This window comes from Cyprinodon tularosa, unplaced genomic scaffold, assembly GCF_016077235.1.
Source record: "Cyprinodon tularosa strain WSP-4 unplaced genomic scaffold, ASM1607723v1 ctg75, whole genome shotgun sequence".
NCBI lineage: Eukaryota > Metazoa > Chordata > Actinopteri > Cyprinodontiformes > Cyprinodontidae > Cyprinodon > Cyprinodon tularosa.
The window spans coordinates 882,088-1,458,803 of NW_024039507.1; the positions used below are offsets into that span (position 1 = coordinate 882,088).

Below are 576,716 nucleotides of genomic sequence, written 5' to 3' on the forward strand. Positions count from 1 at the left end.
TCTTTAAGTCACTGAAAATAAGGCCTAATGTCAGAATAGGTTGTCAGATACATGCATGAAAGATGAAGAACTATGAATAAAAAGGAATTTATTTCAGACAATTTTGACAAACATCAATAAACAAATCAACCAAATATGCACAAAAAGAGATTGGTTAACAACAAACCAAACTCCAATTTCCAAACAAACTGAATTCACCTGAACATAAATAGAAACCAAAACCCTTCACCAAATAACATGACATTGTTTAATGTAAATTGTCTGAAATGTATTGTGTGTATGTATTGTATGAAGAAGTAAAACTTATTTTTCATAGCCCCTTTCCCTCTAATAGCCCGTAACATAAAGTAACCTTCCAGGAAAACTTTTATGTTTTTTATCCAGCATTCACACACACACAAAAAAAATATATATATATATACACAAGTATACACATAAATATGCACACACACACACAGATATATATATATGGTCCACATCTTTGTCTAACAAGGAAATCCAAATCTAAGTATTTTGGATTGTATTTAATAAATATGGATAAATGCCAGAATATGTCAAACAAACAGCATCATGCCAAGGAACACACCAGGGAGGCAGTTGTGGAGAAATTAGGCAAATATCTCATAGAGTACTGTTCAACCAACATTAAAAATGGACAGCCTGACTGCAAAACCTAGCAATACTGGGCTTCAAACCTAAACTGAAACCAGTCAAGGACATAAGCAGCCAAAAGGTCAAAGTTAAATCTGGAGAAGCTTCAGAGATTCTCAGCTTTACTGGAGAATTTCCAAAGCACATTCCGCAAATCTGACATTTATGGATGACAACAGCTCATTCATGAGCCAGGATTCTTTTGTAAAAGACATTCTTAATTTCATTGAGACTTCCGGATTATTGGATAAAATGAAATAAAAAGGGTCAAGAATAAAAAAATGAATGTTAAAACAAGGCCTTAAGATGTTTATTTTAAAGTTTTTTAACCTGTTAGAAACAACGCAAAGAGTCAGTGGCTGTGGACAGATTAAACCAGAATACAACATTAAAACAGCTCGGTTTAGGGCTGAGGTTTTAGGTTAGGTATTGGTTAGGTTTTGGTTAAAGATATAGTTAAGGATGTTTTTTTTTTTTTCCAGATGGATCATCAAATAAGTTATCCTCCTAAATGTCAATCATTCTGGGGATATGTTTCCGTAAGACCATCCTACGTGCTCGTTCCCATTTTCCCTCACCGGTGGTGAGTCTGACATAGTGAAAAAATAGCAAATCTTATTTGGGAAAGTAAGCTTGTTTGAGCAATGCAAACAGAGCATGCACGAGGAGAAATGGGCTCATGCATGCTCTTGCATGCATTTAATAAGTGTTCCCTCTCGGGAGCAGGTACAGGGTAGATGGTGCATGTACATTTTTTGTTGAAGGGGTGGGTTTTTTTCAAAGTTTCATGCAAATCCTCCACTATACCTTTAATTGTGAGGCTTATGGTTTTGGGCCCTTCTGAAAACCTCAAATTGTAGCTCCTATCTCCTGCTCCTTTAGCTCCTTTCCCTTCACGTTTCATGGAGTCAGCAATTAAAACACTTTCCAGGGTAGAGATGTAGCTCCAGACTGCTGTGCTGAATACAGACAGCCTTCCGCCTTATTAACGTCTTTATGTGATAGACACACTTACATGGTGCTTGTTAGACTGGGGCTGATTGCTCTCCCTGCCTCCTTCCATACTGCCAGAAATATTGGGATAGCCCTTAACATGGTGACAGCTGACATACTTCTGCTTTGCACTATTCTGAAGGAGCCATAGGAAGAGTTGAAAACATGTGAAAATCAAATGCACTATCCCAACAATGAAACATGGAGGTGGCATCATCGGGCTGTGGGGGTCGTGTTCAGCAGGCTTTGGGAGTCTGGTCAGACTTTGCTGAAGATATTGATGGAAAATGCTAAAAGAATTACAAAAGACATGATACTGGGTTATAGGTTGACCTGCATGCAGGACAATGACCATTAACATGCATCCACTGCTACAATGGATGTTTAATTCCAACAATTCCAGCTTAAGGTGTTTAATTATGAACACATTTCTGAAGCCATATATAGCCTGGGTTAATCCTAACAAAACCCTGTATGTGAGAAACAGAAGAACGCCCTCTGTCCGCCTTAATTCCCATCAATTTGGGTGACTTAAAAAAAAAAGATATATGAGAATAAAATGTGTTTAAAGTCGGACTCTGAATATCACACACTTCTGATCCATTGAGTGAATGAAATCACTCAGTGTTTTCTGTCCTGGATCAGTGATATTATTTCTTTATCTGTAGAATATCAATTTCACTGTTTAGGGAACAGAATGTAACTTGGATAAATTACAGAGACCCTTTATGAAACTTTCTTTGGAACTCAAATATAACCCCCTCTCCCTCTTCTTTTGTTTGCTGTTGATAATTTGCTTTTAAATTCATGAAACTTATTTGTAGAAGATCATAAAATACTCTTTCAATACTTTAACAATACGTTCTTGCTCTGTTTTTGTGTCTTTTTCTGTTGGACTATAGTTCTCTGCCCTCTTTTGGGAGGTTGGAAAAATACTGTATTTAACATAACTTTTTCATTTCCATTTTTGTTTGACATAATACCACAGAAAAATTAGGAAAGAATATATGACGTTAATAGAAGAAAGATGATTTGTGACTTAAAAAAACTTGCAGGTTCACTTCCCAGCCAATGATTCTGAACACTTAACTAGGCAAGGCCATGATCGAATGATTTTAGATCCTATTCATGGGTTAGTGTTAAATCCATCCAATCTGACTTAATCTTAGCAATTTCCCAAAGATAAATAGGCCAAACCGTCAGGCTGCATATGTAGAACAGTGCAAAATAAACTCCAAAATGGTTAAACGTGTGATTCTGGCAAAAAGGCGGTTCTTCAAAGTATCTAATATGATGTGCTGAATGCAAACACAAGTCACACTTTTCAAATGTTAATTTGCAAAACATTTTTACCTGATTAAAAGTGAAAAAGTTCGGGCTATGGACTCGTTTTTTTATGACTCTGTACCATAGCAGATGTAAGAATAATCTTTTTTGCACATCAAAAGTGTGAAGCATTCTTCTTTTGTTCGGTTTTTTGCAATATTTGAGGAATGTAAAAAATACCCCATGTGCCATTCTTTTTAAATTATATGTTTACTAAATTCTTGAAGAAGTACATAGGTAATGTAAAGTGACAAAGAGAATAGATGTAACATCAAAGTTTTACACAGAATAAAACATATAGTTTGATATGGAGAGCATTTTTATTGGAATTAAGTGTATGAGTATCTGTCCCACTGATGAAGGATTTTAAAATCCAGTCTTCTCCTAGCATCCACCTATGGCCAAAAACATACAAACATAAATAATTAATGATAAGAAAAAAAAATACAGATAAAATTATATATGAAAAAATAAAGATTGGGATGAGGGATACTGTATATTCCTTTATGAGAAGTCCAAGATAAAATCAGGCACTTTCAATCTGAGATTTAAAAAAAAAAGGCTTCCACACACTTTCGTTAACATCAAACTGTCCATTTATCTTATGTATTAGATATCCATAAGAGGCAGTCTCACATAAAGGTGTGGACCATTCAGTATAAGTGAGGTTGTTATGACCCTTCCAGTGCCTTAGTATGTTGGCTGTATATTGGCAGTAATAAGTGCGATTTTTCAGCCAATGTGCTCTTTTCTCTTCTATTCTGACATTGTTTTCCAAACTATTTAGATGACAAAATGAAGGTTTCAAATTCACATTCAAGGTGCTACTTATCTTTTAACATTTTATTAACAATTGCCATTCCCTCGTCCCACACCTTTTGGAGTCCTGAGTTAACATCACTGATGCCCTTAACGATTATAATTGTGTCTTAGCTCCCTTAATTAAATTAATACAGATTATACTGGTGATTCAAGGGGTGGATTTGATTCAGTTCTATTTCATTTTAAGAAGCAATCTCTTATTTGTAGGAATGTCCAAAAATCTTTATTATCAAGGTCGTATGTTTTCTACTTATCTTGAAACATCAGTAGATTTTTACCTTGGAAAAAGCTATTTATAATGTCAATACCTTTAGTGTGCCAAGTTGGCCAGAATTACATTTTCCCCCCAATTTTAAACTCATTGATTAGATTTTTAACACTTGATTTGTAATTAGACTGTATCATTAGGATGTGGAGAAAGTCAGGAGGTTTGTTTAACTGTAACATTAATTTGAAATAAATTAATGTTACCAGTTTCAGTAGATATGTTACAGTAGATAGATAGACGTAACAAAAACTATTATATTTTTACTTAATGATGAGTTTTATGCATCTTTTAATTATCACATGAAATGTTAAGGAATGGGGGGAAATATTCTGTATTGCACCAGACATTTATCACTGGCTATTAAATTAATTTGATTTCCACTTAATCGGATTCATTTACAAAACTGACATCAAAAGTGTGCAGCTGTACAGCCAGGACTTGGAGTCCATGTGAACATTCTTCTCTCATCTTCGGTCTGTGTTTTGTTTCCATAACCATCAACAATGCTGCAGTATTTTTGTTTGATTTGTCTCCAGTTTTACCAGCTAATAAAAATAGTTCCCCTTAAAAGACCCCAATTCGAGTTCTCACGAGCTACCACTAGGGGGCGTCAAGAACCTTTAGTTAACATTTAATAAATATAAAATGAAGATACCAGTATTTTTTCATTAAAATTACTTTTGTATTTAAAAGGCAAATAAAAAGAAAGTGTTTAAGAAAAAAAACACATTAAAAGTGAATAGTTTCAACATGATGTATGTAAGATTGCTAAGCTCTGAAGGTTCCCATTCAGGAACCTCAAGGCCCTTCTGACTCAAACTTCTGGCTCTATTTCTAAAGAAGCACTGTAAAATGTAGTTTAATTTGCCTATTTGTGAGAATATAAATATGTAATAATATCCATTTATGATTTTTATGTTTAAAAACCCAGATAATTAAATGCAAACTCCTGTATTTGAGTACTGCACAAAATATACAGTTAATGTATCATAACAGTTTTTTTTTTTTTTAAACTGCACTACAATAACAAACCCCAATTTGTTAATATGGTGTTACAGCTTTGTCAAGTTAATATTTGTTAGCTGTTGCAGGAACTAATCTATTGGATGGACAGAAGCAGGAGTTTGTCCTTCATCCATAAACACACATTAAACATTTATATTCAAAATTTTTACCCATTCACAGTGATATGACTGATATAACTAAATTAATAAACTAAACTATTGTTTTTTGTTATTTTCCTGATATAAATATGTATAAATCTGTTTATTGTGTCTTTCCCTTTTCTTTTTTGTTAAAATCCCTCTGTTGGGATCTGGAGGACTGTCCACCTTTCTCCAGCAGAGGGCGCCGTAGGTATCCTGGAGCTGAAGCTGACTACCACACCTGCAGATCGTTTGCTCATCAGCAGACCAGCATTTAAGGAGCGGCATAGCAAAACTCCAGTGCCAGAGTGTTAAGCCAGTTACGGTTAGCCTAACTGCAAGCCTGAGCCAACCAACCTGTCTGATTCTCTGACTCCCCTGAAAACCTGAACCTGAACCTAACCAGTTTTTATCCTCTCTGCTTCCTAGGAAGAACCTGACTGAACCTTGGAACTCTGGAAGAGTAACTTAGCTGAAACTAGCCTGTCTGATCTCAAGAGCTCACTGGAAGATCAAACTGTCAGAACCTGCCTGCCCGCTCTCAAGAAGAGAACTGGAAGAAACTCAAACCTGAACACTGTCAAGTCTGAAGTCAAGCCCTGCCGCTGCCTAGCCCTCTGCCGACCCTCAGCCTCTGGACCCTCCTGGTTCCCTCCCTCTGCCGCTCAGCCTGAACCACAGAACAGGTACAGACCTGCACAACTCTACAGACAATAGTATTTGGATCCCGGCTAACCGAACTGTCCCTCTCTGCAGAGAACCCCGTTGTGACCAGCCCAGGATCTGTTTCCCAGCATCAACTTTATTAACTCTGTGTTTTTTCAATAAACAGTTGAACTTTTCTTCTGAGTCCGTGTGTGTTCTGCATGTGTGTTAGATCCCTTGAACCCATCATGACACCTTCAGCCAGATTATCACAGAAAACTGTTAAAGGGCATTTCACAAAAAGTAGTGTGCACACTTTTTTCAACATTTTTATTATCGTTTTCATTTTTGAATAAATTCAGTTTGTTTTACCAGCACAACAATAATATAGCAAGCAATATAAAAATAAAACAATAAAGTTGTATGATTTTAAAAGGGTATTACATGTTCATGAAAAAGACAGATCATAGATTGTATTTGAGTTTTTCTTTTTCTTTAGATGTGGTCTGGAACAATTTTCTTTCTATTCTCAGCAACAAAAAAGTAATATAGGTGATGCTGCGTACCAGTTTATTAGTAAAGTTACTGCATGTTTGTCATCTTGTTTGTAAGGTCTGGCTAATAGAAAATGAGCATTTTTGATTGTACAACAAAAAAAATGTATTTCAAGAAAATTGATTTATTTATTAACTGTATTTTCAGTTAAAATCTCACTCTAACACATAAAGTAATGTCCTACTGCATCAACCACATCTACATCTTTGGAGTGGATCAAATGGCCCACAGACAGCACTTTAAACACCTTAAAGTAGAACACACACCTTTATTTGAATACAAATATTAAGTAATTTATCTCTGTTTGTGTATTTGGTTCTAATTCTAGTTTGATTGAATTATAATAGCCTTGATAAAAAAATAATAAATTTAAATAGAAAGCAGTCCTTTGAGCAGAAAGCGAACAGAGGTCATTTTATTCAAAGGATTTAGAACAATAGTTTTAATTTTCTTACTTTTTTTCTGTTTTTCTTTGCTTACTTTACTGGTTGTTCTTAGACAGAAAACTTCAAACATGTTGTAAACTGTCCATCCATCCATTTTCCGGATCGCCTATCCCTGCTGGGGTCTGGTGAGCGGTGCTGGTGACTCACTACAGCTGTCAAAGGGCTAGATGCGCAGTATCGCCAGTCCAGCGCAGGGCAACACAGACAAAATACTATTCACACTCACACCTCATGTCATGTTTTTGGACTTTGGGAGGAAACCGGAATACCGGGAGAGAAGCCATGCATGCACAGGGAGAACATGCAAACTCCATGCAGAAAGAACCGGGACCCAGAGAGGTAGCCAGAACATTTTTAAAAGGGTGGCCAGGCAATAATCAATGTACACTGAGGGGTCGCCGAAAGTTGATAGGTGCCAGAACCTGAGGGTCAAGCCAAAGTATAACTATAATCTAACTATACTTTCCAACAGCCTTTGCAAAGAATAGATGCATATATTTAAACCTCCGTGCTTTCCAGATAAAAGGTATAGTGGATAAAATACTTTCAGATTTGAGTTCTGGGGCGAACATCTTTTCCGTCGTTATTACTTACCTACTTTTATTAATAATTATTTGGCATAAAATTTATATTTTTTGTTGTCAAGAAATTTTGAATACATGAAAAAATAGTAAGTAATATATGGAAAATTTAAATGAATTTTCCACTTGAGTATTATTGCTGCCACCATCTGTATTAGAGAGGGAAAAAATGGTAGGGGTGGCCAATGATTGGCTAAAGCCGGGCGTACACTGTGTGATTTTTTTCAGTCGTTGCATGCAACTACTGCTCACAGCTAACGATGTGCAGCACGAAGTTCTCATACGATCTACCTGATTACACTGTACGACTAAAAAGCATGTCGGACTCAGCTCCGCATTGAGATGGAGCTGCTCTGACTCGTCTATCCGGAAGCCAAACGAGTAGAAGAGGAATATGAAGCTCACTAGAGTGAAACGTGCTGCCTTATCAATTTGTGCAATTTTGTGCTGAAAGCCCTAAAAAGAAAAGGCGACGAAGTATTTAGAAAAAAGACATGGCTGAGCAAACGTTGCTACTATGGTCTGTCAATTTTACAGACAGAACTGCATTTCACACATTGCATCCCAGCCATGCTTCTGTATTTACATCTGAGAGGAAGAAGAAGAGGAAACCTTGTCTGCGCATGCCCACTGAGCGATTTGCCCATGATTCCTGATCGGGAGGTGGTCGTGAGAGGCTGATCCCCTTTACACTACACGACGCACGATCAGGCTGAAAGATTCTCGCACGACTGGAAAATCGCCCCGAAAATCGTACATCTAACTCCGCCCCTGCCCAGACCAGGAATCGATCCAAGAACCTTCTTGCTGCAAACAGCAGTGCTACACACTGTACCACAGCGCAGACCCGTGTTGTGAACTGTCACTAAATAAATAAAATAAATTGACCTGAATTTTTGAATCCTGTGTTTTATCTCAGTTTTTTGCTCTGCTTGAATTTGAAGACAGCCTTTCATGCTTTCAGCACTGAATTGGTGCTTGTCCTTGCATCTGATGAACCTATTAAATCAGGTTGGTATACCCTCCCACCTGATCAGCATACAGCCTGTGCAGAGTGTGTCAGCCAGCATGCAGCAGCGTGTCCCTAAAAGCCCTCCGTTTGGTGCTCTGTTGCTGTGCAGCGCTGCCAGCTGGTCAGCTGATCGCTGCTGATCACTTATCGCAGCTGTTGGAGTGTCCGCCCCTGCAGAGGCTGCTCCCGCTCTTTATTTGCTGGGCGCAGGTGCTTGGAGCTCAAAGAGTGCCACAGTTCAACATATAGACTGCATTAAATTTTAATTATTTAAAGAGATAACATTTATATCATTTTTAATATCATTTGCTCACATTAATCGATCATTTAAAGAAATACTGAGAATTATTACTGAATTATATACTTTGGAATACTCAAAGGCATCTCAATATATTAGACAATCCCATATTCACAAATTCAATGAAAATTGTAAAGGTTACTACAGATATTTCAGTTTTTTTTTTCTATTAATTTTTGATTAGGCAAATTATGGCAAATTAAGTCACCTAATGAGCCGTTCACAACATTGATACAAGGAAAATATATTTTTTTTAAATAGATTTAAAACAGTGCAGTCAAGTTTAATTTATTAAATACATACAGCAAATTGCAATGGATGATTGCCTTGCTACATCCACTCCTTATGGATGAGGAAAAAGTGTTGCTTTCACTGTTCCAATAACTATAGAAATCTTTCATGCCTATCATGCATGTGGTGACAGTGGTAAGGAAACCTTCCCTATAATGTGGAAGAAACCTCCAGCCAAGCCAGGGTTTAGCATACATGGTCATCTGGTGCAACCAACACTCAGTGCTTGTTAAGGGCTCCTTTGTAACATAACTATTGTATTAAAAGTATTATGTTTTACTAACATGTTCTAAAATTTTAGGACTAAACAAACGCCTCCCCCCTTAATGACCAAGACATCTTAACAATGCTTTGTTTATAAATGTTTATAAAAAAATAAATTACATGATACATCATTATAATAGTTTTAAGACGTTTTTTTTAAGACAATTTTGTAAGGCATAAGATATTTGCTTTTTAAAAAAATATAAAATCAATAAAATTTTCAAGGTAAAGAATGAACCTTGATGTAAAGTACGTTTAAATGCTTTAAAAAAGGATAGAATACAATAGAAAATCCCTTTATTGTCCCACAATGGGAAGATTCTTGTGTTTACAGCAGCAAAAAGATTATAGAAAAAAATTCTCACACAAATGTGGACCTAAGGTAAACAAATAAAATACTGTACTGTAAAGTGTTTTAACTAGAGATGTGCAAAATGACAGCAGTATGTTATTTACCTAACAAAATAGAAACTGTGCAAAATTAATGTAACAGCTTATTGAGGTTGTTGGGAACAGTGATGTTATAAAGTCTTACCGCTGCTGGGAGGAAGGATCTGTGATAACGCTCCCTGTGTCACGGTCTTGGTTCTGTTATGTTTTACTTTGCTTCATGTTTTCTAGTTTTATTATTTTGTTGTATTTTCTGGATATGTTTGAGTTCTTAGGTTTTTATTTGTTGCCCTCTTGTGTCGGTCTCCTTTTTCCCTAGCTCCTTCCTAGACTGCTCTCTTCACACCTGCTCCCAATCAGCTCATCAGTCCTCTCTTTGTTAAGTCTACCATAAATACTCTTCTTGTGCAGTTCCTCAGTGCTGGTTCCTTGTCTCTCCTCTATTAAAGTTTGGTTGTGGTTTTTGGACCCAAATGCAGAGGCGTTGAGGCAGGGGTGAGTTTCTTGAAGATTTAATTGAATAAACACAGGTAACAGAGGCAGGAATCCAAAAATCCAACATGAAACATGTAAAACAAAGCATAACCATGGAAACATCAGGGGAAAAGGGCACATGGAGTCAGGGAAAGGCAAGAAGAGACGAGGTTAGATGAAGTAAGACAAGGAACCGGCACTGAGGAACTACACAAGGAGAATATTTATGGCCGACTATACAAAGAGAGGACTGACGAGCTGATTGGGAGCAGGTGTGAAGAGAGCAGGGAGAGAGTGAAGAGAGTTTAGGGCGGAGCTAGGGAAAAGGAGACCAACACAAAAGGGCAACAAATAAAAACCTAAGAACCCAAACATATCTAGAAAATACAACAAAATAATAAAAAACTAGAAAACATGGAGCAAAGTAAAACATAACGGATCCAAGACCGTGAAACCCTGGTGCATTTAGGGTGCAGCAGTCTGTTACTGAAGGAGCTGTCCAGTTCTGCAGCAGTTTCATGCATGGGGTGGGAATCATTATCCAACAGAGATATTCATTTAGGTAGGATCCTTTTGTTTCCCACCTCCTGCAGTCCAGAGGGCATCCAATCACAGAGCTGGCCTGAGTATAGGTATGTAACTCATCTGTTTAAGTAGTACAATTGCTCACTAGAAAATATAAATGAAAGTTTAAATAAATTATGCCAAGTTATGATTATTTAATTGACTGAATTCAGTTTGCTGTTTGTATTTAGAGTCAGTGCACCGGGGGATCATGGGGGCACAGAAAAGCATGAAATGAAAAACAGGACAAGGGATTCAAATATATTAAGAGAGCTTAGGTTTAATAAAAAATATATTTCTAATGGGTTCAACATAGATTTATAATTTAGGAATTTTACATATATTTTTTTACTTCATTTAAGTTAAAATTACCATTTTCTATCAAATCTGAATTAGAACAAAAAAAAAAACTGATAAATGTAGCTGTTAAAATTTTAGTATATTTTTCTCTATTTGTTGTGGGAAAATAAAAATTTGCAGATGAAAAATGGGATCAATACCACTGAATACCATTATTGTTTTTAAATAATTAATAAAACATAATTTGTAAAGATAAAAATGAAATAGATTCAAACGACCCATTTGTAACCATGTCTGTTCCAGCGCATATCATCATTAGAATTTCTTTTAAGTATTATTTCGTCAGTATAGGGGCACTACCCCCCGTTGGCCCCTGTCTAGAACCGTCCGTGTGTAGAGTCACTTTTTTTTTTCCAATAACCAACGACTGATTGTTTTTTACAGTTTATTCTGCGCAATTAAATTATATGTTTCTATGTCTCTGTGCGCCAAATAGTCCTTTGTTTACACGCAGCCCCCCCGCCTCTCTGCGGAAGGAGGCGTTTGGTGGTGCGGTGTGTGACTCCTACCAGCTGTTTCCCGCCTTGAAAGCAATCCGATCAGCTGCACACACACTAACACACACACACAGACACAGAGACACGGTCATGCAGAGGGAGAAAGCAAAGGGGAGGGAGACGGAGAGGTAGAGCGCCACACACAACGAGGGAACCCCATCAGCTGGAAGCCCAGTAACATTACAACTCCTAAAAAAGAACTACAATAAACGGACGAGGGATCCGGATTTACTTTCAGGATCACGGGATTTTTATCAGCTGTTCCCTTTCATCTAAGGAGACTGCCTTTTTTTGTGTTTTATTTTATTTTTTATTTTTTTTTGGAGAAGGGGGGCAAACTGGCGAGAAGCAAGCATGGAGTATTTCATGGTTTCAGCTCAGAAGGTGCCCCCGCTGCAACATTTCAGGAAAACGGAGAAAGAAGTGATTGGTGGTCTTTGTAGGTGTGTATACAAACCACACGCGCTCCATTCAGTCAGATTATAAATGTAAAAGCTGTCCATGCGCTGATCTGAGGCAACATGTTTGATCTGATCTGTTATTGTGTACACCACCCGCTCACGGGGGGAGCTGCGGGCGCTAATTAACACTAAACACCGGTGTTATGCTGCAGATGAGCGCATCGGGGTCTCGTGCTGCGAGTGCAACGTCTCTTGCATTGTATTTCGCTCGTTTTGTACAAAATGGGATGTATTTTATGCCTAACAAACATTAACCACGTGGTTCTGTGCACACCACGCTGCTGCTCCGCTCCAGAGCACATCCCACATCTATTTATCTGTATATTATCTCTCATATGGCTGCTGCAATTTGCATAGGAAAGGGGAATATTTCACTGTGAAGTATTGTTGTCCTTGAAAGGGTCTGCACACGTTTGTAGAGGGAGGTGATTTGTTGAAAGGGAGCCGAAGTTATTGTGGGTAGTGCGGCCATGCTTGTGGCTTCAGCTAAAAGTGATGGGGGGGGGGTCTATTTAGTCTCCCGTTCTATTATATATTGTTTTCTTTTTATGTAAAACGTGAGTTGCTTGTTTAGCGTTTACTTTTATTATAGGTTGTGGTTAAATGTTTCGAGTTTCTATGCGGTTTGCTAGCGCCGCGGAGCGACATCCATTGCGTCTTTTCATCCCGCACCTCTGCCATGCTGCCTGCCGCATTGTTGTAATGGCGGAGGACATGAAAAAAGTCGGAGCACCGAGGTGCTGTAGGGCTCCGCGGCAAAGAAGGGGGGGGTGTCTTCTTTCTGCTTTTACAAATATTACTGAACACATGTTCGGTAACTGGACATTTAGCGTTCAAGGGGGGAGGCAGGAATATTGAAAGTTGCGTTATTAATAAGGGGGGTGTGTGTGTCGCGGAAGGCCCGTCGATACGTCCGCAGCCCTGTTTGGAGAAGGAGGCGGAGGGATCTTCTGCTGTTCGGTGCTGCTGCGACGGCTGTTCTCGCAAGGGTACTCTGGGAAATGTAGTCCTTTATCTATTCGCTCTAATTCTACCACCAGTCAGCTGATAGTGGGTCAGCAGGTATCAAATGAAACAGCTACCGTGTATAATCGCTTACTGAAGACATAAATAGGTTCAGAATACATACATTTGATCAAATATGTTAATGATATAAAATTAATGTGATATTACATTTGGGTTATTTATATAATTTACATTTTAATCTAGGGTGTTTATTCATAATGTAAGAATGGGTCCTTTTATGTCCTAGATTTTTTTTCATATAATTTCTGATTAATTAGCAATCATATTACCTTTTCCTAAAGCCTTTAGAACAACAATATATTTTCTATTGACATGCAGAGAGATTTTGTAGCCATTCTCCAAAGCCAGTATTTGTAAAGCACTTTGTGATTACTTGCTAACGCAGATCCGTGAATTGTGAATGTATTTTTATTTTCTATTATTTATAGCTTGTTGGATATTATCTGCAAAGTACAATATCATTACATAAAGATGCACACATTTTTTGTTTTGTTTTTATACATATGTCTCTAGAGTTTGAACCCAGCAGTCTGCCATATATGAAAGTAAGCCGGTCTTACTTTAATTCTGATTTTTGATCTGTAAATCAGATAATTAACAGATGGTTTTTTTTTTCATCCTTAACTACTCCATTCGGTTTGGAGCTCTAAAAACATAAACCTGCATCTTTCTTGATTTGTTCATTGGGTAAAAATCAAATTTTATTTCTTTTATTTCAGGGAGGGTACTCTGATGCACATTGTTCTGTTTTATTTTAAATCAGTATTAGCTTAAAAAAAGGCCTGATTGATGCTTATTTAGAGCCACAATGCTAGATAGATTGCCTATATTACCAGCTAAAGTGGCTCTGGCTCTGCAGCCAAATGTGAAAGAGTAAAATGAATGCAGGTAATAGAATATGATTTCTCTTTATGCCTTTTTGTTTTGCTCTTCATGCAGATGTGGTTTCTGTGTACATAATCTGCAACACACCTGTTTACAGTCCAGTGAACTGATTAGGGCGTTAATTATTACGTCAACAACTCAGTCATTCCAATAATTATTTGATTGTCAGGTTCTGCTCCTCTAATATTTCAACATTAGAAAAGGTAAAGGTTGGTTTTGGCAGTGTTGCAGTGATGCTTGGAGTCTGTGCATCTTCACACTCAACACACATGCACAGTTTTCTCATCTGTGTCTGCACAACAGTTTGTGATGTTTGCGCTGAGCCAGCTGAGTCAGTAGAGCTAAGAGCTTGGCAGGCGATACAGAGATGGAAGCAGAGGATGTTGCAGGAAGCACTCTTAGAATTACCTCTATATGAAAGCCTAGGACATACAAAGCCTCATTTGGCCATTTCAACCTCTGAACATATTCTACTGTTGAAATGCATACATTGCATGAATGCTGCTTGTAGCGCAATTGATATAAACACAAAACAGCTATGTTATTACAAATGTTTATTTTATGATAAATATAATTAATGCAAGTGCAAAGTATGCCTGTATTTCAAACTCCAGGGAGGCACTTTGAATGAAAGATATGGTAAAAGAGTGAGTAAAAGTGCAAATAATAAGTGCATGATAGTAGTTGCTGTATAGAAAGTGTCACTGCTGAAGTGAAACAGCTGAAGCTTTCCTCTGAGCTCACAATTCATTATCAACTAACAGATTTGCTCCCCCTTGTTTCCCCCTCAGTCTGGCCAACATTCCTCTGACCCCAGAAACAGCCCGGGATCAAGAGAGGCGAATTCGGCGAGAGATCGCCAACAGCAATGAGCGTCGGCGTATGCAGAGCATCAACGCTGGATTCCAGTCACTGAAAACACTCATCCCACACAGTGATGGGGAGAAGCTGAGCAAGGTGGGTCACAAACTGTGGGTTTGAATTCGGTGATGAGCTTTACCTTGTAAAAGGTGCTTATTTTAGTTTAAATTGTATTTTTTATCGTTTTGATTATAAAGAACAACAACTACAACATAGCGAGGCAGAGGCATGTCCCCATTTAATGTCCTCCTGTCACAGGTTTTATGAAAATTAAGTCTTTATTTTAAATCAAGAGCTTAATTCTGATGATTAGAAGTTAGGAAACAAACTACGACAGTGTTAGAGTATTAGGTTAGTTTTTTTTTGTTTGTTTTTTTATAGAATAACGTTGTAAAATTGTGTGAATTAAGACATGATATTACAAGAATAAAGTCGTAACATTATGAGACTTTTTATTCTTGTAATGTTACTACTTTATTCCTATAATGTTGCAGCTTTATTCTCGAAATAACAAAAAGACAAAATTAGCGAATGACGGTGGTCACTATTAGGAACCATATGCAAGGAGAGCACTAAACAGAGAAGCAGGTATGTTGGACATCCCTTTTCTGGGGAGCTTCAAGCATAAAAAGCACAGGTGGGAGAATATTTTTATTTAGGGTGCTGAAATTGAGAAGAAAGAAACCACTACTATAAAAAGTCCTGTCAAGATGCTCTAATCAGATGAGATGTAGACTGGCAAATGTAGCACTGAACAGCAACTTCCCAATACAAGACATGGTGGTGGCTGGATAATGCAGTGGGAGTCTTGTCATTTAAGGATCAGCTCGTCAGAGTTTATAGGAATATAGATAGAGGGGAATTAAGACTGAGTCATCCTTCACTGTGGTTTTTTAAGTTCTAGAATGAGTTAAAGTCCTGATGTTAATCAAATTGAAAACTGGTGACAACGCTTAAACAATCGATTTTAAGTCCAAATAGAATACATTGCTGGTTTAAAGCGAAAAGGGATAACTTGCTGTTATAAATGAGCTGTGTTGTTTTTCAGGCAGCAATCCTGCAACAAACAGCTGAGTACATCTTCACTTTGGAGCAGGAGAAGACGCGGCTATTGCAGCAGAACAGTCAGCTCAAACGAATCATTCAGGTACAGGTAAAGCGGTCTGCATGAATCTGCCCAAACGTCTGTTCAGGTTTTAGTGCTTTTAAGCCACATATCTTAACCTTTTGGTTGTGTTCTCCAGGAGCTAAGCGGTTCTTCCCCGAAGAGAAGACGTGCAGAGGAGAAAGACGAAGGCATCGGCTCACCAGACATTCTGGAGGAGGAAAAGACTGAAGACCTGAGGAGGGAGATGATTGAGCTGAGGCAGCAGCTGGAAAAGGAGCGTACAGTCAGAATGATGCTGGAGGATCAGGTAACAGTAGAGCGGAGGAAAAAAACACACATTTTCATAAGCTTTCAGTGCGGAAACTGACCTGGATTTTTCCCGCCGTGTCCTCGTTGGGCAGATGCGCTCCATGGATGCTCAGATGTACCCAGAGAAGCTGAAGGCCATCACCCAGCTGGTCCAGGAGCAGCAAGTCCAGACGCCAGGTCTTGTTCGTCTGCCGAAGCAGCTAGAGAGAGACATCACTCCAGCACACAGCCCTCAGGTAGAATCCATCTCATTCTGGCTTATAGAACATTCAGCATCTTTGCTCACTAAATCTAACTTTCAGTATCTGCTTTATTTAATCATCACAAAATGAGCCTCCAGCCTATAGTGAAGCAGTTTTATGGGAAAGCTTATAGATATATCAGTTTATTTAAAAAATGAAGAAAAAAAATTGAAGAAACGATGCATATTTTCCCCTAAAATGTTTAATTTATCTGGGTCTGACTTTTTCACACAGTCCATCTAAAGAATTTTTTTTTTTAAACCAAACAATGTCTGATAGATATGTGCCATAGGAAATCTGTTGCCAATTAAGGAAGTATAGTTTTAACCATGTTTTGAGGTTTTAAAAGGTACATAAAACTTTGCAAAAAGCTGATTTCTTCTATAGGATGTTTGTTTGTAGAAAATAATGTGGGAAAAAAGTAGAATTTCTAAGGTTATGGCAAGAAAAACTCTTGCATTTGTCATTCTAACTATATTTAAAACTATCGTTTGGTTTTAATCACTTTTATCCAATGTTACTAAGAGCTGTTGTAGAGGACGCATACGATTCTAACTGCAGCTTTTATAACACGTTTTAGATTTTTAATGAAGGTACCTATTCAGTTAAGTCAGTGCAGGGTTACCAAACATGGTGCACAAGTTCAACCACACAGACCACCGGGGATATTAAATCATCGATGAAATACACACATTCAAAATTAGGAATAATTTGTAGTGGATCTCTGAAAGAGCTAACAGCATCTTTAGCAATTGGAGGCTTTAAACAGAGTGCAAGATCAGACCCAACTTGGTGACTAAAGGGCACCAAGTCAAATGTCGATTGCGTCTGGTCGACAACCAGTTTTGCTGGTATTCTTCTGCACCGTCGGTCTGGAATTTCTAGGGACGGACAGCAGTTTCCTGTCAAAGCGCAAAGGGGAGCCTATTCGAGAACTCGCAAGGACTTCCACGGATTGTCCTTCCGATCCTCCTCGATTAACCTTTCATTGTAGTTGTCCATTGTTGTTGTTTCTCGGTTTTTAAAAATGGCGCACCCCGGCACCGAGTCGAGAAGGACGACCACACAGACCGCATGAAAGGCATAACAAGGACCAATCACAGCTGCTTTTTGTCTGCGCACTTCCACTTGTGGTCTGTACGGGTTTGGGGCCGTCAGACGCGTAGTCAGGATTTTATTTTTTTTTTTGGTGCGCGGCGGCGGTTGCAGAACCTCTGCACGGGGGGCGTGGTCACGCACAGAGACAGATTTGACGGAAGCATAAATTGGCCTTAAAACACAGTAACCTGGGTTGATGATGTTCTAAAAATGGTCAATCCTTTTTAGTTACCGGTAAGTTGAAAAAGAGAAACCAAATCCAGGGAGTTTAGAGCCACAAAGCATCACAACTCTCTGATGAAAGACGTCACAATGTTGACCCTTTTTGTTGCCACTTATTGCAAACAGAAAAATGTTTCTTGAAAGGATGAGGAAAAAACTAACCTTAGAATAGGCTTATTTAAAGGCCCGTAACTGTTTCCCCCCCACAGAACAGTAAAGCCCAGATCACTTAGATAAAACTGGTGTTTGTTGTTTATCATTTTAACAAGTTCAATTAAAAGGATGGTGTAGTTCTGTTTATGCAGGTATTAAAAGCTATCATCTTTAACCCTTAAATCATTTTTTTTTGGCGAGTTTATGCTGTAACATTAGCATCATGTCATCAGGCTCATGTTGTTGAGCTCACAACATCCGCGCCCTCTCTATCTGCTGTCACTTTTACTCTGACAATCTGAGCAGGAAAAGAAGCACTATAGTCTGCAGGAGATATGTTTTATTATATATTATGTAAATTTAAAAAATCTAATAGAAAACCATTATGTATAAATTCAGCAACAACACTTTTACCATAAAATAGGTTCTTTGTCCCAGCTACAATAGAACACTGTTGGTAAAAAATCAACATTTTTGGGGGGTTGTTCAAAATGGGGAAAGACTCATTTTAAAAGGTCAGGAAAGGGCTTTAAGAAAAAAAAACTCAGTATATCAAAAAAGTGATGTTTAAATAGTTTATTTTCATCTCTAGGAACTAAGTGTGTCTTGCCAGTATGTACAACATGGAGCTCATTAAGAAAGGGGGGAAACTGCTAAGCTTGCTGTTGGAGAATTGCAGTGAGGTGGCAAATCTCTACGGGAGCCATTTTTTCTTTTATTTTATTTTAGGGCTTTTATATACATTTTTATCAGGGGGTCTCAGTTTTAGTGACTGGCGGTGTAAATGAATGCATACAAATATTTAATTCAATTCAATTTATCTATATAGCGCCAATTCACAACACGTGTCATCTCAAGGCACTCTATAGTTCACCAGATCATACAGTCAAATTGATTCAAAGTTTTCCATCTAAGGAAAACCAGTTGATTGCTTCAACTCATTGACTCAAATGCAATCCCTCACACTAAGCATGCTTGTAGCGACAGTGGAGAGGAAAAACTCCCTTTTAACGGGAAGAACCTCCAGCACAACCAGGCTCGGTGTGAGCGGCCATCTGCCGAGGCCGACTGGGGTTCAAGGAGACAGAAGCAGATAGAAAAGCAACTGTAAAAGGCGGCCCCGTCCAGCAAACGCACAGCCAGGCAGACGAGCACCGAGCCAGCTCCGATGTCAGAGGATCAAGAGGGGATCTCCAGCCAGTCACAGTCAGAGAAACAGGATCACACTGAAAAACAGGCCGATCTCCAACATCTATAAACAAAGGTGTTGACGGCAGCAGGACAGCTGATATTTCTCTCCAATTATGGCGTCACAGCCAAACAGAAACAGACGAGTAAAAGCTATGAGAAAAAGCAGAGAGAGCAGAACGTTAGAGATTTAAGAATATTTTAAATGCTAAACTAGAAATGAAATTAAATGAATATGTAAGTATTTCAATAAGATGACTGTGTGGCAAACATTTTAGAAATTTTGTAATAATATTTTCCTGAATGATGACCAATAACAAATTTACTGAATCTTTTGAGGGATTTTTGCAAACATAAGAATTTTTAGGTTTATAATCTAAAAATGGTACATGTATGGATTTACGGTAAACCTTAAAATTGAAGTAAAGCTATTTTGAAATATAAATGTATATTTCCTTAGTGACTGTATTGGAATTTTTTTTCTTTATGCATTGTGAGATTGTTAGAATAATGTATGTGTTTATTCCCTCAGGTGTTGGCTCCTGCTACCCCTCCTGCACCCACACACCATGCCACAGTCATCGTTCCTGCACCAGCACAGACTCCTCAACCCCACCATGTTACCGTGGTAACCATGGGCCCATCATCGGTTATTAATTCGGTGTCCACATCCCGACAGAACCTGGACACCATTGTTCAAGTGAGCTGCTGTTTAAACTCCAATTAAAGTCCTGTGGGTTTTATCTCCACATCTGGCCACTAGAGGGCGTTTTAATCTCTTGGTGTGTCTCTTCTGTTCATCTTCCAGGCAATCCAACACATTGAGGGCACCCAGGGGAAGGGTTTGGAGGAGGAGCAGAGGAGAGCGGTTATTGTCACCTCAGGGCGCGTCCTCTCCGACGTGGCTGGCTCAGACACGGCCTCGAACAGCGACGGCCCTGACGACTGTTCGCTGCCATGAGCTGGTGTACCGTATACAGCTTCATAAACGCACACACTCACACAGAAAGGGCCCGGAAGCTAACCAGGGATGAGGGAGACTACAAGCCCACAGCACTCTTGTTCTGTGGACAAAAATCAGCCCTGTAGTCGGACTAAAGCACTCATTCTGACTTATTTTTCCGTCTTTCTCTCTCTTCTGCAGTTTTTACTATAATAGGCACCTGAAACCACACACATACCCATTGATTCTCATTTTTCGCTTACTTCCAGCCTCTGCTCTTTTACTCACTTACAAAAACTTTTTTTTTTCCTCCACGAATCTATGGAAATATTATTAAAACTACGACTGATTTTTATAGACTCTGTCAAACTGGAAACTGGAGTTTCAAACGCCCAATAATCATCTCCAGTAGCCGTCGGACTGTCCTCCTGGTGCTGGAAGCCGTTTGACTGTTCAGAGCAGCGGGAAGGAGGCACACTGGTGTGACGCCAGCACCTTTCATCTAAGCGTGATTATTATGAAGATGGATGCCCTTTCAAACAGCTTGGCTAGAGAACCGACGAGCTGTTTGCAAAGACACTGTGAGCTTGCAAGACTGTCCTAAAAGTTCCTCGCTGTTTTTATTGCTCTTAAGTCAAAACATTCATGTTTTTCTCTTCAAGTCTCTACTAAAAGTTAAATATATATATCGAAAAGCTGTTTTAAAGGCTGACTGGTGCTCATATGATAAGAGAGTGCACTTACTGGTTCACAACTCCAGTTTTGTTAATTTTTTTTTTCTTTTGCTGGGCTGGGATCCCAGTAATCCCACATCTTTTTTCCTCTTCTACCTTTCACTATAAGCATCCTCCCCTTTTGAGTATGAAAGCACCTGACCTGGTTATTTAAGCTAATCCATGTTGAGTTCTTTTTAGGAGTTTGTGTCTGAGAGTTTTAAGGCAGCAAGGCTTAGTGGTGACCAGGACTCTGGCAGTCGGAAGCTTCAACACTTTAGCCTTGAGATGTCTGACTTGTTGATACAAAAAGGATGAAAACAATCATTTTATTTGCTCGATCCTAAGAGCACGATTCATTTTAGGGTAAATGTCAAAGGAGAGTGTGATGAAATTTGGGGAAAATGCAGAGAGAGTTTGTTATAGTGTCGTTCACTGGGGGAGACTGGATTTACTACATGTATTCTATGCATTTCCTAATATCCGTACGTAGTTGTTCTGCATTTTTTCCTATTTCCCTGATAATGTAATAATGACTGAACTGTAGCCAAGAGAGGGGCTGCAGCTTGCCTTATTATGAGACCTTATTGTTGGCTGCAGGGAGGCCATCTTTTCCACACAGCTCCAGAGAAAAATCCGGACACTTCGTTTGGTGGCAACTGGTCACCTCTGCAATCCGGCTCCTAAGCACCAGCCATGTCATTACACGTATTCCCAGTTATTAGGGTTTCTTTAAATATGTTTTCCCTACAATTATGTATGTCGACATGTTTGGATATACAGTTCCTTGCTAAAGTTCTCTTAACCTTAAGGGTGGCAGACTTTAATGAGCTAGACCAACACAAAGTAGTGGATAGATGTGAAGCAGAAAGGAAAAACAATCTTTTTTACCTGTGTTTTGCTCCATTTAATTTACTCTTATTAAGATTCTGCTGCAGGAAGAAGAAACGAAACATTCCCATGGTATAATGTAATGTTTGCCACTGATTCTTAATTGAATTTGGGCCTGGACTCTGATCCTGAACCTTCATCTCAGTCTCAAATCCTTTCTCAGTCTCTATAGGTGCTCTGCAAACCCGTCTCACACCAGTTCTGCTTTTCCTTTCACTATAGTTACTTACTACTCTTTGTTGGTCTATCATATAAAGTCCTAACTAACTAAATGGAAGCTTGTGGATACTTTTGCAAAGCGCCGTTTGTGTCGATATGAAAGCTCTTGCATCCTTCGTGTGAAATATATGGGGGAGAAAAAAACAAAACTTCGATTAAACACATTCCATAGAAAAAATAGTAAAGGTTTCCTGTGATCCTTCAGAATAATAATAAAAAATAAATAAATCAGATAAAATGTTGGATCTCAGCTTTTGGAGGTGACCATGCAAAGATTGAGCTTTGAGCTGCTGGGCAGACGGCGAGGTAAACACTCCTTGTCATGATTTATGTGATGGGAAGTCCCCTTTAAACCTGTTGATGTTGGGTCTGTTGTTGTTATAGGACTGAGGGATGGTCCGGTTCCTCCCAGCATCTGCTTTGGAAAGTTTTCCTGCTGGATCTCAGAATCGGTTACTCTCCATGCGTCTGTCTTTAATCTGTGTTTTGCGTTACAAATCTATAATGTGGGCATGTCAGATTAGTAGGGCGAAGATTACAAAGCACTTACTGTAATATACGGGAGTTTGCCTCTTTTTCTGTGTAAAGGGGGCTCTGTTCAGCTGGCGCTCTTTAGGTTATGAGTGAGAAAACTGCACAGCTGTGTATCCCCAACTCCTTCATGTGAGTCCTCCATTTATCAGTTGACCCTTCCCATTGTTTCGCATCTTTTATCCTCTTGTTTATGTATTGTATCTGTTTTTCAGTTTGCAGCTTTGTTTTTTCCTCTTGTTTTTTTTTTTCTATTTTTGTTCCCCATTCATACTTTGTTAAACCGGTTAATGCATATGATCATCAAAAAGCTATTACATTTGTTTGTTTTCCTTTTTTTTGTTTTTTTTATGTTTCGGGGGTAAAGAGGCTTGTGCCTTTGTAAAGACAGAATAATAAAGTTTGTACTTTGTTTTTTAAACATTTGGCTCGTGTATGTCTGTTTTCTTTTGTTCCCTTAAATGATCGGTCATTAAGGAACCATCGACTGGTTCAGTTTGTGTCCATCAGGCTTATAAAGCCTAAGTGTCCGCCCCCGATTGGTGGGTGAACTGGGGACACGCCTCCCTCCCTTATTCTTTGCTAAATAAAGACTGACCAGCTTCTTTGTGTCAGTTAACATACTCAACGGGGGGAGTGGGTGGCATCTTTTGTCATTTCCTTACATGCATTAACCAAAGTCCCTTGTTTCCACCCTTATTGGAAGTGTTGAATGATTATTAATCATAACCTTATCTTCATTGAATGATGAATGGAGGAAAAAAAACATCCTTCAAGTAGATTATTTAAATGGCTAAACAATAAGTATTGTAAATCACACTTGGTGCTAAAATGAATTTAAATGTATCAGATGAATGTATCAGTCGTCTGTTTTATCTGCGACCTGTTCATGGAGGCAGCAGACGCCAACACTTCCCTCTCCCCAGACACCTCCAGCTCTGCTTGGGGAAGCCAGAGGCGCTCCATCAGTCTCTCTACTGGCCCCGGGGTCGTCCCCTGGGTCTCCTAAGAGAGGATTCCAGAACGGATGTCTGAGTCCACTCTGACTCCACTCGTTATGGAGAAGAAGCATCCCTCAATTCGCTCCTGCAGGGCCGAGCTCCTTACTACGGTAGATCTCTAAGGTAGTACCGAGCCACGCTGTAGAAAAAGCTACTGCAAGCTGCTTATAGCTGATTGTATCAGATTATTATTAAATATTTTCTTTCAGAAAGTGAAGATACTTTTACTAGAACTTGTGATAAAAACAACAAAATACAGCTTTAAAGAAAATTAAACTGGAACATAAGTTGTTTTTTCCGATATCATTTTCCTTCTACTTAACTTTTTATTAACTGTTGAAAGCCACGTTCCTAAAAACAACCAATTCCTTGTAGAACTATTCAAAATAAAGCAAAAACTGAGAATTGTTCTGTTCTTTTTAATATTGATATTCAAAAAAGGAGCTCTGGATTCTCCTTTGCTGTAAACCATAAATAAATAATGAAATGAATCCATAATAGATCTGTAAATGTTTCACTTTTTGAATAAAATTGTTGGATTAATTATTTTGTGTGAATATTCAAATGTTAGAAATGCACTGGTGAAATTATCTAGTTCAATAGTTTCTGCATTCAATTATTGTCCCATTTCAATAACTGACAATCCTTTAATCTCACTTCGCTGATGACTGAACATTACTATATAGTAGTACTATGTAGGGATTTATCAACACCTTCTACAATATCCTTTAATCTGATTATGGATTAATATTTCCCCTTACTGGCACATCAAAGTTGAACAAAGTCTAAATAAGTGATACTAGTGTTTGTCATTTGTTTTTGGCTGAAGAGCTGTTTGGAAAACAATTATTTAAAGCAAATGCCATAATGTTTGGACTCGCGTCCCGAGTCATTTGGGATGGATATGGTCGGGAGAGAAACTTCCTGCCATATTTGGGGATTAATTTAAATTTGAGATGTTGATTCCCAAGGACTGGTGAGATTATGTTCGCCACTTTGGTTCTGTTTGAGGGTGATAAAACAGTAATCCGCCCGGCGTTGGCCTGTCTGAGGGATTCAAGGCTGACTCAGGCAGACTCTCCTCGACTCTCACTCTGCTGGTGGTGAAAACTCTCATTAATATGCCAGCAGAGTTAGTTTAGTGTGCATGTTTTAGAATCTACATTAATACAACCAGGGGCACATTTTCTAACGCTGACATTTGTTGATGATTGTGTTAAAATGGCTTAAGACAAATAAACTTCATCAGTGTATTTTTCTGTTTTAAATAGAAAATAAAAGCTTTATCCTAAATAAGTCCTTCATCATCTATTGCATGATTGAATTGAATGCATCTATCTTTAATAGTTGTAACCCCTGACATTTGCAAAAAAAAAATTAATTGGATGATCACCCTAAGAAATATTACATAAATACATTTCTCATACATTTATTTGATCCCTTTGATTTCGTTTAACCATATAATGCACAAAATATAACATGCATGGTAATCAGGCCCATTAGCTGCTTTAATAAGGTTTTTTTTTTTAGCTAAGCCCACATGTTTTTTTTTAATCTCTTGAAAGATATTGTGGGGAAGATATTTGGTTTTGTCTATGGTGAAATACGCCGGGGAAGATTCTAGTCATTCAGGTTATCGTAATTCCAAAAAAGTTAAAAAACAAACCACTGGACTTTGTTTTCCTAGTTTGAGGACAGTTCGCTTCCCATCCAGGAAGCTTTCTCAATTCAAAATGTCTAGCATTAAGTTCAAGGCTTTATAGAGCAGCCCAACAAAGCCTTGTTATGGCTTAGAAAACATGCAAATTGAACCAAAAACAGGTCCACCCCTTAGTAATGGGGAGACGTTCAGACCATTGTTTGCCTGTAATACCCAATACTGGCCTATGCCTCTGAAAAGGGAGTGGTTAGGGTCATTGTTGGCCTGGCGGATTAGGCAAGATGTTTCGGTCCCCTGAAGTCTTGTGAAAGCTTCGATTTCTATTAGCTGGATTTTGACGAATGTGTCAAAATTCACCAACCAACAACCAGTGGCTTGATGTTTTTGCTCTGAAGGTGTCCAAAGCTCTCTTTTCTATTTCTTCCACATAAAGTTTGGCTACAATTGGTGACACGAGATCCAATGGCACAACCATGCTTCTGTCTGTAAAAATTATCCTTGAACTTCAAACAGGATGTGGAAAGGCAAAGGTCCATTAGGGTGCAGATCTGGTCCGGAGTGAAATTAGTCCTGTTGTTTAGGTCACTGTGTAGTTGAAGACGTTTCCTGACTGTTTCCACTGCCTCTTATATAGGTATGCATGTGAAAAGTGAAGTAACTTCAAAAGATACCAGGGTTTTTCCTGGCACCATCTTTCAATGTATGACTTTGTTTGAGTTTTCTATGTGATGTGGTGTGTTTCCCACCAGGGGGGGTAAAATATTGGTAAGCTGTTTAGCAATGTTGTATGTTACTGAGTTGCTAAATGCTGCTAACAGTAGGTCTGAGTGGTGTTCCTTCCTTATGGACTTTTGGGAGTCCATATAAGCATAGAATGTCTTCCCCTCGATATAATCTAACATAAAATGAACGGTTAATTACCTTGTCTTTTTCTAATTATTTGAGGTATTCCGTGATTTTCATATGTGTTGGTGTCATTCAGTGGTGAAATATTTTTGAGCATGTTGGCCCAAAAAGGTTAGGATCCTTATCCGATTTAAACGCAGGATTACATATTTAAAATTTTCTGGCATAGACCATCAGATTTTTAGTTTAAATATTTCAAGTTTATAATGCGACATTCTAGATTTTCTGCAGTCAGGTGGTTGAGATGAGGGCTGATAGTCCCAGAATGTGCACTGCAAAACATTCCTGCCCTGATGATGCTCACAATAGAGACGTTCCTAGTGCATTTAAAAAAGAAACAACCCCACAGCATCACAGATCCCCCTCTGTACTCCACCATTTAGCTGCAGCCTTCTTCCAACCAAACAATTTACGTACCATTAAACCTTTGAATTTTATTCCATAACAACTAAACAACCATCTTGCATCCCAAGATGCGACTTGCTACTGCTTTGGAGCATTTTTATTTCAATTTTCTACTTCACTCACCATTCTCATCCAGGAAACAAAGAAATGCTTGGATTAGATTAGATTTTGATACATTTAAGTGAAAGGGTATTGTTTTTAGAGGCTGCTCAGTGGAGCAGTGGGTAGCACTACTGCTTTGCAGCAAAAAGGTTTTGGGTTTCTGCATGGAGTTTGCATGTTCTCCCTGAGCCTGCGTGGGTTCTCTCCGGGTACTCCGGCTTCCTCCCACAGTCCAAAAACATGACTGTTAGGTTAACTGGCTTCTCTAAATTCTCCTTAGGTGTGCATGAATGGTTGTTTGTCCTGTTTGTCTTTGTGTTGCCCTGCGATGGACTGGGACTTGTCCAGGGTGGACCCCGCCTCTCTCCCATAGACAGCTGGAGGCATCAGCACCCCTTGCGACCCCACTTGGAATAAAGTGTGACGGAAAATGGATAGACTATTGTTTAAATATTCATTTTCATAATCATGTACAGTAGATCAACACATATCTGCAATACATGAAGGGCATCTTATTATATGTTTCCTATTGTACATAAAGTGTGTCTTAGGGGAATAATGATGGGTGGGAAGTCATATTTATATTCCTCGTAAATAAAAAAGAAGTCTTGCATTACTTATTCAAAGCTACCGATGAATTGTGTTGTTAGATTTGTATTTTTTCCCACTTAACAGAGAATCAACTTCAGTAATGGGATGGTAGGACAATAAAATATTCAATATGTTATAATGTGCTTAAAGAATATCCATGGTATTCCTCAAACACATTGACATCAGCCCCTCCACCGGTTGGCCCTGCAGTTTGCCCCACCTCTTCCTCCTGCATGCACTTTAACCCTCCTGCTTTGGTATATATAGTATGTGAGACTATTAGAGTTCTCCTGGCAGCCATCATGAAGGGTACTGTCTCGATCTGCTGTTTCCTCGCCCTGCTGCTTTTGCAGGCCACTGCAGGTAAGACTTAGATAAAGATCTGTTTTAATTGTTTGTTTGTTTTTCTATCAAACAGAGAATGCATTTATTTAAAGGTGTAAAATAGTGCCTTACTGCTGGTTGGTGGATGAATTAAAAGAATATTTGTGGCTTTAGAGGCTGATGTGAAATAAATTTACAGAAAGTGAAACGAGAAGCTGAACTGTTTGTGTGGAATTTTGTTTCCTGTTGAGCTGAGTTGGGATAAAAACTACATAAATGCAACCCTGTTGGAGATGAGCTGATGTTCATTCAAAACAAATGTATTATTGAATAGGTTATCTGAAGTGAAAGTCTGATTCTATATTTATTTTATTCCCATTGTGGTTGGTTTAAAGAAGGAACATGAGGACTGATTAGCCGTGGCTGTGGCCTGACTCTCAGCTGTCCAAAGGCATGGCACCAGCTGATGGAAAGTCTTAGTCTAAGGAGAAGCCATGTGGCGAGCTTTAATAGACACTAATTTGTTCCTCACTCCAGTTCAAAAAGTGTTTATAAGCAATGAGAAATCTTTTTTAGGGGGATGTCTTTTTTATTCAGTAGTAATATTCTAATCTAGATTATGTGGAGAGACTCCTTTTCTAACTCTGCTACCAGGGCAGACTTTCTAAACCTGCAGCGCTATCTAGGTCTCTACTGGTGTAGTTATTGTTACCCTTGTCTGTCACCCCTGCCCGTCCTTGGGGTGCCGTTTCTCCTTCCACAGTCGGTAACCAGGCTTCTATATTCCAGGCTTGTCAGGTGCCTAAGATTGGAAGACCTCCTGAAACTCAACACTGTCAGCCACAGTCCCTCCCTACCTCCCCTTTGCATCATGGTCCACTTTAGATATGCTGTGCAGCTGCTGTCACTCTGCACTGTCACAATCACAATTTATTCCCAGCAACTGGCCTTTTAGGGACATGCTTTCTCCAGATAGGAGGGGCTGGACGGTGGAGGCCTCTCTTTCTATAGGCCCTCGCAGGTGTGTTTCGGTTTCTCACAAGCTAAATTAAATGCTGTATAATTTGAACATTTAAGGTAATCATGAATGAGAAAAGGATTTATTTGTTATGCACATAGCTGAGGCTAAAGTGCAACCAAAAACTCAATGATGTACTCTTTACCTTTTTTTTGTACATTTTTTTTCTTCTTTTATTGAGCCTTTTTGTGTGCAGAGACGTCACTAACCTACACAGCATGTACTGTGGTGAAACAACTCCACAGCACAATCTCCACCATGCTTACCATTAGGTAAAGTTTTATTAGTAGGATTATTAGTAATTTTTAGACTACTAAAAAGTGGTTTTAAAAGAATTACTTTGGATGGAAATTAATTATTTTGTGTTTTTGCTTTAGTCAGCTTTAAAACTAATGAGAATAAAATTTAAGAAAATAAAGAAAAAAAAATCTACAAAAAAAGTTAATGAAAAATGCCTCAATGTAGATTTTAAAAGTCAATATGAATCAAGATTATAAAAAAAAAACATTGCGAAGCACTAATTGCTAAGCACGGTGCAGCTAAAAGGCTAATCTTAAATGAACAGAGTTGCTCTCCAGTGTGAACTAAAGTGTTTTCCGAAATCTATTGAAGTCAACAATATTATACAGCATCATTTTACCACCCTTCAATTTTTATTTAATGCTGAGGAAGAGTTTTCAGTTCAGTCTGGTCTTTAAAATGGCCGCTCATGAAGAGTGAAAAGGCTTCCTTTTGGCTTCTTGTCTGAGCCAACAAATTATTTCTAATTACTTATTACTGTTATTACTTAATCCGTGATTCAATCTATGACAGCATATATTCAGAATCCTGGTGGAAAGAACTAACTCTATAGTTTTTCGTTTGCATTTGTACCACTGGGATCAAATCTTAGATGATCTAATCTCTTTTGGTACATTGCTCAGATCATACATCCTTAACTTTTTAAATACAGTAGGTATCACATCTATAAATTAAAAAGCCTTATTTGGTCAGATTGTTTTTAAATGAAAAAAAGAAAATCGTCTCATGTCTAGCATTAAATATAGAATTTTTCTGATCAAGATGCTTAAGAAAAGTCAGAATATAAAGAGAGTGATGTGCAGATCTATTTGCCACCTGTGCAAAACTGGTCTCATTGATAGTATTTTCTACAAAATGCAGTTCAAATCCTATGAAATCATTTTTAAGAAACATGTAGAGCTGAACATTTATTCCATACTTTCTATTATTACGGACATGTACAGGCATTTATAACTCCTAAGCGCTGTGTGTTTATAGCAGGATGCAACACTATCTGTCCAAGAAAGACATAGAAAGTTAAAGCAGTCTCTAAGTGATATGTGACTCCCTCTAATTGCACATGGCATGTCTGGGACATCCCTTCATTCGCTGTAGTAGGGGGGAAAAAAATAACAGATGCACTATATGACATTGCGGCACTTCTTAAGAGTAGCACCTAAATCCCAAGGGTTAAACATACTTTAGTATCTTTCTATGAGCAGTAAAAAAATGCAGAACCCCCCCTTTACCCTTTGATCTGGCTTTTTTTTGGTTTTACATCCTGTTAAAGTGGATGTTTTACTAAATATAGGGGAACATATACCAGTAATAGCATCACCTACATTTTGGGTAAGAAGAGAGATTAATGGTGTTCCCCTGAATAGTCTGTAAGGTAATATTGTATCTGTAGTAGAGAGATGCTTTATAACACACCATCTACAGTGGCTTTAGTTCAAGTCTAAATAATCAACAGATATTATCAATATAGAGCAGTTTTGATGTTTTTTGGGTTCATTTAAAATGAAAGAAGTTTGGTTTCGGGCCCCAGAGGGAATAGCTGTCATTCTTCAGGATCTACTTGTTATGTTTTATACTAACGGGGGAGTTTTATGTAAAGCTATATCCTGGAATTACCTTGAAATGTTATCAATATCCCTTTGGTTTGCTTTAAGTAAGATAGTAAGTAAAATATCTGCCTGGTCCAGCCTGTTTTGTGTGGTACTGTAATGTCTGTGGGATGTTGATGTCTCTGAGTCTCCATACTGACAGTGGACACCCTAAAATAGGCAGCAGTCATTCTGCCTCCTCCTCCTCTGTCCATCTTTTGACCCATTGTGAGTCTATTTATGACTCGGAGGGGAGCACTGGCTTCCCAAGCCGTGCCACCTGTTGCCATTTGTGACGTCTTCTCAACACATCAAGCTCAAACTCTACTAAGTGTGCCCACATCTGACACTTATTGAAGGAAAAGTCATGTTCATTTCCAGGCTTACAAGATGTTTTTTTTTAAATGAAACAAGATTTGTTTTAATCAATTAGGATGAAACATTTAGAACCCCACTTTAGTTAGAATTGAAATAAAGTCAATGTTCTTCCACTGGGGTTTCCAGTGCAACATCTTGACCTTTAATAAGTGTCTCAATCCCTCAGCGCTCAAGTTAAATCCTTTAACCTGCTCTTTCAGCTCTTATCATGTTCATTTTAATTAAATTTACCTCCCTGTGCTGTGAGCGAAACGCGATCCTGGGCCTTCATATAGATAGAACCAATTAACCGCTTAACGTTTACTACGTAAATACACATTGAAGAGATTTAATCATGTTTTTGCGTGACTTTTTGTCTCTACACACTCAAGTTTGGTATTTTTCATTTCGTTGCAGAAGTATTTATGCTACTCCAACTTTTTCTCCTTTTTGCAACAACAGAAGTATGTTTTTATGTTGGTTGTATGTGATAAAGAAGCAAAAATTTGTGCAAATTTGCAAAGTGACCAAAGAGAGATCTATACGGCAAAAAAAGTAATAATAACATTTGGAAAATGCTGTCTGCATTTGCTTTCAGTTACTGTTTTTCTCTTATAGCTTTAAATTAAATCCAATACAAATTGTTTCCTTTTGAGACCACCTGCTCAGTTAACAGGGATAAAAGTGTGCAAATCTGGTTCTATGTTATTAGAGAAAAGCCTTTGTTAAAGGAAAAACCCAAAGAATGCTTCATTTTTCTTTTAGCACAGGCCAGGCAACAGAGCAAACATTAAGATTAAGATGATTAGATGAGACCACAATTAAAAGGTGCCTGATAAACCAACATTGGACATCACCTCTAACACCCCATCACCACCTTGAAACACATTGGAAGCATAGTTTTTCAGACAAAGGCAAAGTCAGGGAAGCTGTTTAGAGGTAATAGGCAATTCCGAAAGAACATTTCTTAAAAGCTGATAAGGACTTAATACTTAGAGCTTCACCTTCCCCTTAATACGAACCTTTAACATTTAGCCAGAGCAACAATTCAGTATAGATCAAAGCCTATTCATTTGTTAAAATAGTTTAATCATAGTTCAAAGCTGAATTTGATTAAGATTTGGGTGCAAGACTATATGCTTTTAAGCAATCCTTACATTCATGCACTGCTTTTTGTTGTTATTTTATATAAACATTCAATCACAATTTTCAAAATTTTGGTTCTTTTACTTGAAAATCGGAAATTGTTCCTGGTATGAGATTTTAAATATCTTGAACATAATTTTGTTTAGACAGCTTTCCTCCAAAAAGTTCTCGTCATTGTTCCTTTTTTCACTGTGTCCTGACTTAACGCTCCCTTAATGAGGTATGACTCCAAGTCAACGAGCAGTAATAGTGGGCTTAAATCAGCAGCATTCCTGCAGAATGTGCCCATGCCATCCGAGTGTTTCTCCAAACTGACCCAGTGTTGTGTGGCAACGGGCTCAACGAGGCGCAGATGTCCAGGGGGCTCAGCTCCTCTGGCGCCTCCAGGGTTAATTCTGTACTATGATACCAAGACTGCCCCCATACTGATGCACAACATCTCTTCTGTGATCTTTGGGGAGTCTCCATCGAGTATTGACTGCTTCAGGAAGGTGCTAACAAGTTCACAGCAATTTGGCACACTCTAGAAGCTAGCGTTAAAAGACACCAACCCTGAGTGACGAGGCAAATTGGAGAAGCTTTAGTTACCGGTATGCTTGAAGGGTTCGGTCACAGATGCTGAGGAATCAGAAGACTCAGCTTAAAGGTACTAAAACTCTATGAGGAATTGATTGACATTTAAAGTCTAATTTGTGTTTATCTTTGATTATTTTCTGCTTACATAAGGAGCCAACCAATAAGAACTCAAGCTTATCAAAATAACACTAACTTTTAATCACCCTGACAGTCATTTAGTCTTTAAAGAAAAATGTTTTTTTCTTGTATATAAGTTTAAGACTGTTATGAGACTCATGGCTGGTTTGGAAGCCCTCTTAATAGATTTCAGCTGTGATCAGTTTCACTTGCAAAAATAAATTGCAAAAAATAGATCTGTATGCCTTTATATATATTACCGACAACGACCTTTTAACCTTTTGGTTTCTTTTGGTCGTGCACAGGGAGAGCAGCAGCACTGCACACATTTATTTTTAGCAGGCTGACTGGGTAGGAATCAGCACCATTGTGTTGCTTTAATGTGCTGCTACACACCAAAGAAGCAGCTTATGAGGTTTAGTTCCTCATTGTTGGTAATTAATCACTGAGGACTCAATTAGTATTTCTAGAGTCCAACTTTTAGTCAGCTTAACCAAACTTGCTCCACATTTTGTTTGACACCTATGGAACAAAATGCAAGCGTCACTTGTTCAATTCGTTTTCCTATTTTACTGAAAATCTGTTAAATAGTTGCATAAAAACTACAATAAAATCAAGCTTCCACATGGGTGTAGTGACATCACATAAGGGACCTGATTAGAAATGTATTTAGTTTAAATTATTTCCTCAGTTGTTTTTATTTATTGCAACTCAAGCAACACATCTGAGACATAAATCAGATTTTGTTTTTAAGATTTTTAATTAAGATTTCTAGTCGGCCTTTTTGTTATACTCAGGGGATATAAAAGTCCCAGGGAACTGCTGTATCATCTAACACTTTGGACTAAAGTGATTCTCAGGTAGACAAACTTATGAGTCCAGTTCTCCCAGTTAGCCCCATCAGCCATGCATTCAATCGACATGTTGTCTGGCAGATGGAAAGGAAAACGTTTATTAGGGTTTCAGAATACTGGCAAATCTCATTACTACTACTTCAAGCATTTTTTTTTATGTGGAACAGATGCAGTCAGATGAAAAAAAAAAAACAATTGGGGAAGCAGTTGCGTAAGATGCAGGACTGTAATTGATTCAAACCCCAGCTCTGTCCTTCATTACCTATGATTGTGGTCAGAGGCCTTTGTGATGTTTTTGCCAAACAGCTCAATTTGTCTCACTGTTCAGAAAGGTGCCAGATGGAGGAAGAGGGATCATGTCCAAGATCTGCTCCTGTCTCCCTCCCCTCTGAATGTGAAGAAGTCAGTGTTATATGAGTCTGTTGGAAAGCTCTGAAGAAAACAGCTCAGTCAACGTCTCTTAGCTTCATGCTTACCCATGCATGAAAGCTACCAGGTAGTTTGGAGAAGTTACTGGGATTGGTCATTTGGATCCAAGAAGATTTTGGATTGGTTGGCCCACAAAGTTTAGAATTGTATATATATCCAGGGGAGTGTTGGCCTAGTGGTTAGAGCAGTGCACTGGTGCTCTGAGAAGGCTGCAAGTACCCAGTTTGATCCCCACAGCCTCCAATCTGGGTTCCTGAGCAAGACCCTTAACAACACACTGCTCCCCGGGCGACACACAATGGCAGCCCACTGCTCCCCGAGGGAATGGGTCAAATGCAGAGAGTGAATTTCCCCATTGTGGAACAATAAAAGGATTTATATTACATACATAGCATCAAGCTTAGTTGAATACTTGGGATTGTGGTTATGTCTGATAATGTACCATTTTTGTGCTGAAAAATATTACCGTCAGCTAATTTTTTGATAATCTGTTTACAGTAAACCCATAAAATGGGAGGATTTCAGACCAACTGTTGTTATAATTTAGCTTATGTGAATATGTGAATTACTGAAAGTAGTGTTAAGTGCTTTGGTGTCCTCTGACATGAAAATGCACTTTATAAGAACAGAATGTTTTCCAAAAGGTTATAAAAATAGGTTCTTACCAGTTAAAAGCATTAAGATCTTAACCATCCCAACCACTTGCTTTAGCCTTACCAAACACAACCGTGTCCATCAGATCCATGGTGTAATCTTAGTGTAGAGAAGATGTAACCTTTAACATACAGAACTTCCTTTTTGTTTGGCAAACTCCTAACCATGCTAGTGTTTCTAAACAGGAGCACTTCACGACTTAGCAAACATTTCATTGCCCTGCTTGTTTATCTGAAATCCTCCATTGATATTAGAGACACAATTTTACATTTTAAGATTAAAGTGCATGTTTACATAGGCTGGGCATATTTCATTAGCATTGTTACAATGATATTTCTCTTTCAGATTGGAATTATGTAATATAAATCAGAACAAGACCTCTCTTTTAATTCAGATACTGATAGGTACCTGTTGTTGTTGAAATACATTTTTTTTACAGTGTTTGTTCCTGGGTTACTATGGAATAGTGCTTGGATTCTGTTTGTTGTTTAATGCAGAGTTTATTTTCTCCCAGTCAGCTTTAGCTTGAAAATATTGATTTATTAATGATGAGGTGAATTCTTGATTCTATTGTTGATCAGCTTTCATCCATAGTTATAACTTAACTGAGGTCTTACAAATAACTGCTGAATCCTGAAGAAAAAAAATGAAATTCGAACCTTCTTCTCTCAAATAAACAGATTAGACATCTTAAAACAGTGATTTATATAGGTTTAAAAAGATCTAATATATTTCTCACTTTCCTGTTTCAGGCTTGAAATCAAACATCTAGGAAAAACATTTTTTTTTTCTTATTGAGTTTTTTTTTGTTATTTATAAGTCCTGCAGAGAAAATCCATACCCCCATTACTCTGCTAATTCTGCTGGCAGTGAACACTTTTTCCTGAAGCGGTGGTATTTTTAAAGATGTGTCGTTATTTATTCTCCATGTTAGCCTGAGTTTAGTTTGTAAACAAACACAGTTTCATGATTTGACTTGTCATTGGATGCATCAACATGCCTGCCAGATTCTTGGCTAGAAACACAAGAAGCCATTGCCCACATGGCTGGTGGCTTTGCTCCAGTTTGTTGGTGGACAGCCCTCTGAAATGTGGGCCATTTCTTATTGACATGATGTTGTTTATAATTAGGTGTGTTTGAAAAAAAAAAATATTATAAAAATATAAATAAATGGGGCTTTGCTTTTGTTAACTACGGACCTGAATAGAAACTTGTTAAATAACGGCTTTCTTCTGATATTTGCACAGCAAAGTGAAAAATACGTTATAACTGAACCTGTACTTTAAAAGCAGGTATGGAGTTCATTGCTTCTGCTCCTAACTGAAGCGACAGTCTAGTTTGACAAAACTGTACATGCAAAGATCAAAGTCCTACCCCTTTGGCTACAATTCAGCAGTCTACACATTTTTTCCGCACAGTAAAAATAAATATCTTTTACCTTTCGTCTCCTGGGGTTTGAGTTTTAACACCAAAGAGTTTATGATGAGTACTGCAGAAACCGCCCAGGCAGCACGGCTTCCTGCCAGCCTCCTGCTGAGATCAGAGCACTTTGAGCAAAAGCAGAAACTTTTTTGATGCTTTCTGATCATCCCATGCAGACATTCATGATTTTATAATATGGTATGGCACACCTAAGGTTATTTTGTGTTATAACATCACACTTAGAGTAATCAATACATAACATTTACTTATATTTTAGTGTTTAGTATCTGAACAGGCTGCAGAGAAACTTAAATATTCTATAGCCAGTATTACACCTTCAACAGTTCTTGGAATTATTTGATTATTTAGGTATTTGAACTTTCATTTGAATACATTTAAATAGAGTAAATCCCTGACCCTATGCTGACCGTCTTTACATTCCAACTATTTATGAGTTTGAAGCTTAATGTGAATCAATTTCACAAACATTTCAGATTTGTATATGTTGTCTGGATATAACATGCAATCCTTCTCACACAAAAATAATACATTTCTCATCACAATTAGTTCTTTCAAGCCTGAAATCAATCTAGAGTTAAACCTAAGTTTCACTCTGTTTTCTGCATAGCCCTGCTTGGGAAAAGATTTCATGTCCGACAGACAAATTGATGCAATAGTTAAGCCTCAGGGGCAATTAGTATATTTTTTTATTCAAGGAAAAGAAAACTTTGCCAACTGTCAAGCATGGATGCCTCATGCAGAGGCTCTAAAATCCCACAGTTATTTAAAACTTGGACACAGTTTGGTCCAAGAACACATCAGACATGAAATTGGACTGAATAAAGTATGCTGACATAAAAATTCTGGAATGGTGCAAAGAACATTTCTGCTGCGTCCAAATAGTGAGTTTATTAGAACCCTTATAATGCAAAAACTGATCTTGAAATAAGTAAAAGTGTCTAAAAGTTTATTTCACCTTAATTTGAGTAGGCAAAATAGATGATTTGCCAATAGAATTAGTATTTTTACTCTTAACGTTATTTAAATAATATGCACTTTAGATAAGATAATTCAATTGTAAATGTAAAATGTCTTATTCGATTGGCAAAGAACCTCACTTATCTCCTCCATTCAAGATAAAATGCATTTATTTTTAAGAAGAAATTACTTATTTAGATTTCAATATTTGCAGTGTATAAACATATTTGATGTTAGTCTATAATAGAATATCTGAAAATCTTTTACACATCATCAAAAGTTAAACTAAAATAAAATCATTTTTAAATACTTAAAATCAGATTTGTATCATATTTGACTTCCTTAATATTTCGATACAGCTTCATTTAAAAATCAAATCTGAAACTTACAGAAAGTGTAGGGCTATCATTGATGTTTATACACTTGAACATAGCTCACCTTTCTGTAGCAGGTTGGTATAAATATACAGAAGGTTCGCTCATTGTTACATTTATGCGACTGCAGGGAACAATTTTGGCTCGGCTCTTTGTGAAACCAGGGAAGTCCCAAGGCTTATCCCTGGTTGTCACCATTAAAGCCTGTGGCGATGCCTTGTCTTTGTGTGTTTCATTTCAGCTTCACCTTTCTAAATTAAGAGTTGATTGTAATAACAGCTGTGAACTAAGTAACCTGATAGGTTCAGAAGAGGACATGACAAGTGAACAAATATGCTCCCTCAAAACCTCTGCCTTGCTCTCTGAAACACAAACAACCAGTAGCCTGTCATGGTACAGAAATCTCATTCAGTGTCATTTTGATTATTTAAGCCCACAAACAATTGTTAGAGTTCAAAGCAAGCTTTTGATATACCTAAACTTTTACGAAGCAGTTTTTATGATACCAATATTTCAGATATTGTGCTTAATAACAGACTTTGTGTGATCTGAGAGCTCAGATAACCAATGTGTGATGATTAAAAAAAAACTGTTTTTTCACAAACAATAAAGTCCTCCAATAGGGATGCACAGATTCACTTTTTTTCTCTTCCCATCTGACTCTAATTCATAAATTTGGAAAGCTGCAGATCCAAATACCAAAGTTCTGTTTACTATAATGTTATTTTGTTAATTTTGTTGTTTTTTAAAGGCTGTCATTAGCTCCTATCTACAAGCAGGCATGATATGAATGAATATAAACATGTGCATCCCAAATGTCAATTTGAGATTAGTATCAGGTCAGAAAAGGAAGTCATAAAAACAGTAAATGGTGTTAAAAGGACAAACTTCATCCTTAAATCAAATAAACATCTCCAAAGATTATACCATTAAGGAGTAAACTTTCATGCTGTTGAATAGTTGTTTAACCTAACTTAAATTCATTTGTCAAATAGACTAAGTAGATCTGCCACATTTTTACTGATATATGATCTAGAATTTCCCTTCATATTGGGACTGATACAGAATTGAATATCAGATCTGCTCCGAAGCCTTCAGTCCAATGAGTTTATGATGTTATTTTTTTTTCTTTCAGAGGTGGAAGAATTGGACCACGTCCTAAGAGACAGATCTCACATCGATGAGACGCTGCGGCTTGCAACTGAGGAAAAAGCAGCAGATTATGTCGGTGAGAAACATATGGGGACAGATCATTGCATTGGCCTTTATTGTAGACATTTTATCATCTTAACTTGAACAGATAGTTTGAAAATGTTGCCTTTAGACTTTCTAATAAGCTGCAGAACGAAAACATTTTTAAATGATTTATTATCTATGTGTTAATAAATGACCATAGTTGTATGTTTTTTCAAGTGATAACGAATATGTATAACCTGCAATGCAAGTATGAAAGTCTTCAGATTTCTTTCAAAAGTGAGATTTTTTCTAAAAAGGATATCTCATTACTACTTAAGGCATTTTTTTAATGTGGCACAGATGCAGTCAGATGGAAACAGAAAATTCAGTTCAATTGCAGCAGCAGTGGCCTAGATGGATAAAAAGGATATTCCTCATGCAAACCCTTTCTCTGACATTGTTATGCTACGTTCTGCTCCTTCACTTTGTTTCACAGCGGCTATACAAAAGTTGCGGAAGATCTACCATTCATCCATCAAACCAATGGAGCAGGCCTACAAGTACAACGAGCTGAGGCAGCATGAGATTTCAGGTATCGCTAAAAAATGCCATATTTCTAAAACCTCTTTCCAATTCTACATCCCAGTGAAATTTAGCTAATTTTGATTTTTATTCTGCATTTGCAGTGCCTTGTGAAAGTAAACAGACCTTTAACTTTCCCACATTTTGTTGACTTTTTATCCCAAAACTTCAGGGTATTCTGTTACGATTTTAACATTTTTATCTGCTTTTTTTTTTTTTCTTTTTTGATATAAAAGTCAGAAAAGTGCGGAATGAACAAACAGCAAATCTAAAATACATGTTCAATGAAAACTAGTGTCAAATGAAAGCGCTTGGCGGACTAGTCCAAGTCCAAACCAAAATGCAAATGTTAATCTTGGGATATTTAAAAAAAAATGAACGGTTAAAAATATTTAGTCTCTAGATGTGCAAAACCCAGGAATACAGTCTGAAAAAGACTCGCAGCTTTAACAGTAAATAAAAAAAATTGTTTCAATTGTGTTTTGACCCCTTTAATCTGATGATGAGTTTGTTAAATTGCAACTTTTTCCTGTGGTTCAGTTTCTTTTTACACAGAAACCGGTCTCCATGAATCAACCTGGAGCAATCAGTCCGTTTATTGGTCAGATGTGTCTCGAGTACCAAACATAAATACAGGAAGTTTGTAGAGAATGCTAAATATGAATGATATCATTATAGTGTTTCTGGGTAGTATTCAACCAAAATCATAAGTAATCTATGTGATTTTTAAAGGATGTACTGAAACTTGAATATGACTTAATGCTTTACATAAAAGATGAGCACATTTCTTTGATTATAAGTTTGTTTTCTTGGCTGCCCCCCACAATGCAATGCAAATCCTGCACCAGACTTAGACTTTACCAGGCACATCCACGCAGACAAAGAGGGCAAAAGAAAACAGCCCAAAAAGTATTGAAAAGGGAATAGAAATGCAAACCACTCTTTTATTGATTTTGTTTTTAAAGAAAAAAAGACCGTTTACTTCGAGGAAATATTTTTGCCCTTCTTTGAGTTGGTCTGAGACTGCTTAAAAAAAAAAGTTTTAGAATGAAATAAATTTCTTCCTCTTGTGGATTAAAAAGGCTCTGTTTGCATGCAGACATTTAGTTTCTATCTACGTCTCTAACTAATAATGTACTTTTCGTGAGACACTGTAAACTCTCATCATTGCCTGACCACATGAGCACATTATGCATTTGTTGACAGACATGTTTGACGACTTGTAGGTCAAATATGCTACTGTAAATTCCAGCCATGATCTCAGACTCATTCATGTACATCGACACTCCACCCTTCCCCAGTGCTTGTAGAAACATTACTCCCTCATTGAGCTCGCCTTCACCTCCTCTTACCTTCACTTCTCTGTCCTCCCCTCACCCCCATCTCCCCTCATCTAACAGCATACCCTGGACGAACCCTGGGTGACTCGGCCACAGGTGGGTGTGGGCAGGGCTTACCTGTGCATGGCACTGCCTCAAGAGCTAAGCCCCTTCCTCTCACCCTTCGCAAATTTGTTCTCTGTTGATCTACGGCATTCTTAAAAAGTATTTGGCCCTAACAATCTTAAAGAGTAAAATTTAAACTTAAATGTTACAGATCAGATATATATATTAGACAAATATAACTAAATAAATACAGTGTTATGCAATGTTGATGTCATTGACAAATTAAATAAATCCCTGTGAGTTAGCTTGATGTGGAAATTATAATTTGCGATCTCATTAAATCACAAATTAACTGTTAATAGCCAAAACAACATCTGAAGAATCTACAAGCCTCATTTCCTTTATTTAAGGTCAGTGTTTGCGATTCGCCTAAAAATATAAAACAGTTAGAAAATACCATCTATAGAGAAGGTTCAATTTGAAAAACACTGCTGTCTAAAGGAAACACATCAAACTGATACTTAGATTTCTTATGGTTTGGGTTTACTTTGCATCTAAAAGACATGGAGAACTTTTTTCCAACCAATGGGGCATTAATTCTGCTCTCTAGTAAAACGTCTTAAAGGACAATGTTTGAACACTTTTAGTTTATTAAGCCAGACAATCATACAAAGCACACCAACAAGTTCACACCTATATATGAGTTTCAAAAGCACCAAAATAAAGGATTTGGTGTGGATCCATAAAAGCATGCGTTCAAAACTATTTGAAGTGAGGTTGCATGTATCATGACTCAGAAGAGAGGAGCCAGTATTCGAGCCAAGGCAGACAGTGGGATAATTCAAAAAGCGTTTCTTGAAACGACTGATGATCTGAATAGCAGCGGCTAGGGAGTCTATCACAAGAAACTCTGTAAAAGGAAACACAGGTTAGTGACCGTGTAAAGCAACCCCGGAGAGTGGAGAACCAGCAGGAGTTCGAAGCCAGGTCAGGCAAACAGATCAGAACAAGAACAGGGAGGCTCAGAGGTTGAGAAGCAGAACAGGATCAGGTAATCAGAAACACTAAGGTGATGCTAAAACCCTCTCACCACTGAGATCAGATGGGAACAGGCAGGCTCAATGGTTGGGAGGCAGAACATGTCAGGATCAGAAACACCAAGGAACTCTAAAAACACTTTCACCACTGGCTAGAGGGAACATAACAATCTGGCTCCGATAACCGGATGCAAGCACCCCAAACAGAGGCAGGAGCAGGTGGATCAGACAGGTGAACGAATGAAAAACCAAGCCAGCCATCAGCGTCAAGATCATGACAGCATGACTTTAAAGAGACAATACATAGTAAAAGAAACCTACAGTGTGGCTGAATTTAAGACTGTAAGGCCAGAAATACTCATTATTTCAAAAGTTAAATAGGAGATGTTCCTACCAATGGAGGAACAAACCATTTTTGACTAGAGGGAATTGCTTTTTGACACAGTGTCATCATAATAAAACTGTTTCTTCAGGATATCTTTCCCTGATACTAACATATATCTCAATGATCTGAAACATTTCAGTTTGACAAGAAAGCCAGGGACAATACTTTTTCATGGCACTGTAAATATTTCTTTATCCTCAGCTTTGTATGAAACTCCATCAATATCTACTGCAGTGGGTTATCATTAAAGTGCGCCATCACTGGAAAGCTTCGGAAGGATGCAGTTTTAAAAATATCATGCAAATCAAGATAGGGGTGACCCTTAGGATATTATAAATATTAATCACATATTTTGGGATTGTGTGAAAATCACACAGGCTTTGCATGTACATTTCTGGCTTTAGCTGGGGTGGTCAATGTTTAGAAAGCATTGGTATAATTTTCTCCAAATTTAGCTTGTGAAAATAAAATCCCTCCATTACTCTGTTAAAATGCTTTTATTTAGATCTTTTAATAGAAAGTTAAAATTATTCATCCTGATCACAGGCCATGTTACCTCACCTCCCATACATGATTTCCACTCCACACATGACAGCTTGCAGTCTGTTTGTATCTCTGTGTGAAATATGGCTGACATCTCTTTCTACTAACAAATGGCTTTTTGACCTTTTTCTGTCCTTGTCTGAACCTTAAAATGCAGCCTATACGTCCATTAGTAACTCTTCAGTGTTTTTGCAATAATATTGAAAAAATATCTTTAAAAATTTGCATGCAGTGTGGAACTTCAAAATAAGGAATAAGGAAATGTAATGCATCCCACAATGCCTTGCAAAGCACTTATATGCCTTTAGCTTCTGCAGATTTTTAATGTTACATCTGGTAACTTCAGTTATTAATTTATTTATTTATTTTGTAAAAGACCAACACAAAGGAGTACATACTTGTGAAGTGGAAGAAAGATGATGAAAATTAAAAGTGTAACCTGTCTTTATATTTAGCTGCATTTACTTTGATAACCCTAAATACAAACCAGTGTGAGCAGTTGTCTTTATAAGTTACAGATTAAGGACATAAACAAGAATTTGCTCTTGTCAGATGTGGCAATATTTAAAATTTGGATCAACTTGTCATATATTATTTTCTAAAACTCACAATACACAGCACACTGGAAACTGTAGTAGGGTTTATTGGCAACCACATGCTGTGGAGAATGAGTGTCTTTAACAGAAACAAATAAGCTTGCCAGTGTTGATTTATTAAAATAATTAATGAGGAAACTGGAAGAAAACTGAAGACTAAGATTAAGGTTTATGTTCCAGCTGGACAATGACTCTACATTTATATCCAGATGTTCAATGGAACGGCTCAAATCAAGCATGCTCATGTGTGGGATTAGCCTAGACTAAATACTTATGCTTTTTGTAAAAGGATTTGTAAGCGCATCTAAAAAAGACTGAAAGTCGTAAATGGATCAAATGACGCTCCTGCAAAAAGTAAAACCCCAAAACAGCGCATGACATCCCTTCCACATCACAATTATTAACTATTTTGTGCTGATCTACAAAAAATCCCAACAGCATATACTGTGATTGTGATTATAGTTGTGATTGTGGGGAGCTGAACTTCAGACGTGTTTAAACGCTTCGAATACTTTTGCAAGGCACTGTGAATTGTAGTTCTAATTTGTAGATGCTGTAAAAACCAACTGATGCTGTGTAGAAATAAAATAGGGGGAAATATTCATTGCTGCCAGTTCAAAATGAAATCCCACTAAATTAAACTTCAGGATCTTGAGATGTTTTTATCTCAATTTATACAATTACATTATATTTGTTCAATCTGACCAGTTTTGTTTGATTTTGAGAAATGGTTTGTTGTTTTGTCTGCTACCAAAATATCAAACCATTAATTGTTTAATCTTTTGTTCTATATTACAAAATCATTAGATTCTGCTTTCGAAAATCTTTTTTACACAGCATCACACCTTTTTAGACTTTTATGTACATTACATTTTTCATTTGGAAAACATCTCTAGTGAGTTTTTTGGCTGATTCATTATTAAGCATGGGGGCTCTTGTTGTAGATTGGAAATAGCTGACATGTAAAATAAACAGAAGTTTCTGCCTCACTGTTTAAGCAACCTCCCATAAATTTGTATTTCTTACCGAATAGATGGAGAGATTACCTCCAAGCCCATGGTGCTGTTCCTTGGACCTTGGAGTGTAGGGAAGTCCTCCATGATCAATTACCTCCTGGGCTTGCAAGACAGCCCGTATCAGCTCTACACAGGTATGAATTAAGAATACAAAAACTTAATGAGTCAATATAGGAGGGAAAACAATTATAAACATCTTAAATCTGCAGGAGCATTAGAAATATCATATTTTTTCTCTTACAATTTAATGTTTAATTAAATGCTTAATGCCTTTGGTACATAAATTTGTCATTTTCTTTACCTATTTATGTGTTTTCATTGGTATTTTTTGCAGTTTCTGCTCCATGTCTGCTAATTTCTTCTGTTTATTCATAATTTTGCTCTTCAGGAGCTGAGCCCACTACCTCTGAGTTTACTGTTATCATGCACGGCGAGAAAATACGCTCTGTAGAGGGTATCGTCATGGCAGCAGACAGCTCTCGCTCCTTCTCTCCCCTTGAAAAGTTTGGCCAAAACTTCCTGGAAAAGTTAATAGGTATCGAGATGCCTCACAAGCTGCTGGAACGTGTGACTTTTGTGGACACGCCTGGAATCATTGAGAACCGAAAGCAGCAGGAACGAGGTAAATGAGCAGACTTTTTCTGTGCATAAAACCAATACAGACTGTGCCTTTTAAGATAATACCATGGCTACCTTTTTATCTTTTCAACATTTTGCCCCAATATAAAACACATTTCATTGTACTTTATTGGGATTCTAGGAGTGACACAAAATTGTGTAAAACTGTGAAGAGAGAGTAGGAATATCTTTTTGAAATTTGATATACATTTAAAAAGGTATTTAATAAATAAAAAATAAAAAAATGCACAGTAGCTTGCATTTTATTTAACTGCAGGGTTGTGCTGAAGTTTAAAGAAGTCTTAGTTTATAAAACTTTATTCCAAACTGAACATTTCATAGAGCCATGTTTAATCCATCATCTTGGCAATGAAATAGCATAGAATAACTGTGCAACATGTGGCTGTTTACCTTAAAACCGCAGGAAAGGAGAGTATTATGTGGAGAAGCAGCTAAAACGGGCATGTACACTTTAAAGCTGCAGAAATCCCCAGGTACAGTACAATGTCTGCAAAAAAACTAAATAAACTGAAACATTTGATCTTTTACAAAAACCTACAGGAACAGATTATATTTAACTTTAAGAACTACAGTACAGTGTAGTCCAGGGGCTAATAATAGGCTTCTTCTACACTGAGACACACATTTTATATATTTTTTGATGGCATGCAAGGAACCGCTCTGACCAGAATATGTGCTAGAAGCAAGAGAATCCTAAGCCCCTGCTGCAGGAACAGAATGGGGGAATTTCATTCCTGCAGCTCTGTTCTTACAGGTTATCTACACACCTTCATACGACATATCACCCTGAACAGATCGACCCTATATGGAAACATGTGAGTGGCAACATCATGCTGAGGGGATGTTTCCGTCGGCAGAGTCAAAGTTGATAGGAACCTAGGGTAAAATTAAAGCATTAAGGCATTAATGTCATGATCTCAGCCCCGGTAGCTTCTCTTACTCACAGATTACTCACTTCATTCACCTGCTGTCTTTCCCTGGCTATTACATGTCTTCCCTGATGTCTCCATGGTTCTGGTTTGTCTTGCATTTTTAAGTTGGATTTTTAGTAGGAACCAGCCACTGTCAGGGTTTGGTTGAGGTTTTGAAGACCTAAATGTATAGGCAAGGAAGCAGAGGTGAGTTTTTGGAGTTTTAATGGAGTGATCACAGGTAGGCAGGAATCCAAAAATCCAACTTGAAAATGCAAAAAAAAAAAAAACAGAACCATGGAGTCATTAGGGAAGACATGCACTAGGAGCCAGGGAACGACGAGGAAAGACAGCAGGTGAATGAAGTGGGTAATCAGAGAAACTACCGGGGCTGAGATTATGATAATTCAAGCATTTTTCATTGTTTTTAAAATGGCCCAGTCAAAGTTCAGAGCAAAATCTAATTGAGAACCTGTGGCATTCTAACACTACGTATCAACACAGCACTGATCAAGAAACATGGCATCATTTGGTGGGGATTTTCTTGTCATCAGAGAAACATTAGTTGGAGTTAAGTTAAAGAGCTAAAGATAGAAAAATGCTGGAATAAATAGTTTTAAAGTTTGAACAATGGTAAACATTGGTTTAGGTTTAAAGAGTTTTTGTAACACCTTTTTTTTTTCTTCCTAGGTTATCCTTTCAATGATGTTTGCCAGTGGTTCATTGACCGTGCTGATCTCATCTTTGTTGTGTTTGATCCAACCAAGCTGGATGTTGGTCTTGAGCTGGAGATGTTGTTTCGACAGTTGAAAGGCAGAGAGTCCCAGATCCGCATAATCCTAAACAAGGCAGACAACCTGGCCACGCAGGACTTAATGAGAGTCTATGGAGCACTCTTTTGGAGTTTGGCTCCCCTCATTAACGTGACTGAACCGCCTCGTGTCTATGTCAGCTCCTTCTGGCCATATGATTACGCCCCAGACACTAGCCGGGAGCTCTTCAAGAGAGAAGAAATCTCCCTCCTAGAAGATCTCAACCAGGTGATTGAGAACCGTATGGAGAACAAGATAGCCTTCATCCGCCAACACGCCATCCGCGTTCGCATCCACGCCCTGCTAGTGGACCGTTACGTTCAGACCTTCAAAGAGAAGATGAGCTTCTTCAGTGATCCCGAACTGGTCTTCCAGGAGATTGTGGACGACCCTGACAAGTTTTACATCTTCAAATCCATTCTAGCCAAGACCAACGTCAGCAAGTTTGACCTACCCAACCGAGACGCTTATCGTGACTTCTTTGGCATCAACCCAATCGCAAGCTTTAAGCCTCTGGCATCTCAGTGTTCCTACATCGGAGGCTGCCTGTTGGAAAAGATCGAGAAGGCAATCACCAACGAGCTGCCTGGTCTCCTAAGCAGCATTAACTCTGGCAAGCAGCCTGGCCTCTCATCTTGTGAGATCACTGGCTGTGGCGAGAAGCCAAAAAACCGCTACCGAAAGAACTGAGGAACATAAAATAACTTGTCAGGGGGAAGAAAGGAGACATAGGAGGTGAAGAGAAAGAGGGGTCCTGGTGGGAGCCAGAGCCCTGCTTTTAACAGGACATTTGCATTGTTAAGGTGACATAGGGAAGATTAATGTTTGGGGTTTTTTGTCCTCAGGAGAATAAGCAAATGTGATAGTGAGAGAAGAAGAGGGAAGCCATCGTTGGATAAGGCAGCTTAAGGACATAAATAATAGAGGAACGAGAACCCGCCACTCATTTCAAAGTTCATAAAACATACACCTTTCTCTTTCTTATGGCACTGTCACCCTGGACTGCCTCACAAGGAATTGTCAGAGAAATTACAGATGCTGAAAATAGGCAAATACCAGACCCACTTAAAACAGATGTTGAAAACAGATGTTTGTATACTAATATTAAAAGGATTATATTATCCCAGGTACATTTCAAACACATCAGTTGAATTCGAAGTAGCCTTTTTGTTGGTGCTATACAAAAGCATTGGTGTCTGTCTAAACATGCAGACCTTTGCTATAGATGTTAATTATCTTTGCATGTTAGGATTTCAATGTTTATCTACAAATGCATGTTTTTCTTCTGCCATAAAGAAAAAAAAAACCCTCATGCAGCAATTTTGAGACCAGTACCAAATCTAACCGGCATCAAACAAGGGATTTCATCTCTTAGCTTTGGACACTCATCGCTTCTGGTTTTTTGACAATGAAGTAAACAAAGGTCAGGGTTCATGAGTCTTTGGAGCGCAGGTGGTACGTTTATTCTGCTACACATCTTAACTGTTGTAATGTCTATTTTTTGAGTCTATAAACTACCAGGGTTTGGCAGAAAGCAAGAAGTTATTTTTATTTATTTTTTTGACATTTACTCTGCCGTTTCTCTGCCTGCTTTTGAGATATGTTGAATGTTTTTTGTACATCTGCCCATCGGTTGGCATCTGCCTTTCTCAGATCGGTAAATGTGGGTTACAGGTTAAATTACTTATACCCATATTTTCCAACAAATTCTGGGGGATCCAAGGTGATCTCAATCCAGTAAGGATGTATAGTCCTTCCATCGAGTACTATTGTCCCCAGGGTCTCCTCCCAGTGGGATATTCTCAAACAGATGGTTGATTCATCATTATCTCATGACCAAAGGTAGAGGGATAGCAGGTGGTAATACAAAGCTTCTTGTCAGAGTGATTTCTTCCCTACAATTGACTAGAATAGCAAACACATTACTGGAGACAAAGCTCATGTAAGTCTACCCATGTCTTACTGCATTGGAACACCAAAGGGAGAATTAAACCTTTTTCCTGTTTACTTAGAGTTTGCGACTCTGATCTTCACTGTTTTACTCTTTTCTCCTTACTTTGCTAATTTATTCTAAAGATGTCGACAGTCTACTGTCAACAAATAGAATAGTTTAAAATTGGCAGCCTTGGTGATTATTAACATGCACTTGGAAGGAAAAACAGCCCTTAAAACATCCCTAACAAAATTAATGCATACAATCATAAACCTGCTTCAGACTCAACATGACACACAGACTGGACATCTAAGCTACCATAACTCCTTCAGCAGCGAGATCCGTTCCATTGCTGCACGGTTTTCTGTTATACTCTGGAAATTGCTCCATTTGTAAGTCGACCTAAAAAAATACAATTTGAAGCAATATTGTATGTTTTGATGACAGATCTCTGCAATGGCTGATAGGATTACATGTCCCAAGCATGCAAATGTAAAACTGAGGACTCATGAGTTGATCCCTGACCTTCATGGAAACAAGGTAAATTCTTTTCCCAGAGTGAGAAGAAGGAAATAGACACAAAGCTAAAAACTGTCAACATTAAACAGTTATCACAAGAGTGGAGTAAAATATTGTATAAAGGTGCATAACAGCAACCAGCTGGACTCAAGCATCTTCCACTTTTTTATATTACATATAATATTAGGAATAGTTTCACTTCCAGCTTCAGATCCACCCTAGCATTTATGCAAAGCTATGCAAAAACAGGCCTGCTGCTTCATATTCACAACACAGCTGGATAGTAGGTTATTGAAATTTGTTTTTTCTCAGCATGAGAAAAAAATCCAACACCCTTATAAAGTTCAGACATTCTTTGAGACATGATGAGGAGAAGTGCAACGATTCAACTGGTGAGCGCTCCACTGCGGTTTTGGAATATGGCCACTAGAGGGGGCTGTTCAAAAGAGAAACTATGTTGTCAGATGCGCGTGGTTTATGACATAAACTGGTTGTGCTTCTGATATATTTCATTGTCAGTTTTACTCACCTTCTAGATGATGAATGGATGTGTTCTGTCCAACTAGTCCCTTAATCACCTTAAGGTGTGACACTGACATTACCACTGGCCCAAGTTGTGGATGCTTGACAGAAAAGAATAAAGATTTCTGATTGACTGGTTCAGAGAAACCTTGTGGTTATTCTGCTTTAAGGAGGTTTTTAATAACTTTTTGGTTCTTTGTTCAGTCTAAATATCTGCCCGTGTTACATTCTAACTCTTTACTGATCAGTTTTTAGGGTAAAAGTCTTTTCAACGATAGCAATAAATTGCAATCAACTTATAACTAAAAAATAAATAAATAAAAAATTCAAGTCTAACTGCAATTTTACTTTGTGATACAAAAAAAATAGTCAAATTCTGCAAAAATTCTACAAAAAACGCTGCAAAGGAACATGAAAAGCTCTGCGTCTTCTCATATTGGATTATCCTCTATCAAAGAAAAGCTTGCTTTAGAATAGGAGGTAAAGTACATTTTACTTCTTTCTTTTATGAAAATGAATCTATTGTGACTCATTTGAGAGCCAAATTAGTTTTGAGACCACAAAGGCAGACACTGTGCTGCTTTACAAAAAAATATTGATTTAAAGTGTTTGACTTCAACAAGTCTTACATACAAATACAGCAGAATCAAATATGGCTGAATCACCACATGGAACCAAGTCTTACAGAGTCTCTTATTTGATTGAGGAGACTTGAAGAGAATATGCACCTAAGCACTTCAGTGCAATAGTTTATGAGACCTTGTATCTTGGACTTAATTTCAAAACAAATAACAAATAATTTCAGGAAGAACTCTAAACTTTGCATAAAATGTGGGACCAGGGATAAAGATCACAGGCTTCAAGCATAAATCAGACAGATGCAGGTCTGAACCAAAAGCTTCCCTTTCACACCTCAAATGTTTCATCTTCCATTTCTGTCATGTCGCCGGGTCCTGATGGTGTCAGAGTCCTGAAGGCCTGTAACTCTATGGGATTTTACAACACCTCTTCAACCGTAGCCTGTTCCAGGAGACGGTTACAGTGATGTGGAAGACTTCTTGCCTTATTTCAGTAACAAAATAAAACTTAGTAAGGAGTCATCAGTGACTAGAGACCTGCTGCCCTTACATTTCACATCATCAAGGTCCTAAAGAGACTTCTGATGGTTCACCTCAGCAAATACTCAAACTAGCAGGACCTCCTCCTGCAGTTTGCTCATCGCAATGGAGCTGGAGTTGAAGATACCATTGAACACCTGCCTTAACTGTCATTTAGGACAGAATGACAGCAGTGAGGGTTTTTTTTTTATTTGCAATGTTTTTTATTTATCTAGTGCATTTAACAAGGTTCAATGACTTACTTTGAAAGAAATTGTGGAAGACTCAGATGGCGACATCAACATTCACCTGGATTAGGGGCTACCTAAAAACCAGACCACAGTTTGTTAGACTGAAGGGTCAGCTGCCTAATCAAGTGTTAACATAGGTGCACCACAGGGAACTGTACTCTCACTATTCCTTTTCCCTCTGTACACCACTGACTTCCAATACCAGGGGAGTGGTGGGTAGAGCATTGCTCTTGGGTCTCAGGGGTTCTGAGTTTAAGACCTACACACTCCCACGGACTGCACTCGGAGTCCCTGAGCAAGACCCTTAACCCCCCCCCTGCTACTCAAGGGGTGGGTTAAATGCAGAAAGTGAATTTCTCCATTGTGGGACAATAAAACATTTACAATTATTTACAACAGACAGAGTCCTGTCATAGACAAGAAGCCTGTAACAATATCAGGGCAAACAATTTAAACAAAATAAAAAAAACTGGTTTTGTTTAAAGAACATTTTAGACACCCCTGATCATCTATAGTAAAAGACTTTTGCAGATCCACTGCAGATGGATAGATGCATGGATAGATCTGCAGCCCTTTTTGTTCAAGAATGTCTCAATAAGATTTATGATTTTAGCATGGGAATTGTGTTACTTATATAGAAAAACATTCAAACCATAAAGAAGAAATAGACAAGAGTTTAAGTTGCCTATATGGCACCTTGCTGAAGTATAAAGAGGTTCAGAAAAGCACTGCGATCGATTGAGTTTATCGCTGATGAAGAAAACTTGCTTTGGGTAAATTCTCTGAGGTGTAAATATACACTAGGATTCAGCAAAATGCTGCAAAGCAGAGTGTAAAGAGACATACACTGAAGATGATCGATGAACTAAGATCCAGGGAACACCACTTCAAAGCAAGAGGAGAGGAACGATAATCTAAGTGTAATAGAGCTTGATTACATTTGAGGAGCACAAAAACACAGAAACTGCTGTTACAGGGGTATAAGGAAGCATTGTGTCAGAATACATCAAAGGAGAAACTCCAAATTTATCCTTTTTATCCTTCATTTTTTGGACTTTTTCCCTTTTGGTTTAGTTTAAATCTAGTGAACATTTGTTGTGCGTTCTAACAATAGAAAGCTCTTTCACAGCTATATCTTTGCCCAAATCACAGTGCTGGTATTAACACTCAGACCGAAGCGTGCAACACTTATTTTTCTCATAAGGGACACATTTCTGTTCATTTTAAACTAAATCAGTGCCTGCAATCCTAGTCAATAAAGTAGAATTTGAATGCATAAAATTAGTTTTCTTTGTGTTCTCTATCAAATTAAACAAATTTTCCTTTGCCAACATGAATCTGCAGGTGCCTCCATCTTTATTAGGGGGAAGGGGGGTGTTGGGGTGTGTGTGTGTGTGTGTGTGTGTGGGGGGGGGGGGTTCTTTGTCATTGCAATCATCAAGATGCTTGTTTTCCCTCAGGTACATCCATTTCTACCCTCCCTCTCAACACTCAGGTCCCCTCTTTTCTATCAGACAAGCAGGACCATCAAGCTTCTGATGATCAGCCAGACCGGAAGTCAGACCTTTTTTCACAATAAACTTGTAAAGTTTGCATCATGGAGGCTTTGCAGAGTTATTAAATCACTTTCTTTGTTTGTTTAGCTTTAGATAGGGAACCGTGGCTTATAAAGTCACAGCAAGAACACCTCTAAATTATTTTCACCACTTGACAAATTGTTTGAAACAGAATAAAAATAAAGGTAAATAATAATAATAATAATAATAATAAAGAAATAAAAATTTTAATAACAAATACAATAGAAGGACAGTCTTTTTTGGTTGAAAAGAATGACTCAACTCGTTTTGCAGAGCTAAAAATACACGTTATGGACATAGAAGGAGGTAGTTTGAAAATAGTGCTGCTCTCAGTTTTAACTTACAGAAGCCAGGTCAACCTCATCCCACAAGTTGTTACTTAAATCAGCAGCTGTGTCAATCCAAACAACAACAACAGCAATGCTAAACAACTAGGAAGTGAAGCAGCCTTTGACCAGTCACAGAGCATTAAAATAATATAACTTACATTTAGGTTCACTCCACTGTTCTCTGATTCCTCCAAATGAAACCAATTCAAACAGCCTAAACTTATGAGTTATATTCATCTCAAATATAAATCCACTTTTAGTTTTTTACAGTCTTTATGAACAAACCTCATAAAGCAATGACAATAAGCAATTATATATTCGTTTGTTTAGTGAAATCTGGATAGTTTTTCTGCAATTTTGTAAAAAAAAAAAAAAAAAAAAAAAAAAAAAAAAAAAAAAAAGGGAAATCAGCTCATCATATTGAGAAAACACACCAAATACATAACTGCACCAAATGGTGAAAATATACAGCAGATTTAATAGTCTAAAGGCTGAAAAAGTGTTGCTTATAAGCCTAATCCTTTGTGAAATGAAATCATCCAAACAGTAAAAAGTGTGCAATGGCCTGCATGTGTTGCACTTTTATTGTTGCAATAAAAAGCGGAAGTGTTTTTAGTTTAATCTGCAGGTAAATTCCCCTCCCTGCTCACTCCGTTGCTCCGCGGCTGTCAGCGCGCTGAAGATGGTGGCGGCTGCTGCTGCCTCTGTGATTTGCGCAGCGCGCAGCTGCTCCACCGTGTCAAACATGAGCAGATAGTGAAGATATTCCCGTCGCAATGTGGACTCTACCGAGAAATTCAAGAGGAGGTCCTGATATCATCATAGTTTTGGGGTTAAAGTGGAATCATTTAAGCTGTATTGACACACCATCTCCTGTCTGATCCAATTAAAGTGGTCGGATCGAGGCGCGGCTCTGCTTTTTAACCTGTGGGGACCTTTTTAATTAACCTACTCGGGTCTCTGCGGGCTTTTGGAAGCGTGACCCAGCCTTTACAGGCAAACTTCACACAAAAGGAAATAGTCTTGCACTGCGCTCAAGGCTACAGTTTCTTTCCCCCTCGCAGCTGCCTTGTGGACTCCCGGATAATTGGAGTTTATTAGAAGATTGAATTGTGGACTGTTGACATGTGTTGGGATTATGCCAAAGCAGTAAAGGTGTTCAGTGGATATTCTTAAGCAGGAGTCACCCACAGTGATTCTTATTTGCAATAAAATACAATTTTGCGCGTTTTTTTTTCTTTTCCAAACGCGCAGAAACCTCCCCATTGACTTTGGATACGGAGCAGAGGTGCAGACACCGGAGTGGGAAGTCAGGAAAACACGGGGCTCGGTGTGTGAGATCATTTGGGATCAGGCCCAGCAGAAAACAGCATGTGCCATGTATCTGAGAGGTGCGCTTTTTCTGCGCTCCGGTCGCCGTGTGGAGGAAACGCACTCCCTTTATTTGATAACAAGTAATAACACATTGCATGCTCTGCCGCTGAGTTATTTTGCATGAAGTTTTGCCCAGTCCTGTAAACAAAACATGCTCCTGTGTAGGAAGTATTACTTTATATAGACAGCTTGAGGAAGTGTTAGAGTGGGCATTAAAAGGAAGTGTGTTTCAGAAATTAAAATTTTATAGCTTTTCTAAACCATTTTCCCCTTCCTAGCCTTTGCTTTTGGGATAGATTTACCGCTTTGTGTAATATTTTCCAATGACTGGAGCAAGCTGTGGGCTGCTTGGACTGGAACAGAGCTGGCAGCCAGCAAACCTTGCAGTCTCAAGTGCGTCTAAACAGAGGGGAATGTAGTGGAATGCAGGGATTGACGTCAAGAAGAGCAATAATGAACTACTCAAAAACTTTGGAATATCTCCTGGTTTTGCAGCAACCAACGCACTGAAATCATCTTCTACTGTGTCCACATGCTTTGCCTTAGCTTCCCATCTATAGATTGATCTTGATTATCTGTGCCTTCTAATAGTTGTTCATTTTTGAATTGAGCAATAGAAAACATGGCATCTCCCCAGCATCAGAAACTGCTGCCACACAACACAGAAGTGAGCTGTGACTCTAGCGGAGATGGAGGCGTCTCGGTGAGGATTGGCAGCGGTGTGAAACACAGGCATGGAGGAGGGCCGCTGGGTTCCATTGGAGGAGGCTTCATTGGGGCCACCAAGCACTGCAAGTACAGCATTTCATCTAGTTGCAGCTCAGGGGAGTCTGGGATGAGGAGGCCCGTGGTGAGGAGTTTCCGCGCTCACAAACGCATGCCCCAGCTGTTTGAGAGGTCAGCAGGTCACTTCTGGGACCCCAAGTTTGATTCCTCCATCCTGGAGGAAGCGTGTCGAGAGCGATGTTTCCCTCAGACCCGGCGGCGCTTCCGTTATGTTCTTTTTTATCTGGTGGCTGCCAGTTTCCTCTGGGGGTTATATTTTGCTGCCCATCCTTCCTGCTGTGACTTAGTCGTTTTTCTCCTCCCTACTGCTTCCTTCCTCGTTTTCTGCCTTCTCCTCTTCCTTCTGACGTTTACCAAGCTTTACTCCCGCTGCTACAACCAGGCATCTCTGCTGCTTATCTTTGTGACCTTCATATTGACCCTGGCCCCTCAGATCCAGACATTAGGATTCAAGGACCAACAGGCCAGGTCACCTGAATTTAACATTGAGGAAATCAGTGTTATGGGGCCAACATACAACACATCTAACAAGCTAGATGAGGGTTCTAAAAAGTTTCCCTGCCTCTCTCCTGTAGGCACTTTCTCCCTCTGTATTGAAGTTCTTCTGTTGCTATACAGTGTCCTCCATGTTCGTCTTTATGCATCTCTCATGCTTGGGGTGCTGTACTCTATCTTGTTTGAGACCTTGGGCTGTTTGCTCCCTATTCAGGCAGAAGGCAACTGGAGTTGGGCTTTCTCCTCCGAGTTGGAGATGTTCAGTTGGTTGGGTCCGGCCAAAGCCCTCCTTCATCTCTGCGCTCACGCCATTGGCATCCACCTATTCGTCATGTCTGAAGTGCGCTCACGTAGCACCTTTCTTAAAGTTGGACAAGCTATAATGCATGGAAAAGATCTGGAAGTAGAAAAAGCCCTGAAAGAGAGGATGATCCACTCGGTTATGCCAAGAATCGTGGCAGATGAGCTAATGAAGCAAGGCGACGAAGAAATTGGTGATCATTGTGGTAAACGCTACTCCACTAGTGGTGCAGCTGCAGTCATTTCCAGCCCAAAAAACAACAAACGTAAGAAAACCTCAATTCCCAGAGGCCAGATCATTTTCAGACCTTTCAACATGAAACGAATGGAGCCTGTCAGCATCCTCTTTGCAGATATTGTGGGCTTTACCAAAATGTCTGCCAACAAATCTGCTCATGCTCTTGTTGGGCTTCTAAATGACTTATTTGGACGTTTTGACAGACTTTGTGAGCTCACCGGCTGTGAAAAGATTAGCACTCTGGGGGATTGTTACTATTGTGTGGCTGGCTGTCCAGAACCTAGACCGGATCATGCCTATTGCTGCGTGGAGATGGGTCTAGGCATGATTCAGGCTATTGAACAGTTCTGCCAGGAGAAGAGAGAGATGGTGAACATGAGGGTGGGTGTCCACACCGGCACCATACTATGTGGCATCTTGGGGATGAAACGTTTCAAGTTTGACGTTTGGTCCAACGATGTCAATCTGGCCAATCTGATGGAGCAGTTGGGTGTAGCTGGGAAAGTCCACCTTTCACAAGCTACTTTTGACTTCCTGGATGACCGATACCAGCATGAGGACGGACAGGTCAACGAGAGGATCGGGCAGAGTGTGGTGGCCGATCAACTCAAAGGTCAGTTGTTATTCTCACCTATGTTTATTTATTTTACTGACTTTTTTTCCGAACAATAACTTTCAAGCACATAATTTGCTTTTGCTAATTGCTTTAATATTTTTTCCTAATGCTACAGAAATGTTGAAATTCAAATAGTTATTGAGGGAAATAAGTATTTTTCAATGAAACCAAGATTAAGCATCACGTTTTGTAGTTTTTACTAATCTCCTGTTAGTGGTTTGAGTTTATCTGCCCTTTCTGTGATGTTTAGACTATTTCTGTATCTCATTCAGACGCCATCTTTTCCCCAACCCCCCCTCCTCAGCTCATTCTTTGTTCTCTAGCTCAATTACGTTCCCCCTCAGACGTCCTCAGTGTCCCATTCTTTTAACCTCTCCCTGACCCTGAAGGATTGCTTTGAAGCTACTCCTCTGCCAACAGAGGTTTTCTTGCAGTCTCATCTTTACCCATCTACCTTTGTCTTCCTTCTATATTCAAGCTGCTTGACTGCAGGGCTTTTATTTTATACCTCTATGCAAATCACCTTAGAGTTCCTAAATGGGGGGGCTTAATGGGTCTTTTCATCCTTTTAAGCTTGCTGATCCATTATCACTAATCGCGGGGGAAGTGACAACGTCTGACGAAAGGTGTGTCAGATGATCTTCATTTTCCCATCTTCATTGCCGGCTGTGATCATTTTTGTTTCACATTTTTGCCTGCATTTTCTGTTGAAATTAAAACTAACATGCAATTCACACACCTTAGCAATGCGTGCTCATTATTCATTTGGGTTCTGTGAATTATCAATTAGTCTGTATAATATCCACTTGACTCTGCAGATGGAATATATATTTTCTCTTAAAATCACTACAGTTCCCAGGGAAGGAGCATGACTGGGTGAATTTTATGTTGTTTACTAGAGAGCAGCGGTGATTTATGAACGTGTTTCCTCCCCAACGTTTAGATTAGTCACTTCCACCCTTGGTCTAGCTCCTTTATTCCTTTCAAGGATTAATGTGTTACCTGTGGTGTACTCACCCCTCCCCCTCGCGTGTCTCCTCCTTTATTCCTGACTTCTCCTTGTGCCTTCATCATTTATTTAGCTTTCCTCTGAGGATTTATTCACTCCCTGTAGGTCTTCTCTGGGTCTTCTGTGCCAGGGAGGAAACTGGCTGTCAGGAGGTGGTTGTCCGCCAGTGCTGTAAAATTCTCTGAGCTGTCTGGCTCAGTCTGCGTAAATCGCTCGGGTAACTTTGCTGTGTCCCAGCTGGATGTGGCCCTTTTAATTTACTTCTATCAAATTGTTTTGTCAAATATACCAGTCTGTTTTTTTCATGTCTTTAATTTTTAATTTGTGTGTTAGGTCAGTGACTTGTTACTCCAGACTGAGGAAACATTTATTTTCTCAGCACATTGTGTAAAGGTTAACCACATGTGCTAAGTTTAAGGTTACAGCTGTGTCCTGTTCTCCTCTCAGTTTTGACCTCAGGCCTGTGTTTTAGTAACTGATAGAAATACAGTTTAATTATGGTGCAGACAGTGGCAGCTATAAAAAAAAATCCTACATGAGGGTGCAAAGGATGCAGAAAAGGCCCCAGAAAAGAAACTCCATATTGAAGCACATTAGAAATATCTTTATATAAAAATGAAGTAAAAATAAAAATAAATCCAAAAAACAGTTAAGCCATTTATTTTGTAATTTTCTCTATTATAAAGAAATCCCACTTAGGTATATGGTAGCTTAGTACATCTAAATTTTCTCTAAATTAATAAATACAAATTTAGAAAACCAAAACAATCAAATTACAATACTCAGCTGATTTTAGCCATCGTTTTAATGAGAGCTTAAAGAGACATACGTTTTTACTGAAAAATATCTTTAAAACTGCCTTTTCATTTAAACCTTTACAACTAAAACATGGTTTGATGAGCACACTGACATCTCAGTAGTTAGGTAGTGCTGCATCTATAAGCCTGTAGTCTATTTTCCCTGCATGAACTTCGAATCAGAAGTTTCCGAGCTGTTCCTGCAGATGTGAGGTCAAGCTTGTCTATGTTGAATTGGTCCAACCTAGCAAATAATCAAAGCATTATATTCAATATTAATGTGTTAATACTCAGAAATGTCTGGTATCCAGCTCAACTCAGACTCCAATGGTGAAAGGTGAAAAAAGTAAAAAAAAAAAAACATACAGGAGGCCTCTGATTGGTCAAATCTACATCCTCTACACCAGGGGTCACCAACATGGAGCCCACGGGCACCAAGGGGCCTTCAAGGACCACAAGGGGTGCCCTTAGAGTCTTCTGAAAATAGAACAACTCAACAGTGAGCTACGTTTGAAATTTCACTGTATTCTGTTGCTCTTCTTTTTTAATTGGGTTATAGAACATTTCATCATTTAATCATATATGGCATTTAAGCATTTAGAGAGATTTCAAAATGAAACTGTCTAAAAGAAAATTACAAATTTAAAGAAACGATAATGATATGTTTATAATGTATGAAGTTTAGATGAATGTTGACCCTTGCCATTCATAGGTCAGTATTGGTAGCCCTTCCTGTGACTCAGTGCCCCTGAATTGGCCCTCAACTGTAAAAAGGTTGGTGACCGCTGCTCTACATTATGCGTTTTCCTTTTAGGTACCTAATGGCAAAAACTCTGGCTGTAGTGCCGTATCCAACACCTACCTCACCTCGGACATTATCCCAGACACCCTGCAGAACGCTAGTTTGTAGCTCCGTGCGACGGTCTGTTGGTGTGCACCAGAAGCCAAAACATGCAGCGCCACAGCGAGCCTTTCGGGAACACCCACGGGTGAACTGTGTGTCGTCCGGCGTTGGATGAGGGGCTGTACATGGTGAACAAGCTCATCAAATGGACACATGGACACCCACAATCCTAGCTAGTTCATAACTGTCTGTCTTGTGTTGTGGCGTAGTGCAGACCACGCTTCAAAATTGGACATAAAAATATCTGCTTCATACCTGCGGCATGGTAATTGCGACACACCGCTGTGGGAGTATAACCAGCCCTTAAGGCTTTACAGCTGGGGGGCAGTTGCTCCACCCTTGCCCCCCTGTATTTCTGGCCCTGGGTGCAGACAGTGCAGCGTAGTTTGTACTGTATTTATACCCAGCTCAGAATCCAGACCGGGGCAGTAAAGAATTGCTAAGGAATTTCTTGATTAGTCAAATAATTTATATCAGTTGTTGATGGACTGCCTCTGATTTTCCGCACACAATAAAAAAAATTTTAGTTTTTTTTTTATTTCTGAATGATTTTCACTCTTATTCATGGTAAAATGGAGGCTATAGGGACTAATTCATCTCCCTGTGTCTTGCTCAGCTCGCCATGGACCTCAGACAGATGGGGCAGCAGCACAGACAGCAGCCAAATCTCTTTTTAAATTTCATGATGTTCAAACTAAAGCTTTTAGTTTATAAAGCAGGAGAAAATAAATTGCTTTTTAAATATTGTTAAGCAATTTAAATAGTGTTAAGAGGCGAATTATCAATAAGCCATATTAAATACAGACAGGAAATGTACTGGTGTTGACCTAGCACTTAATCAGAGCAAGATATTTATTTAAAATCTGCAGCATTGTTTGCTGGCACACAGCGCAACATTTCTAAACCATTTGATTATTATTATATATTCTTAACTGCATATTTTTGCTACTGAGTTTACCTTTTTCTACATTAGTTTTAATGAAAGATAAAATTTACATTTTTTCACCAAATGGGTTGTTTAACATTGGGGCATCCTTGATTTATAGATGGGGTAATGCAGCTTGTTAAACTAATAGATTGCTCAAATGCTTATCAGCTACTTTAGTTATCAAATTATTAACTTGAGTGTTCAGACTCTAAAACATGTCATTTGCTGAATGAACCAATATAGCATTTTGCATTAAGGCCTAAAACCCTGCTTGGTATATAAAAATGCTATATTTAAAACCCTCAAGTGCCATATTTTTAGCTTTACCTGATTCTTAAACACCTTTTGCTGTTTGATTATTAATAGGTTAATGAAAAAGTAGTCAACAGATTACTGAATAAGCAAAAATTTATTGTTAGTTGCAGCCCTATTTTTTTGGGAAATGAATATGCAGCCATTCCATTTAGTTTTTCTATCCAGTTAGGGGATACAGTTAACTTTTAAATAGAAAAAAATGAGTAGTAAAATTATTTTGAAATAATCCTAAAAAATACACCATTGCTGTATTTTCTTAATGCAACAGTCGTATTAAAGGTTAAAATGGTGTAAAGAAGATATATTTTTTCTTTTTTTTATTTGCAAGTAAGCGTAGACTAGCTGATACCAAGATTAGAAAAAAAAAAGATTAGAAAAAGCTTCACAAAGCTATTTCACCTTGTGTGATGCAAGGCTGCCCCTCCCCTGTCTGTTGCTGAGCACTGTTGGCCAGTTGGCTGAAAGTAAGAGCCTATATTTTTTTATTACATTTTTTTCTTATCACTTAACAGGTTAGACTAAAATAGCTTTTTAGAAATGTGTTTTGGTTGTATAAGATACACATGTCATTAAACATGGCAAGCTAATTATTGGATGTCTGTTAACCAAACTGCTATCTAACTTTCTAAGCGGAGAGCCTGCCTTATTAAGCCAAAATTAGCAGATTCTACTAGTCTTATTTGAAAAGTACTACTGATGTAGCACCAAATTTATTCGGTTTCTGTACTCAAAATGAAAATAAATAAACAGGAGAGTTGATATAATAAAAAATACAATAGTATGCTCTTTTAATAATAGTAGGTTTCGTCGTTTTACATTTTTGGAAATGCACAACAACATTTTGTAATATGGGGATCTTCTTTGGGATTTAACCCTCTTCTAAAAAACTACAAAAATAGTCTACACAGTTTATTTTTCCCTTCAAAGGTGTACTTCTCCATTCAGATGTTTGTTTTTTTTCTAAATGGAAAGACGGATGTATTTACTTCAATTTCCTTTGGAAACTGCCTGTCCTGTTTTTCCTTGTGTGCTAAATGCAGAGTAATGGCTCCTGGTTAATGTTATCCCTCTGGAGGAAATGTCAGATTAACTGTATTATGCTGTAGATAAGGGTCAACAATGTTCTCTACTTTCAAACAACTGTTGTTTTTGGTCATTTCTTGGCTAATTGTGTGTCAGGGTATAGAATTCTCACCTTTATACTAATGTTAGTTGCTTTTTGACCCTTTATTTCCATTAAAACATTAGCGATTAGAATCAATATTAGAATGTTTTAGCAAGATCAGATGGCTTCAGACAATCTTTTTTTTTTCTGTTGAGGTTTTAGACTCACTCTTTCCAGTTGTCAAATCATGCCACAGCCTTTTCCACACATGGCAGCTGCTGCTGTCTTTAAAGCAGGAGGCTTCCCGCTTGGCTTCACCCTGCAGACACTAGGTCTGTTTCAAACTGTCAAAGCTCGATGGTTAGGATGCAAAATTAGTCCAGGGTGCGCTGTTGTGTCTGTGCATACTTTGTCCTCTGTTCCAAGTTATTCCAATACTTTATTTATTATTTTTACTTTCTGGGAGTTCTGCTGTTTGGTATGTATGCTGTGAAGCTTCCAGGCTGTTGCTTAGAAGTTGGGAGGAATTAATTAAAGCAAAAATAAAGCCTCCTCTGCTTTGATCTTCACAAGGTTGATTCATTGGAGCTTGTGACAGCTCATTTGCATTAATATTGGGCAGGATCTTCAATAACCAGTTGTCTTTAAAGTATGCAATCTTTTCCTTCTGCCCAGTAAAGCTTACTGGACAGCTGTATCGCCTCCTCTCGGAGCACTTTCTTCTTTTTTGGCCTGCTGGGTATTTCTAATTAAGGAAGACCAGATAATCTCCTTGCCTAAAGTGATTAATGTTAGTAATTATGCCTTAACATATCTCGCCACTAACCCTGTGTTACTCTGACCCTCAAAAACAGCGGACAGCTGCCCAGCCAAACATTTTTATCACTGGAAATAATATCGATTGCCTTTAATGAGACTGTCATGACTGTGCTTGTTTATGAGGAGGGTACAAAGGAGTAAAGAAGGAGAGTGTTTCATGTAAGATATCAAAGAAAATAAGCAATGGGGAGGATGTTTATTGTATAAGAAGATAACGTTCCTGCCTTTAAACCTTCATAGCCTAATAAATTGTGACACTGGTTGGAAATATTGCATTAAGTAATGCAGCTGTTGTACTTTTGTTTAATGTTATAGCCTCTATGTGGAAAGTTATTAAAGAAATTGGGCAATTTTAGGTGCAGACACTTGGTTTCACACATCTTTCCATCCAGCCATTCCAATTGTGCAATATATGCCTGAAGCTGTAAGGGCTGTTAAATTTCACCTCGATCACATCAAATAAGACCATTTCGGCTATAGTAAAACATTTTGTTCCCTAGCCATAGCCTATTTTGTCATGCTGATGGTTTGTAGAACCCTCTGCTTGGTAAAGGAACTAAGTTGCATTTGGATGCACTGTTTTCCCAACTTAAGCTTTTGTTTACAGGTTACTTTAGATCAGTTTAGAAGCCTTGCAGTCATGGATTTAAATAGGTTTTTCCCAACAACATGGTTCCTGCCCATATTTTTCAGTGGATTATCACGTGATGCACTGTAAACATTTTAGTAGTTGCCGCAGTGGTTTTCCTGCACTGCAAAAAATATAAATCTCAATAAGTTATTTTTTCTTAAAATAAGTGTGTTTTTCCTTGATTTGAGGAGATAAGTAAGACACTTTGCCAATGGAACAAGACAATTTCCTTTTAAAATAAGAAAAAACTATTTTATCGTCTTATTTCAAGTAAATATTATCTAACTATCTTATTTTAAGAGTGAAAATACTCATTCCATTGGCAAATCATCTTATTTACCTGCTCAAATTAAGGCTAAATATACTTAATTTAAGCCATTTTTTACTTATTTCTGGATTGTTTTTGCAGTGTATGAGTGACTTACAAGGGAGGAGATCCTACAGAAAAATGTAGAGCAGTCCCAAAAAAGAAACATAGACTGGTTGACCTATTCTCACTTGCAAGCAAGAGGACAACAAATGTATAAACTGTATGCCATGTTATCCTGGATTGCACATGCATAAAAGCCATATAAAACTTGAGGTTTCTGATTCTACATTGTTCTTTCTAAAGCCATACTGAGCATCTGTTCCCATTTGCCACATAAAAAGTTGGGAGCAACCATTGGTTTAAAGGTTTGTTTTAAATGTTGTATTGCATCACAGTGACCCACTTTTAAGGGGGGAATAGATTAACATTTAAACTTGGATTTGTTTGTGAAAAATAATTGAATCCAGGCAATGAGGACGAAAATAAGCCCCATAGCACTTAACTACTGCTGGCATGTTTAACTGTTAGTTTTACTGAAGTTGTAACGGGACTCAAACTTTCAAAAATGTTCTAGTCAACAAAATATTTTTGTTAAAGTCTTTGAGATAATGGCAACTTTTTTATTCTTTATGATTAGCTATGGGTTGAATCCTGCCATGGTCCCCTTGTTGCCATGGCTCTTAAGCTGCTTTCCCACTGAAGTTAGCAGGTTAGTGTGGGTTTTTCTAACATGGGCTGACCTGCTAAAAATCGGCATTCAGCTACCTTTCAATTGGCAAAATTAGCTGTCTGAACCCCTGTTGATGATGTCATCAGTGGGACAGAAATCAGGAAAGTAAACAATTAAGAGCAGCTCCTCTGTCCGTCCAAATCGCTCTCACCAGCGCTGCGCCAAGTTTATCGAATGCAAGCAGAGTTGTTTAGGCTTGTTAGATCAGATGTGACTGATGCAGTGTTGTGATGTATGTATAAGGGTGTCACATGAATTAGTGAGTTTACATAATCAGTTTTTTTCACTGTATGCCGTTTGGAGCCGAGCCGTTTGAAGCGGGTCAGCAAGACCCACTGACTGTCACTGACCCGTGTTGAGCCACAGGACACTGAAAGTCAATTGTCTGCAGGATTAAACAGATTTTTTGGCCAGCGGGAAAAGAGTTTTATTAGCCACTATTCCAACAAAAAACCCAGAAATTCACTGAAAGCCCCAGAATTTTATTTTGTGTAATTTGTCAGTGTGTCTTCCCATTTGACAAACTGACGACACAGTATAAGAAGAAGTATTGAGGTGCATTTTTTTTTTGCTTAAATTCATTATAGACCAACTTTTTGAGTTAATATAATTAAAAGGTAATGACCAACTGACTCATGTTGTAGCTTCAATTAGCCAGAGCTCCCACTCCACATCCCAGCTGAGTAAATAGCCCACAGCAGACTTTCTAAGACAGTACTTTCTTGTTTGAAAACGTCTTAAAATGCATTTGGTCACAAGCTTAAAGTATGACAAACAACAATTGTACTGGCTTTCATCAGTTACTGTCGCTGGTGTACACAAACCACCCAAAACCCAAACCACAAGCTCAGAAAGTACTGAGTCTGTAGTTGGATCAAAGCCCAAGGAGGAAAAAGCCCTAAGAAAGTGAATTTACCCAGGTAATTGTGTACGAAAATGCTACCCCAGGCTTCTCCAAAGCCCCAGTAGCCCCCTTCCAAATGAATTGATGGTAATACCAACAGTTGCATACCGGCCCACTTAAACACCTTAATATAGTCCTGTATCTACCAGTAAAAAAGCTTTAGTGTAAACGTCCTTTGGAAGGCTCCCCAAATGATAGATGATATCATTCTAATGCCAACTGTATTTAAAGAAACAATGATGGTGAGATTAATCCAGGACTGCTCCTGGCAGAGACAGGTGTTTGATCCAATAGACACTTGGACTAAGGAGTTGTATGGGTTGGCAGTTAGCTCTGGGGTAAAATGAGGCCGTACTCAAGCTCCTGTGTTACGCTTCTCCCAAGACACCATTTGCTGCAGCATTTGTGCCTGTGCTCTGCTTACATGTTGCTGCCCTTCACAGAAGTTTTACTGTTTGACCCCAATATGTGCTCCAGTATCATTTCTCTGTTGTGGCAATCAAAAGTCTTGCATTATTTATATATAGCATACAGACACATCCCTACAGTACACGGACAGGAGGTGGCGATGAATTGTGCTAAAAGGAAAGGCTTGTTTGTAAGAGAACCAGATGTTGAGACAAAGTGTGGGATATATGTAGCTGCAACTGTAATTTAAAAAAAAATATTTTTAAACAAATAAGTTTGAAGTAGGGGCTACTATTCATATCAAGTTGTTTTCCCTTAAATAGCATGATAGAACTCTATTGAGGCTGTCAGGGGAGTAAAAGATCTGGCCAGCCTCTAAACTGTGACATTGCTTTTGCTGTGACCAGCCCCCAGCTACATCATCTTGGTTCTGCATGGTAGATTACAGCTTTACTCAGAGAGTAATGTCATCCCACTGCACTGCACCGTGTTACATCGTACTGCACATTATACCTCAGCACAGTAAGAACCTATGGCTGGCAGCAATTCAGTATCTTTTATCTCAAGGAGAGTGCAGGGCATCATGAACCATTGTCATGCTCTGCAAACACAGGGGCATTGTGGGAAGGTTATTGGAGGACTGGGATGTGAGGAAGAGCCTAAGTTTCATAATGTAGGGTCATTAGGATTATCTACCATGTTACATTCTTCCTGGGGTGGGTTATTGAACCGAGACGCAATCAGAAAAATTGCTTTGTATGTGCAATTCTTTTTCTGCTCCAGACCTGTGAGCAATTACAAATTCGTACTATAAGCAGGTGAAAAAATTGAATAATGATCATAAAACAAATATGTGCTTATTGTCAAATCTGCAGAGAACACAGAGATCACCATAAACTAATACCAATACAAGAGCTAAAACTGGTAAAACGTGTATTATTGTGCTAATGGTACTGAAAGTTCTCACTGAATTTTCCTCTTTTAAATAATAGCTTTCCTTTTTTCATTTAGAGGTCAGGGTCCAGTTCTGTATATTAAGGACGGCATTTTTTAAATGCAAAGAGATAACATTTATACTTTTTAAAAGGAAAAAAAGTCTGTTAAAGGGACATTCATGTACTTTGAATTTATAAATTTCAACAGTGGTAACTCACTCTGGTTTCATATAAAAGATTCCCTTTTACATCATGGTGCCCTGTTGGCTCATTATATGTTATTTCTGTTTCAAACATGCTTTGCTGCATTTGTTTCGTAACTAAACAATTTAAGCCTCAAAATATATGTATTATATACTCTATATATTTTTTGTTCCTTTATTTAGAATCTGTATAGAGGGACAAAAAAGACAGACATATGGGGGTCTCTCTGTAAACCTCTTTTTTTTTTTTTTTTTTTTTTTCATATGGAGATAAACCAATTGCAGCAGAGAAACCAAAATCAGCAGCACTGTCTAATAAAAATGCACAGTTACAGCAGATTACCTCTTAAAGGCTTTATTAACATTTTCTCTTTGTGTTCTTCTCTTATAATCGTGTCGTAAAATAGGGATCAACTTGATATTATGATCATTTAGGGTTTAACATTTGCAATATAATCTAATGGCAGATTGGAAATGTGAATGAGGCCGTACTCAAGCTCCTGTGTCACATTTACCAATTTTCTTTTTGTTAGCTGCAAAAAAAAAAAAAAAAAAAAAAAAGATTATGATTTTAAACTAGTTAAAGTTTATAAAATGTCTCCTTTTGATGGAACTGAATTCTAGCTTTGAATTAGTTTGAGCAACAGAATACAAATCCACACAATGCAAATCCAAGAGGTAAATAAAACATTATTTGTTAAAATAATATTTTAATAAATGGTTTGCTTACTCAGAAGTCAATAACCACTTAGATAATTGGGTCTTAATGCGCTTGTTCCTGAGGGAATAGGAATATGAAGAAATCCTTATGGTACCTTCAAACACGAATTTCATGGTTGGAGTGAAGGATTTCTAGCCTAGTAAAATAGCCCCACCCACCAGCGACCAAAATCATTTTTGCCTGCAAGTTGGTCTAGCCTCAATCAATACCCCAGGCCCTAAATCTGACGGGCCAATCACAATGCAGAGATGTGTTTTGAATGTCTGGATACAAAGCGGGCGGGTTTTGAGAGTGTGGCGACAAAGCTGCACGACGCTGGAGAAAGGAAGGAAGATGGTAACAACTATTGAACAGTAGCATGCACTGCGGCAGCAGCAGCTTTCAATGGAGCGCTCCATTGAAAGTTAAAGTTCCCTTTCTGTTCTTCAATAAAAGTACATCTTGTACTTGTGTGAAGGACCACTGGCTCTGATGGGGATTTTTGAGTCAACTTTGGAATCAGTTTTGGAAGGATTAGACTTGGGGTTTTCGTTGAAATGTGAGCAGGAAGAGGCTCTATGCTCATTTATTTTTAAGAAGGACATATTTGTCGTTTCACCGACAGGCTGTTCGTTTACACTCCCCCATCAGCTTTCTGTCGCGCTTACGTCACAGTCAGTTGCACTCATTGGTCAGAGCATTGGCCAATAGGCATAGACTTGGTTTGAAAAACAACAGGTTGTTCTCATCAATAATCTTCCGATCTCTCATTCATCGGGGCCAGACTGAATTACACCTTCCATCTCCCATTTAGTCTGGTTTATCAGGCTAAAGGATTTCCATGTCAATCCTATGTACAGGGCGGCTGTGGAGCTCTGAGGCTGAAGCGAGTCAAAGGTCGCAATGCTAGCAAGTCGAAAGTTGCGTTTTTGGCGAAATCAGCTGAGCAAGGGCACCACTGTGGAGTTCTAAACTATTGATTACAATCAGGGACTAGATGTGGCTGTAACCTATGGTTAAGGAGTTCAGCAAATACAAACTTTTTTTTTTTTCAAAATGGAACAATGAGAAAAAAATTCCTGACAAAGAATGAAGTAGGAAAGTATTTCTCGTATTAAATTCTAGAGCTAGCCCCTGCCAGCCACTGCCTCTCTCCCATTCTGGTGCTCTGTTTGTTCATGTCTGACTTTCATTTGTTCATTTTCATAGAAATTGTATTTTTTTTATTGCTTTTGTCAGACTGAATTTATTTATTTGACCATGGGTGGGTTTCTCTTTAATCAAATGAGGGGTAACAACAACATATCAGTACCAACAAAGGAGTTCAGGGTCTTAAGGCTTATGGCGAGCCCAATAGAAGGCCTTACATGTTCCTTAATATCTGTCCATTTAGGAGTGTCTTGCAGAGGTAGTCTTATTGTAGAGAAGAAAGCAAAACTATATCGTATCTACCAATGTTACAAATCAATATCATGACTTTGGCACTACCAGTGTATCAAACCTTCCATTAAAATGGTATGTCTTGTCCTAAGTGGTCAGTCTAAGACTGTAAAGCTTTTACTTCTCATAAATATTGATGGTATGCATTTATATGCTGAAGCATCTGGTCTGATTAAATAGGAGGGTAATGTGAGTTCCAGGTTTGTATTTTAGCTGCTCCATTAGCCATCACTGAGTGTTGGGTGATGAAGGCAGCCTTTTCATAAAGGGAAAATCTGTGCATGAGAGTGGCTGTTGCCTTTAACTCTATAAAGCTCATTGAGGATGGTAGATTAAACAAAAGTAGAATGTTGTTAATACATCATAATTTTTATTCATCTTTTATTTAAAATATGTAAAACATGACTACATAATTCATTGTAATTTTTTACCATCAATAATCGGATTTAAAATGGAGGAAAAAATCAGACAATAGTACCGGTAGATTTTCTGCACACTTTCAAGCCAAACTTGGATGTATATTGTAAGACACAAGAAAAAATGGATAATGTTTGTACATATATCAAATTCTTGCACCTACCTTAACTTGTACTTTTCATTTTAAACATAATTGTTGATGTTTTGAACCTCAGATAAATAGTTTTATGTGTTCCTGAATGTTAAAGAGAGAGAGGGGATACCATAGTGAATCTCTAACACCTTCAGTAAAGAGATGGTAGTATTTTAACCTCATAGTAAGGGATTTGAAAAGGTTATAAATAATTAATTTGACAGTATAGAAAATATCTATACTGTCTAAAAAAAAGGAAAACTACCACCAACACACCCATGTCTGGCTATCCTACCTGGTTAACCCTGACAGTAGAGAGAAATATGCTAAAAGAAGTGATAAGAAATCCTAAAATAACCCCCAGGTTTTATATAAGGGTATTGTTAGTGTTTATAGTAATCAGAATGGGAACAATTAACTTCAATGTGAAGTGTGTAAGAGGAAACCCCTTTCTAAGGTAACCACTGAGGGTCAAACTAACAGGGATAATGTAAACCAAGGGCAGAATCTAGGGCAGAATCTCTGGAATAAAGTTCTTAATGTATGGCACAATATTAATCACTTCATAGCTCATTAATTTATACAGAATTGATGGAATAAAAACAAAATGGACAAAAATACATGCACTAATGAAAAGTATATGTAAAGAAGGTGTAACAGTACCAAAGTCATGGGAACATGGACATTATTACTTACACAGTTTGCGCTCAAAGATAATCTTTTCCAAACTAAAAAATTCAGCAATAGAAGAGATGAAAAAAGGGCATTTTGAAAAGGGGATAAATGTTTTAAAATATGGACTGATAAACTAAATGAGTGTTGCCTCTGAAGACTTGTCCTCTGCAAGTCTTTTTATGCATCACACCTGCAACACACACAGTGCAGCCTAGGCCTACGTAGGCTAACTGCCATGGCAACCAGCCATTGAATGGGGTGAGGGACTGTTGGCTCTGTTTTAGACATGAGGCCTGGTGCTACGATGGGGAGGAAAAAGGCCAAATTGAATCTCTTTTCCGAAACGCTGAAAAAAAAAAGCCTGCTCTTTAAATCTAAGAAGAAACAGCTAAGCACTTGCATATAGAAACAAGGAGAGAAAAGCTTTTGAAAAACCTTTTAAAAAGCATAAGGTGACAGTTTTTCTTTTGCTCCCCCGCTGCTTCTTTGGTTTGTCATTTAACCCTCCTCTGGTTCAGCATTTGTTTTGTTGTGAAAGCTCTGGTGATAAATTTCTTTTATAAGTCACTTATGCTATCTAAGCTTTTTCTCCCCTCCATGACCGAGGGTGCAGAAAATGCCAGCAGTCATACTCTGCCTTTACTGGCATTGACAGATGGCGCCCTCTCTTAAGGAGAAACACATTAACCTCTCACTCCATCCAACACACCTTTCTACATTAGACGCCTTATTCTGCTTGTGGTCTAGTTGGTGTTATGCAAATGACCTCACATGCAGTCATATCCCGTCTGTGGCTTTGGGGACTCATCGCTGTGCTCAGCGGGAGTGAGCATGTGAGAAATGGCGGTGTGAATTATGAATGAGTGAAGATGAAGGGCAGCTGGTGCCTGCTGAGGCCTGCTGCTGCACCCCCATTGCAAGGATTGATGGCTGAGGTTAAAATGTGTTCCACACAAAAGGAAATTACTTTTTTTTCTTTTAATGATTGCTTGTGTGCATATTTGCAAGAGCTATAAATAAACAACTGCAAACTGCTTTAGTATCGACGGTTTACAAGGTGGAATTGAATTACGCCATTTTAAACTCTCCTCTCAGAACAAGGAAGTGCTTTGACATGCTGGACTTGAACGCTCTTCCTGTGCTACTCCTAGATGTTTGAGTAATTATCTTCACCTTCCGTTTGACTCCTTGTCTTTGGTTGATGTCCCCTGTAGTTGCATAATTTCCTTTGCACTCATCTGTGATTTACACAGCAAGGAATGTAGCAAGAGCTGGCATGTTAGGTGGAAATTTTGCAATATTCCTCCGCCCATGTACTCTTTTTATACAGTTTTTCATTTTTTTTTTTTCACTTTTTTGGTGGGGATTGGTAATAGAAATATACAGACACAACTGTTTTGTGGGACTATATAATATATCATAAGGGAGATGAACACAGCATTAACCGTCTTAGTCTCTGTGTTGTTTTCTAAAATTTGCAAGTGAAACATGTGTGTGTAGCAGAAAAGATATACTTTATCTGCATTGTACGCTTGATCCGACCTCTTGGATCCATTTTGAAGGTGATTAGAATACAAAATTATGACCTAAATTAAAATTTGTGATGCTTTATTCCACATAGGAATAGTTTATATCTTCCACAGGTATATGGGAGGATGTTCTTTTTTAGGTGGATCATCTAAATAAGTGATCTTCTTAATTGTCAGTCTTTCTGGTGTTATGCTAATGTAAGGCCATCCTACGTGCTCGTCTCGTTAGCTGTCTTTTTTTTGCAAACACGCACCTTCAGGCGTAGATTTATGATGAGCTACGGTTTCAGACAGTCATTGAAGCTCACCTTTTTCACTGTGGTTCTTTGAAAATGACCGAGGGTCCTAAGGGAAAAAGCGTCTACGAAGTGTATGAAAAGAAGAGAAAGAACTCAGAAGAGAGAAACGAGACCAAGCACAGGTTGGGCTTCCTAACCTGTAACCTGCTTCGTAATATGTGTATTACAAATGGCTTTAAACATTTTCTTTTTGATGCCTTTGCTTGTCGAAAATACTTTTTCACTTACCGGTGGTGAGTCTGACATAGTGGAAAAATTGCAAACCTTCCTTTGGAAAGTAAGCTTGTATAGGCGATGCACACAGCAACTTTTAAACAGAGAGTGCACAAGGAGAAATTGGATCGTGCATCAATCTTCTTTCAGCTTGTTACAGCAGCCATTGCAGATTAACGTTAGCTGGCTTGTTTACACTGGAAACGTTTCTGGGACTAACTGCCCTGTGAATACTCGATCTCGTACAGCCGGTGGTCTGTAGCACGACGCTTTCTGCAGTTGTGCTTGCTAAGTTGGACTCGAGCAGTGTGTTTCAGCCTTAATGTGCAGGGGAAAGCAAGAGCTGATGGATTATAAATTACTAACCTGTGTGTCCTCCTTATGTTTCAACTTATTCAAAGGAAACTGATTTAATGTGCTGTAACATTCTCCTTTATCTGTTAATAAATCTGCTGAATATCTCAATAGCCTCTCTATAGATCATACTTCAACCAATAATTCATATGGGCTCAGCATACATGGGTGTTCACCTTAAAGCTTAACTCTAAATTAAAGATCAGAGTCCATCAATCAGAGCAGACCAATTTTTTTGCATGTTTTATTGTGGAGCTCTGAGTAAGTGGCTAATGTCTATGCGGAGCATTACTTATATGCTGTACTTCTCTGCCTCTTTTGTTAGAGTAGACAGAAAAAACATACATAATACGACAAGCCTTTTGGTTGTAACCAGCCTCTATTTTCTGAGAATGTAATAAAATATAACTGTGCTATATATTGCCCTGCTTTTCACACCACAACTGTCACCTAAACTTTGTATATAACTTGTATATAACTTTCTAACACCAATTTTCCATGCCTGTTTTGCAGCATGTTAGCTTAAGTGGTGTAAGACATCGGTCTTGCATACAGAGACACCCTAGGAAAATAAACCGGGCTTGTTTGAGCTTGACGTCCCTCGTAAATGATTTAATATGTAGGTCAGTGGAGCATTCAGCATGTCGAGAAGGGAACCTCTGTGGAGGATGGATATAAAACTCTAAGCAGGTCAAGTCACGGTGGATTTATTATTATGAATATGAAGTTCTAAATGCAAAACCTGCATGCTGTATCTTACTGTATTTGTTCACACTGACATCTACCATGAACGTTTAAGACAATTACATGAGAAGATGGAGATATATGTTCAGCTTATTCCCCCTTAATTAGATTCCTTGATGACACATTTAGGTGTTGAGTTGAGATATAAAAAAAGTATGTTATATTTTTGCATAACAGTTCAGTTCAAATGTTATGGAACATTAGAGAGATGGTTTTGAAAATATTTAAAAATGCAAATTGGTTTATAAAACTGTACAAGAACATATGGATGGACCATAAGTCTGCACTGGAGAGCATGATCTCTTCTTCCCTCAGCATCTGAGCTATTGGTTTTAGTCTGATTTATCCTTAAATCGTCTGAAAGGTCCAAGCGGCCAAATAATGTCACCTGCCCAACCAAATTTTCTGCACTTCACACACAGGAAAATTTGTCTCTACATAGAGAGCTCTGCACGGAACAACACGGTGAACGAGAAACAACTCCTACAGGTTGGCAAATATGAACATCCATAGACATCTTATGATTTAGTCCATAAATGTCACTACACTAGAAAATAAATTACTGTTTCAAGTTGCGTTCCCATTGCAAATGTTTGCAAAAAGACATCAGCTCAAGACAAAAGCACATTTTCACAATTGTAGCATTTCTATTAAATAATAAATACAATTTAAATGATGTGAATCCATTTGTTCACCAATTACTCTTGAAAACAACATGGCAGCGGCGGATATGAACACAAACCCCGGCTCTAATGGGCGCCATCATCCTCCAACCATGTCTCGTCTTCTTGGCCTGTTTGCATTGCAGTTTTAGTCATTTTGATGCAACTGAAATAAGTTTTTATCATAAAAAATTGCAACTTATGGAAATGACAGTAATTACTGTACAAATTTGTTTTTGTAATTACAATTTCAACAATTTCATGCTTAATGGAAAGGCACCTACTCTTGAATGACATTACATGTTTTCTACTTCTATTTGTTTTGTAAGCTTTCATTCTGGAAGTCCAGATTATGAGGTAGAGGGGGAAAAGCAGTACAGAGTATAAAAACGGCAGATATCTCAAAGAATAACTGAGCCTTTTGAAATGCTGAACAAGTTGAGCACATGTTCTGTTTCAGGGACTACCCTGAAATCTCTGGAGGTGTTTGTGCAAATAAAGGCTCTATAATTAAAGAAAAGTCTACAGATACAGACAGGAGATCCTCCCAGCCCAGAGCTATAAGAAACAACTCCTTAAAGAAACCCACATAGTATTTGTTAAAATGCTCAATGTTTAGAGATTGATAGAGATCTATATAGATGTGTCTGACTTGTTACATTTGAACTCTTTTTAACTCCAAGCTTAAAGGAATAGTACACCCAAAACATGATTAGCCTTCATTTTCTACTCACCCCCATGCTGAACAACACTCTGGAGTACTTTTTTGATATCTCAAATGCATCTGGAGATCTGGGAGGCTTCTTGCTGTCTGCTGACATTCAAATAATGGAGGTCTATTGTGCCCGAGTCAGAAAGGTCCATAAAAGTCCACAAAAACGTGTCAATATTCCTCCATACTGCTCGTCCAATGTATTCCAAGTGTCCTGAGTGGGTAGCATCCAGAATTTACTCGAAACTAAGTCATGCGCGCTCACGACGCTACGGAAGCCGGCACACCAAACCAGATGAAAGTGCGCATTCAGCGTCTGCTCTGCCAATAATGCAAGCGTAGAAGAAGAAATGTGCTGTTTACCTGTGCAAAGAAAGAAACAACGAAAGAAAAATGTCTGAGGACTTCAGTGTTGAGGAAGAGCATGAGTTCTTTGCCGAGCTGAATGCGCTGGTTTGGTCTGCCGGCTTCCGTAGCGTCGGGAGCGCGCATGTGCGCGCTTTCAGGAAATCCTATACACTACTGTTTATGCTCTAAAAACATTCTAAATGACTTCTTTTCGAGTAAATACTGGATGCTACCCACTCAGGACACTTGGAATACATTGGACGAGCAGTATGGAGGAATATTGACACGTTTTTGTGGACTTTTATGGACATTTCTGTCTCGGTCACCATAGACCTCCATTATTTGAATGTCAGCAGACAGCAAGAAGCCTCCCAGATCTCCAGATGCATTTGAGATATCAAAAAAGTACTCCAGAGTGTTGTTCAGCATGGGGGTGAGTAGAAAATGAAGGCTAATCATGTTTTGGGTGTACTATTCCTTTAAGAAGAAATTTGGCTTATTTATAGGTTTGAGAGTTTGTTTTTGCATCTGAGATACTAAGTTTGTTTCATCTTGCTGCTCGGATTCTGACTTCTTATTGCTGATAACCCTTCAACTTTAAATTGTTTTCTTCTCAGGTTAAGTAGCACTCCTATATTTCTTTCTTTTTTCATGTTTCTATTAAAGGAACTACGAGTTTAAGAGTTTAATAATGAGTCTAGTTCTTTAGTAGCTGTTTTTGTCTAATTCCAACAAGAAACTGTGTTATAACCAGTTCTGGCTGGCTATTACTTTTTCAGCGTTTAATGTGGGGAGTTTTTACAACCCACACCAATTGTAGCTTGAATTGCAGTGTGATGAAGCATGTAGAGAAATTAATTACATCCAGTAATGAAGTTGAGTCAGTAGAAATGTTGATATATTTATATATATTTTCTCATCCCTAGGCACAAAGCCATTGGATGCAAATAATATGTCTTTTAAAAATGTTTCAAATTTAAAGACCTCTAAACATGACGCTAAACAGAGAGAAGTCTTGGATGAAGTTTCATCCAAAGGCCATACACAGTTTTTTTTAGACTTGGGTTTGGCTTAAGTTAACCTCATCAACATCAGATGTTTGTATAAACGGTCTCCTTTGTTTCTCTACTTCTGTGTATCCTTTCTGTTTCCCGGTAGCCATCAGCTGCTCCTCCATCCTAACCACTTAGCCTCAGGAATGCCCTAAGCTGGAAGTCCTAAGACCCCTGCTAACCTGCTGTGTCAGCATGTGCCAAGTACCTGACACTCTACCCAAAGAAGTGACTCCCCAACCTTTTATTACTCTGTAGTTGTCTGTTTCCTCTTTTTTTGTCTCCTTTCATTTGCTTCTGTCTCGCTCACTGAGTAACTATTAGACTGCTGCCTCTGGATGTTTTTTAACTGCACAATCATCAACAATGCAACATCACCGCAATGTTTTTGAGCAAGCCTGGTATCGGATTGTTTCACTTTTAAGCCTGGAGATTCTTCTTCTTAGCTGCAAAAGGCAGCATAATACAAACAATTCACAAACATTGAAAAAACATCCCTTTCAGACATGTTAAGATCAGAATGAAGATCCTTGTTGATTGTAGAGGATCCTGCACATTTCCGCATCAACTCCCCCAATGAAGAGATGCCATCACTCAGATGGTTTACTATTGAGCAGAAAACCAGGGACAGGTGGTGCATCCGAGGTTGAAAGGAGCTTTGTCCTTCTCCGCTGTGTGCTTTGATCATTTTCCCACCCTCACATCTGTGGTCACTGGTAAATCAATAGGGGAGCGCTGCTCACAGAAGCATGTCGATATCCTCTCAGCCTGAGATATTTCAGCCATTTCAAGTAAATGTGAAACGGTGGTGAGGAATCTCAAGGAAATTCCTTAATCGGAAGGGCAGTTCTCTATTTTTATCCAATTGAATAATACTGATGATTATGAGTCCGTATTTAACCTTGACTCTCATAAACGACTCTTATTAATTTGAGTTATGAAAAAAATGCTCTGCTAACACTTCTCAGTTTCATTCCATGTTAGAAACAGTTTTTGGTATCATTTTTTTTAATTGCATATGGCATTTGATTATTTTCTTTAATCATGTTTATGAATTCTTAGGATTCTAACCAGCTTTTTTGTAACAATGATACTATTTAATGAAAAAAAAAATCATTACAGCAAATTAGGTTTTTTAAGCTTAAAGAACTGAGCATTTATTAATGTAATTAATTAACTATACAAACATTGTAATTAACTGTTACCCCAACCAAATGCTTCAGGTAAATGCTGATTAGCTTTTTATTCTGTTCAGGTTTTTAAGGATGAAAGGACCTATTTGCTCTCTCTCTAGTTTTTAGCTCCTTTCACAGATTGACAAAAAACTAATTTCAGAAGGAGAAAAAAATGGAGAGGTTATAGTAAAATAGTGATCTTTTTTGAGCCTCACAAAAAAACTAACTAATGAGGGGCAGACAGAGCGGAAAAGCGCTGCATTCGTCGCTCACCTCTTTATGACAAAAAAGGAAAAAATGTTCTTTCTCTTCACCTTTCACTGCCTCACTTAGCATAGAAACCGTCCCACAGCGTTTATTGCTGTGTTTTTCTCTTCTTTAGATGTAGGTTTCTGTGTTTTAATATAGACACTTAAACATTCTCTATCTTTTCTGGTTTGAGAGGCTGCACAGACTCGTTAAGTCACTTTTCATCATATACCCAAGGCAAATGTGGGGAATTTTTTTTTATTTTTATAACACAGAGACAGAAGAAAAAGAATCTGCTCAGATCTGCCCACTTTTTACGCAGTCAGTGTGACATGGAAAAAAATCGGATGGGAGATTAAAAAGCCGTGCACAACCGGTGTGCTAAAACCTTGACCCCCGACTGTGGGTCATTGGATGTTAACACTTGCACAGTCTACATTCCTCAGGATGCATTTGCTGATGGTCCTTGAATGCATCCTCAGCCTTACCGTAGCAGGTGTTCATTATTCATAGTGTGAGGTATTTTGTTGTTTTTTTAGATAAATAAGTGTCAGATCTTGTAGTGTGATCTCTGGAAGTTGAAAACATTTAGATTTGTATTGTCATCTTTCCTGAGCTCTGAGCTGCTGAGGTAGCTCACTCTGTTTTAATTTGTTTTTTTTTTTTTTTTTTTTTTTAAGCTTTCCACAAAGCAGCCAAAGAAGAGCTGCTGTTTTTATTTTACTGTTTTTTTACTTCTCTTACCTGCTGAGTTATTAATCAATGTAGTTTAGACCCTTTAGAATAGTGTGGACTGTTTAGAGGGGATTAGAGCCTTGAGTTTTCACACAGAAAACTCTGTTTGCTTGGGTAGGAATATTTGCAGCATGTGCTTTTCCAGAAGTCTTTTTCTGTTCACTTCAATGGAACATTATGTATCATACTTTGACACTCACATTTATCCTTTCCAGTCAGAAGAACCATGTCGGCCAAATTAAATGAATGCTTTATATCCACATCTTCCAGCAGTAGGAGTCTTTTTGAGCTTACAGTTTTAGAAATTGCATTCAAACCCCAAAGTAAAAGTGCAGCAACGAGTAAAGTTTGATTTAGATGGATTGCATATGTAGATTATGCATTTGGAAGTAAATTATAATTACTAAAAAATGATTACAAATCGGCTACAAGCAGATTCCAGTGTGGGAAAATGCTTAGTTTGCTTTTTAAAGCATAAAAGATCTCTACATTGTGGACATCTCTGCTGCACAGATGTGCTGAATGGCAAAGGAGCCATATGGTCACTGTATTTAGAGGGAGGAAAGGAGTGCAGGAGAATTTAACATTCAGGAGATGGTTTGTGCACAGGCACAGAAAGACTGCAGAAAAGGAGTTGGAAAATGAACATAGGATGTTCAGATGATGTCAGCTGTTGCGTTTCTATCGAGATGAGAACTATCTGTGCTGCTATGCTGTTGAAGCAAACATATGCTTGGACACAAAAGAACACAGAAGATAGTCAGACTGCAGATGGATGGAAAGTGGGTGAGAGAGAGGGAAGGAGAGTAAATGGCACTGAGACTGAGCAAAGCTGACAAAAAAACGAGGAGTAAATGCAGGCTAGTGATCAACAAAAAGAGAAGATGTCAAAGATTTTGCAGGAGTTACAACTGTATGTATTGTTCAGCCAACAGAGAACGACACAGACAGTGAAGGGTGAAGGGATGATGGGTACAGAATACTAAAACAACAGTGCGGTGGAGACAGGAGCAGTCAAGCGAGAGTTAAAGGCTTTGGAGAGATGTCAAGAGTTTTTGTTTGGTTTTTTATTTATTTATTTTTTTATAGTGCTCTGCATTTGAGCCGGCATGGAGCCAGGAAATATTGACGTCCCAAATATCAAATTTTAGCCTCACTTCCACTTCTGTTCAGAGCGTGGACAAACAGAAGGGAAGGATACTGACACGATTTTGTTGCTTGCAACAGGAAAAAGGAAGGGAGATTTTTGGTGTGTGGGAGCCGTGTGCTTGTACGAGAAATTAGGACACTAGATTAGGGATGTGTTTTTGTGCTAAACCAGGAAAGGTCATGCTGAGAAAGGCCAGGCGATGAGAAACACCTCCTGTGTCTTATCAACTCAGAGGTTTGCGTAACTTAGCACAAGCATCACTGTGGGTTATCTGGGGTCCCAGAGGGTTTGAGAAGAAATTCTGTTGAATTAGCTGTAACTTGGTTTGACAAGGAGGTATGACAGCTGGCCTTAGTCGGACCTCCTTGCTCAGTGGGTCAATGCTACACAGAATAATCCTGCCCTCCTGTTTGGTGGCATTTTGAATGTATCTAGTTATACACTTACATAAATACTGCATGGCATCTTTATTTAAAGCACATTATTTCCAACTATTCATTTAGAAGAAGAAAAAAGGCAGTTTTTATCCCCTTACTGGATTCTTGTAGCCATTGCGGAGTAAAGGAAGCTAAATGAACAATCCAATCAATCCAAACTCAATGGCTATCCATAGACATTGACTTTTCAAATTCTGTAATTTTTAAAACCAGAACTTTGAACAGATTGCTGGGATTTTATGTAAGAGAGATACAAGAAAAGATGTGAATTCACGTTCCACAAACTGTTTTTGGATACCATTAAATAAAGTGCAACCAATTGCCTATTTGAAGTCACTTAATTACTTTTTTAAATATGGTTCAGCTGCCTAACCTTTCAAAAAGTCTTTTATTTATGTTTAATAAAAAAAAATGCATTATGAAATTCATTCATTTTTAGAGCTGATCTCTTAATGCAAACCTATTTCTGTGGTGAAAACTAAAACCACTTTCACCCTAAATTCACGGTGCTGCTAACAGCAGTGATCATCGTGATTTGGGGACTTTTTTGTCAGCTGTTGCACATAAAATCCCCACAAAATACATTTTGCTTGTCAAAAAAGCATGCAAGCAGTTCTGCATGTTGGTGTATGTTTTGAAGAAAGAAAAACAATTGTAAAAGAAATGAACTGAAATGGCCTTAATGGGCAACCGACCTTAATAAATCATAAACTTTATTTTTGTGTCATAATTTACAGATGACATAAGTCAACTTATAATTCAATTCAGTTTCATTTATCTTAATGGCGTCCATTCACAATACGTCATCTTAGAGCACCTACACACAATTCATTGGAGTCATACAGTTGGTTAAAAGTGTTCCAGCTAAGAAAAAACTGTTGATTTTATCGATTCATTGAATTTGCAGGATCTACTCCCTCTGGTGACAAGATATTGCTTACATTCTGACATAGACTCTACTGCGATCCCTCACACAGAGCATGCATGCAGCAACAGTAGGGAGTAAAAACTCCCTTTTAACAGGAAGAAACCTCCAGCAGAACCAGGTTCAGGGTGAGCGGCCATCTGCCGAGGCTGAAGCAGGGATCTATTAATACTTAGATTTTTAGAAAAGGTGACGGTAAACTAGCAACATAGATGACCCTGTCTAGATAGCGCCAAGGTTTTTGTGTGTTTCTTAAGCATGTCATTAAGGGTCCAATGTTTAGAACACAGCTTTCTGTATTTGCAGAAGGCTGTGTTTATTGGCAAAGTCTTCATATTCTATAAATGGAGCCTCTGAGTTTTAATGTCTGATTCATATGTTTATTATTGTATGTCAATATTTAACTACATGCATATGGCAAAAAAAAAATTATACAGCTAGAGTATAATTCTTTGCTAATAAACAAATCTTCCTTTTTATGTAGAGAAGAGGACCAAAAGCCAACCAAAAAGAAATGTCACACAATATTTGTTCAGTATTTGCTGTGCATGAAAACTTTTCTGATGTAGAAAGCTTTCTTGCCCTCATTTCGCTTTGTAAATATTTCTGCTCATATCATTAGACGTCCTCTAAGCTCTCGACAGAAACAGGCTCAGCAGAATTTTTCAGCTCTGAAGAGGAAGGTCAACCCCCCTGAAAACCACCCCACTCCCAAAAATCTTTGCTTGTCCTTTAATGATTCCTTATGAAAAGATGCTATATGTCTCATTTGTTTTTTTCTGACATTTTTTAGAAAACTTTTTGAAAACTTGTTTTTTTTTCTATACCTTCTTTCTCCTCTGTACAATTCCAAATAATTAATTTCTCCTAAACAGCTTGAGGTATTGGACAGGTTTCCTATACCCCCCCCCCCCCCTACCCATCAACGGGAACAAGGCGTACAGTATATATCCTTGGACGGAGAAACTGTGATGCGAGGAGGAGGAGGAGGAAGGGTTCTTGCTGACAGCGCCAAATGGCACAGAGATCTGCTCGATATGGCAGTGCAAGTTTCTGTGCGCCACCTGCTCTGCTGCCCTCCTGCTCCGATACCTGGCCCTGAAAAGCAAACCTGTCATTATGAGGAGATCAAGCCTGTGTCTGTGAGCTGAAGCAAGCAAATCTGCGAAAATCCTTCTTCTGCTCTCTGTTGCCCTCTCTTGTGGTCCTGTTTTTAATAAGCCCCTCTGGGATAGTGACACTTTTTTTTCCAGTCAATCTTAGTCTGAAAAAATAGTTTAAAAGGAGAAAATGTAGTTTTCCTACAAAATTTTAACGAAGTTTTACATTTTAGGCTGATGTAGTCGTGTATTTTTTCATTTAAATGTATCTCAGCATTACTGTGCTGTTATGACTACCAGTAGATATCTCCTTTCCCATGCTTTCCAGTCCTTGACGCTGGCTTTTGTTTAACAGGGTCAAAACATTAAAATCTCAGGGTGGTCTAAAATTTGTGTTGTCAGTATTTCTTGGGTCCAGCTGGACTCTTCAATGTGGAGGTCATTATAGAGTTTATGTTGCAATTTATCTGCATCCAATTTGGATATGTGGCTGCTCCACTCTATTAGTTTTTAGACTTATTGTTTGGTTGTTGGTGGTCTTATTCTTGGATGCTATTGTTGCTAATGCAGCACTGCAAAGCCAGGATGTTTGTTCCTAATTTTAGTTAGCCAGATACACAGAGAAGAATAAATATCAGAGTATGAAAAGATGTGCATTGAATGTGAATGGGACAAGTTTTATTTTAAGATCAAAATACCCAGGCTTAGCTTCCCAAAAAATCCTCCTGACAAAATAGTAGCCTTATCATCCAGTCATTTCTCAAATAAAATTGTTAATCACAGTTCTTTGAAAGAAACGAATCCATTATATGCAGCTCCCTTAACAAGATGAATCCCATGTTTGCAGAGGCCAGTGCCACAGAGTCTGACGCGCTCTGACTCAGTCCGCTAAGTCTTTCTCTGAAAGAGCTTTTCAAAAGGAACTCTTCTGGGTAAGGAGTTAATATGAGGGACTCATCAGACAATCAGAACATTTCTAATGATTTGAGAGCCATGCCATCTTTTACAGACAATAAAGTTGGGTATGAGTCATTTTTCTAAAATGATTTATTACAACATTAATGAGGATACTGTAAGCTGCAGTTTTATTAATTCATTTTTGAAACCAATCTGTTGTACTTTTCATAGATTATTGTTAATAATTTTACCAGATTCAGGTTATTCTTGTCACCATTGTGAGCTTTTCTCTCATTAATTAGGGCAACCAATATTTTTGTTCACATGTGTAAATGTGAAGTTGTCACATTGATTGTTTTTAGCCGTTTAAAAACATGAAAGACAAATATGAGTAGTGTTTTGAGCAATAACTGTAAGACTTTTTAAATGTATCCCCTTTGACAATTATTAAGAAATCTTTTCTGAATCAGGAACAGACTATACTGTCTCCTCCAATCAGACAGACTTGTCTGATCTGGGCAAACAAACCATTACGCTGAGCATCAGCCCTGCAAACAGGTGCATATTCAGCTGTGAGCATGTTGGAGTTTACACCAGCGCAAACCAGTGAAAGCAAAAATGTTCTCTACTGTGACAGCCCACAGACATGCCGATGATATGACAATTTGAGATTAAACGATAGAGCATGCAGTTTTAACAGCTGAGATCGATTAAAATCAAATACAGCTGTAAATTGATTTACTTCCCAATACACATTTTTAAAGCCTAAATTAAGTGACTAAATTATGTTAATCCAGAGCAAAAGAGCACTGTAAGGTGAAGCTGTGCTGTTTACATAACTCTGAAATGATTACTTATGCTTTCTGCATAGAACCTGGCTTACCTGCAAAGAAGGTAATTGGGCTATTTGATTCAGGTGTGTTAGACCAAAGACACGTCTTAGGGTTTGTTCGATTTCAGTGGACTCCGAGGAATGCTATCTACCTGGACTGGGTCCTTCGAGGTTCATTAAAATAAAGGGGAAGGAAGAGTCTATGGATTCAAACAGGTCCAGCCTTGTCCAGCTTTCAGGTTCCCTCACTCAACGTACCCTCTATCTCCTAGCTATTATGACAGTTGATACACAAAGCTGGCAAAGAATAGATGTCGAACTTCTCACTAGTGTGCTGTATGCTAATCACAGCGGAACCGTCAACACGAATATCAGATTTATAGTCCACACACTGCAGATATATTTGAATCTGTTATTAAATGTCAGCCAAAACCATTTGCAAACAGATAAAACCTTTCAATTAACCAACCCTTACCCCCCACATATTTGACTCAATAATCATTCAATGAGCTATTTTCATTCATTTTAGATGGAACTATTCACACTATTTGATTATATTAAACTACACTTTCAATATTCACCACTGTTCGGTGCCATTTCCCTTTGTCTTCTGAACACCAAACAGCCGCCTTACTTGGACTCGCAATGAATCATGGGATACCCAAGGCTACATAGGATACACCAGATCTGTCCTTCAAAAACGGGCAAAAAGGAGGCTGCATTTATCATCTGAATTTGAACTCGGTATTAGAGTTGGTTACCTCTGCTGTAAATGAAATGTCACCCAGGCATTGTGCCTCGTCATCCTCATTAAAACTCAGAGATTGCTCATGATGACATCTACTAACATTTTACATAAAGGGCTTTAAACAGTGGGAGTGCCATCATCAAAGGCTGTATTGATGATTGCTTTTCGTGCCACTTAGTCGTCCTTCTCTGTACTCAGGCCAGGGGGTGGATGCGTTAAAGTGTCTAAAATGATCACTTTGTTGTGCATCAGTGTGTGCCTATCTTTTTAGGGTGTTTGTTTGATGCTTTCTTGGTATCATCCAGAAAGGGTTCTGTGACATTGTTCCATAAGAGCGTTGCCATCAGGGTAAGGCAGTAATACATTCGTTTGCAAAAGTGTTTTCTCATTTTGCTCTCCTCTGTTGAGAACAAAAGGGACCAAGAGGTGGAGATAATGTTACTGGGCTCTCGTGGGGAAAGGTTATTTACTCTTCTCAGGCCACTGATAACACATGACAAGACACTTCACATCCCGTAAAGCCCGTTGCCTGCCAATAATGGTGTTCTTTAATCAGCCCAAGGACATCAGAGAGCGAGAGGGCTGAACACATGAATGGACCTGCCTCAAAACCAATAAAGCTTTTTGCAGTGTGATTAAGAGAAAATGCAGCCAAAGAAACAATTGACAATAGTTTAAACTTCCTGATGTTGTCCCTGCATGTGGTCTAAAGTTAAATATGAAGCCGTCTTCCTATCAGGACCTCCAATCCATGGCTTACAATGCTGCCATTTTGGATACGTCATGCTTAGATTGTAGATGAGATTCTCCTTGACAGGAAAGGAACAGGCACACTGACACAATAATCTGTTTAGAAGCTCATGCATCCCTTCGCACACACACATCTTATACTGTGTAGCTTTTGAAAGCCTTCCAACCCCTTATTTGTCTTGCTGCTATCAGGCTTTGACATTTGAAGTTAACAAGGTTATAGATTCCTGTCTCTTACGATGACCCGTGATGACCTGTTTCAATGTGAGAGAGGAGAGCCCTGAAATGCAGCACACTTGTTTGCTTATATTCTAGTTAATTTCATTTATGTGAAACTAAACCTTTTTCTCTTTTTTTTTATGCTTAAACCACAAATTGTTCACCAGGATTTAATGTGATGTGCCAATAATAGAGCACACAATTGAAAGGTTAAAATTGGTACTTGAATACTTCTATAACTAAAGTGGTAGAAGTGTGTATTTAGGCCAGTTTTTTAACTAAAATAAAAATGTACAACTTGGAATCTGGGTGTCTGGATGAGCTGCAGAGAGGCACAGACCAGATAGGAGAATTTGATTATTAAAAAAATAATAATTTATGCAAAAATAGCTAGAAGTCTTCTCTCTAGTTTGATATGACTCATGTTGAGGACACAGCAAATGTAAAAGAAGATGCATTGGTGTAAGCTTTTCCTAAAGGTATTGTGGAGGATTTTCGCGAATTCTTTAAAAGACCCTCTCCACTTAAAAAAAAAAACAAATGCACATGCACAGCCCTGTAACCGCTCCAGAGAGGGAACACCTACAGTATTAAATGCGTGCAAGAGCATGCACAATCCCATTTCTCCCTGTCCATGCTCTGTTTAAAAGCTGCGGTTCTCATAGCTCGTACAATCTTACTGTGTCCGAACGTCCACCCTAACCCCTAAATCCCTCTATCACTATAAAGAGTGAGGACTATATAGTGGACTTTATAGTGACCTCAGTTAACTGACCGTTTGGACAGGTGATCACTGCTTTTTGCTCCTTGTTGGTCACCTAACTCCTCCTCCACCGCGAGGTCCCTGCGCCATCTTTATTAGTTGCTGCCGTCGGGATGTGACAGCCTATGACGAAAGCAGGCCGCTGTGACAGCAAATCCCATAATGCTTTGCAAAGAGAGCTCTCCGTTCAAAGCATTCTGGGATATATCTGCCTCTTCTAAGGCCTTTCTTTTCTTCTCAAACACTTCGTAGACACTTTTTCTCTTACGACCCTCTGTCCTTTTCAAAGAGAAAGGTGAGGACCATTTATTTAAATGATCCACCCGTAGATAAAAGATCATCCTCTATACCTTTAATTGAGGTCACAAAAGCTGCTCAAATTTTATATTTGCAGGCGCTTTCTAATCATTCTGAGCTGAAACACTTCTGCAAAGAAGTAAACCAAGCTTGTTGGGGTGAGATGAATGGAAAGACTTTGTGAAGATCTTATAAATCTATTATCAAATATGCTCTACCCTTGTTGGACTCATAAAAATCTGCAACCAAATTCTTTTTTAGGTTTTTTTTTTAAGCAAATGTCGGAAAGTTCCAGGTGTATTAGTATATTTAAAGGCACCGCATGTTTTCTTTTTCTCTCCGACTCAGAGGTTTATACAGGACATCAACTGATCTACTTTGTTTGTCAAATTCTGATCCAGTGATTGTGTTCGAGTTCAATTTGTCCCACTTTAACTCTCTTCCCTTCATGCATTTTTAATTAAGAATTTTTATTGTTTCAAAAAAATTATTGATTAGCAGAATTTAGGAACTTTCTGCCTTCTCTCTTAGACAGAAATAGCGCCCTACATCCATGAGGAGTTGTCCCTATTAATGTGGCCTGAGGGGTGGAAGCTTTTCTGGGATGGGACTTTTTATCTTATTACTGGATGCTGTGTTTTGATCTTAGAAGAATAATGTTGGTCTTTAAAGCTTTCTACAGACACATTTTATTATAAGTAAAACTTTGAAGCTTGTTTTTTAACCTTACATATAACCGATGCTCAATAATATATTTATCTACTAATCTGAGGGTTTATTCCCTTCAAGGATCATTGCACATGCAAGCTTCAAATAATGTGGCCCAACAAGCCTTGTATGCAGAGATGTAATGAGGCTAGACTGCATATTGAAAAAGTGTTTAAATAACCATAACATGGTTATGAAGGGCATTAAAATATTTCAGTAAAGTAAGGACTGAACTGTTTTTCATTGCTTATATAACAGCTGCAGCCAAATACTACAAGCTATTCATTAAACTGTTTTGTTAGAGTTGAAATCACATTTCATTTTTTCCATCACTAAACAAAAACTAGCTAGACTCTATCTGTGTAATACCTAAAAAACAAAGACGGTGGAGCCTAATATTTCATTATGGATTGAAGCCATTTCCTTATCAACAATATATCCTGTTCCCAATGTTGTGTTGCACTCTAGCATAAATTATTGCCATGCTGATGCTCTGCAATGTTTTTTTTACATGAGGGTGTGTTGCATGGCTGTTTTCCTTCCCCTTGTTTCCTGACTGACAGCTGCAGTTCAGGAAACTCCTGTTAAAAAGAGACATACACATACATTTACACACAGGCAAGCTTACTCCCTGTTTTTACATTTACTCATAAGAAACATTTTAAATAAGATTTTTAACTTGAGATTTTGGCCATTATTGCCATTTTTTACATTGATTTCTTGTTTATCTTTATCCTTTTTTTGTTTTGTGCCTTTCATCAATGTCTTCAGTGCTTTTTTTTTGCTGGGTTTTATATACAATGCATGTTGTCATAGTTATACTTTATTTTAGCACATATTTTTAATGGTATTCAGTTGATAAAACCCAAGATTCAGTTCCTCAGAAAGTTGAAATATGATTAAAGACTTCTTAAAGAAATATTTAATAAAGAAAATTGTTGCAAATGTAAAAGCATTTTACTGTACTGTACAGGATTTGCACTCATTTTTGGCTGTGGCTCTTTGGGTCATAAATTACTCCATCAATGCTGTAGAGCATGGAAGATGTCAGCCTGTGGCTCTGCTGTGGTGTCAATGAAACCTACTTAGCTTTAATAGCGACTTACACTAAGCACTAAGTTGTTTTTCTTTGTTCATATTGACAATACTTTATAGTTCTGGGTGTGGCACAGGTCAGTTAAATGCCCTACATGGAAATGTGAAGGAAATCCAAATCCTTCTGAAAAATGTATTTAGCTTCTCTGTATAAAAATCGACCCCTTACAACAAGACTATTCCCATCAAACCAACGTTCTATAATTTCTCTTAAATTCAGAACTCTGCTTCATTACTTTTCTTTCTTCAGACAATAGTATTAGAAAACAGCTTTTTTCCTATTGATCAATGAGACTCTGCTCTCTGTGTTGAAGGTTTATTTATCGATTAATGAATATTAATTATTCCTTTTGATTTGGGTGAACTAATGTTCTGAAGAAAGCAGTAAGTACCTGTAGTTTAATTTATAAAGCTTACATACACTCAAAACAGGGCCTCAAACTTGGATATGCTGACTTCTGTGCAAACGTTATGATGTAAAAAAAAAAAAAAACTTGGCATGAAAAAGTTTAGTCTCAAATCTGACCCATTCATATTGGGTATGCAGATTTTAGAAAGGAGGGAACAATTTGCTACTCAGTTGGTGACTGTGGAGCCAGATTGCTTCATAATTTCTCAAATTTTTGTCCCTTCATATGAAACTCGTACGAGTTTTATCAGATCGGAAACTGCAGTTTGATAAATGCCAACACTGCTAAGCAGAGCTGTCACAGATGATAAAGACCAGCTTAAATTCAATATTTAAATCCGTACATATTTTAAAGTTTCCTTCTGATCAGATTCCTCTCCTTGTTGACCTATGGGGTCGGTCATACCACTGATCAATATAGAAATGGAATAAAGTGTGAGGAATTCACACTGATTCCTGTAAACATTTAAATACCGTTGAACCACTGTTGAGCCATGGATGCTGTGACTGCTGGTTAATTTGTACATGGAACTATTTGTTGGGATTACTGACGTTTCCTAACTGGTTCAAGGGCAGACCGAACTTACTAGAGCAGGGGTCTGCAACCTTTAAAATACAAAGAGCCATTCTTGCAACTAGTAGATCCACAAATATCACATAATCCTTTAATAAAAGACAACTTATCTTTGTTGAATATCTGTTATAGAGAATCCGTTATCATTTTAAACAACCAAAAATTGATTTTAATTTTTAGCTTTTAAAGGAGAAAAAAAATTAAACGTTTCAAAAAGACATAGCATGGATTTTCTTCAATAGGGTGTTGTTCTGTTATTTTTTTTAAAAACCCTATACATTTCCTAAGACTCGTATTTGTATTATACATTACTAGGTTCTTTATTTATTTTTAGGCCAATATTAAGAGCTTTTGTAGAGGTTCAAAAGAATCGCTTAATCTCCTTAGCCCCAGGTTGCAGACCCCTGCCCTAGAGAATTGCTTTTGGATTCATGTGATGAATAGGTCCACTATTAAAGAGACCAACCCACTGGACCCACACCATACCAGTTAATCAAAGGTGTTAAACAAGGTCAGTGAGCATAACTCTGATGTGAAAAAGTCTAGCTGGGTCAACCGCTCTAAATAAACTAAATTACGTGTAAATAAAAGATATCTTGCAATTCAGATTCAGATTGACTCTTTGGTTTACATAATACACATCAAAATATAAACAGGATCGTAACTCATATAATGGACGAAAACATGTAGGCTAAATTAAACAGGTACTTATAATGCCTAACCCTCCAGTGAAAAAAATCGGCCGGGTTAGCCTTAAAAATCACAATGTCAATTATGTTCCAAATTTTCATCGCTTCATTGTCGTCGCCCCTTTCTGTTATTCTAGCAGAAAAAACGCTGCTTCATTATGGGTACTCCTGGCACAGAGAGTCAAGCATAGTAAAGTCCCGTATGTTGCATTGTGATTGGTCAGGCCTGTTTACCAGAGTGAATTACGCTCTATGTAATTCAGCCTGGCTGGCCAGGCTACAGCTAAAGTGTCCTTTAGCCTCCAGGTGTAGGTGAACAGCTGAGTCCTGTCCGGAGGAGTTGACCCTCCTTTGTAGCAGTTACTTGGTCTCTCCAATGTACATGTATGTGCACTCTTCAATGCACTGAATGGCTTAAACCATGTTGCTGGTCTTGTTTCTAGGTGTCTTATCTTTTGGCTGAACACGTTTTTGTCTTGGGGTGTTTCATTTGAGGATAAGAACGTCCATATTCTGGCCAAAGAAGACAGATGGTTTGAGAGAGAGGTTAATGAAGCCATCTTTGTTAATCTCGAATAAACATCTCTCAACAGAGGAGGTGGTCTTAGACATAACTGGTAATCTACTTACAAAGCAATTTTAAGAGCAATACCCAGAAGATTCACCTCTCAGCTGCCCTCACTTGACACTTGAAATGTGACGGAAACCACTCAGACGATTGATCAGAAGCCCCCTAACAACCATTAACACCCCCGAGGTGAACTCCATGGCCCATCCAGTAGGAGGGATCAGAGCCAACCTTTTGTTTGTTTCCATCTAATTCCTTTGTTTCACCTACAGGATATTAATCTCAGTGCTACCATCAGAACGGAAGAATCCTCTTGGATGAGAGGATGTGAATTTCACATCCAGTTGCCTATATTGAGCTTTTCAAGCTTGAGCATGAACTGGATGCCTGAGAATCATCACAGACATGTTCATTATGGCTACAATGTTAGCAAATTTGGTTTGAAGTACACTAGTTTCTGTTTTCCAGTTTAATTTTTCATCAACATAAATACTCAGATATTTGTATTAAGTCACTCTTTCTAATATTAATTTTAATATCAATAAATTTTTTTATTTTACGATTACCAAATATAATACAATTTGTTTTGCTTGGATTAACTGAAAGTCTATTATTAATAGTAAACCTTGACTCGATTTTTGATCCATTTCTCAAAATGTGTTTGTAGCTGATTATGGTTTTTATCCATATTTATATGACCAGTAGAGACTCTGCGAACAGAGTACATAATAAATCTATTAGGCCCCAAGACAGAGCCCTGTTGAACACCATGTGTACGGACATTTCTCAGAGTCTATACCCTGCATTTACACGCAGTGATGTCTGTCCTTCATATAGCTTTTTAACCATGCAATCGCTGATCCTCTGATACAATTTTTTCCCATTTTCTTGGGGGTCAATGGTACTGAGATCTAAAAAACACCAGCTGTACATTCTTTTCTTGTCTATTGCTGTGGATATGCCACCTACAAATTCCATTATTGCCACTGACATGGAGCTTTTGGATCTGAAGCCATACTGTTGGTCACTAAGCAAATTTAATTTATCAATGAAATTGTCAAGTCTATTTACAAAAGCTTTCCTAAGGTTTTAGAAAATGTAAAATATATGAATGAATTATGGACAGAAATAATGTTTGATGTGGTTGAAAAATGGACAAGTCTTCATGCGGCAGTCAGTTTATTAAATTTGTTATCCCAGTCAGCGATAAGTGCAACGCTGCCTGGATGTCCTTGTTAATCTGATCAGACTCTGAAGGTGTCATTAATAATGCTTAATTTTATTTACTGTGGCTGCAAACCCTATTTATCTGACTCTCCACCTCACTTTCTAACCACCATTTTCTACATTATTAAACGTATTACACTTGCCATGGTAATCATTAAACAACATTGATCGTGTGGATCATTTAGATACACAATTATATTCATGCAAAATTTTGCATGGCTTTATGTGGGCTAAACATAGGTGGAGCTTCAGTTGCATTTGGTTTTGTGTATGAGTTTAGTTTTATAAATCAGGATTCCACTCCATATTCTATGAATGAGACCCTTTCCACCCTAAAGTGCCTGAGCATGACCCTAAGCTGCTCACTGCTCTCTTAAAGATAGTCTAAATGCAAAAGGTAAATTTGCTATGGAAGTTAATTATCCTTATTCTTATGCAATGTTCTAAATTCTTTTTTAAAAATTTACGAGGAATAACCTTTTCAATATATAATTCTGCAGTAAATCTGTGAGTTTCACTCTTACAATTGAGTTACTGAAAATAATTCCTGAATAATGTGCTTATTTAATCAATTTGCCCTTGACTGAGTTATTTCTTTATAGATATCTAGACAAAGGCCAGAGACGTGTGAATTGAGCAGCTAATTAATGATTTAAACCTATAAGCAGAAGTCAATATGTGCTTCACGGTTGATGCAGAATGAGATTTGATTAGTGAAGTAATGAAATGACCCAGTGTTGTGCTTATTTCTTTCTCTCTGATTCTGAAAATCAGAGCGAGTCCTTGTGACTGGGTTGAAAATGGAGCCCATCAGAAGGCTCCTCGTTGCTCCCCATTGTGTGTCCTCGTCTGCTGTGCCATTCTGCATCACTGGTGCAAAGAATTAGTTCGTTGTTCCTGCCTTTGAGCACCCTAGTTTCTTATCCTAGAATCTCATCCACCTGGCCCATTGACACAGCTACAGTGAAGCGATCCACCTACTCCCCCACACACTTCATGCATAGGTGTTTAAGTGTGTAGGTGGACAGAGTTTTATGATCATTTGATAATTTCTTTGTCATTTCATTTGTGTGTTTACTTATGCATTTTGCTTTCCTTTTAAATCCCAACCATTTGTCCTACATTTTTTGGTTTCATATTTTTTGGTGTGCACGTGTTTTATAGCCCTGGCAGCTGCAGGTCTGTCTGGAGTGCTTAGCACAGGCAACGCTCTGTGCTGGAGGCTGCGGCTCTACCTGCTGCTGAATTATGTGTCTGACCATGAAGTCACCTGTAGCTACCTGAGCTGACAACAAACAGATGGCTTAAGTTGTCACAACAAAATAATGTTGACTGAGTGGAGGAAAATGCAGGGTCAGCCTGCTTTTACTTGGTAAAGGTTAGAACATTCAACACCGCCGTCCTAGACTGCATCCAATGCAAATTGTATCTTAGGAAGAAAAATGCAAATATAAGCATGTATTTAGCTTCAATTCTTTGATCAATTTGTTTTCTACACCAATCTAGGGTTCAGTATATGTCAGTATATTGAATTTTCTACAGCTATAATTCCTCCTACTTTTTCTGCTGCTGCATCTTCTCTTCAATATTTGATGTTACCTTTTTCTGCATGGCTATATTAATATTTTATAACAATCTGAATTAATTTAACCATAGTTGTTCTGTATGTCAATTTCTACTGTTACAGACATAAATAGCCTCTGCTTGTTTACCCCAAAATGACCAACGTATATATATATATATATATATATATATATATATTTGGGGCTTCAGACAAACCCCTGTGGAATCTCACAAGTAATGTCTTCCAGGAAAAAGCCTCCACAAATGCACAGAAACCCTGTACGAACTATCATCCTGATAAGTTAATAGAAGGGAAAACATGCATGTGGAAAACATTGCCTGGGGCCTGAAATTTGTCGAGTCCGTTGACACAAACCCAAACTTTTTTTTTTTACCCATGTTGACATACAGTACCATGCATGGCAAAGTGCTCATACCCCTTAGATTTTGTGAAGTTAGAACCAAAAACCTCATTTAATGTTATAGACCATGTAGTTGTCCAAATATGAAAAGTGTAGTGTGCATTTGCTTTTGGTAAAGCATTCCCTCATGTAAAAACTGAGTGTAACACAACTGCACATCTACTTAGACATGGCTGTCCAACTAATTGACAGCAAGAGGCAAGAGGGGTGCAGCCAGGGGATTCTTGCTGATTTGAAGATGAGACGTTATGCTCAAAAAATTCTGTGAGCAATCAAGGGATATATCTATATTTTTGCAAGATGATGTGCTTGTAAATTTTACATTGAATAACTTAAATCTCGTATTGTGGAACAACTTGAGATCAAGGTGATTAGAGAAAGAAATTGACCTCATGGAGGGAAAGAAAAGTAGCAGTTAAATTAAAGTGATGTATTCAAATGATGACTTTGAGCCGAGGCTTACTGGAACGTTTCTGTCATTTCCATCAACATTTTATGTGTCTGAACAATCCGTTTTATATTTAAAAAAACAGAAATTTGGAGAAAAAAAAGATACAGACACAAGGTTTGTATGCCTTCATAATAATATAGAAAAAATGAGTCATGCTTTTGACCTTGAAATTGTGAACAACTGAGCTTTATATTCAGCACTTTTTTCTTTAAGACATGCATAAGTACATAACTGAGGGAATTCACAAATCCTAGTGTAACCTTAAGCTTCCTCAATACACAACTAACGCCCACTCTGGCCTAATCTTTTTGTCACCACTCCAGGCATGAGGACCTACCTCATCTCTGGAAGAAAAGTGGAGGCTCACTGTAACTGCACCCAGATGGGGGATGCTGATCCCCAGTGCCAGATGCCTGGTTTGCACATGCCTGATGCAGCCTGTACCCTTCCCTCAGACAAAACCAAGGTGAGTAAGTAACATTCTCTGAAATAACAGGAGATGTAGTTGAAGGTGTATTGTTTATAGCTGCACAGCTACACTGCCTGAGGAAGAGCATTGTGTGTAACTACAACCCCTTTTGCTGTATGTGGGTGTATCAGAAGCTTGCATAAACATTTTTTCAATTTTTTCATGCAGAGAGGTTGTCTTTGATTTGACTTTTTGCCCAATACTATCATGATGCCTCATATTTTTATTTATCTTGTAAGTACATTAATATAACCCTGTGGATCCTGTATCGTAGGAGTATATCACTTTTGCTGCCCCTACGAGGGTTTACCATTAAATTTATTTTACTCATACTCACTTTTGTTCCTGGCTAGTCAGAATTTTACTAAGAGACCACATTTTGTATAATAATGCTTTACAATTACAAAAAAGGTATTTGTTTTTAAAAATAATTACTTTTTAACCGGAAATCTCAATGCATCTTCCTTTATAAAAACAATGTATATTTGGGGATAAACTGTTCAAAGCTAGTTTTTGTAATGTAATACAAACCAAGCCAAAATAAATCTTTTCTAAAATGTTTTTATGCTTACTGTGGCCATCACCCCTTAAAGCAATATCAAGCTGAAACATTGTCTGTGAATAAATGTGCTGGTCATCATACTAATGCTTTAGACCTATGCAATAGATAAAATTCCAGCCATTGCTGCATTAATAGCATATGCATAATCACAACTGCTAATACAGTGGAAACAGTAGATTAATATGTATGTCTTCATGCAAATATTTATTAGGGATGCACGATATTGGGATTTTGGCCGATATCCGATATGCCGATATTTTAAAACTCATGTAGCCGATAACCGATATCGATACCGATGTTAAAGCTGGACAAAAATAAGTAGTCATTGAAAATAGCAATTTTGTTATCCATTTCTGACACTTTGAAAAATAATATAATCAAATATATTTTCATATGCTGATATCAAATCGATTTTTTAAAACGCGGTATCGATCTATTTTACTTTCAAAATCTCGTGAAATTTCATCGTTCTGTTACAAACTCTCGTGATATTTTGCAAATTCTTGTGAGATTTTGTCAGTAAAATAGATTGATACCGCGTCAGTATATCAATATATAAAAATCTGGCAAAATTTTGTGAATTTTCGGGGGATTTCGTAGCATAACGATGACATATAGCAATATTTCATTAGTAAAAGAGATTGATATGGTGTTTTTAAATGGCAATATATCAGCATATGAAGATATTGTGATATTTTAATGTATCAATATTTTTTCCCTCGTATTTAGAAGTTTTTAAGTCTGTAAAAAAAGAGGTTTTTGAGGAAGAAGTAGTATTTTTTTTTTTTTTTTTTTTTTTTTTTTTTTTTAGACTTTAGAAACTCAGAAGCTGATCAAATATCGGGTTAAATATCGGTAGGGTAGGATGTCCGATATTCAGTTTTAAGGCCGATACAGATAGGGGGCCGATTATATCGTGCATCCCTAATATTTATCTAACCATTTGGGTGCCTTATAATTCATATTGCCTTTTATTCACAGGTTTGCTGCAGATTTTATGCTGACAGTGAAATGAAGGGTGATGATGAGAAACATATGGGTTAATGACAGTCAGGATGGCCATTGTAGTTATTTAAAACTGTATCCCAGTTATTATATTTTTCTTTTTTTAAGTGCTTTAAATTTAAAGCACTGGGCTTCCTTTTCTCGCCTTTCTATTGGAAGATTTTTGACCAACACTGGCTTGCATTTGAACCGTTAATAAGTTCTTTCACCTAACCATGATGCTGCCACCAATTTGCTTTAATATGGGTATGGTGTTCTTTCAGTAATGTTTTTTTTTTTCTTAATCTCTTTTCCTCAGTAGAATATACTAAAAACAGAAAAGAAAAAAAGAAACCTTGGTGTTATCTGACCAGGATACCTTTACCCACACGATTTGAGAGACCTCAAGTGTTTATTTTCTGGAGAAAGGTGAAAAAAGCCAAAGTAAAAGTAAATGACTCTACTGCAGTTTTGATGCAGTGACAAATGGGCATATAGGATTTTCCTGGTTGGTCTTTGGTTCAGGGCATGGAGGTGTTATCCCCTCTGGTGGATTGTTCTGCGGCGCCACAGTCCCATTGCCTTCTTTCCCTCCTCCGTTCCAGCCAGGCTGATATGCTCACTGTACATTACATTAAAAAACTGTAGGCCCAGATTTGTTGCTCGCTAGCTCTATAAGTTGAGAGGTGCGGCAACCCTTTTAAACACTTCTGACTTGTAGCCCAGTAATGATGTTAAGATGCTGGATAATTATAAAATGATATATGCTGTAGTAGAAAAGAGCCTGTTTCTGCAAAGGTTGAGTTATCAACAATGTAGGCTTACATTTACAGTCGCTTTCCAAACCCCCTTTATTTTGTCATTGTTATTTTGGTTAGAAGTCAAAAAACTACATGTCTCTGTTAGATTGCCTTCTAGGCTATATGCTGATCAGTATGTGGGCCCTACGAGCTTTAAAACTATCACATTAACACTCTAACTATGTCCATATATAGTTTTATGCCCATATTTGAATTAAGTTGACATCTTTAGTTAAAAGTGAGTTAATTCTACACAACCTTTATTGTGCAAGTGCTTTATTTTCTGATTTTGTTTTATTATTATATAAACTATTATTCTGTTTAATGAATCATCCTCCACTTCTCAAGGAGAAAATCAGGTTTTATAAGCAATTTCCTTCAATGATACTTTTATACTTTAATGTTTTTACTTTTTCATTCTCAATACTGATATTTAATTGCTCAAAAATTATTATGTGCACTAATATATAATGACTGTTAACAGAGACAAGAAAATCGGGACAACAATGTATGAACAGTTACTCAAATAATATATACCTCTATGTATCATCAAATCAATATTGAAACATTTAAGTCAATTTTAAATTGAATTGTGGCCAATGAATTGAAATTGAATCAAATTGTGAGATTCCTTCTGCAGACGATTGCTTTGCTGTGATCAAGAGGATACAGGGGAAAGCCTTCCTAAATGATCAAGCTATGTTTAGGGTTATTCCAAGACACTTAATGATGGCAGATTGCAGCAGCTAAGGTTAAACATTAAATTTAAAGTGGCTGATATTTATTTCTCTGCTTTTGAAAGAGTCCTGTTTGGTTTTTAATCATGTTATAAAGTGTTTTGGTCACATGATTCACAAAAAATCTTATCTTCAGATGACAAAATATGAAATTAAACAAGGTTGTTTTTTTATATATATATTTCTGTATCCACTAAGTGTAGTAAGTAAACAAATTTCAAATAAAATGGACGTTAAGAGGCTAGGGAAATGGTTTCTTCAAGCTCATCTATTCTAGCCTTCCGTCTTCTCTGTAGCTTTTAATATGATAAGGGATCTTTGAAAAAGTCACGGGATTATATGTACGTGGTAAAATCTTTTTCAGCCAGGTGTGAAGGCATTTTGTTTGGAAGCTTGCTGGTACATGAGAGGACTCAGTGTCTTATCTCTCCCATTTGGCAGATTCCCATTACCTCACTCTAACGCTGTATCTCAGGTCAGCCTTGGCACATAGATCTACCATGCCTAGATCAGGCTCATGGAAAGAGGCTGGAAGCCAGAAAAAAAAAAAAAACATCCCATAGCTCTTTAGTAATGATTCCAAACCTACATCTGTAAAGCAAGCATGTTTCATCCAGCGGGTGGCACATTTTGTAGCACTGTTGTTGAAAGTTCAAGGTTCGATTCCTAGCCTAGTTTCTTTCTGCAGTGACTTTGCATGTTTTACCTGTGCATGCATAGGTTTTTTTTAAATATTTTCCTCCTACAGGCCAAACATGACTCTTAGGTTTACTGGCATCTCTAAATTTTGTGTGTATGTGTGCATAGTTGTATGTCTCTACCCTGTGATAGACTGGCGACATCTGCAGGGTGTACCCTGCCTTTAGCACATAGACTGCTGGAGATACCACCCCACCATGACGCCTACTAGTGTTAGCATTTACATTAAGTTTTCCTATGACTCTGATACCCACATAAAGATGCTCCATTGCCTCTTTTCCTAAAAAAGTGGGTTCTAATGGAATCCCTTTTTTTTTAGGAATCCTTCCAAACCAGATGTGTTAAACTGTTATAAAAAAAAATGTCAGTAGCTTTTACGATTTTTTTTAACAGCACCATTTTACATGATTCATTCACTAAACCCACCATTTCCATGAGGACACAAGTGTTAAAAATATTAATCTTGTGCCTTTTCATTCTGCATCGTTTCTGTGTGGATGGCACCTTTGTTGCCTAATGTGTTAACAAAACTCTTGTGATCTCTTCTGCTAACCTTTTCAGTTTTACTTAACACACTTTACCAATGACCTCATCTTTGTGTCTCCAATCTCTGGACAGTCCCCCTGTCTGTCCTGTGGTGTGACCCTAACAGATGAGGATCAGGTTGTTGAAGAGGAAAAGGTACATAATGGCTGCCATGATGACAAACCCAATAACGGCAAGGTGAGAAAGTGAGCCATATATGCAAGCTTCTATAAAATAAAATTAGAATTTAAGCATTCCTGTGTGTTTGTACTTTGTATTGAAAGCTGCATAAAATATTGAGCCCAAGATTTAAACTCTTGCCTTTAAATAGATATGACTTTTTATGTCCCTTTTATGCCATTACATAAAACCTTCAAAAAGCAAAGCTGTGCTTCTGTCATTGGATTTTTAGACCTCTCTCTCTCTGACCTCCCCTTTCATTTAGGACTCTACAAATCTGAAGTGTTCCCCTGCGGTATCGGCTGGCCGCAGCCCCAAGACGGTGAATGGCCTGCTCAGTCCTCAGCTCGAGGCCTTGAATAACAGCCAGACCTCGCTGTGTGAGATGCTGCAGGAAAAAGAGAAGAAGACTTGGAGTGGAGGAGCCATGGGCATGGATCACTCTGCACTCATCCCGCTGAGATCCAAGAACTTCCGGGAAAGGAGTGATGCTCACTTTGTGGATGTCATCAAAGAGGATAGGTAATCATTACCCTATCTGTCCCTTTTATTTGAAAACTCCTGTTGCAGAGGGGTAGGAGTCGGTTCTCTATAGGACAATGGTCTTTGTAAAAGTGTTTAATCCACAGTGACTTCTCCCTACTTTTAAAATAAAGCCACTAACTTCAAGTTAAACTAGGTAGACAGACAGTGAAGCTTGATTTTGCATTTTTACAGAGAGTGAAAATGCTTTGCCAAGCTGTTCTTCTTTCCACAGCTTCATTAAGACTAAAGCTGTAGTGCACGATTAATAGTTATGCTAAAATATTTTCCCACCTGATCTGACTGATCCTCACAACTCCATAAAAGTTATGATTACCCTTATAGTCTCTTTTCCTATTAATGCTCTCTTTTCCTGGTGTATTGAAGGGAAGATTCACCCTCTCTTTTTATAGATGAGTGATTAAACAGCATTGTTCAAAGGTTTTATTATGTACCAGACATATCCATGGGTAAAATTTTATATTAGATCAGGTGTTTTATTGATTACTGCAACTTAAGATTTTATTAAGATTGTTATGGGTTTTTTTTCGGTAAATGATATTTCTTCTGAGTATTAGTCCGAGCATCAACAAACCAATTTCACTTTAATCATATTATTTTACCCAGCGTGCACTGTGGCTACGGCGCCAAGTACTGGGTTAGTACAACTAATTGGGCTTGTGGAAAATCACAATTATTGTAATAAAAATTATAGTTTCAAAACAAATAAATTTGTAAAGCATCTTATATTTCTAAATAGCATTTTGCATCATATATTTCCTCAACAAAAAGAAGAACCTCTCTCCAGTCTGTCCCATAGTGTATTTGTCACTTTGATGAGCCCAGTGTAACTAAGTACTGAGTAAAGATACACTACAGGCCACACAGTACTTGTGGCACGTGCCTCTAAATGGATAGCGCCGCCCCTGATCTCACCTTTTAGCTGAAATGTGTCTCGAGCATTTAGTCAGTCTTCCCCATTGGCTAATGCTGCTTGTGAAGTTTGAGCTTCTCTTCCTTCTAGTAAAGAGTACTGCTGTGATTAATCACCTCTGATCCCATTCATTGGAGCCCTTTTGGAGTAGGTAAACCTCAGATCGCTTTAGACGATCATCTGAATCGCCTAAAGCATGCGCTGCAAAAAATGTAAATCTAAATAAGAAATGTTTTCTTAAAATAAGGAGGTAATTGAGACAGTATGCCAATGGAACGAGACAATTTACATTTAAAAAAAGAAAAAAACAGTTGCATTTTCTTATTTCAGGGGTATAATATCTAATTTTATTTCAAGAGTTAAATTACTCATTCCATTTGCAAATCATCTTATTTACCTACTTAGATCAAGAGTATATACACTTGATTTAAGAAATGTTTACTTATTATTAGATCATTTTTGCAGTGTGAATGTACAGGAAGTAATTTGCTTCAAAGCTATGCATTTCTCTGGATGTAAATCTAAAAAAATATCAATAAATTAGCTAAAAGCGTCCATTTATGGAGGTCTGGTAGGATGGGGAATGTGGGTAGTCCCAGTTTGTGCCATAGCTGGAGAAGAATCCCGGTGTGCTGAATAGTAAAATTTAAAAGCGATTAGTAGTGTGCACTGTTGCATACAGGCCCACTTAAAGCACCGTTTATAACGTAACCCTACTGACCGACTCTACTTACTGCTCTGTAGATTTTAATTCAGGGGATCACAGTACAATTACTTTGAATACTCATAATTTCACCCACAATTTCAATATTTTTTCATTCAAACACAATCTCCATTAAAAATGAAATAACAATTTTTAGGTGTCTTTATGGCAAAATGTAAAACAATAAAAATGCTCATATTTTAGTCAGAATTGTACATATTTTTTTACCCTTCATATTTTCTTTTCCTTCATATTTTTTCTCTGTAACTCTAACAGTCTTATGAAGGACTATTTCTACAACCCTCCCTTACACAAGCTGAGCCTCACTTTCCTGGAGAGGAGCCTGGAGTCGGCCTACCGGAGCAGCTACCAGGAGGAGGTGTGTTTATATGATGTAATGCTCTTCATCTGCCTAAATTTGACTGAAAGTGAGAAATGCATTTAATTAATTTTGTGAGTGCTGTGTTCTTCAGCTGCAAAATGCTGTTTTTACCCTTTGTTTCTTTGTTTACAAGAATCTCCTGCTGATTCTAAAGTAGATAATTTTTTCATAATATGCTATAACCCTTTTTTGCTGTTTTTTAAGTTTTGGATGCTATTAGGTTACATTTGTGTGTGTTTACCTGTTGGAGTTTTTCCCTGCCAGAATCTGGTCTGACAAGCCTGTTAGCACCACATTATCACCAGACTGGTCAGACTGCGGCAAAGAGAAATGACTGCAGGACCTTGAAATTTGTTATGAGCTGGGCTATCACGCCCTCTACTGGTTTAGCTTTATAAGTGTGGTTATGATTGCATGAGTGCAGCTGTTTGTGTCAAATGTGGGAACCTTTGTTGATTATTCTGTATGAATTGTTTTTCCCTCACAGGTGGAGAACCAAGCAGCAGTTCAGACATTTGCCAGCCCGACTTTCAGTTCCTTCCTGGATATGCTGCTGTGCTGTTTGGTTGTTCTGGCGCTCTCTCTTGCCTGTTTCCTGAGACCTCTGGTTACCCATCAAAGTCCATCAACGCCAGCTCTCATTTTGACGTCTGTAGCCGCCCTGCTGGAGGCCGTTGCTCTGCTGTTTGCTATTCGGTGAGATACTAAATGCATATCTGAGGTCTTCAACCATGAGGCTGTGGGTTGCATTTGGATACTGAAAGGACAAATTAACAGATGCAGCGATATAAAGCTTTATACTTCCATTGATGTAAGACAATATTGATGCAGAAATATTCTGCAAATATTGGAGCTTACTTAATGAATTTATAAATGGTAAAACTGACTGAAGGAATGTGATTGCCTCTGTAGAATGTACAATGTGAAACTCCTTAGAACATCTAAGAAACATACAGAATGGTAAGGTAATTTGTTTTGAAGAATTAGTTATTAATATAAATGCAAGAAGGCATTTAAAGCACTTGCAACCTAGAAATTAATGTTTAAAAACAAAATCCTTAAAAAAAGTTCCTCCTTACACTTGATGGGAGGTCTTGCATGGAGGTCCCTTACCTCCCATGCAATAAGTCCACCCACTCATAATAATCTAGTCTCCCAAGGAATGCCGTTCTTAAATAGCATTATTATGTAACTTATGATAATGAGTTAGAAATAAAGAAAATTATTCTATTGATGCTGGTCTTGTGGCATATACATATACAAATAACCAATGCCTACAATACAAAAACGATCTAGTAATAAGTAAAAATTTCTTAAATAAAGTATATTTACCCTTAATTGATGATTTGCCAATTAAATTTGTATTTTTACTCTTAAAATAAGATAATTAGATATAATGCGCTTGTTATAAAACAATGCAGTTGCTTAGTCTTAATTAAAATGTCAGTTGTCTTGATCTATTGGCAAAGTGTCTCACCTCCTCAATTCAAGACAAAAATATTTTTATTCTAGTGAAACATGACTTATTTAGTTCATTGTTTTGCAGCGTATGTCTAGCAGTTTTTGGAGGAGAGGCTGGTTGTACTACTGTCACGCTTACAGTGCATCACTGGGCGACTGGAAGACAAACAGGATACACAAACAAGCTTACTGACTTTGAAATACTATTTATGAACCAATCACAGTTGTGTTTTTTCTGACTATGGGAGAAAATCAGAACATCTGGAAAACAGACTACACAGCAAATAGATGCTAACTCATGGCAAAACCCAGCACCCTGTTTTAGTGAGGCTCTTCTGCTAACAACTATGCCAACATGCATTCTGTATTCCAGCCATCAGTTATTTATCAGTTCTCTTTCCCTTTCTTTTCCCTCTTCAGGATGGCCTTCTATCTGGACAGTGTGCTGAGCTGCACTCGGGTGTTGATGAGGGCCGTCTCTGGCTGGATACTTCGCCACTTTGTCGGCGCTGTTCTAGTGTCACTGCCTGTCCTTGCAGTTTTCCCCCATTTCACCTGTGACATGTATAACTCAATCCAGGTAGAATTCAATTTTCCTAACTTTTTCATATCATTCTAAATTAAAGGTATAGAGGACAATCTTTTATTTCCAGGTGGATCATCTAAATAAGTGGTCCTCCTAATTAGCAATCATTCTGGTGATATGTTTACGTAAGGCCGTACTTTGTGCTCGTTCCCCGTTAGCTATCTTTTTCTGTGCATGCGCACTTTCATGCGTATATCTGTGGTGAGCTACATTTTCCGCCAGTCATGGCAGCTCACCTTTCTCTCTGCGGTTCTTTGAAAATGGCCATGGGTCGTAAGAGAAAAAGTGTCTGCGAAGTGTATGCTGTATGTGGATACAGTAAGCTTGTATGAGCTGTGAGAACAGCACATTTTAAACTGGGCATGCACAAGGAGAAATGGGCTTGTGCATGGTCTTGCAGCGCATTTTTTTCTTGATTAGGCTTGTGTGAAATATTTTCATTTTAAGATGACTTTGAGTAAAAATACAAAAGTTTACCAATAATACCAGCGTTTTTCAGGGCTGATATCCTGAAAAATTGTCACATGCTTAGTATTTAATTGAATAATTTAATTGAATAATTTGCATTGTTTATCTTGCCAGCACATATTAGTGCATCGGCTCATTAAAGTTTGACCAATCTGGTCCCTTCAGACTGTGGTCGACTTTTTTTTTCTACCAATTAAAATTCAGCATCATTGGCACTCTGGACCTGGCACTCCCCACCGTCGCTGCAAGTGGATAAATGCATCATCTCATGAGCTCAATCTGATATTTTGCTTAGAAACAGGAGATGTGAATGTTGCCTCTGTATATAGAAGAAAGGGGAAAAAAATGAGAGAAAAAGCAAAAAAAAAGAAGACATGAGTACAGCAGAGAGGATTAAAAAAAAAAGTCACTCTTGTCCCAAGTCTTGTGTCTACCAGGCTTAAGCAACAGGTGGAGGACAATATGGTCCTCAGCTTTTAAACTGTAACCCTTTAAAGCTTAGGTATCACTGGATTCTGGTACCCAGCTCAAGCTTAATTGTATAACTAAAACTCTATATATACTAAGTAGTGCCTTTCAAAAGTATTTGCCCCCCTTGAACTTTTTTATCTTTTGCCCCCCTTTTTTTTATCAAATAAAAAACTGAAGAGTGGGGTATGCAAAATTAATCAGCCCCTTTATCTTCAGTGCAGCAAACTCTCTCGAGAAGTACAGTGAGGATCTCTGAATGATCCAATGTTGACCTGAATGGCTGATGATTATAAATTGAATCCACCTGTGTGTAATCAAGTCTCCATATAAATGCACCTGCTCTGTGATAGTCTCAGAGGTCCGTTTAAAGCACAGAGAGCATCATAGAACAAGGAACACACCAGGCAGCTCCGAGATGTGAAGAAGTTTAAAGCTGGATTTGGATACTAAAACATTTCCCAAGTTTTAAACATCCTAATGAGCACTGTGCAAGTGATAGTATAGAAATGGAAGGAGTATTAGATCAATGCAAATCTATGAAGACCTGTCGTCCCTCTAAACTCTCAGCTCAGACAAGGAGAAGACTGATCAGAGATGCAGCCAAGAGGCCCTTGATCACTGTGGATCAACTGCAGAGATCTACAGCTGAGGTGGGAGAATCTGCACATAGGACAACAATCTCTCGTATACGTCACAAATCTGGCCTTTATGGAAGGGTGGAAAGAAGAAAGCCATTTCTTAAAGATATCCATAAAAAGTCTTGTTTAAAGTTTGCGACAAGCCACCAGGGAGACACAGCAAACATGTGGGAGACTGTTCTCTGGTCAGATGAAACCAAAATCAAACTTTTTGGCAGCAATGCAAAATGTTATGTTTGGCATAAAAGAAACACACCATCCCCACTGTCAAACATGTGGGTTGCAGCATCATGGCTTGAGCTGGTATTTTTTCCAGCAAGGACCCAGATGATGTTTAAAATTGATGGGAGGATGGATGGGGCTAAATACAGGACTATTCTGGAAGAAAACCTGTTGTAGTCTGCAAAAGGCCTGAGACTGGAGACTGGATATGATGGGAATTTATGCTGCAATGAGACAATGTTCCAAAACATAAAGCAAAATCTACAATGGAATGGTTCACAAATAAACATATCTAGGTGTTAAAATGGCCAAGTCAAAGTCCAGCTCCGAACCTAATCGAGGATCTATGGAAAGAACTTGCTGTAATTGCAGCATACAAAGTATTAACTCAAAGGGGTTGAATCATTTTGTTAAAAAAGTTTAAAATATCCATTACGTTTTGTTCCACTTCGTGATTGTGTCCCAATTGGTGATTCTTCACAAAATACTTTATCTTTGTTTTAAGCCTGAAATGTGGCCAAAAGTTCAAGGGGGCCGAATACTTTCGCAAGGCAATGTATATGCTAACACTGTTTTTATTACTATCCAATTTAAAGGAGAAAAAAAGTATCTTTCCTTCAGTTTAATTTTATGTATTTTTCTCCCCAGTTTACTATGTTCATCTGCTGTGCGATCATTATCGCCATCATTCAGTACTGTAACTTCTGCCATCTCAGCTACTGGATGCGGTCCACAATAGCCACACTGGTGGGACTGGCAATGCTTGCTCTGCTCTGCTGCCCCCCCTGCAGGTAGGAGAAAACTAAAAAAAAAATAATCATGGGAAATTTCACATTTTGTGTTGCTCAAAAAACTTAAAGTGAATTTGTAAAGTTGTTTTTCATACTTCAAAATGATGCGTTTGAGTTGGAGCTGCATATGCATGCATTTACATATTATTAGTTATACTTTATTGAACATAATTATAACCTTACTTATTTCATATGTTTATACTGCTATGCTTCATTATTGGTTCCAGGCTGTGACCTATTTTGTTGCAATTCTAAAACTATGACTTGAGCAGTTTTTGTTTAATTGATCTTTTTATTTTTTATTTTTTTTTACTGACATACTGCTAGGTGAAGTACAGTAATATGTCATGGCAGAGACAATTATATGCTCTAATTTTCTTTAAAGGTCAAAAGGAAGCTTTCAGTACTATAGCTGTTAGAAATCAGCAAAAACCATAAGCAAGTCACACTGATGAATATTGACTTTATGAAGTCACAATCTTTAAAGGAGCTCATTGGTAGTCTGTCAGCTTAGAACGACTTCCTGTGACATCCAACCCCCAACTGTCATCCTCAAAGAGGGCCTAACCATGTTGAAATAAGCATTTTACCCTCTTTTTAACTTTTTATCACCAGGCAAAACATGTGCAGGGCTATATAGTGTTTTTTTTTTTTTTTTTTTTTTACACTTTGCAACCCACTAAAATGTACTGCACTTATTTAACTGAGAGTCAACTTCTTTATTTCCTGTATGTTGCATTACCTTCTTGATACCCATTTTTTGCAGCTTGATTTTACACAAAGTCTTCTATGTCAGTAGATTGCACCTTAGACTTGCTGGGTCCTATTACAGTAAAGTGTATAACGAAAATCTTATTGATATATTATATCTTATGTGACCTACCTTAACTTTTTTTTCAGAAGAACAACTCTTCTACATAGCACTGTATTATTTATTTTAGAGCTGTTGAGGTTTTTCTTGTTGGCCCTTTGACAAAGCTAAAGACAGAACATACAAAAACTATGCCAATATTAAATGGCATTGTAAGTTTCAGTTTGGGAATTCCTACAAAGTACTAAAATTTAACATTTGTATAGGAAATGTGAAAATCCAATACTCTCATTCTGCTGCTGTTGCATGTTTATTATATGTTTTGTTTTGCCATATCTTAACATTTTATTCTTTTTCTTTTCACTAGGCCGTATGTGCAAAGCAACATCACAAACAGCTCAGATTTCTTGTCCGACAACTCAAGTTCTGTTCAACAACCCGATTCCGATCCACACAAACGTCTTATACCTGAAGCCTGTGTGGCCTTCTTCCTGCTGCTTCTCCTTGTCTGGTTCCTTAACCATGAATTTGAGGTTAGCTACCGCTTGCACTACCATGGCAATGTAGAAGCTGATCAGCACCGCATCAAGATTCAGAACATGAGGGACCAAGCAGACTGGCTGCTTCGAAATATAATCCCAATCCATGTTGCCGAGCAACTTAAGGTCACCCAGAGTTATTCCAAGAACCATGACAATGTGGGGGTCATATTTGCCAGTATTGTGAACTTCAGCGAGTTTTACGAAGAAAGCTACGAGGGAGGTAAAGAGTGCTATCGTGTTCTCAATGAGTTAATCGGTGACTTTGATGAGCTTTTACGCAAGCCTGCCTTTGCCAACATTGAAAAGATCAAGACCATTGGTGCAACCTACATGGCTGCTGCTGGACTCAACACTCAGCAGTGTGCGGATGCAGCTCATCCTCATGCTCACCTTCGCGCTCTTTTCGATTTTGCCCTTGAAATGATGCGAGTGGTGGACGACTTCAACAAGAACATGCTTGGCTTTGGTTTTAAGCTTCGGATTGGCTTTAATCACGGGCCCCTGACAGCAGGTGTGATTGGTACCACCAAGCTTCTCTATGACATCTGGGGGGACACGGTCAACATTGCCAGCCGCATGGACACGACGGGCGTGGAGTGCCGCGTTCAGGTCAGCGAAGAAAGCTACTGCGTGCTCAGTGGCATGGATTACGAGTTTGATTATCGAGGGACGGTTAACGTCAAAGGCAAAGGTCAGATGAAGACATTTCTTTATCCTAAGAGCAGCGACAGTGGCCCTGTGCCTCAGTACCAGCTCTCAGTTTCACCAGAGATCAGAGCACAGGTGGACGGTAGCATCGGGCGGTCTCCAACTGACGAGATCGCAAACATGGTGCCAACCACCAGCTAGAATGCAAACAGTACCAAAATGATGGTCCCCAGTTCCAGCACTGGTTCCTCAAACACATCAGGACTCAGTCAAATGAAAGACTCAGACATCCATGAAAGACATCCCCCGACAGCCGCTTCTTGTGCCAGAAGGTCCATGTCACACAGTGGCTTAACATCGATACCTGTAACTTCTCTGGAGGGATACTCGCCAAATACCAAGCAGCTCAAAGTCTCGCCCTCAATCCAGCCACATGCACCTCAACACTCACCAAGCAAAGACGCAAAAGACAAACAAAAGAATAAATGTGACATGAATGCTGGAGATTTAACCAGGCTTTAAGCGTTTGCTGCAATGGCACTTTTCTAACCAACCTTCTTCCCTTTAAGGTCTCATTACTGCTGGCTGGCATGTGTAGAAGCTATACATAAGTCCAACTTCAGGTAGAGAGGGAGGATTTGGACTGACACAGGAGTCTGGATGGTACAAACAGGCCAGGTTATTTGTCAGCCAAGAATAAGGTTGTTAATAGTGTAAATGTGATTAGCTGATCTGGGTAAGGGTGCTTGGTGGACCACATGTAGGGTGTCAGGCAGATATTCAGAGAAAATTGAAAATTGCCTCCTAACAACCCCATTGTCTGCCATTAACTTACTTGATTATCTTTGCACCTTTAATCTTGATTGTTTCTGTCAGATGTCTTTTAAGTGCCTTTAGAATAGAATAAGATTTAAACAAGGCCTTTTTTTAACTTGATAACTAAAAGGGAAAACTTTACAAGCTGAATTTCTGGGAATATAGCTTTGCTTTTGCTATTTTTGTTGCTTTTAATGAGCTATATTTTGCAAGTACATGCTTTGCCTTTCTTTCAAGAAGGAAATCAATGATGTGGGAATTCATATAAGGGGACAATTTGGATTTTTTTTTTAAGGTGTGATTCTGTGTTGCCGCAATGGAGACAATGAATGCTAACAGTCAGACGGACCTAATGTTGTAAATCTCAAGGTGACAATGTATGCATCTATGGACTGCATTGCTTTATTATTAGACATTGTCCACATCTTCACGATATTGGTTCTGTTTTATCAGAACAACAATGTCTGAGTTGCTAGGAATAATTATGCAGACGTGCTACTAGGATATTAATCCCCCAGAATCATTTTTGAACTGTGCAACCTGGAAGAGCACAGGAGCTATTGTGTTTTGTATAAACTCTAAAGCGGTTGTTGCTGGTGCTCCCAGCAGCCATCATAAAATAGTCAATGTCCTTAATGTAGTAACACGGATAATCATATCTTGCATTGTTTTCCAGGCGTATACAAATTTTCAGAGGTTGGAATCATTTTCATTATAAGATACAAAGGCCAAAAGTTGACCTAAAATCTTGCAGGACTTAAAGTGAAAGTTGATAAGGCAAGTTGCTGGCTGCATTAACCGAGATCAGAAATAACCTGATAGTAACATGGATGTTGTTTAGCCTTAAAACAGAAACAGAATTAACAATGGCCTTTTTAAGGTTTTCCGTGGTCAATCTCTCCATTTGTTGAGGTGTTGTTCTTAGTCCAAATGTTTATTCTAGTCTTGATGAACTAGGAACAAACTTAAGTCACAGACCAATGGGCAAATTATTACAGATGTTTGTCAAAAAAACTAATGCAACTTTAGCATAGTAATGCAGATGTTAGTCAGCACAAAAATGGACAGAAACAGCACTGTCTTGTTCAAATTAGCAGATGTGAACTGTCCTAGAGTTTAGGCCGATTTTATCGATTGAAATACTTTTCTTCGTTTGAGGTTTAAGTTGTTTATGTTAGCTAAAATTCATTAGGTGTTAACTTTTCACAACTTTAAAGACGTTTCTACTTTTCAATAAACTTATGTTAATATGACATTAAAAGGGAAAATGTTATTGATTACTTTTGTTGAAAATCAGATTTCTTTAGGTTTTAAAAAACAAATTAGACAAGAGCTCTAGGGGGGTAAAAAAAAAAAAAAAAACTGCACAATAATTGCTTCAAGTTGTGTGTTAAACCCAGAAAAGTTCCCGTGAGTTTCAGGACTACTGGTACAGGGCACTGCCGGACGAGGCCTCGCCGATTGAGCGTATCGTACGCATTAAGTGTTGCGTGTCCTTTATTCTATAATGTGTTCAGGGCAACAGTTAAACTCCCCTAGAGTTACTCGAATTATTACATTTCCAGCTAGTTTGTTAAGATCTTTATTTTTCCAGAAAACTATACAATTATTTCTTCAGCTATACTTAATTGGCATGCTTGCATTATAGTAAGGCTTCTAGTAGTTCTCCCTGGCCCACATTTTAGACCATTGTAGGAGCTCAAGATGTGTTTGGTGTTTTACAAGAAGCTGAAATAATAAATGGTTTTAAGATTTCAGATGATCTAAAAGCAGAAAAAAATGAAGAAAAAAACTGCCTAAGGGGTTGGATTGCATTACACTGTGTTAAAGTAGTCTTAGTTCTCTCAAGACGAGGATAATCAATGTGGAATGTCACAAATGTGTTTGTGTTGTTACATGAAACTTAAACTGTTCATCTAAGACGCTTAACTCTCCAGGATCTCAAAGACATTACTGGATGCAAACAGCTTGACGCTTTAGCTGCTTCAAACCTTTAGTGGCATGAAACTTAGTGTGCTAGCACTGTAATTGCAAAAGTGTCTCAAATGTATTTCATGGTTCTAGGTGTTTTTAAAGCTTTTTTTTCTCTACCATGCTACAACATTGAATTAGCCTACAGTGCATTTTCTCTCATCGTAACTTAAAACGGGTTGTGTGTGCTCAAACGGATTGTGTGCTCAAGAGCAAAACAAGTCCAATTGTTTTGCAAGTCTTAAATCAGGAAAAAAACACAATGGATCACAAATGTTTGGATATTGAAACTGCCATTTCATATTATAAACTTGTAATTTAGTTTAAAAAAATCATTTAGCAATTTGCCTTATCTAAAAACTGCTTCTGTTAGCCATTTCTGTTAGTATTTCTTCTTTTTTTTAAATGCCTTATATATCTGATATTTGGGTTGTGTTTAAACTTGTTTCAATTTTACTTTAAAGGGTTTGAATGATTGCAAAATATATACAAATATTCTTAAATCAAATTTTATTTTGATAGTTTTCTAACATCCTCAGTGCCTTTTCTCGATGCATGAATAAAAGTGATGGTACACAATTAAAATAACTATTCTTTTCCATTGTGGTCTGGTATTGCGTGTCAAATGGAGTTGGTTTAGTTTGAATGTGAAAACGGAGAACTAAAGGGAAACACTTTCTTTGCTCATGAGCACACAACCCCTGTAGCTTAATACGTGTGCGACACTACAAAAAGGGAAAAAACAAACACACTCATTACTATACAGTTAAGTGGTGGTAGACGTTAGGATGCAATGCGAAAAACATAAACTTGACATGTCTTTATTTTGGGGTAAAACTGAGTGTTTTTGAACTCTTGAATATTTGTGGGAACAGACATTTATGTACATTTGTTTCTAATTTCTGGCTGCTTTGTTTTACCTGCAAACACATGAGCATACAGTGCTTTGATTGAGCTGGATTAATGTGGATGTTAGTGTAACTCTGAACCAGCAGAAAAGCAAACTGGAAAAACTGTTGATGCCAAAGAGTGTCATTCCCATCTCATGCAATTTCTCTGTGTGCTCTCTGTTTTATGGTTGCCCCAAACCTGCCCCCACCCCCCAAACAAAAAACACAAACTGTCAAATTGCAATTGCACAAAGCTCTCATTTCTGATGTACATTTTGCCTTTCTACTGTAAAGCATTTTATATTATTTATATAAGGGCATGTAATTGGGTATTAAATAGTTTAGAAGTGGGAAAACTTAAACGACGTTGAAAAATGTGTGTTTTGTTTGCATGCATTTATAAAAGTTCCACTAGTATCTCTAAAAGAAGTCCAATTTTTTTTTTCTCAGAGTGTACATTTATAATGAGCTCAGCTAAGATTGTGGATGAGCTCAAGTGGAGTAGATTACTATTTCTCTCCTACAGTAACTTGTGTTTTGTTTCAGTTATGTTTTGTAAAAAGCACGCTAGTAAAGTGGTAGTTTGAATAAAAGTCACTTGCTGAAAATCAAAGAGAATGATTGAATTTACAGCCTGAGCATTACATCAACTTACGTAGTAAGGCAGACCTTCAGATTTTGCTTTCCATTTTTTTTCTCTTTTTATTATGAAGCAATAATTAAAATGTATGTCACATACTGCTTGAAGGTAAGGGTGGTGTGAGTAGCGAGTTCAACATGGGTTAATCTAACCAATACATCATTTTCTACATGTTTACTGTCTCTGCTGCACAGCCTGTGTCAAACATCAAACTGGACATTTGATTTCTATCTTTCAACAATACTTTATTCAATAATAATATTAATAATTGACCTTTTATTGATCTCACACTGGAGAACTTTATTTCTGCATTTAACCCATCCACTTGGTGAGCAGTGGGCTGCCATTGTGTGGCGCCAGGGGATCAGTGTGGGGGTTAAGGGTCTTGCTCAGGGAGCCAGAGTGGAGGCTGTGGGGATCAAACCAGGTACTTGCAACCTTCTCAAAGCACAACAGCACTGCTCTAACCACTAGGCCAACACTCCCATACTGTTATTTTGGTCCATTTTTTGTCGTGCACAACAGCGATATGGTCAACAGATTTTTCAAACAGAAATGTGGATATATGCAGAAATTCTATGGGACTCTTCCCTGTCTATGCTCACATTACCTAGCCTGTTATATCAGTTTAAAATATGTGAACTGGCTCATTTAAACATTCTATCTGGGCTATCTGGTGTCTTCAGGATGCTGTTTGTTTAATAACATTCTCTTATACACCTCTGAGTCCGAGAACATTATCATACCAAGTTGTTGCCCTGTGTACTTTACCAGTTTGGTCATCCTTTTGCCTACTAGAAGCAATGGAGTTTCCTGGATTTTTAGGGGCATAGTAAAATGGTGCATATCTACGGAAGAGGATTAGGGAAGAGGACTGAAAAAATTGAAAAAGCTGACCAATTTTTACATTTTATTTCAGTTTAAAATGGGAAAAAAAGGCAGAATTCTGACCCTTTTTTTCAGAATTCTGATCTTTTTCTCAGAATTTTGACTTTAATCTCAGCTTTATGACTTTAATCTCAGAATTCTCACTTTAATCTCTGAATTCTGACCTTTTCTTTCAGAATTCTCACTTTGATCTTAGAATTCTGACCTTTTTCTCAGAATTCTCACTTTAATCTCAGAATTCTGACCTTTTTCTCAGAATTCTAACTTTAAACTCAAAATTCTGACCTTTTTTCTTAGAACTCTGACTTTAATCTCAGAATTCTCACTTTAATCTCAGAATTGTGGATCTTAATGTAGATGGGCACCATGAAGGAAGAGATGTGGGAGCACTCCGCTTCACTGACAAAGATGTGAGTTGTTTGGGAAGGCCCTGCTAACATGTTTGTTAGCTGTCAGACAACAGTCAGAATTGTGATATTAAGGTCAGAATTCTGAGATTAAAGTCAAAATTCTTAGATAAAAATTCAGAATTCTTAGAAAAAAGTCAGAATTCTAACTTTTTTTGTCATATACTGAAATAAAATGTAAAAATCAGTTAACTTTTTAAAAAATTTTCAGTGGCCCTAGTCCTCTTCTGTACATATACATGTATGAGATGTATTTGTCATACATGGAACAAAACTTTTCATTTTTGGTATTTAACCTGATCCCTACGGTATATCTGGAGGTCTGAGGATGTAAAGTAAAAATTATTGGCAAGCCTGATTAACTGTAGCCTTCACCTTGATGCTAGTTTAAATGTCCCTTCCTTTTTGCTTTGTTGGTGATTTCGTTTATTTTTTCACTGCATTTAGTTGACATATGTGTAAAGTTTTATAAAAACTGAACATCTTTAATTTATTACACGCCTTAAGGTAACTTCTCATACGTTCACATGACGCACGGTGGGACACAGGTTTACGTCAGGGCGTCAGAGCACTACCCCCTCCTCCCACCTTAAAAAAAAAAACTTTTTTTTTTTTTTTGTATCGGAGGAATCAACAGCCGCCATCTTGACGCGGCTCGGAGTCGGGATTTCGGGGGAGCACAAATTTTAAAACCGACCGGAGCCACCCAGACACGGCTGAAACGGGATTTTTACGGCCGATAACCGAAGAGTTGGTTCTTCCGCAGAGAATGAGCCCAAACATGCGAGGCTTGCGGGGTTTTTAATCGTCTCGAAAGGCCACTGTATATTTGATTTCCCTTTCGGAGAGCGCCGCTGGTTGTCGCCGTATCTCCGTCCAGGGAACGTTGTATTTACCCGACAGACAGCGACGAGAAAAAATATCCGTCTCATAGAAAATATTTTCTGAATTTTTCTCTTTTTTATTTAGCAAAAATCAGATTTTATCGCCGCTTCTTTTGACCGTAAAAAAATGATTCTCCACATAGGGGAAACCGAGCATCTTCGAGCGATGGGATTTGCCTGTTCGCTTTGTTATATTTTATAATTGTTTTTTATTTATTTTTCTCGCACTGAAATATTTCGTGGACGCAGTAAATTGGGGATAATTATGTGGGTGTTGGGTGTTGGATTATCATGGGGTGATCTTCGGTGGCGAAGCGTGGCGCTGTTGCCCTTCTTTTGAATATCGTCTTCTCCGGGCAACATTTCACCGCTCTGCCAGTTAAAAGAAAATAAACTACTAAGCACGCTTCTTCGCACGCAACATTGGAAGAACAAAAAAACGACTCAAAGCCTGGGTTGACCACACTATTATTTTTTTCCGGCATCACCGCTCGTTGATAATTTTCACCGAGCAGGATGGCTGACAATCTTCTGGATGCGGGACCCCCCACTGCAAAGCGACCCAAGATGAATTCACCCCTATCAGGATCAGACGGCCCAGGTAAGGACTCCACACCACCTGAACACCTCTATAGTTTAAAATCAAGTAGACTGAGGACACCAAAGGGAAAAGGAAAGTGTAAATCAACACCAAGCTGCCACCTGAGCCATGGGATGCGCAAATATCAGAGGAACTGTACACGAAGTTCCTGTCGGATTCCTCCAATGAATGAACTCTTATAGCGTTAAAACTGATAGTTTTAAACACCAATAATGTAACCAGAAAGTCATTTATAACTTCTTTATCCCATTGAAGAGAAATTAAGCCTTTATAACTCATGTCCATTAAAATTTGGGAATTTTTTTTATTTGTTTATTTTTCGATGTTTTATCATTTTATCAGTTAGATTTCTGTTTTTATTTGATATTAATACTTGAATCTGGGAAAAGAAGGCATTTGTCCTCCATCACTCAGAGGGTTTGGATTTAGGCTGTGCTGGTAGGAAATAAAATGGGAAACATAACTAGAGTAGACAAGACTTCCTTGTTTCTTTTTTTTTTTTTTTTTTTTAAAGAGTAAACATACAAAACTTTATTAAACTGCCTTCAGTTTTACAGCTGAGTATTGCTGATTACTCTGGGGTCTATTTACCTGTCTAACTTGCAGAACAGCTTTCCTCACAAATATAGGAGGAGGAAATCATGTGGCATCTTAAAGCTTGCAGATATTACAGACAATAACCTATGGAAGACTTTGCATTATAAGTTTAAAATCAACATATTAGTCTATTATTACTATGTATCTTTCTTAGAAGTTGCAGTCTTCTAAAGTGAATTCACTTTAAAAGGTAGTTTGAATTGGAAATAGGATGATTTATACCTTCAAGGATCTTATAGATTGAAACTTTTCTAAGCATGTACTCTTGATTCTCACACTGACTGTTAATAAAAACACTAACATATCACAGCGGGTACTCATAATAACCTTACAAACAAAATTTGTTTGTAAGCCATTCAACCCCTTAACCACAGAGGGTTTTAGGAGCATATTCCTAAAATGATAGTGGAAATGTAACATAAATAATTTGTATGACTGATAAGCCTTTGAAGAATTTTTTTCAGGTGGAGCCACTATTGTATATGTCATGATTTCTGATTGATAGGTTATCAAACAGGTTAAATCAAAAGAGCTTTGCCATTTATTTTTTTTTAAATAAACACTGCAAAAAAAACATCAAAACACCTTTGAAACTCAGGATAAACCCTCACTCTATATAGAACCACATTTTGACTATAACTGCAGCACATTTGGACTGAATTGGTTGAAGTTTGCTCCACAAGGGTTTTAATAGACGGTGTGGCAAGCGGACATGTGATTTTGGAACAGATGTACCAAAATGGCCAAAAAATGCAAAAAAGTTTTTGTTTCTTTGTCTAATTAAAAGGAATCTGGTCAAATCAAAGTTCTGATTTCCATGTATCTCTATTTCTGTATATAAAAAGTTTTTTAAATAAAATGTTACTGTTTCATCAAAATTTGCCATTGTAGGCACCATGATATCAATAAACTGAATAGATAATTAGATTTATTTTTTCCTGAATACAAGATGCTATGTCTAACTATGACAAAATGGCTATAATAAAGTGTATCAGCAGTAGTGTGCAATTTTAAGCAGAGTAGCTGCGAGGTGGGGTTGAAACACGATTCATTGTAATATTTGTGTTTTATTACTAGATGAGCATTATTTCCTGCTCTATTTATGCGTCCGCTTTAATAAATAAAAATAAGCTGAAAACATAATCTTAAAGCAGAGTACATTCACAAACCCGGTATCTTTGCATGATCCCATCTATGTGGCAGAATCAAAGCAGCTGTAACCAGGATCAGTTAAAACATTTTTATTACAAGATCAGCATTATTTCTTACTCTATTTATGTGCCCTTTTTCGAAACGGCAGACACGGGATATAGAGAAGCTGGATTTACAAAGTTATGCCCGAATGTATTCATAGGCCTAGTCCAGGGTAAGATTTTGGTCTGAATAATTTCCTTCATTGCTTCCTAATCTGTCATTTTCTCCTTCTGTACCATTGTGATATTTAACATCATGGGAGAAAGGAAAAAAAAGATCTGTAAGGTAGGCCTGGGCGATATGAAAAAATTGAATATGATACATTTGGGCTATAATCACCATGCACAATATATTTCACTATATATTTAAATTACTAAGGGTGCTCCGATTGATCGGTCACCGATCGTTATCGGCCGATAAAGGCTTTAAATAGTTTGATCGGCGGTCTCCATAAAGGCCGATCAGACGGGCCGATTAGACGCACTACTTGTTGGATTCACTCCTCCGATTCCTCTAGGGGCGCTGTAGTTGATCTGCATTGGTATGCGACTGGAAGTGGGGAAGAAGAAGAAAACGGACGGCTCAAATGGCGGCCTCCCTACATTCACCAGTCTGGCAGTTCTTCAAGGTGTCTGAAAATGACAATACATTAGCGATTTGCAACGTGTGTGCCAAGGAAATTCCTCGAGGCGGAAAGCTCCAAAGACATTTTAACACCACCAATCTCATCAGACATTTGAAGGTTAGTCACAGAAAGGAGTACGAGGAGTTTTCAACGTTAGCTAGCGCTAAGGCAGAGAGAGAGCGGTGTGCAGCTCCGGCGCCACTCACTCAGCTGTCTGTTACGGAGACATTGCAACGACAGCAACCCTACAGTAATGACAGCAAGAAAAAAAAGGAAATATCAGCCAAAATAATGGAATTCATATGCCTCGATCACCAGCCGCTGTCAATTGTGGAAGACAAAGGGTTCCGGCGACTCATGTATTACTTGGATCCCCGCTACACTCTGCCCGGACGTAAATATTTCACTGATGTTTGCCTGCCACAGTTATACCAAACCGTGTTTGCACATGTTGACACCCTAATGAAGGACAATATCACATCAATCAGCTTCACAAGTGACATTTGGAGTTCAAATGTATGTCCCATGTCCATGTTGAGCCTAACTGCGCAGTTTATTAATCAGAACTTTGAGTTAAAAAGAGTTGTTCTTCATTCTCAAGAATTTTCGGGGTCACACACCGCGGAGGCTCTTGCTGCCGCATTCTGCGACATGTTTCGCGCATGGGGAATCCCGAAGGAAAAAGTGCACGTTATTCTCACGGATAATGCCAAGAACATGGTAAAGGCTATGAGGGATGCAGATCTACCCAGCCTGCCGTGCATGGCTCATACACTGCAGCTTGCCGTTGCTGACGGAGTTCTATCACAACGCAGCATCGCTGATATAATAGCCTGTGGAAGACGCATCGTCGGTCATTTCAAACATTCCCAGCTTGCCTACTCTCGACTTCAAAATATTCAGAAGCAAGTTGGCCAGCCTATTAAGAGGCTGCAACAGGATGTACCTACCAGGTGGAACAGTACAGTTAATATGCTACGTAGTCTGATGGAACAGAAGCGTGCCCTATGTGCTTATGGAGCTGACTATGACTTGCCTTCCATGTTCACTGGCAGCCAGTGGAAATTGGTGGAAAATATGATTTCTCTACTAGCCCCGTTTGAAGAGCTCACGCACCAGATCAGCTCATCAACTGCATCGGCTGCAGATGTTATACCATCCATCAGAGCCTTAACCCGTCTTCTGGAGAAAGCCGCTGAGACGGACCAAGGTGTAAAGACTTCGAAAGCCACATTGTTGGAAGCGGTCCAGAACAGATTCAGTGGCATTCAATCGAAGCGCCTGTATACCATCGCAACAGTGCTCGATCCGAGGTGAGAACTTAATTCACACAACTCTTTCTCTCTCTGTGTCTCATGTCAATATTAATTGAATATATTGAATTCTTAACTAAGTTTCCAAATTCCTCTTATAAGAAAAAAATCCATCTTGGCCTAAATGACTGATACATGCCTGAAATGATTGGTGTTCTAATCTTTTAGTAGGCAGGCTGGCTGGGATTTCCTAGAAAAATAAACATTTGGAAGAAGAGTTAAGACTACAGAGTAAAAATGCAAATTTGGAGTATGCTATTGCTTATTTGGGCAAAACTAGTTCACTAATCAAAACAAGAGCAGAGGATAAACTATGAAATATATTAAATAAGGGAACAATGTCTATGGTGTTATTTCTTTTCTTGAAAGGAGAGGCTGTAACTTAACCCAATTTGCCCTTTGAGATCAAAAAGTTTTTCTGATTCTTGTTTGTTTAAGTAAATCCATTAAAGTTTTATTTTTCTTTTCAACCAAAAAACAGGTATAAAGACAGATATTTCTCCGACGCACTCAAGCCCCAGATTCGCGGGCTGCTTTCTGATGTCCTTGCTACTGGACAGGAGCAGCAAAATGGTGAGGCAAGTTTGGAAGAGACTGGCACCGAGCCCCCAGAGAAAGTCCCACGAGCTGGCTCCTTACACGCTATGTATGCTGAGTTGTTGGATGAAGACGGGGAACATGGTGGCAGTGACATCAGCAGCTCAACATCATCGCAGATGAACCTCTACCTATCAGAGCCAGTCATCCCACGGAGCGGACAGCCGCTTGTTTTTTGGCGAGACAATAGAAGTCGTTTCCCCGCTCTCGCACAAGCAGCACGAGCCTACCTCTGTGCTCCATGCACAAGTGTAGATAGTGAGCGACTTTTTAGCACAGCAGGGAATTTTGTAGATGAGAAGAGGAACAAGCTGTCTGCCAAAAATGCAGAGATGCTTATATTTCTAAAGAAAAATCTGCCATTGATGCTTAACAAGTAAGCTTTAAGAGAAATGGCTCTACTAATCTCTATTCCTCTTCTTTCTTTCTCATTGACTCATGATTCCATGCTGTGCACTTTAAATGTATGTAGAGTTAAAGGAGCTAAAAGAACTTTTAAAGTTAGCTTCTATTTGGCTTCTATTTTCAGTTCATTACCGCACAAGCCTAAAATACATACCTTATGCCTTTTTACCATGGTATCCCAAAATATTTGATTTTGTTTTCTTTGCTCTGCACTTTAAGTTTAAGTACACTTTAAGTTTGTGTAAATTCACAATGACAGATTTTTTGTATCTTATTTATAAGGCTTATTTGTTAAGCTCTAAGCTGTTTAAGATGTTTCTAGTAAAATGTTGAACGTTTCCTGTCAAAAGTATACAGTTGACAATTCAAAATACATTATCTTCTGTTTATTTTAATACATATACCGGTACATTTTTGTTAAGACTATTATACTTGAATATATGACATGATAAATAGAAGGCTTCAGATAGACCCAGTGATCTGTGACCGGTGATCAGTGATTTTGTTTTCTTTGCTCTGCACTTTAAGTTTAAGTACACTTTAAGTTTGTGTAAATTAACAATGACAGATTTTTTGTATCTTATTTATATGGCTTATTTGTTAAGCTCTAAGCTGTTTAAGATGTTTCTAGTAAAATGTTGAACGTTTCCTGTCAATAAAAGTACAGTTGACAATTCACAATACATTATCTTCTGTTAATTTTAATACATATACATTTTTGTTAAGACTTAAAATTGAATAGAAGGCTTCAGATAGACCCAGTGATCGGTGACTGGTGATCGGTGATCGGTATCAACCAATACTGCTTTCAGCAATCGGTGATCGGCCCCAAAAATCCTGATCGGAGCACCCTTATAAATTACCTTAAAAAAGATAGTGTATACATTTCCACTGATATACTCATTCAAACTAACACAGACATGTTTTGGTTTCAAATAAAAAAACAAAACAAAATTAACCAGCTCAAAGCTTTACACAAATATTGTCACAATATGTCTTTCGTTGTCAGTATTATAGACCTTTAACAAGATCCCATCAACCTAACTGGAAACAAAACAAAAAGGCACAATACTTGATAAAATGCAAATTTAAAAAGGGCTTTTTTGCGCATAGTAGAAAAAAAAAATTAAGAATAGAAAAAAAAAATTGACCTCAAGTTACAAAAACAAAATCAGAACACTGTCCAAAAATTAGAGCATTATCAGAGCACCTCCAAACTATTTGTATTGATCTTTACGTGCTTGGAATTTTAAAGAACCACAAAAATTTGTAAAATTGAGAACTTTGCCAAGTTCAGAAAATGCCTGCAAAACCTCTGATCAAGACCACATCACATCACAGGGTATTAGATCATCTAAAAAAACATTTAAATCTGTAACATTTAAGTCTGCATTTGTAATTTCCCTCTATCTCTTACTTTTTCACTCACGTGAGATTGCTTTTTCAAACGACGAGGCCAACGTCATCTGTTTCACAGCTGATTTAATGTTTTAATTGGTGTGCGGGGTGATGCTGACGAGAGTTTTGTCGGACTTCCTCGGGGTGAAATCCAAACCACTTTCATATAAAATGCTGTCGCCATTTTTAGTTTACCGGTTGCTGTAGTGTGCAGTTTGGAGGAGGGGTTTATGGTGCCTGGCTAGCTTAAGTGGTAAGTCACCCGTTCTGCAAACAAGAGGCCTGGAAGGTTTTGTAGAGGTCTTTATTATTAAAAACATCAATATACTTTGTTAACCTGCAGTTGTCTTTTGATTGGTGATTTTTTTAGCCATAATTTTAACCATTTTAACGCTCTGAGGTGAAGTGGCACTTTTTTGCCTGGTAAAAATGGTAAATGGCCTGTGTTTATATAGCGCTTTTTCAAGTCAAAAGACTTGACACCTTACACTACATTCTTTAATTCATGCACACACTGATGGTGGCAAGCTACATTGTAGCCACACCTGCCCTGGGGCTCACTGACAGAAGCGAGGCCATCGTTCACTGGCGCCACCAGTCCTTCTAAACACCAGAGGTAGGCAATGTGGGAGAAGTGTCTGGCTTGAACCGGGCTTGAAAAAATGCCTTCATCCAATGCCACTGTCGCCTCTAGCGTGTAAAGGTGCATCACGTACATTTTTCTGCAGCAAAACTTGCTTAAAGCCTAGGGTTAGAAGATATTGTCCATCTCATCAGAATAGAAATAAAGCCATTTGGTTGCTTTAGATTCACTACTTTGTTTTATTTGAAATGGGTCCATTATGAAACTTAACCTAGTTTGATTGCCCGTTTTCAAAATTGATCAATTTCATTTTGTGTTGGCTCTACCCATTGAGGGTCAAGCAGATTGATATGATGGATTAAAGAAATTTGAACTCTTATGTCATTTACGTTCACGTCAACCACCCAGGGACTAAATGTGGTTGTGAATATAAGGTGAAAGAGCTCAGTGGAGAGTTTTTTTTGGAATAAAATAAGAAATGCTCTGTAGAGGTTTGTGGGTGGATTTTTAAAAAAAGTAGTTTTGATTTGGCACTAAGAAGGACTGTAAAAATCATTCATTCTCCTGTTGCTCCAGAGATGGTCCTGGCCTGACCCTCTGCCAGGCTCTGGTGCTCTGTCTGGCCTTTTAAACTTCTGCAGCTTCTGTCTGAGCTCTGAAGCGCCTCCTCGCCTTACTTCTGTTGCCCAAATGATCCGTCCCAGAAGTGGGGCAACAGTTTTGGGTCCATCTATCCATTTATCCATACATACATATCTAATCCTGCTAGCAGGTTTTTTGTCTCTTCCTCTTTGGTCTATTCCTTTCTTTTACTAGTCATTCTTAACAAGACCGATACCAATAAGTTAACCCTTTTTAGAGGGATTGGGAGTATTCATCAGTAGAATAGATATTGTAAATGAATGGCATACTTAGAAACCAGATTATTCCACGATGATTCTGTAAAAGTTTAAAAAACAATCCACTGGACTTGGTTACCAAGGTTTGAAGATGTTTCGCTTCTCCTCCAGTAACCTTGGAAACCAAGTCCAGTGGATTGGTTTTTAAACTTTTATGGAATGAATATGACTTGGATGACTGAGAATCTTCATCAGCAAAGCAAATGATTTTCTATTACTGTGGAATTTTTCAAAAAAAGACCAGCCCCCTCCACTTAAAAAAAAATGCACATGCACAACCACGTACCTGCCTATTAAACGCGTGCAAGAGCATGCACGAGCCCATTTCTCCTCACGCATACTCTATTTAAAAGTTGCTGTTGTCATATAAGCTTACTATGTCTGAAAGTCCGCCCTAATCCCTGAATCATTATATAGAGCGGGGACTATATAGTGAACTCGGTCAACTGACCGTTCAGACAGATAATCACTACTTTTTACTCCCCGTTGGTCACGTAAGTCCTCCTCGACCACGCGGTGCCCACGCCATTTTTGCTATTAGTTGCCGCAGTCTGAGAAAATTCCATAGTGCTTTGCGAGGAGAGCTCCATGAGCAAAGCATTCTGGGATATATCTGCCTCTTCTCAGGCCTTTCTTTTCTTCTCATAGACTTCGTAGACACTTTCTCCTACAAACCTCGGCCATTTTCAAAGAACCGCGGTGAGAAAGGTAAGCCTCACTGACTGGCTGAAACCATAGCTTACCTTACATGTATGCCTGCAAGTGCGCATGAGCAGAAAAAGATAGATAACGGGATGAGCACGTAGGACGGCGTTACGTAAACAAATCACCAGAATGATTGAAAATTAGGAGGACCACTTAATTAGATGATCCATCCAGAAATGAAAGATCATCCTCTATACCTTTAACAGTGTCACAGACTGACAACACCCTAAAACAGGTGAAATGATCTATATCACTTAATATTTATGTACATTTGTATTTACAGACATACAACATAGAATGAAGTAATTGCGTTTAATTTTAAGACATTTAAAATAAAGTGTATTTTACTTAATTAATGGGATGTATTTGTTTTGCATATTATAATACCGTATTTTCACGACCATAAGGCGCACCATACTAAAAGGCGCACTCTCAGTTATGTGTCCCATTTCTGTATTTAACACACACATAAGGCGCACCGGACTATAGGGCGCGTTTTTTATATACAGGTACATGTCCTCTACTACCTTTTAAATACCTCTACTGCGTATTTAAAAATACAGCGGGGGCAAAACTGTGTATGATTGTGCTTTATTCATGTATTTATTACAAAGTATTAATCAAACCTGGGAGCTGGCAGTGAGACAGACATATCGCAGATGACACAGCGCTGTGATGACTCCTAAATTAACTTAAAATCCTGAAACCTGCCGACGGAATATGTTCGCTTTATTACCGGTATCCTGGTGCCTGCAGTTTAAATTATTTAGATGAAAAACACCTGCCAGCCACCGTGGTGAACCCAGAGGCTACCCGGCCTAGAGGGTGCTGTTGAAGGGATTTCTACTGTCGGTGCACCGCTGGTATGTGGGGGTCTGAGCGCCTCCGACAGAAATGGATAATCTGGATGAACTGACTGCAATTATTAAGTTTTCAGGTGGCCTTTCTCACTTAAAAACATATTAAAACTACTTTATTCCCACTGATCACAGCAAATATAGCTGCAAGATTTAGATTATTTAGATGAAAAAACACCTGCCAGCCACCGCGGTATACGCGGAGGAGACCCGGCCCAGAGGCTGCTGTTGAATTAAGTTTTCAGGTAGAAAAATAGAGCGGGAGCAAAACTGAGTATGATTGTGCTTTATTCATATATTTATTACAAATTATTAATCAAACCCATCAAAGTCATCATCCTCTGTTTCTGAATTAAACAGCTGCGCTAAATCAGACATGCCAATTTCCCCTTCTTTGCTGTCAGTCACTTTCCGTGCCGGGCGGCTCCTCAGAAATAATGCCGGCTTTTGCGAAAGCTTGAACAACAGAGCCAGCAGACACGTTAGTCCAAGCATCAACAATCCATCCGCAAACGGTGGCGTAACTTGCCCGGCGCTGCCTTCCACTTATCCTGAAACTGTGGTCTCCGTCTGTCATCCATCGCTCCCACGCCGCTCGCAGCCTTACTTTGAACGGCCGCTTCACACCGATGTCGAGCGGTTGAAGTTCCTTTGTCAGACCCCCGGGATAACGGCGAGCACAGCGTTCATTTGATTCACCTTTTTTTTCACATCGGCTGTGAGATGGGCACGCAGCGATGGTGATGCGTGGAAAAAAACCACCTGGTCTCCTCACATACACCTGCCTCAGCCGCGCTTTCATCATCTCCTCATCCATCCAGCCTTTTTCATTTGCGTTAATATCATATGTCATCAGAGCGATGTGTCTGTCTCGCTGTCAGCTCCCAGATCAGCTTCTCTGATTGGTTGATGCGGCGCGTCCAGCAGCAAAACTTCCATTTTTCCATCTCGAACTGCAGCAGCGCGTTGGCGGCGCGCTCCCGACACGCTGCGCCTGCTGCTGAAAACGCGCTGCGGGACCTTTTGCTGCGCCTATACGCGCGTCAACCATTGACTTTGCATGTAAACTCGCTGCTTCTGCTGCACCTGCTGGGTCCGGTTCACACCGATGTCGAGCAGTTGAACAGCGAGCACAGCGTTAATTTGTTTCCCCATGTTTTTCACATCAGCTGTGAGATGGGCATGCATGGAGTTACATATTAAAGGAATAGTACACCCAAAACATGATTAGCCTTCATTTTCTACTCACCCCCATGCTGAACAACACTCTGGAGTACTTTTTTGATATCTCAAATGCATCTGGAGATCTGGGAGGCTTCTTGCTGTCTGCTGACATTCAAATAATGGAGGTCTATGGTGACCGAGACAGAAAGGTCCATAAAAGTCCACAAAAAACGTGTCAATATTCCTCCATACTGCTCGTCCAATGTATTCCAAGTGTCCTGAGTGGGTAGCATCCAGAATTTACTTGAAACGAAGTCATTTAGAATGTTTTTAGAGCATAAACAGTAGTGTATAGGATTTCCTGAAAGCGCGCACATGCGTGCTCACGACGCTACGGAAGCCGGCAGACCAAGCCAGATGAAAGTGCGCATTCAGCGTCTGCTCTGCCAATAATGCAAGCGTAGAAGAAGAAATGTGCTGTTTACCTGTGCAAAGAAAGAAACAACGAAAGAAAAATGTCTGAGGACTTCAGTGTTGAGGAAGAGCATGAGTTCTTTGCCGAGCTGAATGCGCTGGTTTGGTCTGCCGGCTTCCGTAGCGTCGTGAGCGCGCATGTGCGTGCTTTCAGGAAATCCTATACACTACTGTTTATGCTCTAAAAACATTCTAAATGACTTCGTTTCGAGTAAATTCTGGATGCTACCCACTAGGGGTGGGTATTGCCAAAGAAGTCACGATTCGATTCGAATCACGATTCACAGGCCACGATGCGATTCTATCACGATGCATCACGATACTTGAATTATTGCGATGCATTGCAATATTTTATCCTCCATGTTTTGTTTTTGAATGACTCGGCACAGTATCCCGCGGCCGGAAATGCTTGTGACACAAGGCAGCGTGCGTCAACACATTTGCAGCAACATCTACTGGACTGGAAGTTGTATTATACTTGTTTTTGGCTGATGTTCGGCAACCATTCATGCAATTTTATTTATTCATTTTTTGAAATTAATAATCGATTCTTGGTATCAAGAATCGATGCAGTAGATCACAAAAATTAGAATCACGATGCATCATCATCACGATTATTTTGCACACCCCTACTACCCACTCAGGACACTTGGAATACATTGGAAGAGCAGTATGGAGGAATATTGACACGTTTTTTGTGGACTTTTATGGACCTTTCTGTCTCGGTCACCATAGACCTCCATTATTTGAATGTCAGCAGACAGCAAGAAGCCTCCCAGATCTCCAGATGCATTTGAGAAATCAAAAAAGTACTCCAGAGTGTTGTTCAGCATGGGGGTGAGTAGAAAATGAAGGCTAATCATGTTTTGGGTGTACTATTCCTTTAACAGCGATGGTGATGAGTGGAAAAAAAACACCTGGTCTCCTTACATTCAGCCACTCTTTCCTCATCTCCTCAATGAGGTGGTCTCAAAAGTCGCAGTTACAACACACATAGGGCGCACCGCACCAAAGGGCGCACCGCACATTTTGAGGGAAAAAAAAGACGTTTAAGTGCGCCTTATAGTCGTGAAAATACGGTAAATGCAAAAATAAATAAAATTTGCCATCAAAAAATTAAGTATCCACGGGACATTCATATATATGTATTTCATGATACATTTTGGTCCTCTTTGTATCTCAGGGATTACATTACAATGATTGAAACACATTTTTTAGTCGTGAGATTGTGTGCTGTGATGTCTGGATCCAAACTCAAATTTGAATCATAAATTTAACTGCACACCTCTCAAGATGGAGAGCGTTAACAGAAATCTGGCTGGAAAAGCCTGATGGGTAAATTTCTTTAAAAATAAAAATGGGATTCCATTCTATTTTAGTTCATCAGACATTATAGTTTTAGCATAGCAACGTATGCGTTCTGAGGAACTGTCCTGCCAATCTCGCCGGTGCAGCTACAATGGTGCATTTACACTGAACCCATTTTGAGCGTTGTGGCATTTGGTTTACATGTACACTATGGTGGTCTGAGTCGAGGGTTGTCAAGAGCTCTTGTGGCATGATTTGAGCAGTGAGTCTTGCGGTGTTTTCCGCATCGGTTGATGCACGCTTTGAGCATTCGTGCGTCCAAATCTGCAAAAGCCGGACTTGGAACATCTGAACTTTTGCAACTTCATGCAAATTTGACAAGACTTTTGTGAGCACTCCTCCTGAAAAGATGTCAGCATAAAACTATAGAGAAAAGGAATATATTTAAAGGGGTTAAACCTAAATGGATTTACAAAGCCAGGAGAATGTATTTTATACAAGGAATGTATTTTTTACTCAACTGTGGCTGAACTGTTTATAATGCCTATACTAACTTAAGATGTCAAAACCCTCCTGTGGAAATAATGCAAAGTTCTGGTACTTGCAGAACCTAAATAATGCAAATGCATTAATACAATTCTTAATTCTTTTATTTTAAAATTGTTAACAATAAATGAATAACACAAAATAAAGCAATTATAAATGAAAGGGTTTCTTGGGTGTTATTGCCAGTTATACCTGTGAGAGGGACATTTGAATCCTGCTTTTACAAATGGTGATTTATTGTCTGTAGTCTGCTTAAAGCCAGGGCGACTTTCCAGTCTTGCGAGAATTTTCCGATCGGGCTGATTTTCAGCCTGATCGTGCGTCGTGTATGTACAGAGGGTAACGAAGGGCGATCATCCTCTCACGACCTCTTCCCAATCAGAAATTGTGAGAACGGGAGAAAATCAAACACGTGGGCATGCGCAAACAAGGATTCTTCTTCTTCCTCTCAGATGTAAACACAGAAGCATGGCGAGGGTGCAGGTAAAATGGAGTTCTTTCTGTAAAATTGACGGATCATGGAAGCCATGTTTGCTCAGCCATGTCTGTGTCGAAATACGTCGTCGCCTTTTCTTTTTAATACTTTCAGCACAAAATTGCACAAATTGCCAAGGCAGCGCGTTTCACTCTAGTGAGCTTCATATTCCTCTTCTACTCATTTGGCTTCAGGATAGAAGAGTCAGAGTAGCTCCATCTCACTGCGGAGCTGAGTCCGACGTGTTTTTTTTTTGATGTACAGTGTGAGCAGGTAAATCGCATCAGAGCATTGGGATGAACATGCATCGTGAGCTGTGAACTCAAACTGTACGATGAAACCGCAGGGTTTAGCTGCGTGCAACAATTGAAAAAAATCACACAATATATGCCTGGCTTAAAGTCTACCATAAGAGTACGTGAATCAGTGAGCTCTACGTAGTAGAAATGCGTTACTCGAACTGTTTGGTTTGATTGAGAGTGATCCTATATGGGAAGTTTTTCAAAATTTGAAACATTACTGCAGTGGTTTATGTTATACTAAACCTTTGGGTTAAGTTGTCGCAAGCAGGTTTTTCTTGTGTTTCTTGTGAATTTGGTCTTAAATTTTTATTTCAAGTGGCATTAAAAAGTTTTGAATTTAACTTGCCTTATGCTGTAGGAACCCTGTTAACATTGTTTCACAAAAAAAAAAAACAACTGAAGGATTTATTTGGCAGAGATGATTTATTTGGCAGAGATTACAGTTTACAATTACGATTGCTGTTCTCTGTGGATGCAAGCTATATAAACATTTTGAAGTGAGACGGCCCGAGTCCCAGCTTAAATTACAAAAAAAATCTGTGGAGCAAGCTAAAGATTAGAGTCATGGAGAGGACTTTGATTATTGATCTTTGATTATTGGGGACATTATAGAGTCCTGACACCAGCTTAAAATTTGGTTATTTAAGAAAAGAAAAACTCCAGAAGACCATGGTATGGAATAGTAGGTCTGTTTGACATAAAATTGATGCCTTATCAATTGGCAATTTTTTCTTTTTAAGATTTAAAATCTCTTGACCCGAAATATTCAAACAGTTTATCTGGTAAATTTAGTAAATTAATTGTTTGTGCATTGAAACATTTTCCTTCTTCCATGATGCGGCGAATAGTTGCTGACTCAAACACAGACTTTTACCGTCGAACAGTTATGGAGCAGAATAGCATGAAAGAAAATGTATATAAGCAGCAGTTTTTCTGAAGTTAATTTAACCTTGGCTCAGCAGTTTGAAAAACAGGAAATCCAAACCTTTTGGCTTGTCCGGTATTTTTTATTTGGTTCAAAGTTGAGTTAAATGGTAAAACTTTTTCTGATCATTATTATTAACCAAAAGTAACCCAGTAGTGCAACTGCAACTGCAGGACATGGTTCAGTTTTATCAGAAGTGGGTTGGCAGGTAGAAAAAAATAAATTCATTGAAAAATTAGGATGTCATATTGTCATTTTTATTGGACCTGTTTCCTCTTTTGTTTTTCCTTGTCTTTCCCTTTTCAGATTGTGTATATATTATTAGCTCGTGTGTTAGTATTTGTTTAAGTGTGATTTATGGATTGGTTGTTTTCATCTAGGGCTTCTGATTTTTGCATTTTAGACATGGTGGCTCAGCCTATTGGCAAGTTAGACCTCATCCTTCATTGCATGAAGGACAAGTGGTTTAATGTCGAGGCCTGCAGGTAGTATTCATATGAATGTTCACTGCATAAAACCAAACTTGATTAGTATTTCTACATTTAAATGAGAAATATGTAATATATTTTTCATTTTGTATTAATCACTTAAGTTGAAATTAATTATATTGAATAAAGTATTTGTTTGCTTGAGATGTTTGGTTAGATAAATTGTATCTAATTTTCCTTTTTGGCAACCGGACGGAGAAACACGCACGCTGAGCTGTTGCTCACGCATGTAGATTAGCAGACTTTGATGTTTATGTTAATGTGTGACAGTTTTTTATGGCGCTCCAGACTCGTGTCAGTATGTGTTTGTGCCCGTGGCCACAGGCCAGTGTCAGGCTTGTTTTCATTTGTATAGCTGAATGTTTGGTTGCCACCGCAGGCAACTTTCATCCACTCTCCAGTGGGACTGCTCACCTAGTAGGCTGTCTATTTGGTTTCTTTGCCTTTGAGGATCATCATATAAGTTAGCATTTGAAAAAAGACAGAAAACACTTTAAAATGTTACCCTTTGCGTAGTTGGTCATATTTTGGCAGATGGCTTACATCTAGTCTGGTGGAACTGATTGAGATGAAGTGAAATGGAGTGGGTGTCACTGGACACCACCCAGAAACCCTTTGCCTCCTCTCTCCCCTGCTTCCCTTAATCTTTCGCATTTGACACGTGTGCCAGCGCAATACATTTAATATAATTTCTAAACCATGCCATTGTTGAGTGCTCACATGGTTTTACTTTTTTTAAGCTACTGGTTTTGTACTCCTTCCTCAGTTGTCTTAGTAAAACACATTTGTTGAAAGTTTAAAAAATGGGGTTTAAACTCCCCCTTATTTTGTCATTTTTAAATTGGCATATGTCAACATAAAATGGAAGCATGGTTTGATTAGTATGTTTTTGCTGCAAGATGAAACTAACGCTTGAAATTTAGGACTGTGGATAACTGTTCAATGTTTTATTGGTGTTAAAGATAATTAGAGAATAGAACAGCCAGACTTAACTTTATGAATTAACATTTCAAACAAAGTTCTATTCAAATTTGTTTGACTTTGAATTTAATTATTTTTATGTTATTATTCAAATATTTGCCCAGCACATAAAGAGGGCTCATCTCACCAGCTGTTTGGGTCATTAGATCTGTGAATTGTTCATTTGATTAGCAGTAATAAGTAGCTCTAAAACACGTTTTCTAGTGAGCTGTTTGCAAATCAGTAGTCAGGGACTGTTTTTAATCTCTGGCTATCTCTGTAAAGCTCACTTATGTTAGCATTGTTCTGTTTCTCCAGTTGTCTGGTAATGATTTTTCTTGTCAGGGCTGCAAACTTCACACTAAGCAGATTTCTTTCAAAGCTTTTAACTTTCTTTCACCAAATCTGCTCTTCATTTCCATTTATAATAGACGTTTGCTATGTACAAAACCTCTGTAACTGTTCTGCCTGTAGGCACTCTTCCTTGGTTTGTAGTCTGGTACGTTCAGCTTTGCCTGTCTGATGCATTTCTCTACATACTAACTTTATTTGCATTGTTTTAACCAAACATTTTTGATCTGCTCTTTGACCATATTCTTTGCTTCCCCATGAATGTTCAGTTTGTAAAAACTGAGGAATGTAGTTTCTTCAACAGTAATGCAGAATGAAGTAGACTATAACAGGTGACATTGTTTTGCTCGTCAATGACTGTTAGAAAGGACTTGGTTTATTACCTTTTTTAATTGCACTGTATAACAACCACGTTTCCAAAGCTATCTCAATCACCATATGAACACTGCCAGTTCTGACATTGCAGGTGTATTTTTTTCGAATTTCAAACCTGCTGCTGAGACTTAATTCTTCAGACATGCAACAGATCTAAAGACTCTGTCAAGAGAATTTATGCTTCTGACTCCTTTGTCATTAGAAAGACGGCTTTCGTGAAACTATGCTGCTGTCATAAATATCACCAACATTACAATTATTGAAAATATCAGTATGGGTATTTAATTTCAGCACACAGCATTATATTTCAGTATATTTCACTCATTTAAATCCACAACGTTTATATAGAGATAAAGTTGGAAACTTAACATTTATGTTGCAGAGAACATGTATTAAAGCCAAATCAAATAAACAAAAGCTCATAGATCACCAACTGAGCTTCAGGATCCTCTATCATTATCTATTTTTTGAAATACTATGGTTTCCTAATTAACTGGAGTTAGGGTGGGAAAGGAGAAGGTGGGTTGTATGAAAACTATCAAACTTTAACATTTCAAAGCCCTAAACACACCATTTGGCATCATTTCCTTGGTATTCACCATGTATTGGTTTATTTCTAATGATAATGAAACACTTTGCTGAACATGGTGAAGAATATTTCTAAAAATATAATTTAATTTCATTATATTTCCCTAATGAATTTATATACAATTCCTTTTGTTGTGATTTTGGATCTGTTCATTTTTTGGCCGAATGGAGGAATAAAAATTTAGACAAAATCAGTACAATTTTCATTATTAAGTACAATACAAAAGAGCAAAATGGTGTAAGAGCCATTGAAGACTCTCCATCAGTGTGGTATAAATACTTCTGAAGGCTGTAGGTAACAAAAGTGAACTACAAAGAAAGTTACAGTAGTAACTAATAGGTTCAACAGGCATGGCAGTCTGCATGAATAAATAACTGACAATGTTAAGATTTAAATGTAAGTAATAAACACAAAAATAAATTGCACATATTCAAATCTAAGCTGTAATGTTACTTGTTCATTTCGGCAGGTGTTGATGATATTATAGTGCATTTACAGGAAGACATATTTACAGTAAATCATCAAGAGATGGGTTGGATTTCTTTTGTTCCAATTCAGTGGCAACAGAATAAGTAAGGAGTGTGAAGGGGTGGGGTGGTTGTCTACTGGCTTGAGTACAAAAGCATACACACCTACATGTGGCATAGACACGTGATTGGAGTTTTAAACTCCAGGTTTTTATTGGTAGTGTGTTATTTACACAATTCCAAATGATTGCTTTGCCTCACACTATTAAGACTTTTGTTAAATATGTCAGTTGATGGTGTTTTTGGCCTTAGCTCTCTACAGGTTCTTATTTAAATCTAATTCATAGGAAATACAAATATACATACTTTATTATTTAAAAAGGAAAACTAACAGGAAGTGCAGCAGAACATTTATATAGTAGCACAAATTTGAAAGGAGGGACATTCAGTAGAACCTTCCAAACTGATTGGGCATCAACTAGTTCCTCCCTACCAAAGTTTGGGTTTAATCAATCTTTATAATAAATGAAAATATCAACAGACACCGTAAGAAACCCTAACAACTTACACTTTAAACCCTTGCTGTTCCTCTTCTAAAGATGAAATCGCGGATTCTGACTAACTGATGTGATAGATCAGCAGCTACCTTAACATCCTCCTTTTGCTGCAATGTTTATTTTGTTGTGATTGTATGCTGCATAGCTTTGCTTTCAATACCGCTATTTGTCCCGCCTTAAACCAAAAATTGGCCGACCAATTGCATTGCAATTGTGTTTTTCATGAACGGTTGCAACTGAAACCATACAAGATGATTTGTCACGCAATTGTGAAAGCATAACTACTGCAAGAATTCAGCTTGCTGGCAAGGTTATACAAATATCATTTTGGCTCAATCACTATTTGAACTAATTACCAACTTGTGCTCATTTATAAAAGGAAAAAATTTCAACAGACAGGCTTAATTTTGTTTTCTTTGATAAGTCACAATTTGTGTGATCATACCCAACAAAATATATTTAGTACAGCTAGTCCTTCTTTATAACTTTATTAGGGCTGCAACTAATGATTATTTTGCTAATCGATTATCTGTCCGTTATTATTATTATTAAGGTTCCGTAATAGAAGCCTTTGAAACTCAAACTTTTCAATTTTAAGAGTTTTGGATAGAGAATATTGACAGACAAAATATTTTTATCTTAAATTAACATGTCAGTGTTTTTTAAAAAATTTTGGTATGTTTGCTGCTTTAAGTGGGTTGGTCTGTCAGCTAAAAGCATGTTTTAACGTCTTTATACTAATGATTAATCGATAACTAAATCAGTTGATTATTTCAATAATCGATTAATCACAATTAATCAGATTTCAGCTCTAAACTTCATAGTATATTTAAGTTAAGCGCCTTGTTTAAAGGATTCTTAAAGAATTCAATTTAAATGTTTAAAGCATCATGTTAAGCTCCATTTCCACAGTAGTAAGCTGAATGAGACTTTAGTTTGTCCTTCAGTGAGCTACATTTGTACATATGCTCTTTCTTGGATTAAGTCATTTCATTTTTATGTTCTTTTTATATTTTTATTTGCACATTGAGAGAATTTTACATTTTAAGGACAATTTAAGCTGATTAGGGGGGCATTTAACGTGAGGGTAAAAATTCCCCAGTTAGTATTCATTTAGAAGGTCAAAGAGGCTATGTTCAGGCCTTAATGATCAATTCCGATGTTTTTTTGTTTATAATTCCTTTTTATTTATTTTTTTGTGATATCTGAACTTTTTTGGCGTTGCTGTTCACATTTCCAGAAATATGCAACCTCTATGTGATCTCCCGTGTGAACTGCATTCATAGTGTCCCAACTGCACAGTTGAGGACGCAATGACCTCACAAGCATGTATGCACGACCCATGTACGGAGGCCTTAGTCCTTGACGCAGCCGACGCGGGTTCGAATCTGACCTTTGGTCCTTTGCCGCATGTCTCTCCCCCTCTCTCATACCCCCTTTCCTGTCGGCCTACTGTCAGGAAAAAGTGCCATTAGTGCCGTAAAAACTCAAAAAGAAAACCAAAAAAGAAACTCAATCTTTTCAAGATGGTTAAAAAAAACCTGCCCCCACGAATTGTTGTCCATGATGGTTGTTGTTTTTCTTCCCACATCTGCATAGCAGGATGCAGAATAGTGACCTTTGTTGAGTATGAATGATGTTCAGGTCAGATGAATGCGACCTGGCCTTTTAGACACCAGTTGCATTTAATAACACCAGATTCGTATCGGATTCAGGACCACATAGCCAAGTGGCCTGGGCCGCATTGGAAAAAATCGGATCTGTGTTGTTCAGACTGCTATGAAAAGGTCATATACAGGTTGCATATGGGCAAAAAAAAAAATCTAATTTTGGTCACTTCAGGCTGCTGAGGAAACGTAGCCAGATAGCATTGTTTGTGTATATTTTTTTTTCTACTCACCTTTCATATTTACCACAAATCCAGAAACAATATGTGTAGTTTGTTATCGATCAGTTAAGGAAAAAGAAATTCTAACAGAAAAATAATGATCTTGACCAAAAGAAAAACTATAACTGACCCATTTGACTCAGAAGTAAGCACTGAAATACATTGGTAGTGTCCTCTTTCTTTACCTTTTCTTGCACCTAGAAATGCTGTATCCAACAGTTAGCATTGTAGGTTCTGTATAAAAAGATTGAATAATTAGCAATGATTTATAACCATTCTTTTATCTCCCTCTTTTATTTCTTTAGATCTCGTATCTCTGCTTGATCTGGAAAACGACCTTCCTGATGAGCTTATCCTTAATGGAGAGTTGGGAAATGGACCGTCAGCAAATTGTGGCCCAAGTGGAGGGCCGCTTGGTCTCGGCTCGGCTGTACCTGATGCTGCTTCCAAACACAAGCAACTTTCCGAGCTCCTCCGACCAGGAAGCTCTTCTATTTTGGGCGGTGGTCTCAATTCAGGCAGTCCCCAACAGGGCGGCATGATGTCGAGCCAGCTGGGTGCTGTGCTGGGTAAAGGTCCCCTTGGGCAGAGTTCTCCCAATCACCAGTCGCCCCAAGGTCAGAAAGGAGGTGTTTCCACTGGACAAGGAAGTGGGGCCATGGGCTTTAACCCGGCTATGTTGAACAGTAGCCAGGGTCATGGTGTGATGGGCCAAGCAGGACAGGTCATTAATGGTGCTATGGGACCAGCAGGTCGTGGGAGGCCGGGGCCTGGTATGCAGTACCAAGGCCAGGGAATGCAAGGGGCACAAGGGGGTGCTGGACCTGGAGTTGGGGGAAGTGTACTGGCAGAGACTCTAACCCAAGGAGGGCCACAGATGGGTGCACCGCACTCGATGAACGCCCAGCAAGCTGGCAACCTGAACAAGGTGAGTTCTTGGAATTTTATTACTTGAACACATTATTAGCCAATAACTAAATTAAGTGTATTTGTAACCTAATAAGAATATAATTGGAATTTTTACAGAAAATAATTTTTTGTAGAAAATAACTGTATTTGATCTTTGATATTGATGCTTTTCTACCAGACTTTTTTTCTTTCAATAAATCTTCCATTAGTGTATTTAGATACAGCTCAGTGTTGGCTGCAGGCGCCATTGCCCTCCTTTAGGAGGATGTCAAATAGGTTTATTTGTCAAACGCCAATATGTAGCATATGTCGTTTCAAAACACTTTATAGTGTCAGTTCATTCAAATCATACAGATTGGTTAAAAACTTCAAAGAGTCCAAGGAAACCCAGCAAATTGTATTGAGTCATTAGCTATGTTTACATGGACATAAGTAATCCGAATAAACTCTCCATCAGGTTAGAAATGTTTCATGTTTACATGTCTTTAGGAATATTCTGCTTGGATTCTGGAGGTGCTGATTAGTTTATTACTCTGTTTTTGGCATTTAAATGTCAAAAAGGGATTAAGTGATGAAAATGTTGCATAAAAACCTTTGCCTCTGTACATAAACACAGATCTTTGAGTGAGAGGTGGTTTACGTTATGTCTGCTGGTTTCATTGTCTCTGAATATCTCCAGTTTCAAGCACTTTGAAGTGCTCAATGTGAGAAATAGTTCCTCCGCTTGTCTGAGAGATACAGGGCTTTTGTGGTTTGAAAGAAAGCCAAGATTAAACCAACAGGCTAGTTGTTACTGACATCGTTACAGCAGACGTCACCACATGAAACAAGCCCCTCCTTTCCTGTGCAGACATGCACCTCATGTCTTTCTAGAATGTCATTCAGAAATTCATTTACCTGTTGTCCTCTCATACCGAGCTTTAGTAAAAAAACAAAAAAACAATTAAAAAAAAGTTTAATTGCAGTACTTTCTATAAACAAAGATCTAAAAAGGGAGTCATACATTTTTTTATATCCCTCTCTTATTTTTATCACAGATATAAAAAAAAATATATATATATACTTTGCAATAATTGTAAATTATTAGTTTATTAAATTGAAATATTTTTTCCATGTTATAAAAATGATAATATCTGCTTATGAGATGAAGAATTTCTTTTCGGTGTTGTAGTGTTGCCAGTGATGTGGGAAAAAATTTTATTTGCCGATATATCGTGATTTTTGAATGCCCGGTATAATATCGATCTCCCAGTTCCTAATATCGATTTATTTATATATATTTATATTATTTATTTACATACCTAAAACAGTGAGTGGAAAACAAGCTACTGCTGTGTTTAATGTAAGTATGCATAATTTTTGTCAAACTGCAAAAACTTTGTTTTTAAGTCAGAAATTCCCACCTTTATTTTAGGTGAGGAAATCTGTATGTGATATGTTATGTAATAGATAGTATGAGGTTTGGCTGGCAGATGCAGTAAGAAAATATATGACCCCAATATGAACAAAATATGATTATTTGTAGGATTTGTCCTCCAAGTATAAAACAGCACTTTGCCTCCTCTGCCTTAAGGCTGATTTATACTAAGAAACCAGGTAGTCGGTGTGTGTCGCAGTAAATACAAATGTGCCCCAGCCCCTTCTGCACACACTGCTGCACCTCCACCGCAGACAGAAGGCATCTGATTGGTCAAATCTACATCCACACTACACTATTCATATTTCCTGTATGGTACCTTACCGGCTTGTTTTGTTTGTATGACCGCCATTGTGGAAAACGACTCGTGATGTTGGACCAGCTAGAACAGCAGGGTGCGCGAGAATGCTGGGACCATCTTTTTCCTCCTGGATCCCCGCTCTTATTCGCCCTCATGTCCCTCCATTGTCGCACAAACTTGCCCCCACTTCCTCACTACCTCGGCCATAGCTAGACCCACAGCTAATTCGTGATTGTCTTTCTTGTGTTGTGGCGTGGAATAACATAGCTTAGACCAAGCTTCAATATATTGGGCATAAAACAAAAATATCTGCGACAAGCTCACTGCGACACACTGCTGCGGGGAGTATAGCCAGCCCTTTAGTGTCCCTGTTTTCTTCTGCTGGCATATTGTGAGCTATGAGCTGGAATCTGTGTTCAGGAACTGAGCTGTATTAGTACTTGCAGTGTTTAAACTGTCTTTACGGAAGTAAACATGGATGGTAATACTGGAGCGCATCCAGCGATCTTTCCCAAACTTAAAAACACAATCTTTTCAAGATGGTTAAACATAAAAACTACCCTCAACATTGTCGTCTGCCATGGTTGTTGTTTTTCTTGCCACTTCTGTGTAGCAATACGCAGAATAGTGACCTATGTCTGGTATTTATGACGTTCAGGTCGGTTGAATGCAACCTGGTCGTTCACACTTAGGTCGCATTTGAAAAGATCCAATATGTGTCAGATTCAGGTTGCATTGGAAAAAATCAGATCTGTGTTGTTTAGACTGTCGTGAAAAGATCAAATGCAGGTCACATATGGGCAAGAAATCGGATTTGGGTCACTTCTGGCTGCTGTGTGAACATAGCCTTAGTTGCACTTTTAAATAATCTAACCTGTATCTAAATGTGCCAAGAAGAAAAGCCACTGTTAACAGAAGTGTCATTTACAGTTTGCTTCAAGTCTTGAGATGGCTTGGAGCATGGAAGTAGTAACTTTGGTGAAATGAGATCAAACTTGTTTTGTTGTATGTAAAACACTGCCTGGGGCTCTTTCTCCTGCGCTCATAATCAACACTGAAATATGGTGGTGGCAGAATCATGCTTTGGGGATGCTTTTCTTTAGTGAGGCAAGGAAGCCTGTGGGTTGTTATGAAGATGAATGGAGGGAAATGTAGGGGGTAGTGAAAGAAAACCATTGGACAGTATATGTATAACAGCATAAAAACAAGGTGTCACATTTTTGTTTGCATTTTCTATGTTTGAAAGGATAATTATTTAATTAGTTTGTCTCCCATTTCTTTGATCAACAATTTTGAGGTAATGAGAAATCAAAGTAAACCAAAACAATTAAGGTTTAGATGGTCCAAAAGGGAAATGTCATATGTTAAGTTTTATTATGTCAGAGCTAATTCAGTCGATCTTTTCTGGTTTTGGAGGTAAAGATTTAGTTATCGGTGTGGGCTTAATGGGTGCAAATTGTAATAATTGTTTTTTGCTAAACACTTAAAAAATTTTGAAGATAAGAAATGACAATGTGGTTGCAAACACGTTTTCAATCACAAAGTTTCCTTTAGCATTGTGTTTCCTAATGCCACTTGAGATAAAATGTTCACAAGCTGAGAATGGTAAGACGCTGGCAGCTTTCAGTTGCTGTGTGCCTTCCTCTTCCAGGCAGACAATCCTATGATAAAGGCAGTTCATCAAGGGGGAGAAGCCATTGGTAAGAGGCTGGATGTGTGAATGAGAGGCAGACAAGCATCTGTGGGTTTATGTGAAGGGGAGGGGGAAGGGCAGGCAGGCAGACAGGCAGCAGTGCAGTACTCATTTGTTGTGCAAGCTGGTCTTTCTCTGCGTGTGTCACGTACCCTTTTTCTTTAGACTGGGCAGGGCCTGCTCTGTCGGGCTGCTGCTTAAGGCGCAGTAGATGAAAACAATTTAAGCTGCAAAAGTCTCTTAAATTATTTTAATTGATTTATTGTAAATACAAGCATAATTCTATTTTCTGTGAAGTTTGACTTCAAATCTAAAATGGCTTTTGGCACCATGGGCTTTAGATTTTCTTGCAACTGTGAAACTATTGAATGAAGATACATAATTTGTTTACTCAATCAACTACTTCTAGTAAACAGTGAGGAAAAAATACTTAAGTTAGGGATATAGCTCTTTAAACTATATCCTACGTAGCTATATACTAAAAAGTAAGAATTCTTTTAATTCCATTACCCGTGTTTCACTTAAAAATGTTAGCATCACCAACTCAATTTAAAAAAGGACATATCTACCAGCTGAAAGCTTTTATTGCTCATCATTTGAAATGGGAATCAAGCAATACCTTTAAACAAACAAAATGATGAACCCTCATGCATCTGCAAACCTCAAATTAGACAAAAACCCTTTTATTTTAATGTTGGTCAAAAGATAATACACTGTATGGAATTGGAAATTAATATATACATGCATATATATATATATATATATATATTTTTTTTTTTTTTTTTTTTTCATGCTAATTTTACATCCAATAAAATCTTTTTTTTTTATTAGCATTCAGAAACACCTTTTAAAATTCACTCAAAATAACAGCCTTCAGAGCAATTGATTCTTTGATGAATTAAATAAAAATGTACATATAGGTATGCAATTAAACATTTACACTAAATAAATACATTCATTTAAACAAAAACATTATAGAAAATCTGTAATAGAGCCTCATCTTTTTAACAGCCCTATTATAAAAGAATGTCTTTAGATGCTCACTAAACGCATCAATAGAGCAAAGACTGTAAGAAAAGGAGGCGTTGGATTCCAAAGTCGGAGGGCATCTGTTTGGAGGACCTTGGGATTTGCGATTAGTGTGGGGCTAAGATCCAACCCGATAATCTTAAATATTGAAGGATGTGTGAATCTGGATCATATCAGAAATTTAAGTGAGTGTTTTTCTGTGCAAAGCTCCAAAAGTTGATCAAAGCTAAAAACAAGTTGGTAACTGAGCTCTTCACCCGATCTCGAAGTGTGCGCCCAGCCGCCCTGCAAAGGAAACTCATTTCGGCCACTTGTATTCCCGATCTTGTCCTTTCGGTCACTACCCAGATCTCATGACCATAAGTGAGGGTGGGAACGTAGATTGATCAGTGAATTGTGAGCTTTGCCCCCGAGTCAGCTACCTCTTCACCACGACAGTCCGATACAGCGACAACATCACTGCCACACTGATCCGTCTATCGATCTCACGTCCATCCGTCCCTCTCTCGTGAACAAGACCCCCAGATACTTGAACTCCTCCACTTGAGACAAGGACTTGCCACCGACCTAAAGAGTGGATTCCACCTTTCTCCGGTGGAGAAATGCTAGTCAGCATTTGTCTGGGTAGGCATTTAATGGAGGGATACTCAGATCTGTACTGAATAAACCATGAAATCCTGATTACCTAGTATTTGTTGGGATCAAATCCTTAGTCCCATTCTTAGGCACTTTGCTGGTGTAGTGGATCCTGTAGCAGGAATATGCAGACAGTTTCCAAAGGATGAAGCTATGATTCTGGCTGGGCTATAACAACTCTTGAACCTCACCACCAGGTTGTATCTCAGACAGTCCAGGAGCTCAGAGTTTCCCTGGTAAGGATCTCAGACAAAGTACCCCAGGACACCATCTGTCGTCTCATGAGGACTGTGCCCTGATGTTTTCAAACATGCATATAAGCATGTGGAACCACACAAACTGCTGATAACTGTGTTGAGTTTCTGTAATGGCATTTAAGGAAAATTCCGTTTCACTTTCTCTCTCCAAAATAGCCCAGTTATTGTTCCTGTTCCTTCACCTTATGAGGTCAACATGTCTATTTTTTTTTTGTCATGCCCGATGCCTTCACTTGCATCACAAGGTATATAGTTTATTCAACAGTAGTATCGAATCAATATTGGGTATGGCTGAATTGCTCAGCCCAGGTATTGTTATGGATTGAGAGAAAAAAAAATGGCTCGCTGAAGCTCAATCCTAGACTTGGCCAAACAGGGCTTTACCGTTTTTTACAAGGAGCACGAGTGCTCCCAATGAAACAAATTAGGAGCAAAGAAAAAAATCAGGGGCAATACAATTTTTTAATTAAAATGAATCCTTGCTTATAATTTCTAGTTTCTAGTTACAAATATTATTTTGACATCCCACTTCTCATTTCAGGGGTATCCGAGCAGTTTTTTTCACATCTAGGGCTCATGTTCAATAGGGCAACATAGAGAAGCTTTGCGGGGAGAGCTCCTACAATGTATTATGGTATCAATCTGCCCGTCTAGTCACCATGGTTGCACACTTCTTTTCAAGGTGCATTGTGAAAAATTTTGAATCCACTACTTTTTCAACCACTAGACATTTGAACACTCGTATAAAATGGCGTAACCTCTATATAGTGGTTGTGGTTATGGCGGACGTTCAGACACAGCCGTAGTGACAAAGTTGGCAACACTGCTCACCTGTGCACGTATTGATCTGTGTGTTGATGTCAGTCAACACTGACAGGGTTCACATTCTCACAGCGTTTCTCTGTTTGTGTGCCAATAAGGAGATACCTGTGTGCACACTATTGTTCCGCATTAGGTGCCGCTGCCAGAAATCTTTAAGGCAACCGTGATCTCTCGTAACTGGTTTAAGAATTTTTCCCATACTAATTTGCTATTTGCCTATATGAAATTTCTTTCCTTTCTTAAATTTTAATAAAAGATGAGTGGATACCTTACTTAAATTAAACCCAACTTTTTTTAAGGAGCAAATTACAAATGAAAGGCGTGAAATCTGTACTTGCACGCATGCTCCCATTTGTAATTTTTTCCTGCTCTCATCAATCTAGTTTTAAGGGGGAAATGCTGTTCAAACATATGCACTGTACAGTCCTGTTAAACAGCATTAACACAGAAGAATCTTGTTCGTGGAAACACAATTTTAGGACTTTTTTGGAAGAGTTGTTTGAATATCTAATTCAACTTATCACCAAATATCCCAACTTCTCAGTTCCCAGAATTGGCTGCATATCTTCGTTCTGCTTTTGTGGTGTTGGATTGCAAAATTGTGTAGCTTTTTTTTTAAACCCTTTATAATTAGCTAAACAAAACAACACAAACTACATGCTTAGAAACTTAATTTAAAACCTGTTGGTACTTTTTAGCCATGCAAAAGAATTGCAAATAAATAGGTGAAACAAGACATATATCAGAGAGGAGAAACATTTGGCCATGGATGATCAGTCTAGCTTTCTGCCACTTAGTTTCATGACTCACAAATTTGGCACTTTGAGTAAAATCTCTTGTTGTCAAGGGTGTTATAATATCGTCAAGAGAAACCACCAACCAAGCTCCCAAATTAAGTACCAGCCAGATATTTGGATGGGAATTCAGAAGCTGCAATATCCTTAAAATCATACTTTAACTAACCATTGTTTTTTTTTTATCTCATGTAGATGCCGATGTCTGGAGCTCCCTTTGGCCAGCAGTATGGCCAGGCCGGGGTGCAGCAGATGGGGACAGCGGGGGTCAATGCCCAACAACTCCAGAACAAGTCGGCCCTTTCTAACAACCTGCCCCCATTCCCTCCTGAGTTAAAGGGAGCTGGGAATGTGCCAAACATGGTGAGGGTTTAAATCCGTGCAAGAACCACTACCTGCTTATGTTTTTGTAGCTTTTTTCTATCCTAAAGAACTTAAAAACAAACAAACGCAAACACAAGTGTTGGTTTTAATGTCTTGCAGATATTATGGAGCATTATTGAGTAGTTATAAATATTTGAGTTTTTTATGTCTAACTGTAGTCTTTTAAAAGGACTAAATACAAATTAGTGATTCGCCGCCAAGTAATAAAGCAGAATTTATTGTGTAAGATTAAAATAATCCGTGTGGATTGTTTGTAGCTAAGGAAAAGGGAAATCGTCTGGTAATTTCAAACTTTAACTTTTGTGAGTTTGATTTACATGTTGGGATTTTTCACTATGATCAATATCTAATCTCTAGCTTATTTTTGTTTGATTTTTAGGTGTTTCTTCTAGAGATGCACCGATCCGATACCTGGATTAGATATCTGCTCTGATATTGACTAATTAATTGGATCGGATATCGTTGATTTGATATCGAAGATCCAATCCAGTGTACTTTACATGGAGCTTTTATTTATTTTTTTTTGCTGCCTGTTAATAAAAAAACATCTAAATTTATATCTGTGTTAATTTACCTTTTCTAACAATGTTCTTTTTTCAAGGTCTGGCAAAATAAACCGTAAATTAACAGTTGAATTGGATTGTAATTGGAATTCGGCTGATATGTTCAGCCCGGGTATCAGTATTGGATTGGATAAAAAAAAAAAAAATTGGATCGGTGCATCTCTACTTTCTTCCACTCACCTGTTTTTTGCAATGAGTGTATAAAACTATTTCCACTGCTAATGATTCTATTGCAAGTTTTAATTCTTGAGATTTACAATATCTATACCTGTCTTTTTAAGGATGTAATCTATACAATAACTTTTTTTTTTCCCGCATCCTTGCAGTCCCAAATGCAGCAAGTAGCATCTATGGGCATGGTCCCTGGGACCGGCGGCGTATCCGGAGGCCCGACTGCCGACCCTGAAAAAAGAAAACTCATTCAGCAGCAGCTGGTCCTGCTGCTCCACGCACACAAGTGCCAACGGAGGGAACAGGCCAACGGAGAAGTTAGGGTCTGTACCCTGCCTCACTGCCGCACCATGAAGAACGTACTCAACCATATGACTCACTGCCAGGCTGGCAAGTCCTGCCAGGGTGAGTAATGGAGAATAAAAGCAATATAAATTTTTTTTTCTTTGTTTTTTTTTTTAACTAAATGCTTTAGTTGAGATATAAACTGGTTAGCATCAAATATATTTTGGTAAGAATAACATGATTTTAATAACAGTCTCAATTTTACAGTAGAGATTATAGATACATTTGTTTTTTGTAGAAAACTGCAACTTTGATGTCATTCATTAGACATGTTTCCATTAACTTTTTTTATGCAATTTGAGTTATCGCATTAGAATAGAAACAGCAAAATTTGCATAAACTTAAGTTCTGCAAAAAAGATTTTATGCTCGCTTGAGGTGTTTTTTTTTTTTTTTTTTAAGTATTTTCAAAACAAAGTGTAATTACACTACAGAAGAGATGAAATCGCACAAATATTTACCTAATCAGCTGCTTCCACCTCTTCTACTGTCCTGACTGCAACATTAGAATCACATTTGTCTAAGACTAGTTCAAATTATAAAGTAAAACTTGCCAGATTACAATACTTTTATTAAAAACTTGGTCCACACTAGTTTGCTAATTCTACCTCCTGTTTACTACAGCCAGTGCATAACATCAACGTACGATATTAAGTTTTGTATCTTCATGTTAATTTGCTTTAATTTGCTAATGAACCTTCCTGTATATCTTGACGAAAGTTGCTTCTCTTCTATTGAAATTCATACTGATATTGAGATGAGCAATCTTTTGAGTTTTTTTCCCCTTTAGTTACAGCATCTACACTAAACAGTTGTAACATTTTGAATAGCTTTGACTGGCCGGTTGGCATTCAGAGTATATTGAGACAAACGTCCACTACTCTATTCACTTCTTGAGGTCTTGTTCAGGGATTATGGTAGAATGAAGCAGAAGGTGGATAGATGGATGTAGATATCGTCTGCAGTATTATCTCTACTGCTTTATTTTGTCGGTGTCGAGCCAAACACCAAAGATCACAACATATGGAGTGGATTATGTTCCAACTCTTGCCTGCAGTCACAAGATAAATATCCAGTCCCAAAGAAAATCATCTTTGTCAATGTATATGGCAGCTGAAATGAGCCTCCTCTGGTAGGTGGCTGGGTTCTTCCTTGAGGAAAGGGTATGAGCTCATAGTTTAGCCACTGATCATCCCTTACTCAGGACGTCAGCTAAGGTGGTTCTGGAAGACTACCAAATACATATTACGACTGATAAACAAATGAAGGATCATGCTACACTTAAATGTTTCCAAACAACATGGATCTGGTGCAAACAAATTGTGTTGCAAAGCAATCCTCTGCTGGCCTGTACATCATCTATCTTTCTGGTTATTTTGCAAAACATTGTAGTGATTTCCTATAGTAGTGATGTTGGTTGCTACAAGTTCCTACTATTTTTCCTGCTCCATCAGTTTCAGTCTACCTGTGTTAGGAGCCATCAGGGCTTTTATAGCTTAACGGAGGAGTAATGGAGGGGGTGCACTGTTTTGTTTTGTTGCTTCACTGTCTAGTAGCTAACTGAGTCGTCAGCTAAGGGAGATTTTCTTGCATTGATTGGTTTCACAGTAGACTGGATCATGCCAGTATATCTAAAGCTTATATTAGACAAATAGCATCAGCTTGTGTTGTTATGAAGGTGTGCTGCTTCAGTGCTGCAAATAAAGGTGCTTTGCTGACCCTTTAAAGGTGCTCCCAAACATCAGAATCCATTGACATATGCTTGCGTCTTTAGTGAAGCTGATATGTGGCATAGTTCTACATTCATTTATTCTTTTATGCCTCCAAAGAAAAGTATGGTGACACAACTGCATTATGATTGCCTTCTCTGCAAGAGAGTATGTTTTCAGCTGGTGTGTAAAATAACCCAACAACTATGTACTCTCCATGATGAAATCTAAAACCATTGCATTGTGTTGGGTGAGCTATTGAAGCTGTAAGAAGTCCAAAAACTTGGGGAAATGTGAAGGAGTCAGTGGGTCTATATTTAGGAACAAGTTTTTTTTTTTTTTTGAAAACTGTTTTCTAGTATTGGATTATTAAAATGCTGATTGTTTTGACACCACCATGACACTCTTCCCAGTAGTGGTGATGCAGAGTGCAAAAATGGTGTTGTGCCTTATTATAGTGCCGTAGTGGTGAACTGAAGCCTCAGTTTCTCCATCTTGGCTAACAGAAGTGGCCTCCAGCGTGGCCCATCTGCACTGTTACTAATCACTCTGCGTTCAAAGTCATTTAAGTCTATTTTTCCCCCCTTCCTGACTCTGTTTAGACCTTTGATAAAGTCTTCTCCATGTTAAAATCTGTAGATGAGCTGACAATATAATGCAATATTATAGCATTGCTGATGAATGACTTTTATAACTGATAGGAGAAAATGTTAAAAGCCATTGGGATGAAAAACAAAGTGTTATGAGGACAGATGTTGGTGAAGGTTGTTTTAATGTCTGTTCAGTGTGATTTCCAGTCAGTTACACTGCTTTGCAGAGTATAAAACCGAAAGGTTGTATCCTTGTGTTTTATTGCTTTAGTGGAGCCAGTTACCTCAGCTGACTGGGTGAACCCTGGTGACAGACAGCATGAGCAAACATTAATTTAATCGCTTCAAACTGCTGTAAGGATGGTTGTTTTTACATTTAATATGTTTGCACTTGTCCCCAGCAGCTTCCATCAGATACCCAGCATTTGTGAACTTTAGACCTCAGTGTTTATGCCCTATCAGCTTTGAAAATAATTTAAAGTGACATGAATTCAAATGTATAATTTCATGTTAGTTTTATTATAGCACATTGTTTTTTATTGTTGTTGTTGTCTTAGTCTCCATATGTGTTGTTGGTTGACGCTCCTCTCTGAGGGTGAAATGTTTGCTTTCATTTTTCCTTCAGTGGCTCACTGTGCATCATCCAGACAGATCATCTCCCACTGGAAGAACTGTACGCGGCACGACTGCCCAGTTTGCTTGCCTTTAAAGAATGCAAGTGATAAGAGAAATCAGCAGCGTAAGTAACTCCTGAAACATCTGCTTTGTTGCTATTTATTAAAACATTTTAAGATCGCCAAACGAACAGCAATGAGCCTCAAGGAAGTGTGTGAGCGTAGAATGAAGTGGTGCCACCTGCAGGTTGTGTTTTTCCTGCTGCACGTCTGTGCTGGCTCGCTAGCTCTGAGCTCCGACAGTGAGAGGATTCCTCTAGAAAGGGAGGGCTGTAATGTGACACCCGGGGGAGGGGCTCAGTGTCTCTGCTATTAGTGGGGGCAGGGTCTCAGGACAGCATGCTTTCTAATTGGTTAAAAGCCACTATGACAGGTTTAAATCCCCCACAGAGGCAGCATGCTCACAGTCAGCAATCAACACAGCAAGAGCTGCGCACAGGTTTTACATGAGCCGTTCCACAGCTGCCATTTTCTGTTATTTTTCTGTTCTAGTTTTAGTTATGCTTTTTACAAGTTATAAATAACTAAGATTATTTTTTATTAAGAAAATAAGTTTACACTGTATTTTATTTATTTATATTTATATATATATATATATATATATATATATATATATATATAGTTATTTATTTTTTTCCATTTGTGGGAAAAGTCTTTTTAATGATGTTTGTGATGCAATTGCAGACAAAAGACATCATTTCTTGCTTGGTTTTTATGTTTTTCTGCCAGTAATGTTGAAATAATCGTTAACCGGTGTTGATTTTTCTTTTTTTTTTAATCAATTAAAAGCAGAAAAAAGACCCAATGCATAACTAATTTGACCGTAATTACCAGCACAGGTTTTTTTCTATGTATGGATGAATAAAATCGCAGGATGCAAAATTTGCCTACTTACTTTACTTTAATATCTTTTTTAAATATGGTTTTACTAAATAACTTTTGCATCCTTTTCTCTCCAGCAATGTTAAGTTCTCCAGGAGCCAGCCTGCAGAACGCCATCAGTACAGTCGTACCTGGCCAGCCTAGTGCCACAGCCATCAACACTGCTTCTACTCACATCGACCCCAGCTCTATGCAGAGGGCCTATGCAGCTCTAGGCCTTCCATATGGAAACCAGTCCCCTGCTCAGGGTCAGGGTCCAGCTCAGCAGAACCCGCAGGGGCATCAGCTACGAAATATGAACCCACTTGGTATAAAATCAAAACATTTAGTTTTTTTTAATCAAACTTTCCAGTCGCATGTAGATGCTTGTAGATAAACCTTTGTTAATCTGCGTTTATTAGGCACTAACCAGATGAACCAGATGGCAGGAGGCCTCGGTGCCCATTCCTCAGACCAGACTGGCCTGCACTCTGACTCCTCTCTCCCCTCTACGCTCAACAAGTAAGCCTTGTTAGAATTTCTTCATAATCAAACATTGATATACTTTTTTATTTATTTATTATTTTTTTTAAATCAAATGTGTCTGAACCGAAAAAAAAAATCTGTGATCTGTCTTGCAGTCAGCTGCTGTCAGATGGATCAGTAGTAGAAGGAATGGGAAACCTGCCTGCTGCCACCCCTCTCTCTGCATCAGGGGTAAGAAAGGCCTGGCATGAGCACGTGACTCAGGACCTCCGCACCCACCTGGTGCACAAACTGTAAGTCTAACATATAAGAATGTTTCAATTTGCAAACCAAATGGTTCAGCAGATAAGTCAAATTTTTAACCCTGCAGAGTACAAGCCATATTTCCCACTCCGGACCCTGCTGCACTGAAGGACAGGCGGATGGAGAACTTGGTGGCTTATGCTCGCAAAGTTGAGGGAGATATGTATGAATCAGCAAACAGCAGGGTAAAAGAATCTTAACGCACCTAGTTGTTTTTTGTATCATAACGATTCAATAATTGATTTTTTTTTTACTCTTTTCCTGATCTCATGGTTTAATTGTCCTCTTAATAGGATGAGTATTACCATTTCCTGGCTGAAAAAATTTACAAGATCCAAAAGGAGCTGGAGGAGAAGAGACGCTCTCGGCTTCAGAAACAGCCTCTGATGGGGACGGCTGGGCCCCAGCAGCCTGGTATGGCTCAGCCCAACAGCATGGGCCCCGGTCAGGCTGTTCGACCTCAAAGTAAGTACCACATAACCCATAGGACCTATTTTATAAACAGCTCACATGTTTGTATTTTTTGATAGCAATCTTTATTTACGCATGTTCTATGCTGGCTTCTTGCAGATGGGCCTGCACAAATGCCCAACATGCCAAATCAAATGATGAACCGTATGCAGGTGGATCAAGGTATGTCACATCTCTCTTAGCAGGGGGTATTTTGGGAAAAAAAAAAAAGAAAAACACAACAACTTATTTTTTTTACCCCTTCTGTTGTCATGTATGTTGATGGATTTCAAAACCATAAGTGCAAACATAACGGTAAAAAGCTGTCTTGTAATGCCTCTTGGATTGTTGATCGTCTCTTTAATTCATGTGGCTTAATACCTGTGCCAGCCTCAGTAGGGCATCGAATTATTAAATTACGTCAACTCCCCTGAAGAGGTATGTAATTGTATATAAATTTGTTCCCACAGGAATCAATCAATTTAACCCAATGGCAATGCAGAACACGCAGATGCCTCAGGCACCCATGGGAGCGAGGGCTCCCTCCCCAATGAGCCATCCACAGCAGATGAACATGAACTCTGTTCCAGTGGTGAGATTTGTTTCCTTTCTCTTTTTTTTCCCCCTAAGCATTTTTGTTGCTCTCATTGTGTTAAAATTACGATTTACAACCATTTGAATACATTATAGGATTTTAGTTTTTTACATTCATGGGTAGATATATGAAACCCTTTGATACGTGATGTGCATAATCATATTATAGGCTTTAGAACAGGAGGTTTCACTTCACACTTTAAGCTGTTACTGTCACCTCTGGTAATGTTATGTTTAATAGTACAATTATTAAAGGCTTTGTTTATCTAAAAAGAACAAATTTTTGCTTGCTAAAAAGTGATTAATCCTCAAATTAGGATTTTTTTCTTGCACCAAACGTTGGATCTTTTTCTGTGTTTCAGTTTTGTTTCTGCAGTTCTAGACGATTTATTTTAAAAGTTTTTAACCTAAAATGCACATAAAGGTGTACAGTACCTAACAAATGTGATAAAACATGTTAAAGTTTGTTTGAATGTTGGACTAGATAAAGAGAAATCAGGGAAAAGCATTTTAATTTTGTTTGGAGCACTGACTTAATTCAATTTTTCTTCTTGTTCAGATGGGCATGTCCCCATCAAGAATGCCTCCAAACCAAGGCATGATGGGTAATCATGCTAATAACATGCTGTCTCAGCCAGCCTCCCAAGGCCAGTACCTGCAGCAGGGTCAGTATCCTGGTTCTGCAGGTGGAGCCATGAATGTGAATATAGGTATGGGACAGACTATGCCACAGGCTGCTGTTGCACAGGTAAGATGATCTTTAATTTAGTAAAACAGACTAGAAAAAACCCTCTTTGGTCTGGGTTGTTCTGTGATTGTAGCCTTTTCGTCTGTCTGCTTTATGAAAGTTTACCAGGCTAATAGTTTGCCCCACTTTTTCCAGCAACAACAAACCTCTAACCTCCCTCTGAATGCACTGGGCCCCCAGCTTCCCTCTGGACCCTCCACCCAGCCCAACCGTGGCACCCCCCCTCCACCCAACGTCAGCCAGCAGCAGCAACATGCTCCCACCCAGGCCCAGGTGCCACCCCAGCCTTCCACCCCCGGCTCCACAGCAGGACCTTCCTCCACCCCTACCCACATTCCAAGTAGCCTTTCTCGTCCTTCTGCACCCATGAACACTCCTCCAGACCCCTCCCAGCCTCTGACCCCCATGCAGCCACCCTCTGAACCTCCCAGCCAGATGCAGCAGCCCACCTCTGTGCAGCCGCAGCACCCTAGTACACCGGTGAGATCCTTGTTCTTCCCGAGTGCTAAAAACAAGCTTCTACCTATGCTGGTTTAGATTCCAGCTCCTGTCTGGTCATATGTTTGCTTTTTTAATGTGTCTCATAATTTATATTTATTTAATAAGTTCTGTTTGACTCGTTTAAGTTATCGCAGGCCGCAGCTGGTATCGATAACAGAGTACCTACCCCTGGCTCTGTGGCTGAACTGAGCTCCCAGCAGGCCCTGCCTGACACGAGCAGCTCTGAAGTCAAATCTGAAGTCAAAGAAGAGGAGGAGGAAGAGGACAGCAAACCTGGCAAGAAACAAGATGATGTAAAGATGGAGGTATACACAGCATGTTGCATTAAAAAAAAAGTTATTTTTTAAACACAGCTACAAATATAAATGTTGCTTTTGATTCCTTTTTCTCAGCAGGATGATGAAACCAAACCCCCCCTGGTGAAGAAGGAAGAAACAGATGCAGCAGAACCAAAGCAGGAACCAATGGAGACTGAAGACAAGAAGCCGGAGGTGAAGGCAGAACCCAAAGAAGAGGAGGACAGTGCATCCAACAGCACATCTACTGCTCAAAATCGCAAGAAAAGTAAGACCACTAATTCCACTCTAGTTTGTTCGTTGACCTGCCTTTACTGATTCTGTATGATTATTCTTAAAATAATACATCAGAAGACGGAAGAAAATATTTTTTTAGCCTTCCTATCGCAGACAATCATTCATTTTTAATTTTGGCAACAAAAGCCATCTCATACACATGCACAGTGAGAGTAACCTGACAACAGCCAGATGCATGTCTCGCTCCGCCCAGCTCCACTCACATACATCTGGGAACCCGCTCATTGAAAGTGATTTCCCCAACCGAATTTATGGTCTGTCCAATCAGGACGCAGGGTGGGTGTGTCCTGGAGTGGAGAAGCGAGCGTGAGATTCCAACAACAATGGCAGCTCGCATTGAGGAAGCAAGCGTTAGCATTGATGCTGCTATTTCTTCTGTGTTGTCCAATCTATCTGATATTGTTTCATTAAAAGAACATCAGAAAATGGCTTTGAAGGCTTTTGTTGGTGGAAACGATGTTTTCGCCCTTCTCCCGACCGGATTTGGCAAGAGCTTGATCTACCAAATGGCTCCTCCTCTCACAGCGTCACGGGTTAGCTTCGGTGTGAGTGGTTGAAATAGCACGTCAATAAAGATGACAGACAAGTGGCTTATCCAATCATATGCAAGGAGTTTTGATAAGGCCCAGCCTCCAGTAAAGGCAATTCCTATGGCGGGTTCCCAGATGTATGTGAGCGGAGCTAGGCGGAGTGAGACATGCATCTGGCTGTTGTCAGGTTACAGTGAGAGGGCATTGAATGGAAAACAGGATATTAATTACAATAGTTATAAGATGGCATTTTAGTTCAATATGAAGAGGAACACATATCCAGAAACCCATTTAATTAGATTCTAGATTAAAAATATTTGAGCCCCCATTTCTGGACTTTATTATTTTTCAGTGTTTTTGACAAACAATGTTGCTAATCTGCAGAAGAGCTCTGTGTCTGGGATGCTGCATATAAGGCAGTTCGGATATGGAAGCTCTGGTTAGACTGACACTCTTTTATGAAATGTTTTAAATTTAGTGAGTAGCATTACCAATATACAGCCTTTTGGATTTATTACTTAGATTATGTAGATCTGACCTCCAGAGGTGGAAACCCACATGTGTAAAACTTTAGCTGTGGTTTAAAAAGAAGAAAAAAAAAAAAGGTTCAGCTGTTCCTTTGTCTGCTGAAGGTCTGGCTTTCTAGTGCCCTGAATAAACTACAGACATGTCATGGAAAATGTTTTCTTTCAAATGCCTTCATTTGTTCTTTCAGTGCTACTAAAAATGGCTGACATGGTGTTCTTCACTCAGTCATTCAGCTTCCACTTTCATTAGTGCAGCCTAGTTACGCTTAGGTATAATATTTTCACTGACTGATAAAGAAAAAACACTTTCTGACCATTCAGCAAATCAGGCCAGGACGACTCTGAAGAATCCAACACCTGCCTACAAGTAAAGATTGTGAACTGTTAAAGCGATATTTTATTTTCAATGTTCTTCAGATTTATTTTTTCTACAACTAAAACACACCAAGGTAATGGATGCAGACAGGATCCACTCTGTTCGTCTGCAAGAAGGCAACCTAAATCCATGCATTTCCACCTGAAACCAGACTAATAACATTAAATTAATTTCTTAATGGCAGAGCAGATTTTCTGATACGCATTAACACACTTGTAGGTTTAAGGAAGCAAAATGTTTTTATTAAAGTTTTATTTTTGCAGCGTAACATTAGAACCCTACTGACTGATGGGAGTGAGATGAACAACAGTTTAACTGTTTGCTACAGTAACAAGTTGGGGATCAGCAGTATAGGACGGTGAAGAGTTTGAATTAAGAGTAGTTTATATATTTTAAGGAATATGGACTACTTTACTTAAAAAATAAAGATTGGAACATTTTCACTGATCAAACCTGAAGAAAATCCTACAGCAGTAAGCAGATAAAAAAATAGGTTTGGATTTGTGAAACGGCTCTAAAGACATTTTAGAAGTTTGATCCGATCCTAGATGATTGGCATGTCAAATTAAGCACTCATGAAAACCATTGCACAGAAATGCTTTAGACCAACTAAAGGAAGTAGTTGATGTTCAGTTTCACTTGTTGTTCATCTAGTTTTCAAGCCAGAGGAGCTCAGACAAGCCTTGATGCCTACGCTGGAGGCCCTCTACAGACAAGATCCCGAGTCCCTGCCCTTCAGACAACCTGTAGACCCCATGGTGCTCGGTATTCCTGTAAGTTCCCACAGTTCTTTTGGGTTTTTGTTTTCTTTTTATTCCAAACCGTTCAATTTTAATAGAATTGGAAACCCAACCTCTTCCTGCAGGACTACTTTGATATAGTGAAGAATCCCATCGACTTGTCCACCATTAAACGTAAGCTAGACACGGGTCAGTACCAGGAGCCGTGGCAGTATGTGGACGACATCTGGCTCATGTTCAACAACGCCTGGCTGTACAACCGTAAAACATCACGTGTCTACAAGTGCTGCACCAAGCTGGCCGAGGTGTTTGAAGCAGAAATTGATCCTGTCATGCAGGGTCTGGGCTACTGCTGTGGCAGGAAGGTGAGACAGTAACATGTAAATACAGCTTAGGTAGTAGAACTACTGATTCTTCCCTTGAATTAAATCATTGTAAAGTGAGTAAATCTAAGTGGTCACAAAAAAAAAGCAGTAGATGAGGCAAAGATTGTGCATCAACATTTTTTGGTTAGATGAGCCACAAACATGTCGAATGTTGAAAAGCAGGTCTCTGCCACAGGAAAATATGGCAGCATCATGCTGTGGGATGCCTTTCTGACGGTGACAGATAACCTTGCCAGAGTTGATAGGAAGATAAATGGCGCTAAATACTTGTTATTGATAGAAGGAAATCTGTTAGAGGATACAGAGGTTCACCTTTCAGCACCTCACCTAAACATTAAGCTAGAGCTACAGCTGAACAGTAGAAATTATAGTATGTTCTGTTTTCAGAGTAGCTTGAATCTGAGATGGACTTAATAGATTTTCATCCAATCTGGCTGACTTACAGCAACACATACTTTTTAGATTTCTCTATATATATTTTTATTTAATAATAGTTTTCCCTCTACTTTTCAGTTAAGTGCTGTTTTTTCTGCAGGGTGTCCCCCATGGAAATGGTCAGAAGTTGTAGTCTGGCCAAAATAGGAACATTTTAATGATATGTTGGTTAGCGTAATCAAACAGTTTTGCTTTATAAAGAAAATGAAATGAAAATCCACTATAACAGAATGGTACATGTATCAGGAAGTATATGGTGATCCTATTTTTTTCAATCATTTCTACATGATGATTTCAGTCTTAGAGCTTTATTTTCATACTAAAATACATTTATGCTCTTACTCAGCACTGCTAATAGTTTTGTAGATCAATGTTTTGCTAGTTGAAAAAGTGTAATTCTCTACAAAAAGTGTAGTTCTCTACTTGTAACAATAGCCCCACAATTCTTAAAGGATTCATTGCAAGTTTTGGAACTTATAATTATTAATGATATTGATTCTAAATTGTTCAGTTTGTAATTAAATGGATGCAAACTTAGATACTGGATTGCTAATTTGAAACTGTGTAGTTGTCTGTAATGTCAACAGATTAACTATTTTCAGAGCAGAGTGGATGGTGATATTTCTTTATTTTCATTCAACAGTATGAGTTTTCGCCTCAGACGCTTTGCTGCTACGGCAAACAGTTGTGTACCATCTCCAGGGACAGCACCTACTACAGCTACCAGAACAGGTAACGCAAATATTCAAAATGATGGGGAAGATGTTATCACACAGGTTGGGGGTGCTTTAGAGGATTTTGCTTGGATCTTTGTAAAGATTTAAGAAGCTGTTTTAAACGCAGAGACTCTGAATGAAATGGTTTCATTAATAGCACGTTGCAGACATTGTTCCTCATCAGTCTGTGTTCAAGTCAAAGGTTTGGCTTTTACATAGATCTCGCACCAAAGCTCCCCCTTCTGGTCTATTTGTGCTACTACACCTCTGCAAACTAGTTTTTTTTACACTGTGGCAAATGCTTCAATGTTTCACATCTTGAAAAAAATTATTTCCCAAATATTGAAAAGGTAAATCATTAATCCCAATAAATTTCCATCTGATTTAGACATTGATCAAAATGGCTAATTATGGTTCCATTAGTGTCAAGCTTGTATGTATACATGACAGGTGTTTGATTGAACTGGAAATGGATACAGATATGGTTATGTTGGTTTTGTTTTTAATATATCATTGCCATATCTGACCAAGCCCCCTCTCATGCTTCCATTCTTACCGTCTCTGGTGCATGCTGCCATGTCTTTAACTATTAGTATGTAAATGTTTCTGTTCAACCAGCATGCTGTTTAAATGTAAAATTCACTGTGGATCATTTTCTCTCATCCACATAGCCTCTTTAGCATGCTGCCCACCTTATCATTGCTCCAGTTTGAATGAAAGGCCGAATCATGACAAATTCAGTTGTGACTAACCTTTACCTCTGCTTGTGTGTGTATGTATGTGTCCGTTTATCCATCTGTCTGTCTATCCACCCATGCTTGGTCCGTGGTTGTTGCCGTGTGCTCCATTCGATCCGCATTCTCCCACCTGTACGCCGGTTTGCCTGTGCTGCTACTGTGTGTGCTGGCCGTAGTTCACCCAAATATGGCCTTATTGCCGACAGGTATCACTATTGCGAGAAGTGCTTCAACGAGATCCAGGGCAACAGCGTAAACCTGGGCGATGACCCGGCGCAACCGCAGACGTAAGTGGCCAAAAGCTGGTTGCTCTTAAATTCGCCAGGGATCATGCTGTACACTCTCTGCTTTGGCTTGAGTTATACGAATAAGCATTAATACTTGTATCTTTTTTTTTCTTTTTCACACAGCAAAATATCTAAAGATCAGTTTGAAAAGAAGAAAAACGATACTTTGGACCCTGAACCGTGAGTTTACTGCAGGCAGTACAGGAAGCTCACTAGTATTTGATTGATTCCAGAGATATTTTATTGTGAAAACAAAACTTCTGTCTGTTTTTAGGTTTGTTGAATGTAAAGATTGTGGAAGAAAAATGCATCAGATCTGTGTACTGCACTACGACGTCATTTGGCCCTCTGGGTGAGTCCTAATCCATAACACCAGAGTTCAGATGACCAACATTTGTTCTTATGAGAACAGAAAATTAGCAATGCCACTTGAATGTTTTCGTATTTAGAGGTTATTATAGCATTATTAGGGTTAGTGCTAACTCCATTTTACTTTCAAACACCTTGTACCTCTATTAACCCCCCTCAACAAAACATGGTGGTTTCAGTATCGTGCTGTGGGGTCATTATGTTTGACGCACATACAGGAAAAATTATCCACCCGTCACAGCGTCTGCAGCTTTTATACTTTATTACGCTGTGCCCCCCTCACCCTGGAGTCGGGGGCATCTTCAGCACAAACTACAAGCGAACAACACAAGGAAGTAGAAAGCGCAGCCATTTATAACTTTTTCAAAGTCTTTCATGCCATCTAGAAGCATAATTTCTTTCCTAAACATTTTTCCACAATCTGTTGACAGTGGTGATAATTATGAGCTAAATCAAAGGTGGCCTTCAGATGTTTACATTTGCAAAGCCTCGCCAGCAGGAGCTTCTGCTCGTTCGCCTTGTTTTCAGGCATAGATCTGTCCGTTAAGTTAAACAGACGTCGCGTGGAAGCTCAAAATGATGCAATTTGCCCATGCTAACCTCGCAAGCAAGCAAGCTTTAAAGAAGATGTTTCGGGCTAAATATCGAAAGACAATTGTTCAGAGGCAGACCAGAAGTTGAGGCTAGAGCTTCAATAAATACACCACCCCCACAGTAAATTATGATAGTTTTTAACTGAGCCTGTTAAGCTGAGACCTGGACATTGGTTGGAGATGATGCTAAAATGGCAGATTACAGATTGACTGTTGCATTTTTTTTTTTTTTTTTTCTCCCCAGCTTTGTTTGTGACAACTGCCTGAGAAAGACTGGAAAAACTAGAAAGGAAAACAAGTTCTCCGCAAAACGTACGTAAAAATGCTAAAAGAATTTTCATCTAGATGAATGGCTTTAATCTAAATTCAGTTTTAAAACCATGTTTTTTATTTAATCAGGGCTGCAAACTACAAGGCTGGGGACCTACATCGAGGACAGAGTAAACAAGTACTTGAAAAGGCAGAACCACCCAGAAGCTGGTGAAGTGTTTGTGCGAGTTGTTGCCAGCTCTGACAAAACTGTTGATGTTAAGCCTGGCATGAAGTCTAGGTAAGATGGTTTAGACCTGGGGTCTATGCCTTACACTTCACCTCAAAGCGTGGTTTGTTGTAGCTAAGGTTTTCCTCTTTGCACCTGCAGGTTTGTAGACTCAGGTGAGATGGTGGCGAGCTTCCCTTACAGAACCAAAGCACTTTTTGCGTTTGAGGAAATCGACGGTGTGGACGTTTGTTTCTTCGGCATGCATGTTCAGGAGTATGGCTCAGATTGCCCCTTTCCAAACACAAGGTGACATTAAAGCTGAAAGAAAATCTCAAAAGTTCTCTTATCCTTTTGTTGTATTTTAGTTTTTGTAACGCTTTGCCTCGTTTCTATCTTTCAGACGGGTTTACATATCATACCTCGACAGTGTTCACTTCTTCAAGCCGCGTGGTCTGAGGACTGCAGTGTACCATGAGATCTTGATAGGTTACCTGGAATATGTGAAGAAACTTGGGTAGGACTAATTTTATCACGTCAAATCTGTGGGTTGATGGCTCCTCTAGGCGCCAAGTGGCTCATAGTGTGATTTTCTGAGCAGATATGTGATGGGTCACATCTGGGCATGCCCCCCAAGCGAAGGAGATGATTATATTTTCCACTGCCACCCTCCGGACCAGAAGATCCCTAAGCCCAAACGGCTGCAGGAGTGGTACAGGAAGATGCTGGACAAGGCTTTTGCAGAGAGGATCATACATGATTACAAAGTAAGAACAAGGAATATAAAGATCTTTATGTTGGCACATTATATTTCATACAACAATTAAAAAAAGATGTATTTAAATTTTTCTAGGAAGGGCTTAAATATTAAGTTCTTCAGTTATTTTTTCCCTAAATTTTCATAAACATTTTTGTAAAAGATTTTATTAAGCATTATTTCTATGTTGCGTCCATTTTGGGTCCAGAGTTAAACATTCAGGTAAGGTTTATTTATATAGCACCTTTCTCAGACAAGCGTCAAAGTGCTGTATAATATGAGGCATAAAATACTAAGCAGCACCATAAAAAATACATATAGACAAAATAAATACAATCATCTGGGAAAAATGTCACACCAAAGTAGAGATAAACTGAGCCAAAATACAGAAGAACAGTCAAATCTACAAATTGGCGAGAAAATACATTTTCAGGTCGCTGCAGCTTTTTCTCCAGCTTTTACTAAAATAACTAAATCACTATGTTGCAAAATAAACTGCTTTAGACTTTTACTGCAGCAAACAGGAATATTCCCTGTCAATAGGAAATTAGATTATTTTTAAAATATTCGTAAGAATTTAATTTACCAATGACTGCTAATAAATGCACTGCTAATGAAAATTGACATCTTAAAAAAAAAAGTCAGTTTTTCTAAAAATAAGTGCCTTTTTTCTAGAATTTAGGAGGTAAGTGAGACCCTTTTTCAATTTAACAGGACTTTTTACATTCAAAGTAAAAAAAAAAACATTTGCATTCTCTTATTTGAGGTGCATATTATTTAATTAGCTGAAAAATACTAATTCCATTGAAGGATCATCTTATTTACCTACTCAAATTAAGAGTAAATACACTTGATCTAAGAAGTTTTTACTTATTTCTAGATCATTTTCTAAGTGTGGGCGAAATTTTTATCCCAGCAGATCATCTGCTGGCCTCTAAATTAATTTCCGTTAAAATAATTAATCCAAGTACAAATATGAGAGTAATGAAAGATTAACAAATCTGAACACATTGTTAGAGTTGATAATTTTGCCTTTTAAATGTTTAATAAGAGTTTGTTTTTGTCCAGGATATCTTCAAGCAGGCGACAGAAGACAGGCTCACCAGTGCCAACGAGTTGCCGTACTTTGAGGGCGACTTTTGGCCGAATGTGCTTGAGGAGAGCATTAAAGAGCTGGAGCAGGAGGAGGAGGAGAGGAAGAAGGAGGAGAACACAGCCTCCTCTGAGACAACAGAGGTATGTCTCATGATCTTTGTTTTAAAGAAAGGCTCAACATCAAACCAGCAGTTTACCCTTTAATCATAGTTCAGCTTTTAAGCATAATTCTGTTTCTCTAAATGTTTACGTTTACCCTTCAAGGGAGTCCAGGCAGACAGTAAGAACGCCAAGAAGAAGAATAATAAGAAAACCAATAAGAACAAGAGCAGCGTCAGCCGAGCCAATAAGAAGAAGCCTGGAATGCCAAATGTAGCCAATGATCTGTCTCAAAAACTCTACGCCACCATGGAGAAACATAAGGAGGTGGGAAACCTTCAGTTCTACTTGTGACCTAAATATGATCCAAACAATGACTCAGCCCATCAGCTGTAGTAGGTTGTTATTAGATGCTGATGTAGCGGTTTCCCTCCAGGTCTTCTTTGTTATCCACCTCCACTCTGGGCCGGTCATCAACACCCTCCCACCCATAATAGACCCTGACCCTCTGCTGACCTGTGACCTCATGGATGGGCGTGATGCCTTTCTGACGTTGGCCAGAGACAAGCACTGGGAGTTCAGTTCGCTGAGGAGATGTAAGTGGAGCTCCATGTGCATGCTGGTGGAGCTGCACAACCAGGGCCAGGACCGCTTCGTCTACACGTGCAACGAGTGCAAGCATCACGTGGAAACTCGTTGGCACTGCACTGTTTGTGAGGTAAGACTTTAATTCACCTTTACAAAGCGTTTCATGAGTAAGAATTCTTAGACCATCTTTTGTCGTACCGGGATTTTATATGATAGACCAGCAGAACAATGAGATGGAAGAAAAAAACATAAAATGGAATCAGCTTTGTAAACTCTGATACCTTAGAATAACATCAGTAGATCCAATTTTCCTCTGAACTAACCAAATTCAAATGGGTCCATTTGGGTGCTCCTTTCTTCAGGGGCGGCCGCAGCAGCTCGTTACAGCTGGCATGCTATAGGTTTACCTTTCCTGACTCAACCCGGACCCCCTGTGTCAAAGATGCCGACTTTGCTAGCTACCCTACAGAGGGACAGATTTTTATGCAATGAATGAACATTAGGAAAGCATTTCATCATTTCAGTGTTATGGTTCGCTATCTGTTGGTCTGCCGGATAAAATCCCAATAAAATTATATAAAGTATTTGGTTAAAATGTCAGAAATTTTAAATGGCCTAGTGATGGGATGAAAGCTCAAATCTCTACCTCACTTAAAACATCTTTCCTTGTGTCATCAGGACTATGACCTGTGCATTAACTGCTACAACACTAAGGGCCATGAACACCAAATGGTGAAGTGGGGTCTGGGTATTGACGATGACAGCAACAGCCAGAGCGGCGAGGCCTCAAAGAGTCCTCAGGAGAGTCGTCGTCTCAGCATCCAGCGCTGCATCCAGTCCCTGGTCCATGCATGCCAGTGCAGGAACGCCAACTGCTCGCTTGCATCCTGCCAGAAGATGAAGAGGGTGGTTCAGCACACTAAGGGCTGCAAGCGCAAGACCAATGGTGGATGTCCTGTTTGCAAGCAGCTGATTGCATTATGTTGTTACCACGCCAAGCACTGTCAGGAGAACAAGTGTCCCGTTCCATTCTGCCTCAACATCAAGCAGAAGCTTCGTCAGCAGCAGCTGCAGCACCGGCTACAGCAGGCTCATCTGATGCGCCGCCGAATGGCCACCATGGCTGGAAGAGGTATGCCAATGCCATCTCCACCTACCTCAGCTGCCCCTGAAACCCCCAACTCTGTGCAGCAGCCTAGTACGCCCCAGACTCCGCAGCCCATGCCCAGCCACCCCCAGCAACAGCAACCACCAAACCCTGCCAACATGGGCCAAGGATTCCCCAGCAATGGCCGCAGCAGTCAGCCGACGACTCCAGTGCCGCAGGGTAAACCGGGACCGCAGTCCTCCCCCCTTCATCAGCAGCTGTCTCCTATGCCCAACATGCCACATCAGCAGCAGGCTCCTCCTCCACAGCAGCAGCAGCCACCGCAGCAGCACCAACTGCTGGCGGCAATGAAGGTGGCACAGCAGATTGAGATGGCAGCTAAGGTGAGGCAACAACAGCCCAATTATGCCACCAACGGGATGTCTATGAATCCGCAACGCATTATGAACCCCATGCCGAGCCAAATGCAGATAATGCAGGGCCCTCGGGGACCCCAGGTGATGCAGTCTGTACCGCAGTGCCAGTGGGGCGCTGGGATGCAGAATCCCCAAGGCCATCAGCCTCTGGTCCCTCCTCAGCAAGGCCCCATGGCCCCTCAGCCGACTCAAGGAACCCCAATGTCCCAGCAGTCCCCGCTCATGCAGAGACCCATGATGGCGCAGCCGTCGGGTCTTCAGATGCCCGGGGTCATGCCTCCCCAGGGGCCCTCCCAGCAGGGAATGACACCACAGCAGCAAAACATGCCCCGAGGAATGCCTGGAAATATTACTCCAAGTGCCGTGCAGGAATTACTGCACACCCTTAAGTCTCCGAGCTCTCCGCAGCAACAGCAGCAGGTCCTGGCCATCCTCAAATCTAATCCCCACCTCATGGCTGCCTTCATTAAACAGAGAGCAGCCAAGTACCAGGCCAGCCAGGCGCCGCAGCAGCAGCAGGTCCAGCAGCAGAACACACAGGTCATGCTGGGTCCACAGCCAGGGATGCAGGCCATGGCAGCTATGAACCCAATGCAGCGCCCGGGGATGGCTCCTCAACAGCAGCCACCTCAGCCGGTTGGGCCCCAGGGAATGGCACCTATGGGTCCTCAAGGCCAGATGATGAATCCCGCTCAAAACGGCAGCCCTCAGTACCACAGACAGCAGCTGCTTAGGATGCAACAAATGCAGCAGCAGGGAGGCTTGCCTCAGGGCCACGGGCAGTTCCCCCCACAGCAGCAAGGGGCTCCAAACTACTCCCAGCTCCGAGCGCATCAGCAAATGGCTATGCAAGGAGGCCAAGGTCCTATGGGGTCAGTCCCTTCCATGTCGCAGATGGGCCAGCCTGGCATGGGGATGGACGGGATCCCGAACCAGCTCAGGCAGCGTATGATTCAGCATCAAATGAAGCAGCAGATGGGTTCTCCGGCGCAGGGGAACTCCATGAGTCCGCAACCTAATTTGCTGCAAGGCCAAGGCCAGACAGGAGCTCACCTCCAGGGCCAGGCCATGGCAAACACCCTGGGCAACCAGGTTCGTTCCCCGGCCCCAGTGCAGTCACCACGCCCACCTTCACAGCAACCCCCTCATTCCGGTTCCTCGCCGCGGATACAACCTCAGCCTTCGCCACAGCATGGGGCTCTCCACTCCAGCTCCCCTCACCCCAGCCTCGGTCCCATGTCGGGCCCTATGGACCAGGGACACATGGGAACTCCTGAGCAGAGCGCAATGCTCCCACAGCTAAACACGCCAAACCGAGGAGGGCTGAGCAATGACATGAACATGGTGGGCGATACCACAGGAGACACGCTAGAGAAGTTTGTTGAAGGATTATAGCATTTTGAGACAGAAGAAAGCTCTGCTCCAGATTTTTTTTTCTATTTACTGATTTAAAAAAAAGTCTTAGGAGGCCTATGGACTGTGAACTTTCCTTATACCACAGACTCATTTTTCTCTAAACAGAGTGATTTAATAATTGCTGTTGAAAAGAAAACAAAGACAAAGGATATATTTTTGGTTCCGGCCAGCATTGCAAGAATTTGCCCTGGTCTTTGTTGGTTTATTTTATTTTTCTGTTATGATTTGCAATTGAATTTTTAAAAAAACACTTAAAAAAAAAAAAAAAACATCCTATTTTGTACCTTTGCAGATAAATATTGTATTTGTGTTGCGAAGTCTGTAAAGTTGTCTGTGAATTTTTTCGCCAGTTTCTCAGTTTTCCTGTTCCTGGCTAATTTATTCTAATATGCCATTTTATTATTATTCTTTTTGTTTTGTTTTTTCAAAAGGACTGCCTTTAGGAAAGCCTTAATTTCTTTCCTGTTTGCAGAGTTTAAAGGAGATTAACGTATTTGTATAGATCTAGGATACCTATTGCACACACAAACACAACATGCTGGTGGAAGAGAAGCTTGTGTTAAAACTCGTTCATGTTCACAGGTGCCAGAATGTTCTTTTTACCTGGCCCCATCCCAGCGATTGTCTTGCAGATTTTCAAACTTTGCTTTTGTCTGTTCTTTATTCTAAAGAAATTGTCAATAAGTACTGAACCTGTTTTGCCTGTGGTGGGAAATATGTAATTCTTTGACTGCTGATTAGTGTTCGGAGAGTTTTTGTGCAGCATTTTTCTCTCTCATTAAACTTGAATTGATGAGGAACTATTCTCTAATGTAAATCAAGCAGCTAGACAGTACTGTAAATATGCAGAAAATGAGAATGAATTCACTGTATAAACTGGTTCAAATGGCTCATTTCGTACTTATATACCTTATTGTTAAATAAACCTGTGTGCCACAGAATCTGTCTCTAACCTATGACAACCAAATACTAAACTAACCATCGAAGTGCATTATGGGACGATGCTGATTGTCAATTAGCCATCCCTGTTCTTGTCCCATTCATCTATTGGCTTCCACTAATCCAACTGGACCAGATGTAAAACCCAAACATCCTACTTTCTCTGCAGCGCTTTGGCTCTTCCTGTGGAAACGGATACTTGTATATCCAAGTAGTCTCAGAATCCTTAAATGTCTCCACTGGTTCAGGTAAAACGTTTATACTAGATTAAGAGAGAAAAACATTAAAGGTACTATTTAAAACACTACATAAAAAGAAATATGTTCATTTCAAACAAATTTTTAGATATAAAATGAGCAGATAAAGTACTGTTGGTTCCAAAGCTGAGGATCTAGTCCTGGCAACCTGTCAGCAAGTTGCTGACCACCAACCCTGAAAAGTTATCAGTTCTAAAACCATTCAGTGGTTCATAAAACATTATTAATAAATTTGCATATGTCCTTTTGCAAACAGGTCTGGACTATGAAGAAACATTTAAGGTGAGCTGCAGCTGTCTGATGCATTTTTAAATAGATTAAGGTTCATTGCAATAATCAAAACACAAGTAAATTTAAGCATGCACGATTATTTCCCCCTTATTTTGTGGTGTATTAAAAAAAAAAGTTATAGTTATCAACCTTTAAGTTAGTGCAAAAACAAGTCTAACAATACCAGTTTATTATTGGAAAGCCCTTGATCTTTTACAGTGTGGTGTGATGATCTTTAGTCTTGCATCTTTGGACCTGGAAACAATTATTTCTATCTAACTGAGCTATTCACATTAACTCAGTGGCTAATTAAATACATTTCAGTATTCTGCTCATGGATCTTCCTTCATAGTCTTAGTAAGGAGAAAGTGAAGATGTAGAATAAAAGCGGCATAAGTGAGCTTTTAGAAAGCTGAGATTTATGATTTATTTACGGTCGAATCTGCCAACGGGAAATAAAATATTTTCGTAAAGACATTTCGCAGTACAAAGACTTAAGGTGGTCCATTATTTTACCTTTACCTGGGTCAAGCCTAAATAGGCCGTTGACACAAGAACATGTGAGTATTGGACAGTCCCATCTTAGGGTCACAAACTGATTTTGTACAGTTTTATGTAAAAGTTGGCCGACGAAACTGGATTTGCACGGTCTGTAAAGGCAGATTTTGTTTTGTGAAATCCAAACATTCGCTGGTTTTGTATTCCAGTCTAGAATTTAGGGGCCCAACTGGAGCGGTATCCCTTACAATTGAACGTCTACTACTCAAACTATAAAATATAATTGTTTTAAATAAAATATGTATTTTTTTCCAATTCTCATCAGGCAGATTTTCAGATACCTTGATGATGTCATCTTTAAGCGCAGCGCAATCTTCGGTCCTCACCGGTCGGCGTGTGTCCGTCCCTCTGTCTGGTGACCTACTCCGCATTTGGTCCCCCTGCAGGTTTGTCCATCATGTCCCGCTGTCTTGGGCTGGCTCGGTTCGTCCTCGGTTCTTCTCACAGGACCAGTTTGAAGTTAAATTCTTGCACTCGAGGACTTAGTAGCCTCAAATTCTCCGGAGGTACGTGATGTTACGTCAGAACCGTTAGCTTTTAGCCTCGGTGCATCAACTAAACTGTTTTTACTTTGCAACCTTCATCTTCTGTCAGTGAGCCCCAGGGCAGCTGTGGCTACAATGTAGCTTGCCACCATCAGTTTGTGAGTGTGTGTGTGAATGGGTGAATGAATGCAGTGTAAAGCGCTTTGGTCAAGTCTCCTGACTTTACCATAACCATCTTACAAGGTTAGATATTTGATTCTTTTTTTTTTTTTTTTTACATCAAAGCAAAGGCAGAATAAAACACTTGATCTGTCCTGAGTGAGCTTCTAGAAAGATCAAATAACAAATACATATATGAATGTCAATGTTTTAATAGAGAAAAATCTGCTTATCTCAAATGTTTGTTTTTGACAGCGACACTGTAGAAGAACATGTTTTGCAGCAAATGGCAAAACAAAATATGAACATATTAAGCAGAATTAGCACAAAAAAGACATTTTTGATGCAGAAATTTTGCATGCTGGAAAATCATTCATTGGGGAAATAAAAGTGTAAACCACCAAAAAAAAAGCTAAATATAATGAAACTGACTAATAAGAATGCATTAAATGAAGGAAAAAGATTTCGGGTTAGTGGAAGAAAAATCTGCATGGGCTATGAGGATTATTTCAGTATCTTTAAGGATTACAAGATTACTGCTCCTTTTCCAACTTTCCTCCACACTCTGGGAAAAGCAGAACATCCTAATATCCACAACAATTAAATTTTAGTTTTTTCTATTAAAAGGTCTTCTGTCAGAAAACTAATAAACTATGTGAAAAAATCAGAATTAAAAAAAAAAAGAATCCTAACATTTTACAGTTATTGCTAAGAAGTTCAAAATGTAATTTTTATTTTATTTTTTTTTTGTGTAGAATGGCTTTATTTTTCTCTCTAAGCCGTTTTGAATGAACAACAAGGGATTTGGGCTGATTTCTCTTTAATGTAGCTTATCTATATAGAGCCATATTACAACATATGTAATCTCAAGGCACTTTACAGTTCAACCAGATCATACAGTCAATTGATTCAAAGTTTTCTATCTAAGGAAAACCAGTTGATTGCATTGACTCATTAACTCAAAGGCAATCCCTCACACTAAGCATGCTTGTAGCGACAGTGGAGAGGAAAAACTCCCTTTTAACAGGAGGAAACCTCCAGGAGAACCAGGCTCAGTGTGAGCGGCCATCTGCCGAGGCCGACTGGGGTTTAAGGAGACAGAAGCAGAGATACACTATATTGCCAAAAGTATTTGCTCACCTGCCTTGACTCACATATGAGCTTAAGTGACATCCCGTTCCTAATCCATAGGGTTCAATATGACGTCGGTCCACCCTTTGCAGCTAGAACAGCTTCAACTCTTCTGGGAAGGCTGTCCACAAGGTTTAGGAGTGTGTTTATGGGAATTTTTGACCATTCTTCCAGAAGCGCATTTGTGAGGTCGCACACTGATGTTGGACGAGAAGGCCTGGCTCTCAGTCTCCGCTCTAATTCATCCCAAAGGTGTTCTATCGGGTTGAGGTCAGGACTCTGTGCAGGCCAGTCAAGTTCATCCACACCAGACTCTGTCATCCATGTCTTTATGGACCTTGCTTTGTGCACTGGTGCACAGTCATGTTGGAAGAGGAAGGGGCCAGCTCCAAACTGTTCCCACAAAGTTGGGAGCATGGAATTGTCCAAAATGTCTTGGTATGCTGAAGCATTCAGAGTTCCTTTCACTGGAACTAAGGGGCCAAGCCCAGCTCCTGAAAAACAACCCCACACCATAATCCCCCCTCCACCAAACTTTACACTTGGCACAATGCAGTCAGACAAGTACCGTTCTCCTGGCAACCGCCAAACCCAGACCCGTCCATCAGATTGCCAGATGGAGAAGCGCGATTCGTCACTCCAGAGAACGCGTCTCCACTGCTCTAGAGTCCAGTGGCGGCGTGCTTTACACCACCGCATCCGACGCTTTGCATTGCACTTGGTGATGTATGGCTTGGATGCAGCTGCTCGCCCATGGAAACCCATTCCATGAAGCTCTCTGCGCACTGTTCTTGAGCTAATCTGAAGGCCACATGAAGTTTGGAGGTCTGTAGTGATTGACTCTGCAGAAAGTTGGCGACCTCTTCACACTATGCGCGTCAGCATCCGCTGACCCCGCTCCGTCAGTTTACGTGGCCTACCACTTCGTGGCTGAGTTGCTGTCGTTCCCAAACACTTCCATTTTCTTATAATACAGCTGACAGTTGACTGTGGAATATTTAGGAGCGAGGAAATTTCACGACTGGATTTGTTGCACAGGTGGCATCCTATCACAGTTCCACGCTGGAATTCACTGAGCTCCTGAGAGCGACCCATTCTTTCACAAATGTTTGTAAAAACAGTCTGCATGCCTAGGTGCTTGAATTTATACACCTGTGGCCATGGAAGTGATTGGAACACCTGATTCCAATAATTTGGATGGGTGAGCAAATACTTTTGGCAATATAGTGCATGTCAGTTCAAGGTGGTTTCTGTTAAAACTCCCACTCCATCATCAGTCCAATTGGCTTTTCTTCTCCATTCGTTTGTTGCTTGTGTTCCTTTTCTCCTGTCATCTCCTATTACTCAAACGATACCAACAGCCACACTTTATTGGCACATCAACAATCTATTCATAAAATCTTCAGGATTGTTCATACAGATTTTTAAAACTTCTGGTTTAGAAATTTGAACTAAATGCTGCTAAAAAAAATCCAGTGCTTTCCACTCAGAGACACACTACAAAAACAGTTTTCCAAGAAGTAGAATTTTTTTCCTCTGTCAGGTTTAGCTTTAAGTTTTAGGTTTAAGTAATCTGATTTAAGCTTTAAAAATGTCTTTTTATATTTTTGCATATATGTATTACAGTTTTGCCTTCAAACGGAAAAGGTTTTATTAAATCATTAGCAGTATGCTGTAAAATCTGTCTTATTTATTCTCCTAAATAAATGCATTAAAACAGTGAAACAGTTTTAATAATCTCCTCCTGTCATCAGATCCTCCAGTTAGTCAGCAGCAGCAGAGGTGGACCAGGCGACCCACTGTGTGGAGGCCTCTGTGTTTCTCTCCAGGCTTCAGTCGGCAGGCTTACTACAGCACCCAGGAGGTGGAAAAAGAGCCAGAGGAGGAACCTTTACACAACATCATCACTGACACAGAGTCTGTGGAAGGTACCTGGACACTTATTCTCTCTGCTCCTTTAACTATAAATGCTTATAATTTTTTCCCCCCACTCTTTCAATAATTCATTTTATTATTATTATTTTGTTTAGGCAGTTCATCTAAACATGAGTTTCAGGCTGAAACAAAGAAACTTCTGGACATCGTTGCCAGGTCTTTGTACTCTGAGAAAGAAGTAAGAAGTTGTGTGCGATTTGAGAGGTTTTCTGCATCTGTGTTCTTCCGTACCGGTTTCCTGAATGACTTTGTTCACATCAGGTTTTCATCCGGGAGCTGATCTCTAACGGGAGCGATGCTCTGGAAAAGCTGCGGCACAAAATGATCACAGCGGGTGGGGAAACGGCTCCGATGGAAATCCATCTGCAGACAGATGGTGCTAAAGGAACCTTCACCATTCAGGTACCTGCACTTATGCCTGTTGAGTTATTTTGATCACTTTGGAACTGTGTTTTAGTTTATTTTTGTGAGATCTGTTGTTACTGATTAGAATAATTAAATTTATCTCAAGGTTTTTACTGTTTTAATAGATTAAATCTTGATTGGAAACCCTGATCACCTTCAGTCTGACACTAGATGAGCAGCTGGAGTTTATACTTGAGGCTGATTGAAACCAAAATGGTTACTAAAGGACTTTTTGATCAGGTTCCAAATTGTTACTTACCATTGATACATATTATATTTGTATATATTTATAAAATTCATCATTTTTTTAAATTCAGAAAATGCACACATTGCAGTTGAGTCCTCTCAAAGGTGATTTGGAAAATGGTCTGCCACCTGGTGGCGGTGTGTGATACTGCACGCTGCTCTGATGGATGTTTTAGTGAAATGCTCCCCATCTCTGCAACAGGATACAGGAGTTGGTATGAACGAGGAGGAGCTGGTGGCCAACCTGGGAACCATCGCCCGCTCTGGATCCAAGGTTAAAGCGCTGTGGGATCATTAATCAACCGCTTAATGGAAACATGTCAGTGAATTGGAATCTAAATTATTTTTATCCCTTCTTTTTTTACAGGCATTTTTAGATGCTCTGCAGAACCAGGCAGAGGCCAGCAGCACCATCATTGGTCAGTTCGGGGTAGGTTTCTACTCTGCCTTCATGGTGGCAGACCGGGTGGACGTCTTCTCTCGCTCCGCTGAGCCCGATTCCCCCGGATATAAGTGGTCCTCTGATGGGTGAGAGCCCTGAAGCTGCATTAGTTCTGTTTTTCTTCATAACAGCGAAAAGTTCAAACTTCAAATTTACTCTACGGCCGTTTTTCCTCCCTCATTTAGCTCTGGGCTCTTCGAGATCGCTGAAGCGAGCGGCCTTCAGCAGGGAACAAAGATCGTGCTGCATCTCAAAGACGACTGTAAGGAGTTTTCCTCTGAGGACCGAGTAAAAGGTGAAACCAGAGCTGCATCTGGATTGATTCAAGTTTTTTTAAAATAAGTCTAACAGCTTCTTAACTGATGAATCTCTTTCAGAGGTTGTGACAAAGTACAGCAACTTTGTTAGTTTCCCCATCTTCCTGAACGGCCGCAGGCTCAACACTCTGCAGGTGAGCTCCAGCTCTTCTATCTTAAGGATGTCCATTATTATTATTATCAGTTTTTTAATGATGCTTTTGAACTTCCTGGATTTTTCAGGTGTTAAGGTCGAATCAAAATGCTATAATTAAAGAAAACTGTTGCACAGCTTTACACACAGGTTCAAATAAAAACATGTACCACCATTTGTTTTTGGTCTGATGTCTCTAAGTTGCATCCTAAATTAGGAATTTTATGAATAATTTATGAAACAATGAGCAAACTGCTGCTATATTTGATTATTTATCAAAATGTTATCTACAGTTATTTATATTGTTAAATTCTTCCAATACAAATATATGTTTTCCATCGGACTGAGATCGGGACCATTTCAAAAACTTGATATCTCCTGTTTTATGCACTGCAAAACCCTTCAGGTGTGTCTTAGGGTTTATTGTCATATTGGAACATCCCATCGTTCCCACATTTGAATCATAAAGATGTTAATTTGAGGTCAGGTTTAAGAATTTGGAGGTCTTCCACCCACTTGGTGTAATACATGGGTGGCAATGAGATGAACCCTTAGCATGATGCTGCCTCCTCCATGCTTAAAGGTCCTCTATTATGCTAGATATTAAAATAAAAAAATATTAGCCCCCCAGAGCATATTTTTACTATTTGGAGGAAAATTCCTCTGAGATTTGGAAGACGGCATGAAACAGAAAACTCCTCATCCAGCCCTCTTCTAAACAAGCTATTTTGGCCTTCCATGCCCTGACCTCCTGAAGACCGCACCTCAACAACCTGCAACCATGACGACCCAGTCAGTTTGTAAAGATGAACAATCTAAGTACTCTGTGAGCTGTTTGGCAACAAAAATAAATATTTATGTATGAAGAAGTCTAACTCAGGCTTTTAAGAAAGGAAAAAAGACTCTGTGTTCCTTTGTTGTCATTTTTCCTCAAACATGTCTTTTAAAATATATGTTTTTTTTGTCTTCTCTCCTCCAGGCTTTGTGGATGATGGAGCCTAAAGAGATCAGCGACTGGCAGCACGAGGAGTTCTACCGCTACGTCGCACAGGCCTACGATCGGCCGCGCTACACGCTGCACTACCGCGCGGACGCCCCGCTCAACATCCGCAGCATCTTTTACGTCCCCGAAGCGGTGAGCAGTGTTTGTGGGAACTTTTCGTTTCAGTTGAGAAATCAGAAGAAAGATGAAAAGATCCAGTTTCAGAGCTGATGAGGGAAATGTTTAAATAAATGTAACATAGACATATTTTGAGGACCTTTTTTTTAAATGATGATTAAAAAATAAATAGCAATCCTTTATTTTCTGTCTGAAGAAGAGCTTGTTTTCCTTTGACAGAAACCGAGCATGTTCGATGTGAGCAGAGAGATGGGCTCAAGCGTGGCTCTGTACAGCAGGAAGGTCCTGATCCAGACCAAAGCCACAGACATCCTGCCCAAGTGGCTGCGCTTCCTTCGAGGTCAGTGACCTTCCAGACTCTTATCAAGCAGTCACATCACAGACGTCTCAACAGGAAGCCCGGTCCATTAGGGCTGAAACAATTGGATTAATAAGGATTAATAGATTATTGAAATAATCATCAACCAATTGATCGATTAATAGTTAACTGGAGTATAAAGACTACAGCATGCATTAGGCTGACAGAGTGACCTATTTAGAGCTGTAATTATGCCAAGATTGTAAAAATATAAAAATTTTGCATTTGAGTTTAGAAAAAAAATTTTCGTCAATTTTTTCCATCCAGAACTCAAGTGGAAAAGTTTTAATTTCACCTGGTTTAATTTAGTAAATAGCAACCTTTTTATGTCAGATTATTAATCAATAGATCAAAGAGCGCATCAACAGATTAATAATCAATATGATAAGTAATGTTTAGTTGCAGCCTAAAGGGCGGGTTATCCTCCAGCAGCAGTGTGTCGCAGTGAGCTTGACGCAGATATTTTTGATTATGTTCAATATTGAAGCGTGGTCTGAGCTATGTTATTCCACACCACAATGCAAAAGGGGAAAATAACGAAATAGCCGTGGGTCTAGCTATGGCCTAGGCGGTGACGAAATGGAGGGACAACGGAGGGACATGAGGACGAAAAAGAGCGGGGATCCAGGTGGAAAAAGGGTCCCAGCATTCTTGCGCATCTCGCTTTTCACGAATCTTCACGAATCTTTTCCACAATGGCGGTCATACAGACAAAAGAAGTCGGTAAGGTACCAAACAGGAAATACGCATGAGTAGAGCGGATGTAGATTTGACCAATCAGATGCCTCCTGGCTGTGGTATCCTACAGTTTGCGAGAGGTGTACCAGAGAGTCTTCAAAAGGGGGCGGGGACGTATCTGTGTTCACTGCGACCCCTACGCAGATGACCTGGTTTCAAAGTATAAATCAGTCTTTAGTGTTGATGTAACTGTCTGTATTCATGGTTCTAGGTGTGGTGGACAGCGAGGACATCCCTCTAAACCTGAGCAGAGAACTGCTACAAGAGAGCGTCCTCATCAGGTGCACAGAAGTATTTTTTTCCCTTTAATTTCTGACTTTGGTTCATTATCACTTTCTTTATACGTTTGGCGTATTTTTAGATCCTGAAACTTTGCTTCTATTCTTATCTTGTTTTTTTTTGTTTTTTATTCCTTGATCTGAAATGTTTGCATGTTTCTGAAAACCAGACTTCTCAAGCTTGTTTAATTTAGTTTAATTTTTTTTTTTTTTTTTTTTTTTTTTTTTTTTTTTTTTATTAATGCTGCTGCTCTTGCTGCAAATTGTAAAAATCCAGAGGAGAAATCTTCATTTTATATCATCCAGTTGTAGATGACTGTGAAAACTGAAACCTGGAGTTTTCAGAAATGTTTATATTTGCTAAATGATTAGATTTAAAAAAATGTCTTAAAAAAGCTGACAGCTTTGGAAATTTAGACCAGGTAAAAGTTTTGAGTAATGGTAATGTGTTTGTGTGGTGATGTGGATCCCCTCCTGCAGGAAGCTTCGAAATGTTCTGCAGCAGCGAGTGATCCGCTTCCTGCTGGACCAAAACAAGAAGGATCCAGAGAAATACAACAAGTTCTTTGAGGACTATGGGCTCTTCATGAGGGAGGGCATCGTTACCACCCAGGAACAGGACGTAAAGGTGCTACTTTCATCTTTTTCTTTTTTTTTTTTGTGGTCACTTTGTCTGCTAGCGTAGTTCTCACCTGCAGCGTCTGTCGTCGTTATGCAGGAGGACATCGCAAAGCTGCTGAGGTTTGAGTCGTCAGCTTTGCCGGCCGGCCAGCAGACTAACCTGATGGAGTATGGATCCCGCATGAAGGCCGGCACGCGTAACATCTATTACCTGTGTGCTCCTAACCGACATCTGGCAGAGCACTCGCCTTATTTTGAGGCCATGAAAAAGAAGGATATGGAGGTCAGCGTCTGGGTGAAACCGGGCTGGGGGCGTTCTAACGAGGCGAGGAGCTAAACTAAGAGTTGTTTTTGTTTGCAGGTCCTGTTCTGCTACGAGCAGTTCGATGAGCTGACCCTGCTTCACCTGCGGGAGTTTGACAAGAAGAAGCTGATCTCAGTGGAGACGGATATCGTGGTGGATCACTACAAGGAGGAGAAGTTCGAGGACAGCACGCCAGGTTGGCTCCGCCTCCAGGTAGAACCGCCAGCCGTCTGTGGCTCAGCTGTAACCGAGCTGTGTTCTCTGCTGCAGCATCGGAGCGGCTGACACAGGAGCAGGCCGATGACCTGATGGCCTGGATGAGGAACGCTTTGGGTCCCAGAGTCACCAACATTAAGGTAACTGAAGGAGAACTTCCAAAAATCCACCGACTTTCAACTCCTAAAGCCTTTTCCCACTTTCTCATGTTAGAAACACAAACTAAATCCATCTGATTTCCATCATATTGGAGCAACACAAAGAAGCTTGCCATTTTAAAGGAGTCCAAACATTGCTAATATTTCATCAGCTTTGATTTGGAGCTAAAACTATTAACATGATTGTAATAAATTAGTTAATTTAGTAACTGATGAAGAATCATTAACTGGATGATAGAAACTAAAATATGCTCCTATGCGAGAAGAAGAACCCAGACATGATGACCCTCCACTATTTTGTGGTTTTCTGCGCAGCTTTTTAGTCCCAGTGTGTGAAGTTGCCTTCACACTGTGGGTATGAAATGCTCTGTTACTGCTGAGCAGTTGCTCGTTTGTTTACATTTCTTCCATAAAGATCTTGGTTCCTCTCAAACCTTCTAGTTTCACAATCTGTTGAACAGTTTTTTAACACAATGGCTTCAGTGATCTGATTAGCTGTGAGCTCTGGAGCAGTTGAACATCTTTTCAATGACTCCTGAATGTTATCTATAAAATAGCTGAAGCTGAGTCAGTTTAATTGGATTTTCATGTCTTACTATAGATGATTACATGGGAGAGGTTAGAACCTTGACTGCTACATTATCTTGCTCCAAGTTAAACCTCTATCCAGGTTTCAAGTCTTTCACCAGAATCTTCTGAGGTCCGTTTCACTAAGCAGGTTTATACAAACTCAGACTTAAATCCTCAACTTTGACGCAATCTAGCAGGAATCATAACAGCTGCTGTGAGTTAGTTCAATCAACTCTGAACGTGCGTAACAAGTATGAAAAGCCATCATCAGTGGAGCTCTGATTCAATAATCCACCATGGAAACAGGTAACAGGACGTGCCTATTTTACCCCACTGGATCTAGAGATTTTAATGCAGTAATGAAAAAAATGGTGAAATGTGTTTAAAAGACAGAGAAACAGCATTACTGCTGCAAAGAAGAGGAAGATGCCGAATGAGGAGATTGCAGCTTAAGTTAACCTTTTAACATCCACTTCATTTTGGGTAATCCTCGCCTATTTTGCATACTCAAAACCAAATAACTTAGGAATTGTAAGCCCAAATTACATGTGCAATACATTATCTGAAAGCTAAAACCCTCTAGTTTCCTAATATATACATTAAAATTGGATGACTAGAAAACAGACCAACCTGCATCAGTTCAAACATAACTCAAAGTTGTTTTTTTATTCTCGAAAATGATGTTTCTTTTGAACAGCAGTAATAAAGACATTCTTGAGAAAATGCAGGTTTTATTGCATTATATTTGTTCTACATCATGTCAGCCACATATTCAAAAAATTTCAGACCTCTAGCTATAACAGTTCCAGAGCTGTGGGATATGGAACTTTTGGTGTCAGCTTGGAACCGGCGAACCGTTGGGTTTTAAGAGGTTAATGCTTAGGTTATTATATAGTCGTCTATGGCATGCCATTTTTACATTTAATAAAAACACTCTCCTCTCTGTTGTTCCATTTGTAGATCGATAATATAGGATTATTCCAGTCATAAGAAACCTACTAGAAGGTAGATGAAGCACAGTTTTAAGTCATTCTATGGGACTAATGCTGTTTGAGTGGAGTTTTCTTTTCTATAATGATCTTATCACACGTCAATGTTCTTTTGCCGACATCAAGTTCTGTTAAATACCTGTTAAATATGTCTGTACTGCTGCCAATGTGAGAGCCAATGAGGTTGTAGATGGATGTGATGGATTGTGAGGTGAAATGACAGCGCTCATAAAGGTAAAAAAAGAAATAATTTTCTGAATATGAAAGGTACACGGTATGATGACCCTCTCTTTAATATATTTAATTCTCTGTCAATAAATGCTGCTCAGTCTTTAATTGGATCCTTGTCAATGGATATGCTGTTGCTGAGTTTTACTTAAGTGGCTGCGTCCTCAGAAGGCCTGATTCGTCGGCTGATTGTGTAACAGCAAAGCGCCATGGAATCTCGAATTTGAAGACTCCTCATTATGTGGGCGACAATTGCAGCCTTCTTTTTGCCTGTTGTGAAGGACGGGTCCGCTGTATCCTACGTAGCCTTGTGTATGTAGTGATTCATTGCGAATCAAAGCTCAGAAGAAAAAGGTACTTGGTGCCGAACAGTGGTGAATATTGGAAGTTCAGATTAATATAATAAAAGTATGAGAACAGTTCTGTCTGAAATTAATGAAAATTGTTGTTTTAATGGTTACTAAGTCAGATATTTGGCGGATAATGTTTGGTTTATTGAAAGGTTTTTATTTGTTTGCAAATAGGTTTGGCTGACATTAAGGCACAGATGTCAGTGTGGGGGATTATAAATCTGATATTCCCGATGACGATACTGCTGCTGAAGCTCCTCGACAATCTAATTAGCACCCAGAACAGTAGTAAGAAGTTCGGTATCCAGTCTTTGTCTGCTTTGTGTGTCAACGGTAACGGTTGCTAGGCGACATAGTGTACTGGCAGTGAAAGCTGGAGAGTACTGGACCTGTTTGAATCCATAACCAAACTCTTCCGGCCTCCTTATTTTCACAGACGCAGTCCAGATGGACTGCCTCCTTTTAGGATGCAGCCGCTAAAAATCGAGCACACCCTGTGTTTGTGTGTTTAACACCTAATGTGTGTCCGAACGTCCGCCCTAACCCCTAAATAACTATATAGGATGGGCCGCTGTGACAACAGATCCCATAATGCATTCCCAGATATATGTGCTGTTCTAATGATCATGGGTAATCACTACTTTTCAAGGTGCATCATGGGTAATTTTGAGGTTGCTACTTTTTCCTCCACTAGACATTTAGACAGTCAACTAAAATGACCTAACCACTACATAGCGCCCTATATAGTGGTTAAGGTGGACATTCGGACACAGCTTCTGAATTTATTGAAGCAAACCTGCTCCCAACCAGGTTAGGTCTGGGGAGAATGTTACTATGGTAACAGAAACACAGGTTGAGGATATTCTTTGTGGAACAAAAACTAATTTTCCTGATTTAAGGTTTAGAAAACTTGTTTTTAAAAATGGACCCCTGTATTTGGCTTCATCATTCCTTCAAAAACATCTGGTTATGTAAAAATGTGGAAAACCTTTAAGGGGTGTGAATAATTTTGCCGAGTACCCTGATATCTTGAAATTGAAACAAATGTGCTTCTTGTGCCTCTCAGCTGACTCCTCGACTCGACACTCATCCCGCCATGATCACGGTGCTGGAAATGGGCGCGGCCCGCCACTTCCTCCGAACCCAGCAGCTTGCCCGCACTGCTGAGGAGAGGGCCCAGATCCTGCAGCCCACCCTGGAGATCAACGCAGGGTAAGAGAGCCCAACAATGCAGTAAAATAGATTCAACTTTTTCTTTTTTCAAAGTAACTTTCTATCTCCCTATTAGACATGATCTTATCAAGAAGCTGCACTCACTGAAGGACACCAACTCAGAGCTGGCTGGATTGTTACTGGAACAGGTACTTTAGTTTGTTCGTGTCATGTTTTTTTGCAACAAAATGTAAAACCTCTACTGGGAGTGAGCTGTTCTTGATAGAAACGACAGACTGTAAAAAAATAAATCACCGTTTAACATTGCTGCCCCTTTCAGATCTACGACAATGCCATGATTGCAGCAGGCTTGAACGATGACCCACGGCCCATGATATCCCGCCTCAATGAGCTGCTGACCAAAGCGCTGGAGAAGCACTGACCGCTCCCCTCACACTGATTCAGTTTGCGGACTTCCTTGTTGCTGCACCAGCAGGCATGAAAACGAGCTCCAAGAAGCTCCTTCATCTGGTTCTGTGGCGTTTGATACGTTTCCTCCATAATTTGTTTGGACAATCTTCCCGGCTCATTTTTGATGGACTCGCATTCCATTAATGTCGGATAGTTGGAAGGTAGTTTGAATGTTTTCCCATCTAATTCTGAAAGAGCTATACATGGGGATAAGGACTGATGATGACAGCTGCTTATTTTTTAATTATTATTTAAGTGGAAAAAGCAGACCCACTGAAATAAAAAAGGTAAACCCAGAAGTCTTGGAACAATTTTTTTTACTGCAGTCAAAATGTCTCTGCTGTAACCATCAACAACACCAGAAACCTTCTCCTGCATCCAGTCTTTCAGAAAGGCTGCAGTAGTTCTCAGCAGCTTTGGGTTCAGGGTCCCAGAACCATCAGTCCGTTTTCACCACCTGAGCGCGGTCTGAGCCATCACACCAACAGAGCAGGCTTCATTTCCTCTGGGTGAGCTATTCCTTAGTCTTCACCTCCTGACTGGCAAAGAGCACCTGATCCATTCTGGAATGTCAGGATAACTTATCGATGTTTGCTAAGAAGCGCTGGGCCCACCATTCATCCAGATCTATGGGCACAAAGCCTGAAAAGGAGGAAAAGAGTTTTAAGTGACTCGAGTTTAAAAATAAAAAAGTATTTCTTATAATTAATAAAGATAAAAAATGCTTTTTAAAGTCACAATTGGAGTAAAAAAAATTTTGAATGCTTAAAAATGCTAATTGATGAATTAGATTCCTAGATTTGATGGAATTTATTTTGTTTGGTACATTTACTACCATCTAGTGGTCATTATGAGAAACTGCATCATGGAAGTTAAAGGAATAGTACACCCAAAACATGATTAGCCTTCATTTTCTACTCACCCCCATGCTGAACAACACTCTGGAGTACTTTTATGATATCTCAAATGCATCTGGAGATCTGGGAGGCTTCTTGCTGTCTGTTGACATTCAAATAATGGAGGTCTATGGTGACCGAGACAGAAAGGTCCATAAAAGTCCACAAAAACGTGTCAATATTCCTCCATACTGCTCGTCCAATGTATTCCAAGTGTCCTGAGTGGGTAGCGTCCATAATTTACTCGAAACGAAGTCATTTAGAATGTTTTTAGAGCATAAACAGTAGTGTATAGGATTTCCTGAAAGCGCGCACATGCGCGTTCAAGACGCTACGGAAGCCGGCAGACCAAACCAGCGCATTCAGCTCGGCAAAGAACTCATGCTCTTCCTCAACACTGAAGTCCTCAGACATTTTTCTTTCGTTGTTTCTTTCTTTGCACAGGTAAACAGCACATTTCTTCTTCTACGCTTGCATTATTGGCAGAGCAGACGCTGAATGCGCACTTTCATCTGGTTTGGTCTGCCGGCTTCCGTAGCGTCGTGAGCGCGCGTGTGCGCGCTTTCAGGAAATCCTATACACTACTGTTTATGCTCTAAAAACATTCTAAATGACTTCGTTTCGAGTAAATTCTGGATGCTACCCACTCAGGACACTTGGAATACATTGGACGAGCAGTATGGAGGAATATTGACACGTTTTTTGTGGACTTTTATGGACCTTTCTGTCTCGGGCACCATAGACCTCCATTATTTGAATGTCAGCAGACAGCAAGAAGCCTCCCAGATCTCCAGATGCATTTGAGATATCAAAAAAGTACTCCAGGGTGTTGTTCAGCATGGGGGTGAGTAGAAAATGAAGGCTAATCATGTTTTGGGTGTACTATTCCTTTAAGTACGTTTTTTTCAACACTTAAAAATCTGATCCAAGTCAAAACAGTCATATTTTTAAGAACTTTATTTTGGTGTGGTTATTTAGTTTAATTTAATTAACAGCTTTAGTTTATTATCTGACCTCTATAATGGTGTGTTGCATTCATGAAACATAGCCTGCTTTACAATATAAAACACATTTTGTCAGATGATTACTTGAAACAGCAGCTTTGTTGATCCAATAAAAAAAAAAAAAAGTCCCTAAATGATCATTAGGAAATTTCTCTTACAGTCTTATAACACAAAATATATTTATTAGATCTTCGTGTTTACCTTAGTTAAAATAAAAAAAAAAAAAAAACGCTTCATAAATAAACTCCCAAATACAGTTAACTTTAACTAATGGTGACTCTGTGTTTTATTGCCCTCTAGTGGTTATAGCTGGTCTTGCAATAAATGTCAAAGCTGGTAAAAAAAAAAAGCTGTTAAAATATAAAATAACTTACAATCTGCAAGTAATTTATATGAAATACTTTTACATATATCCTTATTACCACTTTTACAACACTTTTTAAATGCATTTAGTATAAAATCCATCAAATCTGCACCTACCTAGTTGAGATAAAGATATTTGATTATTTTACACCTCAAAGCCAAATCTGAATTTTAATGTTTACGTCTTCTAGGCTGTTCTTTGCATTTGTAATGAAACCCTGTAAAACTAGGCCTACAACATGCAGACGAGGCAGAGAAGCGGCTGTACTCACCGTCCATGTGCGGCCCGGGACTGGTTTCTTCATAGTAAACCGCTGCCTGGGAATCTTCCATCCCCTGACCTTCCTGCTGCTCCGTCACCTCCTGCCAGGCTGAACAGAAGCGGCTCAGTCAGAGCAGTCCTTCATAACCATTATAGACACACCTACCAGTTAGGTTCAGAAAGATTAATGAAAACAGTCCTGAGTCAAAGAGGCACACACACAGAGTTTAAAACCAGCAGGACAAAGGCAACTCCAGAGAAATGTTTGGATTTTAAATAATTCAGTGTGCAGCTGCCTTCAGTGTAGTTAATATATTATCTACTGTAGCTGTAGTGCCTTAATACCTTATTTTTCTCCTTACAACCAAAAACTTTAGCGTATTTCTACTAAATAGACAACTGCAATGATTAAGAGAAAACTTCTCTAAATTTTTGGTAAGCAGCTTAAGAATGATTGTCTTAACTTTTCCCTCTGGTGATAGATTAACTATTGGATCAAGATCTGGACTTTGGGCTGTTTTTAAGAGCAAGATTATATTTTGCTTAAAGCCTCAAACAGGTTTTCTTATGATCTTCCATTTACATGCAGAAAAAAGAGATCCCCACAGCATGATGCTCCCTCCACCCTGTTTCATGGTATATTCAGGGGGATGTGAAGCTTAATTTTTCATCCATGCATCTAACCAAGACCTTTTCAAACAGACGTCTGTGAAGCAGTAGCTGCAGTCTCCAACCTGAGCTGCTGATCTCCACAGTTTGTTTGACCTTAAAGGAATAGTACACCCAAAACATGATTAGCCTTCATTTTCTACTCACCCCATGCTGAACAACACTCTGGAGTACTTTTATGATATCTCAAATGCATCTGGAGATCTGGGAGGCTTCTTGCTGTCTGCTGACATTCAAATAATGGAGGTCTACGGTGCCCGAGACAGAAAGGTCCATAAAAGTCCACAAAAAACGTGTCAATATTCCTCCATACTGCTCGTCCAATGTATTCCAAGTGTCCTGAGTGGGTAGCATCCAGAATTTACTCGAAACGAAGTCATTTAGTCACAACGCTACGGAAGCCGGCAGACCAAACCAGCGCATTCAGCTCGGCAAAGAACTCATGCTCTTCCTCAACACTGAAGTCCTCAGACATTTTTCTTTCGTTGTTTCTTTCTTTGCACAGGTAAACAGCACATTTCTTCTTCTACGCTTGCATTATTGGCAGAGCAGACGCTGAATGCGCACTTTCATCTGGTTTGGTCTGCCGGCTTCCGTAGCGTCGTGAGCGCGCGTGTGCGCGCTTTCAGGAAATCCTATACACTACTGTTTATGCTCTAAAAACATTCTAAATGACTTCGTTTCGAGTAAATTCTGGATGCTACCCACTCAGGACACTTGGAATACATTGGACGAGCAGTATGGAGGAATATTGACACGTTTTTTGTGGACTTTTATGGACCTTTCTGTCTCGGGCACCATAGACCTCCATTATTTGAATGTCAGCAGACAGCAAGAAGCCTCCCAGATCTCCAGATGCATTTGAGATATCAAAAAAGTACTCCAGGGTGTTGTTCAGCATGGGGGTGAGTAGAAAATGAAGGCTAATCATGTTTTGGGTGTACTATTCCTTTAAACTTGTTGTGCATAGAGAGGTTTGCAGTTTTCTCTTATGCATGATGGGTTGAACTGTTCCCACAGATCCCTGCAAAGCTTTAGATGCTGTTTTATTACCCAACTGTGTGTTAAAAAGCTCCACCTCTTCCCCACTGACCTGTGCTGCTTGGTCCTCACAGGGATGATTGTTCAAAATGTTTTTTTTTTTTTTAACAAACCTCTTAGCCTTCACAAACAGGTGCATTTATACTCAGGTGGACTCTATTGTGAGACCTCTCAGGAATGTATTCACTGGACTTTAGTTACAGGTGTTCGATTCCTTCCATTTTACCATTATGCACTACTTTGTGTCAGTCTACAAAACACCCATTAAAACACAGTGAAAGAACATAATTGTAATGTGAAAAATCTGAAAAAAACACCAATGGGAATGAAAGCAGTACACTGCAATAAGCAAAATGTCTTAAAATAAGTTTATTTACCCTTTATTTACGGCAAGTAGGTAAATAATATTGAACTGCCATTGGAAAAGACAATTATATATCATGCATTTGAAATAAGAGGCTGCAGTCTTTTCTTGTTTTAGTCTTAAATTGTTTTGTTCCTTTGGCAAAGCGTCTCATTTACTCGTATTTTAAGAATTAATTTGCATAAACATCTTTTTTTGCAGTATATTCTTACAGAGGGGAGATGAAACCTCTTAAAGCCCTTGCCCGATCAACCACAAGGTTGCCAGAGTTGTTTATGGGCCGCTGTGGCAGAGCTTTCAATGTCAAAAACTAGGAGGACAAACAGAAAGCAAAAAAAAAAAAAAACAGCCGAGCTAAGCAATGTTTCCTACAGACAGAGAATGCTATGGTTACAAAGGAGCCTCTCATTCTCCATCCTTCTAAGTAACAGAATCAAATCAAACCCTTTCCCCACCATCAGCACTTGTTGCATGAAGAATAAGAAATGTGGGTGTGGGAGAGTTTCTCTGCTCTATCAGTGTCACAGCAGCTGTGTGGGAGTCACCTTGGAAGAATGAGGAGGAGGAGGTGTTTCAGCTTTTCTCCTTCAAATAAAATCTGATAGTAGCAGAGTTCACAGAAACCAGCAGTGCAGGCAAATAAAGAGGCCAGTTTAGCCTTCCTTACCCTCAGAGACAAACTTGACATTTTCCTCGTGCTCAGGAGAGAAAGCTTCTCCACGCCTGCTGTCTGCAGGGAGCGCCTGAGCAGGCTGATGGTGCTTCTTTCCATTCGGACGGTTAAAAACTATCTTGGGTGCAGAGAGGCTGGCAGGTGGAGACAGAAATAAGAGATCTTCATTCTTACTGCAAGAAAGAAGCAGGTTTCCAAAAGGTGTTGCACTTTGAACCCAAGTTGGAACACGCTTGGCTGAGCAGAAGTCAGATTACAACAGCTGAATGAGAGAGGGAGCATGTGCTGCCAAGGTCACACTGTAACACTCAGGGTCGCTCTGCTGCCTCAAAGTCATCATGTTAACAGGAAGGCAGTCAAGGTGTTTTGGATAAAACTGTTGCCTAAGTTTAGTTTAACAGAAAGGTCCTAAAATAAAATAAAATCAAAATGCAAGAGGGAAACAACTCATGTCTGACACCTGAAGGTGTTTTGGATCATCTTACTCACTCTGGCATATTCCAGGAAGTCTGTTTGTGCTTGAACTCATTTATTTTGCTCTCCAGCTGCTGAGTGGGTCCTGCAGGAACAGAATGGATGCATCCCTGAGCATCAGGTAAAGTTAAGGTGTGAGGTTACCTGAAAGTTGCAGACTCACCTGTTCTTCTCTGAGTGACCAGCTTGCTGGGACCTCTGGTGATGGTGTACATCCTGCAGGAGGAAATCCACCTGCCAGCCAACAGCGCTTTATTTCTTCAAGATGCACACTTTCTACAGGGATCTGAGAAAACTCTTCGGATGTAGGTCAGGCTGGATTTCACACACTGCCAGCAGAGTAGCCAAACTGTTTTGTAACCTCATGAAACAGAGCGGTGCGTCTCGCGGATCCTCTGTGCGTAAAAGCAGCAGCCGCCGTGACGCATCTCCCGGATCCTGCGTCTCAGTTTCTCTGCTTTACCTGCAGATCCCTGTCCGACCTCCTTCCTTTGCTTCTTATGAGTTTAGTCCCAATGTCACACAGCGACAGGCAGAAGCAGTCATTCACAGGACTCTGGACGCGTCTTACCGACGTCCCCTACACGCCTCCTTTAACGCCTTAAAGAGACAGCGTCCCTTTTTACTAGTCTGCAGCTTTAAACTGCTTTAGGCTAGAGGGAATATTGGAGATGCATTAAAATAGTTTGAAAATCATCTTTTTTTATTTTTAATAAAAAAAAATAAGGGAAAAAAGAAAATCATATTTTTGGATGATTATAGAAAGAGATTCTGGTTAGATATTGTTTTCTTAAGGAAACATAAGCATTTCTCTAACCTCACACCTGCCAACAGACATGTTTACATTAAACACGCCCTGACAAAATACAAAACTTCATTATAATCATTCAGTTTTAAACCCTCTGATCTTTAAGGGTATATGAAGCTTTAAAATGTGAACAAATTTGAATATTTTAATAACTTTTTTTTTAAAGCATGCACAGCAGCTAAGGTGTAACTATGGTGTGGTATAGTTATTATTCCACCATGATGTGAAAAATAGTTTTCTAGGATTATTCAATAATGCTTTATTGTGGCTATGCAAATTTTAAGTGTCAGGTTGCATTAAGGTGTTAACTTTAAAATGAGGAACTTCTGACAGCATGAAGTAGGCCATAAGGTCTCAAGATGATTTTTTTCCCCCCACTTCTCTTTTGCTGAATTGTTTTCATTTGCTACTTTTTATTTTTCCAATTAACAGTTTATTGGCGGTCATAGCACAGCATCCAACCTAGATTTCAATCTAGACTTTGACTAGGCCACTTTAAGCGCCACATTGTGTGTTTTCAGTTTAGTACTATGCCTCCGATCCTATTTGTGTCGGGCTTAAGGTTAATAACTGAAGAATGATTAAACCTTCCAAAAAGTCCCGCTTTTATCTCATTAGAACCTGAAACGTTTTTCTGAAGGTCACCATGATGGATGAGCAGTTCCTATGGCAACAGAACTGTCCTATATTCACAGTCTCTGTTCTTATTGCTGAATCATGACTGTAACTAATTTGAGATATGCAAAGCTTCAAATGTTCTGGGTCCTTTAGTGACCTCATGAAGCCATCAATTATCTCTTGGCATAAATCTGGAAGTCAGCCTCTTTTGGGAATTTTCATTGCTGTCCTTGGTTTTCTCAATGTCTGAATAACTGATCTGTGCTTTGCTTTGTAACCCTTTCCAGACTCACAGATAACTTTGGTTCTCATATTTTATTGTCATTAGATCAGGGGCAGATGTGTTCCTTGTTTTTTCTTTTAAAGTCTATCTTTTTTTTTTTTAAGGTCTGGCAATAATGGGTATGGCTGTTGCTGTTAGAATTAAGCCAAATATGATTATAGTTTAATCAAGATTTAACAAGAGGACCAATTCTACAGTCTCAGAGTAGGAATATCTCTTTTTGCTTAATTGTTTATATATCTTTAAATATATGTAGATATACATATATGTCTGAAAAAAAATAATTCTCAGAGCTTCAAGCTATAAAAAAGTTGTGTCACTTTCCCTATTAATGTGTTCTTGCCTTGCAGATTGTCTCATAAATTAATCTTGCGTAATTAATTTGGCTAAAGGAAAAAAATGAAATCTAAATCTTGATGTTGATTGTAGTCTTATATTTTCATCTCGTCATATTACAGCAGCACAGATTCATGAACAAAATATGTCCTAATGTCTTCATGTGTTTGCATAGAAACTGATACCTGTCATTACACATCGATGGATGAATGAGATTAGGGCCTTAGAGGCAAAATAATACTAAAAACAGCTACAAAAACACTTTAATTATCCATAAGTCAAAATGAAAGGATGCCCAATTTGTCAAACCAATAATCTTGTTGTCACCTGCCTTAAAGTTATTATATGAGTAAACAGAAAAGGACAAAAGGAAGCGCTGGAAATGATTGAAGGAAGGAGGAGGGAGGCAGGCTAAAAGAGGAAGGGAGGGAACAAGGATGGATGGACAGGAGAAATGAGTAAAGGAAACAAGGAGGGAAGGAAAAAAAGACAGACAAACAATAGCATTAATTAAAATATAGAAGAAAAGGACAAGAGGAGAGGAAAAGATCAAGAGAACAAGCCAGGACGCTATGAAAGAAGCTGCTCCTTAGAAAAAATAAAAAAGAAAGAGAAGGGAAAGGAGGACGGATGCTTAAGAGATAAAGGAATCAAGCAGAGATGCAAACAGGAAAGATTGGAAGGAACACCACAAGTTAAAGAAAATACAACAAGATTAAGGAAATGAGCAGAAGGAAAAGAGGAAGGAAGAAGGGAATGAAACCTGAAAACACCAAATATGTTTCCCTGCTATATTTTTGCAAAATCTAGAATTACTTCAAACTCCCAATTTTCTTACGCTCTGCAGAAATCCTTTAAGTTATACATTTTAATCTGTTCTGGATATTCAAAATAAAAGAAACAAGTTATAAATTCAAAAAAAAGAGAAAAGTGGACGGTCAGGCTTATAACTTAAATTCAGATTTATTTAGATACCAATTTAATTGACAGATATCCTTGAACTGTTTGATTAAAAATAAGCATTTTACTTTCAATACTAATCTCTAATACTTATCTCTAACATTACAATCAGTGAAACATCAGCAAACAATGTCATAAAAGCAAACATCTAAACGAAAACACCTTAACAGCAATGACTGAAAGCATTTTAATCCGCTGGGAAAAAACATTTACAAAAATATCTTCAATCCCATTTAACAGTGCAGTAAATAGATTTAAAAAGTCTTGGTTTAAATGAGGAAGTTTAGCTTCTGTGTGTTTTTGCAGGTTCCTTATGTGGGTCTATTGCTACAAGTTGTGTGTGGCAGCGAGCTGATGTGCTGCAGCAGGAGATCACAGTGATGGGGACTCCTCTGTTTGTCCCTCACAGCCTCAGCCTCCCTCTGCAGGAGGGAAGGGTGAACACGGCTGCCTTTCTTCAGGACTTCTGCACACAAAGAACAAACAGTAAAGCTACAGACGCTGCTCATCACCTTTGCTTTACAACACAGTTCGAAGACTAGATTAAATCTTAGATTTAACCCTAGTTTATATATTCTTACTCGGGCATTTAGGTAAATAAAAGGCTGGGTAACAGGAAGGACTGAAATCAGGAAGGGGAACGTCGCTTGAAGCATTTGACATAAACCCTGATTTTATTTCACTGCATTTTAATTTTCCTTAAAGATACAATTATCATTTCAAAAAATAGAGCATTATTCTATTAACCATTTACTTTATAGATTATATCCAGGTTGTATGTGCAAACTCACCAGCAGATGGCAGTAAAGAGCCTTTTCCTACTACCAATAAATGTCCCTAATCTTTCCACAGGGAGGCGATAAATCCCTTTCTTTCCCTTTTTCTAACAATCTGTTGATTTTAGGGATTTAATTAAGCCTTCTGATGTGGAAAACTTCACTGATGAAAATGTTAAAGTGCTCCTCCATTAGTAACACGCCATCATTTTGAAGGAGCGACGCCATGTGATACTTTCTTTTGTTATTTGGGGGATTTTTATGTTTTCTCTAAGTGCTCCTTAAGATGGGGAGGGGGGGATTCTAAATTAAAGGAGAACAATGGCCGTTTGTGAAAAAGTGATTTAAAGCCGTGCCAACAGTGAGACAAGGAGGAATGAAAGGGAGGACGGGGACGCTGTCCATCATTCTGTCAGGATGCGCTGCAGACAGACATCCAGCCACTTTAGAGACATGCGTTTGAAATACAAGAAGCGTAAGAAAAGGATCGACTATTAACCGAAACAAGCAGAGGGAAACAAAGCAGAACAAAGAGCAGGGAGGGAACAAAGAGAGAGCTTCAAACATCAGGAAGGAATGCTTCCACACTGGGACGCTGTCAGAGCGATGTGGGGTCGGTGCTTCTCACAGACACTCAGAGCTGTCTCTGAACGCACCAAGCTTTATTTCATTAAGTCTGAGCTAACCTGATTTTTACCAGAGAGCATTTATTTGTAATGCTTGAATGCTGTGAATGAAATGTGGCATGTTACATCTTTGTGACATTTGAGAGAGAAGGGTCCAGAGACTCAGCGCCAGTTCTAGTTAATCCTAAGGTCATAAAGAAATGCAGAAACTTTCATGTTTACCAAAATGGGATCCAGATCCAAAATCAATAATTTGTCAGAAAACTCTTAGATATATTATTACAGATCGATGCATTAAAGCTGCTTTAACGTTACAATTAATAAAGTCAGTGCTTTAGATAGTGTTCTGAGTTATTTTGTGAGATTTTAGATGAATTATTGATCAGCTCTTGCAATAATTAAAACACGCCTGCCTTTCCTGGGAAGGTTTTAGCTTTAAAATAATTTCCAGAGTAATAGAGGTAGATTCGGCTTATTCTTCTAATCCGTTCTTAAATTTCTTAAATCAGATAAATCTTAGCCATCTTTTATTTTCATCGTTTAATATGTTATCAAATTACTTCTTTATTGGTGTCTTTTAAATTCTATAAATCAGTAATTAGTCCTGGGTGTGATTAGTACAACTGAACCTAAATGGTTCATTTTTGATTGGATGAGGGGGTTGCCTTTTTCCTCTTAATATCATGATTTGAAAACCAAGAACAGATTAAACCTTTTACTTAAATTGCAGTCATTTTCCAAACTGAAAAAAACAAACAAAGTCCCTAAACTGTAGGTGTTGTTTTAGAAAACAAGCTATGGAAGCCCCTCAGTCATGTGGGTATGATAATATGTTCCCCTCTCAGCTCCGGAGATGAGAGATCTCCTCATGAGGCTCTTTCGGCTCCAGCCAAGCCAACAGCGCATCACCTGCGTCCTGTCAGAACTAACGACAGCTAACATTCCTGATAAGTAAGGGAAGAGCAACGTTTCCTGAGAAGCTGCACACTTTGGGAAAAGCCGCTCAGACTTTTCCACTGACGGGGGCCGTAAAGCGGAGCCGTGAAACCGAGGGCCGCTCCTGAAAACAAGGGCCAGGCGAGGAGGAAGGGATACTGACAGATAAAAGATGGAGGGATTAAGTGGGATGAGCGCGCGGACAGATGTGAGGAGGTGGCAAGGGGTAGAGGGTTCTCATGTGGTTATGATTAAGCTGGTAGCTAAACTTAAGTGTTTCAACAGAAAGTTCTTGTTTTTTGCGCATATTTCTCTAATATTTACATGCAATTGTTCAGAGAAACCTTTCTGTTGGTAAACTGTTTGCTACTGACGTCTTTTTGCATATCTGACTGAACCTGTAATGATGGATGTAACGTAGTTTGGCAGGAGAAAATGTGGAAAAGAGGAATAAAGAAAGCTTTGAAATAAGAAAAAAAATGTTTCTATTGGCTGTATGGCTGTGGAATAACATGTTTGACAAAGCTCATCCTGAATTCCTCTCATCCCTCTGACAATACGGCCTGCTCTGCAAGGCATCACACCCAAACACTGCAGTCAAAAAGCAAATTAAATATCAGAAGAAAAAAAACAACATGTTTTTGGTCATATTTCTTAAAGATATAAATGAAAACCTGTACTTTTTGTTAACCCCCCCAAATAAGGAAGTGATGTCTTCCTCAGGCATCTCCACCTATCAACACCCCCACCCAGTCTCACCCAGCACTCGGTCCTGCACAGAGCTGTCAGGGTCGTCCAGGTGCAGAAGGAGCTGCTGAAAGAGGAGCTGCAGATGGGGAGCGCAGAGATCAGGGTTGTAATCTTTGGTCAGGCCGGACAACCACAGATCCATGGTTTCCAGGGCGATGTTGCGGACCTCCTCGCTACTGTCATCCAGACGCTTCAGTAGCTCTGTAGAGAAAGCTGATTAGTGGCCTGTAGGGCACTTGGTAGAGAAGTCATACTTATCTAATTTTGTTTATATTTTACAGTTGCAGAACTTTAATGTATTTTATTGGGATGAATGTGGCTCCAAGGTACTGATAAAAGATCATTTTATCCAGCTGAGTAGGATCCCATGTCAAAGGGAAGAGGTTGTCTCGCTCTCCAAATGAAGTGTGGAGAGCCGTTAGAAGACAGAGATAACCTCTACCCCTTGACCCTTAGAAAACAAGACACCCACCCAATGTGGCCAGATGTGCAAATGAGTCTGAGATCTAAGAGCCTCCTACCGGGATAAATCTTGTTTAAAGCCTCGTGGTGCAAACTGGTTCCGATGAGCTTGAGTGTGGCGGAAAGACAGCGACAAGCCAGCAGTCTGCTCATCTGAGAGTTCTCATCCAGGGCCGACAAAACCAGGGGGCTCAGCTTCACCTCCAGACTCAGAAGCTGCAAGTAAGTAAGTAAGTAAACTTTATTTGTATAGCACTTTTCACAGACAAAGTCACAAAGTGCTTCACATGATAACATAAAAACAACACAAGTAAAAACAGATAAAATGCAATAAAAGCTATAATAAATAAGGGAATAAAACAACAGGCTATGTGCTTTGGAAGGCTAGTGAAAACGTGTGTTTTTAGCTGCTTTTTAAAGATGTCCACCGAGTCCAGAGAGCGCAGGGACCGGGGGAGTTCATTCCAAAGACGGGGTGCCACCGCTTTAAAGGACCGGTCTCCTCGGGTTTTAAAACGGGTCCGAGGAATCATAAGCAGGTTTTGACCTGAAGACCGTAGACTACGGACCGACGTATACGGCTGGATCAGACCTGTCATGTAGCAAGGCGCCTGTCCATGAAGGGCCCTGAAGGTAAGGACCAGGATTTTAAACTTTATCCTGGAAGCAACAGGAAGCCAATGTAGGGACTTCAAGAGAGGAGTTACATGGGCTGACCTATTTGTACGGGTCAGGAGTCTTGCAGCAGAGTTCTGGACAATTTGTAGGCGACCCAGCTCCTTCTTGCTCATACAGGTAAACAGGCTGTTACAGTAATCCAGTCTTGAAGAGACGAAGGCATGGATGATTCTCTCCAAATCATCGTGAGAGAGTATTTTCCTTACCTTGGAGATATTGCGCAGATGGAAGTAACAGTTCCTGATCAGTTGTTTTGAGTGTAGCGCAAGGGACATCCCCTCATCGAAAATCACTCCAAGATTACGCAGACTGGATTTGGCTGAGGAACATAGATCACCCAGGTGCTGTTTAATGTCAGGGATGGCACTGTCAGGAGCAATAATGAGTGTCTCAGTCTTTTCGGTATTCAGTGCGAGATAGTTGTTGTTTAACCACTGCTGAATCCGGGACAGACAGTTTATCAGAGAGTGTCATTTGTGGACCTCTGAGGTTTTAAAGGAGCAGTACAGCTGTATGTCGTCAGCAAAAAGATGACATGCCACATCACTGTGCTGCTGGATAATCTGGCCAAGAGGGAGGAGATAAAGTAGGAAGAGAAGTGGTCCCAGGACTGAGCCCTGTGGAACACCATACTGGAGATCTCCCCGCTCAGACATCATGTCATTGACTGCCACACTGAAGCTCCTACCAGCTAAGTAGGAAGTAAACCACTCCAAAACTGGACCTGTCATTCCCACCCAATCCCGCAGCCGGTTTATCATGATGGAATGGTCGACTGTATCAAAGGCTGCAGACAGGTCTAACAGGACCAGTACCGTACAGCTTCCGGAGTCTGCAGACATCATGATGTCACTAGACACTTTCAGCAGGGCTGTTTCAGTAGAGTGGTGTTTCCAAAACCCTGACTGAAACTTGTCGTAGATGTTATGGGTCTGAAGGAAGGATGTCAGTTGGTTAGCTACCACTTTTTCCAGTATTTTACTCAGAAAAGGGAGCTTAGATATTGGCCGATAGTTTTGAAGTTCTGACTGGTCCAGACTGGGCTTCTTAAGTCTTGGCTCTATTATGGCATGTTTAAAAGAGCTGGGGAACACACCAGAAGACAAGGACATATTAAACAGTCTGGTGACCTATGGTCCGACTGAGTCAAAGACATTTCCAAAAAGCTTGGAGGGGAGAACATCAAGCAAATTAGCGGTGGGGGTCATTTTAGCAGATAATTCAGCAATGTCTGCCAAAGACACTGAATTAAATGAAGACCAGGCTTGTGAGGGCAGTGCAGCACTAGCTGAGAGAGAGTAAGAAGAAGGTGGGATTTTAGTCTTGATGTTTCTGACCTTTTCAGTAAAAAAGTAAAGGAAGTCGTTGCTATCTGCTTGGCAAAGCACAGAGGTAGCAGAACTAGCATGAGACACAAGGGAGTTTATAGTGTCAAACAACACCTTCGGGTTTCCTTTATTAGATGCAATCAAATGCTGAAAGTACTTAGATCTTGCTTCTTTCAGCATATCATTCAAGGAAGAAATGAGGTCTTTAAGATAAAGTCTGCTGCACAAAGACATCCGCTGAGAGTCAATGAGGAATAAACCTCATGTTTGATTTAAATGAGTTTTTTAGTTTTTAAAGTTCAGCCGTGCAACTTAGTGGACTAGAGGGTCTCTATGTGTGGAGGAGAGGAAGCAAGAAAAGGGGAGTAAAAGAGAGGAGAAAAGAAAGAAAGAAAGAGGATTAGATAGAAAGTAAGATTGATAGAAAGAAATAATAGATGGATAGAAAGAAACAGCAAGAAAAGGTGAGTAAAAGAGAAGAGATAAGAAAGAAAGAAAGATGGATAGAAACAAAGAAAGATGGATAGAAAGAAAGAAAGAAATTAAGATGGATAGAAAGAAATAACAGGAAGAAAGATGGATAGAAAGAAAGAAAGATGGATAGAAAGAAACACAGCAAGAAAATGTGAGTAAAAGAGAAGAGATAAGAAAGAAAGAATGAAAGAAAGATGGTAGAAAGAAATAACAGAAAGAAAGATGGACAGAAAGAAAGATTGATAGAAAGATGGATAGTAACAAAAAAAGAAGGATAGAAAGAAGGATGGATAGTAAGAAAGAAAGGACAGAAAGATAGATGGATGGAAAAAAAGAAATAAAAAAAAAGAAGGGGAAGGAGAGAGGGGGAGAGAAAGGAAAGGAGAGGCGATGAAGGAACAAAAGAAATAAAGAATGGAGAAACTTTCTACAAATATGTTCTACAAAAATTCTACAAATAATATTTTTTGCATAGTCTTATTTTTATTTTCCAGGGAGGCCAAACTGCTGAAATCACAGAAAGGAGCAGAAACAGCCGTCCAGTCACCGTTTTAATCTCCCTCTTAGTGAGAAACAGAAGTAATGGACAAACAAGGTGAGGCTGTGTGAAACCAGCCAACAGCTGAGAGGTGATTACTTAAACCTCTGTCACCTTGTGTGTTTGCTATCGAAACCAGGCAGGCTAAAGTATAAAAAACCAGCCACGTTGGAGACAAGAGGAGGAAAAGCTGACATATGTTTGATCTGCCATTACATCAGTGAAAACCTGAGAGTATTAAAGCGTAAGTGGAGCTGTAAAGTGTTTTCACAGGGAGTAACAGAGGAAACAATGTTCTGCTAAAAGAAAAGCAGCTTGATTCACCTGTAGAAACACCCACACAGCTCCGTGCTTACATCTCTAAGGATGTGTTATTTACCTCAGCTCTAGGATCCGGTTTAAAATGATCCAGCCTTACTTTAATCTCCACTCTTTAAGCTTACTAATCTCTTGAGGACATTCAGATGACACTCGATAGCAGAGGTTGGATAAAACACACCTACGGCCATGCTCTCATTGTCCCCCGGCTCTTTGCACCAACTTACAGTGAAGGTGTCACTAAAAGTTTGTACTGATGAGTCAGAATGCAGAAGAAGGAGCGAGTGCAGCCAGATGTACATGTGTTCGTGCGAGACTTCGTAGTGTAACCCAGCACCTAATCCGGCAGGCAGGTGTGAGGCCAAGTTCTGGCGATAGTTCCTATGGTTGACCAAAGCTCAGAACAGAGTCGCCATTGTTCCTTTGGGACAGGTATGTGAACTCGCTTGCCCCCTCATACACCTGCTACCTGCTGTGGCCAACTGCCTGAGCCAAGAAGGATAGATGTTTGGATAGTAAATTTTCCTGGTCATGTAGGATGCCTTGCACTGATGAAAAACAGATTCAGCAAAACATCTGAGGGATTTACAGAAAGCATCTTTTTCATTACATCAGCATTAGTAAAAATCGTTTAAGATTGCCAAGGAAAGATCCCGCAACTGATGTTTCTCCAACATGTCTGGTATTAACATTATGGATTAAGATATGTCTCTCCTGCAGTGTCTGCCCACCTGCCCAGGTGTAATGGCTCCTCCATGCAGCAAGGCCAGCAGGCAGCTGAGGGCCGAGGTTCTGACGGCTGCAGCAGTGCGGCCCGCGTGCCACACCAGGTTAGGAAGCAGAACGTCACTCAGAAACCTCTCCGCCTCATCACAGAAATGCCTGGGGTAAGAAAACATTTGTTTTGTTTTTGTGACAGGACAACACAAAGTAGCTCAATTAAGCAATACGTTAAATACAGGGAAGCTGCAAAAGACTTGAGACTATGAAAAAAAAGAAAATCATATTTGAATATGCAAAGTCAGCCGAGATCCTGAAAAATGTTATCAAAGTCCTGTATGTGTGTAAAAGCTCCCAACAGCAGGTAGTTGCATGAATGTACTGCTGCTACATAGCTGAGTTGATTCAGTTATTTTCCCACACTCTAAAAGGCCGACTGGTGGGGAAAGTAGGAAAAAACAGAAAGAGAGAAACATCTGGGTTTCCTTCTCTTTCCCTTTTCCATGCTGGCTTAAACCCTCTGACATCAAACTATCTGCACCTGCAGTCTCTCCGTCTCCCAACCAGCGTTTCCTCCATGTTTGAGATCTTAAGCTGGACTAAGAATCCTACTGCAAAAAGAATCCATCTAATCAAATCTTATAATCTTATATTTATCTCTCTTTTTTAAAAATTTATCTCTCTTATGAGATAGATATACAAAGGAGCAGATGACTATTTTTTGAAAAATATCTATTAAAAAATACATGAAATAATTTTCTAAGGCAGTGAGTCACTTTCACTGAATAAGAATTCTTAAAATCATAATATATATTCTCATGCTTATTTTTGAGTAGATAAAAAAAAGAAAAGATATGAAAACGATTGGTAAGATTTGGTTAGATCATCACTTTTTGCAGTGTAACCTACACTGCAGGGACTCCATCACCAGCAGGGGGAGACTGTGCTTCAATAATAGATCCACAGCTTTACCAGCAAAGTTTCTTCAACATGCAAGAAGTTGGCAGCTTTTCAGAGATGGAACTAAAGGTTAAAAAAAAAGATGTTTCCAACTGCAAACACTATCTGAAGAGAGGAAGAGCATGAATTAACTTTCTAACTGTATATATGCCAAATATGCAAAGGCCTTGGATTTCCAAGGATTCCTATTACACCATTCTGCACAGCAATAAATAAAATAAAATAAAATAAAATAAATGTAAGTCAATTTTTCTTGAAATAAGTGTATTTCCCATGTTCTGAGCAGGTTAGACAATTTGCCGATATAATACAATGATCTATTTACATTTAAAATAAAAAAAATTTCATTATCTTTTTTAATGCATTAGACTTAAATAAAGGGGAGTGATGAAATAGTGGTTAGGGCGTGCATCTTGAGGTTGTGAGTTTGAGACCCACTCCCACAGAATGCCACTCTGAGTAAAAAGCCTAAACCCCTGATTGCTCCCCAGGCGCCCCACAATGGCAGCCCACTGCTCCCCAAGGGAATGGGTTAAATGCAGGGATAGATTTCTTCAATGTTACATAAATAATATGTCAATGGCAATAATTCTCATCCCTTTTGAAGATCATCTTATTTCGTTGATCAATCTATGAGAATTTTTTAAATACCTTGACTAATATTTAGACAAGGTATCTAGTCAGTCTTTTTGTGTCTTTATTACATTTTCTATTTCGAACAGGTAATTTCATTGCAATAAAGCATCCATCCATCCAGCACAGGACAGCAGTGCAGAAAAGCCCGCCTGGGAGACACAGGCTAACTGATGGAGGTGTATCTCAATGCAGTCTGCAGGGCAGAAATCCCCGGAGCAGCGGCATCAGCTGGTCGGTGTCAGCGCTGGAGGTAGGAGACGAAACAGTCCTTCTAGGGTTAAATTAAAACAGCTTTTTTTTTTTTTTTTTTTGCTCTTAAGCAAAACAGCTTTTTTAAAAGCCAACCAGAAACCTCTTAAGATCATTCTGCGCTTCAAGCTTTGACAACAATATTTTCTCCATCATAAGTTTTGATTAACAAAATGGCATGGTGCTGCCTAATTCTGTCCTATGGTTTTGTAATTAGCATATTTATTATTCTGTTTTAAAAGCTAATCATACCTGATAAGGGAAAAGGATAGTTAACTGAGCTCAACTTAATTCCCTATTTACAATTTCAGGTTTAATGATGTTTTTGGAAAAAAAGCTTTGTGTCCATCTGTTATGGTGGCATGTATCAAATGCACGTGCATACGCAAATATGGAGCGAGGGATGTCCCGATTCCTAGGGAAGATTACGAAGCCCTAAACGTTGTGGCTTCAGTTCCAGGGTGTGTGGGTAGTTTGGGCCTTTCACTGGGCAATTTTTACTATTAATATGCTTTCATTTAAAATAGAGTCATTTATAGGTGATTCCATCCATATAGCTTCCATTTCCTAACATCCCCCACCATGATGCTGCCAGCACAGCAAAGATGGGGAATGTTTTAGTATCACTGCTTTTTATTTTCATTTTATAAAAAAACTACTGGGGATTGCACACCCCTGTAAATTCTAACTTCTGCAGCCGGAGTACCAATGTGCACACCGCACTTTGCAGATAATCAGTGGTTCAAGTCTTTGACTTAAATACGGGGGAACTGGGGTCAAATCTCTGTTGCATCAGGAGGGGCATTAAGCATAAAAAACGGCCAAGTCTGCGAGCGCCATCTCATGTGACTTTAACCTACAATTCCTATTGGTGCAGAAATCTTTCCTACCTAACTTAGCATCGTAACCGCAATTAGATATTTATATTTTCTAAAACCTGACAACATTTATTGTTGACAGGTTATCTGGATAAAAACATCTAATTTTTAAGAAAGGTAGCTATAACCTTTAAGGTTTTTTCCTCTTCAAGCTGATGAGGGCGAGTTTTATACTCAGCAAATTTCTTGGATGTTACAGATTATAGTCATTATAGATAAATGCACAATTTGAACTGCTTTGTTATCTCGTGTTTCATGAAGAAATCCATGTTTGAAATATACCTTTCTTTCTTGTGGTGAATCCCAAAGCTTGAAATTAAAGAAGCTTGATTTAGTTGTCTTTCAAGCCTGAAAGTACACTCTCTTCTCTTCACTTATTTTGGTTTGCCACATCCAGGGGGGGAAAAGGGGTATAAACTTTCGTTTCTTGTACTTAACTTTCACATTCGTCTTTTTGATCATGACCCACATGAAAAACAACATTACGAGAGCGTGCGGATGAAAGGACGTTCCATAACTTTTGCTTTCAGGTCCTTCTATGCAGAGGTGTCATTATGTCATTTTGGGAGCAAAACAAAGAGCCAAAGTTTTCTCTATGACTATTATTGCGCTCTTGATGATATGCGGTGCGCGTGTGGCCCAGCAATCCGCTCAACAAAGATCGAATCGTAAACCCTGAATGGAGGGCTGAGAATGAATGGAGATGTTATGACAGGCCACACACCTCTGAACACTGACTTATGAATTTGCTTAAAACCTCTTTGGAAGGTATAACATGAGTTTCTGATCCTTGGTGGTTATGTGATTAGCAGAGGTATATCTGAGGAATGGGCGAGATCCCTGTTAACAGTGCAGGTGGCTAAGCAGGGAAAAGCACAAAGGACACAGACCTCTTTTGTTTTACATTAAAAGAAAATCAAAAAAAGAAGAAATTCTTATTTTTGGCAGGATATTAAGGTCCCTTTGTTGCTGAAGTGATAATGATATTCTCTCTTCTTGGATTCCTCTCGCTATGTTTCATTGTGCTTCTAATATAACACTTTTAACCAGCAGAAACAAACATTTTTGGCTGAAGCTTTAGGGGTTTGCCACACACTGCACTGATTGTCCTTTGGATGGACAGGAGCAGCTGTTATGAGTGCCGGGGCCCAAAGAGGGCCCCCATGTTTAAAGCATTCTTTCAGCATGCGGCTCCACGTCCAAGCTGGCTGCCGCTCAGCTGGAGACTCAGAGTAGGAAGGAGGGCAGGGGGAATCCTGCTGAACCAGCTCCCAAATAGGTCAATAACCATTAAATCGCTGTTATTCATCTAAATAAGTGCTGAGAAGACTGACTTCTAAATAAATGCAACCCTTCACTCTCTATCCAGCTTTGTATTTTGCCGGGACTTTATTTGATTAAAACAAAGAACATAGTGTGTAATCAATAGGAAAGAATAGGGAGGTATGGCTTTTGAAAATACTAATAAAATCAGTGTTGCTGTCTATCGGTTTTTAATATCAAGGGATGGAAATTCCCTCAGAGTCTTAAGCAGCTTTAGGTCTGGATTTTGACTAGGCCATTTTAACAAGAAAATACATTTTGACTAAACTATGCTCTGCAGCTCTGGCTGTGTGAAGATCATGATCCCACCTGAGCAGTGGATCATTGCTGTACCTCCAGAGTTACCATTGGTTAGTTTAAGTGGACAGTCATGTCTTTATAGGTTTCATAGGTTTTTCATTCTTCTTCTATTTTCAATTAACATACGGTATTAACTAGAGCTTTGTGAGATCTTAAAAGCTTGAGATATCATTTTATAATTACCTCTTCTTCACCAAAAAACGCGGCCCTCACATGTCTGCTGTTCTCCTGAGTCGCTGTTTGTTCACTTATATTCTCTAATAAAGACCTTACATATCACAAAAAAAAAAATAACTAAAAAGGCCAAAGTTGATCAGGATAAATGATAAGCTGCTGCAATAATTAGAATCACCCTAAATAACCAGAGAGGGTCACACGGTTGGCCGAGGCAGGTGAAGTTATTGCCTGTGAAACGTCTCTCTCACCCCTGGGAGTCCAGTGTGTTTTTTGCGTCCAGCAGCAGCTTGGCGAGCATCGTGAAAACACTCATCCTCATTTCAGTGTCTCTGTTTGGCTGAAGGCAGCTATGAAGAAGAGGCATCAGCTGGTTCAAAAACTCCCCAGGAACTGGACCTATAACACAGAAATATAGACGGAAAGTAATGGGTGATGTTTTTTACAACCCTGTCTTCAGACTTCTGTATTTTGGTCAATGAGAAAAATGTTCTGATGAAAACCTAGAAAAAGTAACAGTTTACTTGAAGAAAATAAATGAAACATCTGAGTTCATCCAGCCCCAACATTCAACATTCCATTTCCCCTTCTCTGGACTTGCAGCAGCACAATCAGGCAATGACACCAAAGACTCATAGGCTTCTCTCACACATTCAATGTCAGAATTACACAGAGATCTCAGTCATTTTAATCCACTTTTAAATACATTAACATCACTACAGATATTTCATCAGCAGGAACACTTCAAATGTCCCCGACCTGAACAAACCAGGTTATAATGAGGTTCTTCAAACAAAAATCATAAATCATACTAATTATAAAATGGTAATTGTTTTTATAACTTAGTTTTTAAACTGAAATGTAAATTTTAGTTTAGATTTTGGTTTGGGAAGGGGCAAGAATGCCACCAATCAATTAAGTCATTTATTTTGATGAAAGTAATCTGTTAACAAGCTGCATGACATCCTTGCATCACGTAATCACACTAAACCCAACATTTTGTCACACAAAGTGTATTTTCTAACACTTTGTCAAAAGTCATATTATGTTTCTTTCTAATAGACTAATTCTCTAACCATCCTTTACTGCTGTTCATGTTCAAATGGAGGAAAAACACAACAAATGTCCCTGTGAATTATGAGTCAGTGAGACGAGTCAACTCAATCACAGTAAATCTCACAGAAAATATAACCGGTATAACTCAACCATTTTTTATTTATTTTCTACATGAATAAGTGACCAAATGACACATAGACTAAAACCCATTCCTCCACTATTTAGAAACACTAATCCGTCTTCAGCAGACCGGTGAGACAGTGACAAAGTGTGACGAGGAAATGACCGTTTAGTGTTTTTCTAAAACAAACACCTTTTACAGGAAAAGTAACTCAAACTGAAAGTATTTCCAGGTCCACTCATGGCCACACACTTATCTAACAGCAGTCCAGGGACGTGCTTACACAGCTATATATAGTGACCAGAGTGTTTATAGTCGGCGATAAGTGCCAGTGGCCTGTTTGGGCTGAGCGGTGAGATTGGGGAAATCCTGACACCACCTGAGGATGTGAACCAGCTTCATAAAGGGATCAAAGGACAAAAGGGAAGAAACACGACAGGACACCCTGCTAATTTAGAGGAATGAGTTAACTAAAGGTGACGGTAATTAAACAGAGATGTTTGAGGGACTTTTGCACGAGCAACTGCTGGTACAGGAAAATACGAAGTAAGGAAAAGGCTGTTTTACAACCTGTGAGACAGTCAGCCATCAGTTGGAAACAAAGGACTGAGAACATGACACAGTAAAATCTTTCCACTCTCAGCTGTCTTAAAAAAAGTCCAACTCCTTGAATAATATCCTAATGAACTTAATGTCATTTCTAACCTTTAAAAGGTATAAATTCAGTCTAAAAAATTATATATATATATATATTACTTAAAATTATAGAACTTTTATTTGGCTAGTGCCCACTCCAATCAGTGTAATGAATGACTGCTGTTGTTCAATTAATTATTGTAGTACATGTTGTCCGTTAAATTAATTCAAACGGTCTCCTGAACTGAAATGAATTGATATTGAGCTTATCCCAGTATGCAACATTTTTTAAGGCGAGACCAGAGCTTTGCATGAGCCACGGGCCTGAGGGGTAAAAACATTTCTAAAACGTATGATGCCATTTGGGATTTATCACAAGAATCGTATTTATGCCCACAAATTTTAATCTTCAAAATAAAGCTTAGAAACTGATGAAATTAGATAGGTTCTTTCAGGAAAACAAAATATGATTTAGACTTTTAGACTTTAAAAACAAATGCAGAAATGACCAATTTAGACTTAGGTCTAACAGTGGATAAAACACACACCTTAAAAGGATAAACAGATAAGCTTTTCATGATTAAACCATAAAGGACAAAAATGAAGACATTTTTTTTATGTAAATAAATAACTTTGATCAAAAAGGACAAACTGATACTCAGTCAAGCTCAATTATGTGAAGAAAAATAGCGAAAAAAAGAAAGGAAAAAATTATAATGATACCTAAGGTTGATATTTGATCCGAAAACCTACAACTTAATTAAGAAAATAAGCTGATCTTTTTAAATCTATGAATAACAAGACATTCAATGGGTTCTGGGTTCAATTTAATGAAACCTGATTAAAACCATACAACAATTAGGATATGGAAAGTAAAAGGTTTCTAAAAACATTTCAGGAAGAATGGCTTCCGAAAAAATAACTGAAATAGAATAACAGATTACAGCTACGGCTCACAGCACCACAAGATTTTTATCATAAACATAGTGGAACATTTTCCACCTGGTTCTGACTTTTATCTGAATGTTATCTAAAGTACAGATACCTAAAATAAGATCTAAAAGTGTGCAGTGAAATTGTGTTCAATCAATTATATTAGCACACCTACAAAACTTTCTAAAGGAAACCCAAATTACAATGTTTTGGCCTTCAACAAAAACACACCTAGAAACCGTCACCCCAAATACAGCATCCTCATTTGGAGACATGGTAGTGGCAGAATCATGCAGTGGGGATGTTTTTCTTTAAGAATGGTCAGGAAAACTAGTCAGAATTGATAAGAAAATGGATGTAACTGAATGTAAAAAAAAAAAAAAAAACCCTAGTCACATGATAATTTAATAATATTAATTGTCAAGAAGGGGTTGAATACAGACACATGGCATCTTATTTTAAAAGTTTATATCATTTTCACTTCACAAATATGATGGACTTTTTCTCATTTCAAACTAAATTACTTGAATTTAAAATGAAGAAATTCTCCAAGTCTCCAACTGTATTTTTTTAAGTGTAACTTCTGTTCTCTTGTCTGGTAAAATCTCACCTGACTGCATGAGAATGATATGTAGTTGGAGTCTCTGAGGGGAATAGCTGGACCAGGTGTTGACTGAGGCAGACAACCAGTCCAGCAGCTGGCCCATGTGCTGCCTATAGAGTTCGATGGAGTCCAAGCCCTGCACTTTACTCAAAAGATGTACACTCTCCAACGCCTGTGACAAAAAAATAACAGAGAACAATTAGTTTCAAAGATGCATACCACTCCTAAAAACACCAATTATTTGGTAAAGAATAAAACAAAAGAACACACAACTCTAAGGTCAACAATTATTGACCATAATCTACTGATTTTAAAAGTCTGCATTTCCTTGGATCATCAATAAACTCATGGAAGGAACAAACATGCAGACACCATACAGACCTGGTCTAACACAGCAAACCATTCAAACCAATGGGAGTTTGCAAAAATACAAGAACCACACGAGGAAACATTCAGATTATATTAAGCAGTAAACCGAGAGAAAGAAATGGCATGGCAACACAAAGAAACCTCTAGAGAAATTCCTGGCTACAGCTGCTTGGTGGATCCCACGCAGCACCAAAATAAAGGATTAGTTGCCAAGTTAGACCCAGAATGCATCAGCTTTGTGAATTACACCTTGTTAGAATTCATCAACACATTTATAGCAATGTGTATGCCATCATTAGCTAAGATACCAATAATAAAATACTTGCCAACACAACATTTACAGCTGCTACTGCAGTTAATATTGCGCAATGCATACGCTGGCCCCGCCCCTAGAGACCAAAAACCAGCTCATGTTCAGGGCAGGAGGAACTGACCTTTAGAGCATCTCGTCGTTCTCTTTGTTGTTCCTCTGGGATGGAGAGCGACAGTAAGGCCGTCTGAGTCACTGTCTAACCTCCTCTGCAGAAAGCTGGACAACCCTGAGCTGTCCGCTGATGGGAAAGAAATCAACCCATTTCTGGGAAAAACAAGTCCTGCTTTTCCTCTGGGTCCAGGAATGCCCAAGGCCAATTCTCACCCTCCCTCTGTTTCCTAATCCATTCCTTCCCATCTCATCTTTAATAATGTTCTTCTCTGTGTGAACATACAGACAGACGTAAACACACAGTCAGGCTGGTGGCCGGTGCGGTGTCTGCTCTGCATCTGTGCCAGCTTCTTCCCACTTCCCTCCCTGTCATTAGCCTACATCGGCGACAAGCAGCTGGACGACATGTTGCCCTCAGTCACCAGTGGCTTCACTTTTCGCAGCTCCTGTTGGGCCCCTTGGGTTAGGTGACTGACCACTTGACAAACCCTTAATACCTAGCAATGACTTGGGTTTCATAAACCAAGTTATGAAAGCAAACTGGGCTCAACAGATGACACAAACCTGCTGAGAAATACCACTCATCTCTCCCCATCTGTTTTCCCTCTATTCCTGTCAGTCTCATTTCTTTCTGCACACTTCATCCGCCTCCTTTCACCCAAGACTGGTTTTAAAGTCCCACTCCAAAGGTGCAATTTCAGCCTCCCTAGCTGAGTGGGTAATTATACAGTTGGTGGTGCTCACTTTGAAACTGTACAAATGCTTACATTCCTTGAATAGCTCTCGCTACATAAAACCAACTTACCTTTCTAATAAAAAGTGGGGGAAAAATGAGAGAAAGGAGCATCTTTAGAGGAAAATTTTTGTTCTAATGCGGTACTTTTTCTACCTTGTAAGTAGGAATAATATAAGTTCTAATGCTGTATCTTTAGTGGGCTGCATTTTCTCACCTTTGCACTGAGCTGTGGATCATTGGACAGGCTCTGGATGGTGACCAGAACCTGCAGCAGCTGCAGGCTAATTAGGCCACAGTCGGCCTCACACTGATAGAGCAGCACATCCACGCAAGCCAGCAGCTGCTCCAAGTACATGACCTGAAACAGAAAAAGATACAAGCAATTTAGAAGAACTGTACCTTGAGGTTTCAGAGACCTGTTGATTTTTAAAGGTACATCTAGATAACATATATTATACTAGTTTGTTTCATACTGAGGGATACAAGCTAAGCCTTTAGATCTGTTGATTTCTTCAGCTTTTGTGCACAAGACGGTATCACCCTTTACAAGGAGGATAAGTCATATAAACTAAAGAAGCAAGGTGTTGTATTCCTGCAAATTAAAGAACGTAAGTAAAAGTGCACAACCAACAAGGATCAAAATCTTGTTAATCTACAATGAATTTATTTCATTTTTCTATATTGACTTTTACTTTCTATTTGATCTAAATTACTGAACTGAGTTTCTGTTTGGCAGTAAGGAAAAATTACTTTAAATACATAAATGTATGGCTAATGAAATCGTAAAATTAGCTTTATCATTTTATTAATTTTCTAATTAAATCAACATTTCAATAATTGAATATAATGAGATGCTTAAAGTTTGTTAAAACATTGACAACCCAACGAAGTTATGCAGCAGATGCTATTTAAGGATTTTCCATAAACTCATGCTAAAGGCTTCTTATTTCATTTGTAATGTGCTTATTTTTTATTTTATTGTAATGCATAATTCTCTTTTTGTGCCAGCTGATTTTTCCGTTATTCTAGTTTCTGCTGTGCTGCTTTTGTACCTAAGCCTCCAAAGTTCAAATTTTTAACAAAGATTCCCAATATAATGCCCCAGCTTGTTTTTGATCCCTGTAAGTTTTAATCGAGCAGTTTCCATTAAGAACTGGCAGCATCCTTCCAAATGTCTTTACATGGAGAGTTTATTTTCCTGGTCTGCAAAGTTGTAAACCCCTTTCTGGCTTTGGTATAGATTATATTTTACCAGCTTTCCAAAAAAACACACGATCAATTAGACAAACAGCAGCCCTCCGCCTCCCTCCTGTAAAAATAGCAGAGTCTGAGAATGTGTGATTGCCATCACTTGTCCACTGCATTGCGATGAGGTCATGTTTAGACAAAGAGCTGCAGCTCAGGCTAATTTCCATGCCATCACTGGGATCAAGACCTCTTTTCCTGTTTTTACGTGGCCTGTCATTTGGGGCTTCAAGGGGGAGAGAACTGATCGTCAGTGGAAGGTCCATGCGAGATTTAGAATAAGGAAATATAGTTTTTATTGTGTGCGAGAGGGCTCCGACGTATTCTGCCCTCCGGGTGAGAATTTAGATCATTGATTAAAAGCAAATACTTTCCGAAGTGTTTTATGAGTCAGATTGGGGAATCCTAGGGTATGAATCAGCTTTTCACCAGCTTAAAAAGGGAACAAACGGAAAGCTGCTGAAAAACAACCGCTGACACATCCAGTACCATGAAAAAGTCATACCTTTTTTAATGTTGTTTGTTTTTGTTGTTGTTACCATTTAACCAAAAGCCTCATTCACTTTATTGCAAACTTTATGTGATAAACCAACACAAAGTAGTGCATCAATGAGAGCTGGAAGAAAAAAAGAGAAAAAAATATTTCATGATTATTTAGATAAATATAAATCTTTAGTAGGCAATGGAAACTCTAGAGGAGCTGCAGAGATCTTAAACAGGTGGGAAGATCTATTGACTGTGCATGCATTCTACAAATCTGGCTTTCATGGAAAAAATGGTAGAAAAAGAAAAAGTTTTGTTTGCAGTTTTTAACAAACCTTTTAGTGGATAAAGAACCATAAGGAGATTTGATGAAACAGTGGTTTAAATTCAAAACGCCATATGTGGGGATTACCTGACTCCCTGCACCCACCTTCCCTACCATAAAACACAGGGGTGGAAGCATTGTGCTTTGGAGTACTTTTCTTAAAGGATGGCCCTAAATACAGGTAACACTGGAAAGGTCCAATCAAACACTGGGTGCATAGATATAATTCATAATCTGTAACAAACCCTGCTAATTGATGCTTACAGACATCTTTCCTAAACAAAGATGGTTTAAGACTATTTATGCAGAGCTAGTAGAAATATCGCCCAAAGCCTTGCAGCAGCTATTACTGAAAAAATGTGGTCATTAATGGTTTAGCCTTTTTTTTTTTTACCTATAATAAAGAAACTTGTCACTTCAATTAAACACATTCCATTAAAAACAGATAAGTTTAATGTGAAAAAACATAACCAATTGGAATGAACACTTAAAACAAGGTTTACATAAAAACATGCAGGTTATACGTGTGCAGAAAACCCTGACTGGGGTTGGATAGGGGTAAGAAAAACCGAGAGCGGAAAAACTGCTGCGGTGTAATAACTAGTTGAACACCTGGAGGCAGGTGATATACACCTGGTTATATTGTAATAGGCATGCTCCAGGGGACTCATTACACCATGTGGCGCATCTGTCCACCACTGTATAGTACATCGCTTACATGGAGGCAATTCTTCTTCAAGGAGCCTTAGCAGGCGATGAATTTCCATCCAGCGGGGAGTTAACCCCATGCTGCCAGTGATACTGCTATGGAAACAGGGAAACAAACACCAGGAGTGTATGTGAGTGTGCCTAGACCCTCTTGCAGTTGGATATCTCCTTTTTGGTGCTCAGTGTGAACAGCATCCAGCTGGTAATGATAACAAAAGAAGGTGTGCTTATGGTGGAAACAAGTTTTTCCCATAAAATAATTTATTTTTGGGGGAAAATGTAGATTTTTGACAAAGCAGACGGCTCCCTGCAGTGGGATAACAAATTCTTCAATTACAAATATTCAGTTAAAAGTACCGGATGTTTATTGATTTATTAAACATACAGCTTGAACCTTCCTCCATTTTGTTATGTTAAAATCTAGTCAGTGTGTTTGATGTTATGTGAAAGATGGAGAAACACAGACGGGTGAATAGGTATAAAAAAAAAAAAAACAGCTGAACTGGCATGGTTCTAACAAAAGCATAAATGTGCATTTGTATTAAGCCTCCTGTACTCTAATACCCAAAATAAAATTTTGTAAAAAATGTGAAACTTTAAATTTCTCGCCTGTGCTGCTCAAACGGATTGCCCCCGGCGTGATATATAAAGTGGACTAAATCTAAAATTGCTTTATAATTGCAAAGTCGGACCTGTGACTTAAATCTGCAAAGGGGGAGTTAAACATTAGCGTGACGTTTTTAACCCTTTATAGGGCAAGTTACCGTTTTTGATCACTTGCATACCCCTTAGAAATGGAGCCCCCCACTTTTGTTATTTTTCTTTATATATTCGAGCAAGTTGGCATTTCTTGTTGTTACATTGACATTAATTTTTGCCATAAAAATATCCATATATTTTTTATGTATCTAAAAATTGGTGAAAATGTCTTAAAATAACTGTCTTTACCCTTAATTTGAGTAGGTAAATAAGAAAATCTCCCAGTGGAAGGAGCATTTTTATCCATGAAATCTGATTATTTGATATTACGCACTCGGAATAGGAGACTGCATTTTTTCCTTATTTTAATTGTAAATTTTCTTATTCCATTTACAGTGTGTCTCACTTACCTGCTCAATTCAAGAAAAAATATTAAAAAAATATTTTAAGAAAAAATGACGTACTTGGATTTCATTTTTTTGCAGTGCACTCTTTGCTTGAAAATTAGGAATTTAAAGTATTTCACTGAGTGCCCTATGAAGGGTTAAGAGGGTTTAATTGTTGTAATGCTAATAATGATTTCCATCCACTATTAAGCCAAAGAGTAATAATTTTGGAAATCCCATTCTTATTTTAACATAAAAAAAAAAAAAATAATAATAAAAATAGAAAATTTTTTTTGTACTGATAACAGCTTGGGCTTAGCATCACACTCTCACAGTGTATGGTGATGGCAGCATCATGCTGTGGTGAGGGTTTTCCTATCAGACCTGACAGATGCAGAGAGATGGGTTCAGTTAAAAGGAAAATAATTGCTTTAAAACATTTTTATATAAAGAAAATCCATAAAAGTATATACTTAGCTCCCCTGTACCGTGATGCCCCTAAATACAAGCCAGTAAATTACATTTTTATTGTATAAAATTGTAAAAACAATCGATTTAAACTTTATTCTGTTTTTGTCATCTAGTATCCGGGTAAAATGCATAGAAGTTTGTGATTGTAACGTGACAAAATTTGGGAAAAAAAGCATTCATTCAACCTCCAAACCCCATTGCTCAGTAGAACAACGCTCAAAAGCTGAGCTCTAATGATTTGTAAAAAACAGACGCTGCACATGCTGTAAATTTGAAGGTTGCCGTTCTTTGCCCTCAATTTATGACCGATATTTTTAATTCCCGCTGCGCATCCTGCCGTCTATTTTTGTACGCCGTCTCTTCCTCTTACCAGAAATACAGAGAAGAAAACAGAGTTGAAAGAGCTGACTCCGAGCAGACACCTTGTATATTAGCTTTTTTCTCTTTTTTTGGCCTCAGCTCCCAGCCGGACCTCGAGGCTCCCGCTACCTCTGCTCACTTTGAAGGTTATTTATGTCTGATTTCTAAACAGACATTCGTTTCCATCCAAGTCAAACATCGTGTCACTGTACTTTCTCTTTGCCTGCTGTTTCAAGTGGCACGTAATTCTATCAGGTTAAATCCAAACACTTTTTATATCTTAGCAATCAAAAACAAAATAAAAAGTGGAGTCTCCAAAATTAGAGTTGTCATGTTGTGCCTGTTAGTGAATAAATGTAATAAAATATAAATCAGTCTGAGGATATCTGCACTCTAAAGACAAATAAAAGGCAAAAACATAATGTCCATCTGTCTAGAAAGTTCTTATTTACAGATAAAGGTCTGAACAATGCCTGCTATGAAAGGAATGTCGCAGGTGGTTTATCTAAACTCAGACCTCTTCAGGGACAGCGCTCACTTCACTTTGTGCTTTAAAACAAAAACAGCGACAGAGAAAGATAGATGGAGAAGGAGACGAAGAGGAAGCAGAGGTCTGGTCACATCTGTGTGGCAGCGCGTGACTCTGCCGTCCTGTTAATTCTCCCTGCGCTCGACCCCCGCCGGGCAGCGATGGGGGTGGATCGGAGGTCGATTTCCCCTCCTCGTTTATCACCGGCCTTGACCGTGTAAGGCTTTAAAACTTTATGCCACAGCTGAACTGCAGCTATAAGGCTGCCGTGTGCCGCCTCGTCTGCCCTGTGGGGGTCAGGTCGGCCACTACGGGGGTCACGTCAAATAAGCAGATTTTTGCCTTCATGATCTCACAGGGGACGGTTTTTAAAGCCTGAGGAGGAGGAGTGGGGGGTTTTGTTGGAGGAGTTTTTAAAAAAAGCAAGACCCTGCATTTGCGGATGATAGACATGCGTGAGAACAGCAACAGTCTGATCAAAGACCTGAAATATTAGACATGAAAAAATATCACATGAGCTGGCAAGCATTTTACCAGAGTTGGCATTTTTTTAAGGACAACTCCAAAGCAAACCCGATGAACCAGCTGCTGTTCTTGGATTGTCTAAAGATCCTTTTAGAGCCTCTAATGTTATCCAACTTATCAAAGACAACATTTTAACATGTCTGTCCATCCAGCGACAACTGAAGGCTTAAAAATGTCAGAGATGAGAAAGAGCTAATGCACAGTTTGATGCTGGGAGACAAAGCTCCATTTAATTCCGTCCATCACTAGCAAAAATATCATCTAAATATTAGGCTTTTAATCTGTTCTTTTATCAGAATAAAATTAATTTATAAGACACAACCTTGTTTATTTCAAAACAATAATAAGACGCACAAATATGTTTTCTCTAATCGAATGGATCGAATGAATATAGAAACCATCAATAACAGCTTTGTTCAAGTTTGGAGTAACTGAAGCAGGTTCTGACATAATAGATCGGTTCTAACCGTCTGATCCGAACTGGTAAAGCTGATTAAAACGGTCTGGTTTCCCGGAACAAACCTCTAAATGGTTTCATCGTCCTTTCAGAACATCTGAGAAACTTTCCGCCATCTTGCTTGTGATCAGATTGGTAAAAATTATGACCTTCATGGAATTCTGTTTTATAAAGCACTGTTATCACTAGCAGCATAAACGACCCTTAGCATGCTGTTGCTACTTCCATGCTTTAGGGTTGGGGGAGATGCTAGATATCAGGAAAACATGCAAATATGATATTACTGCTGAATATTGTGATGATGCGATTGGTTACAATAGACCCAAACTAAAAGATAAACAATATAAGGTGATCCTTAGCAAGAAAGCAAAGCATCAGACCAAAGCAGTCTTCTGGGAATTCAGTAATGCAGTCCAGATTAAGGCCTTTTTTCGTTTTTTTTTTTTTGCAATTTAAAGGTTGACTCCCTAAAACTTGCTTCTTCCAAATGTTATCAAACATCTCTTGTTCCAGGGGGCCTTGGGCTTTAGAGTTAAAGTGGTACTGATGCTAATCTTAGCCTTGCGTTGATCAGAGACGCTGGTGTATCTTCCAGTTCATGACTGGCTTTAGTCTTACTGATTGTCATTTTGTTCATTTTGAGCAGTTTATAGTAATGTAAGTGGACATTTTAGGTTTATTAATTGACACTTTTTTACCATTGACTGCTCTAGTTAATACTAAAATGAACATACTAATGAAAGTCTGTTTTTCAGAATTTAAAAAAATGACATTTTTAATTTTTGGATGTGACTGTAACAGGTTCCAACGGCCCAGATTACTCGTAAAAGGTCTGGTAGCTAAAACTGGTAAACATCGAGACACATGTTGTTCTGCGCTGACCTGCTGGTATTCCTGGGAAACCTCGGGCTGCACCAGGGTGTCTGCGATCTGCTGGAGATGTGGATTTAGGAGAGGCTTGGAGCCGCCTCCCAGGACGGCAGCCAGAACCATGAGGGGGGTCCAGGGGTAGGAGGGAGAGTTTGGGGTCATCACATGTTCAAGCATCAGCTTCAGGAAGACAGGTGGGGGGACAAACGTCCCAATCAGTTTAGCAGCTGCCAGGCACTGTTGGTGAGCACAGACGGGAAGAGAGACAGAAAAAAATAGGAGACATCAGGAGGAATGAGAAAAGGAAGTCCTTTTTTTAATCCAGCAAACATCAAAGATCTTGACAATCCATTATTATAAACAGGTGCATCCTAGATCCATGAACCCTGCTCGTCCCGCTCCAAACTGACAACAGCTGATAAACTTAAATGAATGTGAAACTGCTGACTCCACGGATGCGGCACATCCTTCCCGTCTGATTAAAGGTTCTCTGGGACTTACGTTGTTCACCACGTCCCTCTCTGTGTCGCTACAGGCCCGGTAGAGCACGGCCAGCAAAGGCTGCAGGTGCTGCGTGGTGTGGTCCTCGGCGTGCAGCAGCAGCACCGAGAGCAGCTGGGACGTCCGGACCCGGGTCGGCACCAGCCAGTCGGTCACATCGTGGGCGATGGCCGGTACCAGTCTGCTAAGGTTTCTAACCACCAGTTCTCTGCATCCCAGACCTGGACGATCCACTGGAGAGAGAAAAAGGAAGATTTTTTTTCTAATGAAACCAATTTATCATTAAAATTTATTTTACAAGAGAACAACCTTTAACCAGGAATACAAAAACACCCTTTTATTCAGCCCAACCTGAAATTTTTATAAAAAATATAATGTTCTGATTTATTATTCTAGTTGTTAATCCTGTTATTATGAGCTTTAAACAGAAAATAATCACATTTAAAATAACTCAAATATGTTTTTTTTTTTACTTCAATTAATTCACCAATATATATAACTTTTCCAAATTATAAAAAAAATATATTTTAAAAGATCTGTACGTTTTCTTACTCAAACATGAACAGTGTAGGAGCCTGAATTTTTACTTTGTGATTTTCTTGGTATGCATTATGGTTAATGTTTTGTTTTTCTTGCTAAATTAACTTTTCTTGAAATTTTTAAATATTATTGGTAATACCTACTAATTTGGGAAATTTGTATATTTAGCTATTAAGGTTATTTTGTTATTATTTTAATTACACCTTTGGTTTAAGGATGCATATGTGTCACTTTTTAACCCTTTAAAGTCCGATCCAAGAATAAAACAAAACAGAAAATAACGTTTTTTTGGTTTGAAGTCCTTATTTGGCCTTTTAACAAAATATATAAAAAGAAAAAAACAGAAATACATTTTTGATATTAATAATTTATTACTATGCGATAAGTCAAGATTATTTTTTGTGTAGTCTTCTGCCCTCTGTTATCAGGTATATCTGATTGTGTACAATAGGATTTAGAGCAAAGTTTTTACCATTAAATTATGCAAAAGGTGTCAGACACAAAACATTTCAGAAACCGTATGTATCAAATATGATACATTTGGCATTACAGGGTTAAGGATGATGCATCATGGGAGTTTCATTGTAGTCTATCTCATAGAGTGGGGCCAAATGTTTTTTTTTTTACCTCTATCACCCTTATATTTTCTATATATGTTTGGCACCGCTTTATCCTATAAACTCACTAAAAGATTTTTAAATGCAATTCTACGGAAATGTTAGGGGCGCAGCGAGTCAGGCCGACTTCACTTATTTTTGAACCCTACAATCCGTTTCATGAACTGACAAAATACATTGGGAATTAACTAGCATAATTGAACTAGTTCAGAATATATGAAAATTATAACCACAAGCTTCAATGTATTTTATTTGTAGCTGATGAAACATGGTGGTAGCAGCATTAGGGTGGGGGAAGGGCTTTATTTAACAAATACAGGGAAGCTGTTAGGAGCTGCTGGGAAGATAGATGGAGCTAAAGCAGAGCTGTCCAAACTATTCGCCTGCTCTGCATGTTTGTAAAAAAAAAAAAAAAAATCTGTAAATGATATTGCAGATATGTTAAAAGTGCATATTTATTTTCAAATTCAATAATTGTTTCTTTGTGAATTTGGTCGCCATGAGGAAAAGAACATGGGCCATTTTTTTCACTGATGCTTGAATTTTGCCACTTTTAAAGAGCCGGCGCGTCTAGATCTGCTTCCGAGTGAAAGTTACTGAATCTTTACTATCATCATTACCATTAAATAAAATGCAAAAAGACCGACAAGACAATGACAAATTGCTTAAATTATATTTGAAATTGTAAATTTTTTGGTGAAAGCTTAACCGTCCGCTTTCCCAGAATTTATGAAGCGGAACAAACTTTTTACAAGACTTTCACTTTGAAAATGTAAATCCTGGAAATCCTGTGGAGGATTAAAATAAACTGGAATAAAAGTTCAGCCTCCTGTAGAACAATGACCTTAAACTCACAGCCACGGCTACATTGGTACAGTTTATGACATGTAAAAGTCTCAGGATAATAGCTCCAGAGGACTGGCACTTTGCACCCCTGGATTAGATCAAACACAGTCCATGTCTTAGAACGAAAGGAGAGACCCGATTTCAACCAGGAATCTGCGGAAATGAACAAGGACACAATTCTTTTAATCTTCAAAGAACAATTGGAAAATATTTCAGTTTAAAGTTGTTTAAAGTTGGTAGAAACATACCCCAAAAGATTTTCAGTAGATATTCTAAAATGTTATTTAACGAAAGTCCTAAAAATGACCAATTAACCTGTTGTAAAAGGAATAAAACGCACATTTCTATGTTGGTAAATTTCAGTATATTACATTAAAACATCTAATGCATTAGACCCCTCTCCCCCTCTTCTCTCTCTCTCTCTCTCCTGAAGAGGCACACTGATGAGAAAGGTAGCAAAGACCAAAGACAGACATGTATAAATCAAGAAGGCGAACTACAACAAGCCCAAACAAGACCATTTCTGGATGTCTTTTGCTGTCTGACAGTGACCTCTTCACATGGGGCGAGCCGGCAGATTTATACTGGCAAGAAAGTGAAAGACAAAGGAGGGGGAAAAAAAAAAAAAAAGCTTGTCGTTTGTCTTTTCCATCTGTAGGCAAAGCTGGTTTTCATCCATAACGTTGAATTGGTAGCTCTGAGGTTTGTGCAGAAGCTTTATTGCAGAGCTGAGTACACCCATGCACGGCTCTTAGGTAACACATGGTGACCACGTTCAGGTTCATGCTCAAAGTTTGACCCCGAGGCAAACATTAATCTTTGCAAGTCACTGCCTGCCCTCACAACAGAGCCATTATAAAAAGACTATTTTATAGAATGTAATAACCAAGAACAGCTGCAATAAAAAAGGAAAGACTTACTGTAAGTTTTAGTGTTTTCTTTACCTGATTATGCAGCTGGGAACACATGAAAAACAGGGTAATGTAAATTCTTCAATTAACTTTCTTCCAGTTAGTTTGTATCATAAAATAAAAAAGAAAGGGTTTCATCTTTTTTGCAACCTTAAGTTTACAAATTAGGATTTAATTGCAGTTTTTAAGCAGTGGTAGCATCAGTAATGTACTGTGGTTTAACATGATTCACAGACACAAGGAGACTTCTGCATCCCTTTAGAATACAGATAGAATAATACTGTTTGAACCCATCTGTAATAATCGGCTAATTACTATCCTGAGACTGAAGCCCTTCGATCAATCTACCACATAATGTTGTTTACCAATCTAAATATAACAACAAATAGATAGCAACAAAAAAAAAAATAAAGACAAAAAAACAAAAAAAAAGAGGAGGATCTTCGGATATTATGCAGTGTAAAAAACAAACAAAAAAACAAAAAAAATTGCTGATCACAACTACCGGCTAAGCTAAAGCCAAGGCCAGCCTGGTTTTTAGTTACAGCAGACAGTTAACTGGAAGAATCAGTAAAGAAAACACAACAGTTATTATTTTAAAGCAGTTGCAGCATTTCTTGGCCTCACTTCCAAATAAATCAGACTAATTAGATTAGATTAATGGTTTCCCTTAATTACACAGCTGAGATAAAACCCCTTGCTGATATATTGACCAACCTCCAGGTGGATAGTGAGGAGGTGGGCTGAGAAGGAAGTCCATCTTGTCCTTTATGTCGTCTTCGTTCTCCTTCTCCCACTGCAGACCAGCTTGTCTCCACAAATCAGCTGCTAACAGTCTGCAACAGTTGGAAAAAAGATCACGAATTTCATACTTGGCCACTTTGGCATTCAACTTCTAGTTTAAAGAAGATTTATGTTACAACCCTTTTTTCTCAGTTCAATCACATATATGTTGATATTCACAGTAAATAACGACTTAGAAATAAAGACTTCCAAGAGAAACCCTGGTTGGGTTCCGTCTGGACAGACGTTTCTCTTTGTCCCTATTATTGCTCTGTCTTTCTTATAATGCATCCAAAACAGTTAGTTATGCTGAGCTACTTTCTGTAGTTGTGCTGCTACATGTTTAGGCTGCTGGAGCACATGAGGAGCACTTTTCCTCACTCTCCTTCATCCTATCTCTATTCTACCACTCTTCAGTCAAATTCCACTCATAACTTTGCTCTCTCTGATTTTTCCTCATCATAGCAGCTTCATCTGGTCTGTTCCTGTTCAGGAATTTCATCTTGGATTGAAATATCAGCTCTGCTGCAGCCATCAACATCTCTGGCTATGTCTGTCCTGGATAGAGCCACCTGTGGAGCTAGTTAACAGTTAGGATTTGTAAATCTACTCCCTTTTCTGCCTGCTTCTGTCTCTTTGAACCCCAGTCGGCCTCGGCAGATGGCCGCTCTCACTGAGCCTGTTTATGCTGGAGGTTTCTTCCTGTTGAAAGGGAGTTTTCCTCTCCACTGTCTCTAAATGCATGACTATGTCTTGCCAGTCAATGGTTGGATGCAATCAAATGGTTTTTCAAACCAATCTGACAGTATTATCCCTGTAAAGTGCCCCCCAAAAAACCCCAAGTCTTCCAGTTTCATACTGCAATAAACACACTTTTAGAATGCTAAATTCATATTTTTTGCAGTTAACCTAAATTCCATCCATACATCCGCTTCCACTTATCCGTCACAGTGGCGCTGGTGTCTATCTTCAGCAGTCTATGTGCAAAGAATCAGGGTACACCCTGGACATGTCACCAGTCTATTGCAGGGCAGAAACATACAACCATATGCACACACACTAATACATAAGGGCAATTTAGAGATGCCAATGAACCTTATTTAAACCTTAAACAGTCATGTTTTTGAACTGTGTACTCAGGGAGAATCCATGCATGAATGAGGACAACATGCAAACACCATGCAGAGAGACCCTAGGCTGGAATTGGAACCCAGGACCCTCATGTAACAAGGCAACAGGGCTACAAACCCCATCACCATGCATCCCCCACCTAGAATCTAATCAGATCATTTCAGACTGGGTGTTGAAGCATTTTTACATTACATAAAAAACTTAGAAAAATGCTTCAACACCCAGTCTGAAATTCTGTTGTCCTACTGTTATTGGTTTTCTATGTCTTTTTAAGAGAGCCAGGTTTATACAGCTTGTAAAATAAGTAAAGGGTTTTCCAATGTTTTTTGTCTCTAAATATATTCCAATTATTTTCATGGAATTAACTTCCTCTTCTCTTTCCATTCATTTCTAAAACTTCCTGCAAGCGCTCTTGACTCTTTTTCTTTTCTTTAAGTGTTTTTTCAGCACTAGTGGCTTTTTTTTGGACAGCAGGCTGACAGGAAAGGGGGCATGAGAGAGATGGAGGGACCAGCAGCAGGGTCAGGATTCGAACCCGAGTCGGCCACGTCGAGGTACAAGCGTCTTGTGCACTAAGCACTGCGCCACCAAAGCAAACTCGCTCCATGACTTTTTGACACAGATTTTGACTAATCTCTGGGTTCCTCATTAAAAAAACTGACAAGAGGCCCCTGACTATGGCTTTTTCATAGAGAAATTACATTATATATACTTATTGATGGTGGCTCCCATAGTGGACACTTCAAAAGTTCAAGGCACTGGTAACTTCATCATTAGTTAGTTGTTCAACAGCAAGACTTTTTGTGAACGTCTCTTTTTGAGTGAATGCTTTTTATATGCAATAGCAATAGGATATCGCTTAGTTCCTTGACTTTCTACATAGCTTGTACATCTTTTCTGTGTTCAATAGTTAATCCCTTTGTCATTCACGTTCATGTCACATAAGTTCATTTCTTGACAAAATGTTAATGTCCTTGTATGAATTGATTTCCCGAATGACACCATTACATGGCGTTAACCAAATGTTAAACTAAATATTCAAGGGGTTCAATACGCATTTTACCAGCTTTTTCTAATATTTTCTATGAGTCTGTGAATGCATCATTTGCAATAACCAGTAAACTCCTGTAGGAAACAGCAGAAATGAGCAAGAAAAGACAAAGATATGGAAGTAGAGAGCGAGGCAGAGTTAAACCCAGAATCTATAGAGATGGCACCTGGTGGAGCACTGCTGCATCCGTAATGAAAAAAAAAAAAAAAATATATATATATATCTATAGAGGAATTCGCTCCAAAGTTACTGTTACTAGAATAACTGTGAACTATGTATGCTACAGACAAATAAATAAAACTCTAAACAAGAGCTGGTTACTGTGGGCCAGGTCACATTAAACATTAAAATAATAAAAGTTTATATTATATAAATATTACTGATTTGTCCTTACAAACCTTATTTCTGGGATCTCATCGCTGATGCTGGTCAGCAGGAGCGGAATGAGTTTGTGGAAATATGAATATCGATCTCTCATGTTTAAAAGCCAGTCACCAACAACCGCAGTCACAGCTTTCCTCACCTTAAATGAAATAGAAAATTATGAGCAGCCCCAAAAAGGGCAGTTTTAATTAATTCATCCCAAATTTCAAATTAAATAACAAAAAAAAATCATTGCTGAGAGATATAAAGTGTTTTTAAAAAGAACTTCAAAGCGACAAAATGCTAAATAATGTTAAAAGCAAGTGACAGAGTATACAGTTTTGTTTCCTAAAAGATGGTTAATAAAAAAGGCCAAACCTGCGGCGAGTCATCAAATAGTCTCTGTGCGAGATGTGATAGCACATCATCCATGTTTTTCCCACTGCCGTGTTGTATGACTGCTCCGGTGGCTTCAATGACCGACACTCTGACTCGCGAGTGCTGATGAGTTATGGTCTGCATGAGCGGCTTCACCAGATTCTCAGCTTGCATGTGAAAATGTTCTAAAGAAAAAAAAAAGAAAAGAAAGAAGGTTACAATCCTTTTCATTTTTTTGTTTTAAAATCTGTATTTTGTTTGCTTTAAATATGAATTAATGATTTCATAATAATGTAAATCTAAACAAGAAATGAGAGCTTAACATCATAGTAATGTATAATCAGACAATAAACTAAAGCTTAACATTTTTATATGAATCAATCACAACATGCATCATATAATAAAAAACAAACAAACAAACAAAAAAAGCTAATTCAATCTATGTTGTCTCAGTGACATCAGCAGAGTTCCTTGAATAGAGCCGTCAATAGTAAACAAATCGCTGAACGAGAAACTTAAGATTTCAACATAAAGAATGAAACTTTTGAGTTGCATTAAAGTGTTACAAAACAGAAAACCAGAGCTGACTTATTTAGACTGGACAACTGAGCCACTTAAAGCCAATGTTAGAGATTGTGCGAGACCATCTGGGAGGGATGATGCATCTAATCTTCACACTTCTGAGATTTCTTTTCAGTGCCATTTGATTTAAATGTTCTCAAAGGGCATTGAGGTAGATGATTGCACACTTTTGTTGAACGCTTCAACACTATCAGTTTTATTCATTCCAGCTTTGTAACAGATTGAAACCAGACTCACAGACAACTAAATTGTGCAACTGTGACTAAAATGTGGCAGCAAACCTTTTAAACACACAGAAACATGTGGGGAAGGGGTAACTCTGGATTACTCTTTCTTTGGCATCCTGATACAATGATTTTACACTTTAGGGATGGTATTACAAAGGATTTGTGATTTTCAAACTGCAACTCTTAAAAATCTCTATATATATATATATATATATATATATATATATATATATATATATATATATATATATATATATATATATATATATATATATACACATATATACATACAGTCAAATTGATTTGAAGTTTTCTAGCTAAGGAAAACCAGTTGATTGCAATGACTAATTGACTCACACTAAGCATGCTTGTAGCGACAGTTGAGAGGAAAAACTCCCTTTTAACAGGAAGAAACCTCCAGCAGAACCAGGTTCAGTGTGAGCGGCCATCTGCAGAGGCCGTCTGGGGTTCAAGGAGACAGAAGCAGAGATACAAAAAGCAACTGTAAAAGGCGGCTCGGTCCAGGAAACACACAGCCAGGCAGACGAGCTCTGAGCCAACTCCCATGTCAGAGGATGAAGAGAACACATCAAGCCCGTCACAGTCAGAGAAACAGGAATACACTGGAAAAACAGGCGGATCTCCTACATCTATAAACAAGGGTGTTGATGGCAGCAGGACAGCTGATATATATATAAGCAGATGTTTAAATTGTTTAAATTCCTTATATGATGTCATCACGGCAGATACTGTATTATAACACACACACAAAAATCCCTGATAAATAAACATGAAAATCAGATAGGTGATGAGTAGCTAAACGTCATATATAAAATAAGACAGATTAATCATACAATCTGGGTTTTAGACCTAATGAAAAAACAGGGCACCATGGCAACACAATCAGCCTCAACACCAGCCTCTTTCCATCTTGATTTCTGGTAATAATGTGCTATTTGCTATCATCTAGTTTTCCTAGATGGATAAACACTTACTAACAATGAACAAAAATAATGATGAAAATTGACGGGTTTAGTTGGGGCTCTTTGATTAAACTAATTGCGCGTGCGCAGTAGAAAAGCCGCGTGTTGGTATGAAACCATGGTAACCAACCTGGCACAGACTTTGCAAAGCTAACGGTGCATTTGCAACTCTCCTTTTTGACATCCGGGAACGGATCGACGATGGTTCTCTTGAGGATGTTGGTCATTTCGTTGAGATAAGGCGCTAAATGTCTGCCGCACACCTCTACCGTAAGAGCCAACATCTCCACGGCCAACAGTCGAATCTCCTCCGATGGCTCCAAGATCTCTTTGTCCCCGAACCGCTGAGCCAGGCAGGGCATCAGATAGGGCAACGCTTCCTCCGGTTTGGGGACACAGCGAATAAAGTCTGTTATGATAGCGATGGTTGTTTCTCTGCATTTCTCCATCGGGTCCGATAGACACTTGAGGAGAGGTTTGAGAAGGGACGAAAATACTTCCTGTAAAACATCGCTGGGGAGTTCTTTACTCACAGTCTGGTTCTTTATCGACTCAAGAGCCCTCTTTCGTGTTAACTTGTTTTCCTCGTTTAGGCAGTTTAAGTGTCGGCTGATACCTTTCAAAACCTCAGAGGCTGCATGCTCGTCTACAGTCGCTGCCATTTTGACAGTCGCTATGACAACTGGTGGCTTCACGACAAACAAACGGCTGCTTTACGATACCTGTGTATTCAAACCCTCAAACTTTATTGACATTTACAAACCCAGTTCGTATTAACGCCAGAGATTTTGCGTCTGTTTGCCAAGTTTTAATGTAAAAATATTATGACTAAACCCTCATATATCTGTTTTTTTCCTATACTGTCCTCTTTCAATAACAAAAAGGCTGTTAAAACTTTATTTCTATGCTCTAAATTCAAAATATTTATGTGATTCCTTTATATGCTTTTATGTGTAGCTTTACTTAATCACTATTACTATTTTTACGTTTATTTAGTTATTCTTATTTATTATTTCTATCTTTGTTCAAAACCTTGACAATTGTTCATTGGAAATTGTATTTATTTCTTCTTGTAGTACAAAAAAATTCTCTAATAAAGTAAAAAAAAAATATACATATATACTTAAGTTGTAGTGTAAAAAACAAAATACTCAAATACATTGTTCTTTTAAGATTTTTATTGTGTTTTGAAACATATTATATGAGTGTATTTTTTTACCAACCATCTAATGAACTCAGTTATTAACATAGTAATTAAAGTACCACTGTCTGCTTTGCTATTGGTGTCGCGTTTAAACGGCTCACCATCAGGTTGAAATCTGCCATGTGTTGGGATATAAATAAGGTCCTGTCAGTCAGACTAGTATCAGGTGGCTTTAAGATGAATTTTTCGCACCATTACATCTGCAAAGAGACGTCCTAGTCCACAATAGTGACAGGGCCCCTTAGAGGTTGGTGGCCCATAAGGCTACGTTTACACTGCAGGCCTTGATGCTCAATTCCGATTTTTTTGTCAAATCCGATTTTTTCACGTTGCCGTAAAAAATTCCAAATATATGCGACTGGTATGTGATCAACTGTGTGAACTGCAGTCATAAAACGCAAGTGTCCCGCATGCGCAGTAGAGGACGCAATGACATCACAGGCCAGCGTGCTCTTTTTTTCCAGAAGAAAACATGGATGTTAGTGCCGGCGCGCATCTAGCGGTCTTTCCCAAACATAAAAACTCAATCTTTTCAATTTGTTCAAACATAAATACTGCTCTCCTCATCATCATCTGTCATGGTTGTTGTTTTTCTTGCCGCTTCTTTGTAGCAAGACGCAGAATAGTGACCTTTGTCGGGTATTAATGACGTTCAGGTCGGATGAATCCGACCTGGCCGTTCAGACACAGGTTGCATTTGAAAAGATCAGATTCGTATCGGATTCAGGACCACATAGCCAAGTGGCCTGGGTTGCATTGGAAAAAATCTGATCTGTGTTGTTCAGACACCCATGAAAAGATCAGATCCAGGTTGCATATGGGCAAAAAAAAAATCAGATTTGGGTCACTTCAGGCTGCAGTGTGAACGTAGCCTAAGTAACTTCAGTCTCTGCTTACCAAAAGTTACTCCAGTCTGGTTCTTTATCGACTCAAGAGCCCTCTTTCGTGTTAACTTATTTTAAACGTTTAGGCATTTTAAGTGTCAGTTGATACCTTTCAAAACCTCAGAGGCTGCATGCTCGTCTACAGTCGCTGCCATTTTGACAGTCGCTATGACAACTGGTGGCTTCACGACAAACAAAAGGCTGCTTTACGATACCTGTGTATTCAAACCCTAAAACTTTATTGACATTTACAAACCCAGTTCGTATTAACGCCAGAGGTTTTGCTTCTGTTTGCCAAGTTTTAAATCCACAAATGTAAAAATATTATGACTAAACCCTCATGTATCTCTTTTTGTAAAGGAAGCAACAATTTCTTTTTCTACGTTGTCCTTTTCCAATAACAAAAAGGCTGTTAAAACTTTATTTTAACAATAAAACATTGGGGTGTCCAATGATGGGGTAAGGGTGGCCATGGACACCCCTGGCCCCCCATCTAGCTCCGCCCCTGCGAACTAAATAGGAGGTAATAAGCCTTTGTATTAATTACAGAATTTAAAATGGGTCAAATCGAATATAATGAAACTATAGACTATATTCATGCTTTGAAGTTTCCCATTGTTTGGGCTGGTGCGTTGCCGCGTGCCCTCTGCCGCTGTGCTCAAGAGGACGACAGACTGACGTCATGGAGACTGACGCAGAGCGAGCGGACAGGAGAGAAAGGAAGAGAGAGAGAGCTACAGCAGCAGCAGCATCCCTGCTAAACAGCGGTACCTCACCAGTCTGACAGCCCACTGAGGTGTTTCCTTACTGAGCATCCTTCACAAACAAACGGTAGGACCCCCCCCCTATGACAGCTGCTACAGACCCCCGCATGTAGAAATACCCGTTAACACCGAAACTGGGTCGCTAGTTTGCTTTTATCACGTCGGTTAGTTGCAGTAGTTTCCTTTTCATTGAGGTTTGGGGCTCACTGTAAGGTTAGCTGTGCTAACTGCGTTAGCTTCTTTTTAAATGCGACTGAACAGGTGTTCACTCTCTCCACACAGGCGACACCGTTTGCTGCCATTATTCTTTAATACTGCTTCGCAATGCATTTAGGAGGAAAAAAGAATGGCGCTGTAAAAATGTCATCACCAAAATGATGCATAATGCAACAATCACTGTTCTGGAAACGTGATTTGTTTCAGGAAGTGAGACAAGGTGGTTATCTGTGCTGCTCTTCCTGGATTGTCAAGATAATTCAGCTTTAATGTGTTGATTGATGTAACCTATTTGCAGCCTGAACCTTTCCTCTGTTCTGCATCCTTAAAAATATCCAATTGCCATTTATTTTATTATTATTTAATTGGCATTCTAACATTAAGGTAAAACAGAAAACAGTCATTTATGACTTTGAGGCATGGCCAAGTATGGTATTTGCCCACTCTGGTAAACCTTGAGTAAAATATTGCCACTTTTACTGCATTAAACTCAGATTTTGACAAACTTTTTTGTCTAAATGAACATTTCCATTTTTACAAAGTGCAGCAGTGATCATGAATGCAGACCATTTAGGAGAAAAGGAAAACCAATTTAAAGTCATGGTGCAAAAGGCATTGATATGGAAAGGTTCAGTTTAATGTGAAATAAATAAAAAAGTAAATAAATATGGTGCAAAATGGTTTTATTTAAAGGGATTATGAAAAAAAAGTTCATTAGGTCACAAACCAATATAACAAGTTTAATTGAAATAAAAAATAATCCTACTGTAGTCAGTATGGTACAGAATATTGGTTATTACAATTTTAACTTTATATTTTGTATTTTTAATCAACACTTGTAAACACTTCCTCAACTGTTTTGGATTTGGGGTTCCTTTAATGTCTGTGTTTTTATAATTTTCCTGTGGTTCATGTTCTCTGGGTGTTGCTCTATTGTTTTTTTTTACCTAGTTAGTTTCTTTCTGATTTTTGTATTATTTTTCCTTGTATTCTGTGTTAACTCTTCTCTTTTGTCCTTGGTTAAATTCTCACTGTATCTTATCTCCCCTTTCCCACCAGTACCACCTCAGAGCACAGTCACTATTTAGTGCCCGCTTGCTTGTGATTTCATCCCTTTGGAGTGGCGCTGAAATGTTAAAAGTGGCTGGCCACTGATTGGTCGAGGGAGGTTCAATAGTCTTAATATATTGTTATGGCTAATATATTCAATTGTTAAAATCATTTTAAGTTTGTTTTATTGTGTATGAGCACTATTATAGCAACCTTGCATTATTTAGCATTATTATTATTATCATTTTAATTAATGTTAACTTACCTTTATGTGCTCCAGCTCAAAGCCTTCTATTTGATATTATAAGGTTTCTCTCTCTCTCCTGTACATATCGTCAGTGCTTCTACTGTAGCTACCCGCAGATTTCTTTAGCTCCCCTCTTTTACTCTGACAACATCCATGAACAGAGCAGTAGGGTAGCCTGTTGTCTTGTTGGGTGTCTCCATAACACATCATTTCTAACCATAAGGCCACCAATGATAAATGGCCTGTACTTATATAGTACTTTTTAAGTCAGGAGACTTGACCAAAGCACTTTACACTACATTCAGTCATTCACTCATTCACACACACACACACACTCACTGATAGAAGCTAAATTCTAGCCACAGCTGCCCTGGGGCTCACTGACAGAAGTGGGACTGCCGTACACTGGCGCCACCGGGCCCTCTGACCACCATCAGTAGACAATGCAGGTGAAGTGTCTTGCACAAGGACACTGAAAGTAGGAGCTGGGGCTTGAACCGTCAGTCCTTCGATTTTAGGGCAAACTCCTACATCCAACGCCACTGTCGCCCTTTCAATTAAAGGTCCCACCCCCAGGGAGATACTGCTCCATTATCATGGAAAATGAATCAAGCCTTAATTAAACTAACTCAACCTGATCAGAATAAAGTAGGTACTAATGGGAAAGTATTAAGTTCAGTTTCCTCTGTGTTGAGCACTCACCCTCCCAAAAGCCCCATTTACGCTACCCTTTTGAAACTGTGCTGAGATCGGTCCGAGCATGGTAACCAAGATTACTGTTGAGTGTAAATGGAAGGCAAGACTGAACCAGACTGTGCCAGACACAACTGCACAGAGCTATACTGATACTAGTTCATTAGCAGGGCTCGGTACGGTTCACTTTTAGCTCAGTTCTCAGATAACAAAGAAAGCATGAGCAGACCGCGTCATCTCCTTACAGTCAGCCTCCGTAATCATGAAATTTCAGACATTCATAAAAATACTAGCTTACCTACCGTACCACATGATTTCCAGTGATGATTCTGCTTAGCAGTGTGATGAACCTCTACTCCTGTTATTCTTTCCTGCGTCTGTAAGCCCTGATTAGACTATCGTTTGTCGTATCCACTTCCCAAAAACCGACTCTGTCAAGTAAATTCATTAAAGTCTGCCTTCTTCGCCTGACTCTCAGCAAACTTCCTGAATGTTATGGGCGCCACCATGTTGATTTGCTTGTTTACCTGTAGAGAGCAGTAGTACCGTAGATCGTCACTAGGAGGCGAGGAACCATGCTAGTGTGGTGTGCAAATGGTCATAAGGAACCAAGCTCAGCATGGTTAACTGATCCAAGATCGGCACGGATTGGTTTTCCGAGGGTAGTATACATGGGGCTTTAGTCTCCAGCTTCCCCTTTACCTAAGCTGTTACTAGGGGTGTAAATCACACCCATGATGGAGATTCGATTCAGTATCGATTTCCTGACCCAATGATTCGATTATTTTCGATACTCAAGAATACGCCACGATACAATTCGATTTGATTTGATTAATTGGTTCATTTTTTTTTAACACCTTACCGGCTAGACAATGTTTCAAATTTGAAATAAATCAATGAAAGCTGTAATATCGTTATGTAATATTTTTTGCACAACAGCAAATAACAGAAGTAGAAAAGTTGCACTCCACCTATTCCTATTAAAACCTTATTCACTGAAAATTAAAGAGCCATGCTTCTGTAATGTTTGTACAGTGCAGTTTGAATTTATCTTGCAGAAACAACCCAGATATTTAAAAGCCATCATGTGCTGACGGCGCACAAGTGTACGCTTCTTTGTAATTCAGAAATATTGTTTAGGGAGACCATCTTTTTTGTTCTCTGCCTCTATCGCCCATTGGAAGTTCTTGCATTTTGTTTTTATGCACAATTTACACAACGTTTCCAGCTAAAGTGTGCATGTGGGCCCCATATAGACTTGCCTTGTCTGTATTGATACTGACTGGGACTAGGCTCACTAAGCCATTCTTTTAACGGGGCCCACTCGGATTGGACAAACCAATTATTCCTTATTTATAAGCCTGAGCTCTGTTAGAAGTGTTTGTGCGGTTCAAATTTCACATATGCGTCCTACATGCAGCTAATTACATATAATTGCCAAGCTGCAAAAGCAAGGCAAGTATATTTATATAGCACATTTTAGTATCAAACAATTCAAAGGGCTGTACATGAGAACAAAAAAAGAAAAGTACAATGCAGTGGTGGTTTGAGAATGAAAATTAATAACTAGAATTAGATTATTAAATTAAAAAAGGTAAAATGATTGATTCAAAACTGAAAGAAAGGTTGGACTGAAAACTTTATTGATTATGTTAAGCACAAACACAGGCCATTCTAAGCAAAAATCTTGATTTAAAACAACTTAGGGATTCAGGGCTTTTATATTTTTCTGGGAGTTTATTCCAGCTTGGTGGAGCATAAGATGTAAAATCTTCTCCTCCAATTTTTGGTTTATGTTTCTGTGTCTGCAAAGTAGATTTGAGCCAGAAGACCTTAGAGGTCTGGGTGGTTGATACTCAGTAATGTACTCATTAATGTCAGTAATGCCTTTGGTGCTAAGATATTTATTGATTTATAGACTAACAGAAGTATTTAAGAGTTTTTTCTCTGAGATACGGGAGACCAGTGGAATGACTTTAGAATTGTGATGATGTGCTCCACTTTCTCAATTTTAGTGAGGACTCTGGCAGCAGCGTTCTGGATCAGCTGCATAGGTAATACACATATTGTCATTGTGTAATTGGTAAGTCCGATAATTTATAAATCCTTTTTTTAAAATGGGGCCTTAAAGTTGAGTTATAGAATCAATGTTATTATCTATCAAATCACCCAGAACCCCCCCCCTCACTCTCTGCTTCTCCTAGTCCGGCTACACAGGTCCCCCCCCCTCTTTGTTCTGCTTTCCCTCCCCTCCTCTCATGATCCACCCTGTTTGTATCCCACTGCCACAGAGCTAAACGAGACGATGGCCACCTCCTCCTCGGCTCTGGAAGAAGACGAGAGCTTGAAGGGGTGTGAGATCTTTGTGCAGAAGCACAACATCCAGCAGATCCTCAAAGAGTGCATCGTGAACCTCTGCATTGCCAAGCCTGAGCGGCCTATGAAGTTCCTGCGGGAGCATTTTGAAAAGCTGGAGAAGGTTGGTTAAAAAGAAATAAGAAAAATGTGAATTCAGCATAAGATTCTTTGCAGTGTATGTCTTTTATGTGTTTGGAGGTTTAGTAAAGATTGCTCATGTATTTTTATTCTTCCTAGCTATTCTTGGCTGTACCAAGTAATCTCCTTTAGCAAGTCAATAAATTATAAATTATAATCTGCAGTTTATGTGCTGTGTTGCTTTCTTGCAGCATACGTTTTCTGCTGCCTTTTCAGGACATTTTCGGTCTCAGAGCAGTAGAAGAGATGAGAGAAATATTATAAAAGAGCCTTTATCTCTCATGCTGCAAGTGTAGAGCCCATTAGGGGATGTTAGAGAGGTTCCCATACAAGGCCACTGTCCTGCTCACAGACTTGAACAGCAGAGGTTTTGTACCTCGCATTCTGTAAGCCTGTCTTCATCAGAGCAGAAAAAAATAAGAGAGATGACACATTGATTAAAAGCTTCCAACTTGCATGAAAAAGAGAGCTTTCTGGATTCAGCTAAAAGGATCAGTGAATGCACCATAACTAATTGGAACTTTTCTGCACTCACCTGTTTGGAAGTTATTAGAGAATTAAGAAGGATCCAAGCTAGTTATGTTTAAAATAAAGAAACTACTGTAAGAAGAAGCAAGGCTGTCCCCTATCCTCGCTTGGTACGAGGGATTGCTGTTTCCTCAGTCAGAAACCATTTCACCTGTTGCAATACTGAACAAATTTTTTTGTGAATAAGTGCATTATAAATACACTGAACTGAGTTGAGTTTTATTGTAAGAAACTTTTAAACAAGATACTTTGTTCTTTCAGACTTCTGGTTCATTTTAATGGGAGGGAAAAAAGTACTGCAGCAAAGTTTATTTGTTTTATGCTTTAGGGGTGTCTAATTCTATCTGATGTGATGTATGATGGTTTAAGATAATGGCTAACTTAAGATGCATGTTCACCAGGGAATACACAGAGACTAATGTTGAGTAAGTGATCCTTATTGCTCTAATTGTTATAATCTTTTGATAAATTATCACCAACAACTCCTAAAACAATTACAACTCTACAAGGGACTAATTTTAAAATAGCTGACTCATATAAGCGCCTTGATGTAATTACTGAAGGTAGGCTCACCTTCATGGAGAACCTTGATAGGTTTGTGTTTTGATTATAAGTCTAAAAGTTATTTTTGCCCATTCAAAACTTACTTAAACTCAGCAACTGTTTGATTTCTGATGTACTATGTTGATGTTTTGAATATGCATTCATCAGGGCAGATTCAATATAACCACTCTTTGCTAAGTTTTAATCATTACTGGAAGTTAAAATGACTTGTTTGCATTTATAATGAATCCCTTTCATTTAAGTAAAGTGACTTTCCATACTTTTTATTTCATAGTATTTAAACCACATCGGCTTTGATCCTGTAGAGATTATGCAGTCGGCTGTTTTTTCATATGCGGATCATGAGACATGTTTCTTTGAACAATGGGCTCCTCTCTAACTCTGCTGCTGCAAATGGCTCATTAAGGTGTGTGAGCTAAAGCTGCAGGACGTTCATTACGTCCCGAGGAGAGTTCAGTCTTGGAAATAATTGTGAAGAGGGATCTGATGCAGAAGGATTAAAGTTCTCGGCTGCATTATCTGCAGAGTGGGTCTGGGTGGTGGTGGTCCTCATCTTTGCGGCAGGGATCTGTGTGCGTATATGCTGTCATGTGAGAGTCATCAGATTTTAAGTATTGCATTTTTATCTCTTAGTTGTTTAGCCTATTTGCTAAACTTTCTTTGTTTGGGGACTGGATTTACTAAACAAATACTACAGCAAGTTTAATCACGTTCCTGTGTCCTGCAGCTTTGTGTTCAAAACTCTTTTAGAATGATCACTAATAATAAATGTCCAAATGAGTACAGCAGTGTAAACTGCTGCTTCTGCTGTTGTTATTTGGGCCTGTGATGCTGCATCAACAGAGAGGCAGCCTGAATACTAATGACTGCGTTGCAGATTGTACATGACCAAGGTAATTTATTCCACAGGATTTATGCCCCAAAACTGCTTCTTCATAACATATGAACATTAGATATATTTGACCTGTGGTTTTGAATTGCAGAATACTAGACAAAACTGGATTTGTTGTTGAATATTTCCCACTATTTTCTGAGTTTATATTTCGCATAATCACGTTACTCCTATCAGTCTCTTTTAGCTTTAGTATATCAGTCATTGTATAATAAATTAACGTCTCAAACAGAATACATCTAACTGGACACGTTTTTTTTAGAGGGAAAATAGAAATGAATTTAACATCATATAATCTTCCAAATAATGCATCTTTAGGGACCTTTGTAATGTTGACATTGTGAAAATTGCTAAAGAGATGATAAATGCACTTGAAGCCTGTACCTGCAAGCAGGACTACTGGGTTAGCAAGACAACTTTAGGTTCAACCCTGACTTTTCTGGTACCACAATGCTGGATACATTCTTATCTAGGCTAATCACCATGGTAACGTGCTCTGAAGGGCAAACGTACTCCATTGTAAGCTAGCTTTCAGAATTGGTCTGTATCCTAGAAAAGGCTCCACTCAGCAGCCAATCACCTGTTGGGAAACAGTGAAGTGCCCTTTCATCGAAGACCAAATTCAATTCAGAGCGGAGAAAAAGTTAAACAAAATATTGTCAAAATAAAGGCTTTGTTTTTGTCATCAGTAAAATACCTCTGCACATTTTGAGTCCGATTCTGAGGCTGTCAATAGTCAGGACTGCCATCCTCTGGTTTAGTGGAGAACCACTTGTTCCAAATAATATCTCTGTCTCACAATTTTAGAGAATCTTTTAAAGAAATTCCTGTATCCAGATTGTAATCTGGATCTTGAGCATCACCAACCTCTGATAAAAGTTTCAACATAATTGATCCATAACTTTTCAGACAACCTGTCCTAAAACATAACCTTCTTGGCAGAGGTAAAAAAAAAAACCAAAAAATATATATACATTTTTTATGGATGAGAAATGGGACATTGATCATGGAGAGAAAAATAGTCTGTAGGACTGAAACAGAAATGCAAAACGTTTCATTTAAGTAGAATTCTGCAACATTTAACAACCTAAGCATGTTTTTGCTGTTTGTGCTGAAAAGTTCCTCTCAGGTGCGCCCCCACAACCCGCAACCATGACAAACAGTCAGACTTCATAAAGATAGTATAGGAGCAGGGAATAAAACATAAGATGAAGGCTGGAGCTCGACCGATGGGCTGCTACAGACCGCTCTGGACTGCTTATTTCCCCTTATGACATCATAAGAGGAATGCTTTTCACACAGAGCATTTTGAGCACACATTGGCTAAGAGAAAGGCAGTGATAAAGGTGAAAGGAGTGTTTTTAATTTGGAATCTCATACACAGGCTTCAGGACACATATGACTGTTGCAAAATATTTATAATGTTGCATGATATGGGATCTTTATATTTAGGGCTGTATTTGAGGACATAGCTCAGAAATGGGGACAATTTCACTCAGACTGATCACTTTTTATATTGATATGATGCAATCGAGGCATTAGCTCTCAGCTTAATTGTAGCCCAAACATTATTGAATTAAAAGTCCAGCTAACCTGATGAAACCATGCTTTAGGGTTTTATTTTTATCTGCTTCTAAATCCTCTAACCTGCAGGACAGTGATTGGGATTCAGTCTGTTAAATGTCATTGATGTGTAACATTCTCATTAACGCAGATTGCCTTCGACTGTTCTAGTTGAACAATTCAACCAATACATTATTAGTTCAACTTTTTATTTTCTTTAGTCCAACTGTTTTTAATATTCTTTTTTGTTTCTGCATTTTTGGCTGTTACACTGTGTCAAGATCAGGGATCTTGTGGGTACCATATTGTGTCAAGGTCAGGGATCTTGTGGGTGCCATATTGTGTCAAGGTCAGGGATGTTGTGGGTGCCATATTGTGTCAAGGTCAGGGATGTTGTGATGTCAAGGTCAGGGATCTTGTGGGTATCGTATTGTGTCAAGATGAGGGATCTTGTGATTTGAAAAAACAATGTTGTGTTTGAAATAAATAAGTCCGGGACCTATAAAGTCAAGAGGGTTGACAGAAGTTGGTAAAGACGTCATTGTTGGATTCTGCATTTTTTGTTTTGGTTTTTTTTCTTTTTTTTTTCCTACTTGCTTTGATTCTCTTTTATTTTCCTATATTTTAATCGTGTAAAGCACTTTGCATTGTCTTTGTACTGAATTGTGCTATACAAATAAATTTCCCTTGCCTTGCCTTGCCTTGCCTAGCAATCCTTTGGCGTCTCTTTCATGCCGCCACCGTGTTTGACTTTCCATTGAGACTGTTTTTTTTGTCTTTGTGTTTCGGTAAGATTAGTTTTTTGTTCCTCATGATAGAGATTGGTTTGCTGCCGTCACAGATTCATGATTACTTCAAGCTGGATTGAGTTAGGGAGTTGATAACCAGCTTTGTGACGCACTGATCCTGATTACCACTGTTGTGGATAGGTTCAACTGGATAGACTGGAGGTAATGTTGCTACATGGAGCCCGCTTTGTGGCACGGGCCTCAGCACACATTTAGCAGCTGTTTATGCTGTAAAGAAACATTGCAAAGCACATATATCAGCTTATCTGATATATATGCTGACACTTAATAAGGAGATGGGACTATAGAGGGTGGTACAGTGGTAATTACGTACATTGGCAACTTAATGGTAATTTGAATAAGATATTTAAAAGATGGATCAAAACTAAGACATAAAGTTGAAATAGACTATATTCTTGCAAAATTAGAGACTCCCCACGTGTTTACAGTTTAGCTGTTTTGCACATTACCCACTGCAGCTAATGTAGAGAATTGGTTGCCACATGGATTTTTCAGAAGTGATGTCCAGACACAACTTATGATTTCCAATACGATAGAGATATGGACCCAATACTACATCAGCATGAATCTAAAATACTTCTATTACTTATTTTAGTAGTGTGGAATGACAGAAAAGACTTGATCACTGAAAGAACAATAGTCAGCAATAGGTATGAGAAAAAAAGTGTTGTTAACAATAAATTATTAACCAATAGGTTCCAGTGATTTCCAGTGTTGATATCGGATTGGAACATCCCTAGTTTGCAGATAGATATAGATATTGTTCCTTTTTTAAGAATTCAAAATGTTTGTATTATTCTTCCTTTAGTTAGAGCACTGTAGACTGCAGACTCTCACCATATTACCACTACTTAAATGATGTAGAGTGGCTGTGGCTGTTTCTGCCAGATCACATAACCACTTTTTTTTGGTGATTTATGATATTAGACAGAGCATTTACATTGCTATAATCTAAGTTAATACATGTGATGGTTGGAATAAAAACAGCACTCTAAAAGAACATGTCCCAATCCCAGCTAATATTTATGAGCTTTACGTTCTAAATTTGACTTGCCTCATTAATTCATTTCCAACATTTTCTTCCAGCATCAGAGTCTTTATTATTCATTCTTTAAAACTATTATACATTTGAGCATATTATAAGGCTATATTGGAAAATGAGATAAAATGCTTATTTTCTCAATTTGGTAGAACTCACTGTGTTTTATTTCATTTCATATTTAGTTGAGGAAGATGTTTCACGCAGTTCCAAAAAATAAGATAAAAACATTCTTTTGAAAACCTTTTTCATTTTTTCTCCTCCATGATTTTGTTTTTCTTTCCTCTCAGGGCCATCCTTGTTAGCGCTCCTCGCCCACTACAGGAGGTAACCTAGGCAACAGCAGAGGATAGATAGTCTAGCTCTATCCTGTATTCACAAAGTTTATTCCCTAATCTGGTCAGGATCTTTTGTGTGCGAATTAGATTGCCTGGGTGTAATCTTTCTGCCCACTTTTTTCTAATCCAACCTCATTTTCTTCCTGAAAAAGGATCCATTTCATTCAGAGCACGCAGTCTTATCTGCTCAGTTTTCTCCGGTCCCTGAAACCTGCTGTTTCATGCATATTTTGCTGATTTATCTGTTTGTTTTTTTTCTCCTTCTCTCTTCCTTTCTCCATTATTCTTCTATTTCTGTCTTGATTGCAATCATCTCTGTAAATAGTTTGTTTATAACCTTTACTTTCGTTCGTTGAGACGTCTGTAGTCTGACAGAGTAAATGTAAAAATGACAGGCGCCTTGTTTCCTTTCTTCCTGCCCATTTATGCATGATAATTATGCCTTTTATGAACACAATAGAAGCTTCAGATGGGTGTTCTGGTCTCCTCTTCTCTATCAGCTCAGTGTTTGTGCTGTAAGTCTCTGATTACTGAAGCGAGCCCCTAATTTTTGGTATTAGCAGTTCAGCCTAAGACACAAAATAATATTTATTTTGTCATGATTAAGTTCTTATCAGTAAAGATTACTTTTAAAAAGACTCATCTGTAAATGTACATGTGGCATTGTGCTTAGCTAATTGCTCTTGCAGTCTGTTTTGAGTGATTCAATGTGCACAACAGTAATTATAACACTTTGCATCTGCTGAAACTATAAGGGTGTTTGTGAACTCGTCACTCATTAATTAAACTTAGCAGCTTGCGTTACAGATGTTTCCTTACATTAGACACCTGCAGTGTTATTTGGGATATTAGTGGTATTGCTTTGGCTGAGTGTAAGAAAATACTCATTGAAATCATATCAGATCATGTGGAGTGTTTTATCTTATAGTGCAAAGCTATTTTTTAATGCTAGAGAGCCAACCATATTTATAGTGACTCAAAGTAAAAAGAATTTGTACAAATAATCAGATTCTCAAAAAATTTGGAAAGATCTATTGTTTAATTTCAGTCTTGTTAAGAAATAGTCATTTTAATGGGGGCTACTGCTGTTGTTAGTGAGACGTATCGTGTTTACTTCCTGTTTTTACTGTTTAGTTGTGCAGGCTGTATCCGTCTGAATTAAGTTCTTTTTTTCTGTAATATATCTGTATCTAAGTAACTTTAACTGTCCAGAAGCACTTTAAAACTGAACGATTTCTGCTTCACTTCTCTACTGAGCGCTTGTCACTTTCACGCGGTTGATTTCTGGTAGTAATGAGGAACTAGCCTAGGCTAGCACTAGCTTAGCATAGCTATGGCTTCTCTCTTTCCCTCCCTTGACTATTTTTCCAAGTCCTCTGTCCTGCTCTCTGTGTTTAGATGTTCAGTCGTTCCTCTGCCTCCTTTAGTGATAATGGTATGTCTAATAAGTGTAGTATTTTCTTAGTTCCTCTCCACTCTCGCTACATGCATGCTTAAGGGCTGGTTATATTCCCCCGCAGCAGTGTGTTGCAATGAGCTTGTCGAGAGGTATGACATAGATATTTTTGATTTATGCCCAATTTTGAAGCGTGGTCTGCGCTATATTATTCAATGCCACGACGCAAGAGGGACAATCACAAACTAGCTGTGGGTCTAGATATGGCAGATGTGGTGAGGCAGTGGGGGCAAGTTTGTGCCACAACAGAGGGAAATGAGGGTGAAAAAGAGAGGGGATCCAGGTGGAACAAGGGACCCAAGGTCCCTCGCTCTTCTAGCTGGTCCATCTTCACGAGTCGCTTTCCACAATGGCGGTCATACAAACAAAACAAGCCGGTAAGGTACCAAACAGGAAATATGCATAGTGTAGAGCGGATGTAGATTTGATTAGATTAGATTAGATTAGATCAGATGAGCTTTATTGATCTCACAGCGGAGAAATTCACTATTCACAAATTGACCATTCAGAGGCCTCCTTTCTGCGGTCACCTACAATTTTGGAGAGGCGCACCAGAGTGTCTGCGGAGGGGGTGTGGGGCACATTTGCGTTCACTGCGACACACACAGACGACCTGGTTTCTGAGCATAAACCAGCATTTAGTGTGAGAGATTGCCTTTGAGTCATAAGTCGATGCAATCAACTGGTTTTCTTTAGATAGAAAACTTTGAATCAATTTGACTGTATGATCTGGTTAAATTGTAAAGTAATTTGACATGACATGTGTTGTGAATTGGCGCTATATAAATAAACTGAATTGAATTAAATGATATTCCAAAAGGTCCACTTATTGGCAGTAACAACAAACTCTTTAAATATATGTTTAATCAAATAAGTATTCTATTTATACTTCATTTTAACACACTTCTAAGTAATTGATGACTGTATGTTCCTCTGGGGTATAAATATGGGATGAGACTGTGGCCCATTTTTTTTATTATTTTTTTTTTTAGCCACTATGCAGAGTTAAAGATCCCGATTCATCTTGCCACCACATGCAGACAGGGTGATATCTCCAAAGCTAAGCATTGGGGAACTGTTAGAGAGTGACATATTGAAGTCCTTAAGTCTCTATACTTACTGTTAGACATTATAAACCCTTCACTTTCTTAACATTACAACTGAAAAAAAGTTTCTGTACTGAAACTGTCCTTTTTCTGAAATTTCAACTAAATGTATCTGTTCAGCTGTAAACACACAAAAGTGTCCAGTGTGACATAAAATATGCAGGAGAATTCTTTATTCTATGTATGTTTCAGGGTAAGTTCATTGAGGGATATGTGATGCTTTGGGCTTGTTTCTCCTGCAAATACCCTTAAAACCTTCCTGTAATGCGCAGCATGGATAAAGATTTTGTCGAGGTCATGGCAAAAAAACACAGCAATGGTCCTTAAAACAGGTGTTCAACCTAATTTCGTAGCCCTCTCAGACATAGACTGGTGACTGTGCTAAAGAAGAGAGGATACCATGGGGAACAATGCTCATTCCTAAAGAAATTGAATTTAAAGGTATTTACATTCTCTATACACTTTTATTAGTTGCAGAAAATTAAGTGATAGTTGTTTTCAAATATAATTAAACTGAATAACATTTTTTTTTTCTTCTTGGTTTGAAATGATTAAATTGTATGACTAAATTTCAGGTCAACTGTGTGAAAATCTAAAAAAGGGAAAGTACAAAGGAAAAGACAAGCCTTGAAACGCTGAAATAAGAAAGGTAGAGATATTGGGAACATGTTTTGAGAAATTTAAAATATATAGTGTCGGGGTGAAGCATGAGACAAGCTTATGATGACCCTGTGCTCTTTAATGAACGCACAAGACCATCTAGTTCAAGACATGAAATAGGAGAAAACATGTAAAGAGATTGAAACAAAAACAGTCAAGTTAAATTTTCCTTGTTAATGTTACTTTATAATTTTTTATACGTTTTTTAAGATGTGAAAAAAATTGCTCAAACAGATTCGGTTAACAGAAGAGCTATGATTATATTTAAGTACGATTCTCTGTGAACTAAAGAGAGAGTAGCTTTGGGGTAAAGCCACATGTTGCAGCTACTCTGCATAATGCATGGCTGAAAGCAGCACGCTCATGACGGTCCTGCTGCATTAAGACTGTGTGTTTGTTAGATTGTTTTTTATAGATTCCTTTGTTGGGTAACACAATCAGCTGCTGTCTTCACTTCCACAGCGAGACCAGAACATGCTCTGTGTTATCATTGCCATTCTGTCGTCTTTCATAAGAAGGCATCTGGTCTCTTTAAGGCAGCTGTAACTTTGGTCTTCCTTGTATATAAACAAATGTTTTTTATATTGTTAGTTTTTAAATTTGCATTTGTACTTTTCTGCATTTGCAAAACATAAAACACTATAAATATATATATTTTTAACCGCAAATAACTAAAAAGTTCTGGTATTTGTGCTGATGAAAGGCATAATGATGCTTCCACCATGTTTAACAGTGGGGATGGCGATGCACACTGTTAGTTTCCCATCGCAGGTAGCAGTTTGTTTGTATGGCAGGAAGTTCAGTTTTAGTTTGATCTGGTGCAGGTATTCGCCACAAAAGGCTTTTGTTGGTTCACTACTGTTTTCCTCCAAAACTGAATCCTTCACCGGAACAGCTGAATTGTTGTGCTGAATTTTATTTAGTGATATTATATTAAAAAGGGGTTTAAAACAAATGTAAACCACATATCTTAGATTAAAAAAAAACTTATTTTCCTTCCACTTGATGTTTATACTAAATTTGGTGCTGTTTAATCACATAAAATCTCGATAGAATAAACTGAACCCTGTGGCTATAATATGACAAAATGTAAAATGGGTCACGGGTAGTACATTTAGTACATTTACATTTTTTAGTACTAGTACATTTACAGATTTTCTGTTCCATTGCTCTAGAATTATGAGATCAGATGAAGATCACAAGCGATGCCGCACCCAGGAGGACTTAAAAACCTAAACACACCGCTTCACTTTGAGCATAGTTGTTCAAATTACCCCTGGTTGCACGCAGTGACCCGAAACCAAACGTCCTCTTCCATGACTCACCTGAGGGTCCCGCAAATTATGCTCTTGGGTTTTCCCTCCATGGTGGTCCTCATTTTTCTCATTTCTCCATTACCTACTGCTGTTAGTTCTTGAGAAACAAGGATTGTGGGATGATGGCAATAAATGGCAGTAAAAACAGGTCAGCAAGGTTCAAAAGAAAAGCTCTACAGAATCGTTTTTTTGTTCGTTTTGTCAAAGAATAATCTGGATTAATCACCATGTTGTTTTCTCAGTTGGTTCTGTAGATCTTTTCAGGGGAAAAGAAAATCAGTCTCCTTTGAGTTATATTTGTCATTTTTACCTCATTTGCCACTTAGGATTGACAGTAAAAATACTGAAATAGATAGTTTGAAAGCTAACTTTTGAGTTTGGATGTATTGTGCAGATAGACAGGCTTGGATGTGTGCTGAAAAAGGGAACAGAAGGAACATCATCAGCGCAGTCAGAGCCGCAGCAGCAGTGAAAATCCGCCCCATTGTGGTGCTGTAATGGTGTGGAACGAGGTGATGAGTAGACTGTTAGCTCCGCCGGTGGATCAGCTCCTGCATGCTTCATTACCTGCGTGTGATTTTTGTGTGTGTGCATGTGCGCCTTCAGTGCTGCCTTGTTTTCAGTTCACTTGCACACTTCCAGCCCAGGCAGTGCAGAGTGAAACTGTGGATGGCGCTGGAGGAGGTAAACGTAAGGTAAACACTTATGGATGTGTACCGTTTTGTTTTCTCTATTAAAACAAATATTGAACTTTTTCAAAGGAACTTTTGTTTCAAGTATTTGTGGCCGGAGGAGTTTGATGAGAGGAATGCTTTTGCTCTTGTACATGTTGGGCTCTCAGGTTGATGAATTGTTTGTTGTGGCTTTTTAGATGAGTTAGTCATTACTTTTGTTGATTGCAAATTGATTCAAGGGGCAGAATATATTAATTTTAATACCCCTCAAAATCCACGAATTAGTTTAAAGTGTAGGTGTTGATGGTTTTAACAAAAGTGACTTTTTTGAGCCTCCTTGTGTGGGATTGGATTAGTGTTTTCTCATTGTACTGCTTATTGAAAGCCCACTTTTATGATTAGCTTTCCTGTTATTATTTCGGCCTGCTTATGCTTCAGTCCTTAGTGTTCTACCATCTTTCTCTTTGCCCCGTCCTCTCTTGCCTGGCATACAGCTGCAGATGATGACGCAGGAAGAGTACAGACGAAGGGAGAGGGCCTAATGTAGGGCAATGGCGCGGTTTCTTTTAGCTGCAAAACAAAGCAGAACCGAAGGCATGATGGAAAAGCTCTACTGTGGATTCTTTTTATAAAGGCAACAATAAATATTACATTGTATATTTTTACTGTTTATATGAGGTGTTAAGGTTACTTTGTTTTGGTTATTTTGCACAAAAATGCATGAATGCATTTAAACTTCAACTTTAAAAGTTCTGTTGTAGGTAGAGAAGCACGGATTTTCATGCTGATACAGATTTCCTTTTTTCTTTCAGAGTTTGTCTACTTATTTCAATGTTCTGTAATTCATGCCAACTCATTAGTGGAATTTTTATTTAAAGATTAAATGTACCAGATTTTGACCTAGAATCTAGAATGAATGTAAAATTTGCTGCAGGTTGATTTTTAGAAGTTGGGGTTTTGAATTCAACAGAAAATAAAAACAAAATCTTAAGACAGTCAATTTATTTACCAATGCATTTAGGTACAGCTCAACTGATTACAATCTGTTCAAAAATTGTATTTCAGTTCAGTAGATCAGTTCAAACTCATAATTGAACCTTATTGATCTCACACTGGAGAAATGTACCTGTGCATTTAACCCATCCCCCTTGGGAAGCAGTGGGCTGCCATTGTGCGGCGCCCGGGGAGCAGTGTGGGGTTAAGGGGCTTGCTTAGGGAGCCAGAGTGGAGGCTGTGGGGATTGAAACCGGGTACTAGCAACCTTTTCAGAGCACAAGTGGACTGCTCTAACCAACCAGGCCATCACTCCCCCCATATATGAAATATGTTCATTATACATAAAATTTTACGTTTACTTGTAATTTTGATGAGTATCCCTGGTAATTTAAAAAGGATTTTTCAACCAAAAAATTTGATGCATTAAAAAACATTTGAAGTTCACCGTTCCTCCAGCAGATGGTTATTAACACCTCCATTAGTAAACTAACATGTCCACTTTCAAAGAAAGTGGCGTAAGCATATTGATGGGAAAGTTAAGTGGAAAGGAAAAAGTGTGGTATTAAAAGATGCATGTTCAATAGCAGAGATTACAGGCCCCTTGAGACGATATCTATCATTAAAGTTCATAGAGATGCTGGTTCCATTTTCCAGCAGGACATCAGGTAACAACAGCTGGTTTTGAAACTGTGACATTATTGTATTTTCAAAGATGACAGGCGGCATCTCTCTAGTAATTCCTGCAAATATTTCCTGACTGTGTATTGAAACCGGATAATATACAGCACATGGACATTTTTCCATTTCTGTATTAAAAGAAATCTTTATTTGTCTTGTATTAAAATAAAAAAATATATCCAGAAAACTGACAGGCAGGTTGAAGATTGTAGAAGTTAAGGTTAAAATATGAATACAGAAATTTGGAGGAGTCACTAAAAAAAAGCTACAGCGTAATAAAACAAAATTGTGCTCTCATCAAAAAAATAGTATACTCAGATTCCAAAAAAACTTAAAACCGACTTGGATGATGTAATAACTGTGCACCATTTGTATTTATACTTGCAGATAAATAGTTAGCTTGCATATCTAGTTTCATATTACAATGATGAGATATTGTAGGCTATTTATAAACAGAGTTTTTGGCATGAATTACAGTTTTTAATGGACCAAAGACAATGCATAAGAGAATTTTCTAATTACGTCCAGTTTTAATAACTACAAAGAAAAAATATGTTTTCCATATATCATCAGTCAAGGTGGATTTATTTTGATTATCGGTTGATGAATACCTGTGTCAGTACGGCCAATTTAAATATTAATAAAAAGATCAGAAAGAAGTTTCTGGCATAAACACCAGGTTAGTAAGTGAGGGAATGCGGTGCACAACATGCCGACACACCATTTGGTCGGAACAGAAGTGCGCGCCGAGCAGAGTGACGTTTCCCGTTCTGCTAACTGACTCACTGGGATCAGAGAGATTTTTTGCAGACCAGGCGTCAGAAGAAGCAGTGCGTGCGAGAATGGAAGAGCATCTCCGAGCCGCTCTGCCTTTCCGATCAGACTCTTGTCTCACCCAGTTGTCATAGTGACGGAGGGCAGCAAGAAGAGCCCGCTCACTGCGCCACCTGATTGTGAGTGTGAGAGCGAGAGAACCAGACAGAGGGCAGAAAGCAGGCGACACAGAAGCGTGCTGCGGCAGCCATGGAGAGCCAGGTTCTTTTTCTGCTGTGATCAGTGTTTTCATTGTCGTGGGGACCGCAGAATCTCCTCCGCTCTTTGTAAGACTATATATGTGCTTTTAAAGGGAAGATGCTGACATGCTGTGGCATGTGTGTCAGGTGTAAATAGGAAGGAAATCCATGTGTGCTGATTCCTATGAAAGCACGGTGAGAGTTGATGCTGGGGCACACACAGCAGGCCTGACCAGGGGCCCTATGTGCCATGGTAAGTACCTCTGAATGCAAACCTAACCTGGAGTTTGATAACTGAGTTTTGTCACTAGGTTAATATATGAAGAGTCATTTTTTTGTTCTTTTTTTATTCATGCAAGGAAACTGAAAGTTTACCTGATTTCAGACTTCCTCTCTTAATTAAATCATATCTGTGGAATCCCTCGCTTCCCTGTGCTGTCTGCCGGTTCATCTGTGGAGGAGGGAGAGTTTGTGTTGTTGTCCTCTTATCCTGCAGGCTGTGTTTCTCAGATTTGCGACTGTGCGTATAAGCAAGAAGCATGTGGAAGTGTGCTTCATCTGCCTCCTGATTTGTATTTGTTGTTTTATTCTGGGATGAGCAACTACTATATTCAAACTGGGTGGTAGTTAAATATAAAGGTGCAGCAATAAAAAAAACAAAAACAGAATAAAATCATTAAACGGGTCCCATTTCAAAGGCTGAATCAAAGTGCAAACTAATGACTTCTTTGCACACTTTCTAATTGGTGGTAGCTTTAAACAGTCTCCTGAAACTGATTACTGGACAGTCTGAGGCATAGATTGAATCAAAGTCATTTTAAAACAGAAAGAATGAAACATTAAAAATTTAAATAAGGACAGATCTAATAAATATTTATTTTTCTAGCATGTGAGGTTAAAATTGAATACCCTGTGTTTCAGCTCATTCTATTGTTCTGTTCAAAGTTTCATTTATTTGTTTACATACACAATAGTTCATAATAAGAATGGTCAGAAGTTTAAAGTACCTCTAGTCTAAACTGTACAACACAGCCTTTTATAATATTTATTTTTCAGAACGAGTAAAAGGGATTGACGGTTGTTCTCTGGCTTCAGCATAGTATCTAATGCTAAAGAAATTAACTTAGGCTAATGGTTGGGCTTCAAAATGATCTAGTTTGCCAACTTAGCACATCAGCACATTCTTGTAGTGATATCTTAAAATTTATGTATATATTAACGTAAATAAAGCTACAGTTTGTGGAAAATCAGTCACAGTTTGAAGAAAGCTTTCAAAAGCACAATTTAGATTTTGTTATGACCTATATAAATCTCATCCCTCTATATACAGCAGTATAATTATATATATATATATATATATATATATATATATATATATATATATATATATATATATATATATATATATATATATATATATCAGACAGGAATGACCAAACAGTACATTTCTCCATCAAAATGGATATGAGCCTTAATCAGTAATTTTGCCGCGATTAGCATCGATGGAAACCCTGAAGAGGAAATGTGGAGAATATATTTGACCTGACCAGAGTCTTTAAGTTATTCAAACATCCAGTTCCAAACAAATTAAAAAATTTTGTTGACAGAGAACGAAAGTTTAACCTCAGGGTTTTTTTTTTTTATTCCTTTCTTCTTGTTGGAGCTGTTACCTGTTTTTTTTTTTTACACAGTTTTTACCAGAAAAGCCTGTTGTAAGCCCTGCCTCCCTAACATGGGGTTTTTGTTGACTGACAGGAAAGATATGAACCATCCTGTGAATATATGAAGGCCTTAACTGAGGCTTTAACTTCCAGTTATGACCACCACCCATCTGCTGTGTTCATGCTTTACTTAAAGATCAACTGACAGATAAATTGACTATATTAAAGAATAAACTTTACTTAAAGATCATATCAAAGAAACCATTAAGTTAATGTTCAAGAGAACTTAATTTGCGTAACTGTCTTGTGTTGCTACAGCCATGTTTTTTGTGTTCTTTGTTGTTGCTTGAGAGAAGTACTCTTTCAAGACTTATATATATGTACAGTGTACATGCATATAAGTCTGTACAACAGAATAGATTAAACTAATAACCTATTAGAATATAAAATTAACTAGCCATGCAGATATTCCTCCACATGCAATTCTTTTAAATAATAGTTAAAAGTAGCTTAATCTAGGCAACCGTATCTATGGAAGTCTTAAGATCTACATTGTCTGTGAGTTAAGTGATTTGTTGGACCCTCTGCTGGCAGGGAGGCCTAAAGCAATCGTTTAGTTCCCTCTTTGGACCAGCTTGGGTGAAAGAGAAAACTTAACAAGCATCTGCACTCAGACCATATAAATAATATTGTAAAGGGGAAAAAAGATGATTGTTTAACTAAAGTTTAATTTAAAAAAACACTATCATATTGACCGTGCTGCAGATAAACACACTCAAGCTAAACATTGATTTAGAGCTTTAATATTTGCAGTGGTTTGTGTTTTTGTTAAGATAAGCAAAGACTGATTTGCTTTTAGCGCTGCAACTAACGCCTATTTAGTTAATTGATGAATCTGTTGATTCTCCTTTTAATTGATAATCAGATGGCAGAAGGTTCCTTTAAGAAGATTTTAAACAGAATTTTTAAAACTGTCGTCCATGTCGACTTGGTAAAGCATGTTAATGAGTAAAAAAAGGTTTTTCATCTTGAATGCAAAATATATTTTTTTTTACAATTTTCATGTAATAACTTCTTTGTGTGGGTGCTCTTTTAGCTGAAGGCATGTTGTAGAGTCTATGTTCTCAAGTTAACGATTAATCATTACCTAATTAGTTGAGGATTATTACGATAATCATTTAATCAGGATTAATCCAATTAAATGTTTCAGCCTTGGTTGATTTTGTACAAAGTGTTGCTGTTTTGGTCTTAAAGCACTCCTATACTGTGTCAAGGCTACAGTGATCTTGTATGCTAATGGTTTAATCGTGAAAGCAGTCAATAACTAATCAGTGTTCAGGGTTGGCCCCCCCGTCAGCCACAGGCCTCCTGGGTCTCCTCTGATCTCTTCTTTGTTTTGTTGTTTTCTTTTTTTAACCTTAAATGAGCAGGACGCCAGCATGTATTTTCTCATGTGTTCAGGCATTTAGTACAATAGTGTCTTAACACCTTTATCTATTTGATTTTACAGGAAGAATGCAAGCAGATTATGGCACGGCAGAAGTCTAACAGCCAGTCAGACTCCCATGACGATGAGGTTTCTCCTCCTCCTCCAAACCCGGTCGTCAAGGCCCGGCGCCGCAGGGGAGGAGTCAGCGCCGAAGTGTACACCGAGGAGGACGCCGTCAGCTATGTTCGCAAGGTCAGATTGCACAGTAGCTCAGACCTCAAATATAAAGTCTTGAAGGAAAAAAGGACCAAAATGGCAGTGGGCTAAGAAACTGTGTTAAACTTGGTCAATTATTTAATTTAATTGGATTATCAGATGCAAAGAGTGAATATTCTGGTAACTAAATCTGCAGAACCAATACTGCAGCAGTATCTGCATTTTACAATATTTCTTTTTATTTATGGCTATTTACATTTGCATCCTACACTACCTTTTTAGCTTGTTCAGATAAATTTTTTTTTAAGACAAAAAAATAGATAAATAAATTAAAAGTATAAATCAATTTCCTCCCACTTAACACTCTTATTTGCATTGTCCAATATACAAGAAATTCAAGTAACATGCAAAATGTCGAAAAGTTGAAAATGTATGAATCTTTTTGCACTCCGTTTGCCTTTGCTTATATAATGGATGTAGCATTATCAACTTTTCTAGTATTTTTAACACAAGCAGCAACATTAACCAAATATCACCAATCCCTAACTGTTGGAATCCCCCCATTTGGTAGACTAGAGATCATCATGATGTTAGCAAGGTGGGCTAATGTTTGCACCCTTCCACTAATGACATGCATCAAGGAGGAGGACCAAAATCACGATCTGTGGAGAGCTCACCCCTGTGGGCTTTTCTGGTCTGAACCAACACATGTTTTAACATAAAAAGGTCAGATTTCTGTGAGTAGAATTATTTAATTCACTACCATGTGAAATAAAAACCAATAAAACATGGACTGATACCCTAATTGTTTCGGTCTTCATAGAAAATATTATTAACTTGCATTCTATAAGATTATATAAAAATGTCAGAACCAAAGCTAAAGGTGGCCCAAAAAAAAAGTTTCACAGCTGTTGTTTCTAGTAACTCTATCCCAGTTTCAGATAATCCAAATATGCTCTCTTGAACAACTAAATGGTCCTGACATCGAAAGGCGGGTACAAGTCACTTCACCTTTATTTACACTCAGCTAGCAGTCGGTATGTCAAAACCATATATCATGATATATCTAGGATATTTTGGCCGATATGTCATTATTCAATGTAGATATAAAACTGCCAGGAAAGCCTACAGGTAAGCCTTGTACAAAATGCTGAAAATATTATGTAAAACTAATTATTTTTATTCTGAGTTACAAGCTAAACAGATGAAAATCTACATTTTCCACATGATCTTTCTTCCTCTTCATATTTAAGTTTAAGTTAATTTTTCTTTTGTGTGATTAACTTCACAAGAAGACAAAAAATTAAACCTGAAAAACTATGCTAATAAATCAGACTTAGCTAAACAACTCATAACAAGCTCTGAAAGTACAATGTAAAGGTCTCAGTCAGTTCTAGTGAATGAACTTTTTTAATGCTCCTGAAGATCACTGCATTGAGCTCAGTGCAATGCTAAGGCAAATGCTACATGTTGTAGTTCACACCCCTTTGGTTTAGCAATCTAAAAGCGTGCTTTGAAAGTGCATCAACCTCCTGTAGATTATATTAAGTGGGTTCATGGCTGTGCTTTGGGCTAAACCTTAGAAACACTGAAAACAGTCTTATATTTTTATTAACTTTCTGCTTAACAGATGGTTAAATATTCCACAAAGTATTTTTTGTTTTTATTACTTAAAAGAACTTATTACTCTTGCATTAAAACTCATTTGGTTGATTCTGCTTCTCTTTGCATTAATACACTTGCATCTGTTTTATATTCCATCCTTAGGCATTTTAAAGCCATTTTAGCGCATGTCTTTCTTTCCGGCATGTAGTGCAGAACAATTTGGTTTTGGATCCAAACAAAAGCGTGCTTTATATATGTGGATACAAACAATAACAAACATTAATGTTATAATGAATTAAGGTGTGATAAAAGACTTAGATTTTGAAATGTGACAAGGATAATTGCATTTTACAGCATATAATATTGAAGTGTTTACATAATACACCTGTCATATAAACTGAATTATTCTGAATGAGAAACTACAGGGTTGTTGTTATTATGTGACTCTAAACAAGACCTTCGTTGCTGCTTTTTTTCCACTCATTTCCAAATACACTCTCATAAATGTCCAACAGTTTGCATCACTTGTTTTTGAAGGTTGCAACTAAATTAACTGAAGGTTTGGCCTTAATTGGAGGGAGAGGGCTTGACAAAACGCATGTTCTTTAGGCACATAAGTCCATATGATTTTCACTGAAATTAGCAGTGGTTATATAGATTTGGTAGCCTGGGTGCCAGTCCGAACTTAGTCCTGCCCACAAGGTTTGAGTTCGGGGAAGTTCGGTCTGGCTCTGCTCCATAGTAGCGCGAGTATTATCGCCCACTGTCAGGCGATCCAATCAAATTGTCAGGGCGGGCTTTATACGATGATGGACAGATGATCAAGAGTAACGCAATCAACCACGTGACCAAAGCGCGCTTGGGTGACAACAATAATGGCTGCCGCTGGAGAGTTTGGGTGAGTAGATTCTGCTATTAGGTCTGTTCTAGAAGATATCGACAGCAAATTAATTTTAAAAGAGGAACAGAGAAACGCGATCAAGTCTCATCTTCTTATTCTAGGCGTGAAACTGCACGCTTTGATTTTTGTGGACAACAACTATGCATCGCTTAACATACGTCACGCACTCCGTTGCTCTTATTGGTTGTAGATCTATCCAATTGAGTGCAGAGGCGTTTTTTTTCCTGGTTCGTTCGAAACACGCCCCATAATCACAGCTCTATGGAGCAGTATCAGACTCATATTCTGACTAGAATTGAGTCGGACTACGTCAGGCTATAGATTTGGTCCCCCAGACCAAATCTATATAAAAAACGAACTGAGCTTATTTATAAGGACCAAATCTAAGTGGAAAATGTTTTATAGTAGATAGAAATGATACAGAAATGGTGGGGAAGCCAACTTTACTGAGATTTCTCTTGTGTTTTTGAACTTTACCTTTTATTTTGTATAAATATAACCAAATAATATCATAATAAAGTAAAAGAGCGATTCTTGCATTTTAATTTAAAAATTTTGTTGTTATAAAACTCAATGGAAATTTTATGCTTTTAAGGTTCATTCCCTTACTGTAGCTCATCTTCATAAGTTTTGAAAATAACCACACACACAGATTAAAGGAGAAGCTTGTAGCTTTTAGCAGAAATCCTGTTTTATGATTCTACAAATTTTTTAAACGCATACATAGTACTCTGTCAACAGTACATCATTCCTACACTTTCCAATTTTTTAAATAACCTGGCATGAATTGTGAGTTAAAGTCATAAAGGTGAATCACCACATTGTAATTGTACAATTAGTGAAGCATACACTCTAGTTTTCTCATTTCTCATTTATAGACTGACATACTCACAAATGTATACATCGACACACAATACACAAAGCCACATCAGTGGATTTGAAGAGAGATTATTGCAAATCTTTAACTTACACAACAAGCCAGCCCGAGGAAAGTTAATCAAAATCAAATTAGAACATGAAAGCACATTATTGCCACAGTAAGACATGGCGCTATATATGCCCCACCTTTGATGAGGTTGACACAATCAGAGAAAACACAACGTGTGTACTAACATCTTTTTATAATCACTTTTCATTAGAGGCCCTACTGTGACACTAACGAAATGCAACCAATTAGCAACTCCTCTTATCTGATTAAAATGGTTTTGCTATAAACAATAGAGTGTCTTATAATGAAGAGATTCCTCTCAGTCAGGGTTTATTTTGGAGCTGCTAGAACTGCTGTATGTCTCTTTGCTGACTCTTTACCTCAGCTTTTACTTTTAAAAAAGGGACAGACTCTTAATTATGGTTACTAATTTATGCATCTTCTTTCTGCCCTCATGAGTGGTGTTTGGTGTAAAAACAGATAGGGCTGTTCCTTGGAGGGGACATGGTACTTACCAAACAGTAAATAGTTTAAAAGCTTGTTCTTTTTATTTATTTTACACATGTATGTTAAACTTTCCATCACAAATGACAAATTTAACAAATCACATGGTAAACATGTTGATGTAATTGAGATGACTTGCTGATGTTGAATTCTAGCATCGTTCAATGTTGTCAGGTTGTTTGTGTCTGATAGATTGGGCGGTCCTCATAAAATGAAAATATCACACACATTACCCTTTAAAGGGGAACGCTGTTTTTTTATGTCTGGCCCTTGATTTTACATTATTACATCATGTTCTACTCACCCATATGAGTTTTGTATCATTTGGAGCCGTTCTTAAGATATTCCGTTGGGTTATATCCAAGTAACGTCTTTCTATTGGCAAACGACTTAAAGGCACAAACTAAACTGTTCATAATTAATCATTTATGGTACGCCAGTATTCATAACATGTAGGCGAATCCCTGTCCCCCAGACATCCGCGGTTATGCTTTTTATATTTATATTTTTAAAAAACAAAGCGGCGCGTGTATGACATCATCCGCGTGCCGGCTACCATTCATTCTTCCTGTCCGCTGAACTGTGGCTAGTTTTACTCCTGCCTGGAAGATGTCTAGTGCTACTACCACAGATGATCTCGCTCTCGAAATGGAATTGAACAACTCAGATTAGCTAGCCAAATGAATAGAAGGGTAGAGCATAGCCGCCTGGTGTAATGTACATTCGTTTAAAAAAAGTTTTTTTTTTTTTTTTAAATAATAGAAAACTCTAGTCCGGCAGGCGGATGACGTCATACTGTACATGCGCCGCTTTTTAAAAAAAAAAATACATAAATTTGAAAAATAAACCACGGATGTCTGGGGGACAGTGATTCACCTACATGTTATGAATTCTTTCGTATTATAAATTATGAATAGTTTAGTTTGTGCCTTCAACTCGTTGCCCATAGGAAGACATTACTTGGATATAACCTAACGGAATACCTTCAGACCGGCTCCAAATGACACAAAACTCATATGGATGAGTAGAACATGATGTAATAACGTAAAATCAAGGGCCAAATGTAAAAAAAAAACGAAATTCCCCTTTAAGGTTAATAGTTAATGATTTTTAACAAGAATGTTTTGAAAAAATTGTTATGGTCAGAGGACGTAGAACTAGACAGTGAAGCCACTGCTAAAGGGGTACACCGTTTTTTATTTATTTTTTTATTTATTATTATTATTTTTACATTGGACCCTTGATTTTACGTTATTACATCATGTTCTACACACCCATATGAGTTTTGTATCATTTGGAGCTGTTCTGAAGATATTCCGTTAAGTTATATCCAAGTAACATCTTCCGATGGACAATGAGTCGAAGGAACAAACTAAACTGTTCATAATTTATAATTTATGGTACGCCAGCATTCATAACATGTAGGCGAATCACTGTCCCCCAGACATCCGGCATGAATCGTTCAATTCCATTTTGGGAGCTAGATCATCTGTGGTAGTAGCACTAGACATCTTCTAGGCAGGAGTAAAACTAGCAGCAGTTCAGAGGACAGGATGAATGAATGGTAGCCGGCACACACGGATGACGTCATACACACTCCGCTTTGTTTTCAAAAAATATAGATATGATGATATATGATGATGATGCCTTTGACTGCTTTTGGAGGCCTTGGCTGGGGTGGGGGGGTGGTGGTGTTGCAGAGATCTTACAGCTGTTTATTCACCAGAGTTGCGCCCTCCTCTGTGGTCATCATGTCAAGATGAAATATGGCCACTGGTTCCCAATGTCCAAAAACCATGGTCATGGTATATGCAAAACGGCATCAATAATTCAACAGCTTTCAATCTGAAGTAATTAAATAGCACCATTATGTTAAATGGATATAGAAATGTAATAAATACAAAGAAAAAAGTTTACATTGCCAAATGTAATGAATGACTAAGTTATTCTTAAAAGGTTAAACTACATAGGTATAGTTGAGTATTAAAAATGTACCACTTCTGCAGATGCTCACTGTTCTTAATGTCAACTGTTTAAAATAAAAATTAATGTGGCAGATGACAGAACTTATTTGTACAGTAAATGGAGCTGTACATTCCATTATAAATGTGAATTTTTGACATTTTCAGACCTAAAGCGACTCCGGGCCTGCACTCAGGAAGCACTTTATTCGTATTACACACACCGCGTATTTTTACCAGCACTAACTCTGCTAAGTCAAAAAAGGTATTGTTGAACACTAACTGCACTGCATTCTGATGCTTCTTATACAGCCAATAAAAACAAGATATCAGGGAAATGTCAGCTAGCCATGGATGAATTAGCCAAACAGTTTAATAAAACACCAACTCTTCACAAGCCATAAACTGTTCTTTGGATCAAAGCTATCAAAATGTTCTATACCTTGTTTCTATTTCTCTGTCGAACTATCAGGAAAATATTGTTTTAAAAGGGGTTAAAGTTCATTAAACAGCCTTTATCAGTTTGATATTTTAAAAACTGCCTCTGTACCTCACAAAGATGCAGAGGTAACTGTTGACCCCCTAAGGGAACTCTTTCCAAACTGCTTTTCATTTGAAAGCCATGCATCTTTGTAAGAAAAATCCTTATGCGGTATAGTTACAACCCCATTGCCCTCATATTAAATAATCTCCTGCATAGAAAATTGAGCTGGCATATTACATAAGATCAGCAGGAATCTAACCTAAAAATATGTGCCCCCCCTCAATTCAGTTTCCAGGACTGACCACCATGGTTCTCTTTCTGGCTGCTGTGCAGTCATGCTCTTAGTTCAACTGATGATAAAAAAATTGTATTCCTTCATTTATGTGTGATGTGGCTGTGTGTGCACTTGTGTGCATATTGTACACTGTGCAGTGTGGTTGTCCTCATGTGGAGACATCTGTTGCCTTAGCATAATTACAGCCTAACCCCTCCTCCTTCCTAGAATGAAAGGCAAAGACACACTTACACACTCATCACTGAACTAAATCTCTAGGTTATTTTAGAAAGATTTTTACAAAACTCTCTTCCTTATCATATTTATATTAACATACCCATGAGCATAAACTGTCTTTTCAGGATGCCTCACCATAAACATACATTAGATCTCTGTGTAGGACTGCTTTGTTGTGGTTTCAAATGTTGCCATCCCCCCCCCCCCCTTGCTTAAACTCGCACCACAGACTTGGACATAAAAATGCATGCTTTATGAATGATTTCAGGGCTCTTGTGAATTTTTTTAAGTTCTGTGTGACATTTTAGTGTTATGGCCGAGCAGATGGGCATTCCCAGAAATACACAGATGCATGTGTGGGAGATGTCTTTTAGGGTTTGCCAATGTGCTGGTCTTTAATTACTCATCTTGGTCTGCTTTTGAAGTTGGTCACATTATGTGTTTGCTTTGGTTTGTTTCATGGTTCCACCTGCACTTTGTTGTTGCGGTCCACTTAACTGTAATTACTTCTTTGTCTGCGCAGGTGATTCCAAAGGACTACAAGACCATGACTGCCTTGGCCAAGGCCATCTCCAAGAATGTGCTGTTTGCTCACCTAGATGACAACGAGAGAAGGTACAAAGCCTTTCCTACACCGGTGTGGGACAACTTTGAGCTACTTATGATGGAAGAAACTTTTACCTTCATCTGAATATGTTTTTTTGCCGTTGTTTAGACCCTGTGATCACTATGTACCAATGTTCCCTGAATGTTAAGGCCTTAAAAACCTAATCTTAGGAGTTGGACAGTGCCAGTAGCCGAAGAGTTGGTACATTAATGGTTGCGTCAGGGATATGTCTTCTTGTATTGCACTCTTGTTTTTGGTTGTTATAGTAACTCCCCTGGGGACCGTGATCATGTTGCATACAATGATATAGGCAGTGGTCTACAGACTACTTGGAAACCTAGAATTAGTCCCATTTGTTGTTTAACAGAATGCTGGCAAACCTTCCCAATCCCTCCCTTCCACACCATCTGCTTGTATTCTTTTAGATTTCTCCTCTCTTTAGCCGTCTTCTCATCATGCTTACATCTGTCCTGGCCGGAATAGGGTTTCATTGGCGGAGAGAATCCATTATGCCCCATGAAGAGGAAAACACTGGCGCTTTCCTGTTGGCTTGGGCCCACACGGACCAAACCCAAAACACAGTTTTTCCTTTCTTTCATCAGCTGACAGTCTTCAAGGCTCCCTTGGCGCTGGCAAGCGTGCCTCTGATTGCCTGTCGCAGCCTCTGAAGGAGCCCTTACTGGGCTGCAACATGCGATGGATCCAGACAGTTTGACGTGGCAGATTATGGCCACAGTGGAATAATACCTAGAAAAAGACGATAAGCCATCAGGTTTTAATATACTCAAAGGTTTTTGCAATGCTAGGCCATGTAATGTAGTTGACATCATCTCATGAAACCATGCATAAAATAGATTTTATTTGACTGGCTGTCTTGTTTGCTTTCCTGCAACTGAACAGTTAGCATACACCATTATGATCATGCTTACAGGAATTCCTTTTGAAAGTTATGGGTAAACAGGCAATAGGATATTTGGATCTGCTTTAGATCTCCAATATTAGAGCATATACAGTAGATGAGTTAATGTTGCATTGGACATTTTATATTTTAAAGTCAGAATTTACAAACAGTGGGAAGACGCAATGTTGGAATAGTTGGATCTGGAAAAGGTACCATCATCTGGATGAATGGATGAGGGATCAAGGGATGGATGAACAGACGGAAAATTGGCGGAAGGATTTAGATGTCTTTTTAACAGTAAAATTAAATTGGATTAAATACTTTACTGACCCAAAGGGAAAATTAATATTGTCAAAGCCGTATAGGGTTTTTCTGACGAGTTATTGTAGATGGCAGTCTGTGTTGAAGCAGATCTGGAGAAGTATCTGGCCAAAGACTCTGTTGTTGTTCTACAGTTTTCTGAAGAAGATGCTTTGCAGATAAAAATACTCTTGTCTTATACTGGAAGTCAGAGATGTACAGAGTAAAACAGTATGGTGAAGGTTGAAGAGGTGCTGTAGAATCCCACAAAGCTGCTCTTTACAGGCCTTCAGGACTCTAAAGCTTACACCATCAGGACCTGGATCCGTATTGTGATTCAGTCTCTTCAATTGCTTCTTCACTTGACCTCTAGAAACGGAAAGATGGAATGGGGATGCAATGGTGCGCAGATTTAATAATCTGCTGTAATTCTGAATCGAAGTTACAGCAGACAGCAAGAAAAAAACGGATCTTCAAAGTAAAGAATAAGTTGATGCTGTGTTGTACCAGTGAAGTCAGAGAGTAAAGTTGTGCCAAAGCTTTCTCTGACTGACGCAGATCGGCAGATGGAGCCTGACTACATGGCCACATCTCAGCCTCCTACCCTTTCATTTCTGCTCTCCTCTCAGGCTGAAAGCAGCTGGCTCTTTGGCTTGTCAGATGTTCTTGCAGATTTGGTCTCAGATGGGTGAGAAGTTAGTGATAGTTGACAACTGCTTCTGGTATTAGCCCGTATTTAACATAAAACTATGTGTACATAATGTGCAAATGTGCACATAGTGTCATCTTCAAGAGATAAATCCATACTTAAGTTATAATCTTTATAACTTTGCATGTTTATATTTAACCGCATATATACATATTCAGATGAAAATAAAATTGCAATAAAAGTAGATTTATTTTTTCAGTATTCTGTTTTCAAGAAAAAGTTTGACCAAAATTATTTCTGTTTAGTAAATACCAAAAAATATGTGAGGAAATTTTATAGGAGAATTTTTCATTATGTTCCTGAAGATTTAGAGACAGATCCTGTGGTCTGATGAGATGCAACTGAACCCATAATCCCATAATCACTAATGACTAGAAGGCATTATTAGTGAGGAACCATGTGTGGGGCAAAATACCATAACATCAGTCACTGAGAAAAAGTAGGGTATAAATATAAAAAGTAAATCAGTCTCTAAATATCAATAAATTAGCCACAAACTACCTTAAGAACAAAATTCAGTGTTTTAGAGTGGTCACCACAAAGAAATGATTTCAGCCCTATAGAAATTGTGTTTCTTTTTTTCTTTTTTTATTTTAGGGTTATTTTAACTAATGGTGCAGAATCAGCATAAACTCAAACTGGGTTTATAACTGGGACTTTAATTGTGAATTTAATAGCTTTAAAGTATTCATTCCTCTGTAGAGAATTTGGCCTTACTTTATATTTTTTACTCTTGTGTTTATCTCTTTTGCTCCTTTCACCTTTTACTTGCTGCCACATGGATTTCCCCAATTGAGGGAGGATAAAAGCTATAATCTACTACCCTGCCGAATACTCATCTTCTTAAACCTCTAAAATTAAAAGCAGTTAAATCAATTCAGTCCTTAATAATTTTAGTATGTAGCAAACATAAATGTTTTTTGTAACCCTAACCTACATAAAACAAGAAAGGTTTATTCTGCTAAAGTGACTACAAAGTGACTATGCATCTTTTAATGCAGTGAGTGCAAATATCTGGTTTCAGCTTTGGCTCGGTAATACAAAGAGGGAAATGTTCTGACTGACAGCCGTGTGTGTTTCAGGGAGCATGAATGATTAGTCAGTCAGCAGTTATGTAAGCTGAGCGCCAAAGATTTGTTCCCCCATTAACAAACATATTATGCTATCATCCCCTTCAGTAGTGAGCAGAATTGAAAACAAAGAAGACCTCTTTGTTTCCCTGCTGTCTGTGGATTTCTTTTGCTTTCATTTCTTTTATGTGGCTGTGTTTCTTCTTGTAGCGCTATCCCATCTCACCCTGTCTGTCATTTATAAGGTATTTCATCTTTTCAACTTATACTTATCTGCCTTTCTAGGAATTTAGGGAGACGACGCAGGGCCCCTAAGTATTTATTTAATCACTGTATTTATCAGGACATTCATTTATTTCAACTTAACTACCACAATTACTTCCATATGAACCCATTCTGTTACTTAAGCAGTCTTTACCTTAATATATTAGTTTTTCTGAGTACAATTATACTTTTTAGTCGGATAAATTTGAACTATTAATTTTCTGAACAAGCATGTCTACAAAACTGTATTATGACAGGAATTAGAAAAGCAAAATATAAATCCGGAGGAGTCATCTCAAGACAGATTATTAAACCATGACAATCAATGTCTGTTTTACAAAGATCCTCATGTCAACATTCCTTGTTTTAAACCAACTCTGAGGCTTCTTCCTTATGGTTATAATGTAAGTGTGAACCCAGCACATACACCAGGGCATAAGGCGCACATGCCATCATTGCTTTAAAGGACAGTATCATGAGAAACTTGTGTATTCAGCTACACATATGTGATGTGTCCCCTTGAAACCACCCTTCTAAGAACATTCTCAAGTAAGCATGTCAGAATGTTTTCCCAGTGTGTCTGCTCCAGCTGGGAGTGTGGAGTCTTTGATTAACACACCATTCCATATGTCAAACTTTACAGCCTCAATGTTTTTGAGCTCCACTAGCCACATGTGCACTAATGCATGCGAGTAGTCACTGTCTTCTCAGCTTCTTTGAAATAAAAAGTTTAAAACAATTGGCTTTATTACCCAATATCAATCAGCATTGTTTGTAGTTCCAATGTGCAGCTTTTGCAATCGTCTTAATGAATGTAATCCAGTAATAAAATTAAATACAGGGTTGGTTAGATTGGATGTATGTATTTGTTTACCCACCATTTATGTGCACATACAGTCAGATAAAAATGTCAGAGTCACTACTCATTCAAAACAACGTGCACACATGGGTTTGCATTGGAATTTAATAAGTATCATTAAAAAACGTTTGAAGCTGAGGCTTCTGTCTAAAGCAGTTCTCACCAAACGATTGCATTAATATGTGGTAATGTTAACGGACAGAAGGTGTAAGAACTGTATTTTTTTTATCAGTACACAGCAAAATGCGTTAAATATCCAGTGTTGGTGAGTTAAATTCAAACAACTTTAAGTGTTTATTTAAAAATAAATAATTAGCTGTAGGTTTTTTCCAAGATTCTTTTTCCAAATACTTCTTGTTCTGTGCATGTTTGGATCTTGTGTGCTTGTGTCAGTTATTCTGTGGATTTTGTCCTTTGTTTGAGTGGATATTTTTGTTTTTGTGTAAATCATGCTATGCCTGTGTGGATCTTGTCTTGTGCATGTATGAATCACATATATGTATTTGTGGAAATTGAGACTGATCTACCTCCATATCTATCTCTCTGCAGTTGCTGTCTCCTCACATGCATATTTGCAATAAGAGCTTCTGCTATGTCCTTTTAATTTGCCAATCATCACACAACCTCTGAGGTGACCAATGAAAGACATGCCTAAAATTTCCCCTTCTTGTTCTCCGTTTTGCCCCTGCCCTACATGTGTCACATATCCATGTCTGCTTGTCAAGGCTTTTGGTCTTATTCCAGACATTACTTTGGCCTTGAAAAGTTCCTTCAGCTGCTTCCACATGTAAACAAATCTCTTGTTTGCATGGATACTCATCATAATAGTTGTTGAAAAATGGCATATGGGTCAGGAAACATCAGTCTGGTGAAGTTGATGCTACTTCACTGGATCAAGTTTACTTTTGCTTCTCCAAACCTTTAGATGAATCAATCAAATCTGAGGAGCTCAATTGTTTCATAACTTAAAACAAAGGGGATAAAAGCAACAAATGATTAGATGCAACCGAATTAGACGAAGCTACAAAAGTTTGTCTATTTTAATGACAGTTGTTGGTTTGTGCAGTTGTATCCTAACATCTGTTTGGGTGTTTTTGCCAGCAGACTGTCGGAAAGGCCCGTCAATCTGCTGCCCATTAGCTGCCAGAATGACCTCATTATGACACGCCCTTACAAACAGACATACTTTCTCAAGATAAACTGTAAGCAGGTGTCTGATTTCACTTTGTGCTCAGCCAACTGTTGCAGTATAGATAAGTGTACAGTAATTATCCCATCAGGGGAAATTATCTTTGCATATCAGATTACTGTGTTAACGTTTTAGATTAGAACGTTTACCAGATTATAGTTTTAAATATTCAAATATCAGGAAGATGAACAAGTCGGCTTGTGATCTTTGATGTATAAATAGTCTGGTTGTCCAGGTGCCCTTTTGTTAGTTTATCTTTTTCACCACCTACCGCAGATAAAAACCAATCAGATAATGTTTTTAAATGTCCAGAAGAGATGCTATCACCTGCATTAACATAACACCTGATGTTAAACAGTTTTTTTTTTTTTTTTTTTTATCAGAGAATGAATTTTGATATTAAATGAAGGACCCTGATGGCACCAAATAGTGTTTTAAGTAGTGTTGGTTGGCTTTTTTTCTGCACACCTGGATGATCCTCCAGCTCTTCTTTTTGTAAAGTGGAGACCAAAATAAATGCAACAACTTGTCTGCTCCTGCCTGTCTGCAGTTGTCTTAATACCCCTCACACCACAAACCACTCTTAGGGAATAAAACACACTCTTAATGCCTCGTTCTCTGTATCCATATAAACAGTCTGTAAAGCCTGTATGAGGAAATTCTCCAGCAAGTTTTAAAAACAACATTGCATTACTTGCCTTGAAATAATGCCTACATGGAGGATTCGTTAAAAGTTAAAGAAGGCAAAACCTGTAACAACCACTTTGAAAAATGTGAGTAATTATGGGACGTTTTTTTCTAAATCCTTGCGTAGATTTGTCCTGTTTTTTTCAGAAGTGGGCATTACTGTGCTCTGGTAACAACAGGTTTGGAGTAGTTCTAACAGGAATGGTCTTGAAGACTTTTCTGCTGCCTCTATACGTACAAGTAATGTAGTAAACAATATTTATCAAGTCATTGGTAATAAAGTATTTATTGGGCTCCACTACATAACATAAATACCAATGCCAAAGCAAGAAAAACAGTAACTTTCTACATTTCATCAATATTGAATGTTCTACATTAGAACTATGATCACATTAGCTGACTCACCAAAGATGGGTGGCACAATATCTGTTTCTTTGGAGCACACCGGTTTCTGCGGGACGGCTTTAATGTGCTGCACCAATATGAGATTATTTCAGAGAAGAGTCTCACTCAACCAGGTCATAGTCATTCCAAAAAAGTTAAAAACAATCCACTGGACTTTGTTTCCAATGTTTAAGACGTTTCGCTTCTCATCCAGGGAGCCTTTTCAATTCAAAATGTACGAATAAGCATTTAGCCCCAGAGTGGACCAAAAGGATGCCTTGTTTTGGCTTAGAAAAAATGCAAATTAAACCGCAGAACTTTTTTTTTTGTGTGTGTGTAAATATTTGATAAAAAACGTAGATATTTAACAGGAAGGTTATTCTAAGTAAATTTAAGTGCAATTAGAGGGGCAGGGGGTATGAAAAATAAGATTTACTTCTTCATACCCCTTTTCAGACAATTTACATTAATCAGTGTCATTTCTCTGGTTGTATATACCGACAGGTTTATTTTGTGGAGGGTTTTGTTTCTATTTATGTTCAGGTGAATTTAGTTACAATAGTTTGGTAATTGGTGTTTGGTTTGGTTCTTTTTTTTTTTTGTATTTGGTTGATTCATTTATTGTTGTTTGACAAATTGTCTGAAATAAATGTTCATTCATTCATTCATTCATTCATTCATTCATTCATTCATTCATTCATTCATTCATTCATTCATTTCTAAAGACTTATCTGATTAGACATAGACATGTATCATCTTCTAGGACCTCATGTCCTGCTCCTGTTTATTTTCATAACTGTATATGTGGAGTTTAAAAAGGTGTTTTCCTATAACTTGTTATTTGGTTCATATTTGTGATGCTGCAAAAACCAGTACAGGCTGTTTTCCATTGTAAATGTCACTGAATTTTGGAAATGCTTTGGTTATTAAAATGAAATGTATGGCGTTATCAATAGACTACTTAAGGATGCTTTTTTTAAACATATTGGCATAAGGATTTTCAGCAGATTAAAATTCTAGAGTTAAACAAACATTTTTGTACAAATGTTCACCTTTTGTTTTTCTCTGATCTGACATCTAACTTCATAGCTATCATACAAAATGTATTTCAGTTATTTAAATGCAGTAAATTGAAGCTACAAATATTAAGACCGTACTCCTCACAGTAAATAGTCACATTTCTTAGACACAAGCGTTTCTTTGAAATGCATGAATGTAAATTGTTGTAAAACTTTAAAGCAAGTGTACAGTAATGGAAGGGGATTTAGAATAGGTGCTTGTTCTTCACCCTGCCTGTTTTAATCCTCTAATTAACAAGCTGAGTAATGAGTTGATGAAGTGACTGATTAGTTGACCTCTGGCCCTCAAACCCTGACCTCTGCACCTTACCCACTAGGCTTTGCCGATTGATGGGGAACATCTTTAGTGTACTGTGTGCATGGTACGAAGGTTCACTAATAATCAGCAAACGAAACAATAACAAAGATAAATGCAATAAAATGAGAGATGTGTTTGCTACCTTATTAGAAGTTTATTGAAGGAATCTAAGAGGTAGTCCAGTATGTAGCAAACAAATCCGATCATTCATATCTGATAAAAGGAAAGGCCTGTTGGTGTTGCCTTAGAGCAGCCCCTAGGGGGTGTTTTAGCCACATACAGATAAAACAGGTATCACTTCTCTATAAAAGGTTTCTAGCTATTGTGGTGAAGGCAAAAAAAGAAGTGCAGCTACTCAAGATAAGCTATGGCTTTGACTTAGCCTTCTTATAGAGTTGGGCATTACCTCTGCTGGCAGCACATTGAGTACGGTAAGCAGAATGAAAATTCCATTAATAACAGACGTTTTAAAGAGATTTTGTTATTTTATTTGTATTTCCTGTCCATTTTTCCCATTTAATCTTCCGGCATGTCTCTTTCATGTTTTCTAGCAAACTTGGTGGTCCTCTATTCCATCTCTACATTCGGACTCGCTCTTGTTTCTGTTTCCTGTGTTTCTCCATTTCTCACTCATTCAGGCTCATTCACGTACTTGTCCACTCTCACCCATTCCCTCCCCCCATCATTGATGTATGTGCCCCTGTCCCCTGCATGGCTTTGTGCTGCTGCCACAATGCCAGGGGCCAGGCGGTGAGGTCACTCACCACAGGAGAGCTGCAGGCCTCAGTGAACCTCCACCATCCCCACCATCGTCCAGCACACAGACGGATAACAAGCCAGCAGTTTTTACCTCCCCCAGATTGTCCCGTCTTTGCTTCAGTCTAGACAACTTCACCTTAACGCTCACACTAATCATTAGGTGTACATGCAAACATATCATTTGTAGGCAGGCTGTATTGGGCAAGCTGTATCTTTGTAAGCTATTGAACCCGTACCAGTGATTCTTGAGATAAGGGACAAAATGGATTCAAATTTTCTCCCAAAAAATTATTTCCCAGCTTATGTATTCAAATATGATAATGTTTTTTTAATGTAAACATGTTGGGGTACTAAATCCAACAAAGCCATACAGTGAATGCAGGTGACAGAAGTGATGGTGGTGGCGGAAAATACTGCACCCAAGATTAAAAGCTGAATTTAAAAAAATGCTGAGGAAATGTGTAAATAACCATACTTAATATAGATTTAAATCTAAATGGCAAGAACTATTTGAAATAAATTGTGAACCAATTAAAATCTTTCCAAATTATCTTAAAGGAAGGTGAAATCTTTAAAAATAATAATAAAACTGATCTCAAAATCCTACTGTCAAACTGTCAGATATTGTGTATATGCCCCTGATATTCAGTGGCCTTCCTGTGCTCTTCTGCTACGTTCTCTTGACTTCTGTTTTTGCTTACAAAATCTTTTCTTACGCCTCTTATCTTTTTTCCCAAATCCTTCACTCTGACAAACTTACTGTAATCGGTTTACTGTTTTGTCATGGCTGGTTAAAACCAAACCACTGGACTTAGTTTCCCAAGTTTAAAAACAAAGTCCAGTGGTTTGTTTTTAACTTTTTTGGAAATCTCTCAAGAAAGAAACCATATCTTATTAACGTTAAAGGTCTAATGAAATGATTTATTTAAACCATAAAGCTATACAACTTGATGTATATAAAACATGTATATAAGAAAAGACTTCATGCATGTGAAGTAATGTCATTTTGTTTAAATACATTAAAATCACTAAATTGCACACGTGAGATTTGTCAGCACCATTTACTCCATCAGTTGGAAAACCAGATGGTGTTAACAGATTACCATACTTCCTCCATTTATTTGATGTTTTCCTGAAGGAGGCAATTCTGTAGATAATCAGTGCCTTAAAATATAATAATATACCAAAATTAAGCATTTTTTAAACTCAAAATTTAACTAAAATTTGCAAAATGATCAGTTATGGTATTGACACAATATGCTTGTGATGTACAACTTTTTCGTAAAAAACAAGAAGAAAAAACAAAATGATAACGTAAGCTTACCAGCCCTCCTAGCTAAAGGAAGAAAAAAGAAGAATTAATGTGGTCCTCATAGTTTCTGCTGCCCATCAATAATGCCTGATTTTTTTTTTTTTTTTTTTTTACATTTTCTCAATGTCTGACAATGTTGTAAAAAACAAAACAAAAAACAAACTCAGGGCACAATTTCAAATGAGTTGGAAAAAATATCTAAAGATGATTTTTGTTGCATTTATTGATAATTATGAAATTACTTACTTTCCAGACACCGTCCACATATGACTTGAATTCCAAAATATTTATCAAACATGGAAGAATACATTGTTGTGCTGACAAAGTCCAGTTATTGTAGTTATTTCCAGAAGTTCTATTTTGTGTATATTTTATTCAAATTAAATAATTTATCCAGCAGACATTTTTCTGTCCCTCATTTCCAGAATCACTGGTACTCCTATATAAATATAGCTATTTTTGACTAGATTCCATTTTATTGCTTACAGTCCACATAGCCTGATGCTGCCACTGCTATATTGTTAAGATAGGTTTAAAAAAACTGCTTTAGATATCTACCACACATGCAATGTACATATAGATTTAAAATATCGTCACATTGTCTGCAAGACATTAAAAAATTGGATGGCACAAAGTTGTATTATTTGGAATATTTTGACGCTCAAGATATTGCCTTGCTTGGTCCTCTATCCCCTTATGTTCGTGCATTTGTGAGGAATCTTGGTGTCATGTTGGACAGCTCTTTTAAACTAGACAAGCAAATCAGCTCAGTCGTCCAAACTAGCTTTTTCCAGTTGCCTCTCTTAAGCAAATAAAATCTTACGTTCCCTCAAATCATCATCATTAGCACTCGTTTAGATTATTGTAATGCCTTATACTGTGGTTTGGACCAAGCCTCCATTAATAGGCTGCAAATGGTCCAGAACGCAGCGGCCGGCTTGCTGACCGGCACCAGACGACAGGAGCACATTACACCTGTGCTTGTCCGTCTCTACTGGCTCCCTGTCTGCCACTGAATCCACTTCAAGATCCTTTTGATTGTTTTTAAATGCTTAAATGGCATGGCAGCTTTATATCTGTCTGAGCTCCTGTCTGTCCATGCCCCATCCAGAGGACTTTGCTCAGCTGAACTGCTCCTCCAGAGGAGACTGAGCTTGTACCACTGCCGCCCTTGGCTGTGGAACGGTCTTCCCCTCAGCATCCGATGACCATGACTCTTAGATGTTTTAAATCATCCCTTAAAACCCACTGGTTTGCACAGGCTTTTATTTAAATAAAAGCGTTCCTCATGCAGTTTCTTTGTTCTTGACATTGTAATTCATTATGCCTGATTTGTATTTTATGCATCGCTTTTATATGTTTGTTGTGAAGCATTTAGGCAGCAGTGGTGTTGTTGTAAATGTACTAAAGAAATAATTTTAGTCTTATCTGAAAAGAGCACCCTTTTCCACATATTTGCAGTGACTTCTACATGGCCAATACAAGCAAATCACACTTTCAGTGGATTTCTTTCAACAGTGAATTTATTTCCTGGTACCTTTTCAGTTTTGTAGAATACAAAGCTACTGGGTTCCGCATAAACAGATTCTACTACCTAAACTGTTGATCTTTGCCGCTCTGCCAGGCTCTGTCCTTCACTGCTAAATGTCCAACTTGTTGGAAAGCTCAGTTTAGGTGCATTAGGTGCATACCATGCCTTGGTAGGTTTACAGTTGTGCCATACTGTTTCCATTTTTAGATGATGGATTGAACAGTGTTCCCCTCTGTGAGCTGTTCAAAGCCTGGTATATTGTTTAACATTTTTCTGCTGTAAAATTTGCCATAAGGTCCTCCTTTACTTTTCTACTTGTATCTTCTGGTCTTGATGATGCAGTTTGTTCTCTAATAGCTATGTTAACTAATTTCATTGGTTGCAACAGCTTTTAACATAACAGGGAAATAAACATAATTTTAAAAGAAAGGACTTTTTAAATTTTTTAAATTAACTTTCTTTCAAATGAGCATTGCTGTTTGTTAGTTGATTAGTTTTAATGTGGAAAAAAAGAATACTGTATGCAAAAAACAGTATTCTAGAGGATAATTTGTAAAGACGGTGTTCTTAGAGGCACCTGATTGTACACTTGTACAATAGGCAGGAATGACTCATTCTTGCTCTGATCACCTTTTATCTCCTGTGTATGAATAAAGTGAGTTAATTTGATCCTGTTTTGCATTTCTGTGAGGACTTTTTGCTCTTCTGTATCTTTTATAGCTCAATCAGGCCTGAAGTACAAGTCACACACTGACCACCATGCATTAGCCAGGGATGGAGCCGCCTTGTGCCTGACAGAACTGTCAGGGCTGCCCCATGGCCTCCTATTGTATACATAACGTCTGCTTTGTCTATGCTACTGCGATAGGTTCCAGTTCACAGGCACAGACAACAGTAATGTTAAAGTGTGTTAGCCCTCCCATGACTTGCTCATTGGTTTAATGGTGTCACTCTGTTTGGGTTTCATTTAGGTTGGAAGTGCTTTCAGGGCATTTTCATGCATGAGGACTTTCAGAAAGGTCCATCTCATGAAGCTTGTGTTTCAGATTGGTTGCACATCATTATATTGTCAGGGTTTCCTCCAAAATAACTTGTTAGCTTCAAAAAATAAAGTGCTGAAGGAGCTTGCTGAGGTATGAATAATTTTAATGAGTATAAATGTTATACTTCCAGCTGTTCCAGATTATTTATCAAGGCGTGAGGGAAGAAGAAATTAATGAATCACTTTTGCAGTAGTGCTTCACTATCATACATTACGTCCTTTTCTTTATTGATTTAATTAAATGTAAAGGAGTAAAATACGGGTCTGTAGCATGTTGTGGTGTGATATATTGTTTTTTCTAGGGTTTGCTACGGCGAAACCATAGAAAAAAACAGTTAAAATCCGTTTGCTCTTTAAAGATTTTTCCTGTTTTTTTTTTTTTATGAAATGCCATTAAACTAACTTCAATAGTAGACAAAGTAAAGACGTAAAGGCTGATTTCATTTATTAAATGAAAAACTATCTGGGTCAACCCACCCCTTCTTTTTAAGTATTTATAATTTATATTATATTAATATTTTATTTATAATAAATCAGTGATTCTTGAAAACAGGACTGACATCACAGGTAGTACCGTCTCTGCTGGCTTTTTTCCAAACAGTCTGTAACAACCAAGATAGAGTGGTTCCTAGAATCTGGAACTAATCTACAGCAGACCATTCTGATCACAATGGAAAAGCCAATCGGCATCTTGTTTAATGTGAGAAAAAAGACAATGATAAAACAGAAAAGCTTGCATAACCTTTGCAGAAAACTATTCAATGATTCTCAAGGGTTTTGGTAAAGAACCTGGGGATGGACATAGCAAAAACTTTAAAATCCACAATGAAACTTTTTAAGAAAAAGAAAATCCTCCTGACAAACAAATATGGTGTGAGTAGAGTGATGGTCTGGGACTGCCTTATTGCTTTAGGGCCTGTACTACTTGTTATACTAGTTGATGAAACCGGCTTTCTGCTTTCTACCACAAAGGCTTGAAAGAGAAATTCAGTCTAACCCTCAGCCTTTTCCCTCAAGACCAACCAGTCTTTGGTTAAGCAGCAGGAATATGATCCGAATCACTCCAGTAACTCCAGCCATGAACAGTTCAAGTAATCAGAATGAATGTTTTAGAGAGGTCCTATCAAAGTTCACCTTCCAGGCGAACGATTACCCTAAACAAATCATCAGAGTTACATTGGAATGGGTTAGATCAGGCATCCTTCACTCCAGTCCTCTAGTGCTACTGTCACCGGTATCTAAAAAAAGTCCATCAGGTGTAATTACTTTTGCATAGCAGTTCAGCAGTGGATACTTCTGTTTGATTTCCCTTTCTGTGTTTCCGTCCTTAGTTTCAACAGGTATGTGTGTAATGTCCCATGCTGTGTAAACACCTCCCGGGTCTAAACCCCCACAAAGGACAATTTACATCCTGATCTGCTCCTTCAATGCTTATCTTGTTGTAGTTCTTGTCCTCGGTGAGCTGAGAATGACAGGTTGGAGAAGGAAAGAGAAGGGGGGGAAAAAGTGCCCTCGGGATGGCGGCACTCCTTGTGATGTTCAGGAACATGTCAGGAAATGTGTCGGTGTACATAAAGCCAAGAGAAAATTAGGAGGTAAAGTTCTTGGTGCATACCGTAAGACTTAATAGATTTGATCTAAACTCAACATATTTATGTGCATTGTGTCTATATCTTCATAAAGGGTGAGAGGGAGAGGTTTACTCTGTTTTACCTGATTGCAGTGACACGTCTGCAGCAGACACATCAGAGAGGCAGAGGCTTAGTCCTGTCAGCGCCTGATTCAACCTGACCTTTTTTTTTGTCTCTAAGTGGAGGAAGAGCTCGCTTTTTCCTGCCCTGGGGCAAACAACAACAACAGAGAGTGTGGCATTAGGAAAGTGTGAAAACCCCTGATAGCTGAAAATGGGATCTGGACTGACAGCATGAGGAGAATGATTCGAAATATGAGTAGAAAAAAAAAAGAAGTTCTATTGAAGTTAAGCAACAGCACAGCAGCCTTAGTGGTAGAGAGGGAAAAAAGAGAAGGAGAGGAAACCACAGCAGAGGCAGCAGGACGGGGCCTGCTTGTTATGTTTTTAATGTTTTTAGGCTGACATCATGGCTTCACCAGCAGGCGGTGTGTGTTGGCTCACAGGTGGGGATGTAAAGCAGTCTGCAAAACTGCATCAAAAAGAGAGAATAATCTCAACTTATGTCATAACGGCCACTAAATTGAAAATATTTAACCAAATGTGCCATCTGGTACTTTGCTGGTAATTGTTTAGCAAAAACTCTCTGAGTCACTTCTGCCATTATTAAATGTGCTTTTCATTTAGGAACTGGTAAAGGAGACCATAAGCGATAAGACCTAATTATGTGCCTCCCTGAAGTTGTTATTGGCTGCCTAGCATGTTCCAATCTGCTTAGTCTTGTATTTTATCTAAAGACTCCTGATTTAGCCTTGGCTTAGAGGTTCCAAGAAAGCTACTGTTTCAGTTAGTCCACAAATCTACAAGCTGTTCCTTCTAAAAGAGTGAAGGTGTTGGTCCAAAGACAATGAAATGAATTTTTCAAGGCAAGGTGGGGTTAGTTATATAGAACATTTCACTAACAAGACTGCTGAGATTGGGGTACACAAAAGGGACAAATGGGGGAAAAAAGCACAGTGAGGAAAGTACAATGCTTTCACAAAATAGAGACAGGTAAACAAAAGCTGGACTACAAGCCTCTATCTAATAATTAACACTAAAAGACAACTCTACATAAGTACGTTGTTTAAGATTGATTTAAAGCAACTAAAGGTTCCAGCACCTATACATTTTTTTCTAGGAGAAAATTGAATGCTGTTTCTCCATGTTTGGCTTTGGGTCTGGATATGCAGAGTAGACTTAAGCCATGAGACCTGAGTATTATGAAGATATAATTCCAAAGGTTTTGCCATGGGTAATTTATTTCGGGCTACTCTGAACAAATGTGGGGCAAAAAACTGGATGAAAAAACATCTTTATTTACGAGATGCTTTTCTAACTGTGATGTTTTTCTTTCTTCTGTCGTTTCTAATTGTTTCCTTGTCTTTCAATTTTGGCTTCCACCATTTCCTTCCTTCCTTCCTTCCTTCCTTCCTTCCTTCCTTCCTTCCTTCCTTCCTTCCTTCCTTCCTTCCTTCCTTCCTTCCTTCCTTCCTTCCTTCCTTCCTTCCTTCCTTCCTTCCTTCCTTCCTTCCTTCCTTCCTTCCTTCCTTCCTTCCTTCCTTCCTTCCTTCCTTCCTTCCCACATCATAACTAGGGGTGTAAATCTTGCCCATCATGGCGATTCGATTCAGTATTGATTTCCTGGCCCAACTATTTCATTATTTTCGATACTAAAGAATACACCACGATTCGATTAATTGGTTAATTTTTTTTTCCACCTTAAAGGTGAATGTTTCAAATTTGAAATAAATCAATGAAAGCTGTAATATCGTTATGCATTTTATTTGAGAAAGAACAGCGAATAACAGAAGTAGAAAAGTTGTACTCCACCTAGGCCTATGAAAACCTCATTCACTGAAAAATAATAATGCCCCTGCGTTGTAGATTCTGAAAGGCCTTGCATAAAAAAAATACTGTACAAAATCAGTGCAATGAGTGCAATGCAATACCTCGGCTCCAGAGTGTCGACGTCCCCGCCCCCTCCGCAGACACTCCGCTGCACCTCTCCCAAATTGTAGGTGACCGCAGACAGTGCCGCAGACAGGAGGCTGGTTTGTTTTGTTTTTATGACCGAAATTGCGTAAAACAACTCGTGAAGTTTGACCCACTAGAAGAGTGAGGTGCGCGAGAACGCTGGGACCCTTTTTCCACCTGGATCCCCGTTTTTTTCGCCGTCATGTCCCTCCGTTGTCAGACAAACTCGCCCCCACTTCCTCTCCGCCTCGGTCGTATCTAGACCCACAGTGTGTAGCACGGCCCACGCTTCAATATTTGGCATAAATCAAAAATGTCTTTGTCAAGCTCACTGCGAAATACTGCTGCAGGAGTATCACCAGGAAGCGAGGTAGGATTGCAAAATAGGTTTAGCGCCACCGCAGCACGGGAGGGAGAATTACGCCCAGGAGCAAATGGATAAAAATAGACCGGGGGAAAAAAAAACATGAATCGATACTCTTGCAGATGTGTCGGTGCATCGGATCGTCGGCTGTTGGATCGATACAAAACAATTATTATTTACACCTCTAATCATAACCTACATCATAACTCACATCATAATTCACATCCTGCTCTTCATATGTCCTTGACCTGCCATAATGTGATGTGCTTTGTTTCCAAATTCTATTAGCTAAGTGATCAACTGTCTTTATTTCTACATCAGCAATTTCAATTAGAGACCTTATGGATTTGCATGAATTGTAACCATGGTAGTTTGATATGTATAGCAGTTTTCTTCCTCCTAAGTCCAGAAGAATCATATTGAATCCCAATAGTGCCATCCTATTATTAGCATCCATTATTACATATTACATATGGATGTATATTACATCCATATGTAATATGGATATAATATAATATATCCATTATTAGTTTCCTACCTGACTTTCTTCTTTTCTTTAAGGTGGTCTGGTCATTGCAGTGCCTGTCATCAGGTTAAAGGAGGTGTTTAAAGGTCACACAGTTCAAATGGGTGAATAAACTGGCCCTCAGGTTATTTGGCTTTGCAGCACACACGTCTCTTTAAGACAACAGGATGCATCCAGATTTACACCCCTCATAAACAACCAGAGACAGGTGTGTGGTTCGTTCTGCCCTTTGGTATTTTTAGAAACAATCTCTGAATAATACTCAGACTTCTGGTCTTATAAGAGACAGAAAAATGTCAGTTTGTTTTTATGTTTGGTCTTATTGTGGATTTTAGAAATCCTGTTGTGTTAAACCCAAAACCAAAGTTTCGCTAAAGGATTACAATATTTATCTCTATGGTTCTATGGCTTTGAGGATCAAATACACTAAAAACTAAGTATTTTTTAAAGGGATGTTCTTGTAAAGACCTGTGTATATACTTACGTCCCAAAAATCCAATGAATAGTCATAATTAGAATGTTAATTTTTCCACTTTGCAGCTTTTATATGACCAATTGTAACAGTTGTTTAGAGTTGGTCCTATTTAAAAACTGGCATAGATTGTCGTTTTACAAATGATGGTAGAACAAGTTACATTTTTGAACAATATGTAACTGTCTATACCTTAACCTTAACCCTTGTCCACAAATACTGGGACAAATAAAGCAGGCGTTTAGAGCAGTCATTCATAAAGCAGGCTCCTATTTATAGGTTTGCTCTTCTTTGCCCACCCAACTTGTTATACTTTATTCTGTGATGGTAAAAAAGAACCCTCAGATTTTAAAGTAACAGCAAAAAAGAGGATTAGAGAAACATGCAAAGACACAACAACATGTATTGTTGTGTAAACAAAAATATTTAGAATATCTACTTGCTAAGACCCAGTCTAAGGGCTTCGGCTAAACATAGCCTTTCGGCACTGTATTGTGCAGAATTGCTCAGACCTAAATGATGTAAAAGGGGCTCAATATCTTGATCTGGTCAAACTGGTAAACTTAACAGTCCGCATAATTTGCCCATGATATTAAGGATTCTGTGATGTCCTAACTTTGCGTAACTATTGAAACCATTAGCTATCCTCATCTTTTTTTAAAAAAAAAGGTGCATAAAAAATGTACTGACTGAAATGTTTTGGTCCTGAACATAATTTAACTGTATTTTAGTCCAAAATGTCTGACATGGCTACTTAGGACAATGTCAAGTCCAAACCAACGATAGTCAGAATTTATTTAACTATAAACAGTTTTAGCTGTTTGACTTTCTATAGTCCTAGGCTGTCCTCAGAAGTGCCAGTATAAATAATTGGTCGGAAAATTAGTCCCAAGGTTGTAAAGAAGCATGTGCCGCAACCTTTTATGTCATTACTATTCTCCCTGAATGCATCAACACTTTATAATTATTCCTCTCTTTTACTCATCTCCCCCTTCTTTTAGTGTCTGACTGCTTTGTTAAATCTCTGCCTATCTGTCTGCATGTGAGGACAGGGCTGCATGTGCTCACTTGAAATGTTATGTAATATAAAATGCAATTTGAAAGCAAAAAAAATTGCACCTACACATAAACTTGGCTGAGGGAGGTGAGTTAGTTGTTCCAGGTGAGTGGCTTTGACTTATTGAACACAAACTTCTACTCTGGGCATTGAACCGCAGCTCTTGGTCGCCCCTCATAAAGCTGTTTTCTGTGTGACCTCCACCCATCAGTGGAAGGCTAATTTATGTTTGCGTGCTCATATTTGTGAATTAACTTCAGCCTTTGAATTATGCTGACTAATGACAGCGACTGCCAAACAAAAAATCAGCATGGCTTTATGTGGTATTCATAGTAAGCTGCCGCTGCCGTTGTTGAGAATGTGAGGAAAGCTCTTTATTCTGGATAAACTGCACTAAGTAGGGTCTGTCTTACATTCCTTGCTTTGTGAAGTGCTGGGAAGAATCCCTACAGGAATTTCAAAAACATCAAAACCTCAACAAGTTGTGTAGAAATGTCAGCTCTAAACAAAGCAAGCATTTTTTTCTTACTTTTTCCTCATCTGTATATTATCAATTTTGTTTTTGTTCTCCGATAGAACATCCTAAATCTCAATCTACAACCTTTATGCTTGAAATTGTTTAGGCTGGGAAAACAAAGGCGATTGTTCCGAGTCAGCAGAACCAACACAATGAATTAGAATCAACAGTGGCGGTGAAAATTACTCCTTCAGGCCCTTGTGGCATAAACAGTCCGCTCGCCAAACCAGTGGCATGACACTGCCAAGCTGAGACATGGCCTGAATAATAGGGAAGTTCCCAATACGGGGTGAAGCTGTTGATTGTTCTGCTTATTACAAAACCTCTTTTACCCAGACGGGCTGATGAAGCCGGATTATTGCTGCAGTCAACATTCTGCGGGCCATTAAGAAACCCAAAGAAGAGGCGGCACGCGGCAGCGTCAAAGAGCCTTCTGGGTGTTAAGGGAGTAATGGCAACGCCGAGTGTTGACGCAGTAATGTAAAAGATAAGATGTTTGCTGCCGAACAAATAAACAGCTGTGCTGGCAGAGAGATTAGAGGGGGAGGTGAATGAGAGAGGCCGGCTGTCACAGCCAACCTGGAACAACAACAAGCAGTCCAGCCACAACAAGCAGGCCTGATTGGGCTTCATTAATGACTGAGATGCCCCGAGGTAAACACTGTTCTATGGGTCTTGCAGAACAATAAATAAGCTGTTATGGAGGGAGCAAGTAAGATTTTTTCTTTGCCCCTTTAACAGTACATACTAAGATACACAAATTCACTGTAGTGTGGTAGTTACATTATAATATCCACATGTATCGTTTTTAAAATCAACTAAATATTAATGTCTCCCTGTGTACATTATATATTTGCATTTAGGGATATGAAGGCTGTGTTCAAACCTCTGCCCTAACCCCTAGATCCCTCAATCACTTTATAGAGCGGGGATTATATAGTAGACTTTATAGTGAACTCATTTAACTAACTGTTCGAACAGATGATTACTACTTTTTGCTCCCTGTTGATCATGTGAATCTGCCTTTCCTGCACGTTGCCTGCGGCATCTTTGTTATTAGATAGGATAGTGACAATCTATAGCGACAACGGGCTGCTGTGACAACATATCCGATAATGCTTTGCAAGGATATTCCGGGATATATCTGCTCGTCTAGTGACCATGGATGATCAATACTCTTCAAGATGAATTGTGGGAAATTTCAAGTCCACTACTTTTTTATCCACTGGACTGGTGAAGATTCTCAGTTATCCAGGACGTAGTCATTCCAAAAAAGTTAAGACAATCCACAGGACTTTGTTTCCACATTTGAAGACATTTCGCTTGCCATTCAGGAAGCTTTTTCAATTAAAATTGTAAAAAATACCATTGAGTTTGAGACTTTATAGATATGTTTTGTTCCCCTGTATTGGGTGGGGGTTGCAATAATAGCTCTCATCAACCCCCTACAGGGGAACAGAACATCCCGCCTGTTCAGCCAGACCAGCAATTCCCCCTAATGACCCCACTTTCAGAGAAATAGACAGGTATCGGGTTTTGTAGGCTAACAAAGAACCCAAACGACCCCCATTCCTAGGTGGCAGACCCATTGGTCCGGTTCATTTTGCATGTTTTCTAAGCCAAAACAAGGCTTTCTTTTTGGTCTATTCTATAAAGCCTCAAACTCAACGTTCAAAAACGTATTTAAAATGGGATAACCACTGTATAGTGCCCTATATAGTGATTAGGGCGGACATTTGGACACTAAGTTTATTTTGAGCATCAGGGTTCGGTCTGTCATCAGCCCCTTCAATAAAATAGTTTGTCCCTCCATTCAAGGAACCCTGGTGCTATCTCACAATGAAAGAAGCTTTGGATTGGGATGAATTTCCCAGTACTACCACCATCATGACAATTCCTTCTTAGGTGTCTCTGCCTCACCACCTTACTATCTGTCTTTGTCAGAATTGCACAGCCATTGTCGGTGGAGTTACTCTGTCTTTTCATAAGGTCAGGCAGGGGCAACAGGTAGCGGAAAGGACAAGATTAATCACTTCATGTAGGACACACAGAGAGGGGGCATTAGGTAGAAGGGTGGGAGTAAAATGTGGGGCCAGATGAATCAAAGGAGAAACGGGGAAATCCAGAGGGTATAGGAAGGAAGAAAAGTGACTGAGAAGGGAGCGATGGGCAGAGACGAGGGGAAGTAATTACCATCATGATTATCTTTGTTCTGCTCACTGATGCATTCACTGAATGGATGCAGATAGATGGGGAATAGAAAGAAAGAGGTGGTCAAGTGTAATTACTTAAACACAGGTTTGGTTTTTCTTTGATCATTTGGACACCCACTCACAAGAAGCCGCCTCGGTTTTGTGTTGAAATAAAAAACCCTTCTCTGGCCCCTATGTTACCCGCTCTATCCAGAACATTTTTACTTCTTTATAACTATGTTAAAACCCTCACTTATGTATATAAAAAAAACTTTTAATACAGCATCACTTTATCTCACCATGAAACCTGAAACTTATTTTCCAAAGCTTCCTACTCCAGATTTCACCACGCGCAGGTGGTCACAGATGTGTGCAGAACTGAGGGCAGTCCTGCAGATGTTGCTCTGACTAACCACCATCAAAGCTTTTAGGCTCTCATGTCGCATCATCCTGCCATCCAGGATGTTTTGTTTAATCAGAAATAGATGTCTGTAAGTTTGTTGTTTTTGTCCAAATGTGTAATAATGGTGTGCTGACATGCAAAGGAACACGTATGGGTGCAGCTTCTTCACATCATTACATATATGAGGGTTTTGCATCTTTTGTATTTAGGGCTTGCACACTTCAAAGCGTGAGCGTGACTTTCTGGACATGTGTGAGTGTTTCCTGAAGTGTGTGCATGTGTGTGAGTCAGTGGCCAGCTGCAGTGCATTGGGCTTACCTGTGGGTGTATTTGGCTGAAATCCACTTTCTTAAGTCTGCTTTCTATTCTGTGTCACATAAATAAATACCAGCATGGTTCGTTCTCGTCCAAACCACTCACTAACATCCTTAGATCTCCCTGAAACATCTGTTGACATATTGTTTTTTTCTCTCCCAATTTTTTATGTGTATCTTGTGTTTCTTTTCACTACAGAGCACTGCAGGTTAGGGAGCATGCTGTTATCCCTCACCCACACATTATTTTGTCCAAACCTGTGTGTTTTCTTAGGCTGGATGAACTCAGATTCAGACATACTGGCCTAAACATGCACATTCAATGGTGCACACACACACATATAGAGAGATAACTTAGAGCGGGCTCAGACTTGCTCCAAATTCACTCAGTAGTTTTTCTAAGTCTTTGATATTCCTATAGTTAGTTGCTTGTCTATATTTTCTTCTATAAGACAAGCTGTATAAAACTGATTAGATAGAACAAAATAAACCCCTGGAGGCGGACAGACTCTCAGAGAGTAGGAAGAAAAGGATAATGTTTCTTGTCCCAACACATTCCAGAAGTGGAGCTTTAATCTTCTGAAGCTTCATGCATTTAAACTGCACCATTAACAGCAGTCTAACAGGCGCTCGTACCTGCTGGGCTGGAGCAGAGATGAAATCTGCTGGTCCCCAAACCAGGACCCTTCTAGTCCTGTTCATAACTTTTTTAAATAGGACCGGTTACGGTGGGCTACCCTGCCAGAGTCCAAGGTGCAATAGGAACAGGTTCCACTTAATGTCAGCAATGTGGATCAGACACCTGCTTCGCTCGTATAGAGACTGGATGGCCGCTATTAAAGGACCTTCTACTCTGTATTCACAGAGTGCCTGTGGAGGTTTTTAACCACTTTGGTGATTATAGACTGGGTGATGAGCAATTATCCAGCCTTTCCTTTCACCAGGGAAGGTGTTGCTGCTGGGTTGATGAGCTCCTCAAAGCCTTCCTACCACCACTAACATCTTCAGTCCCGGTCAGCAACTTTACTTTACTCCCCCTGTAAAGGTTATTAACCAGGCAGTGCTTTCCTCTCTGTAGTGGCAGACAGTTTACCAGAATTGACAGAGAAATATTTTGGGTGAAATTCAGATACATGGTCTTTTGTTATATATTGACTTTTAACAGCACTTTATTTACTCACTTCAAACATATAAACAATTGACATAAAACAAGTGTCAGTTAAAAATCACTTTTAAGGTAAAAACAAGTATCAGCTAAAAATCATTAAATGAAGAGCAACATAAAATTTTGTTAAAACCCCAAAACTGAATAAAATCCTCCATGTTCTGTGTGGCTCTGTGGAAGTGAAACTCCAGCCTTATTCTGGCTTTAACGTTGCACTTCCACAGAACCGCGGCATCAAGGTGAGGTCCCTCCTGCAGTCTGTCTCTACGGGACAGGTAAATGGCCATCTTTGCTTCACTGTTTAAAAAAAGTAAAAGTCGGGCCTTTGGCTTACAGGTGCTGGTCATAAAATTAGAATATCATGAAAAAGTAGATTGATTTCAGTAATTCCATTTAAAAAGTGAAACTTGTATATTATATTCATACATTACATACAAACTCATATATTTCAGATGTTTATTTTGTTTAATTTTGATGATTACAAATGACAACAAATGAAAATCTCAAATTCATCATATCAGAAAATTAGAATATTACTGAAGACCAATAAAAACAAAGGATTTATAGAAATGTTGCCCAACTGAAAAGTATGAACATTAAAAGTATGAGCATGTACAGCACTCAGTATTTAGTTGGGCCTCCTTTGGCCTGTATTACTGCAGCAATGCGGCGTGGCATGGAGTCGATCAGTCTGTGGCACTGCTCAGGTGTTATGATAGCCCAGGTTGCTCTAATAGTGGCTTTTAGCTCTTCTGAATTGTTGGGTCTGGTGTATTGCATCTTCTTCTTCACAATACCCCATAGATTTTCTATGGGGTTAAGGTCAGGAGAGTTTGCTGGCCAATTAAGAACAGGGATACCATGGTCCTTCAACCAGGTACTGGTAGCTTTGGCACTGTGTGCAGGTGCCAAGTCCTGTTGGAAAATGAAATCTGCATCTCCAAAAAGTTGGTCAGCTGCAGGAAGCATGAAGTGCTCTAAAACTTCCTGGTATGTGGCTGCGTTGACCCTGGACCTCAGAAAACACAATGGACCAACACCAGCAGATGACATGGCACCCCAAACCATCACTGACTGTGGAAACTTTACACTGGACTTCAAGCAACGTGGATGAAGTGCCTCTCTTCTTTTCCTCCAGACTCTGGGACCTTGATTTCCAAAGGAAATGCAAAATTTACTTTCATCAGAGAACATGACTTTGGACCACTCACCAGCAGTCCAGTCCTGTTTCTCTTTAGCCCAGGCAAGACGCTTCTGACGCTGTCTGTGGTTCAAGAGTGGCTTGACACAAGGAATGCGACAGCAGAAACCCATGTCTTTCATACGTCTGTGTGTGGTGGTTCTTGAAGCACTCACTCCAGCTGCAGTCCACTCTTTGTGAATCTCCCCCACATTTTTGAATGGGTTTTGTTTCACAATCCTCTCCAGGGTGCGGTTATCTCTCTTGCTTGTACACTTTTTTCGACCACATCTTTTCCTTCCCTTCGCCTCTCTATTAATGTGCTTGGACACTGAGCTCTGTGAACAGCCAGCCTCTTTAGCGATGACCTTTTGTGTCTTGCCCTCCTTGTGCAAGGTGTCGATGGTCGTCTTTTGGACAACTGTCAAGTCAGCAGTCTTCCCCATGATTGTGTAGCCTATAGAACTAGACTGAAAGACCATTTAAAGGCTTTTGCATGTGGTTTGAGTTAATTAGCTGATTAGAGTGTGGCACCAGGGGCCATCAATTTTGAACCTTTTCACAATATTCTAATTTTCTGATATGATGAATTTGGGATTTTAATTTGTTGTCATTTGTAATCATCAAAATTAAACAAAATAAACATCTGAAATATATGAGTTTGTATGTAATGTATGAATATAATATACAAGTTTCACTTTTTAAATGGAATTACTGAAATCAATCTACTTTTTCATGATATTCTAATTTTATGACCAGCACCTGTATTTCTTTTGTCTTCGGAAACTCCTCCTATAAAAAGAGCATTTGTAAAAATTGTCACAAAAAGACTAAAAACTCTCATTGAAAGGTTAGAAATTGTTTTCAGTCTTGTGCATTCAATAAAAACATGGAACAAGTTTTCAGACAGACCGCAGAAAGGATACTTGTTTAAAACAGCCTGATTAATAACGGATAAAAACGAGTTTGTAGCGATGGCGCCATGTAAAATCCACCATTGGAGATCATCAGTTAGTTTTTGATCGGAGGCTTGTGTGAAGTTCTTCATTGGGATAGTTTTCGTTGATTAATGACTTTTGTGCAGCTGCAGTAAAAGGCTTTCTGGTCCATATTCGATAACACCATTCTCTGTGGGTCCATATATATGGAATTCAGAATGTACAGAAAAAACATGTGGAAAAAAAAGCACAATAGCTTTAATTTTCTTTTCTTTTTCTTTTTTCTTTTTTGCAGTGACATATTTGATGCCATGTTCCCGGTCACCCACATTGCAGGGGAAACGGTCATCCAGCAAGGTTAGTACAAACATGGTGCAATGTAATGTGAAAGATATTTTCATATCTGTTGTGCAAAAATAATTGCACCTCTGGAACCTTTTGTTTTATTATACAGCAGCCAAATTCAACTGGCTTTTTCAGGTTATGGAATGAATAAAAAAGTCAGGGAAATTGTTTTGAAATTTTCAACAAAACTTAATTATTGTATACATTGGTATTTATCTACTTAGAGGGCTTCATATACCCCCTGTTGTCCTTAAATATAAGCTGACTGCATTCAGCCACAAAAAGACCATTTACAGAGATCAGTCTCGTGATTTGGGGAAAAACTGAGAAAATTACACTTTCTTTTAGACACTTTTGTTTTACCTTTTTAGGTCAGGCTAAGCATCTGTTGCAACAGATTATTTTAGGGACAGCATTGCTCCAGATGTAGAAGAAGAAAAATGATAAGGAGAAAAGTTGGTCTCGTGATTTTTTGTTGCTTCTTTGGCATTCAAATATATTTTTACAGCTGCTCCTCATCAATACTCCACGTAGCCCTAAGAGTTATTCTACATCTATTTTCTCTTTGAATTAAACGTGCTGCTTTTCGTCACATTCTGTCTTCCTGCTTTTGGTGCACTGGGATGGGTACACATTTACACTGCAAGGAAACCACTAGAGGGTCTGTAGAAATCTTAACAGTGCCAGGGGGGTTGATAGATTCATAGCAGTGGGATCTACCCCAGAAAACGGACTCTTGCATGGTTAAAGTGCTGCAAAGGTTTGGTGTGAAATTGGTGAAGGGAACAAAAAAAAAATTACATATCACATGGTTTGACTGGCACCCTATTAAATAAGAGGAATATACCAGACAGGTTTGGGATAAAGTTGACTGCTTTAAGGCTGCGTTTGGTAATAAAACAAATATCCCAGACTTTCAACATCTCAGAAATCATAATAATTTAGAAATGAACTGAAAACAGCATACCTGCAAACCTACCAAGACAGAAATTCCTGGTACCTCTAATAATAATAAATAACAAGAACAACAAAAAAATAAAACAGAAAAAGACAAAGAATAGATAAAATAAAAAAAAAAACATCCCAAACTAACACTCACAGCTGAAGTATCCAAAGGTATTTTTTAAGGTAGATGCATATAGATGAATACAAACACTTGTACTGATGCAAGATGACTGTGATGTAAGACGACTGAACAATCCACAAACGCAGCAGACAAGTGAGTGAGAGGGCATATTTGAAAATAGATCAAATAAAGTAAAGTAATGAAGAGTCAGTACATGATAAGTTTTTGTAGGAGAGTGTAAAAGTTTACAGATCCTCCTGAGCTTTTTCATTTTATGATTACGAGTTAAGAGGCTGTTTATTCGTTATGTACTCAAATTTTTTTATACGTACTTTCCAAATGAGAGCTAGTGTTGAAAGAAAGTCCAACCTGAAAACATGAAAGGACAGATACCATTAGAATATCAAATATAACCTAATTCAACTACAACCAAAATGCTGAGACGAATGCCTTTGTGTTATAAGAAGAAGCTAATTATGGATTCGAAGATGGATGGTGCTAAATGCAGGAAAATTATAGAGGAAAGCATGTTAGAGGCTGGCAAAGACGAGAGCTGAGGTTGACCTTGCTGCCAGACAATGGTCTTAAACATACAGCCAGCATTACACTGGAACAGATCTAAACAGATTGTAGTAAGACTTAACAGTTGCTTTTTACAACCAGCCTTCATTCTGTTATATTCGGTAAGAGGCAAATTTGATTTATGTCATACCTTTAAGAGATAAAGATAAACAACAGCAACAAAAAAGTAGAGGCAAAAAAGTAAATAAAGGCCAGTATAAAATAACTTTTGATGTCTTTTCAAGAGAAAATGTGGAAAAAATCTGAAGTGACATAAAATTTCTATGATATTGTTGCAATTAGCCCCCCCCCCCCCCCCCCCCCCCCCCCCCACAAAAAAAAAGAAAAATAAGAATTTCCCTTTTTACCACTAAACCACTTTAATAGTAAGGAAGCTATTAAGACACCAATTTTACTGATTATCCACAAAAGTTTTATCTCAAAGAATATATCTACTGCACCGCCACCGTTGGCCATGTTTATTTTATGCCACCACTCCCTTTTCCTCTCATTGCCCTGCTCACACATTCCTCTGAACCTGCACCACTTGTTAGGTCTCCAGTGCTTTGCAATCAAACCTCCATCCTAGTCATCCTTGGACTTGGAAGAAAAACAGACCAGGAGGACCATACTGCTTTCCCCCCATTTTCCTCTCATAAACTTGTAGCAAACTTAATCACATATTTTTAAAACCCTGAAAAGCACACATTCTTGAAAATCCCCCACTTTAGGTAATGTTAACACCTGCACAAAATCACATGGAGCTGTGGAGCACGCTGATAAATATTCCCAAACAGGCACTAGCTAAAGAATAACTGTGGGTGCTCCCCACCTACTCTTAACGCAACTTTCGGGAGTATATCAGCCCTAATTTGGTGAGAATAAGTCTAGCTTACTATGCTGGGCCCCCAGACCCAGACAGACAATTGTTATATACACTGCAGAGAGTGGTATATAAAGTACTGATGTCATAGCTAGTGTTTGGACTACTGTAGAGCTTCAAATAACCAACCCTACTTCCAGATATTTACCCAACTTATAGACCTAAAAAACAGTTGTAGTTCTAAGGACTGGGCAGCATTTATTTAGCCATTTAAAATTGTTTTACTGTTTGCCATCTTTGATTTCATCAGCTGATAACTTTGAAGTATCTTGTTAAAGGTGTAAAACTTTAACATTGAAACTTTATTTGGTCCCTAAATGATATAAGTCCAGATACGATTTCTAATCTTACTATTTATGTAAATAAAAAAATCAACAACCACTCATTTTATGTGTTTCTAAATGAGAAGAAGTATAGCAAAATGTTGTGAAATAGTGAGTTTATTGGTTTCAAATTATTCATTTCTATTTTGTTTAATCATGTGTACCAGACTGAAATATTGTGAACTGTTAGATTTTTTTTAAATGAATGATAATAGGCCTGCCCAATATTTAAAAAAAAACATATGCAATATGAGATAATATTGGTAATTTTCACTATAACAGTACAACTTTTTATAGTTATAATTTTCTATTGAAAAGAAAAAAAATTCAATATCAATCATATAAAAAAGTATTATTAAAACCTTCCAGTCAATGTCTTACCTTTTAGTGTTCAATTACTTAGTTGTAGCTTCACTTAGATGCAGGTTCTTAATTACTTGACCATCTTACACCTTCATTTTAACTCTGTATTCCAGTTTATGCACTGGATTATACAAATTTCACCAAGTATTGGTACTTGGATAATTAACATTCATCCAGTCCAAGGAATTCTTTGCAATATACATATTATGTAATTATGTTGCAGTAATGATTTATTTGGGGTATATTGTGCAGCCCTACCTTAAATCACCTGACCATCTTGGGCTTAAAGTTCTATGGTCTAACCAAACTTTAAGAAGACCCCAAAAAGTTGGTTAATCAATCAGCAAAAAAGGTTATGTATATATAACCTATATATATATATATATATATATATATATATATATATATATATATATATATATATATATATATATATATATATATATATATATATATATATATATAATAGTATATAGGTTGTCCCAGAATTGCTAAACTATTTTAGCTTAGTTCTTAAAGGAGAATTCTGGTTTTTAACACTTTTAGCCCATTTTCTGTAGTGTCCAGGATGAAATCGAATGATCGACACCAAAATTTTGACAATTGGTCCTGTCTCTGCTTTTTGGCTCATGCAGAATCCCCCCCTGGCTGCTTCAGAATGGCTTCCATTGTGCATGTCCGATAATGTCCTTAAAACAACCTTAAACGTTCTTTTTTTAAAATATGCTACTCACCGGGTCGTCAGCGCTGTTCAATGACGTTCCAAAAAAAGTTTCGTAAAGAAAAAACGTTCCTGTAGTGTTTTATTTAGCATTTTGTAAATCCCATTGAGTTCTGTTGGAATAGTCAATATCCCTCCGCCACCGGAAACGGAAATGGGGCCTGTTTACACTTAGTTGTAGTCTTTTCGCAAGGCCCAAGTGTTTATGCTTCACTCTGTGTACTCTGACGTCGAGGTGCTAACGTCTCTGTTAAACACTTTAAAAAACTCTGAAAATGGAATACGAAAGGTGGATTCTTGAGGAGGACATATTGGACTTTGAGTTTGACGGTAGAGGATACCGTCGCCAACTAGTGGTCTGGAGTGTGCAACGCTTCAGATTCGAACGGGAAGCGGAAGTTTATAAGCGGTTGTGATGTATCGGAAAAAATAGTTCTGGGATTTACAAAATGCTAAATAAAACAAGACAGGAACGGTTTTTCTTCATGAAACTTTTTTTGGAACGTCATTGAACATCGCTGACGACCCGGTGAGTAGCATATTTAAAAAAAAGAACGTTTAAGGTTGTTTTAAGGACATTATCGGACATGCACAATGGAAGCCATTCTGAAGCAGCCAGGGGGGGATTCTGCATGGGCCAAAAAGCAGAGACAGGACCAATTGTCAAAATTTTGGTGTCGATCATTCGATTTCATCCTGGACACTACAGAAAATGGGCTAAAAGTGTTAAAAACCGGAATTCTCCTTTAAGATAATAGATCTGTCTACCCTTACATCAGTGGCACTTTTGATTGGTCTGCTTGGGTTGGATAGTTTCTTTATTGCAGACAGAGCATCTGCATAGTGTAGCATGAGATTACTTTACGTTTATATGGAGTGTTGAGTGCAACATACTATTAGTACTTTTTAAAATTTGCTAGAAAATGTGTACTAAAATGTGTATTTGGCTAATGCCAAGAAGGTTTTTGACGTGCCTTAAAAAAACACAACTGTGGCAGAAGACAGACAAAAATTCATCTCCGAGTAGAGATATAGGCAGGTGCGCAATAGTGCTTACCACTGTTGACAAAACAAAACTGCAGTCAGACAGAAATGCTAAAGGACTGGATATAACGTTATGGTTATTACTACTTAATCAATTAATCATATTATTTAAACAGTCTTGTGCTAACCCAAATGATTGGTACTCTGGGAATAAAACACCCAAGAGATCCAAGATGTTACTCATGATGTTGTCTGGGGCAAAGCCATAGAAAGTTATCCATATGTATGAAGTTACATTCTGTTGAAACAAGACCGCACAAAGTATGTTAGCTCGTGTGCCTCCCTATACCTGTGTGTGATCGTGTGTGGAGGTTGTGGTTAAATATTTGCCTGCACTCTTAAGCGAAAGACGCAAAACAAAGACCTGGCCACCAAAGTGATAAAAGACAGGAAGAGTACAAGAAAAGACAGACACAGTTAAAGGAAACTGAAAGAGGGATAGATGAGATGAAGGCGAGAGAAAGAAGAAAAATGACAGCAGGGCCAGGTTGCAGCAGGTTTCTCAGAATATATGTGTGTGCACGGCTCTTTAGGGTATTTTCAGGGGTAGGCTTTCAGACAGACAACGAACATTTCGTGTGACAAATAGGGCACTATGATTAACGAGCCCTCCAATCCTCTCAGTATTAATTAGCCGTGTGAACTTCTGTGAACTTTGCTCACATGGTTCTCTCCACCTTTTAGGTCTTCAGGTGAACTTAGATCAAAAACACACAGTCACACCCTTGCTTTTACCAAAATCTCGCATTGTTATAGATACTTGTCATTGAGAGTCATTTCACCCCCTTTGCATCTTAATTCACTTATATTTGAGTTTAGTGTTTCCCTGATTTAGACTAAATGTTTTTAGAAGATGGTGACCTCATACACCATTCATCACTTTTAAAGTTGTTCTTTAAATGCACAGCTTTTCTATGAAAGTGACACAGTTGGAGCACATTTCATTGTTTAAACCTTGTTTATAAAACATTTGGTTGTCAATTATATAAAAACCACAATGAATGAAGCAACCACCTGTAGTTAGGCGCTGCTGTACTGTTCTGGTCCAACCCACTGAGGTGTTAAAGCTTGCATGTTCAGGCACTTATGTTTCAAAGTTTCCTCTATTAAACCAAAGTAATGAACACGGCCGTTACTGCAACTTTTTTTATTGGCAACAGTCCTTTTGTAAGTTATTGGCATGCCCTGTGAAGTATGTATTCTCAAGGAGGCGGGAGCTCTGTTGTATGTGCCCTGAAGCTTAAAGCCCTTTAATTTAAAAGAATATAACGAACTACAAATGTTATTTTTTCATTTTATGAAGAAGAGATATATATTAGACAGACTTTTAGTTTTGCATTATCCTATAACAATTCCAAAAATACTAAATCATGGCAAAATGTAGCTGTAGCATGCTGAGCTTCTTGAGTTCCTTGCCTCTTTAGAGACTTTTTTCTAGATCTTTATTGTAATAAATGCATCGAATTGCAGGCTAGCCCTTTCTGTTGCACATAATAATCATAACTCCCATCTAATATGATTTAGTGTGTATGTTGAGAGCCTTTTCTAGCAAAGTGTACGTTGTATAGGAAATAATGGAGTTAGTCAGACTGCATTGTCATTTGCTTTCCTTTGCTCTTATAAGCTCACGATCCCTTCTCTCTCCTCTTAGGCGATGAAGGAGACAACTTCTATGTGATTGACCAAGGTGAAGTGGACGTAAGTGTCCGGCACACACAAACACAAACCCTCAAGTAAAATGTCCTGCCTTCTGTCTAAACAATGTCGACATGCAGTTGAAAGGGGACCCGAGAAAAGATGTCTGTATAAAGATGTGAAGTGATGTCTTAATGTTTTTAAGATACTGTTAGGGTCATTAAACAAGCAAAATTTTAAATACCGTTCTTAATCACTTATCTTCTTCTCACATCATTCATAAAGTCCTTGCTGATACTGATAATGGCATCTGAATCAAGCACTTGTATTTTGGTGCAATAGGTTAGTCTTTATTAGTTAATAGAGAAGGACTAGATTTAACCATTTATCACAATCGTGGTCAATGGTCAGGCTTGGTCAAAATAAAAATACAATATGATAAAGTTTTTTTTATGCATTATACAGGCTGAATAAAGGGAAGGTCTGTTAATTCCTTGAAATCACAAAAAAAGATGAAGGTCAAATGTCTAAGGGATACTTATTTATTATATGCTATCTGTATACGAAGGTAATTAAAATAAACACATTTCAGTGTGATGTTTATGTATGTTAGTCTTCACTCATCTTATCCCAAAGACAGTTTATAAAACAAGATAGTGACCCCGTTTCAAATTCTTCCTTCTCCAGTCATGTCGAGACAGAACTGCACCCCTGCATAAATGGGCTGGTTTGTATAACTGCCCTCATGTTTCGTCCTGTTCAAAGTCTAGTTCTGGTCTGATGACAATCTGAACGTGGCACTTTAGAGGTGAGCGCCTTGTGAAGGCTCCCAAATTGAGTACATCTATTGTCTTTAGCCTGACACTGATAGACCTAAGTGGAGAGATAAAACAGGAGCTGGTGGAAAGTTAAACAGGAAGTGACCTGTATCAGCTTACTGCAACGAGTAAAAACAACAACAAAGAAAAAATGGATAAGAGGGGAGAGAGAGAGGCAGGTTGATTCACTTTTTAAAGTTTCCAGCATCAGCAACCCTTTTTAAATTAAAAGTAGGAAGCACGGCACTGAGATAGGGCCTTGATAGGACTTCTGCTGATTTGACTGCCATTGTTTCAGTGGTGTCTGATTGATGTGAATAAAAAAGTTACCTGAAATATTCTGAGACACATCTGAAATTGAACCACAGTTTTTCATGAAATATCATTCAATTTTCATGCAATTTATTTAGATAAAAGTTAAGAACTGAAGTAGACATTTGATTACCAATCTCTTAAGATATCTTGCTAAACAGTAACTGTTTCAATACGTTAAATACAATACATCACGCAGTCATGGGAAAGCCAAACTAAGCCTGTCGAGACATTGTCTATTCACATTTCTGTGCAAAAGTTTTAGTCTCCTTCAATATTTTTCCACCATGATCCTTTCTGCACCAAATTTACAGCTGGCGCAGTGCAGCGAGGCTTTAACCCTGCAGCTGCAAAACTTCTAATTGTCCATACGATTTTCAGAGAAAGAAGCAGCATTTGTCCACCCAGAGAACATGTCTCCACTGCTGTCGAGTCCAAAGCTTTACACCAATCCATCAGAGGCTTATCGTTGCACCTGCAGTCCCTGGAAACAGCTGCTTGGCTATAAAAACCCTTGCATGAAGTTTTCTTTAGACTAATCCTGCGGTAATCCGAAGACATGATATGATTGGGGTTCTGTAGCCATTGGCTTTTCTAAAGTTTGCTCAGATCTGCACATTTGGTGACCCTGCTCAGATTTGCTCTGATTCTAAACCGGCCTACTACTTGGTTGCACAGTTGCGAGTTTCAGTCTATTCAGCTTTGCTATAATGACACCACCAGTTGATTGTGGAGTATTCGGAGACATCCTGAGAGTGATCCACTCTTTCAGGAAGGGCTGCACTTTCTGGATTTCATCCCCTGTGGTTTGGGAAGTCATTGCAACACCTGAGTTTAATAATTTGGAGATACAAGCAAAAAGATCTGGCAATATATTTCATGAACATATTTAGATATTAAATATATCACTTGTGGTAAATGAAACCCAATGGCTACATTTTCCTTTTCTTACCACGAACTAATTATTTTGTTAAATGTTCCTTCAAATTTGTGACCCTAGTTATGATTGCTTTGTGTTTTGCATTTTATTTTAACACATCCTAAGCTTGAATTTCAATATTTCCACCTGTTCCTAAAGTTTTCCATAAAGGCGTTTCGACTCAACAGCTGCAGCATCCTGCAGCTGCGGCTTTGGTCTGCCTCGGTTGCTCCTCCTTCGATGTGTTAAACCAGATGTGTCCTGCTCGCTAGTGAATCTGCTCCCACAGACTCTTCTCTGCCTGCACCCGAGCTGTGGGAAGACTATCCTCGACCTCACCTCCTTCCTTTGCTAAACCTCGCCCTCTTTTACATATATTTTACCTCACAACCCTCACAGACAGCGGCTGCCTCCTAGCCACAGCCCTGGCACTAAACTGCATCAAGAAGACTGCAGAGGTTATGAGAGTGTAGAGATGTCTGTCGTTAGACGGGGTGTAAATTTGCCAGCATCTCATAAACCGCCTGAAAGTTGCTACTAATGCAACCCAGTCTATGTCTGTACACAAATCCATTTAATTGAAGACATTTGCTTTTATGTTGGAGAAATTGTCTTAGAAGAAATTTGTCAAACATTGGATTAAGTGCTTTAAACTTACTTATTTTAACTTATTTTGTGTAGAACATCGGAGAGCTCTAAAGCTAACAAATTCATTATAAATCACACTTTTCTGCTTTATTCTGTCATATGCTTTTGTTTATTTAATTTTTTTAATGTTGCTTTCTATCTACTACCACCCAGACAACTTGATGCTTAGATTGAGTTATATTTTACATATGTAAATGTTGCAAAAATGGTTTATTTTTATATTCCTTTGCAGTGCTGTACTTTCTGTCACCTTAACTTCAAGTGAATTCCTTTTCCGTTTATAGATTTGAAGCAAATATTTAGGGGAGTTGAATGAAAGTAGTTATTTGCAGGTCCTTCTGTAAAGACAAAATAATTACTACCTGAGAACAGGGTTGGAAATGGTTGTAAAAAAAAAAAGTCCCACCACCAAAAATACTCTAATGCAACGTTTTTGCAACTTTCGGATAATTGTTCTCTTAAGGCTTGACGTAACCACAGTCAGCACTCTGCATCCCTTTGAACCCAATCCAGCTTATAGTGACGGATGGGTCCCCTGTGGTTCCCCTCAGAGTCTGAATAATGGCTTCCAACAATTCTGGCAATTCACAGCAGTGAGCAGTAAAAAAAAAGAACCCTCCTTCTGTTTCCCTCCCTCCTTTCTCTCTGTGTTATTAAGTCAACAAGATAGTGGATGGCGTGTTGACAGTTAAAACCGTAACGGTCCCAGAGACGACCCCAATGAGCCTCGCTGAGGTCGTATTGTCTGTAGATCTCTACCGGCTGGTCTAAATAGAACTCCCCATGTGTCTGCTTGTAACCGGTCGACAGGGTCAGTGTGTATGCCCTTCACTTGTGGATAGACCTGAAAGAATTCAAACTCAGTGCAGGAAAGAAAAGAGAATGAACGGATAGATTCTGTTTTAATGGAAATTGTTAGAGGCTTAAGGCCTGCTAACGCTGCATGCATCTAACTTTGCAAGCTCTGTTGACTTTTTTTCCATGTCACAGCGGCTGCAGTGCATGTAGAAACTCCTACCATGCATAGGGTGAGCAAATCCTGATCTGTGTAGGACTGTGCAACGTTTTTCATCTCTGTCCCTGTGTCCCAAAAATTGGAACAATGCCCGCATTTGACCGGGTCAGATTATAAAAATTACGGGAAAAAAAATGTATCAGCCATTTTTAAATGTAAATGTAATGCTGAGGTTGGCTGTCAATAACTATGCAAAGCAGCGCTGTATTAAATGAACAACCTGCTGCTCTTAAAGATTAAATTAATAGAAAACAAAAAGCATCCAGAGGCTTTGGGATGGTTCATAACTGGACATGGCACTAAAAGGTAATTCTCTTAAAGCCTTTTGTAAGTTTGGATTTTTTAGATTTTTTTTTTTTTTTTTTTTACAATTTCAGAAAAGAAAGGAGTGCGATAAGCCATTCGCATCCAACATTGTCCCTCTTTGCTCAAAGAGGATAATTTTCTTACTTTGTCTGTTTTCTGTTATCCTGGGTTCCTACCACAGATAAAGTACACTGTTTATTGAACTGTTTTATTTATTATGTATGTCAGAGTCCACTCTTTTTCCTTTAAATGCACTATTCCACTCACCATTTCCAACCAGCTCAAAACTGGGTGATTTAACTTGAAATCTAGATTGTATTTTACCCTAAGCGGATGTGTTTTACTTTGACACTGAGTCACTATTCCTATCAGACTCATAACATTGCTGATGAATCGCTGGGAAGTTCTGATCAGAATAGACCAGGGGCCTATCTGTGTGGGATCGTATGCAGTCTAACCAGCAATGGGCTCTAAGTCCCTCAGGCACATATGCTCCGATTTTCTGTTGGATCTGATGCTAAATGCCTTCCAGATTCAGGCCTTTAGAGTAAATTCAGACTGCTAGAAAACTCCGACTGAAACCGTCAGTTTTTCTGTATCATTGGGAACAGGCAGTCTCCTTACCTGTTCTTTATCTCTGTAGGTGTATGTGAATGGTGAGCTGGTGACCAACATCGGTGAGGGAGGAAGTTTTGGTGAGCTGGCCCTGATCTATGGCACTCCCAGAGCTGCCACTGTTAAGGCCAAAACTGATCTTAAGCTGTGGGGCATCGACAGAGACAGCTACCGCCGCATCCTCATGGTACGTATGAAACTCAAACAAGTCTTCTCTATATTATATGGAACCTAAGTTTAACCTGTTGGAGTGAAGCAAATATTGCCATCATAATTCCTAAACTGAACTGCCCAAATCTCCAAAATGATGAAAAACTTTATTATTCAGCTAGCATAGTTTGGTTTTGTGTATTATTGCAAAATAATTGTGACCTTTAACATTTTATCACATCAGAGCTACGAACCTATTGACCTTTTTTAATATTTTTTTTGCAGACCAACACAAGAGTAGTGAAATAAAAGTGACACACGGCTTCATTTTTTGTTTTTTCACAAAGAAAATCTGATAATGTGTAATACCTTCGTGCTCTTATATCCATAAATTAAATCCATCACAGTCAGAAGCTTTAACATTTCTCTACACAGAACCATGTTGCCATAAAACAAGGTTGACCAAAAATATTTTTTAACATTAATTAATTATTTAGTTAGTTAAAAATGTGCTCTAAGTTAAAGCATTTCTAATATAAAAAAGAGTAACACTGAACAATCAGAACGCAGAAAATATTTCATACTGAGTGAATGCTGAAGCAGGGATCATATATGCACTCACACCGAACATATTCTGCAGTAGGTCCTCAACACTCATCTTTCCTGCTCTTTTGCTTTTAATATTTCCTCCCACTTAACCACTTAAAACTTCTCAAACACTTACAATACTTGCTTTCATGGAGATACGCCCACTGATGTATGCTTACACATCTATCCTCCCATTTTGATATCTTCCTAGATCTCTTTTTAGATGAAGAAAGGGTAAAAATCAAAAGCGGAGAGGGAGTGTGTGGGGCCTGAAAGGGAGAGAAAGGGTCATTCCTAATGCCTGTACATGCACTTCCCACTCCGGGAGCTTATCTGCTTGGAATGTCTAAATGTTTAAAGTGGAAACATTAGGTGCTCTGCCCTGGCTGTCGCACTCAGATATATATTTTTGTGCTGTTGGAATGACTAATTATTGCACATGTCTGTCTGTGTGGGACCCCCTTGCTTGCTAAACATGATCTCAGACGTCCCTAACGCTTCAACTCAAATAGATTAGTCAGACACCGATTAACCCTCCCAATTCCTGTGTGTATCAAAATTTTAATTATTGCCAGCAGTAAAAATGATTTTGCTATGTCAGAGCTTGTTGAGTTGGAAGAAATTTTTTTTAAGAAGGTGGAATTCAAGCTCATTGTAAAGTTGGCAGCAATCTGCCATGCACTCAGGTCCCCTCTTAAGCGCATAGTTAAAGTGACGGCCCAATCCGCCTGGGTAACCTTTCTTTGAGAGGATTCTCGCCCTCTCCAGCTCTCATTCCTTCGTTCTTTTCAGCAGCAGCAGCAGCAGCAAGAAGAGGGGGTAGAGGAGTTGAAAACAGAATTCAATTACATCAACCTGTTGTTAATTATTGCTGTCAATGATTTGTAAAGCTGTTTTTACAAAGTGTGGTATTCTGGCAGCGTGTTCAGCCAACACAATGAGCGTTCTCTCTTTGTGTAAGAATATGTGTGTGTTTCCCAGTGAAAAATTACGCTGAGTCGCTGTGTCTGCTGTTAGTTAGCACTGGGGTTGAAAGGTGCGCTGGCACTTCTGTTTGTTTGACTTTTGAACATCTGCTCTTCTGTCTTCTTTGTCTTCATAATCTTTAAATTTTTAAGATAAAGTGAGATTTTCCACCTTTAACAATGATTAATTTGATTTCAAGACAAACATATTAGTGTAATTTGACAAACATTTGAAATCTTTTAACACTTAATTCAATTATAACCAAATTCTAAGCTGTTACTTAACAAACCTGTTGACTTAACCCTTTATAGGGCACTCAGTGAAATACTTCTCAAATACTACTCAGTGAAAATTTCAAGCCAATAGTGTTATTGGAATCCAGGAAAAGACCTGATTACCTTTGTAACATTCAAAAAATATGGATATTTTGATGGCAAATATTAATGTAATAACAAGAAATGCCAACTTGCCCAAATATATTAAGAAAAATAAAAGTTCTTCAATCAGAAATTAATTTAAAAAACACAGTAAATGAAACATAACCTTAGAGGCATTAATGCTGATACTGGCACTTACATTTTTTAGTTTATAAACCTAAATATAATTGTTAACTAGGCTTATTAAATTTTTAACTTTACTTTTTAACTTTTCAATTAGCTTTTTACCTCTTTTCTTGACTTAATTTTTTTTTTCCAACTTCATTTACTGTAGGTAATATATCATTCAAGGGCTCATCTAATAGGTCAAATGCCAAAATAAGATGTACAGCAATGCAGCAGTATCTTTGCTGAATGGCTGGATATAGATCTTGTGCTTCTAGACCTCACTGGGGGGGGGACGACTCAATTTTTAAGGGGTATGAAAGTTATCAAAAATGGTAACTTGCCCTATAAAGGGTTAAGAGGTTATGGTCAGCCACTCCTGATCAGGAGGAGGATACTGAAAATGGATCAGTGGATGCTGTAGGACAAAATTTGATGAAAAAAATCAGGATTCCCTACTAGGAAAAACTTACACTTTGCACGTAGAGGCACAGTAAGAACACAAAAGGAACTAATGCTTCAAAAAATATCCATTGCTTTGATCCATTCTCTATAGTGCCATGGCTGTTTATAAAAAAAAATCAATCCACATTTTAGGTATCAATTTCAATAGACCCTTAAGCTAAAATTAAATGAAACTAGTAGGTGAAGCTAATAACTATCATGCTTACATATACTCGTCACAGTCTTCTTTCTATGTACAGGAACCTTGCTTCTGTTAGCGCACCCCAGGGCAGCTGTGGCTATAGTGTGGCTCACCACCATCAGTGTGTGAATTGATTGAAGGGTTGAATGATTGAGTGTAGTTGGGTTTGCCCCCCTGTATTATAAATCTGTTGTTCCCTCAGGCTTTACTTGCTCCCCTGCTTGGTTAGCTTGTTTCCTTATGTAATTTTAATAACTTTTTATACACTAGTAACAGTGATACATAAGGTGACACAGCTAAGAGCACAACCATTACACCCTGTGGTCGATACATTAACATACTGTACATAGAAGTCAGGAGACCCCAAGAATTGCTTCTCTACCTGTTAACAGTAATCTGTTCAAATAACGCAACATGATGTCCAACCAAAACACACCACAATGGAGGAGCTAAATAATGTTAGCCAAACTGAGGCTTAATGAGGCAAAGCCTCATTCAAAAGAATTGGGATTTTAAGCATTGAACCAGTTGATTCAACCAAAAACAGTTACATAACCTTAAAATTTGTGCATTGATCTGCTAGAATGCCAGTTTGATCTTGGTTCAAGTTATATTTGGCATTAGGTTCAACATTAGATACCCATCTTTTTATGGTATTGCATTTTTTTGGGTATATTTTGTCACTTTTGAAGAAACCAACTCCAGAGTCTTCATTAGAGCTCCTTCAACAACAAATAGCCCTGATTTGCTAAATTTTAGACATATCTATGCAGCAGTACAGTGTTAATTTTATAATCTTAAAAGAAACCACTTTTAATTTTATCCGAACACTCAAAGTATGCAACATTGGTGGATCCCTGAATTATACATACATCCAACAGGTTCTGATGTTTCACATCTGTTGCAGTTAGATCTACTCCAGTCCGCTTTTCAGATATTCAGCATCTGTGTGTATACCAAAAACAGTGTGAATACTGCTTGATTAATAATCAGTCGGTATGGTTTTAATGGACATTTTAAATATTGCCTAACTTTCCTTTGTTACACTCAGTCCAAGCAACAAAACCTATTCTGCCCCTAATCTATGGGTGTGCAGAAGCAGTTGATTGCAGATACAGAATTTATTGGTTAACAACAAACTAGATGAGTGCACATAAAAATAATTATATTAACATAACCAATATGTGGTTGCAGTATGATGAAACACCTGATTATGTAGTCAGTGAAAAATTCAGTGTATCACACAGAGCTGGTATACACAGGAACAGGAACAAGCTTCAACAAATGATCGCATATTTTACGTGATTACAGGATTTTGTTTACAAACACAAGAGCTTATGCTTACAAATAGATCTGTTTTGTATTATTATGGTGTTCCCTGCGGAGGGGACCACTCTCTATGATTTTGGACAGCAAGCAGATGATTACCTTAGATCAAACAGCATATGCAAACTGAAATAAATAAAATCAGATCGCAGCTACACCAAAGTTACTGTCAAATGAAACACTGCAGTGTGTGTTTGCAACATGTTTACAAATGAAATGCTGGAATTATCTTAACTGATGGGAATAAAATGTCAAAGGCATTGCAATCTTTGTTCCCTACAGGTTAACGGATGTACAGTTTAAAAAATTCCGCTGAGACAATGTTTTGCTATTTGTTTGTTGGTGCTTGTCTTTATTTAGCCAACAAAATATATTTAAAATGCATACTATCTTAGGCTGTGTAAATTTAGCTTAAATTGAGAAAATGAAAATCAGACCTGGTCGGCCCTTTTATCCACCCTAAACATCTTTCAACCATATGTATACATCAATGGATGTCCTTATGGAGGCATATTTTCACCATTTACTTTTCAACCATGTTTTTGCATTGTTTGGACACAAGGCTACGTAATGTTTTTTAAGACTCATGAAGGAAAATTGGATCGAGAGATGAACAGAGTTCCCCCACTTTCAAGCCAAATCTGTGTTAGCGATGAAAAACGTCTTTAAATATCACTTTTCACTGACAAATCCCCAAAAATATTCTTCATAGAAAAGTAATCTAATCATATTAATAATTAAATACAGTTTGTAAAAACAGAAATACAAATCAGGAAAGCTTCGTCCAGTAAAAATGTCTTCAACTACCTTAACTTCTTTTATCGTTAGATTGATCGGTGAATAAATAGTTGGTAGCCCGGTTGGTCAACCATAATCTCTGCCAAGAAAATAAGTTGATTATCAAATTATTAGCTTTATAATAAACAACTTTAAATGATGAACATGTTGACAAAGCTAACATGTCATTGTATTGATGTTGTAAAGCAAATCCAAGGCCTCCCTTCAAACCTTACTACACCCACACATCACACCACTTTCCTTATTCAAGAGTTGAGCAAACAGTGTAATACCAGTCCTTGTAGTAAACACACTCTCCCTATTGTGTTGCCATCAGTCATACAATACCAGCGTTGCTGTGTCATCTTGGTATTTAAACAGACACAGTTACATCCAAAGCCATTATCAAACTGACAGACCACTGTCAACAAACAGAACAGAAGACGAAAGGAAACCAGAGTAAATTATACCAAAGAAACCAGGAGCGATGAAGGTTGAGAGAGCGGTGATGTGTCACATTGGATAGAGATGAAGGTGATACAGATGAGGCTTAAGATACAGTTGGATTAGTCTGGCTTCACTCCACACCTCAAGGCTTTGATGATTCCACCTCAAAGACAGCAAACAGACAAAAAGGCTGGTTCATCTTTAACCACATGAATGGCAAACACATTAGGTAGTAGAGAAGTAGGACATTTTTAGTCATGGTCGTGTGCTGGAGCCCTCCCATGTAGACAGGACGGATTAGGATAGATGCCGATGTAGACGCGTGCAAGAAAATCTGTCATTGAGAGTGTCGTATTTTTCATTTAGTAACTTGGAAATGCAAGTCCTACATGACATACATTACTTTGGCCCACCCTGCCGGTCCTGCTGCAGTCACATAAATCAGACATACTGTATATGTTTTTAGGTTTGCATGACATGCATTTAAAATCTTAAAGCTTTGCAGAAAGGCTGTGAACATTGCAGAGCCTATTGGTGTGGGTTTTAATCTGCATGTGAAAGTTTCAGAGTAGAGGATACCGCATACGTTCGCTTAATGCTAAAAAATGTGTCCCCGCTAAGATAGCAACATAATATAAGTGGCAGAACTAAAAACAGACTTGCCTGCACACACTCAAATCATGCATCCAGGAGGGAGGCAGAGCAGTCTACAATTCCTTTAATCAAGTTGTTTACGATCCTCAGTTTGACGTTGACTCACTTGGGAAGATTTTTTTCTCCGAAGATTCTTTTTTCTGATGATGCAGGAATCCCTGAGTGGCTCTGCTCAGTGAAGAAGAAACATAGTTAGGGAAGGGGTCCTGTGGGTCTGGATTTGTCAGAAAGCACCTGATATTCGTGGCATAGACGGGGAGGGGAAAGTCCCCTGCCTGGTGGGCGGGGGAGGCCACACACACAGACACACACATGCAATAAACCTTAACCCATATTCCATACAAACTTCCCTAAGCATGACCCCATGAACTATAATATGTCAATCTTAAATAAACTTGTATTATTGTTTATTTTTGTAAGCACTGCACGTTTATTTCTCTATTATGGATGGCCATTAGAGATGTGCAAGATACAAAAAAAAAAGAAACTAAAATATGATTACCTAATTGTACGTTTGGCTGACTCTTACTTTTACTAATCTTTAGTAATAAAAAAGCATTGCAAAATAAATCAGGATGGGCATTTTGAAACCGAGCCACTCCAAGAAGACTGAAGTAAATAGCAGAATAATGAAATAGTAATTTGATGCACTACTAGTTGATTTATGGCAATATTAATAAGTTAATGTGGTGTTTTTCTTTTTCTTGCAGGGAAGTACTCTGAGAAAGAGAAAGATGTATGAAGAGTTCCTCAGTAAGGTCTCCATCCTTGGTAAGTTTATTTTATCAGAGGATAACATCCAAAAACAAGTTATACAGGCATTCTTCACATTTTTGTCACAAATTTCAGTGTTTATCATTGAGATTTTCAATTTATATGGTTTTTATAAATAGGAGACGGAAACGTTTGCGGTCCATTTTTATTTTGCCTCCTTTATTGTTATGCGAAAAATACATACAAGCACAATCAGTTTCCTTCAGAAGTCATTACGATTTAACTCTGCCCATGTTAAATCAAATTATAAGTTTAAATACAGCCATTTTAGTGAGGTCTCTGAGGAATTTGAGAAAACAATTACTCTGGCCTGAGTAAAGAATGGCTTATATTCAGCCGGTTTTAAATCCTGCTATGCATCTACTAGCTGGTACAAGAAATGCAAATTACATCAACTAAGTTTTAGCCTTGCCTCATCGCCTTCCTGTTGTTTTAAAATTTTTTTTACATCTTTGGTGATCCCCCAAATGTTTTTGTCTGATCTGCTTCAGCCCTCTGCATCTTTTCTTCCCTTAAGACTCTTTCTCAGTTTTTACCCCTAAGCTAATAAATTAATGTTGCACATTCAGCATAAAAACTCACACAATGTTAAGCCATCTCTGTCTCCTGAGGTGTTGACTTTCATTGCTTTGTTTTGTGCTCAATTCCTTTTGTTTTACATCTTTTAGGTTTTTATTTTCCATTTGTGTGCAGCACTTTGTCCAAATGTGTTGTTTTAAAGCTTTACACAAATAAAAGCATTTTATAGGCCAAGGAGCAAGCACTAACCCTTGTCAGATTTTATTATAAAACAATGCAAAATGTATAGCCTATTCTTCCAACTCTCACTTGTCTGTCATATAAAGTCCAATTAAAATCATGAAACTCTGTGGTATCATCGGGAGAAAGGTTGCATAAAAAACTACAGTAGGTCTATTGTGTCCTCTTTAATGAATCAGCAAAAAATGGGTGTCTTTAGCATGTGTACCGTAATAATAGCCTGTGGTGCAAGTTGATTTCAAAAGGCCTAGAATCCAGGGTCCGGGCAGTTAAATTTATGTATATTATAGCTTATCCCACATAAACAGCGGCATACGCTGTCACACGGGGCCTATAGCTGAGTAAGGTCTGTGTTTACAGTCCTAATCTACTCACACTGTTCGCCCGTAAGCCCCGCCACGCTCTGTAATGTCTCTTGTGTGGACAATTAAAGTATAGGGGGTTAGGATAAGCTCCTCTTTCCTGCTGGAATTTGGATAACACCCAACCTACACAGGCCACTGGATTTAAAGGGAAGGCAAATGAGATTCATTCAGACCTTCAAATTGAGGTGCAATTGAAAGTGACGTTCCATCCCTTTCCACTTGATCGTGTGTGCCGGGTGTATAGCGTAAGGCTGTGCCCCCTGTACAGAGTTATTAGCTGGGTGAGTAAACACATACACTCAGTTCAAGACTTAGGAGATTGTCTCTCTGAAGTCGTCCCTCTTTAATTCTCCTCCCTTTTTCACAGCTTTGTTAAGGATTGAATTCAGGAACCCGCCTCCCTCGTCGAAGCGGAATACCGCCCTTCCATGCCCCCTTTCCGCTGCTTTGCCTCTCTGCTCACCCTCCATCAAACGCAGCAATGTCAGGAGGCGGGAGTGTTTTTGTTTGTCTCTGATTTCAGAGATAGCCACGAAATTGGGTGCAAGCCCTTGATGTTTTGGTGTTAAGTGAGAAATAACAAATGTTTGTCACACTCGCGCTTAAACAAGCTTCAGCGTCCCAGCGGTGAGTTCCCTGGATGTTTACAGCGAGGCGATACAAGTGGGTGCAGGCTCCGTGAAGCGTAAAATGTAGCTGCTTCAGCCAAGACATCTCTATATCGTGTTACGTCCCTTGTCGTTAAGGATCACCTCTCTGGAGGACCTGCTGCCTTTTAGGTTGCAGCCAGACAGAAGACATCCATCTGGGTCCGGCAGACAGCATGGCCCCACTGGATAGGACACTGGACACCTCCAAACTCCCTGGCCTATCCCAGTTAATCCTAAATGCCTACACGGTTATACACACAGATAAATAGACACAACAGGATCAGTTAGTGAGCACGTCAGGAGACAATGCTTCCAGACAAAGAGATTCCGCCACAGTTTTACGCCTCTAACTCGTGTCTTAGTCAAATAAAAACAATGAATCATCTTTTCATCTAGACAAAGCTGAGGATGAGGAGTGTTTTCGCTGCAGATAAGTCACATTCCACATGCAGATGGATGGACTGGGAAAGATTAGCCCACACTGATCTGCTGAAGTGTGAAAGAAGGATGAGATCATTTGGTCAAACATCTGTGTGGAGATGCGCAGTTATTTGTGGCCGATCCTCCTTCCTTTAACATCAAATTTTGCGTGGCTTTAACCTCTTTTGGTTGAAGCATTGCTTTTCTGAGGAGAGATGTGAAACCATCCGCTTGGGTTTCTGTGAAATAACCAGCAGCTTCTAGGAATATCTCGGGCTAACCACGTCAACGTCTCAGTGGTTGGATAGTTGGAAAGACCAACTGGCTGCATCTGAAACTACTCCTAAAAACTGAAAGTAGATACCAGTATAATTTTTAGTGGATTTTTTTTAAGCTTGATTTATTAAACAGTAAATCCTCAATTTTCTATAATGTTTAGGAAATATTTGCTTTACAATTGATCAGAACCTAAACCTAAATGGAGCTGAATTTGAATTACTTTTCTTTCTTCTTGAACATTGCTTTAGGCTGAATCTGAAGATTCACTGCCCTTTAAAAGTATTAATTCCCCTTTATTTTTTTTTGTTCTGTCTTACAAACACTTAGAGAAGTTAATCTCTTCTTCACTCTATAGTTTTCTGCAGCCTTTTAGCTGATATTTTTGTCTTGCAAGGATTTACCTTTATTTTAATCCATCTAGCATCCCCTCCAGAAAAGAAACACATTCCCTCTGCATTATGCTGCCACCAGCGTGCCTCATCATTGGAATGCCATTTTCAGTCTTTTTGACCAAAAATAGTTTTCCTTTCGTCTGACCTGACTTGCACCACACACAAAAAGCATTCATCATCAGCTGTAATAATTGCTTTCATCTGCCATATTTGACCACATAGATTAACCTGCACTTCCCTCAGTGACTAAAGCTAAAACTCAGCGATATTCAACATTAACACCAATAAAAAGAAGCCCTATAACATTCTCTTTGCTGGTGTAACTTAAAAAAAAGTAATTTATAGCTTTATATTTCAGAATTACTTTCTCCCTGCTAGGTTATTGGAGTTACCCAAGGAAAAGTTGTGCGCTTTTATGGTTTAATTAGTTCATACGTTTGAAACGTTTTTGGTTTTAACATAAAATCCTAATAAAGATTGTGGCTTTAATTGAAGAAAATGGGAAAATGTACACAGGGTTTGAATTCTTGTTCAAGTTGCTATTTTTAGCAGGCTGTCTCTAATACTGTATCCTATTGCTGGATGAAAGATACTTTTTTGGGGATAAACCATATCTGTCACCACAAGGCAACGTAAGCAAAACAGATTTGGGGCTTTATTTTAAGGTGTTTAAGCTCCCTGGGCCTCCATGAAATAAGGGAGTAGTCAAAGGATCTGAATGCTAATGGTTCCTGATGAATAACTGGATTAGTCTGGAATGTGATTTATCCCACCACCTCCCTGGAGACCCAAGAAGACAGCCTCCATGATCATGCAGCAGAAACTGCATGAAGATGAGTTGGTGAATCCACTATGTTTACTGTTTCGTCTTCCTCATTCACAGAGTCTTTGGATAAGTGGGAGCGCCTGACTGTGGCTGATGCTCTGGAGCCTGTTCAGTTTGAAGACGGGGAGAAGATTGTGGTGCAGGGAGAGCCTGGAGATGACTTCTTCATTATTACAGAGGTGAGATCCGCCATGGCTGTTGGCTGCTAGCCTCTAAACTGTAAGCGCTGACATGTAGGATATGAGAACATGTTTATGTCACCAGGTGGTCAAAGGGGCTGATGTTCATGTCATTAACCTCAAGCCCTGGAAAAAAAGGCTTTGCTGAAATTAGAGCTGATTTTAGTTTATTGCCACCAGCAGACAGATTACCTGCCCCAGCCCTCAACCACAGTTCCTGTCCAAAGTACAGCACCCGAGTCACACTGCTGGTTTTGTGTAAAAGAGGCCCCTGGCATGGCTTCTTGGAGGCCCCTCTGCTTGTCATCCTAACACACTTTGATTAACTCCATACTTGCATAGCTTTCACCAGGGTCAGGCAGGAAGATCCTGTCTGGAAGGCTGGTGATGGGAAACCCGGCTGCTTCTCTCTTTTCCTTCCCTATTTAGACTTTGCTGCAGGTGAAACTCACTTTGTTACAAGTCGGATAATGTTTGTCCATCAGGGGCGTTTCTTAGCACTGCTTTGATTACAGTATGTGAGCTAAGGTAAGGAGGCTGAATGTCAGTCCTTATCCCTGTTTTACTGAATCTGACCCTTTCTTATCAGTTCTACCCTACACCACACTCTCTTTCTTCTACATTTCTTCCAATTATTTTTCCACTCTCATCACTATGCATACTTTCAAACTCCCTCCATGTATCTGGATTATTGCTTCTGACACCTTCTTTGACCTTTAGAAATGTGGACCCTTTTCTCTATGGAATGGGGATCTGCTGCAGTGTGAGTAATGATACTGCTATAATAATAAAGCTAATACACCAAAGGAAATATTCATTTTTTTATTTTATTTTTTTTGTAGATTTTTTTTTCCGATTTGTTCATTTTTCTTATGATATAAAATGAGTTTAATAAAAAAAAAAAATCTGCTTTTATTGAAGGATGGACATCTTAACAGGTTGTCTTACTCCATTTGGCTGAACTTTATTGTGAGCAATGAAAAATGAAGTCAAATTCATTTATTGTGCACCAGACTTGGCCTATAAAGCTGAGTCTATTCTAAGTTGCTTTTGGTTGTCATCCACTAGTCCATGACTTCAGTCTGTGGAACGTTGGCCCCAGCCCTAACTCTTGCTGTGTGATATTTATAATGGTTTTCTTTGTTGTATGTTCAGCCCACCTAATTGTTTCATGTTTCACCCCCTCAGAATTTGAATGAGATAAATGTCTGGGCTTTAGCTTGGTCATTCTGGGCCAGAAAATTAAATAAAATCCAGAGTCTGATCATCATTAATCTTTGATTAAAGTCCACAATCAAAAACTAAAATTAAAGGATTGCATAGCAGCATAACAGCTGCTTAACTGACTCTGCAGCAACCAATTTCCCTAATACCCAACACCCAGGATCAAGCTAAAAGGAAACTAAAAAAAAACAACAGTATGTTTTTTTGTCATAACTTCTATAAGAAAGGCACACATGCCCTTATAAATAATAAACAAAAGAGATTTCAGGGCATTTAATTGCATCTGGATCAAACTCTAAACTTTTCAACATTTCTTTTTTATGTTACAATTCCAAACTTCAGTGGGTTTTGTTGGGATTTCTTGACAAAGAAATTAACATCAAGCTGCTAAGAAGCCCCGGGTAACTCTGGAGGAGCTGCAGTTCTGATGGGGAATTTTAAGATTTTAAGAAGCGAGCATCACCTGCTGTATGATGACAAACTGACTCAGTATTACATTACTGCATTAAGATGTATTTTATTATACATTGAATATATAAGGTAACAATTATTAGACTCCAAACTGTCCTTTGGGATATGAATATTGCCAAATGCTGGGGAAGATTCTCAGTTATCCAGGTCATAGTCATTCCAAAAGAGTTAAGTCCAGTGGATTGTTGTTGTTTTTTAACTTTTTTGGAATGAATATTGCAAGAATCTATATATTTTTTTTCAGCCTATTCAGGGGTGGGGATCATTCTCTCTTGGAAGGGAAGGCAAAGCTTGTCAGAGCTGATGGGAAGATGGATAAAGCTAATTATAGGGCAATCCTGAAAGAAAACCTGTTAGAGGCTGCAAAGACTTACGACTAGGGCGGAGATTCACTTTGCTGCAGGACAACGAGGCTAAAAATACAGCCAAAACTAGTATGGAAGAGCTCAGATCAAAGCACATATACGTGTCAGAATAACCCAGTCAAAATCAAGTCTGGGGTCTAATTGAGAAGCTGTGGCAACACTTGATAATTTATGTTCAACCTGACTGAACATGAGCTCTGCTGCAAAGGAAAGGAGTTAAAAATTTTGGTGTTCAAAGAGAACAGAGCAATTTCAGTAAAAGTATTTTCTCAGAAGAACAGTAATACACATGAATACTGAATTTTGATTGGCTAAAAATGCTAAAAAAACCCATCTTTTTCCTTCCACCCTACAATTACTGAATGGCCTGCTTTATCTTGGTCATCACTTGGTTGTCATGCAACAATATCCATGAAGGTTGAAGCAGAATAAGAACTTTAAGCTTTTTTTTTTTGTATTGTTTTTTACCAGTTGGTCGTGTCAAAGGCTTCCAAATTTAGCTCCAGACATCCCTCAAAGGTCAGTTAGACGGAAATTGCATGACTCACCAATCTCAGACTGTGTAAACGTCAAAAAGAGAAAAATTTGGAAAAATATGTGGTTGACTCTGGGGAATAACAGATAAAGATAAAAGTGGGAGCAAAGAGAGAAGATATTTTACGAGTCAGCACACAAGTTTTAGCTTGTGCTTATCACAAATCAGCCGCTCTTATCATTAAAGAGGAAGACTGATTTAAACAAGATTCATGCCAGTTTCCTGCTTTAAATCTTTGGGTCCTGAACACACCCACTGTTTTTTCCACCTTCTGCGCCCAGTAGCAGTTCAGTTCTGTCTGTAAGATCATGTCTCATGGCGGCCCGACTTTCCCAGAGTGGAGTGGACCGAGCTGGAATGCGTTTTGCTGACTTTCACACGGGGTCAGTGGACCCAGCCTCCCAGGAGGGAGACGAGAGCGAGGAGGAGACAGACGGAGGCATAGGCAGAAGAAGATGAGTAAAGGAGGGCAGGACATGTGGGCAGACCACAAAATAAAGGAGGGAGAGAAGGATTTTAAAAGTGTGAGCAATTTGCAAGAAAAGCTTCCTACTCTCACTGTCTTCGCTTTTTTTTTAAATTTCTTTTCATTTGCACATATTTATTTCTCATCCCTTATAGTTATTACAATATATATGACTAAGATGATTTTCTCATATTTCCCTTGTGTCCTAACCTGTTAGCTCACACTATCCACGTTAGTTTGTCTGTTATTGGTGGATCAGTTTCAGGAAAATAACCCATAAAGCCCTTTAAAAAGAAGCAATTAGAGACATGAAATTCTGATTTTGTTTGGCCTGGATAGAGGACTAAGGCCTTTATGAAAAGTGACATGTTTACATTTCATTCTTAGACTGTACAAACAAGTCCTCACAGACTCAGGAGGGCACAAAGTGTCAGATCTCAACTTCCTTAACATCAGCGGCTTCTGCTTCTTTTTCCACTCCCTTTATTTTCCTCTCATTTTGCCTCTGGACAAAAAATTCGAGACTTGCCATTTTGGAAATGAAACAAAAAAAAATCTTTGTTAGAAATAGGAACAGGAATGAAAAGAAGCAGAAGAACAAAAAGTAGGCGTTTGTTTCGAAAAAAAATTTATAAAATGGCGCAATTAAAAAAATCATCTTGCATCTTGCATTGGAATTTGGGGCAGGCTTTGGTGGTGCAGTGGTTAGCGCACCGGCCTATTGTCATTTGCCGCATGTCTCTCCCCCTCTCTCATACCCCCTTTCCTGTCAGCCTACTGTCCACTAGTGCCGTAAAAAACAAACAAAAAAAACTTAGTGTGAATTAAGCCGGGCTTAAACTGTGTGATTTTTTTGCCCTTTTCGGGGCGACTTTCTAGTTGTGCAAGAATTTTCTAATTGGGCCGACTTTCAGCCTGATTGTGCGTCGTGTAGTGTACAGGGGGTAATGAGGGCTGATCAGCTTCTCACAACCACCTCCTGATCAGGAATCGTGAGGTCGGGAGAAAATCCAATGTTTGATTTTCAGCACAAAATTGCACAAATTACCAAGGCAGAGCATTTCACTATAGTGAGCTTATTATTCTTCTACTCATTTGAAGTCAGAGTAGCTCCATCTCACTGCGGAGCTGAGTCCAGCGTAGTTTTTAGATGTACAGTGTGAGCAGCTAGATCGCACCAGAGTGTCGTGCAGAACATAAATCTGAGCTGTGAGCTCACACTGTACGACTAAACCCTGTTGTTTCGTCGTACAGTATGAGCTGTAGCTGCGTGCAACGATTGAAAAAACCCCACTGTATGCCCGGCTTTAGATTTACGGAGTTTTGTTCTTCTTAGACTGATTACTTTCACTGTATTTGAACTAAGAGTTTCAGTGCAAATATCATTAAATGCAAATGCATGCCACACTTTTCAGATATATGTAGAGCATTTTTAACCATGTATCCTTGTCCCTTTATATTACCTTTATTAGTTACATAAAATGCAAAATAAAAGTTTAGCAGTTTTAATGTGACACAACTTTACCCTACAGTATAGCTTAAAGTCCACACATCCATCCATCCATCCATCCATCCATCCATCCATCCATCCATCCATCCATCCATCCATCCATCCATCCATCCATCCATCCATCCATCCATCCATCCATCCATCCATCCATCCATCATGCGTGTCAATCAGCGTGGGTTGAGTAGGTGCCTTAGACACACACATCCATGCACATTAATGGGCAATTGAAGCAACTGTTTGGATTGTGGAAGAAAGAGGGAGTAACTGGAGAGGATGATATGCACACTCCATGCAGAAACACCCTTGGTCAGGTATCAAACCCAAAACCCTATTGCTACAAAACACACTGCCGTGCAGCTCGCCATGAAGTAAAGACATGATAAGAACCTTCACAAGCTTTATTTCAAAGTATATTTGTTTAATTTGTGTTGAGCAGTTTTCCATCACATAAATGATTTCTTTTGGAAATGTCATTACCGAAACAGTAATATGGTAACAAATCACAGATGTTGTAAAGTTAAGATGTTATTAATGAAGTCATCCTCCCTGCTCATATATTTGCTTCCCCCACATACACACAACCACACACACATACCCAGTCACAGTCATCAGCCTCAACAGTATTTAAGATCTCTCACATTTGTCTTTTGACCTCCTACAAGACTAATCGCACTGATGAGTCTTAAGGGGTCCCTATGGGTCACACAGAACAAAGGCCCTCTGTGGATTTTTCACAGCAGATATCATCTACATGCAAAACCAGTTTCCTGCTTTAAGTGATTGTAGATCAATGGAGTTGATACATAAGTTAAATATTTTTTTTATCTGTCTGAGTTGTTTTTTGGATAAAAAAAAAAAAAAAGATGGTTTGAAGGAAGGTAGGGATCAACAGGTCCTAACTGAGTTAAAACATTTTTATAATCATTTTGCCCAAGCCCTCAGGCACGGATGTAAGAAAGCAAATGTAGTTTGAAACGGGTTTGCTTTTTGTCTGTGTGTGTTTGAATGATAAGCTGCAAACACTCCTGGTGCTGGGTGGCCCCACGAACAGGCTATTCCAGATATCACCTTTCTCCGCCTCGGCCTGTGCCCCGTCTGTGTTTCTCTCAGAGTGTTGGCGTTCCAGAGCTTCTCATCCAAGCAAGCTGTTACATTTTGACCTGTCATCCCAAGTTGATTCATTACCGTTGCTGATGCACGTGAATATATATATTCTGTGCATGAACTGTCATGAAGAACCTGCTCGGGGAAAGAGGGACTTTTTTAATTGGCAAAGACAGTTAATCAACTAGTGATTAACTCCTTTCTTCTGTTTGTTTGTTTCTCCTGCTGTCTTTAGTTGTCAGCAGTCTGCTGCAGTCTTTGTTAGGCGGGTAAAGCACTTAAATGTTTATAAAAGAAATATCTGTGCAGCGGAGCGCTCCTCCCTGAGGTGGTACAGTATGAGATGGTTATCTGGACCACACTGCATGAACAACTGTTGTTGCAGCGCTGCACTGTCTCACTCTCTTTGTTTAGACGTGAATGGAAAGGAGAGTAATACACTGGTTGTAAACACAGGAGAGCTACCTTCCAGTTTAATTGCGTTGCTTCCAGTAAAAAAAAAAAAAAAAAGTTCAACTGCATTTCTGAAAGACTCCTAATGAACATGTTTCACTTTAAGGGTTCAAATTTACACATGTAGGTAATAGGTAATAAACTAAACATCAAGAAGATTATAGTGTCTTGCTAAAGTATTCATAACCGTTGCATCTTTTCAAATTTTGTCACTTGAAAACCAAATGTCTTTGTTCTATTTATTTGCTTTTTTTATACGATTAAACTTCCAGAGTTGTGCAAGAAAACATGTTTTAATTTGGGAATGAAAATTATTCAAACGTTGGTTTTTAGCAAACATTCTTCTTCCGGTCTGATGGAGCTTCAGCTATTTTCTAAACGTTCCCACATGCTCTTAATTGATTTTATGAGTTTCTCTGGATCATTGTTATATTATGTATGAATAAACAATGAACTATATCATTGCATTTGTGCTCTGGTTGAATGTTTATGCTCTATATCAGGCTGGAAGGTCAACCCTTGCCCTCAAGTCTTCTGCAGCCTCTAGCATGTTTTCTTCCAGTATTTACCATGTGTTTAACTCCATCCTTCTCTCCATGTTAAAGAAAGCATCCCTAAAGCATAATGCTGCCACCACCGTGTTTTAATTGAAATTTCAGTTTTCGTCAACACCTAGGATTTGGTTTTTATGATTTCTAGCTAAACTAGACCTCTGCTGCCTCTCTTTGCCTGTTTTCTCATTAATCATCTCCCTCCCTGCCCTGTTATTTTTCTTATTTGATATATTTTGGTAGGTTGGGCTGTGCTCTCTGTTTTCAGGTAAAGATTTATGGTTAATGATGCTCTAGGTTTTCTAACAAACTTCTGAGGCCTAAACAGAACAAGTGGGTTTATAGTGAAATTAAATTAGTTACTATTAAATTAGGTACTATCTAAACGCAACTTGTTGTCTATCAAGTTAAAAGGAACTGAATAGGAATTTACTCTTTGTTTCATATTCATCGAACAAAATGTTGAAAATCAAGAATATATTTTTCCTGCTCACTGATATGCAGTAAGTACATCCTGTTATTTTATCACACTATACTAAATAAACTAAAAGATACCTGATTTTACTATGCATAGACTCTTTCACTACTGATACTTTTCGTCTCCCGCTTTATTCGGGACTGGTTCTTGAGGGCAACAGTCTCAGTAGAGACTTTTCAGACCCTTTCCGCAGACACTTCCTCCAGCTCTGCTGGGGGAAGCCCGATTAGTTGCCAGGCCAGCTGGTCACATCCCTTTCTAAAGGGATGTGTCCAGTGGGAGAAAGATGTCTGAGGCACCTCAGCTAACTCTCCTCGACGTGGAGGAGAACCTGCTCTTCTCTGAGCCCCACCTGAATGACTAATTCTCATCCTGGCCTCTTCACATTCAGCTCAAAACCATCCAAGTGCATGCTGTAGGTCTTGGCAGGAGGTAGCCAGCAGAACCATGTCATTCGCAAAAACCAGGGATGAGATTTGCTGGTCGCTGAACGAGACCACCTTCGGTCCTCGGCTGTGCCTTGAAATTCTATCCTATCCTATAAGCCTGAAGCACCCCCCTTAAATCACCATGAGGGACCCAGTCGAATGCCTTCTCCATGTCCACAAAGCACATGTGGACTTCTTGGGCAAACTCCCATGAATCCTCAAGCACCCTGCAGAGGGTGTAGAGCTGGTCCACTGTTCTTTGACCAGGATGAAAACCACACTGTTCCTCCTGTAGCTGAGGTCCAACCATCAGCCAGACTCTCTCCAGCACCCTGCCATAGGCCTCATCGGGGAGGCTGGGGAGTGGATTTCCTTATAGTTGGAGCACATCTTTTTTGTGCAGGGGAACCACCACCCCGGACTGCCAATCCAGTCACACTGTCCTGAAGGGTGACTGGATAAGGGTGTCAACCAAGACAGCCTGACAACCAAGACAGCCTGACAACATCCAGAGCACTAAGGTACTTGGGACGGATCTCGTCCTTCCCTGAAGTCTTGCCAACATGGAGTATTTTTGACCACCTTAGTAAATTTAGCCTGGATCATGAAAAAAACGGCCCTGAGCATCCAGTCTCTTCTTCCACCATGGAAGGCATGTCAGCTGGATTGATTAGTGCCTCAACGTATTCCTTTCCCATCCACCAATGTCCTCTTTCAGGTTCAGCAGCTCTCCATTCCCACTGAAAGCAGTGTTAGCAAAGCACTGCTTTCCCATCTATAGACGTCAAACGTTTTGCCAGGATCGCTTTGAAGCCAACCGATAGTCTTTCTCCATGGCCTCTCCTCCCAGGCCAGAGTTTTTGCCTCTGTAAGTGGCATGCTTGGCATCATGATACCCGTGTGCTGCCTCAGGAGTCCCGGAGGCCAACCAGGCTAGATTGGACTCCTTCCTCAGCTTGACAGCATCCCCTACCTGTGTCTACCAGAGAGTTTGGGGATTGCCACCACGACAGGAACCGCAGACCTTATGGCCACAGCTATTGACAATAGAGGCAGAGAAGATGGCCCACTCAGACTCCATGTCTCCAGCGTCCCCCGGAATCCCCAACATGAGACAGCTGATCTGGGAGAATACAAGCAGTCCCACCCCCACCCTCTCCGTGAAGGCCCGACTATTTCTAGCCGGTATCGTTCAGATTCCCACACAAGCAGGGGCTTCCTTCCCCAGTGAGGTGATATTCCACGTCCCTAGAGCCAGTCTAAGTGCCGGACAGTTGGGTGGTCAAGGCCCCCGTTCATGACTGCTGCCTGGTCCTCTTTGCACCGGTCCCTCACAGTTCCCACTGCAGATGGTGAGCCCACTGGGGGTCTTGCGTTACTCCTTTGGGCTGTTCCTGGGTGGGTCCCACAAGGATGAACCCAGCCACCAGACGCTCGCCGACAAACCCCAGCCCTAGGACCAGGGTGGGGTCCTTGCTCTGCTGTACCACCTGACGCAAGTGCCTCAATTTTATAGATTTTTTTTTACCATCACGGGGCTTTGTGAAATTTTTATTTTCTCTATATTAAAACATTCATAGGATCTCTTAGACTGTTCTGCTGGATCATGTTAACGTTGTAACTACATCACCCCACAGATTTTCCAGAAATTATTTGAAACGAACATTTTCAAATTACTCCTTGCATGAAATACTCTGCACAGCTCATTTCTAGCATAAACACACAGTCACACACACATCTCTTTCGCTGAAACACAGTCTCACCTTTGTCTGCCAGCAGTGAGTAGCTGGCAGTTTTAGGGGGTTTCTCATTAAGCCTCATTATATTCATATTTAGCATTATTAGCCTGGTCAGCAACCTGGATCACACAAAGCAGAAAGGGATTAGAAATGTTTGAGGGATTGTTGGAACAGTCAACGCTGTCTTACAAAGAAGTCCAAGACAAGCTGGGAAGTTCCCTTCCTTATTTTCCTTTTTTACCAACCAACAAATACAGTAGCCCTTACGTCTGCAAAGCGCTGAGTATGCTTGGAAAGCAGACATCAAGCACAGCTTCAAACACGTGTTTGGGAGATTGAGGAAAAAGATATATCTTCAGGCATGTAGTGTGAAGTTTGCCAACAGCTGCAAGACTTATCCTTTTTTGGCCAAAGTAGAGTCTAAATTATTTTCCTTTCTTGTGCTTTTTGAAATGACTCACACAGGCTTCCCACAACAACAAAAATGCATGAATACATGCATCACCTGAAGCTGTGGGGCCTCCAGCTGATATAAGCCATGCCTCTTTCTGATCCGGTTTTCTGAGACAAATTTGCAGGGGTTTTTCCCCCTGTGTCCATACACAAAGCATGGCAGCTCTTTGGGTCATTTAAGGACTTAAAGCTTTACTTTGTTGGAGAACACGGCAGTTAACGGATGAATTCTGATTTAGAGGATTTTGTGATGGCGACAGTGCTGATTCAGTTCATCCCCAATTGGGCTTAAATGTTTGTGTTTATTATCCACTGGAGGAATCAAAGCAGAGATAATTGATTTTTCTACTGTGTACTGTCCAATAAATGCGTTCCTACTCCTTTGTGTCCCACTCAACAGGTGTCCGTTCCACAGAGCAGAGGACTTAATCCAATGCACCTGCCTTCTTACGAAGCAAAGGAATTTTCTCCTTAGCCTAATCCTCCTGATAGTTTTTCAACAAAATCTTCCTCACATTTATTCCTCTCATTGTCACCTGTTTAATTTCATCCTTCGTTATTGCTTTCTTCTCCACAGCTAATGACTTTTCCATTTTACTGTGTGCAGGGAATTGCCTCCGTTCTGCAGCGCAGATCTGACAATGAAGAGTATGTGGAGGTCGGACGCCTTGGGCCCTCTGACTACTTTGGTGAGACTTTTCTAAATGTTCTTTTTCTCCTCTTCCTTATATTTAATTCCTTTCATAAATGAAATACTATATTTAATATAGATAAACACAGTGGAAAAGCCATATTTTTTTAGCAATAAATATTTGTTTTTATATGTTTTTTATTAAGCCCAGTTTAATAAAGTGATTAAAAGTAGCTTTTGGTTCACCAAAGGCTGCTTGTAAATAAAAGTCAATGGATAGATGTCGCCTTATTCACTATAAAATTAAGGTTATGTTATTGAAGTACAAACACTTTCCACAGAATCTAAAACTCTCCAAAGCACAAGCAGAAAATCTAAACTCGGTAATAGTTTTACTTAAAAATAGAACGTTTCTATTTTTATCAACCACCTGTGCTGGTGGGTCAAATTCTTCTGTTTGTTTTTTTTTTTTTCTATTGCCCTTCACTAGCCAATAACAAAATGACAGACACTGCACAAAATCTGCTACTTGAAATAGGCCAAATATTTTTTAATAGGATCAAAATACTTGTTTGAGAGAAAAACGGAATACATTTCTAAATCAGAGTTGTTAAAGTGGTCTTACTCTTACTCCTGGATCTTATCCAGAAATTTGATTATTTTTTCATTCTTTCATTGGAAATTCTAATAGTTTTCTAAAAAACTTCTGTTTAAGATGAGCAAAAAAATCTTATTAAAAACTTAGACATATTGTGAATACTGTGTACAAAAAACACCAGAAAAAACAAGAAATAATGTCACGGGAATCAAGGGTTTTTGCATTTTCGAAACATTTTTTTTTCATTGGAATCAGTCCAGAGGCTGCAAAATGGGAGTTTGGATACCCTGGTTTAGGGCTTAACTATCTTGTTAAGGCTTCTTTGTTCACAATTATGTCTTATATTTTTTTAAATATAAGATTTTCTGCAAAAAACAAATAAAAAAATTAATTTAGCTGTAAGCTATTATCATTGATATAAACTGGCAGCAGTCTCTTACAGGTAATACTCTGTGGAATAAATCTGTATATATTTTAATTTTATGAATTGCATTTCTGGAATAAATGAACCTTTTAGAAAGATTTAGATTGACTGATATGTGATCCCCTCGGCTGCATTTAGGCGAGATCGCCCTGCTGCTGAACCGCCCCCGAGCAGCCACCGTTGTCGCCCGTGGGCCCCTCAAGTGCGTGAAGCTGGACCGACCCCGCTTTGAGCGCGTGCTGGGGCCGTGCTCTGAGATCCTCAAGAGGAACATCCAGAGATACAACAGCTTCATCTCCCTCACAGTGTGAGGGTCCCCTCCCACTCCACCAGCAGGGTGTGCACCATCATCAGCAGCATCACAGGTCTAGCGTAAGGGTTGTTAACTGGGGGGTGTGAGGACACAGTGTGGGAAACGGGGATTTTAAATCTAAATGACACAAAAAGCTTGTTTCCTACCTTTGATTCTTTCATTTATCGCTTTTTTTTTTACTTGTGCACTTTGACTCTATCTTTGTCATGTAGCTTTATGTCATAAACAGCGCAGGAGCAGAAAAAAAGCTGAACAAGGACAGAAACCATCGAATTCATGAAGTTATGAGTCATGATGCACGTGGGGGACTCGTACAAAAATGGTGTTTGCACTTTGATGTATTTTAGAGAGCATGTGGATACCTTCAGGAATCACAGAGGAAGTGAGGTCATGTTTACGCACAGCGGGAGAAAGTGGCGTCACATTTCTATGCTCGCTGGATGTCGTTGCGTTTTAATGGATTTTATTTTCACCTCTACCTGTTGGTTGTATCATTTCTCTATCAAAACAGAAAGGCATTACACAAGTCTTTGTTCGCTGAAATGTACTGTAGTCAGACAGGTATGAAGAACACTTTTTTTTTTTCTGTTTTGTTATTTTCTTTGCTTCTAAAGGATGCTTTCAGTTCGATTAACAGGTTAAAGGTGATTAAATGTAGCTTGGGACTGGTTTGTAGATTGTTTTTAATACTGAAGTGAAACAATAATGAACGTTAAAATATCTTGAGTTAAAACTTGTACTGTCTGTGCATCGAGGGTGTGATATAGCTCATTGTTGCTTTTAGCTTCACTGGTTTCCGTATGCTTGCTGTTTTGGAGCCAACTTAGGTCTAAAAAGTCTAAAATAGACAATTTTTAACTCATTAACTTTAACGTTTCTTAATTTTTCCATTAAAACCTTCTCGCCTACTTTCTGCTGCTTCCAGCTCCCCCCTTAGAGGTGCACAGATCAGAATTTTTAAGGCTGATTTTCAAATTAAGCATTTGGGATGTTTAGTTTTACGCCCCCACACACACCATCTTGCTCAAATAAACATTGAACCTCATCCAGCCAGCCTTGTCAGAGATCCACTTTTTTTAATCTTCATAATTAATATTTTGACTGCAGATCCGGGCAAGTTCAGACTAGAAGCTATTTACCTGTAGCCATTTCCCCAACTTATAAAGATCTGCTCACATCTGCCTTAAGTCAGACACACTTAGTTTGATTCCAGGTATAGTCTTTAACATGTGACCTCCATAAATTAAAATATTTGTAGTAACGATGACACACTCTGGAATAAATTTGCCAGACTGCTAAAATTTCAGCCGCTCTTTCATTGGAAGGCAAGTTTTCTATGTAGAGTTGACTTAAAAGAAGGAGTTAAGGATGTGGAAAAGGAAAGATTTTTGACGTTCTTAAACTTTGAGAAATAGAAAAGTAATATTTGTTTTTTCCCTCATAAAAGTTTAGACACTGCTCGATATATACTGTAGGTTGTCTTTTTTTATAGAGAGAACTGTGTTCTCCCTTATTACTGGCCTTAAAGATTGGTTTTGGCACCTGGCTTCTGTGTCACCTCATAATAATTCCCCAGTGAAACAGAAAGACAGTGATTTCTAACTAAAACTTAAGGCACTCTGATTTATTTTTTTTTTTTTTACAATCTTTCACTGTTACATTATGCTAGTAAAATAAAAGTGGATGTTTTTGTAGACCTCTGTAATCGTGGTTTATAAAAGCACAACTAATAATCCTATAACTGAGTGGGTTGTATAGCTGAGCTATTTATCCTGATCAACATATAAAGTGTAAGAAGTTGGCTAAATAGAATAATTGGGGTGAGCCCAATTAAGCAGATCTTCTTATATAATTATAATCTTTCCTCAGCCTGTGAAAAACTCCACCGTCACCAATGAGCGACATCAGACTTTTCACACACAGATGGTACCTATTTGGAATTTTCATTTCATTCCCGATTTTAACTCTTCCGTCAGATTAGTTGTTAGATCAACAAATATTCTGTGATTTTAAAGTTTCTTTTTTTTTTTTTCTTCAAAGGTTCAGTGGTGTTCTCTCCACACCACTAAACCTTCTAAGCTGACATTGTCTCAGGACTGAATGAATATATATTCAACACGCACATCTTACCTGTGGCTTGTTTTCTGAGCACATTCTTGTTTGATGTTTTAATGCTTTCGGGCCACTTTGGAGTTTAAAACTTTGGGGGCAGCACAGTAATCCGATTTAGATATTTTCAAATGATCTGGATAAGAGAGTTGAGAAAACGAAGAACTTGTGTTGATTTCCTTTAATTTAGAGGTGTGTCAACATTGCACAACTGACCAGATGTTGTAAAACTGGGACCTCCTGAAAAAGAGTCTTTCTGTATTTCACTTTCTCTGTATCTTTTTTTTTTTTTCAACTATCAAACCATCTCTGGCAAATAAATAAATAAAGATAAGCTTCTGAACTCTTATGTTTTATGTTTTTCTTTCTATTCCACTCCTTGTGTTCCTTGATTTGGTGTGACTTTTCCTCTTTTGGCTCCTTCTCCTCCCCTCATATTCTGACCTAGTGGGTATATGTCTGTTAATTCCCTTTTCTTTCCTGTCCAACTCTTCAGTCACATCGCTCATATTACTTCCTACAGGCATCCACCTCTTCTTTCCACCCTCCTCTCTTGTCTTTTGTGAGCTCTCCATCTTTCTCCTTCTCACGTTAAGCCAAGTGTCAGTCATCCTTCATAGCGGGACTGTCAGAAAGCTTCGGAGCTCCTCCCAGGCGGTTTTACACCACCTTGGACTAAAGCCTCTGCAGCTTTGACACATTCCTCTTCATCTTAATGTCCACTAAATCAACTGAGGAATGTGCCCCCAACTCACTGACATTCAGTTTAATACTCCCCTCTCCACACAGGCACTGAATGAAACATTGTACGGAAGCACACTTTAAGAAGTTAACTTTTTAAAGGTTAAAATGATATAAAATCTTTTTGTCTTTCTGCCCTTTAGGTTCCCAGGTTGATGTCAAACCATTGATGCAACAGTTTTAGTCCAAAAATTGTCCAAATTTGACTAACTTTCCTAGCCTCAGTAGGAATGCATCAGATACTGAAGCTGCAGAACTGAAGATATATATTGATAAATGATGCATGAAGAACCATATTTCATCCTGTACAGAATTTTTTTTATGTTTGTGCAGTTTCGCCACATTTAAAAGTTAAAATAAAAAACAATTTTTTTCTTTTCTTTATTAAAAAGCAATCTAGAGTCTCCCATGTCAAAGTTTGTGGTGAACAACCATATCTTCTTCTGATTATGGTTTCCATAGCTACACCTAGACCTGATTATTGCCTAACCTGTCAGAACAGGAAATCATGTTATTGAAACCAGTCTGACTAAATAAAGTGGGATAAAACGCTTAAAGAAGCTACACACCATCCCTGATCGTACATAAAAAAAAATCAATAAACAAACCAGTTAACATCCATCGGTGTGGAAAAGGTTAGAGGGTCTTTTTTAGGAACCACAGTTGGACGTTATTTACAAATGAGGAAAACATGGAACTGTGGTGATCTGTCCCTGTAGAAGGAGACTCACAGAAAGCCTGAGCTTTTACACAACTAAAACTAAAACAGCGTTTCAGAAAAAGAACAGCGTAGCCACAGTCAAACATGGAGGCGGTAGTGTGATAATTTTAGGACTGCTCTGATGTATTTGGTCAGCAGCTCTATATTATAAACTTGTTTGATCTTGAAGGTGAGTGTGACAAAAAAAAAGCATAAACAGAAGGAATATGGAAGGAGGCGCAGTGAGTTTCATAGATCTGCACACGACTGACTGGGAACAGAAACATTGGTGACTTAAACTTTACTAAAGTTAGTGTGAGCAATGGAAAATAATTGTTTTAGCTACTATGTTTTTAAGGCCCTTTAGTTTACCTCTAGGCAGGTGAAAAGCTAGCCTGGGTGCCAGTCCGAACTTAGTCCCGCCCACAAGGTTTGAGTTTGGGGAAGTTCGGTCTGGCTCTGCTCCATAGTAGCGCGAGTATTAAAGCCCACTGTCAGGCGATCCAATCAAATTGTCAGGGCGGGCTTTATACGATGATGGACAGATGATCAAGAGTAACGTTATCAACCACGTGACCAAAGCGCGCTTGGGTGACAACAATAATGGCTGCCGCTGGAGAGGTTAGGTGAGTAGATTCTGCTATTAGGTCTGTTCTAGAAGATATCGACAGCAAATTAATTTTAAAAGAGGAACAGAGAAACGCGATCAAGTCTCATCTTCTTATTCTAGGCGTGAAACTGCACGCTTTGATTTTTGTGGACAACAACTATGCCTCGCTTAAGATACGTCACGCACTCCGTTGCTCTTATTGGTTGTAGATCTATCCAATTGAGTACAGAGGCATTTTTTTTCCTGGTTCGTTCAAAACACGCCCCATAATCACAGCTCTATGGAGCAGTATCAGACTCATATTCTGACTAGAATTGAGTCGGACTACGTCAGGCTAGTGAAAAGCATCAACTTCACAAAAACCCATTCAATGAAACTTAACTATGTTCTGCTATTTTTCAATGATTTATCAAAAATAATCCAGCATTTATATGACAGGGTGTCCTTAAATTAAGAAAAGCAGAGCTGGTCACCTAAGCCTTCCCTTTTGTTTGAGTGGCTATGTGTCCAGAGTCCCCGATTAGACACGGCCATTACTGAGCCATCCTGGGTGGGCTAGCTAAGGACAAAACTTGGCACTGTCACATGGGTTGTGTTATGAATTTCTGACACGGTGGAACAGAGCCAGTATAAGAGTAAACACAAACACACACCCTTTCTCTCTGTGCTACTTTTATATTAGATCATTCAGCCCTGCTGCTGAGCTCCTAATGACCCTCAGTCTGTCACACAGCTTCCTCAGACCCCACTTTAAAACAATATCTCACCAGCTCAATCCCTATGCTCTTATTTGTCATTGGTTTTCATGTCATTGGTTCCATTTGGCCGTCATGCCTCTCAGAGCAGACAGAGGTGGACTATGAAAAATTAAGAGCAGAAGAAAACATGAAGCGGTGCATCACTGTGAGAATATTAGCAAATAAAACTAAAAAGTGGTTTATTTTTATATTTGTTTTCTATTTCACAATCATCCATCATTTAAATTTGTCTATCAAATGCAAATCAGAATTATACACTAATCTTTAGAATCTTGGAACTTGTGAGTAAAAGAAGCGGAAGATCACGACACACACTGGGGCTCCATTTCTACATCTTTTTATACTTTTAGTGAAGTCCTGAGTAAATTCCTGTGAGAATCATTCACATAAACACTTTACAGTTTCTCCTATCACGGAAAGATCCCCCCACCAACCCACCCACTCTTTTACAGTGTGGCTTCTCATGCGCATCCCTCCAGATTCCAAGTTTTGTATAATGAGTGCCTAAAATTTACAAGATTAGCTCTCAGGGAGGAATTTGGTGTGTTTGTGGATTTTTTTTGCACTCACACTTTTATGAGAAGATATTTAAATCTGGCTCACTGCCACTGGGTGTGTGAGCATCACCACTAACCCCCCCACCTCCTTTTCCTTGAATCTCCCTCTTTTGTTTTCTGCCCTCTTGCTTGCTCTCTGTGTTCCCACAGATTCCACCTCTCTTCCATCTCCCCCCTCCTCTTCAGTGGAGGGATTCAGGCTAATTAAAATGCTTGGTGATCTTCATTGTTTATCCCTTTTTTTTTTCTCTCTCTGATCCAATCACCCACGCCTTCCCAACCACCTGCGCTCATGGTCAGCAGCCCTTTTAACACAGCTGTCAGGATAGATTGGGTGTGGCGACCTGTCTGCTTCAGAGCTGGGTTTAGCCAGGCTGAGTGAAAAAATCTCAGTCCAGCGGCCTACTATCCTTCTGTTGGGTCCTTGGTTCTAATTCCACTCTAATCGTGACCTTCTCAGGTCAAAGGCTAACACCATGGCTTGGTTACAGGTGGCTGAGCAACAGTCAGGCTGATGGGATTGATTGGATGAGCGAGATGTCGAGGCAATATCAGAGGGAGGAAGATGGATGGACAGATAAAGGAGTAAAACCCTGAAAATTATGTAGAAAAAGCTAAAAAAAAATGTTTCATGTATACTTTGTAGGAAGAAAAAAAAAAATACATAAAATAAAAACAGAATAGGGAATAAAAACCTTATTTCCTATTGGGACTTTTTATTGTAGAATACTTTATTAATATAATTTCTATTGTGCTGTTGCATATTTATTTAAATATTTCCGCAACTGCATGTTTAAAAAAGATGTATCTAGGTTTCTTTTTATTTTTGATTTGATCCTAATGTAATTATGCATATTTGTATTATGCCCCTTTTACCCTGACGACCTGAAACCAAATCTGGTACATGACCATGACCTTCATGACCAAAACCGTATTGTGGTGGAAAATGAAGCTGCACAACATGCAATACAATAACCCCATGATCAAGCACAGTGGTGGAAGCATCATGCTATGGGGATGATTTTCTTCAGCTATGCACCATACACTAACTAATTGAAATATGTATAATTATTTTTTGTTTCTTGTCTTTATTCCCAATAAAAAAGGTCTCTGGTTAAAAAAAACAATAAAAAAAAACATTTCAGTATTTGGTGATGCTCCCTCTTCAGCCATAAAGGTGTTTCTGTGACTCTTGTAAAAGTTACCAAAGAATTTAAGCTGGGAATAAGATATAATCACTTATTTACTTTAAACTTTTTTCCCCACTTCCTGTTAAGGTCAAGCCAGCTCACCCCCATTGAGGCACATAAAAGAAATTAAAGACGAGAAATGGAGAGGAAAAAAAGACAAAGAATGAAAGCTACAAAAACCAAGTGGATGAGATATCATCTGTTTGTTATTCTGCTTTTTTTTTTCCCAAGCTTGTTATCGTTCCTCATTTCCTGCTGGACGACAAGTAAATAATTCACATGTATACATGTACCAACACTGAGACCGGGCCTCCCCATCTTGCCTGAGTTTTGGCCTCAGTTTCAAAGCTGTTTCCCAGTAAGCCAAGCCTCCGAACGACGTGTAGAGAAAACAAATCGAAGACAGAAATATCTTTCGACAATCTGCATCACTGAGTCAAACACGCACGCATACAAAAAGAGTCAGAAGCAGTTTTCAGAGTAAGATATTCCATCATGCACATGATTCTGCAGCCTCCTGCCTTCCATCGTTCCAAACCAGCACAATACATCTCTTCAGCTGGGCTCTGACTTCACTCCCAGGGGAGGCAGCTCGGCAGTTGTCTAAATTATTTCTTTTTTCCGCTGCTCCTGTTCTCAGGGGAATCATTGAGGATTAGAGTGGAGATCGTTAAAATGCTTACACTCTTTTCTAATCACATTAGGAAGATGAAGGAATGCAATAAGAGAAAAAAATTCCCTACTGGGCTGTTAGGAGAATAGTCACAAAGGCTCTCTCATGATCATGATGAGATATTTTAGGGGTTCATGTGATTAATTTTAAGATTAGGTAAACCACTTGTCTGCTCTTGCTTTTTCTTTTTCTCTAGAATGGATTACATACAGTAAATCTGTATTGATTGATGCATAAACCTTCAGTCCCTGCAGGAACTACCACATTTCAAGGATAATTAAATGTGAGTGCTTCAACCCCCCCCTTTAAAAATGTCTTCCTTTTCAGCACAGCCTCTCACAAGGTCAAAGCAAAAAGCTGTCAAGTGTCTCTTGACAGACATCCACACACTCTCTGTTTTCTCCTCAAGTGTCCAAGAATCTGTTCTGCATCCTCAGCCCTGCCCAAAGCGGCGCTCCAGGTGCCGGGGCAGCAGCTGGAGAAGAAGTGAGGGTGGCCCACCTTTCTGGAAAAACCCCCGCAGGACCCATCAGAGGGGTGACCCGGCTCTACCCTAAACCCCGCTGGAATGTGTGGATTTGACTGAGAGCTGTAACCAAAGAGCACTCTCTCCCATCTTTAAGCCCATAATGGAGCCACTTCCTGCTGATAATCAGTTTGTTGTGATCACTCTCTCTTTTGTCATTTCTGCTTGACTTTAGGACAGAAGAGCTGGAAAGAGAAATGTGTAGTTTTGATATTTAATATTTGCGCAGAATAAATCTATTCTGTTTCAGCTTTATTGACCCTATATTTTTTCTGATTGTCAAATAAATTTTAACATCAGACATGAATAATGGAAAAAAAAAAACATGCAAGGGCAGCTTTTATGCAAATCTACCCAAAATAACCTGGTTCTATTTGAAGTCACCCAATTTATGCTGATAATTTCACAAGACACATCCAGGTCAAGTAAGCAGTTCAATATAACCTGTCCGACAGCATTAATTACAGTAGGCTAAAAGATGTAAAAAAAACAACTGCATAATTTTAGGATAAAAAGAAATTCAAAAGCAGGAAATAGAGTCTCTTTCTGCAAGAGGAAAGTCATGTTTGGGACTCCAGAAAAACAGAACTGATGAAAACCTAAAGCAGGTGGGAACCTTCCAAGCAGTTGATTCAAAGGGGTGTAAAAAAACAAAAACAAATCCTTGCTTGATGATCCCTTGACTTTGTTGGAACTTTGACTACTTTCAGTAAATGATGGAAACATGAATTCTTATAAGGCAGGAGATTCAGCCGAATCATAACTGTAAGTCTACTTCAACAGGACTGAATAAAAAAAGAAATTATTAATATTTTGTAGTCAGGACAAATAGGTGAGGCTTTGGTGCAAATTTCAAAACCATCACAGTGAAAAAATACAGTCAGTACCAGTCTAAAAACAGGGGGCATAACCATTTATCAGGTTTAGGGGGCAAACTTTTTCATTTTTATTGATAAATAAAAAAAATATTTAAAAAAAATTACTTGTCTTGCCAATTACTACACTACATAATAGTGTAAAATGATTGTTCATCATCTAAAGTGATCAAAACTTAAAGGAAGTTCAGATTGCCGGGATAATTTAAACAAAAAATGGCAGAGTTGTTCGCAGCATCTTTATCTTACTGTTCCTATCAGTCAGCTTTCAGTTCTTGGAGTAACTGCTACAGGAACTTAACACTCACACGCTTGTGTCTGCATCTGTAACTTCTGTTAGAGACAAGAATGCCAAAAAAAACTAAAAAAAATCTTTCCTGCTCCCAAAGGTTGGATCGTAGCTGCTACCGCTTTTAAAGCCTCCAATAATAACTACAATAAAAGCACCAAAGACCTGTTGTAATTATTTTTTAAAAGCAGCAGCGGTGCTGTTTTCAGAGCAGCTACCTGGGCAGGGGGTCGGGGGATTACATTAGCTGCAGTTAATCGTTAGCATGATGCGTGCGAAACAGCTTTGCAGTACGGCCCATAAAGTAGGAAGGGGCTTCTCTCCTGGAGTCAAAGTGCATTTTTAGCTCCGTTTGGTGTGGTTGCTATGGAAGTAACACAATGTTAAGGAAAATCTCAGTTAAGGCCTCTTGCAAAACTGTATCCAGGCACGTTTGTTGCTGATGCTGAAGACATAAAGCAACTGAAGTGGATTCTTGGGTCCTCTTTGAAACCAGGTCTTTTCAGTGAAATCTTTTCCTATCTCCTTACCCCCTTCTTTTTCCAGCTTAGTCATCTTCATTCCTCCGTCACTCAAGTGAAGCAGAGAAATCTTTCTCTAATCCCATACATCACCACCATCATCTCAACCACCCCTATTGACCCTAATTTAAAGTCCAAAAGATTGGGTCTGCCTATAGCCAGTGAAAGACAAGTAGGATGAAGGGTAAGGTGAAAACCATATCTGTGAATTGCAGTAATCATGAGCTTATAGTCTCCAAATAAACCACTGAGGTCGGCTTATTGTGCCCCTTCTGGGCTTGTCTGTCATGTATGAATGTGAAGATGACATTGCATTGGGTTTCATTATGTCTGTATAGTTTTATTACCTTCTAAGGAGAGCTTTATGTTTGTTTGGATGGGTTTTCTCAACGTTTCTTAGTGCAAAATGCCACATCTTTATTATGAATGTGTTCTTGTATATGTTTCATTCTTTAAAGTACTTTGTCCAGGGCCAGATAATGTAGGGAAATACTGGTCCACAACTTTCCCACTGGCACCGGCAAAGAGCATATTGCCACCATAAAGTCTGGGCTCTACTTATAGACTTGCAATTTTCCTCCGTCCCCCTGAGACCCCATCGAGACAGAGCAGTTCTGTGCCTCTGTTGCCGTTTCCACATCGTCCTGTCCCAGCTCTGATGTTGGTGCCGCCAAGAACCTGATTTGTGGGTAAGCCACGTCCTCCCTGCACTAGCTTCCGAGCTCACCCGACGCCCCGACACGCTTTTAGTTCCCAGAGTTTTGTTGTGGGGGGGAAGAGGGGGATTTGGGTCAGACCACCGCAGAGCTAGGGAGACCCCTGTCTTCCTCCTCACTGGTTCCCATCGCTCCCCGCCACAACGCACACATGTTGAAAAGGTCAGGTCTTGATAGACAACAGAGCACTGGCAATTACGCTGCTATTTCTTAGAGGCTGGAAGTCCCCTGTTTCATGTGCAAGAGAGTCTATGAGTGTGTGTGTCTATGTGTGCAGTAAGTTTTTTTTTTCGTTCATAGAGAATAAAGAGGCAGTGTTTTAGGGGGAAAATGAGCTGGGACAGGGGGAACGGGTAGCTGCTTGCAGGGACTTGTGCCCAGATTGCTTCATGTCTGTCTGTCCAGTTAAAGAAATTGGTAAATGTGCATGAGGGAATGGAGGTGTGTAAATGTGTAAAGGTTCCCAAATGTAACCTATAAGTAAGCATGAGAGAATTAAGATGTCTTAATTTGATCTTTTTTTTTCTTTTTTTTTTTTTTTACTGAATCTTGCTATGTAATCCTTTCTTTCTACTTTTGTGGTCAAGAGTCATTTTTTGGGGACAGCCTTGGTGTCTAATATGACTCTGCAAAGAAGCTGCTTTGCAAAAGTACTCATGCAGCCTGAGGTACAAGCACAATAAGGATTGTATTTAATACCAACCCACTAAAAGCAGTCATGACACAATATGCTGTAAAACTACCGTTTGCAATAATTCCAACCACGGGTCTTTTGGACTGCAAGTTATTTGCCAGACATTTTTAGTTTGGTTTGGATATTTAGTTTGACTGATCTATTCAAACATACAGATATTCTTTAATCCAAGCCCCTCCTATTGTCTGGCTGTTTGCTCCATTTTAAGTATTTTGCCACCTCCAAAAGCGTTTTGTTTCTCGAGAGTTGCCTTGTTTTTAACTTCATCCATCCTCAAATCAAACCTGGCCACATTTGCTGTCTACTATGTAGGCATCATCCCCACAGCATGGTGCTGCCACTACCATCGTAATAAAGGGTATATAATATAATACAGGGTGTTAATTAACTCTAGAACTACCACAGAGCCATTGACTTGGTTTCTGTCCCAATGCTTTAATTGGTCTGCTGAATAGTTTATGTGGGACAATATGTCTTTAGACTTGGAATATTTTCATACTTTAGGTGTAAAGACTGAAATTTGCCCACGTGTTTCTTGGTTTTTTGCTATACTGTTTTCTTTCCTTAAGGCTGCAAAATTTTATGGTAATCTGAGATATATACCGGATATTACTGGTGTCCTTGTAAAGAAGCCTCATACAAATGCAAAAATTGAGGTTTGTGGTTGAAATGTAACAAACTGTGCAAACCTGCAAGGTACAGCTTTCACAGTTTCTCTTTCCTGATGATCAAGTATCATTCTCTGAAGATATATTTCATTAAGAATGAAAACATCACAGTGGAGTTATGACAAGACCATCCCACACTTTGGCATATCTGTAGATCGCAAAGAGAAGATGCTGCCATCCCCGAATAACTTCAGTGTGCTGCTGTAATGTATAATGGGTCCCATCTGGAAAGCTGCCTTGCATACCTTGTAGCAACATCTTTGTACATTAATTTGTGCATGTGGCATCATATTCTTTATACTGAGAGGTAGAATTCCTGACTCCAATGTGACTTATAAAAGAGGGGTTGGATACGGTACCCCAGAACAGCTGCACCTGAAGGGAAACGGTTCTGAAGGGTTACTGTGAGGCCCCACAGTGCATTGCATTCAGGCTGCTGCGCATGTTAGATATTTGAAGTCCTTTAAATGGCTGCTAGTAATTGTCCCTATAAAAGAAGAACTTCATCCAGAACCAACTGCACATGTGACTTCTGCACCTTTACTGTCGCCAATACTTAATAATTGAAATGAGAGTGCGTGTTAGAGCCTTCATGGTGTAAATACACTGTGTGTTTGCTTATGAGAATGGAGGTTGCCCTGGATATGCACTCTGCTCTGGATAATTTCCAAGTCCAATCTATAATGCACCTTTGCTCCTGGGAAATCTCACCTAAAGTTTGTGTTCGTGTGCTTTTGAACGTGCACATGAGTAACCTAACCATAAACGTTACCACCACTCCTAATTTGTACATTACAGCAGCTCTTGTAAAATGGTTCCAAACTACAAAACATCAAACCACTAATGACATCAACCTTGTCATCATGGACAGTGATAAACTGGTGAGGGCTGCCCCGGGGAGGAGGGAAGGAATCACTCAGTAGTCTACAAAGGGCCTGACTCCGTGAGTCCATGACTCATAAGTGCTCATGATACGAATGGGTGGTGCTGGAGGTGGAGGGGGGGACACCAGGTTAAAATCGGTGTTTGTTTCTCTGTTGCAAGGCAATCCAGTCTGAAATCTACTTGCCTTGTGTCATCACTAAGTGTCATAGACTGGGGATGCCCTGTGGAAAACATTTATAATCTTTGAGTGGAAGGAAAATGTCACAGTTAGGGCTATAAAATCATTTAGGAACACGCGGCTATCGGGTCACAGAGTTTCTATTGTCAACCCTACTATCTTTATATAGCTCTTTGGCACTTTAAAGTGTGAGATTTCTTGCTTTCATTGCATGATCAGAGTTCAAGCAAAGGTTGAGTTACGAATAGTTATGTTTTTGCTCTCAAAGCTGCCAGAGCTGGACAATGAACTGTTGTAGTTGGTTAAAGGGTTCCCACCATACACAGAACTGTTTCAACCATTATGGTTTTTTGTTATGTGAAGAAAGACCCCCGTTTGGGAATTTACCTGGGCCTTCTTGCTGCAAGGCAACAATGCTACAATCTGCCACACTTCTAATAGCAATAAAATTCATCACAATGATCATTGTCCTTTTGGAATCCATAATTGCATCTATGCATCTAACAGGTGAGTAAAGACAGTATATGGGGGACTGCCAAGTGGTTAGAGCAGTATGCTTATACGCTTAGAAGGTTGCAAGTACCCGGTTGAATACCCACAGTTGGCACTCTGGCTCTCTGAGCAAGACCCTTAACCTCATCCTTCTCCCCCAGGCACTGCACAGTGGCATTTCCCTGCTCCCCAGAGTTAATTTCTCCATTATGAGATCAATAAAGTTCTATTTCTTTATTATTTGTGCAATATCAATAATGACCACTTGAAGCACTCTTGACAGTTGGAATAGAATTGTTTGGTTTGAAAGCCTCCTCAAAATGATACCTACTGTTCTTTGGTCAAATAGCTCAGTTTTTTTTTTATTGCAGCGAAAAATTTGCTTCATAAGGCTTTTCATTTTTCCATGTGTAGTGGTAAATCACAGACACACCTAAAGGTGGGAATTTTGGTCAATTCTTCCATAGTCAGCACCGTTTCTGTGCTTAAAGATGTAAAACAACTTAATTTAGTACAGAAACAAAGGGGTTTCCAGCATCTTCCAGTTTGTATTTACAGTATTATAGATAGAAAAGCCATGCTTTTTCAGTCTCGATGTTTAAGTTCAGCTTGGCTTGTGGCAAAGAGGGAAAAACTCGGGCAGTCGGGGTCATTTTTCATTGATCATTGCTCACCCTTTAACTGTAGAGGTCAGTTTATTAATTTGCAACATACTAAATAAGGATTTCAGAAAGTTTTCAATGCATGAAGTTAGAGCTGGGAAATGAAAGATGTTATCTTTCACTATTCTCAATCGTTCTTAATTTTTTCTCAATATAAAACTTACAGAAGAGTTTAAGAGCACAAATGACCAAAAAAAAAAAAAAAGCTCTTAAACAATTGTTTAATAATAAAAACTACATTTTAAAGTGACAAGAAATAAAGTAAGTCCTCCTCCAAGAATGGAAATAGATGATTCAAACTGACAGGTCATCCAGACTAAAAGGCTCACATCAGCTCTCCAGAGGCTATGTAACTCATATCTAACGCATTCTTCAAAAATGTTCCCCTGTTTACCGTTCTCTACGATCACTGGGAACTATGTGCTGCTCGGGGGCAAAACAGGAGTCATCACCTCACTCCCGACGTCTTCTCTGCAGAGTCTTTATGGCTCGATTTACTGTGCAACAGCATCTATAAAGTCATTTAATGGGGTTAATGTTGTTAGGTACACAGGCCTCAGTTGCCAGTAAACATGTTGCTTATTAGCTCATGCAAAAGAAAGCAAAAGAGGGCAAAAGATAATCCTTTTCTTTACTTTTTAGACATATTTTTCCTCTCTTTTGCTTAGGTTTGTTTATGTCCCTGTATCATTTTCTCCATCTTATAGCTGAAACACATCTATGGATCTCAAGTTAAAGAGTAAAACCTTTAGTGGAAAATTTGCATAACATCATGAAGCTGCCTATTACTATAGCAATTACATACTTCATGCATGCTTATCATACCATTCAGGAAGAGATAAAGAACTAATAAGGAGAGGTGTACATCAGGGAGGAGGGCTCAGTTGCAGTAAAGTGTTATAAATTATTTCAGCCAAGGAAATTTCACCGGAAAAATATTTGATTCTTTTTATGAGACCAAGCAAGCTTAGCCAGAATTCTAAAAGTGTTGGTTAATTACCGTAGCATCTGCTGAGGTGATTCTCTTTGCAGGCTTTCCAGACACAACGCCCTCCAGCTTAGAAGGAGCAAGGTGTAGGCCAGACCACCTGGTCTGCTGACCTGTGGCTCCCTGCTGATCGCGCTGGCACCTCTGGCTGATAATGAGTCTGACGTTGTCTGTCTGTCTGTCTGTGTTTCTGCTACTGCATGTCTATCTCCTCCGTGACGACCCTCTGGCTTCTTTCCCGGACCTCCCAGCACAGAATGAATTGCCCCATGACAAGTTAGGACCAGTTGTTTTTAAAACTCCATGTTAGGAAAGTGGCTGCATGTGTCCAAAAGTCATGAATAATTTACAGCATCTTATGAAACTAAACACACACTTGGAAATCTTTCCTATTCAGCCACATTATAGTTGCATCAGGAGAAAGATAACATTGAACTTCCAGCAAATGGTTAGCATCTGCTGCAAAACCAACACAGAACCTGTAGTAGTAGTGTTTTATTTACTCATCCTACACTAAATACTGAGCATCTTAATTGAACCCATATGATACAATGGATTTTTCTGAATGATAGGGAAACAGACCTCGCCATAAATATGCCCACAGTAGAAACGGTGGCAGCATCATGATGCAGGGATGGATTTTCAGGTTTACATTTAAAAAGATTCTATTTTTCAATGTGTGTCCCTTTCTTTTCCTTCACAAATATGCTTTACCAAAAAATCTGTGGTGTTAATGCGACACAAGGGCATAGGTTTGATTTCAACTTTGGTAGGGACACTATTAGTCTGATGTAATTGGTCCTATGCAAAATTATGCATGCTCTGTTTTTTTATGCTTGACGTGAAAATCAGATTGTATTTTGTTTAAAGAGAAAAGCAGCATTTCTTGGCACATTTGTAAAAATGTTATAAGCGCTACACACACTAGATGCTGTCTATCAATGTTTGAAGCATCATCGGCTCTGATGAATAAGGAATTATGACTTTTTTTCCACTTTAAAAAGGTTTGCATTTGAAATTACCAGCGACTAAGACAGAAAGTAAATCTGTGCCTTTTTATCAAAATATAGTCTAAACATGTCTCTTATCTGTGGATTTATCCTGTTTTTTTTCATGATATACAATTGTGCAAAGGTAACACCCACAATTATCTTTAAAATATTCTCTCTGTATCATGAAATAAAGCAAAATAATAGATTCGAAGGACACCAAATAAATTGTATAGTTACTCTATTTAACCCATATCATGTATTTTATCTTGGGCTGAAACAATTAATCGGAATAATCGATTATTGAAATGTCAACAAATTTAGTAATCGATTAATCATAAACTGGTATAGACTCTAAAACATGTCTTTAGCTCACAGAGCGATCCACTTAAAGCAGGAATTATACCAATACCATTGTAAAAAATATATATAAACAAACATTTTTTTGTCTGTCAATATTCTCCATCCCCTCTACTGCTGCAACAAAGCTGTATTGTAAATTATAAACATGTTATTCACATCTAATTGTTGGTAGGGACATGTTCCTATGGTCCCTATGCAAATCTAGCCCATGATGCGACATATTGTGAAAAAATTTTTTTTTAAGAAGTGAGGAATAAACAGAGGAGGATGCAAAAAATCCAGAGAACTCTGGCTATAATTAAAGAAGATTACAGACCAGTAAATTGAATGATATGCAGCTATCGATCTGCCTAATTATAAGGGAGGAGATCAAGGTAATCTCCTTAAGAAATGGATCCGTTTCTTTTGCGCCCTCCTGTAAACCAAACCGATTATGCATCATATCTGTGAATGGGCGGTGTTTTTCTGAGGACACACACACATACACACTCTCACCCAGGGTGAGGGGGGTAAGGAGGGGTGGGATGGGGACGGATCTTGGAGTCTTAAGTCAGCAGCCAGCCAACCAGCTCCCCTTGCTGAATAGATGCATGATCGGCCAAACGCGAGGGGAGGCGCAATGGGCACAGAGCTGCTGGCTCTCTATATTCAGCTGCTCAGAGGCGCTCTGACACCATTCACTCCAGAGTCCTCCACGTCCAAAGACCTGCGCTCAAACACGCTCTCAACAGCTCCACACGGACGCCTTACTTACTTACTCCATTGTGATTTCCTGGGGGGGCATCTTTTGGATTATTTTGACGCAAAACTTTCAAATCAGAGAAAATCCAACGCGCTTTAAATGGTCCCCTAGAGAACAGGAGCTGTTCTAATATGTTTGACTTTCCATTGCGTTGGGTCAAAGTGTGAATCTTTTTTTTTTTTTTTTTTTTGCAAAGGTGAAGGACAAGTGCAATGCGCGCCAGACTTGTTTATTGGATTTGCCTCCCGTGCGCGTAAAGGAAGGTTTATTCTGTGCTGGAGCGCAGGGTTTGTTGAAGAGGACGCAGCCGAATGTGAATAATAAGAAGACATCTCAGCCTAAAGGTTTCAAGCAAGTGAAAACGAGGCGTCTGGGCGAGCTGCTGTGACTCTACACCGCTTCCCTCCCTGAGGGGATGGTTGTGGATCCTCTGGAGCCAGGAGCGACTCGGGGGCTCCTAAGCGACAGCTCTTTTTTCGTGCTTGAGGAAGACTTTCCAATTAAAAGGAGATGAGAGCCACAATTTGTTGCTTCCTGCTGTGGACGACGTACCTATTGGCCACTGCTGAGGTAAAGTGACTGGTTTTGTTTCCAGATTTATCACATTTAGAGTGCAAAGGTCCTTTCTTCGAGTGCCACACACGCACTCAGACACAAAACACTGAAAGGTAATTTCAAGATGAAAAAAGGAAAAAGATTTTGATGTAACTATCTGAAAGTTTTACAAAAGTCTCATAAAAGATAAAAATAAGTACATTCAAAAGTTAAATTGAAAGCAGTTTGAGTACAGTGTTTGAGTCATCAGTGCCAGTCCTGCTTTTGTGCGCTTTGACGCGCAACGCTGTTATTTTTTGGTCTTTATTTTTCTTCCAAATCTGTTTGTAGTCTGAGGGCAAATTTGGCAAAGGTTTTGGTTTGGCCAAGCGCGTCCATGGGAACCGTCCTGGATGATAAAAATAGTCACTGTTCCTGTGAGGGTTGCGCACGTCTGGCTCAGTCCGAGGTGCCTGGATGAAGCGCGACAAGTGCAAAGGGTGCGAGGTGCTGCTCCGCCAGCTTTCCGTCTGATTTTCCAGAAGCAAAGAGTGTATTTGTCTAATTTGTCAGAGATCTAAAGCTGCTGATTACTCTACTAAATTATAACAGGCCTCCCCGACACCTTGCTGGAACATTGGACATTCCTTCAACTTTTAAACCTATATTTATCTAATGAAACAAGCATCCAAACTATTTACAATCAGCTGAGAGTTTCAAGCAAGGACCCGATGTGTGTCTAACCTTCCTTTCTTTGATTCTTTGTCACCCTCCTCCTGCTCCAGAAGGAAGCAGAGTTTCCCCAGGAGCTGATCGATCGGCTCTCCAACAGTGAAATCCACAGCATCAGCGACCTCCAGCGGCTACTGGAGATTGACTCCGTAGGTAAATTCTGCCTCTTGATACTTTTCTAAGCTCCACTTTTCTATAATAGTCCCATTCCATTAGCATTCATCATATATAAACATGTGAAGTAAAGTTTTTATGCCATGCATTCATGATCAACCTAAATGCAAATGCAGGAAAGAATGGTGCAAGAAAGTTGCATATACTGCATATGTGTGATGAAGGGTGACTAATGAACATGCATCCAGACGGCCACATGTTTTAGTGCCATAAATCCAGTGGATAGTTGCAGCAGGTTGCATGTTAAGCTGGTTTCTTCTCTCTCTGTGACCCAGACTGTCTTACTGATTAAATTACATTTGTGCTGCGGAAGAATTTGTTTGCCTTCACATGAGCCACTATTTACACAGGCTGCTGTCATATATCAAGTTCAGGGCTCCAACTTTGCAGATTTCTGCTGATTTTTTTCCTAAATTTTATATTCATGAAAACAAGGACCTTAGCTGACATTTTAGTTTAGCACTTTGTATTTGAGACTTGGAGATAGTACATATTGCTAGGTTATGTCTGCAAATTATTTGCACTTAAAAATGCCAAAATTACTCAGATTAATAGTTTAAGCTCAATTAAGTTGCATGCAGAGCATTTATTTAAAAATCAGCTGTGGATTTTGTATCTTTTTTTTTTTTTTTTGCTTAGAATGAAATTATTTTTTGCAAATCTTGCTTTACATCTAAGGTTGTTGTTCAGCTTGTTCAGCATTTTCATCGATTCTCACCATTCCCCTACAGCATTATGCTGCCACCACCATGACTCATTATTGTGTGGTGTCTTGCTGCTTAAGTTTTCAGTTGCATTTATGCCATATGTTCTTTTAATTGACATGATAAACAGGACAGTCATTCATTAAATATTCAAAACTGAGATTTTTTTTCACCCCCAATTCAATACAACTTCCTGATTTACTCCACAATTTCCTCCCTGAGTTTTATGCTCTCTTGGTTCTTACAATGCTATTTGTTAACTCATGTTCTTCCAACACACCTCTGAGGATTTAAAACAACAGCTGCGTTTATACCCATTGCATTCTAATGAAATACACTGTTTGGAGCTGCCACCTAGCCAAGTTTGGACAAGTTCGATGCTTTTTACAACTCTTTAGAGCTTTTATAAATGGAAGAATCTCAGACTTGAAAGCAATCAATTCTTTTCCACAACAGCCATTACGCCACTTTACTCTGAGCCCAGTATAGATTGCTATGATGCCCTGTGGGTGTAAAAATGTGTTTATTCTTAATGTCGTTCTTCATTCAGATAAATACTTTGCAGAGTAATAGTAGTAGGCTAATGATTTTTATACAAGGGCATAAATCTGTCTTGAGGGTCAGCTGGTCAGCCCTGGCCAGGCCATTAAAAGACTCTAGACGCCAGGAGGGTATTTTTGGACCTTTTTTTGCAGAATCCCAGCACAGAGAGGCAATCAATGTAAACAAAGTTAGGAGGGGGCGATTTTAACAAGCAGGTGATCTTGTTTATAATTATGTGTAGCATTTGATTGTCAGTATCTGTATCTTCTGTCCCTGGAAAGGCAGAGGTTTCAAAGTGGCAGTATCAATAGGACGCCCAGAGATGGTTTACTGTACTCCTGTGCTCAGTGCAGGCTTGCATTTGTTTTTGCAAATTCCCAGTCTTGAGCTCTGACTGTCAGATGAGATGACCCTGTTGAAGTCTGCAGATAGCGGTCTGGCCCCTAAGGTGCTGCGCTCCTCGTTATACTCCTCCTTCTGTCTCTCTCTTGAGGTGGCCCCTCGCCTGCCTGCTCTTATCTCTATGAGAGAGGAACTTTGATAGAAAAGGGAACCTGACTCTCGGCAAGGGGCAGAGGTGGAGGAGGGAGTTGGAGGCATCTTGAGACACCAGCTTCAATCACATAGACCGCAGGTTGTTGTGCAATCTGCTTTGTCTTCTGTCTCCTGCACAGCTAGCAGAGATAACTCTGAGACTAAGTAAGATAACTTGTTTCCCACCTGCTATTACACAAAACCATAGAAATTCCCTTCCGCCTATAAGACCTTAGCCAGCATTTTGTCAATTCAGCCATATAACTGTTAGAAAAAGAAATACACAAGGAAATATAACAGAAGAAGAGAGAGTCACTTACTCTTAAGAAGCCACCAAGCTGGTGATTTGCTCAAGGAGATGAAAAGAAAGGGAGAAGGGAAAGAATAAGATGAGGGAGTGAAGGCTCTTAGCTAATTTGCCGGTCTTGAAAGACTGATTCATGGTAAGAGACTGTCTCCTGTCCTCTGTTCTCTTGTCTAGAGGCTCTGGGTGTGTGCATACCTATTAGTCACCTGGAACCAAGAGAGGAGCAAGCCCCCTCACTCCTCATCTGTAGTCTTTCCACCTCATGCTCTTTCCCATTTCTTAAGAGGTCTCTTTGTCAAATCCTAGACAAATTTCCCTTGCATAAAACTTTCCGTATATGTTTTATTTTTCTCCGGGATTTTACTTTAACCTGACAGTAAGAGTTTAAAAGATTTGTAGATTGGGATGTTATGTACAGTATGTGCATGTGTAATGGTCCGAAAGAATGATAGCTCAGCCCTCTGTTTGACTCCCAGATTTCTGCTGTAGGCAACGCTTCCCTTCAGTGAACCTTTGGTTCTGGGTCACAAACTGGTTGACTGAGTCTCTGACAAGCTGGAAAGAAATTCGCTGAACTCTTTGTGACAGACAGACCTGGAAAAAGAAATCAGAAGTCAAATAAACAACCGATCCTAGTGGTGGAAGGCGTATGGTTTGAGGAAATCCCTTCTAATGACTCTGGTCAAATGCACAAAAAAAGCTGGATGAGATGACTGTGTTTGCCTATGGTTAAGCTCTGTTGATACATGTGTGCTTAAGGCTTTTCTATGTTGTTTAGGATAACGAGAAGAGTTTCTCCAATTGTTAGCGTGTCTTTTTGTTTAGTGTACGTGTGCAGAATTGTTCTCGACAGGTATGCTATAACCAGAAAGTGGCAGACCCACCCAGTTTGCAAACATAGTCAGACATTCTCAGGATCCTACGGAGAAGCTTTATCATTTTATTGCTGGTCTGGCACTTTTGCTTAATCCACCTTGAAAGTCTGGGCGGAGACCAAAACAAGCAAGTCTTATCAGATGACGGTGAATATGAATAAAAATGAACAGGCTGTGTTAGCAAAACACGTACTTTAACGAAAAACCACAGAGTGATTGAAAAGCAAACATTTTCAGTAAATGAGGGACACAGAACCACTAATTTGGCCTGAAATAAAGGTGACCGGGCCCTACCTGTCAAATGACCACTTTAAGCCTCTGCGTGTCTGTGAAAGCTGGTTGTTTGTTAAAGTTCATGCTGACTCACCTTCGTCTTGCTACTGCTAAAGTAAATTTAGCCCAGTCACTGAGGGAGGCTGACACGTAATCCCAGCAATTAACCAGAGCGCTGTGTAGAGCCGTACCTCCTACCTGCAGCCAATGTACTCTGAACTGTTTGTAACCTTATAGGAGTTGCCATGCTTGCACATTGAAGGGAAGTGTAAACCCTATAATTGATACTTCATGTCATTATGGGTGTGTGACCAACCAATGCTTTGTTGTTATCGTTGTAGCTGAAAATTCCTATTTCACCCTAAAAAACATTCAACTTATTAATGTATAAAGAAACATCAGCAGTTTTCACAAGGTTGCAAGCTAATTGTGCGAGCAGTCGCCCTTTACTAATCTGTTAAAAGCTCCTTGACTGTGCTGTTATTAAAGGATCAAACTGCATTGTGCGATTGGATCTCAGTGTTACTATATAACCCGGCTGTACTAGAATAAGCTGGATTATTTGAGGTGAAACAAAAACAAGCTTGATTATCTATAGTAGCATACAGATTGAACCTCTTTGTCTTTAGTAGGCGTTTCCTGATCTGATATTGATTCTGGAAAATTGGTCTGATAACAGCCAGATTTTTCTTTCAAGTTTTTGTATCTCATTGGTTAATAATACACGGGTCAGCTGTTCTCATACCTATTGTTGTTGACTTTTGTTCTCAGCTTGAGTAATATCACTTAATCAGGCTTGTTTTTTTAAAATTCCACATACAACAAAATAAGTAATAAAGGTTTGTTTGACACATGCTGATAAATTGTTGAGTCAATATTGGTACCAGTCAATAATCAGGGCTGCAATATCGGTTTTCGTATTGGAAATGTTTGCTTTATAAACTGACCTGAATAAAATTGAGCAGAATTGCAGTTTAAATCTAAGTCCACCAAGTTATTCAACATGGCTTGCATGCTTTTAGTTTGTTCTTTTATTAAATGTCTTTGGGACATTATTAACATGGTGTCCCTCTGTTCTGACGAGGTACGGGAAACGATGTTATCGAGGAGCACAAGCATCACAAGCACCACAATCATCATAAGAACTCCTCCAATCATCATGGTTACTACAATGGACTGAAGAGCTCGCAGCTACACAGCCGACGCAAGAGGAGTCTTGGTAAGACCTTCAGAGCCCAGAGGAGGCATTATTGTGTCACGCATGAGAAACTGGTACACGCAGTGTGAGCAGGGCAAGAAAATAATCTAAAATTTCACTTTGGTTCCCAGGAGATGAAACACTTCACTTTACACTCATTTCCAACAAAGCTAACAGTTAGTGGTTTTTATACTGCTTTTAAAGAGAGATAAAAGGCACCCTAATGAAGACATCTACCCAGTATTTATTTGCAATCAAGGAATCATGAGAAAGGGAGGCTAGTGCGCAGGGTTGAGGAGGACGTCTGACACCAAGCCTTCTAATTGGCCTGAGGCTCTAAGATCTAAAGACACACACGTCAGGCAGAGATATATCCTCGAGCGTGGAAATTCCAGACATTCAGGGTTCAAGTTGCAGCTTGCTTCTGCTCCCAGTCAGATTTCTTCATAAAACGCCACGCGGTACGATATCTGATCGAGGCGTGGAGAATACCATGCAGAGTGTAGAGTGCATGCTCTCACAGTAGTGCAGAAACTGAAGTGATTGAAGCTGCTGGTCATGTTTCATTTATTTGTGCTGCACCATAAGATATAGCATTTTGGGAGTGCTCAACAGAAGCCCTTACATTCAATGCACGATTGGCATTTCCCCTTTACAAGATGATTATTTTACTGCAAACAGTTTTATGCCTCTTAACTCACTGATAAAACAACTATAAAACAAAATTGGTGTGACATTTTGTAAACATTTAATTTCAACATATTTAGCCAATATTTTTAGAAAGAAATTGTGTATGCTTTTCTGAAACTAATGAGTATCTTTTAAAGTTAGAAACAGAAATGTGTTAAATTCAAACCAGTCTTTAAAAATGTACTCATTTAAGTATAGGGCCAAACTCTAAACCCAATTATTAAGATAATTGAGCTTTTTCCACATGTTAAAACAAAAAGAATAAACCCGTGACTGAGAAATAAACATCTGTGAATAATGAATAAAAAGATGATCTAAACCTTAAGCCTTTCTCCTGAGAACTACAGCTTAGGTTTACTGTTAGTTAACAGACTAGGGTTAAGAACACAAGCCTACTAGCAAATTTGAGATTAACATTAATGTTGTTGATAAATTGGCTAGAGCAGAATACAGTCTTCTCAGTCTAACAGAGAAACTCGTCACAGTTAGCATTCTGCCAGCCCTTATAAACAACCAATAAATCCACCTTACTGTTGTCTGTTGGACAGTATAATTGATAAATAGGCAAAGCTAATTGTTTGATCTAACCGATAGTTAAGTTAATTCTTATCAAAATGTTAAAGCAAAATTTTAAGTGAATAAAAAATGTTAGAATTTACCATAGAAATATCTTACTGCATGTAGAAAATATGACTTATTTATAAAACCCACCAGAATTAATTTGTTATAATGCTGTTAAATCCAATACACGTGGTTAATAAATATCCCACCTGTGTAAATAAAGGTTGCCTTTGCTCGTCATGCTACGTTAACTGTACTGAGGGTCCTTAACAATGCAGCTGTCTTCTTAAGTCCCACATGCACCTTAGACATTTAGCTGATATGAGATCAGTTTTAAAGAAAGCTTGTGTTCTTAACACTCATAAAAGATGTTAGTTATGATTTGAGGCAAGACAAACTGCTCTCACATCAAGTGAGTCATGAAGAATCCAAGCAGCTGTGTTTGAAGATCTGATTCCGTCAAAACAGAAGCACTTTTTTTTTAGGAAATGCGTCACCAGATGTAACAAGTATGAAAAAAGCATAAAAGCATTAAGCTGACCCTGTCTCACTTCCAGTTGAAGAAGCCGTCCCTGCGGCGTGCAAGACAAGGACGGTGATCTACGAGATCCCCCGCAGCCAGGTGGATTCCACGTCTGCCAACTTCCTGATATGGCCACCCTGTGTGGAGGTGAAGCGCTGCACAGGCTGCTGCAACACCAGCAACATGCGCTGTCACCCGTCCCGCAAGCACCACCGCACAGTTAAGGTAAGACAGGAAGTGTAAGCATACCAAATATATCCATACATTTATCCATTGATTGTTTTACTCATTTGTATCCAACTGTAGTCTTTAAGCGCCAACACCCTGCATGGCTTAGACGTGTCCTTGCTTTTTACAGCTCAGTTAGTTGACTACATAAGTTAATCAGCATGCCACCAAACAGGACACTACTAATGGCCTATTCACTAAATCAAAGATCTAAGATATGTAAGAGTCCTGTGCTTAAGGACCGACTGTGTTGACCAATGGTTTTACTTGCAGTCTGCTGTATTTTGAGGTCCTATGTCTAAAGCCTGAACATTGTGTGGAACTCTGCCATTAAAGCCTTGTAAAGTTTTATATATCTACTATAAAAGTTGAAGAAAAAGGAGTAAGACGTCTGGAATGTTGGCATGAGAAATGTGGATGAACCCTGAACTCCCATGTCAATCACCCTAATTTTACTATTTCCCACATATTGGCCATCTGACCTACCCTTACACCCTATCCTGTTCAACCCCCATCCTATGATCCTTTGCTTGGCATAAGGGATGGTGCAAATAAGGCTGTTGGCTGGGATATTTGTTGAAGGAATTACCCAGAGAGGGAAGCTCCTGCCAAGATCAATGCATAAAAAACAATGCCTGAGATTGTCCAAGCGTCACATTCTGCAGGACTGCTTCTTCATCTTAGTTTTGTTTATCCTTTTGTCTTCTCTGGAAGCAATGTGCCCACTGGAGACGAAATGACAGTAAGAATGAGAGGCATGGCTTGCTTGAAAGCATGTCCCTCTGTTCAGGATCAGAGAAGACATGGTGGCAGGAGATGAGATGAATTTCTGGTTATATTTACAGTAGAGCTATTTAGTTGGTGATCTGCTCTGTTTGGAGGTATGGGGACTATGTGGTTTGCCCCCGTGGAAGCTAGAGACAACCAAGGTATAAACAGCATAGCCAAGAATACTCTGGCTGTGTTTGTCTATATCTGCACTTAATTATTGCTGCAGCAGCTTGATCTTGCCCAGGCACTGGCACTGCCAGAGCTGTTTTTCTTTTGCCTTTCATGCAAGGCTTTAAAGATTTCCGCCTGATAGACTAGCAGAGTCATAAAACAAATACCAATCTTGGCTATGGAGTTTTTATTCATGCAATTTTACTGGGATTTTGTGGAATGGGCTGACACAAAGGTGCACTGAGGATGCATGAGTTTCAACAGCTTTAGCAAATAACAATGTAAGGTTATGAATCAGTCCCTTATGCTTTGAACAGGAGGATGAATATTATTAAGACATGATATCAGAGAAGCAGCAAATAGTCCTAATTGTTATTCTAAATAAACTGCAGAGATCCGTAGCTCTGGTGGAAGAATTTGTCTAATGGAAACACAGTCTACAAATCTGGCCTTAATTAAATAAAGCCAGGAAAAGGTTGGAGTTAAAATCTATTAAAAGAAACAGCCAAATTGTGGAAGATGGGGGCTCTTTTCTGCTATCAAAAAAAAAAAAAAAAAAATCCCCTTTTAGCCCAAATTCAAAAAGCTAATTATAGCTTAATTGGATTGACAAGTTATCTGAAATATGCCACCCCCATTTTAAGACATGATGGTCGGGGTGTGATGTTGTGGGGATGCTTCATCTGTCTGCATGGAAGCAGCTCAACCAAACTTTGACTGCCATCCTCAATAGAATCTCTGTCTGTGATCAGAGGGATTGAAAGGCACAACCACATTGCAAGATGCTTGTTTCAGCTATTCCCAAAATGCTGTATGCAGCTTTGTTTGTGTCCCCCTCATGACACCGGCGATAGAATAGGCGTACAGACAGACAGATTTTCTGAAGGTTGCTGTGAGGGTGAGAGGCGTTGCATCTGAAAAGAGGGCATCCCTCAGGGCTTTCTCTGGACAAGAGACATTCCCCACATTGTCTGTAAGGAGCATTATCTCGTTCCAAAATTAGAGTTTGAACAGTAGTTCAGATTGTTCCTCTCACTTTAGTAAGTAGAAAGCTAAAAATGATCTGTCTTCCAGAGGTCTGGATTGTTTTTCTTCTGTAATCCAAGGATCAGTACAAAGGACTTCTACTGTTCTCTTCCCACCTCAAACTACTCTAGATTCATCTAAATCTGTACCTCTCCTCATATTTAATCCATAATTTTTAGGCTGGGGATTCGAGAGAAGCAGTAGAGGTCTGCTCAGGACTTCTATTGAAGCATTTCTTGTTCATTAGTTTAGCAGTTAATTTACAAAGATCTAACCAGAGGAACACTCAATTGCAATGTCCCCTTCTTTTTTTCTTTAGTATGTCCTCTTTGCTCCACTCTCATTCTTTTTCAACTTTTTTTTTTAATTTCCATCTCAGACTTGTATGGTTTAAAGTACTAGACCAAAGGTCTTGTACATGCCTTTCCATCAGAGACAAAATATAAACCAGCAGGAATTGGCAACCTGCATGCTTTTGAGCAGAAAATACAATATTGTGATTATGATTCACAGTTCATAGCAAAAATGTTAATAGTTTTGAAACTCTTAGCCTTTTTCAAACCATGCTAATCCTTTATAATGGTAACCGACCAATGCCTAACTGTCAGAAATGAAAGTGGAAATGACTGTTTCCATCCCATCTATCATAAAAGTCCAATGGTGAATGACTTGCGGGAAAATAATCCTTTCTGCACTTTGTTTAAGGCTTCTTTGAATTGGCATAGCTTCCTCAGTTTCTTTATCTTGAAATTGAGAGTCTGTTTATTTAGAAGACAATGAAAGTAGAAAACTGACTTAAGTTTTCTACAGCTTTTTTTGGCACAGAGTAACACAGAACTTCCTCTCCCTCACCTGTTACTGTGCACTGCCAGTCAGCTTGCCTGATAAGGCATCCCCTTACTTACTAAAAATAAAATTCAGACAATTAAGAGGCTGTCATGGTAACATTACTCTAACCATAATAATTAAAACAACTGGTTTGTCTCTTTTTGGAACAAAAGCAGTTCTATTATCTTAATGTATTGAGATTTATTACTTACAGTATCTCCATAAAAGCCCCATAGAGAAACAAGTGCAATGCACACTCCCGAATCAAATAAAGTGGCTCTCTGAGAGAAAAATGATTAGAAAACAGTAATCAGATTGAAAGACAAATGTATATAAACTTACATACATAAATGTTTTGAGGCCAACTTGAAAAAATACAAGGAAAACATGAGAGTCAACCTCTTAAATTAACCCCATGATGTTTCTTAATCTCATCTAAGTGGTATATTGCTGTAACAATTTAGTTCAATCTAATATCTTTTAATAGCTGGAAACCTGTAATTGACTTTCACCCAAGTATTTTTCAGAGAGGGTTTTTCAGGACTCATCTTTATAGAACAGGAGTGTGGATGAGAGAGAGTAAATCCTTAATGCATTGCAAACCCAGATGAGGCTCTTTGTGTGAAGCTGCAGCAAGAGGAAGACAGACCGCAGAGTAATGAAGTGTTGATGGCGATTGGATCAAAGTGGAGGACAATTGAGGCCAGGCGGAAATGGCCCCAGCGCTGAGTGTGGGGGTCCCACATATCTCTCAGCGCCAGCCTCCGGGTCCCTGACCCCTGCTCGCAAACACACTTACACATGGTTACCTCAGCCGATGGTGGGTCATGGTGGGGCGTTGGGGGGTAGCAGTAGCGGTGCCCCTGCGGTTGTGTGGGACTCTGACTTACGGGGTGTTTCATAAATAAAAAGTGTGGCGTTGATACAGTGAGAATGATTGATGATCATGTGAGGGACAGGGTAGGGGGGTTCGGTGGGAGTAAGGGGCCTCTGTGTTTGAAGTGCCTCGCAGCTGTGAATTATTTACCCTTTGATTCAGTCAACTCTCCTGTTGGATGAAGCCGGGTGAGGGAGTTTGTGTGAACATGGTGGGGCAGGTCGCAGACCATGGGAGTGTCTGAGATGTTGGCTACTGCTACAGCGGCTGGAATGCTTCAGCAGAAAGGGCAGCAGTCTTTTTAAAATAATATTTGACTCAATATTCTGTATTTTTACTTCACTCTTCCCCTGCTGTCCTCCCTGCCTGTTCCTCATCCTTCAGCCCGTCCACATCTCCTCTCTGCACGCTTCAATATTGGAGTCTGATTGTCTGTTGTGTGAAATAACTGTTCACTCCCTCTGTCTCCCCTGAAACAGCAACTCTCTAATTTTACCCCAGATGTCATGTCTCTGCATCATCTGTGCTCTCTCTCATTATAATCTGTTCACTTTTCATCCATTGGGTGCTCAGTAATGTCACTTTCTAAAATTATGGTTTCTGCCGATGGAATTGGAGTTGGGAATAAACAGAAAGACGTGGGTTCATTCTGTCTTAAGTACTGCAATCAGGTTCGGACTGGTATGAAATTCTCACAGTATCTCAGTTATAAGAAAAAAATGCATCACAAAAATGTAAAATGAGATGTATCGACTCTCTTTTAAAGGCAATGTTAATTTTAGTGGCTGTGTTTAAAATATTGTCGTACTTGATTGTACTGGTATTAATAGTATAAACTAGAGTTTTACCATTTTGCAAGATTAATATGAGCAAATTTGGTGATAAACATGCACAAATGAGGTGATTGTGCAAATGGTGTTTCCAGGGCAGTGATGGCATCCCTATGTAAAACTGGATGTGCACAGTTGGACTTGGTATGGTGTTTTTTTCATAATTTTTAAAAGTTTAAACAAAAGTTTGCAATTAAATCCCCTTCAGTCATTAAGTTATCCATCCACATGCTTGTTAAAAAGGTGTGTGTTTAGATTAAGCTCTTCTGCTCTTCCTGTTTGACAAACGGTGTGCCGAAGGGTGCAGAAATAACGATGTGTGAGGCTCTGAAGTCATAAAAAAATCCTTCCCACAGTGAGAGGCTGTACGTTTTAAACATAAATTGTCCATTACTTTTAAGAGCTATATTTGATGCTTACCCTACTGCAATACTCTGAAAAAATTAATAAAAAGAAAATTTTAAACGCAAATTAGTCAGCCGTGTTAATGTTTTTTTTCTTTTCCTTTTTATTATTTCATGGCACAAACAGCTATAGTAACAGATGGAGATGTACAAAGCCTTTCCTCTCTCTTCTTTTTTTTCTGGGCAGTAAACACAGAGTGTCTCTGTTGCCTGTTTTCCCTCCTGATGGATGAATTGTGACCCTGCCCAGCCTCTTTCCACCCCTCTCCATTCTGCAAACATACACATGAACTTTTTTATTTATTTTTGCTTCAATCTGTCACTGTTCCAGTTTGCCATGGCCCGCGGTGCACATCCACATCCCTGCTGTGTTTTGCTTGGAAGTCTGGAGCAAAACTTTCCCCTTCCTTCATCATGCTCTCATCGTCAGTGTTCTGTGCTCAGGGAATTCCCAATTAGCCCCGACCTGGACAAACGGCTTCACACAGAAAGGCTGCTGGTGACACTGGGGACAAGCCAAAAGCAAAAGGGGGTGTGCTTCCCAGAGCCTCATGCCTCACCCCAAACCCTCTGGATTGGATATCCGTTGCCACTCAGGGGATTCTTTCTCAGGGCCATTGACTTCCAGGGAATTTCAAGCGGTTTGATTTATACAAAGAGAGCATGGGGCCCAGTGTTGTAGTATGGGAGAGAGGCTCTTTCTGATCTATGTTTCAAGTAGGAAGTCACTGGCTGTGCAACAAAGTGCAAGAATGTATAGATGGGAAGATTAAGGAAACAAACATTAAGGAGTCTAGATGTGGTGAGCACAGCTTGCTGATGTTTGTACTGAGTTTCAGAATGGGGAAACAAAGCAATCTAAATGAGTAGAACACGGCAGCTATTTTGATAAAAAGGCCTCATTGAGCTTTGACCAGAAAGTGCAGACATGTTTAATAACAGGATATCAGGCACAACTTAAAAAACAACTAGTTAAAACCAAGGCATGTTGTCTACCATGTTTGAATGTGAAATACCTAAAGCATTGAAGTTGATGGGCTATGGCCTTGGAAGTTTATACCTAAAACAGAGAATACGATTAATCCAGATTCGAGAAAATCAGACAAATACTGTAAAGACTGAAGTGTCCCCATTTTAGCTGCAACATTCAGATTATAGGATGAGCATTTCATATAATCAACATGAAAAATATAGATCTCTCCTTCTTCGTCACAGTGGTTCCGGCTTGCATTGGTGATGGTCTGCAGAAATTTGCTGCCAGATTTGGGGCCTCTTAGTGGTTGGCATTATTTAAGGGCTGCAGCCTGCTTCTTTGTTGGTACTAATTGTGTCCAACCCTTAACGGCCACGGGGAATCAGGTCTTCTAATGGCTACACTAACCAATAGAGTAGCATGTTAATTAGGTTAAACTGAAGTTTTTCATACAGCCAACAAATCTTCACACAGGAATATAAGAGCCAAATGCTGTTTTGAAAGCTTCTGACACTTTTTTGAATTTAGGCAATAAATTATTACTGCAGTCCTCAGGAAAACGCATATGTCCAGTTTGGTGTTAGGGGGGTGTTCCTATTATAGTTGCCGCAATAACACTATTAGAGATTTATAGACGTGTTTGCTTGCTTGATATGTGAGCGTTTTTAGTCCTGCTGTGTGCAAACTAAGGAGACAAATGTACTGCTGGGTCTTATATCCCATTGCTTCATCCTTCTGACATTAGCTGTTTGTTTTGCCCGACAGAGTTTGTGTGTGTTTTAGTCATTAGAATCAGCGTCAGCAGTTAATGTTGGACTGGACTTTCTCTTTTTTGCTCCCTGCTAGCAACTTCTGGAAGCCCCTCAGTACAGACATTCCCATACCTGCCATCAGCAGACAAGCTGTCAGTAACGACAGCTCCATCTTTCATCTCTGCCTCCTTTCATCAGTACTTTCCAGTCAGATAATCGGATTAAGCGCTGGCGGCAGATTTCTTTTAAAACCTGTCCTATTTTGGGATGTTTTGTACACTTTTGGCTGATAAATGCAACAACACTGTGATAAATTCTCTATCTGTTGTTTGAGTTTTGGTTTAATAAATTTCCCAAATGGGTTACCCAGAGACTAAGTGTTAATAGGTAACACATGAATGCCTTCTAATGCAAGTCATGATCATGGCTCGGTGCTCCTCCCCCTTCTTAAATAACCATCTCTATTTGTACACACACACATACACACCCCTGTGAGAGCTAATGAGAATGGTGGTTAACCTTCCTACTCCTAGTTTCTTCCTTATTCTGGCCTTTCACCCGCTCCTCTTCTCTTTCATGGCTGGGTAACAGCAAACACACCACCAATAACCCAGACACTATTGTCCTCTGTTTGCCCTCCGCATACCTCTCTCTCCTGCTTATCCTCTTTTCACTCCCTTTCTTTTCTACTTTTTTTCACACTGTTAGAAATGTTGCAAAGGAGTGGCTGCTAAAAACTGCTTGCCCTTTGCGTCTTTACTGCCTCAGTTCCAGTCGCACCGTGCCCCCCCGCCCTGCAGCCACTTTTACATCAACAACAAAACGCAGCCCTCTCTCTCTCTCTCTTCTTTAATTTCAACATTATTGTTTGTTTTATCAGACAGGGATTGGTATGTTGATTTGTCTGCATGACTGACTCACCACCAAGAGCCAGGCTTGGCGGTGCGCCATTACAGAATAGAGGAAAACAAACTATCATTGGTTATATGCATGCAGAAGCTTCATGCCAACTATGGCACTGTGTTGCTCATACCAGAGTGTGCACCAAGATTTTCAGCTAATATCCTTTCTTGTGCTACAATTGGAATAGGTGAAGCTGAGGAAATTGTTTCAGTGTGACTCTAGGGCCTTCAGGGAGGATTTGAGATGTTACCTTTCTTGGCATTTAGATCAGAGGGGCAAAAGCATGTGCCCACCTTTCCTGAGTTGCACAACAATATAACCTCCATGCAACCTTTTCTATTTAACTTTCATCTGTGCTTTAATCAGTAGTGTATTGTTGATGAGAGCTCAGGGCATTCATATCCCTTGGACTGATGGTTGTAAAAAGCTGATTAAGGGGAAGCTGTGAGGGTGTTGCTTGGAATGACAAGAATTCTTGTTTTGCTTTTCCCACAAACATTCATGCATTTTATTTGGATTTTATATGACAGGCCAACAGGTGGTTTATTATTGTGAAGTACAGGGGAATTAATAATAACTTGTAATTTGCGGTGAACATTCAGGTTCATTTCATCAGGTTAATATGGTGAATAACCACCTTTTGTTTTAATACAGCTACAAATCTTTTTGAATTGTTTCTTTACCATTTTGCACATTTTTGTTGGCAAAGCAGCTAATGTTGAGCTAAGTAAAGAGAACAACAGCAAATCAAAGTTTCCATGTCTTGCATTACATATAAGGAGATTTAGGTCTGGGCTTTGACTGGGTCACTCTAACACATTAATATACTTTGATTTAAGGTATTCCGTAGTAGTTTAGGATGTATTCCTGGGGTTGTTTTCCTGCTAATTCATAAACGTCTCGCGTTGTCTCAAATCATTTTCACCCTCTAACACACAAGTCCTGATCTAACAGTTCTTGTCAATTGGTAGTTCACGAGAAAATAAAAATTCTGTACAGTCGATGATTAATTACACTGTAAGAGATGCTTCATAGTGCAAATGATTGGGTATCCATTTAACTCTGTTGATGTGTTTGGCTTAAAGGAATATTAGCAATCTCAAATGTAGCTTCTAAATTAAACCGCTGGCAGGGGATAAAGTAATGCTTTCTGATTACATGATGCAGCCACCACCGTGTCTCACCATGGAGAAGATGGCAGGTTTAATATTTTATGTGCAAACCAAAGAATACAATTTTGATCTCACTTAAAAGAGTACCTTCTTTTTTTATGTTAATATCTGTGTCACTTCTTCTGGCTTTCTTTCAATTCAAGACTGGTCTTTGAGGTTGCAATGTGACAAAATGTATAATCGTGCAAGCAGTGTGAATATTTTGCAAGGTGCTGAATATTTCTTATATGCAAGCAAAGCAGAGCTTTCCATAATCTATGTGGAAACATGGTTTAGAATCAACATGTTGAGGCAAGGTGAATGAGTTTAGGTGTATGTTTGGATGTAGATGCTTTGGGCCTGAGCTTAGGGGATCTCCCAGCTTCTTTTCTTTTGCCAGAATAAACCTTCCCAGGGCCTAAGGGTGCAGAATACTCTATCCCACCCTTCATCTCTCCTCTTTCAACTCATAGGAGGGTCATACACTTCATTCAGATGCTTACAGACCATAGAGCACACAACAAGTGAAACCTAATGAATCAGCATGTAAGGAATGGTCCCGTCACACTTCAAACAACAAGCAAGCCTTGGCTGAGTTTTTTATGAATTAGTTTATGCATATGCCATCAGTCATGGAGCTATGTCTCTTGATGTTCTCTGGTGGGCAAATAGAACGTGCATTCATTAACGCACACAGGAAAGAGTAAATGTGCAGGAGCCTATAGCTAACCTTTCTCCTCTTCCTCTCTTTAGGTAGCCAAGGTGGAGTACGTGAGAAGGAGACCCAAGCTGAAGGAGGTCTTTGTGCGGTTAGAGGACCACCTGGAGTGTGTTTGCACATCACAACATCATGTGGTAGAACACTTAGATGCAGAGACAGGTAAATTTGAGCTCATATTTCCTTTAAGCCATCCCTACACGATGTTTTAGCATCCATTTTCCACACAAATATTTTACCCAATTAGACACTAAAGTTTGCTGGCCAAAATCCTGCATTTGCGCCTTTAGTCTATGTGCACACCTGCCTAATGTCTGTCTGCTTTGCACTAAATGTACCTTTACCACCAAATGTTTCCAAGCAAGCTGCACACCTGCAAGGGGAAGCTTTAAGCACTTGCTGTGTAAGAATTTGTGTGCAAATCTGTGTGTCAAGGATCTGTGTTCAAGGCTGCTTGGCTTGACGGCAGGTAACGTGCCTTGATCTGAAGGGTTTCCATATCTATGTTCAGATAAGTGCTGTAATGTGCACTGATAAGGCACCTGAAGAATTTAAACTGAGTTATGGCTTTGCACTCTCTGCTTCTGTCCCAGGGAATTTGCGGTATCTTCGGTTACCATAAAGCCTGCCTCTTGCTTTAAACCCTCCTTCCTTTTCACCCTCCCCAACTTTTGTGTTTTCAGGCCATCGTAGGGTTAAAGGTAAAAAAAGGAAACCTAAAAATCTAAGGCACAGCAAGGACTTATTGGTCTCATAATAAAGTTGCTCTTATTGCCCAAAGTCCACTGGAAGGCTGTGACAGGACACAGGTAGGACTTAAGCACTGGAATCACCTTTCGGTGTTACTCTGGCCCAAACAAGGCAAAACATGGGGCAGGCTAATCACCGGCACACCAATCAAAGTTTGAAAAGAAGGAGGGCTGACAAGTTTTACACCCCAAATCCTAATTTTGCATGTTGAATTTGTGGCTTTATGAGCATGCTCACTTTGTGCTTTGCCTCACAGCACTGTGCTTGCAAAATGTTGTGTGCACCATACTTGTTTTGACAAACTTCTAAGTTCATTTGTCTTGCTTTTACAATGCTTTGTGAAAGCTTTCATACCCCTTAAAGGTTTAACTTGTCATTCTCACAACTACAAGCCTCATTGTGATGCATTGGTAATCTGCCTGATAGACCAAAAAAATACATTTAAAAAAAACTGCCCCTGCACATTAATCTGAACCTAGAGCAAAACATGGTTGTGGCTCCATCATGCTCTGGGGATGCTTCTGAGAAAAATGGGCAGGAATTTTAAGAATGTAGATTTGCACTCTTATATAACCTTTTCAAACAGAAAATTTGAAAAACTGTACAGTAATATTGTTTTATTTCTTAAACCAAACTTCTACGTATCAGATTTAGACTATACCTGACCTGCTTAATGGGTCTCAATGTCTACTTGATGCAGTTTATTCACTAGTGTTGTTTTTAACTATTGGGACTATCATAGAGACATTTATACTAAGAATCATTTAGAAGTGTGCTTTGTAACAAAATAAATTATAAAAACATTCCAAAGGGGTATAAAAGCTTTTTGGGATATGATATCATCACTTTTCCTTTGCCTCACACTGGACTTTGGACAGACACAAATGAAACTGAACACGATTTTGCTTCAGCTGATTAAGGCCATTAATATCATGGTGGAATATCTTAATTGAGATAACTATAGGTTTTTTGTGTGTGTTGTATTTGTAAGAAATGCATGGTTTTAAGTGCTAAAATTGGAATATTAAGATTCTATGTGTTATTTATGAAAAAATGCATGTGTGCTTTTATGATTAGTAATTTTACCTTTATTTCTCTGTTCTCCAGTAGATGTGAGGTGAGGCCTCCTTCGATTAAGGGACAGCAGACTTGGATGGACCTAAACCAGAAGACACCTTATTTTTTCTGTGTCCATCTCCCTACCCACCATGCAAACTTTGTTTAAGGAAAATATACTTTCTCGTTAAGTCATGAGAATGAAAAAGACTGAAAAGAATCACAGAATGCCAAAGGTGCTTTAAAAAATCAGTGTTGATGAGGGCAACTGAACTGTGCTGCCAATTACAAAGAAAAGAGAAGATGCCATGAAGCTTGGACTCAGACGGGATGGAAGGACTTTGGGATGGAGACTTCAGAAGACAAGCAAAACGGCAAATAGACTGTTGGGTCAAAATGTTTTGGGTGTCCAGTGCTAAGACTCAAAAAAGTGATCCATTTTGTATAAAAAAACTGTTGCATTCAAAGGAAGACAGCAAAAGAAAAATAGGAATAATAATGTAAAGAAAAAGCTGGGGAGGGTTTTACAGAGGCAACATTGTGACTGATGGACAATTTGTTCTTATTGAGTAAACAGCCTAAATTTTTAAATTGCCTTACCTGCCATGTACATATAATCTTAAAAAAACAGGATGCATTGCTGATTTGCAATCTATTTATGCGTGTGGACATTTGCTTTTATCACTTTCAGTCTTTGTATGTTTTTAATAATTTCTGCAGACATGCGAGTGGTATGTTTGGTCCAGTCCTTTGCTCTCACCAGTATCACAATCTCAGTGTCATTTTGTTTTAAGCAGTTGTTTTTTTCATTGTCAACCATGTTTCTTGTTATATTGCAGTATATCTGATTGATGTCAAGTTTTGCATATGGTTTGGATGTATGTGTGCAAAGAGGAGATGCGAGAGTCAGTAAAGGAAGATGTTTTATTTTTGTTATGAAATATATAATGCATACTTATATCCAAACAGGAATGATGTTTTCTTTCATACATTTGTGGTTTAAAGCTTCCGTTTAAACAGTTGGGAGGTAATGGGAACATTTTTATAGGCATATGACATGATACAGATGATACAGTGGGGTTAAAATAGGTTTACAGCATTGCTACTAAATAGTAATTTATGGTACCTAATGCTCCAGTCATTCCTTTACAGAACAATACAAGCAAATATCTCAATATGTCGATGACAATCGCATCTATCAGAATATTAGAGACATCATGGTTCAGATACCTCTAAAATGTATTAAAAATTAAGTAAGAGTTACAGGAACTCTGTATCCTCTATCCATTGGAAAACTATGGTTCTACATTCCGCAATTTTCTTTTGTGCACAGAATTGAAAGGAACAAATAGAGCATGCCTAATCCTGTGCTAGGCCAAATACCTTCCCAAAGCAATTGTAGTTTAAGTTTACTCCCATACCTATTACTGTATCCCGTAATTTTTCTGTGATATAAGCTCATATACAAGATCTATTTTTGTACCTATTAGATTTTGCATTCTTTAAATGCAGAACTACTACTGATCCAGTCAAAAAGTGAAAGACTTATCTATATTCACCTGTAGTTATCTTCCTGGATTAAAATAAAGATAACTTTGGATTAAGAAACATTTAAAGACTGCAATAGCCTTAAGAATGAAGCAGATGTTACTTCCAAAAAGTATAATAACGATCTTAAATATCGTTGCAAACACAATGGTACAATAATGGTAAAATAAAAGTTTAGAGCTAAATCTAGGTACATCTGCCAAAACTAGATAACTAAGAATCTCTCCTTAATATCTGAGTGAGCTTTACATATGTTTAGAGGATAATAGGCAAAAACTTGCAAAGTCTTAAAAAAGTATTAGTATTGCAGTATTAGTTTCCAGGCTTTTGTCCCAAATCCAGCATGATATTTTATATCAGGAATATTTATTGTCATATTGGTCCATAATATTGTTTTCATCCAGACACTTGGCACAAAATGCACATAAACACAAAACAGACAACATAGGAAGTCTGTAAAAATCTTTGAGTGCTTTCGGCTGCCCCCATATTCAGCTGCTGCCCCAGAAAGTCACTACTACTTTCTTAAAGTCTTGGCAAAGTTGTTACGTCACATGTTCTTCCTGACAACCTGTATTCAAATGAGGCTCCCCCCGTACAGTCAAAGCCTTTAACCACTTCACCATAGAGCATCTGTATGTCCTTAAGCAAGAGATTAAATACAGACATAGAAATTATATTGAAAAGAGGACTTACAGCAGCTGAAACAATATTGCTTAAGATAAGGATGTAATAATGAAAATGGGGATGTAGCATTAAATAAATATAGTCCAGTCCAATAAAGTAAGGCTAGAGCAGCCAATGAACGGATATCGGTCTTGAAATTAGTGTTAAGTCTCTCCAGGATAGGGGATTGATTTTACACCTTTGGGAAAGAAACTGTTTTTAAAATTATTCGCTCTGAATGCAATGTTTGTGAAACGGTTTTTTACTGATGAAGGTGGAAGAAACAACTTGCAGCCTAGGATGATGCAATCTGTGGCAAAACGTCTGACCTACATCCCAATAAGTCCTAAAAGGTTGACCTTCTTCTCAGAAGTAAAGAAAAGCATGTTATACCAGAACATTGTTCATTAATATATAATAATTGAACTTTTATTAATCTTATACTGGAGAGATTTACCTCTGCATTTAACCCATCCCCTTGGGGAGCAGTGTGGGATTAAGGGTCTTGCTCAGGGACGCAGGGTGGCAGTCTGTGGGAGTGGGGCTTGAACTCAGGACCTCTGGAATTCGCAATGCCATGCCAGGCGCAATGCCATAACCACTAGGCCAACCCTCCCTCCAATATATGCAGACTAGATCTCTACACTAGGTGTTCATTTAAAGGTGTTTTATGTCATAATGAATAAGCAAATCGCCCTGCTTGCAGACAGATTGAAAATTAAGTTAATCCAAATGAGTGAGCTTTACTTGCTGTTAATTTGAAATTAATAGTTAACAGTGAGAGAAACCTCTCTATCTGACATTCTCGATTGTGGTAAGAGAAAAATCTATATATGCTTTTTAAGGACTATATTTTGGGCTGGTTCTAAAATTTTTCTGTGAACACTTTTGATGAAACATTTTCTGTGATGTTTAAAACTTTGGATTTTGCCATGCCATTGCTGTTATTGGGAAGTTAATAAGTAAAACTTTACAGAACAAACAGCATTTCAGATTTGTTTTCACTGCAACATACCATATTCGGTGGTTGCAGTTTGTAGCTAACACTTTCATAAAGATGAAAGGTAAACTATGTGGCGCAGATAATTGCAGATTGTGTGTCTGTAACAAGAGGCTGTTTTTTCACACATATCTCCAACCCAACACTGATAAGGAAGATGCCTGTCCGGTCAGCCCCACAAGTGTACATGTTATGCCTCAAAGAGCAAAGTCCATCTTGAAAGAGTGAATGAGTGAGCAAAGCAAATCGACGACTTCATGAATGCCCTCCTTGTTTAGTCGGGCTTCACTCCCTGCGTTGACAGGAGAACAAATCACTCCGCCCTGTGGAGGGAACTTGCTCTTTGTGCACTCATGTACAATCTAGACAAGTGATGAGTTCACTGAGGTGTTCTGAAAACATTACAGTGCTGGCCTGACCTTGGATCCTGTCAGAACAGACAGCAACATCATCTATCAGGTGCTTTAATGGTGACATCAACAGCAGAAAATTACAGTGTTCTTTGAAAGTAGGAGTGTCACCATGGGATAAAAAAAAGTTTGGTTGAAAAATCATACAGTAGCCAGTAAATGACAATAGCATGAGCAGAGTGCTGCCAAGTTTTATAATGTAGGTGTTTGAACACTGTTTAAATCAATATTATCACTAAATCAGGGACGGTGCTTAAATATGTGGTTAGATATCTTTGGTTGAAGGCCATCTAACAATGCCATTGTGGTAAATCCCATGTTTCCGTAAGACAAATATGCCAATAATCATATTTTATAGGTGTATATTTCCAATAATATAAAACTGTTCAATTGATTATTAATGCCATAAGGTAGGCCAAATGGTTTATAGGCTTTTACATGATATTAAAAGATAACTTTTCAATGTATTTCCAGGTCTTTGGGTTTTTAGCAAGTTTTCTTGCAAACTCATCCAACATAGCTGTAAAGTTGTTGCTTAAATATAGTTTACCTTTCAAAAATAAAATCTGTTAAATAGGATATGTTTGAATAGCTATTAGCCTACTATAACCTGTGAGGATTTAAATTTGTGTCTAAAAACTGGTAATTACTGATAAAGGTGCAGGGGCGGCCTAGTGGTTAGGGCATAGGGCTTGGTATCCCTATGCCCTAACCAGTTGAGTTTGAAACCCACTCCAACAGACTGCACTCTGGGTTTCTGAGCAAGACCCTTAACCCCCGATTGCTCCCTGGGCGCTGCACAGTTGCGGCCCACTGCTCCCCAAAGGGGATGGGTTAAATACAGAGTAAATTTCTCCATTGTGAGATCAATAAAGTTCAATTTATCTATTTATTTTAATTTAAAGCCTTCACAAAGGCTCTCTACAAAAACTGAAATCCATTGCAGTAATGTTTCAGCTAGATCTGGATTCATACTAATATTTAGGATTAGTAATTAGATTAGGATCATCTTTTTTTTTGCATGTTTCCAAGCAATACAAGGCCTTGTCTATATAAAGCCTCAAACTCACCGCGGATCCAGACGTTTGAATTGAGAAAGCTTCCTGAAGGGGAAGCGAAACGTCTTCAAACCTTGGAAGCCAAGTCCAGTGGATTGTTTTTAAACTTTTACGGAAAACTAATCTTTAGGCTTAAAAAAAAAATTTAACTACTAAATCATGACTTACTGTATGTTTGGAGGCCTTAGTCCTTGATGTAGCTGTCAAACATTTCAGTCCCTACTTGTTGACTTTTGCTGCATGCCTCCTCTATTTTAAACCCATGTTAGCTGACTTTCAAATAAAGATCAGCAATCCCTAACCATCTCTTGAGTGTGTGGCGTTAGCATGCAAAGCTAATGCCAATGCAGGTATTCTGAGAGCTGCAGGCAATGGTGGTAGTGTAAAGGAAATAAGAGCTTTCCAGCCTTGCACATGGAGATGGAGTGGGGCTTTACTCTTGTACCCGCCAACAGACGATAGGTTCAGGGAGCTTTATTGCTTTTCCCAAGGAGCTCACCCTAATCCCAGGGTGGAGGGACATGAAAGTTCTTCTCCTTTCCACTTCCCAGCTATACACCCATCTTATTACCTCAATAGGAAGCCAGATAAAGAAAAGCAACACATGAAAGAGAAGAAAGGATCAGAGAGACAGCAATTCGACAAGCCAGGGTAACGGGAGGGATAAAGTAGAAAAAAATAAAGATAAAAGGAAGAGCAGAGGAGTTGATTGATTTCATTGTTTTTATCTGACATGCACAGCTTAATTTTAAAAAGCAAGTAGAGAGGCTGAAGTGGGGATTTAGGGTGCACGGCGTGCTCGCCACACAGAGAAAAGAAAGCAATATGTCATGGTGAGGAAAGAGGGAGGAGGAGGAGTGGAGATACCACGAGGAGTGAGAGTGCAATGGGATGGGGTGTGGGGTGGATTGGTGGTTAAAGAAAAGAAGGAACAGCGTGGACTCAAGATGTGGATAATCGGCACTGCAGCAAAAGAGGCCAGACAGGTCAGCTCTTAAGTGGACGTGCTTCTATAAACAATACCAGAGGAGCACAAAGGTCAGGCAAGGTGTGAAGAGGGGACTGCTGAATGGGCTTTATGTTGCTGTATGCATGTAGGCCTGTGCATGTGAAAATCTGCAAATGTGCGTGATTGTGCATGCAGATGAACAATACAGAGAAGGTCTCCCAGTGTGAAACACGGTCGGCTGGAATTGAAGGCTCTTCTAAAGAGCAAACTGGGATTTTAATGCCTACAATACAGGGGGTCGAAGTTCAGGGTTCACAGATCATAGGAGGATGTGGCAAGTGGTGTTAAATGAATCGTCAAGCTTTGATCAGTTTCTTCATTTCTGTATTTTCAGCTCATATCCTGAATATATCTTGTTAAACACCTTAATCTAGATCTTAATTAGCAGCCTTGTCAGGATTAGCCATGGGTTTTGCCATCATAACTTCCAACCCCCCATCTGCCCCTTAATGTTCTCCCCAACTTCCCCCATGTTATGTTTCTCCTTTCTGCCCCAACCTGTGGCCTCCGGGTTTTGAGGAAAGGCAGAGGTTGCCTTTGATGAAGGCGGCAGCCAAGTTTGTCTGGGGCCACAGCCATGAATGAATGTCTTTGTTGTTCGCCGTCCTCCTACGTCTTCATATCCTACTCCCCCCCGCCATCCCTTTGCTTCACTCAGTATCCTCCATCTGCCCCCCACAAACTCACACCAACACCCTCATGCCCTTGCTGGGGCCCACTTTGTACAAATGACCCCGCTAATTATGTATTTAAGGTATTTGGCTCCTGTGAAACAGCTTCAGGGGTTAGTGGTGGAAGGTGGCGCGGCGGTTGGAGAGAGGAAGGTGTATAAGGCCCGTGGTGAGGTCCATGGTCTCATGGCTATCATTACTGCCCAGCATTGAATGTAAACACTGGATTAGGGCAGGAATGGTTTATTCAAGTGACAGATAGTTGAGGTTATGGGTTCTGAATATGCTCTGGAGTTTTTACTCTCTGGTTTCACCTCCTGGCGACAATCCCCTTAGAAACACTCACATCTCTTATCTCATTCTAGTAAAGCACTATTGATTATAATAGAAAAATAAAATTTTACTATTAATCAAAGATTTGCTTTGATATAATTTTTTTTTTCTAATATTCTTGGCTCTATTCAAAATCTTCACCTTCTCATTAACAATTAAAAAACACTTTACCATTGCTCCAAACTCCACAAAATGTTATGGACTTGCTAATTATAAGGCGATCTGATACTTATGTTTCGGCTATTTATTTAGAGGTCGAAGAAGAACTAAATAAAAACATTATAAATGCATGCACATTTGTTAGCCCACTGATAGAGATGAATAAATGTTGTGTGCAAGGCGAAGAGCTTGATGCGGTGTTAAAAATGCTTTAAAAAACCTATTCATTAACTTAAATTAAAGGTATAAAGGATGATTTTTCATTTCCGGATGGATCATCAAAATTAGTGGTCCTTCTAATTGTCAATCATTCTGGTGATATATTTACGTAAAGCTGTCCTACGTGTTCGTTCTGTTAGTCATCTTTTTCTGGCAGGTTTCAGACCTTTCTCACTGCGGTTCTTTGAATATGGTCGATGGTCGTGAGAGAAAAAATGTCTACGAAATGTAGGAAAATAAAAGAAAGGTCACAGAAGAGGCAGATATAGCCTGGATGTTCGGACACAGTAAACGTGAATGAGCTATGAGAACAGCAAGTTTTAAAAAGCGGGTGCATGAGGAGAAATGGGCTCATGCATGCATGGAGCTAGGGCGGATCTTTTAAAAAATTTGCGAAAATCCGCACTACCTTTAACCCCTCTTTTATAAGGAGGGTAGCAGCACCCTCTAAATAAAATAATTAGTTAGGCTGGAGCATACAGATAGTTGGATATTTGACCATTCTAGTGTGCGGTCGAGGGTTATCTTTCCTTCTGTTTCCCCTACAAATTTTCTGCACTATTCAGATCCAAGTATTCATTAACAGCCATGAAGGAAGGTTGATTTGGGGTCTGTTAAACTCCTTCTTCATTGTCTTGCGCTTATGTGTTGAATTATCATCTTAATAAACACCAGTTAACAAAAGGCTCTGCTTTGAGTACTTAAAATATCTGTGATGCCACTTAATCTAACAGGGGTCTTTGATAAGGAAACAGAAAAATTATCAATCATCTTATACCGTACACAACAGTTGGGGTGTGTTATTGTACCAGATATGAAACCCTTTCTTTCAATCCTACAACTTTTCTTTGTCTTTGCACAATTTGGCAAACACCACAGATGGTGATTGTATGACACAAAAAGCTTCTTTTTGACATACGACCAAAAGCCACCAATTTTTAAATACTGTAGCATTTTATATCTGTTTTGAGAATTTGGAGACCAAAAGATGCCAGTATTTGGTGCAGTATTCTAGCTGCAACCTTTGCAATAAAGTTTTAAATCCTTATCTTCCTGCCTATTGTGTATGGTAGCGAGGTAACTAAAGGATTTTTCTATAGTGTCGTGAATAGTGGCTATAAGAAACAGGCCTAAGTGCATTTGATATTGATACCGAGGCTACAGAGAGTCATGGATCACTCATAAAAAGTTTATAGATATGCTAACTAATCCTAAAAAGGAAAGTAAAAACTTTAATATTTAAGAAGTAAAAAATTAAAAATTCTTACAAAGGTCTATGCACTTGAAGACATGGTGGATTTTTTTCATTTACTTTTTATACTTTTAGGAATAATTAAAACTTTTTGAATAAAAGTTCAATCTATTTAAATGCTATAAACACCTCTGGTCTACAATCATTGCATCTTTGTAATGTAGGCGTAATGTAATGCCATATCACCTTTTATATCTGTCAGACACAGCATTAGAAGAGGAACAAAAGCAGCTCTCAATATAAGATTTTGACTCTGATCAAGTGAAAAGAGCCAACAGATGCTGCTGATTAACTGTAGATCGACCTAAGCTTGGTGAATTCATTATGGTACTATCTGATAAATATGAAAAACACACAGCTAAACTGGAATCATCATTTAACACAGCAGTATTAAATTTAGGGTTCATTTTCCCTGCAGAAAATTTACCTCCTTCTCTATTACAAGAGACTTTTTTTTCTGTCTGGCTGAGGTGAGTCTGGTAGGGCCTCGTGTCAGCTCCAATAAAACTCAAGGAGTGAAGATTCAAGAGAACAGGGGAGAGAAAGTGGGTGTAGAACAGGAACTAAAGAAAGCGTAAAAGTCTCTTGAGAGCGATAAGTCAGTCTCTAATGGGAGAGGACGCTTGCATGTGTTGTAATTAGAAAGGGAGAAGCGCCGCTACCCAATGGCTGTTTTCAGAAGAGGATTAGTGTGTGAGCGTGCATGTTTTCTGATGAGAGCACAGAACGGGAAGACAGTTTTCCCTTTGCCACTCAAATAAATCAGCAGTCTACAATTAGAGGGAAGCAGTGAGAAGTGTTAGGTTGTTGGAAGAAAGTATGAGAGCTTAGAATGTGTAACTGCTGTTGAGGAATGAAGGACTTATGTGCATGTTTGCGATTGCATGTGTGAGGTCGGGAGTAGCCAGCACAACCAACATTCCTGAGCCCAAAGTATTATTGATTGCAGTGTAACCATTATCAGTGTTTACTTTGATCCGTCATCATCAGAGGAGTAATGCATTCAGCTGAACTTGGCCTCCCAGCGATGCTTGACTTCATCTAGATGATGATTTTCAGGATGTTCTTTGCTTTTTTAATTTGAGCTCCGTAAAGACGCAGGCCTAGTAAAAGCATGCATTGAACAGAATCTGAAGTCTCTTAATTCAACCGTTTGATAAGACCACCTGGTTTGGCACAGATGGACACACAGATACCCAGCCTTCCCTTATCTTCAAGGATAAATCTTGTGAGTAAATTGGGAAGCGGCACACACATAGACCTCAGTGTGTTGACAAAAAGAAGAAAAAAATGGCATGAGGAAGAAGTGAGGTAGCAGGCGCCCTCTGATCCATCTGATGAGGGTATGATGAGAGCATCACAGACCTCACACTGTTCAGCCCAGCTGGCAGGTGGCAAACACACCTGGTGTCAAAGAGTGCATCAACCATTATATTTACGAAAAAAAAAAAAGATCAGAAATACATCTCTGTGAGAACTTTTCTTTATGGATTACTAATTTTTAAAATTATGTTTTTTTTTTAAACTGAACTGAACTCTTCTCACTTGAATTGTTGTTCATGTATATACTGTAAAAAGACTGTTTATTAATGATTAACAGATGGTTTATCAATGATTGATAATCATTTATAAACTACATCTAAATGATTGTCCTGTCATGTTTATCCCTAACCCTAACATCAGTGGACTGAAGACCTGAACCTAGCCTTTATTTTTAATTCAACTTTCTTATAAATTATCTATTAACATTGTATTAATGGTTTAGATGCAGTTTATAAATGAATTAAAGATTAATAAACTAACTGCAAATCCTTAATAAATTGTCTCTATGATTTATAAATGATTTGAGGGTTTTTAAAAAAGTGTAATCAAAGTGTGTCAGTAAAACATACAGTAAGTATTAAGAATAATTCTTTAAGCAAAATACAAGAACTTTTAACTTTAATAGTTTGTCATGCCACTACCACAGATTTAAATATATTAAAAATGTATTTCTAATTTATAAAAATGCATTTTACTGTAGATCACCATCCTGCAGGAAGATAAACCTCCACCTTTGTCTCAAGTCAAGCTTCATACAGATTTTATTTCAAGAAAAGCATCACCACAGGATGATGTTCCCACTACCATGTTTTACTATTTGGATGTATTATTTAACATATTTTTTGGTCATTTCATTAGATTTTTCCTTTAAAGTTTTGGAATTTTTTTTAAAATTGCAGTTTTCCATTGTTGATTAGGATCTTAAGAGCTCCTCAGGTCTGAAAAGTTTGGAATATTATAACCTACCTCCGTCTAGCCTCTACACGTCTTATCCATGACTTGTCTATTGTCTTTCTTTGTTGTTATGATCTAATTTATCAAATATGTTCTCTAGCAATTAGCTGTATTTATAGCTAAATTAGTTAACTGTTATTCACTTGTTGAATATTATCAACTAATTAAGTGACCTTTAAGGGATTGAGTGGAACTAGATGTTATTTAGGGATCAAACTAGCTAGGGGTTAAAAGTAAAATTTATCTATATTCCTTAAGTTTATTCCTATTGCTGGCATGTACTATTTGCCTTGGTCTATCACTCTAAACATAGTAAAAAACACATGGGATTGCAATTCCGATGTGACAAACGGTAACGCCCTTTTCCCTAATTATTAATATGCAGGTCAAATACTAAAAAAATCTTTTTCTAACTTTTGCAATTACTTAAATGCTTATAAACCAAATTCTCCCACGAGTTTTCAGTCTAGATAAACATCTTGTACTTTGATGCAATGTAATTTAACAGGAAGACATTTGGGTCATGTGCTTTCATCCAAATAAAGTTAGTTTTGATTCAAAGACACAATCTCTACCGAAAACTCCTCCAATTTAGCATTCAACACAACAGCCCACTCAAAGAAAGGCCCATCCATCCATCCATCCATCCATCCATCCATCCATCCATCCATCCATCCATCCATCCATCCATCCATCCATCCATCCATCCATCCATCCATCCATCCATCCATCCATCCATCCATCCATCAACCCTGAGGTGATCAGATTCTCATTCTTTGATCCAAGGATGTGAACTAAGGCAGGACGCTCAGCTGAGGAACTAGGTCATTCTAAATAAACCTTTATAAATAAAGGTTTATTCAGCATGCTAGTACTTACTGTAGCTCTCATGACGGTTTTTGGTGGAAGGGGAGTCTGGAAAATGCTGGATGGATGCCGCTTTAAAGGAGGGCTTCACAAAACACAAATTTTTAATTTTTTTTTATAATGACTTAAAAGGAATATTTGTTTTCTGTTTCAACATCTAGATTTTCATGTTTGCCAGCTTCAAGTTCTTTGCCACACATTCTCTTTTAAACCCCTCAAAGCTTGAGCTTGCCCTACCGACCCTGCCAATCTGCTTCTATCACACCTTTTTAATGTTTCTGTTTTCGAATATTCAGGGTGATGTCATCACTGCTTGAGTAAAATCAAAAGCATGCAGACACATGCATGCAAAGTTCCCACCAACCCCAAGGTTTTATATTCAGCGGTTTTAGTCTGACCTGCATATCTCTGAGATGACTTTCACCATGAGCTAATAACAGCAACCTAAGTGCTACCAGGGCTGCTGGAAGCCGCCTGGCAAAGTTATTGTGGCGGGATGAGAAACAGGCCCGTTGGTGGTTGGGAAACTCAGTGAACTGCATGCCAGCTTGACTGCACCAATTTAAAAGGTTTAATTCAGGAATCAGCCCCATCCTGTCCTCGTTCCCTTACATTCACAGACACCCACACCCTTCTGTCTCTCCACCATTCCTCTTTAATTTGCTTTCCATGTACTAAGCAGCATGTGAACACCTGCTATTTTAAATGGCATATTCATTGTTGGAAGTGTAAATCATTAAAAGTCACCATGTGTAGCACCCCAGCACAAATGACTGACACCCCTGACCTTGTGAGCAGTGAAAGTAGAGCAAAAGAGCATGTGCTCTGCATCCAGGAATTCCTTTCCATTCCTTTCTTATTTCTGCTCTACTCACAGTAGACACAATCGTTACATGCTATATTTTCTCTAGTCAGTGTTCATGAATTATTTATTTATTTATTTTTTGCTGGGATACTCTGTGAAATAGAAAAAATGAACAAGAATCAACATAAGCAGCTTTAAAATGCAGCAAATATATCTCCCAAAACGTGTAATTTGAACTTTGAAAGATTAATTTTCTTGTCTTTCTTTTTGGTAATATTATTATTTAACATCAAGATGAGAAATCCAGTACATCAACGTAAATACAATCAATGCATAAAACTTCAGCTGCTTTGAAGTTTAGTAGCTTAAAACCCTATGTGATTAAATTGAACGAGGACACGTGATAAATGGAAAAAAGGAAAGTCCTGTGCCAAGACAAAGTCCACATCTTAATTTCACTGACATGTTGATAGGTAATTTAAATGGGCTAAAGCAATCAATAAATCCCTTATATCATGGCTGAAAGTGAGGAATGGGACATTTTCTGTCAGATGGATCACAGATACTGCTAGTTAGCCAGGAAAAAAATGTTTTGATGTAGAGTAGATTCCTAAAGTGCAAGGCTAAAGTTATCATTAGCCTCTCTGTTTTGCTATGAGTCATTGTCAGTGCATCTTTCACATGTTTCAGGATGCTTTCAGGCAATCACTTGTACTTAAAACCTGCATAGAAGATAGTTCCAAAAGCATTGTTTAAACGTAAATAAGTTCAAAAAGAAACAATATGAAACATCTTTATGATCTGCAGCTTCTATATTACTGTGATAAAATGTTTGAGAACTATATTTTCTCTGACTTTCTGGACTCTACACTAAGAAAAGTTGCTTTAATCAACTGCAGTCCATAGAGGATTACAACTTCTCTGAGGTTTTAACGTAACTCAGAACACCGAACCATGTTTAACTGAGACCAATGTTAAGGATAAGGGATTTTTATGCAATTTTTTAACAAAAGAAACTTTATGTTGTCTATAGTTGTCAAACTATAGAAAACATCCTCTATGGAATTTAAGCTTGTTGATTAATTGATTGATTTTTAATTGATTCTTAAAAAAAACAAAAAAAAAAACTTGATACCACTTTGATGGATATTTTTTAAAGCACTTCAGAACTGCAAAATCTTTAGTCAACATACAATAATACTACTTCAGCGATAGTATCTAGGTGTAACTTTATTGTATATCTCATGCCATGTCTGTTGGCTGCGCTGTTCTTTTTTACATCTCTTTGCAGGTGATGAAGCAGACTGAAAATGTTTTATCATTATCTCCCTTTCATCTCCTCTTTCTGTCATATTTTCTCCTTTTTTTTCTTTTTTCTGTTTTTCCTTGTCTGTTCTACTTACATTGCAGTGTCCATATAATCTGTAAAACTCCCTACATAATTATAATAAAGCAATTTATATGCATGAAACTATGGCAATAGCCCTACTGCTCCACTTGTGAAAATAAAATCTGTTGGGCTCTTTTTGGCATCAAGACAATTATTCTTATTGCCACATTGCCAGACAGGACACTGTTAAAAAAAAAATCTTTAGTCATAAGTAGATGCAATTAGTTTTTCCCTCTAAAGTTGCAAAATGTAATAGTGTTTAAATTCACTCAATAAAAAAAACAAAGCAAACATTTATTTTCTTCTTGGTTTGATCCGACTCTAAGGCCCTCTTTCAGCCTTAACAAAGACTCAACAAAGCACTGACGGAGTCATTTGGAGGTAAGTAAGCAAATCCCTTTAGTCAAAGAGGCTGAGATGTTGAATTCAGGTTGATCAACGTGACTCCTTTTCTCTTTCCTCAAAAGTGAGAGGCAATAAACATATTCTACTAGCTTGTTGTACTTTATCCCTCACTAAATAATCAGAGTCAAACATGACATGCACTTTCTAAGTTAAACTTGGTGAATTTCATATTTATAACAGACAGTTTTGAATGTTTTCTACCCAGCTGCCAAAAAGGGGTTAAACATTTTCCTTTTGTCACATCAAGCATTTGTTGACAATCAGACATTAATGTGATTTTCCACTTGGAAGGTAGCCTCTACTTAGTCCAAAGTGAAGATTCATGACTCACAGGTAAGTCATGAGGAGAGGCAGCAAATGACTTCAGGAGAGATTTCAGGATACTCCCATTAAATAGAAAAGCTGTGTTCAGCTTAAACAAGCTTACTGTATTGAATGCACTGAGACAAGAGCTGTTTTTCTTGTTACATCACAGGCAGGTTGCTTATGCGAAGGAATTACCTCACCTTTGATCATGTCTTCAGGTGTTTTTCATAACAATTTTTTTTTCCACTGCTGGTAACCCTGACACAATCACTCTCAGTAAATCCAAGATGAATATCTCCTTTCTCAAAGATGGAGAAGTTAAAGCTGAATATATGTGTTGTCTTTTGCATAGCTGAGCTGACCAAAATCCTTCAATAGAACAGAGACTTGTGATAAACATTAGACTTGATGGAAGTATTATGTTCAAAGCACATTTAAAGTCTTTTATGTTAAATTGAATTAGCTGAGGTCAGGCTGAGAATATTACATTAAATGCACTGTAATAGGTTTTGGAACATTAATAGGGTTAATTCAGTATTTGAATAATTATCTTCAATGATTCTACCGTGGAACTAAACCTATATGGTTTTCTGCTGTTCTTATTTAATAAACAGGTGTAGAGGAAGACAGATCAAACTCAAAAATGAAAGAGAATCATCTTACCCACAACATTTAAACACTGTTTTATCTCATTATATAGCCTGCATATACAATCGATCCTAAATTATATGATTGCTGAATATTTCCATGGTACTTATGTTTGAATATAATCGTATAAATGTTTATAACTGCACTTCCTGGTGTTCCACAATGCGGGATTCGTCTCTGAAAGCTCACAGCTGTAGGATATCGTTTGGAAGATGAATAAATGACTGGACAATGTTTAGAGGCTGTTCATGTATGTGTGTTTGAGACAGAAAAAAAAATAAATAAACGGCGTGTTCAACTGTTGCCTTAAAGTACCACCATAAAGCAAAATATAAAGTTTTGTTGAGAAAAAAAACAATAACCAATAAAGATTAGTTTTGAAAATGAGGCAGAAAAAGACTTTTTATCTTGTAGAACCATGTTGAAATGCATAATTGAACTTTATTTCTATAAGATATTTGTAAAGGAACAAAATCATTAAAAATAAATTACCAACAGGACTAAAAACATGTTTATTTGTTTATTTCCTTTTTTTTTTATGCTAGGTAAAGTAACTCTTTAGTATGTGTTCTGTTAAATAAGACATCCTTTTCTCAACCGCAGCATTTATTTCCTTCCTATCAACAGTTCGCACTTCCTCATTTTCTTTTCTTTTAAAGCAGGAGCTTTATGTAGCCTCCACTTGGGACCTGTCCCTTTGGTAACAGATTGAATACAGGAAACCCTTTCTGTGGAACTGGCACATAAATTTAACACATCACATGCCTCGACCACAAAATCTGCCGTTAAAAAGTAAATTTACGTTTGTGAGACCAGACTTAGTTAAGCCAAGCTTCATATATTATAGCTGCTTATTTTTCATCTATTTTTCATCTTTCCAAATTTAGGTTTTATAGCTTTATGGCAACAGCTGTGGAATTAAAGGCTTTTCCACACTGAACTGCTTTCATCTCATACAAAATTTTCTTAATTGTGTGAAACTATTTAGTATGCTCTTTAAAAACTAGTATGTTTTTTTTTATTTAGTTCATGTTATTTATGGCTCTGTTAGTAAAGGTTACAGACTATAAAAGCTTGTTTACAAACTAGAGGTATCATTTTTGAGCCTACAGTTTTTCTTGTTTCTGCAAAGGTGAGAGATATTATTAAATAAAATCACTACAGTGAAAATCAAACATGCTACTGAACAGTTGGAATCGATGGCAGCAAGAGAAAACCTTCAGGGTGTGTTGAATAGTGAAAAACTGTTGATAATGTTCTTGAGTTTCTTTCTGCTCCTCATGATCTAATCACTCCAGGATTCTTTTATTGCACAGCCTCTAATGAGATCATTCTCTTTGCACCACAAGTAAAAGCAGTGGCTCAATTTGTGCTCCCAGCTCTAACTGTTCAGGGTCCCATTAAATCGATGTTGCTGCTTGCACGACTCCTGGAGCCCTCTAAAAACACCCCGCAGAAGTGGTCCAGCCATTAGCCAGTGAATCAGCGGCCGCAATTAAGTGTCTCTGAGTGCCAGCAATGGTGTTTATCCTTCTTCTCAAAAAAGCCTTCAGGGTCTGAAATGATGAAACATGAGTTTCCTTGTAATGATGTAATGTTTTGGTTTACCTGAAGTGCTGTTGGCAGGAAGTGAAAAAAGAGACTTTAGATGGTGTGAGATTGGAAAACAGGAAGTTGGGGTAAAACAAGCCGATTAAGATAATTAAACTCCTTTGGGCAAATAGGGTGCCTCTCATAATCTTTTCACTCTTTTTCTTTTATCACAATAATATGCTTCACTGTATTTTATTGTTTTTTTGTGTTATAGACAGTGACAAAGTAGGGAATAACTGTGAGCTAGAAGGGAAATGAAACAAATTTTCAAAAAGTTGTTTATGAATAAAAGCATAAAAAAAGAATGGTGAGTATGTGTAATCAGCTTCCTGGAACAGTATAATGACAGCATCATGTTAAGGGATGTCGTTCTTATATAAGAAAAAGGCAAGGACAGTTTTTTTTTTTTTAAAGCACATTACAGCAATGTGACACTAAACGGGCTGTAAACTGGAAAAAAGAAAAAGAAAAGTGCATTTCAATGGCATAATCATAACACAAATAATTAAAGAGAACAAATTAAAATATGATTAAAATAAACACTGAGAGTATATGAAAGTAAAGTTGGATTAAAACTAATTAATATTGTTTAGGTAGTAAAATTAAAAGGAAACTCTAGATTAATATGTTTATATAGTTTATTTCAGATTAATGAAGTATATGAACTAAAAGCTGCTTCTCTACTGTATGTTTGGTTCATGGTTCTGGGTTTGCAGAGAAGACCTGAGGTCTACTGTAGATGGTTGAGCTAAGATTTCAGTGATTTATAGACAAAAGTATCTTAAAGTCTATTCTCTGAGATTAGGGGAGGTAACTGAGGTGATGTGCTTTAATCTAAATCAGGTGAGGATGCAGGCAGCAGCATTCTCGATCAACTTTTTGGGCAGACCTTTGAAGACACTATTGCAGTATCAGTTCTTCTACAGATGCAAGCATCAATTAGTATTTCAATGTTCTGCTGAGGCATTGCTGCTTTAATCCTGGATATTTAATTTAGGAGATAAAACTACTACTACATTACTTTTAAAGCACCTATAGCTGCATGTACTTTAGGGTACATCTTTACCGTTTTTGAAATCTGAAGCAGATGTCTGAAACTACAGTCCTGCAACTTCCAAATGTTCCAAATCTAGCTCATAAAACAGGAATAGATTGTTAAATTGTGTTGTTGAATAGTGATAAAGTATAATTCATTCCGAATACTGTATATTATTATTTTAAGATACATTCACTTTCTCTTTCTGCTTTATCATCTCATTCAGTAATTTAATTAGCCAATTCATTGTAAAAGGAGGTAATAAAAATGGCCCTCCAGAAATATTAAACCAAATGTGGCTTTAAATAAATCATTCTCCTTCTTAAGGTTCTAGTTTTCCTCTCTCAACCAGCCGTATCAAAGAGCTGGCCTGATTCTGTCTGTGCTGTCAGTGCTTCAAAGGCAGTGCTTCAGAGTGGGCCTCCATGACATCCAGTGGCAGCGATTCAATTCACCTCTGGTGCAGTAGATATAAAGATAGCATTCATCTATTGACTGCTTTATGTTCCCACTGTGGCACAGATAACTACCTCACTGTCCCAAGACAACAGGGCCTGTGTAGACCTTTGTTGCACTAATGCCAATGGCACAAGTATGCATTTCAACGCTAAGTTCATCCAAGACACCTAATGCTTGAAGGCTTATTTGTGTGTGTATTTGTGAGAGTCAAAAGACACTGATAACATGTTTGTATAGCAGAAACCAATACTTCAATGGGGGAAATGTTTATGTAATATAATTTGAGGATATCTAAGGTTTTAAACGCTTGTCTCAGAGCAGATTGGAACAATGGCTCCTGTATGTGAAAGCTTGGCATGGTGCCACCTGGGTAAATGTACAGCATAATGACATGTAAGAAGAGAGGGGAGCAGGATGAGATAGAAGTTGGGTACATGGGGAGAAAAGGGAGAGGAGGTAAAGAATGGAAGCTTTAGTTAAATCAAAGAGGGATTAACAGAACTGCAAAACAAAGGATAGAGGGCACCTGAAAAAAAAAGCTTACCTTTATCAAATAAAACCAGCATTAGCTGCACCCATGAGCAAGGGTGAAAAGAGCGGCTTCAAGATGTCCTGGTTGTAAATGTTCATGCAGCTATTTTGCTGCAGTAAAAATACCCTTAGCTTTAAAGGCTGATGAAGAAGTGAGATAATAGTGAATAACATGCTCACACTATTCTTATTACTGCGCCCCCACCTTCCCCCCACCCTTACATCCCTCTTCATCTCGTTATGTTTACATCCATACTGTGATAACACATAAATCGAATCTTTGAGTGACTGGTATCTTTTCTTTCATCCTGTCATCTTCCTCCTGTTTGTTTTCTTTTCACACTAAGAGTCATCTAACTCATCTTGCACGACAGATGCAAATGGATTGGATTATGGGTGCCAGGCTGAAGTATGGGTGGCATTTTCCTTCTAGTTTTTTATTTCAATGTAGTGTTTCATGGTTTTGTAAAGTTCTTCTTAACTTTTAATGGTCATATTAGTAATCATTAGGCTTTCCTAGTTCCTCCATGTTGAAATACATCTTGCACTGTCCGCTTTCTGTCGTGGCAATAGAAATGTCAAACTTACAGTATCTTGTATCCGTATTTAAAAATTGAAATGCAAAATTATACATTTAAACTAATAAACTTCCTGAAGTCAGAATTTCAAGATTTGGCAGCTATCAAATATTACCAAAGTAAAAGGAACATTTTTGCAAATCAACTGCTGAGGATAAATCACTGCAGAATTCAGAGTCAAACCTTTTGGCTGGCTTCTCTTATACAGTTTAGATGGACTTATTTGTCTGATAAATGATATAAACTCAGCTGGAATATCATGTATGACATTTAGGATCACACTGGAATGTTTTGTGAGGGAATTTTTAATGTCTATATGATTGAATGATATTGATGAACTGGTATTTATAGTTTATTTTTTGTAACTGGATAGGAAGTGCATAAACATAATATTTGAAAGAAAATTTGCGCTGTCTAAATTAACCGGATAATCTAATTAGATATTTTACTCAATCCTTTAGTGAGCATGTTGTTTAGATATTTGATAGTAGAAAGAAATAGTTATTCTATTTGGTATTAGATCCAGGTTATAACAATAATTACTCTGGTCACCGAGCACTTCGAAATATTTCTTTGTATTTTTATATATTTTATTAGTTTTAATATATGTAGTAAAAATGAACAGTTTATTGTTCACTTAAAGATCTTTGAAGAAAAAAACTTGACCAAGACCATTTGCCAATCATATTAAGAAAGTCACTGACTGACCCATGACTTATACCCCTTTCTGATTGGTAAAAAATATATATATAAACCTGGGAACAATCAGGTTTTAGTGGCAGTGCTAGTGACTCACTGACCTGTGTCGAAGCCTTAAATTGCCTCGGCTCCGATCAGAATACAGTGGTAACATCAGACCCGGGTTAACCCGCTAATTTTCCTGATATCATTGAGTGCAACGTAAGGAGGTCAACACACTGCGCCAGTCGTGTCTGATCTAACAACATTTATAAACATGATGCAGCACAAGTAAGAGGATTTGATGATAGCGGGAAGGAATCAACTGTATCGCTGCATTGTTGCATTCAGGGGAACAGAACACCTCGCCTGTTCAGCCGGGCCAACAATTCCCTCTAACACCCCCCCCCCCTCTAAGAGACATAGACAGGTATCAAGTATTACAGGCTAACAAATGACCCAAACGACCCCCATTCTTAATGGGCGGACCTGTTCGTCCGGTTAAATTAGCATGTTTTCTAAGCCAAAACAAGGCTTTGTTTTAGGTCCACTCTATAAAGCCTCAAACTCAACGCTATTTCTGACGCTATTTCTGACATTTTGAATTGGAAAAGTTTCCTCGACGGGAAGTGAAACGTCTTCAAACTTGGAAAGAAAATCCAGTGGATTGTTTTTTTTTTACTTTTCTGAAATGGCTATGACCTGGATGACTGTGCATCTTCACCAGCAAAGTAATGGACGCTTAATTTAATATGATATTACTAAAACTCACCATCAGCATGCAGCATATATGCAGCTTCTGCCAAAACATTTTTGTTTCATTCTGTATTTAATAGGGATGGCCAGGATCCTACAAAATTGGTTTCTTCTCTTCTTCCAAAATTGGCATCCCCTTGTCCATGTCTGGGATAAGAAATTGCTCGTAATTTGTGAGATTTTTTAATAGTTGGCCTTGACAACTCAGAAGGTGGAAACTTTAGAGGGATCCATTAGAATTTTATTTGGTGAAATGATAAAACCCAGGAAGGAGATACAAGTGGTGTAAAACTCACATTTTTCAGCTTTAACATACAGATGATTTTGGCCTAGATGTAGAAAGATGAGTGGGCATGGTGTTGATGGGTTTCCAGATGAGTAATTCAAAATATTATCCAGGGACACAAATTGAATTAATTTCAATTCAGTTTAATTATATAGCGCCAATTCACAACCCATGTCATCTGAAGGCACTTTAAAACTCAACCAGACCATACAGTCAAATTGATTCACAGTTTTCTATCTAAGGAAAACCAGTTGATTGTATCGACTCATTGACTCGAAGGCAGTGGAGAGGTAAAACTTCCTTTTAATAGGAAGGAACCTCCAGCGAGCCCCTCCAGAGGTGTTTAAAGGGGACCCAGATCGGTGCCAGGCTTTCCTTACTCAATGTGTGATTTATTTTGACCTGCAACTTCCTTACTTCCTCATAGCATGTTTCAAAGAGCTATATGTGATACCACTACTGGTGGCAAGGCTTAGTAATGGGGCATCAATGAATGGCAGAATAATTCATCCTCTGTTAATAGTTGTGCTGTGATCTGCACCCACCATCCTCCCAAAACATATTGGCTTTGGATGGACAGGCCCTTAATCATTACCACTGCATCTTGTTTGTGGCTGACTTTGCTTTTTTCAAATGTAAAAAAAAATGTTTAGAGAAACAAAAACTTTCTTTAAAAATCAAAGAGGGGGCACTAAAAATGTCTGCAAACCACTCGCTCATGATACAAAAATGTGTCATAATAGTATACAACAGAAACAGTGAAAGCAGTTATGATTCTTCCTCGTCCAGTCAGGTCACTGACCTCTTTGGTCTCTGTCACAATCGAATAATTCTACATTTCACAATTACAAACATCAACTTCCTAATTTTTCAGAATGTAGCTGTTGCTAGACCGTGCAGGGCGTCTATGCATTGTCAGCAATGTGATTCATAAGTTGTCACGCTACTATCCCCAGTGATGCTAGTCATTTCCTTTCAGGCTTTTCCCTGTGGTGGAAAAATGTTTAAACATCCTCAGTAATCACAGTTTCTGTTTCCTTGATTACAAATCAAAATCAGCATCCCTACATTCAAAACCTCCCCAGAGAGTAAGCTCAAAGCCCTATGCTGTCATGTTAGGTCTAAGCTGGTTTTCTACATGTCCCCCAACAATCCCAGTGTCACATAATTGACCTTTCACCCCTGACCTCCGTAAAATAGGAGGCTCGCTTTGCGACTGACAGGAGCTCCTGTTGCTACAAACAAGGCAACTAGGGTATTGGGGCTGCATGCATATAGATAGACAGCTGTGGAACCACACAGGGCTTGAACACTCTGAGATATGCACAAAATCAGTCCCCAGTTCATGTCATACAGCGCTTTGTAAAAGTATTCATACCTACTGAAATTGTCATGTTTCAACTTTATTCTTCATTTCATTGGGGTTTTATGTGATAAATTATTTCACACTCATGCCTGAGAGCATACTGTAAGTGTGAGGTCGAAGATAAATCATTTAAGGTTTCTCTTATGTGACCAATTCTCAGTTAGAGGATTTAGTTTGCTTTTTTAGTGTTACAGTCTAAATTTTGTTTTATTTTATGTTTTGTAAAAAAATATCTCACTTTATATCAATGTCATCCTTCTGACTGTTTTTTTAATTTAAAATGTCAAAGTTAAAATGTACTGACATTTGTAAATGTAACATGGAAAAGTGTTGAACAGAATATTTTAGAATCAAATTCTCTAAGAGTTAGAAGACAGTACAATCTTAGATAAATGTAGAAGAGCTAGTCAAGAAATGTAGATAAAATGTGTACATTTTTACTTATTGATCACATTATCTACATGGCAGCCTCTGATTGACTGGCTTGCATTTTTCTACTGTACCTCATACTGTACATAAACTCACACAAACTGGCTAAGGCATGTTTGAAGCTAAGGCCAGTAAAGATCAGTAAATGTAAATCTTTTGCATTCCTCTTGGTAGATATTGTATTGACCTACTTTGCCCTTTGAGTTTGAACTGAACAGATTTTCTAAAACTGTTGTCATATGTATCTTCATATGTTTTTTATTCATCCCTTCTAAATAGATTAAGGAGAGAAAACATTACACAGGCCTGTCTTTGGTCAATCTTTCCTGTCTTTTTCCACGTCTCTTTTTTTCTGCCTCTTGCTTTTGGCTGTCTTCCTGCAAATTTGAACATCCATCACAGTATTCTGGGCATTGTCCAAGGCATGCCCTTGAGAAGGACATTCCTGTCTGGCACAGTTCCTCTTTCACGCTATTTATACTCAAATATCTGAGTCCTACAATGATACTAGAAAAGGATCCAACCAGTCGGTTCTGCCCTGTGATAATAAAAGGAAACACTGCTTCAGTTTGTACATGCAATCAAGAACAAAAGCTCAGAACAAAATTACAATATAAACTGTCTTCCTGGGGTGATATTTTACAATGCTGTTCACATTTACCTCTATTATTTGATGTTTTCTGTCAGCCCTATTGAGAAAATGTAATTTTAGATGGGGAGGGAGTCCTTCATCTGAATTATGACATAAACAATTTCTTCTCTTCCCTTAGGAAATGTGTCAACTAAAGTAACATTTACTCCAGTAACTCAAGTTAATGAAACCGAGTACCGGTAAATGTTACTAACCATCTCTGAGGATGATATATCTCAGGGATTTGAAATCTTCTGGTATAGTGAACCAATATGGATCAGTATAAGACAGGCAGACTTCAATTGCTTTTAATATCAGAAGGTAGTATGGCCAAAGCACTTTTTGACAGAAATCTACCTTTACGAGTAGTTTTACTTCACCATACTTGTTTCTTGGACTTGAATAATATCTTCATAAAGTATTGCTACTCTTACATTTTACTACCTGAGTAAAATGTTTGGCTATGCCTTTCATTATGAGTTACTTTACTGAATAAGGAACAAGCTTTAAGTGCTCTAGACAAAGACACACATTTAACGATAATGTCAAACTAGGTGTTCTTTTTTGTACATAGGCTTACTTGAACCTACCATGACATTTGGAGGTCAAGCTAATATACAGTAAATATTGTCACTGGAGGTACTGTTTCAAGTTTTATGTTAAAAGATAAATTGGTTTAAATAGGTAGGAAGCATAGCTATTTTTCAATTACATTTTTTTTGTGCTTGTTTTGACAATTTTATTATAGCCTTTAAAATGCCAAAATTGGTACATAATTCAAAATTGATGAACAGTGATGAATCATCAAGATAAAAATCATTGGTGCCCTAAATATTAGTAGCCTTAACCGTTTTGTAAAATAAATGTATTTAAAGAATTTTTTAACTTACACTTTGCTTTTTAGGAGCATGGGGTAAATTTTTATTTCTTGAGGCTATTAATCAGATCTGATGGAGAGGTCTATTCTACCTAGTCCCCCTTCAAATGGTAATTCTTTAAACAGAGCAAAGACTCCAGAACAACTTAAGCTGTGACAACTTGGCATTTAATAATATTTGCATGTAATGTGACATCATAAAATCCCAGCAATAATTTAGTATTGTTTCTATCTTTCCTACATGTGCCAATAATTTTGAAGAGGAATTTTGGATTACAGTGAAAGGAATGTTGGTTTTTACTGCACATTTATTACACATCACATAATATTACAATTTATCAAGTTATTAATTTTCACCTCCTGAGTTCTATGTTTTTCAGGAAGCTCTTTTTATGTGTGCAGGGTAGGATAGAGCTAATATTACTAGTGCATCAGATTTAGCATGAAAAAAACTCCGTGTGCTTCAGCAAAGCATCATTTAACTTACATCAGCAGCTGGTTAAACAGAGAGTTTGCCTGAAATATCATTCACCCCAGAATCAAGAGAAAATGTTTCCCCTCAGCTTTAATGCAGCCTATTAAAACTGCACCAAAAGTACTTGAATTCATCTGCTGACACTTTGTAAAACATCATCTATGAGGTTTGTGTTTGTATTTGGTTTGGGCATGTTTACTTTATAGTCCACACCCTTTGAGGAAGAGCAGACCAGAAAGCAACAACTTTATGAGTATAAAATTAACACCTGCAGCTTTACAGAAAGCCAGTCCAACTAGTCACTTACACCACATATACTTAAAAAAATTTATATACTTTGATCAAATGCTATCTTAAATTAAAACTGAACTTACTGTGATAGAGTATACTGTTGGCTGGACAGCAGGAAATAATGCTGAAAAGATGATTGGGGGCAAATACAAAATGGTAGAGGGAACATTCAGATACTTCGCATATTATCTTCATAAGAAATTTTCAGGTTAATGCAAACGTTATTTGGTACCATATTCCCCTAACCTGGGAAAAACTTAACATTATTAACTAATGTTTTGCATACCTCATGCTATATGCTTTGTGTAAAATGTTTCTATTCATAGCAGGTGTTTTAATATTGCTGTAATTTTTTGTAATATAAATAACAATCATTTATCTATTTGAAAATTATTAAGCTATACTACATGTTTAGAGGAAGAATATGGACCTGTGTGCTGTGTGCCTTTTAAACCGACTTTGCATATGCTGTGTTTTATTTTATTCTTTTTAATCATTCTACTACTGGCATTAACTACCTACAGTATCTGCATAAGTAGCCATGTGCAACTGTTATTTATAGCACTGTTTAGCATATAAATTAAACCTGCAAATTTTTCACTAAACAAAAATCACTATTTTCTAAGAATTAGACATTTTGTGTTTTACTGTTTGAGCTCCTCTGACTTGTTACTACTTTACTTATGGAACGTCACATATAAAAAAATACACAAAATAATGGGTATGGTGGTCCTTTAGAATCGTCTTTTAGAATTTTCAAGGGGTATATTTCTTTCTTATATAGTATGTGTTAGCAGAATCAACTTTTCAGCACAGCGTTCAACGTGACAGCATGAGACTCAGTCAGTTTTCGTGTTGTTCCTCCTTTGTTTGAAGGACACACCCTTTATTATACACGAGTGTGTTAAATTAGACAGGTCACGTGATGTGACAAACAATCATCCAATAATGATCAAAACAACAACAAATGAGAGCACAAAAACATTCATAATGTCAACACCCCCACTTGCTCATATTTGGGTAACTTCCTCTAACTCTTAATACTTCAACCAAAATACATTCATGATACACCGAACATAAACATTTCATACTTCCTCAACTTAAGCTTTGTTGCTGGTTTAGTTAGTACATCTGCAACCATTTCATTAGTTGGACAGTACTCTAGAAAGACTTTTCCTTCATTTACAACTGATCTGACAAAATGATATTTAATATCAATATGTTTACATCTTTGTCTATACACAGGATTTTTGGCTAAGGATATGGTACCCTGATTGTCCTCATAAATCTTAGCCAAATAATCCAAACCATCCATGTTGAACAACAGTTGTTTCAGGTATAAGCATTCCCGTAGAGTAGCAGCTAGTGCCATGTACTCTGCCTCACATGTAGATAGAGCTACTGTGGGTTGTCTTTTGGTTTTCCATGAGACTAACGGACCATCTTTACTTAGACTCATACAATAACCAGTTGTACTTCTTCGATCTGATACATCACCTGCCCAATCTGCATCACTGTATGCATATATAATGTCATCACAGGCACCCTTTTTAAAACATAGTTCTTTATCTTGTGTGCCTTTTAGATACCGGAAAACATGCTTTACAGTATTCCACTGCTCTGTGGTTGGGTTTGCAAAGTACTGTGCCAGTTTACTTACTACATAGCTTAAATCTGGTCTTGTACATGTTGACAAATAGATTAAGCTTCCTACTGCCTCCCTGTATTTTCTGACATCACTCATTAATTCTGCATTATCAGCATAGTTAAGTTTCTGCTCACAAGGGGTAGTTCGTGGCTTACAGTTCTCCATATTGAACTTTTCCAGTATTTTCCTCACATACTTTGACTGTGACATTTTAATACTGTCAACATCTCTCTCAAAGTCAATGCCAAGAAAATGTGTCAACTTTCCCAAGTCCTTCATCCTAAATTTGGATGCAAGTTTCTCTTTTACATCTCTAAGGATATTTGTATCACTGGCAGCAATAATCAAATCATCGACCCATATAATGATAAACACAGTTTCAGTATCAGTAATCTTTGTGTAAACACAATGATCAGCAGGGTTTTGAACAAACTTGATTTCACATAGGTAGTCATGCAACATTTTGTTCCAGTTTCTGCCCGACTGTTTAAGTCCATAAAGAGATTTTTGCAGTTTATACACCAGTCTTTCATTTTCTTGAGATTCCTTCTTGTAGCCCTCTGGTTGTTCAATATAAAGTTCACACTCAATTGGGGCATGTAAATATGCTGTCTTTACATCCATCTGGTGAACAAACATGTTCTCCTGTGCCACCTTTTGCATCAACACTCTGATGCTCGTCATGCTAGCAGTTGGTGAGAAGGTTTCATCATAGTTCACACCTTTCTTTTGACTGAATCCTGTAGCAACATATCTAGCCTTATATTTGTCTGATCCATCACTATTCCTTTTAATTGCATACACCCATTTACCCCCCACTACAGCTTTACCTACAGGTAAGTTGGTCAGGGAAAAAGTAACATTGTCCTTTAATGACTCCATTTCCTCATCCATTGCTGTAACCCACTCTTTTGCATTCACAGATGTTACAGCTTCTTTGTAGGTTTGAGGTACTCCACTTATCAGTCTGTAACAATAATCAATGTTGGCTATCTCCTCTTCATCAATGCTACATACATAGTCATCTAAATAACCTGGTTTCTTTCTCTCTCTGACAGGGTATCGCTTCTCAGGTTCTTCTTGTTTGGTTGTGTGACTGGTACTCGCCATTGGTGGTTCTTCTGTTTTCAGTTTATGATCAGAAACATTTACTGGATCAGCATCTGAAGCTTTGGTTGCTCTGGGACAAATTCTAATCATATCCTCATCATCATCCAAAGTTACATCCATCTCATTTCTCTCTTTGGATACAAATTCCACAAGCCTGTGTTTCTGGACTTTCCTGCTGTTTGGATAGTAGACCATATAGGCTGGACTATTCTTGTCATACCCTATAAAAATGCCTTTTTCACACCTTGAATCCAGCTGCCCTTTCTCTCGTTTGTAAGTGTAACAAACACATCCAAACTCGTGCATCCTAGAAATGTTAGGTTTTCTGCCCGTCAACATGAAATAAGGCGTTTGCTTTGTGCGATTATTAAAACATCTGTTTCGCACTACAGCAGCTGTCTGAACTGCATATGGCCATAACATTTTTGGTAACTCAGCATCGATTAACATACATCTAGCCATGTCAAATAGAGTTCTCCAGTTTCGTTCTGCCGTACCATTTTGATGTGGAGAATATGGTGCTGATGTCTCATGTCTGATACCATTTCTGCTCAGTAATGCCTGGTAATCTTTTCCTGTGAATTCAGTACCATTGTCTGACCTCATACATTTAATCTTTCCATGTGGGGCCATGTCAGCAATAAACTTTTCAGTTGCTTGTACTGAGTCACTCTTGTTTTTCAAAAAATATACAAAGACTGCACTGGAATAATCATCTGTGAAGGATAATGCATATCTGTGACCATCTTTGGACATTGGGTCTATAGGTCCTGCTAAATCTGTGTGGACCATTGCTAATGGTTCTTTAGCTCTTGCATCTGGCTCCTTGTTCCTAGTTTGAACAAATTTTCCTTTTGTGCAGACTTCACAATATGGCATTGGGTCACCTCTCCCTTTAATTTCCATGCCCTGAACAACATTTTCTAGCTTCAGTACATCTCTGTAATTGCAATGTCCAAGAATCTCATGCCAACTTTGTAAGTCATAACATTTTTTACACTGATCACCACATTCATTGTCCATTGTTTGTAAGTAATACAGTTTGTTACATACGTGAATGGGGAACTTGGTTCCGTCTCTGAGAAGAACGTTCTTTCCTTCTTTGAAGATCACTGTTGCCCCCGTGGATGTTGCAGCTTTCACTGAGAAGATGTCTTGCGGGTATGAAGGGATGTACAATGCATTCCCCAGCACTGTTTTAAGACGTCGACCTCTGCTGTCGATCAAACACACTTCCGCGTCTCCTCGTTGCTTAGCAACCCCAAAACGCCTGGATCCATCAGCCAATTCCACACAGTGCGTCTCGGCCTGGAAACTTTCATCAAGCCTCCGAAACTTCCTGATGTCAGTGATTATGTGCGATGTCGCACCAGCGTCCACCATCAGACCTCTCCTCTTGATGCCGTCCATTCGCATGTCAGCGTCGCTCACCCGGAAAGCAAACTCTTTGGCGTCGCCCGTCTCTTCGGCTACTTTCCGCGCGTTGTCCCGTTGTTTTCTCCGTCTGCAGGTTGCGTTGCTGTGGCTGTTATTCTTACAGTAACTGCACCACTGCTTCCGCTGGCAGTTTCTGCTTATGGGGCCTTTCATCCCACATTTAAAGCGCACGATCTCAGAACTTTCTGCTCCAGGATCATTTACACCTCTTGGTGCGCGTTTCGAGCCAGAATGTGCTTTAGCTTTCATCACATTGTCCTCAGATACTGTAGCACGCATATTTTCAACGTCTTCAAAACTTCTGAGTTTAGTTTTAAACTCTGCAAAAGTCAACTTATCACCATCTTCGCTCTGAGTGATATAAATAGCGAATGGCTTAAATGTCTCTGGAAGTCCTTTCAGGATCATGGCGATCAGAAGTCCGTCGCTCAGCGCCTCACCTGCACTTCTTAAAGCGGTGATCGCGGTCTCAGCTCTGATGATGTACTCCGTAACCGACTCACAGGGTGATTTCTGCAGTGAAGTCAGCTCAGTATACAGGTTGATCACTCTGGGCTTTCTTTTGCCAGCATAATGGGCCCGCAGGATTCCCAGCGCCGCACGCCCGTCGTCTGCCGCGTCATGCATGATAAGTGATAGACTTTTGTCATCCAAAAACTGAATGAGCTCTGCATAAGCCTCAGCGTTTTTCGTCGCATCTTCCTCTTCATTGTCATCATCGGAGGGGCTTGTCAAAATTGTCTGTTTCAGCCCTTGCAATTGAAGATGTCCTAAAAACTTTGTTTCCCATAGTTCATAATTTTTCTCGTCTCCATCAAAGAGAAGTCTTGACCAGCGGCTGTGTGCCATGTCTTTTTCTCTTCTGTTCATTTTCCTTGTTTACTTACAGAGCAGGTGCTCACTGTCTGTCTGGACATTCACCAGTTTCTGTATTGATTCTGGACATTCTGGGCCCATAACCTGTTAGCAGAATCAACTTTTCAGCACAGCGTTCAACGTGACAGCATGAGACTCAGTCAGTTTTCGTGTTGTTCCTCCTTTGTTTGAAGGACACACCCTTTATTACACACGAGTGTGTTAAATTAGACAGGTCACGTGATGTGACAAACAATCATCCAATAATGATCAAAACAACAACAAATGAGAGCACAAAAACATTCATAATGTCAACAGTATGTTTTATAAATATAATGCTGCTCTACATACAAACCAAATTTGTAAGAGCAAAATATATTATGTAGTTAGGGCACCAAAACTGACTATTGCCAAGGGGCCCACACCCTTATATCTGACCTTGATTTTAATATAATTATACAGGTCAGGCTTTATTATCATTTATAATGTACAGTAGCACATTGATCAAGGAAGTTCTGAGATGCTGTGTAAGAGATACGGGATATGTGATGACAATGTATGCAGAAAAAAGAAGAAATATGCAGCGCCTTTAATTAGGGTCACTGCAAAAATCTGCCACTGTCCTGTATCCTATGTAGGGCTATCATGACTCCTTCACTATATGTCAGGACCTCTCAAAGAATCTGAGCACAAACAACAAGAACAATAACAGCAGCAGCAGCAAGAAGGACTGGGAGGGGTTGAGCATCAGCGTAGAAGGACACTATTACAAAGGTTCATTCTGTTTATTTAGACAGATGGTGGTCAAGAAGGCAATACATGAAAAACAATGTAATACATGGATGAAAACATACAAGTGGCAAGTTCTCTGGTTAAACTTAAACAAACAAAGAGCCATATATTTAATGGCATTTTAATTACCAGGCATGTCATGTTCAGTCAATCTTAGATTAGAGCCCTCAAATGTTTTTCTTTTTCTATTTTTTGTGAATCCAAAATGTTGCTTGGGTTTAATGTTTCACACAAAAGTTGTGTTTTCCGTACTTTTTAATGTTACTGCATGACAATTTCAAAGAATATAGCAAAAACTTCTCTCTAGCTCTTTAACTTTGTAATCTTTGTCCAGAAAAAATAGGTACAGAGTTAGATTTGATAAACCAGTTAACAATGACAGGACTTGATATTTATTTAGACATCTACTGTATAAGATAAGTCAAAATAAATGTTTTAATGAAATACGGGGAGAATTCTTTCTAAATGAAGTCTGGTTTGGGTTTTAGTTTTATGATCCAGTTTAACAGAATAATAAAACATCAACATTTTAACCATACATTTTTTTCCCAGATGTTACTGATATTAAAATAATAATTTAGAATAAAACACTAATTATAATGATTAGTCAATTCCCAGATGCAGAGGGGTGAAGATACCTATTTGCTCAGAATGCAGCTGCAGGGATGGACTGTGTGCATGTACAGGGCTGCCTGTGTGCTTTGGGATGAGACCCATATTACTATGAGGAGTTCTCACTCAATAACGTTAGAGTCTCCAAATGTTTCCAGTAATAACTGAAATATTCTGCTGGTTGCTTAAGGAAACAAAAAGGAAAAAAAGTTGGTGCATAATTGCTAAATATAAAAAGAGCATTTTAAGATGCGATACTCCTCTCAGTCAAGAATTTTTTGAAATGGTTAAGTTTCAAAGCACTTGTTTCCATTCCTTGACAAAAGTGGTTCTGTATTGGATCCAACTGAAAGTCTTTCAGTGCTTTTGGTAGACAAAAGTGAAAGCACTGATCTTTAGTGAGCACTAGTTTCTAGGTAGCACAGGGACCCATTGGTGAAAAACCTGTCTAAGATAACAATGGTGAAGTCTCAGATTTCATAGATTAAATCTAAGCAAAAAAAATTGACTTATAAAGGTTCAAAGGTCACAAATTTAAATAATATGACCACCTGATATATGATTCCTGAACTTGTCTGGAAATTATTCAAAACACCTTTTGAAAACAGAGAAATATTCGTTCTTTTTTTTACCCCCACCTTATTCAAGCGAAACATAAATTACCAGGAATGTGAATGTATTTTTGGTAATCCTCCTTAAAGTGCTCTTCACTGAGCCATAAGGTTTACACCAAATTTCCTTTCAGTACACACACCAGTAAATGAAAGACGCAGGCTTCTAGGTTTATCCGTGGCAGCAGTTATAGTTATCGTCCAGGACCACAGGCGTAAAGCTGTCAACATGTGGACTCGGTCCTGGAACATAGCCTCGACTGTCCCCACAGCAACTTTACAGGAATTCTTAAGCCCTCCCCAACGCTTCCTTCATCTTTCCCCTAAACATATCTGTCCTCTGTATCGTATTTTTCCTTTGCCAGGCTGCTTAATATACAGGCTGTGAATTCACCCCACATTCCACCAGATAAATATCAACTCTGCGTCGTTTCAGAGCAAAGCCATTCTGACTTGTTGGGAAATCTTCCCCCTTTCAAAACAGCACCTGCTAAAGAGTGTGTTTTAAGTTTACCCTCAGTTTACCCTCAGATGATAGTTGAAGAGTTGTTTTTAATCTCTTAAATTACCTCTGTGTTGTGGTTTTTGTGCAGAGACACTGGCAGAGGTAGCAGAGTGGCACATGTGTGTCTTTGAAGAGAATAAGATAGAACGTGCCTCAACAATGGCAACTTTAATGAAGATTTAAAGAAGCCGCTTTTAAGTTTATCCACACTTTGAACGCCTTGACAAACCTAAATGGTTATTCTTACCTTTAGTGGCTTTTCTTGACTTCTTTAGGCTAACACCTTTTTGCCTTGTATGTTTGATGGTATTTACAGTGATTAACTGTGGGTCTCAGAGGATGCAGTGCCTATTCTCACCCCTTCATAATTCTCTTTTCTTCATTCTGCTATTAACCCTCATGTGACGGTAATAATGAGGACAGATAAATTATTTCAAAATGTTTTACAAATAAAATCTAAACAATGTGGCATGAATTTGTTTTCCGCTTACCTGGCTCAACACAATATAGAATCACCTGCTGCTGCAGAAAAAGCTGCAACTCTTCTTAGTTATATCTTTACCAGTCTTGCACAACTAGATATACTGTATTTATTTAGTTTTTTGCTTAACAGTTTGTGTTTAGTCAGAGTAAAATTTACCTGTAAAGTTATGCCTTGCTGCAAATTCTTAATTGTATTTTAGATGAGATCAAAACTTTATCTTTTCCATCTCTGGCTGCAGGGTTTTTTCTCCTATTAAGGGTTTACCTTGCAAGCAAGATGAATTATCACGATATTTGAATTCACAAACTTCCAAAAATACATCTTTCCATGAACATGCAAACTCTATGCAGGAAGACCGTGGAACCCACTTGCTGGAAGGCAGCAGTGGTACCCACTGCTCCACTGTGCAGCCCGGTTGAACAAGAATCTCATTTGACTCATCATTGATAACATTGTAGCTTCCAGGTTACATTAATAACAAAGTCAAAACAGTGCAAATAATAAAAGGAGTGAAAAACTGTGTGTCATCCCACAGCAAGGATAATTAAGAGCCCCGCACCACCTGTGGCTGCCTTTTAATAAACCTGGTGTGCCTTTTTACTGCCATCCGCAGTGAACCTAAAGCAAAACATAAGCAAGTGAAAAATGAAACAACAAATGGCTCCAACAATAGCTTAACCCTCATTTATGGTGTATCTTTGTCAGCCAATGTTTTCTAATGAATCTCTGAGGGCCTCATAGAACAGCAATATTTATTCAAAGAATAACACATACAAGTTGATTCTGTTGAAAAATTGGATGACTTCTAAATTAAATAAATAGGACTGGACTTCATTAAATGGCTAAAAATTTCTCAAAAAGATAAATTAAAGGCTTTGGTTAAATCACACAACTTTTACAAATTTTAAGGAGCACCTAGATTTGTCTATGTCTGACAAACAATTGGGACATCTTTTAATAATTATAAAGGAGACAGACACTGGCGTAATGACCTTACTTGACACCAGTGTAAGCAGTGAAACCCAGCTGTTGTATTGGGAGCACATGCTGATCTGTGTTGTCTTTCCAGATGATTACTCAGTGAAGAATCAGACATTCAGAGTGACTGCCTTCCTCATAAAGCAGCATAATCGAAGCTACAATCACAGTCTTCATTGTCTAATGGTTAAGCAATAGCATGTCTCTGATAGCATCAGAGGTAGCTTTGTAGAAACACTAGCGTCCTAAGCTTCTTTATCAGTATGGACATCAGCCAGGACCAAGCTATGCAGCCACACCAATTTAGAGTCACTTTGTTCTGAAGCTACTTTCCCTTTCCCATATTTATTTTCCTGCTTGCACCTCTCACTTTAAAGTGGTGTGACATGTGAGCTGAATTTTCCAGGACAGGTTTCCTGTGTTTTGAGTAGGGGGGAGCAGAGATATAAAAACAGAGGAAGGGGTTTTGATGTTCACATGGAAAGAGGTTAAAGTTAGCTGGAAAGTGCAAAGGTATGTCTGAGGATTGATGTTTGGACAGTGGGCTTTTGAAGTTTAGGGTCCTTTAGGATCAGGGCGTCAAAGAGTTTATAAGAAGTACAAACAAGTTGGAATACAATCAATGATAACCTATCACCCTCTCTCAATTTAAACTGATTTAGTTCAAAATGTTACAAAGCTGGGTGGGCTGTAACATGAATCCGAAGATACAGTATATTAAAGCTCATCTATTAAGTCTCTATCATCTCTCCAAAAGACTATACAAACAAGATACCACATGGTTTATCTTAAAAACATGACCACAACAGAGACGTTGGCAGGCAACAGCCACAGCAACCATATCTGATAGATGCCCGTAGTGTCCAGGACATAATCAGATGAGTGATACTTTACTTGACAGATAAGAGTGCAGCTTTCTAACTAAAAGTGTCAATGCTTCATGGCTCAGTTAGGAAGGGGGGCAGCTGTGTTTCTTAATATAGAAAGAATGGGGAGGTTATAAAGACAATACTGCTGTAAGAGCAGAACATTAAAAATAAACAAAACTTTAATTAAAAAAACATATATATAATCAGTATCACAGTGTAATAGAAATTCAGATAATTATTTTATATAATTTTTACAAAGCAGGAATATTATAACAACCCAAGGACAAAACAACAAACCAATGACCCTTTGGTTGCAGGGTAACTTCTGCATCCAATGCAAATGTCACCCAAGTAAAGTTGGATAATATTTGATAATTATGTCCTTCTTCTGATAGACTTGTTTTACATCTCAGTAATGTGTAATGTCGATACAGCTGTTATAGTGATACACATTCACTATTACAGTATATGCATTGAGTACTTCACATAAGTGCTTGTCAGGAGTAAGTATATATATATATATATATATATATATATATATATATATATATATAAATATATATGACAAGATGTGTAAAATACATCTTACCATAGGCCAACAGAAAAATTGGCCCTGATGCAGAAATGTTTTGGACAAATAAAATACGGTGATGTGATGACGTCAATGTGTCAACCAGGCCAAAACAAGGACACCTATGATGGTATACCCTCCAATTTTGAAAAATCAGCTAAACGTTTCAAACGTTTACTGCCTTTGTGGATTTTGCAAATTTGATTTATCAGTTAATTCAGCCAGTTGCGAAACAAATCAAGAAATTGAAAAATCGCAGCTGCTACTGCTGCTGTGATTGGCTAAAAGCTTGACATGTGTCACATGATTAACCCAGTCAGCTCAAAAATTGTACTGAATATCCCACCCTTTGGTGAACATTTTCCACAGGAGCCTTTCCGGATACTGTGCAGAATTCAAAATAAGTTGCACATCAACCTGGCTTATACCAGGTTAGTTGCCAGTGGACTTTAGGGGTGCTTCATTTGAAAGGTTACAGGTCAAGTGCCCCCTGGTACCTAAAATTTACCCAGTGATGCTTTGAAAGTTATTGATTAATGGTGCCATCTTTAGGGAAACTGCCACTATAACTAAAAGAAAGAATCATATGTAACATGGATAGAATATTTTTCTTTATTGAACCTTTATTTTGCTAGGAAGAGTCATATTGAGATTAAAACATTATTTTCAAGGGAGCCCTGGCCAAAAGGTAGCAAAGTTAAGTTAAAAATACACAACAACAAAACGCAACAATACACAATTACGATTTATTAAAACAATTATAATTTAAAGGGGCTTTTACAAGCTTTCTCACTCTGGACTTAAAAGTTTTGGACATTTTAAATTCAGTTAACAAACTCAAATTCATTCTAGCCTTTTTTTCAAGCTTATTTAAATCAAGTTTGTTTAACACATTAGTGTTGCTTGGCTGTATGACTTTCTAAGTTTTACTTTTCGTAATGTGTAAAGGGTATGCATTCTCTCAATGTGGATGGGGGGTGGGGAGAGAGGTTGTTAGAGTGCCCAAGCTTCCTATTAAGCAATCCATGGTGGAATAATTAAACACAAACAGCTTGATACCCACAGAGAAAAAAAAGAGCTTACCAGCTTTGGAAAGGATGGAAAAAAACTTGTGAAAGTGAAAAACTGAACTGAAACTTTACTTCGCATTGCTTATGTAAGGCATTTCTGTATAACTGTTTTTCAATATGCATAACTACTGTTGTAGGTTTATATCTGACAGGAGATACATCTGTGTCCTTTCTCTTTACTGTTTTTCTTCTATGAAATTAGCCCATGCTTTTTCTGAGTCACTTTGGGTCATGCGTATTGAAACATAATTTTAATAATAATTGTCAGTCATGTTTTTCTCATTCCTTTGTCCTCAATCTATCCACCTACGCTTCCTTTCTCCAAATTATTTACACACGTTTTCGAAAAAAAAACGAAAACTGAAAACCCTTCTTTGACTCCTTTTTTCTTATTGAAACACTGAGGATATTGTGCTGCCTTTATAATTGCAGCATTTTGGGAACAAAGTAAAAGTAACCATGAAACATATTGTAGTAAGAGAGAAGCAGTAACTCCTTTCTGCAGTAGCAGTGGGTATTTTATTATGAGACCTAAAGTATGTGCTTTATCTTACTCTAAAAGAATTAACTCTGAGTAAAGCCAAACAATGCAGTTTTGCATTTTCATTATATGATGTATGACATTAAGTCAAAAATAAAGCCTGGAGCTTTAATAAACACATCGATATAAATATCTCACATATAGATATGTGAGTAATTTACAGTATAGCCTTTACAATGCCAAATATAAGGACATCAGTAAAAATCACAGCAAAGCATTGATCCTGTTCATCAATCCGTGGGAAGGGCATTTTCAAACTATTGAGAGTCAGCCTTACTTACATAGAGAAGTGGGACAAGATTTTAAGAGAACTGTCAGTCTTCCCAGTACTATACATCCATGAAAATCCACTGATGTTGGGGGCCTTGCAGTTAACCAAAGATAAAATTAACAAACTAACAAATGGTGAACCACTGATACAAAGTTTAGGCACTTTTGCATCCCAGGCAACTGTGCCACGTGCACTTATTGGACTGACCATGAACACCCTTGTAAAACAAAATATTGCAATGTCAAATAGGGATATCAGTATGACACCTAAAGGTTGGCCCATATTAGGTTATAAAACAAGACAATCCTCAATAAGATGGGGGCACACATACATGGGTGTACACACATTTAGGAGGAAATGGCAGCTCAGATGGTGAGGAGCAGAACTGAAGCTGGATTAGGCTTTCTAAGATGCTCAGAAATATTTTGTCATCATAAGCATCCAATATTGCAGCCTGATTTATTTGCATACTAATAAACTACAAGAATACATGAGGACCTGTCAAAAAAAACTTATATGCCTTCACCATATGATGAACAGATTGAGCTGTACCACCGATCTAGCCTAGCCAGCAAGCCTAATTCAGCGTAATTCAGTCTGGTTACCAGACCAGGCCAGATCAATCAGTGTGGGATGCAGGACTTTATGATGATGGACTGTCAGTGCCAGAATTGCCCAAAATGCAGCAACACTTTCCTGTTAGCATAACAGTATGCTGGTGACCGCAACGGGCCAATGTTACAATTAAAATTAAGAACATAATAGAACGTATTAGGGATGCGAATCAAAAACCGGTACCTGTTCAGAACCGGTTCTGTGTGTTCCAATTTCATGGCACCGTTTGGCAGCTCTCTTAAGGATTCTTTTTATGACCCCAGGCAGCACCACAGCCTAGCCCTGGGCAGCACGAATTAAGTCACGTTTTTTACGCAAGTGACGCACATTGCATTCAGTAAGCAAGAACAACGTGACCAGGCGTAAGTCTAAAAAAGCAAAACAAAAGCGGTCAAAGCGATCGAAAGATTGGCTTCATTTTAAGGAAGAGAAAGATGGCAACAAGCCGCTTTGCAATGATTGGAAAGTAGCAATTACATTCACGGGAGGAAATACATCCAACATGCAGAAACACCTGCGCCCACAACATGAATTTAAAAAATGAGGTGTTTTTTATGCTTCTGGACAGAAGCTAAAGTTACGACCAGCATGGAAGTCAACTCTGGTGGTAAGTAGCGAGTTTTATATCACTGGCTGTGCTTAATGTGGTTTCTAGTAAATCATAGGCCATTTCTGGAAATAAACCAATTTCCTATTTATTATTAAACATGCTGTGACGTTGCTCCGCAGTTCAGGGAGCGAGAGAAAGGTGACGCTCATCTATTTAAATCAGGGGTAGATGAGTTTATTTTACAGTAATGCCTTTTCATTAAACAGATGCCTTCTCCATTAGATATAGATGACTGTGACAATACAGGTAGCTTGGCTGACTCAGAGGCTGGCAGCTCCCATTCATTACCCTGTTTTCGCCGAGGCAGGCAGAAATAGGGTAGACGAATGTCACCGTGAACATACCAAGTTGATTGTTTCACAGAATCGATAAGAGAATCAATTTTTTTCACAGAATCAATAAGGGAATCGGAATTGTAAATTTCTTAGAAATTACAAACCCTTGAAAGCACACCTTCTAACCTCAGATATTTTGGATAAAAGCGGGCAATATTGTCCACTGGAGAGTTTCTTCGACAGCTTGACATGTTTCCCCCGACTCCAAAACTCAAAAAACAAAGCACGTCTTTTGGAGTTCTTGAGTCACATCTGTAGCTATCTGATTGGTTCTAACTTGCTGACCCTGTTCGTTCCACCTTTGAAATCAAGCTTTACCAGTGATTAGATAAATAGGAGGGAGCATGTTATCAGGGCTTACCAAAGATTCCTGACCCATGATTTTTTTTTTTTTTGGTAATAAAAATTTCAATTTTTATGAAACAAGCAAAACAGAAATGTTTCACTGTAAAACATCACAGTCATTCAACATTCAGTTTCCCATGAACATACACTGGAACCTCTCTCCCACCCTTCCATCTCCTTTAACAGTCATTGCCCCATCCACACCCAAGCTCTCCACCAACATACAAATCACTATGACCTTCACAGCCACCTAACCACCTAAGATTATACAGGTCAGGATGAGGATCAAAAAAGAAACAATCCTTGCTAAAAGTGGACTTAAAGGAACACACATACATTCCATCTATATATAGGTTTGTACAAATAAGTATGGAGAAAAAAAAATAAATAGAACATCCTCACATCTCTAAGTCCTTTGATTTCCCCAATATTCATTAAGCAACACTGGAATATTGAGGGTTTATATTTTAGGGGTTAGCATTATAAATCTTGGCTGGGCACATTTTTAAACATTTATTTGTATATTATTTTTGTCATGATAGTGTGGAGGTTTTTTGAGGACCCAAATGCAGAGATGAGGAGGCAGAGATGAGTTCTGCTGCTTTAATTCCACAGGCAACTCAAGCAAAGTCCAAAAACACAAAATACTAAAAACCAAAAAAATCTAGTAAACTAGTAAACATCAGGGAAAAAACACAGGGGGGCAAAGAGACGACAAAGCATAAAATCTTTTTTTTTTTTTTTTTTTTTTTTTTACAGTGTCCTGTCTGGCAAGGTGGCAATAAGAATAATTGTCTTGATGCCAAAAGGAGCCCAACAGATTTTACTTTCATAAGTGTAGCGGTATGGCAATTGCCATATTGCTCCACTTGTTTCATGCATATAAACTGCTTTATTATAATTATGCAGGGAGTTTTATAGTTTATATGGACACTGCAATGTAAGTAGAGCAGAAAAACAGAAGAAGAAAAAAGAAAAAGAGAAAAAAGGGACAAAAGATGAAAGAAGGAGGAGATAGAAAGGAGACAATGACAAAACATTTTCAGTCTGCTTCATCACCTGTAACGAGATGAAAAAAAGAACAGCACAACCAAAAGACATGGTACGAGATATACAATAAAGCAACACCTTGAAACTATCGCTAAAGTAATATTATTAAGTCTGACATGTACTCTGTGTTACCTGAAGATATGAATGTGGGCTTTCTGTTTGGAAGTGAATCTCCAAGTACCTGAAGCCTAGCACCTGTAGTTGTTTGTGAGGGTGAACTTGTGCACGTAAAGTTTTAACCATAGAAAAAATGCTCAATAGTGGTTATTGAGAGCCGGAGAGGCACACCCCCCAGAGCACAGAGTCCAGCGCCGGGAGACCCAAAGCCCCAGGCGCCCAAAGGGACCCCAAGAGCGAAGGCACCAAGGAGGGGCCAGCCCCGGAAATCAGACCCCCACCAAGGGAGGAGGAGAGACAGCCACGAAGAAGCCCCCCAGCCACCGCCATGCCGGCGCGCCGGGGAGCCGCGGGGACGAGTCCGCAGGCTCCGCCGGCAGCCGGCCACCCTGAAGTAGGGCCGGGCACCAAACACCGGCCCCCCCACGGCACCGACCGAAACGCCCCAGCCCCACAGAGCACCGAACACCCCCCGCCCCCCGGCACCAAGCCCCGGCGACCGGCCGCAACACGCACCGCGACCGCACCACCCAGGAAAAACACACAGGCGGCCCCATGCGCATCCGGCGCGAACCGGCCGCGAGCGCCGTGGGACCCCCCCCAAAACGGCCCCCTGGCCAAAAGCGCAGCCCCACCCCACCAAGACCGATGCCAACAGCGCGCAATACAACACACCGTGCACAGAATCAACCCCAAGAGCAGAAAAGCCGCCCGGCGCAAAACCGCAAGAAGAGCAGACCGCAGTCGGCGCAACAGCCCCCCCCCCCCCCCCTTCCCCCCCCCCAGCAGCCCGAGGGGCAGCACAAAGCCAGAGCGGAGCGAACCACGCCGCTCCCCCACCGGCTGAAGCCAAAGCAGCACAGCCACGTACGCCGCCCCCCCCCCCCCCCCCCCCCCCCCCCCCCACCCGCTGAAGCCAAAGCAGCACAGCCACGTACGATCAGCGGGAACAAAGCAGCTCCACCATGCCTCCAAGAGGGAAAACCCACCCAATTACCCAATCAGCGCAGCCAGCCCATCCACACCGGCCCCCCAACACCACCCCGACAAAGCATAAAATCAACAAAAAACCAGCAATGAGGAACTGCAGAGGTGGTGTATATATGAAGAACAGAATAAAGGATGGGCTGATGATCAGGTGTGAATAGAAATAACTAGAAGGGAGCCAAAGGTAAAGGAAACAAGCACAAGGGGGCAAAAGAGAGTAACTCAAGAACACAAGACTGCTAGAAAACAACAACAAAGACACAAAATTACAAAGAAACTGAAAATAAACCCAAACAAAGGACGGAACACTGATAATTTTTATTAATTAATTATAGCTGCTGGCAACCATCTCTTACAGTTCCCCCAATGTAACTTTCTGCCTAAAGCAACTTTTGGAAAAAAAATTCTCTCAATTGATCTATAAAGCCGAGATTTTACAGCTAGTGCAAAAGCAAAACTGTCCTGGATGTCCTTGTTAATACAGTCATGTTCCATTTATAATTAGCAAACATATTTATGCAACTCTCAATCCCACTCATCAAGTGTGATTCATCAAGGAAAGTTGATTGCTTTTGAACGTACTCATGGTTTGTTAAATGAAAATATCTACTCATTTTCATCTTTTGGGCATATTTACACTTTTTGTAAGATCCCCTTCTAATTTCATGCTGCTGTACTACTTATAATTATAGAATTAAAACAATAGTGTTTTTTATGTGACTTTTATTTGCTATAAAAAACAGCTGATCAAGAAAATGCTGGATTTTGTATAAAAAAATTGTCTTGTATCATCTGTTGATGGTCAAGGCTTGCTCCTTTAATTATAATATCTAAAAACATAGATGAGGAATAACATTACCTTCTAGATTAACCATAAGCACAATTACCATTGCTATAATTCTCAAACTCTTAGCCCTCATCTCTTAACCAGTTAAATTACATAATAGTCCATCTCTTTCCCTTGTTTTTACTCCCATCTGTTGAGAATTTTCCCTCACAAATATGTACAAAGATGTTTTAACAGGACAGTACTTTATTTTTTCTTTATATATGAGATAATTTTCAATCCAGAAGATCAGGAAATAGCTGAAGCCTTAAGTTAAGCGACTCTGCAAGTCACAGAAGGGAAACAGACACGGCGAGGAATGTCATTACTGTGCAGAAACCTGCAAACAAATCCAAATCTGTTCCAATGATCCTCATTAGGTAACACAAAACAATTGCAACAATACATGTATTGTACAGATGAGTCTGAACTCTGATGATAAACAAGGGTTGGGGAGTACATTGCGATAAATTACTTATTAGAATGTCTGCACAGGAAACATTAATTGTGTCTGATTCACTGATTAAGTTCAGATGCTGGACCTGGAGAGTCATGGATTTAATTCAGCCGTTCAGCAATCTGCTAATAGAAACACAGTAATCACAAGAAATTCCTGCCAGATATTTGCTAATTGATAAAAGATGTCCCTACACTATTTGACCATTTGACATTAAAATCAGCTCCATGAATAAAATCTGAAATCACCAACCAACTTTATGGTAAAAGTTGGCAGAATTAAGTTATTGCATTTGGGATCTGGAGGAAGCTAGACATGGCCCTGCAGTCAGTCTGCAGCAGTGTATGACAAGGCCTTGGCAACACTTCGAGCACCTTTGGATGGAATCAAAATATACTAAAACAAATACATACCTGCACAGAGAGAGGCATGAACCTACTGCAGACATAGCAACCATAGACTATTTACAAGTGAAAATCCACAAGCACAGCAACCTTTAAAAGTATTTATATTCCTTAACCTGTTTCCTGGCTTGTCACATTACAACCACTTTTAGAACCCATGTAAAGACCAACAGAAGTAGATTTTAAAAAGAGAAATGGTTTGTAAACAGACTTTAATTGCATGCCATTTGATCTCAATGTAGTTTTAGCTGTTTTGAGCAAGCTTTGGAGATGTGTAAGAGAGCATCACTTAATAAGCAGCATCTTGAAGACTAAGAAACACAGCAGACCCTGAAAAGTCACAGTTTTATTTTAATTTTAAGCAAGTATGTAAAGTATGTAAAATTAACAGCCCTATATATATATATATATATATATATATATATATATATATATATATATATATATATATATATATATATATATATATATATATATATATATATATAATAAAGTAGATATTTTGATCTTATATTACATGTAGTAAACTCATAATGCACTCATCAAAAATATAAATAATAATAAAAAAAAAAAACGTAAAGGAAAGACTGCTTTTCATTTGCTCTGCAGATCATGTAGCGAAAGGCGATTATGTTTCATCTGACAATTTGGCATGAAAAGATGAAGCATTTTTCTCAAAATAATGGCAAGAGTTATGATGTTGGTGCGTGTGATGGAGGGGCAGCGAGCTGTGACGGACATAGAAAGACAAGCTGGAGAAAAAGAAAAAAAAGGGAATGTGATACGAACGATAACATCCACATCAGAGACAAGATAAGAGAGTAAGTAACAAATTGGAAAACTTTGAAACTTTGAGAGAAGAAAAGTGTGACAAATTTAAAAAAATATACAAATAATAAGCATTGTAGAAAATTCAACTTTAACATTTAGACAAAACAACAGTGCGTCTACCTGAACCTTTAGTCATGTTGCAGTGTGTTTTAGTTTACAATCAGCATGTTTCAGTGTTCTATTTGTCCCAGTGTCGAGATCAGTCTGTTCTGAGTAAGAAATGCTTACAGCTACCCTGATAAAATCAGCAAAACACATCTGTTTGCTCACGCTACAGCCTCAAGCCACCTCTCTCCCATAGTTACTGTCTCAGTCCCATTCCCTGTCATCACAAAAAAAAAACCCTGCTATAGACATTACACAAACCTTTCATAGTGAATTGCTGGTAGTGCATCATACTGCAAAAATGACATCGAAGTTGTTTGTGGTGGCAACGCTGTAAAAACTCAGAGTTATCTTCCTCCTGTGTCTAAAAGATAGTTTAGAAGCAACTATGAAGAATCTTAGGTTGTGGAAACAAATATTTACCCAGGTATAATGAGTTTTTTTTTTTTTACAGACAGAAGTATTATTTATTCAACAACAGATTCAACCTTGCAAAACACCTTAATGTCATTCATATTTGAAGGACAGCATCAGAAAATGTTAATTTAATTAGTTTATTTCTGGTCATAGACTCTCTGTTGCCTTCTAAACTGTACTCTAACAGCTTACCAGAGCTAGATCTATACTGATTAAGGATTGTTTGAATTATTGTTTAGAAAGTATTTCAACTTGGATAAACTCACATGGGAAAAAACAGCAATTAAGAAGTTTTATGTACACGAAGAAATTCATCTAGATGAATAAACGAATCTTTGTATCTCAGATCCCCGCAGAAGATGTAAATACTAAATGAAGTTCTGTGTAGCCAGGTAGGTCTAGGTTAAAGATGTCTATCCACCTGGAGTCTGACACTGGTAGTGGAATAAAGGCTGGAGAATGAGGTAAGCCATAGGGAGTCCAGTGAGTGGAAGGAGGAAAAGGGGTGGAGGAAGGATGCTGTTTAGCAGGAAGTGAGGATGCCTGGTACAGTGACACGAAAGGAGCTGTGCTGATAGGCTGGAGCAGAGGCTCATGGTGATGAGGTTAGATGCAGGGGAGTCTTACAGTTTGAGATTTAACAGCATTTGCAAGGATTAGTAAAAAAGATTCAAAATGTAACATTTGGCTCTATAATGTGGACAAAACAGACCATTTTAATCATTTAAAGTGGAACATATTGATAGAACTATGTTAGATTATAAACTCAGATTTCTGCACTGTATCCCTTATATGATTTCAGAATCATTGAATTATTTATTTTACCTTGAATTGCAGCTTCAAATGAAAATATTCAATTAAGATTGAATACAATCTTGAAAATGATTTAAAAAACTTGAATGTCTTGAATTGTTGCTTTGCCAAAAAAAAAAACAACAAAGAAAAAATAACAACAACAACAAAAAAAAAAAACATAAAAAAATAAATGAAAAGTTTGAAAACTTGATAAAAGCCATATCATCCATGTGTGGGTCTCTCTGGGTACTTTGTAACTGTAAATATGTATGTTGTCTATCCTGTGTTTGTCTATCTTGGTTCTATGACGTAGCCTACACAGACTGTCCTCCAGTGACTGCAGGGATATGATCCATCCCCCTGTAACCCTAAACAAAATTAAAGGGGTCATAGAATGATTATATAGGGTGTTTGGTGCTGGTCCTTAAGGTCTCTGAATACGGTGTGTAAAATTTGTTGGGCTGAAAATGGCATTTTTGTTGTTCTATGAGCCCTAATGGAAGCTTGGTTATAAGTCCTAGAATGAAACAACAGGTTTTCTTACTTTTATGTTACGCTCATGAATATTTAGATGAGCTGTGAGCTGATTGGTGGGTTTACAACGAGCAAAGCTGCCGAGCAAAGACCCATCCTAGCAACAAGCACACACTCACTGAAACATTGAAATTGTTGATATGGTATGGTGGCCAGACGTCCTCTTTTTCCCAGACATGGCCTACTTTTCATACCTAAAAAAATGTCCGGGGGTATTTCAAAATCGTCCAGGATTTTGGTCGACTACAGTGCAGCAGAACCAAGCCGTCAGCTCCGGGGTAGTCTGGACAACGGGGCGGCCCCGGTAAGGCAGGCGGGGGGAATCATACCATGTCGGGTCGGGTTTCGAGTCCAGTCAGCGCCCCCCAACGCATCCCAGAACCCCCCCCCCACAAAAAATAAATAAATAAATAAATAAAAGTGTCCTCCTTTTCAGAAACCCAAATCTGGACACCATAGATATGCTTGTACTGCTATCAATAGCTTAGCGAGAAAATAATACCTACAGCTTGCAGTTGTGATGAAGTGGTGACCTTACAGTCAGAACAGCCCCTCGTTTCAGTAAAAGAACTTTACAAAATTCTGCTTACAAGATTTTGAAAGTTGTCTTTGTTAAAATGCTTACAGCAAATGAACAGCTGAGCATCAAACTTTGCAGAGATCATCTGATAGACAAAAATAATCCATGCCTGTCGAGTCTTTGGATCCTTGGGAAGACTGTGAAAATGTCCTCCATGCAGCTTGAAACACTGCTTTTACGCCTGTGGTTCTGGCTCATTTTTCAATAGAGAAACTGCCTGCTTTGTAATTCTTGTAGAAGTAAACTCAACTGAAGGCTACACAGCTAAAATGGTGTTTTACATCTACCTCTATTCATGTTCTTGGGCCAGTGAACCAGTTGGTTGGTCTGTATGTCAATTTCGGGCCATGATGAAAGTACAGGCCAGAACCAAATAAGGCACATCCCCGAATTGACGTCAATTCTGGGCTTCTTTTGGATTTGCCCGTTTTATTGTAGACGTTTAGAATTGTGAGATTTGCAGAGAAAAGTGCCGATGGGGTTTGAGATTCTCTGTACGTCAATTTCACCCAGTGAACTATCCTTATTCATTTATGTGTATTAAAAGATGGACTGATAATTTTGCTTTCTCCAGTTCATCATTCCCTCACATTACATCGCATATACATAGAAAACTTTCATTTTGAATCATAGTCTTACATTGAGACAAAGTCTTAAATGTTCATGCTCCTATTGCAAAGGTCTAAAAGAAGTAGAAAGAAATCTGCTGTATAGTCAACCAGTGTCTGTGAAAATATTCACTTCAGATTCTTGAATAAGAGAATTTGTTTAACATACTTTTTAAATTCTATTTTTATTACATTTAAATCTTTTCATGAATTTGACATGCATTTGTATTGTCAGATATGTGCTTTGTATTATCTCCCATGGTGGGCTAAGGGGGAACTCCTATACAGGCTGCATACACAAGTATCCAGTCATTTACAATACAGGCTAATTTTGTCCTTTCTTCAAAATGAAACTATTATTTTTGCCCGTGTCAGAAAAGATTTGCTCATTATTCTGGGATAAAGCTTGGGTTTTTCCTGATGTTTTTATGTCCTCTTTCTTTTTTTTTTTGCACAGCAGTTTCATCTTGTCTCCACTCGCTTGCCATCCAGGTATGACATCTTTGTTGCTCTCATGCAGGCTTTCTATCTGTCTGCACGCTGTCTGCACCTAAGGATGACTTGAAGAGCTACCCTCTTTACCTTTTTTTTTATTATAAACCCAGTTTCATGTGTGTAGGCTGTTGCATTAACACTACAGATCAAAGAGAACCTGTGAAGCTCCTGGCTTATGGGATTAACTTGCAGCCGACACAGCACAGGTTTTAAAACACAGCACATCGGTTGTGCGCTTTATTTACATTGGACATGATCCAGATCTGTCATCATTTTCTTCTTTCTTTGAATTGATGTGATATTCAGCCCTATCTCTTCTAACTCTTGTTTTTGTTGTTTTGAGAATCCATGCTAGGTGCCTGTATTTCTTGTTCTTTACAAATTCACAACAAACTTTGCGTTTCATGCAATATTCCCAATTCCACATATTTTGCTTTTTAACTTTGAACCCATCGGCTCAAATTCATCCTTTCTTCTGGCCACAGAGTCTTACTTGCCTCCTCCGACTTTAACCTTACTACACCTTTGCTTCTTTCCTCCCCATCCTTCCCTGAATCTTCCTTCACTCCCTCCCACGTTTATGAGCTGTAATAATTATCAGTTGATGCAGCTAAGGATTTGCTCTGGCTGAGAGAAAGGCAGTCCAAACGCAGTAAAGCCTGTTATTCTTTCCTCCCCTGTCTGGCATGTGTGGAGAATAGACGGAAATTTGAAGCTTGCCCTGGAGTAATTTCAGCTTTCTACATCTAAGCCAGTTAGTAGGAGCAAGAAGGTGAGTCTGGATCTGTGCTGAGGAAACCAACTGGTCTAAAAAAAAGGGTTGATAAATTTGTCACCCTCTGCCATAATAAATGTGATTAACAGGGCAGCTGGTAAAACTTTTAAGTTCTACCTAGGCGGGACATGGCTGTATTGAAATGATTCATGACAATGTGGGAAAACACTACATTTTTGGTTAATCGTATCACAAAGAATATATAGTTAATCTGTGGTACAGCTGCTTCTGTCACTTATAAGTCTATGGCAGAGGTGTATAAATCAGGTTCAGTCAGTAAGAAGCCTGTAGAGGCATTAGGTTCAAGCATTCGTAAAGCAGGGATTCATGTTTAAATGCCCTGGTTAAGAGAACTAGGTGAAAGTAACCAGGGAGGAAATTTTACCTTATGAATCCTGATTTATCCACCTCCGGTTGGTGATAACGAAAACCCAAGTGGAGAAGAAAGGACACAGACACAAGACTTTAAAGGCCCTGTACCTGAATACATTTTAATCTCTAAGAAAAATGTTTTTTTTTTTCATGGAAAATTGTGTGGCAGAAGAGGTCAATAAAAATATTTTATAAAATACCCATTGATTGTGCATAATAGGAGTACAGGCATTTTTATTCAATTCAATTAAAGCTACAGTGTGTAATTTTCAGCGACATCTAACGCCTAGACTGCAGACCGCAGCAACATGAACATCTCCCCCCCACCGCTTCTCCCCCCCAACAGTACGGCGAGCGTTACGGGACAAAATGTCTTCCACGACGTCCACATCACCTACCTTCTCAAGTGATGAGGTTTGTTTACATAGATAATTTTACAGATAGTATTTCATTAGTCTGTGTAGGGTATAGATTTCAGTACCGTCTCAGTTCATCTCTCTCAACTTGCTGTAGTTACTTTCGAGCGTAATGGGCGATCTCGCAATCGCTAGTTTGTTGGCTCTGCGCTGCCGTAGCGCAAAGATGTCTGCCTCCATGGCTGCGAGACCCGCTCCTATGTAATTATAAATAACGAATTCTAAGGCAACGCAAATATTAAGGTTAAAGGAATAGTACACCCAAAACATGATTAGCCTTCATTTTCTACTCACCCCCATGCTGAACAAAACTCTAGAGTACTTTTTTGATATCTCAAATGCATCTGGAGATCTGGGAGGCTTCTTGCTGTCTGCTGACATTCAAATAATGGAGGTCTATGGTGACCGAGGCAGAAAGGTCCATAAAAGTCCACAAAAACGTGTCAATATTCCTCCATACTGCTCGTCCAATGTAATCCAAGTGTCCTGAGTGGGTAGCATCCAGAATTTACTCGAAACGAAGTCATTTAGAACGTTTTAGAGCCTAAACAGTAGTGTATAGGATTTCCTAATAGCGCCCCCATGCGCGCTCACGATTCTACGGAAGCCGGCAGACCAAACCGGAAGAAAGTGCGCATTCAGCGTCTGCTCTGCCGATAATGCAAGCGTAGAAGAAGAAATGTGCTGTTTACCTGTGCAAAGAAAGAAACAACGAAAGAAAAATGTCTGAGGACTTCAGTGTTGAGAAAGAGCATGAGTTCTTTGCCGAGCTGAATGCGCTGGTTTGGTCTGCCGGCTTCCGTAGAATCGTGAGCGCGCATGGGGGCGCTATTAGGAAATCCTATACACTACTGTTTAGGCTCTAAAACGTTCTAAATGACTTCGTTTCGAGTAAATTCTGGATGCTACCCACTCAGGACACTTGGATTACATTGGACGAGCAGTATGGAGGAATATTGACACGTTTTTGTGGACTTTTATGGACCTTTCTGTCTCGGGCGCCATAGACCTCCATTATTTGAATGTCAGCAGACAGCAAGAAGCCTCCCAGATCTCCAGATGCATTTGAGATATCAAAAAAGTACTCCAGAGTTTTGTTCAGCATGGGGGTGAGTAGAAAATGAAGGCTAATCATGTTTTGGGTGTACTATTCCTTTAAGAGGCTGAGCTCGTAGATGATGATAAATAACATAGTTATGTATAATATATTACATTTCTGACTGTGTGTCCCTGTAATTTTTACACAGTGTAGCTTTAAATTCAGTTTATTTATATAGTGCCAATTCACAACACGTCATCTCATCCAGTCAAATTGATTCAAAGTTTTTTATATAAGGAAAACCAATTGATTGCATAAACTCATTGACTCGAATGCAATCCCTCACACTAAGCATGCTTGTAGCAACAGTGGAGAGGAAAAACACAGTTTTAACAGGAAGAAACCTCCAGCAGAACCAGGCTCAGTGTAAGCGGCCATCTGAACTGGGGTTCAAGGAGACAGAAGCAGAGATACAAAGAGTAGCTGTAGAAGGCGGCCATGTCCAGGAAACACACAGCCAGGCAGACGAGCTCTGAGCCAACTCCCATGACAGAGGATGAAGAGAGAACATCTGACCAGTCACTGTCAGAGAAACAGGACTACACTGGAAAAACAGGCCAATCTGCAACATCTACAATAAAGGGTGTTGATGGCAGCAGCACAGCTGATATTTTTCTGCAGGATGGTGTCACAGCCAAACAGGAACAGACGGGGTAAAGCTACTATGAGAAAAAGCAGAGAGAGCAGAAGGTTAGAGATTGAAATAACAGATTCTTCAGAGCAGGAGAATGGAGATAGAATGAAGCAGAGTAATGAAATTAGGATCCCTATGTCCTCCAGAAGTCTAAGCCTATAGCAACATTGCTGTGGAGATAGCTCAGGATAACATGAGCCACTCTAACTATAAGCTTTATCAAAAAGGAAAGTTTTAAGCCTACCCTTAATAGTAGAAAGGGTCTCTGCCTCAGAGACTTACAGTAAACTGGTAGTTGGTTCCACAGGAGAGGAGCCTGATAACTAAAAGATCTGCCTCCCATTCTATTTTTAGAACCACTAGTAAACCTGCAGATTGAGAGCAAAGTGCTCTGATAGGAACATAAGGAACAATCAGATCTCTGATATAAGATGGAGCTTGGCCATTTAGGGCTTTATAGGTGAGAAGGAGGATTTTAAATTCTATTTTAATATAAGCTTCTAACTTTAGAAGGTTTTCTCTCTCATTCTGTAGAGCTTCTGGTTTCCAATCAGCCACTAAGAGTGTTTCCCAATGAGGGGTGTTTTCTCACACATTTTTGTTTTTTTCCAGCGTTTTATGTCATAAGTACAGAGCAACGACACGAACTATCTACATTTAACCCATTCCCTTGAGGAGCAGTGGGCTGCCATTATCCGGCACCCGGAAAGCAATGTGGCGTTAAGGGTCTTTGCTCAGGGAGCCAGAGTGGGAGTGGGGCTTGAACTCAAAACCTCTGGATTCCAAGCGCAACGCCCTAACCACTAGGCCGCCAAAAATCAGGCATTAGCAGGAAGGGTCTAGTCTAAGGACCCACACTGGCAGCTCATTCCCTCCAGCTGGGATACGAAACCCAGACTTCCGGTTTGCAGGACGGGTGACTCACCCATTAAGCTACCCTGTATCCATGGCACATCTTGTAAACAGAGAAAGATGTGGGCCAACGACGGGAAAATTATGATACCTCTGTTCGGTGTCACGGAAATGCAGCAAAACAAAAAATTTTAAAACAGAGGAAGAGAAAAGAGAGTTGAAATGCAAGAATGACTAAAAACGGAAAAAAGCTTGTGTAAATACTGGACCAGCATACTGAAGGTGGAGAGCTTACAATTATACCCCTTTCCCTCTGGCCAAGAAAACCTTTTAAACCCACAAACAATCAGCTTTAATGACAGCTGAAATGGCTCATTGACTCATCCGTTCATTATAATCACCATCAAAAGGCTGGGCTCCAGTCAGCATACAGTGAGACCGGCATTCAGATCCGGGTCCACTCACTAATCGTCGTGATACCCTTTATTACATCACAACTGCATGACAATACATAGGTCACAACAGTCACATCTGATATACAATAACGAGCTAAAACAACTATACACTAACATTGTATAAACATGAAGCAAAAGAGGCAAACAATAAAGCACACTTACTGCGCCCTGCCCTGCCTCTACTGTATGTTCTTTCAATAGTTTACTTTCCTAATTTCTGTCATACTGATGACACCATCAATGGTAACCCAGCATGATGGCATCATCAGACATGCAGCGTGCCAGGGGGAGGTCAGAAACAGCTTTCGCCCAAAGAGAAAGGAACCAAATGCTGAGGTGTCGACCTGCATTTGAAAAACTGACATTAACCCACGTTTCAGTGGTAAAGCAGGTCAAAACGTGCAGATTCAGGTACAATGCCTTTAAGTAAAAATGTAATTATGTGAAAAACTGAGAAGCTTAAACACTTTTTTTTTTTTTTTTTTTTTTTTACAAACCAAACAACAAATACTCCAAGATGAAAGGATGTCTTTACAAATTGTACATGCTCCAAAGGTTAGTGTATTACCTAGTTAGGCTATAAAACATGATAAAATATGCTCCAAGTCTGGAACAGTTAGGTCTGGAAAGAATTAATTGTTTAATATATGTGGTCAGGTTAAAGGAATAGTACACCCAAAACATGATTAGCCTTCATTTTCTACTCATCCCCATGCTGAACAACACCCTGGAGTACTTTTTTGATATCTCAAATGCATCAGGAGATCAACCAGCGCATTCAGCTCGGCAAATAACTCATGCTCTTCCTCAACACTGATGTCCTCAGACATTTTTCTTTCGTTGTTTCTTTCTTTGCACAGGTAAACAGCACATTTCTTCTTCTACGCTTGCATTATTGGCAGAGCAGACGCTGAATGCGCACTTTCATCTGGTTTGGTCTGCCGGCTTCCGTAGCGTCGTGAGCGCGCATGTGCGCGCTTTCAGGAAATCCTACACACTACTGTTTATGCTCTAAAAACATTCTAAATGACTTCGTTTCGAGTAAATTCTTGATGCTACCCACTCAGGACACTTGGAATACATTGGACGAGCAGTATGGAGGAATATTGACACTTTTTTTGTGGACTTTTATGGACCTTTCTGTCTCGGTCACCATAGACCTCCATTATTTGAATGTCAGCAGACAGCAAGAAGCCTCCCAGATCTCCAGATGCATTTGAGATATCAAAAAAGTACTCCAGAGTGTTGTTCAGCATGGGGGTGAGTAGAAAATGAAGGCTAATCATGTTTTGGGTGTACTATTCCTTCAACATCCAAATGCTGGACCCCAAAGTTTAATGTGGGACAAACTCTCACACTGGATCAAGCTGATGAAAAAAGTATTTTGAGAAAAGCCCAGAACCAGGCACAGGTGTGTACACTCAGAGGAAAAATACTTGTATAACTGATTGAGTATAGCTTACATTTTGGCAGAATGCCACATCTGTTCCCAGCAGCCCAAACTTGGGCCATTGATTCCACCAGCAGATGCAGATTTTTTATGAAGGTAAAAAATTAATCTGTTGCAGAGTGAGAATAAAATGCATGAAATAGAGCAAACAGATTAGCTGCAGGTATAAGGACAATTTCATGTGGAATATGTTTGCTAAAATGGAAGTGCTGCATGGCGTATTTAGTTATCATGGGACTCTCTATCCACCGCTATTTGTTGACCTATGAAAGATTTTCTGATTAAGATCTTATTTGCTTACAGCCACTGCTCTTTGTCTTTGTCTCAATCTGCATCAGTGTTCTTTTCTTTCATGTGCGATTGCTGTGTTACATTTACCCTCATCTATGCTACATCTGCATTGCAGGGTGAAAGTTGTAAGGCACAGACCAGATTTGAATAGTTCCTGGAAATTCAAGTCTACTTTTTCAATTGCCAGTGGAAGTGAAAGCCTGAATCAGCTTGGGTTCCAATAGATTCAGTGATTGTCTCTGGTCTTTTTAACTAAAGAAAAACCCTACAGATTCTGTGTTGTTCTTCTCTGTTTATTTCGGAATAAACTGTTAAGAGTTTAAACACTGCTTCTGAACTTTTTATGCTTTTTACACGCATTGCACTCTGTGTTGTAGAGGCTGGGTGCAAAGGCTGGATTGACATGTCAAAGAGCAGCCAAATGACAAAACACTTTTAAACATCACAGAGAACTGATGTCTAAACATAAAAAAACAGGCACTCCTAAACTGCCTATGAATGAAAACATATTCTATAGAATCTGATACAGCCTCCCTGGGGTGTGAAAAGAATATTAAGCTGAATATATTATCACAAACCAGCAGGACCTGGAATGTGTTTCTGGCACAGACCTGGAATTCAGTCTAAACATCAAAAAGCTACTTTAGACCGATCAGCCTTTCCTTCATTTCATCACTCTGAGTTGTCAGGGATCTTCATCTTCACACAATTAAACAAACATTGAGGAACACCTAACCAGCTCTTTAAGTGCTGCCCCAACAAGTACAGTTTTGCCCCCTGAAACACCTGCAGAACTTGGTTCTGTACAAATCTGCAAAAGCAAAGGCGTATTTGAGGGCAACACAGTTTCCATTAATGTTTAATGCACATTCTGAAGCATTGCATTAAAATAGCTTTTTTGAAACAACACATTTTGAATCAATTTACTGAATTCTGCAGTAAAACAAAAAAGGAAACTTTTTATTTTGTAATGTAAAGTGTTCGTGGAGAACATTGCATATTGGTTTGAGCATCATACCAAACGTTTCGTGCCTCATTGCCATTTATAAAGGCTGAGTGGGTATTTTATCAAAGAAATGACTAAATAACCAATAAGCATATTGGTAATTGAGTCATAAGCATTATTGAGTCATTGGGTCATAAGCATGCTTAGTTCTCAGAATTAAAAAAACTCAGATTATTAAAAGGCGTCTGTGAAGGCCTGTTATTAGACTTTTCTTTTGTAGCTCTTGCTACATATTTAGCAACATTTTCATGATATAAACCTCCATGTATCTTCACAGCTTTTCTGCAACTGTTGAGAAAAAGCATGCCCTCACCATGATGCTGCCACACATACACACACTTTTCAGATTTGAATTAAATATTATATTTCACTTTTTATTACCATATGGTGATCTATCTCCTAATGTCCCAACTAAGTATATCTAAATGTGTGGTTGATCCGTGACAAAATGTTAGTAAGTTCAATGGGTAATAAGGCACTCAATAAACACAGGCAATAAGGGATTTCTCTTTTTCCAGTTTGGCACGGCTGTTAACTAAGTATGACGCCATATTTCTTGCCGAACTAATGCCTTGCGATATTGTTTATTGTTCAGCAATAACGTTTCCTTCTCAATGTAGCCAAGCATCTTATTTGCCCATGACCTGGCTTGCCACAGGCTCCACTGCTCGACAAGAGGCCTGCAATTATAGCTGACTTCAAAGATGCCAGTTAGTCAAAGAAAGCATTCATGCATTTATTTTGGCAAACCCCGTTCACTCCTCCCTCTCCTTTTGCCTCCTCACCTTTCCACCTCCCACCCCTCCTGCCCCTCTTCCTCCTTTCCCACCAACCCTCAAGCTTGTTTAGATGAGCGATTAAGTAGAGAAACAAGTGCAAATGGAGTTTGGTTTGGCCCGTGTTGGTATTGACACACAGTACAACTTCACCCCCCCATCTAAATCTGGCTGTGGTTGATGTCGGCACAGATGAGGGAGGAGTGGGTTTCATGTCCCAAAACAGGGAGGCTTCAGTTCTGGGCATACGGACCGTCTGCTGCCCCCTCCTTACCCCACCTCCTCCAGCAGATCCCGAAATAAAACCCAGAAAGAGGGGGCAAGAGGACACATTTAACCTCAGGCCATCTGCTCTGCCGAGCTATTAGATGTTCAATTAACATCGTAAACTGATAGTAAGCCATGTCAACAGTGCTGCATCACCAAGAGTCGGATCTTACATGTTTAAAACCACAGAGGCAGACTTTTTTTATTTTCTGTTGACTTACATTTCATTCCCTTAACAGCTTGTTCCCAGCTTACCAAAGGTGCATGAAAATGTTAGCTCCATACAAATTATATAATACAAAGGACTAAAAAGTGCCCAATAGAAAATATTCATCAATTAACTGAAGGATTTAACAAACAACTAAGTATTCTTTAAACATAATTGAGATCTCTTTTTTTCAACATCGTTATTGTATCAAAAATGAAACATTCTAGATTAAGGTGTTATGTCTATTTTGGATTTTTATTATCAAATACATTAATTGTGTACACATGGCTCATTTAATATGCCTATACCCAGAAACATATTTTGCTGAAGCTTCTGAAAAAATTATTAGTTTTCCATTTTAGCGCTTAAGTAGCCTGGCATAAGATTTTGCTAGAGACAGACATCTTACTGATTTTCCATTTGTGTAGACAGAGTATCTTTCTGCATAAAACTGATCACATTTCAAAGACGGGTCCTTAACCTTCTACTAGACGAGATATGGTCCTGTAATCTCCCAATCAATCTGAAATGTGTTTTGCAAGGTGTGTTACTTTCCTATCTTTCTCTCTGTAGGTGTGTCTGGATGCATACTGAGAGGAAACTATAGGATTGCATCTAAATGTTGTTGTTAAAGTGAACCAGACACTTCGGTCCCTGCACCCTCCACCCCGATCGGAATCTGAAACTTGATTCTGGAAGTTGGGCAGCCAGAGTGATTGGGGGACCCACCACACTGACGGTGTTACAGTTTGGCTCAAATGTCGCATTCGTCACACTGCAGACCGACCAAGACCCCCACTGGACCAACGCTGCGCTCCCAGCACCTTCTCTTGAGGGTCAGGTGGCCCAGGGACCTTTCAATAGCAGCCTGAACAGCTCCCATGGGCGCAACTTATCCATCTATCTGCAGAGGCTCCTCTATCTCGTTAAAAATCACAGACATGTGGCACTAAATCATGAAGCTGTCACAATCATCGCACACACCTGGTGGGGCTTGTATCCCGGCAGAACAATAAATGTCACACTCTGGATGTAGTGCAAAGTTAAGTTCAGCACGGCAGACAGCGGAGGATCAAATCAGACATGCCAGCAAATGTCCAGCACACTTTCTTTCACTCAACCTTGGCCAGACTGCAGAGGTGGTTATGGATTCAAACCACAGTGAGAGAGGCTCTATACAAAGGCAGCTTTGTTAAAGTACACTGTGCTCCAGATACCATCCAGCTCTGCCACGAAGTCTTATATGACATATAAGGCATGATGAAGAAGGACAGGGCCTAAATAGGATCACAGAAGTTAACTTTAGTGGTGGAACTTTCTGCCACAGAGCCAGAAGTGAGAACTGAAGCTAGTAAAGCTGTGCATTCACAGAAAAAAAAAAGTCAACAAAAAAACTGGCATTGAGTTTGGTTCATAAAATGATCACAGATCTTGTTTTTATGAAAACATGTCATCAAGCCAGTTTGAGTAAACTAAAAAAATCTGGAATTGCTACATCTGTTGCCAGGAATAGCATAATTTCCAAAGCACAATACTATTTTTAGTATCTTTGGTAGTTTGGCTTCAAGAGTTGTGAGATGAACAAAAGACATAAAATAGGACCATTTAGCTCTGCTTTTTTAACTAGTGTCTTTATTTGAAAGTATGCTGGAAGGAAATGGAGGTTAGGGAGAGAGATATGCGGCAAAGGTCAACAAATCTGGACTTGAACCCTTGATGGCTAGATGGGGGGAAAAAATCTATGTACCGGTGCCACTGCCAAATACTGACTTTCCTTAAACTATATAGTTAAAACATCACAACAAAGCATAAATGACACCAGCAGATGACAAATTTGTACTTTGTCAGGTAATAAACATTTTTCACATATCAATGTAAAACCTACAATCTTAGCTGCAAATATATCTGCATAAAGCAATTATTTTGCTTTACAGTATCATTTAGTGTCCAGATATCTGACTGCCGGACGCTGGAATCAAAACCCACAATCTTCCAAATACCACTGAATAAGCCCTACAGTACCAAGCTTATAATGACTGATCAATTCAAATACTTTTAATTGTTAATTTTTTGTTTGTGAGAAAAGTTATGAACTGCATGAAGGCAGAAACAAAAAACAAAAGAAAATCCTCAGTATGTGTTTATGAATAACCAACAAAACAATAAAGCTGTTTTACAAACATATGAAATGCTTTAGTCAGGAATAGAGTTAAAATTTATTTCCTCTCTGCAAGATACCTCGTTTTGTATTCAAGGTTGATTTCAGAATAATGCTCTCACACAAAGCTTGAAATATTGGCAGCTTTAAGTGTGTCTCTTGGCAGAAATGTTCATAGCTGTGTTTCTACTGACGTAGTCACATGGAAAAAAGACCCTGAGATTATGTTTTCTCTAAATGAGTCATTCTTATCTACATGCTACTGTGGTTCTTTATTTTGAAATGTCACTCAGCCATGGCAGGCTAAAGTGGATATAGAAAATGCAAGACTTGTTTCCAGCAGTGCCTTCCCATGCAAGGTTTAAAGTCACTTTTTAGAAAAAGGTTAATAAAAATGGTTCAAATGGGGCAAATGAATACTCTAAGGAATAAACTTGATAAGATCAGGTGATAAAAAGACATGCATAAAATCCTGGCAATGATAGATTGCCAGCTGTGGTTGCATAAAACCTACCTGGAACCTTTCTTGAGTTTCTCCATAGAGAAATCTCTTGATGTTCCTGGAGAGAAAACAAAAAACTGAAATATTAGCTTGGATAATTTACTCCATTTTGAACCCCTACTTGCTTTTTCACCAGCTCGCCCATACTTATAAGTAGCATTCAGTTATACAAATGACTCATAAAACGTATCCCATAAATCTCCAAATCTCCATTACAAGATCTTCATTCCCATCCTTAATCCTGCAGTTGGAAGACAACCTACTGACCGAACACCATTAGCACCACTTTCTCTTCACACTGAGACTTAAAAAAAAAAACGTTTTCAGCGTAAAATCATTAATCACTAAGTGGCTCTGAATAAAACTGGCATTTATATATTTTGAATGACTCATAGATGTTTCACAAAGAAAGTTCTATAAATGCTGACTCAGCAGTGCTGAATTAAAATTATTGCAGCCCTTTCCACATTATTTATAAAAAGACTTCAAAACAATACATCTATTTTAATCCATTGCTTTGTTTTTGTCTATAAAAACCTCAAACATACATAAAACCTCAATAACATGCTGTATATAGATGCACTAAATGTGCAAAGATTTAAGCAGTGTCAATACATTTGTGCAAGCTGCAACAAGTTTGAAAAATATCTCAAATAAGTAGAGAATCCCAAAAACAACAATGTTAAAACAAAACAATAAACTTGTCCCAACCAGGTAACAGGAAAGAAGCTAGTTAGGATCGTATTGTAATGTGATATTTTAGCAGATTGGCAGAATAAAAGAAAATAATGCCACTTGAAGTCAGCAACTCCAAGGAAGAAAGTCTGATGCTTTGTCATGCTGACACTTGAACGGACTTGGAACAAAACCTGACACAGCTCATTTGCTGAAAATAGAGGATGGTTTCCTATCACAGCAGATCTTCCCATTTCCTGAGCAAAGAGATGTTTGCTTTGCTGCTGCTAATAAAAAAGACACTTACTTAAAACACACTTGCGTAAAAGTAAGAGAATCCCCCACACAAGAACCTCAGGTGTCACTGTATTCATTGGGGGTATGTTGTTGTAACAGGTCATTGTTGCTTTACTTTTCTACATCAAATACAAAAATGGACACCAAAGAAGAGAAGGGAATTACCATCTAACAAGAGAGATTAAAGAAAACATAATTCCAATAATAATACTTGTAACTCTTTAACCCCTCAGGGTAAAAAAGCAAACAAAAGACTTTGCCCCACAGCAAATGACCTCTGACCCCCTCACACCCGCCCGTCATGGTCCTGCCTTGAGGCAGCATTGTTAATGGCTCTCCACTGGTATGCCGAGCATGAGAGGAGAGAATCTTGGCAATATATTAAGAAAAAAACATCAGGCATCAAGCCTTACAGACACCTAGGTGGTCCTGGGGAGGTTATTGGGGGAGAGGGAAAAAGAAGGACACCAGAGTGCACAGGAGGACAGGAGTTATGTGGGAGGGGAAATGTTTGGCTGTCTGTGTCAACAATAAGGAAATAATTGGCCACTGTGGCCTGTGGGTCCAGTTGTGATGGGCCTCTGATGGAGATGGGGGGAGAGTTTAGATTGGGCAGAGTATGGGTACGGCATTATACACAGTTAAGGCAACAAGGAGGTCAAATGGAGAAGCATGGGAGGTTCCTGCCCTGTCACTCATGAAAGGGAGATTTTTTTGCCTTTAGCTAGTCTTATGTGGGTCCTGCATTATAGAGAAAGGTCCCAAACCAGAATTCAGTCTGGAGATTAAAGCATCTTGTATCTGATATGAGACCAGGTGGGTGATTCAAATGACAGTAAAAATAAAATTTGGTTGGTCAAACCTGACTGAGTCACTTAGGAGGTATTTCTTTGTTAGGGGATTGCACTAAAAGTTAGAAATGTGATATTTCTTGTTACTTTTCCTCCATTGTGTATTATTCTTTCCATCTCTCCTCAGCCTCAATTAATCACAAACATGTTCTCCCACCATTCACTAATATCCCCTAGCCTGTGGTCAGGTTCTGGACAGTATCATTACCCATGCTACAGGGTGGCAACTTGCAAGCCCCGCTCTGACTTGACCCCCTTCTTGACCCCTCTCTAATGTGATAAACATTCCCAATCAATGGAGGAAGCAGGATGGAAGTCACTGGGGATGCGAACATGACCTCTCTGGTTGGCTTCAAACAACCGGCGGCTCTCTGTTTACACCTATATCCTTACCTTTTTCTTTTGATTGGTTAAGCTCTGCTCAGAGATGGAGGGGGGTCAGGTAGTTCAAACAGGAGAATGTTGCAAAGTGGAACCCACAATTTGTTCACTGAAAACATAATGAAGTATCCATCAGTTGCTGAGACAGCCTAAAAAGCATAAATTGGCTTCTTCCCTGAAAATATTTATATCAATTGTGGAAACCAGATGAAAATTGATTTGAGAAAAACAGACCCTAAGGTCAAAAAACACTTTTTTAATTAGCTGTATCCATATTTATAAAGAGGTTATGTATGGTCAGATCTATCAAGTATTGAAATGTTTTAGTCATTAAGAGTTAAAAAAACATGAAATTCCTGAATCAGAATATTTACATCATGTGCTTTTTTATATTTCAAGAGCTGCTTTATTGTATCTACTTATGGATTCAACAAAATTCCTTTTAAAATGTTCGCTTTAATTAAAAAAGTTCTTAATCATGTACTTCGGCAGTGTAATATCACTTTGAATGCACAGCTAGACTTGACATCTCTTTATTGCAGTCACTCATCACAGGCTCTGTGCTGACACACATGTCATGGGACATGGACTCACACATTCAGATGAAACTTTACAACTTTCTACATAACTTCAAATGATATACTATATCCAGCAGTGTGTCACTTTCCCTCAGGAGTGAGCTGGAGAGGGTCCCGGAATTCCAAACTGATGATTTCATGTAACAGGAGAAGAGAAAGAACGAGTGAGTGAAGGAGCTGCTCTAATAGGTGCTTTCAGCATTATATGTACTGCACTCCTTGTCCAATTTTTTTTTAGCGAGGGGAAGTGTTGAATCAATAAAATGTCACAACAAACTGTGAAGTTTATCCACCTATCCCTTTAACTAGATTTCTATTTCATTTTTATCATTCAGACACAAAGTTTCTTTATTTTTTGAGATGATCAATGTTAAGATTTACAAAAGTTGACATCATTCCAGACGATTTATTTAGACAAATTATACATTTTAATGATTAAGTACACTAAAAAGACACAGCCAAAAGGTCAATGTTATTAATACATGAGCAGCTCATGTGGGAAAATATCTGTTGATAGGACAATAATTATTTATGATCTTCATGTGTCTGTCTTGTTTGAAAATATGACAGAAAGAACCCTTAGTTGAAATAGAAGAACAGCCATAAGTGATATATAAACTTAACAGAAAACATTAAGAAGTCCTGCTTCTAGTTTGTCAAAGACGCCGTAGAAGAAGAAGCTTTGATCAGATGAGATTGAAATTACACACAAGTTTTAAATTTGTTTTCTTTCTGTTAACCCTTTTTGCTTAGATAAAGTATTAATACATACAAATAGTACAAGCATTGTGGAAAACAGGAGTTGCTGTGTCATGTGGATGTGGTTCACTCAGAAGGCTAGAAAACCATTAAAAGCAGAGGAAAATGTTATATAGGTTTGGTTTGATGTTAACCAGTCTCTTTTGTGTGTACTTGGTTTAATAATTTATTGTTGTTTGTCAAAATTTTCCTAAATTGTCTGAAATAAAATGTATTTCATAAATTCTTTTCATGAAAGGGTGATGAACCACTCCCAAAGCATAGCATCCCATAATAAACCTGCAGCATCATTAATCCATTTGCAAAGCACAACATGCATAATACTAAAACACTACTAAATTATTTACAATTATTTGACATGACCATAGAATAAACAAATCGGATGCACTACTTTGATAGATTATGAATAAATAAAAATATACAGATGGACTGTAATTTATTCTAGAATTAATTTTGCATTCTTCTTATCTATGAACATGCTGGTATTAATATCTGAAAATGTAGTGTCCATTCTTATTTTTTTGATGTAAGTGTGAGTTTTCAATGTTTTTTTTTACATTTTCGGGTATAATAAGTGTCAAAAATGACTTTTACTTAAGCTGTTTCTTTTAAGCCTGAACGACTCTGTGGCATGCCAAGAGGGGCTATAGCCACTCACATCTTACATTTCACTGGTGACAGCTTGTGTTCCTCTGGCTGACAGAAACACTTATTGTAGGCATTCACTAGTAATGATGTGCCAGAGCTGTAATTTTACAGAGGTCCTCCACTGTTTCCCCTTACAGTAGGATATGAGCAAACAAGGCTGGACTGTGCAGCAAGGGTAGCATTAAGAGCTATGTTTCCTGGGGGCAGTCAAAATGTGTGTCTGTGTGTGTGTATATGTGCGTTTTTATTGATGTGGATGAGAGGGAGATTGGCTATTGTATCGGTTTCTCTGATCCTCTACTCATCTGGCCCCCAAGGAAAAGAAGGTCTGCTAGGCTCAAGTTTTGTCAACGGAAATCAATCTCTCTTGTCTGTCAACCCTGTAACTTCCAACCTCTGACCCTAACTCCACCCTCTGATGGCATGGCTTACAAGGCCTCCCTAGATGGAGGACTCCCTGTGAGAGAGGTCCAGCTGAACTGCAGTGGAGACGGTAATCTGGCCAGGGATGACTCTGTGTCTCAAAAGGATAGAGCTCATATTGCTCTGATCTTCATTTGAACCCAAATTTATGCAGCAACCTGTTAGTTTTATCTTCTTTTCTTATATTCACCATCCATCCATCCATCCATCCATCCATCCATCCATCCATCCATCCATCCATCCATCCATCCATCCATCCATCCATCCATCCATCCATCCATCCATCCATCCATCCATCCATCCATCCATCCATCCATCCATCCTTGTCGATAGATAGATAGATGATAGATAGATAGATAGATAGATAGATAGATAGATAGATAGATAGATAGATAGATTCCTTGACTAGAAAAACATTTTTTACCCTCTCTATGTGGTAGTGGAGTTCTGGTCTCAAGCAAAGTACTTCAAATAACTTGGGGTCTCTTTTTCAAGTGAAGGGAATATGAGATGAAAGACAATAGACTGAACCAAGCGGTTTCTGTTAGATAAAACTAAATCATTTCTATTAATATATGAACCATGGATATTTACTTCTGAATTTATAACCAATTTAAGTCAAACATGTAATAGAAACTTGTGGAGATCTTTGAATACCACCTACAAGGTTAGAATGTATATTTTGACTAGATCTAAAGTCTTACAGGGACCTTTTGTAGCAACCTTTAGAAAAACCATGCTTTCACACAAGCATGGCTTTACTTAAGGTGAAAGGTCAAATCAGAGGTATTCTTTTCCTCTGAGCTCTCTGGCATAAAGAGCTATCAGAAGCTTTCTTGTGAAAACGGAACAATCTCTCAGTGAGTTACTTGGGGAAGAAGGAGTAGTGTTGTCATTGAACAAAGAACATAACCTGACCTCCACAAGTCCTCTATGTCTCAGCTAAGAGCCTAGCGTCTGGGATCCAGAGAGTCAAGGTTGTGATGTGTCTGTGTGTGGGAGAAAGACAAACTGGAGAGAACGTGACAAACCACTAGCAGCTTGGTTGTCTTGTTGAATCTCCCTGGACCATCAATCCTGGCAAAGCGGTGCCTGGATCCCTGAGAGCCTCTCTGTCACCTGGCAGCTGAGGTCAACAATTCACACTGCATCCTTATTCCTGAGCTGCTGCATTCATCTTTCTCTTTCATCTATTTCATTTTAGGGCATTAGTGGAGAGACAGTAACTTTTTTTCATCACTGGGGGTTGAGCTAGTTGGGTAAGAGGGCAAACAGAAGGCAGGCAGGGGTTATAGGGTTGGATGTGGGAGGCTTTGAGACACTCCAGCTGCAGTGCTCCTCGATCTTCTCCCCTTTATCTTTGTCATTCTCCTCTTCCCTTCTCTTCAACTTCCCCCCCCCCTTTTCCATCAACATCCTGAGAATTTTTGATTAAAGAGAAAATCTTTTTAATGCCCCCTTCTTGAAGCTCAGCTCACTCCATCTCCATCTGTCCTCTCTCTCATTTTTCATTTCTCCTCATGTCCAATGTGAAGGAGCCTGGCTCACTTCCATCAGCTTGCCTTTGGAATCTGTGAGTTGAGCCTCGGTATGCACTCTGCATGCTCCAACTGAATGTTACGCCTTTACCGCTCCTCTCTCTTTATCCCCCTTCGGATGTTGGAATGCTTGTGCTGAACGCTGTTTTCCTACCAAACAGGTGGCAGGAGGTGGAGCTCATGTCGGGGCCCTGGTGACTGACAAAAATGAACGGAAATAAATCTAATTTTCATCTTTCTTTCATCTCTAACTTATCTATTGAAATACAGTCAGATCTTGTCGGCTGTCGAGATCATGACAATGCATGTGCTTTAGTCCTTAAAATGAAGGCTCAAATCAAAGGCAAAAGGAATCACTGTGATGAATACATCTTTTTGAAGCAAGAGGCCCTACCCTTATACCAGGACAGATAACCTTCTTTAAATCTTCAGTGGCAGCTTTGATATAGTGCTCAGGAGCACCTGGGCAGGGTAGCACTTTTAAAGTCGCTGATGCACCATGAAAACATACTTACATACTTTCCCATTTCAAGGAATATTTAGATGAGACTGAATGTAGGAGAAAGAAAAAAGTGGAGAGAATGCAAAATTCTTCAATTTGTATTTTATAATTGCAATCTTATAACTTTTTCAAAAGACTAAGGGCCTGATCTTCAGGTTTGCATGTCTTAAAAGAGGTGCAAACATGTTTGTACTGGAAGAGCAGATCTTCAAAGAAAATCTGAAAAAACTGTTCCAAAATACTGACAGACAGCATTTTGGAACAGTTTTGAACCAAACTGCACAAATTAATGGGTGTAGGATATGCTAATGTGAATATTTACCACATGCTGAGTGATTTTCCAAATACGAAACTCAACAGCAACAAAAGTTTTTGCATCTTTTTGCAAAAATAAAAAAATGTCTGCAGTCATTGTTGCTACAAAGGAGGTATTGATACACAGAGATATTCTGTGGGCATGTAAACACTTTTGAAAAAAACAAAACAATAGTAGAATAATACTATCCCTGCACCGATTTTCTCCTGTTTATTCCTTCAGCATTGCAGTGGGGACTGTGCCTATCTCCGGCAGTCTGTGGGTAAGAGCCAAGGTACGGTGGACAGGTCAACAGTCTGCCACAGGGCAACACAGAGACACAAAGATGCATGTAAACTCCATGCAGAAAGACCCCTGGCTGGAAATCAAACCCAGAACGTTTGTGCTGCAAGGCAACAGTGCTACTACTGCTTGAATTGAGGGGAAAGTTAGACACTTTGCCCAGGGAACGAGACAATTTACATTTAAAATAAGAAAAAAACAATTGCCTTATCTTATTTCAAGTGCATATTATCTAACTATCTTATTTAAAGATTAAAAATACTCATTCCATTGGCAAATTATATTATTTACCTACTCAAATTAATTGTAAATACACTTCATTTAAGACATTTTTGCTAATTTCTACATAGTTTTTGCAGTATAAGGACAAAATGTGTACACGGGCTGGCACAGATTAATGCAGTGAGTGGCAGAAAATATTTATAGAAGTAATGCAAATTGGAAAAAACATAACTGAACATAAATATTGTGGCATGCTTATAAAAATAGAATATGAGGCAAAGCGATATGAGAGAGGTTGGAAATGTGCATCTCTTAATTGTCACAACAGGGATTTTTTTCTTCCTTTATTAATATCAAGACATAACTGTGCACAAAGCACAGCTCAGCTATGATTTATTATCATTTTTACTTTAGTATTATGTAGTATTATCATTTTTATTTTTTTTATTCAAGTATCATTATTCAGTCCACCTAAATGGCTCTGACCCCATCTTCCTTTTACCACTACTCTAAATTTGCTTGTAGAACATGCAATCTGCTTATTTCAATGGACAGCACCAGATCAGTTTGCATGTCTTTACATTTGCCCAGCAATCTTTGTGGATCACTCACAACACAGCCACTTATTACATGTATAAAAAAAAAAAAAAGTGCATGTGCAATTTAGTGACCCTTATTTGGAACACTTAAAGATCAGGGTGTAGCTTTTATATAACTGCAAGATACAATTGAGTTTTCTACCTTTAAAAGAGATAATCTGTGCAATTGTCATAATTTTATTTAACCAAACAGCCAAACAACGATGCATCTACGATGCTTTGACAGAGCACATAAAACACTTGAAATTTTCAATATTTTCTCATGTGCAATCAACAATGTGGAATATTAAAACAAGATGGCTTCATTTGAAAGTTGAAAAAAGTAATGCAGTAAGTCTTTTTTGTGGACTTCCAGCTGGAAGGACCAGCTTTCCCTTTTCTCTTAATAAAGACCATGGTTCTAGCACCACTTTTTAGGGTCATAGGCAGTGTTGACATATAGCACCAAAAACACACAAAAGAGACATTTTAATCTGATCCTTATGGCTTTACTTTAACCACAGATTTCTTCTTGCAACTCTCAACAGAAGGAAGATAGATGGAGAAAGTATTTCCCTCATATGCCTCTGTAACCTTTAAATCCACTTACTCTCATATTCTATTTACAAATGTGTAAAAAAGTAATAGTTTAATGATTTTTGAGTCAAGCAGACTGAAAATTAGGAATTTTAGGATTTGAATTAGGTCTAGAGTATGGACCAACCAAATAATAAAAGAAATAATAACAGGCATGACATAGGGGCATAGCTCAACCAAAGAAAATCCCATGTATGTATAAAATATGCTTAAAAGGCGTTGGTATCACTACACTGTACTATGGTATGGTTACAGTATATTTATAGACAACGTTCAGAACTTTTGCCACAGCTTTATAAGTTAACCCTGCTTACCTCCATAACTGTATGCATAATCACTCTGTTGTTTTTCTATGTAGTCTTAATGCTCTTAGTTCTTTAATGTTCAAACAGACCTTTGAGGCCTATACAGAACAAGTGGGTTTAAATAAAGATTATGCCCACTTCTGAAGGCAGGTGGTTACCATGGATTTACTTACCAGTATCAAAGTAACGATGATTATAAGCTGCATTTTCTATTTGCTTTTCTTTGATTTCTCAAAAATGTACTACTAATGTGATTGAAAATCCCCCCAAAACTCTTATTTGGTGTTTGCAATATGATCAAATGTATAAAAGGTTTGTGAATTCCTTTTCATTTGACTACAAGTGCTGAGATTTCGGAGAAGAGATGAAGGTATTATCATAGTTAACAGCTGCAGAGCAAGCTTATTGGCAGCAGGATATGAGACATGCTGGCACCACCCCATTCCAAACATCCAACCACGCTCTGTCAGTTGCGTGATAGATGCCAGCCATCGTGTCCCCTGGGTGCCTCCTCACCTCTGTGGATATGGGTGAAGGAAGGGTTACAGGGGACAAAGTCTTCCTTCATCACCTTGGCGCTAGGTTGGAACTGGCGCCTGGAGAGCCAGGGCCAGGCCAAGTCCATGTCCAGCTGAGCCAAAACCCTGGGTAGACCAAGTAGGGGGTGACTGGCTGCTGCAAAACTGACTTTATACCTGCTTGAGTAAACACACAGAGAGCTATGAAAAGGTGTCCGTCTCACAACACAGTAGACACACAAGTTTCCCTGCCAGCTGTCTAAGATTAATTTTACCCTCATAAAATTGCTGTTTGGAAATGATAGCAACAATGATAGAGTTTGTGGTGTTGGCTGCTTGTGTTTGTCTTTCTGAAAATAGACACGAGCTTTGGAGGTGAAGAGGCGTGGAGATGAGGTTGTTGGACAAACTCGCTGTCTTTGATGCAGCGCTGTTCCACAGGACCATCCTCTCCTCCTTGAGCAGTCCTGTGGTTTGGCCATGGCTGCACGACCCTCTTCACAGGCCTCCGGCCCGACTCCTCCACCGCAGGTGAACTTCTTTAGCATGTGTCAATATTGGTTTAGGATTATTTCTAGAAATCCAGTGGGATAGGTCAAAGTGAAGATTACAGAGCTGACACAAAATAATGAAGAAGCATTTGAGGAACCATAGAGGAACCATTAATGAATATTTAGTATTTGTATAACAAACAGGAATTATATAACTTAAGCATTCTGTGGGCAGCTAAATCTGTCTGTATTCACATAGTGTCCAGGGTAACCTCAACTCAAAAAGGTCTGCAATGAAAACAAGAGTAAAAGTGGTAACCTCTTTGCTTACAGATGAGGATGGGATTTACTGACACAGGCTGAACAGAACTAAGTGTTTCCACCCAGGGATTATCCCTGATAAAAGGGCTTCATGTCGGGCTCTGCTGAAACAGCCAAATGAAGTTTGACATTTCTCGTCTGGAGAGAATTATCCAGGACTCCCGCCTAGGTGGTCGATTCATTCACACACGCAGCAAACCCAGAAGATTTCACTCACTCTCCCGTTGCTATTTCCTGGAAAATTGACAGACATCTTATTGGGAATGTGCTGTTCTGGGGATGCACTGTGTTTCCATAACCTCTGAAGGATTCCCAGGTAGGATACCATCATGGCAGGCCACAATTTGAACAAGATTTTCTTTTTACTGCGCAGCAGTAAATAATTAGTCAGAAATCATGAATAAGGTTGATTTCTTTCAGAGATGATGTAACTATGAATTTGTCTACATCATGTACAAAAAAGACACAGAAAGCCCACAGAAGTAACTAATGTAAATGAAACAACTTCAACTGAGGGCTGTTCCATATTTAATGCTGAATTCAAAAACACATCGTTCCACAGTTAGTGTAACACAGCTTCCTTATATTTATATTTCTAAATCCAAATAAACTGAAACTGAAGGCAGCATAGCCAAGTTTTAATGCTTAAAGAGCCCAATGGGGGTCCACGCAAAAGAGAGCCAAGACTACTCACATACAGCAGTCTACCAGCATGCCATGAGAGAAAATTATCGGCTCTTGCTGCAGAAGATAGAATTCAACTTTATTGTCATTACAATGTCACAAGTACAAAGCAACAAAATTAACTTTCTGCATTTACCCGATCCCCTGTGGGAGTGGTGGCTGCCATTCTGCGGCGCCCGGAGAGCACTGTGGGGTTAAGGGTCTTGTTCAGGGACCTAGAGTGGCAGTCTGTGGGAGTGGGCCTCGAGCTCAGAACTTCTAGAAGCCAAGCGCAATGCCCTAAGCACTAGGTCACCACTCCTATCTAGATTTAACTCTGAATAACCCTTTAATATTTTATTTATCCCCTCATGTAATCCAGTTAAAAGTTGTCAGGATGAGGCGTGTTCACTTCAAGAACTCAACGTTCTTAGAAAGGTGAGCAGGAATGAATAAAGGGAAAACTGTACACCTCCTCTTCTTTATGTTTCAATAAAATAAATAGCTCTGTCAAATTATTTGAGTTATCATAAATATTAGGGATATAAAGAGCAAACCATACATTATAATTCTTATGAGATAAAGTGCACAATCCTCCAGGTTCTTTTTTTTATGCTTTTACCTGTTTGTATGTGATTGCATATTACCAATTATTAAACATGTATCTTTGTGTGGATGAATAAGTGATTCTAACAGTCTGACACCAGTAGAGCAGCCTCCTTATAAACCCAGACTGAGGGATTTCTATGAATGTCTGAGCATGTATGGTGTTTCATTAGAGAATAGTTGTTACCTAGCCCCCACCCCCCTTTTCCTTTCCTCGTCTGCTTTTCGAAAGATGAGTGGAAAGTCCATAAGCACAATTTGGAAACTACAACCACAACCAGCAAATGTACAGGACATTTATTCATTGCGCTATGCACACAGTCAAACACACACATTTGGGGTAGAGGGGAAGGAGCAGCAGCAGTGGCAGTAGCAGTAAATTGGTACAGGCATCTGTCAGAAGCCCCATGAGTCACCCACTGGAAAACCTGCAGCTCTCCAAAGCCAGAGTAGATATCCATCAAAAGTGACTGCGGCCAGCGAGAACTCCTGCAAAAACACAGCTTGATATATACACACAAAATTATGTCACTTACACATATGCCAACCTGCACACATGACAGCATATACTAAATGCATATCCATGCATGCACACATTCACACAGAGGAGGGGGCACTTTTGTGGGGCTGTTGGTGAGATGGGAGAGGGATAACGAGGGGCTGCTTTCCGGAGAAGCAGGGAGGTTTGGGAAGCCATGTGTAACCACTGCTATGCCTTTGATGGTTTTAAGTTTTAACCAGTCTAACATGTGAGGTCACCTGACAATATATACACAACATTAAGTACATGCTTCCAATAAATCACATATTCTTTGATATTTTAGTGAGCTCAGGTTGCTAATTGAGAACACAGACAGTTCTGTGGGAGCTTTGTCTCCTGCAATATGTTTCCTAACAGAAAGCCTGAAAAAATGTATTTTACATAGCATCAGCCAGTTTGATTTGTTTTCAATGTATTTACTCTGAGAGGTTTAGCCTTTTCTAAGTGGACCTGCCCCTTCATCTAAATGTTGGGATATTCTTAAGAACTACAGAACTACTGCTAAATACACTAATTACAGGATCACAAGCAGTTTCATTTGCACCTTTAGAAATCCTAATATGCTTTGACCCATGCTGTGCTTTTAGTTCAAGAATCTCACTAATTTAGAATATAATAAAATACAGTTGATTTATTGCAGGGATTATATTTTAAAAGTAACATTCATACATTACTTAGACTGGTTATATATCAAATTATATATTGTTTCACTTATATTTATTTCCATTCATCTTACTAATCAGAGCTTACAGCTACTGAACTCAATGAAGCATACAAAATTGTATACATACTTGCATAGCAGAGTTCCTTGAGATAATTTTCAAAGTACTGCCAAAATCTTTACATAGACAAAAACAAAACAAAAAAAAACAAAAAAAAAAACATGCTGGATGAATTGTGTTGTTCCTGTGTGGTCAGGCTGAGAGATGCTGCTTAAATTCCTGAAACGTTACACATTCTGGTATTGGTGGGTGCAGCGGCTGTAGGCCTCATCTCACACATGACCCTCTCAGCCAGCAGGTCAGATCCTGATATTCCTGTCCCATAGCTGCATGGTGTCTATACATTTGTCTCCCAGTGACACAGGTTCAAGTTGCTGAACTCCAGTGGGGTTTTTTGTGCTACATTTACTCAGTTAGTCACGTAACGGTTAATGAAAATGTGCATTCTTTTCACAGACAAGGATGAAAAACACACTTCTTGTTTCATAAGACAGATGACTTCCTACCTCATTTCTCCAACTTCTCCTGAAGCACACGCACACGCTACAGCCTTCATGTGGGCGTTTGTAGAGGGAATGAATGTGCAATTAGTCTCAGAGGACTTTGGAAGGCCCACACCTGCAGGAGATCTGCAGAGAGCATCACTGTCATGTGAAGAAGCAAGAACAGAGGGAGAAGAGATGAAACAAAGAGCTGAGGCTCTTACTCCTCCCCCAGACATTGTTATTTCAAGCTTTTCTCATCATATTGAGGGAGAGGGGAACAATGCACGACAGACAAGCTCACATGGAGCTTGCACAAAAGACCAGCACTCTCAGCTCTTGAAGTAGGAAGAAGAAAGAGAAAAATCAAAGAGTAGGAGCAAAGAGGAGGAGGGACTGAGTGGAAGATATAGACAGCACAGAGATAAAGTAGCTTAGGAGCTTAGTCTTTCCTACTCCTCTAGGAACCCTGATACAACACATGTATCAACACAACACGAACCAGAGGGATCTTCTTAGCATTTAATTTTTTTCTTTCTTTTTACATTAACCATTTTTTTTCTCCACAAAGTAAATGAGAAACAAGACAGGCGGAGAAACTGGATCTTAAATAAAGAAATGCTTGCCCACAGTAACAGAAAAAATAAACACACAAGAAAGTTTCACTCAGAGGTTATTCTTAGCAAAACTAACTTCTCTCTTCTCTTTTGTTTAAAGAAAAAACATGCCCCTCTCCAGTTACACATACATATATATATATATATATATATATATTACTGTTTCCAGTCTAAGGGAATGTGTCGTCTGGATATCTTAGAGCAGCTGTGACAATTGATCAAGCAGGGAAGTGACTGCAATCATGACAGCAGACAATTTATGTAAACCTGTACACATCTGTATTTGCAGTTGTCACATTTAACTCTGTTACTGTTCCTGTAGTTTCACTGTGAGAGTGGGCAGTTTGTTTGCACATGCACATACTTTCTATGTGCATGTGTTGCTGCAACGGGGACTTTTGCCCTTCGTGACCCAACGCTTGACCCAGTTAACACCAGTGATGGTTGCACATAAGATATGGCAAGCAGAACAAGGCAAACCAGTCAGAGAGATAAAGCTTTTTTCTGGGGTATCTTCATCTAGAGCTTTGAGAATATGTGTTGACCTCCAAAGTGCTGCCAGAATGAACTGTGTTTTGAAGTCTCCACATTTTGTCAAGCTACAACTACACATTCAAATGTATTTTTAAGGGATATTTGGTAATAACACAACAAAAGTAAATCATGATTTACCTTCAAATCCGATTTGAAGGTAAAGAGGACAAAAGAAGTTGGAAATTCTTATTTAGAAAACAGCTTAAATTTACTTAGATTGGCTACAGATAACCCCTGGACAGTGTTGCCCAAGGTTTTAAATTTAATTTAACTAGGCTATTCTGGCACATGCATATGGCCTAAACCTTTCTACTGAGCTTTTGCTGTGAGAACCTCTACACAAGTCTCTTTTTTTCCCTCTTCCAGGATTGCCCTGCATTTAGTTCCATCAATCTTTTCATCAGCAGTTTTGCATGATGGAAAAAGAGTTCAAGATCGTTCTCATTTTCTCAACTTCTTCCACATGTTTGCTTTGTTCAGTGATAGTTAAGCTTCCTTTAGGGTTTGGTTTGGGCAGTATATGACTAATAATTGTAAACAGTGAACATTTCCCTCTCCTCCAGAGCTGTCCTTTTGGCTGCTTCTCTGATTAATCCTTGTCTTTCCTGGCCTCTTAGTATATATTATGTGGATGACCATGACTTAGGAGGTTTGGAATTGCACTGTTCACTTCATCAGCATTTTCTTATAATAGCTAAAATACACATCTTCATGGCTGCCCCGTCTACTGGGTTCCTTAAAAAAAAAAACACGCACACACACAAACTCAAACACCAGAAGCAAATAAAATTGAGAATAATATATATTTAGGTTTAAAATTGCAATGAGCTTGCATTTTTTATGGGGTAACACAACAATAGAAACCCACGATTAGCTGCATATTTAGTAAGGTTATGGTCTTATTGAAACAGTTTTGACAATAAGAGAAAGTGCTGGAACTCTTTTAATTTCCTCACAAAGGGTCTCATGCAGGAAATGTTTGTATGAACAAATGTGTTAATAATGTTCGTACAAGTGAGTGGAGAAAATGTTGCATTCAACATTATTCTCCTATTTCTAATTTTCTCTCAGGTATGACTTATTTTTGCAACTTTGCAACTTGACATAGATGTCTTGCACAATCAGTCAGCTGTTATCCAAACCAGTTTTTCCTAAAGGACTGAGAAGGAATTGTCCATTTTATTAGGCTACATCATTATATATTATGCAACTCTACAATTATACTACATCATATTTTTATTCACTGATGACAGAACTATGGGTCAAAACACAGAGGAAGCTGATTTAATTTGGTGTCATTTCACTAAAAGAAAAAAGTCAGTGAATTCTATGTGGGATCAAGCCAATATTGAAGTGACTTCTCTAACAGAAAATGGATTTAAAGCTCAGCAAAACTCCTTGGTAAGACGGTAAGACTTGTATTCATATCACTCCATTGCAGCTCCTTGGTTTTAATTTTACATGAAATATGGAATGTTTGAGTTATTAGAGTTTTGGCATCAACCTTTTTTATGTGTATGCTGTATGAAAGAATAAGAGATATGGAGAGTGCAATGGAGATGTGGTCCAGATGTGTTCTGGTGGTGTAGATGACAGGTGTGCGTGTGTTAAAAAGAGATTTTGCAGAATGTTGTTGTGTTGGTTGATGGCGAACTCATATTAAGCATTTACATCATACGTTGCAACTCTTGCCACCATCAGTAGTTCTAAATGTGTTCATGTTCGTACCAAACTATTTTTCTTTCAATATTATTTTTAGTTTTATTTCTGGAACAGTGAGACCACATACTTTACAGCTCTTGTAATTTATTTTCACTGTTTGGCTTTTTAGTGGTGCTTTAATTCTGCTGCTGTTTAGAGTGCTGGGGAGTGTTGGCCTGGTGGTTAGAGTAGTGCAGTTTTGCTCTGAGAAGGTTGCAAGTATCCGGTTTGATCCCCACAGCCTCCCGTCTGAGTCTGTGAGCAAGACCATAAACCCCACACTGCTCCCCGGGCGCTGCACAGTGGCAGCCCACTGCTCCCCAAAGGGGATGGTTTAAATGCAGAGTTAATTTCTACATTGTGAGATCAATAAAGTTCAATTTCTTTGTCTCAGTCAGCAGAACTTCAATCTTTAAAACTTTTTTTTTTCCTTTCCTTTCTCATCCTCAATGCCATCTCTATGAATTAACACATTTTGAGAAACATTGGAAGTTGTAGCACTCCCCCTTATATGTAGCCTTATATGGCATTATTGGGGCAAAGATGTGAAGATTCACATTTCTGTTGTTCAATTACACACAGGTTGAGTGTGTCATGTTTATAAGAATCATTTATTTAAAGAACATTTTTTGAATCTGATGTGACAAATTCATAGAACAAAAAGTAAAAGAAATTTATAACCACAATCAAAACATTTTGTTGCATGAGGCCCAATGACTGGCCATTTTCAATTAGCAAAATTTGGCTTTCTGGTTGGAAGGGCATACATTTAGAAGGTGTTCTTTATGCCAGCTGAACAGGATTGTGCAGCAATAGGATCAAATGCAACTTCTTGAAAGTGAAGAACTACTGCTCCCTTTTTTTATTGCAGCACTGTTTCCCCTCAAGCAATCATTTCCTGTGTGAGTTGATTTATGTCTTGAATTAATTTAATGAGTTTTTGATTTTTTTGATTGGAACTATAGTAAGTGTGACTAAATCAACAAAGTCATAATAATATAATTTCTAATACCTTAATAAAAAGTTTTCTGATTTTTTTCCAATACAACTGCAAGTGGGTCTTGGAGAAAATCTCTGAAGCATCAGTATCACATCAGAAGAATGTTGTCTAAAAATGATAAAGTATTAAATTTGATGCCAATATAGCCTTTGGTACATTTAGTTGTCTGTTATGTTTTGCTGCTGGTTCTGATGGAGCTTTAGTTAATCTACTTTCCCTCTGTGTAAACTGTAGTTTTCTGTGTTGTGCTTTTAATGGCAATGGGCCATTCAGGAAAACCCCCTTGATGGCCCTTCTGGGTTAGCTTTAAAAGTCATACAAGTGGTTAGATGAAGTTGAGTAAAATTAACTTGAAGCCTTCTGCTGTTTACCCATCCTCCCTATTTCCCTTTCTTGTTCAATTGCTTCTTTTGAATCCCTGTTATTTTGGTTCCTTTGGGCATTTAGGCTGGGTCAGCAAGCCAATCTAATGGGCCATCAGCTGAGGGGCCAGTAGTTACAGAGAAAAGCTTTATGACTCAGGTGCATCCCACCCATGAGCACACAGCTGATGAGAGCTCATTTGTCTAGCCTGGGTGGGAGGCCTTTGGGACATCAAGACTTGTGCTTTAGGACGTTGTGATTGGCTCGCAGTCAAAGAGGCCAGAATGTGTGATCCTCACTTCGACTCCGGCTGAGTACTTTTATTGCTTGTCATCTGTTGACGGTTTTTACCTGCTGCTGAGGAAAGGATTGGCTAACAAATTTATAGCAGAGATGAAAACAAGAAAATGTATATAAAATAATTAGAGTTACAGTAAATGTCCATTTTTTCTCCACATGAAAATATTAAAGATGAGAATTTGTGAAAAAAGGATGAATATCCTGAAGTTCCTCTCAGACAAAAAAAAAGCCCAAAATGTTTCATTGCAGATCAGTATGGAATGCTCACCTGTTTCCCCATGCCTCACATGTTTGCCAGGATCTGTCAAAATTTAAAGATAGTATGGCCTGGGGGAGTGGGGACAACCAGGTATCAGGAGGCAATTTGTTCAGACTAAAACAGGAAGGGACTCCTGTGCTGGTACCGCAAATATCAAAACTATACCTTATGTATATTCTGTCATGTTTTCACAATATTAATGCCAGAATCTATGACAGGTGGATTGAATTTCTGAAGGGCATCCCTCACCTAAGACACTTACTGCTGTGACGGCACCATACCTTCCTCTCACAGTATCTTGTTTAGTTTTCCAGCTGATTTTTTTCCTCTCCTCCGCAGTCTTTCAGCAGAAAAGGGGAATGTGGAAACTGAATCAAACGATTCCTCTTCCTTGTGGTAGGCACTCTGTTTGTGGAGAAGCTGGTAGGAGGATACCAGTGTATCCAGTTCGGTCTCCACTAACACTGCAGCTCCACAGTCAAACAGCCAGAGAGGAGCTCCCACAGTCAGATATAGCTTTAATATGTTTGCACAGGGAAGATAGAAATCAGTTAGCAGCCACTGGAGACTTCATGTATACAAACCGCTGAGGAGAGACATGTGAAGTCTTGTCTATTTTAATGGCAATGTGTACAAATACATAAAGAATATAGGCCAGTAATTTTATGTTTGCTTTATTTTATTCTAACCATCCTCTTAAATTAACAGTTGAAATTAATTTTTATTACAGAGGGGTTTAAGCACAAAAAACGTTTATCAAAGAGCTTCTTTTATTTCAGTTCTCAAAGAACTAAAGAAACAAAACTTTATTTTACAAAGAAATAAAACTTCTTTTACTTTGCTAGAGAATATGAATGTTTTCTATATTAGCAAGAATACCTCCAAAAAAAATTTAAATGGGTGAAAATATTGCAGTAGTTGATCATCTTGGCATGGCACATCAAAACAGGGGAAGTCATAGAGGTACAGTAGAGGATAAATTGCAGGAAAAAGGACAAGAAAAGTTTTATTGCCTTAAACGAAATTAATTAATAATTTGTGCATCCCTATGAAATTTGTCTTTTATACACATCAAACTGCCTTGTATGTTGCATGTAGGCAAAGTTTGTACATAGTAAATTCTAGTGTTAAATATGCAGTGTCAAAGTAAATTGACTCTTTTAGAGTTATTACAACAACTGGAGTAAAATATACACTACGTAGAGTTCTAACTTAAAGCTAATTCCGAGTGGGACGAAATGCACTTTTAAAGTGTTACTTTAACACTGCAAATTAGCTTTTGCAGCAAGAGGGTCCTTGGTGTGACCTCCAGCCTATCTACACATGGAGTTTTCATGTTCTCTATGGGTACTCTGGTATCCTCCCACAATCCCAAAACATGGCTATTGGATAAATTGCTGTCTTAAAATGGACTGTACATGTAACCATGGGTGTATGTCTCTCTGTTGTCCTGCAATGGACTCGTGACCGGCCCAGGGTGTACCCTGCCTTTTTGACTGCTGGTGATAGACACCAGCCCCCTGAGACCCTGATGGAAAATTGGCAGAAGATAGATAGACTACCTTCCCACTGGTGTCAACTTTCAAATTGAAACGGATTGCATTCTTTATAAGCTACCACCTGCATATCACCATGAACACACTATCTCAGTTTAGAACCATGTGGGAGCATCATCCTATGGAAATGCTTGGCTTTGACAGGAAAAATTATCATATGGACAACTCTAAAGACAAAGGCCAGTAGTGAAAGACAGCTATATGAATTGTTGCTTAAAATTTTAGACCAGAAACAAAGGACACAGAGGAAATACTTGAAAGAGGGTGGGGGTAGCATCATGTTGTGGGGATTTCTTGTCTCTACAGGGAGGGAGACGCTGGCTTAAATGATATGGCCTAGTCAGACCCCAATCTAAATACAATTAAAAATATTTATTAAGCTTCAGAATGTGCTCTTCAAATAAGCGTTTAATGGAATATAATAAGTTAACAAAGATAAATAATACAAAGAAGTTATAGAGGTGGTTCAGACAAACCCTCCCAAACTTCCTGCTGTTATTGAATAAAAATGTCCCAATTAACCCTTCCTTTCATTTCTACATGCACACACTACCAAATTGCAGATTTGCAATCTGTAGGTTTTAAAACAATCAAAAATGATACCAGAAGTTTCACTTGATGGCTGGTTATCTTGCGCCATCTGTTGGCCATAGAAGCCAGTCTTGCACTTGAGGTTATTGCTTCCCCTATATGTGTCTAAGTGGCTCTGATAAGAAGGAAATCCTATCTCTATAGTACAATGATGCAAAACAATAAGCACACACTGGGAAGTTATATGGAATACTTATGAGTGGCTGCTGTGTAAAGGTCTCTTTCAGTCTTTCCATTTGTGTTGAAGTTTTGAGTGAAATAGAGAGAAAATGAATGCTGTCTGCTCCCTGCCTCCTGACTTTACATCTTTAATAATTCACAGCAAGTTTTCATTTTTCCTAAAACATGTAGCAGGCCAAAGGAAAGTTTTAACTGAAATAAATAAATGCAAACTCAGCCTTGCCCTCAAAACAAGGGTCTCTCTGAGAGCATTAAAGCCAACAGATTGTGTTGTGTGTGCTGCATTCAGCTGTAAAGTTCCATATGCTTGTGTTTTCCCACTGAATAATTTTGGATTTTCCTCCTGTGTTAATGGCAGGAGGAAGGGGATGACAAGAGAGAGGGAGGAGAAAAGGTCAGACCATGAATAGGCTTCTCAAATACTTTGCTCGGTCGCACTGCTAATAATAAAATGTGTTCTCTCGCCCTATAAAAGCATGTTTTTACTTTGGTGGATTTACGTATTTTAATAGCCCATAATAACGTGTCTCATTTTGTTTATGAGGAAAATAACTCTCCCTTCTCTCCTTTCCACTCCCTCCAAGTTTCCCTCCATTCATGTGCCAAAGGTGCAGATTAATAAAGCCATCACTCAGGAGGGCTCATTGAGAGGGGGTATATCGACAGCTGCCTGGAAGGTGGCAGGGACTCGGGGACTGGCAGGGACAAATACTGATCAAGGACAGTGTGCATTTATTAGATAAAACAACACATTATGAAACATAATTCTAAAGAAGAAATAAAAAGATGTATGTTTTTATTATTAAATATATAAAACAGAGGTGCATCCTTGAATTCAGCCTCTTAACTCTATCTCTAAAAAAAATTAGGTGCCACCTTGGTAAGTCAATAATAAGGAAATTATTTTAAGTTGTCGGCATTTTAATTCCATTTTAAACACAGCTCTTCTTAGAATATCCCAAATGTTTATTTTAGGACATTGGTGAATAATCAGCATCATGGAAACTAAGGGGCACAGCAGATCCAGATGAAGATTTTATAGAAGTCTAAAGCAAGATAAATGAAAGCTTGTAACAGCCCACCAATCACTGTTTAATCTATTTGAAAAGCCTCTTTCCCACTGAAATTAGCGGGTCTAACCTGGGTTTTTTGAAAACGAGTCGACTTGCTAACAATCGGCTTCCCAAAGCTGGATGGCCTCTGTCCCCCCACCACTGTCTGCTTGGTTAGTGTTGATGATGTCATGACAGAAATCAGGAAAGTTAGCAATGGAGAGCAACATTGAAATGAACCTGGGCGTAGTCAGTGTGCTTTATTGTTTCGCTCTTTTATGCGCCATGTTTATCAAGTGTAAAGATTTGTTTTGGCTTGTTAGATCAAACACGTGTAGTGCGGGGGTATTGACGTCTGTACGTTGCGCTCAATGGTATCGTGTAAATTAGTGGTTTGACCCAGGTCTTGTGTTACCACTGTATGCTAAGCAAAGCCGAGGCGATTTTAATTTACATCGCTTGCCATATCTTTTGATATGGGTAGACACAGGTCAGTGAGCTGTTCCCACTGCCACTAAAAGCGCATTGAAGAGCAACGTGATACAAAGGATGTCTCTCTATGGTGGGGTGAACAGAACAAAGTGAAATCCATGATGGAGAAGAAACTATTAACTGTTTTGTGAATTTATGTCCACCAACTGAAGTGGATGCTGTTGTGATGTACTGTGAAGGAGCAAAACAGAGAAAAAGCTTTCTTCAATCAAAATGGTATATAGAAAACAACATTGAAATAGAATGGAATGTTTATAAGAGGGTTTTGGGTGGCGTTTAAATTTAACTTTTATCACAGAGGAAAGGTAAGAGGAGAGGGCTAATATTTAGGTGACCACATGTTCTCAAACAGCTGGTTCTAAAAGTTTTGACCCAGGGGACATGAATAGATGAACTGGGAAGAAAAAATAAAATAAAAACATTTTCCACTTTCCTAACCGTTCATGTATCTTTCTGCCTTTCTATTTGTCTGTAAAATAAAATATTTATAAAATGAATCGCTCTGAGACTGTTAAAGCTCAAGAGGCATAAGGGCTTTTAAAAAGGCCACGTATTTCATTTCAGTTTATTTAACTAGCAAACAAGTATGCTTGTGTTTGTGATGTCTGGTTCGAAATATTTGCACAGATTTGTGATGTAATGAGTCAAAGCTGACGCAACTTCTTTATTGCACAATATACTCAGAAAGGAAAAATGAACCATGCAAATGTTGATATGAAATAAATGAGCTGTAAGCCTAAAATATGTTCCTTTCATTAGATACAGGACATACTTCTTGATTTTAAGTATTAAACATCACATTTTCGAGGGGGTCTTCAAACATGTGCTTTCAAAAAGGAAACTTTTATATTATTTAACCAAAAGGTGTGCTATTATGTTTTACATAAAATTAAAATCTGCAAATCAATTCTGGTTGAAACAATTAATGGGATTAATCAAGATAAATCTTGAAATAATATTTAACTAATGTAGTAATAGATTAGTCATTATGTGAAGTATAGAGACTAAAACATGCCTTTAGCTGACAGAGCGACCCACTAACAGCAGCATTACACCAAAATAGTATAGATATATAGATGGGTAGATTGATAGATAGATTCTACATTTAAGACAAAAAACTTTTCATTTATAAATATGCTTCTTTTCAGAACTCAAGTGAAAAGTTTTATTTTCACCTGGTTTAATTCTGTCAAAAAGTGTTCTTTGATGAACCTTTCTCTCTACAAATATTAATCGATCAATTGAAAAAATAATCAACAGATTCATCAATAAGCAAGATATTTGTTAGTTGCAGCCTTAATATGAATGAAAAAGCTTGTACAGTGATAAAGTATCAACCTAAACCTACAAACATTTAAACAGTGAATTGAATGAACATTGAAGAATAATAGGTCAAATGTTTAAGCCTGAGTGATGCTTGTTTTGCACACCTTCTGTACATCTAACCCCTCTCTCTGGGGTCATCAAAGATGACCAGCAATCAAAGAAGATAGGAGACAAAAATCAACCTTTCACCAGATCAAATTTACTTTCAATTGATAAATTTAGGTCAACATTTTATTAACTCCAGGGCACTGGAGGAGGCAAGTTTAGGCCAGCATATTTTTTCCAACCCGCTCTCTGTTGTATTTGACTTAAAGTTAAAATAACTACTTGGGAAACCACAGCTTAAAAATCAAAGCTAATAATTATTTTAATTTTCTCTTAATGTTTAAAAGACAACATAATGATTGGTGAGGTAGGAAGGAATTATTTTAATTAAGTGCAGGTATGCACTACATCATTGTTGTCAGAATAGGTGTTGAGTGGCCAAAAGGCAGGAATAAAAGAATGTAATTTTAAGTCTGTTATAAGAGCGTCAATCTATTCTGGCTGGAGGTTTGATGTAAGGTACAAATACTAGATAAATCACAGCACTGTAAGGTAATGTAATGTGGGCCGGATGCTGTTTTGCCAAACAACGGATGCCTGAAACCTGTTGCTTAAATATTCTGCTGCCAGGCCAACCCCTTAAGAGAGAAGGAATGTTGTTTTTATAAGACAACATGGTATGTAAGTACAAATCTGGTGTATGGTGAAACTAATGAAAAAGGCAGCTATGCAGTCCACTGATTGAGCTTTTACATTAAGGTAAGATAGCAGAAGACTGAATTTATGTTACATATCTGAACTTAGACTCAATTCTGTTTTTTTTTTATTAGAATCATATTTGATATGTGTGACACCACAAAATAATATTTAGAAATCAAATAACAGAGTATGATAACCTACATGAAAGCTAAAGTCCATCCATCCATTTTCTGACAATCCCAAGTGGGGTAGTGAGGGGCACTGGTGCCTATCTCAAGCTGTCTACAGGTGGGGTACACCCACCTGTAGACAGGTCACCAGTCCATTGCACGCACACACTCACACCTAAGGAGAATTTAGAAAAGCCAATTAACCTAAAAGTCATGTTTTTGGACTGTGGGAGAAAGCCACGCATGCATGCTCAGGGAGAACATAAAAACCCCATGCAGAAAGACCCTGGGCTGGGAATCGAACCTGCAACCCACCACTGAGCAGCCCTGAAAGCTAAAGTAGATTTTAGAAAAGTCCTTTAAAACAGTTTGTGCATGGTAGTCACTAGGTTAACACTGACTTAAAGATGGTTCCACAAGACAAGAACCTGGAAGCTGAAGTTACTGCCCCAGTGTGTAGACTGATCAATTATGGGAACAATTAGGAAGCTTTTTCAAGACTTGAGTGATTCCCTGGTCGAGGGACATAATAAGATATTTGAAATAAACTGGTGCAATACAATTTATAGTTTAAGAATTAAGAGGAGGAACTTGATTTCTCAGACACTCAGAGTTGGGGTCTAAGGAGTGTAATAATAGGATAATTTTTGACTGTTAAAACGGCAAGCTCAGCATTTTGGAAAAAGCTGGAAACTTTTTGCGAATTTATTCGATTTATTTTTCATTGCAGTTGTGCTTTAATTTTCTTCCTCTTTACTTCAACAATCCTGTTCAAATAACTTAGACCGGAGGTAGATAAGGGTAAACACAGAGGTATAGCTAAAATACATCATCAACATCTCAGCCAAAGTAAACATGCAAACATGCTGCAAGTAAACATAAATACCAGACCAGGTTTTATTATATTAAATTTAATTCATTTTATTCTGAAGACATGATGCTTAAAAATAGCTGTATCTGCCATTAGTGCAACTTTGGAGAATAGCAAAAAGTAGTTGAATAGTGAGGAAAAGTGATCAGCATTCTAAGCCTGTAGAATAACTGAACCCCCACAATCAAAAAGTCGCATCTAAAAGGAAAGTTTTTATCAGCATGTATCAATGCTTTATATCCTGTAGTTGACTATTATCAGCACTATAAAGTACATTTATTATTTTCTCTCTGATTACAGCTCTTGGTTGGTAAGTTTAAAGTATAAGACTAGTTTTATAAGCTTTCATGTCATCAGTATAATATTTTAAGATGTCCTCTTAACATGTCAAAGGTTAATGTCAAACTGTAAGAATTGTTTTAAGCCTTATGAATACGTTACATCTGGATGCTAACAACATTGCAAAACGTTATATTTGTTTTCTGATATTTCAATTATTTGCTTCTTTCTCAATACTTCTGGTACGACATCCCTACCATTAATAATGCTTTTTCTCTGGAAAGCAACTTTTTAATATGTTTCATTTATTTTCTTACTTACTTATCTTTTGCATGTCTTTATCTCTGATTGCTTCCATGATTTAAAACATACTTTTAAGTCTGCTATTCTTAGATCATTTCACAATGCCTCTTTTTACATTAAAATCTTAGAAACTGTGAATGTAGATGAAGAAAGGCTGCGGATATTTATGGCAATGATGATGAGACAACCAGCAATGGCTGGAAGTGGGTTAGGAAAGGAAAGATGTGGAGGGAAAGAGGGGAAGGAAGAAGAGGTTTCAGGACCAAAGGGGACATTGTTAGTGCTCAGTGAGTCCTGCAGAGTTTTGGGACAGCCACGGCTCCATCAACATTTGTTAACCTGTGGGTGCGGATGTGTGTTTTCCCTGTGTGTTCAGAGCTGGCTTTTCCATGCAGTGAAACACTGGCTGTCAACAGAGCGGCCCTCACTTCACGCCTGGTCAGATTTATGAGAGCGAGTAGTTTTTCGCTTCCACTTAGAATAATAAAGTTAAACAGGGTTTTCTGTTTATGTATTAATTGCTACATAAAATGCCCCCCAACTGTCAATGTTATATAAATTAACATTTTTTGTATGTTTTAATGGTGACTGAACCACACATTCAGCAGATAATTACAAAAGAATTATGGCTGTAAAAATAAACTTTAAACATAAAAAAAGTTCACAAAACCATATTTATGGTTTTCATGAGAGAGAAAAAAAACTATTTTATCAGCAAGAAAGTGATTATAGCTACAAAGTCTGGATGATGGGCCCCCTGGCGCGTTTGGGTTTGGTTGTTAAGGAGCAGTTTGTCAAACACCATAAAAATAAAACAGTGTTACTAGGTCTGGATCTGACGACAGTCGAGGGGATCAGTAAAACAGGCAGGATGTGGGGTTTTAGCCTGACAGCAGAGGGGCTTTCCCTCATACAGTCATTTATGAATGAAGCTAAAGAGAGCTATAGAGGCACTGAGCGGCACTCCAGAAGCCTGTTCATTCAGAGGATTCACTGCAGTTTGTCAAACAACATTCCTGCCTTTTACGGACTGAAATGCAGAGCAAGAACGAAAAGAATGTATGTTTTTTCCTCCCCTTTATAGTTTGAGTTTGGTTACCAGGTGACTACAGCATATGCCATCCTGTTTATCCAGATTTTAAAAGGAGCCTTCTAAATGATACTCATCTCCTTGGTTTATTAAAGCATCATTCCATGGATGCCTCAGTCTAACGCTGGCATGCTCTACGGTATCTCTTCCAAAACAATCCAAGACCCTCTTTTCCGGTAATTGATTCTATATATAGATTATAGGTATTAGATCTATGTATATATTGGTTACAAGGTGGCAACAGTAATTATCATCCCATTCATCCATATTTTACAAGAATCCTCCAAAGTGATACTCATCTACTAAGTTTATTAATGCATGATTCCATGAATGCCTCAGTCTACTGCTGGCATACTCTGTTGTATCTCTTCCAAAATGATCCAGGACCTTCTTGTCCAGTTTTTGGATCCAAATACACTTATGCAATGATTTCAATGAATGTTTATCTGTGATATGTGTTGAAGATGAGTGATTAGGACATGGAGCTTGGAATGTTGAGGTTCTGGTTTGGAGCCCCACTCCCACAGACTGCCACTCTGGGTCTCTGAGCAAGACCCTTAACCCCCGATTGTTCCCTGGGTGCCCCACAATGGCAGCCCACTGCTCCCCAAGGGGAACGGTTAAATGCAGAGGTACATTACTCCAATGTGAGATAAAGTTCAATTATTATTAATGTACATGTTGACAGCCCTGAAAACAGAGGTGCTCTACATATGTGGCTTACTTTTTGGTCTCACTCAACATGTTAAACAGACAACACACAATCAAGGACATGTCTTAGACGCAGTCATCAGTAAAGGTCAAAATTTTTCTAAGTTTGTGCTTTGAAACCATTTTCCCACTGGTCTTAATACCAGAAGAGATGCTGTGAGAAAAGGTGTTATCAATGGCAGTACAATTGATCAATCTACCCAGTTTTCTCTGCTTCCACTTCACATGAAACTTAGTAGATGAGCTGGTTGATAATTTCCAGTGTGAAGTTGCAGACATAGTTGATTCCATTGCTCCACTTAAAGGGATATTTGTCCCTGGGAAGATGAAATCTCTATAGAGAAATGCTCCAGCATTGAAAAAAGAAAAGAGGGAATACTGAAAGCCGAATGAAGGTGGCAAAAGAATGAACTCTGAGTTCACTATGAAATCTATAAAGAGAAACTTCACGAATACAATTTTCAATTTGGAGATGCAATATTTTCTTTCTTCTCTGAGAACAAAAACCTCAACAATTCTCATGCCCTATTTGAAACAGCCAAAAAGTTATCAAATCCTCCTAACTGCATGGCCTATGAAATCCATTCTAAAAAGATCTGCAAACTTCTTTACTGAGACACTACAAGGTATTAGAAAAGCTGTAAAATCAGGGTCAACTCCACTACCAATGTTGTCTACAGTTGGAAAAGATCTGTTAAAATTTAAGAATTAAGAATTGGGGCCAATTCTGCAAAATAAACTACTAAAGTTTAGAATAAATTGTTTAGCAGCCACTGTATGCTCCTCTTCCTGCTCTCTTGATGTTTTACCCACAGTTTTTATTAAGAAAGTTTTATGTGTTTTAGAGTTTGATTTTATTCAAATCACAAACCTATCCCTTGTGTTGGGTATTTTTCCCCAGGCCTTAAAAAAGCAGTCATCAAACCATTGTTGAAAAAGAGCAGCTTGGAAAAATTAATCAAGCAGAACTACAGGACCATCTCAAATCTCCCCTTCAATAGTAAAATTATAGAGTTGTGTTTCAACAGTTACATTTCTTCTTATCAATGACAAGCTGCTTTGACCCAATCAGGTTTCCATGCCAACTACAGTACTGAGACTGCCCTGATTTAAGTGTTCAATGATATCTGTATAAATTTGTATTATTGGACTTCAGTGCCGCTTTTGATACTGTTGATTACTTGATTTTATTAAAACATCTGGAAAACTGAGTCTGCCTTTCTGGTAATGGACTGGACTGGTTTAAGTCCAACCTGAAAAACAAGGACGTATATGTGTAAGTAGAATACTTTAAAGGCACACTATGCAACATTTTTCAGTTAATTAATGTGTTCCATATCGTTTTGGATGATTAAATGAGTCATTTCAGGTTGAACAAAGGTATTCTCGGCCGCCCTGGTGGTCTGTGGGGGAAATACCGCACTTGCAATTGCAGGAGCACCAACCCGCACCCACAGGCTCAGAAGTCTCGCGAGAGTCAGTCTTGCTTTACGGCGAGAACTGCTACACGCCCCCAGTTAAAAGCATTCTCGTTGCTAGCACAGTGGCGATCTTTGTGCAATTATGCTAAGTTCACGCAGCAAAAGCAGCAAAATCGCGTCTGCTGCTTCATTTTTGCTGCTTGTACCAGTTAGTTCTGACGCGCGGCTGAAGCAGCTTTGCTGCTCTGGCTGCGCGGTGCAAAAGTGTGTCTGACGCGTGTTGGGTGGAGCATCACTATCCTTTCTCTGCCTTGCAGCTACATTTGCTGTGATCAGTGGGAATAAAGTAGTTTTAATATGTGTTTAAGTGAGAAAATACACCTGAAAATGTAATCAGTGCCGTCAGTTCATTCAGATTATTATCCTGCCTTCAATATTTTTTCTGTCGGAGCCGCTCAGACCCCCACATACCAGCGGTGCGCTGACAGTAGGAACCCCTTCATCAGCAGCCTCTGGCCGGGTCGCCTCCTCGCGGTTCACCGCGGCAGCTGGTAGGTGTTTTTCATCTAAATAATCCAAACTGCATATTCTGCCGGCAGATTTCTGCATTTTAAATTAATTTAGGCGTCAATAAACTGTTTAAGATGAGTGATCATAGCCTCTGATCATCAGCGCTGTGTCTCTCTCCCTGCGTCAGATGATGAAACGCGCCTGATGCACTGCTTCAGCTGCTCAGACGCCTTGCGCCTGCTGCTCAAAACGCGCCGCGGGACCTTTTGCTGCGCCTTGACGCGCGTCAACCATTGACTTTGCATGTAAACTCGCTGCTTCTGTCGCGCCAGCTGCGGTGTGAACGCAGCATTAGTCATTCGTTGCGTTCGCCTGTCTGCTAAGCTCAACAACCGCGCCTGGCTTGACGAAGAAACCAGGAGAACAGCTGTGCATATTTACGACAGTGCACTTTTACTTTCGCCCTCTGGGGGGAGCCTCGCTGGAAAATCAACACCGGTTGCATAGTGTACCTTTAAATCAAAGACCAGAAAAATAACATGCAGGGTTTCTCAAAGCTTAGATCTGAGGCCCTTTCTATCCAATATAAAAATGCTCCCTTTAGCTTAAGTTATAGCAAATAATAACATAGGTTTCCCTAACTATGCAGATGACACAAAGCTTTACATCGCAAAGTAACCTGATGACTATGAACCAATCAAACCATCAGCTAGATACATAGAACAGATCAATACGGGAATATGAGGTATAATCTTTGGAACAAAGGAGGACAGATCCAGAATTAGCTCTCAGCTTTAGCTTCTACAGCCAGAAACCATTGATTATGGCGAAAATCTTGGTGTCATGGTGGACATAGACCTTTACCTTCAGAGGCCTAACAATGCCAATGTAACTCAGAGAAGTTAAGATCCTTCTCTGAGTCTATAAAACACTGAATGGATCAGGACCTCATAAATCTTATGAACACGACAGGTACCGGGGAACAGGTCCAACTTAATATCAGCAAAGCGGACCAAACTAGTAAAAAAAAAAAGAATAAAAATAAATAAATAAATAAAAAGCCCCCAATTACATAAACTGCAATCAATATAGTTGACTGTAATAGGTGTCTATATAAACTAACTTTGCTATTGACATTTCACTCAAATAAATACTATGTGTATAAATTAAAAGTTTTATAAGATATTGTTTAGCCGATTTTTTTATTTTTTTGCTTTTTCAACACATTTTAGATCACCGAGCAAAAACTTGTCATTTGAGATATCCTAAGGAACAATAAACATAATTTTCTTTACCGTACTTGATATTTGATATTGATATTTTTTAAACAAATTGTAAAAGGTTTACGGAGTACAAATATATCCTCATGGCTTTTATTAGATAATAAAAATAAGAGGTAAAGTTTACTGAATTTCGTCAGGCATGGATTTAAACTCAAAAACAGAACTGCCGTTGTTTCTCGGCTCTAAATGAACAATGTCTTAATTTAAAAAAAAGTAAAGCACAGTAAAGCAGTCCTGCTTGTGTTACTTCGATGATTATTTAGGTGATGATAGCCTAAGCAGCATTTGCGAAGATTTTAGAAGGATAAGACGAGATTAGTTGAATTTGTAAATTAAAACATTGAGATAATAATCAACATTAAATGTAGGTTTGGTTTCTTATTACTTACAACAGTTCTTAATAAGTGGTGCTCTGAAAATGACCTTTTTGTGAGATCGCTCGGGATAACCAGACATGCACATTCCAGCTGACCTAAACAAACAGCAAACTCTGGCATGCTGCAAATTTACTATTAAGCTTTTCTTTTTTAATATTTCACTTGAGCTTTAATTTCAATTAAACCTATAGTTTATAGGTTTCCAGTATCTCCTTGTTCTCTACTTATACTTGCCTCCACAGGGTGAAATTTACCTCTGATGTTTTTCTATCCTTCCCACATTTGAAAATAAACTGACAACAGGAAAATACCCTCTCTGCTCAGCAAACAACAAATATAGTTCATGGAAATGAATGGAGATGAGGTAAACAGGTGGCACACAGAGGAGCTGTTGTGCCATAAGAGTGTGACACACCTGGGTGGCTTTGGTTGAGTCAGCTCCTCATCACGATATACCCTGGCTGGATGACTGCCTAGGGGGATCTGGTCTTGAAGGAACCATTGTCCGAGCGTTTCTGTGGAGGTGTGCTGTTCCACAGTGGCTGCGTACAGCTGTCATCACTTAGCAGGTTCATGGAAAGGTCTGGTCAGCTGGACCCGCCCTGTAAAGATAGTTAAACAGAGGATCTCATAGCCACAGTCCCACTGAGGTTTCAGTATGTTGGGCAGTCAATGCTGCTGGGTACAGTTGGTCTCTAAGTACTATTGGTTAGGAAAGACTACTTACTAAAAAGTCTGAAACAGAATCAAAGTGAAACTATTGACAAAACATCATACCAAGGTAAAATAAAATCTCTCTCTGTATAGTTATGCAAAGGTTAATTACAGCAATATATAAATAAAGATTTATTGCTGATATATTCCTGGAGGACTAATAAGTAAATAAATAAATAGATAACCAAGTACCTTATTTCAAATTTTAATGTGTTGTATATTTACTAAAACTTTGACCTTTAAACAAATATATCATGAACTGACCAAGAATTAGGGAAAAAAGCCTTAATATTATGATCATTAGATTTTTACATAATTTCCAAATCATATGTATATTGCATGTCATTATAATAAATAGTAGATGAAAACATGTAGTCCAATAATACCTATCAAGTGCATTAAAGGTTTTATGTTGGTAATCTTAAATAGATTTGAGCCTCTAGCCAGTAGAGATGGGAACAGAAGTTATTTTGAGTGAAATGAAATTCTAAAAATGTACATTAAAATTAATCTTTCAAGAAACACCTACATTTAAAACAGGGAATAAACATAGCTTTAGTGGCATTAAGGTATAACTACTCACAGACCTTTAACATCGTTTTATGTTACCTTAAAGCTAAAAACATGAAAAAGATCAATTTCCAGATTAAATATGGCGTTTTATTTTAGATAAATTTCTGTATCATCCATACCAAATCATGTCGGTCTTATCTGATCTTTAGTATATCATGTGAGTCAGTAAAACAGTATCAATCTTATCATGATTATTGAACTACATGAACAAGGATGTTATTTTTTTAGGCTACAACACAGCATAATACCTGACGGCATAAATGAATCAGCATCTCATTTGTACATGGGGCGAGAAGGGGAAGCAGTGGCATGGATCACTCCTGACTGTCAGGGACAGGTGGGGCTGGCAGTGAAGCTGAGAAAGTCACAACCTGAGTGAATATAACTTCATTTGTTCAGCGAGTGTTACCAAACCATCAATATCTCTATCACAGCCCAGTTCGAATCACCACTGATTCTTGCTATAGGTGAACTGCTGGTGAGTGCTACTCACCATAGGACCTAAAATTATAATGATCAGTGATAATGCTTGTACAAGGGCTCTGCAGACCAGCCTTGGGACTGGGAGAACCTATTCAGAACCTCTACTACTGGCATTTACTACTACTACTACTATAAAACATAGAGATCCTGATATTCATTAGTTTACATTACATAATGTACAATACTACTTACCTCTTCAGACTTTGATCATGATATCCATCTTCCAGCTGCTTGGACAGTCGTGGCGTAGCTGTAGGATAAATGGTTTGAAGAGGGCAGTCTGATTACAGCAGTGCCTTTTTCCAAAAGGTCCTGTAGGGAGAGGTCATATATATATAAAAAAATGTGCTGCTTTAAACCAACATGAAGTAACGTTTCACACTAATAAAATGTTTTCATAACTTTTGTAATTATCTGTCAACTTACAACTAGTTGAATGAGACCTCTTTCATAAGGTGACCAGATTTCTAAAATCAAATCTGGGGCCCTTTCCATTCCAGCTCATAGAGACATAGAAATACATATTAAGATTGGATTTAAGAAACTGGGAGAGTAATGGTTTTGTTTATTTTTATTTATCTATCAATATTTAAACAACAGAAATCTAGTTTAAAAGAAAGATGGGCCTCTCCACCGTTAGTATTTACTAACTACTGTCTCCACCTAGTGTCCAGAGCAACTGTGTTCACCGTATCTATATCAGACGGTATAAAAAATCTGAGAAGCTTTGCTGCTTGTGCTTAAACAAACCTATAAATAATTTTCACCTCTATACCCCTATTGTCATTGGATAAATCTGGCTTTTAGAGATCAAGGTGTTCTGTTCATAGTGGTGGTATTGATGATTATTACAATTCAGTCGCTTATTAGTCCATACCTGAAATCTTAAACAGGATTTTTATTTTTATTTTTTGCAGCAGAAACATTTTCCTATAATGTGTCGTGACTTTTTTCTTGTAAAGACAAAATGAATATTATCCAAATTTGGTAAGAGGTATAAAGTAACAAATCAAAAAGTTACAATAATCCTTTTGATTCAGTGTACAGACCTTTTAATCAGTACTTTGTTAACGTACCATTTAAGTCAATACTGACTTCTTTGATAGGAGTCCCTAAAGTCCTCATGGCAAGATAATGTTGTCCATTCTGCACTACAAACGTTTCTTGAGATCTATCAGTTTGTTGAAATACCTCTTGCCTGCAGCCTTCTTCAAGTGACCCTTACAGGTTTACTCTTAGACTTTTGTTTGACATGGGCATTCCTTCCCAAAGCCATACTTTTTGTTGAATAGGTTATTTAATTTAATTCAATATGTTCATCTTGTGAAAAGACAGAGGAAGCTTTTACTCATTTTGCTTTGAAATGTTAACTGTTTATAATGTCATCCATGTTGGCAAAAATTATGTGTCTCATTTAAAAAAGCAGCATCCGCAGAGCATGATGCTCTCATTACCATATTTTGCCATCTGTGTAGTATTCTCTCCATAAGGTGCAATGTTGGTTTTGAGACAAACAGCAGTTTAGACCCATATACTGTATAATTCAATAACATGTCACACATGTCATACAGGTGCAGGTTAAAATCCTTAATTTTGTCCCATAACTTTTAATACTATTAGTAACTTCTACCAAGCTATTAAAAAGTTATTGTTCCATTCAGCTGATGGATACTTTTGAAGAGTAATACACACAGTTAAAAAATTTTTGGATTCCCTAATTAAAAAAATTACAACAACACACAGAAAATCAATTGTCATAAAATAACTTAAGTCTGATAAAAGTGATAGCCAATAGAAATCTGTGAAAATGAACAAATCAAATTCAGACATTGCTTTTCAACAATGCTTTAACAGAATGATAAAAAAACAAAACATCTGAAACTCCTGTAACTGTGGCTTTTGCACGTCTCAGCCTCTCAGCAGAAACTTTGGTCCACTTCTAAGTTGGCTGAGGTTTCAAGGATGCCTTTTTGAGATGGCATGTTTCCGCTCCTTTTAAAGATGCTTGACCCATCATACCATTTGCCATCCAAAAAGGTACATAACTTGCCTAAAAATATGGTATTGTCTAAATACCAAAACCTTTAAGATCCTTATTTTTCTTAAATAAGTATATTGTTAATAAAGTCAATAGGTAACATCACATACACAAAACGTTCATTTACTTTTACTTTATGGAATATTCACATTATTTACTGATTTAGTTACTGAAAAGATGACAAATATATTTTAAACATAAATAACTTAGATAGAAATATGAAATTATACAAAAAAAAAAAAAAATTAAATCATATTTTCATATAGGTATCAAGGTAATCAAATCTGAGTGTCCAATTTGTTTCAACTAAGTAACTTACAATGGTGTTTGAGATCCAGCAGATGTCAGTATAGAACAACACATTGATAAATTACAGATATCAGTTTGTGGAACCTGCAAAAACCCTTCTTAAAAATTTATATACCTATAATATAGGTATAGGTATAATATACCTATACTGAGCACTTTTATCATCTCATAAGAATCTTTAAAGGCCTGATTATTGAGATATGTTTATGGATACAAGATTTCCACTGAAATGATCTCCCTTTTCTACCTGATCTCCTCTGCATATCCAACCAACCCTTAACCAGGGCGTTATCTTTCTATCCATCATAAACGTAGTCAATGTATTACTAAGTGTAATTTCTCTGACCACACCAGTCCTGTGCACCAACTGTCAAAAACACTGAAGCTAAGCAATTAGTTTAGGCAGGTCGTGGTGTTACTGCTATAAATATATGCAAAAATAGATTAATTTTGAAATAAATAAAACTATTTACCATTAAATTTTCCTTTGGGATCTATAAAGTTTTTTTTTTATTGATTTGATAAAAGAAAACACTCTGCAACATTCAATTAAGAAGAATGCTCATATAACAATGGTTAGAATGTACAGCGTCAAAGGTAAAAAGCGGGAGGAATAATCCATAAATTAAGATTATTAAATTAGTCAGAAAGCAAAGCTTTGCCAGCTCCACCTTCTAAAACTGAAAGGTAAATCTCTCCATAGAAATATGTTCTGTATGTCAAACTAGGCTTCCCTCTAAAAGTTATTAGAAAGTCCCTTTAGAAATGATTTCAAAGAAGTTAATAATACTCAACATAAAGTACTGTATATAAGGGGAGAAAAATGATTAGAGCATTTAATAATCTGATAGGTTTGGTAGAGATACATTTAGTTGTTTAAGGGCAAAAGATGTATTTACATGACATTAAAAACTGTATTTCATCTCATGGTTAAAGATGGCATTAATTTACAACAAAATATCTCCTAACGGTCTCTTAGGCAATAAAACCTCATCCTAACAGGTCACATGAAGGCATTTTTTAAAGGTTTTAAGAGGACAAGGAAGAGAAAGCAAAACTTATTGCATTTTCTAGTAAATGGAAAGTACGGTGCTACACCTGTGCGTAAGGAAACCACTCCTCTTCTACATGAACCAACCTTTTTTTGGCTGTTTGGTTGTATTTGGTTGTATATATATATACAACAACTTCAAATCTGCTCACAGAAGTTGTGAACCTGTTCTCCGCAAATAATCTGGTTTATTCAGTTTGACTTTTGTTGGAAAACTTGTTGAATCATTGATAGCCCGTGTGTTCTGGAATTATTTTAGAAGCTTGTTCTTGTTATTTTCTCTCTGTCTTTTTTCTTTGATTTCTTCTAAAACCGGTACGAATTTTCCTTTTAAGATTTAAATTTTAAGTTGAAAATTTTTACTAGATTGGATTTATAAAAGATGTATTGTTGCTGATTCATGTCTGTTTAATTTTCCAGTTATTTATTTTGGCCATGGATGACTTTGTTTGCCAGATATTAAAAAAATTGGGACTAGACGAGTGGATAAGCAGATTTAAAGGTTAAGTATTGCATTGCATATGTTATTCCCAAATCTTTTCTGAAATGCCTTTAACCTTTTAAAATATGAAATTTATTGTCAGCATTACACTTTTTAATTGCAGATCAAGGCATTAACAAGAAAAATATTTACTGCCTTGATGATCGAGACATTGAAAATTTAATCCCCATAGTAGGACCGAGAGCACTTTTCAGAAAGGAACTAAAGCTGTTGCAGGTAATTTCCTACACAATGTGCATTCCCATCATAATCCCATCATATGCAGATGTGTTGCAGCTAAGCTTTTGTTAAAACTATAACTTTTATATAAATGTTGTATATTTTTTTGTCACCCCTAATTATTTATCAAACAGGCAAAGAAAAATACAACTGTTCGCACTAAGGTATGACATTCATGTATATTGGATGGCTATTTTGTGGTTTTGTGTTTGGTTTGTGGTATGTTTTTTTTTATCAGTTGTTAAATAAGTAATCTTTCTTATGGTTCTGAATGAAATACAGAATATAATTTATGGGTTTCTATACATAAGAGACACTGAGTTATTTTCCATGAAAAGTAAAACACACCTTTAGTGGAAGTATTTGGGTTATTGTTGGCGCAATATAATTTAAATTTTGTTTTAAAATGTATTTCTCCTCTGCTTATTGCAGTTTTTTTCAAAAAAAAAAAAATAAAAAATACACAAAAATACGAAAGAGCTGTATTATTGTTTATTTCTACCAAACAGTAGAGGACTACAGCAAACATTTTTGTCAAGACTGTAATTGGTGTTTAAAATTTTAACTAAATTTCTCATTAGCAATCCCAAATAATTATTGAATATAATACATATCATGGCACATATATATATATTAATCCTATAATGCCACAATTGAGGGATGCATGCGTCAAACAAGCTTGCCTATGGTGAGATGGTTGTGTTCTAGAGACTTTTAATGCTCAGTTTTGTTATTTTACTAAACATGCATTGATATTTAAGGAATATTAAAGATCAGACCCTACATATTATATGTTCACACACAACTTTTGAAACTTCTCTCAAAATTTCACATCAATGTTTTAACAGCTTTTTATTACTTTATTATATTTAGACCCAACAAGCACAGAAAAACACACCTGATCGGGCTGAGGTAAGTTTAGCAATTACTGATTCTTAGATGGTTAAACAATGGGGTATATATTTCATAAAGTTGGATATCGAGAACACACCAGCACACTATTTATAATGTCTAAAATCATGAAGCTTTATGATATGATAGAATTCCAAACAGCACAATTTCTATTTAAAGCTAGAAATAAGCTATTACCAAGTCACTTGACAAATTTGTTTTATGAGAGAGAGGGGGGGTGTGATTTAAGGGAGATAACTAATTTTAAGATTCAAAGATACAGAACTGCAAGGAAAAGATTTTGTATAACAAATAGTGGAGTGAGGCTATGGAACAGACTGAGCAAGGATTTGAAGCAATGTCCAAACATCAACCAGTTTAAAAACAAATATAAACAAATGATCTTTACAAGATACAGGGAGGAGGGGGTTTGAGGGGGAATAGAACTTGCTCTGCCACTATGAATTAAAACCGATAAGAAGTCAAGAGAGATGAAATAATAATAATAATAAAAAAAAAAAAAACTATATATATATATATATATATATATATATATATATATATATATATATATATATATATATATATATATATATATATATATAAGTGTGAGAGATAAGGGTTTTTGGTATATGCATATGTATGGATATATGTGTACGTATATGTAGATAGAGATATGTGTATACTGTCTATAGTTATGTGGGTGTGTATGTATATGCATGTATGTGTGCATGTGTTTGAGATACGGGTGTATGTGTAGGTATGTATGTGTGTATATATATGTATAGGTATCTATGAGTATGTGTATGTATATATATATGTATATATGTAAGTATGTATGTGTGTGTGTGTGTGTGTATATATATAGATATGTATGTATGCTTAAACATAGGTAGATGTTAATATAGAACAGGGGTAGGATTTACAGTAATAAGATTTATTACTTCTTCCTACTCCTTTTTCTTCTTTTTTGATTTGTTTTGTTATGACTATTAATTTACTTATATTTGCTTTTTATTGTGTTCGAAATAAATGATTCTTGTTAGTTAAATATCTACTGTTTATTGGTGGGAATGCCATAGTGCAAACAATACCCCCATTCATTCTCTAAAAGCTTTTAAAATATTTTTTTTAGCTTTAAAAACATGTTTTATTTTATTTGATTAAGAAAGATAATAAAAACTGTACGTTTATTCCTAGGTACGACCATCTACAAGTGACAGAGGTCAGAATTACAGTTTGTTATATTTCATATATGTTTGTTACAAAAACAAATCCTAGAAAGGAACTCATTTAACTGTTTTTCTGTGTTACTAGGGAAAGGGAAGAGAAAGTTGGATCAAGAGGAGTTGAAAACAGGGCAACCACCAGCAAAACAGCGGATGAGTTTATCAAAATCCGTGCCAGGTAATTCTTTATAAAAGCGACACAAAAAAATCAATTATATAGATCAAGATGCCGTCACTTCCAAACTAATAAGGCAGTGGAATAGTTAAGATATATACAGACCTCAATAACAAATAAAAAAAAATTTTTTTTACTGATATTTATTTCGGTATTAAAACAAAAAAATAAATAATTAAATTCCATGCTAATCAGGAATTCTGTGAGGTTGGTTGTTTTCAGGGTGCTTGAATGCAAAACAAACCCAAGCAAATCAAATAAAACTTTAAACCACAGGAATGTTTTAAGTTTTAAGAGAGCAAGTTCAAACAAATACAGCAGGAAGTGTTCTTTCTAAATAGAAAGGGAACAGTGGATCCAGATTATCGCACGCAGAGCTCCATTTGAAACCACTCCCAAAAGATCTACAAAATGTAACAATAAATTGTATGTTAAGAAGCCATTATAACTGATGATAAATTTAAAAAAAAATCTTATTTAGAATCAGAATCAGAAATACTTTCATAATCCCAGAGGGAAATTACTTAGATTTATTTGCTTCAATAAAATGTCAGGGCCAGTATAAAAGACCTAGGATTTAAATTCCTTCTCAGTTTAGATTCATGGTTCATACAAAATGACACTGTTCTCTCATTTTCTATCTTTTAATAGCAGCAGAATCAGTGTCCGATGTTAAAAATGCGATGGATAATGTTCTTAGTGAACTACACAAACGAGAAAAGACAGAGCTGAATGCTTTTGTAAGGTGAGTATATTTTCTTATAAGTTTATTGCTTTCTAACACTCTTTTTTTGGTGTAGAACATCATCTTGCAATTCTTTAAGTTAAAGTAATCAAAGAGTTAAAAAAATATCTTAATAAAAACAAATATTTTGTTAACATTTGATTAAAATCTGCAATCCGTGGCATTTAAAGACATATACTGTTATTATCAAATGTACTTTGAAATCTAAAATATATTTTTTTTATGTTTTAAAGTAATCAAAGAACACCTCTCTTCTTTTTAACAGGAAATTAATCAAAGATTTGGAGATAAAGAAGAAAGAAATGGTTGGGGTTTTTGGTAAAACAGGAGTCGGAAAGACCTCTTTGATAAATGCTGTCATTAATGAGAGGAATCTTTTGCCCTGCGGAGATGTCACTGCATGTACCTCAGTCATGATTAAAGTGGAGGCTAACACCAGCAACGAAAACTATGAGGCACATATTGAATTTATCACAACAGAGGTAAAAGAGCTATGAAAATTCACCCCTCTTTCATTTAAAAAGAAGAATCATGGTTTCTCATACTATATATAAAATATAATGAGACTTTTATTTACATTTAGGAGTGGAAAGATGAGGTGTGGTCAATAAAACAGTGTCAAAGGGCCTCTACAGATCAAAACAGAGATGACGATGATTATGATGATGATGATGATTCTCAGGATGTTGCTGCAAAGCTGTCAGCAGTCTATGGAGACGAATGGAAGCAGAAATCTTCTTCACAACTAATGGGAAGCAAATACTTCAGAAAAATACCAGAGTTCCATCAATCCACAAAGAAGATACTGTCTTATAAAACAGTAAGAGTGAAATGGTGCAGAAGTTGCTTAATAGTATTCATATGGAAGACCAAGACAACTGAAATCATGATTTTTTTTTTTCTATAAAAGATGTTTAATGGAATAATTTATATACTGTAAAAATGTAAAAGACAGATTTTTCTGGGTATATTTTACTGATCTATGAAGGGAAACCTCTTAATAATGGCCACTAATGAACATTACAACAAGAAGGTGCTGTGAGCTGTGTGATTTGACCATTTCTATAGCTTGTTATTAAGTTTTTAAATGGTTCTTAAATGTGGACAATAAAATTAAGTTTCTTCTGCTTTCATGAGAGCATAACATAATCAGCACTGCAATTTATCTTTAACCAGCTATTATCAAGCTGGTTCTATGTCATCCATTTTCTCACTTTGGCTACATTCACATAACAGGCAAATGTGGCCTTAATTGGATTTGTAAACAGCCTATTTTATCTTGTGACCTTAAAAAATAGGATCTGAGCCATATTTATATCTGGTACTAAATCAGATACATACCTGATCTTTTTTTGTTTTCAGCTTCTGCAGTCTTAAGGATCATGCCAAATTTTATCCAACTTTACCCGACTTGTCTCTAAGCAGGATGGGGGGCAGGATCGCCAAGTCCTTTGGGGGTGTCTCCTGCTGGTCTTGTGGGTTGGTGTAGGGGGTTGCGATGAAAGTTCCTAAATCTCTAAATCTGTATTTTTCATCTCTTTATTTTTTTTCTAGGCAAAAGAATTATCTGCTAAAATGATAAAGTACACAAGAGCTGATTCTAATCAATGTGGGGATAACGGTATCAAGAAGTGCTATTGGCCACTTGTGAAGTGTGTGACTGTCAAAGTGCCAAACAACAGTTTTCTCCACAACATCACTCTCGTGGACCTTCCTGGAAATGGAGACCGTAACAAGAGCAGGGATACTATGTGGAAACGGGTAATATATTCCTGTATTATGCAAACTGCAGAATGTTTTTTTTTTAAACATGATGATTATTCATCAGTGTATATGTTTTTCTACAATAGATTGTTGGAAGCTGCTCTACTGTATGGATTGTGACAGAAGTCAACCGAGCAGCAGCAGATAAAGAATCCTGGGATATCCTGAACAGTGTCAGTAGTCTCATTGGAAATGGTGGGGAGTGCAGAAAAATTCACATTATTTGCACAAAGTCTGACATTATTCAAAAGTCAACTAATCAGTAAGTGAACTCAAGCACTAAATGTGTAAAGTTAAACAAAATATGAAACTTCTTTCTGGAAAATGTTAGTAAGATCAGGAAGTGTACATGTTCCTTTATGAATAATTGATAAATTATTGGCCTCATCTTCAGAGGGTTTGTGCAGAGGTCAGTTTCAAAAAGCAGGGTTACCGAAAACTCTTGAGTTTTTGTTTCTCAAAGGGAGTTTATTCAACCTCTGTTTCAGTCACCATAGTAACATTCTCCCCAGAGCTAACCTGATCGGGAGCAGGTTTTGTTCTTTCTCCGGTCCCCTAGGTTTTATTTGTTTTGTTTTATTTCCTGATTTAGTCTGTAGTTCCCACTTGGTCCATTAGACATTGTAAGTTTTAAAAATCAAACATTGCATGTCCTTTTGATGAGGATCTTGTTAAAGAATGATCAGCATTAATTCACAGATAATGAATGGATAACTTTCATATTCAGAAAATAAAGTTTATGAGCACTACCATTTCATCTCCCAATCCATCACATACATTTGAGACCTCATTCGTCCTCACATTTGTAGCATTACACAGACTTATTTAAGAGAGCTCGATATCAATGAGAGAACATTGGATTGTGTGGCAATAGCATTAAAGAAAATAAAACTGCACAGTCAAGGCAGCACTAGTCCCATAGAATGGCTTCAGGGAGTTCCTCCTCTAGTTGGTTTATTATGTCTGATGACGTGAAGTTTATAATTGATAACAGCTCCTTCGGCCACATCTAAAACCACACATTTTATTTATTACTTTATAGTTTTTATCTACTTTATTTAAAATGTACCTATTTAAAGAAACAACTATGTTTTAAAGTTTACTTCCAATTAATTATATGTTTCAGTCACAAGGATTTAATGCAAGGATTCAAAACAACTCAGCTGACACGATAAGATTTTTTTGTTATTGGTTGGTGACATGCAGATCTTTCTTTCTTTTTAAAATTACATCAAGAACTACTGAAAATATTTGCAGATTAGACAAACATAAATTAATCAATTCTTCAGGAAAAAGGAATAACCTTAGAGTTAGGTTAAGGATTCATCAGTGATACCAACCTACTGCTTGCCGAACATGTTCTAATGTAACTGCTATTGGAGTTAATGAAAAATATTCTGCGCATTAACCTTTTATAGGAGTTAAAAATGGCTATACTGTTTAGGAATCCTCAGATTTAAATATTTGCTCTGTTATGCTCTATATGAGTGATAGCAATCTTTAGGGATCAGGATTCTGTAGAGAAACAGCCTCTTCACAAAAACAACTCTAAAGTAGCAACATAACTTTTCTTTCAGCTCAGGTGATGTTCAAGACTCAATCCTCAAAAGAAACATGGAAACGAAAGAAGCAGTGAGAAAAGAATTCAACAAGCTAAACAAGATTAAGGTAAGCTTTAAATGTTGACAGATTATATTATAGCAATACTGTCCAAAACTACAAAAAATAAACTGAAAATCTAATTGATATAGAAACACTTCACTGATGGGTCTTTCCAAGTGTTCACAGTGAGCTCCGAGGAGTTTCTGAGACAGAGTGTTCTAAGTCAAGAAAATACTGGTATGTTTTATAATAAATTTGTCTGAATATCTTGTTAATGATAAAGAAACTCTGAGGAATCTGGTTGGGAAACTTAAAATCATAGTTGATGTGGTTTTATTTTTACAGAAATCCCCAAACTTCAGGATTTTTTGCAGGAACTCAATGATGATCACTCAGAGACATTGAGTTATATATCTAGAGCTCAAGGGATTCTCTCTTTGATTCAAGGAGCCAGCTTGAAAAAACAGGTCAGAATTTAAAGGGAAACTTTTGTTTCTCTCGTTAGCTGCATAAATGTCTGTAGACAGAGAAATGTTCATCAATGCAAAGCTATTTTAAATATGAGCCCTGAAAAGTGTTTGCTGTAAAGTTAGAATAATCCATTAACTTTAAATATTAAACACCTTAAATGTTTAATTGATCACCAGAACTCCTTACATTAAGCTTCTTGCTGTTTTTCTCCACCAACCTCATTGGCTTCCCATAAAAAACTGCATTAAATTAAAGTTTGCTACTCAAACATTAAAGTATCTCCAAGACCTTTCACATTCACATCTCTGTGATCTTCTGTACATTGTTTTTTTTAGCTCTATACTTTTCTAACATAATATTATCCATACTTTCAAAGAAAAATGTTCTTCTTCTTCAGAATAAGGCTGGAGTTTCACTTCCACAGGGCCACACAGAACATGGAGGATTTTATTTAGTTGTGGGGTTTTGACAAAATTTTTTGTACTGTGTCAGATGGACAACTACAATTTAGCGGGCTCCTCATTTAATGATTTTTCACTGACACCTGTTTTTACAATAAAGTGATTTTTTTCAATATTTGGTTCTATAGTTTGAACTGTTTAAATAAAGTGTTGTTAAATCCCAAAAAATATCGTAGTATTATTATTATTATTATTATTATTATTTATTTTTTTTTATTATTATTACTATTATTATTAAACAAAGTTGCATTGGCAAAAAGGAATTGTTCCTTCAATAAACAGACTAGGCTTTTTTGCATTTACTAAAAATCTGTTGTTTTGCATGCTTTTCTTTGTAGCCTGGACAAAACATGGATGTATGTGAAGAGCTTAAGAGAAAATTAGTCCTTCATCGTTCTTTAGTACAAAAGGAGATGGAAAAAGCTTCCTGTGTTTTTGAAAAACACCTCCAAAAAGGGGTTGAAAACTCCAAAAGGTCATGTGAAAAAAAGCTGAATCAGATTTTATTCCCTCGGGTATGCTTTTCTTTTTATATTAATCATCTGATAATCATCAAATTGAGTTTTGTCAAATTTTTTCAAAATGTTACTTATTTTTTAAGGGAAGGAGTGGTGGTACTTATCACAGAACATTAAAAAGTGTTGTCAAAAAAGGTGGAATCCACAAACCAAAAACTGGAAGAGAAATAAACCTCAACATGATACTTTCATCATTCCTGACTGACAGCATTGATGAGGAATTCAGGAAGACATTCCCGTAAGATCTTTATAATTATATGAAAGCCTTTCCACTCTAGTAATCTTAAGAGAAAATAATAACAAAGTGCAATTTTTAACGATTTCTTCATGTCAAAACGTTTCAGAAAGGAGCAAGAAATTGGTCCATTTAATGGTGTTATTAACAAATTTTCACTTGACACTGAAAAGCTGAAGCTGAAGTACAAAGATGTACAATTGCAGCTGAAATTTCTTGGGACAGAGGTACAGTAAACGATGAGAGAAAATAAACATTATTAGTAGATTTCTATAACACTAGTTGAGATTTCCAATTTGTCTTGTGTTTTGAAAAAAATAATAAGGATGGCCTACTGTATGTTGTAGTGGTGAAACATTTTTCATTTCTCTTAGGAAGAGAAAGTTAAGACAACACTGAGCAGAATGATTCAAGACCAGAAGAAAATAATCTACCTCAGCCTGACACAGACAATTGAGCAAAAGATGCAAGAGTGCTACAAGAGTAAGAAATGTCATTAAAATCTCTCATTTATTTTGAAATTAGAAATATCTTAATTCTTTCTATACCATTTGTAATCAATCTATAATCTATGGTTTTTGCAGCTGCAGCAGGATACTCGGGTACCGGTATGCTGGAGAAGATGAGAGAAACCCTAAAGAAGCGTGTTCATGGGTTTAAAGACACAATGTTTGAGGATGCTAAAACTGCCATGTTGGATCATCTCCTGAGCTTAAGGGTTTGTCCATCAATTGATTTTGAAACACTATTTATGTTGCACAGTCTAAATTAAATCTGAACTTTAAAAATATATCAAAATCAAAACCTTCCACAATTACTGGCAATCTTCTTGGGAAGAAACCTGAGGTCCAACCAGGCTCAACATGGTGGTCTTCTGCCAGGCAGGTTAAAATGAGGTGCGGAATGCAGTAAGAGTGCGGTCATAATGAAACCCATATGAGGCTTCAGCTAAGATGGTGTAGGAGGGGCTGGAGGTGTGTTGAAACAGGGTCATCTGAATGAAGTCACACAGCACTTTGGATGCTGATTGGCTTTCGTGGTTCAAAGCTGATTGGCTGTGTCGCAGGCGAATGAAGGCGAATAATCAGTTTATTCAGTTGAACCTCTGCCTATGCTCAAAATAATAAGAAATATATATGTTTTGGAGTCCATGATTCTCTACCCTTTCACAAGATTTCAAGATCATTAAGAAAGAAAAACACCCACTGCATCATAGATCCTTTTTAATCATTAATCACTGGATCCTGTTTGCCAAGCCTTGTCACTAAACTAGGTCCTGGAAAAGACAGAGTTGACCGTCTCTCTCTGTCTTTGGACTGCTGATTCATTTTGATTTTCAGCTGATCAGGTCCAAACAGTTTCACCTCCAGCTTTGCTTTAAAGGATTCCTCTTTCACGACTCGACCTGTCAATCAGCCCCACTTCGTCTATGACAACAGTTCCTTCCACCTTGGGGCGCACTTCTCCTGCGCCATGAGGTACCAATACTTCTGTATTGCAGATGTGGTACTGCTCACGTACAACTTTTAACAAGAGTCTATGGTCAAAATTTTTGTACCCTAGGGCGGAAATACGTCACCAATCCGACGAAAAACAAAACAGCTTTACTCATCATTAAAGATTAAATATTTATTTTGCATATATATATATATATATATATATATATATATATATATATATATATATATATATATATATATATATATATATATATATATATATATCAATATGTTTCTAAATATTTTGAGTTTATAATTTAATTTAAATTTTTTTAAATTTCTTAATTAAGGTCATTAGGAGGGTGGGGCGGCGTCCTAGCGCCCTCTATTGGTCGGGCGCCCCTTCATTCACAGATGATAATATTGTACATAAGGTGTCTTATAAAGTAGAGTAGATCAGAGCAGCAGCAATAGCAGTGATATTAATATTGATTATTATAAATAGTTTCAGCTGAATAATGTTTACATATCATAGTTTTTCCACTGTGTTTGTCTTAATTTTAATGCATTTGCAACACCCCCCAGGACAATAAAAACAGCTGAGTGTGAACTGTGCTTGAGGCAACGGGTGGTTTAAATGAGGAGAGGAGAGAGAGCAGCCAACAATCCTCTGTTCTGTATTGACTGCCCTATAAACGATAATCTCTTTAGTATTGTTTAGTGCCATGTTGTTTTTTGAGCACCAGGACTGGAGCTCAAAAGGTTAGTGAGGTTAGTGACTCTGATATTCTGAAGGGGGAATGATTATGGACAAGTGAGTCACTAACCTGGTATAACAGTTCAGGCCATAGCGAGAGAATGAGGTAGGATCCAGCCAGTGGGCTGCCAACAAGATGTCCCAGATGCTGAAGCCCCACAGAATATGCAGGAGTACGAAGCCAGGTCAGGCAAACAGATCAGAACAGGAACACGCAGGCTCAAAGGTCCAAGACTCCAAAGACAGTTCAGGCAAGCGGTTCAGAAGGGAACAGGCAGGCTCAGGGTTAAGAGGCAAAACAGGTTATCAGTGCCAAGATCATGACAACACTAGAGTCAGGGATCTTCGGCTTCCACCAGGTTTCTATTGTTAAACACAGTAGTCTTATAGAGCAACTCCCCAAAAGCTGTACTTTCAAGACGCCTGTTCTGTGAGTAATGGATTAGGTATTTTAAAAGGCGGTCAGATGACTGTGTGGCACTGTTTATTGCTTCTAAAAGGTTGGATTTCTTTTCAAATTTACAATCTTAGATTGGGATACTTCACAAAATATTTGAAGTGTAAATTATTTTGCCCTCAGTTTTAGATCTCTATGCAATAATGTAGTTTTTATGCTTAATTAGAAGGAAATCCTGGAAACAATGGATACTTTGGAAGGAACCATTGAACTCTCACTCAAGGCTGATGACCAATCAGTTCCAGGTAAAGCAAGAGTATATGTATTCAAGATATGGACTGAACAGCATTTTGTACATATTTTATGCCACTAACAATCAGATATTACTTTGTTAGATGTTTCAAAAGAACTTGAAAGGGTAATGAAATCATACAAGGAGGTGAACAAGAGCTTAAATTAGCCAACATCATGAAAAGGGTAAGACGTTAATTTTACTTTTGAACATTGCTGTAAATATTAGTATATGTGACAAATTTATTTTGAATACTCATTTTTTTTCAGATCACAAACCCAATGAAGCAATGATACTGGTCATCATGACAAATGTGGAAACATAATTTCTTTAACAATATTATTGCTTTTAAACTGACTGACTGTTGTTATATTGTTCTGGTGTTCCTTCCTTCCTTCCTTCCTTCCTTCCTTCCTTCCTTCCTTCCTTCCTTCCTTCCTTCCTTCCTTCCTTCCTTCCTTCCTTCCTTCCTTCCTTCCTTCCTTCCTTCCTTCCTTCCTTCCTTCCTTCCTTCACAACCATGGTTTGTTAACATAACTGTGAATATGTTACTATGAATCCTTTTCATGTGTCCACAAAACTCTATCAAAATTAAATTTCTTTCTTAGATGTGTCAACAGTGCTTTCAATGGTAAAGCAGCACTGGGTTCAGCTGCGCAGCATAGATTCATAAATACCCTGAAACAAACAACACTTTTTAATTAAAAGTACATGTTCAATGCTTATGTTAACCTTAGAAAAAATGTAACTTTATTCATTTTTCTTGATCACACTATGAATCAAGAATGATCCTTTTAGCTTTTGCAGTTATTTTTAATACTTTAGAATTGAATTTCTTTCATCCTGTTATATATCCAGACGTAAATGTAACAATTTAACCTTTGTTGCGCAAACTTTATATACTAAACAACTCCCTATTGATCAGAGTATCTATCTCTGTCTATCTATCTCTTTTAACCCATGTTTTGATTTTTATATATATATATATATGTTTTGAACTGCCAACATTTTCAGATAGGCTAGTTGTTGTTCTGTTAGGAGTAAATAGTAATAATAATAATAGTCCACCAATTTAAATAATGATAGATTGTTAGTCAAAACTGTGCTTTGAATTAAAGAGTATAGAAATGTTCTCATTTACACAAATTTAACTTAGCCCAAACTGCTTCAGTTAGGCTCTTCAATTAGATCAATAAAGTGATACCAAATAATAGAGATTAGAATGCTAGAAGCTATGTCCAAAGAGCTCCTATATATAAATTTTCATATGTATATTGTATTTTCTGAATATATGTCTCGTAATTTGAAAAAGTGGCTTCTGTAATTTTACTGGGATTCCACTTTGTTTTCCTCAATCAAAGATTGTAATCATGTTCTATGTAATCTAAAATGTATTTGAAAAGTTAATAAAACATTTTATCTTCATTTTCAGTCATAGATTTTTTTAATTTAAAGAAAAGCTACATTGTGTTGTTTTAGACCTGAACGAATACACGTAATTGAAGGTTAATGTGTACAAACAGCTTTATAATTTTTGCTCCCCTATTTACTTAAATCATGGGAAAAACTTCTGTCTTTTACATATTACTCAAGTTAGTCAGGAAAGTATGTAAATAAAACATACTGGAGTGACAAAGAAAAGACAAAAACTAGATAAAGAGTTTTTCGTCACAGCTAAAATTATAACTTTGATTAAAGATAATGGAACCTGACTAGATTAAAATTGCCAATGCTCAGAAAACGTTGTTTTAGATCCCAGCTAAATCACCAACAACTTAGACTTAGACAGATTTATCTTTTCATTTTGTATACACAAGTGTAAACAAAAAAAAATTAGTTAAGAATAGCTGTCTAGACAGTTTCATTTTTTTGAAGTGCAGTCTTGAAAACAGTAAAAATACATAAAAACAGTAATATAAACATATGAATGTATATTTACAGTTCTAGCATTTTTTTAATAACAAAATATAATGAATATAATAAAATACTTTAAGATAACACATTTTACATAACATTCAGGATTCTAATGGCAGTGGGGAAGAAACTGTTATGGAATCTGCTGGACCTGCATCGGATGCTTCGAAGCCTCTTCCCCGAGGGCAGCAGAAAGAACAGTCCACGGTGGGGGTGTGAGGGGTCATTTATGATGTTACGGGCTCGGTACACACAGTGCTGGGATGAAATGTCTTTAACACTACAAGTCCCAGAGAATTCCAGTTTTCCTGCAAGCCCCCGTCCCCTCTTCATCTTTGTGTATTCACTCTACCTTGCTAACTGTCCTTGTAATGCAAATAACCTTTGATATGACCAGCCCTTCCACATGAGACTTCATAAGGCTGAAACAAACTGGCATCAGAACAAGAGCATGCTCTAAACACTTTTCATTACCTGCCCCTGCAACATCAGACCTTTTTGCAGGAATATCTTGATAAGTCATATCTAAATCTTTTATTTAGCCAGACCTATTGAACAACCAGATATCATACGGGTCCTAGTTCCTGATCTGAGAACAGGTCATAACCATGCTTTCCAACAAGGGAAGGCAGAGCCTATTTATATTGTCCATTCACCAACAGACTCATTTATATTGCAAAGCTCACTATATGAAAGAAACGTAGAGAATAATTGTATTTTGCCTTGTCTCACCTTTTCATGTCATTCAACATTTCAGCTTAGAGAATGACAAACAGTATGATTTCAGTATTGGAGTAACACTTATTTCACCCAAGGAAAAGCACTACATATGAAGCTACAATTAGCAGTTTTCACAAACCCAAGGTGAGTTAATCCTGCATTTGTGACAGGTATACTTTGTGCAGTGCACAAAACGCTCAGTGCTGTGGTTCCTGTTGCAGAGATTGCGCATGTGGCCTGCTAATAATAATAATGAAAATATCTAAAAAAAATAGGGTTTAGCACATTTCCCCAAAGTAAGGGTTGTAGTATGAACTAGATGAGATTATCTATGTGTGCCACAAGTTTTGTGGAACTACAATGATCTATAGTGTAATTATTGGCTATTATATGCTTATAATAACAATGAATAAATCTCCAAAAATACAGTTTGGCCTATCTCCCCAAAGTAAAAAAAAAAGAATGTTAGAACTGTATATAAACAGTCGTATGTTTATATATTTTTTTTTTAATGTATTTATTACTGTTTTCAAGGCTGCACTTTAAAATATGAAATTGTCTAGAGCTGTTGTAAAATAAATTTCTTTTTCTTTACACTTGTGTATACTAAATGACTAAATAAAATGTCTAGGTCATAAGAAATTATTGGCTTTTATATGCTTATAAAAACAACGAAAAATCTAAAAAAAAATAGAATTTAGCACATTTTCCCAAAGTAAGAGTTGTAGTGTGAACAAGATAAGGTTATCTATGTGTGCTACATTTTTTGTTGCACTACAATTATCTGTTGTGTAATTATTGGTTATTATATGCTTATAATAACAATGAATAAATATAAAAAAAAAACAAAAAAAAACAACCTTGGCCTATCTTCCCAAAGAAAGAGTTGTAGTATGATCCAGATGAAGTTATCTGTGTATCCTACAAGTTAAGTGTAGTAATTGCTCATTGTATACTTATTCTAATAATAAAATAGAGGTGCCATTTGTTATCTACACTTTTGGAAATTCCTCAGAAAAGTATTATTTTCAAATCCAATTGATGTGATAGGAAAGACATGAGATGAGATACACATGAAATGAATTTGATAATAATCCACCTCTCCTTGGTGACGCTTTTGAATATTTTTCTCTGATTATTTTGCAACTTGCAGAGCTCGCTCCTCCAAAAGTTCCATACCACACAGCTCCGGAACTGTTATAACTAGAGGTCTGTAATTTTCTGCATTTGGGGTTGACATGATGTAGAACAAATATAATACAATTAAATCTGCTTTTTCTCAAGAATGTCTTTATTACTGCTGTTCAAAAAAGACCTATCATTTCCGAGAATGAAAAACAACAACTTTGAGTCATGTTTGAACTGTTGCAGTTTGGTCTGTGTTCTAGTCACCCAAATTTAATTTACATATTAGGAAACTAGAGGGTGATAGATTTCAAATAATGCATTGCACATGTAATTTGTGCTTACAGTTCCTAAGTTATTTGCTTCTCCATTATGTATAAGCAAAATAGACAAGGATTACTGTACCAAAAATGAGGTGGATGTTAAGAGGTTAACCAGCCTTTCGAAGCACTTCATCATGACTGGAGTCAGTGCAACAGGCCGGTAATCATTTAGTAATGTGACCTGAGGCTTCGTTGGGACTATTGTCTTAATACAGATGATTTTGGCATACAGATCATGAAAACCCAAAATTCCTATCTCACAAAATTAGCATATTTCATCTGACCAATAAAAGAAAAGTGCTCTTAGTACAAAAAAGTCAACCTTCAAATAATTATGTACAGTTATGCACTCAATACTTGGTGGGGAATCCTTTTGCAGAAATGACTGCTTCAATGCAGCTTGGCATGGAGGCAATCAGCCTGTGGCACTGCTGAGGTGTTATGGAGGCCCAGGATGCTTCAATAGCGGTCTTTAGCTCATCCAGAGTGTTGGGTATTGCGTCTTTCAGCTTTCTCTTCACGATATCCCACAGATTCTCTATGGGGTTCAGGTCAAGAGAGTTGGCAGGTCAATTGAGCACAGTGATACCATGGTCAGTAAACCATTTACCAGTGTTTTTGGCACTGTGAGCAGGTGCCAGGTCGTGCTGAAAAATCTTCATCTCCATAAAGCTTTTCAGCAGATGGAAGCATGAAGTGCTCCAAAATCTCCTGATAGCTAGCTGCATTGACCCTGCCCTTGATAAACAAAGTGGACCAACACCAGCAGCTTACATGGCACCCCAGTCCATCACTGACTGTGTGTACTTGACACTGGACTTCTGGCATTTCCTTCTCCCCAGTCTTCCTCCAGACTCTGGCACTTTGACTTCCAAATGACATGCAAAACTGAGCAACAGTCCAGTGCTGCTCGTCTGTAGCCCAGGTCAGGCACCTCTGCCGCTGTTTCTGATTCAAAAGTGGCTTGACCTGGGGAATGCGGGACCTGTGGCCCATTTCCTGCACTCGCCTGTGCTAGGTGGCTCTGGATGTTTCTACTCCAGACTCAGTCCACTGCTTCCGCAGGTCCACCAAGGTCTGGAATCGGCCCTTCTCCACAATCTTCCTCAGGGTCCGGTCACCTCTTGTCGTTGTGCAGCGTTTTCTGCAACACTTTTTCCTTCCCAAAGACTTCCCACTGAGGTGCCTTGATACAGCACTCTGGGAACAGCCTATTCATTCAGAAATATCTTTCTGTGACATACCCTCTTGCTTGAGGGTGTCAATGATGGCCTTCTGGACAGCAGTCAGGTCGGCATTCTTACCCATGATTGGGGTTTTGAGTGATGATCAAGGCTGGAAGTTTTAAAGACCAAAGGAATCTTTTGCAGGTGTTTATAGTTAATTTGTTGATTCTGATGTTTAGGTGCATAGCTTGTTTAGAGACCATTTTTATGATTGCTAATTTTGTGAGATAGGAATTTTGGGTTCTCATTAGCTGTATGCCAAAATCATTATTATTAAGACAATAAAAGACTTGAAATATTTCCGTTACCAACAAAGTGTTTGTATACATTCTACTAATTTATAAGTAATCTAATTTTAACCAGAAGAGATTTGGGGTTAAGCTATAACAACTAATTCCACAATGGAATTAGTGATATGATTTCTCTTTCACCTTCTGTACTCATGGAGGAGTTTGTTTGTCGCTAACCGATATCAGTCAGGCTGAGGAAAGCTGATTTAGTTACTTAGAATTGAGACAAATACATACTATAGATAATTTCATCATATGAGCTACAAATCCCAGCACTGCAACAGGGATTTATTTAAAGTGTCAAGAGTAAACCTCTACACAATTTATATTGTGTTATGTTAGACTGATTCTAACATTCTAACAGTAGTTTTCCCCAAAGACCTGGCAAAAATAAAACACACTGATAAGTTTAAATTAGGGATATAAATGCTAAAGTCATGCTTTCGATTTTAGGCGACATCGTCTTTAAAACTAAATTTAGGCCATAATATTGGCTAAAATTTGAACATTGTGCATCCCTACTTTAACAAGCTTCTACAACATCACAGCTCTTTTGCAAGATATTATTTTTTTTTTAATATAAGTTTTCATAACCATGCATGATGAAAGAAAAACATTATTACATAGTTAAAAGCTTGAAAAAGTTGATTTTGCATGATATATGAATTAAGTGTGGCATCACAATGTGCTCTCAAAGATCGCTAATAGAAATATTGTTTTGTTGCTCTGCTTGTCTGCTTTTAATCGTATTTGTTGAAAGTTGAATTAGCAACTTACTGTGAGGTCCACAGTGCTCTACCTCAAAAGGATGATATTAGTCAGGTAATAACTAGTGTGTTTTTTTCTCAAAACATGACACTAGTATTTCACAGCAAAAAGTTGTATTCGGCTTTCAACTTGGATTGGTTGTTCAAATTGAGTCCGGCCAACTGAATTAACCACAGAAAGACTTTAATAATGTTATACACACAATGGAATATGTTCCTGTGCTCAGTTTTGAGTGTCATTGCAAAAGATGTGAATGCTGACTGCAAGCAATACAAAATATTTTCTTTTCAGTAAAAGTTTTTCATCCCCTTAATTCAAATGATTCAAGTATGTTGAGGCAGTCAGAGTTGGACTGGATAATGTGTGTGTGGATGACAAAATCCTTTTGATAATGCATCAAACATTCACTGAAGGCCTTTAATACTTCATACAGAGGGGAATATTAATGCAACCCTCTGCTGTCCCAATATAATGTGTCATGATCCATTTAAAGCTTCAGTTTGAACAATATTGTTTGCTTGGGTCTGCTGTTTCCTTCATGATAAAGTATTAAAGCACACATCCATTAGAGAAAAACATATATTTTTTATATAAAACATGAAATAGATATATTTTTTTAAACCGTTGAAAACAGAATGTAGTATTATATCCCATTCCAACCCATAGAAAAAAAAACAAAATTTTGTCCAAACAGGAGTTGCTTCCTTTTCCTTTTTCTAAAAAATGTCATCTAAATTCACTACACAGTCGGGGACACACCTTTAATAGTTTCTGCGGAAGTTATGTGGCTGCATGGGACTGAATTATTAAATATGAATCATATAAGTAAAAATATAAAGACAATGACTGCTTTAAGGAGGAGAACAGAATTAAACAGAGTCCATAGGTGGAACCGAGAGAAGCAGACCTAAACTGTTGAACGTATCATCCTACAAGGTAAACATATTTTTTTTTTTTTTATTTAACACTAAAAAATGTATGTCGCTTTGACAGTTGAAATACTATCCGATTATGAAACAGGCACAATCTTTTTTGGATTTACAAATAAAAACTGTACCGTTGCTTATAACAGTTCGTAATTTATGAAACTTTTACATTTACACATTAACTTTTGTTCTTAAATGAGATATTTGATCCAAAATATTTGAATAGATGATTCTTTCTTCTTGTTTTTTCCAAAAATATTACCTAAACATCCACTAGATAAAGGCCACGGCAAGGGGGGAAAAAAATCCAACTATGTGGGCAATTTACTGATGTGCATAATTTAAAAAACGTGCTGATGTTAGGAGGATGTGGCAAACAGAAGAGCTCTGAGTCCAACCATCCAGGGCTAGCATTAGCCCATCTACATGAGGACCGTCTCTTGAAAGTGTTTCACCTGCCGGATCGGGCTACCAGCAGCGCAGAACTTGCTCAGGAATGGCAGCAGGCAGGTGTGAGTGCATCTGCACGCACTGCAAAGCAGAGACTCTTGGAGCAAGACCTTGTCTCAACGAGGGCAGCAAAGAAGCCACTTCTCTCCAGGTAAAACCTCAGGGACAGACTGATATTCTGCAAAAGGTACAGGGAGTGGACTGCTGAGGACTGGGGTAAAAGTCATTTTCTCTGATGAATCCCCTTTCCGATTGTTTGAGACATCTGGAAAACAACTTGTTCGGAGAAGATGAGGTAAGCGCTACCACCAGTCTTGTCTCATGCCAACTGTAAAGTTTCCTGAAACCATTCATGTGTGGGGTTGTTTCTCACCCAAGGGAGTCTGCTCTCTTACAGTCTTACATAAATACACAGCCATGAATAAAGAATGGTACCAGAATGGCCTCCGAGAGCAACTTCTCCCAACCGTCCATGAGCAGTTTGGTGATGAACAATGCCTTTTCCAGCATGATGGAGCACCTTGCCATAAAGCAAATGTGAAATCTAACTGGCTCAGGGGACAAAACAGAGAGATTTTGGGTCCATGGCCTGGAAACTCCCCTGATCTTAATCCTATTGTAAACTTGTGGTCAATCATCAAGAGATGGGTGGACAAACAAAAACCTAGGTATTCTGACAAAATGCAAGCATTGATTGTGCAAGAATGGACTGCTATCAGTCAGGATTTGGTCCAGAATTTGATTGAGAGCATGCCAGGGAGAACTGCAGAGGTCCTGAAGAAGAGGGGTCAACACAGCAAATATTGACTTGCTGCAGTAACTCATTCTAACTGTAATTAAAAGCTTTTGTTACTTATAATATGATTGAAATTGTATTTCTGTATGTGATGACAACATCTGACATACACACATGAAAACCAGAGGGCAGCAGATCATGTGAAAATATATTATTTGTGTCATTCTCAATACTTTTGGCCATGACTGTAGCCTCTGTTTTAGACAATGTTAAAATGCAGCAGCATGTTAATTTTCCCACACACTTTAAAGACATATCCTTGACCTTGTATGCTGCTCCGCTCTAACTCCTTTCAGCTTTGCTGCATCAGATCTGACCATAAACTTATTTTATTTCATGTTATGAAACCATGCAAGACCAATGTCCTCTGAAATGTAAGAAACTATGATATTCTTACTCTAGATGACATAGCAGATTTAAGGATACTAAAAATTTAATGAACGGGGAAAAAAAAGAAAAAAAAAAGTTCTGCAAAATCCTATTTTTTGTGATAGAGTGTCTTCCTGTGGCCATGTGCATGAAGGTTGGCTACAGTCCCATGGATCATAAATTTCAAAAAAAAAAATGTATGCAACTGTAATCACAGGAACATCAAGGTACTTGGAGATGGCTTTTAAGCCTTTACCTTTGTCCATAATTTTAGTCCATGTTGGGTGCAGTATTCAACATGTCACCAAACAGTACAGTGACTACCTATAGCCTAAATATACAGTATATAGGCCCACTAACTAATTACAAGGTTGTAGCTAATTAGTGACAAATCTTAAATTAACATGTCCCTTTTGTCCCATTATTTTATCTTTTCTATAGGTACCCTCATTCTCAGGCCTGTGTCATAGGTTTATTATTTTATCACTGTTAAAGCATGGTTGAAAAGCAATATTTGACTTTCATTTGTTCTTATATGTAGAATTTTTATTTTTCACTATGTTTTTCAGATTCAAGTTATTTTTGTGAGAATTGTGTTTTTTTTTTTTAAGAAATGAGGGCTATGTACAATTTTGTCTGCATTTTTTTAGCTTATGGTTTCCCTCTGCAGTCATGAACCACCAAACATTTTTTTTTTATTGAAGTTAATGGAAACAATATTTAGTCAATGCCTATTAGACTGTGGAAAAAACCACTGAGAACTTGCAAAGGCTTCCTATAAGTTAAGCACTTTGCATTGTCTTGGTGCTGAAATGTGCTATGCAAACACATTTGCATTCATTGGGCCTAACCCTGGGGCCTTAATTTGCTTTAAAATCAATGAGCACACATAGGAAAATCATGCTGCTAAAATTAAACAATTAATACTTTTTTTTACATTTATATTGTCCTGGATTTTCAGGAAACCTTAAAGTTTCAAAATAGCAAAGCTAAGTGATAGCTGTGAGTCCCGTCTGTTCAGCAGTGATGGGCAGTTGTGCTGTTACAAGTAGCACTACCTTAACTACAGTTATCAGTAGTGTGGTCGCAACATCGCTTTTCACTTTAAATAGCTTTTAGTACTGGGGTGATGTCCTTGGAAGCTTCAAGCTAAATTTTCCAACACATCTCTTAAATGCATCTCTCTTCCTTCTCTACCGACGTGGCAGTAAAGCAGCCTTTTAACTGTGGATACCCATAGTCCTGGATTCAGCCGTAGGGTGTGTCTGTCAAGGTTTAAACTGCATCATTGTGCTGTAATCAGCTAAGCAGCTGCTGCGTCTTCATTGATCCTGCCACCCACCTGCCTTGCAGCGCTACACATGCTGCAGGAGCACAGATGGATTATAGCAGCAGCGGCGGCAGAGTCTGAGAAAATAACCCGTATTGGTCTGGTACTGCGCGTTCAACTCTGACAAACTGCTCTGCTCCCCAACTGTGCTTGTGTAGAAATGTGTCATTGCGCACTGAGCTCCGAGTCTGCACTTCACACTCCACTCTGATGGTTAGCTCTCAGCAGTATGACTCTTCCATCGCTACTTAATAAACTATGCGGCTGATCATCCTCTGCCAAGCATAAAAAAATCCCTTTACCATCATTATTTTATTTCTTCCAGCTCACAAGAGGCGATACTAACATCCTTTAAGGAATCCTCAAATTATATCCATATAATGTATTCTTTCATTGCATTCTGTTTATTTTTGGCAAAAGAGCCAGATGAAAAGGTATATAGATCTTTTAATATTTCTCTCTGATTGTTCTTGTTTCTATCCATTTAAATATGATGTAAATGTTTAGTTGTATTGTCATTAAAACATTTTCTATGTTTCCTTTGAATAATTCAACATTTTCTTTAACTTATTCAATTTATGTCTGGCATTACAAGGTAATTATGTAGGTTATCTTTGCATTGTTTTTAATATGCTGATGAAGATTCTCAGTCATCCAGGTCATAGTCATTCCGTAAAAATTAAAAAATTATCCACTGGACTTGGTTTCCAAGATTTGAAGACATTTCGCTACCTCTCCAGGAAGCTTTCTCAATTCAAATGTCTGGATCCGCAGTGAGTTTGAGTCTTATATAGACAAAGCCTTGTATCGCTTGGAAACATGCAAATGGTAACCGATGAATGGGTCGTTTGGTTCCATCGTTAGCCTGTAATATCTGAAACCTGTCTATGATTCTGAGGGTCGGTTGTTAAAGGGGGGCAATCCCCCCCCTTTAACAATCGATCCTCTCATTTGAATTGAGAAAGCTTCCTGGAGAGGTGGCGAAACGTCTTCAAATCTTGGAAAACAAGTCCAGTGGATAATTTTTTAATTTTTACGGAATTTTTTTTAATCAAAACCCTGTGAAGTTAAATCTATATCTAATGCATAATTCATAGTAGATCAGGAAGTGTTTACTTTGGGATGGAAACCTTGTATGTCTTAAATCATTCCTTTATTGTACATTTTGTTAACTTGTCTGTCTGCTGTATTAACCAATTATCAGGTTCAAACACCTAAAACACTGTAAAAGGAAAGGAAAGAAAGGTACAGAGTCAGAATTATTTTTACTCACGAGGAGAGTAGGAAGAGACCGTGCAGTTACAATCTCCAACACACTCTGCCGGTCTCAGCTTCCTCCTCACAAATTTATTAAAGTCAGGGCATTCCCTAGTTACATAGCTGAGTGCTGCACTAAAGGAAAGGGAAACAAGAAAGACAATTCAATTTGCAGCCTCAGCTAACAATTCAATTTGCAGCCTCAGTGAAGATGAGCATTTAAATGTCTTGCGGTCAAATGGTCTGAGAACGGCTGGTTTCGTTAAGCTTGAGCAATACTGTCTGTTGACCTATACTGCTTGAGCAACACCTCTCTGGAACAGCATTATGTCACACATTATACATCATAAGAACAAACAGTATTTTATACATAATTATTCCAACACCATTACGATATGTTGAACTATGTCTAATAATTGCATAGCTTTTGGAAGACACTTTTTTTTTTTTACAAAGTAGTGCATTAATTCTGCTATTTTCACAAGTTTTGTAAGTCACTTTTGTATAAAGTACGGCATTCTTAAATAAGTTTATTGGAATTTTTTTAATAAAATTTTTCTGCTAACAGCAATGATGGACTGCATGGCAGCTCTCTATACGCAGCAATTGTAGTATCTAGTGTAGAGCTGTCAGTCTGGTAAAGAATTGGGTTGTTATTTCAAATTATAAAGGTTAACTTATTTTGCAACATAAAACTAGACTAAAACCTTTTTGAGTTTTAGTCCACTAAAACTGACTAAAACTATTACATATCATACTTACTAAAATGCGACTAAAACTATTAGTTTTCATCCTCAAGACTAAGACTAAGACTAAATCTAAGATTGCCACCAAAAACAACACTGTGTATGTGTTTATGAACAGAATTCATGCAGGAAAAGTTAGGAGAAGCAGAACAGTATTAGTCTGTACAGTTTTTTTCTTTACAAATCAAAATTGTGGTCTATTAAACCAGACATTTGTTTAAAACACAGTAGTACAAAATGAGACCAATAAATGTTCTACTAAACACAATCAGCTCCACAGCATTGATTAACAAACTGATATTTTGTGTGTTTATAGATTTAAGTTAAACAGATCAGCATTTTAAGTATTCCAGAACTGCCTTCATAAATTTAATCTAAGTCACCAATCAAATACAAATAAAAAACAGAATCCCAAAACTGAATGAGAGTCAGTAAACCATGGCAAGAGCAGCCATGTGTTAGAGTAAAAACATTACATGATTGTGTGCCGTTTCCTGAACATATGGAAAAACAGTAAACTTCTGAAAGATAGTGGGCGACAGTGGCGTCAGATGTAGAAGTTTGCCCTGAAATCGAAGGATTGACAGTTCAAGCCCTGGCTCCGACTTTCAGTGTCATTGTGTCCTTGGGCAAGACACTTAACCTGCATTGTCAGGTTTTAGTGGACTAAACCTGGTGGTCAGAGGGCCTGGTGGCTCCAGTGTACAACAGGACACTGTTGTACACCGCTTCTGTCAGTGAGCCCCAGGGCAGCTGTGGCTACAATATAGCTTGCCAATACAATATAGTGTGTGCGTGAATGGGTGAATGACTGAATGTCGTGTAAAATGCTTTGGTCAAGTCTCCTGACTTGAAAAAAGGTGCTATATAAGTACAGGCCAATAACCATTTATATAAGGTTAAGGTTGTTATAATATTATGTGGTTGAAACAGGGGGTTTCTGTCCTGTGAGTTCTTAAGTTCAGATCCATCAGACTGAAACTCTGGGTGTCTAATTACGACCCTTAGTCTATGAACACTTTCACAGCATCACACTCACCAAGGAATGGCATTGAAGGAATGTTCAAAGTTGTAATAAGAAATTAATCAGACCATTACACCAAAAATGACAATCAAATCACACCAAAGCATCTTATTTTTTATTTTTTTTTAGCTTTGTGATGTCTTTCTGCATTTATATTTTGTGTTTTCAAAAGAACAAACCAGTTCTTAGCAGGTTGTTTTCAAAGTTTTCTGATTAAAGCATATGGGAACCAGCTTTAGTCCAGGTCTTTTGACCTCTGTAAATACCCAATGAAAAACTACAAGACTTCTTTTACTGTATGTAAACCATTTTGCATTATTTCAATTAATTTGCATTGCCAGGTTGTGGAAATGTGCTAAACAAATACATTTGTTTGGCTTTCACTCCTACAGGATGGTTTCAATGGGGGATGTTTTTTTGAGTTCTAAGTATTCTTGTTGTAATATGCTCACCAGCCCCAGCACTCTGCAGGCAGTCGTCACTTGCTGTGCACAGGGAACAATGTCCCTGATGGAGTTTAAAAAAAAATGAGGCTCATGAAAAACCACCATAATTATATTGATCATAGTAACCCATACTAAAAATATAAATATGCACATCTTCTTATTAACTATATAAGCATGCTACAAAACAAATAATGTTGCTCAAAACGTTGCTCTCTCATCAATTCTGTTGCTCCTCCCTCCCAGTCGTCTGTTCAATTATGCCTCGTAGTTTAGAAAAACCTCAAGAGTTGGATGTGGGGAAAAAATAGAAGAGATAGCTAGATGAATGTTAAACTTAAAATGACAACATAAAAAGTGAAAGTCAACACTTACTGTAAATGTGCCTTATTGAAAATATATTTTGACCCCATTATTTTATTTTCAATGCATGATTAATGCACATGCTTTCTGTACATTTTGAACCTTATCATTATTTACTTTTCCGTTTCAACTGTTTCTCTTGCTTCATCAAAAGTTGGGGAGACAGCTCCACTTTGTCCCATCTTCTGTCGACTTCTCCTACTCTGCGCCACCAAAGCAGCTGTGGGTGCAGCAGCTAAGGGGGATGGAAACAGAAAAATCTTTGAAGATCTCCTGATGTTAGAAAAACATAATGTCTTATGCAATTTTACACAGTAACTTACTTGGACAAAGAAAAAAAAAACATGAAACAACTGATAAATGACAATGCAGTGGAATAATCAAGGCAGTTAAAGAAAAAGACTGCAAAATTAAATGAACAATGTCTTTTTTAAAAGTTTAAATAGAACAATAAAAAGAAACAAGAAAATAGGTTTGAATATCTAAAGAAACTTAGGGTTTCAGCACTGTTAGAGTTTTTTTTCTCTTCCAGATTAGTGGAGCATAGTAGTTAAGATGTTCTTCTCCATTTCTACAAAGTATTGAGCCAGAATACCTGAGAGGTCCAGGCATTCGATACACTGATATTAAATCTGTAAAATATTTTACAGCTAACCCTACCATTGATTTATAGCCTAAAAAAATATTTATTTTGAAGTATATTCTTTGAGATATGGGGAGCCAGCATAGGGGCTGAAGAACTGCTTATGTGTTTAATTTCTAATTTTTAATGAGGACAAAACCAAATCACACCCACTGAAAAATGCTTCAGTTTTGTTGGGACGTCCGGTTCAACCCGTCAGTTCAATGCCTTGTTTCCAGACATCAACTCAACATCAATTTGCTGTGAAGTTTTGTGCAACAAAAACATATTGATTAACAATTTCAAATACATTGATTTACTATCTATGATGTAACAATTGGATGTGAGATAGCTCTGTGGTGGACATTTTTACAACCATCAGGAGGTCAAAACTTCTGAAGAATATCTACCATGGTAGTCAATATGATGATCAATCTTCATTGTCAAATTAAGCAGAGGACCATTAGAGGGGGATTGGAGAGAGGTGAGGCTGAATTAGGTCTTTCAGTCTGAATTTTAGTTTGGGCTTCATTATGTATAAGGGATGTTTTAATGTATGAAAAATATCACTGCCAACACTTGTTGAACATTTTGGTTTCGTAAATTAGCCCTCTGCTCTACAAGTTGGCCAGCTTTATGGTCCGACCTCCCAACCACAAATGGACTGGCTCTTGAATTTCTTTGTGGACAGACAACGACATCTTCTCTGCAGTCCTAGCAGACATACATTAACATCTGAAAAATTCTTTGTTCTTGCCATTCCTGTAGAACTTTTTTGTTTCATGTAAGCATTGTGCTAAACTTTCTATACCCTATATTAGTACATGTGCACAAACAGCAAAGAAAGCTCCCAACAGAAAGACTTAATGTGTGTTTAAAAAATGCTTAGTTCTTCAGCTAGGCTCAGTTGGCCAATTTGACTTATTTTATTTAATTTTGGTTAGATAAAGATGGCTTGGTTGCCTTGACAATTGACCAAGTGAGTTTAGCCTGGTTGAGACCAGGTTTAAAGGTGCCTACAGCTCAATTCAAATATCTAAAATCATTTTAGACACTTCACCCACTGCGGAAGTGAATTTCTAGTCACCATAACAAGTGCTATCTAAATAGTGCTGGCAGTAGGGAAAGAGCTAGCATGAGGAAGCAGTGTGCTTCCTAGCACCAATTTGTTTGGCATAGAGACCTCCTGACATCCCTAGCAGTGGCTAAGAGATATACAGTTACCCTATCCCTTGCTGAAATTCCGGCTATATGATCAATCAGGGCTACAATTTTTAATTAGGTTTTTGCCTGATCTTAGATTTCACCTTTTGCAAGGTTAGTTTTGTGGATTGCAATATACTTTTTCTTTCTTTTTTTCATCCAAGCAAGATTCTTGCTGACTAAAATCTGAAAACATTGATTTTGACCCGTTTGGATGAGTAGACTTTCCAGAATGAAACTTGACTATCATAGTAAAGAGGCATTTGACAAAATTTTTACTACAATCACTTTTTTGATCATTGGAATAAGACTATTATTTACTAAAATTCTTGATAAAATTAAGACTTGGCTAATGTCGCATTTTATTTTGATAGCTATATTTCTGCAAATAACGTGAGTGATAAAAGGTGTCATGATGGGTTCACTAAAAGTGACCCAAGTATGCAGAACACCACTGACGGACACAGGAATAAAAGTTTAACAAGTTTATTTAGATGCAAGCACACAGAATGTACTGGTTCTGGTTCGGGCCTGGACACTGGTTCACCGGAGTCTGCGTGAGAGACAGTTCAGTTAGCGTTGCAAGCTGGAGCTTGATTTCTTGAAGATAACTGATTGTACCTTGAGGGTTCTTGAGGTTAGCTTTGGGAGAGTCACTGTTGGATCTGGAGAGGAGTTCATCATCAGAGTCCGCTTGCTGCTTTGGCGTCTCACGTCTTAAAATGAACAGACCTTGGCTTGGGGTTTTCCAGCTCTCAGTCCTGAGCTGCATGGAGGTTCTCTATGATTCTTCAGGTTTGGCTCAGAGGGTCGGCTCGGCAGGTTAGCTCTTCCTGAGCTTCACAGAGGAGACACTGGTTTCCTGGAAGACAGAGACAACGGTTAGAATCCAGGCTGGATTCAAAGTCACAAAGTTACACTGAGGATCTAGGCTTAGGCGCTGACCAACTGGATCAACACTGCGGCGTTGAGGCAAGGTCTGAAGACAGCTTAAGTAGTGGATCCTCTGATGATCTTGATGGGCTGCAGCTGTGCAGGAGGCTCCCTCAGAAGGATCCACGGCGGACTCTGCTGGAGAAAGGTGGAACTTCTCCAGCTCCCAACAGTACCCCCCCCTCAACGACCGCCCCTTGGCGGTCCGGAAGAGGTCGAAGGGCAGGAACGCTCGTACTCCTCGATAAGGGCAGGATCGAGGATGTACGAGCCCGGAACCCACTGGCGATCCTCCGGTCCGTAGCCCTCCCAGTCGACGAGGTACTGCCATCCGCGACCTCGTCGACGGGAGTCCACGATGCGACGAACTGTGAAGGCTGGATGCCCATCGACCTCCAGGGCGGGTGGTGGGGAGTCGGAAGGTGGGCACAGAGAGCTCGAGGTGACAGGTTTAATTTGGGACACGTGGAAGGTAGGATGGATTCGGAGGGACTGAGGTAGTTGGAGACGGACGGCTGAAGGATTAATGACTCGGGTGATCTTGTAGGGACCTATAAACCTTGGAGAGAGTTTTCGAGACATCCCCTTGAGGGGAATGTCTCGAGTGGACAGCCAAACCTCTTGGCCCTCAGTGTACTCGGGGGCGGGACGTCTCCTGGAGTCGGCGAAGCGTTTGTTGGTCTCTGAAGATCGGTTGAGGGTGGCGATGGTTTCTCTCCAGATTTTCTGACAGCGGCGGATGTGTTGGTTTACTGACTGGACCGAAATCTCTCTCTCGTCTGCGGGGAAAAGTGGAGGTTGATAACCGAGACTAACCTGGAAGGGAGATTGACCAGTGGAAGCAGATCTGAGGGAGTTGTGCGCGTATTCCATCCAAGTGAGAAAAAGGCTCCAGTCCACGGGATTGTTTGAGGTGAGGCAACGAAGGGTTGATTCCAGCTGCTGGTTCATCCTCTCTGTTTGTCCGTTTGATTGGGGATGGTAACCAGAGGTCAGAGAGGGTTTACAGCCGAGAGCAGAACAGAAAGCCTTCCAAACCTGGGAAATGAACTGAGGACCCCGGTCCGAGAGGATCTCTTGGGGAATGCCGTGTAAATGGAAGACGTGCTTGACTAGGAGCTGGGCTGTCTGGAAGGCCGTGGGGAGTTTCCTAAGGGGAATGAGATGGCAGGCCTTCGAAAAACGGTCTACGATGGTGAAAATGGTGGACATACCTCGAGAAACGGGGAGGCCGGTGACAAAGTCAATGGCGATATGGGACCAAGGGCGCGAGGGAACAGGAAGCGGCTGAAGCAGGCCAGAAGGAGGTTGGTGTGAGGCTTTATTACGGGCACATGTGGAGCAAGCCAACACATACTCCTTGACGTCTCTATGGAGAGTGGGCCACCAGAAGCGTCTTGAGATCAAAGCTATTGTTCTGCTGACTCCTGGATGAGCAGAGAACTTGGCGGCATGCATCCATTGGATGAGACGGGACCTGACGGAAGATGGTACATAGGTTCGGTTAGTGGGACCGTTACCTGACTCGGGTTCAGTGGCCAGGGCGGAGTTGATAAGGTCAGTGATATCCCAGTTAACCACTCCCACTGTGCAGGAAGCCGGAAGGACAGGTTCAGGCGTCTCGGGATGATCGACGGAGTAAAGACGAGAGAGAGAATCGGGTTTGACATTCTTGGATCCGGGTCTGTAGGAGATGATGAGATTAAACCGTGAGAAGAAAATGGACCACCTGGATTGGCGAGGATTGGCTTGCTTGGTTGACTGGATGTAAGCCAGTTTCTTGTGGTCAGTCCATACAAGAACCGGATGCTCAGCTCCCTCCAGCCAATGTCTCCATTCCTCCAACGCTAGTTTGATGGCCAACAGCTCTCGGTCTCCCACATCGTAATTCTGCTCAGCGGAAGAAAGTCTACGGGAGAAGAATGCACAAGGGTGGATCTTTTGATCCGTGTCTAGTCTCTGGGATAGGACTGCTCCAACTCCAGAATCTGAAGCATCCACCTCGAGAATAAACTGTTTAGCTGGGTCAGGCTGCATTAGCACTGGTGCTCTGGAAAATAAAGATTTTAATTTTTCAAACGCAGCCTGCGCCTCAGGTGTCCACTGAAAAGTGCGTTTGACAGAGGTCAGAGAAGTTAATGGAAGGGCGGTCTGGCTATAGTTCCTGATGAACCGACGATAAAAATTTGCAAAGCCTAGAAATCTCTGTAGCTGTTTGCGGTTCTCTGGAACTGGCCAGTCTAAAACTGCCTTTATCTTGTCCTCAGATGGTTTTACCTGGCCGCCCTCGAGCACAAACCCCAAAAAGGTGACTGAAGACTGGTGAAATTCGCACTTCTCGGCCTTTACAAACAGCTTGTTCTCCAGCAGTCTCTGTAAAACAAGGCGGACATGTTTCTTATGTTCATCGAGGTTCTTGGAGTAGATGAGTATGTCGTCAATGTAAACGAAGACAAATACATTTAAAAAGTCTCTGAGAACATCATTCACGAGGGCCTGGAAGCAGGCTGGAGCGTTAGTTAGACCAAAAGGCATTACCAAGTACTCAAATTGGCCCAATGGAGTCTTGAAGGCTGTTTTCCATTCATCTCCTTCTCGGATCCTAAGAAGATGATAAGCGTTCCTTAAATCCAGTTTCGAGAAAACTGTGGCTCCCTGTACGGGTTCGAATGCAGAGGCGAGTAGAGGAAGTGGGTATTTGTTCTTTATTGTGATCTGGTTCAAACCTCGGTAATCAATACATGGTCTCAGGGAGCCATCTTTCTTTCCAACGAAGAAGAACCCGGCGCCCAAAGGAGAGGAAGATGGGCGGATTATTCCTGCAGCTAATGATTCATTAATGTATTTTTCCATTGTTTCTCTTTCAGGCTTGGAAATATTATACAACCTGCTGCTAGGTAGTGGTGCACCAGGTAAAAGTTCAATGGCACAGTCATATGGTCTGTGTGGAGGTAGGGACGTCGCACTGACCTTACTGAAGACAGGAGCTAGGTCATGGTACTCGGAAGGAACTGAAGAAAGGTCAGGAGAGTCCATCTCCCCCCCACCTCTAGGAGACCCCACCAAGGGGGCAGCTGAACGGAGGCATGTTTCATGGCATGAGATGGACCATGATTCCAGGTGACGCTCTGTCCAATTAATGTGAGGATTATGCTTCTCCAACCATTCGAAACCAAGCACCAGAGGGGAACATGCAGAGGGAAAAACAAGAAATGTTATTGTCTCTCGGTGGTTACCTGACAGAAGTAGCTCGAGGGGCTGAGTTTGATGGGTAACTTGGTGAAGTCTCCTTCCGTCAATAGCAGAAACACTAAGAGGCTGAGTCAGAGGAATGGTTTCAATTTGGAGCTGTTGGACGAGGTTAGAATAGATTAAGTTCCGTTCACAGCCTGAGTCGATGAATGCAGAAAAGGAGAGGCTTTGGTTAGCACAAAAAAACGTGGCAGGAAGTAACAGTCGAGGAGATTTCTTAGTGTTAATTTGGCCCGCCAGACTCCTCAGATCCTCTGGCGGGCCCAGGCTTTTGATTTAGCCGGGCAGGAAGCAATGAAGTGTCCACTCTCACCACAGTAAATACATAATTTGCTTAGAAAACGTCTTTGTCTCTCCTCTGGGGTGAGCCTCGTGTGTCCCACCTGCATGGGTTCGACATCTCCTTCGCCTGAATGAGAGGCCTGAATGGGCAGCGGTAGAGACTGGGACTTAGGTCTCTGAATGGGCAGCTGCTCTGTAGAGGAAGAACAAACAGTCACGTTATGTGAGGCAGAAGAAAGTGTCCCCTGTTTTTTTGAACTGTTTCTGGCACGAATTCTATTGTCCAATCTAATAGTAAGACGAATTAGATCTTCGAGGGTAGCTGGTTCGTCGAGGGTTGCAAGCTCATCTTTAATGTGCTCATTTAAAGCCATGAAATAGGCTCCCTTCAGAGCGCTTTGGTTCCATCCGGAAGCTGCCGCTTTAACCCGGAAGTTGATGGAGAATTCAGCCACAGAAGAATTTCCCTGTTTTAGATTGAAAAGAGCTCGAGAGTCAATGGTTTGATCTGTCTCTTGGTTGAATATCTGAGTAAATTCAGAGAGAAAGTCAGAGTAATAGCAGTTTAGGCTATCATCAGTGGCAAATCTTGCCTGAGCCCACTCTAAGGCTCTTCCTGTTAGCTGAGAGAGGATGAAGGTTATTTTCTTGTAATCCGTGGAAAAACTGCCAGGGGAGTTCTGAAAAATCAAACGACACTGAAATAAAAATCCTTTGCAATCTTTCATGTTACCAGAAAATCTTTCTGGAAGACTTGGGCGGAACTCAGATGACGTCACTGCAGGTGACCTCGGAGGTGGAACTGGACCCGGAAATGGTTGTGGTGCTGGTGCAGCATTAGCGCTGTTCAAATAGTTAGCATAACTCTGTAGCATATGGTTATGAGTATCAACCAGGCGGTATAACTCACGGAGCGTTTGGGTTTGTCCTTGAATTTGGGCATCCTGCTCCTCCAATCGACGGGTGAGGTGATCTGCTGGGCCTTGAGTTTGGCCGCAGTGTTCTGTCATGATGGGTTCACTAAAAGCGACCCAAGTATGCAGAACACAACTGACGGACACAGGAATAAAAGTTTAACAAGTTTATTTAGATGCAAGCACACAGAATGTACTGGTTCTGGTTCGGGCCTGGACACTGGTTCACCGGAGTCTGCGTGAGAGACAGTTCAGTTAGCGTTGCAAGCTGGAGCTTGATTTCTTGAAGATAACTGATTGTACCTTGAGGGTTCTTGAGGTTAGCTTTGGGAGAGTCACTGTTGGATCTGGAGAGGAGTTCATCATCAGAGTCCGCTTGCTGCTTCAGCGTCTCACGTCTTAAAATGAACAGACCTTGGCTCGGGGTTTTCCAGCTCTTAGTCCTGAGCTGCATGGAGGTTCTCTATGATTCTTCAGGTTTGGCTCAGAGGGTCGGCTCGGCAGGTTAGCTCTTCCTGAGCTTCACAGAGGAGACACTGGTTTCCTGGAAGACAGAGACAACGGTTAGAATCCAGGCTGGATTCAAAGTCACAAAGTTACACTGAGGATCTAGGCTTAGGCGCTGACCAACTGGATCAACACTGCGGCGTTGAGGCAAGGTCTGAAGACAGCTTAAGTAGTGGATCCTCTGATGATCTTGATGGGCTGCAGCTGTGCAGGAGGCTCCCTCAGAAGGATCCACGGCGGACTCTGCTGGAGAAAGGTGGAACTTCTCCAGCTCCCAACAAAAGGTGACAAATATGTCAGCAAGATTAGGGGGTTAATTCTTCAAACAAACATGTAAGGTTACAATAGACCAAAGCACATAAATCTTTCTTACAAAATAAGAATATAGTCATGTTTATACTCATGCACAATTGTAACAGTATATCCTTTTTACTTTTCAATTGAATTTCTGAATTCCTCATAGCTTTCAACAAGTGACATAGTGCCCGTTCACATTTAGCCTGGTTAGACTGCATGGTGTGCTTATGTTGACAGCAACAATGATTATCCAAATCTATTTTGCACTTGTGACATTAAACAAGTGAGACATTTTGGTGAAACCCATTAATCTCACAAGGTCTGCCTTATATGGAAGTAAATCTGTGTCGCTGGGATTTGAATTAAAAATGCCACTGAAATTTAAATGTTGTATGTTTGTACTTACTGTTTCAGTGTTAAAATATACTCAGAACACATTTTTGACCTAAAAAAAAGCGCCACAAGCGTCACGTCACGTGACTAAGAAAACGTAACGGGATTGGCTGGGTGTTGGACACCACAATCCATTGCTAATGTCTGTGACCTGAAGTAACCCCTTCCCTTTTTACACTGAATTGAGACGCTGAATTTAAGACCGTGAAATAGAGCCAGTTGAATCTCAGAAGGCTGAAAATATTGAGTTTGAATTTTGAAATGATTAATTTTTTTATATGCAGATTTTTTAACACCGAAAAATAAGTATTAATAATGTAATCACTTTGAAATAGTAATGTGAATTTTTAGCTTGAAGAGAAAATAACAAATTAAATTTCAACTGTGCAGAAATATTGACAATGAATTTTTTTAGGTCAAAAATGCGTTGTGAATATATTTTAACACTGAAACAGTAAGTACAAACATACAACATTTAAATTTCAGTGGCATTTTTAATTCAAATCCCAGCGACACAGATTTACTTCCATAGCCTTAATTTAGTCAGAACAGGTAGTCCAAGTCTTGCTTTGCTGAGCGAGTTTTATCCGTTGAGACCTTTTTGCCATTGCATAACAAAACTGTAAAAACAACTGGCATGGATTTTAAAACACATGAGTATGACAAATACCTTCCAAGGTTTTTGCCTCTTTAATTCGGTAAAAGTGAAACCATTCAAGTGTTTTTTCTGTTTTCTCACTCTCATTATTCGTTTCTTAAACCCCTCCTCCTTTCTCTGAGTTTTTTCAACAGACTATTACTACTGTTAGTACAGGTTCATCTCTCCATGCAACTTGGCTGTTAGTTTCAAAGCAGGTGGCATTTTGTGTTCACATTCACAAGTCTTTTTCCGCTCCTTAAGATAATTTCGTTCCCTTCTGTTTTTGCTCTTTTTAAGTTTTCTCATTCCTTCTCCCTGACATAACTCTTCGCTTTACCTTCAGAAACAGGAGAATATTTTCACTCTAAAGTCTAATTTTCAACTGTAAAAAGTTTATTCTAACTGGATTTCTTCAATGTGCATGCTGGAAAAATTACTTATGGTAGTTCCAATACTGACAGTATGATTATTTCCTTTCAGTTTCAGTTTTTTGAAATGGATACCTTTTTGCGTGACAAACTAAACCAGTGGGGTCTCAATGAATTCATAAAAAAATTTGAAGGTAAAGTATTACAATACATGACAGTTGATAAGGAGAAGTCCTATGTGCATTGTATCCTCAGCTTTAATTGTTGTTTGGTGAATATCTTTAATATTTCTTCATGATCTTTTCTTTGTATAATATTTTTATTCATTAGAAAAAAATAATTTATATGCTTGTCAAACATAAATAACTTTAGGGTCAATTATCTTGCATGGACTTAGATATTAGTTTCATTACATAAATGTTTCCGCCTTTTCTCTTTGTAATAAAAAGATGAGGCAAACAATGTAAAAGCTCAGCACTTTATTCAAATCGAGGGTTAATCATCTACGATATGGCATATATTGTCCTTTATCAATTTGAGTTAGATTAATAGTCGCAGTCTTTCAAAAATTAGCAGTTTGCATTCTTTATAAATCTTTGTTCTACAGCTGTAAATAACTAAATTTCTGAATCACAGATGAAGGAGTGGATAAAGAGAGTCTTTATTGTCTGGAGGATAAAGATATTTTAATATTGATACCAAAAGTGGGACAGAGGGCTCGGTTTAAGAAGAAACTCAGGATGTTAAAGGTATTGTTTAAACATATCTATCTATAGATCTACAGTATATGGATATATAAATATGTATATATGTATTTCATTGTATATGTAATCGTTAGGGCTGCAACTAACGATTCATTTGCAAATCGATTCATCTGTCGATTGTTTTTCAATTAATAATCAGATAGAAAAAGTCTCCTTAAAAAATACTTTTTACAAAATTAAACCAACTGAAACTAAAACTTGTGTTATGGATAGAGCATACTAAAGGATGGAAACGTTTTTTTTTTTTTTTTTACCTTAAATGCAAACTGTTGATATATTTTTTGACAATCTTGGTTTAATTACTGCTCTAAGGCTACGTTCAAACTGCAGGCCTTGATGCTCAATTCCGATTTTTTTGCGTGCGACTTGTATGTGATCTCCTTTGTGAACTGCAGTCAAACAACACGTGCACCGCATACGCAGTAGAGGGCGCAATGACTTCACAGGCCAGCATGCTCTTTTTTTCCGGACGTAAACTTGGATGGTAGTACCGGCGCGCATCTAGTGGTCTTTTCCAAACATAAAAACTAGTGCTGTCAAAATTATCGCGTTATTAACGTGTTAACGCGAGGCCATTTTAACGGCGATAATTTTTTTAACATGAGATTAACGCTATGTGGTTTTATGGTACAATTTTCCAAGTACATCCCACTGCAGCCTGCGGGAAGGCGGGGCTATTTTCCCCCAGTCTATGCATTTCTCATAGGCTTCCAGAGCGGAGCTCCTCAACGAAAGAAGACGCTCATACACTGGGTGACGCTAGTGCCTTTTCTTTAAGCCCCACCACCAACAAACACGTTGAGTGTCTGGTAACTAGTAGCAACCTGAAATACGCTGAGAAAACAGATTACTGAGGTGAAATGGAATCTGCTACGGCACTCCTGCTGTCTGTGTACGCCACAGGTCGGTATCGTGTGTGTGTGTGTGTGTGTGTGTGTGTGTGTGGGTGTGTGTGTGTGTGTGTGTGTGTGTGTGTGTGTGGGTGGGTGTGCGTTCTCATTTTTGTTAAGAGGCTGAAAAGTAACTTTCTAGAGTATAGACTACCTCCATCCAGTGATGTCGGTCTATTGATTTTGATGTATTGATTGAAAATTGTTCATTATTATCTTGGTTAATTAACATCTAATGTTAACTGTACTACATTTTATAGCAGTAGGGTAAAATGCTTGTCTTTGTTCAAAAGACTGTATTAACTGTAAAGACTGTCTTTTACATCAGCCTGTTTTCAGGGCCTTTTTTTTTGGCTACATGCCTCCCCATCTTCTTGCCATATGTTTCTATGGCATAAGTCAGTGTCTGTGACCTGTTTTCATTTTAAAAAAAGAACATTGGCACAAACCTAGCCTGTATGTATTTTTTTGTATGTCATCGAGAGTATTTAAATGATTTTCAATCAGGAAAAAAATGTGCGATTAAAATGCGATTAATCGCGAGTTAACTCAGGCATTGATGCGATTAATCGCGATTAAAAAAATGTAATCGATTGACAGCACTAATAAAAACACAATCTTTTCAATATGGGTAAACATAAATACTGCTCTCTGCATTATCATCCGCCATGGTTGTTGTTTTTCTTGCCGCTTCTGCATAGTGAGACGCATAATTGTGACGTTTGTCGGGTATTAATAACATTCAGGTTGGATGAATGCGACCTGGCCGTTCACACACAGGTCGCGTTTGAAAAGATCAGATTCGTATCGGATTCAGGACCACATAGCCAAGTGGCCTGGGTCGCATTGGAAAAAATCAGATCTGTGTGGTTCAGACTGTCATGAAAAGATCAGATCCAGGTCGCATATGGACAAAAAAATTGGATTTAGGTCACTTCAGGCTGCAGTGTGAACGTAGCCTAAGTCGGTTGCTCTGTCAGCTAAGGGCATGTTTTGGAGTCTCTAAACTCTATTTAACAATTAATCCATTACTAAATTAGTTGACAATTATTTCAATATTTAATCTAATTAATTTTTAATAATTAATTTAATCTGATTAATTGCTTATATACTCAAACTATAGAGCATATAAACAATTAATCAGATTGATTGAATAATATATATATATATATATATATATATATATATATATATATATATATATATATATATATAGTATACTGTATATATATAAATAAATAAATAACATGGCCTTTCTTTTTAGGAGGAAGAAAGTAAAAGAAATGGAGAACTTGGTCCTAAAGCGGTAAGCCAAAGCTATTTCATCCATGAAAGTGTAACAGACATTAAACAATGAATATATTTTCCTAGGCACATTAATGGTTTAACAAAAATAACTATTCCTACAGAGGCAACAGCAAGAAAAAGATGCACCTGGTTTATCCAAGGTAAGGGGGACTACAGTTAAAGTGTTTTATATTAGTATTTAGGAGCCCTTGCTCTCAGGCTTCTGAGTATAACATAGTACAATGAAATGCTCCTGAAGTTACTTAGCCCCTAAATAGCATTCAGCAGTTATTAATTTATTTTTTTATTCATTTGAAAATTAATTCTTCAAATATGCTTTAAAATACTTATAAACCATTAGGGAACATAAGCCTCATAAAAACAACGGAACAGAGCAAAGAGGTCAGTAATGAGACTGTGGAGCTCAAACATGTGCAGTTACTACTCTATATGTCTGGTCACATGTTCTTGTTATAAATCTATTCAAAACAAGTTCTTCACTGGGATATTTTTTTTTTTTTGTTTTTTATCCACAGGTTGTGTCCTCGGCAAGTAATATATATGGTACACAAAATGTCTTAATCTGATTCTCAAGTAGTTTGTTATTTGATCGAACTAATATTGAGATAACCAATTAATTATTTTTGGAAAAAGGAAAAAGAAAAAGTGAAATTGAGCTTCAGGAGAAATCTAAAGAAGACAAACCAGCAGTAAAACGGCAGCGTGGCAGCTTTCAAAACTCTGGTATTTATTTTTTTTAATAATAGTGCCAAATTAATATTGATATAAATATATAAAACCCTTTTAGGTAAATGCTGGATATCAACAAAAATAAAATTGTTGACCAATGTGTAGTTTAAACATGAGTTAAAGTTACAATAACATTAACTTTGCTTCACATTCATTGGTCAGTGTTGCTGTTCAGTCTTTGTATTGTTTTCACCAACAGAAGAAATGATATTGAATGACGTAAAAAACATTATGGCCCATGTTCATACTAACCTAAGCAATCAAGACAGCACAGATCTTAATGAATTCCTAAAGTAAGTATGTTTTGTGTCTTCCTCTTTGTGCCCAACAAATAAAGCTTTGGTGGGTTAGATTAACTGTTTTTTAAAGTTGTCAGGTCTAGTCCCTGGGTTTTATTGTTTTTTTTTTTTTTTCTTTACTGTAAGTGTTGTTTTCTTCATGTACACTATGGACCTGGTCTTCAAAGATTCCAAATAGGAGGTGTTAAAATTGCACATACATTTTTTTTATACCAGCAATAATTGGGTATGTTGCTGGTGATCTATGTAGATTTCTCACAAATGTTAAAACCTGCAAACAGATTTTGTTCCTTCCATTAAAAAAGCAGATTGTGCATTCTACAAGCAGTTTGAGAGTCGCAATATAAGAAAAAATATGTTCAAAGTAATGGAATTGAACAAAATAATGTGCACCTCATAGCCTTCTCAAAGCATGACAAAATAGGTAAAAGAAAATAAAGCATAACCTTGAATAAATATGTTTTAATAAATAGATGGGGGAAAAAAAATCCCTGTTGTAAAGAAATAGGCAGTCTCTTCCATATCTCCCCCCTTCATTCACATGTCTCTTTTCAACCCGTTTTTATAACCATGCTACAACATTCAAGTTGACTTATTGCTTTTAGATTTATTAGCTGTATAAAGATTGTTGTCTTGCAATGGTGCCAGCCTGTATAATTTTTTTTCTTTCTTCAGATTATTCTACTATTCCTATTTCTGACGGTCCAATTACAGTATGTTTCCATGCACCCAGAATATTTCTCCATCCTTTGGTCCAGTGGTAGATAATTTTATGTGTCAGTTTCCACCTTACTTTCAGAAATAATAAAAAACACACAAAAATTTGGCTGCAGTTGAGTTTTCGATTTGGAAAATTGCTTTGTGTATAGTGACTGTTTACATTTGCATTTCCTCCATATATGGATTTGCCCGGGTGGTCATTAGATTATGATCTGCATATTCACGAAGGAAAACATGCAAAACAGGGTTGGCACAATCCTGTCTGCTGAATTGCAAAGACAAAGCACTTTGAATTTTCTTTGAATATTTGCTCTGTGCATACAAACATGTTTGCGCCTGTTTTAAGACTTACAAACATTCTCCTTTTCTTCATTTGGCTCCCCTGCTAACACCAAAAATATTCATGGCATAAAATGGTTAAAGAACATGCTGATTATGTAACATGAGGCTCTCTCAGACTTGTGTGGCTTTTTTCTACACAACTTGTTTTAAGAGAGATTTTCCAACCATAATATCTGACTTGGCTCAATCGATATAAACATCCTACTTTGTCAGGTACACTCCCCAGGCCCTAAAAACAAAAACTGCCAAATACTGTAGCTGTTGACAAAGAACAAATTGGACAAGCTCCTACTGCTGCACTTCGGGCCCATTTCAAACCAGTAAGAAAAAGTTGCGCCTAAATATTTAGTACCCCAATAACAACAACCAGTTTCTTTAGCGTCTTCTACTCAGGCTTGTGTGCTTACCACAGTACCAAGACAGCGCTTCTAAATGTGTCAAATTAAAATGAAGAATAAAGAACTATAGTGCTGGTAGTAGAGGACCTCAGGCGAGCATTCAAGACGGTTAATCACTCTATTCTATTGGAGCACCTTAAATCTCACTGATGGATAGGGACTTTTTGTGATTCTACAGAGCAACAGTGGTGTAAGAGGTAGGGGTACGTCCGGTTTCTGGTTTAAGCCCCAGTTCAACTGTCTTTCTCCATCACTGTGTCCTTTTCATTGATTGCTATTGGTGGTCAGAGGGTACTGTACGGCAGTCTTGCTTGTGTCAGTCTGCCCCAGTCCAGCTGAGGTTTATACAGTGTGATTGACTAAATGTAGTATAGTGGATTTAGGGTTCAAATACTGGTCATTTACTTTCAACATCAGAGACGATGATACTCACATGTGAGGTTATATCTACAAGCTACCAATATCTGTTTCGGTCCCTAAGAATACAAGGCAGAGCTGATCACTCTATGGTTATAACTTGATCTTGGCGTAGAAATCATGCGAGTAGGATGTTATTTATCAAGCTGCACTATTCCGACACAGTCTGAGACATGCCAAGCTAACTTTTGAAGGTTAACGTAATTAATGTTTCTCAAATTTTTTTACAGGACCAAAATTAAAGATCTGGAGATGGACAAGAGGGAGTTAGTTGGTGTATTTGGTAAAACTGGAGCTGGAAAGACTTCATTGATAAATGCTGTTTTAGGTGTACGGACACTTTTGCCATCAGGAGATGTTGATGCATGTACCTCGGTCATGATTAAAGTGGAGTCAAATATGCACAACTCAAAGTATGAAGCAGAGATAGAGTTTATCACCAAAGAGGTAAATAGAGATTTTAAACAGTTTCCTCATTTTCTATGTAACCTAAAACATCTCAGGGTTTTTCATTCTTTTTAGGAGTGGGAAGACGAGGTGGGAACCATAGACCACTCTTTTGAAGATGATGGAGAGCAGGAGAGGCACGACGACGATGATGATATTGATAGCCGTTATGACCTTTTTGAAAAGCTTTCAGCAGTGTATGGAGAAGAATGGAAACAAAAATCCTTGCAACAACTCATGGATATTAAAAACTTCAGAGAGATTCCAGAATTTCTTGAGTCCACAAAGAAGATTTTAACTTGTGAATCTGTAAGATTGATTAAACAACATCTTGTGGTTCTGGTCTTATAAAAGTGGTATAATACTACATAAAAACAAATGGGAGTCTCCTATCAGAGAAAAAAAGCATACAAAACTTATTTATGTTTAAAGGAAACCTAGTCCAAGTCCAGACCGTCAATGTCTAGACCTAAACTGAAATTATATTCTGTAAAAGACTGTAGAAGAATTTTATTTAAAAAAAGATCTTTCACCTAGCTGCTGTAAAACCAGCAAGAATTTAAATCTCTAGAAACATATGAAGAAAAGCACTCTTAGAGCTGGGGACCGACCCCAACGATTCCCTCAAAAATGGGGGTCTACAAAGTAAAATCTTTTGTGCTTTACTTTTCATTTATAATTGTGGACTGATGTGTTTCCTCTGTCTCTATAATCTTCAAGGCCAAGGACTTATCTTCAAAAATTGTTAAATACACCAGACAAGGAGGCAATAGAGAGATACAAAGGTGGTATTGGCCACTTGTGAAGTGTGTGACTGTCAAAGTGCCAAATAATGATTTTCTCCAGCATGTAACTCTGGTGGACCTTCCTGGGAATGGAGATCGTAACAAGAGCAGGGACACAATGTGGAAAGGGGTAAATGACTTGTTTATACTGCGGACCTGTCCTCATCGTAAATTATTCTTATAAACTTATATTTCAAAAATACATTTAAGCTTAATTCTCATTAAAAATCTATCACTTTAGATTGTTGGAAACTGTTCTGCTGTGTGGATTGTATCTGAAATCAACCGGGCAGCAGCAGATAAAGAATCCTGGGAGATCCTAAAAAGTGCAAGCAGTCTCCTGGGAAACGGTGGCGAGTGTCGACACATTCACTTTATCTGCACCAAGTCTGATGTATTAGGAGATGTACATGATAAGTAAGTTCACTATCATACTGAAAGTGGAGGGTTTATAGAATTCAGACATGAATCAATCTAGGCTCAATAATTGCAGCATAAATCACTATTTAGTCTTCAAAAAACACAACAATAACACTTCAATAAACTATGGGTGTTTCATTATCTAGGGATATTATCTGCCAAAAAGATGATGGTACATAAAGAAGAAAAAGATGACCTGAATTAAAGGGTTATATAAATAATTTTCAAAGATAACCTGCTCAAGACTTTTTAATAACTGTAACTAGAAGAGATGTTTATGGTTTAAATTAAAAGATATGACTAAAAATACTGCAAAAGTAACCCTCCTGCAGTTTATGGAAACTTTCAAATACCGAAAAAGTAAAACTAAATGCATTTTCTGAATTTATGCATGCTAAAAAAAAACAGTTTTCTCCTTTGTTTATGATTTAAAAAAAAATAAAACAACATAAACTCCATAGCCAGTGAATTCTAATTATTAAGTCTAATTTGACAATATCCATCCATCCATCCATCCATCCATCCATCTTCTCCTGCTTATTCTGTCAGGGTTGCGAGATGCCGATGACTATCTTAATTGGTGAGAAGTGGGAAACACGATAGACATGTCGCCAGTCTGACACAGGCAACTGATTCGGCAATATTAAATTAGAAAATACCAGATTATCAAACATTTTTCAAAGAACTCCATATATACTTTATCGTTCAAAAGTTTGGGGTCACCCAAACAATTTTGTGTTTTCCTGAAAAGTCACACTGACCCTGAAATCCCACATACTCCGTCAGTGCTCCGCTCCGCCCCGCTGCGTTCCAGACCACCTGCGCAAAGCAAAGCCTATAGCCGCCGCTGTGGTCCCGTCCGCTCCGCTCTGAGTTTCTTGGAGATCGTAGAGAGCATGCGCGAGATGAACCAGGGTTTCCGCGGATCATTAAAAATAATTACAATTCATTCATTTTTTCTTTAAATCAAGGCCTTAATTGGCACTAAAATTAATTAAATATGTTTATCGTTGCATTTATGATTCTTTAATAAAAATGCTTATAAAAACAATTTCGTCCGATATATTATATCGCTATTAATTTGCGTGAAACTGATCATAAAGCCGTATGTTCGGAAAGGAAGCTCCAGGCGGAGAAAAAGCTAGAGGATATATATATACGTATATGTGTGTGTGTGTGTGTGTTTACATACATACAGGAGTCATGGAACTGTGCTTACATCTCCTTCATATTTCATGTACACTAATAACTTGTGTACATGGTTCCTGTTGATGGCATTAAAATAATTTCTAATAGCATTAAATTAGAGTCACTCATTCCTGTATGAACCCTGTGAGCGCTTAATTTAATATGGCATATTAAAAAAATCCCACCATCATCCAGCATATGTTCAGTTTCTGCCCAAATATATAAATATATATTTGTAGATTTTTGTAACAGAGATAAGGATAATTCAAAAGTGCTTTTTTTGATTGAACTTGTTCTCTACTCCCAAACTCAGCATCTCTTTTCATTCCTATAATAAGAAGTTTCTTTTGAATGGATTTGATTAAAGTCCCTCGGTATAAAATCGTTGGTGAATAACCAATAGTTTGATCCAATCATTTAAATAAACGGTGTTAGATTTTTTTTTTTATATATAGCTATATATAAGAATTGTGCTATAATTTCTAGTCACCGATCTGTTGCTGCTATGTTTTAATTTGACGAACCGGAATTTGTCGATGTTCTTTTTCCTGTTTGGTGCGATTGCAATTGCGGATCTTGACCTGGCCGGACCGGAGCAAAAAATAGCTCGGCTCCGTAATTTGTTGGTGACGGACGGAGAAGACGTATGTGGACGGAGACGTGCGGAGGAGTAGCGGTGGATGTGGAACAGCTATCATTGATTTCCATGAAAGACAAGCGCTCCGCACGACGTACGTCAGCGGGGCGGAGCGGAGCGCTGACGGAGTATGTGGAATCTGGGGGTTATACACCACCATATGTTGTGAAATGAATAGAAAATAGAGTTAAGACATTGACAAGGTTAGAAATAATGATTTGTATTTGAAATAAGATTTTTTTTACATCAAACTTTGCTTTCGTCAAAGAATCCTCAATTTGCAGCAATTACAGCATTGCAGACCTTTGGCATTCTAGCTGTTAATTTGTTGAGGTAATCTGGAGAAATTGCACCCCACACTTCCAGAAGCAGCTCCCACAAGTTGGATTGGTTGGATGGGCGCTTCTTGCGTACCATACGGTCAAGCTGCTCCAACAACAGCTCAATGGGGTTCAGATCTGGTGACTGCGCTGGCCACTCCATTAACGATAGAACACCAGCTGCCTGCTTCTGCTCTAAATAGTTCTTGCACAATTTGGAGATGTGTTTAAGGTCATTGTCCTGTTCTAGGATGAAATTGACTCCAATTAAGCGCTGTCCACTGGGTATGGCATGACGTTGCAAAATGGAGTGGTAGCCTTCCTTATTCAGAATCCCTTTTACCCTGTACAAATCTCCCACCTGCTCAAAGGAAGGTCAGTTTTGTAGCTTCTGTAACGAGCTAAACTGTTTTCAGATGTGTGAACATGATTGCACAAGGGTTTTCTAATCATCAATTAGCCTTCTGAGCCAATGAGCAAACACATTGTACCATTAGAACACTAGAGTGATAGTTGCTGGAAATGGGCCTTTATACACCTATGTAGATATTGCACCAAAAACCAGACATTTGCAGCTAGAATACTCATTTACCACATTCACTATGTATAGAGTGTATTTCTTTAAAGTTAAGACTAGTTTAAAGTTATACTCATTGAAAAGTACAGTGATTTTCCTTTAAAAATAAGGACATTTCAATGTGACCCCAAACTTTTGAACGGTAGTGTATGCTCAGTACTTGCTACAAATTAGCTTGCATATTAATTGTGAAAAACAGGTTTTACCTGTAAATGTTGTCTTTTAGTTCAGCAGCTGATCTTCAGGCCTTAATCCTCAAAAGAAACATGAAAGCAAAGCTAGCAGTGAACAAAGAATTCAACAAGATAACCATGGTTAAGGTAGGCATCAAACATCTAAATATTTGTAAGAGTAATGCCCCCATTTTAAAATCAACCAAATAACAAAGAAGCAAAACATTTCACAGAAATATTTCAGCGAAGGGTGTTTCAGAGTGTTCACAGTGAGCTCAATGGAGTTTCTGAAAAGAAAACACCTTAATCCAGAGAACACCGGTAAGTTAAAACCAAAAAGAAATCCGATGTACTGTAATCTCACCTTTATATGAACATGAATATCTTTTCTAAGAAATCCCAGAGCTTCAAGATTTTTTGAAAAATCTGAATGACTGTCACTCAGAGACATTAAACTATGTTTCTGGAGCTTATGGAATCCTGTCTTTGATTCAAGGAGCCAGCATGAGAAAAGCGGTAAAGTTGAGAAGATCTATCTATCTATCTATCTATCTATCTATCTATCTATCTATCTATCTATCTATCTATCTATCTATCTATCTATCTATCTATCTATCTATCTAATCACTAAATATTAGCCAGTTTCTATGTGAGGCTCCTTCTATGTGAGCTTTCTTCTTTTACCTGACTAATGGTGGTAACAATTTTTGCCCCAATCTTTGGTTAAAACTACCTCTGTTCTGTCCTTATACTACTAACCTAGAATTTGCAATAAAGTAATATCTCAGTGGATTTTTGTGTTCAGAATCAGTAATAAGCTAGAAATAAAATTGTTAATGATGAAAAAAAAAAATGTTTTATAGATTTGTATGAAGACTTTGCTTGATTCTTTTAGGCTGGTGTTAATAAGGTTGTGAGTAAACACCTTCAAAGAAAGCTCAATTCTCAACTTGTTGGAATCAGAAAGGAAATGGGAATGATATACGCCACATTTGGAAAATGTCTTGATGAAGGAGTTGAAATATCCAAAAATTCATGTGACCAAATCCTGAAGTCCATCTTGCATCTTGCAGTATGTAGTCTCATAGTTACAAAACGTGTTTTTTTCTTCTTCTCTTGATATTGTTTCTGCGTTTTTTCCAGAGAAAGAGCGGAAGTGCCCAATATAATATCATGAAGAATGCTGTGAAAAATGGTGGCATCCACATACCTAAAAAGGGGAAAGAAATAAATTTCAACATGAAATTATCTGCATCATTGAATAAGAGCATTGACGAAGAATTCAGAAAAACCTTCCCGTAAGAGCTCCATTAACACAGTGACAAAATACATAATTATAAGCATTACACAATACAACTACAATATTAAACTGATATCAAGAGTTTAGTGTACTGACAATTCAAATGTGTTGACCTTTTTCAGTGTTGAAGGAAACTGTGGTCCCTTTAATGGAGTGATCAATACGTTTTCACTTGATACTGAAAGATTACAAGAAAAGTACAAAGATGCAGAACTGCAGTTGATATTTCTCAAGACAGAGGTAATTCATCAGAAAAATAAAATTTTGCTCTTATATACATTAAACTAGAAATGCTCTAAATATTCAGTCTAAAAAGAAGAGGCATTATGTGACTGGTTTACATGGTTGACTACATTCTACTTAGGAGGAAAAGCTCAAGAAAAAACTGAATAAAATTACTCGTGATGGAAAGAAAAAAGTCTACATCAGTCTAACAAAGACAGTTGAAGAAATTATGCAAGAGTGCTATAGAGGTAAGAAAGACCAGTGATTTTTCCCATCAAAAAATGTATGCTATAACTACTGGATTGGAGAAAACTGAATCCTCTCTTTTGCAGAAGCAGCACAGTTTCAAGGAAAGAACACACTGCAGAACATCAGAGAAACTATAAAAAGACATGTAAACAATAACAAGGACACCATGTTTGCAAAAGCTAAAGACGTCATGATGGAGAAACTCATGAAATTGATGGTTTGTGTAGAAATTAAAACTGAGCTGTCTTTATACTTTTTTCTCCATAGTGTCCATAGTGAAAAAATATCAGTCAAATCCTGTCATTTTGAGTTTTTTTTTTTAGTTACTTTTTTTTTTTATAGATTTTGTCAGTTTACAAGCACAAAGACTTATGGTGGTGGTTTAATCCGAGCTGGTTGACAAGGTGATCTGCTGGGCAGAATTGTGGGACTAGAAGACTGAGGGAGCTGACGCCGGGGCTTCACTCAGACTCGGGATATAGAGGTCCTGCTCGGTGATGCAGGTACCGTGAAGTGTCCATGATGAGCAAGCATGAAGCGACAGTGGAGAGGAAAAACTCCCCTTTGGGAAGAAACCTCTGGCAGAACCGGGCTCAACATGGTGGTCTTCTGCCGGACCAATGCGATGAGGCGAGGGATGGTGACAACTGGGATTAATACTCTCTGATGAGGCTGAGGTGAAGTCGTGTCATGGAGGACGATTCAGCTGCGATGGCGGAGAAGGGGATGGAGGTGGGTGAATTGTCGTCTGGATCGAAATCCGACATTGCGATTGCAGGATAGCGGCTGTGGTGAGATTTGAGGGAGTTATAAAGTGGAAGCAGGACGCTGATTGGGCTTCGTGGTGGAGTAGTTCGAAGCTGATTGGCTCGCTTCAGAGACGGATCGGCTTCTGATTGATGGAGGTAAGTCAGAGTTTCTTCAATTGAACTTTCGCTAGAGCTTCATTTCAATCTGAAAAACTCACACAGAGAGAAAAGATAATTAGAAGAATTTATTGATAAGAAAGTATAGTCTTTGGCGCTCAGACCTCGGCAGGAACATTCATGCTGAATTATGCTTTAACATGCATGAGTAGATGAATGTGAATAGGGATGTTCCCCCAAAAAGCCGAGGTCGAGGCCGGAGAGTCTGTATGCTCGTAGGGCATACGCTAGGGACAGAATAAAGAATGCGTAATGAAATGCTGAGAAGGTTTGCGAACAACTTACCGAGCCAGGTTGTTGATGAGGATGGCGACCACGGTTGACGCCGAGAACTTACCGATGATGATTTACCCATGATGATGATGATGATCCCATGATGATGATGATGATGATCCCATGATGATGATGATGATCCCATGATGATGATGATCCCATGAGGATGATGATGATCCCATGATGATGATGATGATCCCATGATGATGATGATGATGATCCCATGATGATGATGATCCCATGATGATGATGATGATCCCATGATGATGATGACGATGATGATCCCATGATGATGATGACGATGAACCCATGACGATGATGATCCCATGATGATGATGATGAATCCTGCGGATGATGAATCCTGCGGATGATGATGATGATGATGATGATGATGATGATGATGATGATGATGATGATGATGACGACGACGCATCCCATTATGATGATGATGATAATGAATCTTGCGGATGAGTCTGATAATGAATCTTGCGGATGAGTCCATATAGAACATATAACATGACGGGATACAGACATGACGAGACGCAGACATGGTGCATATTGATGCATTGGAAATGCAAGCAAAATGGCGTAAGGGATGCATGACGAGACACAGATAGGGAGCATGTGATGCATAGGGAATGAATCTTGCGGATGAGTCTGATAATGAATCTTGCGGATGAGTCTGATAATGAATCTTGCGGATGAGTCCATATAGAACATATAACACGACGGGATACAGACATGACGAGACGCAGACATGGTGCATATTGATGCATTGGAAATGCAAGCAAAATGGCGTAAGGGATGCATGACGAGACACGACGAGACACAGATAGGGAGCATGTGATGCATTAGGGAATGAATCTTGCGGATGAGTCTGATAATGAATCTTGCGGATGAGTCTGATAATGAATCTTGCAGATGAGTCTGATAATGAATCTTGCAGATGAGTCTGATAATGAATCTTGCAGATGGTAACATATATGAAGAATTGATGCATTAGGGAATGCATGCTAAATGTGTCAAGGATGCATGACGAGACACAGACCAGACGTGACGTGACACACAGGAGAATGCATATAAATGCCCGTCATAAAGGTGAGATTGCATGAATGCGAGCCAGAATGAAGATAGCATGAATAGCAAGGAGACAGCATGGAAGACTGCATGAAGCAGGGAATAATAAAGAAAACTGATAAGGAGTGGGAGTAGAAAATGAGTTAGAGGATGGTCGTGATTAGGTCAGAAAATTAAGAAAATGAGTTGAACCACCACCAGTATTTGTAATAGAGTTACCTAGAGGCAGAGAGAGCACTGAGCTGAGAGAATTGGTGAGAGTTCTGGGCGGATGAATGAGGTATAGGCTGGTAAACCATCGGCCCAGAGCTGAGGGAAGCCTCAGAACCCCGCGAGTAGCTGCAATGCAGCTGCTCGGTCCAGAACGAATGCCCAGATTACCTACTAGAGGGAAGGCCACGTGATTCTAAGAGTATCCTGAGGTGGTGAAGGAACCATGAGTGGACGTAGGGTAACGCTTGGGCGAATAAAAGTGCTTGAATGCCTGAACATGACGCGCCGAGATGATGAAACGTTAGTGACTGCTGCCAGTGATGCTTCTGATGAAGGCATGAGAGACTGGGAGGAGGAGTGACTATTAGTGGCTTCAACTACTACGAAGTTATCGCAGTGGGCGGACGCGATTCCTTCCCAAGCCCCACGATGCAAGCTAGCTAGGGTTAGACCTCACACAAGCATAATGGGTGTGAATAAAAGAGGCCATGAACCCGTGAACCACCTGTCCTGAAGAACCCCCCAAAACCTACGGATGCAGCATCCGTAAAATTTTTGAAGCATGGCAGGAGATAGATAATGTCGACATAGAAAAGAAATTTTGTTCCAATTTAGAAGCAGTCAGACCATAGGATCCGAACGGCAGCCTACGTTCAGTAATCTGACCAAGGAGAGGGACGGAAATTGCCGGATCAAGCAACTGGGAATGAAAGCGCGGCCTTGAGAAATAAGCGCATGGCAAATTAGCTGACCTAGCAGGGAGCGCAATTGGCATTTAGAAATGACTGATGGAGAACATCAGTTTTGTGTTTTTTTTTTGTTTTTTTTGTTGTTTTTTTTTGTTTTTTTTTTGGAAGAAGAAGAAGACAGAACGATAATCAGAAGTAATAATAAGGGGTGGTAAGATGACGGGCTGCTAAGACTGAGGTACGATATATAAAGCGTGCACGGCGGGGACAGACTGATCGGATGGCCCTCCTGCAGAAGCTCTGAGTAATCACAATAGATGCTGAATGCGGCCAAAAAAAATAAATTTTGGCCAATAGAAAGATCTCTGGTAGACGGAGATCGGATGATTTAAGGAAAACTGTGACGTCACCTGCTGATCGACTTCAGGGGAGGGAAGAATAAGAGACTAAATTAAAATATTCCCCTGAATAATTTAGAACGAGGCTAGTGAAAATATCAGCATGTGTGTTAATATAAGTATGCCTGATAGAGGCAGACGAAGCATAACAGCAAACTCAAATAGATAGAAAATTATGAATGAAAACATGGTTGAATACGTCTTACCCTAAAGGCCCATTCATACCTTGTGTAAAAGACGGATACGGATACGTGTGGAGTGTTTCATACGTTCTAACCGTCGATTTCGTCCGTACTTTGACACGAAAATTGGGAGCTTACGCTTACGGACGAAACGGATCAATACGGAGCAATACTACCGGAAACGGTGGGGGTGCTATTGAGTTTTTAGTACAAAATGTCAACAAAATCAGGTCTTGGACCATCGCCATGTTTTGATCAATGACCAATCATTGGCGCCCAGCACTGTCACCTAGAGGAAATACGGGTTATTGCGCACCTCAACGGACGGAGGTATGAAGGAGTCAACGGATAGAACGTACGGACAGAAATACGGACGTGCAGGCCAAACGTGAGGTATGAATGGGCCTTAAGGCTGGCCCTGGCGGGCGTTCCCTAATGTGAATGAGGGGAGGGGGAGGTCCGTCTGAGCAGACAGCGGCAGGGATGACGTGGCAGTGCAGGGATTCCCACGTTTGGAGCGTGCGGACAGCGTCGAAGGATTGAGTGAGAGAGTCCGGTGGAGCGGAGTGAGGCTGAGAGCTGTTAAACGCCAGAAGGACTAGACGGGGGAGCTGCTATGAATCAGGAAGCTGAAGAAGTTCCGAGGCTGCATCGAACGATGAGAAGGAGCGGGCGCAGCGGTGGCTGCTGCTGGGACAGATCCGGGAGGCCTTCTGCGCCTGGCGAGGGGAGCGGAGGACTTGCATGTCTTTTGCGGCCAGGAATCGGAGCGGATTGAAGCGGAAGGCGAGGGAGATGAATCACGAGGAGGTAGGAGGGAGGCTCGTTAAGACATCTGAGCAGAGTTTAGGTCGGAGCCTGGCAATATACCCTTGGAGTGTAACGCGGAAGAAGGAGATGAGAGCGGCTAGACGGGAGCTTCTCCGAGCGGGGAAAATTGAATTGTCGTCTGAATCGAAATCCGACATTGCGATTGCAGGATAGCGGCTGTGGTGAGATTTGAGGGAGTTATAAAGTGGAAGCAGGACGCTGATTGGGCTTCGTGGTGGAGTAGTTCGAAGCTGATTGGCTCGCTTCAGAGACGGATCGGCTTCTGATTGATGGAGGTAAGTCAGAGTTTCTTCAATTGAACTTTCGCTAGAGCTTCATTACAACCAAAACACAGAGCTGCATCATTGTAAATTGAGATGAAAATTGTATTTTTTAACAAAAGATAAAGACTCTGCTAAGAAGGAAAAAGTGTTTTTTTAACCAGATTTTACTCCCAGAGATGGACAATTATGTCCATCTTCCCTTTAAAAATAGCCTCTGTAAGACTGGGTGGAGAGTCTTTGAGCATTATCTTTGAAATTGCTGCACCAGTTTAATTTATATCTGGACACTGACTCTGATCCATAACATTAATATTTCTGTTGTATGTTACCATTCTCTTGACTTCAAAGTTGTCCTGTATTTACCTTTTTGTTAGCCTAGAATAAATTTAGGGCTGTTTCTGAGTGGCTGCTTAAAAGATCCATCCTAAGATTCCTAAGCACTTTTAAGTTAGATTAAGTTGTGATTAGCGGTGGTTTCTGAAATCTATTCTCGCTAAGCGGGAAAAGTGTTTGAGAACAGATTTTACACTCATGGTTCTTTTTATGCTAAACTAGGTGGACATCCTGGGAGTTTTGGAAAAAGAAATGATGGAGTCCATCGAGCTGTCTGTCGAAGCTGAAGACGACTCCATTCCAGGTTAAGTTACACAATACACAATATCCTTTCCTCCCTCCCCTAATTTGCCGTAATTGTGAATGGTTTGTTAACATAACTGTGAATATATTACTATGAATGCTTTTTATGTGTCCACAAAAATTCTAACCAAATTAAATTTCTCTCTCAGATGTGTCCACGGCGCTTTCAATGGTAAAGCAACGCTGGGTTCAGCTGCACAGCATAAATTCATAAATACCCTGAAACAAACAACACTTTTTAATTATAGTACATTCTTTTGTAAATGCCAATGTTTGCAACTTTTTTTAAGCTAATGTTAACCATGGACAAAATGTAATTTTAGTTATTTTTCTTTATGACACTATGAATCTATAATGATCCTTCTAGCTTTTGCAGTTATTTTCAATACTCTAGCACTTAGTTTCTTTCATCCTGTTACATATCCAGATATAAATGTAGCAATTGAACCGTTTTTGTGCAAACTTTATCAACTAAACACCTCCCTATTGATCAGAGTATCTAATTCTTTTAACCCATGTTTTTATTTATATGTATATGTTTTGAACTGCCAACATTTTGTTGTTTCAGATAGGGAAATTGTTGTTCTGTTAGGAGTGAATAGTAATAATAATATTAGTCCACCAGTTTTAAATAATGATAGATTGTTATTCAAAACTGTGCTTTGAATTGAGGAGTTTACAAATGTTCTCATTTTTACAAATTTAACTCAGCCCAAACTGCTTCAGTTAGGCTCTGCAATGAGATTAATAAAGTGATACCAAATAATAGAGATTAGAATTAATATGCTAGAAGTGAATCAGCTAGATTCAAAGAGCTCCTATATATAAATTCTTATACATATATTGTAGTTTCTGAATATATGTCTCGTAAATTGAAAAAAAAAATGGCTTCTGTAATTTTACTGGAATTCCACTTTGTTCCTAAATCAAAGATTGTAAGCATGTCTTCTGTAATCTAAAATGTATTTGAAAAGCAAATAAAAAAAGTAATCTTCATTTTCAGTCATAGATTTTTTTCCTAAAATAAGCTACATTGTGTTTATTATTATTTAGAGCCGAACAAATACACGAAGTTGAAGGTTAATGTGTACAAACAGCTTGATAATTTTTGTTCCCCTGTTTTCTTGAATAATGGGAAAAACTCCTGCCTTTCATATATTACTCAAGCTAGTCAGGAAAGTATGCAAATAGATCGTACTGGAGTGATGAAGAAAAGACTAAATCTAGACAACGAGTTTTTCATTGCTGCTAACATTATAACTTTGACTAAAAGTAAAGGCACCTGACTAGATTAAAATTGCAAATGCTCAGACAGCGTAGTTTAGATCCCAGCTAAGTCACAAACAACCCGTCTGCATTTCTATAAAATTTTCAATGCCCGACAAACCTGTTGAGAAGCAATCTCTGGTAATTGGCATCTCCATAGTCAAAAACGTGGCATTAGAGACATCAGTGATCATAGACAAATTTCTGTCAGGGGCTAAAATGGGCCACATTAACCTTTGGCAAAAAAGAATTTGCCAGGGCTAAATGTAAAGGTCCTTCTCAAAATATCAGCATTTTGTGATAAAGTTCCTTATTTTCCATAATGTAATGATAAAACTTGAACATTCATATATTTTAGATTTATTGCACACTAACTGAAATATTTCAGGTCTTTTATTATCTTAATACAAAAAATGGGCCCCAGGTGCCGCATTCCCCAGGTCAAGCCACTTTTGAATCAGAAACAGCGGCAGAGGCGCCTGACCTGGGCTACAGAGAAGCAGCACTGGACTGTTGCTAAGTTTTGCATGTCATTTGGTAATCCAAGTGTCAGAGTCTGGAGGAAGACTGGGGAGAAGGAAATGCCAAAATGCCAACTCTCTTGACCTGAACCCCATAGAGAATCTGTAGGATATCGTGAAGAGAAAGTTGAAAGACGCAAGATCCAACACTCTGGATGAGCTAAAGGCTGCTATCGAAGCATCCTGGGCCTCCATAACCCCTCAGCAGTGCCACAGATTGATTGCCTCCATGCCACGCTGCATTGAAGCAGTCATTTCTGCAAAAGGATTCCCCACCAAATATTTAATGCATAACCGTACATAATTATTTGAAGGTTGACCTTTTTTGTATTAAGAACACTTTTCTTTTATTGGTCGGATGAAATATGCACATTTTGTGAGATAGGAATTTATGGTTTTCATGAGCTGTATGCCAAAATCTTCTGTATTAAGATAATAAAAGACCTGAAATATTTCACCTATTGTGCAATGAATCTAAAATATATGAATGTTCAAGTTTTCATCATTATATTATGGAGAATAATCAACTTTTTCACAATATGCTAATATTCTGAGAAGGAGCTGTATGCCCGACACATGTTGTGTGAGCAGGTGTGAGATTTAAACACTAGAGACCAGTCTCTGTCAGGTTGAGCGAAGGTTTTAAGTGAACCAGAATGCAGAGATGGACGCTAAGGTGGTTTCTTGCAGATTTAATGTAGATCCAAAGGCAACAGAAGTAAAGTCCAAAAACAAAATACAGAAAACCAAAAACCAGGAGACAGGCTGAGGAGCACAAAAAAAAACAACTACGAGAAACCAGCCAACAGTATCTAAAGATGAGGAGTATAAATTGGAGACCAACGTTCACTGAGTTTGAATTCAGGGGCTGCGTCCTCCGAAAGGCCAGATTTTTAAGGCAACAACATCATAGCGTTGAACTCGAAGAAAACTTAATCCGAACCAAAAGCATGACAGTTTCACTCAGATTGATTAGTTCCAAAACACCTGGTTATGCCAACTGGAGTCAACTAGAATGAATATATTATGAAAAGCAAGTCCTGAAAATCTTTCTATAAGCAAATAATTAAAGATTTATTGAACATAAGATGAAGTTCCCTTGTACGTCAAAATTCAGGAACCCAGTAAATATCCAGAATTTTGTAGCAAGATTGCAATAATGTACCCATGTGCTGTTGACGTGATACCCTATGTTTGTGTGGAATATTAACAATATCTCCAACAAATTTCTATGCTATCAAAATATTTTTAAAATGTTTCGAAAAAGTCTTTGCATCAGGTTTCATAATAATTTCATTTTTCAATTGAATAAAAATGTCCAAATGTCCACATAGAAAGAAGGCTTTCAAAGGTTGTCCTGTATTTTGGGTAGTTAAGACTGGATTTATTGTCAACAATGGCTGGTGAGGTTGCTTTGAGGACCCAGATGCAGAGACAAGTGAAGCTGGGATGTGTTCTGAAAGATTTAATTGAAAACCAAAAAGCAGCAGAGGCAGAAATCCAACTCAAAATATAAAACAAACCAAAATCATGGAGACATCAGGGTAAAGACGAATCTGAGGAGCCAGGGAGAGACGAGTAGAGTAGAAAACACAGCAACGAGAAGGAACCAGCACTGAGTGACTGCAGAGGTGGAGTATTTAAGGACAACCAAACAAAGGATAGACTAACGAGCTGAATGGGGAGCAGGTGTGGGTGGAACTGGCAAGAGGGAATCCAAGGGAAAAGAAAACAATCACAAGGGGGCAACAGAGAGTAACTAAAGAATGCTTGAAGATAATGGAAAATAAAAACAAAACAACTGATAACAGAAAACTCAGAGTAACAACAAATAGGAACCATAACATTTATATTGTTAAGATTGTTACTGAAACACAATATTGCAGACAAGGCCTGTATATTCTTACCTAAAGGTCTCCAGTGTCCATATGCTGAAAATAACTATGACTTCAATTTGAAGAAACATGTTTTTAATTCTATATTTCAATACAAATAACCTAAAATTGTATAATAAATTATTTTAAAAATATGTATATTTTTGACAAAACCTAGATATAACAAAGCTTATGTCTACATTCATCACTTAATTATATATTTGTTTTATTTGTATCAAATTAATTAATATTCTTTATTGCATTATGGATATTTTGACAATCGGGTTCAGGGATAAAAATCATGCTGATGTGCTCTTGAGGTGATTCAAAAGTTGTGCATAGAGAGTAATTTATAGCAGCAGTCTGTGATCTCAAGTTTCACCTGTGCTTTTATTGTGAGGTCCACTCTGAAGAAATTAGTAAACATTGAACAATCATTCCAGTCAATAAATAAGCTAAACATACCAATCGTTACAGTGGGGCCAAAATTATTCAGTCAGCCAATGATTGTTCAAGTTCTCCTACTTAGAATAATGAGTGAGGCCTATAATTTAGTCTATGAGAGAAGAAATAACCCAAATATATATATATATATATATATATATATATATATATATATATATATATATATATATATATATATATATATATATATATATATATATATATATATATATATATATATATATATATACATATATATATATTTATGGCTGAATTATTTTTTTTTGTCTCACTGCCAGATTTTTTTTTTTTTCTAGCTCTCTCCAGAAATTTTTTTTTGAAGTTCGTAAATAATAGGTGCAATTGTAATTTAGTTTTCAAAATGGAAAAAAAAAAAAACAACAACTAATTATTTAGGAAATAAAATTAACATTTCTTTTTATTTTCTTCTCAAATAAATTTTAGATTACATCAGAGTGATAACAGTAACTAGAGAAAATAAACAGAAAACAAGAACCGTAAAACAGACCATATATTCTAATATACATTAAACTATGTACTATATAATCTATATACTAAAAAGATTATTGAATTTTGCAAATAAAAAACACTAAAGCTCTTTAAAGTCTGAAATCAAGGTATGAAAAAAATGCTGTGGTAGCAAGTAACATGCACATTTTATCACTTAACATTGAACGGATATTTACATTTTAAAACAGTTTTAAAACATATATAATCAGAAAATTTAACATGAATGTAAAACAATATAAAAAGTCTTTAGAGGCTGCTAATCTACATTTATCATATCTGTGATCATTTCTACTAAATAATACCCTTCTGCAGACCTTAAATGATGCAGTTTTCAAAGACTGAATTGCATTCCTATTTTTAACTTTCTTTGAAAAAGTTGATTTCAAAGGACAGTTTTGAATACAAATCAGCATTGGTCAATGGAAGCTTGCTTGAAATTTCTGTTAATCCTGCTGTAAAAAACAAAAATCAGTCTTAAAACAAGTTAAAAAAAAACAAAATGAATAGCCTGATCCATGAGGAGTTTCTAAGTTGATCAAGTCTTCACAAAGAGCTGTTCATGTTTTTCAATGATTTATGTCTGGGTATGTAATGCCAACAAAGGCACTGACTGTGTTAGAGTAATGGAAACAACTGTAATAATCCTAAGGCGAGTCAACCTTGCCATGTTCTTGCACAGTTTGCATGTTCCCAAACATTTCATTTGTTACCATAATTGGCTAAAACCAAAGTTTGTTCGTCCAGGCACTAGCATTGAGTTACTGGAAGGTTCTGCTGAGGTCGACGCATCAATGCTGCTTTGCAGCTCATTATGGAGTTTCTTTAACATCGAAATCTCTGTTGACACATCTGAGGAAGACATTTTCTTTGGTTATGCAATTTTTGTAACAAATTAATTCTTAGTGGCATATTTACAGTTATAGTCACAAATCAGTCACACTCCTGGCATCTGAAAAAAAAACAGACTCTGCTCGTTACCTGCATAATGCAGTCCCTTTAGGGATGCATCTAAAATATGCAGGAGAGTAGATCCTTTTGATCAGGGTTAGAGTCCCCTGATTTTGGGTTTAACTCCCATAATCACATTAAGGCTGGACCTAACAACAATTATTCTTTCCAGTCAGAGAAATGTATTGGTCAAATTAGAAATATATTTATTTCTGAAGATGCCAGGTAGAGACAGACAGACAGACAGACAGACAGACAGACAGACAGACAGACAGACAGACAGACAGACAGACAGACAGACAGACAGACAGACAGACATCTTTACCTGGAAATGGATAATGGATTGACAGCCCAATGGACTCCATCATGTTTTTTTCCAAAAGACCCACGATATCATCCTAATTTTGAATTGAAACAATTAGTAACACGTGGTTGCAGAAACAATCATGGATCAGAACTACTCATGAATGTTGGGATGGATCTCAAAGAAGGAGCCTGGAATTTATTTTAAGCTGAATAAAGCTAAATACAGCACAATCCTGTAAGTCATGAACATGGTTACCTGAATGGAGACACTACTAAGCTTTTTTGCAAGAATAGGAAAAATATTCCATCTATAGAAGTAAAACCTGTTACATTACATGCCTTTCAAATTTGTATTTCTAAAAAAAAGAAGGGACAAAAATTACAACCAATTTCTTTACAATTTGTATGAAAATTGTCTTTATCTGCCCCTAAATAGTTTTGGTTATAACCTGATAAAATATGTAAATAACAAACGTATATTTTTACGTTTTCAAGACACTGGGGAGAAAAATTAAAAACCAAGTCTAGAAAAAAACAAACCATCAATTTGTTGAGCTGTTCCATCATGACATCTTTGGCTTTTGCAAACACGGGGTTTTTGTCAATGTGCATACGTCTCTGTAATGTTTTCATTATGTTCGGCAGTGTGTTCTTTCCTCGAAACCGTGCTGCTTCTGCAAAATAGGTTGATTTTTGCCAACAATAACCAATAGTTAAGTAGCAATTACTGTCTCATGGTAGCGTTTTTCTTACCTCTGTAGGAGTCTTGCATAATTTCCTCAACTGTCTTTGTTAAAACTTTGTACATTAATCTTTTGCCCTCCTGAGTCATTTTACTAGTTTTTGTCCTGAGCTTTTCCTCCTAAGGAAAATGTAGACAATTATAAATATCAAGATTTAATAAATATGATTTCATCTTTTCAAATAAGTTATGAGCAAGGCCTGTCCTTGAGGGCTGTTGTGCAAGTTTAAGAGCTATCTTTTATCCTTTATCAACCCCACTTGAATCAAATAGCTTAATTGCATCCTCATTATGCATGTTGTCCACACTCCTGATGAGTTATCATTACTTTATTAATGAGTAATCATTACTTGATTTCTCGTCAGGTATGCCTGAGAAGAAACGTATTTGAATATGTCAGGACACCAGCTCTCGAGGACTGGAGCTGCCCATAACTATCTTAGAAAGACCATTTAATAAATTAGTGTAAAACTTAAATCTTCAAGGGCTACTATCCTACAACATTTGGGTGTGCACCTGGCCCAGCACGCCTGATTCAATGGCTGAATTATTTTCTCAGCATTCAGGCAGGAGCTGGATTCTAGAGCCCAGGCTATTTATGACGGCGAGTCCGACTATTTCTAGCCATCATCAATCAACCTGTCACACAAGCTTAGGGTAATTAGTTTGTGCAGAGTTTTTACCTATAAACCAGAATGTTGGTCAATTTAAATGCTGGGGATGCTGGGAATGCTCTGGAAGGCCTATGCCAGGGTCCTGGAGAGGAGAGTCTGGCTGATGATTGAACCTCTACTTCAGAAGTAGGGTCTGGTTTTCATCCTGACCATCTTCTCTACTGGTTTCTCAGGGGTGCTTGGGAATTTGCCCAACCGGTCTTTATGTGTTTTGTAACCTGGAAAAGGCATTCGACTGTGTGCCTCGTGGTGCACTGTGGGGGGTTTCAGAAATCCCAAGTTGGGGAGCGGGAGATCGATAGATGGATAGGCATGGCTGGTGATTTAATGTGAACTGGTCTGCTGTTGTGACGAGGGAGCTGATCAAAAAAAGGCAAAGCTCTTAACCTACTGTTGCTCTACATTCCTACCCGAACATATGGTCATGAAATCTAGACATGACCAAAACAACAAGTTCACAGATGCAATGGGAGGATGGATGCCTCCCTTTGGGGGATTTTAAAGCACTGGGAGATGGGCAAGTAGAAGACTCAGAACATGCTGGAGGGACTATGTCTCTTGGAAAAGATCTTACTACATGGTTGCACACATAATTTTGGGTTTTGACTAATCAGTGGAGAGATTAGTCACTCTCAATTTACAGCGAAAAAATAAAATTAACTATGGTAATTAAATGAAATTCACACATCCATCCGTCTTTCTCTTTAATCAGGGTCATATTGGGGCCGGTGCCTATCTGTGTGTCTTTTCCAAGACACACAGAGACATGCAACCATGAGCCTCATTACCTGAGCTGTACAAGAGAAGCAGGGATCCAGTCACTCTTTGCCAAAGTGTCAAACACACATGGTAACTCTCAGCCTCTCTGCACTTGGTAATACTTACTGTCCCTATTGATCTCAGTGTGTTATTTTCAGTTCCCTTGTCTGAGAAAGCCTGGGCAAACTACTCTACTGAGTCACTTCCAAAATAGCAAGAAGTTAACTGGATTCATCTACTGGACTGGAACCACTCCATCTTCACTCCCTGCCAGCACAGCAGCTACAAAAGCTCTCTCAAGATCACAGTTCACCTGGATGAACCAAACTCACCACCACCGACTTACAGCTACAAACCTGGATCTCACTCCATTAAACTTAATTATCTGATTTCCTTATCTCCTGGGAGTTTTCTCTTTTACATGTGGATCAGAGACCTTAACAAAGCTATGACAGTAGTACCTAGAGAGAACTCACGCATGAACCAGGAGAACATGCAGACTCCATGCAGAGAGACCCTGGGCCAGGAATCACACATTTGTGAAAATACAGAACAAAAAGAACCATGTATGATCATACATCTTCTTCCAGCAAACGCTAGAGTTAATTTGGTATGACCCTTATTAGAATACCCCCTAATGCAAGTACACAGTGCATTTTCTTTACAAATGAGGCAATGCTAGTTAGTGTATGCTAATAAAATGATGCTCTGGGTGGGCCTCCCCCCACACATAGCATGGTGGGGGACTATGTCTCTCAGCTGGCATGGGATGGCCTCATGCTTCACCAAGCAGAGCTGGAGGAGGTGCGTGGGGAGGGGAAAGTCTGGGTCCGCTGAGGTTGTGGCCCCCCAACCCAGTCCAGGATAAAGTAGAAGAAAAGTATGAGTACATTCAAGCAGGTTCTCCAGAGCCCTGCTATTGACTGATTCGTGTATGTTGAAGCAGAGACATAGCTAACAGTTGCAAGACACTTGCCCTCAAGTTCTAAAATTTGATATATGTGATTTAAAGCATTTCTACATTTAATATATAATAACATATTGCATTTTTTTATGAATTACCTCTGTTTCAAGAAATATCAGCAGCAGTTCTGAATCTTTGTACTTCTCTTTTAGTTTTTCGGTTTCAAGTGAAAACTTGTTGATCACTCCATGTAATCGACTGCAAATGCCATCATTGCTAAAACATTTCAACACATTATAATATTTGACATAATTTTCAATAGTTGTATCATATAATGTTAATGTGTTTATGTATTTTTTTGTATTTATAAAATTCTTACTGGACGTTTTTTCTGAATTCTTCATCAATACTCGTTCTCAATTTTAAAGATAATTTTAAGATGAGATTTATTTCTTTCCCATTTTTTGTTTTGTAGATGCCACCATCTTTCAAGACACTCATTAGTGTGTTGCATTGGGCTGTGGCACTCTTCCCCTGTGGGGAAAAAAAGACAAAAAAGCGGAAATTAAAAACCAACACTGAACACTATCAGATTAAATGTATATAACCATCAGATTACCTACTGCAGTACATAAAAAGGACTTCAGGATTCTTTCAAATGAATTTTGGTATATTTCAAATCCTTGATCAACACATTTTCCAAATGCTGTGTGGATCTCTTTCATTTCCTTTTTGATTGCATTAAGTTGATGGTTTAGGTTTGTCTCAAGGTCCTTACTCACATTATTAACACCAGCCTAAAAAAGAAACAAATATCCTTTATTCAAAGCTATATTACTTTTAGTTCCTTTTTAGTTTATAGCAATCTATTGATTATTTGATTACTCCAATTTTTTTGGTTTGTGCTATAAAGACAGAAAAGAGGTAATTTTAACCAAATGCCGTGCCAAGAAATCCTAACCAGAATCCCAAACAACAGCTGTTTCAGGTTAAAGAAGAAACTAGCAGGAGCCTCATATAGAGATTGGATATCACTTAGCCATTGACTAACATAAAAAATATTCATGAACTCAGGATAAAGCTTACCACTTTTGTCAGACTGGCTCCTTGAATCAAAACCAGAATCCTTTGAGCTCTGGAAATAAAGCTGAATGTCTCTGAGGGACGATTATTCAAACTTTTTAGAAAATCTTGAAGCTTTGGGATTTCTTATAAAAGACAAATTTACATTACATTACATTAAGGTTTACATTAAAGTTAAATGGTATTGCTGAGGAAGTTATCTTTTCTTTGTTGGTTTCAACCTACCAGTGTCATCTGGATTAAGGTGTTTACTTTTCAGAAACTCTGCAGCGCTCACTGTAAACACTTCAATACACTCATCTCTGCAATATCTCTGTGGAATAAATGAGCATGTTAACTTATTTTGTCATTTTTAAAATATTATTAATATTAAATATGCTCATTGGCTACCTTAGTGGATGGTATCTTGTTTAATTGATTTTGCACTGCTTTCTTGGCCTCCATGTTTCTCTTAAGAATTGTGGTCTGAAGATTAGCCTCCGAACTAAAAGAAAGCATTCACTGGTGAAACATTTTTCTGACATATATCACATCATGCTATTTAGTAGAAAGTAAAAAAAGTTTACATATGGTTTTCCTTAAAAAAGCATTTGATCATTTGATATATTTTATCTTCATGCTGTCAATTCAGAGTTAAGAATCAAAATAGGTTACGAATTAGGTGTAATATTTCATGAATAGACTTTATTCAGGTTTCAATATGCATGAAAATTGTGCTTTATCATATAACAAAAAGAAGAAATCCAGCATGCATACATAAAAACTCATGTTGTTTTACTTAACGGGTGTTTATAAGATTCAATAAAGTGTTCATGTATTCCTTTAGTAGTATGTTTAATCATGTATGTTATTTTAAACCGTAAACTTTTGTTCTATTCAGTTTTCAGAAAAAACAAAAATTATTCATTTTTACAAACATTTATCAAACCTTATAAATTAACTGGTCTCTTCAGATCGGTTACTACCCATAGAAACACCCATAGAATATAGAAATGTTAGTGTTGTGTTTGTTAAGATAATAATTTAAATTAAAATTAATACCCAGGCTGAATCATTTTTAAATTCAAGCAACATTCCAGTTTTATTCTGTGAACTTACTCATCATTAGAACCTCCAACTACATCAGACTTTGTGCAGATAAAGTGAATGTGTCGAGTCTCGCCATCATTTCCAAGGCTTTTCAGGATCTCCCAGGATTCTTTATCAGCTGCTGCCCGGTTAATTTCAGACACAATCCACAACACAGAACACTTTCCAATAATCTGAAATGATGTTTTCACACTGAGAATTATTCCTTAAAAATATTTTTGAAATATAACAGTCCTAGTAAAGCATAAATAACATTGGAATCAACTCCATAGTATAAATATATAAATGACCTGTTTCCACATCGTGTCCCTGCTCTTGTTTCGATCTCCATTTCCAGGAAGGTCCACCAGAGTTACATGCTGGAGAAAATCATTTCTTGGCACTTTGACAGTCACACACTTCACAAGTGGCCAATAGTACCTTTGTTTGTCTCTTTCTTCTCCTTGTCTTGTGTACTTAGCAATATTTTCTGATAACTCTTCAGCCTTGCAGAATATAGAGATAGAGTAAAACAAACCAGTGAGCAGCGACTAAATGGAAGGAAATTTGAAGAATTGCTAAATTTGAAGAAATATGATTTATTTTTTTTTATTTTCATAACACTCTTGCTTTTTGGATAGGCTTAATGCTTTTAACTGCATTTTGTGGAGTTCCTGATGGTAAATAATCAATTTCCCAGCAAAAACCCTTTTAAGGTTGAATTAAAAAAACATGTCCTAATAAAAGGTAAAAGAAGGTTTTTGTTTTTATTGATCATAGAGAGCCTATTTTGTGCTGTATAGATAAAATGACTGAGCAAGCATTTTTTCTCCCAAGAGGATCCAAATACAATAATTTCTGTAAAATTAAAGTCATCAAGGTCTTTATGTGTTAAAGACATGCCTGTATCTGGTCAAGTGGTTAGATCAATCAGGAATTATGGACAGATGTAGAACATCATGATTGTTAGCATAACAATGGAAATATATAGTGTTGCTAATTGTAAACGTTAGCAAATTGCTCCCAAATGCTGTTTAATTTGCTAAGTCCAACTTACAGATTCAAAAGTTAAAATCTTCTTTGTGGACTGAAGAAACTCTGGAATTTCACTGAAGTTGTTGATATCCATGAGTTGTGATGATATTTGTTTCCATTCTTCTCCATACACTGCTGAGATCTTCTCAAAAAGGTCATGGCGGCTATCATTATCATCATCATCATCATCATCATCTTCATCATCCCTCTCCTGCTCTCCATCATTTTCAAGAAAGTGATCTACTGTAAACAACTCATCTTCCCAATCCTGAAAAGAAATATGTTTGATAAGTTTCAGATGCATAACCCTCCAATACTTTACCAAGAATACAAGGAACAGATTAACATCTTTATTTACCTCTTTGGTGATAAACTCTATTTCTGCTTCATAGTTTGAGTTGTGCATATTTGACTCCACTTTAATCATGACTGAGGTACATGCATCAACATCGCCAGATGGCAAAAGTTTCTGTATACCAATGACAGCATTTATCAATGAGGTCTTTCCAGATCCTGTTTTACCGAATACACCTACTAACTCCCTCTTTTCCATCTCCAAATCTTTAATGTTGGTCCTGTTGAAAATTTTGAGAAAACATTCACCTGTTAAATGTTTGTAAAATGAATCATAAATGTTTCCTGATGGATATGTCTCAGACAGTGTCAGAATTGTGCATGGTTTCTCTACCATGATAAAGCTATGATAAGATATCTAATATAAATTTGCCTACAGTACTGACACAAGCAGGATTTAAACAAATCAAGTGCTTTACCAAAAAGGCCACCCCAGTTTTCCAGGTGCTCCAAAAGAACAGAGTGATCAACAGTGTTGAATGCTGCACTGATATCCAGATATCCAATACTATTAGTTCTCTTACATTTTTTTAGGGATGTCATTGAGCTTTTTGACAGGTGTATTGTTTGTACTGCAGTTCTTGGCCTCACAGCCAAGATATAAAAGGAATATGAATATTGGATGTCACACAGGATCTGACCACTAAAGTCATGGGCTTCAGTTTGTAAGTAAAATAAACTCTTTTCATGAAATCTCGAAGAAAAGGAGCATCCTGCAATCTAGGGTCCTCATATATGTACTACCCCAAAACTGCTCACTGCGCCCACCACCAAGAAGACAGAGGCTTCTCTCTTTGTCCTACAACCTGTCCCCAGGACTGCAAACACTGTACAGATCGTCCCACTTGCCCGCAAGGGACAACATTCTTAGAATTTTGATCCAGTATTAAGCCCTGTTTGTTTCCTATGCAACCAATGACCACAGTAGATTTTTCTCTGATTTTTGCAGCACACTATCTTAGTTCTAACCATTGTTGCTGATAGGACTTTCTTCGTACAGCCTATCCGAAGCTAAATTTTCCTTTGATCCTCCTTAATTTAAAGAACACTGATCCCTCTCCTCGTGCGTGATTGATTACATGATTATTGATGACATTGATTATCCATTACATGGGTAATCAGAAGGCCTTTTAGTTGGAATAATTGGAAAACAGCACAACAGCACATGGACGGTGTGAAAAACAATTAAAGAGTAGATTAGACTTCTGCAACCGCACACATCAAATGTCGCTTGGGTCTGGTCACGAACCAGTTTTGCTGGTATGCTTCTGCACCGTCGGTCTGGAATTTCTATGGACACACAGCAGTTTCCTGCCAAAGGGTTAGGGTTAACCCAAGGGGGAGCCTAATCGAGAATTCGCGAGAACTACGCGGATCACACAGAATAGAGAAGGACGACCACACAGACATTTGACAGTTGCAGAGGCTATGTCAGAAGCATAAATTGCCCTTAACTCTTTATTGGGCAAGTTGTCATTTTGGATAACTTTTACACATCTTATAGATAAAGTCCCTCCTTATTTTACCTTAATCCAGTTACTTTACCCCCAGTTACTTTAATCAAGCCAACCAGGAAAGATCTTACTTCATGGTTGCACATGTTATTCTGGCATTTGACCAATCAGGAGAGATCAGTTACTTTCCAAATTTACAGTGAAAAATAAAAACTACTAATGACAAGTCGATGAAATCACATCATGGTTAAATAGTTATTTAAGGTGATAACATGTCTATTATTTGCTAAGGAATAAGCAAAATGTTTGAAATTACAGAAGGAAAAAGGACCATGATCCATTTGATCATATGCCCTCTTCCTGTAAACTCTGGAGTTATGGAGGTATGACTCTTATTGGAATACCCCTGATGCAAGTACTGAATGTACTTTACAAATGAGGAAAATTTGTTTATATATTGTGATAGATGTTGCCAAGAATTTGCATAATACCATAATGATCCAATAAGAAGCCTTAACCATTTCTACACATTTTCAAGCATTTTTATCAGTTTTATTATGTAACAACTGTTTTATCTGTGATTGCAGTGAAAATGTATTATTTTTTGTCAGTTTGTCTGTTAATAGTTGTTGTGCATTTTATTGCTGTAAATATTTTTGATTTTTGTCAGTCTTTAACTAATAAGTTTTCTGACTTTTATTTCTCGATTTTTTATTACCAGCTGTCTGCTCAGTTGTATTACTGCAAACACATCAAAACTATTGTGCCATCTCACCCTGCCACCAGTGACAAGGAAGATGATGACGATGTCCCAGACCCAGACTATGTCCTATATACCCACAACCTGCACATTCAAGACACAAATGAGATGGTCCCCTCTTCTAAGATGAAACACAACCTAGAGTGGAGGTCCTGAAGGCGTAGGATGATATTGATAATGATAGCGAAGAGGATAAAGATGACAATAACAGCATACACAGCAAGCCAAGAGGCCCACAAACAGCAAAATGTCAGCAGCCAAATCAACCACCTGGCACAAAGATGACATTGACAAAGCACCCCTGCCCTAATAAAACCTGACTAAACCTGACTACCTTCCCCAACTTCAAATAGATACTTTGGCTCCCATAAGTCACATGACATACCAAACCAACTTATATGTCATTCAGAACAATATAGTGCACTTTCACCACAGATCACATAATTATTACAAGGCCTTCACAGCGCTTCGCCGCTCGGGCCTAATAATGACCTTTGTAGCAATCTTTAGCTATAAAGGGATTGTTTGGCTCCAAACTGTTAAGGAGCACTGGGCTATAACTATCAGTAACAGTACCAGTATCGCTCAAGGTGCTGACCTCATGTCGTCAAAGTGGTTGGACCAATTCAATGAGAAATACCAAATCCATAGCAGCGTTAGGGTTGTTCACATTCCTCAATACTGCTTTAAGGCATTAGAAAGAGACATAAAAGCAGTCCCTGAACAAGATGACGGTTCCCTACAAAGGGAGAAAAGCAGTAAATGTGAGACAGTGTATTAACAGCAAGCAAAACAAGTGTTGTTTTTTTTAAAGTTGTGTATAAAGATCTCTGAGGATGTAGTGTATTAATCTGCACCAATGACTAGAATAAAATAGAGTTAATGTTATAAGTATAAGTTATGAGTATAAGTTTAAAGTTGTTTTCACAAATACATTTATAAAAACTTTTCAAGGCCAAAGGAGAGAAGCAGAGCAGCGTGTGTGTATGACTGCCTTCCAAAGCCAAAGGGAGAGAAGCAGAGCAGTGTGTGTGTGTGTAACTCTGCACCTGGCCTTTTAGAGATAGAAGCACTCTCATTAAAAATGAGTTATTTGACATACCAAGGTTGCCCAGCTCAGCTAAGTTTAGCCAAACTAACTGTGATGAATTGAGTTGTCATCTTCAAAACACACTGTGCAGTACTGGTCATAGAAAAGGGTGATGCTTTGCTGGGACATGGAACACACGGGGAACACCAGGGTGATACTGACCTAGCTTGGAGTAATATTATGGTCTTAGATCACATTGGAAGAAAGGCTTAGTTTTGACAGATTAGTAATTAAACTGTCATAAGTTTCTGATTTAAGTGCACCAGATGTCATCATGACCGGTGAGACCGCTCTCACAGAAATGTCATAATCATAAGTTACATTGGATGAAAGTTTTGTTTTGGCGGGTTGATAATTAAGAATATGATGTGTCTATGATTTAGTAGCAATAAATGTCATCATGATTTGCAAAAGAATGTCACCATAACCTGTAACAAAGACTGTTGATTAAATATATATAAAAATATGCTTTGAAAGGGGTTTTCCACTGATAAGATAAAAATAATTGGTCTTACCCGAAGAAAAACACCTGAAATGATGTAAACAAAGGAGGGGGCTTGGGGGAGGAGCCCCAAGCCCAATGAAATGTATAAAAGAGGGCTGTTTTCACCATTTGTTCAGTTGCTCACCGGGGACCAGCTCCGTGTGGTTGTGTTGTGTTTTGCAATAAAACACCCTGGACTTGGACTCAACTGCTTCTGACTGATTTTTGGATCTTTGTTTGAGACTTTTCTGCTTTTTAAGAACTTTGAATTTTTACAAAACTTAGTCCTAATCTTTAAGTCGTTAAGAAGAGAGATAATACACGACAAGGATGGGTCATCCATGAAATTGTGCTGTACCAGAGCAAGAGTACACTGGAGGACCAATATGTCCACCTGTAATCTAGAGAAAAAACTAATGTTACCACCAGTGTTGGGATCTGGAGATCTGCCGCCTGTCTCCAGCAGAGAGCGCTGTGGGTCTCCTGGGCTGGAGCCTCCAGCACACCTGTGGATCATCAGCCCATCAGGAGACCTCCTACATAGGCAGCAGCCAGACCTGACTTCTTCGCCGGAGTGTTGACCAGTTTTGGAAAGCCTGACTAAAGTCTGTAGCTCTGGAGGAGCTAGCTTGAAAACCTGCCTGCCTCCCCAATCAGCTCTCATGGGAGAGCTTGGACATCATTCAAGATCTGAAACTCAATTGTCTGAAGCTAGACGCTGCTGCTGCTGAGCTCTCTGCTGAACCCACTGTCTCTGGACCCAATTGGTTCCCCCTCTCCAGTGATCTGCCTGAACCTCATCAAGGTACAAATCTGAATCAAACATCAACAAGCCCTCTCCACTGCCTGGCTAACCAAACAATCCATCTCTGCAGATTCTCAGTGACTGCTGTCCCAGACCTGTACCAGAACCAGATCTTGTTTTTCTGTGTGTGCATCTTAAATAAACTTTTATCCCGTTTCTGTGGTGTTATGCATGTGGGTTTATACACTAGAGACCCATCATGACAACCAGCCAGATTGTCACAGTTGTGGCCAGTAGGGTCTCTTCCCTCATGACCTCTGCCATCCATGTTGACAGCCTCTTCATCATTCTGGAGCTTGGAAGACATTTCCAAGACCAGAACTGCAGGTGCTGTTTACTGTGAATTGTATTTAATTTATGCTTGTAGGTTTAGTGCACTACAGGCTAAGACATATTTAAGGCAATAGAGTTGATCTTTTATTTATTTTTTCCTTGTGTGGACCTGTTGCCCTTGTCACCTTTTGTCAAAGTGACAAACACCTCAGGAAGGACAAGGCAGTTGACGTGTTACCAAGATAACTAGTGTAAACTGTCCTGCCATATTTGCTATATTTATGGATGGCTTCACTTACCAACTTCCAACTCTTGAAGAAAAGCAGCTGAAGAGAAGCCTGAAGTTGCTTTGCTAGTAAGAAGAAGAGTATACCCTAAATAGGTGGGATTTCCTGAAAAGTAGCCAATCACAGGCAAGTTGCTTTATCTGGTGGGTAACACCTTCAAAGTGACAAAAGTTGACAGAAGTTAGCAGAAGTAGGTCCACTCACGAGGAGGAGAGAGGCTGCGGAAGGAGCAAGCACTCATGTGATATATTGGGGCCTCTGGTACTTTATTTGCACAAGTGATAGTTGAACATGCAGGTGAAGAGTAGTTTAGGAGCATCTGTTTGAAATTCAGCTACTTGTAGGAGGATTTATTGTGCGTGGGCATTTTCGGCAGAATCCTGACACCACAAGGTAAATGATTGACCTCTGGCCTGGGGTATCCTGGTGCCAAATGCATGGATGGACATTCTTTTGCTTGAAAACGTTGTACATTATGGACATCCCAACACTCAAATCATTCATCATATCGTGCCCCTTTTGGTGTGACTGTCATTTACCACATAGGCATCGAATACAGACCCCACCAAGTACCCTAATAATACCTATTACTCTGTACCTGTATGTATTCACAGGACAAAATATCAGCAAAGGTTATATGATTAAATAACATAGTACCATATAAGATAACAAAAACCTGACTGAAACTCTTCGAAATCAAGGAATCTAAGATAGAGCTAATACTTACTAATGATTATATCTAAGGCATAATGAGGAAGATTCAAATCATACTTACTTAAGGAATTCAGTAAGATCTGTGCACATCTGATTGTGTAGATTGGCTTGAACATGCGTCATTATGATTTTCGCATCAGGTAGTATCACTGCTTCTGTAAGTAAACACAAAACATATACCGAGCAGTAACACTGAATAATTAATGTGAAGAAAGAAAAATTTTAATTTGACCCTCACTTCTTTAATGTAGGATTTGTACAAGAGATATTATAAATACACATCTTTTAAGCAGAATACTTTTCACTTTCCTGAATATGTGTAATCTTTTTTGATCAAATAAACACCCTAAAAATACCTGCGAATTGGAAGCTGTCATGCATCCTTTTTACTGCTGGTTCCTCCATGGTAGATTCTGCTTGAACGGGTTAGGTCACTAATTAGCTGTCAAAATAACAAACTACATGAGATTTAGATTAAGACATCATACTGTATTTACCACACAAATAATATAATAATATAATATAATATAATATAATATAATATAATATAATATAATATAATATAATATAATATAATATAATATAATATAATATAATATAATATAATATAATATAATATAATAGTAATTCTGGAAGAGATGCAATCTGAGGATCAGGAAAAAAAAACCCAGATTTTAATAATTTGTGAAATGATATCACTAGGAAGAAATTATCCCCAAACAGCCTCTGGAAGTAGGCTAAGAGTAGATGGGATGCAGGTAAAACAAAGTGGTGATAGGTAGAAATAACCCAGATTGTGATCAAAGTCAGGGGTTGAATAGAATTCAGTGGAGAAGACCGAGCACAAGAACACACCATGTGTGTTTTCCTATTGTGTTTTTTATGCATAACACTTTCAACTGTCCTGCTGCCTTAATGTGCTATATAAATAAACTTGTCTTGCAATAAAACTGCTCAGTTTAAAATAAAAAAAAAGAAAATTAAAAACAATCCACTGGACTTTGTTTCCAAATTTGAAGACGTTTCGCTTCCCATCCAGGAGGCTTTTTCAATTCAAAATGTCAGGAATAGTGTTGAGTTCGAGGTTTTATACAGTAGCCCAACAAAGCCTTGTTTTTGTTTTGAAAATATGCTAATTGAAATGGACAAATGGGTCTACCCCTTTGGAATGGGGGTCATTTGGCTTCTTTTGATAGTCTGCAATGCCCTATACGTGTCTAAGTGTCTGAAAGGTCGGTTGTTAAAGGAAACTGTTGGCCTGGCTGAATAGGCGAGGTCTCCCGCTCTCCTGTACAGAGGCTGGGGATGCAACGATAGCGGGAAGGGATTAACTCAATTGTTGCATTGTATGTTTTTGAAAGGTGAAACCTGAGTCCACTCCCTCTGTTTAAGGTTGTTGTCTTTTCTTTCTTAACATAGATGGCTTCCTTCACGACCCTCTCAAACCACCTATTTTCTTTTTCCCAAATGTGAACATTCTAGTCCTCAAAAGACTGTCCTTCGTCCATGAGGTGTAGATGTACCACAGAGTTTTGTTCCGATGAGGTCTGTGTTGGGCCATACGTCTGTGGAGAGGTTGTTTGGCTTCTCCAATGTATACAATGTTGTTTTTAATTTTATTTTTTTGGATTGACTATGACCTGGATGACTGATAATAATAATAATTTATAATATCACTTTAAACAAGTATTGTATTTCATATTTTTTATGTTACAGTTGTTTTGTTTGGGTGCTTTGATTTAATTTGGGGGTGCTTCAGTGCTCAAGTCTTCTGGGCTAAATGTGTACAACCTTAAGTCTTAAGGAAATTATTACGAAATGGAAACACGCATAGATGATGCCTGTTAAATTGGGGCTACAGCCTTCTGAAGTACAAAAATACAAGTTGGACAAATATACCAAATAACTAAAGCTTTACTTTATAAATCCCAAAAAATATGGATTTATTACACACAAGACATGTTAAAGGAGAAGTTCACTTTTTAACACTTTAAGCCCATTTTCTGTAGTGTCCAGGATGAAATCGAATGATCGACACCAAAATTTTGACAATTGGTCCTGTCTCTGCTTTTTGGCTCATGCAGAATCCCCCCCTGGCTGCTTCAGAATGGCTTCCATTGTGCATGTCCGATAATGTCCTTAAAACAACCTTAAACGTTCTTTTTTTAAAATATGCTACTCACCGGGTCGTCAGCGCTGTTCAATGACGTTCCAAAAAAAGTTTCGTAAAGAAAAAACGTTCCTGTAGTGTTTTATTTAGCATTTTGTAAATCCCATTGAGTTCTGTAGGAATAGTCAATATTCCCCTGCCACCGGAAACGGAAATGGGGCCTGTTTACACAGTTGTAGTCTTTTCGCTTCACTCTGTGTACTCCGACGTCGAGGTGCTAACGTCTCTGTTAAACACTTTAAAAAACTCTGAAAATGGAATACGAAAGGTGGATTCTTGATTCTCGTAAGCCAAAGTGGTTGTAAAGTGGTTGTAAATCAATGGTTGCTATGACAAGTGCTGTAAACTAAGGAGCGAAATAGTGCTGGCAGTAGGAAAAGAAGCTACAGTAGAAAAGGAAAGCTAGATGCTTTCTATTTACATTTAGCATTGTGGACTTACAACTGGATGGTGCGTAGGAGCTATATGGATACCCACAATTCTTTGCATGTCAGGATGTATAAGCACAACTCCCTCACTGAATTAAACAAAAAATATATTATTCCTTAAAGGAGAAGTTCACTTTTTAACACTTTAAGCCCATTTTCTGTAGTGTCCAGGATGAAATCGAATGATCGACACCAAAATTTTGACAATTGGTCCTGTCTCTGCTTTTTGGCTCATGCAGAATCACCCCCTGGCTGCTTCAGAATGGCTTCCATTGTGCATGTCCGATAATGTCCTTAAAACAACCTTAAACGTTCTTTTTTTAAAATATGCTACTCACCGGGTCGTCAGCGCTGTTCAATGACGTTCCAAAAAAAGTTTCGTAAAGAAAAAACGTTCCTGTAGTGTTTTATTTAGCATTTTGTAAATCCCATTGAGTTCTGTTGGAATAGTCAATATTCCCCTGCCACCGGAAACGGAAATGGGGCCTGTTTACACAGTTGCAGTCTTTTCGCTTCACTCTGTGTACTCCGACGTCGAGAATCAAGAATCAAGAATCCACCTTTCGTATTCCATTTTCAGAGTTTTTTAAAGTGTTTAACAGAGACGTTAGCACCTCGACGTCGGAGTAAAAATTTTGGTGTCGATCATTCGATTTCATCCTGGACACTACAGAAAATGGGCTTAAAGTGTTAAAAAGTGAACTTCTCCTTTAAGGAATAATATATTTTTTATTTAATTCAGTGAGGGAGTTGTGCTTATACATCCTGACATGCAAAGAATTGTGGGTATCCATATAGCTCCTACGCACCATCCAGTTGTAAGTCCACAATGCTAAATGTAAATAGAAAGCATCTAGCTTTCCTTTTCTACTGTAGCTTCTTTTCCTACTGCCAGCACTATTTCGCTCCTTAGTTTACAGCACTTGTCATAGCAACCATTGATTTACAACCACTTTGGCTTACGAGTCCTTAAAGATTTGAAGTTTGTAAGGCAAAAGGCCCAAGGATTTAGCACATCAATCTGGAGTTCCTTCTCTGTCAAAGATAGTTTCCTCTCTGCTGACTTAATGAAATGAGTAGGACCTAGAAGAGAGAATATGCTTCAGATCGGAGGATAATTGATGTTAGCCTGACGTAGTCCGACTCAATTCTAGTCAGAATATGAGTCTGATACTGCTCCATAGAGCTGTGATTATGGGGCGTGTTTCGAACGAACCAGCAAAAAAAATGCCTCTGCACTCAATTGGATAGACCTACAACCAACAAGAGCAACGGAGTGCGTGACATATGTTAAGCGAGGCATAGTTGTTGTCCACAAAAATCAAAGTGTGCAATTGCACGCCTATAATAAGAAGATGAGACTTGATCGCGTTTCTCTGTTCCTCTTTTAAAATTAATTTGCTGTCGATATCTTCTAGAACAGACCTAATAGCAGAATCTACTCACCTAAACTCTCCAGCGGCAGCCATTATTGTTGTCACCAAAGCGCACTTTGGTCACATGGTTGATTACATTACTGTTGATCATCTGTCCATCATCGTATAAAGCCCGCCCTGACAATTTGATTGGATCGCCTGACAGTGGGCGATAATACTCGCGCTACTATGGAGCAGAGCCAGACCGAACTTCCCCGACCTCAAACTTTGTGGGCGGGACTAAGTTCGGAATGGCACCCAGGCTAAATTGATGTTACCTGTTCTGAGAAAAAAAATCCGTAATATCAAAGAGCTTAATAGGTTTGCTCAACCTAACTTTGGTTCATCCTAAGAACCATAACCAAGATGATAACTTGGTGCAAACATTTATGTTATGAGGCTAAAGTTATCTTCTTAAAACAAGACAAAGTTTTTGGTAAAAACTTAAAGCAGCATAGTATACATTTTAGCCACAAGGGGCGCTAGATCTTTAACTTTCAGGTTTAGCCACTGGCAACACTGCAGTCTTACAAAATGTAAAGATCTCATATTATGTAAAATTCACTTTATAAACATTTTGTAACAGTCATATGTGTCCTGAAGCCTGGGTATGTAGTTTGCATATGAAATAAACCCTTTTACTTCTATCATTGCTTTTCTCCACCTCTTAGCTAATGTGTAACAAAATGCTCTGTTTGAAAAATCATGCACTTTATGATGTCATAAGGGGGAACAAGCAGTCTAGCGCAAGCTGTTGCATCCAATCGGCCAAGCAAAGGCTTTCAAATTATGTATAATCCCTGGACTATCATTAGGAACTCTGATTGGTTGTCATGTTTTCGGGTTGTGGGGATGCGGTTTTTGGGAGGACAGGGGCTTGGAAAGTCAAGACAGTTTATGCTCAGGAATTAGGCAGACAGCCTTTACAATATTTTTTGTAAAGGCTGTCTGCCTAATTTTAGAGGAATTTTCCTCCACAAGCAGCAATAACATGCTATTGGGGGCTTATCGTTAATATTTATATTTTGAAATGTGGAATAATATGGGACCTTTAAGAGTCTTTCTCCATGTTTTGGAATCAGATTTCAGACCTTTTTAGATTAAGACTGAGAAGTCTTTGAGTTACTAGTTAATACAAAACAAATTTCCCCCTTTGGATCACCCACTCAATGATGGATCTGACCCTCCAAAGTTACAAAGGAAAGTGTTTAAAAGGGCAACCCACATGGAACATTGATACATGCCAAGTGATGCATATTGACCTGAAAATACTTTAACATGTATGAAATAATGTGAACATTGTGGAACAAAGCTACATAGTTGTACTTTAAACTTTAACTCTAGATGCAGAAGTTTGAAGAAAAAGCCCCTTTCCCAATGTATGCATTATTAGAGCATCAGTTTTTGTTAACACAATCACAATGCACACTATATTCTTTTAACAGTCTTGAATTATTACTACCGGTAAACCTTTACATGTATTGTTTAAACAATTCAGATCCCACTGGTTTAGCTTATCACGTAAAAAAGTATCCATTTCAAAGAACAGAAACTGAAAGTAACATAATCTGATAGTATGAGTGATCACTGCTCATAAATACAGCCACAGTATAATGAATTACTTTCTCAGCATGTGCATCAAAGGAATGCAGTAAGAATAAACATTTCTAGAGTTCAGATTAACACATTTAAAATGCTCACCTGTTCATGCAAAGGGTTAAGTCAAGCAGACTGGAGGAGAAAATTGAAAAGAGCAAAAACAGATGGGAAGAAATCCTGGAAAGGTGCAACAAAAATGACTCAGCCCACTTTGTGAACAAGATCACTGGAAACCTGTTTTAAAACAAAGAGCCAGGTTGCTGATTATGAAAGAGATCAAATACAGCAGGGTGTGGTCTGTTGGTAAAACTCAGGGATAGGTGAAGGAATTAAGGAAAGACAAGCAGCTGAAAAATGGCAAAGGGAAACTGGTAGGTATAGAAGTGACCTTTAAACAATACATTTTAATTTGAAAACAAAACCAATTCATTTTTTGAAAATTAAAAACTTGAAGGACAGTAATGAGTAATACTCATATGTCAAAATGATATGCCATTTTTTTCCCCTGTGTGGTTATACAATGCTAAGCAGGTCTCAACACGTCTCTTTCAGTTGGAGCTTTCTTTGCATATGCATACATGAACTCATTTTGGGCATAGAAAGTCCAGCACAATGCCACAGATTCAAAGGAACAAAAATATGAAATGAGTGATAATAGAAAGAACATGACTAGTTGTAAAGATGATAAATAATTCGTAAGAAAATACATAAAAAACAGACAGCTCTTTAATAATTATGCTGTGACTTAATATCTGTAATTCCACTGGACTGAAGTCAGGAGACAAGTAGAAAGTAGACTTTGAACCTCCCACCTCTGTCTCATAACCTTCTGCAGTCGCTTGTGCTAGTAACCACTTTCTGTTTCAAACTGTCTGATAATTTTTTATCTTTGTTATAGAGCCCTCTGTGTTCATACAGTTTTCTGGATTATTTTTCTTCCCCAAATTGTTTTATTTGTTTCTTCAGGACCTGTTCTGAACATCAAAACAGGTAGGATTTTATGCATTTTTCTTAACAGTTACACCTTACATATTTGCATTCATTGCTATAAATGAAAATCAAGGAAGTTTACAGACTCTGCAAGGTGATATTTTTTTCTGCTATCCTGCATATTTTTATTGTACAGTTTTTAGAAAGCCATAATATAACCCTTTTTGTCATTGTGTACTTTGTTCAACTCTAAAAGGTAGTTGGAATTTAGTTGTGAAAAATGGAAGACATTTGTGAAATACAGTCTAGTCAATGTAAAGCCTGAAATTAAGAAATCTTTGAAAAGACAGAAAAGCAAGCTGGAGACAATATGACTCTTTTGTTCCAAAGCCTACTGCATCGATCGGCAGTTTAATTTAATTAATTAGGTAAATTTTGGCACCAAAAAAGAAGGAAGCTGCATGGCATGCAACATATTCTGTCACTAACTTTCAAATATGTCAGGATTTAAGAAAGAACTTTGAACCCCTCTGTAGTCCCTCTTTCAATTTTGCAACAACCTACTTATGTGAGTCTGGCTTTTGAACTTGAAAGGTTTTTTGAACAAAATATAAAGCATGTCTAAACTTGGACAATGGCTCTGATAGACATTATGCCTTGACCTCCCGCCTCTGGTGGGAGGTCAAGGCATTTAACATAGCATTTAACATATGAAATGCTCTAAATACTTCTGGGTTGACTGTAATCATTAAATAGTAAAAAGTATGACATTTAAAAAACATTTAAAAGTAAATGTTCAGCCCACTTTGTGAACAAGATCACAGGAAATGCTACCCATTTTAAAACAAAGAGCCAGGCTGCTGATTATGAAAGAGACCAACTATAGCAGGGTGTGGTCTGTTGGTAAAACTCAGGGATAGATGGAGGAATTCAGGAAAGACAAGCAGCATAAAAATGGTAGGTATAGAAGTGACCTTTGAACAACACATTTTCAATTGAAAAGAAACCAAATTTATTTTTGGAAAATTAAAAACTTGAAGGACAGTAATAAGTAATACTCATGTCAAAATGACATGCCAATTTTTTTTCCTGTGTTGTTATACAATGGTAAGCAGGTCTCAACACTTTCACACTCTTTCAGTTGGAGCTTTCTTTGCATTTGCATATATTAACTCATTTTGGGCATAGACAGTCCAGCGCAATGCTACAGATTCAAGGGAACAAAAAAATACGAAATGAGTGATAATTGAAAGAACATGACTAGTTGTGAAAAGATAAATAATTCTTTGGAAAATATATTAAAAACAGACAGCTCTTTAATAATTATGCTGTGACTCCAGAGAAACACTAACCACTAAATAAATCCAAGATCCAGCCCAGTTGTGAGTGCGGGGAGGAGCCTAAAATGGGACAAACTTGTTGAGCAGTTTTTCTGCCATGAAGTTAGCAAACATTGTATCCTTGGAAACTTAGCCTACTGTGGGTTCTATTGCTGCCGAGTGTTGCATGATTAAACACCATGGACACATGTTTCTCACATAGTGGTTAGATCAGAAGGAAAATTATAAAGGGTCAATGCTGTCAAGCAGCACAGAGTTAATATCTGTAATGTGTTGATGAAATAATTTAATATAACAACAGCACAAAATAAGTGGTTATGTGCTGTTATGATAACAGGCTTATTTATTAGAATATCCTAAAACGGAGACAAAAATAATTGTCATTTCCACTGTACCAGTGGAAAACACATGGTAAGAAAACAACAATTGATACAAATATGGAACGGATATTAAAATTAGACATTTGTTAATTGATATCATTAGAAATCTGGATCATGAACAAAAGAATGAGCTTGGTCATTCTGGAGAGGCTCGAAGTAGTGCCTCTTCTCCTGCACATATAGAGGGGTCAGCTGAGGTGGCTCAGATATCGTTTTCGGATGCCAACTGGAAGCCCCCCTCGGAAGGTGTTCCAGGCACATTTCACCGGGAGAAGGCCTAGAGCATATGTTTTTTTTAGAAAGTGAGGAAATGTCCTGATTTTTTAAATTACCTTAATTGGACCATTAAATTTATAGGCACTAGGGCACTGCGCACGACGCTGCGTGTGACGTAATCCCTGAGCCGCGTCAGTGCGGGCAGCCCTGTTCTTAATCAGAATATAGATATCGTGGCTGTCAGTACGCCAACAACATGCAAAAGCGCAAATGTATGTTTACCGACGATTTACAAGAGAGTTTCCCCGCTTTCAGAGCGGGTCGAGACAAATGGGAGGCCTTGTGCACAGTGTGCAAAGCAGGCACATATGTCTTGGTGTCCAATGGAGGTGCAAGGGATCTGAAAAGCCACCTGGACTCCGAAAGTAAAGATAGTCTATTGATATGTTTGTTCGTTTTTGGTACATTTTGAATAATTTTTGCTACACAAGAGGTATTTTTTGTTAATTAGCTCATTTGTTAATTTATTTTTTCCAATAGCCTACAGAACAGACATTATTTCGTTCATTGCTGAGGCTGAGTATCATCTGTTATTGGGAGTTGAGAGTTATTGTTAACTTTTATTAAGTGAGGGATGTTTAGATGAGACATTATTTCTTTCATTGTACTATTCATTCATTACAGGAATTGTTAAGCATTTTTAATAAATACATTTTGAATGAAATTATCATTTGTTATTGGAGTTATTGCTGTTGACTTTTACTGAAAAACATTCTTTAATAAATCAACAGTAAATATCATGTTATTGTAGGATTACGTAGGTCTATGTTAAGTGAGTGCATGCCACAGACATCTCTATGCATGGGAACAGAGATCCCATTCACACACACACACACAAACACACACACACACACACACACACACACACACCTGCTCCAAGGTGGTTTTCCCCTATGCTAGCTACTTTTGGAAACAGCAGGCAAACATGTGGCAAGCCACGCGATGTGAAAGGAGAAGACGATAAGAAAAAGAAAGCAGAGAAAGTGTGGACTGCTGGAAGAACTGTGGTGAACTGGTGACAGAAAATTAAAATGGTGTGCTCAAAGATGACCCTGCACATTTGAGTATGTTTGGCTCAACCTACTGCAATGAAGCAGGATTCTCCACCATGAACAGAATCAAAAATAAATATGGATCCAGGCTCAAAATGAGCACCTTGATACGTGCTTGAGAATGGCTTTGTCTCCATTCAAATTCAGGTTTAAAGCCTTGCAGGTCAGCCTAAAGCCTACTGCTCTCATTAGGCAATACAAAAGAAAGAAAAAATAACAAACGGTCAGTTCAGGTGTTTTATAAAATATGTAAATCAGGAAATTGTCTATATACCAAATTGAACGACTGTTGTTCTCTACTCTAAAAAATCTCTCTGGACATTTACTGGATGTTGATTTTCTTTATCCGGACCACGCTGATTTTTAATTGTTACCCCTGGACTAGGGGATAACCCAGGACACATTAGAGGGACTATGTCTTTGTAATGTATCTTATGCAATAATTCCTTGTTTCGTAGTTGGCATTAAATCATGATGTTCACCAGGGCTGTCCTTTGTCACCGGTTCTGTTCATTACATTTATGAACAGAATTTTGAGGCACAGCCAGGGACTGGAGGGTGTCCCAGTCCCTGGCTGTGCCTCATCAAACCGGGGCCTTCAATGTGCACTGGGCGGTTTGCAGCCGAGTGTGAAGTGGCCAGGATGAGGATCAGCACCTCCAAATCCTTGGCCTTGATTGAAAGATGGACTCCCCTCTTCAGGTCAGTGGAGAGTCATTGTCTCAAGCGGAGTTCAAGTATCTCTGGGTCTTGTTCACGAGTGAGGGACGGATGAAGCATGAGATCGATAAACGGATCGTTACAGCATCAGCAGTGATGCAGTCGCTATATCGGACTGTCGTGGTAAAGAGGGAGCTAAGTCAGGGGGGAAAGCTCTCGATTTACCGATTGATCTACGTTGCCAACCTCACCTATTGTCATGAGATCTGGGTAATGACCGAAAGGACAAGATCGCAAATACAAGCAGCCAAAAGGAGTTTCCTTTCGCAGGGTGACTGGGCAAACCCTTTAAGGTTGGGTGAGGAGCTCAGTTACCAGGGAAGAGTTCGGATTATAGTCATTGCTTCTCAATATCAAAAGGGTCCAGTTGAGGTGGCTCGGGCATCTGTTTCGGAGGCCTCCTGGTTTCCACCCTCGGGAGTTGTTCCAGGCATGTCCCAATGGGAGGAGGCCTCATGGAACACCCAGGGCATGTTGGAGGGACTATGTCTGTGTGCTGGCCTGGTGTCGCCTCGGGATCTCCCCAGAGCAGCTGGAGGAAGTGTGTGTGTGGATTGGGAAGTCTCTCTGCTTAGACTGCTGCCTCTGTGACCCAGCCCCAGATAAAGCGGACGAAAATTAATCGATAAATATTATAATATATAGCCATATACTATTTACACAGTTGACTGTGTGTTAGTGTAACTCAGGAGGTCTGAGATGCTATGTCAGTAGCTTCTAGGTCCTTAACAGGGGAGGGAGGGAGGCAGTGTCACGGGGTCTCTGGGCTTTGTTGATAAGGTCGATAGTGGTATAGAAGAAACTGCTCTTGTGGCATGAGATTTTGGTCATGATGAATCACTGCCTCCTGCCAGAGGGAAGTGATTGAAATAGTTTGTGGCTGATGTGCGAGGGCTCAGCCACAATCTTCCCTGCATGCCTCAGAGACCTGGAGGCACACAAGTCCTGGAGAGATGGAAGATTGCAGCCAATCACCTTCTCTGCAGACCAGATGACCCGTTGCACTCTGCCCTTGTCCTTGGCGGTGGCACCAGCGTACCAGATGGTGATAGAGGAGGTGAGGATGGACTCAATGATGGAAGAGTAGAAGTGCACCATCACAGTCCTTGTCAGGTTGAATTTTTTCAGCTGCCGCTGGAAGTACACCTTTCTGGGCTTTCTTGGTGAGGGAGTTGATGATCAGCTCCCACTTTAGGACCTGAGAGATGAAAGTTCTTAGAAAGCAGAAAGACTCCATAGTGTCAATTGTGGAGTCACAGAGGGTGATGGAGATAGCTGGGGCTGAGTTCTTCCTGAAGTCAACAACCCTCTCCAATATTTTTAGAGTGTTGAGTTCCAGGTTGTTCTTTCTGCACCAATTAGCCAGATGGGCAACCTCCCACCTGAAGGTGGACTCGTCACCATCAGAGATAAGTCCAATGAGAGTGGTGTTGTACGCGAACTTCAGAAGCTTGACAGACTGAGGCAGTGGTGCAAAAACTGGGTATGCAGCACATGCAACGCATAGAGGCACTGCACTCGAGGGGGCGTCAAAAAACCCCTCTAGAAAATAAATTTTTCTAGTTGTCATTTTCTATATTTAACAGCATAAAATGATCAATAACAGAGAGACAGCACTGATTATGCGCCCCCTTCACCTCCTCTCCTGTCGCTCTCCCTTCCCACACAGGTGGCTTGCGCACTTGCCCCTAAGAGGTGTTTTTTTTATATATATATTTTTTTTTTTTTATCTTTGACTACCACTCGTAGTGCACACTTAACAGCAAGATGGAGTGCCAGAAGGAAAAAAAAAAAAAACTATCCGGGGCGCAAAACAGAAAAAGAAAAAGGGAGAAAGATAAAGATGTTGGCGGGATGAAAAAAAAGCCTTTCAATGTGGTTGAAAGACAGTAGGTAAGTTCTGTCAGTGTATCGACAATAGGACAGGAGGGTTGTAAAATATTCATGTTAGATAAAGCTAGCCTGATACGGAGTCGTCCCATATTTGGTGACCCATGTTACCAACCTTTTTGGCAGGGGGACACTTGAGTTTAAATGTTTTATTCAGTATCACTACAGTGGTGTTGTGATGTATCTGATAAGTCAGATCAGATGCAGTGTCCAGTCAGTAGCTGTTATCCAACAAGAAGATCATTCAAATTTAAAGATGAATTTTATTGTAGTTTGACTGCTGTATTTTTTAACCCTACTTAACATAAAATTAATTTAATTCAGCTGTGAGGATGAGAGAAAGAAGAGAAGATGACAGAGGAAGAACCAGGACAGACAGGGGAAAGCAACAGGTTGGTCTAATATTAGGTGGAAGTGAGGGAACAGCTACTTAATCCCAATCGATAATGTTTAAACTTTATTTTTAAAAACTGTATTAAGATCTGTAATTTTTACAACTAATTTATAATGCTTTTTGACCATATGACTTAGTGAACAACGCCACAGACAAGGGGTGAAGGAGACAGACATGAGGTCGGTGATAGAAGAGACAAGTGAGGACATCAGGTAGGAATAAATACATTAGGGAGGCAGCAAAAACCTATATACCATAATGGTTTGAATGTCTGATGACCATCTCTCATTGTGTTCTTTTTTGGAAAAATTGGGAGAATGTGGAACAGGAAGGTGCAGATGAGGTGAGAGGAGCAGAGAGGACCAGATGATGAAGAAAAGTTAGAGGAGCATAGAGGTTCAGATGATGAAGAGGGAGAGGAGCAGAGAGCTGCAGAGGAGAGTGCTGAGGCAACACTTTATTCAGAAGATCCATCTGAATGGCCTTTAACACATAAAATGGGGGACATATTTAGGCAGTACATGGTTGAAAATGGCCCACCGAAAGTTTCTGATGGCCCATATCCAAGAGCAGAGAAGAGTAACAGGTGTTTTTCCAAAGGATACTGTTTTCGTTTACTGTCTAATGGAGAGAAAGTTGAACGAGATTGGTTACTGTACGGGGGGCAATTGTGTGTTTTCGCATCCAGCTCAAAAATATGTAGCTGCTCCCCTGGACTGAGGACTGGGGGTGCATCTATTGGTGTAAAGGGAGAGGGGCAGAGGAGAAAGAACACAGCCCAAGCAACCAGTGCTGATGAGCTGGGAGTCTGAGACATGTTTTCCCACCTTCACATGCGGCTTCCTGTCAGACAGGAAGTCTGTAATCCACCTGCAGGTGGAGTCAGGCACAATCAGCTGTGAGAGCTTCTCCTGAAGCAGAGCTGGGATGTTTTTATTGAAAGCAGAGCTGAAATCAAAAAACAGGATCCTGGTGTAGATACCTGAGGAATCGAGGTGATGGAGGATGTAGTGAAGGGCCAAGCTTTGTTGGAAAACTGTTGTGTTCCAGGAGGGGGTCGGCAATCTCTTTCAGGTGAGAAAGCACAAGGTGCTCAAAGGACTTTATAACTACAGAGGCCAGGGCGACGGGTCTAAAGTCATTAGGTCCTTTCAGCTTTGGATTCTTGGGAATAGGGATAATACTGGAAGTGTAACAAGTCCTTATTTCTTAGGGGGTTGATCACAAATTATTTGAATTTCAACAAGCTTAGGAAACATATGGAGCCTTTTTCAACATATTGCCCCCCCCACCTTATTTTTTTGTAGCAGGGACTAAGAACCTCTAAATAAGATAAGATAAGATAATCTTTTATTTGTCCCACAGTAGGAAAATTGCAGCGTTGCATCACAGTGAACAGTACAGTAGGAAAAAAGAAGAATACAAAGTATAAAAAATATTCAAAAATATATAAAAAATATACATTAGGTATATACAGACAAGGCAACACTGGTATAAAGTGACAACAGTAAAGTTCTGTGCAAATGATTGATTAAAATTATTGCAGAGTTAAATAGAATGAGTGAAGTATACAATAGATATGCAATAATAACAGGTAAAGTGACGGTGGACATATGGTTAATACGGAGCTAGCATTGTTGGTTGTACAGTCTGACAGCAGCAGGATGAAAGGATCTGCGGAATCTCTCATTTATACAGTGAGGGTGTATCAGTCTTTCACTGAAGCTCTCCAGAGCAGAGAGAGTGTCCTTCAGGGGGTGGTCCACATGGTCCAGCATAGACATGAGTTTGGACAGGGCCCTCCTGTCCCCCACCTGCTGTACAGAGTCCAGAGGACAGCCCAGGACTGAGCTGGACCTCTTGATGATCTTGTCTAGTCTTTTTCTGTCCCTCTCCATGATGCTGTTGCCCCAGCAGGCCACACTGTACAGGATGGCTGATGCCACCACAGAGTCGTAGAAGGTCTTCCTGGCTTTTGTAAGGTAAAACCTGATGCTGAATATAATAATAAGATTATACTAAAATTACAAATCCACACACATACTGCAATCACTCGTCTTTGCCCTGCTTCTATTTAATGCCAGTAAACAGTCTTACCACTGCTTAACACATGCAATATGGTTAACAGGCTATGCAAGTTTGTACATATATATTCCCTGCATATACATGTTAGATTTTGAACTGCTCTAATAAAAATAAGTTTTAATGCAAAACAAAAACACCCACAAACAATAACCCTACACGCAGTAGTTGTGTTGGGAGCTGGAGAAGTACCACCTTCCTCCAGCAGAGTCCGCCGTGGATCCTCCTGAGCCGAGCCTCCTGCACAGCTGAGGCTCATTCAATCATCAGAGGATCCACAGTATTTAAGCTGTCTTCAGACCTTGCCTCAACACCGAAATGTTGATCCAGTTGGTTAGCACCTAAGCCTAGTATCTCTGAGAACCTTTGTGACTTTTGAATCCAGACTGGATTCTAACCTTGTCTCTGTTTTCCAGGAAACCTGTTTTTCTCCTGTGAAGCTCAGGAAGAGCTTAACCTGCCGAGCCTGCCCTCTGAGCCAAACCTGAAGTCTCTCTCTGGATTCCCATGCAGCTCTGGACCAAGAGCTGGAAACTCAAAGCCAAGGTCAGCTCACTCTCAAGAAGTAAGACGCTGAAGCAGCTAACGGACTCTGCTGAACAAACTATCTCCGGACCCAACAATTTCCCTCTCAAGGCTTTAACCAAGAACCCTCAAGGTACAAATCTGAAACTGTCTGAATCTAACTCCTCTGAGCAAACGCTAACTGAACTGTCTCCCACGCAGACTCCAGTGAACCAGTTCCCCAGGCCTGAACCAGAACCAGTTGTTAACTCTGTGCTTGTGACAATAAACATTGTTAAACCTTTTACTTCTGTTTCCGTCTCCGTGGTGTTCTGCATAACTGGGTCTCACTAGTGAACCCATCATGACAGAACACTGCGGCCAAACACAAGGCCCAGCAGACCACCTCCGTCGTCTATTGGAGGAGCGGGAGGCTCAAATCCATGGACATGTTCAAGCTCTCAGTGAGTTAAACACCCACATTGAGTTACAAAACCATGTAGTCCAAAACTATGCTAACTGCTTGAACAGAGCTAACACCACACCAGTTGAACAACCATTTCCGGGTCCAGTTCCGCCTCCGAGGTCACCGGCAGTGACGTCATCGCCAGAGTTCCACCCAAGACTCCCCGAAAAGTTTTCTGGTAATATGAAGGACTGCAAGGGATTTTTGTTTCAATGCCGTTTAATTTTTCTAAACTCTCCTGGCAGTTTTCCCACAGATCATGTTAAAATAACCTTTATTTTGTCTCTATTGACCGGAAGAGCCCTGGAATGGGCTCAGGCAAGGTTTGCCTCTGACGAAAGCCTCAAATGTCAATACACCGATTTTATCTCTGAATTTTCTCAAGTATTCAACCAAGAAACAGATCAAACGATTGACTCTCGTGCTCTTTTTGACCTTAAACAGGGAAGTTCTTCTGTGGCGGAATTTTCCATTAACTTCCGGGTAAAAGCTGCAGCTTCCGGTTGGAACCAAAGTGCTTTAAAGGGGGCTTTTTTCATGGCTTTGAACGAAAACATAAAGGATAAACTCGCAACCCTCAACGAACCTGCAACACTTGAGGAATTAATCCGCCTAACAATTAAGCTGGATAACAGAATCCGAGCTAGAAATAACTCCAAGCCTAGGATTCAGGGTTCTTTTACCTCAGCCCCTGCTTCAAATAATGTGACTGTGTTTTCTGCTCCCACAGAAACCGAACCCATGCAAGTCGGACATACTAGGCTGACTCCTGAGGAAAGACAAAGACGTTTTTCAAGCAAACTGTGTATCTACTGTGGTGAGAGTGGTCATTTCATCGCTTCATGCCCTGCTAAATCAAAAGACAGGGCCCGTCAGAGGTTCCGAGGAGTCTGACGGGCCATGATAACTCTAAAAAATCTCCTCGACTGATGCTCCCTGCCACTTTGTTTTGCTCAAATCAAAGCTTTTCTTTTTCTGCCTTCATCAATTCAGGCTGTGAACGAAATTTAATTGATTCAAACCTTGTCCGGCAGCTTCAAATTGAAACCATTCCCCTGACCCAGCCTCTTAGTGTCTCAGCTATTGATGGGAAAAAACTCCACCAGGTTACCCATCAAACTCAACCTCTCGAGCTACTACTCTCAGGTAATCATAGTGAAACCATAACATTTTTTGTTTTTCCCTCTGCATGCTCTCCCCTGGTGCTTGGATTCGAATGGTTGGAGAAACATAATCCACATATTAACTGGACTGATCGTCATGTGGAATCGTGGTCAACGTTATGTCACGAAACATACCTCCGTTCGGCAGCCCCCGTGGTGGGGTCTCCTAGAGGTGGGGGGGAGATGGACTCTCCCGACCTTTCTTCTGTCCCTTCTGAGTACCATGATTTGGCTCCTGTCTTCAGTAAGGTCAGTGCTACGTCCCTTCCACCACACAGACCATATGACTGTGCTATCGAGCCATTACCTGGAGCACCTCTACCCAGCAGCAGACTATACAATATTTACAAACCTGAACGAGAAACTATGGAAAAATACATAAACAAGTCTTTAGCTGCTGGGATAATTCGCCCATCTTCTTCTCCGTTGGGTGCAGGGTTCTTTTTTGTTGGCAAGAAGGACGGTTCTTTAAGACCATGTATTGATTACAGAGGCCTGAACCAAATAACTATTTAAAACAAGTACCCTCTTCCACTACTTGCCTCAGCTTTTGAACCTGTACAAGGGGCAACTGTTTTCACCAAACTAGATTTGAGGAACGCTTATCATCTTCTTAGGATCCGTGATGGAGATGAGTGGAAAACAGCCTTTAAGACCCCCTTGGGCCAGTTCGAATATTTGGTCATGCCTTTTGGTCTAACGAATGCTCCTGCCTGTTTTCAAGCCCTGGTGAATGACGTTCTCAGAGACTTTTTAAATGTTTTCGTGTTCGTCTACATAGATGACATACTCATTTACTCCAAAGACCTCTCTGAGCATAAGAAACATGTCCGCCTTGTGTTACAAAGATTACTGGAGAACAAACTTTTTGTCAAAGCCGAAATGTAAGTTTCATCAGCCTTCAGTCACCTTTTTGGGGTTTGTGCTCGAGGGCGGGCAGGTTAAGCCTTCTGAGGATAAAATTAAGGCAGTTTTGGAATGGCCGGTTCCTGAAAACCGCAAGCAGCTGCAGAGATTCCTGGGTTTTGCCAATTTTTATCGCCGATTCATCAGGAACTATAGTCAGACAGCTCTTCCTCTAACCTCTTTAACCTCAGTCAAACGAACCTTTCAATGGACCCCTGAGGCACAAACCGCATTTGAGAAACTGAAATCTTTGTTTTCCAGAGCACCCGTGTTAATCCAGCCTGATCCTTCCAAACAATTTGTCCTCGAAGTAGACGCTTCCGACTCTGATGTTGGAGCAGTCTTATCCCAAAGACTCGACACTGATCAAAAGATTCATCCTTGTGCCTTTTTCTCTCGAAGACTTTCCTCCGCAGAGCAAAACTACGATGTTGGAGACCGAGAGCTATTGGCCATCAAGTTGGCACTGGAGGAATGGAGACACTGGCTGGAGGGAGCTGAGCACCCGGTTCTCGTTTGGACGGATCACAAGAACCTTGCTTACATCCAGTCAGCTAAACAAGCCAATCCCCGTCAATCAAGGTGGTCCATATTCTTCTCTCGCTTCAACCTCATTATCTCCTACAGACCCGGATCCAAGAATGTCAAACCCGATTCTCTCTCTCGTCTATACTCCATTGATCAACCCGAGACGCCTGAACCTGTCCTTCCCGCATCATGCACTGTTGGAGTGGTTACCTGGGAGATCACCGATCTAATTAATTCCGCCCTGGCTTCAGAACCTGACCCAGGTAATGGTCCTGCTAACCGAACCTATGTACCTTCTTCTGTCAGATCTCGCCTAATACAGTGGATGCATGCTGCTAAGTTCTCTGCCCATCCGGGGGTGAGCAGAACCGTCACTTTGATCTCAAGACGTTTCTGGTGGCCAACTCTTCACAGAGATGTCAAGGAGTATGTGTTGGCCTGTTCCACCTGTGCAAGAAATAAAGCCTCACACCAACCTCCCTCTGGCCTGTTACAACCTCTTCCAGTTCCCTCGCGTCCATGGTCCCATATAGCTATCGACTTCGTCACTGGTCTTCCCATCTCCCGAGGTATGTCCACAATCTTCACCATCGTTGATCGATTCTCGAAATCCTGTCATCTCATCCCTCTCAGGAAACTTCCCACGGCTTTTCAAACCGCCCAGCTCCTGGTGAAACACGTCTTCCGTCTACATGGCATTCCCCAAGAGATCCTCTCAGACCGTGGTCCCCAGTTCATATCCCAAGTTTGGAAGGCTTTCTGTTCCGCTCTCGACTGTAAGTCCTCTCTAACTTCCGGTAATCACCCTCAGTCCAACGGCCAAACTGAGAGGATGAACCAACAACTAGAGTCAACCCTCCGTTGTCTGACATCAAGCAATCCCACCGACTGGAGCCAGTATCTAACTTGGATAGAATACGCACACAATTCTCTCAAATCTGCTTCCACCGGCCAGTCACCGTTTCAGGTCAGTCTCGGCTACCAACCTCCACTTTTTCCCGCAGACGAGAGAGAGATATCGGTCCAGTCAGTCAACCAGCACATCAGAAGGTGCCAACGCATTTGGAAGGAGAACATCACAACCCTCAATCGTTCTTCCGAGACTACCAAGCGTTTCGCCAACTCCAGAAGACGTCCCGCCCCTGAGTACTCCGTGGGCCAAGAGGTATGGCTATCCACTCGAGATATCCCCCTCAAGGGGATGTCTCGTAAACTTTCCCCAAAATTCATTGGTCCATATAAGATTTCTCAGGTCATCAACCCATCAGCCATACGCCTTCAACTTCCCCCGACTCTTCGTATTCATCCCACGTTCCACGTCTCCCAAGTGAAACCAGTAGTCTCAAGTCCTCTGTGCCCACCATCTGACTCCCCTCCACCCGCCCTGGAAGTCGATGGTCATCCCGCCTTCACTGTGCGCCGGATTGTGGACTCCCGTCGGCGAGGTCACGGCTGGCAGTACCTCGTCGACTGGGAGGGCTACGGCCCGGAGGATCGCCAGTGGGTTCCTGGCTCTTACATCCTTGATCCATCACTCATCGAGGAGTATGAGCGTTCCTGTCCATCGACATCTTCCGGACCGCCAAGGGGCGGTCGTTGAGGGGGGGTACTGTTGGGAGCTGGAAAAGTACCACCTTCCTCCAGCAGAGTCCGCCGTGGATCCTCCTGAGCCGAGCCTCCTGCACAGCTGAGGCTCATTCCATCATCAGAGGATCCACAGTATTTAAGCTGTCTTCAGACCTTGCCTCAACGCCGCAGTGTTGATCCAGTTGGTTAGCACCTTAGTCTAGTATCTCTGAGAACCTTTGTGACTTTTGAATCCAGACTGGATTCTAACCTTGTCTCTGTTTTCCAGGAAACCTGTTTTTCTCCTGTGAAGCTCAGGAAGAGCTTAACCTGCCGAGCCTGCCCTCTGAGCCAAACCTGAAGTCTCTCTCTGGATTCCCATGCAGCTCTGGACCAAGAGCTGGAAACTCAAAGCCAAGGTCAGCTCACTCTCAAGAAGTAAGACGCTGAAGCAGCTAATGGACTCTGCTGAACAAACTATCTCCGGACCCAACAGTTTCCCTCTCAAGGCTTTAACCAAGAACCCTCAAGGTACAAATCTGAAACTGTCTGAATCTAACTCCTCTGAGCAAACGCTAACTGAACTGTCTCCCACGCAGACTCCAGTGAACAAGTTCCCCAGGCATGAACCAGAACCAGTTGTTAACTCTGTGCTTGTGACAATAAACATTGTTAAACCTTTTACTTCTGTTTCCGTCTCCGTGGTGTTCTGCATAACTGGGTCTCACTAGTGAACCCATCATGACAAGTTGTCAATATACTTCACCTTTTGAAAGCTACAGCAGGGAAAATGAAGAGCAAGTACAGACTTAATGCAGATATGGTAAATTTAAAAAGAATCCATTTGTAAATTTTTTCTCACCTCACCATAATTTCCATTCAGATGTGGAGGGCGTGGCCCTAGGAAGAAGGAAGTTAGTGGAAGCACTGGTACTGGGATCTTAAATGTTGGGCACTTTGGTTTTTGGTTAACAATTGATTAAGCACTCTGTCCTAATAGCAATTATTATTATTATTATTTTTTTTTTTTACGATAATATTGAGACGAGTGGCGTGAGAGAATATTGTAAATATTACATTGATAATCAAGAGTAACTTATTGGTTCACGACAGGGCAGAAAAAGTCAATATTGCACTTTCAGCCCTTTAAATATTTTCTTGCATTGTCTGTTTAAAACCAGTCTCTAGAGGTCTCTAGTCACAGCATCAAAAAGTTTGGGAACTCTGCTATAGTTCATTTCACCATCCAGGCTGAACATACAGGAATATGTTGTATCTGCCCAGGCTACTGTCTTTGCAGTACTTTATAACCTCTGTTCATTTGCATATTTGCAGGGAATGTGCACTCCTCAAGCCAACCGTATTAAAAATACATTCTTAGTACATTATGAATAAGACTTTAGATTCTATAGCTTCACTTATCTATCTGACCCAGTATTTACTCCTCAGTTCTGAATATAAAATAATCTAGTCGTACAAAAATTATTACTCTTAAATAGAAAATCACAACTGAGAGTGTAAATCCAAGAAAGAAAGATACATTAGGACCAAAACATAGTTTTTTAAAACCGACCAGCATTCTGCGTCATTCTGCCTTAAATGGATGAATTTATGGAAACCGTTCCATAATGGATGTAGCTGATCTTATCTCGATAACTAATGATTGATCAAAAAATGTTTATCTTGCAGTTTCTCTTTTTCACCATGGATGAGTTTGTTCGAGACAAATTAATTCAGTGGGGACTATTATAGTGAATGGATATACAGATTTAAAGGTAAGCTTTAGGTCAGTGTTGTAAGCTCTGTAATGTATTTGTAATATTCTGCCTTAAAGCAATAGAAAGACAGCCAACAAGACAGCAATATCACAAATTGTTTTGTTATGTCAAGGAAATATTTAGATCGGTAAAAATAACAGGACTATCAGTTATCTGTTATTGCCTTCATAGTGTTTTAAACAATGCAAACATAAAACAAAAAAACAAAAAAAACAATTGTGTGTAGGTAAGAATGAACAAAATGTGATTTTTTTTTGTTGCAGATCAAGCAGTTGACCATGAGAGTTTTTATTATCTTGAAGATCAAGACATCAATGAGTTGATTCCAAAAGTTGGACAAAGAGTTAAATTCAAGAAGAGACTCAGGGAGTTAAAGGTAAAAGCCAAATAAGAAAGTGACTATCCATTCCTTACATGTCTATAAGATAATGCGGGTCAGGTTAAATTAAATTATGACCATCCATCCATCATCCGTCCATCGACTGCAGCTTATCATCAGGGTCAAGTGTGGCTGGTAAAAATATCTCCAGGAGTCAAAGTTTTAAAGACAGGGTACTCCCTACCAGTCCTTTGCTGGGCCCTTGTGGATATTATAGCAGATTATGAGATCAAGTGTGGACTTACATTGATGGTGTTTACAGACAAATCTTAATTCCTCATCATTATTAAATAACAGTTTTTAAAGACTAACAGTCCTCTGGTTTGCAGGAAAATCCTTCTAATCAGCAACAAAGACCACTGCCAGATAAAGATGATCTGTCCTTGGTATAGCCATTTTAATGATTTAGGAGTAATGTTTTCCCTTTACTCTTGCTTTCAAGTGCTATTCTAAACTTATATTTTATCGGAAAGCAATGAATTTGCATTTAGTATTATTATTTAACTTAAGAAACATTATCAAAGTCTACTGCAATTGGTTTGAGTTATTTCTCTGCTTTTTCCCAAGTCTTTGCATTCATCAAGAGTTACAGGTAAGCAGCGAAATATGTCATACTATGTTTTGTACAATATGTTTGTCTTATGAAACAATCCTATGAAAATTGCAAACATAAGATCTATTTTTCTAACTAGGAAAGAAAAAGGTGGACATTGAGTCTACTGATGATCAACCTGCAGCAAAACAACATTGTGGGGCAGACCAGTTTTCAGGTTTAAACAACATTTACTATGGAGCCTTGTACAAGTTTTAAAATGCAACTGTTTATACCACAAACTTAACAGCATGCTGGGGGAATTATATGGAAGTAAATCTGTGCGCTGGGATTTGAATTAGAAATGCTGCTGAAATTCAAATGTTGTATGTTTGTACTTACTGTTTCAGTGTTAAAATATATTCAGAATACATTTTTGACCTAAAAAAAATCATTGTCATTATTTCTACACAGTTAAAATTTCATTTGTTATTTTCTCTTCAAGCTAAAAGTTCACATAACTATTTCAAAGTGATTACATTTTCAATACTTATTTTTCAGTTAAAATTTTCAGTGTTAAATACATCTGCATATAAAAAAATTCAACCTTTCAAAATTCAAACTCAATATTTTAGCCTCCTGAGATTCAACTGGCTCTATTTCACTGTCTTAAATTCGGCGTCTAAATTCAGTGTAAAAAGGGAAGGGTTACTTCAGGTCACAGACATTAGCAATGGATTGTGGTGTCCAACGCCTAGCCAATCCTATTACGTTTTCTTAGTCACGTGACGTGACGCTTGTGGCGCTCATATGGAAGGAAAACCAGCATCACGGAGCCGGTCATGCAAGCTAACGCTAACTCAACTATAGAAAAATGAAAGTAATAAACTCACCGTTGAGTAATGTATGGTTATCTACGGTATGTTAAAAAGTTATAAGACACTAAAAAGTACTCAATTCTTAATTGAGAGTTCACATTTAATATCCTTTTAAATTTTTAATCTCTGGAAAAATGGACAGAAATACAACACCTTAAGTTGATGTTGTTTTTCGTAAACAAAATATATAATATTTGAAGGAAAATTTGCAAACACCTACATCAATCGCTATTACTTATTAAACTCTGTGAGATTCTTCTCTCACCCAAATGCAAATCAAAATCATAGCTTTCAAAGTTTTTGCCAAACAGCCATTTAAGGTCTTCACTACTCATTGCTTGAGACAAAAATGATAAATATTGTTAACGCAAAACAACACTTTAGTAAAACATAATGTAATTGCAGATGAAGGCATCAACAAAGAAAGTCTTTACTATCTTGCGGATAAAGATATTGATGAACTGATTCCAAAAATGGGACCAAGGTTACAATTCAAACAGAGACTGAAGAAAATGAAGGTAAAATCTCACACAGAAAATATTGTGCACAATTTTGTTTCACCTCATTAATATTTGTGCTAAATATGTTTTTAAAGCTAACCCTTGTCTAAGATCAGGGGTCTGTTTCACGAAACAGGTTTAACAAACTCAGATTCAAATCCTCAACTTGGAATTGATCTAGTCTAAGGTCAGGAGCTCTGAGTTTTTCGGTTTCACAACGGCTGCTATGAATTAGTTCAGTCAACTCTAAGTAAGTCCACTCAGAGTTGAGAAAGTGCGTAACAAGTTTGAAAAGACATTATCATCGGAGCCCCAAATTGACGAGTCACCGTGACAACAGGCAACAGGAAGTGCCTATTTCACCCCTCTGGAACTGTAGATTTTAATGAAGACATGAAAAGAAAATGCAGAATGTGTTTAAAAGACGGAGAATCAGTGCTACAGCTACACAGGAATGGAAGATAGCGAAGGAGAAGTTTGCTACTTGAGTTAATGAGTGGGTTTATATAAAGTAAACAGGCCAAAGCAGGCCATTTAACATTTATTAAAAGTACTCTCTTCTTTTCCAGATATAAGGAATACATTTTCTATCAAACTAATACAGATCAATTGGCTTGCCATAAGCTGTTGTGACCACAACATAACAGGTTTATTTCTTGAATGGAAGCCGATCAGGGTATCTATTTAGGTGAAATCATCTGGCAGCAGGGAATGATGATGAAGAAAAAAAAGATTTTCTAATATATAAAACCTCATTGTATCATAGGCTTCTTCAGTTTGATTCTGTGTTTTTTTTTGCAGCCGCTTCGCATGTTATCCTCTCCATAAATGGCTGTTACAGTATAAGCGGTTATCGGTCCCATATAATGGCTTAAGATTGTGCCAGTAGGCTTAGTAGCTTATCACTGAATGAATCCTAATCCTAACACTAAGGTAATTTTTTTTCCCCCCGCAGAATTAATTAATCTATTTATGTGTAATCTGAAAACAATTTTGGGAGTTCTTAATGTTCTGTAAAAATGAATCCGCATCTCGCTCATATAAACAAAGCAAAAACGAATAAATCTCATATCCTTTCAACATAGTTGTAGAATCCTCTGCTTATAAATATTTCATTCTCTGTGGAAAAAAAATGCAGATTTTTCTTTAAAAACATCCTCATTAAAAAGACATGCAATGTTTTAAAGGCTAATGTGTCTAACTGAGCTAGTGAGTGATTTATTTTCTTTTAAGCAAAAAACTACGACAAAAATCTGACTAAATCGGTAACTAAAAACAGCGTGATTGGCTGTAAGGACTCTGAGAACACTTCGAGTGTACTGAACAAAACCTGCTCCCAACCAGGTTAGCTTTGGGGAAAATGTTACTATGGTGACTGAAAGAGAGGTTGAGTAAACTGTCTTGGTGAAATGGAAAACTCAGAGTTTCCCTGATTTCAGGTTTAGAAAACTTAGTTGTTAGTAAACCTGCTTCGTGAAACAGACCCCATAGACAATGATTTCAGTCATTTACTTTCCTCTAGGAAGAAGAAAGCACAGAAATGGCGATGGAAAGTTTTCCTTCTCAAGTTAGTTAAACATACTTTTTTCTCTCTGTATATTTGGATGTGATAATGCATGCAAATACACTGGGTAAAATTGGTATATTTAATTCTAAAAACGCAACTGAAATTGAATTTTCACTTTATGTAAGTGAAGGGAGACCACATTTGCAAAAGAATAAATAATTTCATGATTGCTTTCTAATTATAGAAGGATTTCCTTACTTTTTTCCACATCCATTTAATCAATCTCACAAACATTATTTGCTGTTTCATTCTTGTTGTGTTATGTGGTTTAAATTTCCTAATGTGGGCTGGATGGGCTTTTCATGATATCAGGTGAGAATTTCATGCCAAATATATTTACCTAAAAGGCTTTGTACGGTTAAATGCTTACTTTACCTAACTTGTTTTTTCTTAACAAATGTTTTCATGAGTGAACACTAGAAATATGTTATCTACAGATTAAAGCCGACCCTGAAGAAGAAACAAATTTGACAGAGGTAATTTTCTCTTCACATAGAATAATAGGTTTTAGGTCTGAGGTTTTGCATTCAGAGATGTTGTATCATCCTTTTATTACCTGGTCCAGATCCAATAATGTAATGTTTCTCAGATAGTGTACACAAAGGAGGAAACGTTTAAGCATTAACATAATTTATTCCAGTCATGGTTAACAAAACTATTGATACAAGCACAAATTGCAGAGGAAGATCTGACCTTCTTTTAGGCCCTTGAATCTCAATGGTAGGGAGCCTCCTCCTTTTTCCAGTTTTATCTAAAAGTCAGTCAGGAAGGGTCTCACTCAAAGTCCCCAGTTAGAATCCAGCCCTTCTCACACAGCCCACAGCAATACCATATCAGATAATGCTGGAGCCATTCCGCCCATCATATGTCAGCATAAGTGTCCATTTTGGCTGATCCATGCACATATATAGATATGAACAGATGTAACGACTATTCAAAACATAAAATAGAAATAATGTAGTCTTCAGCAGAGACATAAAATAAAAATTCAAAATGCCAAGATTTTATGAAACTGAAGTTAAACAAAAAAGGAAAATAAGTAAGAATGTCTGTACATTGCAACTTAGCACAGTCCTTTAATTTAGCAGTACCCAAACCCAAACCATGTAAAGGCAAGGAAAGCTCAGGCTTTAATGCATAAACACTTTTTTTTGAATGGGGTTAAAATAAACATTGTGGAAACTAAGACTACATTCACACCGCAGGCCTTAATGCTCAATTCAGATTTTTTTGTATATTCCTAGCTTACAGGAGATGTTAAAAAAATTATTTGAGTGTTGCGTTTGTGTGGATGTACTGTAGGCTAAAGTAGTGTCTTGAACCCTGGTCCTTAGAACCAGCATGTTTTAGAATTGAGTCAGATTATTGCATCAGCTCCTCAGTTGCCACCAGGGACTGTAGCAGGCTATTTGTAACCCCTTTATTGAAGACGGGTGTTCGAATGCAGGGAAATCCTTGACCATGCAGAACAGTGAATCATGAGGTCAAGGGTTTAAGACTATTGATATAAGGTATTTTTTCTCTATTTTGCCTGGTCATTATTTATTAGATAAAGAATCATTCAAATCTGGTTTGTGTTTTTGGTCATTTGAAATTATTCCTAAATAATTTTACAATAGCAAAATTAGAAATATATACTTTTATTACATGCTAGGGTGTAAAATCTAAAAGTGTTTAGAGGATGTGCTTTACTTTGACTATAACAAAACACATTCCAAACCAATTTAAAGGGGACTCATTTTGGGAAAAGTAATATTTAATACGTATTTGATGTTGAGCAAAGACTTTCTGTGAAGTTTATAATTTCTATCATCTCATGGCAAACGTCTAATGTTATCAAGTAAATTGCTCATATAATGTTTAAAAATTATCAAAATTGCATTAATATTTGTAAATAATTGTTTTAAATGGATGTTGTATTAACTGCAATTTTTAACAAACACTGAAATGACATCTGTGTTTATCCTCAGACTTTCCCATCCACCAGTGATACAAGTAAGAAATACTACACATATTTTACTGCTATACAACTAGAAGGGAGAAATTACCAATAAATCTGGTTTTGTTTTTTCCTGTTTTTATGATGATAAGGAAAGAGAAAGTTGGATTTCCAGAGTGACTCCAGCAAAGTTCAACCGACAAAACGACGGGATAGTAAAGGTGCCATCTTCTCACGTGTTTCTTTGAGAAATTTGAAAAAACAGATAAACCATTATTTGGACAAAAAAGAAAAATGTTTAAGAGTCCATTTTGAGCACAAAGTTGTAAACTACCTCCAGTACAGCTGAGATATTACCTGTTTGGTTGGAGAGTATTCTACAGAACTGATACTAAAAGAGCCAGTTCCATTATGACTTCAATCTTTGCAATTGACCTGACATTTTTTTTTACTTTCACTTACAGATTTACCGATTTTGTTTGATGTAAAAGACATAATGGCAAATGTCCACGCAAAACTACAAACCCAAGAGGACAAAAAGGTTAACACTTTTTTGAAGTAAGTACTTTTCTGTGTTCTTGAACAATCTGCATCAAAATCACAAATTATTTTGGCTTTGCTTCATCAATAAGTATTTATACAATTTTATGTTGATGAGATCCAAAAGCCATATAAATAGCAATGCTTAATTTGTTTTGATGCTAGATACTTTTAACTAAAGGTATTTAGCATCCTTATGCAGAAAATAACTATTAATTCAGTTAAATAAACATGCTTTTAATTATATATTCTTTGTTAAGTCTTTTTGGTTCATTAATGTATTTGGTTAAAATGTACTTGGTTCTTTTTATGGCTAATCTTCTATAAAAGGAAGAAAAATAGTCATCACTAGCAAGTCTGTATATTTTTACATTTACAAATAGAAAGCACATTATGGGCTGTACAAAGCAAAACCTAAAATTATTAAAAAAAAATTCAAACCTAAATGCTACTTAACTTATATGTACGTTCAATTACTTAATAATATATTTGTATATTTATATCCAATTAACGCCTATTCTTTATTGCACTGTGCACATTTTGGCTATCTGCTTCAGGGATGTAAAGCTTGATAATTTATATAAAAAAAATTTTTATTTAATATTCATGTATATATTAAACTAATACCAAGCTATGTTTTGTTGTTTACCCTTAGTCTTTAAATAAATTTGAGCGATTTGAGAGGTTCAAGGTTTAAAAGTTTAGATTTTCAACAGGACTAAAATAATGAATCTGGAGACGGAAAAAAGAGAGCTGGTTGGAGTCTTTGGGAAAACCGGAGCTGGAAAGACATCTTTGATAAATGCTGTCATTGAAGAGGAAAGGCTTTTACCATCTGGAAGTCTCAGTGCCTGTACCTCAGTCATGATCAAAGTGGAGGCTAACAGGCTCAACCATAAATATGAGGCAGAGATTGAGTTCATCACAAAAGAGGTCAACTATGGATATATTTTTCTTCCTTTTCAAATATGTTTCAATACATTTGTTTTACAACTTTATATTAAAATATATTTTTTTCAGGAGTGGGAAGATGAATTGAGCAACAGAGATCAGTTTCTTAAAGGAATAGTACACCCAAAACATGATTAGCCTTCATTTTCTACTCACCTCCATGCTGAACAACACTCTGGAGTACTTTTTTGATATCTCAAATGCATCTGGAGATCTGGGAGGCTTCTTGCTGTCTGCTGACATTCAAATAATGGAGGTCCATGGCGCCCGAGACAGAAAGGTCCATAAAAGTCCACAAAAACGTGTCAATATTCCTCCATACTGCTCGTCCAATGTAATCCAAGTGTCCTGAGTGGGTAGCATCCAGAATTTACTCGAAACGAAGTCATTTAGAATGTTTTTAGAGCATAAACAGTAGTGTATAGGATTTCCTAATAGCGCCCCCATGCGCGCTCACGATTCTACGGAAGCCGGCAGACCAAACCGGAAGGAAGTGCGCATTCAGCGTCTGGTCTGCCGATAATGCAAGCGTAGAAGAAGAAATGTGCTGTTTACCTGTGCAAAGAAAGAAACAACGAAAGAAAAATGTCTGAGGACTTCAGTGTTGAGGAAGAGCATGAGTTCTTTGCCGAGCTGAATGCGCTGGTTTGGTCTGCCGGCTTCCGTAGAATCGTGAGCGCGCATGGGGGCGCTATTAGGAAATCCTATACACTACTGTTTAGGCTCTAAAACGTTCTAAATGACTTCGTTTCGAGTAAATTCTGGATGCTACCCACTCAGGACACTTGGATTACATTGGACGAGCATTATGGAGGAATATTGACAAGTTTTTGTGGACTTTTGTGGACCTTTCTGTCTCGGGCGCCATAGACCTCCATTATTTGAATGTCAGCAGACAGCAAGAAGTCTCCCAGATCTCCAGATGCATTTGAGATATCAAAAAAGTACTCCAGAGTGTTGTTCAGCATGGAGGTGAGTAGAAAATGAAGGCTAATCATGTTTTGGGTGTACTATTCCTTTAAGGATAACGAAGATCAGGAGAAAGATGAAGAATATAATGATGAATATCATGATCTTGTTGAAAAACTGTCAGCAATTTATGGGGAAGACTGGAGATGGAAAACTACTGAGCAACTCATGGAGCACAAATACTTTAGGGAAATTCCAGAATTTCGTCAGTCGATACGAAAAACCTTGACATGTGAATCAGTAAGAAAAATATATCTGAATCATTTGTCTAATGTTTTGTGCCTTTTCAGAAACTTTTATTTTAATGTGGAGGGTTTACAAGTTTATAATAAGTTCTCATAAGATTCATGTTGTGGAGCCGTAATAAGGTCACTAGCCGTGACTAGGGGCAGAGCTTTTGATGTATGGTTTAACAAAACTTTATTTTCCAGCTGGTGGACTGCTTTTTGGCATGGTGTGGAAACACCCATCTTGTAATAAACAGGAGACTATTGTCATTTTTAGAATAAAACTAGAACCGGTCAAAAACTATTATGATCAATGGAGAAGAAGTGGAGCATAAATATGTTTGTGTCTACCTGAACAATAAAATGGATTGGAAACAGTCTGGAATGGAAAGAGCAGACTGTACTTAACTGTACTTCTTGAGAAAGCTTATTTCCTTCAGTGTTTGAAGAAAGATGCTGAATATCTTTTATAAGTCTGTGGTGGAGAGGGTGATCTCTTGTGCCATCATCTGTTGGCATGGCAGCATCAGATCAAATTATTTAAACCTTAACAAGCTTATAAAGAAGTTGTCAGCTAGAATACTTTATAAAGTGGTCCTAAATGGGGGAAAATATTTCTAACTCAAATTGGGCTATTGGCCTTTCCATATAGTAGTCATATTTGGTAGTTTATAATATTTATCCCTTTATCTGTTTACTACAGTGTGTTGAATTCGTGTTAATGTGTATTTAAAGACATTTCAATTAGTGGAAAAAATTGCAGGGGAGGAATAAAAATAAAGTCTAATCAACCAAAACTTTTGCGACCTCCATGCAGTACCTCTGTGGACCCCCTAGGGATCGCGGACCACCTGTTGAAGACCTCTTAAGAGAACTTCGTTTGGAGCCATTACTTAAGCATCAAAGCTCCCTGCATTTAACACCTGAATGTGTTTATTATTAACATGAGTCTGCACATTACACCATCTGGAAGAAGGAACATCAGTGTTCCTGTCAACATCAAAGCTAATTTTACATGACCGTGGACTCTCTGACAGTCTTTCAGGCAAGAAAGGATGCCCTGTTCTAAAACTGAGTTTTTCACAATGCATACAATTTTTATTTTGTTTTGCAGGCTGAAGCTCTATCTGCAAAGATGATCAAATACACATCAAGTGACACAAAACAAGAAGGAGATAAGTTTGTAAATAGGTGGTATTGGCCACTGGTGAAATGTGTCACTGTCAGGGTGCCAAATAAAAATTTTCTACAACATGTCACACTGGTGGTCCTTCCAGGAAATGGGGACCGAAACAAAAGCAGAGATGAGATGTGGAAAGGGGTAATATATACTTTATTATTGAGGTGTTGACTGAAGGTTTGATTATTACTATATGCTGTCACTAATAGTACTAGTTGTTGTTGCAGTAGTAGAGTTATTAATTGCTATGCATATATCACCTCAGATTCTTGGAAACTGTTCTACTGTGTGGATTGTATGTGAAATCAACCGAGCAGCAGCAGAAAGAGAATCCTGGGAGATCCTAAAAAGTGCAAGTAGCCTCCTTGGAAACGGAGGGGAATGTCGGCACATCCACTTTATCTGCACCAAGTCTGATATTACTGAAGATTCACATGATGAGTAAGTTAGCTATTACATTTAATCCAATCCACTTTATTTTTATACTGTAGCACATTTAAACTACAAAATGTTCCAAAGAGTTGCACACGCAACTATAACCATTATCCCCACCCTTCGGTAAGTATAACACAATAAATATAAGTAAGACAGTTTAAAACAATAAATATAATAACATAAACACAAAACCACAGAGGACCACACAACTTACGCAAGAGTATTACACAGCTTCGGACGGACAACAGAAAATACTATGTCCCATCTGGTTTTCCGATTTATCTTAGGAGTCACAAGCTAGAGCTGGCTGTCAGACCTCAAAGCAAGCAGGGGACGGTAAATTTGGATGAGGTCTGTTGTACTGTACTGTGGCGCCAGTCCATTCAAGGCTTTAAAAACTAACAATATTAAAAAATAAATAAATTCTAAACTTAACAAGGAGCCAGAGCAAACACGCAAGGATTGGGATGATGTGTTCACCTTTTTTGGTGCCTGTTAAAAGTCGTACCGCAGTGATCTGTACTAACTGCAAGTGGGGAAGTGCTTTGTGGAAGATACCCGAATAAAGTTCATTGCAGTATTCCAGATGACCTGAAATAAAATCATGCATAACTTGCTCAAAAAGATTAAAACATAGAAACAGCTTAACTGTGGATAAAGGACGAAGATGATAAAAACCTGATTTTAAAATGCCATTGATCTGTTTATCAAATTTAAAATCGCTATTTTTGATGACATGTCAAGGCTGGTGACTTTGGGACACCAATCATTTTTGAGTGATCCTAAGTTCGTGTGGGCAGATCCAATCGGCATGTAAATTTGACAGTCATCAGCGTAGAAGTGGTAAGACACGCCATGCTTCTTAAAAATCTCCCCATGTAGGAGGAGGTACAAAGCAAAAAGAATGGTTCCCAGGATAGATCCCTGGGGGACTCCACAGGGAAGTGGGGCAGAAGATGAGGTGGAGTCTCCCAGCCTGACTGAGAAGGACCTCTCTGACAGGCAATACTGAAACCACTGCAACGCGATGCCCCTGACACCTACACAATCTCTGAGGTGGTTTAAAAGAATCGTGTGGTCAACTGTGTCAAAAACAACCATCAGGTCTTAAAGCCCTGAAATGGCAGAGCCTCCAGAATCTGTCATTAAAACTATGTAGTCAAAAACCTTTAAGAGTGCAGATTCAGTACTGTGCAAAGCTTTGTAACCCGACTGAACCTGAGTGGGTCTAAAGTGCCATTTTAATCTAAAAATGGTTGCAATTGTGCAAAAACGCATTTCTCTAAGATACCAAGGGTAGTTTGGAAATTGGGTGATAATTTGCCGAATTTGTATGGTCAAAGGTAGGCTAGGGCTAGGCATAGTACCAGAAGCCAACCTGCTGTTGATGGTCTCCCTGACAGAAGGGCCAATGGTGTCCCAAACCTCTTTGAAAAAATGAGGAGGGAAGAGGTCTGTGGGACAGGAAGAGGGTTTTAGTTTTTTTTTAACTATCCTTATGAGCACAGACAATGACTCAGACTGAAACTGACAAAAAACATCTGAGCACTGAGTGAACACTGAGTAACACAATAAAGAGATAGATATGTTGGCCCTAATAACAGCAACCTTCTCATTAAAAATGGAGAGGATTTTTTTTTACAAGTTTTCCTTGTCATCTCCAATGTAGTGGACTGATTCGGATTGAAAACCGAACCCATTGTTTTAAAAAGAACTTTAAGCTTACTGATATAAGTCAAGATCGAGTGTGAAAAATACTAACTTTCTCAGCTTTAAGCCGGGTGTACACTGTGCCATTTTTTTAATCAATGCACACAGCTGCTGCTCAAATTACAATTAACCGCAGGGTTTAGTCGTACAGTGTGAATTCACAGCTGACGATTTATGTTCGGCCTGACGCTCTGATGCGATCTATCTTCTCACACTAAGACTAAAAACCACATCAGACTCAGCTCCGCAGTGATTTGGAGCTGCTTTGTAGCTCTCTATCCTGAAGCCAAACAAGCTTCAGGATTAAGAAGCTCACTATAATGAACCGCGCTGCCTTGTCAATTTGTAGAATTTTGTGCTGAAAGTCCTAAAAAGAAAAGGCAACAATATATTTGAAAAAAAGACATGGCTGAGCACACGTGGCTACTACAGTCTGTCAATTTTACAGACAGAACTGTATTTCACTCATTGCATCCCTGCCATGCTGCTGTGTTTACATCTGAGAGGAAGAATAAAAAGAAGAATCCATATTTGCTAATGCGCCCTGAATGATTTGCCCACGACGGTCGGGAGAAAATCAAGCATGTTTGATATTTTCCCAACCTCACAATTCCTGATCGGGAGGTGGTCGTGAGAGGCTGATCTCCGCCCATAACACCCTGTACACTACACGACTCACAATCAGGCTGAAAGTCGGCCCGATCAAAAGATTCTTTTACGACCAGAAAATTGCCCCGAAAATCACACAATGTACGCCAGGCTTTAAATGGACTTTGATATTATCTCCAGTACTCTCTAAGAATCACATCCAAGTGATTCTTCGTCGAAATATGCTCTACTCTCTGACACTCACGCTGAACTGTGTTTGTAGTGTCATTGAGCAACGGTTCGAGCTTTGGCTTAGGACAAATGGCTCTAAGAGGAGCAACACTGTCCAGGGCTTCAGAGTGGGAATAAAAGAGTTCATTAATTGCTCCATGTCCATGAATGCAGCAGGGTTTAGATGATCCAGAGAAGATGCAGTAAAAGAAAAGAGGAGAAAAAGCAGCAGCTGTGTTGGGTTTAAAAACTAAAGCAAATTAGACAGCTTCACCTCCAAGTCCAAAGTAAGAACAAACATGACAGGACTGTGGTCAGAGAACACGGCATCCCAACAACGACATAGTTAACAGAAAAACCACTGCACAACACAATTGTTGCCCAACACAAGTGCCCGTGCACTTGTGTTGGGCCAGTGACATGTTGAGTAAAATTAAAAGCTTCCCACATGTCTAAAAACTCACTGGCCATGGGCTTAGAAGGACAACATACATGCACATTAAAATCCCTGACAATTAAAACCCTGTCATAACTCGTGAGCACACAAGCAACAAATTCAGAAAAGTCCTTAATAAACAACCGGGTAAACTTAGTCCGACTTGTTTGCACCACGAATAGTACACGATTGCACCATTTCCCTTATTTTTAGCAATTCTTGACGATTATACACCAGCTGGTCCTTGTAACAGATGTTAAATGAGAATAAAACAAAAAAACTGAGCAGAGCCAAGCGGCGTACTAGACATTCAAAGGTTTCAGTTTAGACAAACATGCTGTTAAACATTCCAAAATGTGTTTTATATATATATATATATACACTATATTGCCAAAAGTATTTGCTCACCTGCCTTGACTCACATATGAGCTTAAGTGACATCCCGTTCCTAATCCATAGGGTTCAATATGACGCCGGTCCACCCTTTGCAGCTAGAACAGCTTCAACTCTTCTGGGAAGGCTGTCCACAAGGTTTAGGAGTGTGTTTATGGGAATTTTTGACCATTCTTCCAGAAGCGCATTTGTGAGGTCGCACACTGATGTTGGACGAGAAGGCCTGGCTCTCAGTCTCCGCTCTAATTCATCCCAAAGGTGTTCTATCGGGTTGAGGTCAGGACTCTGTGCAGGCCAGTCAAGTTCATCCACACCAGACTCTGTCATCCATGTCTTTATGGACCTTGCTTTGTGCACTGGTGCACAGTCATGTTGGAAGAGGAAGGGGCCAGCTCCAAACTGTTCCCACAAAGTTGGGAGCATGGAATTGTCCAAAATGTCTTGGTATGCTGAAGCATTCAGAGTTCCTTTCACTGGAACTAAGGGGCCAAGCCCAGCTCCTGAAAAACAACCCCACACCATAATCCCCCCTCCACCAAACTTTACACTTGGCACAATGCAGTCAGACAAGTACCGTTCTCCTGGCAACCGCCAAACCCAGACCCGTCCATCAGATTGCCAGATGGAGAAGCGCGATTCGTCACTCCAGAGAACGCGTCTCCACTGCTCTAGAGTCCAGTGGCGGCGTGCTTTACACCACCGCATCCGACGCTTTGCATTGCACTTGGTGATGTATGGCTTGGATGCAGCTGCTCGACCATGGAAACCCATTCCATGAAGCTCTCTGCGCACTGTTCTTGAGCTAATCTGAAGGCCACATGAAGTTTGGAGGTCTGTAGTGATTGACTCTGCAGAAAGTTGGCGACCTCTTCGCACTATGCGCGTCAGCATCCGCTGACCCCGCTCCGTCAGTTTACGTGGCCTACCACTTCGTGGCTGAGTTGCTGTCGTTCCCAAACACTTCCATTTTCTTATAATACAGCTGACAGTTGACTGTGGAATATTTAGGAGCGAGGAAATTTCACGACTGGATTTGTTGCACAGGTGGCATCCTATCACAGTTCCACGCTGGAATTCACTGAGCTCCTGAGAGCGACCCATTCTTTCACAAATGTTTGTAAAAACAGTCTGCATGCCTAGGTGCTTGAATTTATACACCTGTGGCCATGGAAGTGATTGGAACACCTGATTCCAATAATTTGGATGGGTGAGCAAATACTTTTGGCAATATAGTGTATATATATATATATATATATATATATATATATATATATATATATATATATATATATATATATATATATATATATATATACAATTATTACTTATTTTTTCTGCAGAGCTGCTGTGTTGGATTCTATACTTAAAAGAAACATGTCAGCCAAAGAATATGTGAGAAAAGAATTCAACAAGCTAGCCAAAGTTAAGGTGAGCTTTAATGGTAAAAAAAAAAAAAAAACCCAACAGCAAAATAAGCCACTTCTAGAAAAAAGATACAAACATAATGCCTATTAACGTTTACTGTTTTAGTAACATTTCAATGAAGGTTGTTTCCAAGTGTTCACAGTGAGCTCCAAATAGTTTGTCAAGAGGAAATATCTAAGTCCAGAATACACTGGTAGGATAAGTATCCCTTTTTTGGTGTGATAAATACTTGAGAATTATGTTTAAAAAGATTACCTCTATAAGTTGAATTGTGTTTTCACAGAAATCCCCAAGCTTCAGGAGTTTCTGCAAAATCTCAATGACTGTCACTCAGAAACATCAAACTACTTGTCTGGAGCTAATGGGATCCTCTCTTTGATTCAAGGAGCAAAGTCAGGGAATATGGTAAGATTTAGGCCCTTAAGTTTTTTCTGGTTAAAAAACACACCTTCCAAGTTTCACTTTTCCTGATCTTATTATGGTTACGTAGAAAAAAAAACTGTCTTAAAACTGTTAAACTCAATATAACAGTTTTGCCCTCATCCAAATAACCCTCAAACTGTCATAAGAAACTGTGGCCTTTAATCTGAAGAGTAATTTTTAATTATTTGAACACCTTTTTTTCCTGATGAAAACAGTGGAGGTCAGAACCAAACATCATTAGAGATCTAAATCAGAACATCGAGAGGTGGAGCAGTTCCTGTCATGACGGTTTTAAGAGATCTGACCCACATGCAGAAAACCACTCAGAGAAACCAGAGAAAAATTTAACAGGTTTATTGAGGAGTTCAAAGGGTTGGATTCGGGGGAACTAAGAGAGCTGTTGAACCGGAACTGGAAGTTAGAAGGGAAATTCACATAGGTTAGTTCAGGGTCCGTGGGAACTTTGAACGACGTCCTGCAAAAACAGAGATAAACGGGACTTACGATTGCGGAGAAAGGTTTCTTCCCTGAATCCAGCTGGTGTGGGTTTTTTCAGAGATTGAGGGGCTCGTTGGAGGGCAGACAGGTTTTTGGTTTGGTTGGTTTCTGAGGAGCAATGGAGGGGACTGCCAATCAGATTTCCTGGAGAACTTGAACGGGACGTGTGGAGATGAATCCCCTGCTCAGTGTGAAGCTCAAACAATCCTTCCAGGGGGAGAAGGCCAAACATCCAGTATGCAGGATGACTTCCTGCCGAAAGGCAAAAGACAAAAATCACGTTAGACTCAGAGAAACAAAGAATATATTAGACTCAGGTAAACTCAGTTGAAGTAGTAGCAGTCCACCGCTGCTAAACTTTGGCTGCATAGTCGGTAGTACAGTTGCATTGCAGCAAAAGGTTCCTATATTCAAAACCCTTAATTTTTGATATAGCTTTAATGTTCTTTTCTAAGGGTACCATCATTTTTATCTAGGCCTGTTTCAGCATGGCTGAAAAGCAATTTCTGATTTGTTCTTGTTCTTAGAATCGTATGTAATTACTTTTGTCTTATCTTATTACCTTTTCTTTCATTAATTGAAGGGTGCCAACATTTCCTTTATGTATAATAGTCTGGAAATGTCGCTTATTTATAATATGGATGTTATTTAAGTGACTAAAATGTGTTCATCGAAATAGGTAAATGTAGTTTAAGTAAAAGAAAAGACAATGTTTAATTTCTGAGTTAGTATTCAGACATAATTATTCATGTTTGAACATTGGCATAACCAAGATGAAAGCTACAGCAAAATGACTTTATAAACACAGTGAGAGCTACTCATACCACACATTTTTTCTACCTAATATTTTTATTTCCTTTTCAGGGTGGAGAAAACAAAGATGTTTGCAAAGACCTTGAGAGAAACCTCAGCCAACAAAGTGACTTGATCAGATATGCAATGATGGAGAATTACAAAACTTTTGAAAAGTGCCTACAAGAAGGAGTCGAAATATCCAAACATTCCTTTGAAAAATTCTTGAGGACCTTTCTCTATCCTCCAGTATGTTTTTGGATACTAAAAACCTAGTAAACAGTACTTTGTATTTATTCATACTCTGAAATGTTTGTATTTCTTCAGAGAAAGAGTGGCAGTAGTTTTCATAAACAACTAAAGAAACTGGTCCAAAATAGAGGGATCCTGAAACCAAAACATGGGCGGGAAAAAAACTTGAACACAAAGTTAATTTCACTCCTGACAGATAGCATTGATGAGGAATTCAAAAAAACTTTCCCGTAAGTACTTTATAAGCCGCTTAAATTAAGAGAATGTGTAGAATAAATAATGAGTGTACTAATTTAAAGAATTATACAGTGTAAGATAATCAGAAAACACATTTAAATATTTCAGGAATGACGGAAAATGTGGTCCAATCTACGGAGTAATCAAAGAAGTTTCACTTGATGTTGAAGGGCTAAAACAGAAGTACAGTGATGTTGAACTACAGCTGGTATTTCTGAAGAATGAGGTAACTGATGGGGAAAGTATTATGTTCATGTCATTCAACAGATAAATGCTTTTTTACAGACCAACAACATGTACAATTAATACAGTTTGCCCAAAAGTCTGTTTTTTTAACAGTTAATTTCTTATATTTTTCTTAGGAAGAACAATTAAAGACAAAACTGACCAAACTTATTCGTAACCGTAAAAAAAACATCTACAACAGTCTAGCAAAGACAGCTGAGGAAATCCTGCTGGAATGCTATGACAGTATGATTAACTGATATATAAATTAACAAAAGTTCTGCATTTATGCATTCCTTGTTATTTTACATTTGTAATAAATTTCAACATTCTCTTTTGCAGAAGCAGCAGGATTTTCAGGAACTGGTTCACTGCAGAACATGAGGGAAACTATAGAGAGACATGTCCATAAATCAAAGGACATCCTGTTTGAAAAGGCTAAAGATGAAATGTTGGATCTGCATAGCAGTTTGAGGGTATGTTACATATTATAATTTGAAATAAATACAAAAAATGTTTTCTTTCATATCAAATTATCAACTGCTACCATTGTCACTTGTGCAATGATCTTTCCCAATGCTGAGTGCATTGATTATTCTGTAAGAAACCAGTTTACTCTGTGATTCTCCTTTTTTTTTAAATACATCAGGATCAGTCATGCTTTTAACCACTGATCTTTATTTATTCACTGGATTGGACTCCAGATGAGTTAGAGGAACTGTTACCAGCAAATACAGAAATGTTTAAGAGTCTGACCGTGACAGAGAAGTTATAGATGAATAAGTCCTAAAATAAGCCTTTCCACTAAACCAGATAGTAAAAATCTCAGAAAACCAAAATGACATTTAAAAGATTAACTTTATCTTCTACTTTGAAACGGATGATTTACTGCAATAAATGACACAAATACAAATGCCAACTTAGACCGAGATCTTGGCCACTCTGGAGAGTACCATGAAGGAATCCATTGAGCTCTCATTCAAGATTGATAAGGAATCAATTCCAGGTAAAGTACCTGTTCTTTAAATAATATTAATTAACTTTCAATAATAATCTAAGGAGTATGTCATCAAAACTGTATGTTTAGACGTTTCAGAAGAACTAACCAGGGTTCAACAACTCCATGAAGAGTTTCTGAAAAGCAGCTGAAAATGGTAAAGTTCTTGGAGATGACATATTTTAAAAAGTTGCTCTGCTGTTTACTATCATCAAAGCTTCCAGTTACATTATTTTCTTTGTTCAACAGCTTTCTTTGATCCCAGAATGGTCATCATGACATGTTGGATCTAGGGTTGTTCAAGATGAGGGAGCCTTCACTGAGGATGAATTGTTTGCCACAATTGTTTTCGTCATTATTGGTTAAAAGTTATTTACAATCAATATAAGTGTAAAAAAAATGTTTAGGAAAGAGAAACTGTTAAAAAAGCATTTTTTTTCTGATGAACATACAGTAGTAGTAGCCTTTTTTACATTAGATTCTTTGTAATTCCGATGAAGAATGTAATACCGATGAAGTAAGGGGAAAAACTCAAATTCTATTATTCAATCCAATCAGAAACGTTTTTGATGTCAATTTTTATTGTTCTAAATTTAGGATTTAAGGAAATTTATTCATTCAATTTTTTGTATCAGACTCTATTTCTTTGGTTCATGTAATGGTAACAAAATAATAGGATTTAATATACACCATGAAAAGATTAATCATCAAGCCTATACACTTTGCATTGAAAATGAGGAGTAACCAATGAGAGAAAAAAGAAAGAGCTACTTTTTTATTCTGTGTTTAAATTATCTTTTGTTGATTCAGTGCCAAACAGGTAATATTTTAATAAGCATCCAGCAATGTTTGATTTTGTTAATTAATTTTGTTAATTCTGCACTGAATTCATGTGCTATGCATAGTACAGTAAACAAAAAATGAGGAAGGATTTCACTGCAAAATGCAATTGGTATTTTTTATTTCACAGTTTAACATAAGTGTTGAATGTGTCTAGCTGTTTGTCTTGTCAGCAGAAACGAAGTGTTAGACACAGGAAGTCAGGGACAGCATGTTGGGAAGAATAATAGTACATAAACTAGTAAACATAGAGCTGAAATACAAGGAGAAAGTGATATTTGATACCACTGTTGAATAAAGATTCATTTCGTTTTATATTATTGTCTGTTCATTTGTATATCTGTTCACTCTTCTGTGTAAGTTAGGTAAAATTGACATTCTTATGTTTACGTATGGTGCCTAGAGTGGCTCCAGAATCACCTTACATGGTAAAACTCCAGGCTGTGTGAGAAGGTCTAAAGCTGAATCTGGGCTTTGGGGAGACACCTCATGCCAGACTTATAGATAAAATTGGAAAGAGTGCAGAGGCTCTTGGCCATTTAGCTGGTTCTCCCAGCTGAGGGGTGAAGATGTAAAAAGGGCCTAATATAGAAGGTGAGATCTTTCTCTCTAATTTGTATTTATATCAATGATTTTTTTTAACCATGACTGGAATAAATTCTGTTAATTTTTAAACACATTTTCTCCTTTGTGTACACTGAGAAACATTACCTAATCTGATTGAACTTGAGTGATCAAAGGATGATCCAATACCATCAATTCCCTTTTACAATCAGATACTTGAAAACACTTGGTATTAGTGGTACTAATCGGATACAGATAGTTTTTTGCAAAGACACTTTGGGTCTAATCTTCAGAAGGTTAGCTTGTCTTAAAACGGGTGCAAAGGAATTTGCATCTGCAGTTCCGTACTCCAATTATCAGATTCAGGTGTGTGGAAGCAGACCCAAAAAAGATGCAAGGCACTGGAAATCAAGGCCCAAAGTTGAAGATGCCTAATTTAGATTTCTCTTATTGCACGGTATTGGTGCCAAAATTAAGACTATTGCACACCCACCAGTGCATACTTCCTTGGCACAAGAGGCTATATCCATTCCAATGCCAGCTACTGATCTGATCAATTATAGGCTGGCATCGGTAACTGAGCAGCAGGCACTAGCAAATGAGATGCACAAGCTAGTAACTTAGAAGGAGAGAACTCTCTTGCATTAGCTTTGGAGAGGCTGGGGTCTACCATGCCTATGCTGGTCACTCACTGGATTAGCAACTTCTTCTGCTGCCCATCAACACAGATCAGCCGGTACTAGCCTTGGATAGGCTGCCGTTAGCACTGGATAAGCTGGCATTAGAAATCAACTGGCTGGACATGCGGGGCTGCAGTGGGTAGCCTGGGGTCTTTTTGCATGGAGTTTGCAGGTTCTCCCTGAGCATGCGTGGGTTCTCTCCGGGTACTCCGGCTTCCTTCTGTCCCTTCTGTGGATTGAGGACCCAAAAGCAGAGGCAGGCAGGCAAAGGTGAATTTATAGTTGATTTAATTACAGAAACCAGGAAGAAGGCTCAGAGAGACGAGTTGGAGGAAGCTTGACGAAGTAAGACGAGGACCCAGCAAAGAGGAACTGAAGAGAGAGGGCTTTAATAGGAGACTGAGACAAAGAGAGGGCTAATGAGCAGATTGGGAACAGGTGAGCACAGAGCAGAAACAAAGCAGGAGCTAGGGAAAAAGGAGAGCACAAGAGGGCAGCAGAGGACAACAAATGAAAAACCTGGAAGACTGGAAATAACAAGAAAGTACAACAAAATTATAATTAAACCATTAAGACTATAAAACATGGAGCAAAGTAAAACTAAACACTCAAAAGAAAACATAACAGAGCAAAGACTGAGACAGTAACTAAAAATTAACCAGAGACCACAGCAAAAATAAAAACTACTAACACTAGAAAATAAGGAGTGAAGCAAAACTGAACACTAAACAGAAAATATAACAGAACCAAGACTGAGACAGTAAAACAAAAAACAAAGCAAAACTGAACATCAAAAGAAAAACGTCACAGAAACAGAAACCTAACACCTTCTACAGTCCAAAAACATGACTGTTATGTTAATTGGTTTCTCTAAATTCTCCTTGTGTGTGTGAATGGTTGTTTGCCCTGTTCTTCTCTGTATTGCCCTGCAATAGACTGCTGACCTTGATACAGTAGATATTTGGCATGCCGTTTAGGTAACTTTTGTGGTAATTATTCTCAGCATTAGATCTTAGTTCTCTGCCTCTGACCTGACCAGCAATCCTTTTTTCATCTATTACTCCATTGCGCAATCCATTTCCAAGCGTGTATTTACACATGCAGAAGGCAGAATTAGTGTAAATAGATGCTTTGCGTTTAATCTTTCCACAGATATCTATGGATTACATAGTGCTGTCTTTAAACCACAAGAAATAGGCTTAAAGGCTGAAGCCCATACAAAATAAAGTTTTTTTTTTTTTACGATCAACCGAGAGAAAAGGAGAAGCGATAAAAGCTCTGTGCTTAAAATAACATTTAATCAGTGCTGCATTGCAAGGTTAGACATTATGATAATGTATGAATACAGAGGTTAAATTCATTTCTTGAAGAAGGAATTTGAGAGATAAGGTTTAGACTAAACTCATAAACTAAACTACATGTTTCAAGAACAGAAAAATGATCAAGTTGTGATTGAAAGCAATAACTTTAATATATAAAATGTGCCAATGAGCCAAGCACTTATATTAGCACAATGCAAAAAAAAATGCCCCATTAAGCGTCATTGAGGATTTCTCAATGACCGCTTAACTGGATCTGGGGCCACTGCAAGTCATAGATCATACCAATGTTGTTGTCATGAATAAATATGCTTTAGACATTGATTAGGATTTCGTGAGCAGGTATAATATATTGTCTGCACAACTTAATATTAAATTGTACTTCATATGTATACTTTTTTTTTTTCTGGGAACAAAATTTAATTTTTTGTATATGCTATATCTCTATAATTTTTCTGTTGGCGTAATATTTGTGTCATGATATTATAAACAGATTTCAGTCTTAGTTTTGCTTTCCCACTAACCAGCTGGGTTTATCTTGGTTTAATGTTTAACAATTTGTGCTATCACTTGGTTTATAGCTTAAGCAATGATTTACCAAGCTGGTTAGTGGGAAAACAAAACTGAAAACAGAATGAAATCTGGCAATATCGTCATGACACAATGATGGTGGCAGGTGGATTCAGTCTGCAGGCCTTGAGTTTGATGCATATGCTTTCATGGATACATTTTTACTATCCTGCATTTTTTTCAAAGTACAATTTTTTTTCTGTATATTATTAAAGCATAATGAGGGAAGTGCCATAAAATGTTCCCTTGTAGAACTGGTCATGGCCCCTAGTACTGACCCCAGTACTGACAAGTTTACATATATCTTATACAGTGTGTGCTGTGTAACTGACTGGCCCGTCTTCAGAAAATACTTTTTAGATCTTCAATACATTTTTATCATTTAGCATTAAGGCTTTAAAGCATTTCATCCTGGAAGTCACCTAGTAGCAAAGATGAGAAGCAATAAACTGTGATATTGTATTAGCCTGAAATAGCTTTTTTTTTTTTTTTTTTTTTTAGACCAGGCTACATATGCATGGAGAGGAGTAAAGAACAGGGTTGTTTCACCCCAGGCCTGAAACTGGTGGTGGAGTGGAAATAGATGAAGTTGGTCAGTCTGTAGACTGCTGGTTAGCAAGACGGTATGCTGAGCTTTATGGGGAGATCCAGTGGCTTGTGGAGGTGATACTAGAGCTTCACTCAGGGACCTGGAAGATGGAACTCCAGTTTGGATAACACAGGTTGAGAGAACCTGTCCATGATGAGCAAGCATGGAGGGACAGTAGAGAGGAAAAACTCCCCGTTGGGAAGAAACCTCTGGCAGAACCAGGCTCAACATGGCGGTTTAAATGAGACATGGAATGCAGGAAAAGTCTGGAAGGAATGACGCTCTGATGAAGCTTTAGCTACGATGGTGGAGGGGGCACTGAAGGTGGGCGCGGGAAGCGGTATGGATGAATGAAGAAAAACAAAAAAAAAAAAAACAAAAACAGCGCTTGCTTGACTGAGCATAATGGACAGTTGTGACACTGCAACCCAGATTTGAGAAGATCTACAGCAAAAAGCAGGCTCACTACAGCCACTGAAAAGATGGGAGGATTAAAGTACAAAGAAAAAACTCTCAGGGAGCTGTTCAATGTTTTCACTCCATTTTGCACAGAGGTTTTTTTAATGTATAGATTATAGCAAAGTTAAATATTGTTACAAATAAAAAAAAAGAAATATGTTTAAAATAACACAGACAACAAAGAATCCTCTTCTAATCTACATTATAGAACTATGAAAAAAATACAGTTACACAAAAGTGTTCCACTGTAAAGATGGTGTAGTTTGTTTTGTTGCAACCTGAAGTGTGAAATAAACTTCAGTGGAGTTTGAAAACAAAATATGTGTATAGATTTATTATATCTGGTTGAACGATGTGTGTGCCCAGTTTATTATTTTTTTTATTTTTTTTTGTTTTGGGGGGGGGCGGAAATTTTATTGTAATCCAAAGGGGGGCCCAGAAGAAAATCTTTGGGAACCACTGGATTAAACTAAGGGGTAAGAACTGTTAGCAGTGATTAACATTTAACCAAAGTTTATAGATCAAACCAAGATTAACATAGATGTTTAGTGAGAAAAAAAAACTGAGACTGAAATATGTGTAAGTAATGGCATAACCTAAATTGTAACATGAGATAAATTAAGATAAATTGTAAAACATGAGGTCCAACAATTTCATCTCCTAATACTTTAAAGGAATGTTGATAAAAATACTGAAGTGAGTGACACATTGGTGTGTTGAAATTGGTAGATAAATTGGATGTCTATCTTTAATAAATGTGTGAAAGTGTTGTCATGTACAAACAAAACGTATAGCCCAAAAGGATTTTTACTCAATTTGTACATGTATGAAGTAGGAAAGAAATGTGTTATACATTTTTTCCCCCCATTTATTTTGAAATTATTCTTCTGCAGTTTAAAGCTATTGTAATTACAACTTAAACAGAAACTAACTGTACTGATGTTTATTGCCCCTGTTCTTGGATCTAAATGCTCACTGTGATAAGCAGCTCAGTTTCCTTTTCTTCTTATTTTGTGTCACTCCTTTCTCAGTTGGCATTTCTCCCCTCTTGTCTCTTGTTTACCCATATGCCACACCTTGTTCCACCTTTGTTTGTAATTCAACAGTCTAAATTATTTTCTACAATTCAATTTGTTGTGCTACATTGAGTTGGTCGTATATTTTAATTGCTTTTTTAGCCCCTCCCACACTTTTATATATCTTCTTCACACTGCTTTTAGCTGTCTTAGCAATTTCTGCACTGACTGGTGAGTCTTATAACCTTCTCTAACCCATATATCAGAAAATAGCCTACATATATGAATTGTTTATTTATTCCAAGTGTTAAATATTAGGAACAGATTACAAATTCAAACACTGTGATTTGTCTTTCAGTTTCTTTTCTAAGTAATGGATGATTTTGTGCGTAACAAACTAAACCTTTGGGGTTTAAATGAGTTGCGGGAAAAATTTGAAGGTAAAGTATTAAAATTCCTTTTTATTAATTAGAAAATAATAGTTTTAACTTCAGCTTTTGTTAAAATGACAATCAAATGTAACACTGTTTTTTTTTTAAACTTGCTAATATGTTGTACTACACTTTTGAGAGAAAAACCTGTGTTGACATTTAAAATTTGAGAGAATCAGCATGTGTTTATTATAGACAAAACAATATAATTATTATACAATAATAAATAAGTATTTTTGGCTTCAAAATCTTTGAGGCCCAGTAACATATTTATTTGTTCCTTTTACTTTTGTGGGGTTTAAATTCACACAAACATTTTAAACAGTTGAATATATTTAACAATGGACTTGGTGGTAAGGAAGATTATTGCTGTCATATATCAAAGGACAATTTTTTTTTGGTGTAAGAACAGAATAACTGAAAACACATAAGTCTTATGAGAGAAAACTTAGTTTTCAAGGAGAAGAGTAATTGTTTTAATGTCAAACCCACTGAGATTTGTAACCTACTTTGTAATTCGCTACATACTGAGAGTGCAGTGCATGTACAGATTGCTTTAAAACTAACAACTTCACTATGTTTACTATGCAGCTAAAAACACTAAAGCTTGGTTTATGCTCAGACACCAGGTCGTCCCCCCCTTCTGCAGACATTCTTCAAAATTGTAGGTGACCGCACAGTGCTGCAGATAGCGTCACAGGGAGGATAGAAAGGAGGCCTCTGATTGGTCAATGCTACATTCGTTCTACACTATGCTTATTTCCTGTTTGGTACCTTACCGGCTTGTTTTGTTTGTATGACCGTCGAGGTCACAAACGGGAAGTAGAAAGACGCAAGAGACAAGTTTGTGTGATAACGGAGCATGAGGGCGAAAAAGAGCAGGGATCCAAGTGGAGAAAGGGTCCCAGCGTTCTATACATTATTAGCCTGGCTGCCATTCCGAACTTAGTCCCGCCCACAAAGTTTGAGGTCGGGAAGTTCGGTCTGGCTCTGCTCCATAGTAGCGCGAGTATTATCGCCCACTGGCAGGCGATCCAATCAAATTGTCAGGGCGGGCTTTATACGATGATGGACAGATGACCAACAGTAACGTAATCAACCACGTGACCAATGCGCGCTTGGGTGACAACAATAATGGCTGCCGCTGGAGAGTTGAGGTGAGTAGATTCTGCTATTAGGTCTGTTCTAGAAGATATCGACAGCAAATTAATTTTAAAATAGGAACAGAGAAACGCGATCAAATCTCATCTTCTTATTATAGGCGTGCAACTGCACGCTTTGATTTTTGTGGACAACAACTATGCGTGGCTTAACATACGTAACGCACTCCGTTGCTCTTATTGGTTGTAGGTCTATCCAATTGAGTGCAGAGGCATTTTTTTTCCTGGTTCGTTCGAAACACGCCCCATAATCACAGCTCTATGGAGCAGTATCAGACTCATATTCTGACTAGAATTGAGTCGGACTACAGTACGTCAGGCTAATACATTATGGCGTGGAATAACAAAGCGCAGGCCACGCTTCAAAATTGGGCATAAATCAAAAGTATCTGCGTTATACCTGCGAAACATTGCTGCAGGAGTATACACAGCCCTTTACATAGATTTACCATAGTGAGAATTACATCATAATTCACAAAGTTACATACACTGACAAAGTTGTTGGTAGCCATTTTTTATTGAAAGAAAAACTCAGAATGATAACAGAAAAAAACTTGTATGTGGAAAAGTAATTCTAAATTAAATTAAAAAATCAATAAAAAAAACAACTATTAAAATTAGGCAGGGTAAGGCAAATTTATTTGTATAGCACAATTCAGTAAAAAGACAATGCGAAGTGCTTTACATGTTTAAAATATAGGAAAATAAAACAGAATCAAAGCAAGTAGGAAAAAATAAAAAATTAAGACAGCTTTTAAAGCCTTGCTTCAACAAATAGTAATAAACTCTCAAAACAAGCCTGGACAAAAATTATGGTACCGCCTAGAAAAACTAAATTAAAGTGTGTCCACTAATTAGCATCATGAGTGTCTACAATCTTTTAGTCAGTCAGTGGGCCTATATTTAGGGCTAAAGCTAGTCGCTGTGCTGTTTGGTGACAGGGTGTGTACCACACTCAACATGGACCAGAGAAAGGGGGGGGGGGGTTTGGGGGGGGGGGGGATATCTCAGGAAACTGGAAAGGAAATTAAAGACAATCATGCTAAATATAAAGGTTCTCAAACTAAGCTCACACTAAATGTGGTGGAATTGTGGTGTGGGAAGCCACAAGGAACCCAAACCATTGAAATCAGTGTCTATATGTCATAGTCTTTCTGTAAGAAAGATGTTTGGCTGTACACTGCTATGGTCTCCATATTAAAGATTTTTTTACATTGGGCCCTTGATTTTACGCTATTACATCATGTTCTACTCACACATATAAGTTTTGTGTCATTTGGAGCTGTTCTGAAGATATTCCGTTAGGTTATGTCCAAGTAACGTCTTCCTATGAGCAATGACTTAAAGGCACAAACTAAACTGTTCATAATTTATCATTTATGTTAAACCAGCATTCATAACATGTAGGTGAATCACTGTACCCCAGACAATTATATTTATATTTTTTATATTTATATCTTTTAAAAACGTGTATGACGTCATCCGCCAAAACAACAATTTAGTAAAATATAATGTAATTGCAGATGAAGGCATCGACAAAGAAAGTCTTTACTATCTTATGGATAAAGATATTGATGAACTGATTCCAAAAATGGGACCAAGGATACGATTCAAACAGAGACTGAAGAAAATGAAGGTAAAAGCTCACACAGAAAATATTATGCACAGTTTTGTTTTACTTCCTTAATTATATTTGTGCTAAAAATGTTTTTAAAGCTAACCCTTGTCTAAGTTCAGGGTTCTGTTTCACGAAACAGGTTTAACAAACTCAGATTCAAATCCTCAACTCGGAATTGATCTAGTCTAAAGTCGGGAGCTCTGAGTTTTCGGTTTCACAACGGCTGCTATGAATTAGTTCAATCAACTCTAAGTAGGTCCACTCAGAGTTGAGCACGTGCATAACAAGTTTGAAGAGGCATTATCAGTGGAGCCCCAAATTGACGAGTCACCGTGACAACAGTCAACAGGAATTGCCTATTTCACCCCTCTGGAACTGTAGATTTTAATGAAGAAATGAAAAGAAAATGCAGAATGTGTTTAAAAGACAGAGAAACAGTGATCCAGCTCACAGGAATGGAAGATAGCGAAGGAGAAGATTGCTACTCGAGTTAATGAGTGGGTTTATTTGAAGTGACTATGGCAGGCCATTTTAACATTTATTAAAAGAACTCTCCTCTTTTCCAGATATCAGGAATACATATTCAGTCAAACTAATACAGATCAATCGGCTTGCCATAAGCTGTTGTGACCACAACATAACAGGTTTATTTCTTGAATGGAAGCCAATCAGTGTATCTATTTAGGTGAAATCATCTGGCAGTAGGTGATGAAGAAAAATAAATTATGTTCTAATAGATGAAACCTCGTCAAATCATAGGCTTCTCCAGTTTGATTCTTTCTTCTTTTACACAGTAAATACTAAGTGGGTTTTTTTGCAGCCGCTTCGTATGTTATCACCTCCATAAATGGCTGTTATTAGCGGTTATCAGTCCCATAGAATGGCTTCAGATGTGCCAGTAGGCTCAGTAGCTCATCACTGAATGAATCCTAATCCTAACCCTAAGGTATCCCCCCCGCAGATTTAATCTATTTATGTGTAATCTGAAAATTATTTTTGTAGTTCTTCATGTTCTGTAAAAATAAACAGAACTGACCAAGTGAGTTTTTTTTTTATGCCCAAAAATACGACAAAAATCTGACTTAATCAGTAACTAAAAACAGTGTGATTGGCTGTAAGGACTCTGAGGACACTCCGAGTTCACTGAACAAAACCTGCTCCCAACCAGGTTAGCTTTGGGGAAAATCTTACTATGGTGACTGAAGCAGAGGTTGAGTAAACTCTAATTGTGAAATCGAAAACAGAGTTTTCCTGATTTCAGGTTTAGAAAACGTAGTTTTCAGTAAACCTGCTTCGTGAAACAGACCCCATAGACAATGATTTCAGTCATTTACTTTCCTCTAGGAAGAAGAAAGCACAGAAATGGCGATGGAAAGTTTTTCTGCTCAAGTTAGTTAAACATACTTTTTTCTCTCTGTATATTTGGATGTGATAATGCATGGAAATACATTGGGTAAAATTGGTATAAAACACCATTTTTAAGCATATTTATTTTTAAAAATGCAACTGAAATTGAATTTTCACTTGATGTAAGTGAAGGGAGCCAACATGTGCAAACAAATTAATTTCATGAATGCTTTCTAATTATAGAAAGATTTCCTTACTTTTCCCACATCCCATTAATCAGACTCAAACATTATTTGCCGTTTCATGCTTGTGTTATGTGGTTTAAATTTCCTAATGTGGGCTGGATGGGCTTTTCATGATATCAGGTGAGAATTTCATGCCAAATATATTTACCTAAAAGGCTTTGTACGGTTAAATGCTTACTTTACCTAACTTTTTTTTTATTTTAAAAATGTTGTCATGAGTGAACACTTGAAATATGTCATCTACAGATTCAAGCCGACTCTAAAGAAGAAACTATTTTGACGGAGGTAATTTTTTCTTCACATAGAATAATAGGTTTTAGATCTAAGGTTTTGCATTCAGAGATGTTGTATCATCCTTTTATTACCTGGTCCAGATCCAATAATGTAACTCAGGTAGTGTACACAAAGGAGGAAACGTTTAAGCATTAAAGCGATAGTTCGGTATTTTTGACATGAATCTGTATGGCATCCCCATCACCAGCGGCATGCAATCACACTGACTTACCCCTGGCAGCGTCCTGTGAGCAGAGTTATCGTCCAGTTTTGGTCAAGCCGAAAGTAGTCCTGCAGGTTTTTAGGAACAGCGAAATAAAACTTTTCTCTTCCCAAAACATTATGTGTTCAAAAGAGTGATATTTTTGCATCCCAAAAACATTGTAGTGGAAAAAGTCACACGTCGTTATCAATTGGTCCTATTTTCTCTCTGTTCGTATCAGTGCGCGCCGTCATTCAGACAGCGAGCCCAACAGCAGCCATGTCTCCCTCCGCCGCGGAAGGAGACATGGCTGCTGTTGGGCTCGCTGTCTGAATGGAAGAGAAAAGTTTTATTTCGCTGTTCCTAAAAACCTGCAGGACTACTTTCGGCTTGACCAAAACTGGACGATAACTCTGCTCACAGGACGCTGCCAGGGGTAAGTCAGTGTGATTGCATGCCGCTGGTGATGGGGATGCCATACAGATTCATGTCAAAAATACCGAACTATCCCTTTAACATAATTTATACCAGTCATGGTTAACAAAACAAAACTATTGATACAAGCCCAAATTGCAGAGGAAGATCTGACATTCTTTTATGCCCTTACATCTCGACCATTTAGCTGTGTGACAGCAGAATGGCAGAGGGCCTCCTCCTTTTTCCAGATTTATCTAAAAGTCAGTCAGGAAGGGTCTCACTCAAAGTCCCCAGTCAGAATCCAGCCCTTCTCACACAGCCCACAGCATTACCATGGTGATGCTGGAGCCATTCCACCAAAAAAAAAAAAAAAAAAAACAATTAGAGTGGGGGTTAAAGAGAGCAGAGGTACAGACATCCACAATCCAGTTTGAAATCCTTTTCCTGTCCAGGGCCATGCACAAAAGAACACTCAGGCAGAGGGTTTTCAAAAATCCAGTGGGCTTGATCAGTGTTAAAGTTTTGCAAAGTTCAGCATAACTCAGAAAGAGTAGAACTCATTCAATAGTAAGTCAGGACTTTGGCAGTGGTCAAAGACAGGTAGGGTAATACTTGGCTCATGAAGCAGGACTTGAAAGGTGTGAAAGGCAGACGATCCCACACAGAGCAGGGGAAGAGCAGGAGCTTAAGTAGAGAGCTGCACAGGTGGGAACAATCAGTGCTGATCAGGAGAGGTAGAGTGAACAAAAACAGGGTAGGACAAAAATCATGACAAAAGGAAAACAAGTAAGAATGTCTGTACAGTGCAACTTAGCACACTCCTTTCATTTAGCAGTATTAAGTTATGTAAGGCCCAAACCATACAAAGGAAAACTCAGGCCTAAACGCAAAAACACTTCATTTGATTGGGCTTAAAAAAAACATTGTGGAAAGTAAGACTATATTCACACCACAGGCCTTAATGCTCAGTTCTGATTTTTTTGTATACTCTAAGTTTACCGAAGATGTTTCAAAAATTTGAATGTTGCATTTGTGTGGATGAGTAGTGTCTTGAACCCAGGTCCTTAAAACCAGCATGTTTTAGATTCAGCTCCTCAGTTTAAGACTATTGATATAAGGTATTTTTTTCTCAATGTTGCCTGGTCAGTATTTATTAGATAAAGAATAATTCAAATCTGGTTTGTGTTTTTGATCAATTGAAATTATTCCTACATAATTTTACAACTGCAAGAAATAACTTCACAAACTTCGAAATATATACTTTTATTACATGCTAGGATGTCAAATCTAAAAGTGTTTAGAGGATGTGTTTTAGTTTGACTATAATGGAACACATTCCAAACCAATTTAAGGGGACTCATTTTGGTAAAAGGAATATTTAATACGTATTTGATGTGTCAGGATTTCATTGTGGTTTGTTGACCCAAATGCAGAGGCAGGGAGGCAGAGGTAATTTTCTTGTGGGTTTAATGAATGGTTAACTGAACACAGAGGCAGGAAATCCAAAAATCCAAACATGAAAACAAAGTCAAAACAAATCAGAAACCATGGAGACATCAGGGGGGATACTATCACGAGGAGAGACGGAGTTGAAGGAAGTTAGACGAGGAACCAGCACTGAAGAACCGAACAGAGAGAGTATTTAAGGGAGACTGAAACAAAGAGATGACTAATGAGTAGATTGGGAGCAGGTGTGAACGGGACAGAATCAGGACAGGAGCAAAGAAAAAGGTGAACACAAGAGGGTAGCAGAGGACAACAAACAAAAACCTGAAGACTGAAAATAACCAAAAAACACAACAAAATAAGAATTAGACCACTAAGACTAGAAAACAAGGAGCAAAGCAAAACTTAATACTCAAAAGAAAACATAACAGAACCAGAACTGTGACCGTGACTGAGAAATAACCAGAGAACACAACAAAATGAGAATAAAACCACTAAAAATAGAAAACAAAGAGCAAAGCAAAACTCAATACTTAAAAGAAAAACATAACAGAACCAGAAATCTGACATGATGTTGAGCAAATGCTTTCTGAGAAGTTTATGATTTCTATAATCTCATGGCAAACGTCTAATGATATCAATTAAAATGCTCATATGTTTAAAAAATCATCAAAATTGCATAATATTTGTAAATTATTATTATAAATGGAAGTTTCATTAACTGCATCTTTTAACAAACACTTAAATGACATCTGTGTTTATCCTCAGACTTTACCATCCAACAGTGATACAAGTAAGAAATACACATATTTTACACCGGTACAACTAGAAGCGAGAAATTACCAACAAATCTGTTTTTTTTTTCTTCTTTTTTTTATTATGACAAGGAAAGAGAAAGGTGGATTTCCAGAGTGACTCCAGCAAATTTCAACCGACAAAAAAACGAAAGAATGAAGCCATCTTCTCAGGTGTTTCTTTGAGAAATTAGAAAAAGCAAGATGAAGAATTATGTTTAAACATCCATTTTGGGCACAAAGTGGTAAACTACCTTCAGTACAGCTGAGATATTACCTGTTTGGTTAAAGAATATTGTACAGGACTGATACTAAAAGACCCAGTTCAATTATGATTTCAATCTTTGCAATTGACCTGACATTTTTTTTTTTTTTTACTTTCAATGAAAGATTTATGGATTTTCTGTGGTGTAAAAAACATAATGGCAGATGTCCAAGCAAAACTACAAAACCAAGAAGACACAAAGGTTAACAACTTTTTGAAGTAAGTACTTTTCTGTGTTCTTGGACAGTCTGCTCCAAAATCACAAATTATTACTTATTTAAGTATTTATACAAGTTTATGTTGATGAGATGCAAAGGCATAGAAATAGCAATGTTTAATTTGTTTTGGTTTTTGTAGGGATTTTCTTAACTTAAGGTATCTAGCATCCTTATGCAGAAAATAACTATTATTTCAGTTTAAAGAAACATGCTTTTAATTATATATTCCTTGTTAAGTGTTTTTGGTTAATTATTGTATTTGGTTAAAATGTACTTTACTTACGGTTACCTCAGCATTTATGGTCTGGTTTATTTTTATGGCTAATCTTCTAGAGAGGGGAGAAAAATAGTCTGTATCCTTCTTATGTCAGTTTCCTATCGTGGAGCATCTGTTCACCCCTCTGACTTCTAAAATATTCATTACTAGACATATTGGACTGAGGGAGAATGGCCCACTGAGCTCAAGTCAAAATGTGACGGCTAAAAAGTGTCTATCAGACTTTACATTGATATTTATTCTAGGGCTGAAGGTAGTCAGACAGGTAAAAAGAGTACCATCAAACTGACAAAACTTACTGACCTATAATTTACAAATAGAAAATACAGTATGGGCTGTACAAAGCAGAACCTAAAATTATACAATAAAATTTTTTTTAAATATTAATATTTTGGATAAAACCTAAATGCTACTTAACTTATGTGTACGTTTTATTACTTAATAATATATTTGTTATATTTATATAAAATTAACAACTTTCATGTATTGCATTGTGCACATTTTGGAATTTACTTCAGGGATGTAAACCTTGATAATGTATGTTTTTTTTATCCATATGTAATATTCATGTATATATCAAACTAATACCAAGCTATGTTTTGTTGTTTACCCTTAGTCTTTAAATAAATTTGGGAGACTTGAGAGGTTCAAGGTTTAAAAGTTTAGATTTTCAACAGGACTAAAATAATGAATCTGGAGACGGAAAAAAGAGAGCTGGTTGGAGTCTTTGGGAAAACCGGAGCTGGAAAGACATCTTTGATAAATGCTGTCATTGAAGAGGAAAGGCTTTTACCATCTGGAAGTCTCAGTGCCTGTACCTCAGTCATGATCAAAGTGGAGGCTAACAGGCTCAACCATAAATATGAGGCAGAGATTGAGTTCATCACAAAAGAGGTCAACTATGGATATATTTTTCTTTCTTTTGAAATACATTTGTTTTTCAACTTTATAATAATTTTTTCTTTTTTTTCAGGAGTGGGAAGATGAATTGAGCAGCAGAGATCAGTTTCTTAAGGATAACGAAGATCAGGAGAAAGATGAAGAATATAATGATGAATATCATGATCTTGTTGAAAAACTGTCTGCAATTTATGGGGAAGACTGGAAATGGAAAACTACTGAGCAACTCATGGAGCACAAATACTTCAGGGAAATTCCAGAATTTCGTCAGTCGATACGAAAAACTTTGACGTGTGAATCAGTAAGAAAAATATATGTTAATCAATTATCTAATGTTTTGTGACTTTTCAGAAACTTTTTTTTTTCAATGTGCAGGGTTTGCAATATTATAATAATTTCTCATAAGATTCATGTTGTGGAGCCGAAATAAAGTCACTAGCCGTGACTAGGGGCAGAGCTTTTGATGTATGATTTAACAAAACTTTATTTTCCAGCTGGTGGACTGCTTTTTGTCATGGTGTGGAAACACCCATATTTGTAATGAATAGGAGACTATTGTCATTTTTAGAATAAAACTAGAACAGGTCAAACACAGTTATGATCAATGGAGAAGAAGTGGAGCATAAATATTTTTGTGTCTACCTGAACAATAAAATGGATTGGAAACAGTCTGGAATGGAAAGAGCAGACTGTACTTAACTGTACTTCTTGAGGAAGCTTATTTCCTTCAGTGTTCAAAGAAATGCTGAATATCTTTTATAAGTCTGTGGTGGAGAGGGTGATCTCTTGTGCCATCATCTGTTGGCATGGCAGCATCAAATCAAATTATTTAAACCTTAACAAGCTTATAAAGAAGTTGTCAACTGGAATACTTTATAAAGTGGTCCTAAATGGGGGAATATATTTCTAACTCAAATTGGGCTATTAGCTTTTCCATATAATAGTCATAATTGGTAGTTTATAATATATTTCTTCATTGTTTTTGCCAAAACAGAATAGTTTTTTTCGACCTTGACCCTTCCCAATAGTCACAAATAAAGGAAAATATCTTAACTATGCAGAGCTCTTAGGACGATTTAAGGTTTAGAGCAGGGGTCTTCAACGTTTTCCAGGCCAAGCTGATGGCAAGATGGAGCGGTGAACCCCCAATTATATATATTGTACCAAATTGTGTTATATCAAACCTATAGTCACTATATTCTAGATGGAGTAATGTAACTAAAGTAATTTCACCCTGGGATTATTAAAGTATTTCTGATTCTGATTCCTGGTTGATGGGACAGGTGTTGTGAGTGAAACAGTGCCCAGCTTGAAAGAGCTCCTGTGTGTTGCTGAATGTGTGCATTGATGACCGAAAGACATCTTCTGCCTCCAGTTATCTGTTTACTACAGTGTGTTGAATTCATGTTAATGTGTATTTAAACACATTTCAATTAGTAGAAAAAAATTGCAGGGGAGGAATAAAAATAAAGTCTAATCAACCCAAACTTTCATGACCCCCATTCGGTACCTTCGTTGACCCCCTAGGGGTCGCGGACCACCTGTTGAAGACCTCCGGTTTACAGAATTTCGTTTGGAGCCATTACTTAACTGCAGCATCAAAGCTCCCTGCATTTAACACCTGAATGTGTTTTTATTATTAGCATGAGTCTGCACATTGCACCATCTGGAAGAAGGAGCATCAGTGTTCCTGTCAACATCAAAGCTAATTTTTCATGACCGTGGACTCTCTGACAGTCATTTAGGCAAGAAAGGGTGCCCTGTTCCAAAATTTGACTTTTTCACAATGCATACAATTTTTATTTTGTTTTGCAGGCTGAAGCTCTATCTGCAAAGATGATCAAATACACACGAAGTGACACAAAACAAGAAGGAGGTGAGGTTGTAAAAAGGTGGTATTGGCCACTGGTGAAGTGTGTCACTGTCAGGGTGCCAAATAAAAACTTTCTACAACACGTTACACTGGTGGACCTTCCAGGAAATGGAGACCGTAACAAAAGCAGAGATGAGATGTGGAAAGGGGTAATATATACTTTATTATTGAGGTGTTGACTGAAGCCTGATTATTATTATATGCTGTCATTAATAGTACTAGTTGTTGTTTTAGTAGTAGAGTTATTAATTTCTATGCATATATCACCTCAGATTGTTGGAAACTGTTCAACTGTGTGGATTGTATCTGAAATCAACCGAGCAGCAGCAGAAAGAGAATCCTGGGAGATCCTAAAAAGTGCAAGTAGCCTCCTTGGAAACGGAGGGGAATGTCGGCACATCCACTTTATCTGCACCAAGTCTGATATTACTGAAGATTCACATGATGAGTAAGTTAGCTATTACATCTAATCCAATCGAATGCACTTTATTTACAGTGTTGGGCACGTTACTTTGACAAAGTAATTAGTTATAGTTACTAGTTACTTCTCCCAAAAAGTAACTGAGATACTAAATGAGTTACTCCACAATAAAAGTAACTAGTTTGTAGTAAAAGTAACTATTGTGTTACTTTTGCATTTCTCGTCCCCGTAACCCTCACCACCCGGCCTCCATCCATCCGTCCATCCATCCTGATTTATCCCTTTCTCCATAGAGGCTAACATTTGATCGTTCTCGCTCTCTGTAGTTCCCCTGTGGCGTGAGCACAGGGCGGCTGTTACGCGCCTTTAGCAAGCATGCGCGTTTCTTGTCGCTTGCATGGTGATTCGTGCCACCTGTGCTGTGCAGAGATGCAGGGGAAACCGTATATGATGGGGAAACGCATCTCAACGTAACACCGGTATTTTCATCAGGAAAACGGTATTTTGCTGCTGGAGTCCTCCTCACTCTCCATCTCTTATGCTACGTTCAGACCGGACGCTGCAAAAGCAGCAAAATCGCGTCTGCTGCTTCATTTTTGCTGCTTGTACCAGTTAGTTCTGACGCGCGGCTGAAGCAGCTTTGCTGCTCTGGCTGCGCGGTGCAAAAGTGGCTCTGACGCGCGTTGGGCGGAGCTTCACTGTCCTTTCTCTGCCCTGCAGCTATATTTGCTGTGATCAGTGGGAATCAAGTAGTTTTAATATGTTTTTAAGTGAGAAAATACACCTGAAAACTTAATCAGTGCAGTCAGTTCATCCAGATTACAATCCTGTCTCCGAATGTTATTTCTGTCGTAGCCGCTCAGACCCCCACATACCGACGGTGCGCCGACAGAAGGAATCCCTTCAACAGTAGCCTCTGGACGGGTCGCCTCCTCGCGGTTTACCGCGGCGGCTGGTAGGTGTTTTTCATCTAAATAATCCGATCTGCAAGCACCAGAAAAATAAAAGCCAACATATTCTGCCGGCAGATGTATATATTTTAAGTTAATTATGCGTTAATAAACTGTTTAAGAGGAGTAATCAGAGTGGTCTGTGTCATCAGCGCTGTGTCTCTCTCCCAGCCAGCTCCCAGATCAGCTTCTCTGATTGGTTGACGCGGCGCGTCGAGCAGCAAAAATTAAATTTTTCCATCTCGAGCAGCAACGCGTTTGCGGCGCGTTACGCGCGTCAGATGCCAAAACGCGCCCGACGCGCTGCTTCAGCTGCTCAGACGCTGCGCCTGCAGCTCAAAACGCGCCGCGGGACCTTTTGCTGCGCCTTGACGCGCGTCAACCATTGACTTTGCATGTAAACTCGCTGCTTCTGTCGCGCCAGCTGCCCCCGGTGTGAACGCAGCATCAGTGTGTGCTGTACGTTAACACCCGCCAGCGGAAACACCCACCTACCCAACTGACTGACGTAATCTCACTATACATCAGCCAATCTCATCCTCCCCTTTCTCATGACAAGGTGAGCACAAGTCCTATCATGAAAAAAAGGTTAATTGTGCGACCTGAGTAACGTACAGTAACAGGGTGTCGGCAATGGTAACTGAGTTATAGTTACAGTCAAAGTAATTAGATTACTCGTTACTAAAAAAAGGTAACGGCATTAGTAACGCTGTTACTTTCAACGCCATTACTGCCATCACTGTTTATTTATATAACGTAGCACATTTAAACTACAAAATGTGCTGCATACACAACTATAACCATTACCTCCACCTGTCGGTAAGTATAAAACAATAAATATAAATAAAAGTTTAAAACAATGAATACAATAAAATAAATTCAAAGCGACAGAGGACCACACAACTTATGCAATGATGAAAGCCAGAGAATAAAAGTAAGTCTCTAAACAATCCACCGTGGAAGCCATAAGTATATTGAGGGGCAGAGTATTCCACAGCCTTTGACGGACAACACAAAACACTCTGTCCCCTCTGGTTTTCTGATTTTTCTTAGGAGTCACAAGCTAGAGCTAGCTCTTAGACCTCAAAGCAAGCAGGGGACGGTAAATTTGGATGAGGTCTGCATTGTACTGAGGTGCCAGTCCATTCAAGGCTTTAAAAAATAACAATATTTTAAAATCAATTCTAAACTTAACAAGGAGCCAGAGCAAACACGCAAGGATTGGGACAATGTGTTCACGTTTTTTGGTGCCTGTTAAAAGTCGTACCGCAGCGATCTGGACTAACTGCAAGTGGGGAAGTGTTTTGTGGTTTATACCGGAATAAAGTGCATTGCAGTATTCCAGATGACTTGAAATAAAATCAGGAATAACATGCTCAAAAAGATTAAAACATAGAAACAGCTTAATTTTGGATAAAGGACGAAGATGATAAAAACCTGATTTTAAAACGCTATTATCACGGAAACAGGTGACTCCAGGTCAAAGCTGATTGCGGATGACACAGACTCAAACTGACAAAAAACAGCTGAACACTGAGTGGACACTAAGCAATACAATGAAGAGATAGATAATTTGGACCTAATAGCACCAACCTTCTCAACAAAAAAAGGAGAGGAATTTTTCATAAGTTTTCCTTGTCATCACCAATGTAGTGGACTGATTCGGACTGAAAACAGAACCCATTGTTTTAAAAAGAACTTGAAGCTCACTGACATAAGTCAAGATCAAGTACGAAAAAAACTGACCTTGTCAGCTTTAACTGGACTTTGATATTATCTCCAGTACTCTCTAAGAATCACCTCCCAGTGATTCCTCTTCCACCTAAGCTCCACGCTCCGAAACTCACAAACTGTGTTTGTAGTGTCAGTGAGCAACGGTTCAAGCTTTGGCTTAGGACAAATGGCTCTAAGAGGAGCAACACTGTCTAGGGCTTCAGAGCTGCTGTAAATAAAAGAGTTCATTAATTGCTCCATGTCCATGAATGCAGTGGAGTTTAGATGATCCAAAGAAGATGCAGTAAAAGAAAAAGAGGAGAAAAAGCAGAAGCTGTGTTGGGTTTAATAACTGGATCAAATTAGACAGCTTCACCTCTAAGTCCAAAGTAACAAAAATTACAGGTCTGTGGTCAGAGAACACAGCATCCCCAACAACAACATCGTTAACAGGAAAACCACTAGACAACACAATTGCAACATCGTTAACAGGAAAACCACTAGACAACACAATTGCTGCCCCAACACAAGTGCACAAGTGTTGGGCCAGTGACTTGTGTAAAATTAAAAGCCTCCCACAAGTCTAAAAACTCACTGGCCATGGGCTTAGAAGGACAACATACTGTACATGCACATTAAAATCCCTGACCATGGAAACCCTGTCATAACTCGTGAACACACAAGCAACAGATTCAGAAAAGTTTTTAATAAACAACTGGGTAGGCTTCTTCCGATTTGTTTGCACAACGAATAGTACAGAATTCAAAGGTTTCAATTTAGACATGTGCTGTTAAACATTCCAAATGTGTAACATATATACTATTATTACTTATTTTTGCTCCAGAGCTGCTGTGTTGGATTCTATACTCAAAAGAAACATGTCAGCCAAAGAATCTGTGAGAAAAGAATTCAACAAGCTAGCCAGAGTTAAGGTGAGCTTTAATGAGCCAAAAAAAATCCAACAGCAAAATAAGCCACTTCTAGAAACAGGATGCAAACATAATGCCTATTAACCTTTATTGTTTTAGAAACATTTTAATGAAGACTGTTTCCAAGTGTTCACAGTGAGCTCCAAAGAGTTTGTCAAGAGGAAATATCTAAGTCCAGAATACACCGGTAGGATAAGTATCCCTGTTTTGGGGTGATAAAAACTTTAGAATTGTGTTCAAAAAGATTACCTCTATAAGTTGAATTTTGTTTTCACAGAAATCCCCAAGCTTCAGGAGTTTCTGCAAAATCTCAATGACTGTCACTCAGAAACATCGAACTACTTGTCTGGAGCTAATGGGATCCTCTCTTTGATTCAAGGAGCAAAGTCAGGGAATATGGTAAGATTTAGGCCATTAAGTTTTTTTTTGGGTTAAAAAAAAACACCTTCCAAGTTCCACTTCTCTTAATCTTATTAAGGTTAAGTAGAAATCCATATAAAAAAAAAACTGTCTTAAAACTGTTAAACTCAATATAACAATTTTGTCCTTATCCAAATTGCCCTCACACTGCCATAAGAAACTGTGGCCTTTAACCTCAAGAGTGATTTCAAATTATTTGAACACCTTTTCTTCATGATGAAAACGATGGAGGTCAGAACCAAACATCATTAGAGATCTAAGTCAGAACACTGAGAGATGAAGCAGTTCTGTATTAAACCCAGTGATTCATTCTACTTTGTTCTGACAAACCTGGGGCTGAAGCTAGAAGAAACAAAATACATTAGGGAAGATGCAGAAGGAGAACATCTTATTTTCCTGGGTTCTTCTTTTGAAGTAATGTTTGACTGGAATCAGTCTTGGACCATTAAAAACATTTTAATGAACCATTTTTAATGAGACAGTTTCTGCTAAACTTTGGCTGCATAGTTGGTAGTACAGTTGCTTTGCAGCAAAATGTTCCTATAATCAAAACCCTTAATGTTTGATATCGCTTTAATGTTCTTTCTAAGGGTACTATCATTTTTATCTAGGCCTTTCGCAAATTTTTCTTTTAAAACAGTCTTTTACAAAGCAATTTCTGATTTCTCTTTGATTAATCATTAATTGAAGACTACCAACAATTCCTTTATGTATAATAATCTGGAAATGTTGCTTATTTATAATATGGATGTTATTTAAGTAACATCGAAATAGGTAAATGTAGGTTAAGTAAGGCCCCGTCCACACGAAGCCAAACCCTGGCCTAAACGCACAAATTTTTTACCAAACCAGCCTCTCATCCATACGAAGCCGGCGTTTCGGGGGTCTGTAAACAATCTTTTTTTTATTAAGCCTTCAGAGTGGGAAGATTTTGAAACGCCGTTTTCGAGTTTCCATCTTTAAGCTTTAAACCGCATTTTTTTCTTACACGCATGCGTCATAGCGTCGCCTCTAAACACGCATGCGCGACACAGTACCACAACAACAATGGCGCCGTACTGTGTTGAATGGTTGCTGCTCATGCTACTCGCTCTGCTGTCGGGCTTACAACAAAATCTTCTTCTTCTGGAATATCTCCAGGAAGAACAGAGCAATATCGACGACATAGTTCAGCACCTGAATTTGACTGAACCACGAAAATGGACCCGCAGGGCAACCATGTATCAATATTAATGCGCATGCCCAACATTTCGTCGGCTATTTTTGCTTTGGCACCACAGCGCCACTTACAGGCATGGCATACATTTTGCAGCATTTTCATGCATTCGTGTGGACGATCACATTTATTTTACGTCTCCGTCTTTACGACAAACGTTCTGGAAAATATTAGCGTTTCGTGTTCGTTTTGACTTCGTGTGGACGGGGCCTAAAAGAAAAGACAATGTTTAAGTTCTGAGTTAGTATTCAGACATAATTATTCATGCTTGAAAATTGGCCTAACCAAGATCAAAGCTACAGCAACATGACTTTATAAACACAGTGAGAGCTACTCATACCACACATTTTTTCTAACTAATATTTTTATTT

The 576,716-nt window shown here is 38.5% G+C and overlaps 14 protein-coding genes and 1 long non-coding RNA gene across 23 annotated transcripts in view; 12 read left to right on the top strand and 3 right to left on the bottom strand.

Moving 5' to 3' along the window:
• The first annotated feature begins 11,632 nt into the window (after positions 1-11,632).
• tfap4 (transcription factor AP-4 (activating enhancer binding protein 4)) lies at positions 11,633-22,855 on the top strand. 2 transcript variants are annotated; one of them, XM_038270064.1, is made up of 7 exons: positions 11,633-12,025; positions 14,746-14,911; positions 15,864-15,968; positions 16,060-16,230; positions 16,325-16,468; positions 19,668-19,835; positions 19,944-22,855. In XM_038270064.1, the coding sequence occupies exons 1-7, from the start codon at positions 11,937-11,939 to the stop codon at positions 20,094-20,096; spliced, it is 996 nt and encodes a 331-aa protein (XP_038125992.1). In that variant the 5' UTR covers positions 11,633-11,936; the 3' UTR covers positions 20,097-22,855. The 2 variants fall into 2 exon arrangements, with proteins under 2 accessions (XP_038125992.1, XP_038125993.1); XM_038270065.1 differs by having other exon boundaries at positions 11,635-12,025; positions 15,864-15,962.
• Positions 22,856-27,302: 4,447 nt separating this feature from the next.
• srl (sarcalumenin) lies at positions 27,303-49,435 on the top strand. 2 transcript variants are annotated; one of them, XM_038270045.1, is made up of 7 exons: positions 27,303-27,460; positions 38,368-38,460; positions 38,905-39,000; positions 40,391-40,426; positions 43,970-44,086; positions 44,341-44,574; positions 46,193-49,435. In XM_038270045.1, exons 1-7 carry the CDS (start codon positions 27,331-27,333, stop codon positions 47,002-47,004), a joined length of 1,518 nt encoding a protein of 505 aa, XP_038125973.1. In that variant the 5' UTR covers positions 27,303-27,330; the 3' UTR covers positions 47,005-49,435. The 2 variants fall into 2 exon arrangements, with proteins under 2 accessions (XP_038125973.1, XP_038125974.1); XM_038270046.1 differs by lacking the exon at positions 40,391-40,426.
• Positions 49,436-53,162: 3,727 nt separating this feature from the next.
• On the top strand, positions 53,163-108,369 carry LOC119773188 (adenylate cyclase type 9-like). The gene is made up of 9 exons (XM_038270066.1): positions 53,163-56,348; positions 93,934-94,076; positions 98,480-98,584; positions 98,832-99,088; positions 101,002-101,119; positions 101,595-101,803; positions 102,989-103,148; positions 105,602-105,744; positions 106,923-108,369. Exons 1-9 carry the CDS (start codon positions 54,539-54,541, stop codon positions 107,944-107,946), a joined length of 3,969 nt encoding a protein of 1,322 aa, XP_038125994.1. The 5' UTR covers positions 53,163-54,538; the 3' UTR covers positions 107,947-108,369.
• A 5,605-nt stretch (positions 108,370-113,974) lies between these two features.
• crebbpb (CREB binding protein b) lies at positions 113,975-164,307 on the top strand. Of its 2 annotated transcripts, none has more exons than XM_038270039.1 (31): positions 113,975-114,842; positions 135,190-135,812; positions 142,938-143,105; positions 144,016-144,265; positions 147,129-147,242; positions 148,137-148,367; positions 148,461-148,560; positions 148,680-148,817; positions 148,895-149,012; positions 149,121-149,292; positions 149,398-149,460; positions 149,748-149,869; positions 150,431-150,619; positions 150,755-151,099; positions 151,246-151,425; positions 151,513-151,684; positions 153,801-153,919; positions 154,012-154,251; positions 155,351-155,439; positions 156,367-156,447; positions 156,571-156,627; positions 156,722-156,799; positions 157,654-157,721; positions 157,809-157,959; positions 158,050-158,196; positions 158,291-158,404; positions 158,489-158,654; positions 159,713-159,880; positions 160,004-160,165; positions 160,275-160,556; positions 161,105-164,307. In XM_038270039.1, the coding sequence occupies exons 1-31, from the start codon at positions 114,758-114,760 to the stop codon at positions 163,343-163,345; spliced, it is 7,233 nt and encodes a 2,410-aa protein (XP_038125967.1). In that variant the 5' UTR covers positions 113,975-114,757; the 3' UTR covers positions 163,346-164,307. The 2 variants fall into 2 exon arrangements, with proteins under 2 accessions (XP_038125967.1, XP_038125968.1); XM_038270040.1 differs by having other exon boundaries at positions 151,516-151,684.
• A 1,381-nt stretch (positions 164,308-165,688) lies between these two features.
• On the top strand, positions 165,689-178,901 carry trap1 (TNF receptor-associated protein 1). Its single transcript, XM_038270041.1, has 18 exons — positions 165,689-165,896; positions 168,920-169,093; positions 169,196-169,278; positions 169,362-169,502; positions 169,954-170,025; positions 170,119-170,279; positions 170,379-170,488; positions 170,571-170,644; positions 171,623-171,778; positions 171,983-172,103; positions 173,071-173,140; positions 173,618-173,765; positions 173,856-174,041; positions 174,120-174,258; positions 174,333-174,418; positions 177,640-177,785; positions 177,862-177,934; positions 178,066-178,901. Exons 1-18 carry the CDS (start codon positions 165,788-165,790, stop codon positions 178,165-178,167), a joined length of 2,151 nt encoding a protein of 716 aa, XP_038125969.1. The 5' UTR covers positions 165,689-165,787; the 3' UTR covers positions 178,168-178,901.
• Positions 178,417-184,518, bottom strand: LOC119773174 (MAPK regulated corepressor interacting protein 2-like). Its single transcript, XM_038270042.1, has 5 exons — positions 184,106-184,518; positions 183,958-184,027; positions 183,463-183,602; positions 180,732-180,830; positions 178,417-178,838 (listed from the first exon to the last, which is right to left on the bottom strand). Exons 1-5 carry the CDS (start codon positions 184,155-184,157, stop codon positions 178,768-178,770), a joined length of 432 nt encoding a protein of 143 aa, XP_038125970.1. The 5' UTR covers positions 184,158-184,518; the 3' UTR covers positions 178,417-178,767.
• A 2,413-nt stretch (positions 184,519-186,931) lies between these two features.
• On the bottom strand, positions 186,932-220,601 carry LOC119773170 (dynein assembly factor 5, axonemal-like). Its single transcript, XM_038270038.1, has 13 exons — positions 220,054-220,601; positions 218,132-218,316; positions 217,789-217,913; positions 215,143-215,261; positions 211,512-211,744; positions 211,023-211,247; positions 204,167-204,310; positions 202,430-202,595; positions 199,325-199,472; positions 194,565-194,715; positions 190,557-190,713; positions 190,045-190,236; positions 186,932-187,413 (listed from the first exon to the last, which is right to left on the bottom strand). Exons 1-13 carry the CDS (start codon positions 220,583-220,585, stop codon positions 187,259-187,261), a joined length of 2,532 nt encoding a protein of 843 aa, XP_038125966.1. The 5' UTR covers positions 220,586-220,601; the 3' UTR covers positions 186,932-187,258.
• Positions 220,602-222,743: 2,142 nt separating this feature from the next.
• prkar1b (protein kinase, cAMP-dependent, regulatory, type I, beta) lies at positions 222,744-313,589 on the top strand. 2 transcript variants are annotated; one of them, XM_038270086.1, is made up of 11 exons: positions 222,744-222,842; positions 227,273-227,460; positions 244,281-244,451; positions 251,833-251,924; positions 277,370-277,431; positions 284,032-284,078; positions 288,677-288,835; positions 295,455-295,515; positions 299,267-299,388; positions 309,773-309,854; positions 310,957-313,589. In XM_038270086.1, exons 2-11 carry the CDS (start codon positions 227,287-227,289, stop codon positions 311,127-311,129), a joined length of 1,143 nt encoding a protein of 380 aa, XP_038126014.1. In that variant the 5' UTR covers positions 222,744-222,842; positions 227,273-227,286; the 3' UTR covers positions 311,130-313,589. The 2 variants fall into 2 exon arrangements, with proteins under 2 accessions (XP_038126014.1, XP_038126016.1); XM_038270088.1 differs by lacking the exons at positions 222,744-222,842; positions 227,273-227,460 and adding an exon at positions 240,946-241,362.
• Positions 313,590-327,912: 14,323 nt separating this feature from the next.
• pdgfab (platelet-derived growth factor alpha polypeptide b) lies at positions 327,913-348,109 on the top strand. Of its 5 annotated transcripts, none has more exons than XR_005279359.1 (7): positions 327,913-328,627; positions 329,380-329,476; positions 333,818-333,952; positions 335,740-335,930; positions 345,373-345,499; positions 346,021-346,146; positions 347,195-348,109. XR_005279359.1 is itself a non-coding variant. In XM_038270083.1 (6 exons), the coding sequence occupies exons 1-6, from the start codon at positions 328,568-328,570 to the stop codon at positions 347,206-347,208; spliced, it is 624 nt and encodes a 207-aa protein (XP_038126011.1). In that variant the 5' UTR covers positions 327,918-328,567; the 3' UTR covers positions 347,209-348,109. The 5 variants fall into 5 exon arrangements, 2 of the variants coding, with proteins under 2 accessions (XP_038126011.1, XP_038126010.1); XR_005279357.1 differs by having other exon boundaries at positions 327,915-328,627; positions 329,377-329,476; XR_005279358.1 differs by having other exon boundaries at positions 327,915-328,627; positions 329,377-329,476; positions 347,198-348,109.
• A 94,132-nt stretch (positions 348,110-442,241) lies between these two features.
• Positions 442,242-454,501, top strand: LOC119773183 (nuclear GTPase SLIP-GC-like). Its single transcript, XM_038270059.1, has 23 exons — positions 442,242-442,387; positions 442,493-442,574; positions 442,678-442,790; positions 442,928-442,957; positions 443,667-443,705; positions 444,885-444,909; positions 445,002-445,091; positions 445,740-445,833; positions 446,099-446,315; positions 446,417-446,653; positions 447,388-447,594; positions 447,684-447,859; positions 449,175-449,265; positions 449,349-449,436; positions 449,545-449,666; positions 450,470-450,646; positions 450,733-450,887; positions 450,994-451,111; positions 451,259-451,367; positions 451,469-451,602; positions 453,704-453,782; positions 453,873-453,954; positions 454,039-454,501. Exons 2-22 carry the CDS (start codon positions 442,508-442,510, stop codon positions 453,935-453,937), a joined length of 2,433 nt encoding a protein of 810 aa, XP_038125987.1. The 5' UTR covers positions 442,242-442,387; positions 442,493-442,507; the 3' UTR covers positions 453,938-453,954; positions 454,039-454,501.
• A 22,864-nt stretch (positions 454,502-477,365) lies between these two features.
• On the top strand, positions 477,366-495,922 carry LOC119773211 (nuclear GTPase SLIP-GC-like). The gene is made up of 22 exons (XM_038270100.1): positions 477,366-477,444; positions 477,887-477,999; positions 480,169-480,210; positions 480,314-480,352; positions 480,585-480,643; positions 480,685-480,755; positions 480,846-480,935; positions 481,141-481,234; positions 483,348-483,564; positions 483,640-483,873; positions 484,285-484,479; positions 484,591-484,766; positions 487,718-487,811; positions 487,898-487,985; positions 488,059-488,180; positions 488,560-488,736; positions 488,808-488,962; positions 489,087-489,204; positions 489,329-489,437; positions 489,522-489,655; positions 494,846-494,927; positions 495,076-495,922. Exons 1-22 carry the CDS (start codon positions 477,378-477,380, stop codon positions 495,138-495,140), a joined length of 2,541 nt encoding a protein of 846 aa, XP_038126028.1. The 5' UTR covers positions 477,366-477,377; the 3' UTR covers positions 495,141-495,922.
• A 3,521-nt stretch (positions 495,923-499,443) lies between these two features.
• Positions 499,444-519,135, bottom strand: LOC119773181 (nuclear GTPase SLIP-GC-like). The gene is made up of 17 exons (XM_038270058.1): positions 519,017-519,135; positions 513,659-513,744; positions 513,364-513,457; positions 507,440-507,656; positions 507,104-507,349; positions 506,358-506,552; positions 506,077-506,240; positions 505,369-505,462; positions 505,204-505,291; positions 504,982-505,103; positions 504,519-504,692; positions 504,275-504,429; positions 504,054-504,171; positions 501,570-501,678; positions 501,357-501,490; positions 500,836-500,908; positions 499,444-500,411 (listed from the first exon to the last, which is right to left on the bottom strand). Exons 2-17 carry the CDS (start codon positions 513,705-513,707, stop codon positions 500,269-500,271), a joined length of 2,175 nt encoding a protein of 724 aa, XP_038125986.1. The 5' UTR covers positions 513,708-513,744; positions 519,017-519,135; the 3' UTR covers positions 499,444-500,268.
• A 22,021-nt stretch (positions 519,136-541,156) lies between these two features.
• LOC119773207 lies at positions 541,157-542,293 on the top strand. The gene is made up of 3 exons (XR_005279363.1): positions 541,157-541,242; positions 541,941-542,157; positions 542,245-542,293. It is a non-coding gene; the product is annotated as an uncharacterized LOC119773207 (long non-coding RNA).
• A 7,586-nt stretch (positions 542,294-549,879) lies between these two features.
• On the top strand, positions 549,880-553,575 carry LOC119773205 (nuclear GTPase SLIP-GC-like). The gene is made up of 10 exons (XM_038270094.1): positions 549,880-549,962; positions 550,053-550,174; positions 551,555-551,731; positions 551,810-551,964; positions 552,080-552,197; positions 552,334-552,442; positions 552,539-552,672; positions 553,121-553,202; positions 553,284-553,350; positions 553,443-553,575. Exons 2-9 carry the CDS (start codon positions 550,172-550,174, stop codon positions 553,343-553,345), a joined length of 840 nt encoding a protein of 279 aa, XP_038126022.1. The 5' UTR covers positions 549,880-549,962; positions 550,053-550,171; the 3' UTR covers positions 553,346-553,350; positions 553,443-553,575.
• Positions 553,576-559,440: 5,865 nt separating this feature from the next.
• LOC119773212 (nuclear GTPase SLIP-GC-like) overlaps positions 559,441-576,716 on the top strand; it is a 20,131-nt gene continuing 2,855 nt past the window's right edge. The window contains exons 1-14 of the mRNA XM_038270102.1: positions 559,441-559,461; positions 559,589-559,670; positions 562,345-562,457; positions 563,784-563,828; positions 567,138-567,162; positions 567,257-567,337; positions 567,554-567,647; positions 568,601-568,817; positions 568,897-569,124; positions 570,639-570,845; positions 570,969-571,144; positions 574,625-574,712; positions 574,809-574,896; positions 574,987-575,108. Of these exons, the coding sequence (XP_038126030.1) occupies positions 559,604-559,670; positions 562,345-562,457; positions 563,784-563,828; positions 567,138-567,162; positions 567,257-567,337; positions 567,554-567,647; positions 568,601-568,817; positions 568,897-569,124; positions 570,639-570,845; positions 570,969-571,144; positions 574,625-574,712; positions 574,809-574,896; positions 574,987-575,108 (1,551 nt within the window). The 5' untranslated portion in view covers positions 559,441-559,461; positions 559,589-559,603. The remainder of the gene's footprint in view (positions 559,462-559,588; positions 559,671-562,344; positions 562,458-563,783; positions 563,829-567,137; positions 567,163-567,256; positions 567,338-567,553; positions 567,648-568,600; positions 568,818-568,896; positions 569,125-570,638; positions 570,846-570,968; positions 571,145-574,624; positions 574,713-574,808; positions 574,897-574,986; positions 575,109-576,716) is intronic.

Excerpts from the sequence above, each read along its gene's own strand:
- tfap4 (XM_038270064.1), top strand. The coding sequence starts at position 11,937 with ATGGAGTATTTCATGGTTTCAGCTCAGAAGGTGCCCCCGCTGCAACAT. Across the intron at positions 14,912-15,863 it reads ATGGGGAGAAGCTGAGCAAG|GCAGCAATCCTGCAACAAAC; the intron begins GTGGGTCACAAA and ends GTTGTTTTTCAG. Across the intron at positions 19,836-19,943 it reads ACCTGGACACCATTGTTCAA|GCAATCCAACACATTGAGGG; the intron begins GTGAGCTGCTGT and ends TTCATCTTCCAG.
- srl (XM_038270045.1), top strand. The coding sequence starts at position 27,331 with ATGCACTTTAACCCTCCTGCTTTGGTATATATAGTATGTGAGACTATT. Across the intron at positions 39,001-40,390 it reads GAGGCAGCATGAGATTTCAG|CATACCCTGGACGAACCCTG; the intron begins GTATCGCTAAAA and ends CTCATCTAACAG. Across the intron at positions 44,575-46,192 it reads CCGAAAGCAGCAGGAACGAG|GTTATCCTTTCAATGATGTT; the intron begins GTAAATGAGCAG and ends TTTTCTTCCTAG.
- LOC119773188 (XM_038270066.1), top strand. The coding sequence starts at position 54,539 with ATGGCATCTCCCCAGCATCAGAAACTGCTGCCACACAACACAGAAGTG. Across the intron at positions 56,349-93,933 it reads GGTGGCCGATCAACTCAAAG|GCATGAGGACCTACCTCATC; the intron begins GTCAGTTGTTAT and ends TCACCACTCCAG. Across the intron at positions 101,120-101,594 it reads AGGAGGTGTGTTTATATGAT|GTGGAGAACCAAGCAGCAGT; the intron begins GTAATGCTCTTC and ends TTTCCCTCACAG.
- crebbpb (XM_038270039.1), top strand. The coding sequence starts at position 114,758 with ATGGCTGACAATCTTCTGGATGCGGGACCCCCCACTGCAAAGCGACCC. Across the intron at positions 147,243-148,136 it reads TGATAAGAGAAATCAGCAGC|CAATGTTAAGTTCTCCAGGA; the intron begins GTAAGTAACTCC and ends TTTTCTCTCCAG. Across the intron at positions 149,293-149,397 it reads TCAGGCTGTTCGACCTCAAA|ATGGGCCTGCACAAATGCCC; the intron begins GTAAGTACCACA and ends GGCTTCTTGCAG.
- trap1 (XM_038270041.1), top strand. The coding sequence starts at position 165,788 with ATGTCCCGCTGTCTTGGGCTGGCTCGGTTCGTCCTCGGTTCTTCTCAC. Across the intron at positions 170,645-171,622 it reads GCAGGCTCAACACTCTGCAG|GCTTTGTGGATGATGGAGCC; the intron begins GTGAGCTCCAGC and ends TCTCTCCTCCAG. Across the intron at positions 174,419-177,639 it reads CCAGAGTCACCAACATTAAG|CTGACTCCTCGACTCGACAC; the intron begins GTAACTGAAGGA and ends TGTGCCTCTCAG.
- LOC119773174 (XM_038270042.1), bottom strand. The coding sequence starts at position 184,157 with ATGTACACCATCACCAGAGGTCCCAGCAAGCTGGTCACTCAGAGAAGA. Across the intron at positions 184,028-184,105 it reads GGTCACTCAGAGAAGAACAG|GACCCACTCAGCAGCTGGAG; the intron begins GTGAGTCTGCAA and ends CTGTTCCTGCAG. Across the intron at positions 183,603-183,957 it reads ACTTCCTGGAATATGCCAGA|CCTCTCTGCACCCAAGATAG; the intron begins GTGAGTAAGATG and ends TCCACCTGCCAG.
- LOC119773170 (XM_038270038.1), bottom strand. The coding sequence starts at position 220,585 with ATGGCAGCGACTGTAGACGAGCATGCAGCCTCTGAGGTTTTGAAAGGT. Across the intron at positions 211,248-211,511 it reads AGAGGGACGTGGTGAACAAC|TGCCTGGCAGCTGCTAAACT; the intron begins GTAAGTCCCAGA and ends GCTCACCAACAG. Across the intron at positions 199,473-202,429 it reads TATCATTCTCATGCAGTCAG|GTCCAGTTCCTGGGGAGTTT; the intron begins GTGAGATTTTAC and ends TCTGTGTTATAG.
- prkar1b (XM_038270086.1), top strand. The coding sequence starts at position 227,287 with ATGGCCACCTCCTCCTCGGCTCTGGAAGAAGACGAGAGCTTGAAGGGG. Across the intron at positions 284,079-288,676 it reads TTGACCAAGGTGAAGTGGAC|GTGTATGTGAATGGTGAGCT; the intron begins GTAAGTGTCCGG and ends TTATCTCTGTAG. Across the intron at positions 309,855-310,956 it reads TGGGCCCTCTGACTACTTTG|GCGAGATCGCCCTGCTGCTG; the intron begins GTGAGACTTTTC and ends GGCTGCATTTAG.
- pdgfab (XM_038270082.1), top strand. The coding sequence starts at position 328,568 with ATGAGAGCCACAATTTGTTGCTTCCTGCTGTGGACGACGTACCTATTG. Across the intron at positions 328,628-329,376 it reads ACCTATTGGCCACTGCTGAG|AAGGAAGCAGAGTTTCCCCA; the intron begins GTAAAGTGACTG and ends CTCCTGCTCCAG. Across the intron at positions 329,477-333,817 it reads ACTGGAGATTGACTCCGTAG|GTACGGGAAACGATGTTATC; the intron begins GTAAATTCTGCC and ends TGTTCTGACGAG.
- LOC119773183 (XM_038270059.1), top strand. The coding sequence starts at position 442,508 with ATGGATGACTTTGTTTGCCAGATATTAAAAAAATTGGGACTAGACGAG. Across the intron at positions 451,112-451,258 it reads TGAAATTTCTTGGGACAGAG|GAAGAGAAAGTTAAGACAAC; the intron begins GTACAGTAAACG and ends CATTTCTCTTAG. Across the intron at positions 453,783-453,872 it reads TGATGACCAATCAGTTCCAG|ATGTTTCAAAAGAACTTGAA; the intron begins GTAAAGCAAGAG and ends TTACTTTGTTAG.
- LOC119773211 (XM_038270100.1), top strand. The coding sequence starts at position 477,378 with ATGGATACCTTTTTGCGTGACAAACTAAACCAGTGGGGTCTCAATGAA. Across the intron at positions 480,756-480,845 it reads CTCGGCAAGTAATATATATG|GAAAAAGAAAAAGTGAAATT; the intron begins GTACACAAAATG and ends TTTTGGAAAAAG. Across the intron at positions 481,235-483,347 it reads GATCTTAATGAATTCCTAAA|GACCAAAATTAAAGATCTGG; the intron begins GTAAGTATGTTT and ends ATTTTTTTACAG.
- LOC119773181 (XM_038270058.1), bottom strand. The coding sequence starts at position 513,707 with ATGGAGGAACCAGCAGTAAAAAGGATGCATGACAGCTTCCAATTCGCA. Across the intron at positions 506,241-506,357 it reads GGGACACGATGTGGAAACAG|ATTATTGGAAAGTGTTCTGT; the intron begins GTCATTTATATA and ends ACATCATTTCAG. Across the intron at positions 505,463-506,076 it reads GTTGGAGGTTCTAATGATGA|TTCGGAGGCTAATCTTCAGA; the intron begins GTAAGTTCACAG and ends GCTTTCTTTTAG.
- LOC119773205 (XM_038270094.1), top strand. Across the intron at positions 552,198-552,333 it reads TGGTATTTCTGAAGAATGAG|GAAGAACAATTAAAGACAAA; the intron begins GTAACTGATGGG and ends TATTTTTCTTAG. Across the intron at positions 552,673-553,120 it reads ATCTGCATAGCAGTTTGAGG|ACCGAGATCTTGGCCACTCT; the intron begins GTATGTTACATA and ends ATGCCAACTTAG.